At 40.9% G+C, this 576,716-nt stretch overlaps 4 protein-coding genes and 4 long non-coding RNA genes across 16 annotated transcripts in view; 5 read left to right on the top strand and 3 right to left on the bottom strand.

Moving 5' to 3' along the window:
* Nucleotides 1-2,420, top strand: part of CRPPA (CDP-L-ribitol pyrophosphorylase A) — a 195,401-nt gene extending 192,981 nt beyond the window's left edge. For all 3 annotated transcript variants that reach the window (XR_508960.4, XR_010598276.1, XM_042856565.2), the window contains one exon: nucleotides 1,343-2,420. The gene's annotated coding sequence lies outside the window, so the exon portion shown is untranslated. The remainder of the gene's footprint in view (nucleotides 1-1,342) is intronic.
* A 150,487-nt stretch (nucleotides 2,421-152,907) lies between these two features.
* Nucleotides 152,908-154,754, bottom strand: LOC135981313 (uncharacterized). Its single transcript, XR_010598275.1, has 2 exons — nucleotides 154,625-154,754; nucleotides 152,908-154,113 (listed from the first exon to the last, which is right to left on the bottom strand). It is a non-coding gene; the product is annotated as an uncharacterized LOC135981313 (long non-coding RNA).
* A 19,089-nt stretch (nucleotides 154,755-173,843) lies between these two features.
* On the bottom strand, nucleotides 173,844-212,851 carry LOC101940774 (uncharacterized). 5 transcript variants are annotated; one of them, XR_010598272.1, is made up of 6 exons: nucleotides 212,195-212,851; nucleotides 211,434-211,644; nucleotides 201,316-201,453; nucleotides 199,071-199,130; nucleotides 187,541-187,622; nucleotides 184,672-186,299 (listed from the first exon to the last, which is right to left on the bottom strand). It is a non-coding gene; the product is annotated as an uncharacterized LOC101940774 (long non-coding RNA). The 5 variants fall into 5 exon arrangements; XR_006175968.2 differs by lacking the exons at nucleotides 184,672-186,299; nucleotides 187,541-187,622 and adding an exon at nucleotides 173,844-174,368; XR_010598271.1 differs by having other exon boundaries at nucleotides 184,672-187,625.
* Nucleotides 193,632-195,772, bottom strand: LOC135981310 (uncharacterized). Its single transcript, XM_065583186.1, has 2 exons — nucleotides 195,196-195,772; nucleotides 193,632-194,201 (listed from the first exon to the last, which is right to left on the bottom strand). The coding sequence occupies exons 1-2, from the start codon at nucleotides 195,770-195,772 to the stop codon at nucleotides 193,726-193,728; spliced, it is 1,053 nt and encodes a 350-aa protein (XP_065439258.1). The 3' UTR covers nucleotides 193,632-193,725.
* Nucleotides 212,852-213,057: 206 nt separating the features above from the next.
* On the top strand, nucleotides 213,058-284,585 carry MEOX2 (mesenchyme homeobox 2). Its single transcript, XM_005306645.5, has 3 exons — nucleotides 213,058-214,691; nucleotides 264,971-265,143; nucleotides 283,273-284,585. Exons 1-3 carry the CDS (start codon nucleotides 214,175-214,177, stop codon nucleotides 283,495-283,497), a joined length of 915 nt encoding a protein of 304 aa, XP_005306702.1. The 5' UTR covers nucleotides 213,058-214,174; the 3' UTR covers nucleotides 283,498-284,585.
* LOC135981312 (uncharacterized) lies at nucleotides 242,309-244,292 on the top strand. The gene is made up of 2 exons (XR_010598274.1): nucleotides 242,309-242,665; nucleotides 243,388-244,292. It is a non-coding gene; the product is annotated as an uncharacterized LOC135981312 (long non-coding RNA).
* Nucleotides 265,446-267,625, top strand: LOC135981311 (uncharacterized). The gene is made up of 2 exons (XR_010598273.1): nucleotides 265,446-265,926; nucleotides 266,171-267,625. It is a non-coding gene; the product is annotated as an uncharacterized LOC135981311 (long non-coding RNA).
* Nucleotides 284,586-306,678: 22,093 nt separating the features above from the next.
* AGMO (alkylglycerol monooxygenase) lies at nucleotides 306,679-567,837 on the top strand. 3 transcript variants are annotated; one of them, XM_065583185.1, is made up of 13 exons: nucleotides 306,679-307,053; nucleotides 312,210-312,340; nucleotides 328,337-328,488; nucleotides 405,970-406,073; nucleotides 413,886-413,981; nucleotides 431,647-431,713; nucleotides 433,344-433,409; nucleotides 433,502-433,581; nucleotides 434,758-434,892; nucleotides 435,388-435,504; nucleotides 444,480-444,562; nucleotides 445,518-445,623; nucleotides 452,084-452,251. In XM_065583185.1, the coding sequence occupies exons 1-13, from the start codon at nucleotides 306,925-306,927 to the stop codon at nucleotides 452,234-452,236; spliced, it is 1,419 nt and encodes a 472-aa protein (XP_065439257.1). In that variant the 5' UTR covers nucleotides 306,679-306,924; the 3' UTR covers nucleotides 452,237-452,251. The 3 variants fall into 3 exon arrangements, with proteins under 3 accessions (XP_065439257.1, XP_005306700.2, XP_065439255.1); XM_005306643.5 differs by lacking the exon at nucleotides 452,084-452,251 and adding an exon at nucleotides 565,559-567,837 and having other exon boundaries at nucleotides 306,732-307,053; XM_065583183.1 differs by lacking the exon at nucleotides 452,084-452,251 and adding an exon at nucleotides 483,392-483,520 and having other exon boundaries at nucleotides 306,732-307,053.
* Nucleotides 567,838-576,716: the final 8,879 nt, after the last annotated feature.

Below are 576,716 nucleotides of genomic sequence, written 5' to 3'. Positions count from 1 at the left end.
CCCAGTTAAAGATATATTTGAAAGTTTTAAAATAAAAATAAAAATGAAGCGCTGTGTTTATCTAGAGCTGACTTGTGGTGTTTGCTGCTTTACAACTATGATGACCAGTAAGAGAGATGAATCGAATTAAATTAGTGATATCAATGCTGTGCTTTTTGCTTATAAAACGAGCCATTCACTTTTCCCCTTCTATGCCTAGAACAGGATAGTAGCAGATCAGTTCACCAAAACATTACATTATTTTATATTTTTAATGCAACACCATAAAATAACCTTATTCATCTGCACAGACTCTTTAGCATGGCCGATGGACCACATGAAATGATGATATTTATTGGTATAATGGCCAAAACTGAGAAGCATCTGTTAATTTCTCTTGTTACTTTATACATCTGTTAGCAGCCATTTGTGTGGTTTGATTAAGGAACCTGTATTTTGCCTTGCGTATGTACTGCACGGCACACTTCAGTCTTTTTTACACAATTTTCTACAAAGCATCTCCTCCTGCTACTTAAAATAAAACATAAAGAGCCAGATCCTTGACTGGTGCACTCAGCATAACTCCACTGAGTTCAGTGACTCTCTGCCAATTTATACCCTCTGAGGATCGGGCACCAAGATATTATTTTGTAGTTCATGCCTGAGACAGTTTTTTAAATAATAGCAGAGACGTATTTGTCGATTACAACAAAATGATCAGTCTCCTCCTCTATAACAATGAGATTTCACTTGGTGAAAGGGTAGACGAGTGCAATTGTTTCACCTCTCATTCTCTTTAATTATCTTGCCTTCCCCACAGTCTGACTGCAGAGACATTTACAACCATCAAACATAGTCTGCCAGACCTAGGTGTTATGGACTATACCTCCAGGGATCATAACCATATGGTATTTTAGGAGAGGACACAGCTCATTTCAGAGCAATTCGAATAAGCAGATTTCTTTTCTTTATTACACCATTGCATTTGGCGGCAATCCACCAGAGGCAGATTCTCTGCTCTCAAAGGACTGATCTGCCCACTCTGTCCATTTAACAGGACGTTCAGCTCAAAAAATCTAGTCGTTGATCACACATGTGGAGCAGATGTGCGAGCATGCGTAGCAAAATAAAAAATAAAAAATCCCAGCAGTGGACCAGGGGAAATGTAGCATAACTACTGAAAAACAGTGACACAAAAGCTCTGATTCCGAAATGGTGGATATTGTTGCTTTTAAGGGAGTATTTTTCTTATTAATTCTTCTTAGGGGGAAAAAAGCATATGCTTCCTTTATTATTTTTCTTTTTGGAGGTGGGGGAGTGTTATTCGTGTTACATTGATTGGCTTCTTTGTTCATTTTCACAGCCTTCTCCTTACAATGATATAACTCCAACTATTTTGACCAGACTGTCTTGGGGCCCTACCTCTCAGGAACTGAGTTCTGGAAAACTTCCATTGGAAAAAAAACACCCATTTAAAAAAAAGGATATCAGAAGTATACATCCTTTTATCCATGCCCTACAGACTTGCATGTAAAGGGAGAGCACCAGCTGTTTTTCTCATGGTGAATAAGGATTACTTGGGGAAATCTGACTTCCTGTTTTTACATGGACAGCTACATTGTTGCATAACCAGTTAATTTTGGTTAGGTCAATAGAGCAAGTTTAATTATTAGAACTTTCCTTTTTCGCTCAAGCTGCATACTGTACATCAGAAAGAGAAATTACTAGGAAGTCAGAACTGTGTACAGTAGCTGAAATTTTCATCCTTAGTAAATGGATGGATTTGATATTCTTTACTAAATATATCCCCTCTTTTCATAAGTATAATAATTTTGGGGAAATGTTTGCTATATTATGGTATTTATACTGGAAAATGCTCATTATTTAATATCGCAAAATGTAGTGAATAAAAATATTGTGTGAAATTTAAAAAATAAAATACCCAGAGCACTCGCGAAAGTGAGACACCTTCTCAGCTAATTGTGAAATTCCCCTCAGCCTCAGAGCTCACAATAATGAAATTCAGAGCATCCTCATCCATGGGAATGCAAACATGTTTATTAATGGGAGGCACTATCAAACATACAACCTTCCATTTGTGGTTCTCATTATAAGGACAACCATTGGTGGCAATTCAAAATATTAACTAATTATAGATTGGAATGCATTAGAAACAAAGTGTGGTTCTTGTTATTTGTGACAGTCCTAATTTTCTTTAAATCAAGCTCTTATTATTTATTTTGTGTTTCAGATAGAAATACTAGATATAACCTTTTTTTCCAGTTTATACCGTATTGTAAATTATGCTGGATTTCTAAATCTTGGTTTTGGTTAATGCATCAAAGGACATATGTCCCTATTTCCACCAGTTTCTCATAATATACATGTGCCCAGTTGTATGTTGTTGCATAACTTCAGAATAAAGCAATCAGATCATTCTAGATCATAGTATCAATTTCTGTGTTTTCAGTACAGCAATATTACAGTGGGAGAGACCCACTAGTATTGTTATATGGATGGGTGTTTTTATTCAGAGTCTTGTTCTTAATAAACATCCCAAAGAAAAACATTCAACAGCAGCAGGCAGTAATAAAGAGGCAGAAAATGGCAAAACCACAGTTCTGAAGGAAGCCTATGTGAAAACACTGGTTGTGTCTTCCTGGTTACAGAAAACAAATAGAACTGTTCAAAGTGCTTGCCAGCAAGGGCCTGCCAAATGAAATATTGTTTTATGAAGTCAGGAAAAAACTAATTTTAAAGGTTATTGTAGGTTATTTGTGGTCACGTCTTGAGTGCATAAAACATGATGTCATTTTGAACCCTTTTCTATTTTTATTTTAATCCTATAGGTCTTTGCCTGAGACACTATCTCAGCCATGCAGAAATCTAAAAGGTGGTGTTATTGTTAAATACATACAAAAGCCTGTCCTACAAAATGAATAGAAAAAAATCCAAGCCAACAAGTACACATCGTACCAGATCAGCTTTACTGCTGGTACAATATATTCACACTGTGAAATAACTCTGGAGAAAAGGATCACCACACTAATAGTAAACTTCGATCAGAAGGTTGCAAAGAGGTTTTCCTAGTGCTACATACATAAAGTTTATAATATGGTATGATTCTCTTGGATTATATGTCATACTAACACTACACAAACTATCCTTGATAATGTCAGATTAACTTCACTAGCTTAACAATATTGTGGCTGTGATAATTATTATCATTGGTGTAACCTGTCGGCACATGTTGCATGCCTGCCTCTGGTCTTCAGTAGTATAGGCTTGTCTGGCTTATCTGAAAAAGAAATACAAGCACCAAGTGTAACATATCTAGATGAAAGGGAAAGGCAGTTTAAGGAGGCATTTGATTAAAAGAAGATGATAGTAAAGGGTAAAGTCTGTTTATCACCACTGGTCAAAGCTAAAGTTGTTCCTACTTTTCTCTCTTAAATTGTAAGTTCTTCAGTGTATGGAGCATGTCTTCATATGTATTTGTACAGCAGCTAGCACAACAAGATCTTGATCCTAATTGCAGCTTCTGGGCTAATTAATAATAAACAAATACCGTAATTCCCCTATCTTCGATTGTTTCCATAAATATCATGGACTACTATTTGAGGGCCTGATCCAAAGCCCACTGAAGTCAGTGGAAAAGCTCTTACTGACAGTCTTCATGCTTTAAAGCAACTCTTTAATCAGCTCACTGAGAGATTTCCATATACCACTAACCTGGACCTGTTGGTTACCTCACATTCATCTGTAATTACTGCTCCTAATATGGGTCAAAATGAGCCTGAATACGTAGAACAGACTGCCCGCAAGAGGAAGTACCTAGCCAGGCTAGGCATTTGGCTCTCAGAGATCTACCTGTGACATGCTGAAATGTGACTGAGCAGCTCAAGCTAATGCCCTCTCTTTCTACAAAGGAGCTAAAACTTAGGGGGCTACTGCCCCTGGGATGAATTAGGCTAAACTTAAGTTTTCCAGGAAAATCATTGTTCCAACACAGGGCAACAACACGTCTTGGGAAAAAAAGGTATACACAGCTGGTGATATTCTACAAATTCTGTTTTCACCTGGCATAGTCTATAACACTTGTAAAATGACCTTTGAGTATTTTTATCTTCTGCACAAGCTTTCTCTTACAGTCCCTTCATATTATTAGATAATGTATCCAAATATCTACAATACATAGCCAAAGATTTTCTCCAATTTTTAAATAGAATTATGGTTTTGCTAACAGTAGCACACCAAGTAATCTTGCAAAAGTCTTGATTTGGTGAATAGCGCTCAACAAAATAACTGTGTTACGTTGTTCCAGCAGATACGCCTTGGAAAAATCCCCCCGTGCTCAAGGACCAACAGGAAATATAGCTGCTTAGTCTTCTTATATCCTGCTTTCAGGCTCTCCCCTTGGCTTGTTTCTGGCTTCAGATTCACAACTCTTTTTTCTGCAAGTGAGAGTCAACCAGAGCAAATCCATCTCTCTCTCTTTTTGTTTTAGGCAACAGTTGAGCTCATCACTGTAGTATCTCAGAACCAGCTTGGACAAACTGATAGGTATTCTTCTCCAAGAAAAGCTTTATGTCACAGTGGCTTCAAGACATGAATCATTTAAAGGGGAGCTTTGTGTCACTGGACTGTTATAACAACAGATGCAAGTCTGTCTGATGGTAGAGCATATGGGAATGTTTGCTGAGTTATGGCTTCACATAAACATTCTAGAACTAAAAGAATGGCCCTGTTTGCATTCCAGGAGACTCTGTTAAAATCCTGAGACTCTTCCACATCCCTTTTCTATTGAAGCGTAGTCTAGAAGAATTTCTACTGTTCTACCAAATTTTCTCTAAGGACTTAGTTTTCCAGCAAGGTTCTGCTGAAGACATCACCAGTTCCCTGAGGTGTCAGTATACACTGTTGGTCAGCATCATTTCTTTGGCCAAGCAGTTCTTTTGAGTTCTAGTTAGACTTATACACATCCCTACTAAGCAGATGACTCACACCTGGACACTACACTTCCACAGGCTGTTAGAATATGGACACACATTCCTTTGCATGTGTAGCGTCTGGCCCAACTATTCTAGTCTCTGTTCTTAAGAAGTAGTCCCACTCTTTAATTTAAAGGAAACGATATAGTGGGAGTCCTCGGGCTTACGACACAATTCGTTCCTCAGAATTGCATTGTAAGTCAAAAGGTTGTAAGTTGAAACTGCTTTTCCCATAGGAATCAATGGTATGAACAGGGGATTGGTTCCTGAGCCAAGGCTTGATACACTATTTTCACCACAATAACCCAGATTTTTGTACTAAATGAATTATAGATGATTAATGTTGCAACATCAATGTATTTACTGTACACTGTATTTTGTAAACAGCATTCAAATGAACATATAAACTCACATATGCTGCTCAGAATGCCAGCAACACAGGCTCAGAAAGCCAGGGAGATCGGCACACATGCTAAGCCTCAGCCAATCATTGTTCAAGCTTTCTGATTAGCTGAGCCCAGGGCTGGGACCCAGTCAAAAACAAGCAGCAACCCTACTCAGAAACAAGCTGCCCTGCTGCCTCGAAGCCAATCAGAAGTGACCCCTTCCAGCTCCATAGCAGTCTAATGCAACCAGGAATTGATTTAAAGCGAACTTTATGCAAATCGAGCATCCTAGGGGCGAAACAGGCAGTCAATTGAAAAGTGTCGTAAGTGGCATCCGACGTAAGTTGGGCATCGTAAGTCTGAGGACTCCCTGTACAGACCGCATCTAATCAGAGTCTGACCTTGCCTGTCCGGAGAATAAACAATGGGTGAGACCCCCCTAAGCTTCACCTCTGAGAGTTGCAGCACCGAACTGACAGCCCAGTGGGAGGTGGGCTAATGCCATTTTAATCCACTTTTCCGCCCTCCCAATCTGGAGATGCTCCAAGGACTGAAGCAGCATCCAGATTAATTTACACAGCCCTGGAACCCTGTCTAATGGTTGTCTGGTCTATGGGCCACAGCTCTGCCCAGATTTTCACAATGCTATGTGCTGCCGCCCTACCACTGGTATATACCGTACGTCTGGGCTTCTAAGGAGGTCCTTGGAAGGACAGTCTGGGGCTGTCTCTGCAGTGCCTACATAGGGGAATCCTCCCCTAGTCAGAGCTGGAGCTTTTAGAGCCCCTTTAAACTTCTCTGTCCTTATGGGTTACCTAGGGAGGTGGTGGAATCTCCTTCTTTAGAGGTTTTTAAGGTCAGGCTTGACAAAACCCTAGCTGGGATGATTTAGTTGGGGATTGGTCCTGCCTTGAGCAGGGGGTTGGACTAGATGACCTCCTGAGGTCCCTTCCAACCCTGATATTCTACGATTCTATACCCATATAAAGGGTCTGGAGCAGGTGTGAGAATCTCACCTAACATTTCTTACTTGTAAATGGTATTTTTTCAAAGTCAATCTCTAATATTCTACCATTTGTTGTCTTTCTGTTTTATTGTCAGTTGGCATTATTGATGCTATTTCCTTGCTATACTGTCATTTTCATGAGAGAAATCTCCTGAGCACAGTTTCTATTAATGTCTTATCGTTTGGATTTTCTGGATAAAAGATTTTCACTGTAACTAAGCTTGACTAAGGCTCTTATTCCTGTTATAAATTTCATTCCACACAGGTGTCTCCCTCCTCCCAGCTTGTAAATTTTTCCCTTTATAGTAAGTGCTGTGGGATTCATGTTGGGGAAGCCAACGGGGACCTTGAGGCAATTTGTGTTGCTGCTCAAACATTCTGCTGTTCCTTTGGTTACTCAAGCCTGTTCCAATGTGACGTGAACAAAACCCCATTCAAGTAGAGATTGATATTATCCATTGAAGAAATAGCATTTACAGTAATAAAATTGTCTAATCCACTGATTGTCCCCTGGTAGCAATATCTAGACTATAGCAATGGTGTGTCATGCTGAGTGGGCCTTCTGAGCAACCACATTTATATTCTCCTTAAAGGAACTAGTTTCAGATCACCATCCAGTTCCATCAGCTGAACCTTTTGATCTGTCTCTAGGGACACTCCAGTCACCTGCTCTGTCACATTTAAAGTATGATTCCAGAAGCACTGGACAACATCACAGTCCCACCACACATGAAAATGTGTTCCTGCCCCTACTTATTCCCTCCAGCAAGTAAACAGGATTAATGCTTTTCTCTAATTCACCTTTCAAATAGAGGAGGTTTATGGATAGAAATATATATATGTATATCTAATACTATATATGCCTTACAAATAGAAAATTGAATATTTGATTTTTACCTTCCCCCCCATAATAAAATAGTGACTGCCACTTAGGTTTCTTGCAGGGTTTGTTAGAAGTCAATACTTATCAATCCTAGGTCTTTCTGCTTCTAGATCAGCCTCTGACCAAGTGACCACAAATCTGTAGAGGGCCTTGATTTTTGTGGTTTCTGCACATAAAGGTGGAAGGAATGATTTGGCTCTATATTTTGACAAAAAGCAAATCTGAATGCATTTTGATATAACATCTAAAAAGTACATCATTTTTACTACAGGGAACTTTCCTTGTAAAGTGAACAGCTTTGTAATTCATTAAATCTCCTTCCCTGGGTGGAGCAGAATATTTGTTCTCTCTATTGCTTTAAGGTGGTACAAATGAAGAAGAAATGCTTCCAGGCTGAAAGAGAAAGCCAACAGAGATGGGAAACATGGGTTAACCACTTCCAATATGAGTTTAGAGAGCCCTCTTCTCTATTTCTACCTTCCTCTGGGTAGTGTTTGCAATGCAGGGAGAGTTTGAGTTCTGCTCCTCCCAAAAAGCAGATAGTGTATAATAAAAATGCGGTTACATGAAAACCACAGAAACAGAGAATTAAAAAACTCTTTGCCTCCCTTTAAGGAAATTTAGAACCCCTCAAAAGGAAGCTAATGGCTTGATTTTGTAAGATGCTAAGCACTCTGGCTCCAATCCAGCACAGTAGCTAGGCACATGAGTATTCCCATTAAACCTGTCTGTTCACATGATCCTCCTAATCATCAATGGATTTTCATCCACAATGTCCTACCGGGGTAGGGAAGTATTTTCCCAATTTACAGATGGGGATCTGAGGCAGAGATAGAGAGTAAAGGTCATATAGGAAGTTTTTAGCAGAGGTGGGAATTGAACAGAGGTCTCCCAATCCCCATACAGTATCTTGTGCATTAGACCATCCTTTCTCCCTGTATGCTGAAATGCTTTGGTGGAGCAGGGTTAGTGCTGGAGTGCAGCACCTTGCAAGAGTGAGTATGGAACAAAAGGGAGACACAACCAGATAAACTGATTATGAAAGCCTGTTACAAAGGTACCCACTGCTTGATTCCACACATGCTGTTGGTTGAAGAATAGCCACATCAGCAATCAGTTGTAACGCTGCAAACAAATCACAAAAGGGGTTGCGCTGAGAGGCACCTTAGAGATCTCAGTTTGTAGGACTAACCATAAGGCTACAGCTGTTGGTAAGATTTGGTAAAATTCAGATCAGGTGAAATTGCATGTTGGGATCTACCTTAAGTCATAAAGAGTGGCACTACAATGTTATATTTCTCAAATGCATGATAGCATGGGTCCTATAATGATTAACAGAGGCCTTTGGAAAATAATCACACTGAAAGCTGGGGTGTATTGAAAACTGTGTTAAAACTACAAGCTATCACTTTAAGTGTAAGGAGTTTCTGGGTCCTGCTTGCAGGCTAGGGGGCTCTGTAGGGAAGCATGCAAATGGATGCAATCTGGTTCTTCAGCAGCCTTTCTGCAAAGAGACAGCTTAGAGCAAGGTGGGGTAAGTTGAGCCTCTCTGCTTTGGGGTTCTTGTATGTTAGGGTTCTGGAGTCTAAGAAATAAAGTGGGGTTACTCTGCAAACTTCTGAAAAAAGTATTTTATGACTTTATCTAATTCTCTGGTTTTATGTCACGAACGTAACAAAAGCCATGACTAGGAATATTCTGTGAGAAAGCTGTGGGTTCTTAAACTGTATCATAGTGTGGAGCACAACTTAATAGAAAGCTGCTCTTGTGGACCGTTTCTCCTGCTAATCATAACCACACAAATTACCTCTTCTCCCATTTGCAATGGTATAACATTCCTCTGGAAACGGCAACAATCGCTTCCATGAAAAAATAATTTCAGAAAGGATTTATTTTTAGGTGTTTTGAGTAGCTGGAAGCAAGGCACAGAGTCAGCACTATGTGACCAGCCATCTCCAGGGACAACCAGCTAGTTTTGTGAGGGCCAGGTGTAAGCAACCAGCATAGGACTCTTAGCCAGCAACTTTTGAGTTCTACTCTGGGCCATAGAATAGCACTGAAGTACGCCAAAAGAGATGTAGGTTCAGTACCTAGCTCAGTCAGACTTTCTGTATGACCTTGGGTAAATCACTTAGTTTGTCCTGTGCCTCAGTTTCCCATCTGTAAAATGACCATCCTACTTCCCTGCTACACTAAGGTGCTGTGAGAATTACAAATCCATTTTTAATGTATGGTTGTGACAGAGTTCAGGGAGTTAACAGGTTGAGCCTTCATTCTGATCACTCTGACACTACTTAGCTTCCCCCAGAGAGGGTTGACTGGGGAATGAAATGTAATCAGCTGCTCAGGATAGCAGGCTGGGTGAGCTAAAGGATTAATTCACCCATCAGGTGAGGACTGATTAGAAAGGCACAGAAAGGAAGCACAAGGTAGAGGAACAGGGTTAGTTGAGCTCAGAGACAGAGCAATCTTCAGGAAGGGAGACCTCTTCTCCTTGTTGGCCCTGGCAGAAGGGCTGAGGATACAAGGGATTTTGTAAATAGCATTGCTGCATGGAATGGTAAAGGCGTGGGTAGAGGGAACATAAATAAACAGCATGGTGTGCTCATCCAACCAATAGAGTCTGGGCTGCCTTCTGTAATGCTAAAAGGTGGGAGCGGAACATGCCCTGCTACAATAGGGTCAGACCCTATGGCAATGAGCTATATATGCACATAGCTAAAGTAGAACTGACTTCCTCTGTGACCTTGAGTAATTCACTTAATCTCCCAGCTTCAGCTGTAACATGGTCTTAATACTGTAATATATACCCACTTTATACTGATGCTGTGAGGACTAACATTTGCAGAGTGCTTTGAAGATGTGCACTGATATATCACTAAGTATTATTAATAGTGAGTGATAACTTAAGAACCATACAACTTTTATGACCTTATGTGTCCAGCCATAAAACTGTTCCCAAGGAAAACAGCAGGGGACAGATACATCCCTGATGAAATTCCATCAACATCAGTAGAGTAGCACTAAAGAGGAATTTGTCCCAATGTATGTATAAGTGGGATCAAGAATATTAATGGACAGTGTTTAAAAACTATTCAGCAATTAAGTATTTTACTGCAATTATTTGGATAAATTAAAGCAAGTATTTTATTTTTATGCAAACAAGTGTTTTTATTGTATTTTTAACTTGCTTATTATATTTTGAATTTTTGTTGGTACCTTCTTTTTTACTGGCATTTGGATGGGTAACAAAAAAGGAACTTGGCATTAATATTCAAACAGGACTCAATGAGGTTGCTACAAGGGGCTGGCCCTTTGTTTACTGCATTGCTGGTGGGAGTGCAGGCGCCTGTCCTTACAGCATTAGTAGTTGAAGAGTGTTCTGTAACTCTGTGTAGATATGAATTTGTGTTTGGAAAGACACACGTTGTTTTGGAAAATTAGATTAAAATCTTCTAGTGGCGGGGGACTTGATGACTCAAGAGCCATTTCATCTCTATATCACCAAATCAGATGAACAGCAGCCAAAAATCATTACTATTTGATTGCTGTTCAGAGGCTTGCTTGCAGTAAGGTGGTGGAATCTGTCCAGTTCCTACTCCATATCACAAAAGTTACCATCAGAGTGAGCATTAATTGCAGTCTGAGCAGATATGCCAAGCAGCGAAGGAGCAAGGACAATAAAATCTCACCAAAAAATTAAAAATAATCCATTCATCGCTGGATGCGTTGAATAATATAAGAGTACTTAGCTTTTAATTTTACAGCAGCCAAAATTGTGCCGGGCACTTTTCAGCACATTAAAATTACAACAAAAATCTCTTCCCCCAGTTACTCAAAATCTAATATCATATGTGATACGGTGATGGGGTATCACCAAAAAAGCAATGAAATGGGAGTGCAAGAAGAGGGTTGCTATGTGATCATTCAGCAAAACTGACAATGTAGCGTATTGAATTATTTAAAATGGTTGAAATAGGTTTTAATTGAGTTTTTCTGGTGCAAACATGAGTTGGCTCCAGTGTCTTTCTCAAAAAGTCAAACACTTCTAGTTGCTTTTGTTTAGTTCCCTGATTTATTAGCCCATCATTTCCTGGCCTCATATGACAGATTAAAAAAACCCATCAGTTAAGGCAAAGATTGTAAATAATATGGCCAGGCAGTGTGGCAGTAACATAGCACTTGGGCTTGAAAAATACATTCAAACTACAGGTGTATTTCTGCTAAAAACACCATAGAATTTATAGACACTATTTCTTGGCATATAATTCTGCTTTAGAATTGTTCCACAGTTGCAGACTCTTGGTATAAGTTAACGTTGCCCGGGGCTCCCTGGTTGTCTCATCTAAAAGTCTCAAGAAACAAGCAAGCTACATGATTTCTTTTCCTTGTATTACATCATTGGCATCCCAAAACAGATGGTGTAATGTTCTTATTTGGTGGTATATATATATATATATGTCACAGCACGTGCTTTAAATTAATGGTGTTGATTCTTAGGACATGGCATCCTCTTTCAGGGGCTTTGTAGGAAGTCTGCATCATCTTTGTTTCTGATTGACTTGACTGAGTATCTAAACACAATGTGGATAAATGAGGCTTGCTGTATTTGCAGGATACGACAATTTGTTGGAGGGATGCTGGAATAATTGGTATAGTGGAGTCGCGGAGAGCCATTGAATCAAATTGTAAACACTGTATATGATGGGTGCTGCAGCACACCCAGAACCTCTAGTTCCAGCATCTATGATATGTTGTGATTTTCAAGAATGTGACTTTTAGTGAAAAATTACACTTTTAAAACATCCAGAGAGCACCCAGTTTGGTTATATGCATTCTATAACACTATGCTTATAAACTGTACACACTGTAAATAGATGGTCCATAATGGTCCCCATCATGGGTCATCAGTGGGGATTGAATTCTGGACCTTCAGCACTAAAAAGAAAGGCCTCAACCATTTGAGCTCAAGGAACAATTCCATTAGCTGGTAGCAATAGTAGGTACTTACTTTATTATTTAGCTGAACCATTAGAGGGGAACACATAATACACACTGAGCCCAGTGAGTTATATATGCAAGGGTCATTATAATGGGGCATAGTTGATCAACAATCTTGAAGTCTGTAAGAGGAAGAGTCTTAAGAGAGAACATTATTAAAAAGCAAAATTGTTTATTCATCACTATATACATTCAGAAGCATGTAGCAAAACATCCTATGTTCAAATATGAAAGAACCAACACATCTGATAGGCTCAAACAAACTGAGAGAATTCACCATTTTTGTCCTCTCCTTAGATATATTAAAAGAATTTATTGCATCAAATCTTTTCCTGACAGGAACTGAATCCTCCTTTATTTCCCCTCTGTGAGAACCCTGAATATCTGTTTCGGATAGTATCCTATTTAAGGGCAGCTATGAAGTATCAATATTAATGTTTCTCTAGTTGTCAGCAACAAACCACTTTTCAACTACTGGTAAAGGCTGGATTTAATTTTTCTAACCTCTCCTACATGATTGGGAACTTACTGCGGCGGAGATTAGTTCAAAGCAGTAAAACAGTATTGTCAGTCACTGCAGAAGATGTCTGGAAACAAAATTGTCAGCCAAAAGAAAATGGCTTGTAAATTTCTGGCTATCACTTCCATCAGGAGAGGTCACTCAGTTTTCTGGCAACTGAGAAAGCTGTCCCCTGACACTGAAACAACTGTAGTACAGTGATAGGTGTTTCTTAGTCTGACTCCTGACTCTCTGGTGTGGCCGTGTAACTGGGGAAGCCTTGTGTTCTGCTGGAGCTGTAGGTGTAAATGTAGGAGTTGATGAAAGAGGAACAGGTCTAGTTTTTGCTGCTGTCTATTTATTTTCTCCATGTGCATGCTTTTGCAATTTGAGTGTAATTCAGAAAGTGTGAGGATAGTGCTTCCCGTTTAGAGTAGATGACTGGATCTCATGTAAGTGATTCCACATGCTGGTTGACAAATGGCCTTTATGTTTACCCCTTACTACGCTAAGCCTACAAATCACACACACAGGGGCCTTTTTTTCTTTTTCTTTTTTGACCTATCACTTTAAACTCCATTTAACTATTTTAGCTGCAGTTTAAAACAAATAGTTTCACAATCTGATGAAGACTTCTTACTTTTGGTGCCAGGAAAGGACGTGTCATAAAAACAATCTGTTCACGTACTTCACTGCTGCGTGTTTGATGGATGTCCTTAGCAGTGAATATCCACTGGGGGTTGTTGCTTCTTATGGCCATGTTTGGTTTAGGTTGTTTTTTTGTCTTTGCTTTTGTTTTGTTTTTCTTTAGCAGAGCAGAGGGGTAAGTTTTTCCTCACTGTCTCAACACTTGCAGCATTATCTGTAGATGTCAAGTATCAGGGGGTAGCCGTGTTAGTCTGTATCTACAAAAACAACAAGTGCCACCAGACTTCTTATTATCTGTAGATGACACTTCCAGTTCCTAAGGGATAAATTTGACAGTGAGATATAGAGTAGCACAGAAACTATATGGATTCCAAAGGCTTAAATTTGCACTTACTACAAGCTACAGTGCATGCCCATGTCTGGATAGGAGTACTTGTGGCACCTTAGAGACTAAGGTCTCTTAAGCTTATGCTCTAATAAATTTGTTAGTCTCTAAGGTGCCACAAGTACTCCTGTTCTTCTTTTTGCGGATACAGACTAACATGGCTGCTACTCTGAAACATGTCTGGATGTCTTTCTAAAATACTCACTGGGAAGTGAGAGAAGCAATTAACACTGGGTGCAAAGGGGTAAGAATACATCCCACTGTATTCTTCAGAGCAAGCCTAAAATAATCTTGAAAAAAATATTAGTTCTATAGCCTGCCACGTAGAGATGGGCCAAACACTGTGAAATGTGTTCCCATATTTCACTAAGCTTATCAGGCTTATGCACCACATAGGGTGACCAGACAGCAAATGTGAAAAATCAGGACGGGGTGGGTAATAGGTAGCCAATATAAGAGAGACCCCAAAATCAGGACTATCCCTATAAAATCGGGACACCTGGTCATCACATGTCACTGAGGGGTTGAGCAAGTAAGCGTAACAGAAGCCTGGAATGGTGCATCAGGACTACATCAATGGTGGTTGAGTTAAGGTTGAGATGAGTTTTGGACTTAAAGCAGTGATTCAACCCTTGGTTAATTATGAAGCATACAGTGTGTCCTCCCCAAAATTATAGCATATACTCTTGGAGTACAGAATGAATCTTCTGAGAATTTACAAGTAAATCAGTTAGTTAATTTACAAACTAAAATTAATAACTATAGCACTGTCAGACTTTTTCCTTCCTGAATGATCTTTGTAATGGAATAACACAGACCCTTATTCATCGTAATGTGATCCGGACAGACACTTCAGGTTTTTATCAACTACCCAACTATGGTGCCTGTAAAAAGAGGATGGGGCAAAACTTAAAATTGAAAAGCTTTTTATTTCAGTTGTAAGGTTTTTGGTTGTTTTGGAGGAGAAGGAATAATTTTGGCATGTGCATTAGTTAATGTCTTGGTCCCTTCCTTTTGTCTAAATGATGTCCATCAGACTAGATGTGCCAGAGGTCCCTTCTGACTATTAGGGTATGTCCACACTGCAATCAGAGGTGTGAGTGCAGCACGTGTAGACAGACCGTAGCTAGCTTTGATGTAGATCGCATAACAATAGCAGTGAATCCACAGCAGCACTGGATGTGGCATGGGCTGTACAATATCCTTGGGTATCATAGAATATCAGGGTTGGAAGGGACCTCAGGAGGTCATATAGTCCAACCCCCTGCTCAAAACAGGACCAATTCCCAAGTAAATCATCCCAGCCAGGGCTTTGTCAAGCCGGACCTTAAAAACCTCTAAGGAAGGAGATTCCACCACCTCCCTAGGTAATCCATTCCAGTGCTTTACCACCCTCCTAGTGAAAAAGTTTTTTCTAATATCCAACCTAAACCTCCCCCACTGCAACTTGAGACCATTACTCCTTGTTCTGACATCTGGTACCACTGAGAACAGTCTAGATCCATACTCTCTGGTACCCCCTTTCAGGTAGTTGAAAGCAGCTATCAAATCCCCCTTCATTCTTCTCTTCTGCAGACTAAACAATCCCAGTTCCCTCAGCCTCTCCTCATAAGTCATATGCTCCAGCCCCCTAATCATTTTTGTTGCCCTCCGCTGGACTCTTTCCAATTTTTCCACATCCTTCTTGTAGTGTGGGGCCAAAAACTGGACACAGTACTCCAGATGAGGCCTCACCAATGTCGAATAGAGGGGAACGATCATGGCCCTCGATCTGTTGGCAATGTCCCTACTTATACAGCCCAAAATGCCGTTAGCTTTCTTGGCAACAAGGGCACACTGTTGACTCATATCCAGCTTCTTGTCCACTGTGACCCCTAGGTCCTTTTCTGCAGAACTGCTTCCTAGCCATTCGATCCCTAGTCTGTAACAGTGAATGGGATTCTTCCATCCTAAGTGCAGGACTCTGCACTTGTCCTTGTTGAACCTCATCAGGTTTATTTTGGCCCAGTCCTCTAATTTGTCTAGGTCCCTCTGTATCCTATCCCTACCCTCCAGCGTTATCTACCACTCCTCCCAGTTTAGTGTCATCTGCAAACTTGCTGAGAGTGCAGTCCACGCCATCCTCCAGATCATTAATGAAGATATTGGACAAAACCGGCCCCAGGACCGACCCTTGGGGCACTCCGCTTGAAACCAGCTGCCAACTAGACATGGAGCCATTGATCACTACCCGCTGAGCCCAACAATCTAGACAGCTTTCTATCCCCCTTACAGTCCATTCATCCAACCCATACTTCTTTAACTTGACAGCAAGAATACTGTGGGAGACCGTATCAAAAGCTTTGCTAAAGTCAAGGAATAACACATCCACTGCTTTCCCCTCATCCACAGACCCAGTTATCTCCTCATAGAAGGCAATTAGGTTAGTCAGGCATGACTTGCCCTTGGTGAATCCATGCTGACTGTTCCTGATCACTTTCCTCTCCTCTAAGTGCTTCAGAATTGATTCCTTGAGGACCTGCTTCATGATTTTTCCAGGAATTGAGGTGAGGCTGACTGGCCTGTAGTTCTCCGGATCCTCCTTCTTCCCTTTTTTAAAGCTGGGCACTACATTAGCCTTTTTCCAGTCATCTGGGACCTCTCCGAATCGCCATGAGTTTTCAAAGATAATGGCCAATGGCTCTGCAATCACATCCGCCAACTCCTTTAGCACCCTCGGATGCAGCGTATCCGGCCCCATGGACTTGTGCTCATCCAGTTTTTCTAAATAATCCTGAACCACTTCTTTCTCCACGGAGGGCTGGTCACCTCCTCCCCATACTGTGCTGCCCAGTGCAGCAGTCTGGGAGCTGACCTTGTTTGTGAAGACAGAGGCAAAAAAAGCATTGAGTACATTAGCTTTTTCCACATCCTCTGTCACTAGGTTGCCTCCCTCATTCAGTAAGGGGCCCACACTTTCCTTGACTTTCTTCTTGTTGTTAACATACCTCAAGAAACCCTTTTTGTTACTCTTAACATCTCTTGCTAGCTGCAACTCCAAGTGTGATTTGGCCTTGATTTCACTCCTGCACGCCTGAGCAATATTTTTATACTCCTCCCTGGTCATTTGTCCAATCTTCCTCTTCTTGTAAGCTTCTTTTTTGCATTTAAGATCAGCAAGGATTTCACTGTTAAGCCAAGCTGGTCGCCTGCCATATTTACTATTCTTTCTACACATCGGGATGTTTTTTTCCTGCAACCTCAATAAGGATTCTTTAAAATACAGCCTTGGACTCCTTTCCCCCTCATGTTATTCTCCCAGGGGATCCTGCCCATCAGTTCCCTGAGGGAGTCAAAGTCTGCTTTTCTGAAGTCCAGGGTCGGTATTCTGCTGCTCTCCTTTCTTCCTTGTGTCAGGATCCTGAACTCTACCATCTCATGGTCACTGCCTCCCAGGTTCCCATCCACTTTTGCTTCCCCTACTAATTCTTCATGGTTTGTGAGCAGCAGGTCTAGAAGAGCTCTGCCCCTAGTTGGTTCCTCCAGCACTTGCACCAGGAAATTATCCCCTACATTTCCCAAAAACTTCCTGGATTGTCTGTGCACTGCTGTATTGCTCTCCCAGCAGATATCAGGGTGACTAAAGTTTCCCATGAGAACTAGGGCCTGCGATCTAGTAACTTCTGCTAGTTGCCGGAAGAAAGCCTTGTCCACCTCATCCCCCTGGTCTGGTGGTCTATAGCAGACTCCCACCACGACATCACCCTTGTTGCTCACACTTCTAAACTTAATCCAGAGACTCTCAGGTTTTTCTGCAGTTTCATACCAGAGCTCTGAGCAGTCATACTCCTCTCTTACATACAATGCAACTACCCCACCATTTCTGCCCTGTCTGTCCTTCCTGAACAGTTTATATCCATTCATGACAGTACTCCAGTCATGTGAGTTATCCCACCAAGTCTTTGTTGTTCCAATCACATCATAGTTCCTTGACTGTGCCAGGACTTCCAGTTCTCCCTGCTTGTTTCCCAGGCTTCTTGCATTTGTGTATAGGCATTTAAGATAACTCACTGATTGTCCCGCTTTCTCAGTCTGAGACAGGAGTCCTCCCCTCTTGCACTCTCCTGCTCATGCTTCTTCCCGGTATCTCATTTCCCCACTTACCTCAGGGCTTACTGGTGAACCTAGTTTAAAGCCTTCCTCACTAGGTTAGCCAGTCTGCTTGCGAAGTCCCTCTCTTTGTTAGGTGGAGCCCATCTCTGCCTAGCACTCCTCCTTCTTGGAACACCATCCCATGGTCGAAGAATCCAAAGCCTTCTCTCTGACACCACCTGCATAGCCATTCGTTGACCTCCACAATTCGACGGTCTCTATCCAGGCCTTTTCCCTGCACAGGGAGGATGGACGAGAACACCACTTGTGCCTCAAACTCCTTTATCCTTCTTCCCAGAGCAACGTAGTGATCCGCTCAAGGTCATTCTTGTCAGTATCATTGGTGCCCATGTGAAGAAGCAGGAAGGGGTAGCGATCCAAGGGCTTTATGAGTCTCGGCAGTCTCTCCGTCACATTGTGAATCCTAGCTCCTGGCAAGCAGCAGACCTCTCAGTTTTGTTGGTCGGGGCGGCAGATAGATGACTCAGTCCCCCTGAGGAGGGAGTCCCCTGACCATCACCACCCGTCTCCTTCTCTTGGGAGCGGTGACCGTGGAAACCCCATCCCTAGGACAGTGCATCTCATGCCTTCCAATCGGAGGAGTCTCCTTCTGCTCCCTTCCCTTAGATGTATCATCTAGTCCACTCTCCGCACTAGTACCTGTGGAAAGAACATGAAAACGATTGCTCACCTGTATCTCCATTGCTGGTACATGGATGCTCCTCTTTCTTCTTCTGGAGGTCACATGCTGCCAAATTTCTTCACCATCCTTCTATCTCCTCTGCACAGCCTGCTCTGATTCTTCAGAACGTTGTGCCCGTAGAAACATATCCTGACATCTATCCAGGAAATCTTCATTTTCTCGTATGCAACGCAGGGTTGATACTTGTTTCTCCAGACCTTGAATCTTCTCTTCCAATATGGAGACCAGCTTGCACTTTGTACAGATAAAGTCACTTCTGTCCTGTGGAAGAAAGACAAACATGGCACAACCTGTGCAGGTTACAACAACTGAACGCTCACCTTCCATAATTTCTTCCTTCTAAGAGCTTCCTCAGCTGTTGCAGCAACTCACAGAAGCCCACAAAATAAAAGCCTCAGTGGGCACTCCCTAGGCGAACTCCCTCTGTTAGCCTCTGCTGTTCGCCGCTAAGCTGGTTCGCTGCTGACTGCCTCTTTATAACAGTCAGGCCCACTCAAGGCCCACCTGGAACAAAACACTCCCAATTCACACTTTTCAAACAATCAAGCAAGCACACGGTCAAACTGACAAACTGTCCCCGCAACAGACACTCAGATACTCACCAACACAGCCCCCCAATGCAGCACTTAGCGTACCTTCTCTTGGACAGATCCCAGGCAAACTCCCCCTGTTAGCCTCCGCTGTTCACCGCGGTATGTACTTGAGCAGCTAATCCATGTTTCTGTCTATGCTGCCATGGCTTCACTGCTATTGTTATTTGAGCTAATTAGGTCAAAAGTGGCTCAGGTGTGTCTATATGTGGCACAGTCATACCTCTGAGTACATACCCTAAATCTGCAACATCCTTCAGCTAGGAGATGATTTCCTTGAATTTTTGTGCAAAGCTACACTCACCCCAACTTTTTAAAAATACTTTTATGTTTGCTAAACATTCGTTAATTGAATGCCAATCCTAGTGAAGTTGTTGGCTAGTCTCCCAAGGGCTGTAATACTTTGATCTACCCTCACTTGTTGGGTTTAGGGTGTTGGTGGTCTGTGATATACAGGAGGGAAGACTAGTTGATCTGGTGGTCACTTCTGGTCTTAAACTATGACTCTATGCTAATTAATTCAGGTAGTAAACAGCTGTGGTTTTTTTCAGGCAATTACAGAGTTAGTTGCTTAGATGCTCATTGATTATAATAGATGGTGATTGCAACAACAGCCACATCTATTTTTAAAAAATGGTCACCAAAAAGTGGCCAACTTCTCAATAGCTTTTTATCATGTTGCTAAGATATTATCTTGGTGGTACAAATTCATACAGTTTCCCTATTTTTTTATTGGTGGTATCCATTTTGTTACATGCTTACAATGTGACTCAATCCAGTAGAAATAGCCATGGACTTCGGTTTATGTTGAATCCTCTCAAATCTTGGCTTTCTAGCAAATAAATGTATTTAGCATCAAGATTGGCCAGCCTACTGAAGACACTTTTGGGGGGTTGTAAGTCTGGGTTGCATTAATCTGAATGATAAGATTCCCTTAGCCTGTTTAGCATTATACCTGAATCAACAGACAGTTTAATGGCTGTTCCAGAGCAGTGCATCAAATTTTTTTTTAGCTCTGGCAATTATTCTGTGCAGCTACCAGAATAGAATCTAGGTTTGGTGGCCCAAATACAAAATCTTTTTTAGTACCAAACATTGCTTCTTGACAAGGAGATCATTTTCCCATCTGTTGAAGGGTTGTTTGCCTTTTGTTACAATTTTCAGACTCCCTGACTCTTTTAGACTTACACTGGTATAAAACAGATGTAACTCATTTGAAGTCAAAGGAGTTACACCCGCTTAAAACTGGTCTAAGTCAGAGCAGAATAACATTGATAGATGTTAAGATCTGGAAGAAGGTTCTTTATGCCTGGAATGGTTTGAGAACAGTCCTGTTGTCTCTGTCCTCTCTCTGGTCTACTTTAAATATTTTTGTGACATCTTTTTTTTTCTCTGAAACTGTCTCAGCTAGCTGTCATCTCTGCCTCCTTTGAAAGGTCAAGAGGGGATTGCACCAGGGTGGAAGGATTTCAGGACAGCCCCTGAATATGATGTAACTCTCCAGTTTCATTCCTCAGTAACTGATGGATGAGAAGCCTTATAGGTTTCAGAGTGGAAGGTGCATGGCACACTGCATGGCACACTGTTTAATCCTGCCTGCAGGGGGTCACCGGCAAACTGGGATTTGGTTAAATCCACCATTGAATCTGCCATAGCATAGCCAAGGAGAGCCTCTAGTGAGCCCCTAGTGTTCAAATGTGCACAAAACTAGAATATACAAAGGAATAGGAAAAATTGAATTACACATGGACATCCTAAACATAAAGGATATAAACGGCAATGTGACATGGGCTAGACTAAAACTGATCACTCCAGTACTTCCCACGCTGCCTGGAATATTTATTAAAAATGCATTACATAGGGCTATTTTTGTCACAACACATTTTATGACAACTGTTTTCATGTTGGGAAATTTACTTCCAAAAATATATTTTTGAAAAAGCCTTCATGCAACTGATCACCAGGCATCTAAGGACTTCAGAGATGAGATTCCAGTGCACAGGGCCATACTGCAGTATACTAAATATTAATGGAATAACAAGCATTTGGTTATTATTGAGTTAACAAGCACTTCTATAGTAAATACCAAAAATGCATATTACTGTTTTAAAAAAAATCACTGGCATATTTGAACATTTTCAGTATGTCAAAGCAAAAATTGCCTTGTGTCCTTTTAGATGATTGTTTTCAGGATATTGGTCTTGCTAGAGTGACTAGCACATCCATTATTGTAATTATAATTTAGTGATAATTGCCCTGTAGAATTCCAGCATTTTATTACTATAAGCGAGAGCTCATGGTGAAAGCCAGAATCCAAAATCTCTGGGGAAATGACTGTTTGCTATGTTTATAATTTCCAGACTTGTTACATTCACTTTGGAGGGGTTTATACCTGCACTGAGTAAGTTAAAGAACCATCTCTCAGCTGATTACAATGAAGGACTGTCATTGAAATGTCAGACCAACAGTGTAATCAACATGGCAAATATGTCTGAACCATATTGGTTAAGAGAGATTACTTCCTTGCATGATTTTATAAACAGTTGTAGGCGTAATGCCAAAACGTAAAAGCAAATTGTGCTTTATAAAAGTCTATTTGGGTTCCCTTTCAAATTAAAAACAAACTAACCCCTCATACCAGCACATGCCTTCTCAGTAGAGACATCATCCTTCTGCAGTTGTTATGAGAATGAATTAATAGGTTCTGCAAATAATCTTCCTTTGTAGAGCATGAATCCTGCAGACAAAGATAAAACCTGATGTTCCAACTTACAAAGATGTATCACAGAGACAACAGGTTACAAAGGGGTCACCTGTATTTCTTGATGCAGTTTTGTTTTCCAGTATTTAATTGATATATTTGTTGAAAGAAAAGACAATGATTACGGTTTATATTATTGCTGGAGAGCCTGAAATGCTTTTTGGAATATTGGCCCAAATCCTCAATTAGTATAAATTAGCATCACCTCCAAAATTAGCCCTATACATAAAGAAAAGGAAGGGAGAGAAATATTAGCCACTTTAAAAAAGGGAAGGGAAAGGGCTGCTGTCTAAGGAGGAAGAATAGGAAGAGGGAGAGGAGAAGGGCTACATATCACTTGGGGCCTGATCCAAAGCCTATTGATGTCAGTGGTAACATTCATCAAACGTCAGTGGGCTTTGGATCAAGGCCTTGGGTCTCCATCCTTTACGTGCAATATCCAATTTAGTGGGTGCAAAAAAATTGACCAGCTGCATATGACCAAGTCTCAACCTATTGGAATGTGGACTGGACTTTTGACCCTGATACTCTGATGGTACTGGGGGTTAATGTGGCTTAACCTGTGCATCAAGAATTCTTAAAGTATAGAGGGAAACCATCAGAGGGGTGAAGTTTTGGAACAGCCTTCCGAGGGAAACAGTGGGGGGCGAAAGACCTCTCTGGCTTTAAGATTAAGCTTGATAAGTTTATGGAGGGGATGGTTTGCTGGGATAAAGTGATTTTAGTCAATAGGTCAATAACGTGCCATCGCTGGTAATTAGCAACAATGGTCAATGATGGGATATTAAAAGTTACTACAGAGAACTTTTTCCAGAGGGTCTGCCTGGAGAATCTTGCCCGCATGCTCGGGGTTCAGCTGATCGCCATATTTGGGGTTGGGAAGGAATTTTCCTCCAGGGTAGATTGGCAGAGGCCCTGGAGGTTTTTCGCCTTCCTCCGCAGCATGGGGCAGGGGTCTCTTGCTGGAGGATTCTCAGCGATTTGAAGTCTTTAAATCATGATTTGGGGACTTCAACAGCTGAGTCAAGGGAGAGAATTCTTCCAGGAGTGGGTGGGTCAGCTTTTGTGGCCCGCATCATGCGGGAGGTCAGACTAGATCATCATAATGGTCCCTTCTGACCTTAGAGTCTATGAAATTCCTGAGTGGGAGCTGGAATATGTTTAGGGTCCTTGTTCAAGGAAAAGGAGGCACAGGCCTCTCTACATATCCATAAGCCTCAGCTGCTGGACAGAGGCTACAGTAGGGGCTAAAATCATCCCCCGTGGCTAGCCCCAGGACGGAGAAGACACAAAGATGGGATAAAGCCCCTTCTCTGCCCACAATCATGCATTGAACACAGTTCAGCCAGACTGGAGGAACCAGGAAGCCTTGAGTTTGGCCGTTGCCAGGAGTAAAACTGTAAATACTTTATGTATGTGCTGTCTCTATGGCACCTCCCTCTTTTATGTTGATTAATTTTTCATTTGAAGAAAATGAAAGATTAAGCCACTACATAGTTGTCTTCTAGAAATTTATAAAAGAAACATTCAAAGCACTTGGACAAATCCCTTCCTTTATGTTTTTCCAAGATGAAGACTGGATTGATTATTAGGATGTTCTATCTAGCGTAGGCAGATTTTTTTTTTAAACTTATGACTTCTATATATAGAACTTCCTCATTGTCTTACCATGTCCACTAGAATCCACTAGTTTTCAAGGCCTGGCACAATTATTCTATTCTGGTGAATTTGTCTGACTGTATTCGCCTCTTTCCCCCAAACAATCCTCTTTTGGCTTTTTTGTTTTCTTTTTTTGTCTTTTTTCTTTGTGTAAGAACAGCTGATTTCTGCCCACCATTGGGTTTGTTTTAATTTAAATATTGTTTTACGCCAAGATTTTCAAAAGTAATTAGTGATTTTGGATACTTCAATTTTTGGATGCTGTGATAGAGAGCTGGGCAGCAGCAGCAGCTGTACCAGCACCTTGATTACTGGATCACCAATTAAATTGGCTCAGAGTAAACCAGAGGGGCAAAGCTGTGCATAATTGATAGATTGGGGATGGGTTGGAGGAAGTTACAAGGCTAATTAATCCAATAGCCAAGAAAGTAGGAAAGGTGCAGGAAGGAAGTGCAGGGGATAGAGAAGCAGGCTAGTGGAACCAGAACCAGGAAAGCTCTCTGGGGTAGAGCAATCTCTTCTCTTCCCTTCTCAGAGGACTGAGGAGAAACTGAAACTAAATAATTATGGTGTATGGATCAGAAAGGTGATGGGAAGAGCAAATGTTAACAAACTGCATGTGGGAACTTGTCTGGGATCACAGCTGGTGCAAGAGTTTGGAGGCCTGGACTATGGAGGAGACCCTGCAGTACCTGGTGAAACAGCAAGATGACTCTGAAAAGTTTCCAGTAGTCACAGTACCTGGACTGGCAGTGGTTGTGTGCCTGGCAGATGGCACAGCAAAAGGGCCTGCAGAACTTCATGTGAGCGCAAGCAAATATGCAGCAGCAGTTACTACAAAGGGTGGTGAGTCTTGTGGTGGCGAAGGGTAATTGGGCCCAGGGACTGGGCCTCTGTAATATAGGCCCTAGGGATAATCCTGATGCATTTCTGGGTACTTCAAGAGGGTGGCTATGACTGCAGGCTGGGACTGGGAGCCTGGGCACTGTGGCTAGCCCCCTGTATGACCTATATGGCTCTAAATGATGAGCAGGAGGTTAAGGTGGCCATCTTGGATTGGGTGATTCTGCCCACTGAACAGTGTGGACAGAAGTTCTGAGCCATGAGATGGAGTAGGAGTTTGCAGTCCTGGACATTTACCCAAAACCTGATAGATTTGGCCACCCGGTGGCTGAGACCGGACACTGTAACTGGGGAAGATTATTAACACTTTGATTCTGGAGCAGTTCCTCCAGCGCCTCCTCAAGAACATATGGATATGGGTCAGGTGGCATCAGCTATGTAACTTAGTGCGACAAAGTCATCCTCTACCTTGGTGGGTCCTGAGCTTATTGGCAGATTTGCTCCCGTCACAGATTCACCCTGTGGGTCAGGAAACAGTCCAGAGACCTTCCCCTCTGGTAGAAGCTATAGTTCAGGTCAATTCCTCCTATGTTTGATCAGGAGTTGGGAGGTATGGGGGGAACCCGGGCCCGCCCTCTACTCCGGGTTCCAGCCCAGGGCCCTGTGGACTGCAGCTGTTTAGAGTGCCTCCTGGTACAGTTGCATGACACCTACACTTCCCTGGGCTACTTCCCCATGGCCTCCTCCCAACACCTTCTTTGTCCTCACCACCGGACCTTCCTCCTGATGTCTGATAACACTTGTACTTCTCCGTCCTCCAGCAGTACGCCTACTCACTCTCAGCTTCTTGCACACCTCTTGCTCCCAGTTCCTCACACACACTTCCTCTCCTCTAGCTCCCCCTGGCTTGACTGGAGTGAGCCCTTTTATAGCATCAGAGGGGCCTTAATTAGAGTTAGGTGCTTAACTGCCTCACCTGACTCTTAGCAGGTTAATTGGAGTCAGGTGGTCTATTAGCCTGGAGCAGCCCCTGCTCTGGTCACTCAGGGAACAGAAAACTACTTATCCAGTGGCCAGTATATCTCCCTTCTGCTACTCTGCTGTTCCCAACTGGTCTGGGTCTATCACATTAGTTAAACTGACAGAGGAATTCACATAGGTGGACCTTCCCAGGAAAGAGGGCTGACCATTCAGGATGGCAGATTGGTGGAATCTAGACCAGACTTCTTCCCCAGTGGGAAGGGCATAGGGAAGAGGAGCTCCAACAGAAACTTCTACCCCTACCTACTACCAGTGTGGGTGAGAGGGATGCATAAAAAGAGACTGTCCTTATATGGAGTAGAGTTTTGCTGGAGTCAGCAGTTGGGCCAGGACTTGTGGGCTGGGGAAAGAAAGGAAACTGTCTACCATTTCTGTGATGGCAGGAGGAAGTGTCAAAGGAACTTTATAGACATGACCTCAGCTTGCTCTCTGTTATAGTGGGAGTTGGTAAATTCTGGATGATTCCAGGAGCAATTTTGAAATTAGAGTATGTCTATGGAGACAAAAAGCACTGCCCTATGGCAGAGGTCCTCCTAGACGTCCAGGAGAGGCTCACTTGGAATCCCTAAGGTAAAGGGAATGGATAGGTTGCCCTACTCCTTTGTGTTGGGCACCAACTAGAGGCCCTTCCTGTTGGGAAAACAAGCTGGTGTTGAGGGCCTCAGATGAATAAAAAGTGGAAAGAAAGGGACAATCCTGAGGTAGATGCCTCTAGACAAGAAGACACAAGCCAAATGAGAAGTAAGAAGAGAGAATTCCCCAAGGTACTGAGGGGGAGAGTAAGGAAAACAAGCTCAAAGGTTTGGATACTACTAGACAAGAGAATCCAAGCCAAGATGTAAGGGAAGAACCCTGAGAGGCTGAGCGGGGAGAGGAAGGAAAATAAGGATAACCTGAACTTGTTAATGGGGGTTGAGTGGCCCTCAGAAGCATCTCCTCCCGCTCCCTTTCCCCCATTGGTGCACCAAGAGGAAAAAGCTAGGAGGGTGGTGAAACACTGGAATGCGTTACCTAGGGAGGTGGTGGAGTCTCCTTCCTTGGAGGTTTTTAAGGCCTGGCTTGACAAAGCCCTGGCTGGGATGATTTAGCTGGGAATTGGTCCTGCTTTGAGCAGGGGGTTGGACTAGATGACCTCTTGAGGTCCCTTCCAACTCTGATATTCTATGAAAAGCTCAGGCACAGTTCATATGGTTAGGAGAACCAGGAACTGCAAGTGAGCAGGAGCATGGGGAGAGACCACCAGTCCCAGGTACCCATGTTGTGAGGACCTATATTCCAAAACAGAATTGTGGGGGCAACCTCCACACACAAAGTATGATTTGTGAAGGTGGAGAATGGGTGGACCATATAAGGAGGGCCAAGATGATCACCTTGGAGACAGAGGTAGAACCCCACAAGGAAGCACCTCCAGTAGGAGAGGGAAAGCATGGCGTAAGAAAAAACTTTGTTGAGGGTGGGAGATGTGTGCCAGAATGCTGGCAATAGCACCTATTGATGTCTGGGGGAGGTGAGCAGGTGGGTACAAGACTGCCCACATCTGAAGGCCCCTCCCAAGCCTAAGGGGAGGAGCTTCTGAACCCAGACCTCCAAGCAAGTTTGGGAGGCAACAAATGATAAAACGGGGACAGGAGTGAGGGTTATAAGGAGGGAGCCACAGGAGGACACCAAGCAGAGAACCCCAGACAGTGCCCACTGCTCTTTGAAGGTGTCTAGGGAGCCAGCAGACATGGCCCAGAGAAACTCTGCCTGGATACATGATCAAAGAGAGGAGCAGAAATAGCCCCCACAATTGAAGAGCACCTCCCCATCCAACGTCCTCCTCCTGGTATGGTGGATGGCCATCTTGGCCAGCGTCAGGAGGAGGATGACAAGGAAGTTTCACGACTTTGTGGGGCCATGGACAGGGTGTGCATAAATAAGGAGGGGCATGGAAAAGTGCAACCAGAATCTGAGGAGAAGATTCCGGAGGAGCCACAACCTGGCGCACTCGAGGTAGATATGACTGGGCAAGAGCTGCTGCACCAGCACTCTGATCATTGAATCCCCTATTAAATTGCCCTGGAGTAAACCCGAGAGACAAAGCTGTGCCTAATTAATAGATTGGGGATAGGCTAGAGGAAATTACAAGGCTAACTAACCCGTTAGTCCAGAAAGTAGAAAAGGCACAGGAAGTAAGTGCTGGGGGAAGAGAGACCAGCTGGCTTTTGAGAGTCAGAGCCAGGAGAGATCTCTTAGGCTACTCTCTCTCTCTCTCCCCTCTCTTGGGGTGAGCTAAGAGGTGTATGCTATTGTAAATATGGAGTTGCACAAGTTTATAAGGGTGATGGGGAGAACAGGGTGAAAAAAATCATGAGGTGTTTGACCAGGAGAAGGTCTCCAAGTAGCTTGTGGTTAGAAAAGAGAGAGGACCAGGATGATGCCCAAGACATTTTAAAGGTGCCTGATTTTTAGAAAACATACAGCATTCATTCTCTAATAATTAGGCCCATTTAAAGTGTTACAAGTGGGCTTCCAAAAACTGAAGTATCCAAAATCATTTGTCACTTTTCAAATTCTTGGTGTTTATTTGTACAAGGACAGATTTTGTGTGTGTGTGTGTAGGTGAATGCTGCACTGTATAGTAATTAACTATTTCTTCTAATGCTTTTATTTAGCGATGGTTCAAACGGCAAAATTCACTGCCATATTTTAAGCACTTGGTGATTTCTGGATATGGGATTCAAGTCCAGCCTATTACAAACACAGAGCTCATTTCCAAAACTTGGATCTGGATCGGGTTTGGCTTTCAATCACCCTAGAAGTTCAGGATGTTCTCTACAGATATCCTGGCACAGGCCTTTCTCCATTTTGTTTGTGTGAACAAAATAATCTGCCTACATGTAAGTGAAATATATTCACAAATGTGCAACTCCCCTCTCATGTGCAGAAACTATTTCAAAGTTCAGTCCTCCAAATAGTTACTCATGCACTGAATTCCATTCTCTTCAATGGGCTCCACATGTGAATATCGATACACATGGGAGTAACCATTTGCAGGACCTGACCTTTACAAAATAATAATACACTGGTGACCAGTTTAAAAAAATAGGAGTAACTTTTATCTAGCCTAGTGTAGCTTGCTATGAAAGAGACTGTCTGGATGCAAACTATTGTCACACTTTGAAGAAGTGTTTTTGGAAAGGTTACTTTGCTCAGTCCCTGTTTACCAGTGCAGTCCATGTTCTCCCTTCTAAAAGATAGACAGGTAGTGAATGTATGTTAACAAATTCAAAAGCTAGAACTGAATTTTACACTCCTCAGTGCTGGTCATTCTCACCTCATGAATCCACAAGTGTCTATGAATTTGAAGCATTGCTATTGAGGGATGATCTCCTCCCGCTTTCCATATTCTCTAGTTTTGTTTTCCTCTGCAGCTCGTTCCATGTGCTCAGAGCCAGAGTGCCAAACATCCGAGAGAAGAATGAATTATTGTTGCTTCTCCTTTCTTCCTTTATATTTGCGGATTGTATTTTATCTCAATTTGGGGCAGTAGTTTCTATCTAGGGACAGGAATTGTTTCGTATGGTTTTATTGTTTTATGTGCTTTATATGGCCTCAAAAGTAGAATTTTTACAATTCCATACCTCTCTGCTTTCAAAAATGATACAATGGAAGGTCCAAATTCACAAGTGCAGCTTCAAATTAGGCTTTAATTGCTGGCTTAGGGAAAGGGCTGCAAGGGTCTAGACAGTCAAAATGTAGTGATTTGTGGAGGTCAGGAGAGGATGCCTGTCTTCCACAGTGTAGAATGTCTAATGGTAGGAGACATAATTTGCTTCATGGGAATATCAGATGCATAAAATGGCCCAAAATGTGTCTATTTTCATTCAAGGGATGTACAGATAATGGAAAAGAGAAGAACTGTTCCTCTCCTTCATTACTGCTATGTTTCTGCTATGAGCATTTCACCCTCCTTGGATCTCCTACGTTATTATCCATATTTATGAAGTGACCTTAGAGATTTTGGTGAAATGGCTTTTTCTAGTCTCTTGAATATTTTTTGTTTGAATTTAGTGCTCAAGGTCTGAGTGCACTGGACAGTGAAGTACAGAAAACTTTAGTTCTTGTACTATTTATTTTGTTAGTACTTGACTTTGCAACTTTAGTAATGTTATTTAGTAGGTTTTTGGTGCATAATTTCATAGATATTTTAAAAAAGCAAATTGAAAAACCCCACAAATTCATCATGTAGCATCACATTGGCACTCACATGGGTCATTAACAGGATTGGAATCTTTACATCCACAGCCCAGACCTCTGCCACTTGAATTAACAGAGGATCTTCCATCCATACTAGATTGTCCTCCTCTGTGTGGACCAGCACAAGAAGGAGATGGGACACTTTTTGCCAGTGGGTTTCATAGATATTTGCTGACAGCAGAGGAATGGTGAGACTCAGGAATCTTAGGTTCTGTTTGTGTTGGGTTGCCCCCTTAGGATGTCACCTGATGTGTTGAGATACCACTGAGCCTGTGAGTTATGCCATCCTGGTCCCCCTTTATTCTGTCTTGCTGAGCCAAGCTATTAAGCCTCCTCTAGCACACACACAAGCAGGGCCACACCCAACTGCAGAACGAAAAAGAAACTGAGATCAGTTCTGGGAAGGCTCAGCTTAAGGGACTTGCCCCAGCACTCAGGTGTCCACTTCCCTTGGAGCACAAACCCAAAGTTGTATTATGAAATCCACCTCCTCCCTCAATGTGAAGGAAGGTATGCACAGCCTCTGACCCCATCCCAATTATGAATTGTACACATGGGGTGATGTTACAAACAAGAAATAAGTTTATTAACTACAAAAGGTGAATTTTAAGTGAATATAAGTGATAACAGACAACAGATTTGCAGATTACTGAGCAAACAAAACAAAATACGCAAGCTAAACTGAATATACTTAAGAAACAGGTTAAAATATAATTTCTTACCCTAAATGTTATTTTAGGCAGGTTGCAAAGTTTCTGTGGTTTAGGGTTCCAGTTATATTCCTTTTCTGACTGGACCGCTGTCTCAGTGTGGACTCCCCACCCGGCCGCCTTTTCTTCAGGTGTTTTTAGCTGTCTTTCTTCTTGGGCAGACAGGCCATGGAGAGGAGTCCAGTTTGCTTTCCTCCCCACCCTTAAATAAGATTTACATAAGGCGGGAATCCTTTGTTTCCCAAACTTGATCCCTCCTTCCCTTCCAGTGGACAAGTCCCAGATAATGTTTAGTATCAGGTGACAAGACCACCTGACCTAGTAGTGTCACAGCTACATCCCCAGACGCCTCTCAGGAGGGAGAGAGATTAGTATCTTCATGGTCTTGTTGTTCCTTTCTGATGGCCTGTCCTCTGGGGGGTGTCTTCCCAATACACACCAGTAGTTATTGTTACATAGTCCATATTCCTAACATTACATACAGAAATGACACATGCATACAAATTGGATAATCGCATTCAGTAAATCATAACCTTTCCAATGATACCTTGCAAGACCATTTGCATAAAGTATATCTCAGTTATGTCATATCCATAGTGTAAGCATATTTCCATAAAAATATGAAGTGTAACGTCCCACCGTTCCAGGCTGCCGAGGGCAGTGTACTCAAGTGACTATTCTGCCCATTCCTCCAAGTGTGACCCCTTCTGTCTCATCCTCTCCAACCTATCCTTGTCCCACTCCTATCTCTTCCCCACTCGTGGCTCCTTGTCCCAGTCTTATTTTGGTTGTTGAGTTTCATGTGTAGGTGTTGGTGACCTGTGATATATACAGGAGGTAGGACTAGACAATCTAGTGGTCCTTCTGGCCTTAAACTCTGACTCCTTGCCCATCCAGTTGTAGTCTTCCCCACCAAATGATAGCCCCAATTTCCTTTCCCAGTCGGTCCTCATTTCCCCTGAGCCCCAGTCTCCTTGATCAGCTAGTTCCAATCTTGCCTCCAACTCTCATTCTCTGCCCCTTCCGGACTCTTGTTCCAGTCTACTTCTTCCACCCTGCCCCTAATTCCCCCTCCAGGTCTGGCTCTTGTCCCCGGTGCAGTTGAATTGGGTAGTTTCATCATCCATGCTGCCTGGGCCCAGTGTGTGCATGTGTCACTGAGATCATAGGACATAGTGTCCTTGCTTCCAGTTCAGTTGCTTCACCACAGACTGGAGCATGCTTGGTGGGAATGGAATATTCAGGGAAGTTAGCTGTTATAATCTAAGCCTCTATTGAGCATGTGCAAGCTGATTTTCCCTCCCCCCCAAAATCTTATAATTTGGGCAGATTTTCATGATGGCAGGCATAGACAGATCCCTGATGCAAAGTCCAGCCCCTTGCAACCTGTCAAGCCCCTGCTTCAAAACACACCGGTGCTAGAGCTTTTTCAAAGAAAGATCGCAAGAATTTTTTAACATCGGCAGAACAATGTATCTCTTTCTAGCTTTGTTCTCAGAAACAGCTGCACTGTTTTGACTGAAGTTTTCCAAAACCATTCAGCCTGAGGAAAACGCCCAAGATGGACAATTTCAGCCCAAATAGTTGGCAGAGTTACAAGCAACTAAAAACAGGGTTTGATAATGGAAAGTGTTGGGCCACCTTATTAAATAGTACTACCAGATTCACCTATAATCCATATCTATATGGAAAGATCAAAGATGGAATGTTATGGCAATATTACGTTATAGAATAAATGTACTTCTCTAAACCAAACCTCTCAGCCTTGTGAGGTTTGTTTCCGTGACATTCCTCTGTTGAGACTGTCAAAAAGGTGACCAGCTGTGGTGATGATTGTGACACACACATATATACACAATGGGAACTTGCTTTAGTTTTTAATCTGCACTGTCACTTGATTCACACATTCAAATGATCTATGAAGGTGACTGCATTGCGGTTTTGAAAAAAACGATCTCAATATAGTCAAGATAAACAATTAAAGGGAACAGATTATCCAGATATTTTGTTAGCTGAATGCAATAATGATACTTAAATCATCATCATCATTTGGGTTCAGCTACAGCATAACAGATATATGAAAACTGAATTTGTAAATCTTGGACTAAATTCTAATCTCATCCATGCTGGTGCAAATCTAGTGAGGCTAAGGGAGTTAATTTGGATTTAGATTTGCACCACTTCAAATAACGACAGAACCTGGTCCATTGAGCTCTTAATTCATTTATTTTCACTCTAAAAGAATCATAACAAAATGTGAGGTTATTTATTTTATATGTAGCTTGAGCTAAGAGGGGTCTGGGGCAATACTGTTCCTTTTGCAAGATAATTAGTTAGGGGGAGAGAGGGCAGATCAAAATTAAGCAAGGCATTTCTCTTGTCACCCTTCTACCATTCTAACTCTATTTTAACTGCACCTGTCACTAGGTGTAGACAAACTTTAAAGCATACGCTTAACCCTATTGGGACTAAAACCATGCTTAACGTTCAGTATGTGCTTACGTGATCTGCTGGATCAGGGTCTACCATGAGAACTGACAGCACTCTAGATGTTCCCAACTCTGCTACTCCTATAGGAAACACAGCACTGAAGTCAAATACCATAGCACAATGAATGATGCTTGTTTAATGGTGACTACAGTTATATAGATGGAACTTGTGACGGGTTGGATCACAGAAACCCCCTTGGGAGCTGCCACCCAATGTACCAAGACTACCCCGTTCCTGTTTTCCCTGCCAGCTTAGAACTCCAGCACCCTGTCTTGCTGAGCCAGACACTCCCGTCTGCTCCAACACCGACCCAGGGTGATTTTATTAAATAGAGACAGTAGGATTTAAGTGGTTCAAAGTAGTAACAGACAGAACAAAGTAAGTCACCAAGCAAAATAAAATAAAATGCGCAAATCTATGTCTAATCAAACTAAATACGGATAATCTCACCCTCAGAGATGCTTCAGTAAGTTTTTCTCAGACTGGACACCTCCCAGGCCTGGGCACAATTCTTTCCCCTGGTACAGCTCTTGTTGCAGCTCAGGTGATAGTTAGGGGATTCTTCATGATGGCTCCTCTCTCTCCTTTGTTCTCCTCCACCGCTGTATATATCTTTTGCATAAGGCGGGAACCCTTTGTCCCTCTGGGTTTCCACCCCCCTCACTGGAAAAGCACCAGGTTAAAGATGGATTCCAGTTCAGGTGACATGATCACATGTCACTGCAAGACTTTATTGCCCACTTGCCAGCACACACATATACAGGAAGACTTACAGGTAAACACAGCCATCTGCAGACAATGGGAGTCATTAAGATTCCAAACCATCCTTAATGGCCCACACTTTACATAATTACAATAGGCCCTCAGAGTTATATTTCATATTTCTAGTTTTAGATACAAGAGTGGTACATTTATACAAATCGGATGATCACACTCAGTAGATTATAAGCTTTGAATTGATACCTTACAAGATACCTTTTGCACGAAGCATATCCCAGTTGCATTATATTCACTTATTATCAAATTTTTATAAAACTATCCCAGTTACATTATATTCACTTATTATCATGTTTTTATAAAACCATATAGACTGCACAACGTCACAGAACTATTCAGCCTCACTTAGGGAGTGACTGTCCAAAGTGCTGAGCAAATTTGTCTCCCATCGAGGTCACAGGAAGATGAGGGCACATGCAGGTTCGGGTTGTTGTTATCAGAGCCCTTGCTGTGACGCATTGCTAAAACAATCCCCAATGATTATTAACATCTCGATGCTGCAGAGGAAGGTTTGTACAAGACAAGCAGTTACTCCTTGGTTGGAAGTTATGGCGAAGGAGCCCTTGATGCATGTTCTCCCCTTCCTTCTTCCTACCCCTTTGTCTGGATCTGATGAGATCAAGAACCAAGATGGATGTCTTATGCTCTTGAGGTGGTGACTAATGATGTGTTTCAGTCCAAGTAGTGTGGTAGGTAAAGATTTCACCTAGCTCCTTTCAATCTGGGACCCTATACAAGTACTGGTTTAATTAGTACTCCTCAGTTTACCTCCCTTTGTGTTATACTGCTAACTAGACTCCCACAAATGGGAATATACAAAGGCCGCCTCAAAGAAGAACAAAAAGTTACTAGTATCTGTGCTTCTTTGGGAGTGTTGCCTCTGCATTTTCACACTACCTGTTTGCCCTACTCTCTTCCTTGGAATTCAACTCTCTTTAGGACCCTGGGAGATTGTAGAATGTTCTGAAGGTCCAGTGCTGTGACTAGGTACTTGTTTGGTCCCAATGGAGACTGGTTTACTAGAAGTTTCCCGAAAGACACTAGTGTCGGGGAGGTGAGAGATGGAGAGGTACGAGGTGCTAACACAGGTGGCAACATATAATGGGAAAACTAATGAAGAACCCGCAGTACTGCTGAGTAACTCTTCTTTCTTCATTGGCCACATGAGTACTTCTTAGCCAGCTCTGTCCCTCTCATTCTGCTAAGGCCCAGTTGTGATATGTGATATGTGCAATGTATGATAAAGGCCCAAAATGAGAGAGACGAAAAAATTAATTTTGTAGGAAATTTTAAATGTTGTTACACTAAAGGAAGGAGTCTCAGTGATGCTTTCTATAATCCTCGTTTCATGATTCTGTATTTCTGATGTAAATAGTCTTGAACCATAAGCATGAGGGGACACCAAACTTGTGTGGAACTTTGAGACTAAAATGAATGACATCACTAGAAAAGAGGGATGGCTGAGAGGTGTGGTCATTACTGTTCTCCATGGATTTAATTCAAGAAAGAAATGGAAGCACAGGGGCTTTTTGTTTTTTGCTTTTTTTGTTTTAAAATCCAGTACAGTATTAGACTTTTGGCCTTACAATTTTCTGCAGCTAAGAAAAAATAAAGGCGCTTCTATTACATTTCTGTGAGGCAACGGTGCCATTCATTGGTTGCTTTAGGTAACAGCAGGTGCACATTCCTTAGCATGTAGGAATATCCCAGAAGACTTATTCCAGGTTCTGTTTTGAATTTCAAGTGAAAGTTTCAAGACTGATTATTGCATCTCCTTTTTAAAAGCGCTTTTAAGTCTGGTCTCATGTGGAAAATAATGTTTGTGCTAGAAAAACATGGATAATATATTTGTTTCTACAAATCAAATATGTGACAGGCAATATGAAAACACTTCGTAAGTTTGAGTGCAAGGCATATTCACGTCACTACTTTTATTTTTCCTTCTCTGTGTGTTTGCAGATGACAGAGCTGTATACAATTTGGTCCAGCACCTTGCAATAAAATGGAACTTGCAAATGCACACCAATTTCTAGAGGCATATGGAGAAGACACTTGGATTTTCTGTTGACGGTGATTAAAAGACCATGCTAAACTTCTTTTGTTTATCTGCCCAGGGTTCTCTTAATTGGAGTGTGCTGTGAAGGGTCTGGTACACCTCATGCTAGGCACCATATTCCGATATCAGTTGGAATGGTAAATATGGATTAACTCCACTAAGGTAAATGGAGTTACTCCAGACTTACCGCTGCACAACAGAGATCAGAATTTTTCCTTAAGTGTGCATATGTACTCTGAGATCTATGATTTCAACAAAAGAAACATTAAGCAATCCAGCAGGTGAATAACTCTTCTGCTTGATCAAAATGGCTTGATTTTATTTTTTTTAAATTGTGCTTGCATAAGTGGAATTGAACTGAAGAGGTCATAGTCATGTGACCTTTTGGGGGGACTGAATTCATGTAAGCTAGCAAATGGTGGTTGAGCAGGGTGAAGAGGGAGTCTGCCAAAGGGAGTGTTAGGACTGGGAGGTCATGATCAGGTCTGTTTTGAAGGGTTCATCTTGGATCTTTCAGCTTTCTGCAGTATGGGTGGTAACTGAGTTCCCCTGAGCAATTCTAGTTGGAGTCATCTTTTGACAGCAGATGGATTTATTTTTGAATCTAGCCAGTTTCATTTTTTTTTATTCTAGGAGTGTCCATATTTTCCTGTTCCTTTATTCACATAGATGTTTATCCGTGATCTTCCTTTTGATAGCTCTTCTCTGTATCTTCTTTAAAATTTGTATAGAAGGAAAGTGCTTATAATAAGATGAGGTGGATTTGTACAAAGATGTAACAATTTCCATGGTCTTTGTATCAAAACAGCATTCTAACAGCTTAGAATCCCAACAATCTTTGTGTGGCAATTGAAAAATAACATATCCATATTCTCAGATGCTTGGTTGGTGGGTCTTGGTCATATGCTCAAGGTCTAATTCGGGGGATCCCAAACTTTTTGCATGCGTGTACCCATTTTGAGATTTAGTGTTTCCTGTGACTCCAGGCAGCAACAAATCAACATAGTGACCAAGGAATTTACACATTAAATACTTCATTTAATGTGCTCTAATGTGACACATGGGCTTGTGTGTTGCAACACAACTTCTCAAAAGTCCAGTGCACATCTAATCTCTGTGATATCAACAGTACATTGATACCAAGACTTGATGGACAAAAGTGCGCTGAATCCAGCTTCACACAAGTACATGCTCATGAACAGCTCCATCAGTTTCAAGGCTTGTGTTGAGTGCAAGATATTCAATCTTTATAGTGAATCCGAACTCTGGGAGAGAAAGTTAGGCAGATGTTTCTTGCAAGAATTGATTGCAGGAAATTTCGATGAGTTGCTTGATTTCAGCTGCTGGCCAATCCATGGCATCAGGCTTACACTTAAAGGGATTTTGCACCCAATCATACTTTGTCATGTCCAACTTGGGGGGCAGGGGGAAAGGATGCAAACTGTTCCTCCAGTTGGCTGAGATCACCTGTGTGGGAGGCTGAATAACTTCTTTGTCAGCCAGGAATTTGCAAGGCTGTGGGAAGGATTCAGAGTTTGTCTTCAATAGATTATTCTTCCAGAAAACAATTTTCTTCATGAAGCCTGTGACTTGATCACTTTGCTAAAGGATGTGGGTGTTCTTTCCTTAAAGACTTGTATTCAGTTTCCCAGATATGTCTGACATAGGCAAGAAGGCATAGACGTTGACTTGTACTTTTCACCAGGGGATAGTCCACAACCCTCCCCAAGGCCATGCTCCCACTCTGCCCCCTCCCTGAAGTCCTCACCTGCCACTTGCTGCTCCCTGCCTTCCTCCAAGCCGCTCCCCCATCTGCCAAACAGCTGATCAGTGGCCCCACCAATCAGCTGCCAAACAGCTGTGACTGGTGGGTGCTGAACACCCACAATTTTTTTCCCATGGGTGCTCCAGCCCCAGAGCACCCACAGAGTCGGTGCATATGCAAGAAGGCACATCTTCCTGTGGTCACACAGAAAATCAATGAAATCACACTCTTTGCAGTCCACTGCATAGGCATGCAGCTTGTCTCTCAGTTCAAAAGATCATCCCAGAACTTTTCCTCTCAAGCTTCAGTGTGGAACTTCATGATCGTGTGAAGAGGATGGGTCTCCATGTAGTTTGCATAGATAAGACCTGCTGCAAAACTTCTGGTTCTGAGCTTTAGATGCCAGTTGTTCTCTGTGAATCATGCACTGCATGCACAAGGGGGATGAAGCAACTTTCTTTATCAAGGCATGCAGGCCTGCTTTGTGGCCTTCGGTAAATGGAGCTCCATCTGTGTAGAAGCCCACCATGCATTCACACTTTATAGTTTGGTCTTGCACGTAGCACAACGAACATTCCTTGTGTTGTCATGTTTGGAAAGAATTGTATCCTCCCATATGTATTTCACAAAGCCAAGAAATGTGCATCATGATCCTGAGTCATCAGCTCAACTTGAAAAAGCAAAAGCAATCCCATTTTCAGATGCTCCCCTACTGTGTTTAACTGATCTGCTGCTATCGCTTCAATTCTTCACTTCACTGTGTTGCTGGAGAGTGGTATGGGTTTGAAGTTGTTTGCCTCAGTTTCCCAACAATTATGTTCACTATATCAACTGCAGATGGCAAAATCAAAGTCTGTCTTACTGTATGAGGTTTCTTGGCCTGTGCAGTGTGGCAATTACCTTAAATGATGCCTTTTGAGCTCGGTCAGAGACGGACATGGCTCTCATGAATTGCAATTGTTGAGGGTAAAGTTCTTCTTGCTGGTGTTGGTTTTCCTGTGTATTCCTTGTGAAGGGGTTCCAAGTCTCATTAAGTTTACTAGGCTTCATGCTTTTGCTAGATAACACCATGTGACATAGGCAAAAATGCTGCTTTCTTCATCCATGAGCAGAACACTGGTGAAGCCATAATCAAAGAAAGCCTCGTCATATTTGTGAGCACATTTCTTGGGCTCTTGTTTGTGGGTTTTTTCTTCTTCTCATAACTGCATCATTAGACTCACTGCTGGAGGTTGAAGCAGACACTCTGTGTAAAAATGCATCCATTGTGCCTCTTATAACAAGTCAGAAGAATTCACTGTTAGGCAAATGAGGCCAGGACTTAGGAAGGCCCTGTGTGATGATACTAGGGCAGCATAGAGACTGTGACTTGCAATGATTCTTAGCCTTAAGTACCAACAGGGTACTCAGGATGATATAAAAGAAGTTATGGGCCACTGCAGATTCCTATCTCCAAAAAAGCTATCACAGGCTCCTAACAGCTTGAGCAAAGAGGATGCTCTATTGATGAGGCTGCTGCCCACAGATAAGAGTCTTTTTCATGAAAGCCCTTCAGCTGGATGCTTGCACAGATGGATGGTGCAAATGGCCAAAATTGGTGTTCACACAGCCACCTCCACACAGCCTGCTCCACAACGCACCAGAAGGCTGCCATTTCGATCTACAAAATGGCTGCCTCTTGGTAGTGTGACCTTGACTTCAAGTCAGTCAAAGTACTTTATAAACAATCAAATATATACTGGTAGTGCTATTCATTTATATAAGGTTACAAAGACAATCACTGTGTACTTAATAGGTGCAAGATTAAAGACTCATGATAGGAGTATCCAGCATGTCCACCTGAGAACAGAATTTGGCCCATAGCTTCAATGTGAAACATAAATATTACTGTTAAACTGTGGCACATGCTGGGCTAGTCTCCTGAGGGCTGTAATATTTTAGTCTAATTCAGGTTATTTGGGGTCAATACAGAGATAACTCGATGGGATTTAGTGGTCTGATATGCAGGGGATCAGAGTACATGATCTGGTGGTCCCTTCTGACCTTCCCCTTACAGGCAGAGTTTGTCTACACTTGAGCTGGAGGTGTAAAGTCTAGCTTGGGTAGGCATTCATGCACTAACTGTGATCGAGCTAGTTGTGGGGCTGGATTTCCAATTAGGCACAGTAAGTGCATGCCTACGGGTGCCTTATCTCTCTCAAACTGTGCAACATGAAGGTCAGCTGTAGGCATAGGGTGGGGGCACTGAAGATGCTGTGCCTAGGGGCATGTAAGATGCAAATCTGACCCTGGCTAGTTGGCTAAAAAACAGAAGTGTAGTTGTGGCCTACGCTAGCGAATGAATATGATCCAGCCCGGTACCTTAGGTGCATTCTCAGGCAGCTAGCCTGTGCCACCGTGGGTACTCTATTTTTAGCTCAATCTAACTTAGCATGCCTACATCTACCTGAGCCAGAAATGAAACTTCCAGCCTGAGCAACACTGAATCAGGAAAGAGAGCTTGTCAAGGCTGGAAAACAAAAAAAGATAGGCGGAGACTAAAAAATAAAAAAAAAAAAACACAAAGGAAATGAGGGAGTTCTGAGTTGTGATTGGTCAGATAAATCTCACAAGAAGTTATTTCTGTTTCCTGATTGAATGATTGTGCAGGAACTTCTAGCACAATTATTTGCATGTGTGAATTTATATTACTTTCCAAGAACAGTCACACACACATTACAGATTCAGGCACCGAGATAGCCAAGCCAAAATAGAGAGGCACATATGTGTGCAGGTATCGCTATCATGTGTGAGAACTAGGTTGTAGGGTCTCCCTTGGGAAACTTTAAAATAGTATGTGTCGTTTCCTGAATTTTAGACTATTTTAAAACATTTAAATCCCTCCCCAAAGTTTTTTTTTTGACAAAAAGGTGAGGCTACCTGGGATTTATTATGAAATCTGAACTAGAATATTTTGTCAGTGACAAAGCATTTTCTCCCCTCTGTAAATCTCAGGGAAAAGTGGAAAAGAAACATTAATTAGAGGGAAAACAGATCATGCAAAAGGTGGGGGAAGAGGGAGAATAGACCAATAGCCAAAAAGGAAGTAGAAAAGGCAAGTGAAGATAGAGAAAGATCAAAGTGAAAAACCAGGAGAGGTCAAGTTAATTTTTTTAAAATTGTTTTATGAAATTCTTGGTGCCAAATAGTTACAAAAACATGCACAGTACAAAATGTTTGACATTGTATGTTATATATGTGATATATAGTATATTGTATAAGAATGTGTTTTAGACTGAGAAGTACTTGGAAGACCTGGCAGTGAATAAGAGGTGAGCTGGGCACCCAGTGTTCCTGTCAAAGGTAGTTCTGAGGGTGTTTACATCTGGGGTCTCTGCTCAGGCAGTTAGAGCAGTGCCATATGCAAAGTTCAGATCCAACCGCCCCCGAACATTGGGCACTGGTAATTTGGTAAATTGGTTTCTTTCAGGCCAGACTCTAGATTCTGCAATGATGGAGGAGATGATCTGCTTTGGTTCTATAACTTTTATTATAATATAGCGTTGAGGGGGCTTTGCGCTTCTCTATATTGTTTCGGCTCTTTCTACACTGGTGTTTTCTATTTCCTCTTATGTCTACCTGTCCCTTTCCCCTCGTGTTTTTCATTACTTCTTTTCCCTCTTTCCTTTCTGCAAGTCTCTCCTTTCGTTCCCATTTCTGTTCTTCATTTTCCCCTCCATCCCCTTGTTCCAGCCAGCCACTCGCAAGCGGGCCAGCGAGCCATGCAACATGCTCTGGTCACACATTCTCCTCCTTCCTTCAGACAGATCAACCACCTCATTGGCTGGCAGTGGTGGGTAGTACTCACTGCAGAGGGATGGTAGTGGTAAGGGCTGTCACTGCTGGGTGCTTTATAGCTCTAGTGTTGCTCTGTGGATGCAGATTGGTGGGACTGCTGGTCCATAAGCACTGAATTTAGGATCAGTACTTAGTAAAAAGTTTACAGAAAGCACATTTGGACTTCAAAGTACCTATTAAAGCCTGCTTTTGCATAATTAACATGCAACATAAACAAATATCGAAGGAATAATTTAGGGCCCAATTCTGCTGCCCTTTCCCATGTTGACTGATAGCACATTTCATAAGCAGTCACACTGAAACTGAAAGCACTTGTGAAGCAAGATACTTGTTGAATGTTATGCAAAATTACAAACATTTCATAAAATTGAAAAGTTAGACACCATCAGTTTGAAATCCAGTCAATGTGAAAACTGAATTTATAAGCTGTCTCCAGTCCTACCCCACCCCTGCCGGTTATTAGATTAATAGATTCTAAGGCCAGAAGGGACCGTTATGACCATCTAGTCTGACCTCCTGCCAGGGCCAGATTTCTGATTAGGCACATGTCTGGGGTGCCAGCATTCTAGGGGCACCTTACCTCTCTAAAACTGTTAGCCACATGAAGGTCACCTGTAGGCACAGGATGGTGGTGCTGAAGATGCTGCGCCTAAGGACACAAGGTGTAATCTGGCCCTGCCTCCTTTACAACACAGGCTATCAAGAGCCTCCCCCAATAACTTCTGCACCAAGTCCATAGCTCCTGGCTGAGTAGTAGCCTATCTTTAGGAAGGAATCCAGTCTGAAGATTTCAAATGATGGAGAATCCATCACATTCCTAGGTAAGTCCAATAGTTACCCTCAATATTAAATATTTGTCTTATTTCTAGTCTAAATTTGTCAAGCTTCAGCTTCCACTTATTGGGTTGTTTTAGGCCTTTTTCTGCTAGATAAAAGAACCATCTTCTAGAAATTTCTTTCCCCATATGGGTACTTGTAGACTGTGATCGTCCCTTCTTAACCTTCTCTTGGATAAACTAACTAGATCAAGCTTCTTAAGTCTCTCACTAAAGGTATATCTTGCAAAACTCAGATCATTCTGTAAGTTTTCTGAATCCTTTCTAAAACTTTATGGGTTTACAATGACAGTTTCTTTTTTTAATGCACATTTTCTCTTCATTGTTAAGTGAGACCCCCACACACAAGTGTGGAATGGCTAGCCATAGAAGGGACCAAAGTACTGTCAAATGTACAAAGAAAACAAATGGAAAAATTAGTTTGCTATGACTGAAAGATTTTTCTCTAATCAGACAATATTCGTAAAACAAAAATCTATTGGTTAAATTCAGACAGAGAATTAATATTTTAAGTTGATTTTGTCCCTTTACCATTTGTCCCATAGGTGACTCTTGCGCCCAGGAAAGTATTGTAGATCATTTTGGTCCCATACCCATGCTGCTTGTGCATTATAAACTGCTTCCACACATTGTACAGTTGCGCCTTCTCTGGAAAATGAAAATGGAAACATCTTATTATGTTAGAACACTATTGAATTTGAACATAATAAATTCCATGATGTCCACTTTTAAACATTGACTATTCTGATTAAAATCTTCCTCCCCTCTTTCAGTTCTAATCGCCAATATTTAACCTCTGAAGACAAAGATTAATACTTTATTCTGTTTGAAACAGTGTTCACCTTTGTTTCTAGCTTTAATAGTTGCCTAGATAATGGCTGGTAAAATTAGATTGGATTTGAAGTGGGAATGAACAAGGCAAGGTGATGCCTGATCTATTTTTTTTTTTAATTTTATTTATTTATATTTTTTTTAAAGTCTGCTATCTCATGAACCACCAGAGCCAGCAAAACTGGAATTCTTCACTTTCCAATGGTCCCTATTATTCACTTCTATCCCTGGTGGTTCATCAGATACTAAAGTTTTAAAACTTTTTAAAACTGTTCCTTCAACTTAGCAGAAACATAGGCCATTTTCAAGAGAAACCAGATACTTTCAGTGTCCCAAACATCCCAGGCTAATCCCATGTTTGTTGTATAGACAATAAGCCAGGGAAGAACTTGGCTCACTGTCTTTCAGATGGAAGGTTAAATTTAAGTTGTTCTGTTGCATCTCTGAGGGATGCTTAGGTGAAGTTAACAATACGCTGGTTGATAATTTCATATAAGCTTTGCTTTGGGGTTAGTTGTGTACAGAGCATTTACAAACTGTCAGACACAATGTTTATTTCTAACTACATTTTTCTATGACAGGTATGGAGGGGATGTTCACTGTTCATTCTGTCACCATATTGAAATGAGCTCACAATTCCACCTCTGAGCAAAATCATGAACTTGTCCCAAATAGAAATAAACTTGCTTTTTAAAGAAAAATAGTGATCTGCCTGAAAAAACTGCGTTTAATTTTTGCAAAAGTATTGAGGCAATAACAAAGCTTGCTTCATTCCCCCCCCCCCCACCACCAAAGCCATAAAACCAGATTTTTTCAAGAGTTTGGTTGGCGTTGAGAATTTCTTTTCATATTTGGTGCTCTGACCAACATTTTCTGCTTTCAGTTTAACAATAATATTTATGTTATGACATTGAAGCTATGGGCCAAATTCTGTTCACAGGTGCATATACTGGATTCTCATAGAAATCAATCCTCTTTAATCTTGCACCTATTGTTAAGTACACACTGTCCTATCATCCTTATACAATGAATAGCACTACTCGTATATACTTTATAAACAACTAAGTACTTTGGAAGTGGAAAAGAGGTTATATCATCCCAAAGTTTATTCTGTATCTGGCTGCTTGTGCAGCTATCTCAAGCCATCAATGTTTACGTGTATGCAAAAGCAACCCATTTTATTTACTTCAGCTTTCATAAGTACCATATTTACAATACATCCAATCAATAAATAACAAATCCTGCATATACATTTTTTTTTAACAAATAGGCATTTTAATGTAACTCAATGGATTTTTTTTTTCTCCAGAATTTTGCTGGCAGAGCCTTTCTTTTGATCTGGGAGTTGTTAAAAAACATGGTACCACAGATGAAAGGAGTTAGAAAATTGTCCGTATCATAATGCAGTTAGAACAATAATTCATGGAGCAGGTAATTCACAATGACTTACCAGTCCTTTGATTGCACAGGGTTTATGGCTATTAGCAGTTTCCCCTTTCAAATTTGTATTCTTCCATACTTCCTTTCTAACCTCTTTTTCATCATTTATGGTCCAATTTGGTAGTGAAAAAACATAACTGCTGCACTAGTGCGTGGCTGTCATTCAAACCCCAATGCGTTACTGAGCAGTTTGACATTTGTGACTATGGAGGGGGAAAAAAACATTAAGCAGGTGTACAGAACACTAACCAGGTCCCTTAAACAATGCTTTATGGGATTCACAACTTGCCTCTAGGCTATAAACCTGATTCCGTCTCAATTTAACAATGCAGATTTTCATCTTAATATTTACACTCCCAAGCACAATTTGCATTGGACTGTAGTTTAAATATCAGTCAGCACAAAAAATATTTTCATATTAAATCTCATTTGAACAAACAGAGGGGGAAAGTTTTATGATAAGAATAGCCTGGAGTTTAAAGGTATTGTTTGAAGTTAATAATTATCACTGCTAAATTTTAAAGTAGGCACACTGCTGCAAATCTGTATGATTCGTAAGATTCTGGCCCTAAAGATTTTCTAGCAGACATAAAGGAGTAAGATGCAAAACTAAAACAAGCTGGAATAAATGCTTGTTTCTGCTTAATCGCTTTATAACTTAGTCATCTGCTGTACAGGTGTGCACATATTGCACTTTCTTTCCATCACATTTACCAGGCTTCTGTGAATCGATGCTGTAGCTTTAGAACTGTAGGGAGATTACTACAACTGACCAAATAATATCATGTAAATGGATTAATGAAGTTATTGATTTGCCCTTTAAAGATGAATCTCATGTTCAGGTGACTTGATAACAGCCATCTAATAAAAAAGGATTTTAAATATAAAACTGGGACTGGAGGAATAGAAATTGTGATTCTGAACACTTACAATTAATGTGCTAATTTAAAATATTTGTGTATATAGTATGCTTCTGTTTTGTGTAATATTTTAATCTTAGTTTTGGATGACTTCTTAGCCCTTACAATGAGAAAATCCATAGCTAATGAGATGTAGGGAGTACCATTTTGAGAGTTTCATGCACATATTTGGATTGTGATTAGTCAAATTCTCAGGTCTTGTTAGTTGGGGAATATTCAGAAATATGAGCACTGGTCAGGTAAACACAAAGTCTGATGTGGGGGGGGGGGAAGAATGAGGAAAATTAGCAGTATGGCAAAAGTATGCAGACAAAAGAGTAGAACTGTGATTATTTTATTAAATGATGTATACTCATATTCTTCATGAGACCCGGGGTGAGCAGAGCTCTGCAAATGCAGAGCAAGAAGCAGCACTCACTGAAAATGTTCAGAAAGTGAGCAGTGACAGCAGCATCAAAAGAGAAGGCAGAGAGGAGAAGAACATGAAGATCTGCCTTGCCCTTTTTGTGCCTGACCAGAAGCCCATGAAAGTCAATAGGGAGACTCCCTTTCATTTCATTTTCATTCCTGGTTTTGGATCAGGCCCAGTGTCCATATCCTTCATGAAATGGCATAGAGATTTAGACAGCCCTAGCGTAGAATCTGAAAAATTTCTGAATTCTGCTGGGTATGTTTAGGTCTGGTATGATTTTTATCTTTGTTGCCACCCACCCACCCCAGTCCCCAATGTAGCATATTGTACACACATGGGTTGTTTTTTTAGTAAGGAAAGCGTCTGTAAGTTTGGTGTTGCTAAAAATCCACCATTCCCTGTCCAAATGTGGATACCACCTACTCCCTCTCAAGGAATCAGGATAATGTAATCGAATACACATTTCTTGTACTAAGAAGAATTATAATGAGCTATCATTAGAGGGCATTCCAAATATTACACTTTCTGCACTAGCACTGCACCAGAGGTTGGTGGCTTCTCTCTCATGATAAAACAATGAAAATCTTATTTATAAAAAGGATTTGAATTTGTGGTGGTTAGGTTTTTTGGGGTTGGAATGGGAGAACCAAGACTCCCCACACCCCCTCAACCCCCCACACATCCTCCTCTCCTAAACTTTTTTCCCAGGGACTAGTGAGAATAGTAAAGTACTACCAGCCAACATCCCAAAAAATCAGACAAGGTCTGTAAACTGTTTGTCGCATCCAGTGTCATGACTGAGGCACTGATTCAGCAAGATACTTAAGTAAGTGCCTAGTCCTAAGTATGAGTAGTCCATTGATCTTCCCGACAGTGGTCCAACCATTCACTGTCAACCCAAGATATGCTGGTTTATGGTGGAGGAGATAAAAGAAGGGGAGTTACAATTATTTTTCTGTGTGGCCCTGGCACATTATCACTGCTGAGATTAGGCATCCTGATGCTGCAGGCCTATCATGTGGCAGCTTTTAACAAGGGATGTTAAAGAAAATGTGTGGTCTCTGAAGAAAGACTGGGCAATGATGTTCTTGTGTCCTGGTTTGCTTGGATCTATAAGAGAACTGGTCAGAAAGTGGTAAGGATATTTCATGAAAGATTTTAAAAGGAACATAATTTTCTTTCCTTTTTTGTCAACAAAACTAACCAAAATAAATGCAAAGATTTGTTTTATTGAATGTTAAAATTTTAATTTTGTTTTGGTTTTTTGAAGATTTAAGGTTTTGAGTTTTTTCCCCCCACTTTTTCTCTTTTTTACTTTTTGCTTAGGGAAAAAAGAAAATTGGGGTGGGGAGACTATATAAACAACATTTTAAATTTTGTTTTGAATTTATATTATTATATAAAAGTCAAATTGACATGCTGTGACCTTAGTGAAACAAAGCACTTTGACCTTATCAAAATGAAAGGTTTCAATAATTTTTGGTTGAAAACTTTCACTAAATCGATATGTTCCTTTGAGATATATTGATTTCAGCAAATCAGCATTTTTTGATAAACTGTTCAGTCAGAAAACATATGTGCAACACTACCCTTTTCCTTCTCTTCCATCCACCTTCTTAAATATGTCTTCCCCCCGGCCATATTAAGTTCTCAGCCTGAAGGCCTGCAGTTTTGTCTCCTTTCTTCTCCCATTTCTCCTTGAAATATCTTTCTCCCTCTCAATACCATACACCTCTGTGCTTGTTGGGCTAGCCACCCACTATACTTTGTTCTGGGGTCTTGTCTGACTATTTCAGAAACTGATCTCAATCTCTTGGTACACTGATCCTCATCTCGTACAAGTCAATACAAGGGCCATTCTACATTTACAGAACTGCAGTCAGTCTGTTAGTTGCTTAAGAGACTAACAAACCCCAAGACATTGTCTGGGCTCCTTGTTTGAGTTCCTTTTTCAGTTAAGGCTCAATCAGCTCACTAACTACTACTATTAGATGTTAAAACTGTAAGCACTTCCATGCAGGACCACTTCTTATCATGAGTTTGTAGGGTGATTAGCATAATGGGAGGCCCTATTATCAGGCCCTATTCCTGATAGCGTCCATTGAGCAATACCACAATATAAATAAATTAGAGGAGGCTCTAGCTTTCCTAACTCCTTGCCATACCCTGCTCTACATGCCCATTGAGGTTTAACAGTGTAGAAAAAAATCTTGTAAAGAAAATTATCAGAATTCACGGGGCTCCCCAGCCATCTGTCTAGTCTTGTGCACAGAAGAGTTGTGAATGAGGAACTGTCCAAATGAACTCTCTTAGGTAGTGCACAGTGATTAATCCAGACTGCCCTGCCCTGTTAAGAACGCTGTTTGATTGATGTTATGAATGTAATATGTTCTCCAGGGATAAGAGAGAGAGGATTTTTAGGGGGAAAAAAATCAACAAATGTTCAACTCCACTGACCTGTATACATCACTTTATAGTTGTACATATTTAGGGTTATTGTCACAAGAGAAAGATACATATGGCCTCCATCAAGTTACTCTGTGTTAAATTAGCGTAATGCAGATTCTTACATCATTAAAAATGAAAGCTAGGATTCTTTTCCTCTTAGCCCAGTTTCAGCATTTAACTGGCATAGCAGATTTTTACTGGCATGACTTTTTGAATCTGAATCTAAACTTCCTAGACTCTTTCCTGCATCAGGCCAGAATTTGCTCTGACTAAAATGACAAGGGAGCAAATTCTGACCCGAATTAAATCCACTTTTACCCAGTTGTCTTTGGTCCTTCAAGTGGCCATTTAATAAGATGTTGTAATAGTAACATTGGCTATAACTCTATTACAAAATGAAAACCAAAGTAGAAATAAGGTCAGAAAACATTTTTACTTGGATTGGATTGCTTGGATTAAAAGAGCAATTATACATTCTTAATAGGAATAATTTAAATTATTTCTTCAAAATCTTTTGTTCATGTTAGACTCAATCATCTCCTAGGTCTCAGCTTTAATTAAAAAAAAAAAAGTAAAATGGGAGAACTAAACTTCTGTTTAGCATATTTGGCTACTCTTATCAGGTAGTTGGGTTTAAAATGTTTGGGCAGAAAACCAATAATTTGATTTACAGATTACAATGTTGTCCAGTTTCCTGTACATTTTTGCAAAGCGGAACAATGACATTATAACAACAAACCTCTTATTAGCCTTCTACCCATTTTTGTGTCCCTTTCGGACACTTCATGTATAGATCTTTCCACAGTCCATTAAAAAGTATCTTGGCCATTTACCTAACTAGCCACAGGACATCTGTTACAAAATATTACAAACACACCAGCATTCTACCTTCCTGGAGGGAAGAGGACAGGAAGCTCAGGATTGAAATGCAGCATTTCCAATATTTTATGATATTTTACATAGGTGCCAGACAGTGACATCATATCTACCATGTGTCCCATCCCTTTATGACTGTAACTTCACTGCATCATGGAAATGCTGCAGGACGATGATTGATTTAAACTTTTGCCAGCACTGTAGTAAAGCAGAGGTAACAAATGGTGTCATTGTTGAAGCTGGTGAAAAAATATTTGTAGTCAGGGTTGTAGTTGGAGCCAAACTCCCAGGCACTGAACTGAAACCTAAAGAGAACCCAAACTTTTCCATGTTCATACATTTTTGTTTATTTTGTTTTTAACATGACTGAGTAGTTTTTTGATCATTTAACTGCAGCTTGAATGCTTGACAGTCCTGAGGGTCTACAAGAAAACAAAAATAGGAACAACGCATCAGTGATTTTAAATACAAATACGTTTGCCGCATACCTCATCTAACTGCAACCTTTGCTCATCCTTTCACGTTCCCTAGTACAAATTTCTCAAGGCCCTTGACGTAGATGTATGTTGTTGTGAGCATGAATTAAGTGGCCAGGTAAATGGCTTTTACCTGCACTGTATAGATGCAGTACTGCAGACACTCATAAATAAGGCTGAAAAATCAAATCAGTCTGTAACGTGCTTACTCTGAGCCGCACGCTCCGAGCCAAATCCTGATCCCAGTGAAGTTAGTGCCAGACCTCTCATTGACTTCAGTGGGCTCAGAATTTGTGCCAGTTGTAATGGGGATGCATTTTTCTCTCTAAATAACTGGTGTGTGGAGGGAACTGTAATGTGACCTCACAGTTTTTGCCCTTACATACTGAATAACTGGACACCGTGTTCTTTTTTCACTTCCACTTCTCAACCACTGGCCAAAAATATTGCTGTGTGCCGTTAAACACCTGGCACATGCAGCTTCTGAATTAGGGCTGCCTGGAAACCAACAGTTCTGTTTCACAACAGTTTCACCGTTTTCAAATTTGTTTTCATTCCAATGTGGAACAACAATGAGACCTTTCCAAATTTATCACTGAGGGTGGGGGAGAGGGAGATACCCCTCCTCCCTAACAGCCAGATTCTTAGGACACTTTTCCTGGAAGATGGAAGACCCAAGTTGAAGTTCTGCTGTGCCAGATTTGGAGCAGAGATTTCTACCTCCCAGGCAAATATCCTAACCATCAAGCTATTAGCTGGTCTCCTTACTCTTGTTTCAATCAGAAATTCTATTGTAAACCTGAGAAACTTTCCCAATGACACTTTCGTAAAACCAAAACATTTCTGCAAAATGCTTAATTTGACAGGGTGAGATGGGAGTTTTGGTCAAACCAAACAAACAAAAAAATGACCAGCTCTACTCAGAAGTGTCTGCATTTTAATTTTGGGTAAAGCACGCCCTACATCTGGTGTCTAGTTCTCAAAATCATTGAGCATCTCCAACTCCAATAAAAGTCAATAACAGCTGCAGTTGCTCAGCACCTTTGATAATCATGAACACCACGCATAATGATTTCTTTGGGAAGAATGGAGCTATACAGTATACAAATGTTACATTTTTATTAATAACACTAAATAGCAACGAAGTTCCTACTGAAGAAAGTAGATGGAGTGCCAGATAGTTTTGCAATAAATAGTGCAATTTGTAAAATAAAGCTTTTAATTAAGCACTTTAGGTCATCTCAACTTTATAAGAAAAGCTGCCTCAAATCATCTTTTTAATAATGCTACAAAACGTTGTGTGTTTAAAACCAACATAAACACCCAACAATGATCTTAAAGTTAAGGAGCTGACTTTTTTTAACCTCAAAAGCAAAAAAGTTTCAACCTACACTCATAAATGAAATATTGATAAATTCTTAACTCTAGTGAAGCCAGTGATTACTACCATTAAGGGGGGGAAAACTATTACAATAAGGCTACATTCCACATACTTATCGATGTTTATAAGAGTTAGATTAAACCAGGATCTTTCCTTGTGTTTATCAACAGCATTTTTTTTAAAGTAAGTGAACTTGGAATACCACAAACCAATCAATAAAGTTTAAAAGCTCCAGTGAATCTAACCCATAACAGGTCCTTGTTTGGAGAACATGCTCAAGAAACACATGTGCCTTTAAGAGGTCTTGAAAGAATTTACACCCATGGACCATTACCATTTCCAAACACCCTGCAGCTTTACCAGCACAACATGTGCTGACTGTATATCACCATGACCCTTTCACTAAAGCTCTTTTGACTGGAGTGCTTTTAATACCCACTTTCTCAGCTGAGCTCAGGAGTGATTTGTTTTACATGCCACATTAATCCTTTCCACATTTTCTGGATGAGGCAACCACAATTCCACTTGTGAGGTGTTTCTAAAACATAGTTATAGGAATAAAGCAGCAGGATCCCAGACTTGACAACTTCCCTCCAGGCAGCTGACAAACTGGGCTATCGTGACTGGGTTTAGCTTTTTAAAACTAGCATTTGTGCCCAGCAGTCAGGGTGGGCTGGTCTCAGTGGCTAGTAGGAGGCCCAATTATTGTTGGCAATTCAGTCACAATTAAAACCCTGCAGGGATCTTCATAGATTTAATGTCCAGTGAATGCTGATGAAGATTAATAAAATCAAATTCTTATTTTATATGCTTAAGATGAAATGCAATGGAGAGAAGTAGAACTGAAAATATAAATAGCAGCTCAGTAAAATCCAAGAAGTTTATGCCTCACACCTTCATGATGGTAGGAAAAGAGCTTTTTATAAATGGGCAATTAGCGTTCAGTGTACTGGCTTTTATGATGTGGTAATTTTACAGTTTTCACTTTAAAGACAGATACAAAAAATCAAAGACCAAATGAATTTCTGTTGTATGCATTTATGAGCTTTCTGCATTTATAATGTTAGCTTAATGTTACCAAGGTAGCGTTCTGAAAATTTATTGTTGTCAACAAGGCTAACAGAGTGGACCAACCAATTATAAAACTCTTTTTACATGTCAGCACAGTACTCATTTTATTAACAAGTTAGTATTATACTCAATTTTTTGTGTTAAATCTAACTGTACAAGCAGCTGGAGGATTAAAATTATGTTTCTATCCAATTCTAATTTATTGCTCTTTCCCCGTAAATTTTACTTGTAAGCTCAATCGTCTGAACTGAGCTATAAATTTGAGCAAGGAAAGTCTCATATATAACTTCATTCAGAAATTTCAAGCATAAACCAAATTGCATTGCATTCCACACTATCTTCATGGCAAGTAATGTAAACAGAATGAAAAAATTGCTGGCCTAATCAAGGCTTTACTTTTTTCTTAGAGGATTTTATTATCATACATTGGCCTACTCTACATAAAGTCAAAAGAAGTGCAGCCTCATTATCAGAGACCAAAGAATGCATCCACTTATATTGTTATGCCAAGTGGCACCACTTGGTGCTATTAGTCTGCCAAGTTCTTATTATTACACCTCTACCCCGATATAACGCAACCTGATATAACACGAATTCGGATATAACGCGGTAAAGCAGTGCTCCGGGGGGGCGGGGCTACGCACTCCGGTCGATCAAAGCAAGTTCGATATAATGCAGTTTCACCTATAACGCGGTAAGATTTTTTTGGCTCCTAAGGACAGCGTTATATCAGGATAGAGGTGTAGTATGTAAGCCAATGTTCTGTCTTTGGAGAACGTGTGGTTGTTGTTAGTTTTGGCTATGCGAGGTTTTGTGTGTTGACAGGCGAATTTGCTCTGTACCTTGGTCTGAATAGAGTCAATTTTTGAAGCAGAATTGCACCTTCGGTCTAGGTACTGGTGTTGAGCTGAGATTCCTGAAAGTAGGGATTGTCTGCATGCTGTCTGACCACCTTTGTCCTGGGGCTGGTGTTTTATGTCTAAGTGAAATGAATTACACTTAGAATATAGCCGGACTTCATGTAACTGACTTCTCTTGCACTGAGAAACTGACCTGCAAGAGCCCAGATATCTGCTACTGCTCAGTAGAGGGGCAAAAATACTTAGTAAATTAAGAAATGAAATTGATTTACAGTCTAGAACATTTATTGGTCTGATTTTTTATTTTTCAGAGGCACTGATCACCTGCATATTCCATTCAAATCAATGGGAACTGTGGGCACTCAGCACCCCTAAAAATCAGGCTTTTGTGGCCTGATCCAATGCCCATTGAAGTCAGTGGGAGTCTTTCCATTGGCTTTGGTGGGCACTAGATCAATCCCTTAATAGCTACATCATTTTACTACATTTCCCCGCAATTAATAGCATGTAAGACAGAGAAATATTCACAGAAAAGAAACTAGCAAGTTCTCCTCCTCAGATTTATTCTTGAGGGTTTAAAAGTGATGTTTCCAGTAAGTAGATAAAATAGTTTAGCATAAACAGAAAAAGTACTCGGTCCTAGGAGTGTAGCACCATCTGTTCCTAAAGACATTCTTCCTACTTTGTCTAACAAGCAGTCCACTTCTTATCTACTTTTTCCTAAGCCCCTGTGAGAGTCAAGGGGAAGCTGAACTGCAGTTAACGCTCTGTTCACTAGAGCACAGAGAAGGCAGAAACTTTTAAACAGTTTTAAAAACGTTCAGGGCAAAATTGTGGCTGCCCCTATGCAGGTGTGATGTGGGGGTTAGAGGGCAGGGAATCGTTACATGCACACGCACACATGCACACATAAGTGCACACGGAGCTTGTGCACCAGAGTGGTCAGCAGCCAGAACTTGACTGTTCTGTCTGGGCGAAATTCAACCTTCAGTAGAGGGCCACCAAAAGCCCTATGAGCACATGCAAACTCTCTTTCCAGAACTTAAATAGCGTTTAGCCCTCTGAGTGCAAGGAGGGTGCTGGATAGTGTGGCCAACTCTGCTCAACACCCCAAAGAGAGCATGACCATCTACCATAGGAGCATTACTAGGGTCCTGCTATCTGTGTGCATGCTAGATGTCAAGAGGAGAGAGCACATTGTGTGTATGGGTTTGGCGTGTGTATATATATTTATAATATTTTTTAAGGCTTGATCCTGTTCCATTTGAAATAAATGGAAATTTTACCATTGATCTCAGTGGCAGCAGAAGTAGGCCTTAGGTCCTCCAATTCAGCAAAAACCTTCAATAGGTCTTAAGTACAAGTTTAAGAATAAACACCTTACCTATGTGCTTTGCTGAACAGGGACGGACTTAAGCATGTGCCTAAATGCTTTGCTGAATCAGGGCCTCAAAGGGTAGAAAGGCAACTGGTGAATGTGCCAATTTTGAGTCCTTTAGAGTTGCCATGTGTACAATTACTCCTTACTCTGCTTACTCCCACTAAGCCACTGGCTTATGAAGCCAGAATTTTGCTCTAATTTTATTTATTTATTTATTTATTTTAAAGACTTCACACACACACAGCAGGAAAAGAAACTGATAGGTCCTTCCCATTAAAGTGATTTATAATAGCCTATATTATGATAAGACCACTTACTGTATATCATAGAAAATGAGTCATGGAAAATAGTGGACTGTAAATATCACACAGCCAAATAGCTTTTCAAGCCCCACAGTCAAGACTATATGATACAAATGAAAAATATGTTTCCTTTAGCAAAAAAACTTCCTGCAGCTTCTAGCATTTTTTTATCCAAAAGAACAGAAACATTTTAGAAAATAATTTCTCTATAAAGAAAATAGAAACGTATTTTCAGCTGACCCTGTATGCAAACTACTATTTAGATATTATAGGCACTTATTGTATCTTTGTATTGTTTTCAGTCGCCATTTAAAAAAGCTTGCTAACTGTTTGTATCTGAAGGTAGAGATTTTGATTTTAAATAAGACAATAGAAATAATCTTTTTTATTTTCAGAATTCAGATAGCTTTTAGGCTCCCATACTTGTGGAATTGTTTTATACCCTAGTGTTTAGTACCCTATATACTCTGCTGTATTTGGAGTTAGTATTTAGCTTGATCCACAAAAATTGCCTACTTCATTTTTTTTGCCTTTGGGCAATTTTTCAATCTTAGCTAAACCAAGTCCATAATGTATGCCTTCTGGCCAACATTCCAGGTAAATGAATAGCTTTTAAAGAAAAAATATGCTGTTTTTTCAAAAGCTTGACATTTTTTAAATACAAGTCCAGAACTGAAACCTTCAATAATTTTTCCATGCCTATATGTTGCAAGCAGCAAAATGTTACACAAATGAATACATCTGGGATTATTTTCAAGCTGTTATTTCCCACTAGGGAAAATATTTAGAAATAAGGCTCAATTTTTGTGCTGAAACTACAAAGAGGCCAACCATCTTGATGCTTTTCCAGATTTTTTTAATGGTTTTCCTGAGATTGTATGGTGAGTTTACTGCTCTGTTTTGTATGGCCTTATATTCACCAACAGTAAGCATTTATGTTGGGCTTATTTCAGTGTACAAATCTGTTTTGTGGCATTTATGGCCTGAAGCTAATAAGGACATTCAGTATTTTCTTGTAAAACGTTGGGGGGGGAAAAAACCTGTACCAGGAAAATAAAAGGGAAACCTTTTTAAAATTAAAAAACTGGCCTAACCAAAGGCAGGGACAGCCCTTCTATACCAGAGTCTGTCCACTCTGAGTTTAGAAGAAGTAATCTTCTGTTTCCTGTCATCAGGTACCTGATCCAAAGTCCATGTAAGTCTGTAGATATCTTTCAATGGACTTCAATAGGCTTTGGGTCAGGCTTCAGTTTAGGGGAGGTTTGACTTTGTGTATTTACAATAATAATAATGATGCATATGTACAAAAATAATAAGAAGAATACTGTCTGTTATATAGTGTTACCCTCACAATATACATTGTTATAGGATTACTCATTAGCAATAGTGCTTTTCATGCATAGATCTCAGGAATTTACAGAGTAGTGAAGTGACTGGCCCAAATGTCACAGAGCTGGGAACAGTACGCAGGTCTCTTGAGTTCCAGACCGGTAGGCCACACTGTCTCCACGCAAACCATATTTTCTACTTAAAACCTACGATTATTTTAACAGTTTAATTTAGATTTTAAATGATTAAAAAGGCACCTATCAAAGGCTCTCGGTACCCCAACACCTTCACTAACGATATAGTGAAATCCAACAATACTGCATGGTCATTACAACAGGAACCTCAGCCAGCCTGACACTTACAGAAGCTAATTTCCTACCCCTTTATCACTGTTGCAAGCACACTCTCAGCCTTCTCCAAAACCCCTCTCTAACCTTTTTTGCAACATGCCCAGGAGGTCACCAAATTTGGGTTATTATGGACAAGGGGAGGGAGCAAGTTCCAGAGCCTAGGAGTCCTCCGAGAATGCCTTGCCAGCCATCCCCTCTCTTTTATAGTGAGGGGGATCTGACTCCGATTCCCCTGCTTACTGCAACTGTGGCAGTCTGTCATGAAGACCGAGGTGCTCACCACATCGCTCATCATTAGTACATCTTGGTGTGTTTCCTAGTCTAAATGTTTAAAAGGAATAGCACTTATTTTTCAACAAAGCCCTACATTATTGGCCCCATGATCTACAGTAACACTGTTGCTATTACTATAGAACATTGTAACATTTTTTATTTTAAAGTTATTTTGTTTTTAAAAAAAGAGAAAAGAAAAAAAACACAGTATATCTGAGAGTTGTATAATGCACTAGGCATTGTTAGCCAGTAGTTAATAATCAACTATCTCTGCTTCCCAATCCTTCTGTTAGAGGCTTATTAGTAATGTTTAGACACTAACTACCACCCCCTAATTCACAAGTGTATAGATGCAATGTAATAAATATGCCAGTTGCTTTCATGACCTCATGAGCAGAGCTCAAGGAGACAAGAAGATATGACCAGAACCCTGAAAGGCTTATTCCTTTATTCTCCTTTTCAGGGCCGGCTCTACTGTTTTTGCAGCTCCAAGCAGCACGCCGAATTGCCGCCGTGGACGGCGGGGGCAGTCCGTGTGCCTTTAGGGCAGCAAACGCGTTTCCGCGGTGACAGCAATTCGCCGGCAGCTTCTATGTTCAGCTGCCCACGGTGGCAATTCGCTGGCAGCTTCTGTCTTCAGCCGGAAGACAGAAGCCACCGAAATCCTCCCTGTGGGCAGCTGAACATAGAAGCTGCTGCTGAATTGCCGCTGCCGCGGAAACTCGCATGCCGCCCTAACGGCACACGAACTGCCCCTGCCATCCGCGGCGGCAATTCGGCACACTGCTTGGAGCGGCAAAAACACACAGAATGCCGCCCCTTGCAGATTGCCGCCCCAAGCACCTGCTTGGAATGCTGGTGCCTGGAGCCGGCCCTGCTCCTATTAGCCTATATTAAACATGTCATTCTTTCTGTCAGCTCTCAGAAATCTATTGACTTTCCAAATAACCAGTTCAGTTACTTAAAAGGTGCGTGAGAATTGTGCTGGCCTTCTGCATAGGGGTAAATATCACCTTTGCAGAACTGTTAGGAAGAATTGAATGAGGATGAGGACTTCAAGCTGTTCTCGGGACTTCATCAGGCATGTTATTTGTCAGTTAGTGATACTAGTAGCGGAACATGACTAGAAGGCCCTATAAATAAATACTAGCGGCTGTTCTGCATAAGGACGCACATGATTCTCATGTTAGGGTCTGATCCAACTCGTTTAAGTCTATGTGAGTCCTTCCATTGACTGCAATGGGAATTGGATCATGCCCTTAGTGGAAAGGGAGGTGCGGGTGACCTGCTAAGAGCAGAATTTGTCCCTTGAAGTGGGATGAAGAGCTCTGCACTGAGCCTAGTGAATTACAGCTGTGCTTACAAATAATATTACAATATTCTACAATAATGGTATTTTTTATTGTGGTTTCTATTAGAGTAATTACCTGAAAGTTTGTGATTGGGTCACCTAGTAGAAAGTGATGGTGACTGGATATATCAGAAGCTGTGATAAAGCTAACCAGTATCGCAGGGTGAAAATATCACATATTATTGGTATTGTTTCTTCTAGGTTTGGAATGAACGTTAAAAATAGCAGGCAAGATTCTCAGTTGGTGTAACTCTATTGATTTCAAAGGAGCTACCCAATTCATACCAACTGAAATTCTGGCCCAATGAACCTTATTCAATGGCAGAACGTCATACCTGTTGTTCTCAAGGAATTGCCGCAAGCAAATTCCACTTGGCTAACCCAGTTTCATGGTTACATGAGATTGTTACATATTGAGCTCTGCCTCCTGATTATTTCTTTAGAGAGCTGCTTTACTTAGCAGTTATATCCTTTCCTCCAATCACTCATTGTCAACAGTTCCACCAAGAGAATGCTTGGGTGAAAGGGCAGAATTCAAAGGAATACACTACGAATGTTCAAAGGGAGTGAGACCACAATCCCAGAGGCAAAAGATAATTTGAGATTTCATACTTATGCGCAACAACAGAAAAACTCTGCCATGAAGTTGCAAACAGTTCTTTGCAGTATTGGAAGATAGGTTAGGGCTTATCTGTATCTAAGTTCATATTGCTTTGTTTTGCCAGTGTTAAACCAAGCTATCATGTCTTCTGTCTTCTAGTCCAAACAAACTAAAGACATTCTAATGTGTTTTATTGTGCTTTTTTAAAAAAATCAGCTCCCAGAAATGGGAACAACTTTTAATTTTTCCAAGTATCTTCCTCTCCCTGATTCCACTTTGAAAAACTGGTTATGATTATTGCTTGCTACAGTAGAAACCTCGAAGTTACAAACTGACCAGTCAACCACACACCTCATTTGGAACTGGAAATACTCTATCAGGCAGCAGCAGAGACCAAAAAAAAAAGGCAAATACAGGACACTGCTATGTTAAACATAAACTACTAAAAAAATAAAAGGAAAGCAGCATTTTTCTTCTGCATAGTAAAGTTTCAAAGCTGTATTAAATAATGTTCCATTGTAAACTTTTGAAAGAAGAACCATAACATTTTGTTCAGAGTTACGAACATTTCAGAGTTACCAACAAGCTCCATTCCCAAGGTGTTCGTAACTCTGAGGTTCTACTGTATCTGATATAATGCCATTGGAATTGACAGAGAGCTAAGAAGTCATTTTCTCCCTAGGCAGACTGATACCTAGATATTTCCATGGTCCCTGATTTAGGTCAAATGAAATCTCTGTCAAACCATCAGATGACTGACAGTTGCCCACAAATTAAACTTCAAACAGCAATTCTTCAGCAAGTTATAAACCTGAAGCTCATTAATAAAAGTTTAATGTACTTTTAATGAACCGCACTCTCACAGACAGGCTGTCTTTTTAATAGTTCAAACAGGATTCATCAAATGTACAGTGGCATTTTGATCCCCTATTCTACTACACTGATACATCAAGGTACAAATGTTCAATCTACATCTGTCCCTTGGCAAAGTGGAAACACAGCAATTGTAACTGAATGCTTTCCATACAGCCTGCTTTGAAAATAGCTTGGTTTCATTTTGCTCTTTTTTCATATATTTGGCATTTATGTGGCAGCAGGAGACCATTACCTGTGGCGATGTTCTTTTCCATTGACATTATTTCTTAATTATATCACTCTGAGCTCATCACTAGTGCAGGATCATGGGTTTGTGGTTTGTAAAGCCCGTCTACATATTGCTTCAGCATCTCATGCCAAGGAGATGTTATCAAATTTGAGGTTTCTGCTTCCTTTAAAAAAAAAAAAAAAACTTTGGAATGCATGACTGCTTAAAAGGTATCAACAAAAGTGCCTGTCTTTTCTTTGAAGTAATTTTTCTGTGGAAATCAGTCCCTGACCAAAAGGTTTCAAAAGATTAAACTGTGCTTATTTTATGACTTTCTAAAACAGCAGGGTTAAATGCTGGGCTAGCTGCCAGCCAGCAAACAGCACCCATACTTTCATGTTCAGCAGCCAGACACCTCTACAACAGTTATTCCTGAGCATGACTGTGTCACTCTGGACAACAGAGCTTTCAGAGTTTGAATAATTTGAAGGAAGGCTAATGAAATTTCAGAGTGAGAAAGGTGACTTTGCAATGATCTTAGTAGGCAAATTAGATATTTGAAATTCTCTTTGCCAAAAGAGACTTTTCTGTAGTGATCGAATTGATTTTATGGATCTATGGATCCCGGTGCACTACCCCAAATGTCAATGCAGCTAACTGTGGTCATTCTCTTTGTGCACTGAGGCTGAAATTCACTCTTTTACAGAAGGCCAGCCCATGGACTATACTCCACTGAAAGTCTCACTTAAGCCTTCAAAAGTGCTTTGAAGATGAAGGCCCAGCTCTTGACTTTAACCTTGTATTCAGTAAGAAGTCAGTGCGGAGAGCTGGCACTTGGGCGAAATACTCTCCCTGGCCTGTCTTCCTCCGCAGGATTCTGAACCAACTAGAGTTTTAGAATTCCGCTCCCATTGCAACCAGGAAGTTACCTACTCTATTTTATGAATTTTCTTTCTGGTCTTTTCTTTCTAATCTTTGCGTGCCACCTGGTTGTCCATTTTTTCATCTCCCTCTCTCCATTTTGAAGACTCTTGGGCCAGATCCTCTCCTCCTTTTCCATCACTTTGTGTTGCTAAGGTGGTGCAAAGTGCTGGATTAACTGGCCAACTGAGAATTCTCCCTGTTCAGGGAACTTTTCAGATGGTGTAAAGTGGCATAAACAGCTCCTGCTCCAACTGATCCCCTCCCCTGGCACATGGAGTCAGTCAGAAGCATATGGGTATGGCTAGGATGTGCCATGGAGTGTAATTGCACTCTACAAATTTTAACCAATGTATCTCAGGAACTATAACCAGCTGGCATAAATTAGAATAGCCAAGAATCCCCTAAACTTCTTTAACTTATGCCAGGGCTCAGGCTGACACTGGAGCAACCAGGAAATTGGGTGACCGTAACTGGCTTCCTCTCTCCTGTTCTGAATGGATCTTGACACAGGAGAGAACCTGGGCCTCTTATTCTTGTTCTGCTCACTGGATAAAACCCCATTGTGTACGGATCAAAGAGGTTTGATGAACTGCCAAAAATAGTAACCTATACGTAAAACGTGTGCTCTATTTACAGCAACCATTTGAAAGTTTCCAGCTACTGCAGAAATGCAGATTACGTTGATTTACTGTCTATACTACACAATATTGAGGAGCTTTTTCAATGAGTTCTATTGCATATGCTGCAGAAAGACTGGGGAGAGCTCCTCTTCTTTACTCTATATTCAATCACATGAAGTATATCTTTCAGATATTTTGCAGTTGTAGCACAAGAGAAAAATATCAGCACCTGCCCCAACATCTCAGCTCTTAAACCTGTATGAAAATGAATGGACTTGCTCTTTGACATAAAAACATTATGGTATTATTTAGACTATCAATTTATTTTACTTCTCAGTCTACTGTCATTGTGTCATGTATGCTGTATGTTTTGCCTGTTCCTCTGGTAACATATCTTTTGTGCACAGTGTATTACTCAATCACTAGGTGTCTGTTATATAGACAAGGTGCGGTATTTGGTAAATAAGAGACAAAGCTGGGAATCAAGGAGTGTAGAAGTAATTTTATTTTGTCTGTAGAAGTGTTTTTTGTTTAGTAAGCACCTCTCATATAAGGAAGATTGCGATTTCACGTTACGAATGCTTGCTATTCATACTTTTTAAAATAGAATCGGAGAAACAAGTTGGTGGTGATTGATGGTAGGACAGAGGAGCAAACTCCAGAAAGTAAAAGTTAGCTAATCTGTGGACTCAAAAGCCTTATAAGTATCTGTTTCAGAAACAGTATATTAGAGGAAAGTAAACTTACAAAAGAGCTGACCAAGGCAGTAGAGGTGTACAGCAAACACACGTGCTGGAGAAAGATGTTACACTAATCAATAGCCTAGTCTTTTCAACCAGCTTACAAGTGGTGTTTGTGTTCTTCGTTGTGCTGGGAGAAAACAGAAAGAACTCGATCTTAAAACAATGCATCAATTTTATTAGAACATTGGTTATGGCTCAGATACAGGAAGAACATCACAAGCTTCTCTCCAAGTAGGCATATCAAACTGTATTTGGAACCAATCCCTGCCACTTCCTGGTTCCACTTTCCTGCTTCCTGTCTATTGGGGTTCAAATTTCCAATCAATAAACCCATAACAATGGATTATTCTATCACTTGTTACTATATTCCTCTCAATTCACTCCTCTGCTTCTGTCTGTCAACCTCTCCAGGATCAAAGCCCACTATAAATGCTATAGTCTAGAAGTTCAAAATGCCATAGAACAAATTCAAACTTCACATATAAAGATCTAGGCTATGGTTCCCCCACATCTACAGTACTTTTAAGAATAATATTTTCTTCTCCACTAGTATTCTAAGACTGACTAGTAAAAATCAGCTCTATTTTCACTCTCTCCAGGGCATCATGCATGTCTTTTTCCACATACACATTACTCTGAGCTGCTAATTAACTAGAAATACAATTAACTAAAAATATTCAATAAGAAGAAAGTAGCTGTATTTTATGGGGAAATGTGGACTTAGAGATAGAAGATTCCTTTTCTATTATTCCACTTTTTTCTGCCTCTTGCAAGTAAGTTATGGAGTAATTTTTCTTTCAGCATGTAGGTTGCATGCATTTACAAACTGAAGTTCATTTTGAATAGCTTAAATGTGATAAACACAGCAATGACTTTGAATTTCCATATTCTTGTCCAAGATTCATTGTCTGAGTATTGATTTTCTCCTAAAGCAATTTCTATTTGAATGGTTATCAGCCAGTCCTCCATATTGATGTTTGTTAATACATTCCCAATTGTATTTATAGCAGGACCATCCAGTAAATAAAAAAAAATCTGTGTATGTAGACTGTGACATATAGAAAAATGTCACTTTCCTATGTCCCCTCCTACCTCTTGCTGTTGTAATACACACTGGCTTGAATAGAAAGTGATGATCATGTCTCCCTCTTGTGGTTGGTCTCAGCAAGGATAAGAGCCAGCTACCTACTAACAGCTAATACTTGTTTAACTCTGTGCCTCCTGGTTTTGGCCAATCCTATACTTGTGAGATTTCTAGCTGGTCACATGTCATTTCAGTCAAGGATATCAAATGCCTCTTTTGTTAAATACTGCCTTCCCTCCCCCCCCCAAGTATTACCAAAAACTATTTGGGGATCACATGATGCTATGATATTTCAGCCAATCAGAATTGATGAAAAAATGAGTGTCTGCATAAAAAAAACTATAATGGTATGTGACTAAATCTCACAATGATGTCACAGGTAAACCTCTGTAAAGAACGATGATAAGAAGGCTTGAATGTTGGAAAATATCCAAAAGTTTTGGTGCTTATTTGAATCTCTCTGGTCTATAAATCAGGCAAAAAACTTAATATATTACTACATATGTTTAATATTCAAAGAATTTGTATTTAAGTGTCTGAACAACATCTAAGTAATAGGACCTTGGAATATAAATATAACTGGAATATATATTTGCATCTCGGTTGCAAATTATCCTTCCATATCAACTACTACACTTCCACATTACTAAACTACATGGCTTATCAAGAGATTTAGGTTTGCCTGTCACCCAGTTCACACAAGGTGTCATCAGGTGGAACTCCACTCAAACACTTGCTCAAAATCAAACAAGTACACACCTACACCCTTAGAAATGTACTGAAAATCAGTTTCTTATTTTAATAGCTAAAATTGCTGTTTGTCACTTAGGAAAGGGGTACTTTTGACTAATAAATCCAGTTTTAATAAGAATAATAAGTGGGGGGCACTTAAAAATTCATGGTAGTTCTAGAAATTACTAGTAGTATTCCTAGTGCAACTCTAGAGAATATCTCTAAAACAAGAATGAAATTTTAGTGTGTTTAGTGTATCTCTGAAGTAAACTTTTATATTCAAGCTATGAAATAGTTATTAAAATCAATATGCCATGCAGTTATATCAATGACAGGTCCCTTTAAAATATGGCATTTTCAATTTATTTCATCAAATATTAGCCAGGATGGGCAGGGAAGGTGTCCCTAGCCTCTGTTTGCCAGAAGCTGGGAATGGGCGACAGGGGATGGATCACTTGATGATTACTTGTTCTGTTCATTCCCTCTGAGGCACCTGGCATTGGCCACTTTTGGAAGACAGGATACTGGACTAGATGGACCTTTGCTCTGATCCAATATGGCTGTTTTTATGTTCTTAAAATGGGTGCCTTTCTTCAGATGATCATTGGCATCTGATGGATATTAAAGTATTTGTCCCAGTGAATACACAAATAATCTAAATATACAGATAACAGTGCACTGGAAAACATTTATTTCTCAAGCATACTGTATATCATACACTGTGTAATGGGTCTAGGACTCTAAAGAATTACTTTGAGATTGCATTCTCACAGCAAGTCCTGTTCTTTCCCCAAAGAACATTCCCTAGTGTTCTTCCCATCCATCAGATGATTCCAACAGGACCAATGGAAGAAATGATTTCCATCAAGATACCTATGCAGGAATATGAAGTAAACTAAAAACCATGATGTGCCATTAAATTAGCACCAGTTTAGTAACTTTTTTTATTTCATCCATGCATCCATCCATCCATCCATCCAAATATCTATACATCCAAAATCAAGACCTGGTCTAAATCAGATTGAAATGACAAACCAACCATGCAACACTAGGTATAAGTCCATCAAGAAGTTCTGGTGACCTCATGAACCATCAGAGCAGGCACTGATGGCTTTAATTGAAGCACATGATTAAATTGCAATGCATCCTTTTGAAAATGTAGGGATTCATTTAATATTGCAGAGGGATGATAGATCTACCATGTTAAATTGCTTCTCTTTCTTCTCGAGAAGCCACTCTCCTTACATTAGTCAATCCTCTTTTGTAGCAAACGAAATATGCAATACTTGAAAATGAGTATTTTCTCAGACAAAATGAGTTTAAAAGTATATTTTGTAGAAAGACACCTATTTGGTTTATATATGTATTTCTGGAGGGAGCACAAGGAAAATCTGGCTCTTTCATGGCTATAGAAAACGTAGGCGGCTTATATAAGAAAGGCAGGTACCTGCCAGAGACTCTCAGCCTTTTTTCCACAATAGCTTTTTTGGTATGCTGTCATGTTTCCCTCCCCCACACCCCTCAATAAAGTGAAATGTCAAATCAGCAGAGAATTCAAATGTGTTTACAAAAAAACCCCAACAACAACCTAAAGGGCATCTGATGTTTTACAGACATTCCAACACCTCAGGAAATTTGAACTCACACCAGAGAGTCTGATATTCATCTGAATCTCCATCTGCACTGAAGCACACGTGCGTACATAACACGCATTGAACCACTACAGTGGGGGCGGGGCAGGAAAATCCCTGCTCTTAAATTATAGCCACCTTCTACAATTCTGCAGTAACCACCCAGGTTTTGGTAGTTTGACACATCATAGTGGCTTGGGATAATCTTATCAGGTTTGTTAAAGAGATTCTTCTGTTGACCACTATAGAAAAGCTGCACCAGAGACACAGGGGTTGAATGAGAGTAATTTGGAGTAGAAAGGAAAGGCTCAAAAAGCTGGTGTGACTGTAGACACCTCATAGACAGATTTGACTTTGGAATCATTGCATTTTTAGTTGCTTCACCAGCATTCTTCTGATTCTCTGTGTCTGCAGGAAGGGATGTAGTCATTAGTCCTCAGTGGAAATGTGACCTTTCCTTTTAAGTATCTGTTTGATGCTCTTGAAGCTCTCGGAGGAATAAATTAATTTCATGGCATTATATCTACTCTTGAGTGAGGAGTAAGTCTCTCTTGGAAGCAGGTCTATATTTTCTAACTCCTCATCATTTATCACATTCTTTGGGGACTCATTCTCCATTTTTAATTCCTTCCTCCATTTTGTCAGTACTTTTAGAAAACTCCGTTCTCTAGGACCTGATTGATCTTAATTACATTGGCTTTGACTTTAATGTAATTGCCCCTGATTGTACACTGAAACAGACTCTGAGTCTGTTAGACGTTTCTGTTAAACAAAGTGTTTATTTTAAGGCTCAATTCACCTTTAACTCATACCTCTCTTCACACACTTCTTTACATGCTTTTGAATAATGCATACCTAAAATAAATAAGAGGGCCAGATTTATGAGGATAGAACAGTTTTACAGTGATGAAGTTGCACTACTGATGAATTTGGCTGTGTTTTGAACCCTGATTTATCACAGCACTTAAGCTTGTGCTTACAGTCCCATTGCCATAATTAAAGTTAAGCAAATGTTTAACTTTAATTTAAGCTTTAATGCTAAATCAGGGCCCAATCATGGGGCCAAATTCATCCTTGGTGCAAGTCAGTGGAGTTACATCATTGTAAATCTGGTCCTCCATTAGTATTTTGCTGAATAGATATGTTTAAAGTTAAGCATATGCTTAAGTGTTTGCTTTGCTGAATTAACACCTTAGTGCTTGGTCCACTCTTGCCCACTCTTCTCTTCCTTTCTGTTTGATGATGTAATCATTAGGGCCTCAAAGTAACCTAATAAGCTGCTTCCTAGTTAGAAGCCATGGTAGGACTGAACCTCTCATTTAAGAGAGGATAAAATTAAGTTGTTCTGCAGCTGTGAACCAGAGAAGTCCCAGCAAGCTTCCCAGTAAAATGAAAAAGTGATGGTATGCCACGCTGGCTCATAAAAATGTAATTTAAACACTGCCCTCTCAATAAAAAATCACATTCAGGACACAGTAATCCCCTTCTGAACCTTATCTTACATTTCAACAGCTCTTTGGACTCTTACAATTGATGCACTTTGAATTTCCTGCTGGTCAGGTAGCGTGGCTTTCTGTATTTCCCTCCCCCAACTACTGCTTTGTTCTTCATTCTGAACCCCACAGGCATTTCCATACACAGGAAAAAAACTGAATCCATGATGTAAAATCCAGTAAGTTCAGGAGCCTTTAGGTACTACTCATTAGAATTAAGAACTAGTGCTGGTTAGAGCTGTGAGATCTTTACACACATTCTACCAAATGAATGAAACCGCTCTCTTTTTTAAAACTTTTCAACTAATTTTTCAAAATTGAGATATTTTTTTTTGATCTTTTTAAAAATGAAACTCTTCATTTATGGCAAAAACTCACCAGAAGCCTGGGCTTTCAGGGCTTATTAAAACAGACAAACTTCTTATTGTTTAAAAAACCCAATTTTTTCCATACTAGATTGGATCAATAGTCTGCCAATCCTGACATATTTTCTGGCAGTGGTCTATAATTTTAGTGCTATAGAAGAAGGTTAAAAACAACCCCAGAAGGCACAGGTGCTGGCTTCCTCTTTGCCCCGAGGATGCTCATACCTTGTTCCACCTCAGGCCCGGCTCCACCCCACCGCCCATGCCCCCCGTGCCCGCCTCTTCCCAACAAATTCCCCACCCTTCCCTGAGCGTGCCCCATCCCCGCTCCTCCCCACTCAGCTGATCACACGGGGTGGGAGGCACTGTGGGGGGGCAGGGGAGGAGCTGGTTGCTGATGGGTGCTAAACAGAAGGTGCCCTGGTCAGTTCAGTCAATAATGTACTTCATGTGGGAAGGGAGATTGGTTTCTGGCTCCTGCAGTAATCATCTAATTGAACTATGAGACGGTTACTTCAGTTTATCATTTACAGTATTGGAATGGGTTGGGGAATTTTTTTGACAAAACAAACTTTTAACTGGACTGTGTGAATTTTGACAGAATTTCATTGGGTGGGTTTCTCAGGTACAGCATGGACCTTCTTGGGTTGGAGGACAGGAGATAGAGAACTCCCACATGGAATAGCTGACAGAGAGGTGGTTAGAGTACTCAGGCAGGATGTAAAAGCGTCAAGTCGCTGCTCTGAATCAGCCAGTACATCCCCCGTATCTTAGATGAGTGTCCTAACTAGCAGGCTATCGCATCACAGTTGGTCATGCTCAATCTCTCCTGCTGGAGCTTTTCCACTATGTATACATAATTTAATATTTACAAAGCCTGCAAGAGGGAAACTGACTGACTATGTAACCCAGTGGATAGGGTACTCACCTGGGATGCAGGAGACTCAGATTCAAGTACCTGCTCCAATGAATATTTAACTATTTATACAAAGAGATCCCTGTTCCTCTCAGAATAGCCAATACAATAGCTTAGTTATTAGGACATTCATCTGGCATGTGGGAGAATGGCAGAGCAAGGACTTGAATCTTGATCTCCCACATCCCTAACCTCTCTCTCTCTCTCTCTCTCTCTCTCACTTTTTGTGCAAAAACCTCACAAAAAACAACAGAACTTTCAAAGGTCTTGATTCCATCCCAATGTGAAACAGGAAATTTTTTGACATCTCAAACCTTTGCAGGACAGGAAAACCATTTCCCACCCAGCTGTATTGAATATAATTAATTGGTCATAAAATTATAATCCTTTCTCCTTTTTTATGTATGGCTTCCCTACCTGAAAATAACCTGCAAAGGTGAATTGCACAGGCTGATGACGTGCTCATGTCCCATTCTTATGGTGCCTTTTCTGGCGGTCCTGCTTCTCCCTTGTGAGCTAGAAGTGTTGAGTAATCTTCTTAGTTAGCTCACAGGCCCAGAAGCCAATAGTTATGTAAGCATGAAAGCTTGTCCCTCTCACCAACAGAAAAAATATTATCTCATGCACCTTTCCTTTCTAATCTCTTGTGATTCTGGGTAAGATAGGCAAACCTCAAAAAGTTTGGAGTTTTGTTTTGGATAAGAACCTAAAAGACTGGATAGTGGGCCTGGATTTCACCCTTTATCCATGTTGTCTGAACCTCATAAATCTTCAGTATTGTTGCCTCTTTGCCCAGAGTGTTTAGCTAATATTGGAGCATGGGATCTTGAAGGTTTGTTCCCATTACAAAGATAAATGTCCAATATAAGGTGTATTTTTGATGCAATATTTTCAAAGATTATACATTCAGTTCTGTTTCCATGAACACAGTAGGAAAAGCAGCAGTCCTTGCTCATGGTCTCCAAGTCTTCTCCTCCAGTCAGCTCTGTGTCCTGAGGTGCTCTCTCCCTCTGCTCCCTCTCAGGGCCACAGTCATGACTACTTCTCTTGTTATCTGCTGACTTTCTCCAGGCTTTTCTGCCTCTAACCCATATAATTTGTCAATCTGCCAACCCTTGTGTTGGCATTCAGGGATTCCCTTAGGCCACATGGCTTAGTTTTTGATCAGGTCTTGCTATGAGGCCCATTGTCTTGGATGGTGACTTCCACTATTTCCAGATATCTTGCTACATAAGGCTTAATTGCTCCTTCCATTTAGCTTGAAAGAACAGTGTTTAGCACACACATTGATCCTTGACTGTCTATAGATCAAAGACCCGACTGATGGCAGCCATTAACACCGTCCAGAATAAAAGGGATAGGAGGGATAGCTCAGTGGTTTGAGCATTGGCCTGCTAAACCTAGGGTTGTGAGTTCCCTCCTTGAGGGGGCCCCATAGGGATCTGGGGCAAAATCAGGACTTAGTCCTGCTAGTGAAGGCTGGACTTGATGACCTTTCAAGGTCCCTTCCAGTTCTAGGAGATGGGATATCTCAATTAATTATTTAAAAAAAAAAGTATTCAGCTAGGAATCTACAAGAACAGGTATTTAAAATTGTACCTACAGGTCATACATTTACATGTAGGTATTTGCACATGCAAATGAGCTTCTAAGCAATATGAGCACATCTCCAGAGGTCTTTGCATTTTACTATACATTAATTATCAGCAACTGAGTCAGTTTCAAGGTTCTTTTTTATTTTCAAAGGTGAATTAACTAGAGCCAAGATATCTCAGTGACCACTTCTTTTGCTACATCCTAGGTGTTATAGTTTTCTATAGGTGGTAAAACGTTTTGTCAATATGAATACCAGGTAATTTTATAGGTTAATTACCAACTTTACCAAAGCTATTAGAGGGTAGTTACCAGGAGAATTGTGAAGCTCGAACCATCACCTGTCATCTCATTAGAACAAGTAACAACTCTATGCTCCAGCAATAACCTTTTACAACAAAAACTGTTCAGAAAGGATCACACCTCACACAATTTTACTGTTGAGTGACTGTTTACTTTAGGCAACAAAACATTTTTCCTTTTCTTTTTACAAGGCTATGACTGCCAAGGCTCCCTCCCTGAAACTGGACTCAGGCGCTCCAAGTTCATGATTCTCTAATGTATTGTTATTTTTCAAAAAGACGCACTGTTAGTTTAATATAAAAAATAGAGACCAGATTATGTCCCATTACTCAGGCTGAGTAGCCCTTTACTCTCCGAGTTGTCTCCCTGACATCTTAATGGAGGGGAAAACTTCTACTTCTGAGTAAGGGACTGCTCAGCCAGCATAAGAGTGGGAGAATCTATCCTTCATTAATTGCAGTTAATTTTGATATGACAATATTGAATTTTCTCTTCTCTTGCCTGTTTTTTAAGGTAGTATTTACCATTTTAAAGGCCTCTAGTGCCTCCTGTTGTCTCCTCTACCACAATAGAATGCAATATAGAATTACATCTGCAGAGACTGAGGACCCATCAATTAAGGAGTGAAAATCTCTGGGTAATCAAGTATCTTAAAAAGTTAAGAGCAATTAGGAAAGGAGCTCCATTAGTTCCCACGACTGGCTTTTCTTTCATACCTACTTCTGAGGCCACATCACGACTGTGCTGCTGCTCTGGGCTGGGAGCACTGCATTCCTAATTAGAATATGTACAATGGCTGACCCCCACCCTTCCCACAGCTGTGCAACCATTATAACTTCAAATAATGTTTTACAGCTGGGGCACAAGGCTGAAATAATACATGTGGTTAGTTACTCCTTTATATATGGTATCTTTCAGATCCAGTGTGAGTCTGCTTTTCCTAGGTAGGGCAAATATTGACATACAGTATTTTGTTCCCTTTTAGCTCTTACATTTTCCTCTTTACCAGATGTAGCAAACCTTTCCTAAGCTGTTCTGTCTCTACTGCTATGCATGTTGACACCAATGGACTTGTGAGTGAGTAGGCCTGTCAGCACTGGATATTTTCTCCTCCATTGTCACTGGAATAATGACATCTCCTGCTTTATACAGTTTTGTGTCCAACAGCTCAGGAATCCAGTGCAGCTCACAATGTCTGGCAGCAAGACACTAAACTATAATTCATGCCAAAAAAAAAAAAAGGAAATCCCTTCACTTTAGGACAAGAGCATAACATGTATCCATAGTGCTATAAAGTCTATAATGCGAAACTTTTTATTGATTTTGATAAAGTAAATGTTTATTTGGCAGATAAAGGAATGATTATGGCTAAGAAAATAACTTTAAAGACGGGGATAATTTGGGGGATAACCTACTTCACACTGTCCTTTTAAACAAATGCAAACAAAATCAGCGAATAAATATTTTAAGACGGAGATTTTATTTGCCATTTTAAATAGTTTTCTTCAAAAAAAAATGACCCCAAGAAAAGGAGAAAGGGGGAGACACATACAACTTCGAGAACTAGACATATTAGTAAGAAGTTTGAGCTGGACCCAAATGTCTTGGAAGTTCTGGTATGTTTTTATATTTGTGTTTTATTTCTGGCCCTTTTCTAATAAAGATTCAACCCAGCTAAAGCAAAGCACAAGATGATGTTATACGATACAGAATTAAGAACAGGATTTCTGTGAAACACCATTGTTCAAGATCAAATCTTTCCACTTTGTCAAATTTCCTTCTGGTTCAAAAGGAGATATTTTCCAGAGTAATGAGGTCACTGATTCCAGTTTACCACTCTGGAATATTTAGTTTATTCCTTGAATTTTAGTTCTTTCAGTAATAGCTGATGTTCTCAATAGCTGTTGCTCCTGTGAGAGTTGAGAGTTTAAATGTTCATTAAAAAGTGAGTTCCCATTGTTGACAAAATACAGATGGCCGTGCATAAACTATTGACACCTAGGAATACGTTTCCAGCACAGTGCATGGTGATTTGAGCACATAAATGCTCTTGCTGTTATTAACAGTCCTAGGTGTCATTTACCATTTTTTCCTGTTGTAATTCCATTCTCTTTTAAGTATGACACATTAACATTTATTTTTAAATTAAGTGACCTTACTTCTTCTTGTAATATCTAACATTATTGCTTCTCTTACCACTACAAATTTGTAAATAGATAATATTGTAAAAAGTTAGATGCACAAAATATTATGAGGGGCTATAATTTGTCTCTTATCAAGGCTCTGATTCAGCAAGCAAGGCACTTGCGCGCAAGTCTAATTTTAGCACACAGTTTGTCCCACTGGCTTCAAGTGAGTCACCTACTTAAATATCTTGCCGAGCTAAGGCCTGATAGACTAACCCTTATGGACATTTGCATAATTACATACATCACATTTGAGGTTTACATGTTGTGGGGAAAAAAGCCCAATGCTTAATTTTGTGGAGTGTTACAAAACATGAAACAAACTGAAAAGAAAATATCATAAATTCATATGTAGATAAAAATTATTAAATTACAAGATAACAAAGCTAGCAACAAAAGATTTAAGTACTACTTGAAATAACTAGTGCAGGGTGGATGGATAATAGAAAAAGGATTAGCTATATTCATCCATTTGAGGGGAGGGTTTATGCATCCTTAGATTTTTCTGTCCCTTGCCCCTTCCTCCTGCTCCCAGTCTGTTTGGTAACACTTTCTCAATGTTTACTGGCTGCTGGATTTGCACCCTTCTACGTTTTTTCCCTCCACTTCTCACTTCTTTTACTCTTGACTTCTCCTTGATATCTCCTTTTTACTGCATCTTCTGTTTTACTTCTCCCCCTTTGCTAGCTGTGGGAGAACTGTCTTTTTTGCTGATCTTTTGCAAATTATAGTGAGATTTCCGATGTGGGTGGGTCGGTGCGTGAGAAAGAAAGAGAAAAGATACCACGAGGCAGCCAGCAAAAGTCAGAACTGGAAGAGATGGAGACCTGAGGGACTAAGAGACTCTGTCTTATTGAACTTGGAGTAGAGGGAGGCCACCTGGGGCAGAACCAGCAATTGAGAATATTAAGGAAATAAAATAATTGTGGAAAGTTAGTGCTGGAATTGTGAATGAGCCTGAGACTTCTGGCCGTGGCCCAGGAACTGGGAGTGGTGGCTGCTTAGGCTGAATCAAACATGCAGTCACTCAAAATCTGAACAAATTAGGGAATATCATACTTGGAGGGTTCTATTACAGATTGAGATACTTTTTTTAAAGTCAGTATATGATTTTAAACATTAAAATTCTCAGATCTATTTGCTAGAGCAGTTTCAAAGTCTAGTTTGTATGATCAAACATCCCACAGCAACAAAACAATCCATAAAGTATAACTCCTACACTTTCTGACCTTTCGACTCCAACAAGGCTTTCAGCCTAGATGCACTAAGCACAGATTGGGTCAGCACCGTTAAAATAGACATAGCTTTGAGCTTAACGTTCATACTTCTCTCCAGTTTTTCATGTAAAAGACTTTGATGATCTCTTTCTGAGTGGATATTGTCTGCTCCTGAAATGCATAATCCTTAAACTAATGTTAAAATGTAAAGTACAAAACTTTATTTCAAACGAGTCATTTTTAGCATAATCGTCCAAAAAACTCAAACGTATAGCGTCAAGAGACTTTAATGTTCTATCTTTTAGCCTGTGGTTTTTGTGTGGTCTTTGAGGCGTCTTACAAAGTTCACAGAGAAAGTGCACTATAATAAATAAAAATATCTTCTATCATTGATATTGCACATTTCATCCCAAAGAATCCAAAAGTACTTACAAACTAGTGAATGTATTTTTCATTATATTCATGCTTATCACATGGATATCTCTCTGGTAAGTTTCAAATAACAACTTTTTTGAACCATTTAGAGATTTGGGGCCAGACCCTCAGCTGGAGTAACCTGTCATAGCTCCATTTAGTCACCTCAGGATTTGGCTATGTTATGTTAGAAGTAGACCTGGTAAAGATGGATTAGTAGGTAGAATGAAAGTGAGTTGGTCAAATGTGGATGATAAATGCAGTTTTCACTACCAAATATGTGAAATGTATGTCTCGGTGTGGGTGTGTGTATAATACACCTGCACCATATAAATATACATTGGTCCCATTGCCTATCTACTAATCATACACCTGTGAGAAACTAAAGATGACTGGTGGAATGTTGGTACACCTTGTATTTCATGTTTTGTTAGGACAAAAGTATCTTTAACCCAGCCTTGTATGGCACATTTGATAAATAGCTCCAGTGAGATTTTTTTTCAAAAAGCTCAGTGGTGGTTTATCTCTTCTTCCATTGAAGTCACTGGTAATCTTCAGCTGGAGCAAAATTAGGGTAGTGCTCAGAGTTTTTGAAAATTCCACCCCTTCGTTCTATAGCAATGTGATGTCAATAGATGTCTAGTCACATATTCAATGAATGGCATCAGCGTCTGACGATTGAGTCTGGGTGGATGGGATGGATTTGAATAAGGTTGGAGTGGAGATAAGCTAGTGGGTGCATGGGATATTTCTGTCTTTGCTTGCTTAAAAAAATCAAGTTAAAAAGGAGATTCAAGAAAATCTCCTTTAACCATAATAAAATAGAGATTTTTAAAATCCAAATATCCATCTATGATATAGAAAACAAGATCAATAGGAAAAGGAAAACCATTCCTGAAGAGGTGGTAGAGATCACACAGTCTATTTCTGGAGGTTACACATTTTTTACTAGACCACCACATAAAGCATACAATTTGAAATGCTTGGAGGGGCCCACCAGATACTAACTTATGAATTATTGACTGTGGGTAGGAATAGGTTGAAAGTATTTCCTGCTGTGAATGATGCTGGGTAACTTTCTTTTTGCTGTACTGTACAAAGCAACAGCAGGATTTATGCAGTCATTCAAAGACAGCAGATTTTCCCAGACATTTCAGAGACTCTATCAAAGTAAAAGTACTCTTCGGTAGGGCTTCAGTTTCTGTTTTAATTGGACGTACAACAATATTTCAAATGTGAATGTAAGAAGGAGGGAAACGGTGGGGGCGAAGGACCTATCTGGCTTTAAGATTAAGCTAGATAAGTTTATGGAGGGAATGGTTTAATGGGATAACGTGATTTTAGTCAAATCAACAGCGTGTCATCGCTGGTAAATAGTATCAATGGCCAATGAGGGTCTGGCTGGAGAATCTTGCCTACATGCTTGGGGTTCTACTGATCGCCATATTTGGGGTCGGGAAGGAATTTTCCTCCAGGGTAGATTGGCAGAGGCTCTGGAGGTTTTTCACCTTCCTCCGCAGCATGGGGCAGGGGTCGCTAGCTGGAGGATTCTCTGCTACTTGAAGTCTCTAAACCACAGGACTTGGGGACTTCAACAGCAGAGTCAAGGGAAAGGGGTTGGGACGGCTTTGTGGCCTGCATCATGCAGGAGGTCAGACTAGATGAACATAATGGTCCCTTCTGACCTTAAAGTCTATGAGTCTATAAGGATCTTATTTACTCTCTGATGGAAGTGAAGATATCATGGAATACAGTGAAGAATTTTTTGCTTATTCTCCACTCGGGTGGGTGTAGATAGCTTCTGGAGTTATGCTTAATCACAGGCTCATTTTTAGGCAGTGTGGTCCTAGACTGGGAGTTAGGAGGCCTGGGTTCTATTCCTGCTATGGCCACTGTCACTGTGTGACCTTAGGCAAGTCACTTAATTTCTGCTTGCCTCTGTTTACCTTCCACTCTTTGTCTTGTCTATTTAAATTGTAAACTGTTTGGGGGCAGGGAATATCTCTTGCTATGTATATACAGCACATACATATGCTGATGTCAGTTGGAGCATGTAGGTGCTACTGTAATATACATAACAGTCATGAAGAGTTTTAGTCCCAACTTGTAGCCAGGAGCACTGAAGTGTGTGTATGGGTTGGGGAGGAATGTTCTTTTTCATTACAATATTGCTGAACTCCTCAGTGATTCGTATTTAGTAAAATGGATTCTTTTAATTTACTTTTTTTGGAGAATGAAGTTATTACCATTGATTAATTATGAACTACTCTACCCATGCATTCTTTGTCTCCTGTGTATTCAGTTTTATAAAACTTGCAAAATCTTTCTCTAGAAAGAAGCTAGAATATAATCCCAAGCCATATGCTTTGTGTCTAGTTCTATTTGTTGACATGATTATTCTGCATAAGTGCGAATCGGTCCAGAACATTTGGTGCGCTAGTTTTTACCAGATACCTTTCATACGTGTTGGTCCATTGTCTCTGAAGACATAAAATTATTCCAGACTGCCTAAATGATGTTGACTCTTGGAAAGATTGCGGCCATACAGGGTCATGGGATAATCTTACTCCGTTGTGTGGCCTCCCAACACCTACATGGCAGATGCAGGAGAGAGTGGGGAAGCATGGGGTAGGCACACAATGCTCGCTCTGTCCCTGAGCAGTGCTACAGAGCGCTGAGGAGTGGACAAAGACTTGGCTCCACAGCCCCAATGACATATTGGCAATACAGCTGAACCAATTTGGGTTTTAGTAATCCTCTGTCTGGTAAGGGCAAGGAGCTGGTTACTTCCCAATGGAGCAAGAAGTGGGCGGGGGGTTGAAGAATTTTTGAATCACAGTTCCTTCTTTAGGCTCCTCCTATGGTAACGCTGCTATGAGCTGCTGCTTACACAGAGCTGTGCTTAAGGGCACAATCTAGACCTCTGAGATCTCATTGCCATAATCCTTTAAGTAGTAGTTGGGTATACCTAATTTATAGAAGCTTTTATATCCTTCAGTCCAATTATGGGCAAGAATAAGTATGGTCCATTTGCTTGATAAGCAGTGAGAAATGTGGTAGCACTTCAGCTAAGACATCTTTGCATTTGAAACACTAATACATGTAAACTGGTACATGATTTAGTTTTGATATCCAGTACGATCATTTGCAAGGGAATGAATTCCATAAGCAATCAATTCCTGACAGGATAAAGGGGATCTGGTGGTCTAAAAGACAGGTTTTTCCAAATATAGTACTAGATTGAGAGCTTAGGGCCAGAAGGGATCATTGGATCATCTAGTCTGACCTCCAGAATATCACAGGCCATTAAATTTAACCCAGTTAGCCTTGCATTGAGCCCAATAATTTATGCTTTTGCTAAAGCATATCTCAAGAAAGACATTCCGTCTTGATCTGAAGATATCACTTCCCTTGGCAGTTTGTACAGTTGGTTAATCACCCTCCCTGCTACAAATAGTCTGTGCCCTCTCCAGTTTTTCAGCATTCTTTATGAAATGTTGATACCAGAACTATACCCAGTTTTCCAAAAGGGGTCTCACCAATGGTGTATACAGAGGTAAAATCACCTATTCCTACTCATCTGTTTATACATCCAAAGATCACATTAAGCCTTTTAGCCACAACAACCCCCTGGGAGCTTGCTGAGTTGCTGGTCCGCTATGATTCCTAAATTCTGTAGAGTCCCTGCTTTTTAGGATACAATCCCCATTCTGCAAGTATGGCCTACATTCCTTGTTTCTGTGTCTGACTGCATTCAGACACATTTTGTGTGCATGGCTCCGACTTACCAAGTGATCCAGATTGCTCTAAATAACTGCCCTGTCCTCATCATTATTTACCACTCTGCAAAATTTTCTGTCATCTACATATTATATATTTGCTTCCAAATCATTGATGAAAATGTTGAATGGCATCGGCCCTAGTACCAATCCCTGTGGAACCCCCTTAAGAAACATCCTCATTTGATGATGATTCCCCAAAATATATTAACCACAAACCATTTTCAAATAGTCTTCCTATCTAAATGATAGGAAGTTCGTAGACCTTTTCATTCTCTTCCAGAAACAATTTCATCAGCATATTCTACCTCAGAGAACTTCATTAACTATATTTAAAGAAAGTCACTGCAAAGTATGAAAATTGTAGATTGGTTAGACAGAGGCCCTATTAGAGCTTTCATTTGTTTTAAAGACTGACTAGTTTTTTACTTAGTTCAAGAAGTATATAAATATTTTATCCATTTAAAAATTTAAATGTACTGACATATAGAGTACCATGCTAAGCCCATAATTCAATTTTGGCATAATGCTCATTTTGGTCATGAATTCACTCACAAAGAGAAAACAGAAGCAACTGTCATCAGCCTATCAATCTGCATCATTCTAAGCAGAGGAAGAAAGTCATTGGTACTCTTAGCACTATTTCTAAGAAGTTAGAATTTTCTTGACTTCATGGATTAGCGTGGTTTGAGATTTGTTTGCTCTTAAACTTGGAAATAATAGTGCTTCACGTTTTCTAAATACAGGAAGAAAGAAATGCTTCCCAAAAGCCATAATGACAGCTAAAAAAATAATACTCATTGACCTGGAAATGCAAATCAACACCTTATGTAGAAGCCTGGATCAGTGCTCTGTTGCTTCTTGCCAAATGGGAAAAGGCTTATTTTACTAGACAGAGAAAAATGAAGTGCTGAGATTTCTCTCTGGATTAGTTATCTAGTCACTAACAATAGGCTGCAATAAAGTGCCTTAGCACACTTTTGGCAACATGGGACTAATCCATCATTTGTCATAAATAGTGGAAAGTCTCTGCCCAAAGCTACAGAGAATAGAGCTGGGTGACATTTTCCAGCCAAAACTTTTTTCAGGTGAAAAATGCAGACCCAGGTTTACCAAGACACTTTTTGAATTCATGTAATTCTTTGGTGAATTCTTCGTCAGAAAAAACAATTCTGAAAAAAATCTAGATGTTTTGTTTCAACATTTTAAAACAAAACATTGTGATTTTTCCAATTCAAAATGACATTTAATTTTACTTAAATTTTATTTAAAAGTCTCCTAAAAAGTAAATGAAGTGTTTTATTTCTGATTGAACAAAACATTTTCACCCCCAAACATTTTTTTTTATTTTTATTTTTGCAAACCAAAAAGTAAAAGAATAATTTTGTATTTTGGGTCAGCTCAAAATGAATCCTTCCCTCCCCTCCCCCCCCCCCCCCCCCCCCGCACACACACTTTTTTGTTGTTTATTCATACAGCACTAATAGAGAAGCTGCAGAGCAGCCCAGTGGCAGCTCCTGCAGCCCTTGGCTTCAATAGCCAATGTGGGTCCTTACCCAGCCCACAACTCAATGACAAATCACAGGCATAAAATCATAGAACCATAGGACTGGAAGTGATCTCAAGAGGTCATCTAGTCCAGTCCCTTGCACTTGTGGCAGGACTAAGTATTTCCTAGACCATTCCTGACAGGTGTTTGTCTAACCTGCTCTTAAATATCTCCAATGATGGAGACTTCACAACCTCCCTAGGCAACTTATTCCAGTGCTTACCCACCCTGATAATTAGGAAGTTTTTCCTAATGTCCAACCTGAACCCCCCTTGCTGCAATTTAAGCCCATTGCTTCTTGTCCAATCCTCAGAGGTTAAGAAAAAAAAATCTTCCTCCTCCTTGTAAAATCTTCCTCCTCCTTGTAACAACCTTTTACATACTTGAAAACATGTCCGCTCTCAGTCTTCTCTTTTCCAGACTAAACAAACCCAGTTTTTTCAATCTTCCCTCATAGATCATGTTATCTAGACCTTTAATCATTTTTGTTGCTCTTCTCTGGACTTTCTCCAATTTGTCCACAGCCTTCCTGAAATGCGGTGCCCAGAACTGGACACAATACTCCAGTTGAGGCCTAATCAGAGTGGAGTAGAGCAGAAGAATTACTTCTCGTGTCTTGCTTACAACACTCCTGCTAATATATCCCAGAATGATGTTCACTTTTTTTGCAACAGAGTTACACTGTTGACTCATATTTAGCTTGTGGTCCACTATGACTCCCAGATCCTTTTCTGCAGTACTCCTTCCTAGGCAGTCATCTCCCATTTTGTATGTGTGTAATTGATTGTTCCTTCCTAAGTGGAGTACTTTGCATTTGTCCATTGAATTTCATCCTGTTTACTTCAGACCATTTCTCCAGTTTGTCCAGATCATTTTGAATTTTAATCCTATCCTCCAAAGCACTTGCAACCCCTCCCAGCTTGGTATCATCCACAAACTTTATAAGTTTACTCTGTATGCCATTATTTAAATCATTGATGAAGATATTGAACAGAACCAGACCCAGAACTGATCCCTGAGAGACCCCACTTATTATGCTCTTCCAGCATGACAGTGAACCACTGATAACTATTCTCTCAGAATGGTTTTCCAACCAGTTTTGCACCCACCTTATAATAGCTCCATCTACGTTGCATTTCCCTAGTTTGTTTATGAGAAGGTTATGCGAGACAGTATCAAAAGCTTTACTAAAGTCAAGATATACCACGTCTACTGCTTCCCCCCCATCCACAAGGCTTGTTACCCTGTCAAAGAAAGCTATCAGGTTGGTTTGACACAATTTGTTTTTGACAAATCCATGCTGACTGTTACTTATTCCCTTATTATCTTCTAGATGTTTGCAAATTGATTGCTTAATTATTTTCTCCATTATCTTTCTGGGTACAGAAGTTAACCTGACTGGTCTGTAATTCCCTGGGTTGTCCTTATTTCCCTTTTTATAGATGGGCACTATATTTGTCCTTTTCCAGTCTTCTGGAATCTCTCCCATCTTCCATGACTTTTCAGAGATAATCGCTAATGGCTCAGATATCTCCTTAGTCAGCTCCTTGAGTATTCTAGGATGCATTTAATCAAAATGACTGGTGCGTCAGTGTTTTGCAGGGCCAGAGTTTAAGGCAATGAGCCAAAGTCCTTTTAAATCAATGAAAAGATTCCCATTGATTTCAATGACCTTTGGATCAGGTCCTTACAGAGCATGATACATGAGCTGACCTATATTGGGGGCATGGGTGGGGGAATGGAAACTGATATATTAGACCTTTTAAAACAATTAATGAATTGACACACATTTATACTTGTTACCTTGGAAAACTAAACTAGCTACTTTTTATTGCACAAAATTGGCCTGTTATATAAGCTGAGTTGGATTTGAAAATGGTACTTGGCTAAAAATCTCCCCAAAAACGTTTCCTAATGGTTATATATGATAAGAATGAGCAGCCCAAGGATTTGACAGTCCTGGCATGTGAAAGATGGAATTCCTGAAGGTAAATAAAACAGATTAAACCATTCTTTAAAGGGCCTTGGCTGGAAAGATGGATGTACTTAAGCCAATATATTTCAGACCTCCTTCAACTGGCTGGGAATAATGCCGAGAATTCTTTGCTTAGTAGGAAATCTATTGGTGTGTGTGTGTGTGTAGTTTTTAAAAAAAAAACATTTTCCAGTCATATTCACCTTGCAGAAATAAATATTAAACCATATGGAGAAAACTTTATATTTTCACAAGTGTAGTATGATTCAAAATGAATTAACCATGACCTCATTTAATGATCACAAAACAGCAAATTTCTTAAGTGTCTATGAAAAACATTTAAAAAGAAATTAAATTAGTCCAATTATTGTCCAATATCTTCTACACAAAGCAACAGAGGGTCCTGTGGCACCTTTGAGACTAACAGAAGTACTGGGAGCATAAGCTTTCGTAGGTAAGAACCTCACCTCTTGCATCTGAAGAAGTGAGGTTCTTACCCACGAAAGCTTATGCTCCCAGTACTTCTGTTAGTCAGAGGTGAGGTTCTTACCCACGAAAGCTTATGCTCCCAGTACTTCTGTTAGTCTCAAAGGTGCCACAGGACCCTCTGTTGCTTTTTACAGATTCAGACTAACACGGCTACCCCTCTGATACATCTTCTACACAGTACATCAAAAATAATGTGCTTTTTGGTAGAATTTCTACAGTGGATTTTGTAATCTTTTATTTGAAGTTAGAGATGTCATAAGTAAGGATGAGGAATTTTTATATTCCTAAATTGCATATGTTATTGGCTGTGCTAGTGGGTAGCACAATAGAGCCTTTGTTATGCTCTGAGTAGAGCTATTTATACATTGTGACTTACTGTGTCCAAAGTCTGCTTCCTGCTTCTGTTTTTTTTTTAAACTAGTCCCTCCAAATAAAATAAAAGCGGTAAGCCCTAACATTATTCATACCCAAGCGGTTGAAATGAAAAGTAAAAGTTTTTGTATTACTTGCAGGGCGTGTTGTTCAGCTCAGTTCACTTAAATGCAGCCCAAGATGAATCTCAGTGAAAATGATGCCTTATTTGCTCCATTATCTTTCTGGGTACAGGAGTTAACCTGACTGGTCTGTAATTCCCTGGGTTGTCCTTATTTCCCTTTTTATAGATGGGCACTATATTTGTCCTTTTTCCAGTCTTCTGGAATCTCTCCCATCTTCCATGACTTTTCAGAGATAATCGCTAATGGCTCAGATATCTCCTTAGTCAGCTCCTTGAGTATTCAGTGATGTGTGGTTGCTGGTGAGTATTTGCTTTAGGTTGGGGGGTTGTCTGTAAGCGAGGACAGGTCTGTCTCCCAAGATCTGTGAGAGTAAAGGATCATCTTTCAGGATAGGTTGTAGATCTTTGATGATGCGCTGGAGAGGTTTTAGTTGGGGGCTGAAGGTGACAGCTAGTGGTGTTCTGTTATTTTCTTTGTTGGGCCTATCTTATAGGAGGTGACTTCTGGGTACTCGTCTGGCTCTGTCAATCTGTTTTTTCACTTCAGCAGGTGGGTATTGTAGTTTTAAGAATGCTTGATAGAGATCTTGTAGGTGCTTGTCTCTGTCTGAGGGATTGGAGCAAATGCGGTTATATCTTAGAGCTTGGCTGTAGACAATGGATCGTGTGGTGTGTCCTGGATGGAAGCTGGAGGCATGTAGGTAAGTGTAGCGGTCAGTAGGTTTCCGGTATAGGGTGGTATTTATGGGACCATCGCTTATTAGCACAGTAGTGTCCAGGAAATGGACCGCTTGTGTGGATTGCTCTAGGCTGAGGTTGATGGTGGGATGGAAATTATTGAAATCATGATGGAATTCCTCAAGGGCTTCTTTTCCATGGGTCCAGATGATGAAGATGTCATCAATGTAGCACAAGTAGAGTAGGGGCATTAGGGGACGAGAGCTAAGGAAGCGTTGTTCTAAGTCAGCCATAAAAATGTTGGCATACTGTGGGGCCATGCGGGTACCCATAGCAGTGCCGCTGACTTGAAGATATATATTGTCCCCAAATGTGAAATAGTTGTGGGTTAGGACAAAGTCCACCCACCAGGTTAGCTGTGACATTATCGGGGATACTGTTCCTGATAGCTTGTAGTCCATTTTTTTGTGGAATATTGGTGTAGAGGGTTTCTACATCCATAGTGGCCAGGATGGTGATTTCTGGAAGATCACCGATGGATTGTAGTTTCCTGAGGAAGTCAGTGGTGTCTCGAAGATAGCTGGGAGTCCTGGTAGTGAAGGGCCTGAGGAGAGAATCCACATAACCAGACAAGTCTGATGTTAGGGTGCCAGTGCATTACAGAGTGATGGTTGGGGTTATTGTGTGGGCTGGGTGTGGTCTTGTTTGGGTGGTTGTATTGATTTGTGTCTGGGGTGAGTTGTGCTGGGAGATTTGTGTTGATTTGTGTGGCTGGCAGTTGGGTGCATGGGTGTCAGTTGGGCCAAGTAATCCACCATCCGTGTAGTCTCCTTCATATTACCAATGAAATTGTTGCATGCAAATTAACTTTAGAATAAGGGCGATGATTGGATGAGTTACCTCTAAGTGGGTCTAGGATTCTTGGCATGGCATAGATCTTTGCCTTACTATATCTGTACATCATACAGGTATAATTCATAAACTCAAAATGGGTGAGAACTTAAAAATTGGACAGTAACAGCCTGCGAAACCACCGGATGATTCATCCTTGTAATTTTCTAAACACAACCATGATAGTAGCTGTTTTCATAGCTTCACACTGACTCAAAGGACATTTTAGGCTTCAGAGTGACAAACAGTGACATTCCTGGAATCATATTATATAGACTCTCTTATCTTAATGACAATTTCTAAAAGTTTTCACTAAAAAGGCTCTATAGTGAAGCATATATAAATATGGATTTAACATGTTTTATCCAGAGATGTTAATATCAGGGCTGTTGATTAATTGCAGTTAACTCACATGATTAAGTAAAAATAATTAATCGCGATTAATCACAGTTTTAATTGCACTGTTAAACAATAGAATAACAACTGAAATTTATTAAATATTTTGGATGTTTTTCTACATTTTCATATATATTGTATTCTGTGTTGTAATTGAAATCAAAGTTTATATTATTTTTATCATAAATATTTGCACTGTAAAACTGATAAAAGAAATATTATTTTTCAATTCACATCATACAAGTACTTTAGTGCAATCTTTGTCATGAAAGTGCAACTTACCAAAGTCAATCTTTTTTGTTATATAACTGTTTTGTTTTTTGAGTGCAATGTAAAACTTCAGAGCCTACAAGTCTGCTCAGTTCTACTTCTTGTTCAGCCAATCGCTAAGACAAACAAGTTTGTCTCCATTTACAGGAGATAATGCTGACCTTTTCTTATTTACAGTATCACCAGAAAGTGAGAACAGGCATTTGCCTGGCGACTTTTGTAGCTGGCATTGCAGGGTATTTACATGCAAGTTATGCTAAACATTCATATGCCTCTTCATGCTTCAGCCACCATTCCAGAGGACATGCTTCCATGCTGATGACACTCAATAAAAAATAATGTGTTAATTAAATTTGTCTCTGAACTCCTTCGTGGAGAATTGTATGTCCCCTGCTCTGTTTTACCCGCATTCTGCCATATATTTCATGTTATAGCAATCTCGGATGATGACCCAGCACATGTTTTTCATTTTAAGAACACTTTCACTACAGATTTGACAAAACCCAAAGAAGGTACCAATGTGAGATTTCTAAAGATAGATGCAGCACTCGACCCAAGGTTTAAGAATCTGAAGTGCCTTCCAAAATCTGAGAGGGATGAGGTGTGGAGCATGCTTTCAGAAGTCTTAAAAGAGCAACACTCCGATGCGGAAACTACAGAACCTGAACCACCAAAAAAGAAAATCAACCATCTGCTGGTGGCATCTGACTCAGATAATGAAAATGAACATTCGCCGGTCCACGCTGCTTTGGATGGTTATCGAGCAGAACCCGACATCAGCATGGACGCATGTCCTCTGGAATGGTGGTTGAAGCATGAAGAGACATATGAATCTTTAGCGCATCTAGCACGTAAATACCTTACGATGCCGGCTACAACTGTGCTATGAGAACACCTGTTCTCACTTTCAGATGACATTGTAAACAAGAAGCGAGCAGCATTATCTCCTGCAAATGTAAACAAACTTGTTTGTCTGAGCGATTGGCTGAACAAGAAGTAGGACTGAGTGAACTTGCAGGCTCTAAAATTTTACACTTTTATTTTTGAATGCAGGTTTTTTTGTACATAATTCTACATTTGTAAGTTCAGCTTTCATGATAAAGATATTGCACTACAGTATTTGTATTAGGTAAATTGAAATATACTGTTTATTTTTTTCAGAGTGCAAATACTTGTAATAAAAAATAAATATAAAGTGAGCACTGTACATTTTATTCTGTGTTGTAATTGAAATCAATACATTTGAAAATGTAGAAAACATAAAAAATAATTAAATGGTATTCTGTTTAACAGCGCAATTAATCACTATTAATTTTTTTAATCGCACGATTAATTGCGATTAATTTTTTTAATTGCTTGACAGCCCTAGTTAGTATCTTTTCACCTTTTTCAGGAGCTAAATAACAGATGTGCACACCTTTAATTCATGTGAATGGTAAAGTTTCAAATTGTCTAAGATTCTGTGGTTCCTAGCAGGTTAAACTGAAAATATCTGAATAAAAGCTTGTGCATGTTCAAGGAGCCTTTAGAAGCAGTTCAGTGTATTATACCTGTAAATGGTATTTCTGTGCTCAAACAGTCTGCCTCATACTGTATACAATGTGCATTTTTTTAAATATGTGGAAAAAGCATTCAACTTTGATTTAGGGGAATCTTAGTTCTTCCTAGATCAATAGGGCCAGGTCCTGAAGACCTAAATCAGATTGTACTCAGTCCTGAGGCAAACTCCCATTAATATTAATGGGAGTTTAGCTGAAGTAAGGATGGAGTAATAAATACTGAATAATCCTGACCTCGGGATTTGGTGCATAGACATTAGATTTGTTAGAGTCCTACTAAATCTTCTTGCCCATGCTCCTGTCAATGCAGAATTGTTTCCTTCAGCATAATCTTGAATGTTTCATTCAGTCCAGTTTTTAAGTGACTCAGGTGATGCAGCTTCCATTACTTCATTTGGCTGATTATTGCACAGTCTAATATAATGTTTTTTAAACTGCTTCATTCTCACAGACCACTTCCCAAACCCAGCATTTCCCCCAGGCATATGAGAAAGGTTAGGGTAAATTTATAGGAAGTACAAGGAAAGGGTGGCATGGAATCTTCTCCCTCACTCAATTTTTCATTAATATAACTTTTCCCCTCTGTTTTACATTTCCAAAGTCTGCCCCTGCACTCTTGCCAGTGATGTTTTGAACACACTACTACAGCTGGTCATACACTTCCTGAGAATCATATTTATTGTGAATTTTGCCATTTTTTTCTGCATATGAATCATTCAGGAACAAACTTTGATGTTTACTCCTCTGTTCAATATTATATTGAACTATATTTATTTCTCTCTGTACTTTTATTAAGCTGTTCACTTTGACCATTGCTCTCCATTATTTGAACTGCATGATTGCTAACCTAAGTCATATGGTATTATTCTTGTTCCCTGATTCGATGAATGAAACTTTTTACAGAGGAGAATGAGTATTGTTGTTTATATGTGACTATGCACGTGTGTAGGAAGAAAGAGTCATTCTTCAAGCTTCCATGTGAACACAAACCTTTTTGGAGTGAATAACAAGGAACCATAAACATAACCAAAGCAAAAGGCCATTCAGAATGTTTCCGAGCACTGTTTTACGGTATTCTACCACCTGCACAGAGTGCGCTGGCTCTAAATAATTGCAATCCACAAAAGAAGGTTAAGAAACTTAGTGGTGTAGCTGAAATTTCATGCTAAGGTCTCAATGTCAGTTTACTGTAACACAGTAGATGTTCCAAGAAATGAATTTGGCCCTTTCTAGAGATGTAGAACTTCAATCTCAAGAAATAATCTTCCTTGTAAGAAACCCCTATTTCTGAATTACTTTTTTACATTCTTTAGTAACTGATAATTTGAAGCAAATACTGTAATTTGATTGGATGTTCAACACAATGGATGATATCTATGTTGAGACAATTATATCGACCAGTGCTTGTAAAGCACTTCCGATCAGGCCTCAGATGGAAATGAGATCATAACATCTTGGCAGATGATATGTACAAATATTAGAGCATGGATGACTTACTTGTTGGAATGAATTTATCCAATTAATTTTCCTGGATGTAATTATACAGGAACAGAATGTGATTTCTACAAATGTGTTCTTTATAGGCAAGTATTCATCAAATAGTTAATATTGTCAGATGAGAGATAAGAGCTTTCAATTTTCTGTTTTCAATGAATTATTGGCATCTCACCCCTGTTTACATTGATCTATAGTTGGGAAAATTATTATCACAGAAGTCTAAGTTTCCTTCAGTTGTTTGCAAAATGGACATGGCAATGAACTGCCCTCTTGTTGTTTATATTCATATAAATATATGCAACTGTTGAGGTAATTGGACATACAAATTTACCCTAATTGTGAGCTCAACTGTAAAAAGTGAGTGAAAGTTTTTTTATAAAGTATTACAATAATCTATAATAACAAATATTGGTGGGAGAAGGTGAAAAAGCAAGACAGACTGAATTAGTCCAAATAAAATGGCCTATTGATATAATTCAAGGACTGTGTTACAATTCTGCCTGGTTAACAAGAGGAGCTGAGGACTGGACGTTAATGAACCAATATTGTTGTGTCAGAAATTAGGCCTTATTGGTGAACAAAATAATGACAGGATGGGCTATTCTACCCATCTCTCCTGGCTACTGAAATGCTGGCTGACTGAAAGATGAGAGAAGGGGAAGGAGCAAGCTTCACCATTATGGCTGCCACCCTCACCATTTCCTGGGCTCCTGGGCTTTCTGTAGGCTAACCCTGAGAGATGTCCTGACTAGACTGGGCCAGAGACAGGGAGCCAGGTGACATGGCCTTCTCCACCAGCTCTGGTTAAATCTCAAATCCCACCTGGGATGTGAGACTTTGTCACACACAACCCTCTCCCTGGTATGTTCTTTTCCTTCCCTACCTTTCCCGCCCCCGCTCCCCACCCTTCCTATCCCTCTCCTTTTTCCTGCTGTCTAACAAGAGTCTGGCTTAGCTGCCAAAGCTGTATATTTTGCAACACTGCTGTAACCAGAAAGAGGCAGCTAAAAGCAATGATCTGAACATCCTGATAGTGGTGTAAGTTTGCCAGGTCTCTGAGTGGCTGATAAGACTGTGCATGGTGCTGTGCTTTTCCAGCAGTGAGTCTGAACGTGACAGACAAGCCCAGAGACACAAGCTGCATTTTTCTTTCTTTGCTATACTTTCCTCTCCCCTCTTGTGTGTGTTTGTCTTGTTTTGTCATCTTAAGACATGGTGTTGGACTTTAAGCAACACTAATGACTCCAGCCTGTCTGAACCAACTTTTTCTTTTTCCCAAAAGGACAGTTATTACCATCTTTGCTACAGTCTAAGAGACTGTCAAATAAGGTATTTTTTCCTTCTAAAAAAAACAGGAGTACTTGTGGCACCTTAGAGACTAACAAATTTATTAGAACATAAGCTTTCGTGGACTACAGCCCACTTCTTCGGATGCATATAGAGTGAAACATATATTGAGGAGATATATATATACACACATACAGAGAGCATGAACAGGTGGGAGTTGTCTTACCAACTCTGAGAGGCCAATTAAGTAAGAAAAAAATCTTTTGAAGTGATAATCAAGCTAGCCCAGTACAGACAGTTTGATAAGAAGTGCGAGAATACTTACAAGGGGAGATAGATTCAATGTTTGTAATGGCTCAGCCATTCCCTGTCCTTATTCAATCCTGAGTTGATTGTGTCTAGTTTGCATATCAATTCCAGCTCAGCAGTCTCTCGTTGGAGTCTGTTTTTGAAGTTTTTCTGTTGTAAAATAGCCAGCCGCAGGTCTGTCATAGAATGACCAGACAGGTTAAAGTGTTCTCCCACTGGTTTTTGAGTATTATGATTCCTGATGTCAGATGTGTGTCCATTAATTCTTTTGCGGAGAGATTGTCCGGTTTGGCCAATGTACATGGCAGAGGGGCATTGCTGGCACATGATGGCATATATCATATTGGTAGATGTGCAGGTGAACAAGCCCCTGATGGTATGGCTGATGTGATTAGGTCCTATGATGATGTCACTTGAATAGATATGTGGACAGAGTTGGCATCGGGCTTTGTTACAAGGATAGGCTCCTGGGTCAGTGTTTTTGTTCAGTGATGTGTGGTTGCTGGTTAGTATTTGCTTTAGGTTGGGGGGTTGTCTGTAAGCGAGGACAGGTCTGTCTCCCAAGATCTGTGAGAGTAAAGGATCATCTTTGAGGATAGGTTGTAGATCTCTGATGATGCGCTGGAGAGGTTTTAGTTGGGGGCTGAAGGTGACAGCTAGTGGTGTTCTGTTATTTTCTTTGTTGGGCCTGTCTTGTAGGAGGTGACTTCTAGGTACTCGTCTGGCTTTGTCAATCTGTTTTTTCACTTCAGCAGGTGGGTACTGTAGTTTTAAGAATGCTTGATAGAGATCTTGTAGATGCTTGTCTCTATCTGAGGGATTGGAGCAAATGCGGTTATATCTTAGAGCTTGGCTGTAGACAATGGATCGTGTGGTGTGTCCTGGATGGAAGCTGGAGGCATGTAGGTAAGTGTAGCGGTCAGTAGGTTTCCGGTATAGGGTGGTATTTATGTGACCATAACTTATTAGCACAGTAGTGTCCAGGAAACCCCCCACAAGGGGGTTATAAAAGTTGCTGTGGCCATGCCCCAAAAGAGCCTAGCCCTAGCTTGGTAAATATTGTGGTCAGCACATTTTCTGGGCAGACTTTCTGGCCCCACTACACAGACTGGGCACCTATGAACTCCCAACCCAACTTAAATCCCTCTTCCAGAGGGGGAGTCCCTGAGAGCGGGCAGCGATGCAGACAAGATTTTCTTTTCTCTGCGGAGCCAATTTCCCTTGTGGTGCCATGGCATTTGCTAGCTCAAGGAGGTACAACCAGCACCTTCCTGCCCCAGCAGCTGGGATGAATCAAGGCCATTACCTCAAACACTATGAAAACACAAAGGTCGTAGTCACAGGGATGGGAAAGGGAGGCAATCAACTGAAGTAACTCTAATGTGTAAGACCTTATTGTACAGGGTGAGGCTTTTGAGTGACCTAGCATGCTAACATCACCTGGTTGATTTAGTGCACAAGGAGGAAAACTGAAAGGAATTCCTTGATATCAAAAGTTGGAAAATAAAATAAAGAAAAATGTTTTTCATTTGACTAGATAAACATTGGCTACCACTTTTCTTTTTCTAATATTTTCCTGCTTTTTCCATACACTTCCTGTGAGTATATTAAACATAAACCAGTACACTTTCATGATTAGACATTAGAAGACTTTGGGGAAAAAATACTTTTCCATAGTGGGGTCTGGGGTGCTGTAAGTTCAGTGTGCAGAATCCTGGAAGCAAGCCCGTTGCAGAGAAACATACTGCAGATAGCCACAGGAAGCTGTATCATTTGTAGCCATGAGGATGGCTGCACAAAGACCTTGTGTATGAAACGGGTGTGCTTCTGCTATGCTTTACTTTTAGTTATGCACGAACTTGACTGTGTAAGATAGGAGAGAATATGGCACTTAGGGCAAGATCTAGACAGGTAGTGATAGCCCTCAACACCTAGTGATAGCACCTAGCAGGATCAGAACCTTTCAAGGGGAAAACGTGGAAGTAATTGTTACCTTGATGTGTTCGCCAGAACGTGCAGAATATCTTCAGTGTGCTTTGTGTGGAGTATTGAGGCTTTTTTAGCACCCTGTTAAGACATACATGATACAGCATCTCAGCCCATCTTGAAAATAAACAAGATGAAATAATACATTTACTTTGACATTCCCTCTGCAGCGGAAGGCACAATGAGTGCAAATGCTCAGCTGGAATGAAGCATTCCCTTTAACCAAAGCCCAGATATATTATTGATAGCTGCAGTACTCTTTGGCTCACTATGGAGAATACTGTGCTGTGGACAGGAGCTCTAGAGAACAAACAGGAACCTTTGTTTCCTTCCATTTAGAGACTAGAAAAACAAGGCAAAAAGAGGAATGTTGAGCAGCTGCCAAAAAGCTGGGATTGCTTTTTTTCTGGTTCATTATGACATGATCCCTGAATTGATTTTTGATAGAGTATTTAATATATTGGAAGAAATCACAGAGCATAGATATAAAGGGCACTTTTATTTAGAATTTATGCTGCCTATTGACTTGAGACAGCTGCATAAAGTCTGATCTGCAGATGCTATACCTTTTGCAGCAGTAAACTGAAATTTGATAATGTACTTAACAGTGGAATTAACATCAAGCATGATAAGGCAAAAAAGCTATTGTCAAACTCTGCTTGACACCTATTTCATCATATTGACAGCAAAAAATCATGACAGTGCTACATGGTGGAAGCATAAAATGTGCATGAAAATCCAGCTTATTTTACATCACGCATTGTTATTGTTGTCAGTTTAGAGAGCAGGTATCCAATATGGCAGGCTGTGTTAAAGTTTCCAGGAGCATTTGAAGTCTGTGGAAATGTGAGTGCTTGTAGTGTCTGCTTTTTACATTGCAGTATTCTGACTCTTTGCAACCTTAAAAACAGATGTCTGAAATAGTTTATTGTGCTTTTCCTCAGATTTTGTACTGAACGAGTATGTGCAGAGCACAAAAGATTACCTCAGCACTATTGTATAAGTCTTTGTCTTTAGTTGTGCTCTTTATGATCTAGTGTACATAAAACTTTTTATGGGGAATGGGAGGGGATGCTAGCCTAAGTAAAATTAAAAGTATTTCTTTGCGATAGTTTTAGGGTGCTCCTGCGCTGTAAATGGACCCAATCAATAGCAGGAACAGGAAACTTTTGGAAATGAAAACACTTATGAGGCAGTTTTTATCAAGGAAAGTATTTTACACAAGACCACAGCAAATATGTTGTTTTTGGTTATATTGGTATAAGCATTAATCTTCCAAGGGTTAGAGAAGCATCCTCTAGTTTCTTACACATTTTGAAATTTCAGCAGTAGGCTTGCAACTGTTTTTATCTTTCAATTTCCCAATGTGCATCACATTCTTCTGTCAAAAGAAACAACAGTTAGCGTTCAAGTACCAGTGTGGCTCAGGGCCAATCAGCACTAAATGTTTTCCAAGGGAAATAACCTCCATATTGTAATTTTGTGTCAAGGCATCTCAATAGTCATTGAGTGTAATTCAGTCCCATCTTAATGCCTGATGAATCATGCCAGTAGCAAGCCTTCTTCATACTGGAATTATGCTAATCCAATCTGCCTAGTTTATCTACTTTACAATTTGATATAATCAGCTCATTGTTTGTTGGAGATATTGTGATATTAGGAGTAAAATAACAACTAATCAATATATAACGCAAAACGTAAGTCCCTACCTTTAGGCACTTAAGCCAGGGATTTTCAATGGAATTCAACTGAACTCTTAACACCCAGATTTGTAAAGGTATTTAGGCACCTAAAGATGCAGATAGGCATAGGGGATATTCAAAAGAGCCTAGAGATGGGATCTGCAAAGACATTTAGGTGCCTCAGTTCTGAGGTTAGACAGCTAGGTCCTTGTTTTGGATCCATTGAAATCAACAAAACTGCCTAACACTGTAGCTGGCTAAACTCACTCAGCATCTAAGTTTTTCAGACTAAAAGTTCCCTATGCGTTAATGTTTCTGCCTCTCAGTACGTGCACTGCTGTCTCCTTTTCTAGGCAATCTCTGGCCTAAGCCTCAGAGTGATTCACGATCCAGGGGAAGAGGAGCATTTAGCCGCCTAAGTCATGTGCGGAACTCTATCTGGTAGGTGGGCTCAGAGGCTGCCTATTGCACTTGGTCCCATTCAAAATCCAGCCACAGGAAGAGGAGACTGTGGTGCCCCCCTTATAATATTTAGGCCAGAGGTTGGAGCATTCACCTGGAATGTGGGAGAGACAGGTTCATTTTCCCCTTCTCTGCCAGAGGGGGAGAGAGGATTTGTACAGGCGTCACCCCCATCTCAGGAGAGGGCTCTTACCACTAGGCAATGAGATATTCTGATGTGGGGCTCCAGCAGCTGTTGAAGCTGTTCCACTGTGGATAAATAATGAAAGACTGACTGGAGCAGGGGAGCTGGACCCTGGGTCTCCCACCTCCCAGGTGGCAGCCCTTACCACTGGAGTACTGAGTCTCTCTCGCTGTCTCTGGCCCAGTGACAGTGGAACAGTCATCTGGCCAGAGAGAGAGTGTGAGAATGACTCAGTGGTTAAAGCACTCTCCTGAGAGATTTGAACAGGGGTTTCTTTCTCCTTCCCTTCTGACAGAAAGGTGGCAATTGAATGTCGGTCTCCCACATCCCAGCGAGTTCTCTAACTGCTAGGCTAAAAGTTATAAGGCAGGCAACACCACCTCCAATTTAGGTGCCTATATCCAAGAGAGTGGCAGGGCTTAGCACACACCTCTCTTGTCGGCATCTCTCTTCGGCTAGCTTAGTCAGCTCTCTGCCCAGTGTGCTGGTTTTGGGGATCGCATTCTTAGACACTTCTCTCTCCCCATTCATTGGATGCTTAGGTGCAGAGGTTCACCTCTGTGGATTTCAGTGTAGTTCCTATGACTAGTTTGTTTGGGTTTTTTTAAGGCACCATGATGCTCAGCATTGCAACGCTTAAGTCCCTTCATGGATCCCACCCTAAGTGCCTGTCTCTTATGGATTTAATTTAGGCATTTTAGGCAGGGATTTGCAATGGAGATAGATGCATAGGCTCTCTGAACATCCCACTAAGTACCTATCTGCATCTTTAAGTGCCTAAATACCTTTACAAATCTGGCCCTAGCTCCCTTAGGCTGATTTGTAAATCCCAGCTGAAGTCCATACTAAGGCAGGTAAATAAGTGTTTTGACTTTTGAATGTGCCAGGAACCTGAAGTCAATGGGAACTGAAAAGCTCAGTACCTCTAAAATATCAGACCTTTTTTGTTTAAGCACGTAAATGAGGATCTAGATTCAAAATTTTAGACACCAAAATTTGAATATTTTGGGTACAGTTCATGTGCTTATTGTAGAACTATTGGTTAAAATGCTGCCCACCCCCACAATTTCTTCCTACTTCTTTAAAAAAAATGTTTGCAAATGAAACACCAGGCAACACAAAAGTCACCCGGTTTGGGGTTTTGTTACAAACGAGTAATGAAGACCATATTCATCAAAAGATTTGTGGAACTCCTGCATGAACTTGAAGTCTTTTAAGCCTATATGGGCCAGTTTGTGGCTTTACATCATGTGAAATTCACATCTTTGCATGGTTTTGATGCAAGGTGCAAATAAAGACCAGGTGAAACTCAGAAATTTCAGCTGAGTTTCACTTTGACCAGGATCAGATTCTCAGTTGATGTAAATGATTTAGCTCTCCTGCAGTCAATATTTTGCCCCATTGTGGAGCTACCCCAATTTACACTGTCTGAGTTGCTGAGTGAAATTTTAGGTTTGCTTGAATTTGGAAGTCAAAGTGAAACTTAGCTTGTGTGAAACTATTTGAATCAAAATGAAAGAAAATGTCTGGACAAATGTTTGTGAAGTGAAGCCAGCTCTTTCTTTCCCAGCTTTAAGGTCACAGACTTATTTTCAATGATATAGCCATAAGTTAGAGCCCATCATCACTATTTTTTTTTTAGTAATGAGCTTTTGATGTATCTGTTTTGTATGACGCAATGTCTAAAAGAATGAGTTAAAAAACGAACAGACAACCAGGTAGCAATTGTAGAGATGGTCAGAAAGTATATGAAAGAACTAGACAGTGCTGCAGCTGCAATCTTAAATGTACAGTCTTTGGGCAGGATGTAGGAGCTCTTTCAAGCAGTCAAGACATTTTTGTCTTTTTTATAGATTCTATCCTCCTTGTGTTGTGTTCCGACTTACTGGTTGACACTCTTGAAATGAACCAGGTTTCTAATTTGGCCAAATGTTAAGTTGATCGGCTCTATATTACAGAAAACGCCAGTGGAATAAAATTTAAAAACAGCAATAGTTACTGGGGTGGCAGAATAGGAATCCCTGTATTACCAGGTGGTGTTTCCCTTCAAATGATTCTTTCAATCCAGGCAGTGATCTTGGCTTAATTTGCACTTTTCCTTTATATAGGTTTAAAAGGGGGAAATAACCACACCTAGCTCAGAGGGTTTGTAGTGCAGACCTATGAGTTGGTTAAATATCTAAAACACTGCTAACATTTTTCACTGGGCACTTACATTGCATCTCCAGCCACATCTCTTTTACAGGTCACCTGAACCTTCACTAAGATCACACCTCGTTGTCTGCTTACCTTATTTCATATATTCAATTTTTCTTTCTTTTTTCTGAATCTCATGTTTGGCTTAGGTTTATTTAATGTCTTTAATAATTTTTGATTTAATCATGCAAAGTACAATATATGATTTGCCTTACCAAAAAAAGGAACAAAATCACACAACAATTGCTTGTTGTTTGTGACTGTGTGTGTCAACTCTATCCAGAAGCTAGCAGGGAAGCGGTTAACCCTCCCTCTCAGTCGCCTACCTTGAGTACTGAGAATTTCAGAGAACCAAGGGAACTGGTTATATTGGATACCAGTACTGCCAATCCTATGCATTCAAAAAACATGAATCCCCCCCTTTGAGGTTTTTTTCCTAAAATAATTTTGGGGAGGCAATTTGCCTTGTTTTTTGAAGCTTGAGGGGGAATCTGCCTGCTCCCAGTGGGAGTGAGACCTTTTAAGGGTCGAAATTCAGCCTTAAATACACGTGCAAAAATATGTCCTTCCTATTCGCTGCTCGGGTTAGGGGGTGTTCCCCTGACCCTTGCTATCCCAAGAGTGGGGTGGTGGTGCAGTCTTATCCCTCCATCTCCCATCCCCATCACTATCCTTGCACCCACCAGCGTCCTCTTGGTCCTCACATAAACTGTTTCCATTTCATCTCCTCCTGCCCGAGCAGCCCCTAACACTGCTCCACCTCATTCTCCACATGCACCTTTCCCAGTGTTTCCAAGGCTCCTCACAGTCCCTGTGTCCTCATGGCATCCTATCTAGAGTGGCAACCATTTTGTCTGTGGGTATGACTTCAGTGTCACTGAAAACACTAGGAGGTAACAGCCATCTTTATTAGTAGCAGCCTCAGTTCCAGCTCGAGGGAAGTGGTGACTATCATGTCTACTTTAACCTTATTGATAGTAATGGGAGATGGAGGCCATTTTGAATAGGGGAAAATTCATGAGTTGGCAGCCTTTCATCACCTTGTCATGAGTCAGATTAAAAAAAACACTCCAAAAGCAGCTCTGCAGAATTACATAATTCCCCAGCACAGTATAAGAAGGAGGTGCTGGGGGCAGTTGGACCTGAGGTCAGCAGTAAGAGTCAGGGAGAGTGTATTGGTGCTCAGAAGACAGGGTCTTTCTTCCTCTCTGGAACTTGGCTGAAACAAGCCAGATCTTTATATCTCTAATGTGGACTTTGTCTGACATAAACCATGTTGTGTTTGTGTTAGGCCCAAAGGTGTCCATCTCCACTGAGGCATACAGAATTCGTACAAGCCTTCCCCACAGCTGTTCTTGGTTAATAATGAGAAGGGGACGTCTGACAATTAGAGCTGGTAAACAAATACAAATTTTTGTGGCAACTTAAAACAAACAAACAAAGAAAATAACTCACTTTATTTTCCCACAAACTTTAAAAACACTGTTTGCCTGTTGTAGAAACCATTAGTGGGAAAACAATTGGTTTTCTAAAATCAAAAACTGACAGTGTTTACCAAAAGGTTTAGGTTTTTGGTAATGTGACAAAAATCAGAAAATGCTGACCACAAATAAAAATTTGCCATGAATATTTTAATTTTGGTTGAAAAGCCATTCTTCAATTGAAAAAATAGCAGTGCTGCCAACTGCACTGTGCAAACCCACACAGATGTTAAGGTCTATGCCCTGAGTTTACAATCTGTTCAGATACATGCAAGATAATTCAGATTCCTACTGTATGCAGAGAACACTTCAAATACAAAGGCATGCTGACCTTATCAGCAAGGTAATCAGCACTGAAAGGCTTTATGAAAGAAGTGGAAACTAAGTAGTCTCTGAAAGGACCTAAACTGAAAGGGGATTGCTTGGCATGTGAGAACACAGAACCATTTCGAGGCATAAGGGGCGGCATGGAAACTGGCCCCTATCTAGGAACAGGTGAAATATGTAACCCAAATGCTCACTCACTCAGCATAGTCCCGTTTCCCACTACATATAGAGATTGATGAGCTTACTACAGCATTGGCTAACAGACCTTGCTTTTTTTAGTGAGTCCTCAAATCTAGAGATCCCAATTTCACTCTCTGCTGCTGCTGCTGGCCCATTCAGGGGATGGGGGTGGGTGAAAAATTACAACTACAAATAGGGGCAGTGGTGAGGAGGAAGGCTTTGTGTGCCTGTAAGAGCAGAGTGCCTCAAAATCTTCCATCAGAATAAAGTCCATCAGAAAGGCAAGACAATTTTGTAGCTAAGTGATAAACTGAGATTCAGGAGATTTTAGGTGAATTCTATAGCAGTCCTGGGTGGCTCTGGAAAGACTAGCTGCCTGCTTGGGGCAGGGTTTAAACCCTAGCCCTGCCAAATCGTGTATGCAACTCTAAAGTGTTTTGTGATTATATATGTTGTGACTTAGAGTTTCTGACTCCATGCCAAGCTGAAACAGAGCCCTACACTTACTATATGCACTGCACCTACTGGAATATTTGAGGTATTGTCTTAACAAAGTCAAGCATTGTAACATTATTTTGGTGGTAGAGCTACTCTTGGGTATATCTATGCTGACAGCAGCACAGTTACAGCACTGCAGCTGGGCCACTGTAGCGTTACAGTGTAGATGCTTCCTACATCTATGAAAGGGGCTTTTCTGTTGTTATAGGTAATGCACCTCTTATTTCTGAGGGAATTCTGCACGCAAAAAAATATTGTGTGCAGAATTTTTAAAATTCTGCAAATTTTATTTGTCAATAAATAAATGTGGAGCAATGTGGGCAGGAAATGGGGGTGGTGGTGGAGCTGGGGTAGGTTTCTGGTGGTGGGCCTGAGCCACTTCCACCCCACGCAGGGGAAGTGTCTCCTCCCCCACCCCCAGCCCAGCTGGGACTAGCAGCTAGGCCCAGTGCAGTGTAGGAGCCAGGGTGGGGCTGGGGAGGGCTGGGGTGTGGGGAGATAGCGTTCGGCAGGGTTCTGGATGCAGGAGGGTGAGACTCAGCAGGGTGTGGGTTTGGGCACGGGGGGCTCAGTAGAGGGGCTCTGGGTGTGTGGGGAGATGAGGCTCGGTGGGGGATCTGGGAATTGGGGGGGGTCCAGCTGTATGGGGTTTGGGTGAACTGGAGTATGTCTGACCCGGCACTGACCAGGGCATCCCCAGCTCCCCCCATAGTGATTTACCTCTCCGCTGGCTGCTCCAGATACCTGAAATGACGCTCCTGTGCTGCCGTGAAAGGACGCATGACCATTCTTGCAGCTTCCCTTTGCTTACCTGTCAGAAAGTCATATTTCTGTGGAGAAGTAAAGAAATCTGTGTAGGACATGAATTCTGCACATACAGAATTCCCCCAGGAGTAACCTCTCCAAGAGGTGGTAATTAGGTCAACAGAAAAATTCTTTGACCTGTCTACAGTGTGTCTGTAGTTACGTCAACCTAACTACATTGCATGGGGAGTGAAATTTTACACAGCCCTGAGCAATGTAGCTAGGTCGCCCTACATTTTAGGAGTAGACCAGTCCTCTCTACATTCCATTAAAAAATCATGTTAGGAGATGTAGTGAAAAAGACCACTGGCTGAAAAGATAATTTCCTGTCTAAATGGATGACACCTGCAAAATAAAATAAACATCTTTAAAGGAATCAGTTATCTAAATTAGTCATTTCAAGAAAATCATACTTTTATCAATAGAGTAGAATCTTGTGAAGTCCACACACTTCACACAGAAGTTTGGCAGCTTCTCCCCCCTTCTTAGCAAAGATTTAATAGGAGAGAGCTGTGGTGAGGTCTTCTATTACTAGGACTACACTATGTTACAAAATATACTGCAGTGTATTTACAGAAGAACCTTACTAATTTGTACTAGTGTTGGGCCCACCCATTGAAAATTACTGGTCTTTTATTTAAAGAGTAAGGGGGTAAACCAGCACTTAGCTCAAGTAGCAAGTCACTATGTTGGCAGATGCATGGAAGGGACCAGATATAAGAAATTTCTCCTGCACTCAGTTCAACCCCAAATGAGGGCAGAATTTGCCACAATGGACTAGTAGTCAAGAAATCTGGGTTCTATACCTACTTTTGGCATTGACTCACCAGGTGGGCTCTGGCAACAGTCACTTAGGGTGAGGCACTTAATCTCTCTCTGCTTCAGTTTTGCAACTGTAAATTTAGCACTTTACAGAGACAGGTAGTTGTAGTCTATGAGATCCTTGAATGAAATATTTTATATATATATATGTGAGGCAGAGATACTTGTTTTTAAAATAAACACAGCAATATTGTACAAATCAGTGGGGTTAGGATAATTGAAATAAGAGCGACTGAAGTCAGGAGGTTTGCATGGGGTACAAGTGGGGTCAGAATTTTGTACAAAATTGTAAAACACTTTGTACGCCTGGGATATGAGACACCTAACATCAACTGCTAAATTTCTGAATTTCAATTGCCTCCAATTAAAATGAGCGGGTGCTCCACTAGATCGTCAGTTGAGGTACATTTCTGCTGAGTCAGTCAATGATTAAGAACAGGAAAAATAAAGCATTCATTTTTGACTCCTTTTATCTAATTATAACTAAAGATTATGGGTATATGATTGCAATATCTGCAAATGTGTTGTTGCTTAAATACATAATTAAAAATTAGATTTGGCTTTCATTGGCTGCACAGTAAATATGAGCTGGGGTCTATAGGATTTACGTAAGATTACTGCAAAGCACAGAGTGACTAATTAAAAGATGGCAGCTTTCCAGTTCCCAATAGATGACCTCCTGCTGCTGGTTGCTGTCCCCAGGGTGAGCTCTGCAACATGATCTTACACATCAGGATGTACAGAATGTTCTGTGGTGTCTGAGTCAGTAGCTCTATGGAAACTTAACAGGATCCTGCATCCTCAGTGCTTTTCATGCATTCTAACTGGTGAGAACTGCCAGAAAGCCAAACCAAACATTTTTATGGGTTTCCTCAGGCTCTACCTCCACATCTTGTTGAAAAATTAAAGCACACAATCATGGGTGGGTCTGTTGAGGCAAGCAAGTACTATTATTCCAAGTTTTCAGGATTGTTTTTAAGTCTATAGATCCAGTTAGCTAAGGAAGTGCATGTCTAAACTCTCCTCTGAAATCACTCATGGAAAAAACCCAGCTTGGGAACTTTTTCTAAATACTACTTTTGAGAGAGATTCTTAGAAACTGTTACGAGCGTTCAGAGATTTCAGAGGTTTGCTGTAGGTATAATAAGGATGGGGGCTCAATAGCTTTGTCGTATTGATGCCTTATGAGTTAAAATTGCACAAAAAGAACCAGTTAATTATTTTCTCTGCATCCCCATCTTTGATTTAGACCATCTTGACTGGACCGGAAGTTGATCCAGTCTGTAAACGTTGTACCTTAAACTAGATATAGTCTTCAATCTTCCAGAAGACACGAGCATACCTAAATGCAATTAAAAGGGATTTCATTTCCTTAGCCCTTCAAGAGATTAAACTGTAGATGCCAATTGTGCCAAAATGTTTTTCTAGAACAAACTGTGCAGGAGCCATTTTCAGTCTGAGTCATTGCCAAGTCTAAGCATTCAGATTAAGGCTGCAGTGTGGTTGGTTTGCATGGCACCATTTAATATGAGGACAAATTTGCAGAACGTCCTGCCTAAAAACCCGAAGCTGCATAATTTGTGAGACACAGTCTATCAAACTACCCTACTTCAGAAATTGAAACCATCGGCATTAGCTTTCTGGGAGAAAAATATCCACTCCACTTAAAATATCCCTTAACTCCCTGAAGTTCCATTATGAAACTTGTTTTCACTCTTACTTCCTTGTACTATATTCTGTGAGGGTTCATCCTCTTGAACTCTGTATGAGTCATGAATGCTTCTAAATGACATGACTCAGAGTTGCATGATTCACTTGCATTTATTTCTGTAAAAAGGCCTGGTGATGCTTAAAAGTCATATGGGGGACATGCAAGTGATGCTAGGGGAGCAGTTTGTTTTCATTTCTGGGTGGATGGTAGGAGGCAGTGGCAAATTTTATACAGTTAGCCTTCCTAAACTATGATTTACACTAACTATGGGCTGAACTTCACAGACATGATCACTTTAGAAGTCCCCAGTCCACAACTATTTAGAGGCTCCTGGAAAGGTTAAAGCCTCATTTTGTTCCTTCAAAGTGGAAAGAAGCCTGGCCTAAATTAAGCTTGGAGTGCTTTTCCCAAGGCATACCAGGCCTTATGGGACTCCACGGCCAGTATTTCCAACTCTTAATTCAGCAGTATAGCGAAAAGTAATTGCCACTATAGTACGTCTCTCCATCTAAACAATCCAGTATGTTTTCTTTTTGCAGAAATGTGATGCAGCTGGTTCTAATACCATGTTTATAGTATAGCTCTTTTTTGGTAAACTAAGGCCTTGTTGAGGCAGTATAGTAATAATGTGTTAAAGGATTTAATCCACTTTTGAACTGATTTACTAAACTTGGGTTTGCTTTTTTGCCATTGAATGAATTCAGTTTGCAGAACTAAAGAGTTGCAAAGTAAAGGAGCAGAAAAAGAGAGCACAAGAACATGGTTCCAGTCTTTACATCCACTGTTTATTACAGAATTGTCTCTATCTTGAAGGAACTCCAACTTCACTTGGATTTAGCAATGTAAGATCCAGGAGGTCGACTGCCCTGAACTTCTTGAGCAGTTCAAATGAAAACCCACGCTTCACATCCAGAATCTTTTATTTAAACCTATTGAATGGATTAAGCACAGAAAAATGTTAAGATGATCGGGCCTAAGCATGTCACATGTCATCGAATGGGAAAGATTTTTTCCTTCACGAATAGCATAAAAATTAGCCATTTGCATTATGGGTTTTTACTATTGATGCAATTTGTTTTAAGCATTATTTTATCCCAGAAGTAGATAGTTCCTTCTGCAGTGTGTCTCAGAGTTGCTGATAGCTTCTCGCAACTCTTCTGATAAGTTGGTGGCCACCATACTCTATCTTTTGCCTCATCTCTGTGCTAAAGTCTTCATAAGTCTCTCATACCATTGACAGACAAGGAAAATTGCCACAATTCTGTTTTGCTTTAAGTGCAAGTCTTTCCCTCTGAGTCTACAAATCTTTACTTTGCTAAACATAGCCAGTCTCATTTATGCCAAACTAGGTGTTCTGAGACATTTGCTCCCTGTAAAAACTTAGCTATAAAACTAATATACATGTCTGGCTTTATGCCGATTAGTTAAGGTCTCAGAACTGGCCATTTTGAAAACAAACTTACTAAGGTTCATGGTGAATTCTCCATCAATGGCAATTTTTAAATCAATATTGGCAGTTTTTTCTAAAAGATATGCTCCAGGAATTATTTTGAGGGAAATTGTTTTCTCTCTTATACAGGAGATCAGAGAAGATGACCGGACTGGTCCCTTCTGGCCTTGGAATCTATGAAAATAAGCCAGGGATAAGGAAAAATCTTTAAGGCTATAGTCAAAATTCTCAAATGAGAGTGCTGACAGTTAGCCTCCTGATGCCATTTTTAGTGACTGACGTCCATGTGAGTTGGTGGTGTTCAGCATTTCACTTCAGGCCTCTTAGGTGACTAAACATGGAGTCTAGTTTTTTGTAATCAAGTTTGAACATTTTGGCCAATGAATTTCTTTTGTCGGTGTCAGAGCTCTCAAGTGTACTGGATTTAATGGATAGATTTTCAACATTTTAGCTGAATCAGGTAGCTTAGAAGAGAGAGGCTGACTCTACCTCTCAACAAAATACCTTTAGCCTAGTGGAAGGTGTCCTGGGCTGCAAGCCAAGCACTCATTAGTTCATCTCACCTCTATTCAGAGTTATTTGTACTTCGCAGCCCTTCATCCCCCTTCACTCGAAAGCAGTCAAGTATTAGTCCTACTCCTATTTTACAAAAGTGTTGACTGACGGGTCGCAAAAGGTCACCATTAGTAACATGGAGACTACGATCCAGGTCTCTCACATGCCAGACTCAAATATCGTCTACTCTGCCTTTCAGAGGGAATGTGTCAAATCTATATGCTCAGCTATGCAATGTGTATTCAATGTTCTAACCACTCGACTACACGCCCCGAGGGCCAAGACTGGAATCCTGTTCCCCAGTTCTGTCAATCCTCCCTTATGTAGCCTGATGTACAGAGAGACTAGGAGTTACTCCTTTAGTTCAAGTGATAGAGGTCTACGCTAGATATCAGAATGTGCAGAGTTCAGACCCTACTCATGATCCAGGATGGGAGTTTCTTTCATCTGAACTCAAATGAATTGTTTTTCCAGTTTGTTTTTAATACGCTGATTTATTTAATACACTAAGTGAGAAAACACCCAAAAGATGTTTCACAGTTAAAATTATGGTGAGACACTCAACGATACACAGATGTCCTATATTTTGGACATTTATTTTTTGATGGCTTGTGTAGCAGGGCAGTAAACCTGCTCCTGACAAAAAGGGATTAAAAGCAGCCCTGGAGAGGGCTGCAGCAGGGAAAGGCTAGCTGATTGGGGAAGGAGCCACAGCTGGGGCCATGTCCCAATCAGGCAACAGCTGGCCCTATAAAAGGGCTGTGAGCCAGGAGCTCAAAAGAACACTCTCTCTGGCTGCCTGGGAGCTGAGCAGGGTATCTAGGGTGGGGAAGGGCAGAGGGAGCAGGGAAGCTCCAGCCTAGTAAAACCCCAGACTGTAGGCCTTGTTAAAGGCCTACAAAAGGTACTGGGGCTGCAGGGGGGCAGCCCAGAGATAGGCAGAGGCAGCTGGTCCAACCCCCCTTGCCGATGATGAGTGGTTTATAGACTGCAGTCTGCCCCAGGGAGCGGGGGCTAGATGGTGACTGGCAGTAGCCACTGAGGCAAGGTGGGGATAGAGGATTGGGGGTTCCCCTGGGTGGGGAGACCCAGGTTGTGTGTTACTGCTGGGGGCAGAACCCTGACGTAGAAGGGCACTGGGATCCGGGAGGGACATGGTGGCCAGTGGCAGGTGAGACACCGCCCTGCAGAGGGCGCTCCGGGCTGAAAGAGCTAATTCCCAGGACGACCAGCAGGAGGTACCGCGCTGGTGAGTCGTCGCCCCACCACAGTTTGTATCGCACACTAGCAGGTTTCATTGTTGAGAAATGTGGGCAGGGCAGACTAAAACTTAGAGTATAATCTATCCTTCTGTGTATTGTCATAGATAAGCAAGACCCACAGCAAAATATATGCCCTTTCCTTTAAATGTGTTAAAGATTTATTTTAAATAAATGTGTGGCATTAGGAGTGTCAGGATACAATATTCCAGTTCTCCTAAGGCAGGAATATATTTAGAACCTGGCTGAATGGCAGCTTAATTGAGAACTACAGCATTTGGGATATTGGCTGTTTCATACCAGTAATTAGTCTGCTTTCCCTTATGGGAATGTGCATCAGAGAGTACAAATAGCTAACTAGTATAACTGTTGTTCCCTCACCCACCATCACCTTGGGAAAAGTATAGAAATGGGGTCCAATGTCTGAATAGAAAAATTCTTATTAGATCATTCTACACCTTTGGAATCCGGAACAGTGTTTACTGCTTTCATTATTCATACCTCAGGCAGCTCAAGCAATACAAATAGTGCTATTCTTGGCCTCAACTAAAAACCACCATAATGTCAATGAAAGTTTCATAGTGGAATCCCAACTAGGACCAAGTTACACTTCATGTGTGCCAATGTTCTCAATCCTTCAATCACTTAAACCAGCTCACGGCACCTCTCACTGGCACAACTAATATTTCCGACCAGGGTAATGACTCTTTCAGACTCAAAGATATTCTGCTCACAGTTCTGACTGCACGTTAACATTTGGATTCAGGCAGTTAGTTCAGAGCAGACTCCAGGGTCCATTATACTGCATCATCTTGAAGTTCACTGGCATCGTAATTTATTTTAAAAAAGTATTTAAAACATGAAGCACACATTCCACATTTACGAAGTATAACTTTCATCAATAAGAGTATTTCCATATTCAAAAAGATGTGAATTTATATTTAATCCATGCTTTATGAAAGAAACCATTATAAGAAGAAGTTACCATTTGGTTCAATAAGTGCTGTTTAATTTGTAACTTCTCGGAGGATTAATTATATCAAACAAGAGAAACATAGGAATGAAAGATGGAAGGATTTGTTTACCTAGATTGGTTTAAAAATAAACAGCATCATGTGCGTGGCCAATGACACATGAACTCCAACTGGTACTCAAGGGTACAACAATAACATTTTAGGTTTGATTGGGGAAATTTCAGCTATGTTCTGCACACAAATTTGAAGAATTAAGTAATGACTTTGGTTGTGGATTTTGATGCTTGTGGATTTGTGAGCCTTCAGAATCATTGTACCCTTGGCAAAAGCCATCAAGACCAAGCCTTAAAGATAAGGGTAAGTGCTAATCCAAAAAAAGTTCAAGTGTGAGTTAGATCCAGATTCCATGCTGAAAGTCAGTGACCAAATCAATTTAGGAGGCTTTATATGTGTTTGTGTACACATGGGTACAAACACTTTTGTGTGATTTATTTTCACTCCTTTTAATAATAATAAAAATGTTGTAATGCTTTTATATAAATTGATGTTATGACCTCACCTGGAAAACTCTTTGGATCTGTTCGCTTTTTAATGTTAATTCCTTGCTTTGGTAAAAATTGATCATTAATTCCTATTCCCTGTTTTTTGTCTCGTAACCCGTTTCTAATTAATGGCAATACTTTACCTCTCACAAATTAGTTGTGTTAAACTCTTCTTATGTGACAAGGCAAACATCACTTTAGAAACTGAGATTGTGAAAGTCTTTTAGAGGGACATTATCAAGCAGTTTATTCCCTGTTTGTTTGTTTTTTAAGTTTTGAAAAAGGTAACACAATAAAAAACAGAAATGTTTTTTATGTCAAATTAAACTAATTCAATGAAAACAATTTTTTAAAATGTAAGCATTACTCTGCAGTTTTGAAAACCACAACATCATAACATTGTGCTATTGCATGAAAATCTGAAGGTGAAACTGCTACAAACAGAAAATTAATCTGACCAACTCTGGGAGCCCAGCCAACAACTGATTGCAGAGAGTTTAGATCTAAGTGGGAATTAGGTGATGAGTGGACATATTAAACATAGTGATTAGCAAAGGAATGAATTAATAAATACAGAACATTCATAAAGTGAACTTTCCAGGGAATAAATATTGCGAAGAGTGAGTTTTTGTAATAGCAAAATTCCTTCTCATTTACAAGATCCAACAAATGAGGAGCGGCATCATGTGGAAAGAGGCAACTACTGTAAAGAATGGCTTCTGAAGAGTCCAGTGTTCCTGTTAATGAATGAAAAGGATGAAAGTCATGTGTATTTAACGCAAGTTGACATCTCCACAGGAGAAAAAGGTAGGTACGGTTCTGTATATCAGTTGATATTGCTGGAAGCAACAAATAAAGCTAACCTGGATTTCTATTTGTACAGGAATTCGGGAGCAACTGGAAAGAAAGTCACAATATTGGAACAGCAGACAAGATAGAGGTGAAGAAAGTGGCATTAGTTAAAACTAAAAGCAATAAGTAGAGCAGAAGGAAAACTAAGAGAGCCTTTTAATGTTGATACCTACAAGAGATATGGATGAAACAGAGGAGGAAAAGACACAGATGCAACCAGCTGAAGCCATTCATTGCCAACTTTTTGACCACGATCCAAGCCAGGAACATGAGTCATTAAAAAGAAAGATGCAAATGAACCTGATTGGTGACTCAATAGTGAGGAAGCTAGGCCAAGACATCTGTGGTCCATATAAAGAAACCAGGATGGTATATTTTCTCCAGGGTACAGGATAAATTAAGTTACAGAAGGTTAGGGTATTCTTACCATTTACACATGCCACCAACAAAGGAAATTTTGAGGTGATCATGGCTCACCTGAAGAACCTGACAAGAAAACAGGAAATGGCGGCAATGCAAATCTTCTCACAGATCTTTCTAGCATATGAAGAAAGGAGAAGACTGGTGCTGGAAACCAGTCATTGTCATAGACAAAACTTCTGATTCACAGAACATTGCAAGTTTGTCTGAATAGAATGTGTTTGGACTTGAGGATCTCTGCTCAAGCGTAAGGGCAAGATATTCCTGAGTTACATAAAGGACAATTTTATGACCCAGAAAGCATAACGCATATTAAAATCTCAGCTATGTTTCAGACTTGCCACTCAGCCCTGTTCTTCCTCTGTGGACATTTCATTCTCTCCCTAGCTGTCACTCAGCTGAAGAGGTTCCATGACACATCTCAATGCTGTGACATCTGGGAAGCATGCCCACATTGCAGCTACAGTATGACATATGGTCTATCACTCCTCCTCTGTAGGAGTGGGGATTGGAAGCTGTGTTGTGGGTATGTGGCTATACTTGTGGGAGTGGGTCCCCCTCAGTATTTTAGTTTCAGCATGATCCTGGGGTTTCCATGTCATGGATAGATCCTGAGTTAGGGTTTGCTCCCAAAGGATTTCTCTTTCTACATATACAAAAAAGAAATAGGGCCACTAGGAAATTATATGACTGGAACAAAATGGTGTTACAAGAAGGCTTGCTCCTCCAGGTAATTCCCTTTAGTAATCTACTTCTGCTCATAGTAAATGGTTAAGAACACTATACTGTCTAGAGAAGTATTGGGATAAAAAGTGAAAGAGCTGGATGCAGTACAGTAAAAGAATTTATACACCCTGAATTTAAACTCCCTCAGTGATACTAGGAGAAGTTACTTCTGGTCTTCTGCAGCTCAGCATCTCCCACAATGCTGATATGTATGAGCTATTCCCCTCCTGTCTGCAGTTTCTGGAGTCAGTTCAAACTTGAAGCCTAGGCGATGCTAGCCACACCCCCTTCTCCCGCCTACTCCCAGATAATCTTCTTTTGTGGCAGTTCACATTGCTCCCCACTTTTCATCGTTGGCCTTTTATCTACTTTTGGGGGTGCAGTAGCATACAGCCTCTTTTTGTTCTCCCTCCACAAGGTTGGGTATTGAGCAGAATGGCATCAACCACCCAGAGTGATGCCTCCTAGCCAGACTCCTCTGCCCTTCCTCGGGCACGGCAGAGCTATAATGCAAACACTGAGCTAAATCCATCAAGTGGTGTTCTATTTGTCAGGCAGCTCTCACAGACTCTTTAGGGACAAACTGCGCTCTGCCAGATCTCAGCCAACCGACCCTTGCAGTGTTAGGGTATGGGGCTCTGAGTTGGACAGGCATGTTGGGTCCGTTCCCCCTGCCCTGCACCAGAAGGATCTGCAAATGGAACACAGAAAAGCCCAATCTGGAAACACAGAGCAGAATGAGGAGAGACATCAAGGATGAGGAAAACTTCATCCAGCCAGTCCAGAACAGGACTGGAAAGAAAAGAAGCCCTTAAGAGGCTCCAATTCCTGCCTCCCTTCCCCCAAACCCTAAAATAGGTCTTAAGTTCCTTGGAGAGAGAAGCAGGGCTCATGCTCAGCTCCCCTTGTTCATAGCTCAAATTGGGAAACTCCCTCAATGAAATGCCACCTCTGGGCAGGGAAAGTGGACATGAGTGGGAGGACACTGAGGGAGATGTATCCAGAGAGTTCAATGTGCTACATAAAGCAAGCTACAAAAGACCATGCTTTGGTTGCAGCCGGGCCATAATGCCTGCAATGAGGGACAAAAAGGCTGAAACAATCCAAAAAGGAAAAGATATAAAAAACCTAAAAGGTATTCATCCTCAGGCACATCTTCTACAGGGAAAGTGGAGCTCTCAAATTCAGGATGTGAAAAAAAATGTAACAAAGGTTTTATTTCCCCATAAATATTTGAAACCATGCACAAAAAAAGGTTGCATCCACTATGCAGATCCAACCTGAGAGAGGGAGCTAGAGGACAATCCTAAAGGCAAATACCTGCCTTCTAAATTGTCCCCTGAAACAGTAATCCTGCCGCCCCCATCCTTTAATGTGATCAGAGAGGAATAGGAAACCCTGACCAGGGTAAACACATGTACTTAGATATTGCGAGTTGCAAGAGTCAAAAAATGCCGTTATGGATATACCCAAGATCAATGCTGCAATGGCATCTCTAGCAAAATATATGGTAATCTTGTCTGTCTTTCCCAAAGAGTCAACTGATAGACAGGACTCTGAGGTTTTGTTGGCCCTAGTGGCTATGTCCTTTGTAAGAGCCACAATATCCTGACTGGATGATCTTACAGCCACAAAGGACAGGGCCCATCCTGACTTTCAGTCTGTACTTAAGAAAGTTTCCCTAGCAACAGCCTTTGTGGCAGATGCTTCAATGGATGCAGTGAGATTTTCAACCATGGCATCTAGCTCAGCAATCAGATGTCACATCTGGCATCACCCGTGGAAGGTTGACTCTCACTGCAAACAAATTCTATGCTCATGTAAATTCACAGGTTCTCTCCTCTGTGGGGAAAAACTAGAAAAAATAATGGCAGAAAGTTCTGCCTAACTGAAACAATCCCACTCCCCGCCCCACTCAGTGCTCTGAAGAGGTACTACAAACCCAACAGCAGACACAAATGCTCCTTTTTTTCCATCCTCCTCAAAAAGGTACCAGAGGAATAACAACAGGGTAGTCAGGGGAAAACTCTGGAATCAGGGATCTGGTAAAAAATCCCAGAGGTGGGTCCACCACCTCAAGAGCCTGCTATGACAACAAATGGCCTCTGCCCAGATCTTAATCTAGGATACAGAATTTCCCACTTTTTAGAAGAATGGTCTCAATCGACCACAGAAAAATGGGTGAGAGAGATAGGGAGTCATAGATACTCCCTCAAACTAAGGGCTCTGTTCTTCATCCAATCCCTCATCTCAAGAGACCCCCTCAAATGCATGCTAGTGTTAAATGTATCTTATGGATATTGGAGCAATAGAAAGGTTTCCTTCTGAAGAGTTTTAGGACTATACTCCATTTTCTTTCTTGCCCAGAAGCACATGGGGGTGGGTCAGAGCTGTCCTGGATCTCAAGCAGCTCAACAAATGAATGAAGTAAACAAGATTCCAGATGGAGACCCTACTTTAAATGGTAACATTCATGGTTTAAGAGGACCTCCTTGCTTCTGTGGATCCAGCAGATGCATATCTCCACATTAGCATGTGACTATGCCACTGCATATCACTGAGATTTGCATACTGCACAGTCCACTACCAGTACCAAATGCTCTCTTTTTGGCCTTTTGTCAGCCCCCACAGCTTTCACCAAGATGCTGGTGGTAAGAAAAGCCAGACTCAGGTCTCCACACACTCACCTATATTCCTTCTTAGATGACATCTTGATCAGAGCTCCAACCCAAGCAGCAGCACACAGTGCCACAATCTAGACAGTGGATCTACTTCAAGCACATGGATTTGTGATAAACTCCAAAAAGAGCTCCTTGACACCCTCCACAAAGATAGTTCACCTGCGAGTGGAAACAGACACTTCTGTGGCAAAGGTCTACCATTACTGGATAGATTCCACACGATCCAGAACCTGATATCCATGTTGATAAAATGTGCAAGGCCAACCATAGCTCAATGTCTAAAACTACTGGGCCTTCTGGTTTCATGTATGGAATCACACCAGGAGCAAGGTCCCGTATCAGGTTCCTCCAGATCTTTCTCCTGAAAATATGGAGCCAGAATGCATGCAAGATCAGGTATTGGTTCCGAACCAGGTTCTGAACTCTCTTAGATGGTGGACAATCCCACAGAATGTTTGCAAAGGTCTTCTTGTATGTTTTCCAAAAGCACAGGTACTCACAACCCATGCCAGTTTGACAGGACAGGGAGCACAGGACAGTGCAAAGTGCCTGGAACCCCAGGGAAAGGAATCAAAGCATTAACTTATTGGAGCTTCAGAGTTGTCGTGCTAACCCTATTGAGGTTCCAGAATTACCTAGAGGGTGAACATTTCTGGTCCAGGCATACAATATGACTACTGTGGGATATATCAACAACCAAGGGGGAACAAGGAGTCTAACTCTTTATGAAGAAGATAATGGAATGGGAGAGAGGACAACACATATAAAAGGGGAGTTCCACCAAAAGGCATACTGGTTCAGCAGATGCACAGTCATCAACTCAGAATAATGCATAATTCAGGGAGCCTTCAGGCTGATTTTGCAGAAAATTGGCCTTCTATCAGTCAAATGATTTGCCAATTGCAGAACAAAAATCAAATGAAGACTCCACCAGGGAAACAGACTCTTAAACCCTGGGGATGGACGGTCTTTCGCACAGATGACCGCAAGGCCTGCTGTACCCATTCCTGCCCTTTCCACTTCTAGGGAGGTGATCCAGAAGATAAGGTGACTCCACTGGTTATGGTTATGGTTCTCTGATATGATACGATTGAAATTGGAACCACCATTGCAGCTACAAGTGAGACCAGACATCCTTTACCAAGGCCCATTCCTCCATCTACAGCTGACAGCCTAACTATTGAGAGGGAAGTGTTAGCCATGCTATCCTCCAAAATGATTGGAACTCTCCTCTCCTCCCAGTGACCTGAGACTCTCCTCTGCTCCCTTCAATGCTAAAGGGCTATTTCTTTGTCTAGGCTACGTTTAGATCATGATGTCAAGAACACAACAAAAATCCCAAGGTTCCTGGCATTCCAATTATCCTGGACTTTCATGAGGAATTCATAGATGGGGACGTAAGCTCAGCACCATAGTGCATCAGGTATCAGCTATAAGAGGTGTCATCTTTGCAGGATCCTCCATATCCTTGACAGAGAACCATCAGGTATCCAGATTTCTCAGGAAACAGGTTTAGCCAATCTGTTCACTCTAAGTGGGACCAACCACTGGTGTTGAAAACCCTAGCCACTACTCTTTTGAGCCATTGAAATCAATATTTCCATTCTACCTATCCATTAAAACCTGTTTTCTGGTTGCCATAATGTCTGCTAGATGAGTTTCTGAACTGGCTGCTTTATCTGCAGGAATGCCACTGTGCGTTCCATGATGATAGGGTGGGGCTAAGAATCCCAAAATTGTTCTTGCCTAAGGTGAATTCATGTCTCAAAGGAGATCATCCTCTCTTCACTCTCTCCAAAGCCACAGGTCCCAACAGAAAAGCTGTGGCACACTTTAGATGTTCAAAGAGCACTAAGATCTATATCAATCACACCAGATTAACAAAAAGACTGTGCTTCTTGTTTCCTTTTCTTCTGAAGTGCCAAGGGATCAGAGTATCCAAACTATTGGTAGCTATATGGATCAATTATGCATCACAGAGGCATACAAGGCATCAGGTGCTCCTGTTCCAGGCAGCATCAAGGCACAAGCAACAAGATTTTTGGTGACTTTGTGGGCAGAAAGAGCTTGTGCTTCCACAGCAGAGATCTGCAGGGCAGTCAGGGCCGGCTCCAGTGTTTTTGCTGCCCCAAGCAGCGCCAAAAAAAAAAAAAAACGCCGCGATGGGCAGCTGCTCTATCGCTGCTGCTTCATTCTTCGGCAGCAATTAGGCAGCAGGTCCTTCCCTCCAAGAGGGACTGCGGGACCCGCCGCTGAATTGCTGCCGAAGAGCCGGACATGCCGCCCCTTTCCGTTGGCCGCCCCAAGCACCTGCTTGCTGAGCTGGTGCCTGCAGCCGGCCCCGGGGGCAGCAATGTAATTACTGGACACTATAAAGTGCATGTTCTGTTCTCCACAGAGGCCTCCTTTTGGCAGGAAGGTGCTGCAGGCAGTAGTCCAGCATTGCCATTTTGGGTAATTAACGCTGGTGGGACTTCCCTATTTCATTGTTTTTTCTTATCCCTCCCTACTTCTGGTTATCATTCACTATTTCCCATACCTATCAGAACTGTGGGAGATGCTGAGTTGCAGAATGGTAAGTTTCTTACCAGATCATTTCCTTTCTGCTAGAAGCATCTCCCACAATGCCACTCTCCCTGGTTGGGCTTCCTAGCCCAGGGACAGTATTAATGTTGATAGTAGGCCATAGCCTACTGTACATAGTATATTGGTTGGCACTGAAGTTATTACTAATCATATTCTATGAGTCTACACAAATTTGGAATTAATCATCTGGCAGCAGGGTGTATGGCTAGCACAGGCTGCCATACAGATTTGACCTGCCTCTGGAAATTGTAGACAGGAGGAGAATAGAACAGATGTCTTTATTGTGGGAGATGCTGCTAGCAGAAAGAAAATTATCAGATAACAAATTTTTTGCTACTACAATGAAATCTGGAATTCTTACTTTGCAGACTCATCATTAACTGCACAGATACAGGTATCTAGAGAGATGATATCAACTGCTGGCTAAGGGGCAGAGATTATCATAGAATACCAGGTTTGGAAGGGACCTCATCTAGTCCAAGTCCCTGCTCAAAGCAGCACTAATCCCCTGACAGATTTTTGCCCCAGATCCCTAAATGGCCCCCTCAAGCATTAAACTCACAACCCTGGGTTTAGCAGGCCACTGCTCAAACCACTGAGCTATCCCTCCCCCTGCCCTTGGGCCACCCTTACTCACACTGAACACCTAATAAAGCCAATGGGACTATTGCAGAGTAAATGACTACTTAGAATGAGTAAGTGTACCACAGTCTGGCTCTGAATGATTTAGGAGCTTACCCTGCCCTGGCAATTTCCCCCTTCACTGCTCTCCTCTGGGGTTGCTGAGGTGCCCAACCCAGCTGAATGACTGTGGCTCCACAGTGGACACAGTGCCTGGATGCTCAGAGAACTTGAATCATGGAAGACAGCACTAAGAGGGGAACATTACACAGGGGATTTGTGGGGAGGAGCAAGGGGAATGCCAATAGATTGGTCATTGCTTGGATCTGCTGACCACTACTTCTGAAGAAACACGGTTTGGATTATTTGTCCTTCTGGGTGCCATACTTACAGATTGTATAAGAAATGTCACTTTGCATTGTAATACAAGTAAATTATGATTTAAGAAACATATTTTATGGCATTAGCACAGATGGCCAAAGCTAGAACTGAACATTCAGAAACTTTATTTTGAATTCTTGATTACTCAGCCTCAATTCTCTACTAGTTTTCTGCACAAATATATTTCTGAACCTTACTCCTCATTACTATAATATACTTTGGATGAATAAAAATTGGGAATATCAGAACTAATCAGCATAATTTGAGGATATCAAAACTAGTCACCATTGTGAGTCTTATTGTTTTTGTTTTAAATAGCCCTGGTAGATGCCTGTCTTCCACACTATTGAACTTCCCACTCCCCAGACTGGCACTTGTTCATTCACTTGAGCTAGCATTTAAGTTCCTCCATGTTGTGAAAGGCATTTCAAATATAGGGATTTTTCATCATGTTGGTTGACTTCTTACTAAAACTGTAGAGATTAGAGGGACCCAGCACTCCATAGCTGGCGTGAATGCAAAGCTGACTTCATTTCCTGTTTCCACAGACTCTTACTGCTTTGGTCCATGACCCCCGGAGTCACCCTAAACATTCATAACTAAGACTATGTTCCCTTTCTCAAAAAGAGAAAGGTGATAAAACCTTTATCCAAACTTAAACAACATATAACATGCATAAAATAGCAACACAAAGCAAGAAAAACAGCCCTATGAAGGTGTGACGAAGTTGGGGATTTGTGTACTGTATTACATGAATAGCGTGTACGCTCCTCAGTTTCTCTGTGTACTGCATGTTTAACAAGGTGGTGGGAGAGGGTTTGTTGTTGCAGAGGACCATGTGTGACTAAGAGGCCCACCCTAGCTTGGCAGCAGTTGGTTCTGGCCAATGGGAGGACAATGGGCTGAGGAGAGAGGACCCCGGTGAGCTGACCAACCAGTTCCAGCCAGAGATCAAGGGACGGAAGAGAGAGGGCCTCAGCAACCTGTTTACCTGGGATGGAAGACAAAGGACTGGGGAGGAGTTGTTGGGACCAGTGATATTGGATGCCCAGCTGGAATGCGCAGGGTCTCTAGACTGGAGAGAGAGAGCAGGCAGAGCCCACCTGGATGCACGTGAGACTTAGATGTGCGGTGCTGAGGGAGACCAGGCCTGAGGATCTTGAGAGTTTCCTATGCTGTGTTTAGATGCTCAATAAACCCTCCTGTTTTACGCTGGCTGAGAGTTGCTCTGGTCTAGAGATCAGGGTTGCATTATTCCCTCTGAGAGTGGAGGCCCCGGGGGGGCGAGAGTGAGTGGACTCCCTGAGGGAACCTATGGCGAGAGACAAGCATTCCAGCACTCAGAGAGGTGCATTTCCAGGAGGTAGGGAGAGTGGACCCCCGAGAAGGGGGTTCCCCCCCAGGGACCATAAGGGGCCAAGAGTGGGCACGACCTGTGAGTCCATGACAGAAGGACAGGTTAGATTCCCCGAACCTTTAGCCTTGTGTCAGGGATTTATTCTTCCCTTTTAAGAATTCGGCTACTAGTCCTTGCCCTTTCTTGAATTCTCAAGATCTTATGTAATCTTCCAGTTATGCAGGAGGCTGTCTGTCTCTTGTTAGATGTCTGCTTGCAGGGAGAGGATCTGGAGGACACACTGGTGATTCTATGTCGGCAGTGGGGTGTTATTCACAGGTTCAGTCTCACAGTATCAAACGGGGTGTAATGGTGATATGAAAAGAGGACACTGGTTCCGATGGATGTTTCCTACTGGCACCCTTACAAAGTAGGATCAAGGTGTTCTGGAGCATATCACTGTACCCTTTTCTTGAGAATCTTTCACCTAGATGTGATCTCCGTGATTCAGTACTTCTGCAGATTTGACTCTGTGGTGCCTATCGAAGTCCCTCTTCTAATGGCTTTTATATTCATTGTTCTTCTGTAGTCTCAGAAAGTCAGGCCAACCAGGGTCTAGTTGGGAAGGGATGGTTGGGATGGTGGTCCTCAACTTCCTCCTCATCAACAGTTTTGCAGGGCTGAATCCATTTGTTAGAGGTGTTGACCAGTATGCCAGGAGGGCAAGATGAGGATCTAAGGATTTAAAAAGACTTTTTTTTTATTGTCTTTACTGCTTCACCATCACTCTGAGGCAACTGTGTGTGGGATATAACATGAGTGAAAGCACAGGTATCTGCAAACCTCTAAAAGTCTCAGAGGAAAACTTAACCTATTGCCAGAGATAACGTGTTTTGGAATCCCGAAATGGGCAAAGAAGGGTTTTATCCTCTCCAAAACTGCATTTGATGTGGTGTTGAGCAACCTGGCATCTTCAATGAATTTTGAGAAACAATCAGTTATCAACAGATAAGTTGTATTATCGAAATAGAAAATACGATTCCCAACCTTCTGCAATGGCCTTTCTGCTAGAGCAAGTGGTAGTAATGGTTCCAGTGTGTTGATTCTCATGTGTACACAAATACCATATTTCTCAACTCTCTGTTATAGTTGTTTGCTCAGCCCAGACCACCAAATAGACTGTTTAGTTCTCTCTCTGCATTTTGTAATGCCTTGGTGTCCCTCATGCAGTCTGTCAAGGATGTCCTTTTTCACTGGCATAGGGAAACAAGTCTGAACCCATTCAACATCTGACCTTGGTTTATGGTAAGATTCCCCAGAAATTACCCAATATTTTTTCATAGAAGTTTCAGACTTTGTATGGTTTTTCCAGCTTTCTTTGCAGTGAGTCATGACTTGACTCAATAATTCATCTACCTCTAGCTTCTTTTTTTGTTCTTGCAGGCATTTGTCTCTGTTTAGTAAAGTAGTAAGTATTACATCTACAAAACCTTTTTTGAGCCATTCTTGGCTATATAAGCCAAATAAAACCACCATAGTTTCAGGTAATGCTTCGTCCTCTAACTAGGACAGACCTCCTTCAAGAGTAATCACTTTCATTGTGGAGCTCAGTAGTGTATGCCTCATGAGCACTCATCACTACAGAGCAGCACCATGCACAAATCAAAAAAGAAGTTACATGGGCTTGTTAATATTTCAGAGATTTTCTTTTGGACACAAAATTTCATGTCCATTGACCACAAACTTCCAGTTGCTCTTCTAAGTTCAAAAAACCTAGATGAGTTATCACCTAGGATATAGTGTTTTTGAATGAAACTCATGAGGTTTTATTTTCAGTTGCTATGTACCTGGGAAGAATCTTGTCACAGCTGATAAACTCTCTAGGGCCCCGATACCAGACACGCCACACCAAAAGTGTAAAAGGAGGAATGGCTCAAAAAAGGTTTTGTAGATATAATTTGGTCAGGTCTTACTTCCATTCTCTGAATGCCTGACTCTGTTTAGTTCCCCAATACCAGGAATTTTATAAACTCAGGAGATTTTGTAATGACTTTGACTTCTCCAGTTAAGGAAGGAAGATTCCTAAGTGTGTCACTATGCCTATGAATCAACATACTTCATTGACACATTGAGGTTCCTGCATCTGGGTAACCATTTGCACTTTCTCTGGTTCTGATCTGACCCCTATTCCATCAGTGATCTGGCCTAGAAACGAATTCTAGCTTTTGAGAATTTGCACTTGTTGTTAAGTGTTAGGCCTGCTTTCTCTATCTTTTTATGTCTCAGCTCAAGCGCTGTCTCTAACTCCACTCTTTTCCAATGCTTGGACTAATGTTCTCAGGTGCAATGGTTCCTCTCCCATGTGCCCCTTTCTTGCTTGTGAAGTTTTGAGCAATTAGCCCAGTTCATGGTCTCTTATAACATTGCAACCCTGTTGCAATCAATAGTCCAGATTTTATCCCAAACTCCAATTGAGGTTGGTCTCTAATTTTCTAACTCTTGAAAGTCATCAGATGGGAAGGTTTAAGAACCTAAATAGGATATAATACAACCGCATTGCATTGCAACCACAATTCAGTTATGCAGAGTGTGAGATCCTGAGGCAGCAAACACTTAACCCTGGGTTTTAACTTAAGCTAGTGCTTAAATGTATCTCTATTCAGAAAGCACTTATTTTTATTTTCATTTAGTCTGATATACTGTAAAATACACCCATCCATTATTCTGGGCAAGTATTGCTAAGTCGTATATAAAAGCATTTTACCACTGCTGCCTACAACCTGATTTTTTTAATACTGATGGAAATCTTGTTCTTTGAATATCCATCTTTAACTATTTTGGGAGATTCCATAGCTAATATGTTCAAAAAGGATCTCTTAAATAATCTACTTCAGCGGTTCTCAAACTGTGGGTTGGGACCCAAAGTGGGTTGGGACCCCATTTTAATGGGGTCCCCAGGGATGGCTAAGACTTGTTGGGGCTAAAGCCAAAGCCCGAGCCCACCACCTGGGACTAAAGCTGAAGCCCAAGCCCCGTCCAGGGCTGACGCCAAAGCCCAAGGGCTTCAGCCCTGGGTGGTGGGCTCAGGTTACAGGCCCCCACATGGAGCTGAAGCCTTTGGACTTTGGCTTTGGTCTCTCCACCCAGGACGGTGGGGCTCAGGCTTTGGCCAGCCACGCAGGGCAGCTGGGTTCAGGCTTCAGTCCCCCTTCCTGGGGTTGTGTAATAATTTTTGTTGTCAGAAGGGTGTCATGATGCAATGAAGTTTGAGAAATCCTGAGATTCTACTTTATTTCTTACACTCCTGAGGGATAGTATCAACTGATTTCTAGTCTCCATTAGTTTTCTTCTTAGCCTCAGTAGGTGAAATTCACTTCTGTGCGTAGGGCCAGAAATAGGCTATGCATCTCTCAGATACCACTTGTGCCATATTTTGAGGATGTAAGTGGTGGATAGACTTCATGGGGTGATGAATTTCAATTACTGTGAATACACATCCCATATAGCTGCAGTGATGGTAGTTACACGACTGTCCTTGCTAGCTTATTCTGCTATTGATTTGATCTTGTTGATATAAAGTGCTTCTCACTGTGTTGCTCACTTCCCCCTACATTTTAGTCTATAATTATTCTTTGTATTAACTGATGCAAATAATCAATCACCCTGTGCAACTTCTTTTTCATGTAAACAGACGAAAATATTTTTCATCAATGGCACCCTCTGTTTTATAATCCTTTGCAGACACATGGTACATAGTATTTTCTGTACTAGTGATATCAGTTAGTCATGGCTGACGCAGATGTAAATGCATATAAAGTAATATGAGAAACAGTGTAGGCTGTAACTTTGTTAAATATATGGAAGATACTTAAGAGTGTCCAGTGGGTTGCCACATGGGAATGATCTCATAACTCGAGTTACAGACATTTTTTTTTTTAAGTATGAAAAACTTTTTACTTTGGAATAATCATATTGGCCCACTGAACCTTTTAAAATGTTAAATTAATAAAACAAAGGTATGAGTTTTCAGATTTTGCAAAACAGTAGAGCAGCTAATATTGCTTCAGCAGTTTGGTTTCAGTGTTGGGAATCTGTGTTATATCCACAAACCCCTTAGGAGAAAAAGAATCTTTTATGAGATTAAGGGAGAAAAGGTTCTCCTCCTCCTCCTAGAGCTGTGCAAAACTCAGTGGTCTCGGTAGAGTTTCAGACAGACCATTTATTTATTTTTGGATTTGGTTCATGTGGGTTTGGACCCCAGAGTTCCTTCAGGAAAATTACTGCTATGGTTTGTGAGCTATGTTTGTTTGAAAAGCTAACTTTGAGCCTGATCCTGAAAAGAGCAGAGCATCTGCAACTCCCATTGAAACCAGGGGGATTCTCAGCAACTTTTAGGATCAGGCTAATTATTTACTATGTCAGTCTTCATGCTACAGTTTGGTTTTAGTCAGATATCATTTGAGAATGTACAGTCTCTCTGGTCTGTCTGTGTTCCTGCTATGTTGCACCATTGTAAAGATTCATGTAGTTGTGCATGTAGTACTGTCTGCTGACCAGTATAGTAGACTGCTAATTAATAGTGTCCCTAACCTGTGGCTGCACACTTTGTCGTGTGTATGGACTATGGCCCCAATTCAGCAAAGTCCTTGAACACATGCGTACCTTTAACATTGTAGTCAATGAGACTATTCACTTGTTTAATATTACATATGTGCTCAAACGCTTTGAGTTGGGGCATAAGTGACTTGTATTGGTATACAGAATTAAGCTTTCATGAGACACAGACAACAGCTTCCCCAATTGGGTAAAAAAGTCAGAGGAACTGCAGCTGCCCTTCACTTTTCTCAAAGAAAAGCTGTTGCACTGGGTATGAGTTGATAGCAAATGCACAAAGCATTAAAATGAAATTAAAAGTCTTTCCCCAAATACACACACACACACACACACACACACACCACACACACACAAATAATTAAATCTTGGCATAATGGAAACCTCTCTTAGCAGTGTCACCCAATTTTGTGAAATAAAAATGTCCTTTGTAATACTGGATATCGTTGTTAGCGTGTTCCATTTAAAATGTTTTGGCCAAGGCTATGCTTATTAAAAGAAGAAAAGTGGAGGGTGTGGGGAGAGCATGAAGTATTTTCATACTGTTTTCATTTTTTAATACAATGCCCTTGGAAAAAGAGGCAGATGGTGACATCATAAATTTGGAATTCTAAGGTCACAAACAGGAATTCAGACAACAAATGGGAGTGTTTAGGAATGTACATTGTAAAAATAAATCTATCAAAGTCAAAAGAAGGAAAACTGTAGTATTGAAATGTGGTATTTTCATGTAGATATTTCTGCTGTAGATATTTCCTTCTCGGGTTTACTTTTCCTTGAAGTTTTTTTGTTAAGTCATTACAGTCCTCGGGGCTCAAAAGTTAAGAGCTTTTACATTTGTCCCCTTTTCACTCAGTAAAACTACCACCACACTCTTCATCCTGATATTTCACTCCACTGGAATGCTTAATTCAGTTTTGAAGTTGCATATAACAGTAGAGTTTACTTCATCTCTCTAGGTAGCAGCCAGGGAATTGTATGTAGCGGTGATAAAACTTTATTGAAAACTACATAACAGGAAGTTTTTGTGAATTCTGAGACTTTGCTGGGAGGGAATGTATATTTATATTTATTTCTCCTTTGTACCTGAGTGCTTCACGGGGTTAGTATTTAGATAATCTATAGCCACAGCTTGAGCAGCCTCTTCTTTAATGAGATTTTTTTTCAATCTTATTTTATTGTATTAGACTGCTCAGACTAAATCTATATAAAAATCTTCTGTACCATATACACTGTTCACCCTTGTTGTTTTTTTCTTTTTTTAAAGTGGACTTTGCTTTGTAAGCTACCGTACCTATTTGTTCCTGTTTCCTTAATATTGTTTTATCCAGATGTTGGAAGTTAAAACACCCTTGTTTTTTCCCCCCCTCCCCGGTGTCACTCTTTGCTACTTTCCATAGGCAACATTCACTAAAGCCAGGCAGTGGAGGAAATAACAGATGTGTTAGCCTCAAATGATAGGCATAAAATAACTTTAATAAAATAGGTATTAAGTGACAGCACTTTCCAAAAATCCAGATCTAATTTACTGTAGCCTAGAAAGCAATAACTTAAGGGAACCTCAGCACGCATCTATGGATTCCAGATAGTTTGTTGCAGTGTGACAGTAGCTTGGATGATGACAATCCCAGCTTGCTGTCAGCACATTCCAGGAGGGGCTGTCAGGGTGTGTTTGCGCTAGCCACTTTGCTGCCTGTAACGCTATTGTTTTGTCACAATTAAAATTCCATTATATATCTGATAATTCATGCTGGAGGAACCCTCCCCTTTAATAATAATAATAATAAAGAAAGTCAGCCACTCTGACATTGAATCCAGACAGAATTGTCACCCTGGCTTTGCTCTCCTTTTACCAGGCCTTTGGTTCCTGCTGTTCACAGAATGCTGCAGATGGCTGCCTCAGCAGGAAGCCCTTCCCCCTTCCTTAATGGAGCTCGTGGGAATGCAGGGATCCTGGAACCGAAGCCCTCCTTCCCTTCCAAACCTCCTCTCCAAACCCCTACTGACTAAAAGGAAAAAAATCCCCACATCCCTGGAAACATTTTTGCCAGCCTGTTTTTCAGTAAAAACTTAAATTAACCACTTCACTCCTGATTATAGTAAAGATTTGTTATTGAAACAGCTTCTCTTTAATGTCCTGAATCATTTCCACCCGCTTATTGAAGTCGCCCATTTGGGTTGAATTATAGCATCCCACTTCCATTATGTAATAATTTCAAATAAATGAAAACAGGTTTGAACTCTGCAACAATTAGCAAAGTTTTAGCACATTCCTCTTCCTCCTCCTAGGCCCCCTCCCCCCCAATTAAAAAAAAAGAAATGAATTTAAAATAACTTGGTTTAGTCATTTCATAATTTTCTTTTCCTAGTCCAAACCTTCTCCCACATTTGCTCTAATGCCTCATATGGGTTAAGTTATGGTTTCCCATTTATTTTCAAGTGCAAAATAAAAACAGCTTATGCATTGTGATTTAACATTAGGAATGAAGGAGTTAAATGCCTGAACACAGCACTCCATTTATAATTTTTGTTAGGAGCTCCACACTGCACATTAGAGTGAGGTGTGTCTTATAAAGGGGGTGTTTATATTGGATTTGATATAGTTAAGAGATTCAGCTTACATATAATAGTCTCCTCTAAGAAGGAGCATAAAACAGAATGAGTTCAGTGGGATTTGCTCAAGTATAAAATATAGTATAAAAGCCTAATCTTATAGACTAGTACCAATCACAGAGGAATTCATCTTTTGCGAAACATTCAGTACAGAGGTGAAAAAAGAAATAGGGGCCAAATCTGTAACCCTTACTAACTGGAATAGTCCTGCTGCTTCCCACATGACCTTCATTGACATGTCTCAAGTGAGTAAGGGTTACTAGAGTAAGGGTTGCAGAATGGGACCCATAGTTTAAAGAAATTGGAAAATTTTCTTTGAGAATAAAGGGCCTGATTCAAATAGGAATTTTTCCATCGACCTTAATGGGCTTTGGATCAGGCCCAAGTCTATTTGGGAAACATTACAAAATATAAACCACAGTAGTAGACGTCTCAGACATTACTTTATTCTATCAAGAATGTGGGTCTCTTCTTAAGGCTAGTATTTTCATAATAAAGATTTAAAAAATACTTAGGTTCAAATCAGGACATTCACAGTAGCTGCTCTGTATAATTGAGAAATAGCTGGAACCTTAGAAGAGTCTCTAGACCTGAGCTAGAAGTAGCCAGACTCAAAAGTTTAATATGATTTCTATTAAATACATTAAAATTGGCTTCAGTAGTCCACCTAACCTTGGACTGCACCTGACCAAGGTGGAATTGGCTTCAGTTCCACCCTTAGCATTGCACTTAAGACCTCTGGTTTCTTTCACCGCCCTTTGAAGAGGTGCAGCCTCTTGACCAAGAATGTAATGAACACCACAGCAGAATAAAAAGGAAATAGTTAAAATCTATGAGTCTATGGAAGCACACTAGAAAAATGGGATTCAAATGGAAAGTGCCATATGATGCACACTGGTGGGGATTAAAGCAATGGCTTCATTAGCTTCACAGTAAGAACAGTTTAAAGAGGATGTAAAGTGAAAAAATAAATATACATCTGCACTTAAACACAAGTTTTTAAAAAAGGAACATATGGTGACCTCTGGGTGCCAGTTTTTCTTAATGAAGGTTGCAAAGTCTGTTACGCTGGATATAAAGTCTGAATGAAGACACAGTAATAGTATAGAGCTTCTTAGAACTGATGGCATCATACTCTGGGGTTGTTACTTTGAGTTTGTTTGCTGCCAATAGGGCTGTGATTCAAAATACCATCAAAGGTTGAAAGTTTCCAAAACTGCATCTGCCTATGTAATTTTTAAGGAATCTTTAGAAGTATATACTAGGAATGATAGGGTTTAACCAGAGTAATGGGCAACTCTGAAAACATTTGATACATTGTCTGTGCCAGCTGAAAAAATTACACTCCTGCAAAGCAGGCACGTGTTGTTCTGTGACAGATGACAGATGTCAATAGGAAAGCAGGAATGAATAGAAAATTACTAAAAATAGAAATATTAAAAAGGAAAATAGTAGATATTTTGTTGCCAAATACGAAGCCTCTAATCTACCCAATAATGAGAAATAAGTGGTGAGTGATGTCATCATAGAGTATTCTTGTCAAATGGTCAATGTTTGGGCTTTGTGGTTTTTCAAAGACAGATTTATTGTACACGATGAGGGGAAAGTTCTACAAAATGCACTCCATAAAAAAAAAACATTTGTGTATGATCTCATTCATTATGACTTTTACTGTATAGCAGAATGAGAAGTGATCATAGCAGAGATACTTGAAAGGTGAAATGTGATCAAAAGTTACTTAAATATAATAGATAAAACATGAATTGCATTTCAGGTGCAGGGGAATAGTCACCCTGGAAATGCTTTAAATGTTTGCATGTGTAATGGTTCTGCAAGACCCAGCACGCTAATGATGGGCCATTGCACTGAGCTAAAAAGGAAATCCATTCCTGTACGCTACCCATATCCAAGTCCATTAAGAAATAATGGTTGTAAGATGAAAGTCGTCTTTCAATGAAAACGTTTGGCACACTATGATGAAAAGTCAACAATCTGCTTTTAACGAGAGACACTGGAAAAACGTTGGTTAACATACCACTGAAAATATTAATTCTCCTTAATGGCAGGATGCAACACAGCTTTTTATAGTTTTTGATCCATGTCATAAATTTGGCCGTGACAAAGGGATACTCCAGCTTTAGCTCACTGGCAGGAACATTAGCTGTTTCCCAGCAGTAAAAGGTTAGTTCTTTGGATTCTTTGTAATGCACTAAAGGGCCAAATTCTTAGCCTGGAAATCAAGTGGGATAGGCTAAAGAGTGAGAGGGGAAAATAATTGTAGTCAATGTGTGGGAGCTATAACTGATTTTGCTTAAGATTTCAGAGCAAGCAAACAGCAACTTTTTTTAATGCCACCCTCATTGCCAGAGTATCTAAATATAATATTAATGGGAAGATTTATTTTAGGATTAAATAATGGATAGCAGCCTTAGAAACGTAGATGTTCCAACCATTTCTGATTTGTTCTGTGTTGGTGTCTCTAATGAAACCAATGACTGTACGTATTGTTTTCTCTTTATAGTTGCACAAAGTGATACTCCTAGGAGGAAAGTGTTGCTCCTATCAGTTTGCAGCAATGAAATTTGGCTTCAGAGCCCCTTCTGTGGAACAATGTATCATGTGTTCAAAAGCTGGAGATTGAGTTGCCTCTTTAGTAAAACTGATGTAAAAGTTTGATAATTTATTACTTCAATAGCAAAGGCATATGCCAGTTAATACCATCTTCTGGGCCTGGTCCAGCATGATCTGTTTCCCTTACAATAAACAGAAGTGAAAGGTGGAAGTTACAGAACAAAAAGAATTCTTAGTCCATCCACTCCTGCAAAGGCAGTATTGCTCCCTATGTCTTAAAATCATGGGGCTCAAATCTTGACCCCGTGGGATTTGATACCCCTACTGTTTTTGTCTAATAATGACAGTAATAATAACTACATATTATTTAGCACTTTTCATACATAGGTGTCAAAACTGTTTACCAAGGAAGGTATCAGTATCATTATCTCTGTTTTACAAGTGGAGAAACTGAGGTAGCCAGAAGTGAAGTTAGTTGGCTAAAGTCACCCAGTAGGTTAGTGGCAGAGCCAGAAATAGAAGGTAGATCTCCTGAGTTCCAGTCTAGTGGCTGGTCCACTAGACCATACTAAGTCTCATGCTCTAGGTTTGAATCCCAAGTGATATTCCCTTGTAACAGAGAAGTTGTCCTCTTAAATGAAGTTGGATCCAGCTCTCCTGTTCTGGTCCAGTTACACCCTAATTTGGTGTAATGAGGAGCTGGGACTGCCCCTGGGAGTTATAAGTAGAAGAGTAGAGAGAATTCAGAAGAAGAGCAGAGGTGGGCTGAGAACTTCAGGCAGGGGATGCTCCTGAAGGAGGGAGCATTAAGAGATCCCTGGCTGAGCAGTGGAGCCAGCTCAGGCTGGTGAAAATGGAAAGCAGGAAGACAGTTGGGGGGTCACCTACAAACTTTCCCAGACCAGACAGCCATGGCTAGAGAGGGCTGAAAGCTCAAAGCAGCAGAGGGCCTGCTGGCTTTCTGACCCAGAGAGCTGAATCTGGAGGGCTGAGGGGGCTGAAAGCTGGGATATGATGGAGGAGTAGTCTGCCGATGTCTCTGGTTTGGAGCTGAAACCATACCTGGGAAGGAAACAAGGCAGAAGTACCCCAGCTCGGGGGACTGGGGTGAGGCATGGTGAAGCCACTGGAGCCGTACCTGAGAGCCTGAGTGTGGTGCGAGAAGCAAGAACTGTATTAGAAAGCTGGAGCATGGTGATGGACTGTTGGGATTTGAAACAGTGAATGTGCCATTTGGACTGTTCTGGAGGTTGCTGGATTATTGTTGTGAGACTTTTGTAATAAATTAACCTCACAAAGGACTACATCTATGTGTCGAGCATGTGTGAAGTTACTGGGGACTCTAAAAGAAAGAGGAAACTGAGGCATTTGCACCTGTCATACCTCAGCCTTCCACTGGAGAGCACCCAGGCAGGGCTGCCTTGTCACAGTCCTCTTTCTTGGAAATTTACCCAAAATTGTTACTTTCTGAATTCTATCCTATTACTCCCACATAAAACCCTATGTACCTCACATAATTCCTCTCTCTAGGCTAGATCATCCCCTCAAATGATCGTCACCACCACCACTCCCTCATCCTATAGATAAGGTCATAAAATGTGGCGCATCCCTCTGAAGACCAGATCCATCTATGCAGACACCTTGGGAATGTGAATGGGCTCTACGCCCAGCATGCCCATCTCTGTCAGCCCTGGCCCCTTGATAGGAACATTGCCTCAGATTCCCATCACCATAACTTCTGCTGGGCAACCCTGTGGGTAATCCAAAGAAAAGATACAATATTTGTGGGGATAAACTCCCTGGAGCCTGAGGGGAATAATGTTCTTCCTCACCATAGCTATGACCCTGATTTACCCACTCCTTTCTCAGTCCTTCCACCTCTAACTTGGGACCTGCATGAGTGGGCAGGCAATATGATGGAGGTGATTGATCCCCACTTCTACTCATGAAGTGGAGGGCAATCATTTAACCTGGGGGGGGGGGGGGGATAATCTGACCCTCAGTCAATGTTTAGTCATTAAGTCTTTGTAGACAATCATCTTGATTTCCACACTTGTTTTGAATTAACACCTAATTAATTGTATTGTATGGGGAGGGCCTCTGGGATTTTATCCCTTGTGTCAAAATATTTCCCTTATTTCCTGAAGTAATATTGTCTCTCAAAAGGTAAAAATCATGTAATAAAAATATTGGTTATCTTTTGTTACAAATAACGCCTTAGATTATTAGAATTGTTTATGCTGTCTGTTTCCTTTCTGTGTTTGAACTTGGATGATGTAACTGCTTGGCATAGACTGCTCTTGGCCATTTTTTTGGTAGTTAGTTTTCTAGTCGATTTTGCTCTTTTGTGCTCAATTTTGTGTACAAAGTTTTGTGTTACAAACACTGCAAGTTTGTGTTCATGGGAGTGTTTCTAAAGGTTTTAAGCAACAGAGGGTCCGGTGGCACCTTTAAGACTAACAGAAGTATTGGGAGCATAAGCTTTCGTGGGTAAAGTGAGGTTCTTACCCACGAAAGCTTATGCTCCCAATACTTCTGTTAGTCTTAAAGGTGCCACAAGACCCTCTGTTGCTTTTTACAGATTCAGACTAACACGGCTACCCCTCTGATTCTAAAGGTTTTAGTTTCTGTAAAAGCCTGTTTGTTTGTTTTTTGTTTTGCTAAACCTGAGCTTATGTCCAAATCTGAGATCTGGTTGTGTAAAACATCCATGTTGGTCCAGATTTGGTGTCCCATTCAGAAAAACTTACTTTAAAGAGAGTGAGAGGAAAAGGAAAAATTGCAGAGAGTGAGACAAAAGGGGTATCATTAAACTATGCTGTAGCTAAGACATCTATTAATGGAAATGTTATCCTGTGCTTTGAACAGAGTAGGGAACTGACACCTGGTCTGTCTGGTGACCTCCTTCCTGGCTGACCCTCTGAGCAGAAGGATTTTCCAAGATATCCATGCTCCTGGTCTTAAGAGAGTGGGAAGGAGGCATTTAACTCTGTGTGAGAAAACAGCATGCAAAATAAATGAATAAAGTGTGTGTGGGCGGGGGGATGGTGAGAAGGGGAAGGAGCATAACAGGCACACTTCTGCATCTTTCTCAACAGCACCGCTTCTTGTTCACGTGTTTCCAGGTGTCAGCTCTTGGATCAAGGATTCCAAATTCTATGCCTTCCCATGACATACTGTGATTGCTGTCAAAGATCTACGGATCATGGGAGTCTCTCACACCTCCATTGTGATTTTTTCCCTTTTAACGTTTAAAGAAACAAAGGGAATTAGATGGGGGAAAAAAACCCTGTGTTAAAATAACCTTCATATTTTCTTTGTGGAACTCGCTTAATTTTGCCTAAGTAATGCAGTCCATGTGGTATAGTATTTAATACCACACACTGATTTCAAACCCCTGAAATGCCTAACGGGATCCTGCAGAAGAGTGCCACTGATGGAAGAAGCCTTAACTCTCAATTTCCTTATTTTGTGGATTTAAGTTAGAACCATAACATCACTTCCTCATGTTTGTTTTGTTTTAATAGAAAATATTTGGAACAAAGGTGTTTATGGAAGCATAAAACGGTTTGCTTGTGCCATTTACTATCTCAGAATATTACCCTGCCCTCAGTTCTGTCCTGGATTGGAATGAGAGCACTTGGGGGTCTGGTGTCTTTGGACAGCATCCAAACTATGGTCCAGATTTACTGGAACACTCCAGCAGTGCAAAGGGACTGAAAGCCGGCTATATCACAGCAGCTGAGAATCCCCCTGACTGGGGTCTGAGCTGGCATAGCCAGCTACTATACACCCCCCCAACTCTACCCCCTCAACCCTCGCAGAGGACAGCAGTTCAGAGGGGACTAGTCTCAGCTGGTGGTTGGCCCCTAAGGGACTGATACCAGTAATAGCCTGGGGCTACTATAAATTAGCGTAGTGTGAGCCTGAGAATCAGGGAGCCACCACTGGCTTCGATACCAAGAGAAGACTAAACACAACCTAGAGCCTACTGTTTCTGTGACATAACTTTCTTTCCTTTCAGTGTCCATTGGTTTGCTACTGCATGGTCAAAGACATGGATGGGCTGACTCAGTAGATCTTGCCATCTCCAGTATCCATGAATGATGGATGTTTAATGGTTGATGCTGTGGAGGATACAGAGCACAGCGGAAAGAAATCTCAGAGGCATGCTGGCTTCAACCAGAATGACTCCAGGGCTCTGGGTGAGTCATGCTGCGCCAGGAGTTTTGTACCACCCTTCAAAAGGGGGCAGCACTTGCTTTCCCCACCTGGCCCTACTCTGCTGACCATTACAGAAGGGTCTCATAGCACTGCCTTGCCTCTGCCTTCCTTGCCCCCATTGAGCAGCCCAGCAGTGGTGCTATGCTTCCACATCTCCTGCACAGGGTACCTGAAATCCTTACTGTATTTTAACTCAGTCCTAACTCAGCAAAACTTCCACTTATGCACTGGAAATTTTTCTTGAATAAAGATTGAGATAAACCTGAGGGAAAGACTCAGGATTTGGCCCAGGGTGCACAAGGACTAAGAATGTGGTTGGCCCCCTGGGCAAGTTAGAAAAGATATGGGGGTTGGAGACCACGGTTCTTTGTGCCCTCTCTCACCTTCTTGTCCATCAGTGCATACTTACGCTATTGACCAGATTTTTCAAAAGAACTCAGTACTCATAGCTGGAGCGAAATGTTCAAAATTGCTCAGCGGGTTGGGTGCATATTGGATGCAGAGCTCTTTTGAACAATCTAACTGTAAGTGTGATACTGGAAGTTGCTAGGTGCAGAGCACTGCTGCAAATCTGGTCCTAATATAGATGCTTAAATGGAGAGAGGTGCTCTTCTGAAAAGCGGGCCTCAGATTTGGATGCCAAGTCTAGTGTATTGACAACAGTGTAAAGAAAAGCTATCATTTTAAATTCTTAGAGGTTTTCCAGGTCCAGCTTGCAGGGTAGGGAAGCGTGTTATCTGTGTCTTCCAGCAGTCAATCTGCAAACAGCCAGCCTAGAGCAAGGTGGAGTGGGTTGTGCCACTCTGCCATAGGGAGCAGCCTGCTTTCTCTTTCTCTTCAGTGTTAAGGGTCTGGATTTTTAGAAATAAATTAATGTTACATTGCAACCTTCCCGAAAGATAAAAACACAGAATATTCTAACTTCTCTGTTTGTATTCTGTGAACGTAACACCGATCCCTTTGAAGTCTGGCCCTACAAGTATAAATCCCTGCACCCTACACTGGTGTAGTTCTAAGTCTGCAAATACATATTATCTTATTACAGCAAGACTAATTTTTCTCATGGTAAATAATAGGCATCTATAATAATGCATATCTTATCTCCACCAAGTTTCCATTGTATTAGTGTTAATTAAGACTGTTAATGTAACTGTTTAAACCTCTGCCAGGGATGCCAGTAGTAAAATTTAGTTTTTGTGATTGTCAGTACATACGAGAACAAATCAGGGTAAATTGAATATAAACGTTTTCTAGAAACAACAACTGAGGTGCTATGTTCAAAATGCAGGAAGGTTCTTCTGTGTACTCCAAGTGTATTATGACCCCCACAGATTGCAAAATTGCTACCTAGGCAATAGAAAGGAAGAGGCTTTTTAGCTATTTTCTTTGAGGACTTAGTGTGTTTGCATTTGTTTTAGGGTGAAATGCTGGCCCCACTGATGTGGGTGGCAAAACTTCCCACTGACTTCATTAGTGCCAGCATTTCATCCATGAGATAGAAGTGCAGTTCAAGACACAATATTAGACATATAGGGTCCCACATTGCACCTGGGAATATGTTAAAGCTTCCTACATAGGACAGATAAAGCCTAATCTCATTAACAACCTGTGATTTTACTCCCCATCCTACACAGTTTAAAAAAATCCAGAAAATGAAAAAATTATATGTGCAACTGGCTATGTCAGACCTTCCCAAGCTGTATGTAGATGTGCAGTCCCTCACATGTGGTACATTTTGTACCAATCACTAGCCCAAGGCCTGGGACTGGAAGCAATGAATTTAGAGCTTTGGAAAAAGGATGGCAAAACAGGAGGTAACTTAATTTGCTTTGGGTTGTTTTGTAATAAATACCTACTTCTTTGTTTTATTTACAGAAGAAGTGATTCTTCAAGGAGGGCAAGGATCTGGTAGACATGAGGTAAGAGGTAAAACTTAAAAAAAAAATTAAACTTAGGATAAAATATACCACAGGGCTAGTTCAGACCAGAGGTGCTGGAACAATTTTAATAGTGGGGGTGCTGTGAGCCATTGAACCAAATTGTAAATCCTGTATGCAATGGAAACCACTTCAAGCCAGGGAGTGCTGCATCCCTAGTTCCAGCACCTATGGTTCAGACAGAAAGCCAAGTCCACAGCTGTCATATGCTTGTATACAAGCACAGAGGCCTGAGAACTTTGAGGGCTGTGATCTGTTCCTGGCTTTGCCGAAGACTTCCTGTGAGTACCCGATCAAGTCACTTAACCTCTCTGTGACTCATTATCCTCATCTATAAAATGGAGATACTAATACCTAACTCACAGAGGTAAGGCTAAACTTAGTAATGTTTGTTTATTACCTAGAGATCCTTGAAGGCACCTAGAAAGTGCAAGGTAATTAATATGTATGTTTAGCTGCTCTTATGAGGATATTCTGCTTCACCTGATTTTAGGCCCCTATCAAAGTGACTGCAGAAGAGAATTTACGCCTTGTCTGGATGTCAAGTAACTCCAGACACATGACCATTTCTAGCATGCAAATTAAATGGTCTTGGACTGTGCTGCGCCCTCTCTGTACATTGTGTGTCCTCTTTTCCTGCTGCACGTGTACAATACCAGCAAGCAGTGGATGTTTTGGGGCTGAAAGGCATGTAGGTACCTAGATTATTTCCAAATGACCTGCTATAGGCAAAGTAGTTCTATTTATTTATTTATTTAATAATTATTTATTTGTATTACCATATCGTCTATGAGCCCTACTGACGAACCAGAACCCCATTGTGCTAGGCACTTTAGAAACACACAACAAAAAAGACAGCCCTTGCCCCATGGGGCTTACTATGTAAACATAAGATGAAAAAATCCAGTTGGATATACACAGAGGAATACAAGGAAACAATGTGACAATATTGGCCAGCGTGGGAGGCAGTGGTCTCTGCACACTTGCAGCCACACCATTGTTATGTTTTTTGTAAGGTCATGGCAAAGGAGAGTTTTGAGGAGAGATATGAAGGTGGATAATGAGGGGGATGGCTATGGGGAGCTCCTACCCAAATGTGTGAGACAGCATGGGAGAAAATATGAAGGTGTTTGTTCAAAAATTAACAAGTGGGCAACGGAGGTTGGCCTCATGGGCTGACCGTAGGCAAGTATCAATAGCTCAGTTAGATTAAGAGCTCTCTTTTAGCCATGCTTAGCTGGAGCTGGAGGCTAGATATCCATGAGATGTCAGAGAGACAGGATGAGATTTTAGTTTGGACAGAAGGAGACTGGTACAGAGGGGAGAGAGAGAGATCTGTTAGTAGGCCTAGATGTTCTGGGAAAGACTGAGCATTTCAGGTTTGTAGTTGCGTGAACGACAAGTGTTCAAAGGTGGATAATTGCTATAGTGAGGAAATATGCAGGTCCACTACCTAGTTTACAGAAGAGGCCAATCCTATAGTTCAACTATAAATGTGAGACTGTGTACACATTTATTTTAAGGTTTTGGCAATTGGAGGAAGAAATATAGAACTGTCCTTGAAAATATTCTAGGAAGATCTTACCATTTATTCCACTAATTTTATATATCTTTTATTGAGGTCTGTTATTATTTCCCAGGGCAACTTGGACTGTATATAATTTATATGTTGCAGTTAGAGTTCCAAAATCATCCAACATGGGGCAGCAGTTGCCAAATCATGGCATAGGAGAGTCACTTATTTCGATCATTACAAAAACATTGCATTTTGTATGTAGGTAGAGAGAAATTACTAAAACAGATCAGTGGGAATATGGAGGGGGAGCTGGTGGGCGGACTTATTTTCCAGCTTATATTTTATTCCTTGTTTTATTTGTTGGAAGAGCAGACTCGATGTGGAGCTGGAATGTTTTCCAGATTTTACTTTCTTGGTTATCTTGCAATCTAAACATTAATATTTTTGCTAGGCTGCAACATCTGATTATTGGAGGGGTTTTCAATACCTATGGATTATTTTGTTGGTTGTTTTAATATCCAAATACCATACTGAAATTTCCTCCTAATGAAAATAGATTAAAACTCACTGAATTCATTTGTTTAATGAAAGAAAATGGTGTTTGGTTTTATAACTCTCGCATGTTCTGTGTTTTAGTCCCCAAGTTACCTAGATTCCAGGCAAGCTTGGAGACCCCTTAATATTTATTAATAACAATTATTTACATCAGAAATACAAAAGTATGTCACTGAGATTATAGAGAGAGTTCTTTACACTAAAAGCATGAATCCCAATACATTTGAAATTTCCTGCATGTATAATTTTTTTTCTCTCTCTCTCTTGTTTTGGACCTTTTCACACATTGTGTCCCACATTTGGACCCTGGAAGGTCGATAGATATGCTTAAGATGCACAAACTTTGGAGGTGACTAATACATTTCCTTGAAAGTAACATATAACACTGTTTTTTGTAGTTATTGGAACATTAATAAAACAAACAGATGATTGTGGCTCATCAAACTTTCTACAGTTTTGACCGGACTTTCTCTACTCTATCAATTGGCTGTTTGCTTCAACCCTCTCCAGCCCCCTCCTTCGCAGTCTATTCACCTGCAGCCCCCCTCCCCTTCACTATCCCCTTTTCCTTCTTTCTATTTACCTAATCCCCTCCTGATTAAAACTTATTCCCTCAAAAAGAATTGTGGAATATGTTTAGCACCATCACATTGTGCTTGTGTGTTATAATACCCTTTCCCCACCCTGCGTCTGAAAACATATTCTTCTATTTTCCATATGCTCGTCTTCTATTCTGCACCTATGAAATGCAGAAGATACACTTTCAACACCCAGTTCTGTCAGCCAGCAGTATGTTGCCCATTACTGTTATTTGTCTACAGAGATCTTTACACTGTGCTCAGCATAGAAGTAAACTATGGCCAGGTTAGAAAGAAAAATAAGTTACTGAAAAATAGTGAGTAACACATATTCAACCCACAACCACAGAGTTAAACTTTATTAAACTTCAGGTGCTTCAGTGTTGCATAAGGAACCTTCTAATATTGGTTTGGATGTGTACCTGTGTGTGTTGAGGGAAGAAGACTAATAAAGGGTTCTATGCCTTGTAAATACACCAACATTTTGGGGAAGGAATCTGGTATCAACTAGATCTAAGGGACTGATTCATAGCAAATAAATTAGCTGATTGTTTGCCTATTTTTCTGGATTCAGAATATCCAAAGAGATATTGTGATTTTTTTTAAATCAAATTTATTCATTTCATGACATTTTAAAATCAAATCAAATCTGTGTTTTTTCTATGTAAAATTGAAGCTACATGTTACTTATTTGTGACTGGTAAAAGAGTCACAAAGCATTATAGAGGTGCAAGCGTGCCACTATAATTAAGGTTGTGACATATGTTTAGATGTCAAAATTTGTAAGTCGTCTAAATTTGACATGCTTAGTTGGCTTTCTCCAAAATTTGCTTCTGCTTCATAAGGTGTGCAGGGTAGAGTTAGGGACTGAAATCTGGAGTCATTTGATTTAGGGTTCCAGAGACAGATACCCCAGAAAAAATAAAGGTTTCTAGGGTTTTTTATTTGGTTGGTTGGTTTGGTTTGGTTTGGTTTTTCTGTAGTATGGTTTGGTGTTTTTGCTCAGATCTAGAAATCAAACTATTAATGCGTTATTGATCAAAATTGACTCACTCAAGTGTTACCCAAGGTACTAGAAGGGACTCGCTAAATCTTTGTGTGATCCAAAGTGAGAACAGTATTTAAGACAAGTGTACATTTTTACACTGCAGATGCAGAAAAACAGCTAGAAGGTTTCAATTCCTGCCCTTTTATATGCTTTAAAGCTCAATTTTTGTAAGTGCTCTAAAATCCAAATGGTTAATTGGATTGCTTTGATGTGTCGCATGGGAGTGTAGGGTATCATTTGTGATCCAAGTTTGGGGTCATTTGACTGAGGGGATCCTGAGGTACAGACCCCCCTCCAAAAACCAGTTTCCTTCCTTGCTTTGTAGTGTTAAATTGAAAGGTACTAATGATTGGATAAATCATAGACTTTGGATTGCTGTGAACTTACCCTTCTATTAGCATAACTAAAGATAAATTAATCACATCTCACCTAAAATTAAAAGGACTAAGTGCCTGGGGGTTGCTACAATTTGTAAGCCATGAGCAGCAATTTTATTTTGGGGAAATGTAACCTAAGTATTTTGGGGGGATAGAAACAGACAAGTGAATGTCTGGGAGGGGAGGGAAGGATATTCAAGGGCAGAAGAGTGGGGAAATAGGCGGAGAGGGGTTTGAAGCTGCAGCAAGACAAGGGGGGATTGGGGAGGAGGATAAATGGGGGGAGATGGTAGGGGAGGTGAGAGAGGTTGGGGCCTCAGGTGAAGGAGGTATGGCACCCCCAGCTCTGCCAGTACACCTCAACCACTTTGCACTCCAACCCCTCTGCACCCCAATACCATTTCACTGTAACCTTGTTGTCCTTTGCTCCAGGCACCACATATGAGTCAGGTTATAGGAGGAGGAAGTAATGGCAACAGAAACATTTGTCTACCAGGGAGTCAAGTCTTCAGGGAGGTGAGTTTCCTGCTTGTGATGGGAAGGCCTAGGTACAGTAATGGGGAGGGGGCTAGGTTTGAAGGGGGAATGCAGTGAATGGGTCAGATGTTCCAAAGCAAGACTGGGGAGGCTGGTGTCGGCAATGGGCAGGGGGATGGCTGATTCTGTATGCTAATTGCAGACTTGATGTGTAAAACTACCAAAATGACTACTAACACCTAAAAACATCATGTATCTTTCTTTATAAAAAAATATAAAATTCAGTCACAAAAAAACTATGTTAATCTAGAGTTAAGTTTGTTTTGTGGTAGGTCATCCCCTCGCAGAATGCTGAGTTAAGCAAAACTCCATATTCTGAACATCAGGAAATGCACAGTTAAGGTTGCTCATGCAACTTTAATTCTGCCCTCTTTCAGCAGTGTCCCCAATACACCCCATTAACACACATACCTTTAGTCTGCCAACCCCATAGTTGCTGAAATGCACAAGCTCTTTACCTCTTTTTACAGCCCATTCACTTTCACCCAAAGGATTCCATCTAACACTGTGAAATAAATAAAAAAAGGAAATAAACAAACAAACAAAAAAGATTCCCCAAACCACCTTCCCTCTTTTCCCCGGGAGCTAGCAGTAGCCAATGGAAATTATTTGCATACATTCCAGATGCAGTCAGTGTGCGAGGTTTTAGGTCGTCGTAGGGGATCCCTCGAGGTCAAGGATGATCTCTTTCGCGGGTTTTATTTTTCATGGGTCCTTTGGTGACTGAGGCTCATTGGCAGACTTTGCAGGTGGTGTTGGAAGACAGGGATGGGCCACGATTGCTGCATGACCGTTGTCTTTCCTTTCTTTTCTAATGTTTTTCTGTGATCAGAGCAAGGCGATTTTCCTCAAAGATGGACATTCCTTCTCTGACAAGTCTTTGCCAGTTATCCCTATCCTGGGTTGCTGTCTCCCAGTGTGCAGTGTTGATGCCACATCTCTTGATGTTTATCTTGAGGGTGTCTTTAAAGCGTTTCTTTTGGCCTCCTTGTTTTCTTTCTCCTTTGGTGAGTTGGGCATACAGCAGTTGTTTTGGTAAGCGTACATCAGGCATGCGCACACAGTGGCCATTCCACCTCAGCTGGTGCTGGATAATCGGGGCCGCAACACTAAAGATGTTGGCCTCTGGGAGGACACTGACATTAGTGTGATGATCCTCCCACTCTGTGTTGAGGATCTTCCGAAGAAAGTGCTGGTGCTGGCATTTCAGGTTTTTCAGGTGTTTTCTGTAGGTCACTCAAGTCTCACAGCTGTAGGGAAGAGTTGGGATTACCACCGCTTTATAAACTAAAAGTCCAGTATATGTTCTGATGTTGTGATTGTTGAACACCCGGTGAGACAGTCCACCAAAAGCAAGGCTGGCAAAATTAATTCTGTGCTGAATCTCGACGTTTATGTCTGCCCTCTGTGAGAGACTGTTGCCAAGATAGAGGGGTTAGGTGTACCTGCACTAAATGATGGTGGCAGTAATTTGGCCTGCTTGATAAATATGTGTGATATCAGGAGATGTATAGATTACTTTGAAGTGTGTGACAGAATTGTGACTGAAATGAGGAGATCTGTTTTCCACGCTCGCATGTTTTTGAGGAAAGGGAAGAGGTACATATATGCCTTCAGGATGCAGTAGCCATAATTTTTAATCAGAATTGTGTAGGTTATGTCAACAGCAGGACATAGGGTTTTTATTGTAAAGGGTATTGTCAGCAGCGAGGTGGAATATGAGAAGATCTATGGCTTTAATGTGGTTAAAAGAAAGTGAGATGGTATCCTGTGAGTAAGTGTAAGGAAGCTGTAAAAGGCTGTGAAATGTTTCTTATATTGTACACATGTGGTATTCTTTCTGGAGAGTTGGCTGAGTATGTGTGTTCACCAAAATCTGGAATCTCATGAATCATACACTGCCAAGGAACAGAGGGAGTATGTGCATGTCTAGGTATTGCTCAAAGATGATGGAGGGAAGGTGACATGGGCAATCTTTCCCCCCCCCCCTCTCCTTTTTGTGTTTTAATAGTGTTGGATGGAATCCTGAGATGGAACAGCGGTCCAGCAGCAGCAGAGGTGCCCCGGTCTGCCTCCCACCCGGAGCAGCAGTGGGAGGGGCCCTGGTCCGCCCCCCTCCAGCATCAGCGGGGGCGCACTGGAGCTCCCCCCATCCAGAGCAGCAGCAGCAGTGTGAACCAGAGCACTTCCCCCTTTCCCCCCTCCAGAGCACCTGCAGCACCCTGAAGCATCTAAAATGTAGTTAGGGGTATTTATAGTACAAGTCATGGACAGGTCACGGGTCCATACATTACTAAAAATACCCATGACTAAATCATAGCCTTAGTTAATAGCATTGTGCAGATCGGGGAATTGAGGCCCAGAGATGTTACGTAACAACTTGCCCAAGACCAGACAGTGAATCGGTAGCAGAGCCAAGAACTGAACACAGGCCTCTTACTAATAACGGCGCAAAACAGTCAAAATACATTGCTGCCATGACACTAGGGCCAATGATCAGCAAGAGTCATGTCTGGAGACAAGTAAAATTCTTACACTGTTTTATTGTTAAATTAAGAATAAAGCATCATCCTAGCAGGGAAAATAAAGGAATCAGTGTTTATTTAGGCAAAGTACAAAATATTACAATGCTACCGTAAAAACAGATCATTTGTAAAACTCCAGTGAAATTCTGTTTGCACAAGAATACATAATGAAGAGTGTTTAACCCTTATATTTGGGTCAGTACAAATTGACTTCTCCAAAACAATCTAAGTGCATTAGCAAAACTTAAATACTCATTAAGAGCAATGATAATATTTAAGTAATTAAATTGTTATTGTATTTAAATAACTAAATGCTTTGGTACAAATGGGGAGATCCAGGAAATACATTTAAAGCTGAAGTTCTGTTCTGAAATCTCAGGATTGTTCCTTTTATTTTTCTCAACAGAAAAATGGGTTCAAGATGGAGTTGTCAGTCTCAAGTTAGATTTTCCTGTCTTTTTTTAAATTTTGGTTTGTGTTTAAACATCAATATTATTTACACATAGTTTTACAAGCAAATTAACCATATAAGCCCTTTTGTCAAAGGTTGTATTATGCATAATGAATTGTTTATCAGATAGCATAGAACAATTTGAAACAAGCCCTTCCAGGCTATTGGTTCCAAACTAACATAATGAAGTCTCTCTCTCACCAACAGAAGTTGGTCCAATATAAGATATTACCTCACCCACCTTGTCTCTATAATGCTGTTTTAAGAAGCTCTTTTTCTATTGCCCTTCCAAAATTCTTTATTTTCCTCTGTTGCTCAAACATCATTGCCGCTCTGAAAGGGCTCAGAACTGCTTTCTTAGTGCACTCTGGGAGATTCAGCTCCAGGCTGAGAGTTACAGATAAGTGAGAGCTAATGAGTTTCTCTTTTGCTGCTATCCATACTCTAACATTGTGTTGTAGTGGGCCTCACCTTCAGTGACACAAAGCAGCAACTGTCTCAGGCTACGTCTACGCTACCGATTATGTCAATATAACTTACATCGCTCAGGACTGTGAATAACTCACTTCTGGTGCAACATAAGTTAACCAACCTAAGAGCCAGTGTGAAAAATGCTGTGTCATCGTGAGGGCTCATTATGGGTGGAGTAATTAAGTAGACAGGAGAGCTGAGTGGCTCCACTAGAGAGCTTACACCAGTGCAGCTGCAAGCTCCATAGTGTAGCCATAACCACAGTCTCTTTTTGGGTCTGATGTAATCAATAGAACGGGTCAAAAAAGTTGTTTGAAACATTTTCCTGGTGGAAAATTGTGTTCTGTCAAAACTGGGAAAGGATTGATTCTGCCAGTATTTTCTATTGGGAAAATCAAACTGAAATGTTTTATTTAGAAGAGTTGACCTGACCCATATTAAACATTTTTGTTTCCCCTGAGCCACTGTGCTGCATCATCGGAGCTATAGTTCCATGTCCTTCCTACCTCCAGGTCCACTATGGGGTATCTCCCATGATGTACTATGCTTTCTCCAGGGCTTAATTTGTAATCAAAGAGGTGCTGGTGCTCAAGCGATTTTTTTTTAATTTTCATAACTGATGCAGCAAGCCCAGAGGTATCAGGGCTGTGAACTGCTATGCCTAAACATTTCGGGGCTCAGCCCTGACGAGCCCTGGCACAAATTAAGCACTGGCTTTCTCCCTGTGATTGGACCCCTATGGTTCCTCATTAGAGTTGTGGATTTTGAATCAACACCCTTGAGAATTTTTCATTCCATGGAAAGTGGCCATCTCAACTTTCCATTCCAAATCATGACAAATACAAATGTCAAAATATCGGAATTTCCTGTGGAATGGAAATTCTGGGTTTTTTTTAATCGCTTTAGTAATCATATACAATGACTCAAGATCCAGAAATAAAGCCTCCTTTCCTGGAATTTGATTTGTTAACATACAAAATATATTCTAACACTTGTACCAGAATCCCCACCTGTCCATGCTTACTCCTTGGACTTCCACAGTCTTCTCCTTTTATCAGGGTTTCTCAAGCCCTACCCATAGCTTGCAGAGAGTGTCTGAAGTTTTACAAATACATAGATTAAACAGAGAGGCTGAGATTATTCCCAATTCCCATTAATTTAAAGAGAAGTGGACACCTACATCGTTTTGGCAGTTTGCAAATCTCAGCCAAAATGGGTCTGTGTTGTAATTTTTTTATGAATATGAGAAGACCTGGGCAAGATCCTCATCTGGTATAAATTGGTACAGGTCCATTGACTTCAGCTATGCTGACTGATGATCACATCCAGTGCTTAAAGCATAATAAATATATCAAGCATATGATGAAAAAGATATTTGATCATGTGTTTCCTGGACAGCTCAAAATATGGAGGAGAGGGCACTTTAGCTTTGTAAGCAAGTTCAACATTTTAAGTGATGATTGACGGCAATGGAGCTCTGCTGATTTACACCAACTAAGCGTCTGCCTGGTATAGTAATGAGTGCTATTGAGATCATCTGAGTGATTGTTTACTTTTTTTTATAACACAAGCAAAGGGACACCTAACAAAATGAAATAGCAGCAAATTTGTAATAGGTAAAAAGAAATACTCTTTTACAGAGCACATAATTAACCCATGGAACATACTGCCAATATTTTGGATGGAAAGGGATGTGGATTCAAAAAGGGATTTGACATTTCTCTGGATATTAAAAATAACTTCAGTTATACAGTCTAAGACAGGTGGCCAATCTGAGCCTGAGAAGGAGCCAGAATTTACCAATGTACATTGCCAAAGAGCCACAGTAATACATCAGCAGCCCCCATCAGCTCCACACTCCTCTTCCCCCGCTCCCAGGCCTCCCGACCAGCTGTTTCATGGCATGCAAGACACTCTGGGGGTGTGGAGGAGGCGCGAGGGCATGGCAGGCTCAGGGGAGGGCATGGGAAGGCATGGAATGGGGGCAGGGCCAATGGCATCACATTGGAAAGTTGGTGCCTGTAGCTCCAACCCCAGAGTCAGTGCATATACAAGGAGCTGCATATTAACTTCTGAAGAGCCGCATGTGGCTCTAGAGCCACAGGTTGGCCACCCCTGATCTAGGATAAAAACATACAACTGGCATCATTCCTCATGCTTCAGGACATGAGTTGACACAAACTGCCCCAGGTTTTGTAGAAAGTTTCCCATAAGTTTAGTATTGCTTAATTACCCATTATGCAGCAGGGTGGGGGTGGGAGGAAGAAATTTCCTCTAAAGTATATGACACTGTCCACTGTCAGAGAAAGGATAACTGCCGGCAAGTTATAGCAGTATGGACTGGGTGAATGGACTATAAAGTGGATAGAAAGCTGGCTAGATCGTCGGGCTCAACGGGTAGTGATCAATGGCTCCATGTCTAGTTGGCAGCCGGTATCAAGTGGAGTGCCCCAAGGGTCAGTTCTGGGGCTGGTTTTGTTCATTAATGATCTGGAGGATGGCATGGCCTGCACCTTCAGCAAGTTTGCAGATGGCACTAAACTGGGAGGAGTGGTAGATATGCTGGAGGATAGGGATAGGATACAGAGGGATGTAGACAAATTAGAGGATTGGGCCAAAAGAAATCTGATGAGGTTCAACAAGGACAAGTGCAGAGTCCTGCACTGAGGACAGAAGAATCCCATGCACTGCTACAGAGGGGGGACCAAATGGCTAGGCAGCAGTTCTACAGAAAAGGACCTAGGGGTTACAGTGGATGAGAAGCTGGAAATGAGTCAACAGTGTGCCCTTGTTGCCAAGAAGGCTAAGGGCATTTTGGGCTATATAAGTAGAGACATTGCCAGCAGATCAAGGGACATGAACATTCCCCTCTATTTGACATTGGTGAGGCCTCATCTGGAGTACTGTGTCCAGTTTTGGGGCCCACACTATAAGAAGGATGTGGAAAAATTGGAAAGAGTCCAGCGGAGGGCACAAAAATGATTAGGGGGCTGGAGCACATGACTTATGAGGAGAGGCTGAGAGAACTGGGATTGTTTAGTCTGCAGAAGAGAAAAATGAGGGGGGATTTGATAGCTGCTTTCAAGTACCTGAAAGGGGATTCCAAAGAGGATGGATCTAGACTGTTCTCTGTGTACCAGATGACAGAACAAGGAGTAATGGTCTCAAGTTACAGTGCGGGAGGTTTAGGTTGGATATTAGGAAAAACTTTTTCACTAGGAGGGTGGGGAAGCACTGGAATGGGTTACCTAGGGAGGTGGTGGAATCTCCTTCCTTAGAGATTTTTAAGGTCCGGCTTGACAAAGCCCTGGCTGGGATGATTTAGTTGGGAATTGGTCCTGCTTTGAGCCTGCTTTGGACTAGATGACCTCTCGGGGTCCCTTCCAACCCTGATATTCTATGATTCTATGATTAAATGGCCTATTGGTCTGATCCGAGAGAGTAGTTCTTAAACCATTATGACAATAAAGGGCTTTGCCAGATATCAATTCCTAGGCTTTTTAGGCAGTTTAAACAGAGCTCTATTTTTGATTATTTTCAAATCCTGTGTTGTGCCTGAAATTTCACCCACAGCCTTTCACTCCAGTTCACTGGAGTGCGCCCAGTGATCATTTGATGCTGATGTTTTACTTTGACGTTGTGCTAACATGATGTGCTGAGGATGGAGAAAATATCAGAGTGCAAAAAACTCTTCTGTTGTTTAAAAATATTTGAAACCAAATCTAAACTTTGCTGATAGCTGAATCCTTTCTTTTTGTGATTGTTGGATCAGATAGGCTTTTTATCCAAACTATTTATCCTAATCAGCAGTTGGAGGAGAGGAATGTTAAATAAACTATTTTATTCTGATTCTTTCTCTGGATGTTTACCAGGCTGTTGACAAAGACCAGAGGATGTTTAATGACTTGGTGGGGAGAACAGAAACAGAATTGGGGATCACATTGGATGCCTCTTATTTGCTTTCTTTCACAATGCAACAAAAGGAAAATTATGACAGACCACCTCTTGATAACCACTTTGATTAAGAAAATGTATCCTGTTCCTTGTCAAGAGTTCAATCTCCCACATTGAATAGTATAAACAGTCTCAAATGAAGCCAAAAAAAAAAAAAAAGCAGATAAGACTCAGATGTCTCTAACAGGGAATCTTATGCAGTCAAGAGAAGAAACTGACTGAGAAACTGACCTCAAAGTAACTCTCACGTAGATCTGGGAAAGATTTAAAACTTACTTGGAAGCCCTTTCTCTTGCCACCAATTTCAAACTCCCAGTTTGGTGAAGGGAGCAGTGTTCTCCACATCTGATGTCTGATACCCTTGAGCTGATGGCTATTAGACAACACAATCGACACAAACACTTTCTTGGAGCTGTAAGTCTATTTAATTCTGCCAGCTATCAGATAGAAATTCATCACAAAAAGAAACCGTAGAGCCAGATGAGATTTTTTGGAGAATAGTAAGTTTGCCAAAAAAATCATTTTTCAGGACACAAACTATTTGCGAATTCCTGTCAAATTCAGCAACTAGTTTTAGCTGAAAAAACTTGAAAACACAATTTTCAGAAATGTCAGAACACTTCTTTTAGGAAAAAATAGAAATGCATGTTTCAAAAATGTTGAGTTGGAATTAACCATTTTGAAACAATTTTGATTTACAGTATTTAATTTACAGTATGTTTACTGTAACTTCTTTATCACATTTACACCAGCGATAGCATGGAACTTGCAGCCCAGTGCGAATGGTTAACATGTATAAGCCACTTTATATCCTCTGAACTTGGGCTTCTCTGGGGGCCCCCAATGTAATTTAAACTGCCCCAGGGGCCTAAATTATGGCAGCCTCGCTGGCCTGTCTATGGGCCACAAGGCCTTCTGGAATCTCAGCAGCACTGTGTGCTACAGATCTGCCCCAAACGTGTCCTCACCCCCAGCATTACCCCTTCCCTGAAGCTTGCGAGTGAGTCCTCAGAGGGCAACCTTATTGGTGTCTTCATCAGTTCCTGCACCAGAGGAATCTTCCCCCAGCTGGATTTGAGGCTTTTAGGTCCCCTAAAGGGCCAACGAACCATAATGCAGGTGTAAAGGGAAGCAGAGTGAGAGTGTGGTCTCACCCATGGTCTTCTCATGGATAACTAGTGAAGAGAAAGAAGGGCTAAATACACTGAAAAATTGTTCATTGCAAATAGCTTCCCCTGCTCTAATATGATGGTTTAGTGCACTAGTCTGTTCACCAATTTCTTAGGACCTTAATGTGTTTCCTGAAATTTCAAAGGCTGAACATCTTGAGTTTACAGTAAACCCCCCAGACAGAATTTCCAGCACACTTTTGTTGCTGAGTAGTCTTTATTATAGATCGGTGGTGGAAAAATAACCATTAATTTTATGCAATACATGTGGTAGACATGTGGCTGAAAATGACAGGGGATTTAAAACACCACAATAGAAAATCAAAGGAATAAGTCAAATGAAGCAGGTGGGCTTATGCTGTTAGTGAGAGATATGAATCTTTAGGTGATAGTGATATAATAATTTGGCCTGTTAAATCCGTTCCAATTCAGGTGTAAGATTTTGTAATTTCCAATAAAGGGTGTGAGAGAGGCAAGGTAGGTGAGGTAATATCTTTTATTGGACCAACTTCTGTTATTACCTCACCTACCTCATCTCTCTCATATCCTGGGACCAAAACGGCTACAACAATACTGCAAACAATAAAGGGTGTGTCTCTTTTTTAAACTCCACAGCCAGTAAGAAAAATATCAGGCAATGATTATATAGCTAAAAGGGTAAGAAAGCTAGTAGTTTCATCCCGGGGAATATGAATGGCTAGTATATTGACTGGGAGTTCATCAATGCAAAAACTAAGGGGAAGGTATTTCCATATGTGCAACAGGGAAGCTGGCTGATTAAATGAAATTGGGTTCAGCACTCCTGTTCCAGTCCAGGTGCACCCACTTGGGCCAATTAAGTGGGTGAGGCAACATGTAGGGGGCTATCAGATGCCTGGTACAAAAGAAAGGGTAGGCAGGAAAAGCAGATGATGAGAGATGCTACAGAGAGACGATTGGTCCTGGGAGAAGACCGAAGGCAGGAGAGAAACAAGAGGGGTTTGCTAAGCTGGACGGTGAGGGCTGAAGGTGGAAAGGGAGATACCTGCTGGGTCTGAACTGCAGCCTAGGGCCAGACAGGGCTGAAAGAAGGAAGAGCAGTGGAGGGGCTTACCTGCTAGTATCACCTTGCTGGAGAGCTGAACCCTGAGGAACAGTGAGAGGACCGGGGGAAGTGAGGGAAGCTCCCCTGGCAAGGATGCTCTCAGCAGAGATGCTGGGGGAGCCCCTGCTGGGAAGAGGCACCCCAGAAGCAAAGACTGTTCTGGCAGAGGGACGGAGGAGGATTAACAAAGAGCCCAGGTGTGGTGGAAGATGCCACAATGTGGTATGTGACCAAAAGGCTATGTTTTTGTAGACATTAAACTAAAATGAATAACTTGAAAGAGTGGAAAGATCATATCTGCTATGGTAGTGACCAGAGGAGAGTGTAAATAGGGTGATACAGGGTACCCGGTCCTGTGAACATTCAAGCAGAGACAGAACAGATTAAATGTTTAAATTGGCGAGTGGAGGTCTGTGCAATTTCATACAGATTTAGATAGTTGGGTAACTAACTGCCTGTCTGTGTGTGCACAACTACCAGATTTGCCACACAATTGTGACAAATGCATGTTGTACTTAAAAAATGGTGAGTGGGCGAATGCTGCCATGTTTCTTTAATCATTTATGAAGGTTTAAGGTGTGGCTAAAGTCAAGCACAAATCCAAGGCAGTGTTTCAAATTAAATAAAGGATCATGAGCATGGGTTGTGTTGAGGAAAGTGATCTGAGCGGTTACAGGGTGTCTTACATCAACTGCTTGGGGTTTGTGAGGGGATAGTGAGGAGAAAGCTTTGAGGGAAATATTCAAAGGCACAATGGACAATTAGTCCTTCAACTATATTAAAAGTGAATAGGACCTGAGTGCCTAACTGCCATTTGTGCTTCCAAAAACTTCTTGCTTTACGCTAAATTGGCTAATGAAATGTTATTATATAACTCGTAACAATGGCATTAAAAGGCATTCCAGTGATATTGAAGTTTACAGTATGTCTTGTCAGATGTTCACTCTTACAAACATAGCACATTCACTTTCTAATTAGTACAAAAAGTGGAACAGAGGTCCTTTCATTAAAGGCAGTTAATTAAACTTCATAACACCCCTGTGAGACTCTCCTGTTAGGTAAGCTATGTGTTGCTATATCTATTTTAAAGACGAAGAAATTGAGGGCCAGAGAGATTAAATGACTTGTCCAAAGTGACATGGAGAGTCAGTTGCTGTGTAATAGTAGCTGTGTCAGTTCTAGGATAGGAGAGACAAGGAAGGTAATATCTTTTACTGGACCAATTTATGTTGGTGGAAGGTACAAGCTTTTGAGCGTCAGAGTTCTTCAGGTCTGGGGAAGGAAACCAGTCAGTAGTGACCTAAGTCATTATCAGATGACAGATGTTCAGTGGCCTACACAAAATGTCCAGTTCCTATAGACCAGGTGTTTACATCACAAAATCCCCTTGAGCAACTTATACTAATTTGCATTTTTCTTGACAGTTTCACTAGAGGGGCCAAACACTGAATGAACTTTGAGCCTGAATTTCCTGCCAATACAGAGGCATTTTGAGGAAGCCTGTATTGTTCTTGTTGTTAGGGTTGCCAACTTCCTAATTCTACAAAGTCAAATACTCCTGCCCCACCCCCTGTCTCACCCCTTCTCTGAAGCCACGCCCCCCTCACTTCAGCTCCCATCCCCCTGTTGCTCACTCTCCCCTACCTTCACTCCAGCTGGGTGTGCAGGCTCCAGGGTGGGGCCAGAAATGAGAGGTTCAGGGTGCGGAAGGGGGCTCCAGACTGGAGCCAAGGGGTTTGGAGTGCAGGAGCAGGCTGAGGGCTGGGACAAGGGGTTAGGGTGTGGGAGGGGTGCGGACTCCGGCTGGGGGTGTGGGCTCTGGGATGGGGCCAGGGATGAGGGGTATGGGGTGCAGGACGGGGCTAGGGCTAAGATGTTTGGAATGCGGGAAGGGGCTCAGGGCTGGGGCAGGAGTTTGGGAGGGGGTGTGGGCTCCAAGAGGGAGTTTGGGTCCAGGAGGGAGCTCAGGGATTGGGGTATGAGAGGGAGTGCGGACTCTGGGATGGGGGCTTGGGCAGGGGGCTGGGGTGCGGGCTCCAGGAGGGAGTTAGGGTGTGGGAGGGGGTTCCGACCTGGGGCAGTGGTTTGGAGTGTGGGCTCCAGGAGGGAGTTTGGTTGCAGGAGGCGGCTAAGGGCTGGGGCAGGGGGTTGGGGTGCAGGCTCTGGGAGGGAGTTAGGGTGCAGGAGGGGGTTCCAACCTGGGGCAGGGGATTTGGGGTGCTTACCTCAGGCAGCTCCCAATCAGCAGAGCAGCAGGGCTAAGGCAGACTCCCTGGCTCCGCACTGCTCCCAGAAGTAGCCGGCATGTTCAGCCTCTAGGCAGAAGCATGGCCAGGCGGCTCTGCACAGTGCGCACTGCCCGCCCTTAGAGGCGCCGGCCACGGGGGCAGCACGCGAAGCTTCCCTGGCAGCCCCTCTGCCTAGGGGTCGGACGTGCCAGCTATTTCCAGGAGCTGCACAGAGCCAGGGCAGGCAGGGAGCCTGCCTTAGCCCCGCTGCGTCGCTAACTGGACTTTTAACGGCTTTGTGCTGACCGGAGCTGCCAGGGTCCCTTTTTGACTGGGCATTCCAGGTGAAAACCAGACGTCTGGCAACCCTACTTGCTGTATGGAAAACCAGACGATTTTAACCTTCTGTCTTGTTTGATTGAGCTACATTCATAGTCATTAAATTCACTTTGAATACTAAATAATTAAAAAAAGAAGCTGGTTTGATTCCACATCTGTTTAGCTAACTTTTTCTCCTTGACACCCTGGTATGCCTGGATTGGTGCCAACTCTCTGCATTTTATTTTTCAATTTTTTTAAGCATTATGTCACGATGAAACCAGAGAGATCATGTAATAGATTCACCCCTCTGTTACCTGTGATCTTGCTAGTCCCACAGCTTGCAAATCCTCCGAATTAGATTCACATATCAACACTGCAGTAGTCTTCAAAGTAAGTTTGACACAATATAACAAGCCTTCTGAAACTAAAATTAATAGTGATCTTCATAACAGCAGTGGTACAAACTTTATTTCAATTCTTTAAGATCTGCATAAATTTCCTTCTGAATATTTTAAGGAATTATTCTACTTTTTTTTTTTTTTTTTTTTTTTGAGAATTGGACTGACCTGTATATGGTATGTCAATGTATGGTATAGTATGTCACACAGGAGAGAATGCATGTCAATTTAAGTGTGTGATCAATTCCAGAGCTCCCTTGGAGCTTACTACAGCATATACACCACAGTTTATGTATTGTGTAATTTAAAACTGTATCACATGTGTACACACAATGTTCTTTTAAAAGAACATTAAGATTGAATAGGCAACCACTCAAAAGTTAGGAAATTCTAGAATTTAAATTGCCCATGCAGCCTTGTTCTGTGTACACATTGTGACACAGTCTTTAATTACAATATCACATATTGCTTTTTCCATAGGAACGCAGGAGGAACAGTTCTCAGGGAATGAGGTAGCTATTGAATATTTCTCTTCATCATTCAGTGTGTGGTCCCCTACTTTATTTACTGCACACCATTCAAACCCTGCACTGAACATGGAATTATTAACTTCATTACAGGCTCTTCTACAGCACTTGTTAGCATACTATATGAGTCTCATAAACATGAATGAATGAATTTATCTTTTCAACACCTCTGAGGCAGGCAGGGATTTGTATGGATGAGGAGCTGAGGCCCCAAGAGATTAAAGCCAGAATTTACAAAAGTCACCACTAATTTTGGGTGCCCAACTTGAGACACTTGTGGCTTGATTTTTCAGAACACTGAAAATGAGACCCAGAGGTCTCAAGTTGGGCACCCAGAAAATGAGGAACACAGTTAGGAGCCACATGTAAAAATGTTGTTTTAAGTCACTTGCCCAGAATCACATAGGAATTCTGTGGAAGAGGCAAGGATAGAATCCCGTGCTCTAAGTACCATTTAACTGCCTAAACTATGTGACCACTCTTTCTCTTCCAGCAGTCCCCAGTCTAATTCACTAAACCACTTGCAACTTCTGCAATGAGTGAGGGTGAGGTTATTCATTATGGAACACTGTTCCATTTCCAGAGCACCTTCCATCCTGAGTACTGAATAAAGCTAAGCATCCTGTGGAAAAAATCATAGGTGATCAAGGAATTAAATATGATATCATAACACATGCACAGTGGGGTTAAAATAAGGTTGACCTTAATACTGGCATTTCCTAAATTTTGAGTGCTTGACTTTGAATCCTTAATATTTTTAATGTACATACATTTTATTGTATGCTGTGTGTGTGTGTGTGTATATATATATATATATATATATATATATATATATATATATATATATATATATATATATATATATATATATATATATATATATATATAAAAAACATACATTTCGGGTGCTTATTATTTATATTGACATAGGATAAACAGTGCTTTTAATTGATGGGTTGGCAGGGATAGTCTAAGTTCAGACAAAACTTTTCCCCCCATTTTTTGGTTTTGTTGAAATAGAAGTTTTCCATGGGAGGAGGGGAGGGGGAAACGCTATCAAAATAAATCTTTTGGTGTAGGGATTGTGAGGAAATAAAAAGAACATTTTATTTCATGTTGTATGTTGCATTAATCTTTGCATCTCTCTGAGCCACCACATTGCCTCCTGGGAGATGCAGTTCTGGATCCTTCATGCCTCTGTTCTCTCCTATGGGCTCTGCTCCCTGTCTGAACTGTATCTCCCAAGACGCATCATAGTCTGTCCCTGAAAGATGTAGTCCTCATGGTGCATTTTAGGAGATGGCCTTGCTTCCTGGCAGGTCTCCAATAGAATATGTTTTCTTATTTCATTTCAAGTTGACAAACATGACACAACCTCTTGATTCAGGAATTCTGAAATGTATCATTTGGAAATGTTTGTTCTAATTTTTAAACAACTTTTTTTGGTTCCAATTCCTGATGAAAACAAATGTTGAAATAGCAGCATTTCCTATAAGATGGGAATTCCTTTTTTTTTTCCAATCAGCTCTGTCCTATACAAATGGCAGAGCAACCAATTACGTTGAAAGGTCTCCAGGCCACATTTAGACATACCATCTTTTTTATCGTTATTACTTTTAATTTTTTAATTATTTGTTCTCTAATTCAAGCTCTGTGTGTGGGCTGGACTGGGTCTCAGTAGAGCAAAGATTTTAAGAGCTGTGCAACATTATGGTGGTCTGATATGGATTGCTGCTATTCTCTATTTTAATAACAACTGTTTTCCCTTAGCATTTTAAAGCTGGCAGTTGTTAGTCTTTTTAATTGACCTGCCCATGAAGTGATAATGCTAGGGACAGTTGACACAAAGGATGCAACAGAACGAAATCATAACATTAATTATATGATTGGGGTCTATTTCAGCTACAGAAAATCCTTTCTCTGTGATTAGCCAATTGCCCCTAAATTTGTGTGTGTTTTTCCAGCCCACCACAAGCCTTGGTCTTTTCTATAGTCTGTTTCCCTTTAAATGCTATTTCAGGCTTGAGTTCACATGTCTTTCCATAGCTCATAGTATTCTTGTAGTAGAGCCAATTGCCTGATAACACTTTTGAAAAGAATTAATGGGGTAAAGTAATGCACAGTAATGACACAAAATTCAGTATTTTTTATGGTTCCTCACAATAGGTTTGATTGCTGTGCATTCACCTACCAAAAATGCAGAATAAGCACCAAATGATTTTTTTAGTGTAATTATATTTTAAAGCCATATCATTACAATTGTATTAGCCTAACAGTTACATATTCTTATACAATTCTCTCATCATAATGTCCTTTTTAAGATGAAGACTCTTACAAGTGCATCCCCAAGAAATCTGAGGTCTCTGCTATGGCTTTGGCATTGCATTGCTGTCTTCCCTCAATGCATTATTTTACTTAGGTTAGACTTGTTGCAAACAAACAAATGTGCACACTGAGCTTTTCTGTGCCTACTGGCATAAAAGCAGGTCTTTGGGTTGGCATGTATGGCAAGAGACTTGGAAGCCAGAACAGGCTTTTGGGCTCTCATTTTTCAGCCATTTAGAACCCAAATCATTGATATCACATGTGCAGCAAAGACTGCTCCACAGATAACTATTATGAGATCAGCTTTTCTTTAGTTTGGGATGCAGAACTTGGAATTCAATCTCTTTCTTCATCCACAATAAATAAACATAAAGCTCTGCACTCCCTATTTACTGTATAACCCCACCTGCTACGCTTTTAACACCCTGTTTAGCTTCACTGCAATGTTTCTTTTAATCCCCTGTAACCCCATTACAATGTGCTCAATCTATAAGAGGAAGGTTATTGGTTCCACTTCGATCTGCTATTGTCCATTCCTACTCACTAGCTCTGATGGTGTTTAGTGTCCCAGGAATATGCTTTCTTTCTCTCTCTGTCTTCTTTCTATATAGGTGCCATGATGGGGGTAACACTTGACAGCTCAAGAATGGAAAAGCAATTCTGTATGATCATATACGCAAATGCCTTTTAGGTTTTTATATTTATATTTTATATTAAAGGAAAAATGTTTATTAATAGCATGAAATGAGAAATGAAGCCTTTGAGCAAAAACATGTGATAAGCTAGGACAAGTGTCTGAGGCAAATGTTCACGTGGAGCAATTATTTCTACAAACCAATATAAGGTCAGAAGAACCTTTTCTGGGGTTTTTGCAGGACAGAAATGCTGTTCTTATATATTCTCTAAGCACAGGGCCCCACTTTGAACTTCTATTGAAAGACAGGACTTCCAATGGAGGCAAGTTAATATATAAATAATACCCAATATTCATGGCTTGCTCCTGAACCCCAACTCTGCCTTTTTGGATGGAGGGAGGAAGAGGTCATAATTTCTTTATTTCATTCCCAAAAACATTGCCACTTGCAAGTATAGATTTCTTAGTGGGCTCCACAGTATAACTACTAGTAAGTGTTTTGGTTGCCATGTGAAAACAATCCATTACTCTGAGGAGGGTGAGTTTATTCAATAATTTTAATTATGTATAGGGTCATATGCCATGGGATTTATGGCATCCTGAAACAGTCACTGGATCTGTTATTGAATCTCCTGTCTTTGGCCCCTAGTTTGTTCTCTAGAATAAACACCCTTTGCTGCTTGCAACAACACTTTTTCCCTGAAGGCTTTTTTTTTACTGACTCATAGCTCCTATTCTTTCTGAACCTGACTCTATGGCCTTTTGACTTTGCCATAATACTTTTTCAGTTAATGTATTCTAGGTAGCTTCTTGGACCCTCTTTCACGCTGGTTCAGTACTGATTGGTGTGGATTACCTTTCTCTTCTGACCTGTTTACAACCTTCCTGTGTTGTGTCATGTTAGACTTAGTCCCGATAGCCTCTGGGACAGGAATTGTGTCTTTATTCATTTATTAGGTGCTTAATGCATTTCTGGGTGCTTGAACAATAATAATAATGTGACTCCCCCTGAAGTCAGTTAGCAGCAGTTCCTTTCTAACATTGCGAATTATCCTGCCTGGTGGGAGACTTCCATACCTGTTTCTACTTTTAGGTGTCAGTTAAGTGTTCAGATCCCTTACAGTTCAGTCTTCTCATGCAATGTTCAGAGTGTGTTTTTTTTTTCCTGTTGACAACTCAGCAATTTCACATGGATCATCTCCAGGTCAGTCCCTAGGTCTTGCTGCTTTTCAGCCTCCAGTTAACAAAGATTACAAAAAGAGGGTCATTGTTGCCTCTGTTCCCTCTTGTTCAATTTGGAGGATGTTCTGGCAGGCAGTCAGCTTCAGTGAGTCCTGGTGATTTGGCACTGGTCTGAGTTCTGCTTACTTCCCCTCTCAGGCATACAGGCCAGGAAAATGTTGTAATGCAGTTTCTTCCCTCCCGTTAGTCCTTGGAGATTCCTCCTCTTCAGCTTCAAGTGCAGACATTCAAATATTGCCTTTCTTTGCTGTTTTTTAGCTCAGAGTTCTTGCAACTTCCTGCCTGACTAACAGGTCCATCTCCTCCTCTTCACTCCTTATATGAGCATGAGGTCATGATGAAGTTGTTTACTCATAAGTCTGCTTCCAGAAACCCTTGTCCTTTCAGTTTGTAACCTTTTAAACCCTTGCAGGGCTCTCAAAGTTTTCAGCACAGTTGTTTTCCTTTTGAGTTTTCAGTTTACATTATTAATCTTTTTATTTTTCTATCTGCATACTTGAGTGCTACAGGATTTTTATGCAAACATGAAAGACAGAGAAAACAAATATTATACAGGAGACAAATATACAGGAAAAAGGAGACTAATCTTAATTTAGTTTAACAAAAAATGTAAGTGGATAGGATGGGTGGGAAGCTTCCAAAGAGTAGCTGTAGTGCCAGAAGCTAGTTATAAGGGCTAAATTTGGAAAAGAGTCTTCAAGTTTGCAGGTGCAATTAATAACTGATACAAATGATGGCATTTGGAAGCCCATCTACCTTGTTTGCAGTTAGACATGCAAATACTCTCCTTTGCAACTGGAAATCTGTGCTCACAACTAACTCTAAGTACAAAATAGCAATTATAAACATGGAAGTTGTTACAGAATTTGACCCTAACATCTCTTTTTGCTCTTTTTATATGTTTACATAGGTCTGGAACCAAAATGGAAAATCAAAACTCTCTGACTCTAGAAGAGTGGGAATGATGTTGGGACCACATAAACAGAGATATCGTAATGATCCATGAGTATTTACCTGTGGGCTCTTTGAGAGTGTGCTGTGTGTAGTAGACTGTTCACTCCTCTTGTACTGGGAAGAGAGCAACCATTATACAGTCCTAGCTTAGTTAGAACACAGAAACCTAGTCTCTCAAGGCATGTCCACAGTTCAGAGAGAGCTATCAGTTGCTAGAAATGGAAATGAAATAAGGACAAAAGAGAGATCTTTTGAATAATATAAGCCAAAACAAAAAGTAGTTTCCCTGATAGTAAACCTGAAGTTTCTTCCAAGCCTGTGTGAGACTGGAAAACCTGATAAAGCAAATAGTTTGTTTGAGCTTAAAACCTATAATCAATTTTGCATCCTTTACAGCATGGCATCTGAGGACTTGTCACTACAAAAACAGGTATGTCCCTAACTCAAGTTAGCTAATACCCTTTAACTAACTCAAGGTAAAATCCTAATGAAGACAAAGTAGATTGTACTTTTCATATGACTTAGAAGTCAAGTTAAATTAGTGGTGGAGCCTTTGAGTTAGGAATGCAACTTTTTTTTTTTTTAAAGTGAAGACAAGGCCCCGGAGCCAATCTGAAAGTCACTACGTGTATATCAAAAAATTGGCTACATCTCCAGGCATAGGGTTGTGGAATTTGATTTTTTTCCCTCCTTCAAATGCCACAGGAAAGAAATCAGCTGTGCAAAATTCTGCTCTCAATTTTCTCAGGCAAGTGCAATGAATTTTGATGACCAGGAAAGATCGCTCTTCATTTTCATCAAGCATCATGCTTAAGTCTGGGAGAGTAGGTTTTAGGCTGGCAAATTTTCATGGTAACTTTCACATTTAAAACTGAAGAATATGTTGAGTAGTTTCCCACTCACTCGAAGCTTTTAGAAGCTTCAAAATGTTTCCTGAAAATTTTTTAACTCTATGGTCCCACCTTCACTCCATGCGAGCAAAAATACATTACTATTAGCTTGGTCCTAACACGTTTCTCCTGAACATTTTGGACAGCACTTCCCTCCACTCCACCACCCAGGGAACCATGTTATTAAAACATTATAAAACCATACTGGCAGAGGTGGACAAAGTGGTTCATCATTGGAACTTGGCTTCCTTTTTCTGAGAGGTCTTAGATTATCGCCGTGAAAGCTCTTATCCACTCTCAGAGCCCAGCATGGACTCTTCAGCAGGGTTCCATTCTGTCACCCCTCCTGCCCAATGTACCGTACAGGCCAATAGGGGAGACTGAGGTTTTTGGGCTGCAGTATGTTGACATTCAGCTCTGTATCTCCTTTTTGTCAGATCTTGGGATACAGCTTCTTTTCTTTCTCACTATCCACAGGCCTCTGCAGACAGGGAGGAAGAGAAACTGGTCTGAATATGCTCAGCTCTTCATCCCATATATTAGGGTGAGCTGCTGAGTCTTGAGGTGGAGCCAAAAAAGCCTACTAGGCCCATGAAGCATGCAGCATTTGTCCTTAGCAGGAGAGTCAGCACTGTGAATACCCTCTCTCTCTTGGTGGACTGTGAGGAGAATAGGATTTATTGGGGTAATAGCACTCTTTAGAGGGGCTTCCTGGGAGCTCCATGTGTGATGGTGTACCTGAAGCAGGATTCTAGGTGGCTTCCCACTCACTTGGATGATGGTGCTCCCAAAGGGGACACTTCCGATGGGCTTCCCTTCAGATAGTGCATGACCCAAGGAGAGTTTCAGAGCCACTCTTGGGTGATGATGGGAAGTGGGTGGGCTTTCTGAGACTTCCCACATCCTGTAGGTGGTGGTGTCCAGCAGGGAACTTTTCTGGGCTCAAGTTACGTGGGGTAGGGGCCTAATCAAACTGGCACGTAAGGAGCCACTAATGTGTTTTGACTGGCCCTACCTGTCAATAACCAAGGTGAGGAACCTTGACAGGAACAAGTTAGCTGGAACTCATTCTAGATAAAATGGAGTTGATTCTAGTTGGAAGAGGACAGAACTAATTACACTGACATGATTTGTGAATGCTCCATCTATTGAGATCTTATGATGAACCTTCTCAATAAGAGCTGCAGTCTCAGGATGCTTTTGGACTTGACAGCACTTAGAGAAGGGGTCACTTGTCCCACTCTCCCCCCCACCCCCCACCTGCAGTTAGTGATGTGTTTGTGGCCTTTCCTTGCTGATGAGGCCCTCACTACATCGTTTAGGTTGGACTACAGTAACATGTTGCAATTGAGGACTACTAAAAAGGTTCAGCTAGTGCAGCTTAGTGGCTCTGTAACTAGCACATGTTGTATGCATAGCAGTAGTTGCATATTTTAGTTCTATATTTTTAAAGGAGTCATGTGACCAAAAGTATTTATATTTTATGTGAAGGTACCACAAACTACTTCTAAATCTCTCTAACTATGAAACTAATTTTAACAATACCATTATTATATAAAAGAGTTTCCAGCATGCATATCCTTCCCCAATCTGATTTATATACACTGCCATGCAAAGTGTCAGACACACCATCTGTCTCCCACTTGGTAATGTAGTATCTAAGATCTATTTGATGTCCTTTAAAAAATGATATTTTGATAGGTCTTTATATCAGTAGCCAAATATAGTGAGTCAAATCCTGAAGTCCCCAGTTCAGACTTCCATGGGACATTTGCCTGACTAAAGACTTCAGGATTGAACCCAATTTGAGAATAAAGTTTTTTATGACCTTGTCCCCAAACATTTTTGTTTCTTGTGTGGCAAGCAACATTAATAGGATTAAAGGATTTTACTGTAGCAACTTGAATGCCAGGTAGACCCAGCTTGTGCAAGTGTAACAGGTGATGGGTGCAAGTTTTGTACACTTCTTATAATGTTTATTACACTTGGCTTAGGGACTAGCCATGATCAAGGTCCAGTTGTGCCCCACAACCACATAGTAGTACAGTCTTTGCCATAAAGAGTTTATAATCTAATAGGATAGACGAAGGGTAGGGAAAATGGGTATAACATACAAGCAAAAGTGATTGATGTGATTGTAGCAACCATCACTTACGTTTGGTGAGTTTGGGATGGGGGCAGGGGAGTTAGTTGGATGGGGTTATAGCTAAATGGGAAGGGAAGGTAGAGGGCTATTGAAGGGCGGGATTTTGAGGGGAGATAAAAGGGGAGTAAAGGCACAGGCAGATATGAAGTGAGACTGAGGTGAAGAGGATGGAGAGAGGGGTTGGGAGGGGTTGGCGGAAATAGCCAATCAGCTCTGGGGAGAGAATGTCCTATCAAAGCTGTAGAAAATAATCTGATTACATCATCCATGTTCACTGGTCCCTCCCTCAGTCTCTGCCTGCTCCTTCTGCAGTTTTTCTCCAACCTCTCATTGTGGGATGGGCAGGAGGACAGACTCTATGAATCTATGGCTTTCCCCTGCACAGACCTGGGGCATGAACGGGGGCTGGAGGCGAAGTGTGGCCAGCAGGTCAGTTATCACATGCTGCTTTCCTGCACCTCAAGCTTAACTTTTTGCTGTCTTTCTGTCTTTTCTGAAATTTTTGGAAAGCATTAAACCATGAAAAAGGTGCAAACAAAAGTCCAGTGGCTCCTTACAGCTAACCGCATTCAGTCCTTCAGTTAATAAGTGACTGGCTTTTGTCAGCTTGTGTATAAAACCCTATATTGGCAACAGTGACTATTCAAAAATCATGTAAGGCCCCCAGAAATTCATGAAATAGTTTTTAAATCCCATGAGTTAAGGGAAATAAATAAGGAGTTCTTTTGATTTACCATCTGGTGTATGCACCTTTAGGGTTCATATTTTTAACCTTTTCCTCTGCAAGCATGAGGGCTTAAAACTTTAGAAAAAAATGAAAGCTGAGATTCTCATGTCTGCCTAGGACTCCAATAGGCTGGAGCTTTAACAGGACCACTAAACTCCCAGGACTCAAAATAAAATGGCATGAGTTGGTAATATTAAAAAATACATAGCCTATGGCCAAAGGTTACAGCTTTTGAGACCCAGCGACACTAACACCTTTCATGAGTTAGGTCTTATTCTTCTGTCAAGTCCATTGAGCCCACGATAACTCCTGTATTTGTGACTACAGCTGAGGAGAGTACAGTAATACTGTTTCACAGAGGATTTTGAGATTTCAAAATATGGCTTAGTTCCGATTCGGAACAAAAATAAAAAAATTAGGAAATTCTCCATGAAATGGAATTATTGTGATCCTTCCAGCTCTGTTGGGAGCCCTGGCTCCAAGGCAGCTGCCTAGGCTCCAGGCTTCCTGGAATGTAGACCTGGGCAAAACATTTTTGCCTAAATGGAATTTCTGTGCAATATGCTGTTCTGTCAAAGCCAAAACCTTTCATGGAGATGTAGCAGTTTCCACAAAAATTTCATGAGGAGGGATTCTGCGGCGGGAATGGTAGGTGAGACTGATTTTAGCCTGGCAGGTTGTCCCAGAGCTGGGGAGCCTTGGCCACCAAAGAGCTGGGAGCCTGGGAGCACGGACTCCTAGGACTTCAGAACTGTCAGCTCCCCATCAGCCCTCCAAATCATCTGCTGAGGAGTGAGGTGAGCAAGCTGGTAGGAAACCCAGGAAAGTTTCAATACCTGCCTAGCAGGCAGGGGTCCATCAGAATGTTGTTAAAATCAACACAGGCCCACGAATGTTTCAATTTCAAAGAATTGGCAAATTTTGATTAGAAAAAAAAAGTTTAATTGAAATTTTTCAAACCAGCTGCATTTATAACCTCTTCTGTACGTGAGCTGTGATTGTCTCAGCTCTTAGGCTGTGACTATGCCAGACATCACAAAATGAGGGCTTTCTATATGGAGACTCAAGAAACACTAATGAGCATACCTACTAATCACCACACCCTTCTCCTAGATGTTTCTGGGCCCTTCTAGTTGAGTTCTGCTATCTGCACATGTGCAAAGACACATGATTCAAACAATGTCTCTGGCCCGCTGCTGCTCCTCCTTTTCTTTGGATTTAAAAATAATATGATGCTGCATTATCAGGCTTTGGGCTACAGTAGCAGCAATGAGTCAAACATTTTCTAATGTGGATATTTCAAAAACTCCATCTTGGTTTTTCACTTTTCTGGTAGAATCCCCTACAGCTCTGACCTCTCTGGAAAATTTCACATATTCCATTGGCTTCAGCAATTGCCCCTATGATATAATTCCCAAATCTACCTCTTCATCTCCTCGGTACAATACTCTAGCTCCATTGGTCTCTCTGATATCTCTTCATGGATGCCTTACCATCTATGGATAGTAATTCCATGCTTGAAAAATAAGAATATAGCATTAGGGATATATTACCGACCACCTGACCAGGATGGTGATAGTGACTGTGAAATGTTCAGGGAAAGTAAAGAGGCTATTAAAACAAAAACAAAAATCAATAATAATGGGGGATTTCAACTATCCCCATATTGACGGGGGGACGTCACCTCAGGATGAGATGCAGAGATAAAGTTTCTTAACACCTTCAATGACTGCTTCTTGGAGCAGCTAGTCCGGAACCCACAAGGGGAGAGGCAATTCTTGATTTAGTCCTAAGTGGAGCACAGGATTAGGTCCAAGAGGTGAATATAGCTGAACTGCTTAGTAATACTGACCATAACATAATAAAATGTAACACCCTGTCTGGGAGACGGTGCCAAAGTAGTTCACCCCGGTAGCATTTAATTACAGAAAGGGGAACTACACAAATATGTTGAAATTAAACAGAAATTAAAAGGTACAGTGCCAAAAGTGAAATCCCTCCAAGCTGCATGGAAACTTTTTAAAGACACCATAATAGAAGCTCAATTGAAATGTATACCCGCAAATTAACAAAAACATAGTAAGAGGACCAGAAAAGTTCCACCATGGCTAAACAACACAGTAAAGAAGCAGTTAGAGGCAACAAGGCATCCTTTAAAAAGTGAAAGTTAAATCCTATTTAGGAAAATAGAAAGGAGCACAAACTCTGTCAAGTGAAGTGTAAAAATATAATTAGGAAGGCCAAAAATGAATTTGAAGAACAGCTAGCCAAAGACTCAAAAAGTAACAGCAAAAAATATTTTAAGTTAATCAGAAGCAGGAAGCCTGCTAAGAAAAACCCAGTGGGGCCACTTGACGATCGAGATGCAAAGGAGCACTCAAGGATGATCACACCATTGTGGAGAAAGTAAATGAATTCTTTGCAATGATCTTCATAGCTGAGGATGTGAGGGAAATTCCCAAACCTGAGCCATTCTTTTTCAGTGACAAATCTGAGGAACTGTCCCAGATTGAGGTGTCATTTGAGGAGGTTTTGGAACAAATTGATAAATTGTGCCGTAATAAGTCACCAGGACCAGATGGTATTCACCCAAGAATTCTGAAGGAACTCAAATGTGAAATTGCAGAACTTCTAAGTGTGGTATGTAACCCATCACTTAAATCAGCTTCTCTACCAGATGACTGGAAGATAGCTACGGTGACGCCAATTTTATAAAAAGGCTCCAGAGGCGATCGCAGCTATTACAAGCTGGTAAGCCTAACTTCAATACCAGGCAAATTGAAACTATAGTAAAGAACAGAATTATCAGACACATAAATTAACATGATTTGTTGGGGAAGAATCAACATGGTTTTTATAAAGGGAAATCATGCCTCACCAATCTACCAGCATTCTTTGAAGTAGTCAAAAAGCATGTGGGCCAGGGTGATCCAGTGTACTTAAATTTTCAGAAAGCCTTTGACAGGGTCCCTCACCAAAGGCTCTTACCACATAACAGCTTACTTTGGTTAAGAGACAAGGTCCTTTCTGGGCTCAGTAACTGGTTAAAAGATAGGAAACAAAGAGTAGGATAAATGGTCAGTTTTCAGAATGGAGAGAGGTAAATAGTGGTGTCCCCCAGGGGTCTGTACTGGGACCACTGCTGTTCAACATTTTCATAAATGATCTGGGAAAAGAAGGAAACAGTGGCAAAATTTGCAGACGATACAAAGCTACTCAAGATAGTTAAGTCCAAAGCAGACCGCAAAGAGTTACAAAGGGATCTCGCAAAAGATGGGTAACTGGGAACAAAATAGCAGATGAAATTCAATGTTGATAAATGCAAAGTAATGTACATTGGAATACATAATCTCAACTATACATATAAAATGATAGGGTCTGAATTAGCTGTTACCACTCAAGAAAGATCTTGGAGTCATTGTGGATAGTTCTCTGAAAGCATCCACTCAATCTGCAGCGGCAGTCAAAAAAGCAAACCATGTTGGGAATTATTAGGCAAGGTATAGCTAATAAGACAGAAAATATCATATTGCCTCTATATAAATCCATGGTAAACCTGCATCTTGAATACTGCATGCAGATCTGGGCACCCCCTCTCAAAAAATATATATATTGGAAATTGAAAAGGTGAAGAAAAGGGCAACAAAAATGATTAGGGGTATGGAACAGCTTCCATATGGGGAGAGAGTAATAAGACTGGGACTTTTCATCTTAGAAAAGAGATGACTAAGGTATAATATGATAGAGGTCTATAAAATCCTGACTGGTGTAGAGAAAGTAAATAAGGAAGTGTTATTTACTCCTCATAACACAAGAACTAGGGGTCACCAAATGAAATGAATAGGCATGAGGTTGAAAACAAATGAAAGGAAGTATTTTTTCACACAACGCACAGTCAACCTGTGGAACTCTTTGCCAGAGGATGTTGTGAAAGCCAAGACTATAACAGGGTTAAAAACTAGATAAGTTCATGGAGGATAGGCTATTAGCCAGGAAGGGCAGGGATGCAAAACCATGCTCTGAAGTGTCCCTGTCCTCTGTTTCCCAGAAACAGGGAATGGGTGACAGGGGATGGATCACTTGATGATTACCTGTTCTGTTCATTCCCTCTGGGACAGGTTACTGGGATAGATGGACCATTGCTCTCACCCGGTATGGCCGTTCTTATGCACCATCACAAACTCAACATTTCCAAAATAAAATTAGTCTCCCTTTGCTGCACCCCCCCGCACTCTCACCTCTTCCCCATTTTCTGTTACTGGCAGCAGCACCAGCAGCCTTCCCATCTCTCAAGTTTGCAACTGAGTCATCATTTATAATGACTTCTCTCCACACATCCAATAAATACTATCATTTCTCTCACTGATCCATATCCAAAATGACCCCTGTCCTCTTTTTCCTCCACTGCCAAAATTCTGGTTCTTCTGCCTTGACTATTAGTAATCTTCTTTCCAGTCCTCCTCTCAAGTCCATCTGCTGCAAAAATTATCTTGTCCTTTCTCTTGACCACATTTCTATGCTGGCGTCTACTGAGTTCAAGTGAAGTTCAAGTTTTTCTTTTTCCCCTACAGTTTTGCTATTTTTTCTTCTCCCTAACCATATCCCAGTGCCTTTTTTTCACTAAAGCTTCTGCTGAGTACCTCTTTTTGGTACTTTGTTTCATTTCAATGTCTTTCATTCTTCCACATCATCCTATATTCACAGATCCACCTCCCAATCAACATACATCAGGCATCCTCTCCTTCCTTTTCACAAATATTCGAAAGATTCACCGATGTAGTCAACCTGAAAAGAGCACTTGTTGTTGTTTATCCTGCATGGTATGGTACTATTCTAACTCAAACCCAAAGGCTGTTAGATCTTCAAGGTGAAAGGTCTGAACTGTGTTTTGCACAGACAATCCTATCTCTGCCACATACACAAAGTTTTAAATAAATAAATAAATAAAATGTGTAGTTTTAAAAATTTCAAATCATATCCGTCAAAGTAATTCAACAGAGAGTCATACAACTTAAGCCCTTACTGAATAGGAAACAATAGCTCTCCCTCCTTTTACTTTGAAGGTTCCTAAAGGGCTAATAATGTATTAGCTATACTAACTAGGGTTTTTTTTTAATTGCAATAACATTGTTTTGTAAATATTATACCATCTGGTAAAATGACATATGAGACTGTCATTTCATCTCTGCAAAGTGATAATGTTTGCGTATACTCAGATCTGTTATGCTTAGCAGCCCAAATTCCCAAACAGAGCTTCTGGAATCTGCTTTCTGAGATTAGCAGTGCCCTCTCCCCTGATTTAAACAAAAATAATTGGAAAGGCACATGTACCAGCTTCCAGTTTATAAGAAATCCCCTGAGCTCCGCCAATTAGAAAACAACTTTTTGACTTAATATCCTTCAATTGTTAAAAACTTGCGTCACTGAGAGATCACAGTGAAACGTAAAGTCCCAGCACATTGGAATTGGATTGTGAGGGGATGTGATTGTTCCACATTTAGACTGGAAAGGGTTAGGAACTCCGCTTCCCAATGTGCTTAATGAATGAAAGGAAAATTGGACCCTGGAGCCAGAGTCAATGACCTAACTGAGTGAAAAATGTTTGCAGGTTAACAAGGGCAACTGTTCCTTGCTAGAATTCCCACTGGAGGTGAATGACAAAAAAGGCCAATAAACCTCAGACTTGATATTATTTATTAACCTGTTTTCTTCCTAGAAAAAGACCTTACTGTAGATCTTGGAAGACAGCAGAAAAAAGTGTTCTTTGGCAAAGGAAAAAATGACCAAACAAATGCTCACTGTGTAGCAAGATTAGACAATGTAATACTTTGAACTCTTTGTGATTAGTTAGATTACAAGGGATCACCTTTGCCAGCATTCTTAGGCTATCCTATTAGAAATGAAGTTGTGGGGGAAGTACACTAATTTAAACAATATAAATACAAAATGTAACTGGATGTGACAGGTTATAGTGTTGATGCTCTAAGTCTGGGAAAATACAACGAAGTTGCATGTTTTCATGTTATGTCTTGTTAAAAGCATTGCTGCATGATGTGCTGATGTAGCACATCTGTAGCTTTCTTTCCGAACACTCAGCAAGTAGAGTGTGGTAGGTAGTAAAATGCACTCACATGGATTTGAACCTATAAGGCATCAGATGATACAATTTGCCTCATGGACCTAAGGAAAAAAATATTCTCTATATTTTGTTGTCTAAAAGGGAATAATCTTGAGGTACTCTAAGGGCTTCCATTAAAACCAATGGAAAGATTCCTATTGACTGCAGTGAGCACAGGCCTGGCTTGGGTTTAACAAAAAAATGAGTTAACAAAATAGCAGGGCAAAAACAGAAGATCCAGAAGAAGCATTAACATAAGAGTTCAATAGTATAGCAGTGCTAAAGCTGTCTTTTGAAAACTTTCTAGATGAAGTACTATTGCAGATCTGGAGACAAGGTAGACCAATCAGGAGAGAGTTTAAGATCCTGACCCAAAGCCAATTGACTTCAGTGGGCTTTGCGTTGGGCCCTAAGAGAGTAGACAAAGAACATATTACTTCCTGCATTTGAAGTGTCCAAGCTGGAGCAGTTGCAAGCATTCTGCAAACCATATGTCAGTAACAGTTGAGGACCTAATATAGGAGAAAGGAAAAGATATTTGCACCCTGAACTCTATATAACATATAGACAAGTATGACATGTAATGCACTGCTAAGATTCTAGTGATAGTAGTCGCATTTGATTTGTGGTGAAAACACTGATTGATTCCTTCCCTAGCTTGCTGCATAACCAAATATAAAAAAGAAGAAACAGCATGAAGTCACTTTGCATTCTGGGTTAGAGAGTACCACCTTCCTGCTCAGACTTATTCCCAGAAATATCTAATGCCTGTCATATGGCCAAATTTCTGTCCTTAGTTACATGTGTGCAATTCTCATTGAGTTCATTGGGAACTGGGCATGAGGACAGAATTTATCCTTTACCTCTTAGATCAAATAAATAATTGTGATAAAGGTAGAACTCTGCTTTCTAGCTCAGGGAGTATTAATAAATAGGGAACATGAGAATAGGGCAACTTCCCTTAGAATTCTTATCTTCTTTCCTTTTGCACAGTGTAAAAATTAGAAAAAATATATTTTAAACATTGATGTTGGTGCACATTATAGTTTAGAGGAATAGTCTAAAACACAGTGAATTGTAGTACTAAAGGTGCTTCAAATTGTTTTTTTTTTTTTAACATAAATTGATTCTCTTGGGCCACTTTTTAAAGGAACCTCAACTCACTCTTCAGTGTTGTTTGTGCAAAGGCTGGCAGCTAGAACCAAAATTTTCAAAGGTATCCGCTACTTATAGGTACCTCTGTTTTTGGCTGCCCACTTGAAACACCTTGAATCTTACTTTGTTCACATATGCTGAGCACTCCAGGTCTCAATGCCTTCAGCTGAAATCAAGTATGCCCAGCATCTGTGATAATCAAGCCTTAGGAATGTCAAATTGGGCAACCAAAATTAGTGGACACTGGAAAATGTGGCTGTAAATATCTAATTACCTGATCAGAAGGTGCAGAGATAGGCAGTACACCTGGAAAAACATGGAGGAATAAGGGCTGAAAAAATAAATAGGTAAGACTATAAGCATGTCCGGAAAACCAATATTCAGATAGTGGGCTGCAGCATCAGAAACAGAGAGATGAGTTGGCAGCCATTTCAGGATCTTTGTGGCTATGTTTGGCTCCGAACACCAAAAACTAGTGATTCCACGTCTGGTGATGTCTTCTGTCAGTAGACAAAATGAAGTGATGATTATGATAATTCTGTTCTGTCTTGCAAGCTTTCACCTACAGCAAAGAGTTGTTTTATTTTCTCTTCTGCTGTATTTTTCTTGTCAGGGAGAATAGAAGTTAATAGCCTCTATTATAAATACTACAAGTTGTCTTAGTACAGTATCTAAGCTTTGTTATGTTTAACCTTTAAAAATCAAACTTCGAAAAAGTAGATTATAGCTAGATTTTGCCATACATGATAAACACTGTTTTCCTTGCAACATTTTGAGAATTTCTCAAATGATACCAGGTTAGATCACATAATTGTTAGGTTTCCAAATATCATATGAAATAAATATCACTACATATGTTTGCATTCATACTGCCATGGACTGTGATATTGTTTCATAAGGGTCTTGTCAATTCTTGGATAGGAGGCCACTAAGAAAAACCCAAATGCGGCAGGAAATTGTAGTGATTCAGGAGTCAGTATGTGATATTTTGGAGGAGGGGGGGATCTTACTCTTATAGTGATATTTAAAGTCAAGATCCTGACTACACAGGGTCATTTAAAAAAATCCTATGGCACTTGGCACAAAAATTGAGGTGGGAACCCTAGTTTTCTGGTAAAACTGTAATCAGGTACTTATTAGAGGCGGTCTGAAAGATTTTGTTTCCCACTCAAATTTTCAACCAAAACTTTCATCTTGAGTTTTTGGTATAAACTCGAAACTGAAAGATTCTGGCCAGAAAACAAACAATTTTGGCCAAACATGAGAGTTGCAGTTTGCTCCTTACGTTCCCGATCTCCTATGGGCCAGATCCCTCGTTGGACTACATCTCCCATGAAGCATTATGGGTTCCCCTTTGATAAGACAAGTTGTACAGTAGGGGGGGTCCACAGCCATGATGTATTTTGGGAGATGTAGTCCAGATCGCAGCCCATAGAGGAAAATGGGGACACAAGGAGCAAACTACAACATGAAACACCAAAACTCCCATATTTTGGTTGAAATCTTTCAGCTTTCATCTGAAATACTTTGACAAAAGCTGAAATTTTCCATAGGAAGCAGACACTTGTCAGAAATCAATTTCCCCTTGGAAAAACAGTTCTGATGGAAAATTTTCAGCCAGCCCTAGTACTTATCCTGCCCACCCAAAATTGCCCTTTGGATGGCCCAGGACAGAAAGTGAAGAAGGCTTTGCATAGTAAAGCTGTGCACTGTGCCATCCACCTCAGGTAGGGTTCCTATTAGACTTTAAGGCCAGAAAGGACCACTAGATCATCCAGTCTGAACTGCTGTACATCACCCAGCACCCGTACACTAAACCCAGCAATGGAAATGAGACCAAAGTGAATGAGACCCACAGGAGACTAAACTATTATGTGCCACAGGCAGAGACTAGGAGGGACTGAGGTGCACCAGTGCTTGAGGCCCCTGCAATGGCTGGGAAATGATTAAATGAGAAATACCCATTCAGGGATGGGTTATATTCAGGGATGGATGAAGGGAGCATTTAAGTCCTGTTGGAGAAAATATTCCATTGCAGAAATTTTGGAATCTATAATCCTGGTAAAATCTTGAGTAATCCTTTAAATAATTTCACTGTCAGTTTCTTCTGTTGCACTGCACGGTGCAGGTGTGTTGCACTGGGATTTCTTTGGTCCAGATCCAGCTGTGTCAGAGCATTAGTTTTGATATCAAACCTGCTAGTTACTACATTTTGGGGATTCAAAAAAGGACATGAATGCTGCAGAGCCAGTAATTTCAGGGGAGGAGCTGAATTATTTTAAAATGACAAATGACTGAGTATTGATTGGGATATGACCAGAAGCTCTGCTGGATGTGTCATATGCCTCCATCATGGGCTCCCCAAACCTCTTTCTCTCACCAGAACATAGATAGCGACCACATTTTTCAAAACTGAATAGTGATTTTGAGTACATAACTTTTGGGTGCCAATTTGAAATGGCATACAGAGGCCTGGCTTCCAGAAAGTTCTCAGTGTCCACCCTCTGAAAATCAGGCCCCTCTGAGATGGCACCCCAAGTTACTCATCAGTTCTGAAAATTCAGATCGGTTTGTCTCCTCTCATAGTAAGGGCCTGTCCACACAGCGAATTAATGCATGGCAAGCTGGTGTGCTGAAGATTCATACTCTGGCTTGCTGCACGCTAACTCGCTGTGTAGACAAGACCTGATTGAAGGAGTGCTGGACAGTATTGCTGTCACTCCTATGGTTTACTAGATGGAGCCTTGGGATTTGGCAAATTGGTGTATTCCCCCACCTTCATTGGGCATATGCACACATGCGTGCACATACATGGAGGTGCATGCTAGTGATTAAAACCATCTCAATTCCCTCTTGCTTGGGAACATAGACATGATTTTAACTGTTCATTGTCAGCTGATTCAGACCAGGCTGAACTGTACCTCTGAGCGCATCCCTTATTCTCAATTGAATGCTCCCTACTGGCTCCTGTGGTTTCCTTTTTGCAAAAGCACTAGTGCATAGTACTGTTGCTATTGTGAACTTACTTGTAGATAGTGCACACCTCTATCATCTGAGGTAGCAGCTACGTAGGTCCCCTGTTTATTAAGTTTTCAATTTGTAAAAGGTGAATGATTTCTGGTGCTATAAAAATAAGTGGTGAATATTTAAAGAGTAGGACATGGATATGGTATTTGTATAAACCTCACTTCCAATCTCCACATCAGTCTTGCCATACTTATGGGTGTACTAGCCTTACTATCAGTACCAGAAATACTACTTCCAGAAAGTAACTCATCGCTTCTGGCAATCACTGTTGTTTGACAGTGATGTGATGCTCAGGAACTTACGTTTAGTTGCAGGCAGGGTTCTGGGAAATGACTTGAAGTTATTGGCCAAGTAGTTTTGAAAGGCACAAGTAGTTTTTTTCCTCAGTGAAATACTGCCATGTTCCAGAAGTGTTGACCAGAGTCCCTTCCATTCTACATATACATGTTCAACTTTACACACAGTATCAAGGCCAAAGTATAGGCCCAGCTGCTGCAAAGACTGAAGCATGTATTTTCTTTAAGTGTATAAAGTTATGCCCAATGTGTGTGTCTTTGCAGGATTGTAGCCTTAGTTTCAGATCCCCATGTGCGTCTCCCAGCACTTCAGTTTGCTGCTGCCTTTTTCTTTTCTTTTTTTTTTTTTTGTTTAAAGTTTCATAGTTTTAAATCAATACTTGAAAAAAGGTTTGTACACAAGGTTTGTTCTTCTGACTTATTAAAGATACAGTAGTACCAGAAAGTATAATGTGACAACAAATCCTTAATGTGATTTTTTTCAAGCCCTACAAGGAATATAATTTAATATTGTTTTAAATGTAGATGGGAAGGAAGCTCAAAATCAAAGTGTTCTCACTGCTACTTTTTTGCCATACATCAAGACAGATATTAAAAACAACTTTATGAGATTTTAATTTACCACAATTATTCTCTCTAGTTCTTAGAGTCTCTGAATAGTATCCTAATGCTAGATCATATTTTTGACAACAGAACACCAGATATACTGTAATGACTTGGCATTCAGCCTTTTGGAACGAAGGCCAAATTTGGCCAAATAAATCATTCCTCACTAGCAAGCAGCACTAGCAAGCAGCACTGATTGTATTGTAAACTTTGGAGAAAGCTGTGATATTACAGAAAGCAACTGTTTTTCAATAAACTGACTTTAAAAAATGTTAAAAATCTATGGCCTAATGCTACCAGACTCTTCTGTATTGTTACAGATTAATATTTAATAAACTGAGATGACAAACTGTCTCTTCATTATGATGATCAAGTTAGGGTGAGTATCCCTTATGGCAGGGTAAGCACCCTGGCGGGCTGGGCCGGTTTGTTTACCTGCCGCGTCCGCAGGTTCGGCCGATCACAGCTCCCACTGGCCACGATTCACTGTTCCAGGCCAATGGGGGTGGCGGGAAGCTGCGGCCAGCACATCCCTCGGCCTGCGCCACTTCCGACAGCCCCCATTGGCCTGGAGCAGCAAACCACAGCCAGTGGGAGCCGCGATTGGCTGAACCTGCGGACACAGCGGGTAAATAAACTGGCCCGGCCCACCAGGGTGCTTACCCTGGTGAGCCGCATGCCAGAAGTTGCCGACCCCTGACTTATGGATAACCTGTACAGATTTTGATAGGAAATGTTAACGTAAACATTTTAAACATCCTATAGAACATAGTAGGGAGTTCCTGCTGTAGAAATCGATAGGATAGTTCAAAAAAGAAACATGCTTTAATAGGTAGCTACGGACGGCTTTAAATATCATGGCTAAACCCTTGAAGCTGGCTCTGTAGTCAACAGGAGACAATAGCTGAATACTAGCTGATATACTTATATGATTATTATTTATTTATTTAGTGATCATTTGTATTACTATAGTGCCTAGAGGCTCATCCAAGATCTGATTCCATTGTGCTAGACACTGTACATAGATAGAGATAGTCCCTGTCCAGAAGAACTTATAGTTTAAATAGAAAATTGCTTGAGCAGCAACCAGTAAGCAGACAATCTGCTAGTGCTCTTTTCCTTTAGTTGGGTAACATGGTGAGTTGTCAGCAGAAGGGGATTCTGGGGCAATTGGAAGGAGTGGCTCAAAGTGGCCATGTGCCTGGGGCCCTGGGAGAAACATGGGATTTGAAGGCAGTCAGCAACTGCACATTGGAATGTACCAGCTGCTGAAGTCTTAGAGCAGTGGTTCTCAAACATTTGCATTGGTGACCCCTTTCATACAGCAAGCCTCAGAGTGTGCGCCCCCCCCCCCCTAAATTATTTTTTTTATATTTAACACTGTTATAAATGCTGGAGGTGAAGCAGGGTTTTGGGGATGGAGGCTGATGGCTTGCTACCCCCCCCCCCCCATAATAACCTTGCGATCCCCTGAGGGGTCGCGACCCCCCAGTTTGAGAACCCCATCTTAGAGCCTTAGCATCTGAAGCACCCTTAGCTGTGACGCACCTAGAGTGGTGCCAAGGACTGTGTTGAGACAAGATTTGGTACCTCAGCACTCCAGAGACGCTGCAAAAGATCTACAATTACAGCTGTAATGTGGCCTCTTTCTGAGTTACTGCGGCATTCAGTCTTGGGCCTCAAGCCTAAAAATCCAGCTGAGATGCAGTGCTCTCCTAGCATGATAAACAATTGCATGTGACAGAATGTGGAATTGTCAACCATCCCTCCACACATGTAGACTCATACTTTCATCTGTTCTTGTGGTGCCTTCAATGTCAATGCAGGAGACACCCAGACCATAGCTAATCTTTTACCTTCTTCCCCTTCCTATGAAGTTTTCTTTCAAAGCATAGATGGCATCCCTTCTGAGCACTATTCTGTGCTATGCTAAATATAAATTCATAAACAAATAAACCATGCAACTTGTATGTATTATATTTAGTTGAATGTTTGTAAACTCCTTTGAAAGTGAAAAGTGCCCTCTCAATGCTAGATATTTGTAGAGAAGCCATCCTGAAATAATAGCCATTGTTTGCCAGAGGAAAGTAATTACATTTACTAGAAACTGGCCTTGTTTTGAAGCCTCCCTTGATTTAAAGCCACAGTGGAAGTAATTAAATGCTGCAGTGACAACTGCTGAATTAATATATATGGTATAGAGCAGCACGGGTGTTCTTCACAGAGAGTGTCAGAAAAGAAAAACATGACTTTAAGGGGTCTTAACTGTCCTATGTCAAGAACATACCTCCTCAGAGCACAGCAGATTGTTTTTAATTTTTAAAAACTGATTTTAAATTATTACAACTTAGAAAGATTAGAAAGATTAGTAAGAGTTGGTGTGGAGGAAGAAGCAGGACCAGAAAATTGCTGATGGAAGAAACCATTGAGGCAAGCAGCCAACACACCACAAGACAATTAGTGACCAACTGATTGCAAACAACTTTGCAGGTGAATAGAAAATAAAGAATCCCTAATATTAGACATAGTAAAACTTCCATGATGAGGGCAGTTACGGTGCATATTAATTATAACTGGCCTCTGATCAAAACAAAAATAGACAGACTGATTGAATGTCACAGAGAAAGGGGAATGAGTGAGGGATTAGTTCCTGTTAAGGTCTGTCCCTTGTCATTTGAATCTTATCAACCACTTACAAAAGCAGTTGCTTTCTTTGTGGGTTTCCTGTCCTGGTACCGTGCATAAGCACGTTGGCATTATTAAGTTCAGAGAAGCTCACTTTCTCCTGCTGAAGGCAGGACATTGCTGTTCTATGCTGGTTGTGCTTGAGGCTGTGACTATAGGATGGTCTAAGTTCAGGATAGGATCTGGAGATTCAGTGTAAGGATTAAAGGTGGGAAACAATGGTGCCGGGGTGGGTCATGGGCTAATCATTTGGGGGTTGATGCAACAAGTAAGTTGTAGATTCAACAAACAATTTGTGGTGGTGGTAGATTCTGGAGGAAAGTGTCATTCCAAACACTAGTGTCTACGGTGGTGTGGGCGTGAGTGATGAGGACAGAGGGTTATTTAAATTAAGTTGCCTGACAATGTCCATAAAGCAGAGGTGGGCAAACTATGGCCCGCGGGCCACATCCGGCCTGAGGGCCCATCCTGCCCGGCCCTTGAGCTCCTGGCCGGGGAGGCTAGCCCCCAGCCCCTCCCCTGCTGTCCCTCCTCCCCCGCAGCCTCAGCTCGCCGTGCCGCCAGCACTCCACAGCTGGAGCCCTCAACCCCACCTTCCACACCTCACCTTCCCTGCCCCTGCCCCGGCCTGGAGCTCCCTCCTCATTTCTGGCCCCACCCCGGAGCCTGCACACCTAGCCAGAGCCCTCACCCCATCCCACACTGCGACCCCAATTTCATGAGCATTCATGACCCACCATACAATTTCCATACCCAGATGTGGCCCTTCAGGCCAAAAAGTTTGCCCACCCCTGGGTTAGAGGGAGATAGTATGGACAGGGCACTGGCCTAGGACTCAGGAGAGCTAGGTTCTATTTCTGTCTCTGCCACTAGCCTGCTGGGTGACCTTAGGCAAGTCAACACTTCCCCTGCCTCCATTTCCTTACTGGTACAATGGAGATAATGATACTTACCCTCCTTTGTAATGTTCTGTGAGGTCTATAGTGAAAAGTGCTGCATAGTAGATATTTATTATGCTTTGCGATGTTGTTCTGAAAGAGAGTGCATGAAAGTATTGCTCACGTGGTCATGCTGCCAACCAAACACAAGCTGCGGCCAGGTTAGACCTGGTTGTGTGTTCCTGGGCCCATATGGAGTACTCCCCTCCCCTTAATGTTCCCTTAACACTTCATAAGACAAACAATTCCCTCAATAAATTCACCAAGAGGAGTCTGGTATCCTATGTGCCCCTAAAAATCACCAGATGGAAACTATGCTACAGTAGTGGGGCCTGTGAAGAAGTTCAAGAGTTGTTTTGGCAGAATGGGACTAGGAGTGTGCTTGTACTTGCAGCAGATGGCGCAAGAAAAGAGACAGATTACAAATGAGGGAATGTGTGTCGGGGGAAAGGAGGCTAACAGCCAAGACAGGATGGGGTGAGGGGTCTTGTAGAGAAGTTAGAGGTGGAGAGCAGGTGAGAGATCTCACAGTTGTTGCCTGCAGTGAGGCACGAGGTGATTGGAAAGTTTTTCAGACCTTGCATTAAACACACTGCATTATGCAGCCGCCTATTATAGTGGCCAGAAAACAGCAGGCCCTTTGATGGTACTTAAAAAAAACCACACACACCAAGCAGGTTTCACTCTCTTTGCATATTCATAATGTGCAGTCTTATTCTCACATAACATCCTTTCAACTGAATAAGCATGTCAAGACACACCAGGAACATCCAGCCACAGGATAATCATGTTTACTGGATGTTTCTAATTTGACAATGAGCAGTGAATTGGTTAACTGTGTTGGCACTTAATTGTTCATATTTTATGCTTCAAAGCTGACACGCTTTTAAGATGAATGGAGGAAGTTAATATCTCTTGATGCTATTGTTTTTAGCCGGTAAGGATGAGGACTTCGCAAGATGAAAGTACGTTGGTTTATATTGTCAAGGTTATCTTCCCAACCAGAAGCTAGAAACTTCCTTTATTATAAGAAAACAAAGGCATAAATTCTGGGAAATAGAATAGAACCCTTGACTATTCCGCATGAAGATCCTAAATCTTTGGGATTCATGAATTTGCTACCCCTGCAGTTTTTCAATTTCCCAGGTTCTGAGATATTGTGACCAGACCACAGCATGATTTCCACTGATTGGCTGATAAAAACATCACATATCTCCTAAGGAAAAAAAGAAAAGAAAAGAAAAAGAAAGTAGGCATTTTTCTTTCTAAGTGTAATCTTCAGAAAAATGTAGCAGTGGTTATTATTAATAACGGTGTTTTTATTGCATGTTATCCTGGTCCAGTGAAGTTGGCACAGAATAGGAAGTAGAGGGCTTTGGTTCTGTTTTTGGATCTGCCTCTTTCTTGCTATGTAACATAGGATAAATCACTTTACCTAACTGTGCCTCAGTGTGGCCCCTGGAAATGAGGAGGATGAGGCTCACCCACTTTTTGTGAAGTGTTCTGAGAGCTAGGCATGAAGAATTGTAATGTAATTGCTAACTAAGGGCCAAATTCCGGTACCTTTACCCAGGACCGGCTCCAGGGTTTTTGCCGCCCCAAGCGGCCAAAAAAAAAAAAAAAGCCGCAATCGCGATCTGCTGAGGCAATTCGGCGGGAGGTCCTTCGCTCCGAGCGGCAGTGAGGGGCCATCTGCCGAATTGCCACCGAATAGCTGGACATGCCGTCCCTCTCCAGAGACGCCGCCACAAGCACCTGCTTGGCAAGCTGGTGCCTGGAGCCGGCCCTGCCTTTACCCACACTGAATTGTACTATATTCCCCAAGTTGTCCCATTGAGCTCAATCGGACTGCTTGCAGAATGAGGTACTCTTCAACGTAAGGGTGGCAGAATCAAGCCCTTAGTATGATTTTGGGGTCGGCAAGAAACAAAAGTGAACAAATTGCTAAATTTCTAGCTTTTACTTTTTTAACCAGACTAAAGTGATCTGAGAATGAATGAACCTGCAGGATAGTGGCTATGTCACTGTATCTTTGAAGATATCCACACTCTATCTTAATCATCGTATACATCTCCACTTACCTGTATCTCATCTGTAATATTACCTCTGGGATTTCAGAAAAATAGCATGCAATGTCAGCTCTGTACTTAAACTGTAACCAAAAAACCCTGGGGAGCTATCAAGTCATCAGAGTTTAGTACTGAAAACATAACACCGGTTTAAGTAGAGCTACTCAAACTAGGTCAAATTACAGTTGGGTAAGGTTTAGCGAGCCAGAATTCAGAGAGATTTTTCAATCAAAATCTGGGTCTGACTTTACAGTCAGGGATGTTTGGATTTGGTGTTTTGAATTCTGTGCACTGTAGAGAGAGAGATTTGAGCAGCATCTCTGACCTGTGCCTGGATCTGTGGTACTGGATCTGATCCATCACCAGTAAAAATCTTCCCTTTCAAAACTGAAACACTCACATTTCAGATTTCAGAGTGGTAGCCGTGTTAGTCTGTATCAGCAAAAACAATGAGGAGTCCTTGTGGCACCTTAAAAACTAACAAATTTATTTGGGCATAAGCTTTCGTCCACTTCTAGCCCACAAAAGCTTATGCCCAAATAAATTTGTTAGTCTCTAAGGTGCCACAAGGACTCCTCATTGTTTTCACATTTCACAGGTCTCCACAACTGCAAATTTTTATCCAAGGTACTAACATGGTTCCCATTACTGTAGTTTCTGAGCAGCTCAGTTTTTAATATATTTATCTTTACAACAGCCCTGTAAAGTAGGAAACTTTGATTCCTAATTTACAGATAGGGAGCTGAGATACATGGAGAGTAAGGGACTTAACCAAAGTCACACAGAATGTCTGTAGCAGAGCATGAGTCCCAGGCTGATTCCCTGACCAGTTGCCCTAAACTTCCTCACAATGAACTGCTCTAAATTTATAAACTAAAAACTGTTAATTGCCTAGGTGAAACTGATCATGGTCTAATTTCACTTGCTATGTACAAACAGAATATTGTCCAAACCAGTAAAATATATATAAAAAACAGGAGAAGCTTTGTTAAGCGGCATGTTGGGGGAATGGCGGTGCCGGTTAGTCAAAAATTCTGGTTAAGTAAGAGTTATACTTACCAATGGAGGGAGGGAGTTTGGGTGCCGGAGGGGGTGCAAGGCATGGGCTCTGGGAGGGCGTTTGGGTGCGGGCGGGGGTTCGGGGCAGGATGGGGCATGGGAGGGATTTCAGGGTGCCAGGCAGTACTCAGATTGGGTGGCTCCCTGCAAGCGACGACATGTCCCTACTGCTCCTAGGCGGAAGCGCGACCTAGCAGCTCTTTGCGCTGCCTCCGCCTGCAGGTGCCACCCCTGCAGCTCCCATTGGCCACAGTTCCCGACCAATGGGAGCTGCGGAACCAGTGCTCGTCGCAGGGCCAGGGCAGCGCACACAGCCCCCATGACCATTTCTCCACCTAGGAGCAGCAGGACATGTCATCACTTCTGGAGAGCTATGTGGAGCCAGAGAGGAAGCCTGCCGGCCCTGCGCCAACTGGACTTTTTATGGAGATATTAGAAATGCCGGTTTCTAGAGCTTTACGGTTGGTAAAGTGCCAGGTAACACAGGTTTACTGTATGTGCTTTAAAAAAGGACAGTTTCCCAAAACTGTAAACAACTGTATAAAATTGAGTAAGAGGAAACATATAACATAAAAATTTGAATTATAATTGAGAATTGTTTAAGTATGCTTTATTAGATGCCCAAAAAGAAACAATTCCACAATCACAAAAGAAGTTGTCTTTGATTAAAAAATATATCCTGACTAAGAAAATGAAGGCAGCAATAATAAATAACAAAAGGAAAAATGGGGAAGCAGCAGTTAGGAAATGCAGACAATTGATAAGGGAAGCTAAAAGGATCAATGAAAAAATCTGTGGCCAGTAGGGTTAATAACAATAAGAAGGAATTCCCTAAATATACTGGGAACAATCAAAATCCTATCAATGTATAAGTCTGATACTAGACAAAGATGGTGAAATTATTAGTCATGATGCAGAAAAGGCAAATATTCAGTAAATATTTCTCTTCTGCATTCAGGGAGAAGGAGGAGGATGTATTCATATCCTATAGTGATAATAAAATAATTCCTTTTCATCACTAACTTGGAAGGATACTAAACTGCAACTCCTAAAGTTAAACACTTTCAAATCAGCAAGACCAGATAACTTGCATCCAAGCATGTTAAGAGAATTGTCTGGGGAGTTCCCCTGAACCATTAATGTTGATTTTTTTAAATCTTGGAACACTGAAGAAGTTCCAGAGGAACCCGGGGGAAATTCTAAAGGACTGGAGGAAAAAAGCCAATGTACTCATATTTAAATAGGGTATATGGGATGGCAAAGGAAATTATAGGAGGATTAGCCTGCCATCCATCTCAGGCAAAATCAGGGAAAGACTGCGGTGGCATGCAGCTAGTAAAAAATTAAAGGGTGGTGTCATAATTAATGCCAATTAACATGGTTTTATGGAAAACAGGTTGTGTCAAATAAACTTGTTTTTTTATAAGATCACAAGTTTGGTTGATAAAGATCATTGTTTAGATATATTTAGACTTACTTATTCTAACATGTCACTCTGATTAAAAAAACAATCAGCACTATACAAAATCAATGCAGTCTATCAATGGGTTAAAAACTAGTTAACTGGCAGATTGCAACATTAAATTGTAGATGTGGAATTGTCATCCAATGGGGGTGTTTCTAGTGGGGTTCTGCAGGTATCTGTTCTCTGCCCAATGCTATAATGATCTGGAAGAAAATATAAAATTATTGCTAGTAAAATTTTCAGATGACACAAACATTGGTGGAATGGTAATAATGATGAGGGCAGGTCCATTATATAGGCTGACCTGGGCTTGGGCTAAAAGATGGGCTTATTTGAAAAACATGCATTTTAATACAGCCAAATGCAAGGCTATACATCTAGGAACAAAGTGTAGATCACATTTATTAGGAGAGGGACTCTATTCTGGAAAGCAGTGACTCTGAAAAGGATTTAACGGGCATGGCAGATAACCAACTGAACATGAATTGTCAATGCATTGCTGTAGCTAAGAGGGCAAGTGTAGCTTGGTTGTATAAGCAGGGGACTATCAAGTGGGATTAGGGAAGTGGTATTACCTCTGTATACATAATTAGCCAGACTATTACTGGAGTACTGTTCATGTCCAGTTCTGGTTGCCAAATTGGGAGGGGTTTAGAAAAGAACTAGAAGAATGATGTGAGATCTGGAATGCTTGCCATATACTGAGAGACTAAAAAAGTTCAGACTGTTTTGTTCAGGTTAAAAGGTGACTTGATTATGGTCTACAAGTAGCTAAATGTGAAAGAATTCTGATAGTATACACCTCTTAATCTAGCAGAAAAAGCATAGCAAGATCTAGTGGTTGGAAGCTAAACCTGGTTACAGATATTCAGACTAGAAATAAAACACAATTTTTAAGTGAGACAACTTACCTAGAGATGTGGTGGATTCTCCATACTAACAGTCTGTAACTGAGTGCTATAGCCCAAAGAGAAGTTATATGCTGATGTAGAAGTTATTGGATGAGGTTCTGTAGCCTATATTGTACAGGTGATCAGATCAGATGATCATAATGACCCCTTTTAGCTTTAAAACTGATAAATATATGAAAGACATTGTAATGGTGGCCTTTACAGTATAAAATAACATAATCAGAAGGACTAGAATTTTTTTGAATGAACGACAGAAGGAAGGATGGCACTGTGGTTAAGAAACAGGACTGACAATGAGAAGATCTCATCTGCTGCAGACTTCTTATGTTATCTTAGTGACGTTGCTTAGGTCTGTGCATAGTTGAATCTACTCTGCTATATGGTACTGCAAAAATCAGACATGTTTGCACAAAGGTCAAACTGGCCAATTGTGTACTCAAATACAGGGTTTGCATGTGCAATTGGATTAATTGTATGTGCAAATTAGGCACATAAATTATTGTAATTTTTCAAGAATCCTAAAATGTCCTGGACCCACTATAGAAACAAATTCATGAATGAACCCAGCTGAGAAGAGTGACAGAAAATACTATGTAAGTGCAAAGAACATATTTATTCATTAAGAAAACTAAGGCTACGTCTACACTGGGAACTAGGCATGTGGTTCCCAGCTCAAGTCGACATACTCGTGCTAGCGCTCATTGAGCTAGTGTCCTAAAAATAGTAGCTTAGCCATGGCAGTAAGGGCAGAGGAGAGTGGTGGCACAGGCTAGTCAGCCTGAGTACTTACCCATCGGCTCATGCCACCATCCATGGTACCACAGCTACACTATTTTTAGCATAGTAGTTTGATGAGCGCTAGCACAAGTATGTCTACTCGAGTTGGGAATCACCCCCAGTTCCAAGTGTAGACGTTGCGTTAGGTTCTCGGTATCATGTAATAATATTTGGGAATACCTCTGTTATGAAACTTAGTGCTAATAGTATTTTATGTTCTGTAGAAAGGGGTCAAAAATGCAAACTTGAACCCAGACCCCATTACCAGCATGTCAGTGGAAAAACTAGAAACAGATGCAAAAACGCATAGATTTGATCTACCTGCAATATGGTGCAGGACTCATGTCTATCTATGTAATCTAAAACACTGTTTTCTCATTATTGCAGCCACAGGCAGGCCTCTGCCTTTTTAGTTATAATAGATAGATAAATACATTTAGTTTTATGCTCATCTTTATTATAAGAGTATGCCTCTTTATATTTCAACCCTTCTTATTAACACATCCTCACCCTCCTAGAGGTTTTTACTAAGAAACTGAACTCTTCAGCTCTCTGGTTACAGATACTTAATGCCATCTATTTTTTATGTCCTTAAGGCTACTTCTTCAACTAGGTATCCCATCTCTCAGGGCTGTTCCTGAAAACTTTTATTATTTACATCTCTTGATCTCCTCTATGCTTCCTCCCAGTCCTCTCTTGCCAACGCTTGGTGCCTGTCAAATTTTTGCTGGATTTAGGATACTTCTGGAGCTTGGAACTTTTCAGGAAACAATGACTTTCTGTGATCATGGGTTGAACTACCTTTTTCTGCTATGTTAGTTTTATTAGCATGGAAACTGTTTGGTCATTCTAGTGCTTGGTTAATTAGGAATATGGGGCATATAAACTGCTAATTTAATTGAGAGAATTTGGGTACTTACTTCCAAGTAAACTGCTCCACACCAGCCTTGACTATTTCTGAACAGACTGGGCCTGGCACACAAGGGTCTCCATGCCCTGTATACCACAGTTTTGAGGGCATTGCAGTCTTGACAATAAATCATCCAGGCAGCTCTCTGTAGTACTGCTCCCCTCCTCCCAAGGGAGGTCTGTGGATGTTATGGAGTTGCCATGAGGGAGCATTTTGCTGGATCTGAATGCTGAACTGACTTCTCTTTTCCCCCATAGGACAAATGTAGTACCTTTTGGGGATCTGGAAGGGGATTGTGGAGAGTGTTCCTGCTTCTCCTGTTCTACACTGGAGGATTCTTTTGCCTATTACAGCCCTTAATTTCTCCTGGCAACTGGTTCTGTTTCAGAGCTGTCAGTCACCTGTGCAGTTCAAGGGACATGGCTCCCTTTATGGCTTTTATCTATCAACCAGGAGGAACCTGCACCCTTGCCTCACCAGCAAGGGGGTCAGGAAGGTAAGAAGTATCTTGTTCTCACCTACTTTCATATGGTAGATAACCATCTATGCTGAATAATTCATGTGTGTGGCAGGTTCATGCATAGCTTAGTGAATGAAGGAGTGAGCTCATAAATGAACATGGCTAGCGAACGCAGGCATATAAATCTTTCAAGTTGTAGTCCTTCATTTTAATGACATACCTCAGCCCATTGGTCCAGTCCAAAGTAAATCCATAACAAGTCATAGCTGGAGAAACCTCTGAGATTCTGTTAGCAATCTGTTATGTCATGTTGTTCGAGGTCTCTAACACAGAAGTCCCTTGTTTAAATGACTGCGCTTTATTTGGCCCACTGTGTCAAGGCACAGAGGAGTGTGGCTTCTAACCCCCAAATCATGAACATCATTCTAACACACTGTAAATGTTGTTAAACACTGGACTACTGCTTATTATAATGTAGTGAAGATAATTCTGCTCACGTTTGTAGTAACTCATGTAATTAAAAATGAATACAGGTTTAATTCATAATTTTATTGTGATGAAATTACTCTCCGTTATATAGCAATATGTATTGGGTCCTTTTTTTTCATGGCAGCTTTGTGTGTTAGGACAGGCGGTTTAGAGGAAACATTTGCAGTAGCCCTGGCTGTAACTTGTAAGGCAATAACTTTAGTGACGCAGTGCCACGTTCATTACCACTGGTGCAGACCCTGGAGGAGGCCCAGGTCTGCTTGGAAGGAGGTTGTGGCACAAGTCACTTGCAGTGTCCTTTCCACAGAGGGAGGCCTATAAGCAACAAGCACTGCCCCCAAAGGGAGACCAAGGGATGCACTGATTCAGAGGGAGGGATAGCTCAGTGGTTTGAGAATTGGCCTATTAAACCCAGGATTGTGAGTTCAATCCTTGAGGGGGCCATTTAAGGATCTGGGGTAAAATCAGTACTTGGTCCTGCTAGTGAAGGCAGGGGGCTGGACTTGATGACCTTTCAAGATCCTTTCCAGTTCTAGGAGATAGGATATCTCCATTTATTTATTATTATGCTCGCAGTACTGTCTGCCAATTAACTGCTCTTGAGATCTCAGTGGAAGCCAAAGCATCCCTCCTGAAGAGGAACCACAGAAGAGTGTGGTGTGAAAACATAGAACTTGGCATCTCCTGATCTAGTGGGTTGGATTTAGCTCTTTATGCTTAAGAACAGCTGAGCAATTGTAAATCTTAATGCACCATGAGATCTTTTTCAGAAAATGATTGTTTTTAAGATTCCACTTCTCTCTCTTCCTGACCTTCCAGCTCTTTTATCTTTTGTGAGTAACCAGAGTGACATATACACATAAGACTAAAGCAAATGCCTCAGGAACACAGTGCCACAGAGACTTGATTATTTCTTCTTGTGGAAGGGGCCAAGGTGTTTCATGATACCATGCAGTTGCAGCTAAGATTGGCTTGTAGCCCAATCAACTAGTCATTTCTTTCCGGTGTATTTCTGTATTGGACTTTTGCTAAAATGCCCACAAGAGATTTAGATAACTCTGCAAATGCTTTTGCCGGTAGTGAGTGTTAATATAATTTAAAAAATCTGTTCTCCTCCCACCCTTCACCTTTCTTTGTAAAAAAAAAAAAAAAAAGTAAATCATTTGAAAGCCATTTTCAGCAAACACCAGCTTGTTGAATTTCTAGAAAGGTCTATACTTTTTCTGTTTGTGCAATGCTTTAAAACATATCACTGGAATTCAAAAAACAACCCAGCATGCTTGGTAGTTTAGTATATTACAATGCTATAAATCCAAGTATATCAACTGCAAGCCCCTCAGAGTACACTAAAATACTTTCAGGGCCAAAATATGCCCACTCCAGTGAAGATAGGGTAGTTGGAAAGGGTGGGATAGGAGTCTTTTTACCCTGCTCCAAAACCCACAGTTTATTTGGTCCTGCTGCAGCAACGAGTGCTGGACTTGATGACTTCTCAAGGTCCCTTCCAGCTCCACATTTCTGTGATTGTTGGGCTGCTGCTGCATAAGGGAAATAACCCAAGGGGTGTATCTGAGTGGAGTGAGCAGAGCAAAACTCAGGGACGGGCATGCTGCATCTTTTAAAACACCTCCCAGTGCAACTCCTCTCTTCCTCTCCAGCATGCATCTGACTCTCAAGAGACATAATTTAGCCCAACTTTAATCGTCAAAACCCAGAAAACACATTGTTAAATCTTCCCATTCTATTAATTACGAAGGCTACTGTACCTGGGTACTATAGAGCATAAAATGTAAAATATCATGCTGGTATGTTCCTGCTGTACTCAAAATGGGTACAGTGGTGTGAGTTAAGAATGGAGCATTGCTGGGCATTAGAAAAACATTTACAGTTTGTGACAATCTGTATTCCCTTTTACAAGACTATCATAAACTTTTTACAAAGTATGCCTTGTGAGGTATCATTTAAAAACTCATGATTTGCAGATCTTTATTGTCCTGGTAAAATATGTGTGGCAACATTGTATGCACAGTTATAAGATTATACTATATGATGTTACTAAAACATATTCCAAAGCCTGGGAAGCAGCCACAAAGCCACCTCAGGCAGGTGTCAACGAAATAAAATGGACTATCTCCTGGTGAAGTGGCCATTCTTTGGCAGGAGAAAGGGTGTGAACAAGAGCTACATTTTGGCAAAGAAACAGCAGGAGGGTCCCATCCCCACAGACTTGCTGTCTCCTGAAAATTAGCTGGAGATGATTTTCAAATAAGAGAACTATAAGAAAGGGAAACAGATGCCCCAAAAGATCTCTCCCCTCAACTCTACTCACCGCATCAACAACACTTGATCCTGGAAGAAAGAAATTCAGCCAGTTAGACTTCTAGAACATATGGTGAGAGAGAATTCACTTTGAATTCACTTAGCTTGTTAAGTTAGGTGTTAGTTTGCATTTCACCTTTTATTTCGTTGTAACCAATTCTGACTTTTATGCCTCATTACCTGTAATCACTTAAAATCTATCTTTCTGTAGTTAATCAACTTGTTTTATTGCTTTACCTAAACCAGTGTGCTTTGATTGAAATGTTTGGGAAACTACATTTAAGATAACAGGATTTGTGCATATCATTTTCTATTAATAAAATGTCAGACTTTATATGAGGTTGTGTTGTCCAGGAAAGGGCTGGGCAGTACAAGACACGCATTTTTTGAGGAAAGTCTGGGAATGGGAATTTGCTGGTGGTGTTCTTCAGTGTATTTCATGAGTGGCTAGCTATAGCACTCAGACAGTATAGCTGGGAGTGATTTACATGCTGGAGGTTGTGTGAGCAGACCAGGAGTGGTCGATCTCACAGCAAAGCAGTGTAAAAGGCAATCCAGACTGGAGAATTCAGAGGACAAAGCTGTTCAACAGTCCAGATTGTATGCTGGGTAATGTCACACGGTTATTTAGGAAACTTAACTCAACAGCTATCCAAAAAGTTTGCCTCAAAATGTTTGCGCTCTCCCTTCCATACATAAAATGATGTTGTATCAAGTACTAACTTAGCGGCAGCCAGAGTCAGGGGCAGCTCCAGGCACCAGCGCAGCAAGCACGTGCCTGGGGCGGCAAGCCACGGGGGGCGGTGCGCCAGTCTCTGTGAAGGCGGTATTCAGGCAGCCTTCAGCGGCATGCCTGAGGGAGGCCTGCCGGTCCCGCGGCTTCGGCAGCAATTCGGCAGCGGGTATGCCGAAGGCGCGGGACCGGCAGATCACTCACAGAAACGCCGCTGAATCTGCGTGACCAGCGGACCGCCCACAATCATGCCGCCGAAAGCCGCCTGACTGCCGCCCCAAGCACAGCAAAAAACATAGAGCCGTCCCTGGCCAGAGCCATTGGCATGGAAACTCAGATGTGGAGAAAAGAAAAGGAGAGCAGTGAGAAGGAATCAGAAGAAACATGTGAGAAGTCAGATCCAATCCTTGAGGAACTTACCATCTGCATTCCTGCGTAGGAAAGGAGGTGATAAAAAATAACAGGTTAGAGTAGTGTTATTTCCTAGTCCAAAAAGCTAGGATTTTGAGGAGGAATTTGGAAAAGGAGAGGGATGTTTGAAACACAGATAGAAGGGCAATGTGAAAGAAGTTGCAAGAAAAAAAGATAAAGCCATGGGGTTAGATTCACCCAACATGAAGTACAAATTGTACTGGTGTCAACTTTCTATAGACAACAGAGTACCCTCCCACACTACCTGAAATAGACTGGCATGTCCTGCAGATGTTCTAGTATTGCATATGGTTATATAGTAGTAGAAAGGGTCTATTTCCATTGCCTAGGAAGGAGGTAGAAGAGAGTAAGGGGCATTTAAGTATTAACTTGTTGTCTGATTATTTTACACACTTGTTACAGGGAGAGAAGGGATTTTGTCTTCTGGGAGTCCCTAATGAAAGTGGGGCTCCTAGAGCAGGATGGATGGGAACTCCCTCTTCAACTACTTTTCTGTCCCTAGGCACTAGTTGGGACAGTCAAGACTATGTCTCTTAGCATCCTAAACAGGTTGCATGTGACACTTATTTTTCAGTTAAATTGTCACATTTTTCACAATCTGACCTAACCATTTAAGTTAAAATTATTGCAATGCCCTCCAATAGCTTTTAGTAGGGTCTCTTGCTTGCAGCTTGTTTAGAATGCAGAGGCACAATTTTCATTGAGTTGGATACTATTTTGATCCAACTTTTATGACCATCATGTGGCCCTTAACCCTGACTGCACATTAAATAGTGAATTGGATTTAACTTGGCACCGCCTGGGCCATCGGTTGCATCTGAAGCCAATTGTCATTTGGCATGGCATGGCATTAGGATGTGGAGGCTTACTGTACTGTGGAATCCATCTCATTTCCTCTCTTCCACTTTTTGTAACACCCTAAACCCTTTGTTTTTCCCCAAAGATGTAAAGTCAGGACTGCGAGAAGGAGTTGCAGAGCAACGCACATAGTAAGAAATGAGAGCAGAGAGGTAAGGGAGGATGAATTATTGTAGTGTTTCAAAGGTGAGGAGAAGAAACTTCAAAGTGATGCAGTAAGAGAAAGACTAAGCCAATAACGGGACTCCAGGGAACCGGGGGCAGATTGGGACAACGTAGAGCCCTGGGACAGAAGAATGGCACCTGTGTAGAGGGATTTTGGATAAACAAGAAAGGCTGGAGTTGACAAACAGGTGGTAAGGATACAGACTCCATTTAAAGAAGATAATACATAAAAGTCAGGAATGTAGTCAGATAGAAAGATTCTTAACCCTCTTTCCATTTATGCTGGTTTTAATGGCACTACTACTAAGTCAAGAAGAACATTTTGGCCCCTATTTATTCTTTACAAGAATAATGGTTAATGAAATAATGTAATCGATGATCCCAGGCAACCTTTATTCACATTATGTACAGTTTCTGCAAAATATACCTTTGAACGTGATAATACAGAGCAAGCCCAGCACACTTTGGATCTGTGCATCCACAAATGGCAGCCAGCAAACCTGGAATATGGCAAAAGTCAGTTGAGCTATTGCTCCAACAATCCAGAATTTAACCATGTTCCCAGCACATTAAGAATTTCTATATGTCCATGTATTCTAGGGGTCAACTGAAGTTGGAGACCACCCCCTTTTGGCTGGTGCCAGGTGTCTTGCTGCAAATATGGACTAAACTAATCATTTGAGTGTGTGTAAACTCACCATCAGGTATTAAAGCACCCATTTTGCTGACACCTGTTTGAAGACTGTTGATTCCCTTCTCTCCTACACCTCTTTTTCACCCGTGTAACTCCATTACATTCAATGGAGCACCTCCTGATTTACAGCAATGTAAATAAAAGAAGACTCAGACCCTATTTGCGTCATGTTAATTCCCAACTGTGGATGGGGTTCTGTGTATTCTGCTGATGTAGAATAATTTTACAATGTAAAAGAAAACAGGGATTGTGCTCCAGAATCTTAGGCCTTGTCTACATAGAGGAGTTGCACTGGTTTAGCTATAATCGGTTTTTAAACTGCTTTTGGTTAAACCAGTATAAACCCCCTTGTCTTGGGGCAGGTCTTCACTACAGGGGGGGGTCGATTTAAGATACGCAAATTCGCGTAGCTGAATTCGACGTATCGGAGCCGACTTACCACACTGTGAGGACGGCGGCAAAATCGACCTCCGCGGCTCCCCGTCAACGGCGCTTACTCCCACCTCTGCTGGTGGAGTAAGAGCGTCGATTCGGGGATCGATTGTTGCGTCCCGACGAGACGCGATAATTCGATCCCCGAGAGATCGATTTCTACCCGCCGATTCAGGAGGGTAGTGTAGACCTAGCCTTGGTAGACAGTTATTTCAGTTTCAGTGGCTTATTTTGGTTTAGCTTAATCTATTGCTGTTTGACTAGACTTATACTGGAATAAGCCTAGTTTGAACCCAAATAAGAGTGTCCAGACAGCCTTTTGCATCAGAGATATTTTGCTTGTTTTGTAAACAAGCCCACAGTTTTCATTTAGAAAAAAAATGTTTCTAGCTTTTATGGTTGTGAAAATAACCTTGAAAATGTGACCTGAGTTCAAATCAATGCAGGAATGTCTGCCTGAGTTTACAGAAAGCCAGATACAATAGCTCTAAGAGAGATGAACTTATAGTAATTCCATCTAGTTCAGCCACCTTTGCAGCTGGAATGGTCTGCAGTGATTTTAACTTTGTTAGAAGATTCCTTGCCATATTCCCAGGAATATGAGAACTGCCATACCTGATCAGACCAGTAGTCCATGTAGGCTGGGTATCCTGGCTCCAGATACTTCAGAGGAAGGTGTAAGAAAACTCATAATATCCTGCTGGTAGGGGAAGTTTCATCTTAGTTTCATGCAGTTTTTTGGCTGGCTAATGCACTATGTGTTTATATCCCTTATATCTTTTTATCCTATCTGTCATCTATCATGTATATCTATTGTTTGAACTATTCTCTACAGGTTCAGCCATAAAGGTCACAATAGGACATAGGTCATAAGTCAAAACAGATCAAAAGCTATAGTGTGCCAAATGTTGTAATATAATTCATGCTAGTGTATATAGCACATACATAAAGTGATAGCTCATGTTAGGACATTGCCTCATATTGCTCTTATAGTGCTACAGCTCCCCTAAGAGCGTTACAATATCCTTTTAACTTTCTCATGGATTCGCCTAGCTGAGAGTTATTTCTGGCCAGTGGAATGTACAGAGTTACCTTTTGGGTATTATTTAAGCAGGCGTTTTGTGATTTTGCCAGAGATCTTTTTTGCAGGAGTCAAGGTGTGTATTGTTTCCCTAGTTTAAAAAAGAGAGAGAGAGGAGGAAACTGAAGATTTACACTTTGGCATAAAGACATATTGGGTATATGATCCCTTGGTCACAGCAGGGATATGCGGGAGAAGCCATATTCAATCAACTTTAGGTGCCACAATTTTTTGTATTCCACCTTAAAACAAAAAATAGACAACTTGTAACCTAATACTTCTGTTTCTGGTGTTGAGGAATGTTGTTTTTATTTTATTTTCTAAATGCTGCCACTTACGTTTTTGCTCATTGTTCTGTTTCTCTTGGATGAGAAAGAGATAAAGAATGAAAGAAAAAAACTCTGAAAATGATCCTTTTCCTATGGACTCTTCACCCTCCTCTCACTCTTTTGACTTTTCCCCCTTTGGGTACACATTGGAAAAGTCATTACTTGTGTGTGGAGGAAAAAGCATTTAATGAATCACAAAATCATTCAATTATTCTTAAAAACACTTCACATCACACATCTTTTTCCAAGTAAAGTGTGCATTTTTCACATTTAAATGGTGCATAACTAACTTATACAATGAGTCCCTAGAGTTAGAGACATTTTTATAGAAGGGTTCCAGAAGTATACACAGCATTTTGATGTATGTCAGCATTAAAGACCCTATATTTAAGATGCAGAGTTTCCTTCTCTCTCTTCTCTGTCTTTCAACAATATTTACGCAAATAGTGTTAGTGTTGTAGTGAAACTACCTAGCTTGTACCATAGTTAGGTTCATGTGCTTTGCTTAGCTCAGAGTGCTGCATTACCATATGATAAATTTCTAGTGATCCTTAGCAGCTGGTGTGGTAGCCATAGTATTTAGAATTTTTATAATGAAATATCTATTTGTGGAGGACTGTAGTACTAGAAATGAGAGACTTCCTCTACAAGTCAAATTATTCTCAGTTGTTTGTTGGGTCTCATTTTACTCTCATATCAACTATTCACAAGTTTAATTCCACTGATTCTATAGGAGTTACTCTGGGTTTATGTACAGTGTAACTGAGAACAAAATCTGTCCTAATCTGTTTTTATTTTCTGGTGCTCTTCTGCCCTTTTTTTACTCTCTTCCCCCTTCCTCCCCCGGCCCTTGAGTTTTTGTACGAACTTCAGCTGAAAAATCTCACTTTCTGAATGTTATGAAAATGTGTGCTCTGTGCACAGCAGGGCTATTGGGTTTGCAAAATTAGTATGAGGGCCAGATCTTCAGCTAGTGTAACTGGGCATAGCCCCATTCACTTCAATGGTGCTATGCTGATTTATACCAGCTGAGGATCTGGCTTTGCATTTGTAAACCTTTTTTCTCTCTGGGATTTAAACATACATTTTTTTTCTTGGAGAGTCAGCTTTTAAACAATCCTTGTTTTACTAGCAGATTGGAATTATTGGACTATAATAGGGATAGCAGAAAACTGCTACCCTCAGAAAAGGTAGACTGACATAGTTAGTGCTGTATGTATTGTATGTTTAGATGAGATACATTCTTTCTTTAGAATTTTTCTCCTTCCCTTGTTGTACCATTTTTTTCAGTCTTTCCTATCCAAAATGTGAATTCAGAAACTTTCATGGTTGCAGTCAAGCTTTCAGACTCAAGACTTTCCTGAAGGTACAAAAATTGGGCAAAATAAGTTACCTATCCCTATAATTCTCTGTTTCAGTTGAACAGTACAGTGTGTATTAGTGCATAATTTTCTATTTCCTTTCATTTCTCTGGAGTCCAGAGGGTGTTTTAAATTTACTTAGCCGTAAAATTTATAATATTTCACTTCGCAAGACAAGTCTTTTAAATTCACTCGCATATCACTAGTCTGTAATACTAATGCTAGATGGCATTATGATAGACATACGTTCAGACTGTATTAGTTCCCATAGTGTGGGAAAAATCCTGGTCAAATGCAAGATGACATTAAAGGGAGACACCCTTTATGCAGCAAAACCAGGGCCCGCATGCAGTTGATTAATCCTGAACTGGTTGAGTCTGCCCTAGAAGGCAAAAAAGGAGGTCTGGAATTGAAGTCATCATGGATTAGCAGGCCAGAAGGGACCATTGTGATCCTCTAGTCTGTCCTCCTGTGTAACACAGGCCAGAGGACTTCCCTGAATTAATTTCTCTCTGAACTAGAGAATATCTCAGAGAAAGCATTTAATCTCAATATAAAATGTTCCAGTGATGAAGACTCCACCACCGCTCTTAGTGAGACATTCCAAAGATTAATTACCCTCACTTAAAAAAAAAAAAAAAGCACCTTATTTCTTTTCTAGTCTGAATTCATCTAGCTTCAACTTCCAGCCATTGCATCTTATTATACTTTGGTCTGCCACACTGAAGTGCCTTCTACTATCACACCTCTATTCCCCATGTAGGTACTTCTAAACAATGATCAAACCACCCCTTAACCTTCTCTTTGATAGACTCAAGGAGCTCAATCCATTAAATTTATCACTATAAAGCATGTTTTCTAATCCTTTAGTCATGTCATCACTCTTCTCTGAACCCTCTCCAATTTACTTCAATTCTGGACACCTGAACTGGACATATTGTTCCAGTAGCAGTTATGCCAGTGCCAAGTAGAGAGGTTATACAATCTGCCTACTACTTGATATTCCCATTTATACATCCAAGGATCACATTAGCCCTTTTGGCTATAGTGTCGCACTGGGTGCTCATGTTCAGCTCACCATCCACCATGATCATTTAATTTTTTTTTTAATTTCCTGAGTCCCTGCTTCCCAGGATAGTGTCCCCGTCCTGTAAGGATGTATGGTCTACATTTTTTGTTACTAGAGGCATGACTTTACATTTAGCCATATTGAAATACATATTGTTTTGCATGTGATGAGCTTACCAAGCGAACCAGGTTGCTTTGTATCAGTGACCTGTCCTGTTAATTCTTTACCACTTTCCTCGATGTTTGTGTTATCTGTAATTATTTTATTTTCTTCCAGACCATTGATGAAAATGTTAAATAGAGCAGGGCAAGGACCTAGATCATTTGCTTTTGAGCTGTCAGTGACTCAGAAACTACTAAGGTCATTTTAGAGTGTCCTTCTTCCCCTTTTGCCTCCGTGATCCTTCCTAAATAGGTTATATTCCAGTTATGCAAATCTTCCCAACGGGTTTCAGTAATACCATCTACGTAGAATTTGTGCTAATAAATGGTTGATTCCATTGCCTCTTATTTATTACTAACATTCCTAGCATGGGTGTAAAGACAGTTAGGCCTTGTCTACACTACGAGAGTAGTTCGATTTTACTTGCATCGAATTTTTGTAATCGATATTGCAAAGTCGAACGTGTGTGTCCACACTAAGGACAGTAATTCGACTTTGTGCGTCCACACTAACGGTGATAGCGTCGCCATTCGAAGCGGTGCACTGTGGTCAGCTATCCCACAGTTCCCGCAGTCCCCTCTGCCCATTGGAATTCTGGGTGTAGCCGGCAATGCCTTCTGGGTAACAAAATGAGTCGAGGGTGCTTTTGGGAAACTGTCGTCATCCGTCCATCACTCCCGCCCTCCCTCCCTGAAAGCGCCGGCGGGAAAACAGTTCGCGCGCTTTTCCAGTCATTGACAGCGCGGACGCCACTGTACTCCGAGCATGGAGCCCGCTGCGACCATCGCTGCAGTTGTGGCCGCTCTCAACGTCTCGCAGCTTATCATAAAGGTTTCCCTGAGGCAGATGCAGAAAAGTCAGGCAAGGAGGCTACGGCACCGCGGTGATGTCCTGAAGTCTGAGAGTAGCACAGACCTGTCAGAAAGCAGGCGACCCAGCGCCGAGGACATCACAGTGGCAATGGGTCATGTTGATGCCGTGGAACGGCGATTCTGGGCACGGGAGACAAGCACTGAGTGGTGGGACCGCATAGTGCTGCAGGTCTGGGATGAATCCCAGTGGCTGCGAAACTTTCGCATGCGGAAGGGAACTTTCCTGGAACTTTGTGAGTTGCTGTCCCCTGCCCTGAAGCGCAGTGACACCCGGTTGCGAGCTGCACTGAGTGTACAGAAGCGAGTGGCCATAGCCCTGTGGAAGCTTGCAACGCCAGACAGCTACCGGTCAGTCGCGAACCAGTTTGGGGTGGGCAAATCTACCGTGGGGGTTGTTGTGATGCAAGTAGCGAAGGCAATCGTTGATGTACTGCTGCCAAAGGTAGTGACCCTGGGAAACGTGGAGGCGATCATAGATGGCTTCGCAGCGATGGGATTCCCAAACTGCGGTGGGGCCATAGATGGAACTCACATCCCTATCCTGGCACCGGACCACCAGGCCACCCAGTACATTAACCGAAAGGGATACTTTTCCATGGTGCTGCAAGCACTGGTGGACCACAGGGGACGTTTTACCAACATCTACGTGGGATGGCCGGGCAAGGTTCATGACGCTCGTGTTTTCAGGAACTCTGGTCTGTTTAGACGGCTGCAACAAGGTATTTACTTCCCGGACCACAAAATAACTGTTGGGGATGTGGAGATGCCTATAGTCATCCTCGGGGACCCAGCCTACCCGCTAATGCCCTGGCTCATGAAGCCCTATACTGGCGCCCTGGACACTGAAAAAGAACTCTTCAACTACCGGCTGAGCAAGTGCAGAATGGTGGTGGAGTGTGCTTTTGGCCGTCTCAAGGGGAGATGGAGAAGCTTACTGACTCGCTGTGATCTCAGCGAAACCAATATCCCCATTGTTATAGCAGCTTGCTGTGTGCTCCACAATCTCTGTGAGAGCAAGGGGGAGACCTTTATGGCGGGGTGGGAGGTTGAGGAAAATAGCCTGGCTGGTGATTACTCACAGCCAGACAGCCGGGCGATTAGAAGAGACCAGCGGGAAGCGCTGTGCATCCGGGAGGCTTTGAAAGCAAAGTTCCTGAGTGAGCAGGGTAACCTGTGATTTTATAGTTTGTGTACTGAGAAGCTAAACCTGCCCCCGTTTCTTTACCCAGGTAATGTTGACTATCCTATCCAGTTACATACCCCCTTCACCCCCCCTCCAACACACGTGTCGAAATAAAAATAGTTCTACTTTGTTAAAGCACACCGTTTTCTTTAATACTGTTTTAGCGGGAATTTTTTAAAACTGGGACGCAGACTGTGGTGCGGGGCGGGTCTAGTGTTGTGATGCGAATGCAGCTTCTAAACTCAAGGATTGACAGGCTCCGCTGCGGTGGGATGCTTGTTTCAACGGAGCCTGTCACCCCTCCTGATCGGGACTGTGTGTATGGGAGGTCTATTTGACTTTGTGGCAGGGGGAGGACGGTTACAGATCCCATGCTGTGTGGCTCTGTGATCCTGTCTAAGGACCGGCGCTTAAGATCTGTAACTGCCCTCCCCCGCCACAAAGTCACAGAGCAACCCACCCCCCCCAACATTACATCAAAACAACCTCCCAGACTAACCGGGGCAACTAGTCACTGCATCACTGCACTGTGTATGTGCCCTGCTGCTGTGCCTGCCCCCGACTATGTACCCTGCCAAAGGAGACTGTCCTGTCCAATTTCCAACCCCCTTTCCCCTCCTCCTCCAAAAGAACATGATTGAAACAGTAGTTAACAGAAACGAATTTTTTATTATCAACTACACATGGCATTGGGAGGTGAAACTTGGACGTGGGCTTGTGTCAGGCGGGAAGGAAAGAACTTTTCAAATTTTGGGAAATGAGAGCCTTCTGCTACTAGAGCTCTCTGCAGGGGTGGAGTGAGAGTTAGCAGGGACTCTGCCGCCTCTCCTTCTTTGCACTTTGGGTGAGGTGGGTATGGGACTTGGTGGCGGGGGAGGGCGGTTAGAGATGGACTGCAGCGGGGCTCTGTCCTCCTGCCTCCGTTCCTGCAGAACATCCACAAGGCGCCGGAGCGTGTCCGTTTGCTCCCTCAGTAGTCCAAGCAGCGTTTGAGTCGCCTGCTGGTCTTCCTGCCGCCACCTCTCCTCCCGATCCATGTTGGCTTGGTGCATTCGGGTCAAGTTCTCCCGCCACTGGGTCTGCTGTGCTGCCTGGGCTTGGGAAGAGGCCATAAGCTCAGAGAACATGTCCTCCCGTGTCCTCTTCTTCCTACGCCTAATCCGCGCTAGCCTCTGGGAGTGTGATTCCAGGCTAGGTTGTGAGACAGTCGCAGACGGGGCTGTGGAAATGGGAAAAAGGGAGTGAATTCCTCTGAAAGATAAATGTAGTTGTGAACAAAGAACATAGTCTTTCTCTGTGAACAAGACCATGCACAGCACCTTTCACATGCGCACTCAGCACAAGGTCGAATTCTCGGCCTTCGCATTCTGTGCCTGGGGTCTTGAACAGCACATTTGAGAAGCGAAGCAGCACAACGGAATTTCTGTTGCAGGCAGACATGGTAAGCCGTACACTTGTGGCAGTTTAAAACTTTTATATTACCACTGGCCTCATTTCACATTTAAATCAATGTCAGTCCCTGCTGCCAGCAATCCGGCAAGCGGGAACTCTGCCCCTGTCCCACCCCCTCGCGGCTGTCCCCGGGAACGATCCCTTTCGGCTGCCCCTCTCCCGCCTCCACCGCGTGGCTGCAAACCAGCGGTGACAGTTCTGTAAAGGAACGGGAAAGCAGTCCCAACACTAACATTCCCCTACCTAATTAAAAGCAGGTCACCATGGCCGACATCACCCTGATGAGGATCTCCGAGAGCGACAAAGAGAGAATGCTCCGGGAAAGCCTCCAAAGACCAGGGCCGTATGCCGCCCTGCTGTGCAGAGCAATGATCCCCGAGTACCTGATAATCTCGTGGCGCGGCAACGTGTCGTACTTCGGAGGACCCAATAAGGCCGCTCTCCCCAAGAACCTCATGCAACGGCTTTCAAGTTACCTCCAGGAGAGCTTCATCGAGATGTCCCAGGAGGATTACTGCTCTATCCCCGCACATATAGACCGCATTTTACTGTAGCTGCAGTAGCAGGGAATACACAGTAGAGCGGCTTGTGCAGGACAATCACTGAAAACCGGACATTGCTAGATTTCTTTTCAAAACTTGCACTGCCCCTTACTAAACCGTTAAGCGCCTAGGGCACACTAATCATGAACAACCCATTCTTTTAATTGTTAATATTCCTGTTTTGTTAAAAATAAATGTTTAGATGTTTACAACACTTACTGGCTGATCCTTCACCAGATTCTGTGTCCGGGGTAATGGCTGGGGACGCTTCGTAGGGGATCTCTGTAAGGGTGATGAAGAGATCCTGGCTGTCGGGGAAATCAGCGTTGTGAGAGCTGCCAACTGCCTCGCCCTCCTCATCTCCTTCCTCATCTTCCCCGTCCCCTAACATGTCTGAGGAACCGGCCGTGGACAGTATCCCATCCTCAGAGTCCACGGTCACTGGTGGGGTAGTGGTGGCGGCAGCACCGAGGATGGAATGCAGTGCCTCGTAGAAACGGGATGTCTGGGGATGGGATCCGGAGCGTCCGTTTGCCTCTTTGGTCTTCTGGTAGCCTTGTCTCAGCTCCTTGATTTTCACGCGGCACTGCGTTGCATCCCGGCTGTATCCTCTCTCTGCCATGTCTTTAGAGATCTTCTCGTAGATCTTTGCATTCCTTCTTTTGGATCGCAGCTCGGAAAGCACGGACTCATCGCCCCACACAGCGATGAGATCCAAGACTTCACGATCAGTCCATGCTGGGGCTCTCTTTCTATTCCCAGACTGCACGGCCATCACTGCTGGAGAGCTCTGCATCGTTGCCAGTGCTGCTGTGCTCGCCACGATGTCCAGACAGGAAATGAGATTCAAACTGGCCAGACAGGAAAAGGAATTCAAATTCAAATTTTCCCGGGGCTTTTCCTGTGTGGCTGGTCAGAGCATCCGAGCTCGCACTGCTGTCCAGAGCGTCAACAGAGTGGTGCACTGTGGGATAGCTCCCGGAGCTATTAGCGTCGATTTCCATCCACACCTAGCCTAATTCGACATGGCCATGTCGAATTTAGCGCTACTCCCCTCGTCGGGGAGGAGTACAGAAGTCGAATTAAAGAGACCTCTATGTCGAACTAAATAGCATCGCAGTGTGGACGGGTGCAGGGTTAATTCGATTTAACGGCGCTAACTTCGACAGTTTAGCCTAGTGTAGACCAGGCCTTAGATAATTTCTTTTTATGCTCCTTGGTGCTTTGGTTAATTTTGTCCTTTACCTTGACTTTGTTGTCAATGAGTGATCATTTGTTCCCCCTTTCATCCTCACATTTTTTGTTGATTTTAAGTCAGTGAAGCTTGGACAATTTACATCAGCTCAGGATCAGCCTTGGCATCTCTCTTGATTTTAATAGGAGCTGGATTAGGCCCTAGACGCGCAAGTACATCTTCCTATTGACCTTTAAAGTAAAATGTATAGATCCTTGGAATCATATGTACAGCATGAGAATATTAAATATATAAACAGTATTCATATTTACTGTAATACATTAATGCATTTGCATTTACAGTAGTAAAATATTTCACAGCAAAACTCCCAGTAAAATCATTAGGGACAGGATTTGACCTCAAGTATGTTCAAATCTTCAGCCATCCAGCAGCTTCTCTGACAAAGGCTAGTCCAATATAGTGACTTTACTCCACACCAGACTCATTACAAAATTCAGTTCCTGGGCCATAACTCCAAGTTTTCTCCCCCTGCATTTAATCATGTCTTTGGAGAGATAGTGAACAACTGAAAAAACTGACTTGAACAGAGGTATTTCACTTAGTGTATTATTTTTCTATCAACTTTTGTTACAATACTTAACAGAAAATAATCCCTAAATATGGTTTGAAACAGAAAAATATTGAACAAAATTTTATTCGCATACCAAATCATTGCTAATTAGGGCTGTCAAGCGATTAAAAAAATATCATGATTAATCACATGATTAAAAAAATTAATCGCAATTAATCACACTGTTAATAATAGAATACTATTTAAATATTTTTGGATGTTTTCTATATTTTCAAATATATTGATTTCAATTACAACACAGCACACAAAGTGTACAGTGCTCACATTTGTTTTATTACAAATATTTGTGCTGTAAAAAACAAAATAGTATTTTTCAATTCAACTCATACAAGTACTGTAATGCAATTTCTTTATCATGAAAGTTGAATTTACAAATGTAGAATTATGTACAAAAAATAACTGCATTCAAAAATAAAAAAGTAAAACTTTAGAGCCTACAAGTCCATTCAGTCCTACTTCTTGTTCAGCCAGTCACTTAGACATACAAGTTTGTTTACATTTGCAGGAGATAATGTTGCCTGCTTCTTGTTTACAATGTCACCTGAGTGTGAGAACAGGCATTCACATGGCACTGTTGTAGCCAGTGTTGCAATATATTTACATGACAGATGTGCTAAGGAGTCATATGTCCCTTCATGCGTCAACCACCATTCCAGAGGACACATATACGTGCTCATGATGGGGTCTGCTTGATAATGATCCAAAGCAGTGCAGACCAATGCATGTTCACTTTCATCATCTGAGTCACATGCCACCAGTAGAAGTTTGGTTTTCTTTTTTGGTGGTTCGGGTTCTGTAGTTTCCGCATCAAGTGTTGCTTTTTTAAGACTTCTGAAAGCATGCTCTACACCTCATTCCTCTCAGATTTTGGAAGACACTTCAGATTCTTAAACCTTGGGTCAAGTGCTGTAGTTATCTTTAGAAATCTCACATTGGTACCTTCTTTGCGTTTTGTCAAATCTGCAGTGAAAGTGTCCTTAAACTGAAAAACATGTGCTGGGTCATCATCCGAGACTGGTATAATATGAAATACATGGCAGAATGTAGGTAAAATAGAGCAGGGGACATACAATTCTCCACCAAGGAGTTCAGTCAAAATTTAATTAATGCGTTATTTTTTTTAACGAGTGTCAGCAGCATGGAAGCATGTCCTCTGGAATTGTGACTGAAGCATGAAGGGGCATACGAATGATTAGCATATCTGGCACATAAATACCTTGCAATGCCTGCTATAAAAGTGCCATGCGAATGCCTGTTCTCACTTTCAGGTGACGTTGTAAATAAGAAGCAGGCAGCAGTATCTCCTGCAAATGTTAACAAACTTGTTTGTCTGAGCGATTGGCTGAATAAGAAGTAGGACTTGTAGGCTCTAAAGATTTTTTGTTACATAACTACACTCAAAAACAAAAGAATGTAAATCTACATTTGTAAGTTGCATTTTCACGATAAAGAGATTGCATTACGGTACTTGTATGAGGTGAATTGAAAAATACGATTTCTTTTGTTTATCATTTTTACAGTGCAAATATTTGTAATAAAAATAATAATATAAAGTGAGCACTGTACACTTTGTGTTCTGTGTTGTAATTGAAACAATATATTAGAAAATGTAGAAAAACATTCAAAATATTTACTAAATTTCAATTGGTATTATATTGTTTAACATTGTGATTAAAACTGATTAATTGCGATTAAATTTTTAATCACTAGTAATTTTTTTCAGTTAATCGCGTGAGTTAACTGCGATTAATCAACAGACCTATTAATATAATCTGAATTGAACGTTTTGGGGTATGTGAGTATGTTTATTATCTTATATACAGTCACATTATAAAATGCATAATGAAAGAGAGAGGATTTTACAGGACAGAGGGTAAAAATATATTTTGACTGAAAGCTCATTGTGGTGGGAACTGTCTTACTGTACACACATATAGCACAATTTCAATTCGACTGAAATACTACAAATAATAAATATTAAATCTCTAACACTAAAATAAATTAATAAGAATACAGGTGTTAATCTGCCAGTGTATGGTATATTGCCCACTTATACAGATCCTATGCCAAGTACCTTATTATTTTTTGGGTAATAATCAATTGTTTATAAAGGCATAGGTATGCGTGACACTTTTGAAAGGGAGTAAAGACATGTTGGGACACTCCAATCAACATTAATGAATTAACAATATATTTTGCTTTAAAATGATAAAGGGAGCCTGAGTGGACAGGAACTAGTTGCATTTTGTAAGCAAACACGTTTCCTACCGTTTAATGTGCATGAAACACATTGGTTGCATTTCTTATCGGGTCCTGGGATTACTCAAACTAAAAGAGAGATGGAAAAATCAGCATAATGATGCCTAAATGTAAACAACAAAAACACTTACAGAGAACATTCATACTACTAGAACACTGAGAAACCCAGGATTGAATGGACACGGGCCCACATCCAGAGGGATTTATGCACCTAAATCTGAAATTTAGGTGCCTATATTCCAGTTATAGGAACCACTGTGATCCACAAAACCCCCACTAAGCTACCACCTAACCCTGTAGGTGCCTAAACTCACTCAGTGTTCAAATTTTGACAGTAAAGGTTCCCAAAGCGCCTAACTTTCTGCCTCTGGGCATGTGCACTGGTGCCTCTCTGGGATGATATGGGGAATGGAGGGTCTTATGAGAGGAGACTGGAAGAGCTTGGTCTGTTTAGTCTAGCTGAGAGGGGATATGATTTCTCTCTATAAATACATTCGGGGGATGAATACCAGGGATGGTGAAGAGTTATTTAAGTTAAAGAATAATGTTGACCCAAGAACAAATGAATATCAACTGGCCATGAACAAATACAGGCTGGAAATTAGAAGGTTTCTAATCATCAGAGAGGTGAGGTTCTGGAATAGCCTCCCAGTGGGAGCTGTGGGGGTAAACAACTTAATTAGTTTTGAGAGAGAGCTGGAAAAAATGTGGAGTGCAATTGTATAACGGTTGTTTGTGACGGGAGGGCTCAGCAGCCCTGGGGCTCATTTCTGGCCTACATCCTGTGTTCCTAAAGCTCATGCTTCAGAGGTTCAGCCAGGCACCAGGAGGGATTTTTTTCACCCAATGTATTCGGGCAGGGTTTTATATCTCTTTCCTCTGACGCATCAGGAGATGACCACGGTTGGAGATGGGACATTGGGGGTGGAGTGGGCCACAGCTCAGAAGTGGCATTGAGTATTCTCTTGGCTGGCTAGTTCTTGCCAACACGTTTAGTGTCTAACTGATTGCCCTATGTGGAGTCAGGCAGGACTTTTCCCCCCGGGTCAGATTGGCAGTAATCTTGGGAGGGTTTTTTGCCTTCCTTTATAAGGTGTGGGTTTGAGTCACTTGCCAGGATTATCTGGGTGTATCTCACTTAATCAATTCCCTGCCATTGCAGGGACCTGGGGCACTGGTACACCTCGGTCCCTCCTCTTCTGTGCCTGTGGCACATAATAGTCTAGTCTCCTGTAGATGGGAATGCTTTGGTCTCATTTGGGTTGTTAGGTTAGTGTGCAGGTGCGAGGTAGTGTTAATAGCCTGTGCAATCTGGGAGGTAGGAGACTGCATGATGGGGAGAAAAGATTTGAACAGTGGTCTCCTACCTCCCAGGTGTGGGCCCTAACTCCCATGCTATAGAATCATTCTCTCTCTTGTGCAATGATTTAATTAAGTATTTATACAGAGTGAAACAGCTTAAACAAGAAAGACTGAGGGAAACCCATATCAGAATATCCCAATATCTCCTGAGAGATGGGAAGAAGGGATTTGAACAGAGGTCTTCTATCAGGCAGCGTCAGGAACTGAACCCAGGTCTCCCATATCCAAGTGCTCTAGCCACTGGTCTTAACCCTTATAAGGTAGGCACTGCCACCAGCCCCCCCCCCCCCATTTTTTGTGATGTGAGATGAGATGAGGCAGGCACACAACACATTATTGCAAGAAACGGCTTAAGCGTCTAAGCTGCCTGAATCCACGAAAGAGGTGCCTAATTCCATGAGAGGGGCGAGGCTTAGGACCCATCCCTCTTGTTATCTGCCATTGGTTAGCATAGGCAGGCAGCCACCTAGCATGCTGTCTTTTGTGGAGCCTATTCACAGGCATCTCTCTCTCTCCATTGTATAGGGAACCTAGGTGCCTAATTCAGGATTTGGGGATCCCAATATTGTTCCAATGATTTCTAGGGGCCTAAAATTTTGCACTACCGTGCCTAAGTCCCTTTGTGGTTCAGGGCCATAGATAGTAAAATGCCCTCTCACCAGTGAAGATGGTCCTTGAGACATTGACTGAGACATATTGGATCTGTGCTGAACAATTTGGGTGTAAATCTTTGTTCTTTCTTTCCTCATGAGCAAACTGAAGGGAAACTGACTAGGACCCAGAGCCAGCAAAGGACTGAAGTACATTAGTTAAAAATGTGCTTAAGTCTTTTTCTGGCTCTAGGCCTTTATCACTACACATTAAGTAGAACAAATCACAGGCCACAAATTACCTCTCTTGAGAATAATATAGAAAGACTCTTGGCCAGGTTCAATGGCTGACAGATGCAGGAGCGGTGCAGAATGAGGTTGTGGAGTGGCGTCTCTAGGTATACGAGATGAAGACCTCTTGTGATGTGTGTTGATAAGCACTATGACAATGGAGAATTTGGAGAGAAAAATCAGATGCAATCCTAAAAACTAACCTGATCATCTCCTAGCACTGAAAGGTGGACATAGTTGCTTTTGTTACTAGAACCCTTGCTGATCATCTAATAATCAACCTAAAAAAAAAAAGGAGCTTTGTTTATTTATGGAAAGAGGCTGTGGAATGTCTATATGGAGAGCAGTGAACAAAGCTAGTGCACATTTATAGAAGCCATGTCTCATATAAGAGGGGTGACAGATTTCTAAAAGCAGCAAGGAAAAAGCAAGATACTCAGTATCAGGAGAATAAAATCCTTTTTTCGAGCCTCTCCCCGCTCATGCAAGCCAAGAAAAGAGATCTAGTGTTTCCGGAAAAAAATATTTTGATAATTCTCACCAAAGCTGCAGTATCTAACCAGAAAAAAAATAAAGATCCTGCACCAGAAGATAGCTTCTAGGACAGGGCATTCTTGGGGAATGGTGGAAACAAACAAGTTAAAACCCCCAAATCTCTGAAAACGGTAAAGCTAATGGTGACTGAACCCTTTCAAGTCACTCTTTGAAACCTTGGCAACAATCCACGCTTTTTGCTAACCCTTTGTTTTCAATCAGAAAATCTGGAAAATGTTGCTTTAATGTGAATAATATTAATATTTACAGTACCTGTAATGGGGATACTAACCCTTTCATGCAAGCTATTTGTGTTTTGAATGTGGCCATTTGATGAGAATTCTTCAAACTCAAATAGTTTATATGATTTTTATTTAGTCTAAGATTTCCCCCCCCCCCCCAATATACATCAACATACACACATTGCAAGAACTAGAGAAAAAATTCAACTCTCCAATAATCTTTATAGGTCAACTGTTCCCTTAATAATCCCTCATTCTATAAACACCTAAACAAGAGAACTAGAGAAAAATTACTGGAAATAGTAACAGACTCAATACCTTTGAAGATGTTGCTGAGCTGGTTTAATAACAATGGTTAACTAGTTATATAGGAAACCTGGGAATCATGAATAGAGTTAGTTCCTCTAAAGTTGAAATTTTACCTTTTCCTTCCTTCCCCACCCTTAACATAAGAGTAAATTTTCCCCCACAAATCTGCCTTGCATGGTAGACCTTGTTTCTGATATTCCATTCTCCCTTCTGTATGTGTGTGGAACTCGCTTTGATACCAAAGAGATATTGGCACATCATGCTCTCTTGGTAGACACTTCAGAAATGTTGCTAGATTAAATAGCCAGGGACAGCAGAATTTGAGTTGTGATCCACCAAACAGATCTGAGAGAAGTATATTTCTCTAAGACAGGATAGACTTTCAAGATACGTGGTGCTATAATGGGGGATGAGGACTTTTCAATTCTAATCCACCCATTCCGGATGAGAGAGACTGAGCTAATACTCTCGTGTATGGTGCATTGCATCTAGCTACGGAAGTAGTGTTAGGGTGGAATTTATGAACTCTAAATTGTTTGCCAGGAAATGTTTACTAGCTTTACACAATAAATGACTGTGAAAGCATATCCCTGAGTTTAATGTGATATGCCTATTTCCTTACATTTGGTACAAAGTATTATGAATACCAATAAAGGAAACTTTTTAAAAAATATAAAACAAACAAACAATGCATTTTCATATTTATGGGACCTAGTTTGGAAAGGTTGGGTTGACTACAGATTGTACAGGGTAAATTTATTGCACTCACCTCTGGATTCATGCCATGCCTGACATATCAGAAATGAGATGTATGACTTTATTTTTAGAGCCAAATACTCTCATCATCAAGGTATATTTTAAAAAAAGAATCTTGTTACCATAGCCGCAGTGTGTCATATACAATGAAGAACTCTACATGCATAAGAGAAGGCTAGATATAAACCCCCGAAAACGAGTGCAAAACTCCACATTTAGCAGGTTAAAATGTCAAACAGTTTTGGACTTCTCTTTGTTAGAGTTTGTTGCACCTTATCTGTAATCTTTTATCTTCGACAGTTCAATGCTATGCTAGGGACAAGTGTACAGTTTTACAGGATATGTTACATTAGATACTTTGGATAATGCTTCGCAGAGTAAGTGAGTACATATGGGTACATAAAGGTACAGAGTAACAGTTTTAGTGTCAGAGGGTTTGTTTTCTTCTGTACAGTGTGCCTATGTAACAACCCTCATTACTATTAAGAAGAGAATAGACCTAACATAGTTTGTTTTAATCATACAATAGGTTTTGAAGAGAGTGAGATGCTGGCATATTTTTTGCATGTGTGTGTGTGTGCGTGTGTGGGTGATTTTATATATACAATTTAACAATGTGATTTTCAAAGATTAATTAGGCATTTGCATTTTCTATAAATAGAAATCAGTAGCATACATGGATACTCCCTTTCCATAATGCTTTGCTCTATAAGCTCATAGAATTGAGTTGATTTATAAAGGTAAATTTAAAGAAAATGCCAAAATTAGAGGTTTGATCCTGCAAACCTTTGCACGTCCACAAATCTGATATCCGCAATAAGACGTCACTGGGATTTTGAGGTGTGCAGGAAATTCAGGATCACTTTTTTAATGTATTAATAAATCAGCTTAGCTGCTGGACTTTTTATTAACATTTTTATGTTAAAATGCAGTTTTCAGTGTGTCTCTTCAAATCACTCTGAAATAGTAATTATGTTTAATTGATTATTTTTTAATTTCTATTACACTTTAACTATGGGGCTGACCCTGTAAAGGGCTGAGGGTCTCCTGTGAAGTGACTGTGAGTAGAAAGGGCTCAGCACTTTATAGGGTCAAGTTTAAGACATTTTATAATAGAAGACATTTGGGGGATGAATTATTTTAGATTTTATTAATAGTATACAGTAGGCTAGTAATGGAGATTTAGTAGAATTTTGAGAATAAGTAATTCTAGGACTCTGTAGGATTCAAAGAACTTAACCCAATGAAGGATTAGCAAATATACAGCGCAAATTTTATCGGAAAAGTTTTGGTGACAGCAAAAATTATTTGTACACCTGGGAGTTTGTATAATTGGATGCATTTTTCTTATTGGACCTTTTAATTCAAATTTTTGTTTCAAATTAAAAGAGGTTAGATAAACAAGATTTTACTGTAAATAATGATTTACCACCAAATCGCAGCCAGTTCCTGCTGCCGATAACAAGTTTGGTGGTGGGGAAATCCTAAATGCCCCCAAAGCAATTTATTTGACCAGTGTGCTATATTACTTTAGAAAGAGCTGCAGTATTTGGTGACATGAAGCAAATGCCACAACATTCAGTATAACATAGCCAAAACACTGATGTTTTCTTATGCCTTTTCCTTTCATTAGAGGCATGTTCTGCACCACCAGATGCTGCAATCTAGATTTAGGGGCATATACTAATCTTGCACAAACAGGAGTTGCATATGTTATGAGTTAATTCCTTTTTGTTGTTCTCTCTTGCACATGGAATTTTGAAACAGTTAAATACATGGAAAATATTTTTAGTTTGCTGTATTTTAGTAGCTTGTATTGAAATATCCTCGGATTACTTATTAATGAAAAATTAAATCTGTTATATATGTGCAACAACAAAATGTATGAACGACCCCATGGACACACAGTGCTCGAGGGAATTGCACAAATCTGGACAATGTCCCTAAGTGTTGGGTTTTGCATTTGAGTCCCGAAGTATCTGAAATTTGTGTAGAATCATATTATTTGTATGAGAGTTGTGCCTAAAGGCCCCAGATAGGATCATTATACCCTGGTGTTGGCACTGTACATATATATAGTAATAAACAGTGCCTGACCAAAATAGCTTACATAAACCAGAGTCATGCCTGTTAATGTTCCCTCTGAGGATGTCAAAGTGCATTGCCTATTAAAGCAAAAGAAGTGACACAGATATCATAGTGTGTCCATTTCAGGTGCTAGTAGAGTATATGCATAACTATCTATTCAAAGTTTTGAGTGAACAATAGTCTATTAGGGACCACGTGGTAATAATCTAAAAGATACATTTCTGGAGGATATAGGTACTCGTCCAAAGGATCAACAATTTTAGTACTCAAATCAAGACACAAAAGCACATGCCTAACTTGAACATAAGAACAGCCATACTGGGTCACACCAAAGGGCCATCTAGCCCAGTATCCTGTCTTCTGACTGTGGCCAATGCCAGGTGCCCCAGAGGGAATGAACAGAACAGGTAATCATCAAGTGATCCATTCCTTGTTACCCATTCCCAGCTTCTGGCAAACAGAGGCTCGGGACACCATCCCTGCCCATCCTGGGCACTAATTTATCTGGTTCTTTTTTGAACCATTTTATAGTCTTGACCTTCACAATATCCTCTGGCAAGGAGTTCCACAGGTTGACTGTGCGATGTGTGAAAAATACTTCCTTTTCTTTGTTTTAAAACTGCTGCCTATTAATTTCATTTGGTGACCCCTAGTTCTTGTGTTATGAGAAGGAGTGAATAACACTTCCTTATTTACTTTCTCCACACCAGTCATGATTTTTTTAGACCTCAATCATATCCCCCCTTAGTCATCTCTTTTCCAAGCTCAAAAGGCCCAGTCTTATTAATCTCTCCTAATATGGCAGCCGTTCCATACCACTAATCATTTTTGTTGCCTTTTTCTGAACCTTTTCCAATTCCAATATATCTTTTTTGAGATGGGGCGACCATATCTGCACACAATGTTCAAGAGGTGGGCATACCATGGATTTATATAGAGACAATATGATATTTTCTATCTTTTTATCTATTTCTTTCTTAATGATTCCCAACATTCTGTTTGCTTTTTTGACTGTTGCTGCACATTGACTGGATGTTTTCAGAGAACTATCCACAATGACTCCAAGATCTCTTTCTTGAGTGGTAATAGCTAATTTAGACCCCATCATTTTATATGTATAGTTGGGATTATGTTTTCCAATACGCATTCCTTTACATTTATCAATACTGAATTTCATCTGCCATTTTGTTGCCCAGTCACCCAGTTTTGAGACACCCTTTTGTAGATCTTTGCAGTCTGTCTGGGACTTAACTATCTTGAGTAGTTTTGTATCCTCTGCAAATTTTGCCACCTCACTCTTTACCCCTTTTTCCAGATCATTTATGAATATGTTTAACAGTACTGGCTCCAGTACAGACCCCGGGGGACACCACTATTTACCTCTTTCCATTCTGAAAACAGACCACTTATTCCTACCCTTTGTTTCCTATCTTTTAACCAGTTACCAATCCATGCGAAGACCTTCCCTCTTATCCCATGACAGCTTACTTTGCTTAAGAGCCTTTGGTGAGGGACCTTGTCAAAGGCTTTCTGAAAATCTAAATACGCTATGTCCACTGGATCCCTCATGTCCACATGCTTGTCGACCCCCTCAAAGAATTCTAGTAGATTGGTGGGGCATGATTTCCCTTTACAAAAACCATGTTGACTCTTCTCCAACAAATTACGTTCATCCATATGTCTGACAATTTTGTTCTTTACTATAGTTTCAACCAGTTTGCCCAGTACTGAAGTCAGAACTTAAACACAGTAGTAGTCTCTTTGGTTCCAATGGGACACCTCATGTGCTTAAAGAGCTTTGCTGAATCAGAACCTCCAAAATGCAGAGATGATTTAGTATTCTGGCATTTGTAGATTGAGCTCTTTTTGCACACCTCATACTAGATGTCCTAGAAACAGAAGAAAGTTCTGCCATGCATTTCTTAGGGAAATGGCATCCAGCTCTACCTTTTTACCTTAGCAAACCACCACTAGAGCATCTAAAAATAACATTCAAAAATAGTAATCTAATGTAATTAAGCTCATGTTACTGGCTCCCAAGTTAATGAGACGATGAACAATTAATGCTCAAGGCAATAAGAATTTTGCACGCACTTGGGCATAGGCTGCATCTTCTTCAAAAGTTAATGTATATGCTATATGTTTAAACAAACTATTCCTTCATAATGTGTTTCCCCCATCCAAGGTCTGCTGCTAACATAGAGACATTGGTGTTTGGAATAGATGAGGCAGGTATGTGTAAAAACATACATACCCTTGTTAGGACTTTATTCCCTGTAGTGATTGTTAATTAGGTTCCAATCCCACAATTGACTCCACTTAGTAAAAACTCCAGTGGACATAAGTGGAGCTCCAGGAGGCCCCAGGTATCTGCCCATCCAGAGCAGATTGCAGGATCAGAGCCTAAGCTCTTATGGGCAAAACCAGTCTTTGTCCTGTGCTTGTACAGCACCTTGCACAGTGGGGTACTGGTCCATGACTAGGGCTCTTAGATGCTACAGTGCTACGAATAATAAAATACCCCTGTGGAGCTAGTGATAATTGTATTTGAAGAGTTCACAATCTACCAATAGCCGGTAACAGTTAGGTATTTTACTTATTTATTCTTGGTCCGTATTTCTCCTTTCTCAAACTCCTGTAATTAACAGTGTGAATGGGCAGGAGGACACAAAGCAGGGGCTATAGTACTTGTCTTTAGCCTGTAAACAATGTATGAGATTAGTGGCATAAGGTCACTCACACATTGGCCTGCTAAATTCCCCTAACTGAGAGAAGCAAATTATGAAATGTGCCCCATCCTTGGTCCCACAACGCCTGAAAAAATCAGCTGAACAACAGCACCAGAAAATTTTAGGTACTGATAATGTTCCTCTGTAGTTAAGCTTATATATGTAACTTGGGTAAACTACATATTTTATCCATTAAAGAGATATACATCTTTTGTCAAAATATTTGACGTACAAATATTTATCATAACAGCCATCTGTAATTTAGCTTTTTGTTGATAATTTCTCATGATACAAAATATACACTAAATGCACATTGCAATAAGTACTGTTTCACATACAGTGTGTTCAAAATACATCGAATTAGCCACCATGATTCAATCATTTTTTTTAAACGAGGGCTCCAATAAAATGTCTTTTTCAAAAGCTGTAAAAACTGAAATCCAAAACCCAAGCAGACAAATAAAAAAACTGCATAATATGCAAAATTACTTTGAGTTCCTCAGTAATATAGTTTCAGCAAAAGCATTAAATGTGTATATACTGTGTCAAACTATGCAATTATCAAAAATATTGTTTTAATGAATCATTCACTTGCCTATACATGCATATTGAATATATGTCTAAATATTAACAAGGGCTGTATTGTAGTATACAAACTAAAATACGCAAAATTTACAGACCAGAGATGATGCTAAAGAGAAAATGAAGCAGTAAATTGCAATATAATGTATAGATCTGGAAATAAGAGGATATTGTACAAGACAGTAATGTTGGCACCAATAAATTATTCACTTAAAAAGCAAAAAAATAAAAATAAAATAAAGCTCCCCATCCCTGTTTTTTAAAAGAACTAGTTTTGAGGTTTTTTAGCATCCTATATGTGACAAAAGGTGACAATTTAAACGCCAAAGAAATTACCGACTTCAAAGTGAAGATGTGAAGCCTCATATATCATGAACATTTTTTTAAAAAATAGGAAATTTATTTTAAATAAAAAATAAGACATTTTGCTTTACTGAATGGATTGTACTGGTAATAAACTTTAATGATTTAATACAAACTTGTAAATCACTTTCAGTGAGGGCCTTACAGTTTAGCACAGCTTTTATGAAAAATCCTAAAGTACTGTCATAGCTTAACAATTTTAATGCTTGGAGATCATGAAAATTGGAACAAAATTCAAGTTTATATGGGAGATGGAGCAGTAAATACAGATCCATGCTCCATGGTTTTATAGATATTCTGTAGGGAGTTTTTGTTTGCTTTCCCCCAAAAAAATTATGTCTGACAAGCATTATACTATGGCACATGCAAATATTAATGGTAATACATCCCAGTACTACTCCCCAAAAAATACAACGTTCAGGTTGTGTGCTATAATTTATGGAGATGGCATTTTCTTACCAAAAATTGCTTTTACAATTAGATACAATGAAAATTTTAAAGCATATTCTAGATTTATGAATGTAAATGTGATCTTTATCCCCTTTTAACTCTATACAGGGATTCATTGGTTTTCAAGTCAACAAATTATTCATTTTATGGGCAAAGATTCAGTTATAGGCAGCACAGCATCTTTATGTTTTAATCAATGGCAATATTACTTCATCCATTATATTTGTTGCTCTTTGTTGCAGGACAGGGATCAATATAAGTAAATAAATGTTGCTTCTGGGTGAGTTAGGCAGAAAACCCACCCTGAAAATAAACATCTGTTGTGAAACATCTGTATTAGCTGAAATGTTAAAATAATGGTGCTTGGTTTGACCAAGCTGCTGTGAAGAAATACATTGATGATAATTAAACCTATACAGCACAATAAAAAGTCATTTCACTTTGATAACCCTTGGGTACAATGAAATCTATTACTAAAATAAACAAATAATTGTTAAGCTTTACATTTAGACATTAAGGGTCAGATCCTCAGCCGGTGAAAATTGTCATAGCTCCACTGACTTTAATGAAGCCAAGACAAGTTACACCAAGTGAGGATCTGGCCCTATAATGTTTCCATTGATCTGATTTTACTGTAATACAGATGTATGAATAGACTGCAGCCCCACACAAATGTAAAACTTTCCCATTTAACCGCATCACTATCATCATTAAAAAAGTGATCAGTGTAGCCTAAATATTCAGGGAGATAATGGATATAATCTCGGATATGAGAGACTGAACTGCAGTTCAGAAGTTGATGCAAAAGAAATTTACATTTATTCATTTGGGTCATTTTTCAGATCATCTCTATTTTTTTTTTTACAATAAATCAAACTAAAATTAAAAAACCAGATGCAAGCATTAACCTACTTTAGAAGAGCATAAATGACATCTAAAACGGTGTTGGTCCAACTGTTTTATGAGCTAGATGGTTTGCAGTTTTCATACATCTAAAACATTCTATTTGTTTCCCTTGGCATTAGAAGCTTTGGGCAAATTTGGTGGCACTGACTTGACTTAACTCGTGATTTTCTCAGATATGTAGATCAGCTAGGTATTATAGAAACTATAACATGGATCCAACCAATAATGTCGAAGTCCAATGACCATGCACATTTTTCTTCGCAGAATTACTTCAATAAAAAGTTTTGTATTAGAATTCTCTTGATTTAAAACTATTTTTCTTAATTAACTGAAACTGGAAGATTGTGCGAGTGACTGTAATAAATCTATACATTATTTATTATATCTGGTAATGCCTTACTTCTGGTAAATTTCAGTAAATGTTGTAAATTACTAATTTGTTTTAAAGTTGATTACATATATTTGTGTTTGCTTTCATTGTTTAAAAGTGAAGCATAATGGCCTCGAAAATATTTGATATTTTCATGTGGAGCAAGCACATTCTTCTTTGCTTCCATTAAGAACTTGAAAAATTATAACGCTTTGTTTTAGAACTCATGTTTTTATTAGCAGAGGTAGAACCAACTAAAATTTAGTCAAGTATCAGAGGGGTAGCCGTGTTAGTCTGAATCTGTAAAAAGCAACAGAGGGTCCTGTGGCACCTTTGAGACTAACAGAAGTACTGGGAGCATAAGCTTTCGTGGGTAAGAACCTCACTTCTTCAGATGCAAGATGTTGGGAGCTTATGCTCCCAGTACTTCTGTTAGTCTCAAAGGTGCCACAGGACCCTCTGTTGCTTTTTATAAAATTTAGTCACCAGTCATCGTAATTGATTCTGAAATACAGCAGGAGTAATTGTATGACAACTAAAGAGTTTTCAGTTATTCCCTCTCTTCTTTTCACCTTTTGGATCCGCCTCTTCTTTTACCCCCCCCCCTCCTCCCCAAATGCTATTTGGCTCTGACTTCTGTTTCTTTTGGAAATTTTATCTTCCTTTTTTCCACTTCCTCTCATTGTGCTTCACTTATTTGCTTTTTATTGTAGAGAAATTGTACCAGTGTCCCTCAACCGTCTAGAATTAAAAACCCATCTTTCATATTGTATTTGATCTGGAACAATAATTTTTCTAACCTCTTTTCAACTGCTTAGATATTTTATGGCTCAAACTGTGTCGGTCTCCCTCTGCATTTCTATTTTTTCCCCTTCAAGACTCCTTGTTCCACATTTCCAGAGACTGATTGACAGGAACAGGTTGGTAAGAAACTTCAGGACATGTTGTTAACATCTGACACTGTGGAAGAGAACTCAGCCCAATCACTGGGCACGTAAAGGGAAGTTGCACCTATTAGAGATGAAAGGAACTGTGCTTAATCGTTATTTACAAGTTACCTGAAACAAAACTCATCTAATCTCAGCTGTTTATTTCAACAAAAACTGTTTTTATCAATAAAGTGACTATTCTATCGTAACTTGGATTTATCTCGCAAAACAATCTAAAACTCAAAGCACAATACTTTGTAAATATCTCAGTTATTGTTTAATGAGTCTGAGGATATTCCTTATGGACAACGCGTCTGTTTTCCCAGCACTGGGAGCTAACAAAACAAATAATAGTGCAGTCATTGCATTTTCTTTGTACTCTTCCTTTAATATTAGAGCACACATTGAAACGATAAGCACAATGAAGAGCACAAAATGCTTCATCGGTGTGGTAACTGTATATTTCCTTTTTTTTCCTGAAGAAATATCAAGTTTTGGATGGTCACAGCCGCAGCAACGCTCACGTTCTGGACACCATACGTTTAAAACAGCTTTGTTACAGAGAAAACTGACTTAAGAACAATTTTTTAAAACATCAGATTTTTAAAAAGGGGGAGGGAGAGAAATCTTACCGTTTAAAGACTGCTGCAGGTTCCAGCTCACTCTGAAACTGCAGGGGAAAGTGGAGCAGCTGCTGAACAAAAGTTTTAGTTTTTTTTTTTTTTTTTTTTTTTTAGAAAGTCTGCAAAACTAATTTCCCACAAAATAGGGCTCAATTTCCGTTTAAGAAACTAGGTCTTGCAAATCTCATTCAATTCCTGATTTTTTCCAATAGTAATTGACATTCATTTTATCTTTCACACATGGACCTAAGAATTTAGACTTAAATTGCAGGAACCAAATGGTATCGGAATTTAGCGGGGAAGAACGAGGGTTTAAGAAAGGGAAAATATTTATGGTACTGATCATCACTTGATTTCTGATCAATAGCACTTTAATTTAAACCAACTGACTGTCATGTTCGCTGTCACCATTAATTCCATGAGCCATTTCAAAAGCATATTTAAAATTTTCCAGACACCTGAGACAATGAAAACAACAACCAAGTGAAACAAAACAAACTTCCAGATGCAGAGACTAGAAAGTGGTTTGAGATCCTGTTTTGAAATGGCAGAAAGCAGGGAACTGTTGTCTTTCATTGACCTGTTTCTGCAGCTCATTAACTGCCGGTCATTTCATTTTAAAACAAACGCCCTAACATCTCCTCTCTAGTTGCACCAAGCGCAAGTGCAGAAGTATCTGTGCTTAATACTTTTAATATTTTAAGACATCATCTTTGCAGCTGAAGACGCGCCATGTGAGCGGAACAAGTGAGTGACACGTCTCTTGCTGTAATTTATTAACCAGAGGGAATTGAAGTGGCAGGAGCCAGTGTGGTTGTTTGCAGCAGTTTCAATTTATCAATGATAACCCGGCTGCTATTCCCATCTGCGCTTAGTTCCTTGCGGGGCACTGATCATTGCTCTAGTGCCGAGACAAGATTCTTTCTGATCGTTTTAGGGGAAAATATTCCTGTTTACAGATGAACGGCCAAAGGAAATCAAGGGGGACGTTTGTTGACAATACACCTGGGACTGCAGGTGAGGATGCCTGGAGGTTTGGATTTGAAGCTCCCCCTCTCCCCTCAAACACCCACTCCCCCCTGCGGAAAGGGGCCGCTTTATTCTGGAGGACAATCCCCTGCAGGTCCTGAACTCCACCTGCCCTTTCCCATAAACACCACGGCTCGTCGGGAAACACTTATTAAAGAGAGCGACAGTCCGTGATCAGGACCAGAGGGGGCCAAATCCGGCTGCGAAGTGCAATTGATGGGGAGGAGGAGCTGAGAAAGCATCGGAGCGCCAGACCTGCCTGGAGCCTACATCAGAGGGCGGCCCCCGACCCGTTTGAAACTGGGCCGCGTGTTCACAGATGTATGTAGAAAACAGTGGGGGTGGGGACTGTGCCGTGCAATAAAGTGTCACTTTTACTTCTCCGGAGTTGCAGCGTTTCATGTGCTGCACGCCCCTGGGCCCCCCGGGGAAAATCTTATCCCGCCGCCTGTGTCAGACAGGATGAGCGGCCCGTCAGGGCTGTAGCGTGTTGATGCAAAGGGCTCGGCTCGCTGACTGTGCTGGAGTTGTGGAGGGAGTTTTTGCATGTGGTCAGTCGCTGTGTTGCTAAGCCAGCCCCCAGCTCACATTACACACGACTGTATTTATAACCTCTCCGAGCCGCTTCCCCCTGCAAGCAGTTCTCTGGGACCACCTTCTATTGGCGTTAACCTCTCCCACTTCTTGACATCTGAGTAGCTCTGAGAAAGCTCATCGAGGTCGAGTGTGTGTGTGTGTGTGTGTGTGTGTGTGTGTGTGTTTTAATGCAACGGAGACTGGCCACTAGGGCTAAAGACCTGGATTATCTGAGCTCTGCTGCTGAAAAGTGTGTCGTTGCCGTTTTGGAAAAAAAAAAAAATCCCCAACCAAGCCCTATCTGTTTACAGTGCAAGTTGACAAAGGGTGGTGGAGTTGGATCCTTCCTAAACTCTCCTGCCTGGAACCTGAGACTTGCATGCCATGGATCACACACTCTTTGGCTGCCTGCGCAGCCCTCATGCCACCGCACAGGGCTTGCACCCGTTCTCACAGTCTTCTCTCGCCCTGCATGGAAGATCTGACCACATGTCCTACCCCGAGCTGTCTACTTCTTCCTCCTCGTGCATCATAGCGGGATACCCCAATGAAGAGGGCATGTTTGCCAGCCAGCATCACAGAGGGCACCACCATCACCACCACCACCACCACCATCACCACCAGCAGCAGCAGCAGCACCACCAGGCTTTGCAGACGAACTGGCACATTCCTCAGATGTCTTCTCCCCCCGCCGCTGCCAGGCACAGCCTCTGCCTGCAGCCCGACTCTGGAGGTCCCCCGGAGCTGGGCAGTAGCCCCCCAGTCCTGTGTTCAAACTCCTCCAGCCTGGGTACGAATACCCCGACGGGGGCTGCATGTGCTCCCGGGGACTATGGCAGGCAGGCGCTGTCCCCGGTGGAAACAGATAAGAGGTCCGGCAAAAGGAAAAGCGACAGCTCAGGTAAAGGCTCGTCCTTTGCTATGCTTGCGGGTGCGGGGCGCGCGCGCGTGTGTGGATCCTCCTGGGGAGAGGGGTCTAGAGAGAAACCATGGGCTTGATGGAGGGACTGCACGTCCCAGCCTTAAGGCTCCCTTTCTTCCAAGCCTTTCTCTGAGGACAGCAGGCTTCAGAGAGTCACTAAAGCCGCGCTCGATGTCTCCATCATAAAGCAAGTTTATCTGGAGCATGGAAAAGAGTGAGCACGTGATAGACCGTGAAATCAATTGCCAGCAGTTGCCTACGGTCAGGAGGGGAAATGTTTGTAGGTTTGATTAGTATTTAGCATCTGGTATTGTGGTTCCTCCCTCCTTCCCCTCTGTTTCAAGATAGCTCTGCTCTTTCCCACCCCCATTCCCCTTTTGAGCCAGTGAAACATATTTCTGAACGCTTGCACAATCCTTGGAAACTTTTTCTTAGAACTGGAACTTTTCTCATGAATGCTAAGTATGTGTTGCATTCTAGGGTGCGTGTCTGTATAGAGCGTGTGTATAATATAGAATATAATTCATTACGGGGCATGAGTTGGAATTTATAAATCACCATGCAGTGAATCCCATTTTTACAACGCTTAGTATTTCATTTCATGTGCTTGGGCTTTCAGGAAGATTTTGCTGGACTTTTGATACATTGTTTTTGTTTTTTTAAGAAGGTGACATGGGATATGCGTATATGCAGCCTATACAGAAAGGTGAAGCTTTATTATACTTTGAGTTTTATATCCCACAACTGAACAGATTTAGGTTTTCAAAGTGGGGAAAGAAACTCACAAAATCCCATACTAACAAAAGACAATGATTAAGGGGCAATACAATAGTTGCAATTGATGACATTTTTATTGTACATTCAAAATATTGCAAATGCAAGAGCAGACATACCAACAAAGCTGTTTTCTAATAGTGAAGAGAAAATGAAAGGATTTTCCCGATATTTTCTAAAGTTCACAATTGGAAGCATGACCCTGATTCACTTGAAATGTCATTAATCAGGTTTTTAGAAGTTATGGAAAGTTTGCTCATTTTAAAACCTCTTTTTGCAGTTACATTATATTTTCTTCTTTGCAATTCTCCATGTCAATTACCCTAGGAAAGTTTTACTAGTGTAAATCAGGATAGGTTTGTAGCATTTTACTTACTGTTACTATATAGGCTGAAAAAAGTTCTCCAAAATAGAAAAATCTGTCATTCACAGACACTTGCAGTTTGATTTGCAATTATACCTTCACTGTGTTTTTAAGCAAACTTGCATCATTGATCATGTGAGGTCTGAGGAATATTAGATTTTTTTTTAACCTGAGTTTTTGAAGGGAAGTAATTTTATGCTGGGTTGTCGGGGGGATCAGTAAATTTGTCAGTCATTTACAAATGTAGAAAATTAGAAGAAAACACATCTGTGCTTCACAATACTAGGAAATGTTGATGTTGCTTTCCGTATTTTGCAATGCAAACACACAAATCCATGGGCATTAGGTGGGACTTTGTTGAAGTCAATGGAATCTTTCCATTGACTTTAATGTGCAGTAGATTGAGCCCTTAATAATGATCATGCTGATATAACAACATAGTCTGGAGTTAACTTTCTAAAACAATGTCTGTATACAACCCCAAAATCATAGTACAGCATATAACTCCCCCTTCCTGCCCCTGAAAAAATATCAACTATGTTAATGTATTCTGAATGTCTTGATCTAACAAGTCTCTTTAGACAATGATGCAATAGTCACAATATTTCATTATTTTTGAAGAATATTGTTTTCAGATCACAATATTTTACCACGCCATTCTTTTGTTTTAATCTGAACTTCTGTGCTGAATATTTGATATCAGTGTAATTTATGGCAGCAAATCTCATTTTTTAGGGCAGTCAGTGTATTTTTGCAGTTACCGGCGGCAATTGCTGTTCGTTTTACTATATTTAACAAGGAATGTATGTGATGGATCATTCTTTTTGTTTCCTGAATCAAATTGCCATATGTTTTTAAAACATAACTGACTTTTTTATTTAATGCTTATCATTTAGAGAACTTTTAGCCACCTTCCCCATTTATAAACTTCTTGAGTAAATGTTTACAATTAATTATAAATTTAGAATAAATAGCTAATAGGTAAACAAAGAGGCTGTTCAGGTATAGCATCAGCAGTTTCAGAAACTAGCTAATTAAGCACTGGTGCATATTTAGAGAGATACTTTCTTACCTCTATTTACCACTAAAGACAACAGAATATTTTGAGGATATTCCTATACTCTGAACATGTCCCCGGTTTTTGAACTAAATTAGCCTTGGGGCCATCCCAGTTTTGCGGTATCCGGCTTTCATTAATATAAACTGTTGACATCAGAAATGTTAACTCATAAAGTTGAGTTTTGACAGTTGTCTATTCTAAAGAAACCAACACAACATCAATTAAAGCTACATGCATTATTTTTATTTCCCAAAAATGCTATATTTATTCACCCCTTACAATTGTCATGAAAATTTCCCAGTGAAGACGTGCATTTTTTCATGTTTATCTTTACCATGATGATAATGGGGAAAAGAACACTAATGCTATTTTATTTGTCCATCAAAAAAATTACTCTTTAAAGTCTCATACTCCTGTACACAGGTGAATGGAGAGGGGGAATCACTTTTTTTGTGTGTGTGTATACTTTGTCATAATTTTGTTCCTTGCTTAGAAAACAAGGTTAAATGTGCCTTAGAAATTATTTAGGTCGAATGACTGATTTTGGATCCCATACTGGGGCCTGAGCAGGCTGGGAAATAACTTCTGAAGATAATGTTCAATAAACTGCTGCATAAACGTGGAGAAACTGTCAACTCTGTATACAAGATTTGTGAATTATATGATAGTGGGAAATACCTCTTATTCATCTCTTCCTGGATGCAGCAGGCCAACCTGCCTGGGTCCAAATGTGGGACCGTAAACCAGCATGCAGGGATATACACACAGCCCTTTAAACATTGTGAGTTCATTTCTTTCAAATAAACATTTCTGATGTCAACAACAGTAAAAAAAAAAATAAGATGCCACAACATTATGATGTATGCTGCAAACAAATTTATTTATTTTACAATGCAGTAACAGCCAAGATATTTGAGTGCTAATGAGAGGTAGATGAAACAATATTCAATGAATAAGAAAAATATCCCTAAAATGTGTTGTTGCTTTATATGGTATGACTTCTTTCATGAGGTATAATTTGGATATTTTCCCTCTCATAAATTGCCTGTGACTTCTGAAGCCATTTAATTTCACCATTGTAAAATAACAGGTGTTGTTTACAGAGGATATAAAACAAGTAACAAATGCAAAACTATTATAGTGGTTGTCTAAGTCAACTTATTTGTGTCTAAATTTTCTTAAAACATCCATTATTTTAGGAAAGATGTGAGCCCAGACACACCTTGGAGACACAAAGTGTAATCTGGATTTCATGTGAAAGCAATTAACTTTCTGAATATTTTAGGAAGTCTGAATTTCAATGGGAAAAATCTGAAAAGCTCCTACTATTTGGGGGAGAACTTCACAGCATAACTATTAGATATGCAACAATCTAAATGGATTGGGATATCTATTAGGCTAGATGAATATATATTAAGATATACCTAGCTCATAGAGCTGGAAAGGTCATTGAGTCCAGCCCCCTGCCTTCACTAGCAGGACCAAGTACTGATTTTTGCCCCAGATCCCTAAATGGCCCCCTCAAGGCTTGAACTCACAACACTGGGTTTAGTAGGCCAATGCTCAAACCACTGAGCTAGCCTTCCCCTCAACATTAAGAGTGAATACATGAAGATATGCTACTGTGTATTGAATCCCAATGCCATTTAAAAATACTATTAAGTATGAAAAATATTTTTACATCTGGCACATAAAGACTGTATAGAGTGCAGAGATATACAGAGAGATTGATGTATGTAAATATAGCTATATGTCCATTTATATTTTTTTTAAATGAACATAAAATGCCATCATGCAAATGTAGTCTACGATGTGCCTTCAAAGAAACTGCTTTTAAAACCTAAATACTATAAATGTAGTGTCTAAAATGATCACTTCAAAGCAAGTCATTTTGATAAATGACTATAAATAGTGTGAATTCATTGGTTTCAATGACTTCTGATTGCTCTCTAAAACATTTCAGTAAGAAAAATGAGCTGCACCCGCATAATCAAAAGGACTGTGTAACTGATTCATCAATATGTCTATACTTTTCAGCGTGGCTGTAATGGAAGCAAGAGAAATACATGCTATTGGCTAAAAACTTTCTCTGGAAAGAGTTAATTTGTTAATTATGTTTGGGATGTAATATCAAAACATCACTTATCATGAACGGAAAATGTCAAAATATGTAGGTTATACAAATCAGAGAGGTATGTACCAAATGTGTTGAAGTCAAATTGAATGATCATGCTATTTTAAAGAGAAATACAATACAGATGATTCCTTATCAGAGACCAGTGTTGCATATTGCATTACTTAGTGGATTGTTTTATTGGACAAAATTTACACTTTGCTCACAGCAACTATAATTAACAAAAACAGAACTATATCTTTCATAGATACTAAATTATATTTTAATTTGTACAATCTAAAACTCCTTGCTCTTAGCAAAATGACAGATTTAATATATTTTATCACATCTCTTTGCGTTAACTATGGATGGAAAATAGCATAGTCATACCATCTAATTTGAATTGCTATCTGTTTAGATGTAATGAGATTCATTTGTAGCTACAAACATTTAAGCCCTCCTCATTCCCCTATTAAAAAAACAAAGAAAGATATCAAGGCCTCAGTCCAGAAAAACATTTAAGCATGTGCTTAACTTTTTGAGTTGTTCCATTGCTTATAGTTAAGCACATATTTAAATGCATTGCTGGATCAGACCCAGTTTTTCTATAATACACCAACATAACTATGCAATTGTGTCTTACTTTATCTTAGCCAGTACCCAGACTTACAAGTAAAGTCACTGAAAATTTTGTCTACATAAGGAGTGCAATATTAGGATCCATTGTAGAGGCAGAGAGAGATACACTTACACACAAAGAGGTACAGGAAGTGTGAAAATATATAAAGAACTGGAAATTTTACAAAAACCAACCACTGAAAATTCCATTTAAAAATCACAACAATACATTATTTTTAGGATTTTAAATTTATTGGAAAGTGGGGGAGGGGGGGAAGGGAAGAGTGCCAGTTGCGTAACTGAAACACAAATTCCAGCAATAGCAATAGACTGGATATCAATTTAGGTATCACCTAATGGTTTGAACAGATGCTAATCTGAAATTACCTAAAATTGTATTTAATGTTGTGGTTTTTAGCACTAGAGAATAAGACCCAAACTAACAGATCCTATTTAGAGTGTAATTCTAATGTTCATAGTACTTACAATAGCAACTGAGAAGCGAACATATGCTTTAGGATTTTTTCTTTCATACAGTTATCCTTATAACCATAAAATAGCAACTAGTTTGTAATTTCCAGAGTGTTTTAAGTGCACTCGTTCATCTGAATTCAATTAGCCATTTTGGAATCTTCATTTTTTACATTTTTATAATTCATTGGTCTTCATGCACTTGATTATGCCTTTTTGAAATCAATGGGAGTGGGATCAGGCCCTTCATCTTGAAATTCAAGGCAAGGTGATTACATACACTTTAATACAGCCCTTAAGAATCATGCATTTTATACTGCCCTTTAAGAATCATGGAGCATTCCTCCATTATATCTCTTATAAACTTAGCAGTGGATCTCAAACAAATTTTTGCTGTGGCTCAAAAGTCATGGTGGCCAGACATCAAGTTCACGATGGTCTCACTTGAGAATCACTGGTTTTGTGTGCAGTGTGAGTGTTTCCTATATCGTTTTTTCTCCTTTGGTAAGATGTCCTGTACAAGCAGTTTTCCAAATGTGGCGCATTAACAGTATGCCTTAGTTTTCTAGAGTGAGCAAAGCTAAAAATTCATCAATGAGGGGTTTTTTTGCGGGAAGAGTTCTCCACAGGCCTGCATCTTTGTTCTATTCCTCTATTTACGGAAATCAGTGGGACTGCTCTTTACCATAAAGTTATTGTTGTGCATGTTTGTAGTATTGGGGACCAACATTTCTGATTATTCAAACTGAATGAATTTTAAAAATCTAATTTATGTGTCTCTTTATATATTGTGGGTGAAATCCTGCCTCCACTAAAGTCAATGACAAAACTCTCATTGACTTCAGTAGGGGCAAGATTTCACCCTATGTGTTTACTTTACACACATGACTAAGGTCAGGCAAGGAAAATAGACTGATTATTCTCTCTTACGATTATAGCTATGGTCATTTTCTGATTCTTGCATGCTAGCAATAGACACCTTTGACAAATGTTATGGAGGAATGTTTATTTCACAAAAGAAAAACTGGACTGTTTTAATTTTGTAGAAACATTTATATACTTAGAATTTATAAATCCATATTACATAATCTACATTTTGGGATAAATTTGACATGATCATATCCCTTTAAAAATATTGCTTTCATGGCCAAGATGTCAATCATATAGATATTTTTCATTCATTGCTGGGTTTTTTTTACAAAACTTATCTAAAATGTCACTGGTATTGTGTAGACAGCTGCATAATAGTATATTAAGATTCACAGAGTGATGCAGTAGAGTGAAAAACAATTCATAATACATACTTTATAATAATGGTGTAAATTACCGTGCTGTTTATCCTTTACTTTTATGAATGTAGATTGTTTCTAAATAACTTTGACCATTATGTCCATGTACAAATGTCAAAGTCCTCTTAATTTTAAAGCTAGTACATTAACATAATACTCATTATAGATCAAAGAATAGGACCTGAGGGTAAAATGTTGGCCTCATTACAGTCAACAGCAAAACCCTCATTGACTTTAATAGTCAGGATTTTGCTCTGAGTTTTGGAAGGGCCTTAGACTTTCTGCCAGAAAATAATTTTGGATGCATTTTATAGCACTTATACAACCTGATTTAAAGGTGCAAGTGTTATATAATATGCCTGCAATTATGTGCAGGTGCAAAAAACAGGCTGCTTCTGAAAATCAGAAGCTAAATGTTTTAGTTCTTAGCAACTGAGTAAACTTAATGATCCAATCTTATATGCATTGCAATCACTGGGACTTGCACTTCAATTCACTGGGAGTAAGTCCAGCTTCGATATCTTATTGATAACTACATATACATAAGCCTTGGGGTATTGGAAAATGGGACCCTTAAGTATATGAAAAATAACAAGACGCTAAGCATATTTAAACTCAGTTGAAAGAAAAGTTCTTTTGTAGATTGAACCTACATTACCGTTTACATTTCTCTTTAACTGATGAAACAAAATAGTTGGCCCAACAGAGGATGAAATAAGTCTCAGAGGAATGATTCAAATCATTCAATTACTATGGAAGAGCATCATTTTACTAAACCAATAAAATTCAGTGGATTATGAAACTCCAAAGGACAGCCAAAGAAACTTTTTTTTTGAAAAGCCGCTTCTTGGACTGGAGAAAAAATTGATTCACTAATATTATTTATGGCAAGTAAAGTATGAAAAATTAGATTTGAAACAGATTACTGCAGGTTGTGCTGCAATCTAGGTGCGGTGTTCTTTTTTTCTGTCCCCACTCTCTCTGATCTACAATAGCTATTTTTAATTTTAGCAACTGAGCTTTAATAAATACTGCCACACAGCATCTCAGTAACACACACTTGGAAATTTATCCATCACCACTGTATCTAATATTTTTAGTGCTGAAGGCTTTCATCCTACAAAGATTTAAGTAGATGCTTAACTTCACACATTGCAAGTGAAATCCTGGCCCCTTTGAATTAAATGGAAGTTTAGCTATTGACTTCAATGGGACCAGAGTTTCTTCCTGTTAGCAGCTGCACTGACTTTGATAGCTCTACTTACATGCCTGGAATTAAGCATGTGCTTAAATGTTTTGGTGAATTGGGGCTTTAGTCTCTGTCTTAAATTTCCAAAAAGAAACTGTTTTATTCTTTGGCCCTGAAAATAAAGTTGGACATGTCATCTGACTTTACAGCTGAAAATCTAAAGAAAGTTGAAGAAAAAGTGGTGGGATTTTTGTCCTGCCTTTCAAGTGGGAACCAAAACCAAACCAATCCAAAACAACAACTCTGGAAAGGATCCCTATAGACAGGAAAATTCCATGAGGTTTCCTTAATGTAGATTCCCACAAATGTTTCTTTTGAGGATGGGAACTCTAATGGATGCGGTCAGGGAATCCTGTACAACCAGTTGTCTCTGCCCTTAAAGGGGATTCCAGTTCCCTAGCACAGCGGGGCTCCATGCGGAAGATAACATAGCTTGGGGCTCTAAAACATTTTCATGCATTCTTTGGGGTGTTTGTATGGAATGAAGCATATTCCCCACCCTCACAAGCTCCAATCCCATGCCCTGCCCACACGTGGATCCCAGATCTCTCAGAGATCTCTGCATAAGTTGTTGGGAGACGGGACACTGCTGAGGAGGTGGCCGACGTCACTGCTCCGGCCCCTTCCCTGTGGGCTAGGAGAGTTTCAGTCATGGTGGTACCCCCTTTTCATACAGATCAGGGGGAACTATTGGGCCCATTTTGTACAGGCAAAATATCCAAGATGGATAAATAATTATCTATGGTTCTGACCTAGCAAAACCCTGAAGCAGATATTTTAGATGTGTTTTGGCCTGATCCAGTCTGAATAATTCCTTGTGTTGAGTCCTAATTCTTCTGTAAGCTTTGAACATTTCTCCTATCTGTCTACGTAACTATTTGTCCCCATGACGCTACTGACTGAGAATGTACACATCATTCCTTACACACATATTAAACATATATGCATTTTTTTCTTTCTCAGCTAACATATAGTGCATACTGCTAAAATCAAATTACAAATAAAGAATTTTTTCTCTTGTCTTTTTCCTTCCTAATGAACAGACTTTTTAAAAATAAAATTTAGGACAAGCTGATTATATTTCTTTAGGTAAAATATATAAAGCTCAAAGTAACTGTTAAATAAGAGTTTGAGAACAACTATACTGGGCTCGATTCTCAGCTGGTGTAAATTGGCACACCTCCATTGGACTCAGTATTGCTACACTGACTTACCCTGGTCGTGTGACACTTTCTTAGTGATGAACTGTACAAAATGTTTTCCATTGAAAGAAAATAGCAGTACCACAACTTATAATTAAAATATGTTAATATGAGCAAAGGACCTTTTGCTCTTAATCCACTGAAACGTATGTCTCTGAAAATCAATCTTCAAAAAAATACAATTGAAATTCTGCAAGGTGCTCCGAGCACTCCCCTCTTGCTGAAGTTAGTGGGAACCAAGAGCACTGCAAGCTCTAGTCTATAATTAGTAGTAATGTCTTGCTACTATTACAAAGTTTAAAGTAACATGCTGATGCAGTTATATTATTGACTGTATTCTTGTTTCAGAAAAAGTTTTGGATTTGTGCTGCAGCTAAGGCCTAATCCTGCGGGAAGTTAATTTAGCCTTCTCAAGGACTTCGGGACTCAGGCCCTTACTGTTTTTTTTTTTTTTTATTTAATGTTTGGGGGAGCTTGTTTGGTTCTTATGCCTTAGAGAACTTAGCACCTTTTTCATCCACTCAGAGAGGGAACAGTGCCTTTACATTACAGTTTGTCTTAAAGGGTAATGTTTATGTGATACTGACCTAAAATAAATAAAGAAATGGAGAGACCAAAGCCTATGTAGGACTATGTAAATGTGTGTCAATGAATACAAGATGAAACAAAATTAGCTATATATAGACAGCATAAGTGAGGAAAATAGGGGGATTAATTAGTGCACGCAAAGTTCCTTGGACTCTATAAATACAAAGTATTATCTCTTCTTAAAGTTAGCATTTTGTATGCTATTGGTAACGTGGAATTAAGTAATCACTTCTATAACTGGTCTTTAAAAAGACTATATTAAGTCATCCACATTTATGGAATTATTATTTTAAAATGTTAGTAGATCAAATATCTTTAAATGTAATTAAAATATTGATGTGAAAAAAACACAGAAGAAAAGCTGGAGATCAATCCCTAAATGTTCAGATTTGGTTTAAATTATGAAGGACTAATCTGCCAAACTTCCCTGTATGTTTTGTGTTTTGAATTTTACTTCCCTTGTTCCCCCACCCCCAACTCTTTTTATATTTTAATATGTTACTACAGTTTTATAAGAACAAACATCTTTATTGCTTTAATATGAGGGAATGCAGAGAAATCTAATACTATGAAACCTCATATTTCATGGGTTCCAAACTGAAATTTAGACGTAAGGAAGGTCTCATTTGAGCTAGATATTTTCCATGCCAACAGACTTTGCAGGAATTTCACATTTTTGTTTTTTGCAAACATATCACAAGGGCTTTGCCAGCCATGACACCCAAACAAACACGTTTTTTTGGATGGAGCTAATATGTTTCAAGTACAGTGGCTAAATGTGTTCAGCAGCTTGACTATGTTTAGTGAAATAGCATTTATAGACAGGGGCCTGATCCTACATTCGGAGATGATGGGGCCTTCAAGTCCTACTGAAATCACTCAGCCCCTTGCTGGATTGGGCCTTTTGTAAACTGAACTGCATACCTGTTCCTGTAAAGCCCTAATCCTGAAAACATTTAACATTGCACTTAGCTTTAATGTCATGCATATGTAACCTACATAGAAAGGAGGTAAGTCTAAGCTCGTATTGGATGCGATTTACTTACCAATTCTGTGCTACAGAAATCCTCTCTCTGACTTGCAGAGACCATGAATTCATATCCTTGCGAAAGACTGCAGTTGTTTTTTCTATAGGAACAATCTAAAAAGTGGAAATTATAATAGGATTCACTTTTTTCTTCTTCTTAGGAATCCAATACCAGTCTTTATCACAAGACAGTCTCTCACACAAACACACACAATTAGCAGTCAACGTTTTTCCTTTTTTTTAATTGAATGACTCTCCAAAGATAAATCATTACTTGCAGACTGCTAGACTGACTAACATTAACTAGAGATTTGCTATTTTCCTTTAAAATGAAGAATCTGAATTAGAGCCAAGCCCTAAAATATATATATTTAAACCTCACAAAATAAGTAAATGGATTAGGACTTTTGCCAATCGGAGATCTTCTGCTTTCACGTAGGTCATGACAACTAGGTATAGACATTCACTTGTATCACAGAACCAATTTTTTCAGCATGCATGATACTGAGCACAAACACAACGTCAAATATCCACACACACACACACACACACACACACCTGACAATTGCTGCAGCTGTTAGGTTCAATGGTGTGATATGACTCTCAAAGACATTAAGCCTCCAGTCTATGATTTCTACTTTGTGGTGTTTTCCCAGTCTCAATCCCAATGACTTCTGTAAAATTACTGGAAACTATATTGAGATCCAACCTACAGATTCAGTCTGGGTTACCCCCGCAGCTCTATCTTTTCCATGCGGGGCTGGGCTGTATCTGACTGGTGCGCAAATCAAAATGGCTGCCAGTTATGTACCCCTGACAGAACTCACTTCTGACTGGACAGGAGCTTCCGGCTTCTAACTAAGGGTTTAACGTGTGTACTGGAACATCTGCCCTTATTGAAAACTTCCACGCCAATTTCAGAGCATGATTAGCTTCCTGCACTCCCTCTAGTGTGCTGAAATAGCAACTTTTTGTTTGAAATGACTCAAGCCTCTATACTGCCATCTTGCCTGGGAATGTTTCCATCTCCACTCAGAACAAGTAGAAACAACAGCTGTAATTACAGCAATAAGGCTTTTGACTGAACACCAGAAAAAGGGTGGAGAAAAAAAGAGATCAGGGGGTTACACATAGTCCCAGTGGGACTACTCACAGTAATAAAGTTAAGCAAATGCATAAGCGATTGCAGGATTTGATCCTGTATCTATGGCTGTTCTGTTGTTGACTTTAACTTTTTGGCTAAGAAACTTTTCCAATTATACTGCCTATGGGTGGATCTCAGATAAAAATATTCTTTATGCGGGACCTTATTTCATTTTGTGTTTTTCAAGTCTGCCTCAAAAACTAATTTGTAGTCTTAATTCACAAAATATATAAATATGGAAGCTGCATTCATGTTACCACTGAAACATGATTGACTTTATTATATACAGAGAAGTGAAAAGCATGCCGCTCAACATGTAATGGGATGTAGCAAGGGTGGTAGTTTTAATGCTGCCCATCATGCCTGCCCTGTGCCCATATCTGACAATAGCACCTTGTTTATATACCAATAAGCACCTAAAATGGATTGAGGTGAAATTCATCTGGGTCCAAAAGGCACAGACCCTATGCAGGACTGTACGGGAGTCTGCTGGATGAGTAGCGTCCTGGGGCACTTGTGCATTTCCTATGTTCTACAGGAAAGATCTCTGTGCAAAATCTGCATAGGCCTCCATGGATGACCACACTGGGACAGGCCAGGGGAGAAGCTGCAGTATCTTGTGTAACTGTCATGGGGGAATGCTGCCACTAGTCTGCCTTTGGCCTTGAGTAGGAGAGTGTTGAATTTAACCTGCCCAATTTTTCCATCCTCTACAGAGCTCAAATAGTCAGGCTTTATGTGGGTAGAGTGGAATATGAAATGAATACAGCATTTCATCCCTTCCTGTGGAAAAACTTACAGAAGGAGGAAGAAGTACTCACAAAACAATACAAAATGGATATGTGGGGAAACCTAAAGCATTCTCCTTACAGGGGAAGGAGGAATTAACTGTATGGCGAGGGCATGACTTCATGGTTAGAGGATCTTTGCTGATACCGCAGACCGATACCATTGGTTCCCTAGTCCAAGGCTATGTAATACCTCTAACTTTGAGCGTGGTTGAAGCTGTGGATTGGAAGATATTATCTGCCACTCAAGTGTGCAATGTGGGGTTGTCTTTGACTTCTCTCCTTCTCCCACACACATCCAGGCTGTTTTGCTGCTGCTTCCTTCATGTGATATCAAAAACCCAACCCTTCTTTTCTGTCCCCACGTCCATGCTCTGGACATCTCTGTCTTGATTACTGTAATTTCCTCCCTGACTCCAGTGTTGCCAACTCCATATAGTAGGAAGTCATCCGAGAAACCCTGAAAAGTTGCTATTTAAGCTTTCAAAATGTGTCAAAAATGTCACTAACCAATTTCCACAAAATTCAACATCAAATTATAGGTATATACATGGGATGGTAAATTTTCATTACAAACACAATACTGAAATAATGCATTATAGAATTTTTATACACACTAATCCCTGAAAATGTTTTTAGACTGTAAGTCATATTCTAATAGGAGTTTGTCATAGAGTTTTTAAGTGCATAATTGGGCATGTCCTTGGAAGGAAGCGCATTCCAGGGCTTGGGCTGAGAGGCTGTGAATGGTTTGACTCAATCTCCTGGTGGCAGAATAAATGCTTAGCAAGTAACTGGGGCTCAGCTTCAATTCCTTGCTGGTGGGGAGGAGGTAAAAAAGCCAGATCTAATGGGGAGGGGAGGTGGAAAAGGGGAGGATACAACTGCCCCTAAGGGGAAAAGTTATGATTTTCTGCTTAGTAAAAACAGTTAGTGACCAGGGTGGACGCCACTCCCTGGGGGAGGGTGATGCAGGAAAAAAATGACAGATCTTTGAACCTTTGGCCACTGAAATGTTAACTGATTAAAATCTCCTCCAAGAAGTAGGGAGCCGGCTTGTCTATCTGGGCGATTCCTTGTGACTCTGCCGAACCTGCCCCCATGACTAGCTTCTGCGCTCACCCTGCCTGGGTGAGAGGACACTCCCAGCTGCTGAACAGAAAGCAGCAGCAGCAATGGATATCCAGTGGATAGTCTTTTGTTTATTTTGTTATCATTTACCAGCTCCATTGGTGTCTCTCAGTTGGTAGGGGGCTGGCAAGGGGTTTCATGGTTGTTCTGGTTACATGGGGCAGGGCTGGGGTCCCTCCTACTTCTTAACATGGCATTTGGCTGCCCCTCCAAGCCTCCCTTTGCTTTTTGCACATAACTTTCCATAATTGCCACTGCTGCCTACAAGCAACTACAACAGTACACTGTCATCATCAGACAGGTGCCGCTCACGTCGGGTCTGGTTAAGGTTGCGTAGATGTAATGACATTGACTTGGTGTACAACAGAATGTGGTAAGAAGAGCGTTGAATGGATTTTATTAACACTATTGAGCTGCTTGTGAATGATTTTGTGACCATACAAATTGGCGACTTCTTTCTCTGAATATCACTATAATTGTCAGTGAAAGTCGCTGGTCGCTTTGATGCTTATTTGCTCACTAGGTAAACCAAGAAGTCACTAAATCTAACGACAAAATCGCTAAGTTGTCAACACAGCACTGAATTCCATATTGTTCCTGCTAAAATGATCCTATCCGTTGATCAGACCAGATTACTTCCCCCTTAGTATTCTTCTACTGTCTCCCACTTGCTTATCTAATCAATGGTAAATGTCACATCCTCACCTGTAGGAGTCTGCACAACGGCACCTCAGCCTACATCTCTGATATTGTTTCTCATCTAATCCTACCTCACCTTCTTTGCTCCATCTTGTATGCTCACTTCCTTTTCCCACTCCCATTCTTATGCCTTCTTCTGTACTGTCCATATGCCTGAAATGAACTCCCAATTCCAGTATACCATCCTCTCTCATTCAGTCCTTCCTAAATCCTCATATCTTTCATGGGATCTTACAATCCCAGGTAGGTCAAATGCCTCCTGCACTTCAACATTGTATAAGAAAGAGAAAGTAACAAAAAAAGAGTCAACACGTGTACATCTGCCATTTGTGTTGTCTCGTCTCTCTTCTATATTTCAAGCTCTTCAGGGTAGAGACAGTTTATCTTGTATAGCACTAAGCAAGGTGGTGTTTGTGGAAGTAGCTACAGTAGGACTATGAGCCAGAGACAATGATGATGATTAATATTTAGTGCTGTTAATGTGCTTAGAGATCTACAATGTGCAGAAGAAAAGTGTTTGCAGCTTCTTTTTTCATTCTTTATGGAGCCAGTGGTGCAAACGTGGGAGTTATAATCTCCCTGAAATTCAGCCTTTAACTCCAGCCTGTTAGGTGATAATTCCTGCATTCTAGGAGTAGGAAGGGGGAACCTGCATGGAGAAGAATGAAGCTTCACTATAGGTGGAATGAGAATTTGTTTAATTAATGGTCTTCTATTCCATTACTCCATAGGTGGAGTTTCACAACTTGAATAAAGTAAATAATTTCACAGCTCCACTTATGTACTGTGGGGATAGGCACATTACAAATGCATGGACAATTTTGGTCAGTCTGTCCACTGTATCTAATTGGGCAATAATCAGATTCCACTATAGTATTCCATTTTCGTATGCATGCAGAGCAATTCAGTTTTGGGGAAACTTCCTCATGATATTTGAATGCTTAGGGTTGACAATTCAGCAATTGCATTAAAGGTTCAGAAAGTTTCATTGCATTATCACTGAACTGGCTGTAAAGTGGGATTATAGAAAAAATGTATTAGACTTGAAACTCTGGAGACTTAAATTCACAGGAGAGTAGATCACAAGAACACAAAATTGGCTGTGGTCCAGCTAGTCCCCAGCGGGCTTTTTTCCAAGTCACAAAACCACCACACAATTTGGTACAACTTTCAGGCTCAGTCAAGAGGATTCTGTTCCAGGACTGAAATAGCCAGTGTGCTGCATGCCAGGATTGAGGTGCATTTGCAGAGCAGTGTGAAGACACATTTACAGCTTTTGTCTGAACTTTATCTGCCTCTGGCTAATGATGCATCTCTTAATTTTGATGAGTAGTAATTTCATCCATTTAAAAAGTGTAGAAACGAACATCATTGCCTAATATAATGTAGTCACAGCTGCAAAATTAGGATGGAATTAAGCAGCAGGTTGCAAGATTTATTAAACCTTAACACAAGGGAGGGGCGCTACCTGCCCATCACTCATACCAGGCATTTAATTGGTTCCAGTATGGCAGTTACAGGGCTCCTTACCATATAACTCATCAGGTAGGGTATGATCTCCTCAGTTACCCCCCTGGACTCAGCTCTCTCTGAGTCCTAGCATCCTCCCCACTGTGTGTGTGTGTGTGTGGGGGAGACAGAGGGTGCAGCAGGGTGGGGATCTTAGCCTGCGAGGGCCACAAGGTCTGACCTCAGCCCATGAAGGCCACAATCCTATACGCTTATGGCCCGATATCAAAATCCCAGGTCTTTTACCTCTGGAACTGTTCATTTTATTCTCATAACCACATTGCAAACCATCCGCAAGTTGCAACAAATAAACAACTCAACCCCAGTACCTCTGTTGGGTACTAAGTGCATTCCTACTTAACCCACCTGAAGGTTCTGTGAGGAAGGCAAAAAACTCCCTGATCCTCTACCAATTGGCTTATGGGGGGGGGGAATCCTTCCTGACTCGCTAAACAGGTGATTGGCTAGACCTGTAGCATCTGCTAGGTCAGGTTCTTATTCCTAGTTCAGGTGGCTAGTGTGGGCTGCTAGAATGGAGCCAAATGAGGCTCCACACACCCCCTGAGTTGGGCTAAATTCTGGGAGCTGAGGAATGCTAGCCAATCAGCATCCTCTCCCCCATCTAGCCATACCAGAATGACATCGGAACACCAACCTTCTTCCCCATTCTTTAACCAAAAAAAAAAACCCCACTGTAGTCCAAGCAAAGCTTTCTATAAACCAAAAAGGGAGAAGAGCCAGAGCCTCCATGAGGTCCACTAGGGATTTCATTATTTCCAGTCTAATTAACATGGAAAGTACTCAGATATTAATGTGATAGCGGGCAACAGGACAAAACCTAAGATAGGTAAGTGAAAATAGAACAGGAGAAGAACTCTAGCTACTGTATAAATATGAAGGTCTGGTTTTTGTAGTAGGCTTGATTCAGGTGTCACTGATCAAGGAAAGGCTAATGTATCAGGTTAAGCAGTATGGTTGTGATTATGAAATATTCGTTTTGATTTTTAAAAATAGCTTGCGTTGATGAATATCCATTGGAAACTGTTCCACGGTGTAATAGATCTCGTCTTCAGGAATTTTTTCCTCATGTTAATCTTAAAGTGTTCCTGATTTTATCCCATTGCTGCTAGTTTTATGCTCTAGGACTATCCTAAATAATTACTCCTCTGTGTGCACCCTCTAGATATTTGCAGACAGTTGATATGTGCTCCTTCCCCTAACCTCACTTAGTTAAGCGATGGGCTATTGATTTCTACCTTTTTAGTTTTTCCTACTGCATCAGTCATCCAGCTGTCTAATAATTTTTGTTCCTTTTTAACCTAACACTATCTAATTTGTCAGAGGATGAAGCTACGAAAGGACTTGGCGCACAGGCAATTCAGAAAAAAAATCCTTTAAATAGGTTAATTTATATGTGGAACAAAGACCAATAGAAGCTGAAACTCTGACTATTTAAAAAAAATAGACCTGCAACTAAAAGGGAAAAGTACTGTATGGTACAAATGCTAAAAGAATATATGAAGAGCTCTAGGTTGGCTATCTGCCTCTTTCCATCCCCAAAATGTTGCTAAATTACCATATGTGAATTAGTTAAAGAATTTTCTGCCAGTAATATTTATGCATTTCTCAAAGCAGCTTGCTTTCATTCCAATCTGAAAATCAGACTTCCACCAGTTATCTAGGTTCTTGATTTTCGCTGATTACTGAACTATAAATCATCTGCAGCTTTATTGGTCTTTAAGCTTTCTGAAATGAAAGTTAAGTTGTTTTCTTACAGGTTTCTCCAAATTAGTTTGATTTGTCGCTAACCTGCTAGAAGGTGCTTATCCTAGGAGACTTTAATATTCACTATGGTAATCTTGCATATTTTCCCCTGCAGGAATTCTTAACAATTTTGAACTTGTTTCTCTTTCACTACTTGTCCTCTATCCACTTTAGGACAAATTGTGCATGGCCCTTGCATAACTACACAAAGGGGTGGATAGCACAAGAAACCTCTATTCTTCTCTGCAGCCCCATGCAGGGTCTAGGCACAGTTACAGTCCATGTGTTCTCTTGAGCTCAGGAACTGAGCCCTGTTACTGCCCGCAGGTGTCATAGTCCTGCAACCAGACACAGCCAGAAGGGACCTTCTGCAGCCTTCCAGGAGAAGTAAACACACAGTGATATTCTATGCACCCAGGAACTCTGGACAGCGCTGTGTTTCTCTGGAGCACAATGCCTCAAAAAACTCCTGTTAGGGTGGTGTGGCTTCACACCACACTCAACACTGGTTTGTGTCCTAATGTCAGGATCTGGTCCTAAAGGTCTGCATGTTCTTGGTTTCATTTATTCATTTGATATGCAGTCTTCTGGTTTCTCTGCATTTTCACTGCATGTTGGTTTTCAGTCTCCTCTCTTGATCCTCTAATCTGTGAGTATATGACTTCTTCAGTGCCAAATAAGGTGGATTCATCCTTCTTTATATGTTAGCCCAAACATAATCTGAAAAATTAGTTATTGTTTTTCTTTTTATAATGACTAATTTGTCTTTATGTCTGCTAATAATCAAGTTATAGAAAATGTTGTAAATAGTCCCTGAATGGACATTTTGTTTAATTAGTACTTTATTCACCTTAGCATTAGTAGTAGTAGTAATATTGTTATTAGTATTTTTATTAAGGATTTGAAAAGCTAGAAAGAGCTGGCAGTAAACTGAAAGAGCAATGGAAAGTTGGTAGCTGAAATATCATTTAGATTCATATGGAAGGAAAGAATTTGGGCAGATGATCAAAAAAAACACGAATTTGCAGCTACAGTTGTTCTTCATTGCAGGTGCCTAAATGGGCACTTCTGGGTGTTGAGTTCTCTTGTGTTAAGGCAGCTTTCAGACTCCAACCTTTCTGTTCATGATTATAGGTTTATGATCCATAAGTACTTTCTCATTGTCACAGACTTCTTTCCTGGTTGCCTCACTCCTATATCCTTTATGCATTTGCTCTTGTAATGGCCTGAAATTTTTAATAGACATTCAGTGCAATCCCACCAGCTTGCCTTTGAATGTAAAGCAAGAACACCCCTTAGGCAGTTTAAAAACACTCCAGTTTAATGCCAGTCCTGGTTAATGAGGACCAATAATTCTATCCTCTAATGTGCCTTCAAGAAGTTCCCTTAAGAGTGCAGTGTGGTCAAAAGATTTGACATAGAACATATTTTGCACTAAGTACCAGACCAAAACACATTAAAGAAAACCATGCCTATTTATGTGATCTCTGGTGTTGCTGATTATTTTTCTTCTTTGATTTATAAATCAAATGTCATTAATGGTTATACTAAGGCCCCTGTCCTCCAAAGACTAAGCACATGCTTAACTTTACGTTCTGTTCTTACTGAAGTCAATACATTGAACTCAATGGGACTACACATAGTGCATAAACCTTAGCATTGCAAACATTTATGTGACAGTAGCGCTAGAGGCCCAATTGCGATTGTTGTTCCATTGTGCTAAAATGTTGTACAAACACATAGGAAAGCATGGTGCTTGGGCCAAAAAGCTTGCTTATAAGATTGTATTTTCCTTAGGGCTTCATTGTTAAACCACTTTTTAAAAGAAATTCTAATAGTATGGGCAAATTTTCAAGTCAAGTTAATCAAAGGTTTAATAGGTGGATTGAAAAGAGAAATACTTAAATGAATAAGCCATATTGGTATTAAAGACAAAATTAGATGCTCCCGAGTTTAAGGCTGGGGCCTAGGATTCAGAGAATGTGAGTTCAATTCCCAGCTCTGACACAGACTTCTTGTGTGACCTTAGCTGAGGTATTTAGTCACTCTGTGCCTTCCCTATCTGTACAAGGGGATAATACTCACTTACATCTCTTACTGTATGTAGATACAGCACCAAGCACAATAAGGCTCCGATCTGGGTTTGGTCAGTTAGGTGAGGCCATAATATAAATGATAGTAATAATGAAAGATAAATAGTTTCAATTTTTGAATTGTTAGCCATAGTAGTTTTGTGGGGGTGTGACTGTAAGAAATAAACTCTTTCCTTTTATTATAAAATAGGCCTATAATTAACTACATATTATGCTTTTGATAATTTTGAGCCCATTATTGGCAGGCTTGGTCTAACCAACCATATGTATAGAGGTGATGCAGAGCTATATTTCTCTGCCTCTACAAATATTACAGTTTCTTTCCAAATGATCAGTTTGTTTGGCTGGTGTACAGTCCCAGCCACACATTTTTTTCTAAAATTGAATCCAGATCAAGTAGCATTCCCCATTGATTGGATCTCATTGCCTGGCTTGATCAACATTTTTCACTCCTGTTGAAAGTGGGCAGTTGCCAGTTTGCACAGGAGCCTGTTTTGAAAATCGCTGATGTTATCCTTAGCTCTTCATTGCCTTTTTCAAGTGATGTAAACATGACTGATCTATGGTCATTAGAAGATTATAGCAAAACGATATCAGTAGTATCTGGATTTAGAACTGTGGACTTTCTTTGTCTGATTTTTTTTTCTGATTTAGAATGTGCAGTTCTGTTTCAATGGGTCTTAGTACATTCTGAGCCTTCCAACTGTTGAAAACTCTGCTGCTTGCCTTCTCATTGGACTAAGTTTGATCAGCCATATTGTACAATTTACATTGGCTCCCACTGAAGTTTAATATTAATATTCATGTTTTATTGCTCCTATGTAAAATTCTCCACTGTCTAGTTTCCTAGCTATGAGAACTATTGATGCTTATGCCATATTGTGAAATCTCTCTCCAGCAGGACCGGCTCCAGGCAGGGCTGGCTCCAGCATTTCTACCGCCCCAAGCAAAAAAAAAAAAAAAAGCCGCAATCGGCGGCGACAATTGAAAAAAAAAAAAAAAGCCGCGATCGGCAGTTCAGCGGCAGGTCCTTCGCTCCTAGAGGGAGTGAGGGACCTGCTGCCCCCGAATTGCCGCCCCCTCCCTTGGCCGCCCCAAGCACCTGCTTGTTAAGCTGGTGCCTGGAGCAAGCCCTGGCTCCAGGGTTTTGGCCGCCCTAAGCAGCCAAACAAAAAAAACAAAAAACAAAAACAAAAAAAGCCGCGATCGCAATTGCAATTCGGTGGGAGGTCCTTCGCTCCGAGCAGGAGTGAGGGACCGTCTGCCGAATTGCCGCCGAACAGCTGGACATGCCGCCCCTCTCCGAAGTGGCCGCCCCAAGCACCTGCTTGGTAAGCTGGTGCCTGGAGCCAGCCCTGCTCTCCAGGAACTAAGAACCTCTCTTGTATCCTGAGATTTAATTGGAAGGGATCAGAGACCTACGTGTCTTTTGTCTTTATCACTGACTGACCCTTTGCCAGGAGATATTCAGCAACTGATTTCTCTTGCTGTGATTTCAAGTCTAGATGTATTAATGTAGCTTGGTACAGTGGTTATTGCATTTCTGCATAGCACATTGGGAAAATGTGTGAAGAGGCTATATCAGGGGTGGCCAAACTATGGCTCATGTGCTGCATGGAGCTCTTTTACAGTTAAAGGGGGGTGGGGATAGCTCAGTGGTTTGAGCATTGCCCTGCTAAACCCAGGGTTGTGAGTTCAATTCTTGAGGGGGCTACCTAGGGATCTGGGGCAAAAATCAGTACTTGGGTCTGCTAGTGAAGGCAGGGGGCTGAACTCAATGACCTTTCAGGGTCCCTTCCAGTTCTATGAGATAGGTATATCTCCATATATTTAAAGTGTGGCTCCCCAAGCCCCTCCCATAATCTCATTCTTAGCCTATCAGACTGAGGGGCAGGGAGATTGGGGCTTTTGCAAGAAATGACTGGTGCCTGCTGAGAGTGCGGGGGGGAACAATTTAAAGGTTTGCCTCCCCAATAGCTTGAGTCATGCCTCCCTGATCACACCCCTCCTCTTTCCCTTAGCTGCCCCTCCCTTCAGCTTCCAGGTTTTAGCTCTGCATGGAGAGGTAGCTTTAGCTCCTTGGGGAGAGGCAGCATAAAAAGTAGCAGCTCTCCCTGCAGCTCCCAGCTGTTTGTCGCTGCCTCTACCCAAGGCACAGCCCCCATCTTGCCGGCTCCAGCAGCTGATGTGCAGGGAGGGGGCCCAACAGCATCATGTGACTGAGTGGGGCCAGCAAACCCTGGCAAAAATCTGGGGGGGGGGCATGTGACCCCATGTGTCCCCCTCACACATCGCCTCTGGCTTCAGCCCTGTGGGTCGGGAGGCGCCTGCCAGGGCTTAAGCCCTGTGGGGTGGGAGGTGTGCCCCAACTCTGGAACTTCTGGAGATTGTCATATGCGGCTCGGAGGGTCGGTATGTGGCCACCCCTGGGCTGTATAAATGTACAGATTAGAGGGGAGTGGATTAAATGGGATTGCATTTCTGGAATGCACAGCATCACCTCGTACTGTGAGCTCCTGTACTGTGGTTAGAGCCCAGCCTGTATAGCATGACATTTTTTTGTGTGATGTCCATTTAACCAATAAATCTGTCATCACTGACTGGTCTCCATTTCCTCTGAAATAAACAAATCACTTTTAGGTTCTTTGAAGTCGTAGACTACCAGGAAACCCAAAAGTCACTTCTGCTTCATCCAGTGAGATAAAGTAGTTAGTAAGTGGAAATGAGCTGCAACTGAAGTAGCCTCAGTGTGCTCACACCTGCTAGAATGTACAGTGGGTTTCCACACAGCAGGAATTCAAACAAACCTCGGATCATTGCATTCAGTGAAAGTGAGTTTGCCCAGCCAAAAAAATGAATTGCAGGGCTCTTGGAAACTACTTTAAAGAGCTAATTTCATAGGAACATAGGAAATTTGAAAATGGAAGGAATCCAGGGAGCTCATCTAGGTCTGTCTCATCTATTGAGTCACCGTATTTCTGTCTTCCAAATATTTCTATGATTCCCATTTTAAACCAAATAGTTGCTCCTATTTCTTCTCTTGGTATTTCCCTCCAAATAATATTTCTCTGTGTAATAATAATTTCCGTTAGTGGCAGTCACTTTCACATGTAAGTTTGTACAAGCTTTTTGAAACTAACTAAGATAGCTGTATTTTATTTGCATTCTCTGTTCATCAAAAATGTTGTGCAACTAACTAAGGTTTCCTCTTTATCTCTTCTCTAGTAAAGAATATTGATGTTTGAATGCCTTAAGTCCTTACGTCTGGTTTCTCTCTGCTGTACCTTCTCCATGTCTTATAATATCCTTTTGAAAATAAGCTAATCAGACCCTTTCACAGTGTTCTCAGAAAGATTCTTATTGCTAGAACTGTGTGATGCATTTTGCAGATTAAGTGAACTTCATCTTTTTCCTGGTTTTGCATAAAAGCGAATGATCGTCTGTGTTGATGTTTCACAAGATTTTACATACATGATAGCTAGAGTTTTTTATTAGTGAAAGCTGATGTTTGATTTGTACAAATATCTGTGAACATGAAAAATGACTAGAAATTTCTCCTAGTAAAGGAGAATTTAAAAAACACTTACATGTAAAAATCAGTAATAATAATAAAAGAAAACTAGGCTTTCATTGCAAATGACTTATGAGTCGCAATGAGGCCCAATGAAGTTCTACCTTGTAAAGGGCCTCTCCCATGAAGCTCCTGACTGGGGGGAGATGACCAGCCCCCACCTATTGGCTGGGAAGCTTCTTCTTAAACCAGAAAGAAGCACAGGAAGTTGTCTGAGGAGCTAGAGGAATTTTTGGTTGTTTGCTACTATGTATCCTGCCTACTTCCATGATTCCTGAGCCTTGTCTTCCAATCTGTTCCCAGTTCCTGTTTTCTTGCCTCACTCCAGGTCCCTGTTCTTATGCCCCGCTGCTGACTCCACCTTTCATCCCTGGCTTGGCACCTGACTCTGGTTCCAGGCTCCTGACTCTAAATATTAGGTTGGACTTCCATGCTTCAGTCCCTACACACACTTGCTTATTAAATGTGCCCATTTCCCATCCCAAGTAACCAGTTCAGTGCTCCTCAACTGTACATAGGTGATGCATATCTGCTGCTACTGCCCTGAGCCAGTTGGTATGGGTATGGATGCTAAACGTGTGCTGGCAGACTAGCAGTGACTCAGGGATTCTTTGACTGTGTGGCTATTTTCTTCCCAAATGTCACCCCAAATTGTTTGTCCTTTAGGTGTTGGCCTTATGTACCTGTTAATAAGGCCCTGATGATTCTCCAGACAGCAAATAAAAGAATAATTTTGTGCTTTATAATAAAAAGAAACTAGATTTTCTTTCCTTCTTTATGGATAAACTAGAATGCGGCACCACATTTCATAGTAGTGAATTCTATGTTCTCTAGGTATAAAATTGATGTACTAGTGAAGGGGAAAAAACACATTAGAAGTAAAAATAGATCCAGGGTAAGATGACATAAAACCAACTCATAAGAGTGCTGCAAAAGCTGAGGAATGTTCTACAGTGCTCAGACCAAGCTCGGAAAATTTATGTAAAAGCTTGAAATAACGTGAGGCTCCAGTCAACAATATCTATTGCTTGGATTTCATTTAACCATCTTTAATAATGTTTTTCAATATGAGAACAAAAATGAGAAAAACCAAAACATGCCTCTACCCAGATGCATGGCATTTTAGTACCTATAGAATATACCATTTGCCCACTGACCAATCAGAACATTTGGACTACTTCCCAGTTGTAATATTCACCCAAGAATCCTTTCTCAAAATGAATACTCCCATGCTTTGAATAAGCTCCCAGTGGTGTCGAAGTAATTTTGGAAGTGCAGTGGCTCCAAGCCCACCTGCTGAAATATTTTTAAAAGGACAGTGAGGAGTGACATTTGGATGGAGGTTCAGGCTTGCGTGGGCCCTAATGGATCCAGAGCCATAACCTGGGCATTGAGAGGGACTAATAATTCAGTTTATACAGAATGAAATGGTGGGAGTAAGGAGAGAGAAGAAGAGATGAAGATACGATGCTGAAATCCAGGTGGTTGGAATGTAAGTGGGAAGACTTGAGGAAATGAATGACAACTGGGAAAATCTGGTAATACATGATTCGGGTGACCAGATGAGAGATGTGAAATATTGGGACGCAGGGGTGGTGGTGAGGGGTGCCAGCAGAGAAAAAAAAACAAACCCAAGAGCTGGTGGCGGAGGGGGGAAAAAAAAGAAAGAAAGAAAAGCCGGAGCATAGGAAAAATTGGTGGGCACCCACTGGCAGCTCCAAGCCCTGCCCCCCCACACCAGCTCACCTCCGCTCAGCCTCCACCTCCCCTGAGCTGGCTGCCACATCCTGCTTCTCCCCCCCTTTTCCAGCGCTTGCACCGCCATGCAGCTGATTAGCGCAAGCCTGGGAAGGAGCGGTGAGGAGGAGGAATGCGGCGTGCTTGGGGAAGAGGCGGGGCCAGGGCGGGGATTTGGGGAGGGATCCAATGGGGCAGTGAGGGGGCGGGGCTGGGGGCAGGGCAAGGGCAGAAATTTGGGGAGGGATCCAATGGGGGAGGGAGGTGGCGGAGTTGGGGCGGGGGGGCGCGAGCCCCCCTGCCTGTGCATCGGAGCGCAAAATATCGGGACAATTCACGTCCCCACCGAACATCGGTATGGACGCAGGACAAACAAGTAAATATTGGGACAGTCCAGATAAAATTGGGACTGTCCCGATAAAATCGGGAAGTCTGGTCACCCTACACATGGTGCCTTTCTCTTGCTGCTTTCTGTTTGACATTTATTTTTTAATCTTTTCTTTTTTTCCTACCTGAGGTCAAATGATTCAGCTCTTTTCTATCATATTTGCACTATCCACTGCCTAAACCAGCTCTTTCCATGTAAAACTTTAGCCAGCAATTAATAAATGATTGCTGAGTAGTATACCTATGAGCAAGTATCTTTGCTCACTCATGTGAATTTTTCCACCATCTCATTACTTGGCATCTGTGTGGCCTTCCAAATCAATCAGTAGGGTTTTCAGAAGCTATTTTGACTACTTTTAAATGTGCTAAAAATAAATGTGGAAGGAACAAATAAATCTGAATAAGCACAGGTGTACCTTTCAGGAAGTATGACAAAAATCTCTTCAGGGATCTTGAGGTATGTTCTTAGATGATTTATTTGTGTAACTGCCAAAATACCTCATTACAGGAAGGAAGAAAATTTGAGGGCTATTAAACACTTAGCCCTACATTTTATGAACTTTGTGGGGTTTTAGCCATATGATGACTGTTAGTATATAGGTCTGTTTGTTAGCCTGGGATAGAATTTTGGGTTTGACTTTTTGATACTCTTATATCTTATACTAATATGTGTAAACAAAGGACAAAGACTATGTATGTTGCTTCTGCCTAGTCAGATGGATTTGTTAATACAATGGGAACAGATAAGAGCGGTTAAAGTGTTACTTGGTAAGATTGCCTCAACCCCTATCTCAAGGCAAGATCAAGCAACCAGTTGGGAGGGGCAAAGGGGGCGGGGAAGGTATAAAACACTAAAAGACTAAAGAAATGCCTGTCCCTGACCACAGCACAACCTCACTCCTTACCCCTCCCAGGGGATATAAAAGAGGTGGAATGAAGATCCCAACTCATGACCTTCCCAAATGGAACATGACTGTAAGTTGTAAGGTGTGTGATTAGGGGCATGCATTGCAGGTATATCTGGGTCTGCTAAGAAGGAGGAGGGGGGAATGGGAAATGAGAATAGGGGAATGGGGAAGAGGGACATAGGCAAGGCTCTGCGGCGTCAGAGCTGGGAAGGGAGACACGGGGTAAACACTCTGCAGCTTCAGAGCTGGGAATGGAACACTGGGAAACAGACTCTGCCGGCGTGTAGAGCTATGGATATGTTTGTTTGGAACTAACCCCAATAAATATTGCACTGCCTACACTTGGGACTTCTGGTCTTCTGCTTTCTGCCTGCGTGACAAGAACCAGAGGAGGAAGTGAAAGGAAAGCCCTCTAACAATGACTATCAAGAAACTTTCACAATTTTAAATCTTGCATAACACTGAACATCCAAGGGTTCGTTTTAACCACCGATCGACTTAGCTGAGTAGCTCTAAAGTTGTATGCGGTGTTGTTGTAGTTGTGTTGGTCCCAGGATATTAGAGAGACAGGGTGGGTAAAGAACTATCTTTTATTGGATCAACTTTGGTTGGTGAGAGAGACGAGCTTTCCAGCTTACACTGAAGGAGAGCTTTCTGTAAGCTTGGAAACTTGTCTTTATCAACAACCAAAGTTGGTCCAATAAAAGCTATTACCTCACCCACCTTGTCTCTGTAAAATTTCTGAAGTTATAAACAGTGCACCAGGGGAAAATTCACTTAATTTTCAGATCAAACATCTATCTATTTAGTGTGGTGGACTAGTGCTGAGGAGGGATCAGCAAACCAGTTCAAATAATACGAGAACTTCCATCCTTGTACCTTGAACCGTATTTAGAACCATTCTGTTTACACAGGTTGAAAATGTCCAGCCAGGTCTGGAACTGGAGTCTGAAAATACTGTGAGAGAGAGGCTGATCTAACCATATATCCAACAAACAGCATAAATGCCGGAAATCTTATAAGAAAGATGTTTTTTGGGTGAGGACTAGACCAGCAATGCAGACTTAACAGGCCTGGGTGAGTTAGATAAACTTCAGGTAAGCATCTAAAGCTTTTCAGATGCTGTTTAAAGCAAACCTGATATCCAGATTTTTTTGAGTTTGATTCATTGTTTCTATTAATAGAACTGAACTGAAATGCCATGCACATGGTGGTGACAATGTAACTTCAAAGATATCTTGTGTAAGCAGGGTTTGAACCACTGACAGACCCCAGTCATCGGCAGGCAGGATGAACCTGCGATCTCTGGAGCTTAGTGCATGAGCCTCTACCGCATGAGCTAAAAGCCATATACCTGTTAGCTAAGGCTCTAGAGCAAACTCATTAATCTCTCTCTCTCTAAGTGGTCTCGGTGCCACTAGATGGGACCCAGGAGGTGTGTGGATTACACTTGGAATAAGTCAAAAGGTTTGACTTGTTTATAAATTCTTTTTTTCTTGTTTGTGGTGTGTGTATAAAACTTACTGAGGGCAAGTTAAGTTGGAGAAATTAGTTTTACATTTAGTTCGGAAACTGGGGAACTCTCTGGTGGTCTAAATGCAGCTTGTGAAAGTTCTGCCTTCTACGTTCACGAGCCTCAGGTGTTATTCAAGAGTTTAATTGTTATAATGGAACAGTGTTGTTGTGGGAGGGTATGATCTTGGAGGGAGAGACTATTTGTCAGGTAGATAGGGCTAGGTCTGTGGAGAGTTTTAAGATACCAGGACAGAGAGCAGAATGGTGATACGTTCATCGTGATCTTTGTTGCTAGATTGACTACTTCTGTGCTTTGTTCTAGATAGTTTTTTGTGGCTTCTTTCCTAGCTACGAGTTGCAGTAAATCAAACCTAGATGTCATGAATGTGTGGACTACCAATGCCAAGTCTGTGCCCAATAAAATGGGGAACAATATTCTGGCCAGTCATACATCAGAGTGAGAGTTTACTACCATGGGTATTTGGGCAACCAATAATACCAAGGAGTCTTAAAGGATCCCAAGGGCTGTACTCTGACTTAACTATCTGAGGGCAGATGCCTTTGATAGTGGGGAAAGTTATAAGGGAGGCAAGTTTTTTAAAGTGCTTCCTTCTTCCTGCCAGCAACATTCTCTTGTGCCTAGGTTCAGCTTTCACCAGCTGCTCTTTCTCCAGGTGCTGATTTCTGCTTGGCAGAAAAAGCTGGAAGATGGCATTGCTTGTTTCATGTTGATGAAAGCAGACGAAGAGCTAAGTATTATTTGTGGAGCTCCAGCCTGTGTGGTCTCACCAGCTATCCCAATGGCTTCACAGAAATGTTAAATGATATGTGGGGGATGGGGTAGGTCTTGTGGGAATCAACAACTGAGGGCTTTGGAGGTGGAAAAACACTTATTTTAAATGACCAACAAGGTTTGGTCTGAGCAGGGGAGGACCTGAGCCATTTCAGAGTGTTTCCATTTACCCAGCAGCTTCTTGGAGACAGGTCAGGTAAATTTGATCAAGGGTATCAAATGTTACAGAGAGGTCCAGCAGGATGAATGTGGATATTTTTTTCCTTGTCAATGGAAAAGAGATTGTTCATCAGAATAACAAGTGCACGCTCAGTTTGCCCAGAACTGAATCCAGACTGAGACGGATCCAGAATACTGGCAGATAACAGGCGACTGGAGATTGCTTCTTATTGGAAAAGGGAGGTTATGCACTGTGTGGGAGTTCTCTGAGCTCTCCTTGTCCCTCTGTTCTCTTCCCCCTCCCCCTACACAGAGCGAGCGAGCGCTGCATGGCTGTGCAAGGGCTAGACACAATCTAGCCTATATACGTGGAAAGTATTACTCATTGTAACTAGGTTTTAGAAATATGGTTAAAATATATAAAATCCCACCAAAACCAGAAAAATAAAAACATGTTTTAGAAAATACTCACTACAGTTTCTTTTCCGCCTCAGTTTTTAAAATGGTTTACTTGCTAAATATCTCCTGTCCACACTGGAGGCTTCAAAAAGGGCCATTTTTTGTATCTGCTCCGAGAAAAAGAGTAACCTAAACATTGATAAACAATTGTATTAGTAAAAAAAGAAACATTATTTGTCTAAAAATAAATGCCTAATAATAGCAATTATATTAATGATCAGTTATAGACCTGTACTTTCAATTATGCTTATATGATTTGAGAAAGTGTTTTCAGTCCAAGCCCCAATTTTTGATGACTTGGCACTTCTGTCCCTTCCCCCAGTATATACACTTTTTTTTGGTGAATCAAATTTCGAAGTAGGAAATTTTTTTTTCACCATTTTTGAGTTATCTTTATTAAAATGAGCTGCTCTAAATCAGTTCATCACCATTGACTTTAATAGATCTATGCTAATTTGTGCCAACTGAGAGTCTGGACCACAGTTTTCAGATTTTGAAAGACGTAAGAAATTTTGGATGATTTTTAAGCTTAATGGGCCTGATGCTCAATTGGTGTAAATTGGTGTTGCACTTCTAAAATCAATGTAGTGTCACTGATTTACACCAGTTGAGGATTTAGCCCAATGTGTGTTCTTTTTTTTTTTTTTTTGGGTCTTTCTTGCCTTTTTCTTCCCCATCTCGTTCCAGCCTACAAATGAAAACACATCTTCTCTCCCCTGCTTATCACTCTTCTTTTCTTCTAAAAGAAGAATTGTGGGCTAAATTGTACTTCTAAGGCATAACCCTGCCTAGGGGATTTCAGCGTCTCAGCACGCCAGGAGAAACACCCGGAAACATTTTGCCTCAGAGAGACAGAATGCTTCCCCAGCACATAGAATGATTGCAGCTGCTGCTTCAAGTAATGTGCAGCTTGCTGCAGGCCCGGTCCATGGGCCAGTGCAGAGCAGGGATGACGGTCATGTCACTACTTTGGCCTCCCATCTACTTCCTTCTTTGTATAAGTGAAGAAAGTTCCTAGCACCCCCTGTCATCTCCTCTTTGCACATCCACAGATGGGTTATGCACAATGTGGCCTTCAGTCATTATTTCTGTAACTTCATTATTTAAATATGAAAAGCATTTTGAGATACAATTTGTATGAAAAACAACATATACAATTGGGTTGTATTTAGAGTCTTTGGCCCATTCCTGCCTACCTTACTCATGTGAGCAGCCCTTACTTAAGATGAGAATTCCCATTGTCTCCAATGGGATAAATTACAAGAGTATGACTACTCCCATGAGTGAGTGTTTGAAGGACTGGACACTTTGCATTCCTTCAGATTTTTCCTTAAAACCGACTTCTGCTATGAGGCATATACTGCACACAACAGTGACAAGGCAAATGGTAAGCAGTGAACCCAGCACATTTCACTTATTATAATCCTCCGATTGTTATCTTTTGCACCCCCTGTCTGTCTCCAGCTCTTGCCTCTCATTTTATTCTTAGAGTGTAAGCTCTCTGAGGCAGGGACCATCTTTTGTTGTATGTGTATATGTGCCTCGTATAATGGGCTGGGGCATCTAGGCAATATTGCTATACAAATAAATAATAATGTATTACTAAGTAGCTCAGCCACATTCCATTTAAGAATAGCTGAGGCATTTCAATGGAAGCTTTTATTTTTTATTATTGGGTACAGGCACTAAACCTTGCCTAACTATATATTTTTATACCCAAGAAGTCAATCTACTTAGCTACGCAAGGCTGCTTGTCAATACTCAGTCAATGTAGATATTTTAGTCCCAGCCTATCTCTAGTTAATATCATAATATAATTATTATTCCTATTTAGGATAAAAAGAGTATAAGGCCCAATCATGCTTGCCTTACTCACAGGAGCACTGCCATTGAGTTTGATGGGCCTGTTTGCCTGAGAAGGATGATCAGAACTTGAGCTATAAATTGTATGCTGTATTATTTTATATTTTAGACTCAGTCCTTTCATATCCCTTGATATAGTGTCTTCTAATTTTTATCAAATCAAATGCTTATCCCAGCATTTGTAAAAGGGCACTCTATAAAACCCAACCATTAGTCCACTAATCTAAATGAACCATTCTATCCCGAAGTGGGTTAGCACCAGATGTCTTTAAAATAAACAAACAAACCCGCTCCCTCACACAAAAACACTGCCAAATCCATGATAGTTTTTTATTTCCCTAAGCAATGTGGTGAAACACCATAAAGTAAAAATCTTTGCAGATATGAGTGGATGCGGGGTGCTGGGAAATCTGCATCCTACATAAAGAATAGTGACAAACTGGGTGGAGCTTCCAGAACGAGAAGGATTTGTTTCACTTCATATGACATGTTTGTTAAGAAAAAAAAATTACAATGTAAAATTTATGTTATGTTCACCAGTTACATCATGATGAAACAAACAGTATTGGATGTAAAACCAGATATGACAGAATTAGCTCCATACTAATGTAAATATCAGGGGGTAGCCGTGTTAGTCTGTATCCACAAAAACAACAAGGAGTCTGGTGGCACCTTAAAGACTAACAGATTTATTTGGGCATAAGCTTTCGTGGGTAAAAAACCTCACTTCTTCAGATACTTCTGAAGAAGTGAGGTTTTTTACCCACGAAAGCTTATGCCCAAATAAATGTACTAATTTAAAGTCATTTTGTTTAAAATATGGTAATTAAATGTACAATAACAAATGTGGACCTTTTCAGTTACTCAGTCACCTATTCTGATTGACCTGTGTGCTCTTGTTGGTGAGCAGTTATTCACACAAATAGTCCTGTTATATTAATGTCTAGGATACAATGCCCAGTCAAGTCTTTGGGCCTACTTTTCAGCCTCACCTTCCTATTTTGCAAATTTTGCACCTGTAGTTGTTACATGTAGGTTGCTTAGAGCTTTAGATAACTGATTACACCCACAAATTGTTTACTTAGCTTTTTAAGGGACTGATCTTGCATCATCAAAGTTAATAAGAATCAATTACATTTTTTATTATTTTCATGTAAAACATAATAAGATTAGAACATTTGCAGTTATCATTGCATAACCCTACAATAATTGTACTCTTTCACTCCAGAGCTAGACAACCAGAGGGCTCAGAGAGTATTGGTGTTGCAACTAATTTTAATCCCAAAACAGTTCTGCCCACTGACTTGACCAATGACCTCATTCTCAGCATTGGTAGACATGCATCTACCTTGAAAAGAGACACAAGTTAATGTTTGAACACACTCTCTCTCTCTCTCTCTTACTTTTTTTGTCAATGATGAGAAATAGAGTTCAATATTTGTTTTAAATTGGAGATTTGAGGCTATGGAAATATCTAATGTTCTTTTTTTAAAAAATGGGGAACACTTCCTTTAACTGATGTTCTCAGTCATAAATGCTATAATACCAGAATAGATTAACTGTTTACTCAGACGCATGTTTATATCTGAAAAAGAGATGTTGCTACATATTTTCAGTCCCCCAGAGGCCTATAATTCCTGTGAAAAACACTGTAACAATGTAAAACAACCCAGTACGATCTTTCAACAAGTACCATTTTTGTAGAAAGAGAAAGCTATATCAGAGTTAAGCTATGTTCAATCCAAGGTCTAAAAGAAACCTAAACCCCAGTTGCTTTTGTTTTACTTCCTTGGGTGTCTCTGGGGACTGAACAAATGAAAGAAATAGACACAGGTTTTGCTAGTTGTACAAATAATATAATGTCAAGCTTCTAGCATCAAGCAGCTGAATCTAAGGAGAATTCTATATTGTTCTTAACTAACATTCCTAATTTTGATCATTAATACTGAGCACTAGCAGTAATTCATCATCACTTCCCCACTTATCTTTATGTCCATCTCAAGGTGCACCAATAACATTAATGAGGACCATTTCCAGCAGTAGCCTAATGTGATACCACCAGCTAGTCTCAGATTTGGTTTGGACTTATGACTGTTTCATCCTATACCAGTGCAATATGCAAATGTCATAAGGCTGGATGACTAGGAGAGAGAGTGCACCATTCACAGGTTTATCCCTTACTTCAGCATGAAGGTACTGTTGATTAGGAAGTAGAAAGTACTAGGCCAATGAACTGCATTATTCTTTCATGTTAGCTTTGTTCTTCTGTAGATGAAAATTTTGGGGTGAAGATCTTAAACAGTTCCTAAATTACCACTAAGAGAAATCAGAGCCGCAAAGCTTAAAAATAAATAAGACATACATAAACAGGAAAATATTATATAATCAACTGTTTTAATTGGGTGGAAGCTTCTTTGCTGTGATGATTTAAAAGTGGGCTGGACAAAGCTCTATATTGTAAGAAACAATCCTATTAGATCTTTCATCTTTAACATGTATGATTCATTGTGTTTCCAAGATGGTAAGTTGTATACTCCTACCTCACCAACTACCATGCTGTGGTAGTATTTTCCCATACTGCTGAATCTTCATGCTTTTGACTTTGAATCTTTCGTTTTGGAACAATTGTATATTTCAAAGCAGGGTGCAATTTAAAAGCTAAAGGGCCATAGAGTTGCTGATAATATTTAGTAAGTTTTCACAGCACCCTCAGTTTTATGTCCTTTAGGGAACAATATCCTACATTGTCAGCAGATGGGCTGGATGATCTTACAGGTCTTTTGTCTCTAACTTCTGGGATTCTATGTACTAAGGTAAAAAGTCTTCCTTTTTTGCAGAGCAGGGGGGACCCAGATTTTTAAAAAAATAAATATAAGATTTTTTTTCCATATGGAAGAAAGAGCAAAGAAATAAAATACTGTTATTATTTTCTCTCACAGAAAGTCACAAGAGGTGCTGAACTTCAGAGTCAAATTTGAATGCAGACTTGTTCCTAACTGGCCAGCCATCCCTGCAGGGAGCCCCTCAGAAATGAGAATTTTGGGGGTTGAATTGGATTGTTTTTAGTGAAGAATTAAATTCCCCTTGTGCTTTTGTTTCCAATTTTATATTAAAGTCTAATATGGAGAGAAATCAAAGAATGCCTTCACAACTCATGTCTTACATAATGAAACCTTTCATTTCAGTGGTAGGAGGATATGTACAGAACATTATAGGCAGGAACAGTTTTCTTATACTAACTTAACAATTTACTTCTACTAGACTTCTGAATTTAAAGTGAACACATTTAAAGGAAGAATAGCAAATGCTGTCCAGGATTGTTAAATTATATAGGATTTACTATATTTGACATGTGCTGTCAGGATACATCACTAACACATTATATTACCAGGAAGATTGGCCTTCCTACTGCAGCATAGATACTGTATGCTGTTAGAAGGGTACAGAGGAAGTGTCAGACTATATTACTTAACATTCACATGCCAAATGGAATCTAATGGATAAATAAATATCTTTGGGAAAAGAGAATTAGATTTTACTTTCATATTAATACTGAGACCATGGAAAGACTTTCTGTTACTGAAAAAAAGCTGGAAATAAAGCTGTGGCTGAAACAGCCTTTCTATTTGATTTTAAGATTTCAGATGTAGTCTAATTGTTACACATTCTGAGGTTTTTGGTTCCCAAATATGTTCGATATCAAAGTGTCCTTTTGAGGACTGATCCTGCAAAACTGTTACACAAGTGCCTTTGTGTATAAAGAATCAGGTCCTTATTATTGTACTTTCTCTTTTATAAATATTTAAAATTAGGAACACATATTAAATAGTAATAAAGGTGGAAGTCAGTCTTTCTGCCTAGTGACCTATTTTAGATCACTGAAGCCAATCTCAGACCCTGAGTCAGTTCATCTGTTAGATGACTGATACTGTGTAAATGCAAATATATATGGGTATAAATACTGCACAGAGAAGGTGAAATAATTATCAAATTATCACTAGATATACTTGAATTTTTAGTTAGCATGAGCCTTCCCTCTTTGAGATGTATTGTGAACATTTATTGTGTTATATTCTTAAAACAATAGGAAGTACTCTGAACAATTAAACTGTGGCTTTTACTCAGATCAGAGTTGAAAGTTTTTTTTTATTGCACCCTGCCGGTGATTTCAGTTATGACAAATTATGAGCATTCCTTGTATTACTAGTCAAGGAGAAAAAGTCACATAAAAATGAACTTCTGATTGTGAAGGTAATAAAATAGGCTTATTTTAGGAAAATAGAAAATTTAAAGTTTCTTTTGAATGAGGACTATTAGTTTGACTTCTCATCTTCTTCAGAATTTCTTTTACCCAAAGTTCTTTAAGAGAACTCCATTTTTTAAAATGTCATAAGCATTTTTTTCCAGTCTTAAAGTATCAAGACATGCAACTTAGCATCAAACAACTGATAATCAGGACACCCTGAAGTATTCATTTGATATCCATCAAATACTAACAGCTATTTTTAGTAGCTTTAAGTGAAAAACAAATACCTTAATACTTAATAGTAAAATATTTTTCAGATGTTTAAACTATTGATATTTTATAACCCTTTTTATTTTGGGTTCCCCTAAAAGACGGGTAATTCCATTTATTTACATGTGGGAAAGTACTTTTCACTGTTCCTTTTTTTAAATTATTTTTATGGTTAGTGTTACACTTCAGCATGATGCTGTAAAAGTAAACTGTGAATGAAATAGTAGAATACACACATATGGGCAACCCCCATTGATTTTGAAAAAGAAAAACAGATAACGTCTGGGCATTTACTGAAGTACATTTATGACCACAGCTGGCCTATTTGGCTACATTTTATGCCTTCTGAGAGGTAGTAAGATTTACAAAACACGTGAATAAAACACATACATGCACAGACACATACGCATACAAATCTAGGGCATTCCATGATAAACCAGAGAGGGGGTTCATTTTTGTCTAATGCCAAAATATGCTATTCCAATAGGTAGCCCAAATCTAACAAATGAAATCAGCAAGGCAGAAGATTAACGTGTGCTATTCACAAAGGGAGAAACAAGAGACTCGAGTCTAGACGATGAAACAGAATATGATTTGTGATTGTAGGATTAAGTTAGATACACTATATACTTCTGAGGCAAGTTATGAGCCTTTTAAAAAAATACTTAAAAAAAAAATCATTTCAGGCAAACTGCTTACAACAAGAAAGGGGAATGGGCAGGCTCATGTCAAATAGAAAGGTTGGATTCTAGATTCACTACAACAGCCATTTTATTCTGTCATATGCTCGGCATATATAAAATTTTCATTACATCATTAAGAAGTTCCAACAAAAATCTATTCCATGATAAGTGGAAAATTTCTTTTTAGCCAGTTTCACACATGGGGAAAAATTATATTTAAAAATCTCACCGTGAAATGGTTTCCAGTTTCCTGTGGCTGCAAAGTAATTCTTGGAAAGAGTTAAACAAAGTAGAATTGTTGATACAAATTTCTGTTGTCCTTTGTGTAATGATATCTCAAGGACAGGCTTTTGCAAGACAGCAAGTTAGGCAACATGGAGCCCTAAAGAAACTCTAACCATGTTAAACTTTGTAAGTGTTTCAAATTTTATTGCTAAGAGTAGAAAAATTAAAGCCTGGATTCCTTGGCTTAAGTACAAGTTATTTATTTTTTGATCAAACGGGAGCTAATGCATTTACAATAAAAAATAATAATAAAAAAGCAAACTTGAAAGTCAACAAGATCTACGCCTGTTAGAAATATGCATTTTTGAGGAAAACACTGTATAATAAGAGTCTAAGAAAATACCTATTTTAATCAACTCAAGACCACACTAATAGTCCTACAGAAAGTAAAGCAGGGTTTGTAACAAACAGAGGACCAAATTTTACCTCTTACACTGATGCAATTCAGGAATAGTTTCACTGAAGTTATTGGAGATGCTCCAGATTTATATCAGTGCAACTGAGAGCAGAATTTGGTCCATTTGCTGGAATTAGCAAAAATGATATTGTTTCATGTCTGCTTATTATGGTGTATATGCATTGTGTATTACAATCTGGTGTATGAATGTGATCTAAAATTATTACACTAGGTATTTGCTTTCTTACTATCTTGTTATAGAACAACACCATACATTTATATACAGCATCTTACAATAAGAAAGAGAGGACACTACACTTTCAGTCTTGTTCTAAAGCTATTGACATTAGTAAGCTTAGAATCAGGTTGTTAGAGACCAAACTTCCCCCCAACTTCCAAAAGATAGAAGTCCAATTGTATGTGGAAAACTGCAACTATGGGTAAATTAGCCACTTTGGCATTTGGAAACTGAATACTGGGGTGAATACATATATAAAGGATAGGTTACATGCACAGTTACACAATTTGCACACACAATGGCACTGTAGATGCATGTGCTTTGCATCATGAAAATCCCACCCATAAGATCTGATATTTCCCAACTAACAGGGTTCAGCATGAGAGCTTTATGCCATTGGAAAGTGGATTTTTAATGAATTACACAACACTTGCTTAAAGCCCCTTTATTTTCCAAGATACCGGAGTTTAAACTCTTGGCCACTTATGTACAGCAAGAGGATAGGTTAGGTAATTTTTAGAGGATTCTAAAATGGATTGGTTATAACTTCTCCCTTTTTCCAGCTATACTTTGGACTCTTAATAGTAAGGCAACCTGACTTGACAGATAAAAGAATATGAAAAATCATTCCCATAAAACTTTTAAAATGTCAGATTTTTTAATGTAAAATATATGGAATAAGCGATGGCATGGCAGTGTATACATTTTTACTGGCACTCATTTTGAATGACCTACATAATTCACTTCTGGTTTCACCATTTGTGAGCATAAAATGCTCATCCAAAGTGCATGCTGATAAAACCTTTTCTTTTCACTGCACTGCTATGTATGCTGTCTATACCTAATGTCATTCCATCAGGTGGAAGTCTGTGCAGCATTTTTTTCTACTCCCTGTCTTAAGCGCTGTAATTGTTGCTGGCAATATATTAACTAATTGAAGCTACAAGAGACATTTAGATTGCTAGAGTTTATATAAAATGAAATTATCTGAACTGTGTTTTTGGCTAATCTACCTACTCTTGTGGAAAAAAAAGTACATTATCATATAGCTCACTGACTGAAGTTATAAAATTTATACAATATACTTTCTATTATATGAACAGTTAGGTCCCTTCCCTATGAAAAGAAAAATATGTGGTGTTTTGTCAAACACAAGTCCCAGACCACAGCATATGTTGGCTGCTCAGTAGGATTTTTATCAGGACAAAGGTCTGTCTGCTGTGTGAGCCCAAAATGGAAAAAAATAAAACCCAGCTTTCTATCAGGGAGATGTGGAATTGCTGAGAGGAAGGAGCGATCATGTAAACAAGTTCTATGCAGTGTACACTTTGTTCTCTTTCTAAACTGGGACCAGACCTCTCCCTGTGGGTCATAGTACCCTAGATTCTCCACAAGCCATGCTGGAGAAAAGTCTGACTCCCTCAATGTACAGAGAGTGAGGCAGGATCCTTAAAGTGCTGGTATGGCTCCTGCAAAAGAGATCTCATCAGATTTTTTTGCTCTGAAGACTAAAGGAGAACACTCTTTCATCCATCTCCATTTCTGCACCTGCTGCATTTGTCTAGTGAGGTATGGATAATCTTTGGGGTCATTGTACCCCTATTCATTTCCGATCTCCTTTCAAGAGATCCTATCCCTTTGGATAGGAACCAGTCTCTTGTGTACTCACTGTTTCTGCTGTCTGGTGATGGGACTCAGGGGTGCTCCACACCCTCCTGCATGCCATGAAGTTTAGCTTCTCGTCAAAACTCTGCAGGAGCTTAGGGTGTGGACAGGCCTGGAAACTAGTCAGTAGGACCATAAATTGGCCACAAACCCTGAGTAAATGGGTGTAGCAGGTTGCAGCCACTGCTATACCTATTAGCTGCAGCAGTAGGGTAGCTGCATGGGTAACCTATATCCTGCCTCAAGCCCATTTACTAGATACCAGCTGTCAAAGCAATGCACACACTAGATGCCTCTGATCCTGCAGATAGTGAATTTCCTTATGCTCCCCTGGAGTCTCACTGATTTCAGTGGGACTTGATGGAGGGGCATAAGGATTTGCTCACACAGATGCCTTTGCGTGTGTGTGTGTGTGTGTGTGTGTGTGTGTGTGTGTGTGTGTGTGTAAAATAAATAAAAACAATAAGAAATGCAAGATTTGAACTGGTTCCAGAAATTCACCATAAGGGAAAATCAGTTTTAACCTTCATACGTGGCATAATGTAAACTTAGATTCTCTATAAACATAACCGAAAAATGCAAGTGTTGGTGCAAAGAAGTATAAAACAGGATACAGTTATCGTGTTTGTACAGTTTACATCTTCCTTTATTCCCTTATGTTTTGGTTCTTTAAATAATCGAAAATACTATTTTAACTACCATTTTCTCCCTTTAGAAATTTTTTTGTTTATTCAGAGGAAGCATCAGTAAAATACACCATAATTTTGTTTTTAAGTAGGAAGCTGTTCCTAATAGAATTATTTTTTAAATCTTTCTACTTCATACTGTACGTTTTGTAGAACTAGGTTATGTTATGTCATGTGTCTGTCTTGTGGAAGTCTTTCATATGCACCTAAGCAAACCTTTCTTATTTCACATACACTGCTAGACCAATCTTTACTCATTAGGACTTGCTGGTTGTTGGTGGAGAGATGGTTGGTCACATAGTACTAGGTTTCCTTATTTCCAGCTGCTAAAATGACTTTAAAGACAACTAACAATAAAAATAAATATGATCTTAATATCAAGAATCTCCACAGAGACTCAGACATTATACAATTGTCAATGGGAGGAATGTTGTCCCCACAATCCCAAATGGCGGTTAGAGGTTCCACTATACAATCTCCCTATTAAGATGCAGTCCACACTGTGTGTAAAAGAGAGGGAGAGAGCAAAGAGAACCTTTATAATCAAACTACATGTGTTTCCATTAATTTACAAGACTTTTCAAATATCAGCGCCGGTCCTGCAAACAGTTAAGCTTGTGTGTAACATTACTCGTGTGAGTAATCCAATTGACTTCAGTGGAGCTCCTCACATGAGTTAAGTCATGTGTAATGCCGACAGACCGTGGTCTTCAGTGGGCTGGATTGAATCTGGGACCTCTGGAGCTAAATGCATGAGCCACATGGCTCTTAGCCAAGGCTGTAGCAGACTCATCAATCACCAGCTGGGCTAGATGCCACTGGAGGGGGACAGAGCACCACATCAAGCAGGCACAGGCTTAAGTGTTTGCAGGATTGAAGCAATAGATAAAACATATATGTCGGGGTGGCCAAATTTACTAACCCTCTGAGCCACATACGATAATCTTCAGAAGTTCGAGAGCCAAAAGACATGCACAATCTGCCCCGTGGGGTGGCCCCTGCCGGGGCACAGGGCTAAAACCCCAAGACTTCCCCCCTCCCCGCATGGCAGAAACCTGTAACTGTCATGGGGTAGAAACCCTGAGTCCCCCCAACAAGTCTGGTAGGTGGAGAATGGGGGGAGGCGTGGGAGGCTCCACGAGCCGCATTGTAACTGTAAAAGAGCTGCATGTAGCTCCCAAGCCACAGTTTGGCCACACCTGATATATGTGATATACAGATGTAGTTGGATGATAACTTGAACTAACAGAAATACACCCATTCCACATAGGTCCTGCAGGTACTCCTAAAAGCCTAGACATCACACTGGTAGTGAATCAGTGTTTCCAACACTGTAATGTAATTCCTGGACTGCCACTTTCAGGAGGCAGTGATAATGAAAAATGTTGGCTGCCTTGGAAGGTAGGTAATGGCATAGGAAAGCTTATAGTATGCTTCCACATATCCACAGTTTGCTGAGTCGATTTATGGTTTTATGGAGAGGGGATATGAGGCTGTCTTTTAAATTGTAAATTGTAACAGGCTGGTTTAGAAAGCATTAGCTCAATAAGCCAATAAGTGTTTGCTTTAATTAGTATGAAAAGAAGATTTCTTGTAATTTTGACATCCTACAAATGCTACTATGCAGATCTGCCCATTTTCAAATGCAGGGTTGTGAATTATGGTAATGGAGGAGAAGTTGTTTATTCAAATATTTCAAAGAAGAATTCTGTGAACGTATGTGGTAAATTGCTGCTCCAGCAACGTCTTCAGTATTATTGACCAGTTTGAGACTTTATACTTTTTATGATGCTCTCGGATCAGCTAGTCTGTACTGCCTGTACACAGCAATATAAATCAGTGCAACTCCATTAACTTCAGTGAAGCCACCCTGATTTACACCAGGTGAGAGTATGAGTTATTATTTCTATAGAGTGGATGTATTCAAAATGAATTCAAGTTGCTTGCTCATTTTTAAATTAGTATCTCAAGATTCAGAGATATAGCAGGGTTTGGTAAACCTGCTTGCAAGAGGAAAGTGGGAAAGTTTGCTGGGCAGCTAATGGTTTACCTATCAGCTTTTGCATAGTTTAGCCCTTTATTTAAAACTCATACAAGAACTCAGTCTGCCTCCTACACTTTCCATAAACCTTTTGTGTGGCATCCCATATGGTGTAAATAATGCAACCATCAACAGTCAGTTTCAAACTGTGGGCCCAGTTTTGCTCCTGGCAAAACAATAGGGTCTAAACTGGGACTATATGCCAATGTTTTGCTTGTACACTGAAAAAATAGAGCATTTCATATTATCATGTAGACAGGGACTATGCAAAGCTAAAATATCAGAAGTGGCCAGGCCATGCAGAGTAAAAAAAAAAACTGCCACTAAAATGTGCAGTCCTTTACATTTGTTAGGGGAAGAAGAAAGTATTTCAATTTTATAATTTTTGAAGATACTTATCCAGGAAATAAACTAAATTTTCATTAAGTTTTATGCGGTTAATATCTTAGAAAAAAGTAATAGGTATTTGGCACTGAATAACATACCACTGTAGAGTCCTGTTGATATTTAGAATCTATAAAGCTTTTGTTTACAACATAGTGGTTTAAGTGACTGTGGAGGAATTAAGCTAGAAAGAAACACTCCTTCATGCAATGTTAAGTCACGATGAAGTAACAAGATTGTCATTATAAGATATTTGTATAGATTGCTCCATTTTAAAGTAAACAGTGTGTAGTAGTTGCACTCTACAAGCACTTGAAGACCATTATAAGAAAGTATGCAATTAAGAGTAAGTATTTGGTTTATACAACATCACAGTAAAGTTACAATGAAATATACATGTGGGAATAGATTGTGCAATTTTTCTGTTGGCAAGTGCTTTGTCACATTAGAGAGCCCCCAAATTTCAATGAGACTAGTTGGAGGAGTAGATGTTTATCAATATGAATAAGAGTTACACAATCCAGCCCTTAAAAAAGAAAATTTTAGGGGCCAAATTCTGAGGGGCCTTTTTCCTGTTGAACAGTAAGTACACTTCTCCTTGAGTTGTCCCAGTGAAATAACATACTACTCAGTATGAGTATCGGTATCACAATCTGACCCTAGCTAACCAGGCAACTATCTGTGAAACCTCTAATGAAAAACCAGCAGTTTTATTTATTTTTGATTATTCTTGCATGCAGAATTCTTTGTATTGCAAATACTAACTGAAAGTCCACTTCCATCCATAAAGCCAGGGTTTGGCCTGTTGTTGAAAGAAGCTAAGCAAAGGGTGCACACTTTTTAAGTTTTTACATATGATTTTGACTTGGTCCTTTTTAGAGCAGGATCTTTTTACATTACTGCTGGGCTGAGCATGCTGGTGGAGTGCAGTAAATAAATAATGTGGCACAAAGTAAATATTTGTTCTTGTGTTAGTAGCCTTCTTTCAGTTACGCCTCAAAAGCCAGGGTATCAAGGTGAGTGCTATTCATGGAGAAGAAATTGCCAACAGGGAATTCATATGCTTTCTTCATACTCTGGGGCAGATTTACCACTGCATTACTCCATTTTTACCAGGGTCTAAAGCATATGTGGTATGTGTATTTATTTCACTGATGTAACGCTGCTGGGAAGAGATACCGGAATTTTGGTAGTACAACATGAATGAGGTTGACAACAATGTTTCTTTAGAGTAAAATAGGAAGCTAACTTTTGTGTCAGAGTAGCACAGATACAGATGGTCTTTCATAATTTTTTTCCCAGTCTTTGTTAAACAATATACCAATAATTTAACCATGGTAACGTCCCTACCCTCAAACAAGCCACCATACAATCAGTCATGCCTTAATGATATTTTTCCAGATAGCACGTGAACCAACACATCCTACTGTTATAGATTTGGTGTTCTAAAAACCAGACAGGAACAATCCTTAGCAGGTGATTTGTATGTTTCACAATAGTGTCAGACTATTTGTATTAGCATAGTCCCAAAGAGCAAAGGTTTACAAAAGAAAGACTGTCAACCAACCAGTATCTGAATACTGGCCTACATTTTCTGAAAGTATGCCTGAGTTTGAGGGTGGGGTCGACACACAATATAGATTACTGTATTTTACGTAACGTGTTATGAACCAGATGTAAATATTTTGTGTTTTTTTGGGGGGGGGGAGGATTTAGGTTCCCACTAGACTTTGTTCTCTGCCTCTATACCTACCATTTGGCATAGGCTCTAGCCAGTAAAATAAAACTGAGGGTGGTTTTTTTGTTGTTGTTTTTAGCCTCAATTGCAGCAGCTGCAAAACAGATGTAAGCTGACATGAAATCTGCCAAAAGTCTCTTCCAAGTTTCCCACCCATTTTCCACCAAAGAGAAACCAGTCAGGTGATATGAACATAGTCCTTAAGGTAACAAAAAAGATGGAATCTCCCAATCTTTCCTTTTTAGAGACTGTTAAAAAGAAGCATTCTAGAAAAAAAACACCCCTAGATTTACTACTATGGAAATTAAAACAACCAAAGTTTATATTAGTAACAAGTCCAAAAAACATTATTCTGAGTAGCCTGGAATTAATGGGGACAAAAAGAGAGATTTGTGCAGAAACCACAATAAAAAGCACTGAAGCAGAAAGAAAATCAAATGTCTGTAGGAGTTTATAATTGACATGACACCTACTAAATCCACCACATTTTCAATGCCTGAATTTTTGAGTATTTATTTTTTTTGGATGCTACGCAAAACCCCATTGACTGACTCTTTGCCAGCATAATTATTATGCTGTGTAATTATCTTAAACTACTCGTAAATAAACAGACTGATATACACCTTGTGGGCATTTAACTAACTAAATTTCAGAATCAAGCAATACAGTTTGAAACTTGAGTGACATCCAAACCTTTGTTTCAACACAGTCCCTAGAAGTTTAATCATTCTGTTGTGTAAATGTAGTTACTAAGAGGCGCATGCTTGGTGTCTAACGTTTCTATGTACTTTTCCAATTTTAGCATTTAGTTGTATTTGTATATATCATGTGTTTTTTCTCAAGGTTCTTTGAACATCACATGGTGCTATAGAAGATATAAATGTTTAAAATAAATTAAACACAATTTAACATTTTTCTCATGCCTATGTTTATGAAATCAGATTAATCAGGAAATATACAAAAAATGAACTACTTCAGTCAGATTATTAATAACAAATTATAACTTAGTCTGAGTTCTCTCAGCATTTCCAGTGACATGAAGAGGGTAAATGTTGGCACAATGAAAAGACTAGCAACTAGAAGTTCATGATCGGGTCCTTCCTTGTGTTCACTGAACATTCTTATGGCTACTAGCAATGAGTACAAAGAAAAATTAATCTCTCATCTCTAGAATGTATGACTCTAGCAGCTAAAGATTACTGTGATAAGCACCATAGAAAACCCCAAGCAGCCAAAACTCTTAGTAGCTGTAGTAGCTGTGGCAAAAATGATTTGAATTCTCCCTTAAGATGCAATGGTTTTGCTGCTGGTACGGCAGCCAAACAAATTTAATTTAAGGTGCCCTATTGGTAGATAACTATAATTGTCATTATATGAAATGTAAACAGGCCTAGGCTGTGCTCTTTCAATGAGTGTGTGCATGAAGGATCACCAAACAAGACAGTCCAGACAGTCTAGAGTGCTGGGCCCAGCCAAAGAAAGGGGTGCATGACAAGTCGTGAAACATATTCATTGATTTGCACGCCATGTTGGATGCTTCCAGTGTGAAGGCCAGTTAAAGCATACTTTGCCAAACACTGAACCCTCAATGACATCAGCACTCAGTGAGATGCCAAAAAACAAAACAAAAAAACCTCACAAAAATGCAGACTTTACCAGTGTGCCAATCTGCCAATGAAAACATACTGCTGACAGAATTACTGCTGCCAAAAATGTACAGTGTGACATTTACTAGTATCCAGTAATGGTAGGAACGTCTAAATAACAAGTTGCTCCAGCAACTTTAGTTTCACACAGGATCTGCGTGGGCTAATGTTACTGGCTGTCCTAAATCCATCCATTCAGGCTGCATGCTGGCAAGCATGATTAGGACAAACACTTCTTACGTGCTTGTGTGACAGTTACATTTGTCTCTTTGTGCCCTAGTATCCCAGGGGCTTGGGATTTAGATTCTGAATTCCTGACCTTCACAAGTTTAAAACCTAAAGCTTTGACTTTGACCTACAAATATCATTATCCAAAGGATGACTTGTCTCACTGAGATGTATTTTTTATCATTAAGGTTGTTCTGCATTCTTAGTTCATTTACTGTTCTCTGTGATGATCCATATGCTTGCAGTAAACAATTGCCATCAGTGTCTTTCCCAATTGCCATGGCACCAAGAGTTACTTTCTGCTTAACTATAGGTGGTACTACGAAGCATTCTTCTCAGATCAAAAAAGTCTTAGAGACTTTGGACACATTCTTCATGCTGTCAATCTTAGAGCTCATGTCCTGCAAAAGGGGAGGGATATTTTTTCACAGGAACTCAGTGTTATTCAAAGGATTTTAATCAAAATGATTCTTCCTACTGATTAATATGTGTGCACACTAGGGGGTGCTCTTAGAGTTGCCTCCTCTCTCTCTCTCCTCATAATATTCCTTTTACCATAATTGGAAGACATACTGCATGTATCAAGATGAAAAGACACCTCGTTTATGGCCTTTATGTCCTGAGCATTACCCCTTCTGCAGGAGGTCACTATTAACTGCCTTGAATTAGGGCTTCTCCACATTGGAAATTTTGCCATTTAAACTATACTGGTAGAGTTAAGGTGCCAAAACCCACCTACTGTGGACATAGTCACACCAGTGTAAAAGTGCATATACCAGTATAACTTATTCTGGTTCAGTACTGAAATAAGCTATACTGGCATAAGCCCTAGTATTGCCATAGTTATATGAATATAAAAGTGTCTTATAACTGCATCAGTAAAAACATGACACCCCGCCACTGATATAGTTGTATCAGTATAAATTTTCTAGTGTAGACAAAGCTTCAGTGTTTAATATTAAAGCATGAAGCAGTGCTTAAACACTCCACAATCAAACTACCATTGTGGTTATCAACATTATGAACAACATTGCTGCTGTTCATGTAGGATCAATGTATGTTAAGAGATATATAAGGAAAGAGTTCATGCTTGTGCAACAAGTCACCAAGGCCTGATGAAATTCATCCTAGAATACTCAAGGAACTGACTGAGAAAGCATCTGCGCTATTAGCAATTATCTTCTAAAAGTCATGGAAGATGGGAGAGATTCCAGAGGACTGGAAAAGAGCAAATACAGTGCCAATCTATAAAAAGGGAAATAAGGACAACCCGGTGAATTACAGACCAGTCAGCTTAACTTCCGTACCTGCAAAGATAATGGAGCAAATAATTAAGCAATCAATTTGCAAATACCTAGAAGATAATAAGGTGATAAGTAACAATCAGCATGGATTTGTCAAGAACAAATCATGTCAAACCAACCCAATAGCTTTCTTTGACAGGGTAACAAGCCTTCTGGATAGAGAGGAAGTGGTAGATGTTGCATATCTTAACTTCAGTAAGGCTTTTGATAGTGCCTCTCATGACTTTCTCATAAACAAACTAGGGAAATACAACCTTGATGGAGCTACTGTAAGGTGGGTGCATAACTGGTTGTAAAACTATTCCCAGAGAGTAGTTATCATTGGTTCAGAATCAAGCTGGAAGGCCATATCAAGTGGGGTCCCTCAGGGATCAGTTCTGGGTCCGGTTCTGTTCAATATCTTCATCAATGATTTAGATAATGGCACAGAGAATACACTTATAAAGTTTGTGGACGATATCAAGCTGGGAGGGGTTGCAAGTGCTTTGGAGGATAGGATTCAAATTCAAAGTGGTCTGGACAAACTGGAGAAATGGTCTGAAATTCAATAAGGACAAATGCAAAGTACTCCACTTAGGAAGGAACAATCAACTGCACACGTACAAAATGGGAAATGACTGCCCAGGAAGGAGTACTGCAGAAAGGCATCTGGAGGTCATAGTGATCACAAGCTAAATATTAGTCAGCCGTGTAACACTGTAGCAAAAAAAAGCAAACATCATTCTGGGATGTATTAGCAGAAGTGTTGTAAGCAAGATATGAGAAGTATCCTTCCGCTCTACTCTGCGCTGATTAGACCTCAACTGGAGTATTGTGTCCAGTTCTGAGCGCCACATTTCAGAAAATTGGAGAAAGTCACGAGAAGAGCAACAAAAATGATTAAAGGTCTAGAAAACATGACCTATGAAGGAAGATTGAAAAAATTAGGTTTGTTTAGCCTGAAGAAGAGAAGACTGAGAAGGACATAACAGTTTTCAAGTACATAAAAGGTAGTTACAAGGAGGAGGGAGAAAAATTGTTCTCCTTAACCTCTGAGGATAGGACAAGAAACAATGGGCTAAAATTGCAGCAAGAGTGGTTTAGGTTGGATATTAGGAAAAACTTCCTAACTGTCAGGGTGGTTAAGCCCTGGAATAAATTGCCCAGGGAGGTTGTGGAATCTCCATTATTGGAGATCTTTAAGAGCAGGATCGGCAAACACCTGTCAGGGATTGTCTTGATAATACTTAGTCCTGCCATGAGTGCAGGGGACTGTACTAGATGACCTCTCGAGGTCCCTTCCAGTCCTACATTTCTTTGATTCTAAGTGTAACTATCACTTATAATCCTAAAAAGATGGTTTAAACTTCCATCTAAACTGATACATAGAGTGTACTCGTATAAGGATTCAAACACATGGAATGAGATTTGTAAATTACACATGGACCTGAATTGGGGTGTGGCAGAGCTGCAGCAGTTGAGGAGCAACTCCAGGAAGGAAATGCAGTGTGCATGCCAGCATGCTGAAAATTTTGGAGAGAATTATGCTTCCTGGTGATGCCCCCAATTGGCTGATGCAACACACTCTGCGGGCTAGTACAGAAGGAAGAGGGGAACATGACTCAGGTTCCTTCCTGCCATCTTTGAGGTAATTTGCACCCTGGGTTATTAGGTAGGAGCTGTGCTCCTCTGAGAACAGGGACTTAAGTTTTGTCCAGCTCTTTTGCTTGCAGTGAAGCCATGGGAGAAGGCTGTTTTTTACCTTTCTCCACTCTACTCTCACCTTTTCAACTGCACAGGGACAGGACACAATCTCATCCATAACTGGAAATTTATGTTTTGCATCAAATAAAAACATTTCCCCGTATTCAGTTTACATTCTTATATCCTGGCTACCACCATGGTATCACTGATTTTGGGTTTTGTTTTGTTCTTTAAATTACTCCATTGGGATTTGAACCTATCGCCTTTGGCAGCATAAACCTGTGACTGTAGCATTGAATCATTCATTAAAATTTCTTACTAATTTGCATAAAAGCCACTGATTGTTTTTTCAAGCAACAGGGTAATAATGACCCCCAAACTCACCTCATTCTACTCTTATAAACCTGCATAATTGTTAGTAGTTTTGTTATTGGGCTCAGTGGTCCAGTAGGCTATTTCAAGCATGCTGATGAGTCATCTGACATAGAACGTCATAGAGAGACTGCTTATGCGTCTGTCCATTTAGAAATTGATGCAGGTTTCTATTTAAATCAGCAGCTGAAGTGTGAATGTATCTGTGACATTTTTGAGATGGTTCAGGAGGCCAGGAGTTGACCAATGATTCTCATGCTGCATGCTTACTAAAATTGAACTTGCAGGTATTGTGACATGCCCAGATTTGAAAAAGATAGAGCAAAAGACATTTTATGGGACAAAACTTTAGGAACTTCGACAATCAGATCATAGTATTTATTCAAATGGGGCCTGGTCCAAAGCCCATTGATGAGAATGGAAAGACTCATTGACTTAGTAGCTTTGCATCAGACCCCTGATACTTTGCTGTGAGAGTAACTGAAACTATGAGGGCTGTGAGAAGATTTTCACTGTTGTGATAATGGCAGAAATGATAATTTACCTGCATCTGCAGCAAGAATAGTTTAGGGTATGGGCAGTGGTGGCAGCACTACTTTCTATTGCATATCTAAAAGTTTAGGGGTTCATGGAATGTCTACTTCTGGGCATGCTAGGGGGCAGCACCCTTTGATTCTGCAGTCAGTCCACATCCATTTCATCATCATGCTGTTGACTGGATTTCATATGTTCTTCTCTTATTTATTTTATTGCTGTAATTGGATAAAATTGAAAATGTCCTCTCTGATAGGGATAGCTTTGTTTAACATGTTAGTGAAATAATAGAATAGAGCCAACCCTTGACATGCCATCTAGTAGGTCACTAGCCAGAAGATTCATCCTATTCAGTGCTAGCTCTTTAGTTACATTCAGGATTCTTGGGAAAACACCTGATACTCTGCTCTGTGGCAGTGGAGGGTCCATTAGTACCAAAGCCAGTGTGCTTCCGCTATTCCAGGGCAGGGCAGTTTTTGAGGTGCTCATGTAGAGGATGAGCACAGCCTTAATCTGTGAGGTTTAGTTCCTAATAAATCACACCCTTGTCATAACTTTCACTTGTATCTCTCCTTTGTTTCAGATTCCCAGGAAGGAAATTACAAATCAGAGGTCAACAGTAAGCCTAGGAAGGAAAGGACAGCCTTTACCAAGGAGCAAATCAGAGAGCTAGAAGCAGAATTTGCCCATCACAACTACCTGACCAGGCTGAGGAGATATGAGATAGCTGTAAATCTGGACCTCACTGAAAGACAGGTACTGATGGAAAGTAATGGATTTTAAAGTGTTTGTTTAATATTTAAAACTACCAGCAGCAGGCACTCTCCCCAGCTGATTTGCCCATAGATATGCTAATGTGTAAAATGAAAAAAAAATTACATGTAATGCTAAAATGACACCCATTTATACTGCATGACAGTGTTGCTGTGAACAGATATTTATAAATTCAGTTAACCCATTGAAACAGATGTTTAACGTCAATGAGTCAAGAAGTGTATCCAGGGCCGGCTCCAGGGTTTTGGCCGCCCCAAGCAGCCAAAAAAAAAAAAAAAGACGCGATCGCGATCTGCGGCGGCAATTCGGCGGGAGGTCCTTCGCTCCGAGCAGGAGTGAGGGACCATCCGCCGAATTGCCGCTGAATAGCTGGACGTGCCGCCCCTCTCCGGAGTGGCCGCCCCAAGCACCTGCTTGCCAGGCTGCTGCCTGCAGCCGGCCCTGAGCGTATCTGCCAGAATGGAATAAATGGGTTTTCAGGTTGCCCAATGCATCTCTACTTAAAATACATCCAGTCTTCTATTCTGTGCAATGGTTTGTGGCTAAATATTTACAGGCATTGTGACAGCTGTCTACCACCTATCTGCTCTCTGAATCGTGAAAAATCACAGAAAAATCTACTAGAGTGGGAAGGAAGACATCACAGAATGGCCAAATCATAACTAAAGTTTCCATTTGAAGCATAGTAAGCAGTGTGTGACTTTTCACACCTGCAATGTTTTGATGACAACTCTGTTCTCTTCAAGCTATACACTTTTAACCCAAGTATCAGAGGGGTAGCCGTGTTAGTCTGAATCTGTAAAAAGCAACAGAGGGTCCTGTGGCACCTTTGAGACTAACAGAAGTACTGGGAGCATAAGCTTTCGTGGGTAAGAACCTCACTTCTTCAGATGCAAGAAGAAGAATCTTGCATCTGAAGAAGTGAGGTTCTTACCCACGAAAGCTTATGCTCCCAGTACTTCTGTTAGTCTCAAAGGTGCCACAGGACCCTCTGTTACTTTTAACCCAGTTATTCATGAAAAGAAAAAATGACATTTAAAAAAAAAAACCTTTAAAAATGGTTTAAAAGAGAGCAAACCCCCCTTATTGTCAGTCTCTGAGGCAGGGATGAGATGGTTGAGAAGGAAACAGAATCAGTGGGAATTGCATCTGAACTCCCAGAAAAGGTGCTTTGATACTCCTGAAACACAAAGCTTCATTTAGTTATTCCCTTTTTGCTTAAAAGCTCAACTCCATCAACTCAACTGGAAGTTTACCCAACTATTTACCATATTCTGGCAATATCTATGCTAATCTTTTGGGGGAAAATTTTCCATTCTCACATTACCAGTCGTGCAGTTCCAAATGTGACAGCACCCGTGGGAGCACCAGAATGGACAGAGTACAAACCTTTACCATCCTGTCATCTTACTCTGTTCTGTGAAGTAGGAGGAGACAATGGAATTTCTCATCACCGTTCTCAGTTTCCTGCTCTCCAAGCCCTCATGCTGCAAACACCTAAGCACATACTTAACTTTTTTTTGTCCGTAGTCACATTGACTTCAGTGGAATTAGTCATGTGTTTTAGTTAAGCATGCACTTAAGTGTTTGCAGAATCCAGGCCCAACACATTAATGTTTAAATGTGTACATTTTCAGGAACATCCAGAAGTCTTGACACAATATTATTGTATGGAAGATTAGATTTAGTTGTTAGTTGAAAGCCTTTTGTCTTGGCCTGATTACATACCCGAGTTTGTTGTAACCTTCCTCCCCTGAGGAATAACTTAAATTATATCTGAAATTAAAATCAATAGGTACTCAGATAGCATGCTGATGTGTGCAGTATAAGAACCTAAAGGTATTAGCAGGCTGACCTGATCCTATGCAAAATGTCTGATCACTAGCTGGAATGCATTAGACGGTGGGTACAGGGATGTTATATATATGAGAGAGACATTTTACAATATGCAGTAACATTCATGCTAACTAATTTTGGTGGTCTGCCCAGAAATAAGACCGTGCTTCATGAAACTCTAAACATGAGAGGCTTATAAAGACTGGTCAGTTATTCAAAACTTAATTTACATTTTCTATAAATAGTACCTCTCCACTTAAACTAGACCCATTTTATACATGCATGTGCACACATGCAAGTGAAACAGGATTTTCTTTGGGCACTTCAAAGAAATGTACATAAAATGGTATTCGAAGTTTACCTCTCTGTCTTTATTATGCATACCTATTATTTCATCACATCAGCTAGAAGTCAGTAATTTGTTTATAACATGAAGCTGATAATGCCACATAGCATTAATTTTGCTAAATATAATAGCATACACTTAAAAAACCCTTGTCATGCCAGTGGAGTTACTTTCTGTTATTTAAATATGTTTGTTAGATTTATAACTTGTGCCCTTTAGTATCAAATGCAAAGGGAGATTTATTATGGTGGGGAAAAATAAATAGGAATATTGATCTCTAAAGGCTCAATCTTACCATCCTTTCTCAAGCAAAACACCCATTGAACTCAATAGACTTGATTTCAATTATAGCCTTTAGTAAGAACTGTAGCAAAGTGTTCCCTATTTGTCTGTTGACAGATCCATAATTTGTGTTTGTTATGTAACGCGATCATCCAAAGATCCAGCATTATCCACTTTCCTTAATTCCTTATCTCTTAGGAATTTAAAAGAATATACTTTACAAGAAATTGCCTTTCATCCGGCCAGGGACTGGACTAATTGAGACTAGGAATACTGAGTTGATTGTACAGAAAGAATCAGTGGAATCTAAATCTGAATTCTACTTGAATGTCTTAAAATTAAAAATCATAGCTGGATTCCATAGAATAGTATGAAACAAATGTCAGTGTATTTATTTTTGTTAGACTGATACAGTACCAAGTACATGTTTATTACTTCCCCATGACACTTCCCTTTGTATTTAATCCTTTTTTTGTATTCACACCATAGTTTGGAGGTCTGGATGAAGGAGATGCAGGGTGTTTCCTGAGGATTAATATCAGATGGGAGAAATCTCAGCTAGTAACTAATCCCCAGGAAGTAGCCTGAGCTGAGTTCATAATTCATTATCAGCTGGAAAATGGAAACAAGTAAATACAAAAATAGGTGTATGGTTTTTCTTAATGGTTAATACAGTTTAAAGTGGTATGTGCAGAGCATGTCTAGACATTAGCCACCTGTACACTAGCAAGTCAGATTGCTCCAATAAGCTCAACATTCCATTTTGTTTACAGAATAAAATACTGTGCCAACTCCCCTCGCTCTTGCGCTGTGCTGGACACAGGTGGGGGTAAATGTCCTGATGTTGGGAGCCTCCACCTATTCCTTTTCAGGGTCAGGCTTGGATTTTTTACACCCATGAATGACATAGTTGGGTCAACCTAACTTTTTAGTGTCGACAGTTACAGTGGATTTTTCCTCGTAAGTAACAACAAATAAAATATTGAATAATAATTCATGATGACCTTTAACTGGTTCACCACTGGCGGGGTAAACCAACTGACTTAAATTAAGTTGTGCCTACGGCTGCAGTGGAATTAGCCCAGCATTATAGGGTGGTGTGACACAACCATATGATAAGATGATTCTGTGTTCCAAAGGAAATTAAGTTTTTATTTCAACATACTGTACAGGGACAGCTAGATCTGAACATATGTCTTTGGAAGTTCATTGGGAGAAAAAGCAGTCTTCCGAGACAGCTAGGTCAGAGAAAAACCTCAGACTTCCTTTGCTACACAAAGCATGGAGGGGAATGTGAGGGGATACTTTGTAGCAGATGTGTAATGTCAGTGCTAGGCATTGATACTTGTGATCACCTCTAGGTAATTATAATGAACCCATCCACATAACATCTGAGCATAACCCTTCTTGTTAATCACATGTGGCATCTGGGCTGCTGGGAATGCTGGTGCTTCCCTAGCATTTTAGCACAAAGGCCTGGATAGTTTCAATCAGGAAGGGAAAGCTTTTAAAGGTTCTGCATGAAGGAGCACGAAGGAAATACACAACAGCACCGTGACTTATAGCTTTATGCCTTTCAGTCAGAAAGAAAGAGGGGGCCACATACTGCACTGAAGATGTCCTCTGTTGTCCACAACAAAAAGATGACTGGCAAGTGGATGAAAACCTAGCAGCACACTCCTGTATCCATTTGCTTTCTGAAAATTGCATATATTGGGGCAAATTTTGCTGTCACTGCCCCTGTTGTAAATTGGGAACATCTTCATGGAAATCAGATGAATTACCCTGGTGTAAAACTGGTGTGAATAAGACCAGAATCAGGCCTTCTACTTCCAGATTGTATGAAAGCCTCCAAGAGTGGAATTCAGGGAGTCAACAGACCTGATTTTCCCCTCATACTGACTTCAGTGAATGTACTCCAGGATTACACTGCTGTGAGATCAATATTCATTTCTTCAGTGCAGAATCAGAATATTTCTTAAATACATTCCATTCCATTGTTAACTGAATGAATGTTAACACCATACTAGCATCCACGCACTAGCATATTATTGTTATTATTATTACCTCAGTAGCACCTAGTAGTCCCAACTGAGATCCGGGGCCTATTGTGCTGGGTGCATTACACACACACTAGGAAATAAGCTCTTCAGAGAAAGGGCTACAATCTAAGTAAAAAGCTAGACATTCTCATGTAGCCCAGCTCATTTGGCCTGGTTTCCAGAAGTAATCTCGGCATAGAGCAGTACTTCTGAGAATGATGTGACCATGCTGGAGAATTGGCATTTGTGGCACATACTGTCATTTCCCAAAACTTCTGCCAAAGGCTGTTTTACCGAGAATGGTCACTCTCTCTGACTAGGTTAAGATGTGGGTTATAATACCTATGCCAACCCTAGCTGTAGACCCATCTATATCTGAAAGGTCTTCAGACCTTGGAGGAATGACATTCTTTATGCAAATAGAGAATCAAATGTTAATGTTGGAGAATGCAGTGAAGAAAAAAAAGCAGAAGGTATTAGCTGTATTAAACATCTCCACCAAGAAATTATGTTTGTGAACAGAATTAACCACTGATGGAATTAATTACTTTACATATGTTGTTTTTACTAAGATTCTGTAAAAAAGCAAACATCAAATTATTGTACAGCATCAGAGAGGCGAAAATAAACAGCGGAAAGATATTGTCAGTCAGCCTAAAGTTACCTCTTTCAGTTAGTTCCCAATATGTGGCAGATGTGAGATAAATTATGAGACCCATTATCTTAGGAAAGCTCAATCTTCCTCTTGACCATGATGATAATTTCTACCATACGTTACAGCTTAAACAGGACATCACCACCCAACACTTCGTAATTACCTTTCTGGCACTTAAAACAAACAATAGAAAAACATATGTTTTACCGTATTTAAGAGCCCATGTAAGAGTGGCCAAGTTTCCTACTAGCATCAAAGCAAGGCTCAAATTGAATTTCCAAACAACTTCTAAGGTCAGCACAAATATAAATTCCTGGTGGAAGGACATGTTCAGGAAAAAAATGTGTGAAGGAGCCAAGTCCTGATTTTTTGTTGTTTGCATGTTAGGCTACGTTATTCAGAATGTCAACATGGAACAGGAGTGAGCATGATTTATATGGCACCCTAACAAAAAAAAATATCATTGAGGGTTACAAGAGGAGTATCAAAGAAAATTACTTAGACATCTCAAAGTCCCAGATATTAAGAGTGCACTTCAAGAACATTTCAAATACATATGGTGGCTCTATCATCACACTGTAAAAATTCTAACAATATAGGTGCCTATAATTCCTGCTCCATCGCCTATAGAGTGCACTCCCAACCCCTACTCAGCCAGCAGTTAATAATTTTCAGCTGGCAGGCCTCTATGTATTCTGAAGAGCCAGTTAGTATAAAAATCTCTTAGGTCCCTAGATATTTGTAACCTTGACAAGCGCATTCTTGGCTTTTTTGTCCATCCAGATAAACTTGGAGAAGGCGCCATCCAAACTTTTAATATCTCACTGTGGGATGAGGAGAGGAAGCAGCTGCAGTGGGGTATAAGAGGTGTGGCAAAATGGACATTTTTATAGGGTCGATCCTGCCAAATATAGAAAGAGTGGGAGATCTTTCCACCTCACAAGATCTTTTTTGCACAGAGCTAATCAAAGGAGCAACGTTGCAATTCTTCAAGTTAGCTAAGGTTACCGGAATAAACAGTTCAAATCTGTAATGCTTCTATTTGCCAATGTAAACGGAAAATCCCACCTAGTCAGATTAAATTCCACTGAGGAGGGCTTATTTTTTGCTAGTTAACCTTAAGTCCCAATATCTGCCCAAAATCCATCAATCACTTACAAAATACCCAGAATCAGTGTTTCTTGGTAGGTGATGAGGAAAACAGTTTGTTGAATAAAGAAGGGCTTTATGCTCCCTTGTCTGAGTTCTACATAATGAAAGTCTCTAGTCTGTCAGTTTATGAAGTGGTGCCAGTAGTTCCATGAGTAGATAAATAGGAATGTCAAAAGAGGTGCCTTTTTAATGTTTAATTCTACAGGAAAGGTAGGCGAACAATGCATTATTATATAAATGGGGGCAGTATATGTACAGTATCTAGCACAGTGGGGCTGTCATCCTGATTCGTGCATTTTTTGGTGTTACTGCAATACAAATAATAAACAATAATAGAAAATCCCCATTACAGAGGTGCCCTCCAAACAAAGGTCACCTCACTCCATAGTCACAAATGGCTATTTATACTTGGTTAAAATTGTTTTCAGCATCTCAAGACTGAGTGGGGGATCCTGCAGTCCTTGCTCAGGCCAAACAACCTTTCCAAACAAAGTCAGTGGTTGATTTGCTGGAGTATGGACCTCCTTAACATAGTTAATCAATATCAGTCTGATATACCGTATTGTCGAATCTTGTCTGGAAGTCAACTGCTCATTCCAAACTTCCACTTATTTAGCAATGTTCACATATGCTATAAAATTTGAGTCTATGGGTAAGTCTGTGTGGTGAGCAGCAGCCCATGTCAGCGAGTCTCCGAGCCCAGGGCTTGCGGGGATCATGCTATGGCACTACAAACAGCTGAATTACGACTTGGGATGGAGCCTGGGCTCTGAAGCTTAGGGACGGGGTTGGCCTGCATTCCTCTGGATTGTTCATTTTATTTAAAATAATACCTTAAAATAAAATAAAATCTAGTGATACTTTTATGTTTGTCTAGAGTAAAATAATTACAGAAGACCATTGCTACAGTAATTCCATAGTTTCTTTTTTCTGTAGAAAGAAATGCTCCTGGAAACCTAAAATATAGCTAATGGGTAATTTAATACATAATTTTGACTCGAGTAATTATTTACCTTTTAAACAAAAGTTTATGGTAAATCTTCAAATGATGAATTTACTTTTGCTATAGAAATTGGGAGTGGAGTTACTGGTTATAATTCATTCACAATGGGAGATCTTATGTTAAAAAATTCCAGTGCTTCAGTGGAGTTCAAAGGTTCCAACTGCTAGCCATGGACAGATTTTTACATATGTGCGGCAACCAATTGATTTCAGTGGGGTTCTGGAAAGGCAGAGTGGTCTGCGTGTGCCAATCAGCTTTGATGGGATTTGGCCCAAAGTTCAAGGATTGTTCAGCCAATGTTTCTGTTAAAGCTAGCTTTAACAAAATCGTGCAAACATGTTGGGGAAGAGGTAGGACCATGGGAGTCCTCCCACCTAATCCCATGTCTCTCAGTAGAGTTGGCCAGGACCAAAAGGAAGCACAAACTGTACTTTTTTTTTTGAGGTTGGCATAGAAGCTACATTCCGTAGGAGTTCCAGCTGGAGAGGTGATTGCTCTGTACTGCACCTTTGGAAAGTGATGACTTAACATCACAGTTGAGTTCTAAGAAAAGTGACACATTTTGTCAGTCTAAAAATCAAACAGAACAAAAACTGAAACAACACATTTCTGAAACTTTGTTTTAAGTATCTTTGGAGATTCACTCATGGATTCTTGTGGCTATATATGGAGGAAAAGGGCTATTTGTTATGCTACGTACTTATAAAATGTAGCATCCATTTAGATGGTCATTTGTATTCTTTGGGTCTGGTCCAGTTGAAAATAACTGCAGCTTTCTGAGCCACGCCAGCTGTAAAAGACCGGATGTTGGCTCTGCGGACAATTTACTATCAAAGATATAAGATTGGCCTGCTTTGGAAGTCAAGAAAATTCCTCCAGTTTTGAAGGAATAAGCTGTGGAGATGGTTAAACTGAATGGAAATTAGACTTCTTCCTTCGTGGCCTACACGAAGGCTTCCAAAGCTATGGAGCCTAAGAGGTCTGCAAAGTTGTCAAGTTTCTTGGAGCTTCCCTCCTTTAGTACTAAACTGTAGTCATAGAGCAAAGTGAGCATATTCCTCCAAGAACCATGAGTTCTGATTCCCCATTGCCTTGGATTTATGAGTCATTTGCACCTGTGCTAACTGGCTGTGAAATACTAGCAAACCGGAATTCTCCACTTACACCTGTAGAAGTGCTTTATTGTACACTTACTCCATACAGGAGTAACTGTCTGCGCAAGACAAATCAGTGTCATGTTGTCTAAAATGACTGTGTCCCACCAACAGATTTTCCATATTATGTGTAAGCAATTTTGACTTAGTATGAACAATAGTAACTTCAGAAAGCCAAACTTGCAACTTTTAATGTAACAAATCCTGATATAGTGTAGTGACTGTACTGTACAGACAGAAGTACAGTATACGAACTGCATTGTGACAGGCCATGATGAAAATGCATGATAGCAGGGAGAGCTGTCTTGTGGCAACACCCGCAGCCAACATCCCCAAGATTGCAAACAACAAAAAAGGAACTCAATGTAAAACCCACACCACAACGTCTGCCTGTGAATGCAAACAATAGCGCATGAACTGCCCCATTCTGTTCAGTGTGGGTACTGCTGAAGTCTAACTAGGACATTTTAAAAAGTCAAGATTAACTATTTCACTGATGATCATTTTAGCAAAGCTATGAAATTAATTGTTGACGATCATTGCTGGATGAAGTGGCACTTATCAGGGTGGAGTGCAGCGGGGCAGATGGTTGCTGTCAAGGATTGCTGGCATTGGGAATGAAGTAGTCAAATCACTGCCATCCTCTGAAATGTTAAGTCCCCTCCACCCCTGCCCAAACGTAGGAGGGCAGGATCAGAATGCATCACCTTTCCAGTACCCAAAGCTGCCTTTGAGTAATAAAAACCAAAACCAACTCCCACACTTTCCTGGGAGCTAAAAGTCCCACCTGTCCATTATCCATCTGCCAAAACCTCCGACTTTTTCTCAACAGTTGCTGCTATGCACTTCTGAATATTCAGTACAAAAATCTAAAGTGTAAAATAAACTGAATTAACCATCAAAATAAATACATTGAAGGGATACAGAGAGGGCTAACGACAGGAGAAAGGATTATACTATGTAAGTCTGGGGTTCTTGCTATGTAAGTTAGGTATAATGCTTCACACAGAATTTGGGGCTCTGAGAGATGTGCATTTGTGTTGTATGTGTACAAGAAATGATGGGGCAGTGTGGCATAATGGTTTTATTGGTATGCGTTTGGGATGGGTGCGTTATTCATGACTCTCAAAGCCATTCACAAGTTATGCAGGTCATCTCAAACAAATGCCAGTAAAACCTTTAGCTCACTTATCATGTAGTGTGTATACATCACATATTTTGCAGAAACCTGTTTTTAAAATGTTTAACTTTTTTATATTGTGACTACTTTCTATGTCCCTGCACCAGTAAAGCCTTAGCTACCATGAGTCTAACTGTGCAAGACTTTGAGGGAAAGGAAAAATCCTAACTAACATATAGACCGATTCAGAATAGCTTTTCTATACATAAAAATGCCCCAACTTTAAAATCCAATATTGTTGGACATCCCAGTGAGAAGCTAGCTTTTTTTTTTTTAAAGAAAAAGTTGCTACGTGCTGGAGACATATGGATGGGCTGAGTGCAGGTAAGGCAGTCATACAGTTTAATCACAGGCGGAGTCACATACTATTTTTCAGAAACTAAGATAAAATATTATTTTTCTGCCAAGTTCATTTTTTAAAGAAAAGATCATCAGTTAGACTTTTCTGTGTCAACACAGACTGCTCAAGTCCCAGTTCAGCCATCCATCCTGATTAAGCAAAACATTTAAGCATGTGCTTAAGACCTATTGATGTCAATAGAACTTAGGCACCTGCTTAAAGTTAAGCATATACTGAAATGCTTTGCTGAATTGGGGTGGTCTTAAGCATATGTTCAAATGCTTTGCTGAACTGGGGCCTAAAAGCCATGCCAATTTCACATCACGTGATCCTATTGAAGTTGTGTGGGTGGAAGACAGCAGAGAATTTGGCCCTTGGTAGTAGGTAAAACTCTGGCCCGTCACAAGTATTTGCTATTAACAAATAGTGCCTACACCACTGAAACAATAAATCAATTTCCAGCCCCTCATATTGCATCCTGCCTCCTGATTACTGTTGAGTATTCCTTAAAATAAATCAGCCATATCAAAACATTTCTCTTTGGTGTCTGCTCCCAAGGAGATGCTCAATACACGGTCATGTGGTCTTCAACCTATTTAAGCAACAGCTTAATCATCAGTCTGGGAGACGTAAATGCTAAACAACTTGTCAACTAATGGAAAGGCTTTCATGCCAATGAGCAGATGTGCCTAATAGACGGGCCCATAATTGCTGATTTAGAAATAGTTACTAATGCTGTAATGGCTGCTGTAACATAGACTTTATTTCCCTTCATTCCCTATATATATATATATATACACACTACACATTAAATTGTGCTATATACACTATATACAATGTGTGTGTTGTATATTATATATGTTATTTTCAGTTATATTATATATAGAGAAAGATAGAGAGGGAAAAAGTACGCATAAAATATCTTCTCTTATATTTTTAAGCACATGTTCCCGGGTGGTACTAATTACCCTCAACTCCCTCTAAAGTCACCAGGAGTTGAGGGCACCTCACAGGAATACTCAGCAACCGATAGGATCAAGCTTCACAATAATAGGTATTAATAATTATATTTGGGCATGCTGCAGTTAATAGGCTATTTCAAACATACAGACTGAATGCTGTAGTTTTGAATTACTGTAGTTCTATCCAGTTTCCCCCTTCCCTCCCCCCGCCAAGGTTTACTTCAGGTTGCTCTGACTGCCCGCATCCCCCTCCTTCCTTTTCAGTATACCTAGTATGACATTTCAAGCAAGACACTTAACACTTTCAAAGGTGCTGTATGTTTGAAAAGCATTGGCTTCCATGAATTATGATGAATTGACACTCAAAATTCTTCACACTTCCTGCCTAGTACTAAAATGTAGCTGGATAATGTATCAGTACCTATTTTCCTCCAATTATTTATTGTTCACAAAATCCAAAGGAAGTTCAGATTTCAGATAGCCGAATTTGATCTCTAGAGGAAATAGCATGTGAAAACCCCGTCTCATATTATTATTAGCACATGAGCATTAAAGGCCTGATCTATAACCTGTTGAAGGACTATTTAGAAAAGCTGGATGAGCACAAGTCCATGGGGCTGGATGCGCTGCGTCCGAGGGTGCTAAAGGAGTTGGCGGATGTGATTGCAGAGCCATTGGCCATTATCTTTGAAAACTCATGGCGATCAGGGGAAGTCCCAGATGACTGGAAAAAAGCTAATGTAGTGCCCATCTTTTAAAAAGGGAAGGAGGAGGATCTGGGGAATTACAGGCCAGTCAGCCTCAGCTCAGTCCCTGGAAAAATCATGGAGCAGGTCCTCAAGGAATCAATTTTGAAGCACTTAGAGGAAAGGAATTTGATCAGGAACAGTCAGCATGGATTTACCAAGGGCAAGTCATGCCTGACTAACCTAATTGCCTTCTATGACGAGATAACTGACTTTTTGGGTGAGGGGAAGGAAGTGGACATGTTATTCCTTGACTTTAGCAAAGCTTTTGATATGGTCTCCCACGGTATTCTTGCTGGCAAGTTGAAGTATGGACTGGATAAATGGATTATAAGGTGGATAGAAAGCTGGCTCGGCTCAATGGGTAGTGATCAATGGCTCCATGTCTAGTTGTCAGCCAGTATCAAGCAGAATGCCCCAAGGGTCGGTCCTGGGGCCAGTTTTGTTCAATATCTTCATTAATGATCTGGAGGATGGTGTGGACTCAGCAAGTTTGCAGATGACATGAAACTGGGAGGAGTGGTAGATATGCTGGAGGGTAGGGATAGGATACAGAGGGACCTAGACAAATTAGAGGATTGGGGCCAAAAGAAATCTGATGAGGTTCAACAAGGACAAGTGCAGAGTCCTACACTTAGGACGGAAGAATCCCATGCACTGCTACAGACTAGGGACCGAATGCCTAGGCAACAGTTCTGCAGAAAAGGACCTAGCGGTATCGAGGGACGTGATCATTCCCCTCAATTCGACATTGGTGAGGTCTCATCTGGAGTACTGTGTCCAGTTTTGGGTCCCACACTACAAGAAGGATGTGGAAAAATTAGAAAAAGTCCAGCGGAGGGCAACAAAAATGATTAGGGGGCTGGAGCACATGACTTATGAGGAGAGGCTGAGGGAACTGGGATTGTTTAGTCTGCAGAAGAGAAAAATGGGGATTTGATAGCTGCTTTCAACTACCTGGAAGGGGGTTCCAAAGAGGATGGATCTAGACTGTTCTCAGTGGTGGCAGATGACAGAACAAGGAGGTTTAGGTTGGATATTAGGAAAAACTTTTTCACTAGGAGGGTGGTGAAGCACTGGAATGGGTTACCTAGGGAGGTGGTGGAATCTCCTTCCTTAGAGGTTTTTAAGGTCAGGCTTGACAAAGCCCTGGCTGGGATGATTTAGTTGGGGATTGGTCCTGCTTTGAGCAAGGAGTTGGACTAGATGACCACCTGAGGTCCCTTCCAAATCTGATATTCTATGATTTTTTGAAGTCAATGGAAAGACTCTCATTGCCCTCACTGGGGTTTGGAGCAAGTCCTAAAGGCCTTTCAACAGTATATGTATTTTCTGTGTCTGAATGTCTTCAGTTATAAAGTGTTCTCTCATTTAGCAAAGCAAGTGAGATTAATGGCACTTCGTGTAGTAAGTAGATTGAGAAAATTAAAATTAAAATGAATTGCAATTTTTTTTAGTTCTGTATCTCAATACACTTTGTTTTTAGCATATATATTTTACTATTTTTTACCAAATAAGAAAAATATTTCTGCATTTGAAGTTATCTGGGTTAATCATTTAACAAGGTAAATTTGCCTCAGAGACGCAGATTATTTATTATCATCATTAATGAAACATTTACACAGTAATTGCAGTTTTAAATAGTTACAAATCTGTGTTTTTTAAGCTGACTGCCTTAAATAGTAGAGATTTGGCACCAGATGTTAAACTCTCCTGTAAAATGGAGCAAGTGATACATACTCACCTCACAGGAGCATTGGGGATTAAATTCACCTCTGTAAAGAGGGCCAGCACCACTTAAACTGAATTTTGAGGGCTTACATAGGATATAAGTGGTGAATAGACTTTTTGCTGTCCCATTTGCTAGTGTTCACTAGTTATTGGGCCTAGTGCTCTCCCATGAAAGTCAACAGTCCAGATCAGAATTGGGCCAGATCTCACCCAGTTGAGAAGATTGAAGAAGAGGTGTAATTATATTGCCTCAATTGTACTTTAACTTCCACTTTCTTCCAGCTGGCTTGGTGTTAAATTGCAGCTTCTTAGCTTCTTTTCACTGCTGGAACAGATATAAAGTAGGTATAAGGGAAATGAACTGAATAAACAGGGTAGGGGTAATTTACACGACTTTATACATCAACTCTGAATTTTGCCCTAAGGCAGATAAAGAGGGCAGCCTCAATTGGTTTAATTTGCACTTTCTTCCAGTCCTCTGTATGTGTATGTTACACCCATGTAGACGCCCTCAGAAATATTTATTTTCTTAGTCTTACAGCCACTTACCAATTTACACCTCAGCTTAAACACAACCTCAGAATTTGGTCCTAATATGTTTGAAGGTATTTGTCTTTCCATTGTTTGCCCTTCACTTTCAGAATAAAATTCTAACATAGTAATAGAAATTAGAGAAAATAAAGAACCATTAGGGTTACCCCGTCTGTTTCCTGACTGTTCCCTACAGTACATTTACTAAAGGTTTGTCCAGTCAAGTTTTCGTTTCCCACAAGACAGGGCTTTCCACCACTTAGCTTAGATGTCACAGCTATTCAGACTTTCTTAATTTCATCATCTTATTCCTAGTTATACTTTCTCACACTCTCCTAAATAATTCTTCTCATATCTTGGTGTGAATAGGCTTCAAACGTTTGTAGAATTTTATATGTATGTGCTCCCCTCTCTGCCTACTCCAAGTCATTGTTTAGCCAAGCAGTAGCTATTTGGCTCTTTTTTAATCTGTTTTCGTAAATCAGTCTCTCCACCCTTCTTATCACTGATTGGTGAACGTCTGTAAACAGCTTCAAATTTCTCTGTTTTTCTGAAAACAAAGTGCCCCAATATGAATGCATTATCCTAAAGTCTGACAGAACAGAGCTATAATTTCTCTACTTAGTGACATGGTAGCCTATCTATGCTTTTTTTTTCTGAACTGCTACATCCTATGACAACCTTATCTCTAATTTGCTGTCTACTATCACTCCTAGGTCTCTTTCAGCATTACTTCTTCCCATGTTTCTATGTTGTGAAGTGTTTTTCCCCAGAAGTTTTAGCTTGAGTTTTTCCAAATTCAGTTTCATTTATTTATATCCTGCACTTATCTCCAACCTCTAAATCTGTTTGAATTTTTCTGTTATTAGTAGTTTTCCCAACACCTCCCACTCTTCTTTGATTCTTGTTAATGTGGCATTCTCTTGCTCTGCAAGAACATTATTGAAAATATTAAAGAAGACAGGATCTAACACTTTGTGATACCCTATTAGACACCTGCTCCCAGCTTGATATATTGCTGTTTATTAATACCTTAGTTTATTTTATACTGCTTCTACTCATTTTAAGATCACATGTATTAATATCCAAACCTATTTGAATTAATTTTCACAGACTGATTTTATTATACAAAATCTCTCTTGTATATTTTCTTCTAAGTTGACAATGCTAAGTGTTGTTTTCTCTTAATATATGTGCTGGGATGTTAGCAATGGAAGTTAGACTTGTGGAGTGGCAATTGCCAGGATCACTCTCGTTTCTTTTCTGAAGATAGGTTTAGTTCTTCACTTGCTTTTCTTCAGTCTTTTGGTTCTTTCCAAGTTTTCAATCACTCTTCATTTAAAAAGAATTGTCAGTGGCTCCAGAAGTTGGTTAATTTTGTAAGTGCATATGATCTGGTATGGATCAAGTCATTCTAAGTATTCCTTTACCTGCTCTTTATCACTAGCTATGTTTACAATGTCTTCATCAGTCCTAAGGACCAAATCCTGGTTCCATGCATACTACTAAAACTGCTTCATGCAGAGGAACATCATGGGTGGTGGAAAGTTAGTGGCAATATGTTCCACACATTCAATGGGGAACAATTGAAAAGGAACAATCTGCCCACACACATTTTCCCCCTCCACTCACTTAATGACTGCTTCTGATCTCAGCATGCTTGCAAGAGTAGCTGGGGGTCTAGTTGAACCCTCAGCTTCACTGATTATTTTCCCCCTAGAACTTTGGGCCTCCCAAATAGCACTAGGGTTTTCGAAAGGGCAATGGTCTACTTGCAACAATTTTTTACACACATACACCCTGAACTGTGCAGGATAGTAAATGATTTTGCCCAAAGCAGATACGATATTATGCAAAGAGTGGTTTCTGCAAAACAAGGTGACAAGTGATTACTGTGATACCCTTTTGACACTATAGCATATTCCTTGATCTCTCCGAGCTGCAAAAATATCCCGAGAGCATCTTTTTTATATCTCAATGGGAAGATTCCCATTGACTTCAATGAGCTTTGGATCAGCTCCATAGCTCGAACACTACAGGTTTATTACAGTGTTTGGCACCAGTGCTGTAGTGTCTTTTAAAAGGGGAACTTCACTGTAAAAAAATGACATCTGTAACTTCCCATAAAGAGCTGTAAGTACAGTACAAATATTGTGTTTTTATGAAGACACTGCTTTCATGGAAGTCTCTGATATATGGCCTAAGTATGATAATTCCCAACATCATAGCAGCCAGTCATAAATACCTTCCCTTTACACTCATTTGACTTTACTAGCTAGATTCTTTTGGCTTTGATGAGTAGTCTAAAGGAAAGGATGTGCATGGATTTGAGGCTGTTAACCAACCTAGAATCATTTTGCTCTATTCCCAAATGATTGGCTTTAAGAGCTCTGATTAGTTTTAACAGCAACACTCCGAGTACAGTAAATAAATACAAAAAAATGTGACTTTAAACATCAGTTCTGTTGCTGTAAAATTGTAACCTATCATTCAAAATAATATTAAAGGCTAAAGCCTGTAAGATTTCCTGGACATACAACATAAATTCCTCAAAACATCCATTTGTGGCTCTATTACTGATGTTGTACAATGAGTCCTGCTGTGACAACTCCTTGGCATTTCTTTTAAAGCTCTAAAATATATTCCACTTATCACTGCAGAGGACACATCAGCATTCCAAGCTCTCATTTCCTTTCCAAGTGAGAAGTTACCTCATGCTGTAGAATTTTCTGTAGAACTTTCATGTTAAAAGAGACACAAAGATACATCTGGGACACTCCATTACAGCAGTAAATCTAAGGGCGTGAAAATAACTATTTTTTTCTCTTCTTCCATTTTCACAAAATAAATTTACTTTCAATGTCAATGGCATATGCTGATTTAGAATCAACTGAGGATCTGGTATATGCATAAGAGTTCCCATGTCTCTTTTAGTATTTGGGCAATTGCAGTTTGCAGTGGTTAATAGCACACCAAATTTACAGGAGACAAGAATTGTCTCGTACCAAAAAGGAGACCAACAACAGGAATTATAGTAATACATATTTGAGCCAAAAAGGGAAGTGATTATAAATATTTACTATAAAAAAATTTCTAAAATGGCCTTGCATATATCAGGAAAAGGGTTGAGCGGGGCATTTAAATTGGAATTGACCTGTAAAAAAAAAATGTACAGTTGTTTCTTATTCTTCCATTCTTGTTTTTGAAAGAAAATTTCTTGTTTCATTGTACATTTTCCAAGTACTTAGCATATTCAGAAAAAATACTTAGAAAAAGACTAAAAAAAATAGGAGGAGAAGCATGGTTCAGTGTTAAGGCACAAGACTGTAAATTAGATAGAAGAAAAAGATTTTTTTCTGAGTTCTCTATTAATTTGCGCATGTCATTGCCCTGACCAAATGCCTCAGTTTCCTTATCTGCAAAATGGGTATAATACTTATCTCCCAAGAGTGTTAATTTATAAATGTTTCTAAGGAACTTTGAAATCCTCCACTGGAAGGCATTTTAGTAGTGCTAAGTATTTCATATACCCATGTTAACTTATTACTGTAACTCTTGTATTTCATCATCTTATTCCAGGGGTTCTCAACTGCAACCCCCTTCTGATAACAAAACTTACTACATGACTCCAAGAGGGGGGACTGAAGCCTGAGTCCTCCTGATTCTCACTGCCCTGGGTGCGGGGGAGGCTGGAGCCAAAGCCAAAGCCCGAGCCCCACTGCCCTGGGTGGGGAAGGGGTCAAAGCTGAAGCCCAAGGGCTTCAGCCCCAGCCAGGGGGCCTGTAACCTGAGCCCTGCCACCCAGGGCTGAATCCCTCAAGCTTCAGCTAGGCGGCGGGGCTCGGGCTTCAATTTGAGCCACAGCAAGTCTAAGCAAGCCCTGGCGACCCCATTAAAATGGGGTCATGACCCACAGTTTGAGAACTGCTGTCCTATTTCTTCCCCTATTGTTCCTTACCCTCACGTATTACTTCAAGTCTAAAATTAGACTGTCAGGTCATTGGCAAAGGCAAGTTGCCTTTGTATTTGTTCTGTAAAGAAACTAGCATCCTGTTGGGTGCTACACAAATAACACATGATGCTATTATTTATTAGTGTTACAGATAACATCATTAGCCCTCAGTGACCATGTCTTTGTTCTTATTTTTAAGGTAAAAGTTTGGTTCCAGAACAGAAGGATGAAATGGAAGCGGGTAAAAGGGGGCCAGCAAGGGGCAGCAGCCCGGGAAAAGGAACTGGTGAATGTGAAAAAGGGCACACTGCTTCCCTCAGAGCTTTCTGGAATTGGTGCAGCTGGCCTCCAGCACACGGGGGACTCACTAGCGAACGATGACAGCCATGATAGTGATCACAGCTCTGAGCACGCACACTTATGATACACAAAATGGATCCCAGCTCCGTTCTCAGGAAAGAAATGCTATGATGGCATGCCTTCCACGGGCATCGTTTACGTATGCAAGTGACTCTGGCAGTGATTTTTTTTAAATGGTTATTAAAAATTCAAGCTTATTGTGTCTGCTTTTCTTGATTTTTAGATGGTTTACAGTAAGTGCCATGTCTTAGAGGTGCCTCAAGAGTGGAAAGCGGAAGATGAATTTGCTTTGAACATTCCAGATTTGTTTATCATGTTTATGGACAGCGGGCAGGTATTTTTGCTTTAGCTTGCACTGAAAATTACATCGCTTTCAACAGAGGTTATATTCTGAAAAAACCACAGTGCCACAAAATCACTGTCTAGTGGATAAGAAATGTATTTTAACTCTGTAAATATTTATCTTACAGCATTTTCCTGTCTTCACTAATTTTAGTAATGCATTAATATTAGCTGATGGCAATAATCACTCATGATGATAAACGGCTTCTTGTCTCTTTATTTTTGTTTTGTTGTCCCAAAACCAGACAATACATATAGACAATTGTGTTCAAGTAAAGAACAATACTGTAGTGTCTGATAGGGCACGTCCTTGTACCACAGACAAAACAAACCTTATGTTGCATTTACTCTCAATTGCTGCTAATAGGGTATTATTAAACTTACCTTGCTCCTCAATTCTTCTTATCTTATAACTGCCAGAATGATTTTTAGGATCATAAGGATAGTCCAGTGACCTGCCAGAAATAACATCATGTTCCACTCGTGTTAGGAATTTATTTCTACCACCCCACCCCTAAAAATGTACACGTTACGTCTACATCCTAGTTGAGTACATTGGGAAGCACTCAGCAGAAGTTTCTTCATCTTCTGATTTTAAAACCAGCGGATAAGTTGAGTTGGCTGCTTATGTTGGTAGAAATCAAAATTATGATGATAACTCTGATACTATGTCCCAAGTGTAAATTCAAGACACCTTTTCTGTTACAGACTTGTGTGTAAATACAGGCGAACACCAAAAATCAAATCTAACAAAACACTGATTGTACTTTGTAAAGAAAAAATGTTTAATAAATGATCCTTTTTAAATAATTCTGGTCTGCCTATAGTGATTTAATGGGAAACTTGAAAGTGTTCCTTTAAAAGTCCTAAGCAGTTCTAGCTTCATGAATCCTTCTAAACCTTGTTTTGCTTTGGGCAACATAAATCTATGATTTCAAACTTACACTTGAGCTTGGATAAACCTGCTACCTTGATCCATTTGGGAAACTCCTTCCTTTAGCAGGAAAAAGCAACCCTCAGCTAATGATGGCTTCAGCCAAGAACAACAAGGGCAATTAAACCATTTTCCAAGATCTAAGGCAAATATTAAAGGGATATTTTGTCATGTGTTGTGGAAATGGAGAAAAAATGGTAACTGCCCAGGAAGGTGATGTAAACTTGCATTACCTTGCCTTTATAAAATAAAGTTGTCCAAGACATAAAGTTATTGGCCAACATTCCTATTCACCAGAAAGGTAGGAGATTAATTGGAATGAAAATAATAAAATAAGCCAGAGCATCCAAAGAGAAGTCTTCAAACTAAGTACCAATGAGCATTTACTGATGATTAACAGTCGCGTGAATCAAAAGCATCCTAAATGTTAGACATGATCAAGAACTTTTCTAGTCCAATTCCTTTCAAACTCAGGTTTGTTCCCTATTAAACACTAACTAGTCTTGTGATCAGTCTAATTTAAATGTCCAAGTGATGGGGCATCCACAACTTTGGGAGACTATTTCACATTTTAGCATCACCCTATGGAGCCTAACAGATCATAAAATTACCCTATATCTATCAAATCCCTCGCCACACAAAATGATTTAGATGGAGTTGGATAAGGAAGAAATAATAAAAAAAATACACATCAGTTCCATTATTACATGCAAATAATGAACCAGAATAAAAGCATAATCTCCCCACAACTCTCCATTGCTGTCATTCATATATGTCTAAAATTAGACTGTACATTTTTCAGGATTGAGACACAGGGATAGCTCAGTGGTTTGAGCATTAGCCTGCTAAACCCAGGGTTGTGAGTTCAATCTCTGAGAGGGCCACTTAGGGATCGGGGTAAAATCAGTACTTGGTCCTGCTAGTGAGGGCAGGGGGCTGGACTCAATAACCTTCAAGGTCCCTTCCAGTTCTAGGAGATAGGATATCTCCATTAAATTTTTGTGTTTGCTCTGTAAAATACCCCGCACATTATAGGCAGTGCAAAAATAATAATTAGCAATGTAGGACCAGTTTCTGCCAGCCCTTTCACACTGAATAGTACCTTACTTTGTGACACGCTCCACTAATTTGGGTGGGGACGCTTGCAGCATCCAATGTGATTAAGGGGGGCAGACTCTGACTCAGTGATCTCACTGCCAGGAAGACTGTCTCGACATTAAGGAGATTCATTTTCTCTTCCTTAATTTCATCCTATTACTCCAAATTCTAAAAGATGATGGCTACTAACGACATATTACTTCTAGTGAGAGAGAAATGATACTCAGATATTGGGTTTTTTTTAAGCCAACATGAAATATGCTGTCCCTCTGTATGATGAAAGTATGAAGTCAGTAGGACAAATGTGTACAGTAAAGCATGTGCCACAGAGTTTGCAGGATAGGGCCATGCATTTTAAAATAATCTGTAACCCTTTAAACACAAAGATCCAGATTGTATAAATAATACCATGACCAGCGTTCAGAGAAGTTTGGAGGTCCATTGCTACAGGAGAAACTCAGGCCTGAGGAGTAATTTGCACCAATCAGGGTATTGGAGGGAGCAGTCCTTCGGCCTCACCAAATGCAGAGCTTGATACTGTGTCTGGCCCTTGCACAGAAAGTACAAAAAGATAGGAAAGGTTCCTTGCACCCTCCTCCAGTCACACCTGCCCAAGGTGCAGGCACATTCTGGCTAAAACCTCTGTAATAATCTATTTCTCAATTCATAGAGTTCACCACAATGACTGTTAAGCACATCACTGGCAACAACTGGAAAACCCACAGAAATGTACTTCTAACCATGCTACATTTGTCAATACAGCTTAGATTACTATAATGTCATAGTCGCCATTTTAAAACTGCGCCATCCCAGCTATCATTAATTCTTGTGAATGATTCACAAGAGCATCCAAGGATCCAATAATGATAACAGAAGGAGAAGGGTTAGGAAAAGAGAAGAGTAAAAGGCACACTTCCCCATGATCATAGGGAGCAACAAACAAAAGAACCTGCATTGTATGTTTTAAAAACAATTGAACAGATGCACTACCATTACTCAGTACTTTCAATTCAAGGTTTAAGGTACTCTTTGAGCCCCAGCATAGAAGGGGTTACAAGGAGAATGCACTTCCCTGCCTATCACATTGATCTGGAGTGAGGCTGTAAAAACACAAGGCTTGTGATTGTGGCAACCCCCAGGAAAGGGGTTGTTGAAAGTTGGCAAGGCCTCTGCTGGCTGTGAACAAGTGTACTGAGTTGCTTTGCTCTTTCTTTGAATCCCCTGGTTTTCCAAAGATGTGGTCATTGAAGTGAGTGGGGTTACGCACAGTACGTAAAGTTAACTATGTATGTAAATCTTAGCAGGAATGGAGCTCTTTTGTGTTAATTAAGCCAGCAATGAGACCAGGGCTTTGGTTTGAACTTAATTTGAGGTTTTATTTTACCTTCCCTAGCTGGTGTATCTGCCCACTGGGTTACAGAGGGGAATTAAGTACATTTAGCATTTTAACCATACTATGTTTGTACAGGGGTGAAAGTAAGTTAAAGGACTTACCAGTATGCTGGAGTCCTGAGCAGGGGCGTGGCCTCAACCAGAAGAGGCGGCTGTGGCTGGGATCCCCAGGGCCTTTAAATCACCCCCAGAGCTACCGGCTGCAGAGGTGGCTGGGAGCCCCAGGGCTCAGGGGTGATTTAAAGGGCCCAGGGCTCTGGCCACCTCTACCACAGTGGAGCTCTGGGCCCTTTAAATCGCCGACGGAGCCCTGTCGCCGCTACCCCGGGGCTCAGGCAGCGGGACTCAGGAGGCGATTTAAAGGGCCTTGGGCTCCAGCTGCTGTGGGGAGCCCCGGGTCCTTTAAATCACCAGCCTGGGGAAGCCGATCGGTCCAGCACTGGCTCTTGCCGGTATGCCGGACCGGACCGGTTTACTTTCACCTCCTATGTATGTGAGAGGTAAGTGTTTATTTTACAGATGGACAAGATGAAGCACATAGAAATTGTGACTTTTCCAAGATCACACAGCCATTTAATAGCAGAATCAGGAATGGAACCCAGTAGAACTGGCTTTCTGTCCCTGGCTCTACCCACTAACTAATTAGCTTTCCTGCATCTGAAAAGACATTACACTCTTATAGTTTGTGGGAGATGCCATGGTTTGAGTTAAGGACAAAATGTCAGCTTGAGCCTCCTTTCAAATTTCCTAGCTTTAGGCAACTTGTGTCTCTTGAGTGAACATGTATTTAAGCTGGCACAAATAGAGTACATGCAGTGTTTAAGATATAAGATTCAGGAAATTTTTAAGAGTGATATTTAACCAGTTATATTGTATATGGCTTGAAAGGAAGAATTTTGTACACATTTGGTGTATGTGCTAGTGTGTGTGTGTGTATATAATTATATGTATATATATATACATACATATATATATATATATATATATATATATACATACAGATAGATAGATATATATCTATATATGATATACTGTACTAGCTTGTGTAGGGCTTTAGTGATGATGCATATTATTAGCTCAGAGAAATAAGAGATTGTTCAATATCTTGCTTAGCATTCATTTGCTTTACGGTATATTTATTTAAATTCACTTTGTATTTAGGGCACACGGGGTTTTTTCATGCTTTGAGGGCATTTACTGGTGAAGGCTGCACAGTGAGGGGTAGATATAATAGTAATTTGAATCTTCTGGCTGTTAATCAGGGCTATTGGACAGCACAATCAGAGCTTATCAGCTCTGTACCACCTGTACAACAAAAATATTCAAGGAATGTTAGTCTCCTATTACATTATTTAAAAAAACCCATATCAATGTATTAAGGAAAAAAATTGTATCTTCTCCCATCAAATTTATACCACACTACTAACTCACCATTCCTTCTCAGAATATTGGTAAATGCCCAAAAATATTCAGAAATAATCTGTGCTACATTCAGGATGGATGAAAATTGATTATTCTAAGCAAAAAAAAATTATAAACAGTTTTTTTAATTTAAATTAAATTTGAAATGTACAGGTTATGTTAAGGTGTACATTTATTAGTTATTAAAATCACTTACATTAAATGCAAAATATATTAAGTGGTACATATTTGCTGCCAAGTTTTAAAGAAAATCAGACCACTGAACTGGAGGAAGTCACTTGCTAAGCATCTGGAACTGGTGTTTATTGACATGCTAAACCAGCTTTTGAGCAGTAGCCTCTTCAGCAGTTGCAGGGAGAATTTTTCTTCATTTTAGTTTATTCAACTAGTTCTGTTCAATGGATAGTTCATTCAAAGTTTAAAAAACAATTGGGATTTGAAAAAACAGGAAAGCCTGGTATTCCTCTTCCAATCTATGAATTAAGACTAGGTATGAGAGGACAAGATCTACTAATTCTAAAATCGTGAAGGACACGGTGAACAGAAACTATAGATAACATTTCCTTTGTTTAATAAATCAGGTAGTTTTAAATGCAAAACATATTTTGGAAACTTTTTTTCTCTTATGCATCCAGCACATTTAAGGTAGTTATATTTAAAATAATTTTAAACAATTAAAACACTGGTTTTATGCATTTTAATTGACTGTGGATTTCTGTCCAAATAGAGCTTCACACAAATGACAAGTAAAGAATTAATCATCTAGTAAATAAGAAATGCATCAGTCACTGTTTTCTAACATAGTAAAAAAATGTTAAAATTAAGAATATGAATGCAAATTAAACTACATGTGTGTTTAAATAAATATAGTATACCCCCCTGGTAAGCAAAAAGAAGTACCAAATTTACAGTGAAGACTATATTTAGTTGCAATTCAACACATTTTAATGGCTACTAATCAATCAACTTTTCTTTAGGAAAATAGCTAAAAAGTACACATTTCAAAACACAATTAAAATTGAAGATTTAAATCAAGTTTCCTGCTGGCTGATTTAAATCATGATTAAAATCAGTGATTTAAATTATTTTGATATAAATCAATCCACTCTGGTCACATTTATTCCAGAAATCTGCAACCCACTTTGACACAATTGTCTGTCTGTGTCGAGAGACCCAGTATAAACACACACACACACACACACACACACACACACACACACACACACACACACACACACACACACACACACACACCATATTCAGTTTTTCCTCAGAAGGGTCCAAAACACTGTCTAAAAGTTTAGATCCAGATTTTCAAACACACCTATCAGCTCTGCTGATTCTCAGTGGGAGATTTTTAGGAGGTGTACAATTTTATAAAACTTCCCCCGATGTGATAGAAAAACACAGAGCATTTTTCTTAATGTCATAGAATAAATTACTAATTATTATTTCTATTCCAGTAGCACCCACAATGCATTATGCACTGTCTACACCGGTAAGAAGACATCCCTGCCCTGATATCTGAAATACCATAACATAATTTTCATCTTTGGAAATTTTATGAAACAGTTGCTTTTTTTCAAATGATATTGAGCACGTTTTGTTTAATAGCTACATGTATGGAAAGTCCAGTTGAATGACCCAAGTAAAGAACTTATGTGGCACAGGGAAATAATAATCATTACCTTTTGTACAGTGCTTTTCTTCTACAGATCCCAAAGTACTTTTTAAAAAGAATGGTAAGTATCATTATCCTCCTTTTACAGATGGGGAACTGAGGGTCAGAGAGGTAAATTAATTTGCCAAAGGCAACAGAGGTAGTACCTGGCAACAGAGATAGTACTCTCCTGGCTCTCAGTCTAGTGCCCTATTAACTGACCCACACTGACTTGGTTTTGATGTACCATTTGCAGAGATTATTGAGACCTAGCACACCATGGCTAGGGTGAATGCAAGACTCTTTTTTTTTCAATTTACACAGATGCTTACCTCCTTACTATATGCGTCCTACTGGCTACCATCGATAGTGGTTCTAAACATTCTCATACCCACACCACATTCACATCATTTACCCCCATAAACACCCTTGGACCTTGATGATAGCCTGCTTAGGTCACACCTTTCTGGGCAGCATCCATCCTTCCCTTGGAGAGCACTTGGGATTCACGCAGGAGGAGAGTGAGGGAAATGAGTAGAGTGCGTGGGAGGATGCACATCACCCCCACTCACATACTCACTATCGCCCTGCAGACTCAGGGTGCAAGATAGTAATGCTGAGCTGTGTGATCTTTCCACCAGATTACTTGAGTGGTGGGGTTCATCCTGTAAAGATAGGTCCCCAGGTTAGCCACAGGCTATAGAGCCCTTACAGCAAGATTCAAATGGGAACCAAGCTGTGAGGGAGAAATGGGGAGGGGGAGAGAAGGAGTGTCCTGGGACCCGGAGCCTGCGCATGGATGGCTGACCTTGCCATTGATTCCTCAATATTCATATGGCTCTTAGGGCTTGTCTACCCAGGAAAACTATACCAGTCTAAGATTGGGAGTCAATTTAAAGTGTGGTAGTTATACGAGTATAGCTCACTGTGGAGACAGTCTTGTTCTGGGATAAGAAGGCCTTTTGCCAGTTCAGATTACAGTGCTTTGGAAACAGTTTAAGCTAAACCAAAAAAAAGCCACTCTTATCCAAGAATAGGAGTGTCCACACAGGAAAGTTATAATGACATAACAATAGTGGTTTAACTATACCTGTATAACTGGAAACGTCACCCATGTAGACAAGTCCATATGCATCCACTGCGTTTGTGGACAAACACCACATATCCAATGAAAATATTAGTGATAAAACTCCACAAGGAGAACCTCATGGAGAAACTCATTCCAGCAGGTTTGCCCATGGAGGAAGGTGATGAGGCCCTTCTTAATTTAGAGGAAATCCCACCTGGTGAAAAAATTACTGGCCTGTTGGCATGTCAGAAAGTGTTTTATGATCACTCATTGCTTGTCATCATATTAGAGATTAAGCAACCCAGCAATGTTATTCCTTATTCTTAAACAAATACAACATTATCTTATGTTAAAAATAAGATATTTGTTTTACTAACAATATAGAAATGTATTAGCCACAGAAGTTTCACTAATATAAATGTTGTGTTGTAGCAGTGAATTATAAAATGGTATTTTAATATCCTTTGCTGCTAAACAGTAGAAAATGGTATTTCTTTAAAAAAAAAGAAGGCTGATTATTGAGACTATTTTGATATTATATTGCACCAGACCTGCTTATCTTGTTCAATTATGGTAGCACAGCGTGCAACATAATTATTTTCATATATAATGTATTGTATATTATAGGTTTGCATTTTTTAAAATATAAAAGTATACACTATTATGGCTAACAAAATAAAAAGGCATTCTTAGCCATGATATAAGCAGGCACAACGCCATACATTTACACCTGGGCTAGACTTTGGCCCTAAGTATTTTTATAACAGTTTTTTCAAGAGCAAAATTTGCAGATCCAATAGAAGATATTTAAGTGCTATTTTCACATTGTAGTGTGATATATTGTCAGTGAGTTGTCTAATTGATTTCAAATGCTATGAACTCAATTCTCCAGTCCTCTAGCAGGTCTGTGATTGATTTCTATGGGAGTTTTGCCTGCCTCGTGACTGCCTGCCTGGTTTCTGTGTCTTTTTTGTGTTCACTGTATAAACTCATTCACATGGTAGCTATCAGATCCAAAAATGTTTTGAGTAATATGCAGGGCAAATATCCATTAACCGTGGGTAACTTTTAATATCTGTAGACATTTAATTTCTCTGGATATTTTTATACCTACCCATGTCCAATATTGATTTTTTTTGGTATTGCTAGAAAATATAGTTGAACATACAGACACAATTTATTACAGTATACACTATTTTTGTTTGCTTATGGATAGCAGTTTTTTAAAAGTGTGCCTGTTTTGAACATTTACCAAGTTATTTGCCAAGCAAGTCACACGTGCAGCTGAAAAAACACCTAAATGTGTACTTGCCAAGGTAAAAGTTTATCTTGAATAGTACCCTTACAAAAAATTGCATATCACTGCCATAGAAATATATAATCCATCAAGGGGAAAAAATGCCAAATATAACTATGACCCATAAAGAATAATTGTGTATGTGTATTTCTGTGATTCTTATACATGCTTGCACATAAACATTGTGGAGAGAAAATGTTTGCACACTCTTTTAATTCATAAAGCATGCCAACTGCAATTTAGAGTTGCTCCTCCATATAGTATATTTGCTTAAAATGTTTGATTTCCGATGGTTGAATATTGACAATAGTATTAAAGACTCCTTTTATAAGTAATGCTTTTGCAATAAGCAAGTAAGAACTATTTCTTTTAAGAAAACAGTGGGCCTGATCCAAAGCCCATTGAAGTCAATGGAAAGATTCACATTGACTTCATTGGGCTTTGGATCTGGCCCTAAATACATACACCAGTTTCTACTCAGTGAACAGTACAGAATTAAGAACAGAGACAAAGAGTTTCAGAAGTGCCTCCTGCCTTTGAGTGCCTTAATTGAGGGTCCTGGTTTTCAGAATGTTCTGAGCACCCATTCTCTGAAAAATCAGGGCCCCTTTATGGTACCTTAAAATGGACACCCAATATCACTAGTCATCTTTGAAAAACCTGCTCAGAAGCTATTTTATTGCTCTTGGTTATGATGAGAGTTTTATAATATTGGGTTCCTATAGCTGGCAAGTCATCCTTTATTATTGAAATATTGATTTCAAAATCAAAATAAAATAAATTTGCTATGGTGCTTGGAGTTTCCTTCAGCAATAATCTATTGTATCATTAGATAAGAAATAGTAAAGCACATTATATAGGGGCAGTTTTAACAGATGTTCATATATGGGTAGGAAAAAAAACGTTCCTTCCACTCAGATGTCTGTCTTGAATTTCTCACAGTTTTTGCAGACAGTTTGGCTGGCTTCCAACATACATCGTTGCCTGTCTGGTATGAAAAATGCCATCTGTGGTGTATGAAGGTCCTTCCTTTAAAAGTGGACAGCTAATTATATTCTGGGCAGGTGGTACCAAAGTGAAGTGAGGTGTCAAACATGGTATAACCTTGGAATTGTCTAAAATTACCATATTCTGTTGGGAAAATACAGCATACCAGAAACTGAAAGGAATTTAAATGTAGGTCAGCATAGAGCTTTCACGGGATTCAGATGACAGTATACACTGTGGTGACATATTCAAAAACTTTAATAAGGTTAAAGTATGTGAGTTGAATCACATGTAAATTTCCCAAAACAAATGTCCTCCGTGGCTCTTATATCCTTGATTGCAGTTCTGTCAAGTGTACACTGTAACCTTAAGAAAATTCCTGATGTTCTCACATTTTTCAGACAGGGCAAAAGATGGGGGTGTGGGGAGAATTTCTGTCTGAGCTTTAATGGCCTGAGAAAACTGTTTGTTGAAGAAGGAAGAGAAGATGGCTGCGTTGTGTGAATGACCTCTGCAAATTCAGCCTCACAAATGCTCACCCTGCAAACACCCACACTTTAAAGCATTTTTGAGGATGAATACGATTTTTGGTGGGCCACAATCAACACACACCCCATACTAGCTTCAGGGAGGAGATGAAGCTCGCTGTTTCCCCACTCAGCTGATCTACAAGAGCCCCAACACCCAGCACAACCATACTTGCTGCCTCTGACATTACAACAGCTAGTCCAGTTCCTCCGACTCCCTCGCTTAGCATCAGCCCTTCCTACAGGAGATGAGGCCTCATTACTCAGATGTTACAGCACTTGCTCCTCCCCTGAGGATGAGTGTTATATCAAGGGTTAAATGTTTACCAGCATAAGCACAAAGTCTCAGAGCTTACAGTTAATGGTGATGGTATACATTTTAAAATAATTAAGCTAGGTGGAGTTTTGGGCCCATTCACCAAATGTTTACCCTGATGTTTGGTAGTGAGATTTCAGGTTGTTTTGTCTTCCTTCAATAATTTGATTAACTTTCTGCGCAATCTCATATGGAACACTCAACATGATACTTACAATAGCCTGGTACAGTGGAATGGTAAAGAAGCAGTGATGGTGAACTACTGTACAAACAGTACTGTTCCGTGTTTTCCTAGTCCTAATCCATATGGAGGATTTTGAATTATCAACCTTCAACACTGAAGAGCAGTTTTACTTTGATAAAGGACTGCCCCTGGTGTTTTCAATATCATGCTTTAGCCTCTGACTTTCTTCGCATCTTGCGATAATGAGATGTACACTGATATGCTGCGTTATTATAGGTTTCCTTTCTGGCTGAGCCAAACTCCTGTTAAATGTTACTGTGGAATCTTGAAAGACTAGCAAAAGAAGAATTAAAGACCCAACAACTGCACTAAGACAACCTTGATGAGGCTGGAGCCAGGATCTACTAGAATTAAAACCAGACTTCTCAAGGTAAAATTTATCGAAATACCTCAGTGATATTACATTAAACAAACCAAAAAAAAAAAAAGTCCAGGAACATCACTTTGCATCCAAGTTTTATACCTATTGAAGGCCCTAATCCTGCAATCACTTGAACATGTGAATTAGCCGATAGCGTTCAATAGAGCAATTCTTATGAGTAAAGTTAGGCTACATCTATACTACGCACTTTTAACAACAGCTGTGCTGCTACAGTCGTGCCACTAAAAGACGTGCAGTGTAGCCGGTAGAGCTCTCCCACCGACAAAAAACTTCCACCCCGGACGAGCGGAGGTAGCTCTCCAACAAAGCACTGTTCCCACTGGCACTTTTCATCAGCAAAACTTTTTGTTGTTCAGGGGGTGAGTGTGTGTGTTTTTTTTCACACCCCTGAATGACAAAAGTTTTGCCGACAAAAGTCCAGTGTAGCCTTTGTCACTCATAACATAATTGTTAAGCAGAAGTGGAAACGAGGGGTGGGGAAATGAATTTAAATCACAACTATTATGATGTTGGAAGGTGTTAATGTCTTCCATCAATCACAGACTTGGGTGCAGTCAATGGGTATACTCAGCACACTTCACTCAGGCTAAATGAAGGAGCAATTTAATGCCCTTTTGTGAAGTGAGAGCTGAAACAATACATACCGCTGCTCAAGACGCTGGCCAGGATGACCAGGCCTAAGCAAAAACTAAGCCATGGGTGCTGAGGGATTTCCCTGAGGCCTAATTGCAAATGTAGAAACTGAGGCATTGATTAGTTGCATGTGTGTATTTTTGTGTGTGTCAGAGGCAGAAAGAGGCGCAAAGACAGAGCTCATTGGGATACAGGACTGGTTGGAAATTGTGAACAAGGAAACTACCTCCTGTTGTTCGTTCCTACAGTGTTCAGGTAAATAAACAGGATTGCACCAAATAAATACCTGACTCCTGTAATCAATTTCTCATCCTAAGAGAAACAACCTGGCAAGGCCAGGAATATTGGCTAGCCATTTGGGTCAAGGGGCAAGACTATTATAACATGAACAATACAAATATTTATAATATACTGCTATAAAAAGTATCCTTCCATCAACTGTATTTTTAGGAGATATCTTGAGCTACAAATACTGTAAGTCTGTTTAAAAGAAAAGCTTCTGTTAGGCTTTCTCTATATATAACGGTCGCGCTGGTTTAGCTAGTACAACTGTGTATGTTCTTAAATGGGTTTAAACATAAACTAATACAAACCAGTTTAAATCAGAGATTATGCACCGAGTTTTGAAACCAGTTTAGTGAAACCAATGCAACTTCAATGTTCCTTAGTGACACTGATTGTGCCCAGAACGTAGCAAAATGGAAGCCCACAGATTTTCCTACAGTAATGGCATGGAAAATAAGTCACTATAAAGAAAATAGCTTTAAACTGTCCACCAAATTTGGAATAAACCAAGTGAGCATCTCAGCAGATTACACTGATATGGCTGAATTGTGCTGTTATATATTTACATTTCTAGGCCTCTGGGAAAGGATAGGGGAGGTTGTTTGTTTTTTGTTTTTCGCCATTTCTTTTTTTTTTTTTTTATTTAGGGCATATTGTTTCCATTATGTAATAGACCCTGCATGATTTTATCAGGCTTGAGGTATTCATGTTTTAATTTTGGTGTTCCTTTTATTGTTTCCAATGCTTTGCTGTATATATATTCTCTTATATGAATTACTGTATTGATCCTTGAAAATTTAATTAAAAAAAAAAAAAGAAAAGAAAAGACAGAATTTAATTATGATCAGGATATATTTTTAGAGTCAGACATGCAATGATAGGACCAATAATCTTGTGACTATTGCTGGTTTTCCCGTGCAGATATTTTTCTTCTTAACTGCACCAGTTTATAGTGGGCTGTGGAAGCCTGATTAGTTAAATGTGTAGAATGTGAGCAGGGGAGGGAAAGAAGAGGGATCTAGAAATTTGATTGCCTCCCATTGTAAACAGCACACCCTAGAAACTTCAGGAAAATCACATGCTACAGTTCAAAGAGTCAAATTTAAAACAGTCATAAACAAAATAGTCACTCTAGAGACAATTCAAGAAAAATGTTGATAACTTGGAGAGGGTTCAGAGAAGAGCCTTGAGAATGATTGAAAGGATTGGAAAACATGCCTTAGAGTGAAAGACTCCATCTGTTTAGCTTAACAAAGATGAGGGTAAGGGGAGACTTGGTATATAGCTATCTTATCATAAGGGCTCCATTGCTAGAATTTTTTAAAATCAAGATGGATATTTAACAGGAAATAATTCAGGGAAGTTCTATCGCCTGTGTTATACAGGAAGTCAGATTAGATGATCACAATGGTCCCTTCTGGCCTAATCTATCAATCTATGACATCCTCTTCTTTAGGAGATTTAGGAAATTTGGTGGGCTGTGATTGGTTAATTGAGCAGCTATACAAAACAAGTTCTTTCTATAATTGTAGGTGATGGTATCATCCTAAATGAGTAAATCAGCATTTAAGAAATAATTTTGTATTACATATGTTAACATCCTTTGAGGCATTGCCGGTACCTTAGCAACTGGCATAGGCAAGACATTCAGTGGATATCAGAAGGTCACCACATATGGTATAGAGTCAGTTCTTAAAGGATAGAGTCAGTTCTTAAAAATTGACCCAGGAATACAGTTACAATACAACAGCAGTAAAGAATCAGTGACAAGTGCAGTAATGTTTTTGATACTTTATATATAAACTTTAATCTAAGTGAATCCCAAATTCTTATAAAAATGATTACACAAATATTCTATAAATAACATTGCCCAAACTGAAGTGCAGTCATCTCTTGGGTGAAACACAGTAACTGTTCAACGGTTCACAGAGTAAGTTCACACATGTTTAGGAGAAGAATGTAAATAATCAAACAAAATTACATTCTGCATACTTAAATACTCCTGTTATTATTGTAACTACCCAACTACCCTTGGAATTTGATCAGGTCATTGGGATTAATATTCTTGTGAAAAGTCTGGGACTTCATGGAGCACAAATTGGCAGGCCTTCTGTTGTACACCTCCTCTGAGAGATGGCATGTCACCAGTACAGTGCCCATAACATCATGCTGCAGTAGATCAATATTGACTCACTCAAAGGTAGCAGTGCCAGCTTCTGAATAACCAACATGATGCATAGTAACAGCTAGGGCAGGGGTCGGAAACCTCTGGCACGTGGCTCGCCAGGGTAAGCACCCTGGCAGGGCAGGCCAGTTTGTTAACCTGCCGCATCAGCAGGTTCAGCCGATCGTGGCTTCCACTGGCCGTGGTTTGCCGTCCCAGGCCAATGGGGGCTCCGGGAAGCGGTGCGGGCGAGGGATGTGTTGGCCGTGGCTTCCCGCCACCCCAATTGGCCTGGAGCAGTGAACCGCGGCCAGTGGGAGCTGCGATCGGCTGAACCTGCTGATGCGACAGGTAAACAAACTATCCCGGCCCTCCAGGGTGCTTACCCTGGCGAGCCGTGTGCCAGAGGTTGCCGACCCCTGAGCTAGGGTTTCCCCAGTGGTCTCCTTCCATTCAAATACTGACATGGTCTGACCCTGCATGACATATGAAGCGAGTGCAGTTCCCTCATCTTGCTTTCGACCAGTGGCACTCACACTGCCCAGGTCCTGGCCACCAGTCCGGGGGGGGCTCTGCATTTTAATTTAATTTTAAATGAAGCTTCTTAAACATTTCAAAAACCTTATTTACTTTACATACAACAAGTTTAGTTATATATTATAGACTTATAGAAAGAGACTTTCTAAAAACGTTAAAATGTATTACTGGCACCCAAAACCTTAAATTAGAGTGAATAAATGAAGACTCAGCACACCACTTCTGAAAGGTTGCCGACCCCTGGTCTAGACCTAGCTATCTTTACTAATATTGAGTAGTATGTTATTCTGCTAATAGTCCCTTTGGGCATGTCTACACTGTGATAAAAACACCACTGGAACCAAGTCTCAGAGCCCGGGTCATCAGACTTGGGTTTGCAGTGCTTGGGCTCTGGGGCTAAATATAACAGTGTAGCTATTTGGGCTTGGGCTGGAGTCTGGGCTCTGAGTCCCTCTCCCGTCATGAGGTCTCAGAGGACTGGGCTCCACTGTAAGCCTGAACAGCTACACTGCAGTTTTATAGCCCTGCAGCCTCAATCTCTGACCTGGGTCAGCTGCAGCTATGCCATGCATCTTTTATTGCAGTGCAGACATACATACCTTCTGAAATTAGTTTATTCGGTTCAACCAGCCTACTTACGGAGTAAAGCACTACTCAGTATGAGTAAGAAGAAGCAGCCATAGACCTTTATTAGTCCCAGTTTGAGCTGTTTGGAAAATGGAATTTTTATCCTACAGAAAATTTTGATATTTCAAAATTAGTTTCTGTTCCAAATCAGCAAAAAGAGCCAAGATATTGAAATTCTAAATGTCAAAATAAAATGTTGACTGAAATGAAAAGTATAATTTCAAATTGACATTTTGACATAACTTGTTTCATTGTGTTTTGTTTTTTAATCCCAGAAACAAAAAATGACATTGAATGTCAGAATGAAATGAAAACTGGTTTTGAAATGTCAATCTTAAATGAAAATTTTAATTTTAATTTCGACATTTCTTGCCAAAAAAACCAGATTTTTCATTAAAACTAATATTTTCCCATTAAAAATTTTGGTTTAGATTAAACTGTTTTTCAGTGGGAACACTTTCCACACAAAAAGTTTCAATGCAGCTCTAGACCCAATGCATTGCTATGTTTGCTTAGTTTTATGAAGTACTTCTTTTACTGTAGCAGTTTTTAAAAAACTGAGCTGCACTTCTAGCATGGGATTGAGATATTTCAACTCACCTTATTTTCAAATCAGCGCATGCATTCTCGTAGTGTCATAAGGGGTGCCAGAGCTGAAGGAAATTGGCAGTTTGTTTAGAGTGCTACAGCCAATATTACTGTAATATTGCATTATAATTTCTGAAACCTTAACTTTATTTTAGCAGTAGTGACTACAGCAGTCCATTGTTCTTTATAAGATTCTGATCCAATGGGACTCTTTTCATTGATTTCAGTGGCTTTGGATCAGGCCCTACAACTGGCAATACTCTGCATTTGTGTATATTTCATCTTCCAGAACCAATGCTTAGAAAGAAAGCTCATATGTCACAGTTAACACTAGCCTATTAAAAACATCTTATATGTCTGTGATGCACCTGGAAAGATGATTTATGGGTAGCCGATACAAAGACATACTTCATAATCAAAGTAAGAACTAGTGCAGGCAACATTGCTGTGGCAACATATATCAACAATGTTGATTACAGCAGTATCTCAGAGTTACAAACACCAAAGTTATGAACTGACCAGTCAATCATACACCTTATTTGGAACCAGAAGTATGCAATCAGGCAGCAGCAGAGACCAAAAAAAAAAAAAAAAGCAAATACAGTACAGTAGTGTGTTAAACATAAACTACTAAAAAATAAAGGGAAAACAGCATTTTTCTTCTGCATAGTAAAGTTTCAAAGCTGTATTAAATCAATGTTCAGCTGTAAACTTTTGAAAAAACAACCATAACGTTTTGTTCAGCATTACGAACATTTCAGAGTTACGAACAACCTCCATTCCCGAGGTGTTCGTAACTCTGACATTCTACTGTATATTATTTGCACATCTTTTTAGGGCCCAACCATGACATCTTTTTATAGGCAAAACTCCTATGTGACTTGATTCTGATTGGTTACACTGTTATATCCAAAGTTAGTGGAGTTACCACAGATTTGTATTGTAACCTTGGGGCTTCATTGCCACCTGCTGCAGGAGGAGCAAAAGGGGAGGAACTCCCTGTGAGATTTTCCTCACAGAGACTTCTCCCTGACCATTTCCTCAAAGGAAGCACGGTTTGCTCTGCTGAGAGCTGGCTACAGGGCGGTCCCCCAAACTGCACGGCTCCTGGGGGCTCAGCAGGAGGCAAGGGGGTGGTCATCACTGGTTAGTGGATATTTATTAATATTAAAAGGCCTAATCCAAAGCCCACAGAAGCAAACTGAAAGATTTAATAGGTTTTGGATCAGACGCTAAATCAGTAAGCATTGTGTAACAGGTAAATAAAATCACACAGAGAAATGTACAGACATCTTGATCACAGCTGCTATAAAAGTTATTCTACAGCATTAGAAGAATTCCTCACAACTAAATATCACTGACTACATTCCATAGTTATGACATTCCATTATGAAAGTCTCCATGCTTCACAAACATAAAACAAGATTAGAAACATTCATGAATAGATGGAATCCTGTTAATGACTTTTGGAACTAAAATGAAGAATAAAAATATGTATTTCATAACAAGTATGTTTTTAATATGTAATTCTCTTACCTAAGTATGTATGTATATACAGTTGTGATTTCTATTATCCTTTCATTTTATGTTAATAATAATAAACAAAAAAAATCTTATCCATTGTTAATGTGAGACATAAAGTGTATTTGCAACTTGCATCAGTCATATTCAGTTAAGTCATTTATAACTATAAGGCTGTGTTGGTCTCTTTTCTATTACATCCCCCCAAAAAACCTATGTTAAAGGAATATTAAGGTTGCAAAGTCAAACATTCAAAAGTTAGGAAATGCCAGAATTCAGGTTGCTTGTACAACTTTAATTTGTCCCTTTTGTGTGTGTGCATTACAATAAAGTCTTAATTACTTTATCACATGCTTTTTTTTTTCTTAGGACCCCTGGCCAGATGTCTATATTACAGACTGTTGTTCCATTTCATGTCTGTATTTATTTGGGTTTCTTTGTAATCAGTTCATAATAGTTTTTAAACGATTTCATGTTTGGTAAAAACATAATTTTTTTGTCTAAACATCAGCCTTTCGTGAGGGACTTTGTCAAAGGCTTTCTGAAAGTCCACGTACAGTATATCCACTGGATCATCCTTGTCCACATATTTGTTGATTCCCTCAAAGAATTCTAATAGATTGGTGAGGCATGATTTCCCTTTACAAAAGCTGTGTTGATCCTTCCCCAACAAATCATGTTCATCTATGTGTCTAGTAATTCTGTTCTTTACTTGGTTTCAACCAATTTGCCTGGTACAGAAATTAGACTTACTGCCATGTATCACCTCTGGCGCCTTTTTGAAAAATTGGAGTCATATTACCTATCCTCCAGTCATCTGGTACAGAAGCTGATTTAAGTGATAGGTTACATACCACACTTAAGTCTGGGACAGTTCCTCAGATTTATCACCTAAAAAGAATGGATCAGGTGTGGGAATCTCCCTTATATCCTCTGAAGTGAAGATCGATGCAGAGAATTCATTTAGTTTCTCTGCAATGGCCTTTCTTGTCTTCATTGAGTGCTGCTTTAGGACCTTGATCATCCAGTAGCCCCACTGATTGTTTGGCAGGCTTCCTGTTTCTGATGTACTTAAAAAAATGTTGCTGTTAGTTTATGAGTCTTTTGCTAGTTGCTCTTCACTTTCTTCTTTGTCCTGCCTAATTGTACTTTTACACTTGACTTGCCAGAGTTTATGATCCTTTCTATTTTCCTCAGTAGGATTTGACTTCCAATTTTTAAAGGATGCCTTTTTGCTTCTCACTTCTTCTTTTACTCTCTTGTTTTGCCCTGGTGGCATTTTTTGGTCCTTTTACTATTCTTTTTTATTTGGGGTATATGTTTAATTTGAGCATCTATTATGGTGTTTTTAAAAAGTTTCCGTGAAGCATGCAGACATTTCATTCTTGTAACTGTTCCTTTTGTTTTCTGTTTAACTAGGTTCCTCATTTTTGTGTAGTTCCCTTTTCTCATGTTAAATGCTACTGTGGTAGGCTTCTTTGATATTCCCCCTCCCCCTCACAAGGATGTTAAATTTAATTATATTACAGTCACTATTACCGAGCAGTTCAGCTATATTCACCTCTTGGACCAGATCCTGTGCTCCACTTAAGACTACATCAATAATTGCCTTTCCACTTGTGGGTTCCAGACTAAGTGCTCTAAAAAGCAGTCATTAAACTAAAGGTGTCTAGAAACTTGATTTCTGCATCCCATCCTAAGGTGACATGTACCCAGTCAATATGGGGATAGATCCCCCATTATTACTGAGTTTTCTATTTTTATAGCCTCTTTAATCTCCCAGAGCAGTTCACAGACACCACCACCATCCTGGTCAGGTGGCCGGTAGTATATTCCTAGTGATATTCTTTTATTATTCAAGCATGGAATTTCTATCCATAGAGATTCTATGGTACAGTTTGATTCATTTAAGATTTTTACTATATTTGACTCTATGCTTTCTTTCACATACAGTGCCACTCCCCCACCAGCATGATCTTTTCTTTCATTTCTATATATCTTGTGCCCTGGTATTACAGTGTCCCATGGATTGTCATCATTCCACCAAGTTTCTGAGGAGCCTATTATATCAATATCCTCATTTAATACCAGGCACTCTAGTTCACCCATCTTAGTATTTAGACTTCTAGCATTTGTATACAAGCACTTATAAAATCTGTCAGTATTTAGTTGTCTGACTTCATGTGATGTAATTGAGTGGGACTCTTTTTTCATTTGACTGTTTCTCTTCAGTTCCTACCTGTACCTTACCAACGTCTATACTTTCATTTTTACTAGGTTATAGAGAATCCCCATTAATAGAGTCCCCCATTATGGGATGTCTCTGTCTGAACTGTGTGCTCCCTTACACCTGTCATCTTTCCCCAGCTTTAGTTTAAAAACTCCTCTACAACCTTTTTATTTTTACATGCCAGAAATCTTGTTCTGTTCTGGTTTGGGTGCAGCCCATCCCCCCTCCTAATAAACCTAAAACCACATGCTCTGTGTGTCCTGACTGCTCAGTGCTGGGACTGGACAACAGGGGATGGATCCCTTCATGATTGCCCTGTTCTGTTCATTCCCTTTGAACCATCTGGCATTGGCCATTGCTGGAATACAGGATACTGGGCTAGAAGGACTGTTGGTCTGACCCAGTATGGCCGTTCTTATGTTCAAAGGTGGAAAAGACCCAGAGGGTATCTAAACCATCCCCCTAACTTTCCAGGATTGTTCTGTTCAGTAAATTTTCAAGTGCTTTGCTCTGTCTAGTTTTAAAAATGCCCCAATTCAGTAGTCCATCCCTATTCAGCAAAGTGCATAAGATTGTACTTATAGTTAAGTATGTCTTTAAATATTTTGTTGAATTAGAGTCTATCTGAATACAGAATTCTACATATGAGTAACATAACCATGTGGATACCAATTTGTGAAACATATTGTTTTGGTTATAACAACATAAATTGTCATAATCATCAGTTAATTAGTTGTGTCCATCTTCTCTAACTATTTCATAATGTAAATTACTTCGATGTGCCAGATAGCTTCTTTTTTCTTGAAGAATGTGCTAGCATGTGCTATACAATACTCACAAAAATATAGTTACAGAGTACAACACCTCTAATCTTGGCATTCCTAGTAAATTAAACTGAAGAAAAGCCTAGGGAAACTCAAATCCAGGAAATCATGTGGCCCAGACAACATATCAAACGAGATGCTGAAACACAACACTGAGCATATAAAGTATCCTCTTCTAAAACTTTTAATAGAACTGGATGAAAAATGAAATTTCCCTCCTATGAAAAAATTTGAATTTTTGAAAAAAAAAAAAAAAAACAAACCTGTTCTGAATTAGGACAAAAAGTCAAATATTCAAATCTTTTTGTGGAGAAAAATTCTGAAAAAAATCCATTTTGGGAGCACAAAACCTGAATTTTTCAGCTTGTTTCACAGGCTACCTGGTGGACTGATAGCAAACCACTGTTATATTAAATTGAATGGAATAATAAATAAGCCCAGAGAATCAAAAGGTGATCCTATCACTGTACAACACCAAACAGTTTAACATGGTTTGGTGTTTCAAGTACAGCCTGCTTAGTTCGATGGCAAAAGCCACCACTGAAAAACGTATAAATCTTTTATTAAAGATACAAAAAAGAAAGGAAAAACGGTTAAAATATTTGAAATGTAAAATATTAAGCCTTTAATTTTAACCATATCATTTATTCCCTTTCCCTTTAACAGCAGAGAGTTGTTATGGTGGAAAAATCCCTGTCTGACAGTCTCTTAGATGCTATTAAAGGTGGTATTAACTGTGCTTTTTGGGGAAAAGAGAAGAAGTTAATTGAGATGGGTTGCAGCTGCTATTGCTAAAGTCTGATCCTACTTTCTTGAAGACAACCAAGATAAACACACAAAAGGGCAGGGAAAGAATAGCAAAGACAGAAAATGGAGCTTCTGTCTCTGACGCCTACTTGTAACCTCACTTCTGGAGACACATAGGCATGGTACATGGTCTTATCAGCCATGTCTGAGACCTGGCAAACGTGTAGCAATGTTAGGCTGTTTAAGGCCTGGTCTACACTATGAGTTTAGGTCGAATTTAGCAGCGTTAAATCGAATTAACCCTGCGCCCGTCCACACAATGAAGCCCTTTACTTTGACATAAAGGGCTCTTAAAATCGATTTCTGTACTCCTCCCCGACGAGGGGAGTAGCGCCGAAATCGACATTGCCATTTTGAATTAGGGTTAGTGTAGCTGCAATTCAACGCTATTGGCCTCTGGGAGCTATCCCACATTGCACCATTGTGACTGCTCTGGACAGCAATCTGAACTTGGATACACTGGCCAGGTAGACAGGAAAAGCCCCGCGAACTTTTGAATTTCATTTCCTGTTTGCCCAGTGTGGAGAACACAAGTGACCACGCAGAGCTCATCAGCACAGGTAACCATGCAGTCCAAGAATCGAAAAAGAGCACCAGCATGGACCGTACGGGAGGTACTGGATCTGATCGCTATATGGGGAGAGGATTCCGTGCTAGCAGAACTATGTTCCAAAAGACGAAATGCCAAAACATTTGAAAAAATCTCCAAGGGTATGATGGAGAGAGGTCACAATAGGGACTCACTACAGTGCCGTGTGAAAGTTAAGGAGCTCAGACAAGCCTACCAGAAAACCAAAGAAGCAAATGGAAGGTCCGGGGCAGAGCCACAGAAATGCTGCTTCTACGCTGAGCTGCATGCAATTCTAGGGGGGGCCGCCACCACTACCCCACCTCTGACCATGGATTCCGAGGAGGGGATAATCTCAGCCATGCCTGAGGATACTGCGGACAGGGAAAATGATGATGAGGAGGAAGACAATGAGATCAACCCCCTGCAAAATAGTGTGATTTTTTTTCCTTTAAAAATAGCAGAAAGCTCAAAAATGTAGACATGGGGGAACTGGACCTGTACTGTCAATGACTTTTTGAGACACGAATGGGCCCGGAGGCTCATTTAGTAAGCCATGTTGTGTTAAGCTATCTCTGATATCCAGAAGCCAGAGGAAGGGAAGTGGCTTAGTGTAGCTGGAGCTATAAAATGTGCCGCAAACTTGTAACAACAGAAAAAGCTGCAGCTAAACACTCAACTGAGCAATTAAAGGCTTGCCATTAAAAAGGGGGGGGGGGTGAGGGGCTAAAATAAACAACAAATCCAAGCGGAAGGAGAAATCGGAGAAACTAAACTTTGCCTTATCTCTTCTTTTTTATATCCGAGCCCTGGGGGCACGTGTCCTGCGTGCTCCCCCGGGCAGGCCGCCGCCTGTGTGCTGGCCTGAAGGAAAGGGGAGGGATGAGGGAACTGCAGGCTCGGGCTCAAGCAGAGGGGGAAGGGAGCGGGCTGCGGTATTCACCTGCTTAGCGGGTTGGTTTCCGCCTCTTCCCCGCAGACGGACTTTCGCCCTGGGATTTTCTCCCCTCCCTATCGCTAGGGAGGCAGCCGGAGCCATGGACGGCCTCGCAGCTCCGCAGGGAGGCCTCTCGGTGTCCCAGCAGGTCCGCGCGATGTTCTATGTCCTGCAGCCCAATGAAAGCTCCTTCGCCAGCCTCGAGGAGGTGCCCGATTATGTGAATAAGGTGAGAGCATGGCGGGGAGCTGGGTTAGGGACAGGAGATTTCGCTCTGCCTGTCGTCTCCCTGCCTGCCCTTCACTCCTCTGCCTCTGTGCCCCTTGCACCCCCATGCCTGCCCCTGGCTCTGTGCCCCTTGCACCCGCTGCCTACCCCCTCTGTGCCCCTTGCACCCCTCTGCCTGCCCTTCTCTCTGTGCCCCTTGCACCTCTGCCTGCCCCTGGCTCTGTGCCCCATGCCTGGCCTTACCTGCCCCCTCTCTGCCCCTTGTACCACCTTCCTGGCCTCACCTCCCCCATCTCTGTGCCCTTTGCACCCCCATGCCTGTCCCTGGGCCTCCTGCCTCTCCTTCCATGTCCCTCTCTCTATGTTCTTTTGCCTGTGTCTGCCTCTCACACACCAGCTGCCCTTTACAGCCCTTCACTCTTTTCTCTGCTTGTCCCTCTCTGCCCAGATTTCACCTGCACCTCAGTATTACCAACCTCAAGCTGTCAAAAAGGAGTCTACCTCCCTTTCCCCATTGAGTTTGCCATAAAAATCATGATATTTTAAAATGCTGCCTTTTTATTTGCCTTTTAGTTTCTGAGCCTTTAGGGTGCACTAGCTTCCTGTTTTCAAGCTTTCTGCAACCATGGGGACTAGGAACTTTTATTGTAAATGAAAGCTGAGATTTCCATTCTATTTCTCTGTACTAGCAGCTGGGGTTTTAAGAGAAACCTCAAATATTGTGAAACTGGTGATAACATCACAAGGGTTGACAATCTGCTGGATATAATGGGTGAAGAATTGAAATGGATAGCTTTAATAAAGGGGGAACAGATATTATTTTCCCTTAAGGAACTCGAGATAGTACTGTACCCTGCTTCCCAGAATATGCAGATAGATCTCTCTGCCCTGAAGAGCTTGCCACCTGACTGGGACAAAGAAGAAAGAACATGACTATTACCAATTTAAAATAATGAAGATAGTTAAAATGAAGGAGAAAAAGAAGTTTTGGGAGAGTCAGCTCAGACTTTGTGCCATTCACACCCCAGCTTTGGTTAATTTTCAGATGTTCTGCTCCACCCCTAGAACCAGTCAAAGACTTGCTGTATCAGATGCTAGGGATGGATTCTTTATTATTTTATTATTGTTATCTGTAATGCAGGAGCACCCAGGAGCCTCAATTTGAATGGGGCCTTATTGTGCAAGACATTACAAATATGTAGGCCATGAATACCCTAGAAAAAGTTTATCCATATAGCTCTACCAGTAAACCCTCTTAATATAGACACAGTTTATGCTGGCAAAATAACTATACTGGCAAAAGCATTTTGATGATGTTAAAACTGCAGCTAAACTAGGGCTTTTGCCAGTATTTTTGCAAAAAAATTACACCCTGCAACCAATACTGGCAAAAGTTTATATGCTGGGCATAATAATGACATGGCCTTTCCTTAAAGAGCTTACAATTTAAAGGACAATATAACAGGTGGATGAGACAGCAAGTGATTAAGCGAATGGATTTTTGGGGGAGTGAGTGCAAAATGAATATAAGCAAGCTATATGCAAGGACTTGGAAAATTTATCAGACCAACTTATGTGTTTCTGGGGGAGGGACTCATCCAGTTGGCAGTGCCTTCTAAATCACTTGAGTATCTCCGGTGCTACTGCTGCTATTGATGAGTAGAGAGGGAGAACTGCAAAACTGAGTGCTGGGTTCCTTTTAGAACATGAAGCCTAAACCTATTAGCACCCTTACCTTTAATATCAGCCTCTGGCTATAGCGGGATTCTAAAGCAGTGCCTTGTGGAGAAGCCAGCCCCTGTTTCTCACCAAAACTTCAGGCGAAAGAAAGGGTCTTTGGATTCCATTTTGGACGCTGGCCCTCGACCATACTCAGGGGTCCATTTTTCCATATCAATTTGTAGCTAGCTGAATTTGGAAATCCTTCTTCTCCTTAATTACCAGAAGGAAAAGGTACCTTTCTTCCCTCATTTCAGAGTATCTGGGATGTTGCAATATGGAGTGGTGGTTTCTCTCTCCCTCTGTGAAGCTTCCTGTCTAATGTGGGTGTAAGAAGATGGGGTAGACTCTGCTACTCAACCCTTCTTCCCAGACTCTATTTCTTGGGTCCTCCCCTGATTCCACAAATGGGCAGTTCTAAAGCCCTGAATGTCTGTGTCCAGTCTCCGGAATAAATAGTATTGCTAGTCTCAAGTGTTCAAAAACCATGACTCGCCCCCCTCCCCTCTCCTAAATCATGAAATTGGCTTGAAAATCATGAGGTTTTTTTTTTTTTTTTTTTTTTTTTTGAAAAGTGGCTTTCTTTTTATTTGCATTTTGGTTTGCGTGTCTGTTGAGTGCACTCAGTTCATGTTTTCAGGCTTTTCTGCTCTACCATGAGAGCTAAAAACTTGTATTTCATTTTCATTGAAAGCTGGGTTTTTCATGTAATAAACTTACAAGAGCTGAGACTAAAAAAACACCAAATACAGTGAGACTCTCTCAATAATATCACAAGAGTTTGCACAGTGAAAATAGTATTGCGGCAGTTTACTTTCGGTTCATATTGAGAATATTATTTTGCATCCAGAAGGAGTAGACACTTTTTTAAAATGACACTTTACAATCTTCAGAAATTGATGATTTAAGTGCTCACTCAACAAAGATAGCTTCCTCCTCACTGCTGAGAGTGGGCTGTTCAGGCTACAGATTAAGGCTAAATGGAGTTCTTATCAATCCCAAACACCATCCCAAACCCACTTAAAGTATTTCTGGTGGTGTGGTGGGCAAAAATATGGGAATAGGAAATGGAGGGGGAGGAAAGCACTTCTAGAGTTTGAAACCTAGATTAGTTGATCTCTTCGAATTGCTTTTTGACAACAACAAGGTTTGTGGGAGAGGAACAGCAGTTGACTTGGATTCAGACACTCAAATCATACATGAGAACTGTTTCACTGGCAAGCTGCTTGATTGGCAAGTGGGTAAGACAATATGAATGGTGCCCCCTCTGCCTGTCTGACATAGCACTCCCTGTTTGACAACCAGGGAACACTGTCAGATGGCTGTGTGTGACACAACCACACAATGGGAAATAGATTCTAAAAGCAGTGGTTGTAAAGGAGTTGCAGTAGTGACGAGAGTGTACAAAAGTCAAATATTTTAAGCAGCATAGTTGTTGGCAGGTAAAGCAAATAGCCATGCACAACATAACCATATGTTTCCTATTCACCATTCTCTCTTCATCCTTAAAGGGCCCCAAACTGGTGTCCTTTTCTGGGTCTATGCAATTTGCAGTGCTGCGCTTGCTGCTCCATAATCCCATGTTATAGTATGAAGGCCCAGATCTGGCTCCCAGTATTGAGGTCAATGATCCCTTACAAGGACTGGGCCTTTAATGAGCCAATTCTTCTCCCTACTGTCTACAAACTCATTTTTTAAACTTGTCATTGAGCTTTGGTTGAGAGGACGGGAAATGTTTGATGTAGCTATTTTTCTAACAAAATGCTGTATTTTCAGTCATATTTCAGAAAAAAATCATGTTTCCTATTTAGTATTGAAGCAGGTAATGAAAAAAAGGGAATATGGTTTTATTGAGAACTGTCTAGGATTGTTGTATTTCAAACCAAAAATATTTATATTTATGTATTTATGGCTTATTGGTCCCAAATTATCAATATTGTATATGCCTGTTTAGTTTGTTCCAGGAAGGAGACCTTTGAGGCATTCTGTTGGCTTTAAGTCATTGGTTCTCCATTCCTTCCAAAAGGTTTCACATAATAATTTAGAGTCCAGTCCTGCAAACACTCATTGCTGGGCATAGTGCTTTAAAAACTTCATTGCAACAACTCAGGTCATGGTCGAGACTTGTATATTCCACTACTGTGGAATTTGTCACAAAATTCATCCTTCCCTCAAATTTGGGAAGATAATATTAAAACTGGGACCAAGTTTGTGTTGCCTTCTTGAGACTTCCCACATCAGGAAACAATATTTCTGAGTGGTTTAAGCCACTTACGTTCATCTTGGTTGACGGTTAATTCTGTATCCTAATGAGGGAAGTGTAAAGGTCTGTCTTGTTATCTATTCGACACCAGATCCTTTGGGCAGAGACACCCATCTACTGTGCTTATCCCACAATCCCTGCCTGCCTCTTGTGCCTTCCCAGTGCCAAAAGCCTCAAATGTCCCTTCCCCAGCCGTGCAAACCTCCTGTTTCCTTCCTGACAGCATCAGTAATGGATATATATATTTTGTTCAGCAGTACAAAAATCTGCTATGCATTGAAAACTGGAAATGAGGGGAGAATATAAAGCAAATTGAATTCAATATAAACATAAATAAAAGGCGCTGTGAATTAAACTCTGCCTTAACAGTAGCAAATATTGTGTTCCATTATATGTTTGCAGGATTAAGTCTTTTAACTTGGGCCGAAATAGCTGATGGTACCAGCTCTGATTTTTTCATACCCTTGAACTCAAACAGTGACTGCACAAACATAAGCAAGCATAACCATAAGTTTATCTTAAAATTCAAGTTAAAATCAATGTAAATTTTTAGTTCTTCAGCATTTGGTGTCTCGAGGTCATTATTTTCCCCCCAGTGAATCACAGTATATAAAATGCCCATTCATTCACTTGTAATCTGAAGATGCTGCTGATATGGCTGGAAAAGGATTTCGGCTGTACAAAACAATCTATGGAAAAGTTCCTGTAGCCAAAGTCAGCACTATCCTCCCGCCTCCATTCATAAATGAGAAATCATGTCCTATATGGAAATGCCATCCAGAATGAGACCACCTGGAAAATTTGTGACAATGTATATCAAGTGTTTATATGTACATGATGACATGCAATAATCAACTCAAATTTGTTTACAAATGAAATCAATATGTATTTATTTAACTTTTCCCAGGTAAAAAAATAATTATATTGTTCATATCCGTTGTTGCCATGAGTATAGTTAAGATTTTTCACACCTTAGCCCATTATGTCCTCTAGACACAACAATAATGCAAATAATAAATAAAAGAAAAGGCTTGGGGAGGACCATTCTAAAATGTCATTGTGGTATCTTCTAACATATGATGCTATTCTGAGTATCCTGCTTGCTATAGTGTTCAGAAATTTATGCAGAATTCAGTTTGTGTTGTAACTGCTCTTCTCCTCAAATCCCTTTTCAGGCTACGCCGCTTTTCATTGTCTTGATGCTGTTGGAGTTTGTTGTCAGTTGGGTTTGGAGGCATCAGGCACCAGGACAGATCAATGATAGCATAACTTCTCTCTCTGCAGGAGTCCTGTCTCGACTTCCAGAGTAAGTGTGATTATTGTATTGGCTTGATTCATTCCTCATTTGGAGGGAAGGGGAAGAATTACCTTATAAATATTAAAAGGTTGTAGTTAACCCAAATGAATTAGTCAAGAGGTAGATGCAGCTTTGCCAAAAATTGATTTTGCATTAAGAAGATGTAAATTTATTTCTGAAATGTAACATGTAGATGTAAATTAAATGTAAAAAATTAAATGTAAATTTAATATTTAAAGGATATTAACCAAATCCAACTCCATCTTGAAATCTGTGGGGCTTCAGATATTGAAGAAGCTGTGACTTTGGTTAGGTAGACTGCTTCTTGTGTTACAATACAATGTATATTTAAATCTGTTTTCTTCTGTTAGCTCTCAGACAAGAGCAAAAAAATACATATCTTGTTTCCATGGGTCTTTTTAAAAAGAAACTTATGTTGAAGTAATAAGGATAAGTGATAGATTTCTCAACATGGACCTGATCCAGTGACCATTGAAATCAATGGGAGTCTTTTGTTTAACTCCAGTGAGTTTTTCATAGGATTTTAAGGCCAGAGGAGACCACTGTGATAGTCTAATCTGACCTCTTACATAACTCAGGCCATAGGACTTCCTTTTATTAATTCCTGCTTTAAATTCAATAGCCGTGATTGAACTAGACCATATCTTTTAGAAAAACATCCAATCTTGAATTAAAAATTTCCAGTGTTGGAGAATTTACAGTATCCATATTCAAATTGTTTCCTATGATTGATTACCCTCATGGTTAAAAATGTGCACCTTAGTTCTAGTCTGAATTTGCCTAGCTTCAACTTCCAGCCATTGCACCTCGTTACATCTTTGTCTTCTAGACTGAAACTATCTCTATTATCTAATTTCTGTTCCTTATGTAGGTACTTGTAGACTGTGCTCAAGTCACTCTTATCTTCTCTTTGATAAACTAAATAGATTGAGTCCTTCAGTCTCTCTCTATGTGGCATATTTTCAATTCTTGAACCACTCTCGTGTCTTCTCTGAACCCTCTGATATTTCAACATCCTTGTGGTGTAGACACCAGAACTGGATACAGTGTTTCAGTAACACCGCTAACATCAATGTCAAGTGCGGAGTTGATTTAACCTCTTCTCCTGCTTGATATTCCTCTATTTATACATCCAAGGACAGCATTAACCCTTTTGGCTTCAGTATCTCACTGGGCACTCGCATTCAGCTGATTATCCACCATGACCCTAAGACTTTTCTAGTCATTTCTTCCCACGGTAGTTTCTCCATCTTGCAAGTATGGCCTACATTCTTTGTTCCTAGAATCAGGGGTTCTCAAACTTCATTGCACTGTGACTCCCTTCTGACAACAAAAATTACTACATGCCCCCAGGAGAGGGGACCGAAGCCTCACTGCCCCAGGTGGTGGGTGGTCAAAACCTGAGCCCCACTCCATGTGGGGGGCGCAAAGCTGAAGTCCAAGGGCTTCAGTCCTGGGTGAGGGACCTGTAACTTGGCCCTGCTGTCCAGGGCTGAAGCTGAAGTCTGAGCCACACTTGGCCCCGGGCAATGGGGCTCAGACTTTGGCTTCAGCCCCGGGCCACAGCAAGTCTACCCCAGCCCTGGCAAGTCCATTAAAACAGGGTCACGACCCACTTTGGGGTCATGACCCACAGTTTGAGAACCGCTGTCCTAGACATACGAGTTACATTTGGCTGTATTGAAGCACATGGGCCAAGCAGTCCAGATCATTCTGTATCGGTGACCTGTTCTCTTCATTATTTATAACTCCCCTTTTTTTGTGTCATCTGCAAACTTAATTAGTAATGGGTTTATGTTTTCTTCCCACATGTTGATAAAGATGTTAAATAGCATAGGGCCAAGAACTGTTTTCTAGATGATCCCACTAGAAACACAACTGCTCAGTGAAGATTCCCTGTTGGCAGTTACATTCAGTTAGACAGTTTTTAATCCCTTCAATGTGTGCCATGTTGATATCGTATTGTTTTAATTACTTAATCAAAATGCCGTGCAGTACCAAGTCAAATACCTTACAGAAATCTAAATATATTTTATCAACACTATTAGCTTTATAAACCAAATTTGTAGTTTCATTAAAAAAAAAACTATCTGGTTAGTTTGACAAGATTTATGGCTATGGTTTTGGAACCATCCCCAGAAAGTATGGACTACATGTGGTTGTTTATTTCAGTTTTCAGGAGTAATAGCCTTAGAAGTTGCCATTTAAAGAATTAAGCAGATACATAGAAGATATCAGCTAGCTCTTTCCCAACACTGCCTACACAAATAAGAGATGTGAACTGTCAACATCAGAAATATTCAAAAGAAGTTTGCTTAATTCATGGATAATGAATTTCATTGGTTAGTTATTTCATATTACACCTCTACCCCGATATAACACAAATTCGGATATAACGCGGTAAAGCAGTGCTCCAGGGGAGGGAGTTGGCGGGGGAGGGGCTGCGCACTCCCGTGGATCAAAGCAAGTTTGATATAACGCAGTTTCACCTATAACACGGGATGATTTTTTTGGCTCCCGAGGACAGCGTTATATCGAGGTAGAGGTGTACTATTTTTGAAGATGCTAATTATATCCAACCTGTTTTGTGTATCAGTTTTTATATAAACAAGAAATTCTTTCAGTAATTGATGAGCCGTGAAAATGACTGTACAACTGAGAAACCTCAATCAGATCTTATTTATCATGCTATATTTTCAGTTGGAATTAATGTTGTTTTCTAGAGATTGAGGCACATCAGAGATTTACCAAATCAAGTAACCATGTTTCTTATCTGGAAAGGCCAGGGCAGATTATGATGAAGTTCAGGATGTATAATGAGGTTAGCAGTTTTGGTACCATGGTATAAGAAAGTTAGCAGTTTTGGTACTATGTCTCATTTTTATTTTAAGAGTACTAAAATTCACCAGATTCATCCATCCCTGCAAAAATATTTATTAAGAAAAATTGCATTGTATGCATATAGCTCAATTTTGCAAGGTGCTGAGTGCTTTCCTCATAGTGGCACTCAACATTTTGCAAGATTTGGCTCTGTGAATGCTATGCACGTATTATTTTGCAAGGATGGGAGAATTTGGTGAAGTGAATGATCACTGAGGACACTCAGCACTTTTCAGGATCTGGTCCTAGGTGCTGGCACTGAAATGAATAAGCATACTGTACTAACATTCTTATCCGGCTCACTACTATTTTAATACTACTATGTGAGATCTGGGAACACTTTAGCTCTTTTCACAGTTGTCTTTTCAAGCAAGAACTGTGAAAGGCTTTTAGCTTTTTGAGAGTACATCCACAAAGCAATTACAAATCATAGAATTTAGGTGTTAATTGCCAGTTTCTAATGATGAATGCTTGCACTGTTTTTTATCAGTTAAAGGAGCTACGGACATTAGGTAGACTAAACAGGACAGGACTGAAAAAGAGAACATTCTGTCGTCCTCCCCATCTGCCTTTTGGTGGTGTAAAAGAATTGGGATTTAAAAAGAAAGAGAGCACAAATTTGTTGCTGAGCTTTCCCCTTCAGTCAGTCCCTTTTCAGCAAGAAAAGGGTAGGGAAATCTGACAGAAACTGCTAAAACAATATTTCAGCAGAACCCACAGAGTCAGGGGAAATCCTAGTGCAAATCATTAACAGCTGAAGGTTAGATTAACACACCATTGATTGTATCCTCTCCCAGGGACTAATTTTCATTTTCTCAACTAGCTGAAATGGTTTGCCACTTCCTTAAAAAAATCTGTGGTTGAAACTAAAATGGTGTGCTTCAGCCTATTAATCCATTAGTTAGAATGAAGCTTCAGATGCGTCATCACAAAGAGGTTTTTGGATTATGGGGAAAATGAGAAGTCATGAAAACCAAATTCAGTCTCTGAGCATAATTTTCCATTCCACAATCTGGGTAACAAAAGTGTAGCAGACCTGAGGGAAAACAGTTTTTATTCCGTGTTTTGTACTTCATCGGTAGAGAAAATGAAAAACATAAATTGTGGTTATTAGTATGCCATATACAGGCTATATATATATGAAATTTGTATACAAGAGAAAAAACTTATCAAACATGGGAGTGCATCTTTCTTATAAGCTCCCCTAACCCCCCCCCCCCCCCCCCCAGACTGTGCAGCATGTAATATAAATGCTTGTCATGGATACACTACTACTTGCAACATAACCTGTACACTTTAAAAAAAAATTGTTTCCTCATACTAAGTATGATATTTGATGGAAAGTAGTTTTTTGGGGGTAAACTGGATGAATTTATTGAACTTGATTCCAATGTGAATAGAAGTTGCAAAGTTTTGTCATTAACTTACAAGTTGTTGGGTAAAAAATATTTTGAGAGTTTTTATTATAAATAATTATTTCCCCCAACAAACTGTTGCCAGGATGCCTGAAATGTTGCTGTTTTTTAAAAATATATTTTCCCAAGAGAAGTCTTATTCCAGATATAAATATCTACTGAACAAGTATGTGTATTATTTCTTTTTGGTCCATTTCTTCTGTTAAAGCAGCAGAATATAAATCAATTCATAATGTGTTTGGGGGAATCATTTAGGTAGGTACCTTTTCAAACTAGTTGGTGAACTCTCCATTTGCTGTGCAGCTACACACACACACACACACACACACACACACACACACACACACACACACACACACACACACACACACACACACACTCTTTTGGTGGTCATGTCTGCAATGGAATTTTCCATTCCAATGAGAAAGCTACAGTTTATCAGACTCTTTTTTTTTTTTTTTTTTTTTTTTTTAAACAGAGGAAATTAAAGTTATTTGAAATATTGTTGACATCCAGAAAAAAAGAGGGGAAAAATGCCTTCTGGATTTTTCATACCATTATGTGTTTCATAAGATTTTTGCACCTTATTTGTGGCAGTAATATCCATGGTGTAGTAGGGCTTTATTTCGTAAAGTTCTTCATATCTCATACACTAAGCAATGCAATTAATTGAGTTTGTTTACCAAAATTGTGTACATTCCTTTTCTCACGTAACCTAGCAAGTATAATTTCCAGACTTTTACATGACAAGTGGGGTTTCTACTCCAGTCTTTCAACAGTGGAGATTGATGTCATCTGAAAGTGTGAATAAGTGAAACTCCATGCCATAACGGTCAAAATGGAGTAGACAGTCTGTGCCCTGAGAAGCTTCCATTGATTTAGAGGCAGAGAGCGTGTGTACATACATGTACACATGCAAAAGCATGTGCTGGTTTTAGAGGGTACCTTAAAAGAGAACTTGGTTACTAAAACATTTGTAACTCCTAACTTATTGATCACCCCTACTAGAGGAAAATGTGCAATTGACAGTTCCCTAATATCTTTGTTTCCATTTCTCTACTTACTAGCTTTACCCTGACTCCACACAAAAGTTACATCTGTTTAACTAAAGACATATTTCTAAATTGATCTAGTTAAACTGATGTGTAGACAAGCTTAATTTGATTTAACTCTGGCTTTTACTGATCTAGATTAAGTCAGCAAGGAGTTGACTTGAACTAAATTGATACAAGCTAGAATTAAAAGGGTCTATGCAAAAGTTTACATCAGTTTAACTAAATCAATTTAGAAATATACCCTTAGCTAAACCAGTGGAATGTTTTGCGGAGACCACGTCTTACTCACAATGATTGATTTCTAACTGCATGGTGAGCCCAGTTTTGTACCCATTGAACTTGATCCCATTCTTTCCATTGACCTTGGCAGTTGCTAGGTGGCCCCCGTGTTTGAAAGAGAGCCATTAGACTGGTTTGTTCACACACATGGGTGTGTAGGAACATAGATTGTGACCTATGTTTACTGGGATTTGAGATGGGTTTTTATTTGTTTAATAACCTTTACCGCTCAAAAGTTCCAGCCCCTCCTCCCCAAATCCATTTCCCAAACCAGGTTATAGCACACTGAATTATATTACATGTTTTCTTGTTCTTCATTAAGATAAATGGGCTCAGTTTGCATACTGTGCAAAGATGTAATGTACTATCTATATTTTGTACCAGTGTGTCGAGTACGTCACTGTGTAAGACACAATATATTTACTAGATAATGTGTTAAGCACAGTCGGTATTCCACTAGATGGAGTACAGGAGCAGCAGTTTTAAAAGAGGCCAGCCTAATTTGCTGAGTCAACATCCCGAAGTTCTGGAAACTAGAAAAAACGATTCCTTAATTATTTCTAAAATCAAATAGTACAATTTTAAAATAATAGACTTTCCGAGCTGCATATAATAGTGTGAAAAAAGTCAACTGTGGCTTTTTAAGACTCAGGAGCCTGACCCAAGCTGTTGATTTAGAAAATCCACATGAATATGTAAATATTTTTTCCTCATTTCACCATATGACATAAAATAATGATACATTACAGTTATTTCATTATATTTTTAAAGGGCTGTTACTCCTTTCTGTGTTCTCAGAAAATTCACATGAATTTATTCTGGGCTGAATGGGACATGTCAATCCCTCATTCCCAACTGGTATATGATACTGGCGAATGCCATGTGCCTGATTCTGGTCTCACCTACAAAGCACTGTAAGCCCATTGGGTTCAGTGGGAATCACTACTTATTTACAATAGTGAGAGATCAGAATCAGGCCCCATGTTGAAAGAGATACTGAATGAACATTGCTATTTCTATAGCATCATATATGTACATGGAACTCATATATAAATACAATTATTAAGACAATTCTCTGTGGGAGATTGTAGTCTTAAGAACCCATCCTGCAAATCCTAAAGCCTTTTCTAAACATACAAGTTGTGCCAGTTACACCAGTATAGTTAAAGCAGTGCAACCTCCCTAGGCCTACACAGTTTTGTCAACAAAAGTCAGCTTTCGTCGACAAAAACAGTGGAGGTGTACACACTGAAAAGCCCCTCCGGCCAATGTAACTCCTCTGCTATGCTGACATCATAAAACCACCTTGACAAGTGGCATAGAGATTTTTGCAATGTAGTTAAAGCAACACAGCATCAGTGTAGATACTGCACTTGGTTATGTCACTCTAATTGGCCTCCAGGAGGTGTCCCACAATGCCCATCTTGACTGCTCTGGTCAGCAGTTTGAACTCCACTGGCCAGAAGGTACACAGGTATGCACCCCTCCCCCATTTAAAGCCCAAGGAATTTTTTAAAGTCCTCTTCCTGTTTGCTGGGTGTGCACAGTTCACACGGCATCTTCCCAACTGACCATGCCAGTTTTCCGCAGCCAACGCTGCTTTCCCACTTGGAGCACACTGGAGCTATTGGATCTGCTGAGTCTATGGGGAGTAGAGGCTGTGCAGTCACAGGTTCGTTCCAGTTATTGGAACTTTGATACCTATGGCCTGATTGCTAGTGGATGAAGGAGAAGAGGCACGAGAGGGACATGCAGCAGTGCCGTGCTAAGATCAAGGAGTTGGGGCAGGCACACCAGCAGGCAAGGGAGGCTGCACGCCATCCTCAGCGGTGACTCCACCGCCAAGAGCCCCGTGGATACTTTGGGGGGTCTGGAGGCAGTGGCCAGTGGACTCAACCCCAATGATGAAGAGGTGGATGACAAAGTGGAGCTGGAAGACGACGTGGAGCATGTGGCAGGATCGTCCGGTGGTGTGGCAAGTCAGGACCTCTTTTTCACTTCAGAGGGGTCTAACCAGTCCCCACACTCTGGCTCTGGCACGCAGGATTCAGGAGAGGGGAGTCTGGAAAGTACTCATTTTGCTTTGATACTGCATGGTGAGAGGAGATTGAGCTCTCGTGTATTTTGTTATATGGTAGAGGAGAGATAAGGGACAGAAAATAACAACAGAGACTGTCCATCTATGCAGTGGGGCCACGGTGGAAAAGTTTAATGTACACGGGTATGTCCCGGGATTTCTCCATAGAGATCTCTAGGAAACTTTCCTGTAGGTACTCAGCAATGCTCTGCCGAAGGTTCTTTGGAAGAGCTGCCTTAGTTGTTCCCCCACCGTAGGAAACTTTGCCATGTCACCAGGCAGTTATTTCTGCATAGATCAAAGCACTACACACGCGAGCAGGGTATGGAGCTGGTCTGAAGCCACACTCTTGCAGGAGATTCACCCTTGCATCCTGGGTTACCCTTAGGAGTGAAATACCAGGTTTGATTACCCTAGCCTATGGAAAAGGGTACCAATATTCAGAATAGTCTCCCTAGCCGCTTGTAGTATCTACCTCAGCAAACCACCCTTTATCCCTTCTTGCCCATTCTCCCTTGCCAATCCTCCCGCCCAAAACTCATCATATTTGGGACTGACGCTGACCTGTGTGCTAGTCAAGGGACAGTGAGAAAGAGGTAACTGTCTCTGTTGATTGTTTCTTTGTCTTCTGCAGCTGTGCCCTTGAGGACCCACCAGCGGAGCGCCTCCGTGAGATAAGGTGGCGAACCAGGAGGAGTAAGCAGGATATGTTTTGCGAAGTGCTGCAGTCAACAGATAAAGCACATAGCAAAACGAGAGTGGAGGGAGACAATTAATGAAAGACTGAGACTGGATATCCTGGAAAGGACACAGGGGCAGGAGTGGATGATAAAGCTCCTGGAGGGCCAGACAGAGATGATGAAGTCCCTTATTACCCTGCAATCTTAACACATCCGTGCACCACTCTCCCTGCAGCTACTATAGAACTCCGGACCAGGCCCTCCCCAAACTCCCTCTCTGCATTCCTCATGTGTTCCCGGTTCCTCTCATTATCCATGCACTCCACAGCTGGGGACTGGTTTCCCAATGAAAGCTGGAGTACACACAGCTGTGAGAGCCCTAACCATGAGACTGATCCTCATTGACACATCCCCAGTTTGACCAAAAATTTGTGTTTTGTCTTGTTATTAAACTTAAGTCTTCGAAATAAAATGAATCTTTATTTGTGACATACACACATCAGTCATTGCTAACATTGAAACACAGTGGCTAGAGGTAGGAATATTTACATAGCACAATTAACACTCAGAAAGCAAGCACTATGGGATAATTCAAGATGGCAAGTAAACGTTGCCTGGCTGAATGTATCACATAAAGACACGTTACTGAGATTCATTGTCAAAATACTCCTTCAAAACCTCTCTGATTCGAATAGTCTTCCACTGCGCCCCTCTAATTGCCCTTGTATCTGGCTGCTCAAAATCAGCAGCCACCCGATCAGCCTCAGTGGTCTACCCCTGGGGAAACATTTTCCCGCTTTGCTTTGCAAATATTATGCAGAGCACAGCAGGTCACAACAACCATTGGCATATTTTCCTTATTGAGGTCCAACCGGACAAAAAAAACAGGGCCAGTCACCTTTTAATCGACCAATTCAGTGCTCATTCAGCACCTGCTGAGCCTGTTGTTGAAGCGCTCCTTGCTGTTGTCAAGGTTCCCAGTGTAAGGCTTCATTAGACACAGGAGTCATAAGTAGGCAGGGTCTCCCAGGATTTCCAGATCCCCCACTGGAATCTTCTGGTCAGGAAAGAAAATTCCAGTGTACAGCCTTCTATATAGACCAGTGCTCTGAAACGTGCGTGCATCGTGCATCATTCCCTAACCACCTCATGCTGATGTCAGTGAAAGACCATGTGCCTGCAAGACCATAAAGAAATAACTCTTTCAGTTGATGTACTTCATCAAAAGATGGTCAGGGGCCAAAACTGGGGATATGTGTTCCATCTGTCGCTTCTCCTCAGTTAGGGAATCCTATTGCTTCAAAGCCAACAATTATGTCCTGCACATTACCCAGAGTCACGGTCCTTTGTAGCAGAAGGCGATTAATGGCCCTGCATACTTGCATCACCACAACCCCCACGGCGGCCTTCCCAACTCCAAACTGATTTTTGACTGACCGGTAGCAGTCTGGAGTTGCTAGCTTCACACAGCAGTTGCTACTCACTTTTCCACTGTGAGGGCAGCTTTCGTTGTGGTGTCCTTGCGCCATAGGGCAGGGGTGAGCTCCGCACACAGTTCCAGGAAGGTGGATTTGTGCATCCAAAAGTTCTGCAGCCACTACTTGTCATCCCATATGTGCATATGATGTGATCCCACCACTCAGTGCTCATTTCCCAAGCCCAGTACCGACAGTCCACTGTGTGCAGCTGCTCTGTGAATGCCAGCAGTAATCTTAAATTATTTGTTTACATGGCAGACAGCATGGCAGGCATCGCGGATTCACTCTCTGTTTCATAGCTCATGGAATACTGCAGGACCAGCCATGTCGTGTTCATAACACTCATCACCAGACTGGTGAGCAGCTCAGGATCCATGCTGTCAGGCAGAGATGGCGGGTGCACAGTTCACAAGAGCACGAAATGAAGTAGGAAGCCCAGGGAATGATGAGACAGAAAGAACTGCATCATGGGATGGTAATCTGTTCCCAGAGCTCCCAGTGGCAGAGGTTGACAGAGGATGGTGAGTTGCACAGTGGGATAGCTACACACGATGCAACGCTTTCTCTGTCAATGCGAGAGCAACAGCTGTGGACACGATCTGCCGACACAAGGAGTGTTGCGTGGACATGCACAACTGATGTTAATAAAGACACTTATGATCGTCTACGTAACTTAAGTTGACTTAATTCTGTAGTATATACATGATCCTATTGTGGGCACAGAAATATTGGTAAAAATAAGCTTATACTGGTAGAGCTTACTCTGTACAGAAAGGGGAATAAGCTAAACTTGTATAAGCATATATATATATATATATATATATATATATATATATATATATATATATATATACACATATACTGATATAATTGTGTCTACAGTATGGCTGTACTAGCTTAACTGAATTGGTAAAGGGTGACACATAGTAATACCAGTACAAAGACTGTGTGTAGACTTATGTTAGTAAGCTTTGCTCACATGAATAACAACACTGAAGTCAGTGGGACTATTTGTGAGGATAAAGATGATTTGCATGAATAAGGTTTTTTAGAGTTAAGCATTAAGTTGTACATGGGATAGCAAGAGATGACAGAGGTGTGTGGAAAGAATGAATTTTATAATAATAAGAGATCATGAGAACCTTTTATTTCTTATTCCCCCAAAGTTTATATACTATTGTTTTTTATTCCCTCTTTTTCTAAAATAAATTAATATTAATATATTAAATTAACATTTTGAGAGAGTGAAGTCTGACAGGAATAGGTGTGGTAGAATGGAGGTCAGTGCTGGAAGACAAATATAAAATAGAAGATCTGTATGAGTAATCAGACCTGCCACATATTTTACTTTGTTTTGCTTTGTAATAACATTTTTTCCTTTGAGGAGAATTGGGAATTTGGATTATTTAGGCTAAAATTCCAGAGAATAAAATCATATTGGAGAAGAGGTTTTGGTTCAGATTCAGGATCTAGTGGGAATATTTTTTTGAAAATGTAGGGTGCTATTTCCTGTAATCAAGGGCTTTCCAGAGTCTGATGGTGATTTCCCAGCTGTATCGTTTTGGTGAATTGTTTTTAGCCTTGGGTTATTTCATGACTGGTTTTCGCATATTAAGAATGGGAGAGAATCATATTCATCTTGCTGATAGAAAACAGGGAATAGAACTCCCATAACTCCCTCTCCCCTTCCCTCCACCTTGTGAAAAGTTTGGCTTTGTGCTAAAGTGTGAAAAAAGCCTTGACTGTAGTATGTCAGGCATATTTCAGCTCGATTTGTGTCAACCCTAATAAGTCAGTTGACAGGGTAATAAATTGGGTGTCTGTTCAAGCCCTGGCACCTGTACAGGAAATAAAAGGGGATTTCAGTTGCAGGCGGGTTCACTTTGTTTTGCAAATGGAAGTTTTCACAAGGCTTCTCCCTCTCCCTCCCTTTTAGTGAAGTCATATTATTAAAATGTTTATTCCAATTTGAACTGGAGCCAGTTTTTCATCTGGAAAAGAAAGCTCCATAGTGTCTTTTGAAATGTAAAGCCCTAACCTTTCCACTCCAAAACAAAGGCTTAGTGAGCTTTTAATTATTTATGCATCCTGCTGTATAATACGTGTCTGAGTAATTGTAGTTTATTTAAAAGAAATTGTCTTTGTCCTGCATTTTGAAATTCTGCAATGCCGTAGCTTTGTTTCTTCCTGTAATTGAGTTGCATGGTTGATCGTCACAGCAGAAGCACAGGAATCCTAAAAAAGCCCCACAAATAACTTGCAAGATAAGAGATGAACGTATTAGTTACACAATACTGATAAGTCCTTCTTCCCTGGAATAACGTACACAGTTTTTTTTACCTTCACTTCTAGCGGTTCTCAAACTGGGGGTTGGGACCCCCCTTTTAATGGGGTTGCCCGGGCTGGCATTAGACTTGCTGGAGCCTGGGGCTGAAGCCTGATCCCCACCGTCCCGGGGCCAAAGTCCAAGGGCTTCAGCCCTGGGTGGCGGGGCTCAGGCTTCAGCCCAGGACAGCAGGGCTTCGGCTTCGGCCCCCCCGTCTAGGGCAGCAGGGCTTGGGTTTCGCCCCCCAGGATCATGTAGTAATTGTTGTTGTCAGAAGGGGGTCGTGGTGCAATGACGTTTGAGAACCACTGACTTAAAAAAACTGGACCAAATAGTTAGAAAAAGTTCATAAAAGGGAAAGGGAAAGGAAAATGGAAAAGGGGAACTGGAGAATGCATAGTAATTAAGTAAAGTTAAGGAAATTGATTTTAGTTAGCCTTGAGAAACAAGATATTCACTATAAATTTATTTATAATGCTAATGGAGCTTATAGTCAGTGTGTGTTATGTGTCACCTTCTGTGCCCAATCCTGAGAAGCTATGGATCTATTGCAACTCTTAGCTTGAGAGCCTCGCTTTTTAGTTCAAGCTATAAAGTCTCTGAAAGTCCCACGTTTAATACCTACCACCAACCAAGATGGTAGCTGTCCCTCTGGATTTTCCTAGATTGTCCCCTTGAGATCTGCACTGGGAAAGGGATATCGGCTCAGATGGTATCCTCCTTCTACTCTCCACACACACCCTGCTGCTTCAGGCCCCACACAGGTTGTTCCACAGGGCCCATGCAAAGGGGAGAGGGGTAGAGGGTGCACATTAGCCCCTCTCCTGGTCCTATGGTGCTTGCTTGACCTTCTTGAAAGGAACCAACTGACTGTCTTTCCCTTGAATAATGCAGGGATATCTTTATGAGGGGATCTGCATATCTGCATTGTGACTTCATTCCCCAGAATTTTCTCCCATGTTGCTTTTGTTATCTGGCCCAATGTGGACACAATGGTTTAGATTGGACACTAGTATTAAAACAAGTAGCAGTAGCTTAAAGTAAAGGACAAATAGAATTTCAAATTAAACAACAACAACAAAACCTCTCTCATGATTCGGGTAATTGGATTACAGTTTGTCTGTAATGGTAAATTAAGCAGAGGTGCTCAAAATGAGAATAGATAAGTCTATGGAATATACAGGTTAGGAAGGACCTTATCTCTCTCTCTCTTAGGGGTTCATGCAGAAGGCTAGACTAGATGACCCAAAATGGCTGGCCTTCAGTTTCAACTGTATTTATGATTAAAAACTGTAATATAACTTTGGGAACTAAACTGTCTTCAGTGATTTTAAGAAGTAAACTTAGGGTTCAGAAAAAAAGAATTAAATCTTAAAAACTCTGAGCGAGCTTTGAAAGTTGTAACTGAATGCTAGGTCTGGACTTTTCTATTTATCACACTGTAAAAGAACAAATCAAAAATATTTAAGCAATTTCTGATTCTTCTGAATTACATACTGATATGATGGATTACTCTTCATTAATTATGGTAATCAACTAGTGTCATGTGCTATAGATTTGTGGTTTGAACATAAAGGAAAAATAAGCAGATTCTGACTTGTGCTGAGAGTTGTATATTAAAAAAATGTGTTGCAAGGTTAGCTTGAGTTTTTACACCTTGGCCTCAGCCCATGGAACAAAAGGACTCAAGGGGAAATGCTGAAAGTTGATCAAAAATGGAGGAAATGTATCAGTTCACATATCTTTGGATGTACTGCAGAAGCATTATATGTTAATAAAAGGCAAAGAATCAAGTGAGAAAACAGTATGTAATAACCGATACTGTATGTTGCAAGAGGTGTTTTAAATTTCCTGGTCATTTAAAAGATGTTAAGAAATACCTTTTGTGTGTGTGTTTGAATAGCATCAGTTCCCTTCTGACCTGTTGTGGAGGTGATTAAAATTTATACTAAACCTTGCATATGCCTCATGAAGTGAATTGCAAAAATCTGGTTGCGACATAAAATCATCTTTAGAAATATTTGTTACATGGCTCTTATGAAAGTTAAACATGTTCCAGGTGCATCTGTTGCTACTTCTGGGCACAGCTAAAATGTTTTTGAAAGTACACCTGCCATTGCTGCTTCTAGTGAAATTCTCAATCTACCAGCTGCTAAAGTGAGGGTGAGCAGACTTTTTGAAGTGAGAAAACAGGACAATTGTTGCAGGGATAGAGGTGAAGGGCAGGTGTGTTTTGGCAGCTGATGATTATAATTAGGGCCCTACCAAATTCACGGTCCATTTTGATCAATTTCACAGTCATAGGATTTTAAAAATAGTAAATTTCATGATTTCAGCTATTCGAATCTGAACACAGTGTTGTAATTGTAGGGGCCCTGACCCATAAAGGAGTTGTGGGTGGGTCGCTAGGTTATTGTGGGGAGTTGCAGTACTGCTACCATTACTTCTGTGCCGCTGTTGGCCATGGCACAAAAGGTTTTCCCAGGTATAAAGCCTGGGAACTGAGGGAGGAAAAAGGAACTAAGTGTTAGGCAGGGAAGATTCCAGGCGAGAGCTAGGTCCAAGACAGCTGTTGCTTCGTGACAGCGTAATAGTGCTTTTACTGAGGTTTCTGCAAGAGGGAGTTGCCTATGTGCAGTTGGTGACCCCCACCTCTGTTCAAAGAAACAGAAATTGTGTACATTTTGTAAATTAATTACACCAAAAATACCCTGGTTTTGCATCATTGATTTCTTCTCCAACTAAGAAACTGACCTATAAGGTCCAAAAGTCTGGTACCACTCAGCAAAGGTGTAACAATATTATATTCAGAAGTCCTGATTGCTTTGAACAAAAATGGGAAAGACAGCAGCAAAGTTTCACAGAGACAGGCAGTTTCAGCTACAACACACAGTCTTTGGCCCTTTTAGCCACTAGTTTCTTTTCCTGTAACCTTGTGTCTGACTCCCAATACCCGAACCATGGCCTAGAAACCCCTGAGCCCAAAACTATGCTTTCTTCAACCACACCAACTCTTTTGTACTCAGTACTGAGTGAGGGTTAGGCCAGGAATGTCTGGGAGTTTAATTAGCCATTGTCCAGGAACACAAAAGAACTCTTCAGCCAACTTTTGTCACATTTTTCCTTTTCCCTCACTTTCTCCTTTGCCCTTCCCCCTCCTTTCTCTCTATCCCTAACCTTCAGTCCTGCAGTACTTCTTCCATCAGTCTTTCTAGCATTTCCCCTCCTACTCTTTTCTTGCAACACACATTGTTTCTTATTCATCCTCAGTCCTTCATCTGGCTATGTTAAATGTATCATGAAAATATTCAGTGTGTTCAGATTTGCCATGGTATTATTCAAATAATAATAATAATAATAATTAGTAGCATCCTAAAAGTATTTCTAACTTCTAGACTAAAAATGAGTTTCTCCCAGTCACATGAATACCTTGACATCTCTGTGTAGAATAAATGAGGTCAAAGAAACTGTCTAAAAGGCTTTAGATAATTTGAAGCCAAGAAGGGACTGGAGATCTTCCAAGAAATAAAAAACACAAGACCTCAGGTTGCAATGGAAAAAAGGTTAAACAGGATGGGACTGTGCTATTTTTTCAGTCTTGGCTCACAATCCTTAGTCAATAGTGGCATTGGAGTCAATGGTAATATTGCCAGTATAGGGCTGCAAGATTGGCCGAGTGGCTTTATATGTTAGAAAAAAAAGCTGCAGACTGAAAAGTACAAATATGCAATACAACAAATCTATTAGCCTAATTCAAAAGGTTTTTGAGAAAACTGTTTTGTTGTATATTTCAGTGTTGTGTCCAGAAGCCTCGAGTTAACTACCTACATCTATGTGTGGGATAACTACAGAATCTTTGAACTGCTGTGGGACTCACCATGGACATGGTATTTGACATTCCTAGGAGTAGACTTTGGGTACTACTGGTTCCATCGCATGGCCCATGGTAGGACTTGAACAGATTTTTCATTTTATTTGCGTGTATACATATTCCATTTATGTATTCTCAAGGGTCCACTAAGATTCACTTGAACTTTGAGTGGGGAAAACCGATTTTATAGTTTGTTTTTTATAATATAGATGTGAATGTAATAAAATGTAAGACCTAGAATTTTAAAAATATTGCTCCTATGCTCATAGAAGGAAAAATTTGGGAGGAAGTGTAGTTGGGACATGAATCCTACATGTATTGCTCTAATTTGTGCTTCCGGATTACTTTAATATTCTGAATAGAGTGGTATAATGGGTTGATTATAAAAGTATATCAGCATACTTCATTATAATTTGTTATTACAATCATTCCCCGATCAGAGCCAGATTTCTTGTGTTAATCACTGTACAGTAAATCAGAGCCTTTGCTTAAAATTTAAAAAGACACATACACACTCACAGAAAGGGTGGGGGAATGAGAAGCAACATGTAAACAAAGTACTGGTAGGCACACAGCTTGTTAGTTTAATCTTTTAAAAAACATATTCAGTTTGTTTTTGGTTTTTAGGAAAGGGCAAATGTTAAAATATTTTATGCCCAATTTTTAAAAATGTTTTGTTTATAGTAAACTCTTAAATGTATAGTTATTTTAATTTAACCCTTGCCTATTTCTATTTTTTTTTTAAATTTATACTTAATCCTAGATTCCCGCTCTCTTATAAAAGAGAAGGTAAGGTTTAAAAAGGATAAAGCTATTTTTTATTTCATGATAGGGACCATATAAATACTTAGGAAAATTGGATAGAAAGGTATTTCTATGCATATATTTTATGGAAATGTAGTACATATGGACATATCTATCTATACAGCTATCTACTTATATGATTCTCCAATAACCACAGTATATTTGTCCTGACCTTTTCTGTTTCTACATTTGAAAATGTTTTATAGAAATCCTAACATATGGTCTGATCCAAATCCCACTGAAGTCAAAGGAGAAGCAGTCTATTGTCTAAAGAACTTTGAACTGTGCTCTGTAAGGCACAGTCCCCTCAGTGCATAAAAGCGTTGATGCATCTGGTGTTAGTTTTCTAGAATGCAGGGAAAGCATGCTGGTGCAAATAGATCAGTGGAAAATATGGAAGCAGGTAGGAAATTAGTTTGGGTGGCTGAACTGAGTGAGAGTGAAGAATGGTCTCCAATCAGGATGGGGAACATGTTAATAGAGTGGGGGAATGGGGTCCAATCTGGATTAGAACAATGCTGGGTGGGTGCTTAATTAGGAAGGGAAGAAGATAATCAGACAGACAACAGTGATATGGGGAGGAACTCAGGAGTTCATTGGGGAGAGAAGTGAGGAAGTGGATGGGAGTTGGAACAATGCTAGGGGAAGGAAGAATTTGCTTCTTTGTGAGTAGCTGAGTTTGGTATGTGGGGAAACTGGGAATACGTGTTACAAAAAATGACATCAACAGTACCTGGAGCATTAGCTCATAGTGCTGAAGACTTGAAAAACTCAAAGGACACTCCCATTTCTTTTTAAATAAAATTTCTATTTAGTGAAAAGTATTACTAGAAAAATCATATGAATGGATCTGAATTTGCTCTCATTGAAGTTGGTAGCAAAACGCCCATTGACAGAAAAGAGGAAAGGATCAGCCCTTAAATCTCTAAACAAATTTCGTTAATTTCTTTTTGAGCGTAGCTCTGAAGGTCATCCAGCTTCTGTTTATGCAGAGAGGGAGAAAGGTTTTGTGTTAATACCTGCTTGTGATTCCGCATTTTTAGCATTTATCTATACAGCCCCACAGTTCAGACTAGGGGGATTGCAGAGCGGACTATGTGTTACACTATAACTCTCCCTTGTGGACACTGTGGGCACAAACTAAAAGGTACATAATTCACATGAATGTAGTCCGGCTTGAAAGAAGACTACATTAATGTGAACTAGGTACCTTTTTAGTTCGCACCAGCAACATGTGCATGGGCGAGTTACACCACAGCACACTGCAATTCAGACCCCCATAATCCAAACTGCAGGGCTATGTAGATGTAGCCACAAAATGGATCACACTTGTAATTAAAATGTAAAAATCCAGTTCGAACATAATAGTCCATAAATATAGTTCAGAAAGTTGTTCTGCTGCAAAACACTGGTCTAGTCCAAAGCATGTTGGTGTCATAGAACCGTGCTATATAAGTAAGTTCATTGTCCTTGAAGGTACTGTAAACTTGCTCAATATCACCTCTGTGCTACAAATCACATAACTGACACCACATTCTTATAGAAACCCACTTTACATATAGACAGTGGATTAAACAACACTCTGCTCTTCCGTCAAAGAGTGTTGAAAAAACTCAATATCATAATGGCAAGATTGCTAAACAATGTGTTACTTCAGAACTGGCTAATGAAAGAGGCACTTTTTAAAAATAAAGAAGAAACCCCTCTGGAAAAACACTCACCACCTTGATATATTTGGGCACTGTAGTGTAATCGTGAGTTCAAAAGCTCTTATTGCTTGTAATAGAACTGTAGCCAGAGACCCCTGTGGAATTCAGGAATGGGCCCTAAAATGGCGATAACAGTTGTCGGAACTGTATACCCAAGTAAAGGCAAAGTGTATGAATTTTAAAAGATATGAATGATGGCACTAAAGGACTATGACTTGCCATAGTTGTTTCATTATTGATGTTTAAGATAAGACAGTTTCACCTAGAATTATGATTTAAATTCATTCTATTAGGATTCAGACTATTTGGGCAAAGAATCCAAACAATTAGAAATTCAGATATTTCTCTTGTAAAAAAAACAATCCAGCCTTTGAAAGAAAATCAAGCTTTGACTTAGTGTTTGAGAAGCTGGTGTTTTCCTCTTTCCTATGTATGTGTAATAGCCATTATCACAAACTGAATTTACAAGTGTACTGCAAGGACAGGATGTATTTCTTGGATGTGATCTTACTTTTCAAAGGATGCTGTTACTCTAAGTGTGCTTATGTGTATGTGTTTCATTGTTTGCATACTCGCTAAGGAGCTTGAAAATAATCTTTTTTACTACTTAATTGACCTCTTCTGGGGCCTGATTCAAAGCCCACTGAAGTCAATGGGAATAATTTCCTAACTGTGGATTTTTTTTCTTCTTTTGGTTTTTAATGGATTTATGAATCAATTTGACCTGTTTTGTTTGTGCAATAACCTCACTGATTATGGTCTAGAAACCAGGTTTGCTAGGTTTTCTGCTTCAGTTTTCAGGGAAGGATAGGTATGGGATTGTATTAGTAGATATTTTTAATCCAGGTACAATCCCCACCAAATTATACACTTTAAGGTAGTTCAAATATAGATCTGATTTACTAATATGCTGGATGATTCTGACATTTAGAGCGGTTTCTGATCTCAAAGCCTGGAACAGGGTTAACCTTAAAGTTTCTTTCAAACTTAAATTGTAAATTGACCTTTGGTAGCTTTCTGCTTTTGATTTTGCTTTTCCAGGTAAAGAACCCAGGGCCAGATTGTCCGTTCTGTATGAAAAGGGGTCGGAAGGAGTGTTATGTGAGGAAACCTATGCAGGGATTCCCCAAAATTGTCTGGTCATAAGGGGGTGGAGGTTTGCCCTTCTCCTACCTCTTCAGAAAAGGCCGTCAGGTCTGCCCCATACCTGGAGCTTTCCCCAAGGATCTGTGGGAGGGCCAGAGACACCACAAAAACTTTGGTTTTCAGAGAGCCTGCTGCTTCTGCTCTCTGAGGGATAAAGCTCTCTGGCAGCATGTCTCCATAGAACATCATGCTAACAGAGACTTTATACTGGCCATGGAGCACACCATGGCTCCTAAGAGGTATGGTTGTTACATGGAAGGGGTAGTACAACCTGCTGCAGTATTAACTTTTCTGGCTTAGTTCTACAGGGCTGGAGAAAGAATGATGTGCATTCCCTGTGACCCTGGCTTGTCTGTTTAGCCCACAATTTTCACCCACTCCCCCAGCAAGGATGTTAGTCACATGGAGAGGACTTGACTGGGGTGGGCGAAGGGACAGTGCTGTTGCAGCCTTCTTTGAAAAAGAGGAGTGACCCATGTGTGAATTGAAGGAGGTGGTATGCCACAATCTGTCCCAGGGAGAGAATTGGGGATTCTGAATGGATAACCGTGAAAGCTGGACCAGTGCCCTTTTGGGGTTCGTCTTTCTCTTATTGTATAAATAATATTCCACAATAACAGTCCCTAATAAATAGTCAACAGAGGATACCAAGTCTAGTACTAAGTTCATTAAAGGATATTTTCTTTTTCGCATTTTTTTTTAAATGGAGATATCCTATCTCCTAGAACTGGAAGAGACCTTGAAAGGCCTTCACTAGCAGGACCAAGTACTGATTTTGCCCCAGATCCCTAAGTGGCCCCCTCAAGGATTGAGCCTCCAACCCTAGGTTTAGCAGGCCAATGCTCAAACCACTGAGCTATCCCTCCCCATCTGTGGGGACTGCAAGTTTTTGATAAAAAAGTGCAACACTTACCACAATGTGTTTGCCACCTCTATTGCTTTGGAATTTATAGTCAAATCCTATGGCTCTTATTTATCTGACCCTTTCTTGCCTTTATGTGCTGCCTCTTATCTGTGGCTTCTCACATTCTCTGAAGTCAGCATAATGTGAATAGCTTGTGAGGCAAGTCCTGATATAAAAGTTAATGGACTATTGGAAGAACAGTAAATTTAAAGGATTCATTGCGATTTGTGAGACTGTTAATTTGATAAACAGCAATGTAAAGTGGTGTGTGACTTTTGTGATTGGAAATGTGGTCAGAAAAAAGAATATTTTCTCCTCAGGAGAGAATTGCATTCCTCTCGAAATCCAAAAACATGCCAACTTTCTTGTATATAGCAGTAGCTCCAGATTTTAAACATTGTCCGTTTTTTATACAGTATGATAACATGAAACTGACCTCATGAATGAACACCAGTATAATGCAGTTGAGTTTAGGAGTGATATTTGAGATAATGCAGATTGAGAAAGGTGTGATCATAGCCAAAGAACAATAGAAAACATGGTGAGGTGTAAAGCATCTGGGTAATATTCTGCTCTCCTCCTTCTGGGCACAGTGGGAACAACTTCTGATTGCAATGGAAACTGATCCCCAATGATAAAGGGAAATATATGTGCATTTTAGCAATTCTTTACCTTTTCAGAAATAAGATTTAATCTCCCTGCATAGACAAATATGAATTTCAAAGTAAACGTACTTGAAATAGTTTAACTTATAAAGGATCATGGTCAATATTAACAGGCCAAAATATTACTCTCCCACACGTGCATACAGATAAAATATGTTTTTTATTTAAAAATGTTAATCTGAAAACTGTCAGCATTCCAACACAGAGGGTAGAACTGTAATGCTATGTACTTGCAGTTATGTTTGTCCAATATATTTCACTGTGCTGAGACTTCCAGAAAGGGAGTGATTACATAAAAAGATAGAGTTCAGCTTGTTTTGTTTGTAGCTTGTTACTGTTCTTCCTACTATATGCCTGTTGCTTAAGAAGGACTGTGGCTCCCTATTTTGTGTCATTAACAGTGTTAAAGTCTCTGCTCTGAGAGTGGTTGACTCACCTAAGATGCTGAGTTTGTTGAGACAGACAAAGATATCACTATTCACTACTTTTTCCTAATATGGCAGTGTGAGTGGAGTGGCTCCCCTGCGAAAATTATTGCCTACCCCGATCTATAATAGCTTCTTCTGATGTGCTTATAACTATCTATAAGAGATACTACTTGGGTCTGTCACATGCTTATAATATCTATTCATCATTTATAAACAATTTATAAATGAAAATTTAATACAAAATATGACCGAGATTTCCTTCTATTCCTCTCCTCGCTGGCTAACCTGCCTCCTCTGCCCTGCCCACTTCATTAGCTATCTTTCCCTGCATCACAGGGTGTGCTACCTACTATGGAGCGGCGAGAAAGAACATATTTGTGTAAAAACGTACCCTGGCTAATGTGCTGCTCTCTCCAAAGTGCGCCTGGCTTTACCAAAGTATTTAATTAGCCCCCACAAACTTCTTTCCCTCGCCTGCAGATAATAGTGATCTCAGCCCGAGAAGCCCTGGAATGTGATTCCTTTTGAGGACATGCTCAATTGAGAGGTAATGACATTGACTTGATGTGCAACAGAAAGAAAAGCATGGAATGGATTTTATTAACGCTATTGAGCTGCTGCTGAATGATTTGGTGACTATAGATATTGGTGACTTCTTTCTCTGAAATTGGCAGTGAAAGTCACTAGATTTGTCACTGGTCACTTTGACACTTATTTTCTTGCTAGGGAAACCAAAAAGTCACTAAAGCTAGTGACAAAGTCGCTAAGTAGGCAACACTGGAAGGGAGCCATTGACACGCTATCTCGCAAGGGTCCTGCCCACAAATAGGGTTGCAAGGGTCCAGTTTTTGATTGGAAAGTCCAGTTGAAGGGGGACTGATATAATCTCTGGTCAGATGTACTGACCAGACCACCAAAAGTCTGGTTACCATAATTGGGGAAGGCTCGAGGTCATCAACCCATGACAGACCCTGCTGGGAGAGAGAGAGGGAGAGGGAGCTCAGCTTGGTGGGGAGGAATGGTGGAGAGGATAGAGCAATGAGGAAGTGGGAGGGGGAGAGCAATGGGGCAAGGTCCTTGAGGGAAGAGGCGGGGCAGGGGCATCTAACTTACTATGCACAGAAACAGTTCATTTGACATACTTTTCCAAGTATGCTGTTGAAAACCTATGTAAACGGTGCCTAACACTTGTAGAGCTTGAATTATTAATGTACTTGAGCAAAAAATCTGAATTATTCTGGATTTGAGAGTTATTCTTTTCACAATTTTGGGTTTTTGTTTTTTGCTTGTGTAGGGTTTTTAAAAATGAGTCCATTACATTATACAAGTCTGTAAATGTTATCCAGCTGGGATATCATGCCTACAACATTCTTTCAAACAGGCAATATCAGAAAACTATACTGGAGAGTTTGTATTTTGGAATTTCAGCTAATTACCCAGTTGATGGTATCACAGCCACATTGCTCTTCTCTCTTCCTTTTCTGTCTGTCTGTATCTTTGAATGCATATTTCTGCAAAAGTGTGTGGGAAAGACTGGTATATGAAACCAAAGTGGGAGTGTGTGTAAAGCCTTGATTTCCTTGATCCCGTTTAAACCTATGTTTAAGCCGTGTTGCTTATTTCAATTCAGGATATTTCATCTCTATATTTACCTAAAAATGAATTGCCCAATAATACCTGTCCATTGAACAAATCCTCAAGTCACAGGATTCCAAGCCTTATTTTAAGTAAATGTACTTCTCAAGCCAGATGTGAAAGGCTTGGGGTTGTGAAATGGCACAGTTAGTTGCAGGGCCAGCTTTACTATACTAGCCTCTCTCCAGACCTGGAGACATGCTTGAGATAGCTAGATGTGCTGCATGCCATTTCATGCTTTACCTTTCTGCTGAAACTTCCAACAAGGTAGTGGTGGTTTGGTAATTTAGAAGAATTAGACTGAGAAGAAACCCCTCTGGTTTAAACAAATCTCAAGTAGGACTAGTGACCTAGAGATGTGGGCATACCATGGATTTATATAAGGGCAGTAAGATATTCTCTGTCTTATTCTCTATCCCCTTTTTAATGATTCCCAATATCCTGTTTGCTTTTTGACTGCTGCTGCACACTGCATAGACATCTTCAGAGAACTATCCATGATGACTCCAAGATTTCTTTCCTGATTAGTTGTAGCTAAATTAGCTCCCATCATATGGGGTTATTTTTTCCAATGTGCATTACTTTACATTTATCCACATTAAATTTCATTTGCCGTTTTGTTCCCAATCACTTAGTTTTGTGAGATCTTTTTGAAGTTCTTCACAGTCTGCTTTGGTCTTAACTATCTTGAGCAGTTTAGTATCATCTGCAAACTTGGCCACCTCACTTTTCACCCCTTTCTCCAGATCATTTATGACTAAGTTGAATAGGATTGCTCCTAGGACTGACCCTTGGGGAACACCACTAGTTACCCCTCTCCATTCTAAAAATTTACCATTTATTCCTACCCTTTGTTCTCTGTCTTTTAACCAGTTCTCAATCCATGAAAGGATCTTCCCTCTTATCCCATGACAATTTAATTTATGTAAGAGCCTTTGGTGAGGGACCTTATCAAAGGCTTTCTAGAAATCTAAGTACACTGTGTCCACTGGATCCCCCTTGTCCACATGTTTGTTGACCCCTTCAAAGAACTCTAATAGATTAGTAAGACACGATTTCCCTTTACAGAAACCATGTTTCTTCTGTGTGTCTGACAATTTTATTCTTTACTATTGGTTCAACTAATTTGCCCAGTACTGACGTTAGACTTACCGGTCTGTAATTGCTGGGATCACCTCTAGAGCCCTTTTTAAATATTGGTGTTACATTAGCTATCTTCCAGTCATTGGGTACAGAAGCCCATTTAAAGGACAGGTTACAAACCATAGTTAGTAGTTCTGCAATTTCACATTTGAATTCTTCCAGAACTCTTGGGTGAATGCCATCTGGTCCCAGTGACTTGTTACTGTTAAATTTATCAATTAATTCCAAAACCTCCTCTAGTGACACCTCAAACTGTGACAATTCTTCAGATTTGTCACCTACAAAAGCCAGCTCAGGTTTGGGAATCTCCCTAACATCTTCAGCCGTGAAGACTGAAGCATAATACAAGTAGAAATTCCCATCTCTGCAGTACCAGTACCAAGGATTTATCCATAAATTAGAAACATCCTTATGTTCAATGCCAGTGAGCAGATGTGATGAACTAGAAACAAAATTGGACATATTATGTTCCTTTCTTTCAGCTACTCTGAAAACTTGAATCTGAAATTACTCTGATTTCAGATTGTTTTTCAGTGTTGCTAGATATTTATAGAATTGGAAGTTACTGTGACTTTTTTTTGGTATACAAATTGTTTGAATAACTGAAATCTTTTCAAGAGGCTGTACAAACCCAAATCACATTAGAATTACCTAAAACATGATTTGGCCTGGCTGTGGCTAGAACCTCATCCTAATAACTGACTTGTCTACATTACAGTTTTAAATATAAAGGACAAGAGTAATAATAAAACCTTAATGAGAATGTGTGTTTGGTACTATGAATAAGCATCATAGAATGAGCTTTGTGAATGAATACAAGCACAATTTGTTTTATTTTAAAATGACAAGCAATTCCTTTCAGCATATTACTCAGATTTTTAGAAGCTGGGTGACTGTGAAGGTTTCATTTCTTCGATAAAATTCTAGCGAGACCATCAACACTTAGAATCTTTTGTTATGCTGTACAAGGGTTAACCGGGGCTCGACCCTCTCCAGGGTGGCGGGGAGCCACACTAGCTCACTACATACAGTCGTTGTTCGGGGGAATTAGTCTGTGCGCGGGGGTCTCCCTCGGCAGCCCTTGCGGTAACTGAACTAAACACCGTAAGCCCAGGCCCTGGGTCAGGACGGGGCAACAATAAGTCAGGGCTCAGGCCTGCAGTCAGGGCTGAGCAACAATAGTACAGTTAGTGGCAAGCCCAGGCCCTAGGTCAGGGCGGGGCAGTGCAGAGTCAGAGCTCAGAGCTGAGCAACAACAGTAGGCTCCAAGCCTCCAAAGGCCTTCGAGAGGGGGAGACTGTCACCCACCAGTTGGGTAGCAGGAGGAACGCAGGCCCTCCCACTCCACTGCGTCCCAGCCCGGGGCCCTAGCAGCGGCAGAAGACCCGCTACTTAGTCAGTGGGGATCCTGGCCGCAACACACTGACATGGGCTCTGGCAGTGCTGCAGCCAGACTAGGGTCGGCTGCCCCAGGGCTACTTCCAGACTCCCCCTCGGGTAGTACCTGGGTCAGGGTGTTGTCCTCTGGGGGGTCCAGCACCATAGATTCCTCTGGGTAGTGGGCGAGCGACAGGCCCGGCAACTCCTCCGGGTAGCGAGCGCAAGGTAGGTCTGGCCAGTCCTAGCGGCTGCCTTGGGTTTTCCCAGCCACGAGCTAGGCTGGAGCGGCTCGGGGCTTACTGAGCTCTGAGGGCGAGCCTTTATACTTCCGGGTCGCCGCCTGACCCTCTGAAGGGCGGGCTCTGAGCTCCCTAGCTCCGCCCACTCCGGCCTCCGGATGGGCTCTTCCCCCTCTGGGGCGGCAGGGAGCCACACCGCCTCACTACATACCCCACCCCTCAAGTCTGGCTCCCGCTCGTCGTGGCCAGGATCTTCCATCCCTCCGAGGCAGGACAGGAAGTCTGCGTTCACATGCTCCTTACCAACCCTATGCTGGATGGTGAAAGCGTAGGGCTGCAAGGCCAGATACCTTGTAGTATCGGTCGTAAATAATCAGTTGTTGTTATTTTTCATTTTCATCAACCATCGGAGGGGGGCATGGTCCGTGACTAGCGTGAATGGAGCCCCAAGGAGGTAGTACCGTAAGGCATCACAGGCCCACTTCACGGCGAGTGCCTCTTTCTCGACCATGGTGCAGTTCTTTTCACGGGGGAATAATTTTCGGCTAAGGTATAGAACCAGGTGGTCCTCTCCATAAACGTCTTGGGACAGGACGGCCCGTAACCCTACCTCCGAGGCATCCGTGTGGAGGATGAACCCACGTTTGAAGTCCGGGCTGTATAGGACCGGCTCCCGGCAGAGACACGTCTGGAGTGTCCGGAAGGCATCTTCGCAGTCTGGGGACCACCGCACCGCCAGGGACTGTCCTTCGTTAACAGTCCTGTTAAGGGTGCTGCAATGGAGGCAAACTGGGGGATGAACTGCCGATAGTATCCGGTGAGCCCCAGGAACTGTCGGAATTGGCGTTTCGTGGTGGGTGTCGGACAGGCTGCCAGGGCTTGCACTTTCCCGATGAGGGGTTTCACACGTCCTCCCCCTATCATGTATCCTAGGTATGTGGTCTCCTGCCATCCGATGCGGCACTTTTTCGGGTTGGCTGTCAGTCCCACCCGCTGCAGGGATCTCAGGACTGCTGCTACTCGTTCCAGGTGGTCCTCCCAGTGGCAGCTATATATCACGACATCATCCAAATAGGCTGCCGCATAGTCTTGACGGGGCCGCAAAAGGCGATCCATTAGCCGCTGGAACGTCGCCGGGGCCCCATGGAGGCCAAAAGGCATCCACGTAAACTGGTAGAGTCCCGTTGGGGTGGTGAACGCCGTCTTTTGCTTAGAGGGGTCATCGAGCGGGATCTGCCAGTATCCTTTACTGAGGTCGAGGGTAGTAATGAACTGGGCCTCCCCTTGGCGTCCAAGCAGTTCGTCTATGCAGGGCATCAGATATGTATGGAACCGTGAGATGGCATTAACCCACCGGAAGTCTATACAAAAGCGCCGGGTGCCGTCGGGCTTGGGTACCAATACCACCAGGCTGTGCCATTCACTTTGTGATGGTTTGATGACTCCTAAGGCCAGCATGGCCTGTACTTCTTCCTCCACCTCCTGTCACATTCAGTACGGCAATGGCCTGGTCGTTTCCCGGATTACCTTCCCTGGCTCGGTCTGGATAGAGTGATAGACCAGGGTCGTGTATGCGGGTAGGGCTGTAAAGTTCCCTGGAAAGCCTGCAGGAGACATTGGGCCTGCTTGCGCTGCTCCTCCGTGAGGGTGCCGCCGAGCACGGGAGTAGCGGGGTCCTCGGTCAGGGACGCGCGGGGACCTAACTCAGGCTCTGGCGGGTAAGGGTCAATCAGCAGGCCCTCCCGCTCCCGCCACGGTTTCAACAAATTCACGTGGTATCGTTGAGTCTTCTTGCACTGGTCGGGTTGGTGAATCTCAGATGTGACGGGCCCAACCTTCCAAGCTACCTCATAGGGTCCCTGCCAATGGGCCAGTAGCTTCAACTCGCTCGAAGGCAGGAGGAGAAGGACCCGATCCCCAGGTTCAAAGGCACGCGCCTGTGCTACCCGGCTATAAGTTTGTTCCTGTGTGTCCTGTGCGGCCTTTAGGTTTTCACAAGCCAGGGCCCCAGCCTGAGTAAAGTACTCCTGCAACTGGAGGACATACTTCAGGAGGCCCTGGGTTGGAGAGGAGGATTGCTCCCAAGTTTCCCGTATTAAGTCCAACAGGCCCCGTGGATGGCGTCCATACATCAGCTCAAATGGGGAGAACTTTGTTGACGACTGGGGTACCTCACGGATGGCTAGCAGCAAGGGAGGGAGCAGCTGGGTCCACCGGTGTAGCTCCTCTGGGGGGAACTTCCGCAGCATCTCCTTGAGGGTCCGGTTGAATCGTTCTACCAACCCGTCCATCTGCAGGTGGTAGACGGAGGTGTGTAATTGTTTAACCCTTAGGAGCTCGCATACCTGCTGCAACAACTGGGAGGTGAAACTGGTGCCTTGGTCCGTTAAGATTTCTCGGGGCAGGCTCACCCAAGCAAAGACCTTCAGCAGTTCCCCGGCGATGGTCCGGGCGGTGGTGCTCCGCAATGGGATGGCCTCTGGGAAATGGGTGGCGTAGTCAACGATGACCAGGACATACTGGAACCCTGAAGCACTTTTCGGGAGTGGGCCCACCAGGTCCATGGCCACTCGTTCAAATGGCGTCTCTATTATAGGCCTGGGAACTAGGGGGGCCCTGGGTACTTGCAGGGGAGCGGCTAACTGGCACTCCGGGCAGGAGCTACAATATTTCCTCACCTCCTGGTGAACACTGGACCTGAAGAACCGCGTCAAAATCTGGGCGAGGGTCTTCTCATGGCCCAGATGCCCGGCAGCAGGGATGTCATGCGCAAGCTTCTTCATGGCTCGTCGGTGACACCGCGGTACCAGCAGCTGTGTTCGTAGTTCCTTCATGCGGGGGTCGCGGTCGATCTGGTAAAGACGATCCTGGCGTAGCTCAAAGTGGGGCCACTGGGTTACGCGCTGGGGGTCGATGATGGTCCCATCGACTGCCGCTAGCTGTTCATAGGCCCAGCTAAGGGTAGGGTCGGCTCTCTGGTCTTGACAAAAATCGATGTAGAGTAGGGGTTCGATAGAGGGACCCGGCAGGGGATTGTCTGTTTCTTCGGCCCTTACCTCGGGTTCCGGGGTCTCGTCGTCTTCCTCCGGTGGGGCCTCATGACACTCTCCTTCCAGCGCCGGGGTTGAGCAGAGGATCGCCTCAAATACGGGCCAGTCCCGTCCCAGGATCACCGGGTATTCAAGTCGGGGGGCCAGGCCGACAACGATTTGTTGGGTGATCCTGGCCACTGTTAACGGGACCCAGGCACTGGGGTAGGGCCAGACATCGCCATGGATGCACTGCAAGTGAATTGTTCCCAGGTGGGGGTCCGCCCGGAGTCCCGAAGCCTGTCGAAACAGTGTCTGGCCGCAGCCGGAATCAATCAGGGCCTGGGTGGGATGGTCTCCGACCACTACCGGAACCGTGATCTTGGAGGCCTGTGGTAGCTGGGCCCTTGTGTCCCCTGCACAGACCTGGCCGAAGCTGCAGTCCATTTCCGTGCAGTCCTGCTGCAAGTGTTCTGATTTCCCACAACAAAAGCAGGGCCCGAGTTCAGGGCGACCGCCCCGGGAGGGGGCTCCCCTCGGACTCCTGGGGGGACGCCGATGGATCCTTGAGACACTCGGCACAGGGAGCGCAGATCTGGGCCAAGGGGAAAGTTCGGGGTGTCTGAGCCGAAGTCCCAGGTGAGCCTCTTGCCCGTGGGGAAGGCTCCATGGCCCTGTCGGGGCATCCCCCTTCCTTTCAGTGTTAGGGCATTCTGGCCTGGGGGGTTGGGTTCGGATGGTGGGCCCCACCAGCGTTTTGGCCGCGAGGAAGTCTTCCATCAGCATGACGGCCGCGGCTAACGTCGCCGGCTGATGGCAGAGCACCCAGGCCCATCCTCAGGCCGGGAGGATGTGCACAAACTGTTCCAGGATGACTTGTCTGTAACCTCCTCCGCCGTCCTCGTCTCCGGCTGTAGCCACTGCCTGCACGCCTCCTTCAGGGCTTGGGCCACCAGCCGGGGTCTGGTGCCAGTGGGGTACGTCTGGCTTCGGAACGGCTGCCAAAAGGTATCTGGGCTGACATCTAAGGCATCCAGGATCGTGGCCTTTACCTGGCTATAATCCCTTGCCTCTTCCGTAGCCAACCCTCAGTATGCCGTTTGGCCAGTCCCTGTTAGGTATGGGGCCAAAAGAGTGGCCCATTGGTCCTGGGCCCACCCAGTGGCCAGTGCCACCCGTTCAAATGTTACCAAGAACGCCTTGGGGTCATTGTCGGGTCCCAGCTTGGTTAGCCGCACCGGGGCGGTGGTGCGCGGCGCCCCGGCCATATCCCCTGGCTGCGCCTCCGAGGGGCATGGTAACGCCGTCACCAGCTGCTGCAGCTGGGCTCCTAGCTGCTGGGTGAGCTGCTGCTGCTGCTGCTGGAGCTGAGCCGTATGCTGCTGCTGCTGCTGCTGGAGCTGAGCGGCCTGCTGCCACTCCTGGTTCTCTGTCAGAAGCTTAAACAGTCGATCCAACTCCATGACACTCTCGGGGTGGCTCTCCCCCTCAGGTCCCTTCTCACAGGGGCCAAGGGATTGTGCCCACATTCTCCACCACGTGTGCAAGAGTTAACCGGGGCTTGACCCTCTCCGGGGTGGCGGGGAGCCACACCGGCTCACTACATACAGTCATTGTTCAGGGGAATTAGTCTGTCCGCGGGGGTCTCCCTCGGCAGCCCTTGCAGTAACTGAACTAAACACTGTAAGCACAGGCCCTGGGTCAGGGCGGGCAACAATGAGTCGGGGCTCAGGCCCACAGTCAGGGTTGAGCAACAACAGTACAAGAGTCGGGGCTCAGGCCCGCAGTGAGGGCTGAGCAACAACAGTACAATTAATAGCAAGCCCAAGCCCTAGGTCAGAGCGGGACAGTGCAGAGTCAGAGCTCAGGCCTTCAGGCAGGGCTGAGCAACAACAGTAGGCTCCAAGCCTCCAAAGGCCCGGGAGAGGGGGCGACTGCCACCCACCAGTTGGGTGGCAGGGGGGACGCAGTACCACCCACTCCACTGCGTCCCAGCCCGGGGCCCTAGCAGCGGCAGAAGACCCGCTGTTTAGTCAGTGGAGATCCTGGCCGCAACACACTGACATGGGCTCTGGCAGTGCTGCAGCCAGACTAGGGTCGGCTGCCCCTGGGCTACTTCTAGACTCCCCCTGTGGCCTCTCCGGCGGCTCGGGCCTTACTGAGCTCTGAGGGTGAGCCTTTATACTTCCGGGTTGCCCCCTGACCCTCTGAGGGGCGAGCTCTGAGCTCCCTAGCTCCGCCCACTCCGGCCTCTGGATGGGCTCTTCCCCCTCCGGGGCGGCGGGAAGCTACACTGCCTCACTACATATGCATTTTAAGATTGACAATTAATATTTAAAATGTGTATGGAGCAAAGAAAATATTGCTGCTTCTTGGCCATGTTTTTTGCATGTATGTTTCCTCCAATGCATCTTTATTGCCTTAATTACAAGTATTTAAACCTGCCAAAAATGCTTTTTGAGCACAGGAAAGGCAGCCTTTTCCCCAGGACACGCTGTATAAACTGAGAGTATATTGTTGGAAGATGTAACCTGAAAAAACCAGATTTTTTTCTGTATGTTTAATAGCTAGGAATATGATTAGACTTGTTTTGATGTCACTTTAAGGTTTTACAGTCTGTTTTTTCAATCTCAGTCCAACTACACAGGAAATTTAAGTAATCTATATTAATTCTCAGTTACATTTCTAAGGGTCAGTAATTCATCAAGGCAACTGTTGAATGGTTTAAAAGTGAAATTGTTTATTTAGCCTTTATAATCAAATCACATGCTTAAAACATAACAGAACACAGGCAGGTTATTATGAGAAGATATTCATGATGCAAACTTTCATATGCAGTAATATAAAGCTACATTAGGAGATCAGCATGTGAAACTTCAGGTGAATTGGCTTGTCTTTAGTGAAGTTAGTTAAAAAAATAAACTTGAAATTGGAAGATGGCTTAAATTTCGACTATGAAATAATTGACTAGCACTCTTCTCTAGTTAATGTACTTTTTAAATCATACAATAAAAACAATGCTTAGTTCTTATGTAGCCCTTCTCATCATTAGGGCTCAAAGTGCTTTACAAAGGAAGTCAGTGTCATTATCCCCATTTTACAGATGGGAAAACTGACACACAAAGAGGTGAAGTAATTTGCCCAAAGCCAGTGGCATACCTGGGAATAGAACCCATGTTTCCTGAGTCCTAGTTTAGGGTTCTTTTCTGTAGGCCACACTGTCTTCTCCCAAATTTCATCAGTTAAAAAATAATCCAGATTACAACACATGCTGTGGAACCAAGTTAATGTTTTTGTGGTGATTTTAGTATTTGAATTTCTTGTTTTGTGTGTTTAAAATCTTAATATTTCATTAATGTAGAATTTTGCACATAATATATTAATAAAGTACAGAAATTAGTCTTGTTGTCTAGGAGCTGAGGAGTTTATTCTTGAATTTACTGTCTATATTTATTTTTAATCCATAATGCAGGTTTTTTTTTAAATGGCCTATTTTAGGTTCTAGGAACCTTTGTCATATATTGGAAATACAATCACATAATAAATACAATCACATATATATGCACTCTGTGGCTGCAGAAGTACATATTCACAGACTGAAAACCACTGTCAAAGGAATCCAGACTGCTTATTTTTATACTTACTGGTATCCTAGGGAAAAAGGTAAAGATCAGTTTATAAAACCTGGACAAAAGAAGGATGTAACTTTTTCTGTTCTCCCTTGGGATGAATCTCAGCTGAAATAACTGACAGTTTTTGGACTTACAGAAGGAAATGATGAGCTAAGATAAATATCCAGATGTTTGCTGGCCAGATGTATAAGCTCACATTTTGGAAGACATGAATGCTATACCTGTGTCTTCTGAGAGGAAGTTGTAAATAGTAAACATACAAATTCTTTATCTTTGCAGTCCTGAAAAATTTGAATTTCAAAGTAAAACTTCAAGTTATATATTTTTGTTTTACTTACCATATAGCTTCATGAGAACAGATCTTGTAACCAGCTTCCAAATATAAATCCATAGAGTACAAGAGGGTTTTTTTTTTTTAAATAATCATTATGTCCGTAAGGCTAATTTAACACCCTTGGTGCATTGTTTTTAATGCAGGGAAGATCTAGCTTACAAAAGTGTCTTGGTTTTCCAGGACAAGGAAATAGGTGTGCCATCTTTTTGCAAGTTTCCTGTGTTCTGTTCCCATCTTTCAAGCCATTTATTTACCAAAAATGCAAAGTTTGACTTTTACCACTCTTTCACCTGCTTACACTGATTCTCTCCCTCTCCCACCTAACACACAGATCTGTTTCTTTTCAAGTAAATTGTTAGAAGTGGCTCCCTGCACATGCAGCAGTAAAGCTCATCTCTGTCTGTGCTTGCTTTCAGACTCAGGGAAAGAGGAAAGAACAGTCTCATGTAAGTCATGTAAATAAGTTAGCTGCTAGGACTTATGAACCAGATGTAGTAGCTCCAGGAAAAATGTTAGATTTGAGGAATATTTTTCCATATGGGAAGAAGTATCTTAAAATTGGCAAAGAAAAACAACTTCCTAAAAACTTCCAGGGATAAATTTTGAAAAGTGGCCTCTAAATGTACACCTATAATTGTTGCCAATGCATTTTTGGTAGTTAATAACGTGGAGGAGACTTCTGTGTAGGTGATCAGGAACAAGAGGCCCTTGTTATGATTGTAGGACTGAGCTGAAAGTGACCCCTTCTAGAATGCAGGCAAGCTGTTACTGCCCAAACCTCCCTCTTAGGGCTGGAATAACTCCCATGACCTGCATGGCCCAAGAGAAGGGTGAATATCAGAGCCTGGCTAGGAACTGACAGTTTATGGGAGGTGATGAACTCATTTATACAAAGTCCCCGCTCCTAGAGAAGCTCCAAAACAAGTATGTGCAAATTTGTATCTTTTTTTCTCTTTTTGGGCCTATGCCATGGGTTGATCATTCCCTGGGCTAGGTCGTCCCATTGCAACTGCCAGAACATGCAAACTTCCATGGCTTGCATGGGGTCCACAAATTCAGGTGGACACAGCCCTTAGTTTTGTAATTTATTTTATTTATTTATATGTTAAAATGTGCCCAGCCTATGCTGTGCACATACATTATAAAAATATTAAAACTTCGGTTAAAATAAGGACCCAGTCTCCCCCCCCAAAACAGACCTTCCAAAATTCCACAGCTCAAAACCACAAACTCTTCCAACCAAAATCTCTCACCAACTTACTCATTCTTCCCCAGAGCCCTGGGAGAATAGATAGCATGACCTAAAGGCCACCAATTCCAGGCTCTGTAAGCATATAAAAATAGCATGCTTCAGTTTCAGTATAATCCTGTGTAATGCTGCTACGAAGAATATTATACACAGACAAAGGGTGAGAGAAAGGGATACAGTGTACAAGTAAGGTGATCAGGGTAATACCAGGCACACACCTTGCTAGTTCCATGTCTTTATATAGAGACAAGAAAAAGGAGAAGAAAACTGAGAGATAAGGAGAGAGGACAATGGACAGGAAGAGTGAGGACAGTCAGCTGAGAAGCTGCAATGGTAGAAGTGGGGTGGGATGAAAAGGTAACAACAACCAATAGCAATACAGTGAATGAGAGAAAACATATCCACAGTCCAATTTTCAGAGTTGTATGGAGGACTAGAGGCTGGCTGTAAAGGTTCTTCTGAGTGCCAGGGGGAGTTGCAGCTGCTATCTTCCATGTCGGGGATGAGAGAGGAGTCTGCTGGGCTGAGTGCTCCAGGTGGGTCCTTCATGGTTTGGTGGTAAGCAATACAGAAGGGTTGAAGGCCCCGTCCTACCCTCTTCACTCTTGGTTGTAGCTGGCACTGAGAAGGATTCCCAAGGATATGGGGATTTCCAGAGTCTGCCCCTGGCAAACTCCTCCTGTTTCCTCTTGTGCAGGGGCATGGAAAGAGTGGAGATTAGAACATGAAATGACACATATATTACTTGGTTTGGACAACATTGGTTAGGATGGTAAAATGCCGATTGCAGTTGAACTGTGGTATTAGTCATCTATTGTTTTATTTTTCAAGCATCGTCAATAATGTGTGAGGCAGCTCACAAAGCTAGTATATAATGACAGTATCACCAGCTCTGTCATTTGCAATTTGATCATTTGTAGGTTTTTAAACCTTCAAGTGATCTCCCTACTCCTGCCTCCCACCTTGCTGATTTTCAAAATGGCCACCATTTCCCATTACTTTCAGTAGGGCTGAAGCCAGGCAAAATGGCTTTTGGTCCCTGTGGTCTCTGCATGTGGAGTGAGGCTGATCCTAGTAAAGATGACTGTCAACTCCTTTGGTTTTCAAAGAGACTGAAGCTAGACTGCCCTTAGGGAAAATCACTGCCAGTATACAGTTAAGCAGCTAGACAGGACATTGAGGAGCCAGTGTGGTGAAGGGCAGAAGAGAAGTGTAAGAGGACAGTGAGGCCTTCACAGGGCAATATGTGGGGGAAGTAAGAGAGACTCAGGAGAGTATGGGGAGAATATTTGTGGCAGAAGCACAATGTTACCAACTCCAAGTGCTCAAAAATCTGGAGTTGGCTTAAAAATTAGATTGATTTTTTTAATGGGGAATTTTTCCTTTACTTTCCACTCTCTCAGCTATAAGAGTACACTCAATTCCTGTTTTCAAATCTTTTCCCACCACCAGAAGGACTAAAGCTTATGCCCAAATAAATTTGTTAGTCTATAAGGTGCCACAAGGACTCCTTATTGTTTTTGCTGATACAGGCTAACACGGCTGCCACTCTGAAAAATAAAAACTGAGAATCTCATGCAACTGTTGATCCCAGGAATTGTGCCTTTAAGAAAAATGCCAAGATATCATGATACTCGTGATAAAATTGCAAGGGTTGGTAGCTTTGGAAGCAAGAGTAAAGACTGAGAGAGTTGGGGGAAGCAGGAGGAGACTAAAAGAAGCACAGGGAAATGTGTCTAGTGGTGGAGCAGAAGACGGCTGAAGGTGAAAGGGAATGTGGGGAGATCAAGTGGCGATTGAGGGTGTGAGGAGGAGCAGGAGACAGAGCAGGGGAATGATAGGGCCCAGGGGGAAGTCTAAGGGCAATGGCAGAATGTGAGGAGTGGATGGAGGTGCAGGAGGAGGGCGCGGATAGTGATAATAACAGGAGATGGGGATGGATAGAATCACAGCTCACGTACTCTAGAGATTAATGGTGAAATCCCAGCCCGTTTCAGTCAATAGGAGTCTTGCCGTTTCAGTCAATAGGCGTCAAGGAAGCCGGGATTTTGATACGCCAGAATTGGGAAGTGGAGTCCTCCTGAATGCAGTCGGCTGGGAGGCCTGTATTTTTCCATGTGCGTTTAAGATTGAATTTTGAATCTGAACTGATCACACAGCTTGTGGGAGAACAACTTCTTTCCCAAAGGGTCAAAAACCAGATAAATTATACCAAACACACCTCTCCTCCACCAAGTTATTTTTTAAAAGCCTCATGATTTTAAGCCAGTTAAATTATTTTTGAATGTGTGCAGTTGGCACTCCTGGGTATCTGCCTAGAAGATCAGGCAAATTTATCCTCCACTTTGCTTCTCATAGGTGACATGGCAACAGAGAGTGTTCAGGAAGGAGTTCAATGTAGTATTTTATTATTAGCAGTGCATCCGTTCAGAGATATTTAACTTTTTTAGCTTCATCTAGACATCCCTAAACAGATGCACTATTGATTATTAATATACTGCCCTGAGGAGAATCATGGATTTTTCTATAGGAATAACATCTAGCACTTAGTTTCTTGCATGCTGAAAGATACCTCAATGTTTTACAAATGTACCAAACTGATACAGAAACTATGTGCAGAGATCATTTCATCTACCTTTGTAGCAGAGCATAGTTACAACACAAACTTTAGGACAGGAAGTGAAGAATAATACTGTAATCAGTTGAAATTGCAGGGGAATTTATGTAGTCAGAATGTAATTATGGAAGGCAGAACTTGGTCAGGAAGCAGGATTAACTTTCCTGCTCTTTTGAAAAGTGCCAGAGGATTGTTAATAGCTATAAATGGTCAGGATGTTGGTTTTACGTATCAACCAAATGATGGCACTTGCAACAGAAGGGTGCGCTTTAATGTTATGCTGAGGAATTGATTAATTTCTGACTCAGTGATAAAGATGTATCCTATGGAAACAGGATCTCAACTTCCTTATGCAGTTTAACTTACTTGAAAGTCTCTTGTCCAAATATCGACCCAATCCTTATTAGCTTGTCAGATCTAACGTGATCACAGCACATTTGTTACGTAGCTGCAGGTTGAATAAGGTAAATAGGAAATTACTTCACTAAATTTGGATCCTCTGATGTAAGCAGAACACTTTTACCTATCTCTCCATGGCACAAAGGCATGCTGACAGCTGTTTGGCTGCAGGGTTTCTTTCAGTCTTTGCCTATTTTGCTACTCAGACCAAATATGCTGAATTTTTAATTCAGTGCTCTAAGGTAGGACCAAATTTTTCCCTTTGATATGTTGTATATTTGGGTCTATATGCCAATCACTGAATCCAGTCGTGAGATAAATGTTTGTCCCCTAATGTTTCAAAATAGTATCTGACTCACCCTAACGTTGGTGTAATTATGTGGCCATTACTCTGCACATCATGTTGAAAATGTACACTTTAAAGTTTCAAGAAATAATACAATAGAGATCTAACTTCTGACAAAGAAATGACAAGCATGAGTAGCTACTAAATATTGACAGTCAAAATCTGGATGCAGGGAATAAGGCCTACTCCAGGCAGAAATTTGCTGTATCTGTGTTTTGTTCTAAGGAAACTTAGCTCACTTTAACTTTGGAATGTTAATTGAAACCAAAATATTGCAATCCACAAGTCTGACTCAGGTAAATGCTATATTGGTAGCTGCTTTGAATATTTAACATTAACAAGGTCAAAATGAACCACAGTTCAGCCCTATTGTATAATAGTTATTCCCATACATCAGCCACCTAGAATTTAAACATTAATTTTAAGCCTGATGTTATTCTTCAGGCAAGTCAAATTTAACCAGTGACATGCCAAATTTAGAGGTACAAAATTATTTTAGTTTTTAATCTTGCAGATTGCAATGAGATTAGATTTTTTTTTAAGTTCATTAGCCCACTCATATGTTAATATTTTGGATAGATTATCTTATTTGGCAATTTTGAGATTTAGATTTTTTTTTAAAAAGTCCATATTAGATTCCTTTTTTCTACAAGTTATTGTTTTAATCATAATCTAAATATATTCCCTTAATACCATGATCTGCTAGGTTAATAAAGTACTTTTGAAAATGCAGATCATTCAAAAGATTAAACAATATAACAATATATGTGCAATTTATTGATTCATGCAGTTTAATGTAAAATTAGTACTGTAAATACTTGTTTGAATCTGCTACTGAAAAAACAAGACTAGTTAAATTGATTGATGGTACTACAACTGACCTTACTATATTGGTATATTTTGTAATATAGGGTGAAATAACAATCAATACTCTGCCTATTTAATGATCTTTTAAGGGTTAATATAGCTTTTAACATGTACATCAGCATGGATTCCAGTAAGAAATGTTGTTTACATCAGATGTCCATTGGCCAGTCCTTCTGATCAAATAGCATATTGAATTAAAGAGTAAGAGTGTGACAGACCCATATCCTGTTCTAAAGAAATATAACAGAAAGCTAACATCTGCCTGCTTGGCTTCATGTGGTGGACAAAAGTTTAGCAGCAAGTTACAAAATGTTAATCCTTTGTGCTCACTAAAGTATGCCTGATATCATGAGCACAATTCTATGGTATTTCTTAGAGTAAGACTTGCCAAGCCTGTAAAGAAAATGTTTTTGCAAGGAGCCTTGCTTTGTCCTGACATTTGAATGAGGACACAATTCACCATGAACCTTTTACTCTTCCTCTTCCCTTGGAGAATAATGAAAGGAGTCCATTCATTGCAGTCTCTTGGTGTTTTCACGGAAAAATCATACATAACAGTCCATCAGCACAGGCCCACTCCTCATCTGAAACATGAGTAAAGCTTAGAACTAGAGCACTTTATGCCCACTGCATATTTCTACCAGTGGGCTGGACTTTTGCCATTGTTAATAACATTGAAACTAGAACTGACATCCCAAAATAAAAGAAATAGAAAAAAAATAAAAATAAAAAGAGCAATCCTGTAGGCACTTGCTTATTAGGTAACCATACCACACAGTTATACTGGAAAATGTATAATTGATTATTTGATTATTATGCAAAGCTTTTTTTTAAAAAAAGATGACACTAGAAAATGGCCTCTTTTCAGTTTGCAGGTTGAGAACATTCCTTAGGGAGCGGTGACAGGATGTTTTCTATTAACCTAATTTTTTTTTTAAACTAGACAAGGAAAGACATTTCTTACCGGTCATTGTTTCCATATATGTCTAGGTAATAAAATTGTATCTAAGAAAGCAGTTGCTAGAAAGTTCTGTTATCTATTTTAAGCTTATGGAAACTGTATTTACCTGATGCTGAATTACTGAAGAATTCTTCCCGAAGAACATGTCACAGCTATGCTAGTGCCAAATAAATCTAGTGGTGTGACATAGATAGTAAAAGACTTCATAACAAGTGGAATCTAGCTCTAAGGGCTATACTTGCGAAGCATAATGTGGGATCTGAGCTGCATGACTCCCATTACACGCAGCGAGAGGGATGAGGCTGTAATCCCATTTAAACATTTTAAAATATTACCTGAATGTAAAGTGCTGCTATACCTACTGTATCTTAAGATATGTCTACACTGCAGGTTAAACCCACGGAATTCGAGCCCACTGGCTCAGTGTTTGCAAGCCTGGATTTAAGCTTCCACAGTGAATATTGACCCTAGGTTTAGAATTTCTGAACCTGGGTCTCAGGCATCTATGTTGCATTTCGCAATCCCTAGTCAGACAAGCCTCTCACTAGGCTTTCTAGCACCCTCCCCAGCTGTAGCCACTCTTGCCCTGACTATCCAGTCTTCACGTTACAGGAAGTAGTCTCAGCCTGCCGAGCCATCTTTTGGGTTTGCATGCAACTGATGCCAGAAGCATGGAGGGTTCACTGTTTGAAGAACTTGTCCTGCTTGAGCGTTCACTCCTATTTCAGGAAACAGACAGAGCATCCATAAGACGCTGGTGGACATTATGGCAGCATTTTTGACCTATCAAAGGAGGAGAAGAAGGATGATACAGACTAGCAGACTCAGATTAGCTGATGCTGATCATGACTCTCATATAGCTGCTGATAATCCTACGTAGACCAGCACATCTGGAGTAGGGCCACAACCATAGACTGTTGGGATCACATTGTCATGTGGACCTGGGATGACCAGTAGTGGGTCCAAAACTTCTGCATGAAGAAAGCTATGTTCCTAGAGCTTTGTGAGCAGCTCGCTCCAACCCTGCACCATCACAACATATGCATGAGGACAGCCTTGTTGGTTCAGAAGCCAGTTCCTTTAACCATCTGGAAGCTGGCTGACCCAGACTGCTACAGATCCATTGTTAACCACTTCGATGTTGGAAAGCCAACTGTAGATAGAGTGCCTCAGAAACCTTCACCACCGATGAGGCATGTGATTTACCCGAATGTGGTAGGTATGAAAAATATCCCTGAAGTAATTTCTAGTTTTGAGAGAATGGGGTTTCCAAACTGTGCTGGGGTCATTGATGGGACTCATATTCCCATAGTTTGCCCTCCTCAAGGAGCACATAAACCAAGAAAATAGTCCATTGTTATGCAGACCCTCGTGGACCAATTTCTGGATTCTGATATTGGCTGTACTGAAAATTGGAAGTCTACCTTCATGGTCAGACAAGGATAATATTCCCAGCAAATGACATTGTCATAAATGGAGTTACTGTCCCCACTGTTATACTAGGGGACCCATGTACACCCTTTCGCCTTGGCTTATGAAGCTATATCCTGATTTCAGAGGGCCTGGCAAAAGACTCTCAGCAGGTATAGAATGGTGGTTGAATGTGTGTTTGGCAGATTGAAATCCCACTGGTGCTGTTTACAGAACCATTTGGATTCCAGTGTCATCAATGCTGTTCACATTATCGTGGCTTGCTGTGCTCTTCACGATGTTTGTGAAGCCAAAGGTGAGCCATTTGCCCCTGAATGGACCTATGACAGTGATGGATTGCTTAAAGTGCTCTGATCACAACTGGAGCAGGATACACCTGGGTGACAGAAAACAGGGATGCTCTATGTTCCTACATTATGGGCTTGCATGGACAAATGGAAGAGGGAAAATAGTATGTTTATGAGTGTGCTTGTACAGCAGAGTTAACTGTAGATGAGGAACTGTCACTGTACGCAGTGAATTGGGGGAGGATTGATCGTTATAATGTTTAATTATGGATGAGATGACTGCTTCTGAAATGGGAGGTGCACTGTTTTGTAAGAACTGTGGATTTTCATTATGGATTGATGTACATAGATGAATTGAGAAATTGTGTTTGCAAACAGCTTCTCAGTTGTGCTGTATCGTGTTTATCTTTATTATTTGAAATACACATTATATGATGTGACGCAATGATAGTAATAAACTTTCTTGATAAAATAAAAGTAATTATTTGTGAACATGGCTGTATTACAAAAAATAACATTAAAGTATTGCCAGGCAGGCCAGTGCCATTAGAACACCAAAACATCCATAATAAACCAATAACAAAACAAGTAATAAAACAAACATTGAACAGTGCAAAAAGTGAAACCTGGTGCCAACAAATAAATTCTCAGACTCTCCATTCTCCTTTCACTTTTCTGGGAATTTAGTATACGCTTGGGGTTGCTGCTGCAGGAGGGTGAGGCCTGCAGGAGGGGTGAAGGACTGCAGGGGGTACATTTGGCCAGTCCTGCTACAGTTAAGTCACAGTTGCATGGGCCACTCAAAAGAGGAATTGTCCAAATTTTTCCTGATCTGCAGCACATGGTATCATGGAGGGGACTCAGGACACGGTGCGAATGCAGCAGGATCCTATTCTCTTTCAGCCACTAGCAAACACGGCCTTTCAAACAGGCCTTTCTGCTGTGCTCTATCTTCTTCCCTCAACTGACATTCCTACTCCAGAAACTGTGCTGCCCATCTCTCCTTGCCTGCGGCAATTCTGTCCTCATGCTCTGCGGCCTGTCTGTGCCTTTCCACTTGCCGAGAGTCCTTTCCCCTTTGGTATTGCGCCTAGTCCAGGCTTCCTCTTGGTTTGGCACATGACAGTTAGAATTTCCAGTCTCCTGCTGTAATGTGGCTGAGCAGCCATGGTACAAGGGATTGCAGAGGGATCAGAAGAGCCCTCAGAGCAGACATCAAACAGTGCAGTTATGTCTCATTATTTCACAAAGCGTTCAATGATCTTTAGAGAAAAGTGCCTTGTGCAATCTCAAGGTCAAAAAATGATACACAATTGGCTATATTGGGTCAGGTACTTTAATGCCAGGTACTTCAGTTGGAATGAACAGAATAGGTAATCATCAAGTGATCCATCCCCTGTCACCCATTGCCAGCTTCTGGCAAACAGAGGCTAGGGACACCATCCCTGCCCACCCTGGCTAATAAGCATTGATGGACCTATCCTCCATGGATTTATCTAGTTCTTTTTTTTAACCTAGTTATAGTTTTGGCCTTCACAACATCCTCTGGTATAGAGTTCCACAGGTTGACTGTGTGTTGTGTGAAGAAATACTTCCTTTTGCTTGTTTTAAACCTGCTGCCTATTAGTTTTTGTGTTATGAGGAGTAATTAACACTTCCTTATTTACTTTCTCCACACTGTAATACTGATACTCTGTAAAACTGTGCTTCAGTATATTGTAAGAGGAACACTTAAGTAGACATTGAGGCTTAGGTCTTGAACCCCCTTGCATAGTAGTAGGAGAGGGGGGACAGTGACTGAGAGATTCCCTCTATACCACTTTAACAAGAGAGAAAAAAGACAGACCTAGTTCTCCCTCCTTCTATATTTTCATATCTTTTCCTTTATTTCATCTGTTAACTATCAAGATATAGATTTTCAACCTCTTTCATATCATTGCTGCAACTGTTATCACCTACAAGTCGTCCTCTTTAGATGCCCACCAGAATTGTCGTCTATGGCTACCAAGCTGCTTCAGAGGTGTTACCTTAAAAGGTCCTACCCTGGCAAGAATTGGCACAGTATTTATAGAGCACTCTGGTGTCTGAGGAGAACTAATTCCAAGTGACTGAACCAATACACTTCAACAGAAGGCATAACACAGGGAATGGCAGAGAGCCAGAATCTACCACATCACACAAATGCTAGTGACCCCCTTGTGACCTTTAAGTGAGGAACTGCTACGTTAGCTATGGAGATGTGTGCTGGCTCCATAAGTAAGACTGCATTGAGCTTTTCATTTTGGCCAGGACTAAAGTCTCTCCCCCACTTTTTGTTTTGACCCTAAATGATTGAATATCCTCACCAAACTTTACACACTCTTTCAGCCCTAATTGATTTTTTTAAAATATGGTTTATTTCTTTAAAAAAAAACTCTTAGGAGGCAGCACTTAAGTGTTCCTTTATTTGAAATTTGGGTTGAGGTGTGACCTGCAAATCCCAAACTACTACTCTCTCTCTCTCTCTCTCACACACATGTCCATCACATCTGCTCTGCAATGCAATGTGCAGATTTCTGAATGTAACATTTTCTAAATTATTCCCCTTATTTTGCATAATATTTATAGTTCCACTCACAGCAGTTGTTAGACCCCCTACTTATGTGGCAAGGCAGGCAACAGAACAGTTCTTTTCTTCCTCCCCTATGCCAAGCCCTCAGGATTCAGTAAACATCTTTCCCTTCTGAACAGCCAATGTCAGTCTGATTATCCTCTTTTGGGCTTCTTGACTGATCAATTACAGTGACTAAGGAGCATGGTTGGTAGCTTTACTCCTGAGGCAGCTTTAGAAACAAGTCTCCGCCTCTCCCTTCACCCCATAATGTGCCCCATTATGTCGGGAGGGGAAAAGGGTGATGTGGAGATGTGTCTCAGCAACCAAGCTACTAACCTGACTCCTCAGACATCTGCACTAGGAGAGAGTCTCATTCTGATATGCCAAATGAGGCTCATCAGATGGGCACTGCTGGTAGACTGGTTGCACAGGCACCTTTAAAACCTCCTTTGGAGCAATTCTACACCTCCTCCTCTGCCTTGGGGAGGATTCCCATGTATTTCCTGGCCTCTGCAGAAAGATTTAGCACACAGCCCGCTACCAAGGTTGGGTTCTGGATCCCTTGGTTTGGCCCCAGTGTATAAATCGATGGCAATATCAAACTCAGTATAGCTATTAGAATAAGGCAAAAACATTTTAATAAAGTCCAGTAAAAACAAGAATATTAAAGATAGAGCTAGAGGAGGAAAAATAAAAGGAATATTTAAAATTGGAATGTTATTAGATAAAACCTTCTCACTGTAGGCAGTCTCCAGGTGGATGAATGTAACGAATACTGCGCAAGTGGCAACGTCACACTGAGCAGAAATTTGCTACTGCGTGTTGTATGGATCCACTGAAGAAACAAGAAAACCTTTAGAACCATACAGAAATATCCTCAGCCCATTACACTAAGGCACGTCTGCAACAAGTGTTTATCCTTTATCTGCACATGACCTCATTAAAACATAAAATAGTGCAAGGTACATTTCATTTTGAAATGTGCTGATTTGTTCTTGTAATTAAACAAACGAAAACCCCACATTCATTTTACAAAAGCTTTAACTACACATACCTTATGGTAGCATTTAATGCATTTATATCAGTGTGAAGACACTTTCATATTTGTTAATATATTCATTATTAAATGTTAAACTAAAGATATGGGAAGAATTTGTTTTAAAGCTCTCTTTCATATCAGGGTCTAGGTTAAAAATATTCAAAACATCATATGCATGGCTGTAAAAATGTATGGTAGATGTCTTCAGAAAACCTGTTCCTCGTTTATAGTTTGCCAGCACAGTGGATCAGGAACCAAAGTTCCTTTCACTGTTGCATATCTCTGATTTTTAAAATGAATAAATAAGAAACTAAATTGCTGTTGGAACTGCAAATTTTTAGGGGGAGAAAGTAGCATGTTTTAATTTAATGAGCGCATTAGTATATTTAATTTTCCAAATGACTAGAGAGATGCAGTAATACCTTGTACAAACATGGATTGCTATCTTCTGACCTCCACAGTGCATATGAAATGAAACTAGTTTTCATCTTTAACAAACTGCAGAAACTAAAGTATGGAAAATTCATTCTGTGCTTCGTCAGTAACTGCAAGTGACTGAAGTAGCATAAATAAGCTTGTCTCAGAAGTCACTCATCAGTAGGTTGTTGGAAACATTAGTCCCACACCAGAACACGTCGAGTAATTACTATAGTGAATTATTTTTGTGACATCCTGAACATTCTGTAGTCATTGATATTTATTTTACAGCATAATGTGCAAAGATAATTCAGTTATTTTTTGTTAATTTATAGTTTCTATAATGTTGAAATCCTCCTTGCTTTTTTAAAAAAAAATAGTGTCCAATAATTATTTTATAGTGATACAGTAGCAAGACTTCATGCCATGTTAATGTTCTTAATGCAATCACATAACTAAAGCTTGTCCAAAGGTTGAGTAGCACAGTAAAACAAATAATTGGGAACAACTTTTAATTTGAAAAACATTAAGAACCTGAGACAAACGTACACAAAAACAAAGACTGTCATGATTAATACTTCCGGTACTTGAACACAATGGGAGATTTAACACTTTCAATTCTAGCAGACTATATGCGTATGCATTGGCAATAGTTTGAAAGACCGCGTTCAAAAGTTTGGCGCATAGGACAAATATTTTATTGTACATCTCTCGATATTAGAAGAGAATACCTGGCAAGTCATCGAACCTTTGAATGGATTAATCCTTTTATGTGGCATATTTTCAATTTTAAAATGTGAAAATGTGTACCATAGTCAAATAAAATCCAGTATCATCTTGGAGGTCTGAAGCCAATAGAGTTCCGTAGGATGCTTATCATTGTCCACAGATGTGTCTTTAAAAGCTAAAGTATAAGTCACGTATATGATTACATCAACCTACTCTAAAACCCCTTCTGCCAGGCAACCAGCCATTTGTAGTGAACACTTCAAGCTATCAACAATGTTTTCAATACATATTTGTTAATTTGTTCAACTTTTAGTTAGAGTGATAGTTTAAGATACATTAACTATCAGGGATTTGCATAAAGACTTTGTTAGAAAATATATCTCTATGTCATTCTCAAACCTATTTTGTAATTAGTAATAAAGTAATTTGTATAATTACCTTAGTGATATCCTCAGCATGAAGACACAGGTTGAAAACAAAACCAAACACTTTTTTTTGTTTTGAACCCTGAAGATAAATTATATTTGAGTCTGGGGTATATTTTGGATACCTGTGGATTTCTGAGCCAGTCATGCTGTGAAAGGCTGAAGACAAAAGACTCTCTAGCTTGACAATCTGTCCAGGCCAGCCCATTGAGTTAGGCCAAAAAGAAGTCCCCATCACTCTTTAATCCCTGGCTTAATCCTATGCAGCCCAGTAGAATTAAGGTACTAAAGGAAGTTGCATGGACCTGGATCTGACCTGAAGGCCCATTTTCTGTTATGTGAAAGGCTTTTTTTAAGTGGATTTAGGGGAGCTTCACCTTCTCATCTCTGATAACTGGAACAGTGTAGGGATGCTCCTGCTCTTGACTCTAGAGGATAGGCGAGCACCATCTTTTCACAGTTACCTCTTATTTGGGGATGCAGGTAGGAAAATCTTCAGTCTGATGGCTCTTATTTCATCTTGCTCTGGTTGCTAGAAATTAGTCTGTCAGCTAGGAAAATATAGATGCCTTTGGAAAGCACAGCCTCTTTTAAAACCGTACCCAGTGACTGATATTTTGTCAGCTATGGAAGAAACCCAGCCTCATGTTAGGACAAGCACATTTTTCAATGTCATTGTTCAAGCATTTGTGTTGGACAGAGTCATGATTGTGCCTCTAGGAATGTGATAATTTAAGGTAGGCAGCTGTCTAATTCCCATTGGTCTGTTATAAACGTGACCATATTTCTAAAATAAACCACTAGATACTGCAGTGACAACTTATTTTTGTGCAGTGAATTACTTGTATACTTTTTTTAAACAATGAGCACTTGTGTTGCTACTACCAGCTTCTGTCTCAACAGCAACATGTACATACATCTCAGAATGGAAGACTTTTCCCAGTAACTTGTGGTATGGTTACACTGAAGCTGGGAGTGAGCGTCCCAGCCTGAGTAGACAGAGTTGTGCTAGCAGGGCTTGTGCTAGTGGCTCAAAATAGCTGTGTGGACATTACAGCTCTGGCAGAGGCTTGGGCTAACTACCCAATCTCGGACCCCGGGTGCAGGGATGTCCGAGCTCAAGCTCAATGTCCACACAACAATTTTTTGTGCACTAGTGCAAGCCACGCTAACACAAGTCTGTCTACCCTGGCTGGCAGGCTTGCTCGCAGCTGCAGTGTAGACATGCCATTGGTGTTCAGAATTAGTTCATTGTGAAATGTTCAGGCATCCTTACCATTCTCTTTAAGCTAGAGAATAGCTGTGATAAATTATACGCGCATCTGCTTTTTCCCCACAACATTGTTTATTACAGTGAGCACTCGTTCCATTTGACTGTTTTGTTCCTGGTAAGCAGAGCAAATTCTGCTTAATGCAGCAATAAGTCTCAAACGAACATTTTGAAGTTATAAAATATATGGAACAACGTTTCAGCTACTAGCCCTCAGGCTATTCTGAGCTGAATAAGGGCCCCTTTAAAAAAATTACAAGGGGCATCCATATAAGGCCAAACTATGGGACAGATTGCACATTAGCACCTTGATGTAAGGGAAGTAACACCCCAACAAACACCTGCATGGCCTCGCTACTCCTCCTGACACCCACCAGGGGGGCAGAGAGTGGTGGAGCCTTAGTTCCGTCTGTCAATTTTTATCTGGGTCATAGGAGATAACTTTCTATTTAATAAATGACAAGCCTTGGCCCTATCATGCTGTTGGATCTGTGCAGGTGGACACTCACTCCCACATGGAGCCCCACTGAAATTAATGGTCCTCTGTATGTGCATCAGGTTCACCTATGAGGATATGATGGTAGAGTCAGGGCCAACATGTTTGATATAATGAATACAACCTAATACTCAAATTGATGTGTCAGAAAAGATAAATCATTTTGATATGTTTAGATACGAGAGCACACTACAGACTTCTGTTTACCATATAGAACATTTTGCATTATGAAGTGCTTGTTTTCTTTTTTAAAATTTTTAATGCTGTTGATTTCTATATTCACTTTAAAACTTGATTTAAATTCCTTATGCCTTTTTGCTTTTAGAACTGTGCCGTACCAATAAATGTTCCTCACAGATTGTTCAGTTTATAGCACAGAATATTACTTTTTTATTAGTAATTGCACTGCAGATTATGATGTGGTGGAAAAAAAAATCTATTCTTTTCTTAAGGCATAAAACCAAGTTCCTGTCTGTTTTGCGGATGTTAAAAATCCCTTGACACTCAAGGAAGAAGAGTGGGAGTATTAACTCTCAGGAACCCTTGGCTAAGTACCCATGAAAAGACTCTTTCTCCTCCCAACACAGGGGACTAAACTTGTTAAGAATGCTCACTGTGAGAGGAACACTTTAATAAATAAAATAAATTTAAGAGCATATTCTTTGGAGCAGGAGGAGAGCAATGGGAATCAAATCCAGCCTTTTATCTCTCTTAAGAGTGATTAAAGAGTAGGACAGCTTATTTGAGGATTTGCCTGAATCTCTAAGCATGAACTGCTAGGGAAATGATGACTGCATAGAATTTTTTTTCTTACTTATTTTTACATTTTACACTTTTGGGGAGAAGTCTTGTATGTATTTTTTTCTCCAGAAGTGTTTTTTTTGTTTTGTTTTGTTTTTTTACTAAAATACTAAATCAAAGGCAGTATCAAAAAAGTCTTGGATCAGATGTAGACCAAGAAAAGTAGCTTGCATTATTTTAAATTGCAAGAACTTTTAGTCAAGTTCATTGTGCTAAGTAGTTATTTAAAATTATTAGTGTCTATCATAAAAATAAAAAGATCTTGCAGTGAAATTTCACTCGTTACAGTCTGTGAAATGGTTTAATATGTTTGTGCTGTAGGTTTTTTAGGAACTTTGTCAGACTGACGGTTTTCCTGCATGAGATCTTCTGAGGTTAAAGCATCTCTAAATCTTAGTATACCTTCTCAGGATGCAATTTGCTACCCTTTAGAAGTCTGGAGCGGCTCTTTGAAAATATCAGTTATCATAGATGACATAGGGCTGACAGATAGCAGGAGTTAGAGCTACTGTGCCTAACAGAATTGATGGACACCCCTCACTGGAACTGGGGGCTTTTGTGTGCTCTGGTTGTTAAGACAAACACAAAATGTTTCTGCCAAGAGAGGCCGCCCTACAGAGCTGTGGATAGATGTTGTTATTTTTAAGAAGAAGCCCTCTGGTGATATAACAGGGCTGACCCTGTTAGTGGGGGCTTCATAAATCTTTCTCAACTGAAAGTTCCTGGCCCTGCAGGTTGGAGGGTGGACAAAAGAATCAAAAGAGCCAGGAAGTGAAGTCTCTGTACTGTACATGTGAGGATTGCCTATGGGACTTTGCAATAATATAACAATAGCCAAGATTGCAAGGCACAGCTTCAGTTCGCTGCCTGCTTTCAACTGCTTCTAATAACAGCTTTAATTTTACATTCCTCATGTTATTCTACATAAAATCTCAACGTTATATTGGTTCTTTTCAAAGTTTTAAAGAAAACCCCAGAAATCTTTTATAGCCTCTCTCTCTTAGTAAGAAACTCTATTAAGAAGTGGTGGCTAGAATATAAAAAGAGGTAATGGCTGGAATATAAATGATGGTGACATGTATGATTCTCCATATTTTAGGAGATTCCCACTATCCCAGGTTGAAAAGAATTCCATAAAATGTAACATCAGTCTGTCTACAGTGGATGTTTTATCATCCCCATGTTAATGTTTGTTAATCATTTATTTGGAGATTTACAGTACAGTAGCTACTGAAATGTGAATGATGAAGCCTTTTTTGGAGGAAGCTGATGAAATACCAACCTTATAGCCCAGAATCAAGCTGTGTAACCTACCTAGTGATCCCAGAACAAATATAATCTCTCTTATTCCATCTAATGAAGCCACGGGCCGGCAGAATCATTTGCCAGCTGCAAACAGGTGACATCACAAACAGAACCTACAATGTTTAGTTCCAAATACAGGACTTTGGCCATTTCAGTTAGCTTGCAGAGGTGGGTGGGGTTTTTGCCAGGCTGCAGGCACCAACTAGAGGCCGACATAGTCCCTAATTCTGAGCTGTAGTCCAGCCCATTACACCTTTCCATGTGGGACATAGGAGTGGGAACCAAGGTGTGTCCTCCTAGTCACCAAATACCTCTGGTGCCAGGGGGGTTTTCTGTGTGGCATAGGGCTGTTGAATTAGCTCGACACTGCCTCCTCCAGACGTGACATAGGGATGTGCCTGGAATTCTCTGTGCTTTGGCTAATCTGAATCACAAATGGCCCCAGAGGGTGTCAATGCAGACAGTACAAGATAGAATAAGCCTTCTCTAACTTACATTAGGGGCTGTTCTGGTCCCTGGGCAAGCGCAGAATTTTGGAAACACAAAGGTGGTATAAAGTAACCTTGGCTACCTTCCTAACGGGCTATGCCTCTTGCAAGGCATGGTGCAGAGTCTGCCCCTGTGTCCAATCTCTTTTTCATCCCCCAACTCTGGCCATTTGCTATATACTCCTTACCATTAGGAGAAATGCTTGGATGAGGATAATTAGAGCAGCTCTTAATGGGATGCATTTGATATCTCAGCACCTCTCAGGAAACGATTCAGAATGCTACAACAAATATAAAGTTGTTGATGATATTGTATCATATCTGTAAATAAATAGGAGAGCTCTCATTAATAAAGTGCTGGATTTAGAGGCAGTGAAGTCAGTAGGTTTCATTTGGTTCAAACAGGCTCCCTGAATTTCAGATAACAACCCCCCGCTGCAGTTCACAGCTTCTTGGTGGGACTTATCACACAGAGGGACTTGCCCACACCGATTTTACCCTGGTGTGTTTCCACTGATTTCATCTGAGTTACTCCTCATTTACACACTGGTGTAACTGAAATTAGAATCAGCCCTCTTGTGACGGCAGGTCTGGGAAAAGACCCTAGGAGTCCTTCACCACCTTTAACCATTAGAAAATGCTACCACTTGATGCAGAATCTAAATGCAGTTTAAAAATGAAATGGCTTTATTTACAGTGGGCACGTAGGCCTAGATCCTCTAAGGTATTTAGGTACCTTTGAGGAGCTGGCCATAGAGCCTGCTTTAAGGGCATTTAAAGTGAATGGTAAGACTCCCATTGTTTTTAGCCGGCATTGGGTTAGACCCATGTTGCATGTGGGTGGACCTTTTATACGATAGTTGTGCTATGGCTAATCCTCCTTTCCATTTTAACATTTCAGCACACCATCAGTCCAGAAGTTACATGTTTTGCCTTCATGTAAATCATAGTGAAAACAAACAAGCAGCTCTTGTTTGGAATTTAATTAGAGTTCTTGCAAGAGTTTTGCTCAAGAATGCAAATGCACACAGGGCTAATAAAAAATAAAATAAAATTGATATAAAACTTCATTAGGATTCCCTTTCAGAAACCCAATTGTCAGTGAGATCTAGTTCTGTGTCTTATATCTCAATGGTCAGAGGAGAGGGAGGAAAGGAAAACATAATGGAAAGAAATAGTGTTGAAAACACCCTAATTAGCTAATCTCTACTTATGATCTGCATTATGTCACTAATAATATTTTTTCCACAAATACAGTATTTAGAAGTGAAAGACTGGAACGAAACTGATACCCCCAACACTACTATCCCCTCATATTATAGCCGGAACTATTTCAGTCACCCTTTTAAGGGCGGACTGCCACAGAAGAAGAAATAAGTAGTGTAAATACCTACTATGTATACGGCAGAACATACTATAGCTCTAAACAGAAACATTAACAGTTCATATCCACAGTATTTACAAACATGGACATGTCTTATTTCATACATTAACATTTGCCAAACCATCTTAGAAAAAAGACAAGAAAAGATTGTTTTGGTGAAGTAGGCTTATTTTTAGGTGTGAGTTGCCCTTTCTCAGCATTTCAGTTATTCCTCGTATGCTGTTCGTCATTGATATATTTTCTAGAGATATCATCCATATCCATCCATTAACTTGGATGTCAATCCACATTTGCTTCCACAAATTAACAAATGCTGTTGTTACATGTCAGAAAAAATGTGGAGATAAATTTGTTAAGCTCTAAATGGAAGTAATGGAACAGAATGGAACTAATAAAATGAAGTGAGTAGAATCTTGCTAATTTTATTGAAAGATCAACTGCATTCATGATTTAGAGAATCACTGTAGATTACATGTTTTGCAAATTAACAAGCAATTGAACAAATGCAAATGTTTTTTTTTAAATAAGGGTAATGCATCAGATAAAATGCTTCATTTGTTTCACAAGTAAAGTTTTAATTTTTTCTTGGTCATTAATAATGTACTAATAAATATTCTCCACTGATTCTGTAGCATATTTTGCAAAGCAGTGGGGACAAATTTTTCTCTAATTTATACCTGTGGCACCACCTTCACATCAAAGTTCACAGAGGGTACATGGGGAAAGAATATGGCCCACTAATTTTTAGCAATAAGAGGAATCACTACACCTTTGTGCTGTTCAGTCTGTACCAAGAAACTCACTATTTGTATGTGCACAGTGCAAGATTAGTGACATGCAAAATGAAATGAGGTTACTGTACTCACACTAACTGATTCTTTAAGACAGAAGACAAGAACAAGAATACCAGAAGTGTTGTTACGTTAGTAACATGCAAGGCATTTGGCCAAATTCTGATCTCTCTTACACTGGCGTGAATACGAAATAACTCCTTTGACTTGAATGGACTTATTTTGGATTTACACTGGTGTATCTGAGCACAGATTTTGCCCCTGTGGAGTTACTCTGGATTTGCAGTAATGTAACAATGATTGGAATTTGCCTACTGTGTGATCCTGTGTGTCATCCAACTCTCAGTCACCTGTTGGCATGTGTGGTACTCTCATGCTGCAGGTAGGATTTTCTTGTTTAAGAAGCTGGGGACCTTTCATAAGATGGGTAATAATCAATAAATCATGTGGTAGTTGTGGCTGTTCCTCATATCAAGCCATATTTCTACGTGTCAATGCCCAGACTGTTATAGGGTGTTTACGTGTTTTTGTTGCTATACCTTTTCAGGTTCTTAGAGCCAGTTTGAGTTGTGTTTTGGTTCATAGTAATTTGGAAAAATCAATTTCCCTTTCCTTCTGCCAAAAGAAGGAAATAGAATGAGGAATTCAACAGAAAACTTCACTTACCAAACACCCGTGGTTGCATGGCATCTGTGTCTTTGCTAAGGCATCATTGCTAGCAAATTGTGCAAGTTACACAAACTACATTCCTAGTAAGAAATATTCATTACCTGTGAGTCAGATGACAGTTAGCCACACAGGCCCAGATTTTTAAAGTTATTTAAGCATTTCTGTGCTCAACATTGCAATGCCCAACTGATTTAGGGACCAAATCTCATTTTCAAGAGGGAATCTAAATCCCATCAACTGTCTATCTTTAGATGGACATCCGAGGACTTACATTTTTAAATATAAGAATTAAATGTGCAAGAACCAATTTTCAAGGTACACTGCAGAGAATGGCCTGTTTTGTTTCTTCCACCTTTATAACTGCATATTTGATTGAAGTTTCATATAAAATAAATTAACCCCTTAAATAGAGATGTTAGGATATCCTAGCATCAATTTTCAAGGAGACATATGTTCAGTAAATGAAGTGCTCAGGAAATACCAGATAAGTCAGGCTGCACTTCAGGATCAAATTTCCTGGACCCACCCGATACATTGTTCAGTAATAAAGTAACTAAGTAGGGAGGAGGAACCATAATAGATGTAAGATAAAGATGATTTTGGTATACTTTATATCTAATGATTAGAGAGACCATTGTGATTTAATCAAAACAATTACTTGAAATTTAAATGCTGTTACACAGAAGTAATTTTTTATTAAAATTGATGTGAGAGTCTGCATTTAATATAAAAAACAGGCTCTTTTTCTGGCATAGGAGTGAAAACAGCATTGTGATCAGTGATGACAGCTCATGACATGTCCAGTGTCATAGGATCCGGTGGTTGTTTTGGTTGGCCGGCTTAGTGCAGCAAATTCCACAGGATTTTGTACCCATTGACTACTGGTGAAGATCTGAGGTTAATCAGCAGAAAGAAAATTATTCGCCATATTACTTGCATGTGCTGGGCTCTACTGTTTTTTGTAAAGTTTATTAGCTGCTTTCATTTTTTGCAGTAAATATTTCACTGCCTGATCCAGAACAAGTTCAGAAACCAATTTAAAAAAGTTTGTATGTTGCATTTAAAAAATTTAGCTGAGTATATAAGTAGAAGCATGTGAAAGTTTATTGGGCTGCATTGATTTTAATGATTTCTCAATAGCTTATCTTAGATTTAAAAACAAAATTGGTTTCACTGAGATATGAAATTTCCTTCTTTAGAGGACACTCATTTAGTTGTTGATATTACACTATAAAATAAGAGATTTCCTTTTTTCTTTGCCGCTAAGCATTGGCACAAAGTTTGTTTCTGAATGCTTAGAAAATGGTGTAGTGCACACTTTAAATCTTCTCTCACACTTGATACTCACAAAAAATTCTCAGTTGCATAAATAGGAGTTACTGTATCTAAATTTATAAAAAGGAGAATACTAGATCTAGAGCTGAATTCACTTTGTTAGTTCAGGAAATGGCTAAATTCTATTGAAGAAAAATTGCTGGCTAATTGTAATTGTAGTCTTAATCCTAATCTATTTGTATGAACCTCTCCACTACAGTATCTCGGGACCTCACAAACACCATTAAAAATATTCTTACAGTTCCTGTGGACACACTGTAGACAAGAAGAAATAGCATTATTGTAAATATATCTTTTAGTGGAATATTTTGTTAAAATATAACCCATAACGTTTTTTTCGGGTAAATAGAAGTCTAAGCAAACTCCTTAAATATGCAGTATATCTGATTGTACATTGTTGTGTCAAAAAATCCTGTATTGTAAAAAGTGTTCAAATAGTAGTGGTTCTCTTCTGCAATACAATTTTATATCAGGTATTTAAACTTCCTATACAGCCTGTACTTTTTAAACGTTTGCTATAGAAAAAAATCACTCTTTTAAGCTAAAATTTAGTGAATCGTAGAACAGTAAGATTAGAGCAAATTTTATGTGTGAAAATTAGTGGGCATACAGAGTGTGCACCAAAGTTGTTCTCTCAATAATCAACAAAAGCTATACTCAGGAGCAGAGAATGTTCTTAAATTGATCAGTTTCACTCTTTGGATTTTACAAGAAACGTCATCCCTTGGATATAGGTGGTGTGTGTGTAGATCATGTTCCAACAGCATATTGTTGTCACCTTCGGATCTTGCTGAGCTGTTTTAAATGGCACTGGTAATTGAATTTGTTAGTTGCAAGGAATCTTTGGCTTTGTGTGGGTGCATATTAGTATTAATTGGTATCTCTACTGCGTGGCCAAAGGAAAGTGTGGGAGAGTGGGTGGGTTTTTAGGTGTGGTAAGATGGCTCAAGGAAGCTGCCACATTGCTTAAATGGCAAATAAGCTGATTATTATCACTAAAACACCTGCACATATGTGCTCACACAAATAATTATAATTTAAAAAGAAAACAAAACAAAGTGCCAGACAATACATCCACTTCAACATGGGCACAAATGCATGGCTCTGACAAACTTCTTTTTTAATGTGCTTCAAATAAGTTACCCTTTTCCATTACTTTCAAAATGGTGCCTGGAGTTTTAACTGCACAACTCCAATTGACACTGGAAGGCTTCCTCAGTGATGAATTTTAAGAGGACTTTTATCTTACTGGTATTACTTATGTTATTTCACAAGTATTTCTTCAAGCGTGTATAGGCACAATGCTAAAGTTACTAGCTGTTCTGTAGTGACACACAATTAAAGACATATATGGACTACTAATGTGTATATTTATTCTATACAGATTGAAATAGGATCATTTGTCTTCCAAGAGGTGCTGGACACTGTTCTGAGGGGGACTTCTGAATTACCAAAGGTTTCATCTTGGTATTGCTGACTTTCATGCTAGAGATGGGTAACTTTGAGATGCAGTTTAATATTGACAATGTAAAGTGATCTGGTGTTAGTGAAGTCTGCAGAAAAAGTAAGAAAAACAGGATCTAAGCCAACAAACCTCTCTGGATTTAGTGAATAATATTTTCAGAAAATCACCAGATCTGATCTCCAGAAGTCAGTGTGTATAATTTGGAATTACCCTATTTCAAAGGAAGCAAAATAAGAATACCAACTTTTTAATGTAATTTTTTTGGTTTAATCTATAAAATATATCCCTTTTTATGGTTGCAATAGGAGAAACTGCATTTATTTCCTTTGTCTCAGGAAAATGATAAACTACAGACTTGCTAGGCATCCAAGGCTTTACAAATGAATCATTACAATTAAGAACACAAAACATTCTCCAAACATTCCAGGATACCAGTCCAGCAGACAGCAGGTAGTATGACCTGCCAGCAGATGGAGACAGGAAACACACAAAATCACTCAAGCCTTTTCTGGAATGATGCCAAGCTACACTCAGAGACCATTTATTCATTTACACAATTATTTTCATATATACAGCATGACTTAATTTATAGTTATCTTGGATTATAAAACATTTAAAAATGATATGGCCCAATAGAATACAGCTTATACTGTCCTATATCCACTAACCTAAATGTTCAAAAGTGATTAGTGATTGTGGGTGCTTCGGTTTTTGATTGCCCAGAAATTTCTGAAAATGAGGCACCCAAAATCTCTAGTCAAACATGTAGGTCACTGTCTCTAAGCAACTGAATCACATAGTTATAATTCAGAGATTCCGTAGAAAACCCATCAGCCATTAAGCAATAGGCAGCAATGCAATTTTGATCAGAAGCTAGAGGGGGACAGCCTGCTGCATTTTCTCTTCATAACATTATTATATTATTAGCTAACATTAAATATTTTCTGTGAAACCTGTTGAGTACAAAGGCGCGGGCGGGGCTTGAGCTTGTAACAGCTCCTACTCATGAGAAAAATTGCACGAGGCCAGAGCCTGCTATCCCAAAGAGGAATTAAGAGACTTACAAACTTGGGCAAAGTAATCTGCAGAAGGGAAAGGGAGATTCTCCTGCTGTCACCAGGGAAGGGTTTTTCTTAATTGTCTACAGATAAAAATATGAGGGAAAAGTCTTCAGAGCCATTCAGCCAAGACCAGCTGCAATCCAATAACAGAAGTAGCTCTTACAGCAATATCCCATCAATACTCTGGGGGTAGAACTTGACAATCTACTGATAGTCGGTTCCCTTGTTCTGCCTCTACCTTCCCCCGGAGCATAGCTGTAAAGGAGTGCTCCTGTAGAAGACTCAGTTTAGTACCACTCAGTGCAGCTTTGTATGGCCCTCTGCAAATCCAGATACCTCCTCTTTTGTGGTGAAACTGCACTAGTTACATTGCCAGAGAGACCTGGAGGGGTGCAGAGCAAGGGTCTGGATTTTCCTCTAGTGTAAGAGCATAGTATTATGGTCAGTGAGGAGCAGAGGTAGAAGTATAATTTCATGTCTCCCGCTTCTAATAATAATTCACAAGACTTGTGCTTTTAGCATCCCCAACACAACTTCCTTCTGTTACTTTTTTGAAAATGTGAATTTTTGTACGAGTAGCTTTTTTCCCCACACTTTGCTGCAAATAATCTTCGGTCCTTGAAATGATGTGAAATTCCCAGTTTCAAGGGGGTAACGAATGCAAAATTATGCAAATGAAACTGGTGAAAATATTTGCAGTAATTTTTTGAAGATATTTCCATCAATATTGTCCCATTTTATTTTGGATGTGAACATTTTCTACATAGCTTCAACTAAAATCTGGGATTTCTGGGGTTTTCTTGTTTTTGTGTTTGGCTGGTTTGTTTTTTTGAGAGTGAGCAGGAGAGAGAGAATTTAAGTTAGATTTCTGTTATTCTGTTTAAAAAGTGTCACTGAGCTTTAACTCTCATCATTTGGTTACCCACCAGAGATACGCAGAAAGGATTTCAGATTAATATCTCCTCTGAAAAATGGCATCTCGGAACATACACTGCTGCATTCCTTCCTCCTTCGTACTGTGCTGCAGGGTCAGCATTTTGAAAGATATTTCAACATTTGAAAAAGTATATTTAGAAAAGTGTTTTGTACTGCAAACTATTGCAAATTAACATGAAACGTTTGGACAACCACTCTGTAATATATCAGCTACATAGAACAATGTCCAAGTAATATTTCTGGTCTGACTTAAACCCACCAAAGCAAGGAAATTCAGAGCTGCTTCTGAAAATCCAAACTGGGGGCCTGATTCAACCCCTATTCAGGGATTACACTGGTATAAATTTGGAGCAATTCAATGTGGAATTAGGCCCAGGGACTCCAAATTTTAACTCTCAAATAAATAGTAACAACACAAAAATAATCCCCAAACCCACCCCCCTAACAAAAAAGTCATATTTGTGAAGACTGGTTAAGACTACACTGTTTGTCTGTGTCTGTCTTAAACAGAATTCTTGCAGCTGAAGCAACATACCTTCCTTTGTCCAAAGCCAGCAAAGCAGGTAAGCGTGTGTGTAACTTTAAGCACATGCATAGTTCCATTTATTTGTGAGTTTGTCTTTGTTTAATTATGTTTGAGTTTTTTTAAAAGAGCAAAGGTAGTTAGCCTGCGTTATGATCTATTTACTTGCAAATTTCTATTGAAAAGAAATGAGTAGTCCCACATGGGCCTATGTAAAATAAAGCACATGCTTGGGGCCTCAAACAGCATTCCTTCCTATAACACAAGTAGCTGAAAAGATTTCCGCCCCCATTTCTTCCAAAAAGTAGTTTGATCCCAGATTGAAATACCATATTCCAAATGTCAACTGTAAGATTTTTGGAAGAGAAATTTTTGGCTTCTCTACTTCAGTCCAGCAGGTAGGAGAAAAGGGCTCCAATCCTGATTTGGGTTTTCTGGATACTCCCATAAACATGAAAAAAACCAACAATGGACATTTAAAAAGTAATACAAATAGAAGTGTGACATTGCACTCCATATATTTTATGGAAATATGCTTATGAATGTAAATATGATGTAACTGGAATATGCTTTATGCAAAAGGTCTCTTGTAAGGTATCATAACAAAGGTTATAACCTATTGAATATATTCCTCCTATTTGTATGCATGTATCATTCTTGTATCTGAAGCTAGAAATATGATGTATAACTCTGAGGTCCTATTATAATTATGCAAAGTGGGGACCATTAATGGTGGTTTAGAATCTTGATGGCTCCCATTAACTAGGACAAATGGTTGTAAATGGTTTGTTTACCTGCAAGCCTTCCTGTGTATGTGTAGGTCAGACCATGGGTAATGAAGAATGAGGTCTTACAGTGACATGTCACCTGATACTGGAATCCATTTTAAACCTGGTGCTTTTTCATTTAGAAGGAGGAGTGGGGACCAAGAGAGATAAAGGATTCCTGCCCTTGTGCCAAAGCTATAAAAGGGGGTAGAGCAGGACAATGGGGATCCCAGCCATGTGAAAGCCCTTGCTTACCACCTAGATGTCTGCTGGAACTAACAAGGACTGTACCAGGGGAAAGGATTGGGCCCAGACTAGGAAGGAGTCTAGTCTGTGAAAGAAGCTTATTGGAACATCTCTGAGGGTGAGATATTACCAGTAATCAGTTTCTTAATGTAGTAGGCTTAGACTTCTGTGTTTTGTTTTATTTTGCATGGTGACTTACTTTGTTCTGTCTATTATTACTTGAAACCACTTAAATCCTACTTTTTATACTTAATAAAATCACTTTTGTTTATTAGTAAACCCAGAGTAAGTGATTACCTGGGGGAGAAAACAGCTGTGCATGTCTCTCTATCAGTATTATAGAGGGTGGACAATTTGAGTTTACCCTGTATAAGCTTTATACAGAGTAAAACAGATTTATTTGGGGTTTGGATCCCATTGGGAGCTGGGTGTCTGGGTGCTTGGAGATAAGTACCTGCTGAGCTGTTTTCAGTTAAGTCTGCAGCTTTGGGGGCATGGACCAGACCCTGGGTCTGGGTTGCAGCAGACTGGCATGTCTGGCTCAACAAGACAGGGTTCTGGAGTCCTAAGCTGGCAGGGAAAACGGGCTCAGAGGTGATTTCAGCACATCAGGTGACAGTCCCAAGGGGGTCTCTGTGACCAAACCCGTCACAAGGAGATTATAATACTGGTAGATGATTAATTCTAGAGTTCCAAGTTGTGCTGTTATACTATTCCATTTAGTAGTAAGAGAAATGCCACATGAGAAAATTACAGTGCTCACCTCTACTGGACCTGTGGGATCTGCTTTTTGTTAGTAATTCATCTACTAACTGAATAAAAAATTTTCAAATAGGGGGAAAATACTTCTATTATTATTTATTATTATTTTATTTTATTATTTATTTAAGGTTGAAAAGAAACTTGCAGCCTCTTTTTTCAGAGAAAGAAAACTGCATTTTTTTTTCAAATTTCCTAGCTGGTGCTGCTGATTCTTTTGCATTAATCATGCCACTTTGTATTTTGACAACTCTTCTAATATGTAAGGTATCCTAGCCAGAGGATTAAAATGACTAGTTACAGGCAAATATTGCAGACCTCCAAGGTACAAGGGCAACATCCTGATGAGAAGACCAGCCCTGGTCTGCTAATTAAGAGTGCTGGTAAATGCTGGAATTCTTACAAGGCTGCTGACCCTGGACTCTGATCAGATCAGATCTTTGCTAGTAGGTGTCTGATAAATTTGAACCACTCCCTGGTTAATGGAAGGAAGAAAGCACGTTTTCTCGTGTAACAGTTCTCCAGCATCACCACCTGCAACCTTCTGTATGCTGGAGGTGGATCTGTTGCTCTACTCCTAGATTGTCTTTGCTGACAATGGGGATTCTCTGCTATTTTAGACCTTTTCAAGACAGGAATGCCTTTCCCCATCAATAGGTACAATGTGCCTGCCTCTGTTGCTTCTTGTAACCTTTCTGAGCAACAGAAAAATCTGATTACATGCTGGGCGGGGTTGCTAGTATTTAGGAGGACACAATTAGAATTCAAAATGACCTTGACAAATTGGAGAATTTGTCTGAAATCAACAAGATGAAATTCAGTAAAGATAAGTGCAAAGTACTTCACGTAGGAAGAAAATATGCCTAGATTTTTTTTAACCTTTCCTCATAGGTTTGCTAAACCTTTTATCATTTTTGTTGCTCTCCTTTTGACCCTCTCCAGTTTGTCCACATCTTTTGTAAAAGTATGGTGCTCAGAACTAGACACAGTACTCCAGCTAAGACCTCACCAATGCTGAGTAGAGCTGGACAACCTGCAGGGAGAGAGGAGACTCTGGTTGCATTAATTTTTTTGCAGCTCTTTCCCTTATGGAATGTAGGGGAAGGACAATGCATGGCCCTAGTCCCATTCCTCATGTGTGTATCCCTGGACCATCAGAAGAGGCCCTGGGGTTTTTTCACCTTCCTTTGCAGCGTGGGGCATGGGTCACTTGCTGGAGGATTCTCTGCACCTTGAAGTCTTTAAACCACAAGTTGAGGACTTCAGTAGCTCAGACATAGGTCAGGGGTTTGTACAGGAGTGGGTGGGTGAGATTCTGTGGCCTGTGTTGTGCAGGAGGTCAGACTAGAAGATCAGAATGGTCCCTTTTGACCAGGGCCGGCTCCAGGCACCAGCGTAGGAAGCTGGTGCTTGGGGCAGCCAATTTAATGAGGTGGCACTCCTTCCGGAATTGGGGCAGCACGTCCGGGTCTTCGGCGGGAATTCGGCGGTGGGTCCCTCATTCCCTCTCTTCCTCTTTGAGCTGCTGCCGAAATCCCACCGAAGAGGAAGAGAGGGAAGACCCACTGCCGAATTGCCACAGAAGAAGCGGTGCGATTGAGCTGCCGCCGAAATGCCACCGCTCGTCTTTTTTTTTTTTTTGCCGCTTGGGGCAGTAGAAAAGCTGGAGCCGGCCCTGCTTCTGACCTTAAAGTCTATGAGTCTCAGTAAAAACATCGGGAGGCCACAGGCGCACAGTACTGATGAAAATCAGGCCACTTTTACTTAGATACTCAATGGCAGCTTTAGGATCCTAATTTTAGGCTGCCAGGTTTGAAAAGTTTATATGTATAGATATAGTATAAAGTTTTCAGTGTTTTTTTGCATCAGGCCCATAGAAACCACGTTAAGAAAAGAAATCACATCTGGCAAGTTAAAGCAGCCCAGATAAGCATACCTCAGTATAGACCCTATGAACTTTGAACTGCATTGCCTCCTAAACCCCTGTTGGTGGAACTTCCAAGGAATGCTCCAAGGGCAATATTTCTAATAAAAGAAGATCTTCCCCAGATTTTCCCCTGAGTTTTGAAATAGCTGTATGACCTATAGTCACTAGGTTCCAAAGTTAATGGACGAACAATAAAAAATAAAGTGTTTAATGCTTGTTTGTAATTTGAAAATGTTGGCCCTAACATTAATAGCAGTCTTTTTTTATTGTTCATAGATATAGATGCAGAAAAATTTCCTAATGAGAATAGAATTTTTAAGACATGAAAAAAGCCCAAACCCGAATTCCACATTGTGATTTTCCTATCACCTCACATCTGGAATGTGTAACTTGCTCAACCATAACTCCTGTTCTGGTGGAATGCGCAAGTGAAAAAGTGTGCATTTGTCAGGGAGAGGGAGTAGAGTTGGCACTAATACAGGCATTTCTGGTGCTTTAGTTCAACTTAGGCTTTTTCTTAAAGAAAAAACAAAGAAAACGATCAATAGTTGTTTACCAAAATCCATGAGAGCTCAAGCGCACACAGCTGGCCTGTAATAGGGATTGACTGCACTCTATGTTGTCCGGTACACTTACACAGTTTTTTTCTTTTAAACAATCCAAGTACATCATACACCATGATTTTGGGCACTGAATCGCATTTTTTAGTTCTGGATAAATTAACAAAGGTACTATTGAGTCAGAGTCTCCGTTTGCAGTCCATTACACAAAATTCAGCATTTCAGTAGTAGTACTTGAATGCCAAATTGACAATACATTACATGGAATAAAACAAAAACTAAAGGTAAAACAGTATACATCGCCTTCCGACAATATTAAAGCTTAAAATTATTATATTGTACTGTGCACTAGAAAGCTAAATGCAAACTTCACAGACAAAATTATATGTATCCCTGGTGCAGCTCCATTGAAATCAGTAAAGTTATACTGAGGATGACTTTGTCCCTGTGTTATTTCCAGCCAGTAAGATAAAAATTCATACATTGATGTAAGTCTTTGCAAATGTACTCTATCTGAAATCCTGATTTATCTGCAGATATTGTGCCAGTGAACAAGTCCTAGTCAGTTACAGTGGTTTGCATGAATATACCCCTATAAAAAGCAAACATTAATCTGAGAGCAGAATAGAAATAGCCAGGAAAAGATCAGTCTAGCACTTGAGTGGACAACCTCAACTTCTCCCAATAGGAAATAGGAAATGCCTCAAAATGTGATTCTGCTACTTGTCTTTGTCATAGTTATTCAAGAAGTATATCAGTGCCCTTATGGGTCAGTTTAACAGCACTACCAACACTGGCTCTTATATACCAACTGTCTCTCCTAGATGACCAAGGTTGCTATCAAGTTATGTTTTTCAAAATTCTTGGTCTGAACAGAGGTTATGTTTGTGTTCTCAGAGTTTCTATGGTTTGTGCCAGGCCAGCACAATGCTAAAGCAAGTGCTAATGGGTTACACATGGTTTTCCTTTTTCTTTCTGGATCAGATATGGTAAAATGCTTATATAGTACTCACTGTATTAAAAGCGCTGCATGACAATGGCTGCTGTCTGCTGGCTTCATGCAGTTTCTGAGGCTCTGTTTTGCTCGTCTGAACAGAAATGCACTACGTGTTGTTGCTGATGATGTAGTTGTAGTCATTTCATATTCACATCCACAGGAAAGTGCTTAATGTAATTGTCTCTGTAAGCAGTAAGTGACCTTACTTTACTTTTATCTATTGCTTCTCTTCACATAATATGGTTGAAGGGATGGTAATATTTTCTAAAGTCACTAACATGTCTTGTGGAGAGAGGTGGCTGTAAAGGAGATTGCATGAGCCCTGACATCTCAGTGGTCACACCTGAGTACCATACAGAGGAGATTACTAGTTGGGTTCCTACTATTCCTAGTTTTCTTCAGCAATTGCACAGATTAGCTTATATCTGGGTGGCCACGCCACTTCCCGCCGCCCCCATTGGCCCGGGACAGCGAACCACGGCCAGTGGGGGCCGCGATCGGCCGAACCTGCTGCGTCAGCAGGTAAATAAACTGGCCCGGCCCGCTAGGGTGCTTACCCTGGCGAGCCGTGTGCCAAACGTTACCAACCCCTGGGCTAATGGGTGAACTAAACACTGACCCAAGTAAAGACCTGAGGAGTGACTGAAAATTAAAGCAAATAGGGAATACTAACTGTTGTTAGGGAAGCCGCGGCCAGCACATCCCTTGCCCGCGCCGCTTCCCGCCGCCCCCATTGGCCTGCGACGGCGAACCATGGCCAGTGGGGGCCGCGATCGACCGAACCTGCTGCATCAGCAGGTAAATAAACTGGCCTGGCCCGCTAGGGTGCTTACCCTGGCGAGCCGCGTGCCAAACGTTGCCGACCCCTACATTAGCCTAACAATATTCTGCCAAGTCAATATTCAGGAAAAACTCCTATTAAAAGCAATCAGTGAGGACTATAGGATTTGGCCCATGAAGTGCACACACATGAGATTTTAGAGAAAGATTTCTGAATTCCAACCCCAGATATGGTGATCGGTTAGACACTGAGCAGACGGGTAAGACACCTGGGAAATAATTCTCTGTAGTAACTTAGAGCCCTCCCCATCTACTGTGCCATTTCCAGCCATTGGAGATATTTGCTAGTAGCAGAGGCAGATAGGCCATATGCCATTGTAAGCAACCTAATCATAGCATCCCCTTCAAAACATTATCAGGCTCAGTCTTCTAACAAGTTAGGTTTTGCCCACACTACCCCTCTTGGAAGCCTGTTTCACAACCTTACTCCTCTGATGGTTCAAAACCTTTGTCTAATTTCAAATGTAAACTTGTTGATGGCTAGTTTATATCCATTTGTTTTTGTGCCAGCACTGGTCCTTAATTTAAATAATCTCCCTCCTTGGTGCTTATCCCTCTAATGTAGAGAGCAATCATATTTCCTCTCAGCCTTTGTTTTGTTAGGCTAAACAAGCCAAGCTCCTTAAGTTCTCTTAAGGCAGGTTCTCCATTCCTCTGATCACTCTAGTAGCCCTTCTCTGTACCCGTTGCAGTTTGAATTAATCTTTCTTATTTGTGGGAAACCAGAAATGCTCACAGAAGGGATAGTTCATAAGTGAAGCCAAATTTTCCTTTCAAAATTTTAAAACAAATGAGCTAGCAATTCTCAAAGGGGGAAAATAATAGGGATTCAGTTATGCAGACTTGGGAGTACACTATACTCTGATTGCTAGTCAAAATGGTGATACCATAACATTGAATTAAAAGAAAAATAATCAGGAACAGAAGAGGTCAGATTCTCCAGTGCACCAGATTTCTGCCACACTGGCAACATAATTTAGCCCTAAAGACGTTTTAACCAGCTCAGGGAGATCCTTCAATAACAAGTAGCCTTTGTAGCTGGAAGCAAGGGGGCATGGTTAGGATGTGTTGTCCATTGGGAGCTAAGATTTGGGATGTGGCTGATGGCTGATACAGCTGAATCTGAAGAGGATCCTAACGGGAGCGGGAAAGAATCCACTGATTGTCCTTCATGTGAGAACAAATGATACTACTACATTCTTGCTGGAACACATCAAGGAAGACTACACCAGGCTGGGAAAAATGCTTAAAGAAATGGAGGCTCAGGTGATCTTCAGTGGAGGAGAGCAAAGGAGAGACAAGACTATGATGAACAACAGATGGCTCAGGCATTCCCTTCTGGAATTTTTGGAAACCTTGAATTCCAGTCAAGATCCCCATTCACAGTTGGATCATTATCTGTTCATCTCTTCATTAATGCTGAAGTTTTGGCTGAGAACAGAATTGCAAAAATACTCCCCAAAAGCCATAGACCAAAAACGTACACTGGGTTTTATGTGGAAATAGATATTCTTCATCCATCACTTCATTGTTCAAAAAGTTATATATTAGGAACAGTGGTGCTTTATTGTTGGATAATCTCTATCTTTAGCTAGTAAAACAATATTCAAGATTCCAAATTCCAGTGCAAGGCATGCCAAGGATAATACAGAGTTTGTGTCATCTTGTCTGATGAGAAAAGATTCAAGTAAAATCTAACATGATGTTCTCATTGCTGCAACTGCCTACAGAGAATTATGCCTATAAGAGGCTCAAGTAATGGTAGGTTTGTATTGTGGTGTTTTATTGATGTGATATTTTTGTTGTAGCATTAAAAGATACCATAATGCATGATGGAAATGCTGTGTCTAGCAGCCCCTATGAAGTGCAGGGATCAGATTAATTAATTGTTAATTAAAGCAAAGTTCTCCTCCTGCCATTTTTCTGTATATAGTCTGTCAAGCTCACTATGGTCATTTAGGATTGGATTCAGAATTCTAACACTAATAATTTTTGTTTAGGGAAAAGAGGATTTTGGAGAAAACAGAACTCTTCCAAAATATTTTGTTGTAGCTTTAAGAAGCAAGAAGCTTAATATTAAAACACCTTAGTTACTTGGGTGTTTTTTTTTAAATAAAAAATACTGAAAAGGAGGAATCTTCACAAAGAAAAACAAAAGTTTTGATTAGGTAGAGTCAGGGTTTTTTAAAGTAGAGTTGGAAAATAACTGATACAGAGAAACTTTATTGGAAACAGTGTCTTGGAAATTGTGGAGAGTAGCTGTCACTGAGAAAAAAAATTGCACATATGTATTGTTTAATTTACTGTTGTCATGGGCTCAAGAAGAAAAACCTAAAGGTAGGGCGCAGAGCAAAATCTCTTAGCTTTTTCCATGCATGCTTAATATAGCACTAGTATCTGAACAGCAGTCTGATCTCTGAAATTAAAATTGGGTTAAGAATATAAGAACAGCCACACTGGGTCAGACCAAAAATCCATCTAGCTCAGTATCCTGTCTTCTGACAGTGGCCAATGCCAGGTGCCCCAGAGAGAATGAACAGAACAGGTAATCATCAAGTGATCCATCCCCTGTCACCCATTCCCAGCTTCTGGCAAACAGAGGCTAGGGACACCATCCCGAAAAGCCATTGATGGAGCTATCATCCATGAACTTATTTAGTTCTTTTTTGAACCCTGTTTATAGTCTTGGCCTTCACAACATCCTCTGGCAAAGAGTTCCACAGGTTGACTGTGCGTTATGTGAAGAAATACTTCCTTTTGTTTGTTTTAAACCTGCTGCCTATTTATTTCATTTGATGACCCCTAGTTATTGTTTTATGAGATAACACTTCCTTATTTACTTTCTCCACACCAGTCATGATTATATAGACCTCTATCATATCCCCCCCAGTCTTCTCTTTTCAAACTGAAAAGTCCCAGTCTTATTAATCTCTCCTCATACAGAAGCTGTTCTATACCCCTAATCATTTTTGTTGCCCTTTTCTGAACCTTTTCTAATTCCAATATATCTTTTTTGAGATGGGGTGACCACATCTGCACACAATATTCAAGATGTGGGCATACCATGGATTTATATAGCGGCAATATGATATTTTCTGTCTTATTATCTATCCCTTTCTTGATGATTCTCAACATTCTGTTTGCTTTTTTGACTGCTGCTGCACATTGAGTGGATGTTTCCAGAGAACTATCTCTTTTTTGAGTGGTAACAGCTAATTTAGACCCCATCATTTTATTTATATGTGTAGTTGGATTATGTTTTCCAGTGTTCATTACTTTGCATTTATCAGTTGAATATGGTAAATTGAGGCCTTTAAAAATTGGAATATAGACTGCTGTTGGATCTACAACACAATAATAAGAAAATGACACTTTTGTAAGGTTGACTAAAGAAAAGCACAGAAACTTGGAAATAGCTAAAGATCTGCAACCATACTTCAATGTTCTTAATTTCTAATGTATAGTAGGACAGTCAGATACTAACAGTTAAATACTAAACCCCTGATCCTGCAACTGGTTCTGTGCATGTAGACCCCAGCTCCTGCACAGAGGCCCAATTTTCTATCAGTGGGATTCTGAGCCAATTTCAAGATCAGAGCCTAATTAATTGTAGTGCCATACCAAACTCATTAACTCTAACTTTTTAGAAAAATACCAAAGACATTTTGATGTGTGAAGGAGGAGCATAGTTGAAGTGTATATATGGGAATAATGATACGTCCTTTATCTATTTTGTTTCACTTTAACCCTGTGAATGGGACTACTCACAGGATGTAAAGTCTTCTTAAAATCAGATTCTTAGTATGTAACTTCTTTAAGATACGGACTTGCTCTTTGTATAGAATTGTAGAAATGTAGGGCTGGAAGGGAGCTCAAGAAGTCATCAAGTCCAGCCTCCTGTGATGTGGCAGGACCAAGTAAACCTAGTCATTCCTGACAGGTGTTTGTCCAACTAGTTCCCAAAAACCTCCAATGATGGCGATTCCACAACCTCCCTTGGAAGCTTATTTCAGAGCTTAACTAACCTTATAGTTAGAAAGTTTTTCCTAATATCTAACCTAAATCTTCCTTGTAGCATATTAAATCCATTACTTCTTGTCTTACCTTCAGTGGACATGGAGAAGAGTTGATCGCCGTGCTCTTTATAACAGCCCTTAACATAGTCGAAGACTTATCACGTCTCACTCAGTCTTCTTTTCTCAAGACTAAACATGCTCAGTTTTTTTAAGCTTTCCTCACAGGTCAGGTTTGCTAAATCTTTTATCATTTTTGTTGCTCTCCTCTTGACTCTTTCCAATTTGTCCATATCTTTCATAAAGTGTGACACTCAGAACTGGACACAGTGCTCCAGCTGAGTCTTCACCAGTGCTGAATAGAGCAGGACAGTCACCTCTTGTGTCTTACAAGACATTACTACTGCTAATACACCTCAGAATATTGTACTTTTTTGCAGCTGCATCTCATTGTTGACTCAAATTCAATATGTGATCCACTATAGCCCCCAGATCCTTTTCAACAATACTATGACCTAGCCAGTTATTCCCCATTTTATAGTTGTGCATTTGATTTTTCCTTCCTGAGTGAAGTGCTTTGTTCTTGTCTTTATTAAATTTCATCTTGTTGCGTTCAGACCAATTCTCCAATTGTCAAGGTCACTTTGAATTGTAATTCTGTCCTCCAGAGTGCTTGTGACCCCTCCCAGCATGGTGTCATCTGAAGATTTAAAAGCATACTCTCTTCTCCAATATCCAAGTCATTAATAAAAATATTGAATAGTATCAGATCTAGGACTGATCCCTACGGAACCCTCTGTATATGCCCTCCAGCAGTCCATTGATAACTATTCTTTGAGTACAATCTTTCAACCAGTTGTGCACCCACCTTATAGTAATTTTATCTAGACCACATTTCCATATATGTACATGAAGACTAGCATTTGGAGCATTAATCTCAGTTGGGACCTGTAGGCACTACTGTGATACAAATAAATAAAAAGAAGTTTAGAAGAGAAGAACATATTCCCATGGCTTTGATTTATGTGATAAATGTGTTATCAATTGTCTGATTTGGACAAAGGTTCATACATGTTTATGTGGAATTTTCCCACACTTGACTTAGAAGACTGAGATACAGTATTCCCTGAGTAAATGAGCCTTTTTGGAATTCCTTTGCTTTCCTCTTCCTGCTTCACAAATTGAGTTTTCTCCATTACAGTCCTAGAACAGCAGACTCTTTATTTTATTTATTTTTAAATGCATGTACTGTGTTACCATGGATAATTTGAAGTATATTTATTATTTTTATTTGCAAACAAAATTTATCGCTGGGTGTGTGTGTGTAAGTAAATACTCCTGAGGAAGTACACATTTGTGATCTTCCATTGATTCAGAATCCACAGAGCCATGAAGTATATTCTTCAGCTACAGAAGGTATTATAGTTGCCATGCATGAGTCATCATATTCAGCCAAAAAATACAGATTTTAAGACTGGAAGTTCTGTCTGGTAGTCCACCCTTACTTACGCTAAAGTTGCAAGGTCAATGCAGATTTTCAGCCTTACCTTTTGAATTCCATTGTTTTTGTATGGTCCTGTCTATATGAGCACTTGTCATTCTATCCCGCACTGACCTGCTGCATGCTAACTATCCATGTGGCCCTGCTGCTGTGCTCTTAAAGTTCCCTAGTACCTAGTACCCCACTTTGAAATGGAACTAGATTAAAGTGCCTTATAGTGCGCAGAAGCAGGATCCACATGGACAGTTAGTGATTGGCTGGCTAGTGCAGGATAGATTTATGTCCCAGCTTACCATGAACTAAGTATCAATATAGAAAAGCCCTGTGCGTTCATGGGTACCAGGCTAAGCATGCTAGGCATGCTCTCAGAAACTAATAAATAATGTTAAATCTTCTGTGTTACTGAACCGTAGGACATATTGCACCATTCATTTCTCATTGATTTCAATGTGGCTGAATTTACAGTATGTATTTATAGTGTGTATTTTTAAAATTTCACAATCCAGGCCACATACAGTAGAATTAATTTTACTAGGAATTGTCTAACTTAGTTCCCATGCATCACACTGATTATTTACCTCTAAATATTTAACTGAGATCATCATACTTCCTTTGGATAAAAAGAAAACAAAGAAGTTTTGAATTTGGTAACTGAATGGTTTAAGTAAATAATATAAAAGACATTATAAAAATTGACTTTTATCACTATAATCAGATAATATTTCCTTTGATTTTCGGTATTAATATGTCCTTTGTTCTTGTCTATTGGATTGAATCCTTAGGCTCTGATCTTGCAAGTTTTTCTGCATGGGCACAGGGATCCACCCATATGGATCCTGTTGCAGTGTTGGGGTTACACATACACAATTTGTGTGTGTTCAATGTTATGTGTAAAGGGTTTGGCTTATTCTTCATTTCAGATGGCCCACCGCAACTTCTCCATGATGGCCCATCACAACATCACCTGTCCATTTTTCTCACAACGTACCCCTCAATCCAGCCTTGTAAAATTCTGCTTGTCTGGGGGAAGTACTTTGTGTGTGTGTTTGTGTGTGTGTGTATGTGTGTGTGTGTGTGTGCGCACACGTGTTCCCGATTGTCATAATAAGGGTGGGTGCATAGATGTTGTACTTGGTTTGAAGGTGTTTCATGACAATTGTGAAAGGCTGCCTTAATCTTAACAGGCTATCTCAGCCATCTCCTTCCTGTGACCCTTCCCCTTTCAGCTCCCCTACTCTAAAAATGTTTCCTAGCAGAACCCAGCAGGTCTTTTATATGATAAATTGAAATTTTGTATTGCAGCTGGTGTTCTCATCAGATGTGCAGTAGGCTCTGGGGGTCATTCATTAATCCGATAGGGTGGCTGTCGGCAAATCCCTACACACATGTTTGAAGTTTTAAAGCGAAGTTGTATTCAGAAGAGTGACTTTTTAAAAATGGGATTTTGGGGATATATGTTCATTGTAGCTCATTGATTTCTGTATAAAATACACTTGCTTTACAAGTAAAATGAGAATCAGTTTACATAGAATACAAAAAAATAAAATTTGACATATGTACAGAGGTAGGATTCCACTGGGGGAAGAAAAAATTATCAGATGATGGTTCATAGCCATTATAACATATTTTTGCACACAGGAGATCATTCATATGGACCAAAATAGGCAGGAGGCTGAGTTCACTTACACTGCTTTCACATTAGTGTGACTTCATTGACTTCAAAGGAGCAACTTCTGATTTACACTGTTGTGGGATCAAAATCACCCAAAGCATTTGCCCAGTTTGTTGCCTATTGCCTGTCTGTCTTCCGTGTGCCAGATTCTGCCACCTATTGTAGTTTTGTGCTATTCATCTGGCATAAAGCATCTGCTAAGGTATCTTGACTGGCTACCAACAGATTCTTCTGGCACGAGTGAATCCCTGAATTGCATGGAGCTGGATTAGTGGCCTCTGTATCAACCCCTTTTCCTGTCAGTATAAAGGGCCATGGAGATGCTATCCCTAACTACCATAATGGCCTTTTGTGGGATCATTACCAGCTCTCATAATTTACAGCTCTGGCAGGCTATAAAGGGGCCAGGATTGGAGAGCTGTCTCTAAGCCTTCATATTCAAAAATGGATTTGTAGATGTGTTGGCTCAGTTACTGAAGTGCTTTGTGTTAGAAAACTCAATACCTGGGAGCTGTATTTCCAAACTATCTTTTGTCTTTTTTGATGTGGCCACTTTGGTATATTAACTTTTCCCATCATGACTCCTCTAACATTTTGCTGTACCAGAAAGAGTTGGGGGAAAGGGCATTCCTCTTCTTTCCATTGGTATGCTATAACGGATCCAGCTTCTGCTAGAAAATGTTAAATTAATATGTCATGTATTTTGAAAGATTACCTTTCTAGTGGAAGGTCAAGGATCAGTCCTAGTGATTCTTTGGCCAAATCACAGCCATTGATATGCTTGATGTGTGTGAACATTGCTTGAAAAAAAATCCTGTATGCAAAGAAGCTTTTACATCTTTTCAAAGCTTAATTTTCAAGTGTGTCATACTTGGTGTACAATCAGGGAAGCAGGAAACCGTTGTGTGTGAAAATTCCATGGAACACGAGGACATGTCCTTAGGGTCAGGCGATTGACAATCTGTGGACAAGGTCCAAACAACCAAACACCATAGGGTACCCAAAGCTGTGAAATCAATATAACATATTAGTTTAAGAAAGTTTGCTAGCGGTGTTTGGGGTTCCCAGAGAGACCCATTATTTTACTGGCTCTATTAACTCATGTTACCATAGTCTAGCTATGCATTACAAATGAAGTTCAGATTCAGGTTGAAATGTTGTCCTTGATACACCCTAGTGTGCTTAGGTCTTGTAGAAGTCCTTGGAGAGCATACAGTGTTTGCACAATAGCTATGCAGAGCAGCATGAGCTAATGATCTAATTTTAGCCATAATTTTGCACAATTCCTGGATTTCCCCCCTTTTAAAATCTAAAAGTCAATGCCACTGTCATGCACTTTTATGTTAAATTTTGTCTTTTTTAAATTATATCAAAACGGGGGAAAAAACTATGAAAGGGGAGTCTACACTGACACAATATAGATTCTGGTATAAGTTTAGACATTTTCTAGAATTGGCATTCTTTTTCTGATTAATCATGATTCTACATGGGCTTTGTATTCCACGGAAACCTTCGGTAAATGGAAGCTTTCCCAGAGTAAGTCCTTAAATATCTACCCTCATGTTTAAAATAGTACAAGTAGCTAGACTGTCTATTAAAAATCCTAATATAAAATAATATCTGAATGTCAATGTAAATGCTGTTTATAAACACCCAGTTTGTGTTAAACTTATGTTCACATTCATTTGAAAAAAAATGAAAAAAAGCCAGGTCTTCTTATTTGTCATGGGCTTAGTCCCTACGTGCTTTGCTGCTTTGGAGCCAGAGTGCTCAGCATCTTGCAGGATCAAGTCCCATCTGAAGAACAGCTTGGAAGACGGAGGAGGAAATAGTTCCTGAGTTTACCTCGTAGACCAGCTCCCAGCTGAGAGCAGATTCCTAATGCTAGATTGAAGAAACAGTTTGTGACGGAAATGCTGAAGCAACCTCAAAACAATGGTGAAATATAGGGCAATAGTATAGTGCAGAAATACAGAATAAAATCATGAAAAAGATACCCACTTATCTGAATTTAAAGAAGGCTGTCATCAAAGTTTGTTAGAAAAAATTTCACAAGATGAAAATGAAAATTGTTCTGTGCAAACTGAGATCTCATCATGTACAAACTGAGATCTCATCATGCACAAACAGACCCCGACCTCCATACTGAGCTCACTTCACTTTAGTGGGGACCTGCATGGCTCGAGGGGTGTCTGCCTGTTACAGTTATAGGATTAGGACCTAAATTTGCTTTTGATACTATTGGTCTGATTCCTTTGCAGTTCTTAATGCAGAAAGTGAGTTGAGTTTAACAACAAACAGTACAATAAGATCTTGAAGTCGACCAGGCTTACTGAGAGTATTATGAGAAAATATTTCTGTTATGTCATTTCCCTTTCACACACAAACTAAACCTACACGTTCATCCATTGGCATATCAAAGGCAAGTGAAATATTTGCACCCCTGTACATGTATGTTACAAGAGCCATATTTACTTCTTCCTGCAGAAGACCACACAGAAAGAAAGCGGAACCCTGCATAGAATCTTTTCAGAGCCTCATGATCCTCTCCACTTTCCTCTTTTATTCATCTCTCCCTCCCAATATTCTGAGCCTCCTCCACATCATGAGATACTTTCTGATCCCGTATGCTGTGTGCAAGCAGAGAGAAGCAAGTGGCCCAGAATAAATAGCAGTTAAAACATGCAAAGGCAGAATTAAATCAGCATAAGACAACATATACAGAATACTAACATAATATTTAGTCAGATGATCACATACTGATTATAAATGTAGCCTTTAAGAAAAATGTTCAAAAATTACCTTTCTGCATATTTTACTACATAATGAAATCTGCAACTAGATTCCTCACATTTAAATGTTTTGTGGTGTTTTGTTGTGGTGCCAATATATAAATTAATTGAGCGTAAAGCAGATAAATGTTAACCCATTTGTGAGCTGTGAGATTAAGAAATGCTACAGTTAATATATGTGCAAAAGCTAGCATCAGTGCACAGTGTGAGAGAATAATGAAAACACTTTTAATTTTTATGGCCCTGACTCAGCAGAGCACTTAAGCATGTGCTTAAAATTAAGCACATGAATAAGTACATTCTCATACACGAAAGCACTTGAGCAGATGCTTAAGTCCTGCTTAAATCAATGGTGAGTCAAAGTTAAGCACTTCCTTAGGAGCTTTGCTGAATTATGGTTTATAATGGCAGTGGTGGTATATATCCAGAAATTTTTTTAGGCAAATATTTAAATATTTCCATTACATAGTAGCAATGAAAAGGATGTGGCATGCAGTAACAGAATAATACTAGTTGAAGGCACTTCTTTGCCTCATACCTCACTAATTAGCAAAAGCTGGAAGTAGGCATGTACCACTTAGAGTCTGGGATGTGAGATGGTGTTACTTCCTGCTTGTTTTTGCAGTGTTTGAAGCCCCCACACGTAGACATCAAAATCATGTTTTTTGTAGTCTCTTTTGTTGCTACCAGTGCATATCAGTGGGAGCTTGGCAATTATAGTAACAGGGCCTCATGTTCCTGTACCTGGAATAAATACTTCTGGGACTGCTGAATGCAGGCAATAGCCCATTAGCTACAGCATCTAATCTGTTCAGTAGATACTCGCTAATGAATATATAGAGCATTGCAGAGACTTTTATAAGGGGTAGGATGTGATAGTTTCCTGTACCCTATTTATTACTGCTGATGATGTAAACATTATGGGGGAATATTCAAAAGCACAAATGGGAGCAAACAGCTACCTAGTGCAGTCAGTAATACTGTTAGTATGCACATTGCCCTGACTCCCGACTTTTTCCTCAGACTTTTTGCTACCCTTGCTCATTGCATCATATCTAATTATAGATTGTAAGATCTTCAGAGCATTAGCCCAAGCTTTGTATTGGTTCTTTAAAGCATCACATATTTGTGGGACTGTATGAATTATAATATAGATCCCCTAGGCATCTTTTTCAGTGTAAAATTATCTTACTGTTTAAGAACTCTTAAATATGCTTTGTTTTCATATAGGAGAGAGTGACTGTGTAGTCCTTTGAAAGAAGTTCATGCAAATGGGGAGTTTCAAGATGTTAAATTTCTTCTTGCACCTGTGAAATGCCTTCCTGAAGTTGAATTTATAGACTCTGTAGTCAGTGACCCATGTTAGATGAGGGACAGATTTAAGACATGGTTGGTACAGTTGTATAGTAGTTATGTGTCATGCAGTCTGTGTGACTGTAGGTTAATCATGCCTGTTAGCTTTACTTCTAGAGTTTAGGAGACAAAATTAATTTGTTTGATACAGGAAGTATGGTTTAACTTTAGATGTTCCTTTGTATCTAGTGGCACTTAATCCAGTAGATTAATGTTTTTTTTCCCCTTTCTTTTTCAATGATTTATGTTATAAAACACAGGACTTCTTCTGTTACACCTAGAGATTTCTCCTCTGGGTAAGCAGCATTGTAAATTTATTAAATACAGCTACAGTGTCATGATAACTTTTAGTATGATGGTGAAGTGAGAACATTGATCTTATGTAATTTGAGTCAGAAAAATCTGAACAGATAAACTATTTGTAACTTTTTGCAGCTGAATAGAACATAAGTAATATTAGTAACAGAAAAAGGCCATCTGGTGCAATTTGCCTGCCATTTTTTGACTGATTATAATCTTAACCACCTGCACTTTAACTGTGCCCCCTCCCCAGAAACAAATATATCTATCTCCTGAAAGCCTTTATACTCTTTGCTTCACTATCTCACTCTTTCCTTATAACTTTGTGTAAAATCTGAATATCTGTATTATTATTTGTAGCACAGGAATCCCCAAAGGTTCCAATCATATCAGGCTCCAGTTATATTAAGTGCTGTACAAAGTGTAGAAACATAGCAAGAGACATCCCTGCCCAAATAATTTATCCTCTAGGTTAAGAGAGATGCAACAAGTGAGTGTAACAGATAAACAGAAGGAGTGGAGGATTAAGATTAAGAGTCTTATGATTGCATAGACTAGCCATGTGCACAGTATACAGGCAAGAAGTTTTCTTGGGGTGCCTAGGTTTGTGAGTCACCGTGTTCGCTCTGCCTTAACATGAGAGAGAATTGCTGGTGCTAACATGGGTGTCAGCTCCCTGACACTCCCTGTGGGTTAGCCACCCAATATCCTTAGGGCTCTTCCAGCCCCTTTTTTGCCTTGCAGGTTAGCACTTGGTGTACTCCAGTCCCTGAACTCCTCTGAATGGTCCCCCTGCAGAGTCCAGCCCCTGTCATTGGACACTCACAGTAATTGCCAGGTTTGTTATTCCCAAGGGAACAGTATACACACAACTAGATTAGTACAATTCAGGATCAGGTCTTTTATATAACCACAGCACGGAGATATATTTATAGTGAAACAATTGTAAGTTTATTATTAAAGGCTGAGATTTAAGAGATACTGAGTAAGGATAATGGGGAAAAAGTGGTTACATCTATAAAAAAAGGTAAAACACAGTTCTTAGAGTCTAAATTGAATTTTAACAAGCTAAAACCCTTATCTACAGCAGTTTCGCCCTAAGGCTTCCTTGCAGCATTTCTCCAACCAGGACAGCTTAGGATCCTGTTTTCATGAATATAATTGCACTGCCTGATTAGTTCCTCAAATAGAGGATAAAAATGCATTCCTCCGAAAGTCCACTCTTTTTGCCCCTGAAGTCAGGATGACCTCTGTGATCCCTTTCCTAGGGTTCTGGCTCCAAGGTCTTGTCCTATACTCCTGTTTGTCCCATATGCAAATATGCTTCCATTGTATTGATTTATAATGCTTAATTTATATGGGGCAGAGAGATACCCATTTTATCTCCTGTGTGGAAGAAACCTGTTTGTCAACTCTGCCTGGGACATTGGTTTTAATATGCAAGTTTATTACGTCTACGCAACTTCTTAAATATCACCCACACGTACATCTCACAATGATAATAAAGATCGGGATGCTATGAGCTTTTATTAGACACCTTACATGACTCTTTTTGGATCAGCAGCATGTTGGGTGCTGAGTGTCTTTTTCCAGTATTGGGGTCCTCTGCTAGCATAAGCTAGGCTTGACCCTGTGATGAATGTGGACAAGTTGTTTAATTTATTATAAATCTTGAGAGCTCCCATGCTCTGTTCACAGACAACATATACTGCCATCCAGAGAAACGCATTTTAAAACATTGTAAAACTTTCAACCTACAAATATATTTTCTATTAACCACCCTGCCCCACAGCCCTCACCCTCTTCATTTTCAGTAAAAGACAAAGATTTGGTGCTTGTTTTTTTCTTCAACTGTGGGAGGAGATTAATGGCTGTAGAATAACAGACTATGTCTTGTGTATACTGGAGTTTTAATTGGCACAGTCCACCTAAGGAGGGCAACAACAGATTCTGCTGGAACAGTTCTGAGCCAGCGGTCTCAGAGCAACAAAACAGCTATTTTAACATTTATTATAAAGTGTCATACACTAGCCATATAATAATACAACTATGATACTTTATAAAATAAAGAGCTGTTTTCCTCGAGGAGATCTGCTTAGTATAAACATTGTTTAGGTTAAGATCTCCCCACGTTTTAGTATGCTGCATTTCATAGCTTTAATGGTAAGTTTCTTCCTATTCAATATATAGCCAGTGTAACAGTCCATCCCTGCTCTGAAACACTAATCTCAGGTTATGTTTGAGGAAAAAAGGTAAGAAATCTGTAATATAAATATGAAACATTGGAAGTTTTTACTCAGCTGGTTCACAAAAAAGCCCTCTTTCCACACTTGATTAGGTTTGCCAACCCTGCAGGATTAGCCTGGAGTCTCCAGGAATTAAAGATTAATTTTTAATTAAAGATTATGTCATGTGATGAAATCTCCAGGAATACGTCCAACCAAAATTGGCAACCCTACTTGACACCCCTCTCATTCCCCCTCCCCCCCTACCCCAAATACCTTCTGGCTCAGAAACCCAGCTCCATCCTGTCCATTGCACCCACCATTCGCTCTCCAGTTACTGGGCCTGCAGAAACTAGAGGGTGAGGCTATCGGTGCAAGCAGTTTGGAGCATGTAAGGGAAGCTCCATCCCCTTTCTCTGAGTGGTTAATCTGAATTAGTCCCATAGAAATTTGTATGTATTCCCTGCTCTGCACCACTCCCGTTCCTTCTATTGCCTGAACAAGCCTATGTGTTCAGTGTTTCCAGGAATCCCTGGACTCCCCCACTGGCAGCAAGTGGTACTGAACCTGGAAATATAGTGGCTACACTGCAGTCTGTCTATAGCGCTGGTGCAAGATCCATCTGGGGAGTAAGTCAGGGTAGAATTTGCCCCTCAGACTTCTCTGCAGGCTTGTTTACCCACTCCACCTGCAGTACCTACCTATGTTTTTAGGAAAATAGACTATTAACCACTCCCACTTTTTCATGATTGAAGTGCAAGACCAGATAATATCAGCAGTCATAGCACTCCAGTAAAAGTTTTTGGGCCAAGCCCTCTAGTGTGGTGTGCCAATTTATGCCCCGTTGCCAGCTGATCTTAATGCTGGTGTAGCTGGCTGCAGGCTCTTATGCCCCTAGTGCAGACATAAGGGATATGGTTTGAGAAAAGGGATGTAGCTTGAATGGCCCCAAAGCTCTACTGATCCTTGGCCACCACTTCAACCATTTGGGATCATTAAATTAGAGCAGCCCCTCAGGCTGTTCTACTTTACATCTGGGACTAACCCAATGCAGCAGATCTAGGATTGGGGAAGTACAAAGGTGAATTTTACACCACCCTGGCAGCTTTACTCACTTGGGCTGTGTACTCCATGGCAGGAGCTGAAGATCTGGTGCATTTATCTAGCCCTTCTGTCAATATGGTTTTCATCACCATCTTGTCTGAGTGATAATCTCAGCGGCACTGCAATTGATACTGGCTGGAGTCCGTGTGTTGCCTGAAGGATGCAGCAGTCAGTAGTTTAATGAATGACACAGAAAATCTGGTGTTGTGTATGTGGTTTTGGGAATGGGAGTAGAGTATAGGGATTGACAGTAAGAGTAAAGAAAGCGATATCTCTGGTGCAAGTTCATTTGTACATGAAATATACTGTAAATGGGCTAGTGTGTGACTACCAAACTGTATAATGCAGGAATTGTTGTTGTTTGGATTCATGGTCTTTCTTGGAAGAATAATTTATGGGACATTTGCACAACCCCCTCTTAAATATTTTTGGGTGACTTAGAACCCTTGCAGTATATCTGATTAAATGACTGAATGTCATATTTGAGTTCAGAAGGTTAAAGTCCTATTGTTTTGGTTGGAGTTGTGTATATTGAGCTTGTTCCAAAGCCCATTGCAGTCAGTGGGAGTCTTTATGTTGAATTCAATGGGCTTTGGATAAGGTTCATCTAGTACAAAACTCAGAATTTGTGAGTTAGACAGATCCACTTAAGGATCTGTCTAACTTCTCTAGGGTTTACCAGTCTAAAAGCTCCGGTAGGCTTGATATTGAACATAAATGGATTTATCTGAAGTAATTTTAAAAGTTCATTTAATAGGAGAAAAAAGAGAGAAAAAAATGATACATTTTTGATTATTTAAAGTATTTTGTGCTAATTAGCTTTTAAATGTGCCACCTGCCTTATTAATTGTTATCAGACCACTGAACTATTTTAGCAGGTGGGGGGAATGTAAAGGTAGAAAATTAGAAGGAAGGAAATTTTAAATCCATCCAAAATGTTGTAAGCTTTTAATGCTTATGATCAGGGCATAAGAACCATGAGTGAATGTGATTATCTGTGATAATCCAGAAGTCCATTGAAGTCACTGGATGATATTGGCAATTCGGAATATATTTGAAAAATATGTATATTTGAAGGGCACAGGGTTTGCACTAGCTAATACTAGTGCAGGATGTGGATTTTGACTCTGTTCCATGTTTCCATTTACCTTAAATGTATGCTAATCAAGCTATTATTTGTCCATGTAGGATTCACTGTACTGTGGGTCATGTATAATTTTATGAGTTATTAAAAGTAAATATCAAAGATTATTATGAGATCCCAAAGGATCTCTAGAGTCTGCTCTTGCAATTGAAGTGAAAGGTTGAAGGGACAGGTGAAACTTTGGCTAAGGAAAATGAGGCAAACACCTACTTTTACAAAAACTGCCTTGGAATCTTAAGCTTGGAAGGGATTTAAGCACCCAAACTCCAGTAAATTTCAATGGGCTCCTTTGAAAATTCAGTCTTTATGTCGATATATAGGAGACAGGAACTTGGTTTAATAAGCCATCCAAAATACTCCCAAAGAGGAAATTGTATAGAATCCGTGGCTCTGATTCTTTTCTCACTTACACTGGTTTTACACATTGTAACTCCATTGAGTGATTTTTCAATGTTAAGTCTCAATTTATCTATTCTGGAAAGACGAAGAGCTGAGTAAATTCTGCTGGAATTTGAACTATCAGACAAAACCTATATGAATGACCCATATAAATTTCCCCTGATTGACGCCCCGCATTGTGCCTAGATGTTGGCAGATGATTATTCACTACAATTTATCATTTTTTGCAATATCTCCTAACATTCCTTGAATGTGGTGCTTTGGGGGGGGCAAATAAGAAACATGAATGTTACTTGAATTAATATCAGTCATTGTTTCCTTCTTAATATCCTGTAGCTTTATGTTGCTTTAAATGTATGCACATTCAGAGGTTTGAACATTGTGGGAAAAGGATTCACTGGCATCCATTCCTGCCATTAAAGTGCTTCCCATCTGAATATCGGCTGCCAAAATATGTGGTATCCTGCAGAGCAAGAGGATGAGGACATAGATTGCAATGAAGCTGAACAGTTTGCACTTCCTAGCAGTGACACCAGACATCAATCTTTCATAGAGACAGCCTAGAATACAGGAAAATAAGAACCCTCAGAAAAGAACAAAAGGAGAATTATCTTCTCTTTTTCCATTTCATTCCAGCAGTTTCCTTCTAAGATCCTTCAGGATGAATATGTTCTCAAATTCCATATGCTGACATTTCAGTGGCTCAGTTTTTTAATGCAACTTGAAGAGGTAGAAATGTAGGCACTCTGAAATACCCAATTATTTGATTTTTAAAATACATTTAATTTAGTTTCAGGTCTTCATATCATTGGACTGTGGAGCAAAGTGCTAATTTGGTCACAGTTAATGTTTCTCACATTAGCATTCAGTAACACCAAGTTATATTATGCAGCTTGGCGATACTCCAAAATTCAGAGTTGCCAGTATAGTAATCAGCCATATTTGGAAAAGCTTTGAATCAGATTTTCGGTTAGGGAAAAAATGGGGTGTTGCTCCCTTGATTTCACTGGAGCTATGTTTGTTTATTCCAATTTCACTAGCTAGGAATTTTATCCTTTACACTGAAACTTCTTGCAGGCACTTTATTTTAATATATACATCTGGCTTCACCAGCAGAATTGATTTATGGGCAAGCAATTAATGAGCCATATGCTCGTCTTTGTAGTAAAAAGGTGTGGAAAGAGCTAAGAGCTGAAAAAAATTGCTACATAAATGAGCTGCATGAGTTAATATGTACCGAATCACTTCATCAAAGGGGAAAAAATAAACTTTGCAATAACCAACAATGGGTGTGGCTAGAAATTCCCACTGAAGAGAGAAGTAACTGAAGATTTTGGGCCAGATCCTGAGCTGCAACTGTGGAATGCTCAAAATAGATCAGAGTGTTGGCAAAAATGAAGTATTAAGCCACTATTAAGTCAGTCTTGAAGCTGCCCTGGCACTAGTCCATTCCCTGGTATAAATCAAAGCAGACTTCAGACTGTTGTGGCCAAAGCGGCGCTGGACTGTTATGACAACCAGGGACTGCTGGAGTGCAGGGATAACCTAACCTACCCCATACGTGCAATTGGGATAGGGAGTGGCATAGGCTGCTATGGTGGCTCCTCACCATCCAAAGATCCATCCTTATGCTGAAGAAATCCTCTAGGGGTTCACATAAGCCAGCATTCGGACACACGTATTCCCCTGAGATGGTACAAAGCTGCTTCAAGATACCAGAGAATCAGGTTTACTATCTTGGGGAGGATTTGAAACACTGCACTTCCAGCATATGGGAGAATTTGTAGTAGGGGATCATAGTATACTGAAATAGGCAGCAAGTTTTTCTGAGTCTCTCAAAATCTGAAATGAAGCATATGAAGCTTCAACACTGTACACATGGCCTCTGCATGCTTTACCATCCTCTAAAACGTCTGTATTTTTCCTAACTGAGATACGGATTTCTGACAATAGCAAGTTAATGCTGCTTTGGGATATTTATCCTTTCAATTTCTTCCCCATAGAAGGGGAAATCTGTTCATTTAGCCTTGGAGGTAGTGGAGATTGAGCCAATGTTGACTGACTTTATTGAACATCTGCTGTGATTTGTAGAGTCGATAGCATGGCAGGGTGGGGAGTTACTATGGCATAGCTGCAGTCTGCAGCATTATCCTCCAGCAGCCACATGGAGACTACCATACAGTATAAGTTAATATTGACCCTGTCATAATTGACTTATGCAGACTTTCACTTCTTGCCTTCAGCTATTTGGGACCAGACATAGGTAGATTGGCCATGGCAGCCTGGCTCCTGAGGAGGACGACACAGACCTCCTGAGGGAGCTACCACTGCATTGGAGAGACAGTGGGCCCTGAGAAGTATTGTGGATTTGCATGAATAGCTTAAACCTATAAGGGTGGCAGGAATTCCCCACAGATCTTATGACATCTGTGGGTTGGGAGGGCCACTGCTTCTAAGTGTTTTGCTGCTCTCCTGATCTCATTATACCTCAGAAATTTTGCAGGTTTAAACTATATCTGAGTTTTCTGAATATAGCTTGCAGTCCCCTGAGATTTTGCTGTAGGGGGACATGATCTGCCCCTTTTTCCCTTGGGTAGTATATGTAATACTTTGGCTTTCCCTGAGTCTTCCCACGTTTCCTCAGCCCATTCTTTCTGGTTTGAGTTTTGCAGATCTTTTGTGTGGGAGTGGTTTTGTGTTTTCAACTGGTATGGCAGCAGATCAAGCAAGAGGTTTTGGCTGGTGCACAGCTTTTGGAGACAGGTTTTGTACTAGGTTGCTACAGCTTTTGGCGTGTAAACCATGGGAGCATATAGCCCAATGTACTACTTAATTATAAGTTAGCCCACTCACTGAATATTTTACTGACCACATATAGTAATTTAAAAAGAGGGAAAAAAGCAGAGATAGTTTTGAAAAAAAGGGCAGAAAAACACCTCTTTTCTCATCACAAAAGAATCATGCATTTGATTGCCTTATGAAACTTGCTCATTACATTGGTGACAAAAGTTAATTGCAGAATTACTTTGTGCTGCTCTATCATGACGCCATACAGTAACTTTACTGTTGAATGTCTACGAGTTATTGTGTGATATAGCATGCGGTAACCTGGACATTAATTTGTGTCACCACTGCACTCTGTCAGAGAAGAATATTGCTTTGGACATATACTTGTATAGCACCTTTCATCTCAGTATTACAAAATGCTGTATAAACAATGAAGGCTAAATTGTGCCCGTGGCGAGGGGGTGGTATGGAGTTGCCCCACCTCACCTCCCTGCACATCCCAAATTCTTCTGGGAGTGTAAGTCAATGCAGCCCCTGCTACATGCTTTCCCAGAGGGCAGCGTGCACTTCCCTCTCATCAAGCCGTGCAGGCTCAGCTTTGCTAACTGATGACATCTTCTACTGAGAGGAACATCACCCTCAGCACTAGCCTGTAACAAGTCTGCCTTCTTTCAACATGCAAGGACTGGGATTGTGTCTGGCCCTGTTCAGGAGAGCAAGGTGAATGGGACACTCCTTGCATCCTCTTTTTTGCACCCATGCAGGACCATATGCAAGTGCTGGACCTAATTAATTTATCCTCATAAAGTTCCTATGAGGGACTGTCAACTGCTCTTGGTGCAGTCTTTCTAGGGGTTCCAGCTTTTCCCCAACTGGTCCTCTTCAGTTTGTTTGTAATTAGATCAGTCCATAACTAATTAATTAATTTAATTGTTTTGTTTTTAGTTGTTTTTAATTAGATCAGTCCATAAACTCTTACTTTACATTGAATCTATCAGCCCTTAAACTCCAGGGCTTGCTTTCTCCTTTTGTCTCCTTGTTTTCCCTCTGCTATCCCAGGCCTTCTGCCTCCCTTTCCCTCTCTGTTCCACCTCCTTTAGAGGTGGGTTTGTTTTCTTTATTGGTCCCAGTTGTGGGTGCATGTCTCCATGATTAGTAGTTCTGGCAGCTCTGAGGGGTGTGATCAGCCTGATTGCCGGTAAGCAGGGAAGACTCTCCTCTCCCTTCTACCTGTGCTCAGTATGGGGTTTGTAAACTCTATTACAGGTACATAAACTGAGAGAGGTTAAATGACTTGCTTGAGGCCACACAGTGATTCAGTGGAAGAGCAAGGATTAGAACTTGAGTCTTTACTCTTAGTCTTTGAGTTAAACACAATATTAATGTTAAATAACTTAAACACAAAAATGTTTAGGACATTAAACCCATCAAACTAAGCTTGTGAGTAGGGGAAAAACTGTCTGATTTAACATAAAGAGAAATAACCAGGTTAAAATGCCATGTACCTCACATCCCCTCCGTCTCCCAGATTAATGTAGTGCTGTACAGGCTGGGATACACCGGGGAGATATATAATACATATACTCCTTTAGGTGTGGGATATAGTACACTCTTCCACATAAATTCCTTGGGTCAAATCCTGCTCTCATTTAAACCTGTACAGCCCTATGGTGGTAGTGGTGTAACTGAGGGAAGAATTTGACTTCATGGGAATAACATTTGTGGTAGGAAGTATGTGGAGGTTCTCAGTGAATAATGTATGCTAGCATTGTTATTTATTTAACAAGAATTTACAAGACACAAATACTGTGAAACAATTACAGCCCAGGGGAACTAAGGGTATGTCTACACTACATTTTAAAGCCCACAGCAGTGAGTCTCAGAGTCTGGGTCTACAGTCTCAAACTTGCAGGGTTCACGCTATGGTGCTAAAAACAGATGTTCGGGTTTGTGTTGGAGCTTGGGGCTCTGAAGTCCAAGGAGTGGGGCAGGCTGCAGCATCAACACTGCTGCTTTTAGCACCATAGTGTGAGCGTTGCAAGCCTGAGTCCGTAGAACCAGGCTCTGAGACTCACTGCCACAGGTTTTAAAATGCAATGTAGATGTATTCTGAGAGTCTTAGAGCAGGGGTTCTCAAACTGGGGGTTGGGACCCCTCGGGGTCATGAGGTTATTACATGGGGGGGTTGCAAGGTGTCAGCCTCCACCCCAAACGCCGCTTTACCTCAAGCATTTATAATGGTGTTAAATATATAAAAAAGTGTATTTAATTTATTAGGGGGGGTCACACTCAGAGGCTTGCTATGTGAAAGGGGTCACCAGTACAAAAGTTTGAGAACCACTGTCTTAGAGATAGGCAAAGACAGACAAGACAAACAGGGAGATGGATGGGGATGTTGACTTAACTTAGAGCACTGATTCTCTCTCCCTCTCCCCGCCCCCTCTCCCCCACACCAATCTAATGTTGATGTGGAGATGGTAGTTGACTTTTGCAGGTTACTGTGTGTTGGTAGGGCAGAAGAAATGAGCCTTCAGGAGGGTTTTGATTTCAGAGCAGTTGGGAGCCATTCCATACCCATCTTTTGTTGCTATAAGATAACTGTCTCTCTATAAGGTATAAGCTATAAGGTAAAGCTCAAATGTGTTTTATCTGTGTGCTTCTTCATCCAGCTCTTATGCAAATATGGCACTCAGCAGGGAGCATGGATCTCTGAAAAAGTCTGCATTAGACAGCAGATTTATTCATAAAGCACAGAAGCAGAGTAGATCAGTTGTAACTGGGCAGGTAGATAGTGGATCAAACCCATCTTGTTTTTCCAGTGGAATAAGGATTTGATAAACAAAAGCTAATAGCTAGATACTAAGATTTTTCCTATTTACCAAAGTAATCTTAAACCCATTAGCTATAGGGAATGAAGAAGACAGATGGGAGTCCCTAACACAAATTGTAATTGCTCTGTTTGGACCTCTTTGCTTTTCCTTTGCAGAAGGGTCTAAATCCCACAAAGGAGGGGCTCACAAATGGAAGAGGTGGCTGTAAAGTTTGCTCCCCCACCACCTTCCTCTTCAACAACCACTATTGGGGCTCTGCTTAGCAAGGCCGTGGGAGAGGGTGGAGTCAGGAGACCAGCCATTTTATGGACCTGTTCCCTTGTAATTGCAATGCAATATAGTGAATGATTCCCAAAGCATTGTAGGTTACTGCTCCTCATTAGGTACTGGTGACTCTCAGAGACCACACGAGGTGGTGGAGGAAGGGAATTATCTCACCACTGACCTGGGCGGTCATTAGCCAAAGCCATTCATCACATGGTACCTTTGTGATGTAGTACACATAATTGTAAATATTATCAATGTATGTACTGTTAGATAAATCATATGTTTCTGTTTCTGACTGAATAACGTATGCACCTTACCCCACAAAACATAACAAAAATAGTCAGATTAAAATTAGGTTTTGAATTCAAATAAATACTTCCCCCCCATTCACCTGGCCATAGCCATGACTGCTGAAAAGAAAACCAAAAGCCATGCTTTGGAGTGTATTTCATTATGTGGTCATACAAATATGTTCCACATTGTCTGCACACTTTTGTTTTTTTTAATTCCAAAGCCTATGGTTGAGCCCTCTGAGTGAAAAAACTTGAAAAGAAATTGTTCGTCTGTTCAACAGAACTGACACATTTTTACCTTGCTGCTGTTCTTGAGGTGTTGTGAAAATGGCTGTTTTCACTGACATAGCTTCTTGAACTGACAACAGTTTTTATTGGGAAATTCATTTTCTCCTGTTAAACAACATATGGTGAATTGTGTATCATGGTGAAAGGAGAAGGAAATTAAGAACAAAGGGTAATTTGACTTTACTGTGTTTTGTATTTTGAAGAGAAATCTTATGCCTGAGATGAGCAGTTTCTACCATCACATGGGAAATTGATTTGAATTTGAAACAGGTAGCAAAAGGTGTTGAATCTGACTTTGGGCTATTACAGTGGGGTTCCAGCATCAGCTACCACCTCTAAAACGGCCTACTTGCTGATTAATGCCAAAAGGTAAAACTGGGGGAAAAAACTGTAGAAAGTGTGTGTGTATATATATCAATATTGATGACAGTGGTTTATTTGGGGTTCATACCCTTACTTGGGGCAAGATCTTCTCCCTCCCATAGTAAAACCCAGGGAAGAGGATAAAGATGGAGGGAAGTTCTGAGAGATTATCTTAGTGTTCCTTTGGACTGTACTGTTGGAGGAGTGTCATTTATCTGCAGAGAACGGGCTGTAGCTGCAAACCTAATATCCACATGGCCCTGAGGAGAAATCCATAAATTAACTTCCTGCCAACTACCAGGACCTTCTGTGGGTTTGGATTACCCCAGCATCATTTAATAGGATGGGACTCTGTGGAGTTGTTTCCTGATGTTGAAGAGTAGGACAGCTCCAGGGTATTACCTTACTGAAGTAATTTCAGTAGGGCCAATGGGGAGACAATGTGTGCATCTTCTATACCATCAGCCCCATGTAGATCCTGACCCCAGAGACAGCCCTCCGTGGGGTCCCAGGAAGGGGTTATGGTGTCATGTAGATGGTTGACTACCTCCCACCCCCAAGGAAGAGAGGTGAAATCTGTACTGTGAAGAACCCTTCTGTGGATTGGGGAGGGAGAGGAATGTTGTGATCTGACCCTCAATTTTTATTTAGTTTTCATTTAGTTCCCACAATAATTTACCATGAAGTTACTTGGGAGTTAGAGCCTCTGAATTCAGTGGGAGTTTTTCTGAGCAGACCTCTGGATTTGGCCTTTCATAAGTAGATTTTAGGAGGAAAATGAGGGTTTTTTTGAGACATTATCCATCATCTGTTGCATATAATAATTCAAATCATAACCGTTGTTCTGATACCTATTCCTAATTTTGTTGTGTTCTGCTCAATTAAATTTTCCAGTTCACTTGTTAATCATGCATGACTAAGGAAAAATGACTCTGTGTTTTGTTGAAGCTTTATATAGCTAGCACCTCAAATTCCATAAATGCCTACTTTCCTTGGTTCTTTTGGGGAATGGGGATGGAGAGGAAAAGGGTACAGATTTTGGCCATCTTTTTTATTTTATTATCTGTTTTTTAAAAATAGGCATTGGGTGCACTTCTACTTTTTACCCTCAGGAAGGGGGAAAGACAATGTTTTACAATTATATTTTCATCAGTAATTTGTCTTCTCTTTGATTCATGGAAATTTAAAAATATTGCCACCTAAGCTTTCTTGAGACACTTCAATTTCTGTTCCTGATGCTGCTGATTAGTGAACAATAAGTTATTTTCCTCGGTCAGTCTGCTTTTTACCTTTGAGACATATTTTGTATTTTACAGCATAGTATTTGTAGCTGGATATTGTATAATAATAACAATAGATTGATGCCTAGATTCAGGCTTCTTAGTCACAGTTATAAACTATTGTTAGTGTAAGTGCTGCTATTTATTCTTTTCTTACTGGTCTTTCCTGCTGTATTACAGAAGATGCAATTCTGCAACATTCCCCCACTTGGCTACCATTTATCAGTTCAGACAAGACAGAAAATATTGATAATTTTGTTCCTTTTCTTCTTCTTCTTCTTCTTCAAATTTGAGGCCAAATCCTGAAGTCCTTAGACAAAACTCCCCTTTATCAGGCCTATACTCAAGCAATATAAGTTGTTCAGCACTATTTCCCAAAATGAAAACAGATTGCAAAACCATAATAAATGTTGCAAGAATATGACAGAACTAATAATTTCCATGAAATCACATCTCCTCCAATTTCACTGTAATAGTTTGGGAAAGCATAAATGACAGATTTTGACCCTTATGTAGGTAAAAGCTAATAAATGCTGTTAAAGGTGACATTTGAAAAATAAGAAAAAGTACTGTTAAAATGCTGATAATTCCAAGCTTGATCTTTTGGATGATTTTATAAACCCAGATCTGTTGCAGTACACACAGGGATAGTAATGTTAAACTGCTTCAGATTAAAAAATAGCATGAATATTAGTAAAAAGAACAGGAGTACTTGTGGCACCTTAGAGACTCTCTAAGGTGGCACAAGTACTCCTGTTCTTTTTGTGGATACAGACTAACACGGCTGCTACTCTGAAACCTATGAATATTAGTGGTGGTCAGTTTATTCAGCTAAAACAGGATAAAATTCATTTCAAATTATTGACTCTGCCCTTTGCTATGGTGACTAGATAGTAAGTGTTAAAAATAAGGACACTTTTTTTTCAGGGGTGAGATGGGTGGGAATATTGCGTACATAAGACAAAGCCCCTAATATCGGGACGATCCCGATATTGTCAGGACGTCTAGTCATGGTAGTTCTTGCTCCCAGTGAATTCAAGGTGAGTTTTTCCATTAACTTCAGTGAGAGCAGGATTAAAGCTTTAATGGAGTACAACATAAGGATCAGAAAATATTCTTAGACTGAATTACTCATGGCAGTATTGTTTGTTTTTTTCTAATACTGCTCTTCTATATTTTCAACTTACTGATCTTCCAGATCGATTCTCACATTTGAGAAGATTTTTAACATGCAGGTAGCCTACTCATTAGATTAAGAGGCTTTTTTAATTTTAAACTCTGTTAATAAAATGTCATTTTAGTAATTAGTTTTGAAAACCATTTGACCTTAACCAGAATGAATGTAGACTGTAAAAATCATCACAGATTCCCTTCCTTGAACTTTTCACAATGCTGAAAAATGACTGAGGAAAATAAGGAAGATCCAGTTACTGTACCTTGTTTGTACAGCTGTACTTCATTGAGTGAAGGCTTGTGTTACACACAGTTTGTGATAGGAAGTAAATGCTTTTAAAACAACTAAGACGACAGGTTTTTAACCTCCACCTTTTTAGATTCTGTGTTCACTCATTTAGCTTCTGTCGAGGTCTTGGGAAGCATTTCAAATACAAATTATTACACAGTATTGAAGCTCACTTGAATAATTAATCTCCTAGTGAGCTCATTAAGGCAGCATGCGTTAAGATGTCTTCCCCCCCCCCCAGATGACAAATGTTAGATAGTGCACACTTGCTACTTCAGGAGAAGAGACATTTAAGGAATAAAGGTTTCTCAGATTGAGAGTTAAATATTTTTTGTGATAGGTAGTTTAAATTATAGTTTCAAGACAGCTATCATAAGGATTTTCAAAGGCTTAGAGGACAGTCAGGAATGATGAAGTTGCCTCATAAATTACTAACTTGTCACAGTTCATTAGATACAGAAATTCTAATTTCTAGCGTACAGGCACTCTGTTATTTCTCTAGTCCCTTGAAATGATGAAGACACCTTGAGATTCATTAAGGTGTTTGATTTGGCATCCGTTTACTTTACAACTATGTGTTAATCATCAGTCCTGAACCATTTGACATAGTTTTGGCACTAGATAATTTCAAGGCATTTGAATACACATTTGTAAGATCATTCTTGTGGATGGGATCTGAATATCTGCCAAAGGCAGTTTCCTAATTGTTCAGGTGAAACATTGCCATTAGCGGGGAGGGTTTAACTGGCTGTCAGCCAATCAGTTTTCAAATTCTGTATCGACTGAGACTTTATGTAAATTTCACCCCTTTAAACATATGTGACCTTTAATTTAGTTGCAAGCTGAAAAGGCACTTTATGTGGCTACATTAACCGCCCACTTTCTCATTATAGTGTAATTAAGACCTTCCTCACAGCCTCTGATGGCCATGAAAGATTTTGGCTTTCCTTTCTGCTTGATAACCTCCCACAGGGCCGGCTCTAGGCACCAGCAAAACAAGCTGGTGCTTGGGGCGGCATATTTTTAGGGGCGGCATTCTGGCACGGGCCATGCCGCCCCTAAAAATGTGCCCCGGCTGCCCTAACTCACCTCCGCTGCTGCCACTCGCGCACCACTGCTCACCCTCCCTCCCAGGCTCTCAAACCCTGGAGGGAGGGGGAGATCCCGAGCAGCCACGGCACGTGAAACAGCTGATTCGTGCGCCGCGGCCGCTCGGGATCTCCCCCTCCCTCCCGGGTTTGATAGCCTGGGAGGGAGGGGGAGCAGCGGCGCACGAATCAGCTGTTTTGCGCGCCGCAGCCGCTCGGGATCTCCCCCTCCCTCCCAGGTTTGAGAGCCTGGGAGGGAGGGGGAGACCCCGAGCGGCTGAGGCGCGCGAAACAGCTGATTCGCGCGCCGCGGCTGCTCAGGATCTCCCCCTCCCTCCCGGGTTTGAGAGCCTGGGAGGAAGGGGGAGACCCCGAGTGGCCGTGTCGCACGCGCTGCTTCTCCCTCTCCCTCCCTCCCTCCTAGGCTTGAGAGGCTGGGGGGAGGAGGCAGGGCTGGGGATTTGGGGAAGGGGCGGAGTTGAGGCGGGGCTGGGGGTGGGGTAAGAAAAAAACGGGGGCGGCCAAAATTGTTTTTGCTTGGGGCTGCAAAAATCCTGGAGCCGGCCCTGATCTCCCACTTAAGACTGTCCAAACATCTTTAGATTTTCAAAGTTTCATAGCAACAAGGCCACCCAGAGTGGTACTTAAAGAAAAAAATGCCTTGGTAAACAGTTAGTGTTTCTCTATATTGCTCTGAAACATGTAGCAAATCAAAAGTGTCATGCCTTGCCCAAACCTCACCATAAAACAGTGCCGCAGTCACTATATTTGGACTGAATCCAAAGTTCCCAGACAGTAATACCTGAATGCTTTGTTTTTCCATTTCTTGTTATTAGGCAGACAATGGTCATGTCCTTGTGGTGTGAGTTTCCAGGTGGGCTTGAAGACTGAAGTGTCCCAAAAAGTTACTATTTAATTTTTTTCTTTACTCATCAAGCACTAAAACATTTTCAGTATCCAAGTCTGAAGGAAACCTGAAGCATGGTACTTGAATGCACACCAAATTCTGGTCCCCTTGAAATCAATGACAAAATTCCCGGTGGAAGTATAATTTAACCAAGGCTACCTTCCCCTGACCCTCACATTTTCTTAAAGCCTTCTACTTTCTTTTGTAACTCCATTCTTCTCTCCCTCAGCAAGTAAATTACACCCACTTGTGTCCACTTACCAATGTTTAACCTATGCCATTCTCTTCATCATCTCTAAATTCAGCTCTGAAGGTTAGTTTTTATTACCTGCCATATTATGATAAAATAGCAAAGTGTAAATTTTGGAATCATTTGCTTTTAGGTTAAAAAAAGTAATGGGAGACGAATGCGGCTTTGTTCTTTCTTTCATGCCTCATTAGAAATTATGTGTTTTGCAGAGGTTAATATATTGTGGGCAGCACACCAAGTACATCATAGTTCTGAAGCTTATAACTTATCCACAGCACTGAGACAATCTGTACTGCAGAGATACGCTTCTTGGGTAAGTTATGCAAAATGCAATAATATAATTGAACTTTATTAAAAATCACTGCTATATAAAATCACAGCTATTTAATTTTGTCTGAAGGAAAACAAAATATAAGTCAAGAAAATGTTAGACACAGAAAAGCACAGTGCAGAAAGGTAATTTGAGGCATCCTGAGAATTATGTGAATCGAGAATAGGTACACTTACACTCTCATTGGGATGTGTGAAAAGGAGAAATAAAGTCAACTTTGAGAAGGCCAATTATAGTCCCAGGCTTTCACACAATCATAACTTTATAAGCATAATGCAACATATTCTTCTTCATAATGCCAGCATAGACACAGAGTAACACAGTGAAGATAATGGAGTTACTCTGGATCTATGCTGGGGTAAATGAAGGCATGGGGAAAGCCGACAGGTACGGAGAAGCATGTGGTTCAGACAGAGACATCCCTTAGGGGAAGATCTACTAATGGAGATTCTCTATGTCCGAGTAAGGAGGAGAATATGGGAGATAAAATACAGGTAGGATCTGATGAGAAACAGTCAAATGAAAAAAAGTCTCAATTACATCATGTAATGGGAGACCACTAAAAAGTGACAAGTTTTTAAAGTGCTTATATACCAATGCTAGAAGTCTAAATAATAAGATGGGTGAACTAGAGTGCCTCGTATAAATGAGGATATTGATATAATAGGAATCACAGAAACTTGGTGGGATGAGGCTAATCAATGGTACACAATAATACTAGGGTACAAAATATAATGGAAGGACAGAACAGATCATGCTGATGGGGGAGTGGCACTATATGTGAAAGAAAGCATAGAATCAAATGAAGTAAAAATCTTAAATGAACCAAACTGTACCATAGAATCTCTATGGATAGTAATTCCATGCTCAAATAATAAGAATATAGCAGTAGGAATATATTACTGACTTGACCAGGATGGTGATAGTGACTGTGAAATGCTCAGGGAGATTAGAGAGGCTATTAAAATAAAAACTCAATAATAATGGGGGATTTCAACTAGCCCCATATTGACTGGGTACATATCACCTCAGGATGGGATGTAGATACAAAGTTTCTTGACACCTTAAATGACTGCTTCTTGGGGCAGCTAGTCCTGGAACGCACAAGAGGAGAGGCAATTCTTGATTTAGTTCTAAGTGGAGCACAGGATCAGGTCCAAGAGGTGAATATAGCTGGATCGCTTGATAATAGTGAACATAATATAATTAAATTTAACATCGCTGTGGCGGGGAAAACACCACAGCACCCCAACACTGTAGCATTGGAATGGCTGCCGTACCAGGAGAGATTAATAAGACTTGGACTTTTCAGTTTGGAAAAGAGACAACTAAGGGGGGGATATGATAGAGGTCTGTAAAATCATGACTGGTGTGGAGAAAGTAAATAAGGAAGTGTTATTTACAGCTTCTCATAACATAAGAACTAGGAGTCACCAAATGAAATTAATAGGCAGCAGGTTTAAAACAAACAAAAGGAAGTATTTCTTCACACAACACACAGTCATCCTGTGATCCCTTGATGATTACCTGTTCTGTTTATTCCCTCTGGGGCACCTGACATTGGCCACTGTCGGAAGACATGATACTGGGCTAGATGGACCTTTGGTCTGACCCAGTATGGCTGTTGTTATATTCTTATGTTCTTAACTGGGACCAGTGGGAAAATTACCTGTGAAATGACTGGATGGGATGCCCGTATGTGTATTCGTTTCTCTCCATTGGCTACTCTTACCCAAATGCTGTTGGTAAGCGTTACCTTAGTGTCTGTAGTACTCTGTCAAGTGATTAAAGGAAATTGCAATTTTTGAAGGGTGATCACTGTGCCTGTCAAATATCAATTGCTAAGAGGGCTCACCTATGGATTTTGTGAATGAATTTCATAGAATCAAAGAAATGTAGGCCTTGGAGAGAACTTGATAGGTCATCTGGTCCAGTCCCCTGCAGTGAGGCAATTACCTCCCTAGGTAATTTGTTCCAGTATTTAACTACCCTTACAGTTAGGAAGTTTTTCCTAATGTCTAACCTAAATCTCCCCGGCTGCAATCTAAGCCCATTACTTCTTGTCCTGTCCTCAGTGGTTAAGGATCAGTAATTTATCACCCTCCTCTTTGTAACAACCATTTATGTACTTGAAGACTATTATCCTGTCCCCCCTCAGTCTTCTCTTCTCCAGACTAAACAAACCCTTTTTTCCCCAGTCTTCCCTTGTAGGTCATGTGTTCTAGACCTTTAATCTTTTTTGTTGCTCTCCTCTGGACTTTCTCTAGTTCGGTCACATCTTTCCTGAAGTGTGGTGCCCAGAACTGGACATACTACTTTGGTTGAGGTCTTATCTGTGCTGAGCAGAGTGGAAGAATTACTTCTCATGTCTTGCTTACAATACCCCTGCTAATATGTCCCAGATGATGATTGCTTTTTTTGCAACAGTGTTACATTTTTGATCATATTTAGTTTGTGATCCACTATAACCCCCAGATGCTTTTCTGTAGTACTGCTTCCTAGGCAGTCATTTCCTATTCTGTGTTTGTGCAATTAATTATTTCTTCCTAAGTGTAGCACTTTGCATTTGTCCTTATTGAATTTCATCCTATGTATTTCAGACTCTTTCTCTAGTTTGTCCAGATCATTTTGAATTCTAATCCTGTCCTCCATAGTGCTTGCTCTCCCAGCTTTATAAGTGAAATCTATATGCCATTATATAAATCATTTATGAAGATATTGAATGGAACTGAACCCAGAATAGATCCCTGCAGGACACCACATTTCCTTACAACTCCATTGTGAACTATTGATAACTACTCTCTGGGTATGGTTTTCCAGCCAGTTGTGCATCCACCTTATAGTAGATTCCTCTAGGCTATATTTCCCTGGCTGTTTATGAGAAGGTCATGTGAGACTGAATCAAAAGCCTTACTAAAGTCAAGATATATCCCATCTACTGCTTTCTCTCTGTCCACAAGCCTTGTTATCCTGTCAAAGAAGGATATTAGGTTGGTTTGACATGGTTTGTTCTTAACAAATCCATGTTGCCTGTTACTTACCACCTTATTATCAGCGAGGTGATTACAAATTGATTGATTGATTATTTGCTCCATTATCTTTACGGGTACTGATGTTAAGCTGACTGGTCTATAGTTCCCTGGGTTGTCCTTATTCCCCTTTTTATAGATAGGTGCTATGTTTGCCCTTTTTCTAGTCTTCTGGTATTTCTCCCATCCTCCACAAGTTCTCGAAGATAATCGCTAATGGCTCAGAGATCTCTTCAGCCAGCTGCTTAAGTATTCTAGGATCTACTATTTACAGTGATGTTCACTTTGTTAGTCATCCAATCACTGCTAATTTTTTTGGTGAAAACTGAAACAAAAAAGGCATTTAACACTTTGGCTATTGCTGCATTTTTCTGTTATAGTCTTTCCATCCTCATCTAGTAATGGGCCTACCCTCTCCATGGTCATCCTCTTGCTTCTTGCGTATTTGTAAAATGCTTTTTTGTTATCCTTTATATCCCTAGCTTTTTGTGCCTTGTCCTTTAAAATTTTGTACCTACACGTATGTGTGTTTTTTTTATATTCATCCTTTGTAATTTGACCTAGTTTCCACTTTTTGTATGACTCTTATTTCTACAAGTCACAGATTTAATATATTTTGTTGTGTCCCAGAGCTGGGCCCAAAGTAATTATTGCCTCTCACACTTATCCTCCAAGGTTCTTCCATTACCCAATATTTTTTATTTGAAATACATTTCTCTAAAAGTTATAAATTTTAAACATAAAAGATAAGAAAGCCATAAGAAATTGCTTACTTAAATGTTTAATTTTTATAATTATTTTTAAAAAAGAGTGTACTCAGTGTCTTCAGAAATTGAAAAGTTTGTTTCTTAAACTACATGTTTTTAAGGAAAAATCACATGACGTTTAGATACAATATCTATATATCGGTGAAAGTTTTTTATTTCTAGGGCCAGTCAGAAAGTGGAAATTCTGTCTAGGAAATTCTGACATTTTGAAATTTCTTTTCCTTCTGGACTGGAGGGAAAAGTCTAAATTTTTATAGAGTGGAAATTTGGAAAAATTATATTGTATTGCAGCATTTTTATATACACATAAAGAAAATCACTGCATTGCGAACCAGATTTCACAGGTTGGCAAAACATATATATACACACACACACATACGCGCACACACACACACACAGAGTATTAAAACAAACAAAAATGTCAAGTATACAGAGTACATTCATAGACATAAATACAGATTCCCATAATATACAGAGGAAAAGCAATGTAAAATATTCTACTACAGTTAGATGTAGAACAAATCCACAGCTCTTTGTTGAGTCAGCAACTGACCTGTGAGTTAATTACTTCTGGCCATTAACTTCAATGAAGTTAGTCTGGATTTACAGTGGTGTAATTGAGACCAAATCTGGCCTTTTGTTAATAATAAATCTTCCAAACATATTAAATTCAGATAAATCAATGGAATGCATTTCCACAACTTGATCAGGTCTTCTGGACACTCTTGTATTGGCACCACTTCATAGTTTTGTTTATTATAGGCACCCATTCTCGTTCTTTAATTGTCATGGTGTTGATTCATAAAGTACCCCTCACAGTCTTGTAAGAGGGCACAAGATTTAGATGGACATAATGCACATTGGTACAAGTGACTTTTTTTTGTGAGGAGTCCCTCTTCCATGCAAATACTGCCATATTAAAGATTTAAGCTTCTATATGCTTGTTCACCCATTTGTACGCTGTTTTCTAAAAAGAACACCTGGATAAGGGAGAGAAGAAAAGGACAGGTGTGAACACTTCGTTTTGGCTGCATGAGCATGTTATATCAAAACAGTTACTGTTGAAAGCCATAATGATGATAAGGGGAGGCTAGGGGGTTTGTAAGAGGACAATAATGCTTGCAAGCACTCGGTAGACCAGTGGTGGGCAACTTGCGGCACATCAGGGCAAGCCACTGCCGGGCTGCCAGACCGTTTGTTTACATTTGCACGGCCCTCCGCAGCTCCCAGTGGCCACGGTTCACCATTCCTGGCCAATGGGAGCTGTGGGAAGCAGTGCGGGCCTATAAACAAACTGTCTGGCAACCCGCCAGCGGCTTGCCCTGATGTGCTGTGTGTGGCCCGTGGGCCGCAGGTTGCCCACCACTGCTGAAGACAGTTCTAAGGTTGATGTTAATACCAGCTTTCAAACCAAATTACAAGGTATATTAGCCTGGAGCCATGGGAAACCAAGCTAAGAAATAATTATACTAGCTTGCCTTCTTTTATATAAACACATAAAAGCAGGTATATTTATATTAAAAAACAAAACAAAAAACCCTACACCCTACAAGACACTCCGCTACTATGCAGGCTTCTCCCTCTGGGAGAGGATGGGAGAACAAATAATAAGTGACAAATGCATTGTCAAGTTGCTTAATGCACTACTGGCAGGCAGTCAGATACCATGGTGATACACATGATATAAAAAGCTATAAAGACTAGAATAGAACTAGTTAACATCATGGTGTGCATTGCTCTTTCACATCTGAGAAATACAAATAGAAATTTAATGTTTGTCTTGTAGGTGGAATTGTCTAGATTGTGTAAAAGCAAGGGTGAAAATTATCTCTTTCTGAAACATAGCCATCACTTGTGCACAAGTTTTGTAAATATCCATGCTCCAGGAACTCCATGCTAATTCTTAAAGAACTACCATGACGAAGAATCGTGTGTGTGTGTGTGTGTGTGTATGTGTTTGCCTTTTAACATAATCTAGTGAAGAGTTATTGTCAATCTCTGAGTGATATCTGATGTCTCTGAGCATATGCAGTTGAAGGCAGTTTGACATCTCATTTTGTTGAAGCATATGAAGAGGCGTGTGAGAATGTTGTGGTGGATAATGTGGGATTGTGGGACTGTTCTGCTGCCAGCTCTGTATGTGTTTTAAGTTAAACATTATAAGATAAATCTGTATATTAATCTGGGTTGAGAGTGTTGTGTGGGTTGTGTGCAGGCTGATTGAAAAGATATGAAGGGAAAGAGAGAAGAAAGACATACTTTAAGTGCAAGCAGTGGTGTGAAACATATTCTTGAACTTTGAATCAAATGCCTATAACTTTGTAATGTGTGTAGGAAACATTTATGTTAGTCCAGTGGGTTCGAAGTAATGCAGCAGATCTCTTCTTAGGCTGAGAGGATGGTCTTGAGGCTTGCCCTGAGAAGAAGACCTGGAAAAATGGTCCAGGGCTTCTGGCAGAAGCACAGATTTTAGGAACAAAATCCTCTGTTTCTTCTGTATGGGAGGAGTTTTCACCCGTCCTCACATGAAGTAAACAGTTCAAAGAAATCAATTAAAGAGACTCAAGTTCTCTAGCATTTTCAACCAAGCCTGGTTGAGACCCTTTTTCATGAAGCAAATTCACTGTCCTTTTACTTCCTCAGTGGAAGGTGCTAGGTTGACTCCTCTGTCCCCCAAAATATATTCAAACAAGCCTGTGATGTACACCATAGGGTTCTCCACCACTCCCTCCCTCTACTTTTCTTTTTCTGTTAGTTTCTTTCTGAAGTCTTCAAACCCTTTATTTGCATTAATTTCAGACTAGTGATAGGAGACCCACTGTGAATGAGACAATACTCAATTAACATGTAAGCAGTTAAATGGCTAAATATATTTTCTGACAGAAAACCTGTTTTTCACCTTTCCTGGTGACTAGTACCTTGACAGAGACTTTAAGAACATATTTTCATATATACACATATTTCCTTACACAAAATCTGTACATGCGTTTCACAATTATTTTTATGATGAGTGTGACACTGGCTTTCATATGAGATCTCACGTGACACTCTTTTATGAATTAGAATGTACATATCAGACTCAGGAGTAACTCCTCTGCACCCGCTGCCAGTTAGCATTAAGAGATTCTTGCGTCACAGATATGCTCTAGGAATTCAGGGAAGTTCTGTGGTGTTATTCAGGATGTTAAACTAGATGATCACAATGGTCCCTTTTGACTTTGGAATCTATGCATAGGGAGCCTTTCTGTCTTGCCACCAAAAGTCTCTCACCTATGCACTTATCCATTCCCCCATTTTTTCTGAGATACATCTCCTGGATTTTATTTTGTCTAGAAAAACTTCTCTCCCTAGGGAGGATTGATTACTCCATGTGGCTGTTGTTTCATCCTATGTCAAGTGAAAAAAACAGTGAGGTAAACCCTATTTGCAAGGAAGGAAGACTATGAGCATTTTTTGGGTATGAGGGTCCCAGACATTATTTAAAGAGCCATTTGAACACCTAATTGTGAAAACTAACATGAGATTATTCTCCATATATGACAGTAGAATCTTTCCTAGGTAGGCAAGTTAAGGTCATGGCAGTATGACAAAGAGTGTGGGATATTTAAAATCAGCAAATACTAAAAACATGACAGCTGTTTTAGTTATAGCACATCTTTATCATCGTTAGAGTCAGGAATATATAGTACTTAATGTCAAATAAATGCTTATAGGAGTATTGTCTAGTGATCATACTGCCACTTGCTTGTTGTATGACCTTTGAGAAGTCATTTATGTAAAGTTTTTGTGTCTCACTTTACTACTGTTAATAGTAATATAATAGTAATCATTACTATCTATTATTTTTCTATAATGTATATCACACAGAGGCGTTGTAAGGTTCAATTAATGTTTGTAAAGTCCTTTGAGATCTCAGATGATATCAAATTTAAAGTATTTACAATATATGAAAAATTTGGAATCATAAACATATGTATATTTTCTCTCTCATATTTCAGGTTTTCTACTTGCCTATGGCTCTTTTTATTCCTCCGTCAGTATATGCTGTTCATCTCCAGTTTAATCTCCTTTACCAGTTTTGGATACATACAGAGGTAAATCAAGTTTTTAAGCCATACCTAAACAGTTTGCCTGGAGCAGTGTCCTGGAAATCCACTAGCAGCTGATTTATTGTGTAAGAAAAATCTTTGTCTGACTTCTTTAAGGAGAAACATCTGTTCATTTTTATTTCTTTTTCAGAATATATATTGCAAAGTTTATAAGAAGCAATGAGGCCAGTTGGTCCCAATTAGATTTAAAAAAAAATTAACTGTAAAGAATCAAAACTTTTGACTATTTTAATATTATATTTTCCTATCTCACAGTTATTAAATATTTCTGGCTGATATTGAAACGAATTTGTTTTCTAAGATACATATTTCAGTAAAAACAGTTAGAAAAACAATACTGCTTAAATATTTAGTTTTGATTTGAAGTCAGATACTGCCTTTCTCAGATCGCATCTAAATTCTCAAATAAAAACACATTCTGCGATTGTCTGATCACCATATTTGTGGGAGTGCACTTGCATGTATAAACACATGTGCATGTTCGTGTGAACTATAGCTATGTTTTACATAGAAAAGCAATAACCTACTATAATTAGTAAGTAGATTCCCACACTTCTCAGGTAGTTGAAAGGGTCTTGGCTTTAAGCCTTCTCCATCACACTACACCCTAGATGTCTATGGCTATCCTATGTCACATATAAGTAGCACACTGCCCTGTTGAGCTATTGATTGTCTCTGCCATCACTAACTTCACTTCTTTGGCTATGCTGCCTTTTGTTGTGCTGTTGTCACTCAGCTTTGGCAATGTTTCACAATCATGAGTAGGATTAACATTAGACTATGTTTACTTGAAGTGCATGAGATGGGTCACTGGTAAGTTGTTGCTGTTACATTGTCAGTGAAAGAATATGATATACTCTTCCCTCCTGATGCCCGCCATCACTTCTGTGTGGCAGAAGCATTCTGTGAAGTGCCAGCATTCCATAGAACTGTATTAGTCACATGGCTCAGTACTTGTGCTGCATTTTGTTTCTTAAGTACTCAAAATGAAATTGAGAGGTCTGTGCATCACTTAAGTCCCACTAAACCCTTAAACCCTTAATAGGATTTAAGAGGGATGTATATGGTGCATTGGCCTTGTGTTGGCGCTCTGCACAGGAGTGAATTTCACTCTTAATTAATAATTAGACCCCTTATTAGTAGATTATTGAGAACTAGAAAATTAGTTAATCCTTTGGAATGGTCACAGTTCTTTGTTTAAATACTTGGATTTGTTTAATATATATATTATTGATACTATTAATAATAACAATAATTAATAATAATTCATAACTTGTATTACATTTAGTATCAGCTTTGTTCACAGCCCTGTTATGCTAGGTAATAGACAAACACAGTCCCTGGCCTGAAGACCTTAACAGACAAGACAGAAAAAGGGAGGGGAAAATGCAGTAACCAATGGACTATTGTCTCCTTCATTTATAACTATGATGATATTGTTAAGATGTTGCTGTAATTGCTGTGAACACGCACTATGGGCATGATCCTGCAAGGTGCTATTTCTGTGAGGCTTGGAGTGCTCTGAATTCTTCCTGACATTGGCCAGAGCTGAGGGAGCTCTATATGTCTACACTTGTCTGTGCTAGAGAACTTTGGTCTTGCAAAACCCTTATGATGCCAGTTACACCCACAGAATTACTACCAAACATGCAGAGATTCAGCCATTGTTGGTACTGCACTGAGCAAAGCTAAACATGGTGTCAGACACTGTTGGGTCAGTGCACCATTGCAGTGCTAGTTTAGAGAACAAGGACGAGGGTGGCAGCTGAAACATTTCAGTTGGTTCTCCCGTTGCTATATTATAATGCTGTGCCTGTCTCTGGTTCCTCGTCAAGAAACAAAAAGAGAAAAGTATTTTGTGTATTTTGAAAAACAAGAAACTTCACAGGAAAAACATTTAACAAACCATCCCCCCAAATAGAGAACAATTTGCTCTCTTTCTCAAGCACTGACACCCACATGTGTCAGTGCTCATTGTAATCTGTTCCTGGGTGACAGGACTACATTTGATTGGAGGAAGAGGCTTGACCTAGGAAGCCTCTGCAGAGACAATATGAAGGTGTGACAGCCACCTTTGTGTCTGACAAACTGGGGATTGAACAAGGGATCTCCAGAGCTGAAAGCATGAGCTGCTATGGCTTGAACTAAAAGTCCAGTGCTCTCCATGTGAGAGCAGATTTGTATCCTCTGAGGAGCAGGCATGGAGTGGGGGGATCTGAAACACTCACACAGCAGGGGGTACAAAGGCAGAGTACTTGGGGCTACATGCACATATCTTCAACCAGAGCAGACACAATTGGAAGCAATATTGGATTATGCCAATGGGGCTGGCAGCCAATTATAAATAATTAGGAAGGAAATTGTAGCCAATAATTTGTTAAACTGTTTGTATTTTACCTGCTATATTGAATTATGTGACAACTGTAATAATAGACTTAACTAGTGATAAAATGTTAATTATTAGAGCTGATTTATTTTTACATTTTTGATTTTTGTTATATTTTATACATAATTTTCATGAATCTTCATGAAAAATTGTTGTTTTTTTACCCATTCTAACTATCTTACATAGAATATAATTATATGAGAAGATTTATTATATAGTATGAATTTAGGTCCCGATACTGCAATAAGAACTCTATGAACAAACAGATGTGTCCTTGCAGAGCCCCATCTTCTCATGGTTTTGCATCTGAATGCAGAGCCTAATGAGAGTACAGGCCTCTCATTACAAAGTTATTGTTTGCCAGCTATGATTCTATAAAGCACCTGCTGCAAGTAGCCATACTGGGAACTGTGGGATAAGTAATCCCCATGGAATTCTTCTGGAGTGGTTGGAAGGAGTCTGGTGGGTAGTCACATGTACACATAAAACTACAGGGTTAGTGTACTCTTAATATACCATTGTTGTTCCACCAGTGCAAATTGTAACATTTCAATTTTCCAATGTAGAGCACATCCCTATCAAGTAGGGTGACCAGACAGCAAATGTGAAAGTTCCAGACGGGGGTGGGGAGTAATAGGTGCCTATATAAGAAAAAGACCCCAAAATCGGGACTGTCCCTATAAAAACGGGACAACTGGTCACCCTACTATCAAGTCCAAAGTTTGCTTTTAGAGACATTACGCATAAATGTCTGCAAAGGCACGATTAGGTCTTAAGTAGACACGCACAAAAATACTATGAAATCTTAATGTTAAAATTCTTGTTCATACATATTAGCTGTTTCTCCTTAAGAAAAACAAAATATGTCCAATCTGTTGATACTGTTTTGTTCCACTAATCTTTTGAAAGATTAGTTTAGGTTATGCACTAAATATTAGTACAGGTTGTGCACTAAAGACAAACAATTTCATCTTTAGTCAAAAAACAAAACTGAAATGATTTTTGAGTAATAGGAGAGAAGAAGGAAACTGACTTCTGATGGGAGGTTTTTTTATAACTTACAAAGAATTAAATGTCTATTTTCAAATTCAGTAATTAAAAAAAAAATAGAGAAGAGATCCTTCTGCACTGAGACTTTGTATGCCACGTTTCAGTCTGGAGCAAATGTTTATAGCTGAAGGACAAACTCCAACGCTTCCCCAAACTTGAACTTAGTGTTTCCATTATTACATCACCTGATAAATGAGGTTGCTGTCAACATCATCACTTTCAACTTTCTCCTTATCTGTAGTACTAGTTTCTGTCCAGCTTTCCCACCAGAAGAGCAAACAGGATCTATTTTATTTTAAATCATGCAGATCGTGTATTTCTGTGAAAACAACATATAAAGTCCCGAGGGTTAAAAGTGTCCACTCTTTGCATCCCAACTGGACTAGCTCAGCCCCCCGATTTCCTGTCCATAGTCCTCCAACCTATTAGGTAGGCACTTACATTTGGCCTTTTATGTAAAATACCTATAGTTTTTTAAGCATTATAAATCTGAAGACTATATTAAACTGTTCAGCTAGTTACAATAAAAAAAACAACCCTCGTACCAAAATCATAATGGGCTGTTACAATGAATAAAGGATTCTTCCTGTTTATAAAGAAAGGGTACAGGTGTTACAGTGACAGAAATTGAGGTAATTTTATTCAGATGTTGCTCTGTGACAGATGTGAACTATATATTTATATTCAATTGTGTATTTCCATTACAAGAATCTCTTTTCAGAGGGTTATCTCTATTGCAAGGTTAAATCACATATGCATGCTTGTCTGAAATGCTATCAGAAAGTCCCTAACGAAGCCCTTTGTAAATAGATAGATGGCACTCACATTCCTTGGATTCTGAAATAAATCTCATAATAGTGCATTTAAACCAGTATTCATTAACAGATGTTAAAGACAAATGCTGAAAGAATGAAAATACATTTTTGTAATGTTGAATAAGAATAGGTAAAATGAGTCAAGAAAAAAGAGGGCCCAATCTAGCTCCATTTAAGTCAATGGAGAAACTATTCAGTAAGATTAAGATTCATTCCTTAATGAATTGGTAGAAATGCCTATCCAATTAAACCATTCTCTCCTGAAATGAAGAGAGTAAAATGAAATTACCTTGGTCCAAAAGCATTAAAATGTAACTTTTCAATAGCCATAAAATGTTTGTCCAGCTACTAAGAGACAGAAATACTTTATTTCAGTTTATTTTCACAGGTGATTCAGAAGGTTCACATAAAACCATATCCTTCCATTATGCCTTTAATTGAGCCAATAAATTAGTCCTGTTTATAACCTGACTGTGGAATGCAGAAGCTAGTTTTTGTGGGTTTAGCTGTAACTCCGGGGATGTCAAATGGTATTTGAAAAGCAGCAACTGAACTAATCCCTGTTAATAGTAATTGTGGTGACACATTATTCTTTGCCTGTTTGATCTTTGACTTGCATTAGTTTCTGCTTAATTTGCTAATTTGGGGAAAGATTGTGAGTTGCTCCACACAGCCCAGCGTGGAAGTAAAATTGCCTAAGGCGTCTCTTAGTCCTCTGTGCTGTCTTCTTGCATCATTGGTCTGCATGAGGGGGAAATGAAAACTTATGGGGCCATTGCTACTGGCTTCAGGTGGGTGGAGAGAGGCCCACGCATGGCAAGGGTCTTGACTCTGCCCTGTGCCGGCTGCCATGGAAGGGATGCAATCTGCTACTGGTATTTGCCAGTTGTAAATAACAGAGAGAAGGTTAAGGGGTGACTTGATTACAGCCTGCAAGTATTTACATGGGGAACAAATATTTAATAATGGGCTCATCAGTCTAGCAGAGAAAGATCTAACACAATCCAATGGCTGGAAGTTGAAGCTAGACATATTTAGAATGGAAATAACAGTGAGAGTAATTAACCATTGGAACAATTTACCAAGGGTAGTGGTGGATTCTCCATCACTGACAATTTTTAAATCAAGATTGGATGTTTTTGTAAATGATGTAATGTAGGAATTATTTTGAGGAAGTTCTATGGCCTGTGTTATACAGGAGGCCAGACAAGATGATCATAGGAGTCCCTTCTGGCCATGGAATCTGTGAATCGATTGATGACTTCCTGCCTTGGAGCTGGGGGGGGAGCAGGGAACTAGTTGTGACTGTGTAAGACCCTTGCACACAAGCCCTCGGAGTGGCAGAAAAGTCTAGGGTTGTTCAACAATGATGATTAAAAATGTAATCATAGACTGATAGAAATTAGAAATGGACTTATCCGTTGAAAATGTTCTGTCAAAACTGTTTTTCACAGGAAATTTGACTAAACAATTTTATTTTGGCAAAAGTATTTGCTTTCTGTACAAAATTTTGCCTTTTGTTGAAAAAATAAATACCTGAAAACTGAACTCTTTCAGCCCCAAACTGAAATATTTACATCAAAAAACAAAATGTTTTGATTTGGAAATGCTGCTGTAGTGCCTCATGGGAGTTGTAATTGAGGTACCTCATGTCCCCATTGTCCCTGAAGGGCCACACCACCCTACTGGGCTATATCTCCTATGATGCACCATTACCGGGGACTCCCATGAAGCACGACTTCTCCTCTCCAAGAGGGGAGACCATGGTGCTTTACGGGAAATGCAGTTCAGCCAGGGCTTGTAGAGGAGAATTGGAGCATGAAACACCTAAATTATAACTCCCATAAAGCATCATAGGGGCATTTTCAAATTGAAGTATTTTGTATTTTGCTGATATTTTCCAGTATGCAAATTTGTGCTGTAAAACTGAATTTTTTTCAGGTCATCTAGGCCACCTGCCTGGCACTGTAGCATTGTTCTCTACAGTATGTCTTCTAGTGCTTTTCTATTCTCCAGGGGCCAAATTGTAGCCAGTGTTTGCACCTATGAATACACCAAAAGAACTGCAGCCAGAGGGAATAGTTATGGTTCCCTTGAAATCTGCAATAGACTATTCCATAGTATTTCTGCATGTGCTCTATTTGGGCCGAGAGGAGATGGTGTGCTAAAGCAGGGCCTGTAGGCATGTTCTGCATGTGCTAATGTGTATGCCTCCTGAGTAACTCCAGCCCCATGTCCCTTGCTGATTATTCTAGCTCTGAATAGTATATAACTTGTTTGAGTACAGGTGCACAGCTGTGGTAAAATCCTGAAATTCTTGCATGGGTAAACTCTCATTTCAGTCTGAAATGAAAAGAAACTTGGCCCAGATTCAGGAATACTTTCTTACAGTTCTAAATCCAAAATAAATTACAATATATGGTCAACAACCCCCCAGATCAAAGGTAAATACACACTGCTAGGTAAAGGAAGTACAATCTTACACCAAACAACCCAGTAGTTACCATGTAATTGCTGAAAGTTTGTGTGTGTGTGAGAGAGAGGTGTATGTTTAAAGCAAGCAGACATTGGTTATGATATCTCAGGAAACCTATCTGGGACACAGTTCTAATGGTCAACACATAAAAGAATCATAACATCTGACTTGGAAGTCAGCAATAGCATATGGAAAAACAGTAACAAAACATCGGATATTAGAAAAATTACTCATTTATTGATCCCTAGATCCCAGTCAATGTGATCACTTAAATATTTCTTTGTGAATTTTATTTTTCATATTTATACATTCCTTATCCACTGTAAAAAGAACAGGAGTACTTGTGGCACCTTAGAGACTAACAAATTTATTATAGCATAAGCTTTCGTGGACTACAGCCCACTTCTTCGGATGCATATAGAGTGGAATAAATATTGAGGAGATATATATATGCATCCGAAGAAGTGGGCTGTAGTCCACGAAAGCTCTAATAAATTTGTTAGTCTCTAAGGTGCCACAAGTATTCCTATTCTTTTTGCAGATACAGACTAACACGGCTGCTACTCTGAAACTTATCCACTGTGTCTGTGATACTCCCACTGAAGTCAATGGAAATTTTATATGCAGAATGATTTCACGAACAGACATATATATCACTAATAATTCATATCTGAAGTATTGTTTTAAGTAATCAGTTTCTTAAAGGAATACTGTCACGTCAGATTGATCCAGAAATGTGTTTGCTAAATAAATAAATAAAAACAAATATTGCTTTGACAAAACATTAGGCTAACACAAATGTTTCCATTTAAAAAAACTATTTCCTATGAAATAATAATAAAAATTCCCCAGTCATGTTTGCAATCCCAAAACTGAAGTTCCATGCTAATAGGTAAGAATCTGAGGGCATGAACTTGCAAAGGCTTATGCATGTGCCTTAGGGCTTGTTCACACATGGAGCTAGTCAGGAATAGCTATTGCACTTTTAATTCACACCCTTCCTTAATCCAAACTAACTTTCAAGTGTGGACAAGTCTTAACTCTATGCAGTGTGGTTTGTCCCAGTGAAGTTAATGGTACTGCCGACAGTGAGTAAAGTTAAGCATGTGCATAAATCTTCACAGGTTCATGGCCTTCAAGTGGTATTGAATGAAACTGACTAAAAACAAAAGTGAAATTGCCTTGGCTGTTTTATTGTGTAAGTTGAGAAATATGCAAAATTCAAAAAGTAAGTACGACATAAACAGTGAAAAATAATCTAAAGTAACAATGTGGGTGAGGTAATATCTGTGTAGCTTGAAAGCTCGTCTCTCTCAACAGCTGAAGTTGGTCCAATAAAAGATATTACCTCATTCATCTTGTCTTTCTAATATCCTGGGACCAACATAGTTACAACACCACTGCATACAATAATCCAAAGTGTTATTTGTAACAACATTTTAGATATCATTGTTAACTTGACAGTTTCCATCTTGTCACCTGAAAAGGCCACACATTTTAGTATTAGTAAGAGAATGATAAATTCCAAGGATCAATCTGATAACTTTTGTGTAATTAAGATTGTATAAGAATAAAATTTAGCTACTAATTGGAAATATGAAGCCCCCTGCCTTCACTAGCAAGTGGTGAACAATTAGTAAAAAGAGCTCTCCTTCTTGTCTGGTCTCAATAAGTTAGTTCCTTTAGCATGGGGGAAAGTCCCTGTTTCTCCACAATTCAAGACCTGGGACAAGAAAGTCCTGCAAATAGGGTGCCTAGTTCTGTTTGGTATGCTCAACAGAAACCAGATATAGACAAAGAATGTCACTAAGATTGGAATAATTTAATGGTATCTGTCATTTAGAGCCTGAAAACATTGACATTATTATAGTTTGATGATTAAAGTTGTATCTCTCTCACCCTTATTGATCCAAATGATTTAACTGGGCCTCTTATAAACACGCCACATCACGCTGTAGTTGCTGTAAATATTTTGGAATTGTGTTGTTTTGTGTAATCTTTTAAAACATCAGGAAATTAGTTTAACAAACAAGTGCACATTAAACTAATTACCATTGTGACCTTGGTGCATGGATGGACCACACTGAGAATGCCACACTCAGGGCAGACTGCAAGAAATAGTGCAGACAATCCCCCAGACTGGTGGTTTATTCTATAATTAGATTCACCAAGCCAGTAACAAAAGAGATTCTGTAATATTACAGTGGTTAACAAGAAGCCAAATACAGTCTCCTTTAGGCATTCCAGCCATTGGCTCCCATCTAGGCAACCAAGTCTAATATAGTAAGAAGTTATTAAAACCCTATTCACCGTAAATCAAGTTTTTCCAATCCCGAAGTATCAAGCACATTACCCCCCAGGTCATGAACATTTCAGATCTTACCCAAATACACGCTTACAGCCAATCCTTAATACTAAATCTAAGCTTTATGAATAAAAGGGAAAAAAAAAGAAGAGAGTTCTAAATGGTTAAAAGATCAATATATATATACATGACTTTCAGTGTTCATAGATCAGGGTTATAGCAGTGGTGTTATATCTGCTGGCTTGTAAAGTCTCTCTGGAATCAGTTCAATTGGTTAAATTCCAATAAGCAGTTCACGTGTAGAGTCTGTTAGAGTTTTTCCATAAGAGTTCCAGGATAACCCGGGTAACTACCTGAAGACCTCAGTCCTATGGCTTAGATCTTCCCTGTTAAAATTTAAACAGACCTAAGATGAAAGGATCAGGCCCGAGGCGTCTCTTTTATAGTTGAAGCAGGCTGGGCTCTGACAGGCCCCTCTACTACATGGGCTTTGATGAAAGTGAGTGGACAGTTTGTGATCTCTTTTCAGTGGGCCATTCAAACTACCAAGATAGTTCACAGGTAATAATAATAATTAATTAATGGAGATATCCCATCTCCTAGAACTGGAAGGGACCTTGAAAGGTCATCGAGTCCAGCCCCCTGCCTTCACTAGCAGGACCAAGTACTGATTTTGCCCCAGATCCCCAAGTGGCCCCTTCAAGGATTGAACTCACAACCCATTTTGTGATTTTTTTCAACAAACTGGAAAAATGATAAAAATGGAAATTTATCATTTTTCAAACTACTAAAATTTATCAAGAACTGTTTTTTTTTGTTTTATTTATTTATTTCTTACTTTTCTCCTGCCCTCCCCCCTTCTCTCCCTTTTTGCTTTATCCAATTTGCTAATGGGAAAAAAGTAGGGAAAAAAAGGAAAAGAGGGGAAGTTAAAGGGGCAAAAAAGCCAGAGGAAGAAAAACTAAAACTAAAATTTATTTGGTTTTCAAAAAAACACATTTTTTTAACTTTGCAGCTTATGGTAGAAAAAAACAAAAACAATAGAAAACTAAAAAAGTTCCAAAGTCCCTGTGGCAAAACAACTGGAAATGTCCAACCAACTCTAATGAACGCCTTTTTTCAAAAACTGATTCTTGTTTTGAGCTGAATGAGAGTAAAGTTAGATTGACAATGTACAATGCAATTAATATGGGAACATATTTTCTTTTACCAGGGTTTGGAGTTTGGTCTCTTGAATTCAATACTTTTTTTTTTAATGACAGCAATAACCAGTGTAAGAGATAAGAGGGAAAGCAACAGGCTCTGTGCAGAAATCCTTACATCAATATACACTAAATTCAGCACTATAATGTTATATTAATTTTCCATAAAGAGACCTCTGTGAAGTGGAGGGGCCCCATTAACATCTGGGTGCTTTTCATCTTCCTTTTGGTTACTGTACTATCAGGTAATTCGGGGGAATGAAGCCTGGGTCATTGAGAGTAATAAAATGTGTGTGCTTCTTATCGTGTACAAAAATTATGCAGTCAATGAAGGAAGTGTAATAATAAGTCATAACTATCAGACAAATTCTGAGAAGTGTTGAGCACCTGTCAATCACATTACGCTGAATGGTGTTGCAAATGCTCAGCTTCTTACAAAATCTGCCACGTTCACTTACAGGGGCCAAGAATTTCAAAAGTGACTGGGGATTTTGGTACTCTCAGTTTTCAGGTGCCCAACTTGAGGAACCTTAGAGGGCCCTGACTTTCAGAGGAACAGTTTCTGAAAATCCAGTTTCTTTACAGCGTCTCCATCTGGTCACCCAAAAACTGAGACCCCCAAAATCATTAGTGACTTTCAAAAAGCTTTCCCATGGTGTCCATCTCCAAAAGGCTTTTTAGATGCCTGGCCAAATATAACTAACACCATTACTTAATGAAAATGGTATCACATCTCAATAAATCCTGGATGCAACAAAACAAATCCCCAGTAACCCATTTCCCAGGATATGATAAATAAAACAACCATCTGTCCACATAAAACTGTGAAAGTAACTAAAAAGACATTGCTTTTCCACTGCAAGTATACTATATAAAGATTTACTGCTGTTGTGGCTACAACAGATATACCATGGGAGAGAAAGGTAGAGGGCCAAGTCCTTGCCAGAAAAACTCCACCTTCTGTCCTCTTGATATAGTTTTATGAGACAATCTTAGTTCTTGCCATGAGACACAAGATAGCAGATAGTCCTTCAAGGAGACTGTGCTTATATTAGTTAGGGGTTTAAGTCCAAATAAGGACCTTAAAGGCACTCCCTTTATAATGGGCTGCCAGTGCAAGTCCCAGATTATACTGTCCCACACAGAAATACGAAGTGCAAAGGACTGCACTTTAGTTAGGTTGGAACCTTAGTCTGATGTGGGCGTTTTTAAGCTGTGTCAGAGGTGTCTAGAGCACCTAATCATATTGGAAGGAAACACTTTCTTGAGTGTACATAAAGCCAATAAGTACGTCTTTCACATTTCACGTGATGTGTTCATTAAGCTGAGGAGGGGTAGTACTGAAAAAGTGACTGTTCCCATGTGCTCGCTCTCTCCCTTAGTTGCTCCACTTAAAATGACCAATTCATGTAGGTTTTCTGTCATTTTAGTTGGTTATATTGATTGAAATAACACACACACACTTACACGCTCATCTGCCCTTAAGAGAAGGCTGGATTAGTCATTTTTTTCCAAAGAGAAGTAGAATCCCCTATTGAAAGTGTTAACTGAAATATTCACATCAGATGCCAACTTGATTCAAACCTTGACCTCCTGGTTGAGAGGTAAAACAACTATGAGTGACAACAATCTGCCTTCAAGATAATTTATTATAAACACATTTCTGAAGCCTGTGTGTTTATTATATAAACATACCCTAAGCCTGACTATCCATTAAAGCTAGGCTTTCACCTCCTTCCACAATACAGATTTATCAGAAATTCACCCCCTATGAAACTCTTTATGATCCCAACAGGCCTGATTCCTTCAGCTTGTTTTATTTCCAAACTATAAATATTGTTTTTTCACTCCTCAGTGTGGAAATTTGGCTACCTCCATATTACATGCTTACTGGAGTAGAAAACTGCCTAATCAGATAGGAAAACAGTTGGCGGTGTATAAATCAGGGTTTGCCGAGGATTTCAAAGTGTGAAACTGGGCAGACGAGCGCATATCCTAGGAGTTCTGCCTTTCCCTAGCTTCCCTGTAGAGATTTCACATGGCAAATATGGTCACGAAGGCCATCTGTATAAATACATGGGTGTGTTGTCTTGAATTAACACAACAGTGTTAGTGGGGAATGCAATTATTTTTTTTTATTTTAACGTTTCCTCACCAGATGGTCTCAAATGTAAATTCATCTACAAATAATAATCCTGATCATCTTGATTTTGGTGAGGAAATTGCTAGTAATAAGTGCTTGAGTACCAGTTAGCCCAGCAAATGAGCTAATCCTAGGTTCAAATTCATCCATGGTGTAATTTCCCTGACAGCAGTGGCATTGAACCAAAGATGAATTTGACCCCTTCTGTCTGTAGGTCAGTAATGCTGGGGTAATTGAACCATCACTGAGTTATAAGCACTCTCTCCTAGCCTTACGGTGAAAATTCCCTTTCTTCACAAATGGTTTTACTGTAACATTGCCTGTTTTACTCAGTCTACATTTTTTTTTCTAACATTCAGGTCGAAATAGAGCTGAAATAAAGATTCATGTTGTAGTGGTGACAGGAGGAGTTGTTACACAAGATGTAAAGTTTCCCTTGGATTTCATGTCACGATTTTTTCTCATTATTTAAACAAGAACTGCATTGAAGTGGTGCAGGTACCAGGCAATAAAGATTTCCCTTGGTGCTGACAAACCTTGAGACCGCAAATGGAGGTGCTTACATGCCACAAGAGAGGTTGCTGCATTTATGTTCTTTTCCTCTACTCTAGGTTTTGCTGTCACAAAGGAAACATCTTTATATAAATATGTTCCTATATAAAAATTATATATTTCCAGTTATGTACCATAGCTTTATTTCACTGCCAATACATTTTGATTAATAATACATGGAAGGACTTTCTCAGGATACAGCTTGGAACCTGTCAAGTGTATTAAACTGGTGTTGGGGAATTACTTTAAAATATTTTAATTGTAATTCTATTACATTGTGTAGCACTAGCTAAGCACAATAACGGAGAGGTACTCTGTTAAAAAGAAATCAGATGCAGAATACATGTTTTGTGAAGAATTCTGAATGGAGCTTTTGTAAGTGGCACATTTAAGATACCTGTGCATTTGGCTCATAAGCAGGTTATTTCTAAAGTCTATTTGCAAGAGGACTGTCAAACGAGACTTTTCTGTGGCTGTGGGTTTTTAAAAAACAAACAAAGTAACAAGCAAAATGAACTTTTATTGGAATCCTGCAGTTCATCTATGGGTCGCTGATAGGGGAATTGAGGTGCACATGGTGTGCTAATTCAGGGAGGAAAAATTGTAGACAGAACTTGATTTAGAACAGTAGGTGGTTGTGCATAGAAGGCAAACACAGGCATAAGAAAACAGCCATTTTGTTCAAAATAGGGATGAGGTCACAGTTGGACAACATATTGGACTTTATTTAACATATTAGTAGCTATTGTTTTGCTGCATTTCCAAAGTAGCTGCAAAAGGTTGTTGCAGAGAACAGGCTTGCTTTATATATACACCCTTATGTGTGAACTGGCATGTTTTATATATACTCACTAACACTTAGATACACTCTCCCACACACATGCGTGTGCACACACTTTCTCTCCCCCATATACTACATCCTTAAGTTTCTTTTTAGTATCATCTAATCTTTTGACACTTAGAAATTATGAATTTTCAAAGGCAGAGATCAAAGACCAAAAAAATTGCTTGTGCTGCATCCATCCTTTTTCCTTACAAATGTTTTTTTTTTTTTAAGTTCTTTCATGGAAAAACATTTTTCTTTTAAATAAAATGAAATTTTGGGGCAAATTCTAGTTGTCTCATTTATGACTGATAGAGCAGATTGAAAAATGAAAATCTATTTTCACAAAAAAATTCCAAATTTTTCAGTGTTTGAAAGCGACCACTTAAAAAAAGTACGTCTTTAAATAAAAAACTTAAATGTTATTGAAATCTTTTAGAGAGACAAGGTGGAAGAGGTCATATCTTTTATTGGACCAACTTCTGTTGGTGAGAGAGACAAGCTTTAGAGTTTACACACCGCTCTTCTTCAGCTCTGTGTAAGCTCGAAAGCTTGTCTCTCTCACCAACAGAAGGTAGTCCAATAAAAGATATTACCTCACCCACCTTGTCTCCCTAATAGCCTGGGACCAATATGGCTACAACAATATTGAAATCTTTTGTTTACTGAAAATCCTATTTATGGTAAATGAAAAAAATTGATAATCATTACAGTAACACTTTAAATTCAAAAATATAAATAAATTTGAACATCTTTGAATGATGTTTTTTGTGAAAAAAACAAGACTGGCAATTTTTGTGTGTGAAAAAAATTATTTTAAAAGGCCATTTTTGAAAAAAAAGTATTTAAAGTTTCAGCCAACTCTAGTGATTGGGATAGACCAACAGTTTTACCTTTACAGCGGGGTAGAGCCATAACACGAGCACAAGGGATTATTGCCACTGGTATTAGCAATAGCAATCAATGTCTTACAAGGGGCATAACTGTACAGAATCAAGATGTGGCAATATGTCTGTGCTAGGAGCTGAAGGTTTTGCTAAAGAGACATTACACTACCCCTGTTGTACAGGTGAAGTAACTGTTACTGGTTCACATATTCCTCCTCTCGTGTTTGTTGCCTGCTTCATTTTCGAGGAGATCATTATAACTTGATGTGTTCATGTTTAAGATTGGGGGACGTTTATTCATGTAAAGTTAAATCCTTTTATCCTCACTGAAGTGAAACTCTCCTTGACCTCATCTGGTGAAGCGGGAGACAGATCCTCAGACTGTGTAAATTATCAAAGCTCCATAACTAAACAGTTTACTCCACCCAAGGATCTGCCCCTGGGAGTTTTGCCTGAGTAAGGATGGCAAGATTTGACTCTTAGAATCCGATTCAGCAAAAATGTCTGGCTTCTTTGCCATGCACGACTACAGGAACCTTGAAAAATGAGCTTTCCAGATGTGTGTTTTTCCGCTGGAATAGAGCCCTATATAGTGTACATGAGGATAATATTTATAAAGTAATTGTAATTTTATTATGTAGTAAGAATTCTTACTATTAAAAAGAGGTAGAAATATCACTTAAAGCAAATTAAGTTTCTAAAATTTGCTTCTAGATATTAGGTGAAAATGTATTTTTCGTTGTATCTTGGCAGAAACTTGGGTTTATGTTTTGCTACTTTCAACATGTCAGACATTTGTTAGGTCGGGGTCTGCAAATCTTCCAAGAGCTTTTCAGGTTGAAAATAGAACACTTGTGATTGCAATCTTAGAGAATATTTTCATCAGTGTGTCACTACTGTTTCTCTGCAGTAGAGGTGAGTGTGGTTGAGTAATAAATTGAAGAATGGTACTCTAAAGCATTAACAATGCAAACTTGCAAATGTCATTGCTCAAGAAAGACTGTTCTACAGCTTAGGGTTATTATCATGAGAGATTGCATTTTCCAAAGAAAATACTCTCATTAACATTAGTCAAATGTATTTATTTAAAATGTTACTCATATTCCTGAGATTCCCTGGGAGAGAGAAGACATGGAGTGTTACTTCAGCACACTTAGGTACAGTTCAACCTTTCAGAGGATAAATTTTATTAGCAATTTTTGTGTACAGATTTAATCAATTGGACATTAAAAACTGTGAAGGTATCTACGCTGTCAATGACTTGTTATAACCTACCTGTAGACTGAGAGTTGAAACCACTAACCCATTGCATTGTGCTCCCCACTACGGTACTCTAAGTTTGGCTTAAAAAAATGTATATTTAAATATTTAGTTAAAATCATATTGAAACTAAGGGGGTCATAGTTAGGTGTGGTCTAGTAGATAAATTGCTTATCTTTCAGGTGTTGGACTGAAGCGCAAGCCAGTTCTTTGACTCAGATTATATTAATTTAGTGGTCAGATCTCACATTATGTGAGCAAATCCCACTGTTTCAAACTATGTGAGTCACATAGTTTGAAACAGTGGGATTTGCTGCTTGAGAGAGGATGGAAACAGAGCTAGCCTGAATGATTAATTGTTTCTCACCCTTAGGTGGTCTTTTCAGGCTTGAAATTATTTGGAGACAGCATTTGGAAATTCAAATGTGCCTGCTTATATTGTCCTTGGCTTGTGAATATAAAATAATAAAAAACTCTTTAGTATTCCAGCCTTCATATGCAGAACTTCCCCTCACAACTCCGGGGGGTGGGGAGGGGGAGGCTGTGACAGATAAAAAACAGTAAAGTTAGAGTGTTCTTCACCTGAACCAATCTGCCAGTTTCCACACTGCTTTAATTTTGGCTGTATACCACACCCAATCTATTCATTGGCCAACAGCAGTTTTTGTTGGTGTTTATTTTTACACCACATATTCAGCCAGGGAGAGACAAATAAGTATAAAGTGATTCTCTTCTTCCCATGTGGACATTCTCCTGATGGAGGATGAAATCTGTCTGCAAAACTTTAGTTGATGCATTTTGAGCAGAATTTTATCTTCACTTACACAGGTGCAATGGCTGTAAGCAGAATTGGGGTGCCCTTCAAGTTTAAGGGGCTGATCCTGTAACCTTACATGCAAACCTTACCCAGTTAGACCCATTGAAATGAGGGTATCTACTCTCATGGGCAATGACTGCCTGCCTCCCTATCTTATCTGGATTCTATCATCTCCATCATTTTGAAGATATTACAGAGCACCGATTGTTGTAGTGTTTAAGCATGAAATACAGTAATTAGGTTCACACAGAAAACATCCATAAAGGATGACATGACAGATTCTGCTCTTCACATTTCCTAGGTTCTAGGAAGCTTTACTTGGTGGGTTTGGGTTTTTTTTGCTAATGGTGAGTAATCACAATGTCAAATGATCAGTCATGGAAAACAGGTATTATTTTGGAATGTGCTCTGAAGATTGATACATTCTCCTCAGATGATGAGTAGGTTTACTTACGGGAGTGAGCGTTTCTGGAAAGGGCTCTAATGGAGGTGATTTTGCAGCCTAGACTACGTTTAGTCTCTGAGGGGCTCTGGTGACAAAGGCTATATGAACAGGTAGCAAATGTATGAATAGAGCCCTATGGAAATATGAGCAATGTAATAAAATTTAAATAGGCCAGCAATTTATTTTATATATTAAATGATTAAGCATAGAAAACAATCCCAATTGTAGTTTGCATTATGGTGCTTTTACTATACACAAGTTTCATAAAAATTCCTATTATGTAGTAGTTGACAATAGAATATAACAGGTTTAGTAAGTTATGTTAACTTGTACAGTGTTCCTTTATGTAAAAACCTTCCCAGATGCAGTTCTCTTTGTAAGGGAAAATTAGCTTCCTTATGTGTCTCCCCTCTGCCAATGTTTCCTCCTCTATTTGCTTGATTTTACACAGTCCATGCCAATTTATTTACAAGATAATTTTGTTTAAAGGTAGTTAACACCCTTGGACCTCTGGAGCTGATTCTTAATACTCCCAGTCACCACAGAGTTCACCATGGTAAGCAATACCAGGTTGTCTGATTTTCCATTGTTTGTTTTCTAACTGTCATTATTTATATTATATTTAAAATGTACAGAAAGGAGGAAATGCGACTGGTGTTTTTAAAAAAAAAACATTATAGGGAGAACAGTAATAATCACTCTAAAGTTTCATAAGGACTTTTATTAAAACCTTTTATCAGTGAGTTATAACTTCAAAACATTTACGTGTCAGACTGACATTTTTCAGATTGGTTTCTGTCCAAATGTGAATTACTGTGGACAGTTTGTGCAAAACAATTCAGCATTTGTGAATATGAGAAGTGTGATGGGAATAGCAAATCTTTCTCTCTCCATTGTTAAAAATAAATAAATATGGTAACCCATTTTCAACTGTTCTTGCACCTTAAAGTCAAACACTCAATATCAGCATAGAATTGGCCCTGTTTTAGAAGAACTGCATTTGGCTGTTCCAGTTTTCATTCTATTGCATTATTGAAAAGCCCATTTTGCACATGTTCAATACAACTGATATTACTTATTTGATAATTTTCAGCAATATTCAGAGTAAGGGTAGGCTGTAGTGTACATATGTGATTGGTTAATTTAATGGCATATTAAAGAGTGTTGGGAGATGTGCAGTGAATGAAGCGGGGCTCCAGAGGTGCCCCTGGCTCATCCACTGGGCAACTTGCAAGGCTCATTCACTGAGTATCTTGTAAAGAGCAGAGATAATAAGTAGAACAATAACAGGGAGATGGAGAAACTTAATATACTAATTTGAACCACGCTCAAATATAGCTAAATGTACAGCGGATGTTGTAGCTATTTATTATAGCCATGTGTTAAGTGTTTATGGCACTGTACAGATATTTAAAAGGGTGGGTTCTGTAAGTGTCCAATCCTGCAAATTTGCATAAGTATTGACAGTTCAAACTGTGGTCTCATTTTCACTGCTATAAATCCAGAGTGAGCCTATTCGCCCTGAGTCTAATCAGGTTTACACAAGTGATGCACAGGTTTAACTCCATTGACTTCACCAGAGTAATCCAGTTGGGGTAATTGAGGGCAGAATTTAGCTCATTGACTTTAATGGGACTACTTGCACATGCAGAAAACTTAAAGATGTGGAGCCCTGTACTAGATAGATACATTGATCCTGCTCACAATTAAGTCATTAGCAGAGCTCCTCATGATTTAAGTGGGTGGCGAGATCAGGCCTATAATATAGGAGGTGTACAGGAGGCAACAGGAAGTCATTCATGAGATCATTGTACATATTTTGTGTATATTTGGCATATATCTTGTTAGCTACAATGTGGATTATTTTTGGTGATTTTTCTGTTTGTTTGTTTGTTTTTTAACTTTTGTATGTACATACATGTTGGGTTAAATCCACCCCAGGCATAATTCCATTGACTTCAGGTAAGTTGCAATAATGATGAATATGTTTTTACCCTGAGCTATATTTTCGTAGTCAGATGTAAGGCATTAGAAAAGTTATAGCTGGTTAACAGTGGAAGGTTAGCCACCTCCTATCTCGGTTAGTAGGTAAGAAAATCAGACTTACAATAGCGATTCACTACTTCAGTTGAAGTTTGTAGAATTCACAGATTTTTCCTAATTACACTGAATATTTTTTTTTATAGGCAGAAATCCTTACTGCATTGACAAAAATTATGGTGGTACCCTCATTATTTGGGACAGAATTTTTGGTAAGTGAAATAAATTGCTGTTGCTAATGTTAATTAATGTTGCAAATAGGAAGTTCTATGCTCTTAAGCTTGATTATTTTTCCTCCTTCCAGGAACATTTGTAGCAGAAAATGATAAAGTTATATATGGCCTAACACACCCAATAAATACATTTGAACCTTTCAAGGTCCAGGTAATGTATTTTTTCTTATTAAACTTATATATTTTAACATGAACTTATATTCAAAAGAAATGTACATTTTTGAGAGACTGGAGGCAAACTATACTGTACTATAGATTGTTTTGTAATTATTTGAAGTGTTTACTGTAACTCTGGCACATGTCAGTGGTTTAAACCATTTCATATAAACCACCATATAAAATATTTCTGCAAATCTCAATTATTATCTTATCATTTCTCGCTGTAGTATATTTCAGTGTTCTCATAAGGATGAAGGGTTCAGCTGTACACACTGGTGGTGAAAATGCAATGGGTGAAAATTATTCATGTTGTGACACCACTGAAATCAGTGGATTTACGAAAGGGATGAGTTATGTTCATGTAATGATTAGTCTTTTGCCCTGCTAAGTTAGGATAACATTCTTTATGAGCAGGTGGTAGAAATACAAAGTGTATTTTATTTGTTACATATATCTGCTCTAAATATTGCTCTTTTAGAAGCAATTCCCCAGTCTGATGTCTTATATAATTTGTTTTTAACACATCTATTTATTACCTTTGACATTCAGGGTATCCCAGAATGATTTATTAAACAATGAATTAATGGTACTGTTGGCAGTAAATGCAGCAGCCAACATGCGCTCAATAAAAGCTGAGATACAGTTTGAACATCGGAATCTGTTTAATTGAGGAAGATTGTTGGCTAAGGGATGACAATTAACCTTGCCTCTTTTCACAAAACCCAAAAGGTTGTTTACCTTGCACTTATTTCAAATCTCATTTCAAAGATAACGGGGATGCACAGGATGAGAATCAGAACAGAATCTGGTCCAGTGTCTCTAACACTGCAGTTCCCCTTATGACTGTATGACAGTCTGATCCCTGAGCCTGGGTCCTGCTGTGGAACTTAAACCCATGTGCTGGCCCAGAAAAGTGTGTTCTACCAACAAATTAGTCTGATACTTGATGTGAAACATGGGGATTTCTGAGTGGCATTTACACCTAGAAATAGTTACACGCAGAAGGTTCCATTCAGAACTATTAGTGAAACATTTCTGCATTTTCACTGGAATTTTGAGTTCTCAGAACCTCTGAATATCAGTCCCTTGGTAAAGCAGGGTAAAGTAAATGTTTTGCTAAATTGCTATTTTTAATAATAAATATGGACAATTACTTATGTCTTCACAGTTATGTCACTTGGCTTATATATGGAGCACATTTTGGGCCACACCTGGATTCAGTAATAAACTCTCTGTAATATTCAAAGGCCCAGGTTGGGGACCAGGAAAACCTAGACTCGGCCTTCCTGAGGAAATCCCAGTGGTAAATTGAATATATAGCAGGCTTTCAGTTGCATATAATTTACTTGCCCTATTAGTGCTATTGGATCAAGGTTAAAAACTCTACTTGTACCATCTTAAATTAGCAGTATTAAAGAAGAGGGAAATGAAACAGAGACTTAATGAAATGGAAGTTTTAGCTGTGTTTTCCCTTTATATTTGAGTAAAAGAGTAGACACATATAGACTTTTATACTTCAAAGATCTTTTCATCATTCATTTGAGAGAGATTTTCAAATGCTTTGCATAAAGTAGCACTTAAAAAAACCTTTATTTTAATCTATTTCTCACAATAGATTATGTATATATTTTGATAACAGCACTCTTCTACCTTTCTTCCCCATATTCCTAAGTGACTAGTCACGTGCCATTAAATATGACCCTTAGTCACTTGGTATTTGCAATTAACATAGGTACTAAAGGATAACATGATGAAATAGATTACTAATGAAGACTATTATCTGTTTTGATGCATGTAGATCACTGGAAAAGAGGTTCCATTCAATCCCAGATTGCCAATATATCTTTCTGTCTATGCAGTAGTACATTTTGCCTTGATGCTGGGCTTTTATGTGGACCTGTTTGAGACCCAGGCTGTAAGTAATTCACACTTTTAGTGAAATGAAGTGTTTGATGTTAGCAAAAAAAATCTGGTGTGAGATGTTTTTAATATTAAAATTGAAGTAATAAAACAGATTCTGTAAGGGCCTGATTCTATTCTCACTTATGTTGCTATAGTCGTGGTAACTCCACTGAAGGGGGAGGGATAGCTCAGTGGTTTGAGCATTGCCTTTCTAAACCCAAGGTTGTGAGTTGAATTCTTGAGGGGGCCACTGAGGGATATGGGGCAAAAATCAGTACTTGGTCCTGCTAGTGAAGGCCGGGGGGGGGCTGGACTCGATGACCTTTCAGGGTCCCTTCCAGTTCTATGAGATTGGTATATCTTCATATATTATTTTTAAAGTTAATAGAATTGTACCAGTTTAAAACCAATGCAACAGAGATTGGAATCATGCCTAAGAAATGTGTCTATGATGATGAAACTAAAATATACTTTATGGCAAGGCACCTTCTCAGTCTCACCAGCCTCAGCTGTTTTTAGCCTTGGCAAGACGGGCTTGGGGTAAAACAGTCCCTCTTGGCTGCACAGGGGCAGTCTGTCCTTCTCTCAACCAGTCTTTTTGGCTTGTTTTTCTCCCTTATGGGAGGGAATGTAGCTCCCCCTCCTGGTGAGGCTTGCTGTTTTGCTGCTCCTCGCCTACTGGCAGCTTGACTCTTCCCTCTCCCCCCCCCGCCTCCTGGGAGGGTTTAAAAAGGTCTCAGGCAGCCCTTAGTTGGAATCAGCTGACCCTAATTGATCTCTGGTAACCCCTTCTCAGCTGAACCTGATTGACCTGTAGCCACCCCTCCCCAGTTGATAGGGAGGAGGGCCTTTAACCTTCTGGGACTGTTTTCTACCCCGCCCTTACAGCTGTCTGTCGTGAGTTTATCACAACTCTATAATATGAACGATATTTTTCCCCTTCACAAACAAATTAGGGATTAAAATCTTCAGATTTTAGCATTGTTACATAGTTATATAAATGCATAAAGTTTAGGATAATTCAAGTAAAAAGGTAGAACGAAGCCAATTTATTGGAATTACAGATAAAAGAATTAATATCAACATTTTCAAAAATGAATTTGGGTGCTTGAGTTTCTGGTTGCCCAATGGTAAAAACTTAGAGGCCTGATTTTTTTAGAGGATAAGTGCTGGGCACTTTCTAAAAATCAGTCCTTATTGAAATGTCTGAAGTTGGGCACCCAAAAATGTAGGCTTCCAAAATCAGTAGTCACTTTCAAAAAATCTTGGTCAAAATATTTGTGTTGGTTCTCTGGTTCGAATGCTCCTTCTCCAGTCCATGACATGTAGGGCAGGAAGATGGTCTGAAACTGCAACAATGAGTTGGGGCCTGCATGGTGGCAAGCTAAAAGGTATGATCCCATGGCACCATATAGCCTCCCAAAGCCATTCAGTACCAAATAGGTAAAGTCTGAAGAGCACACAAAATACAGATTGTGCCATTCTGGTGGGAGAGGAGTTAAAGAACAACTATTTTACACAGCATCCCTGCATAATTTAAGTGAAAAAAGTTAACTCTGCTTGAACTAATATCAACTTATTCTGCATACCCTGTGACCTCACCAGAAAGTCATGTGTGTCTCCATGGTTTGGGGAGCCAAAGGTAATACGGTGCACGGCTGTGGTGCAATTTCTGAGGGCATGGGCTAGAGCTACAGTGCATATGAGAGAGCTAGTGTCATGTATTGTGGATCTCCAGGCAATGAATGGTTTTCAGGCCATGTCCCCTGCCACCAGTAAATCTGATTGATCTAGGTATGCATACAGTGGATCTTTGCAGCAGCAAGAGCTATAGTGTATTGCACATGAATTTCTCCCAGTTTTGTTTTTTTTTCCCCTCAGGTTGGGGGAATATGTGGCCCCAATTATTTTTTGTACTATCATTTACAACTGCAGCTGTTTAAGACGTGCTGTCAAAGGATTAAAGGAAGTTTAAATAAAACTCTAAGTCCTTTAACATTATTCTTTCAAATTCTCCACAATTTCACAAATGAACCATCCTGAAGCTTCACTGTTGTAAATTTAAAGTTGCAAAATGAGCAGAAAATGACCTGCATAAAACATGAGGTAATGGGGTAATAGAGAAAACAGGAAGAGAAGTGCCCATACTTCAGGAAATAAATGCCAAAGAAGTTGAAGAAAGCAGTGCTGGACAGAAGACCAAGTTTCTGGATCTTTTTAAAAATACAGAGGGGAAACTGTCCCAAGAAGAGAGCACATATATGGATAACGTAACTTGGCAAATTCTTCATTTAGTATCAGTTTTCCTGTACATTGTGTTATGAAATGGTTGTAGACAAAACTGGAACTTTCTGCTTGGCTACAAATTATGCCATAACCATGGCATAGCTCCATAAATGGAAAGAGCTAACTGTTTTCCTAATTTTGGGGGGAATAAGTTCCATTTCATAATAGCAATAAGACACTCGAGCAGCACACAGTTATTACATTCCTCATGTGGTTAGAGTCACTCAGTCTTTGGTTTCATGTCCTTCAAAAGTGTTAAGTTTTTCCATACACAAAGAGCAGCCATATACCTTCAGTAGGAATGACCTTTAATTTAACTTAAGAAAACAGCAAAACAAGAAAAAACAAATTATAAATTTTCTGCAAGAGAGAGCACATTGTCTTTCTTTTCTCCATAGCAGTCTGCACAACATTCTGAGAATAAAAGTTACTGCTGAGCTCTGCACACCAAGGTCTGAGCGAAAGTTCACTGAAGGCAATGGGCTTTGGATTAGTCCCAGAGAAAATGCTGGAAATGTAAAACTGCAGTACATTCAAAACAAAAGTCATCAGTTTCATAACTGCATCTACTACAAAAATCACTCAAAGTGTATTTTAATCAACACTTGCTGGAGTGTCTTATTGCTGATTGATACTATAGCACATGTTAATATGCGTACTTTTGTTAGATTGTTAGTACATGAGCAGTTTTGATGAGACCAAGAGAAAAGATAAGATAAAAACATGTCTCTCAAAGGCTGAGAACACAATCATAATCTAATGCAACAGGACATCATCGGGTGGTGTACATAGGCCTGTATTTTTAAGCACTCACAGAAGTTTTAAGGGTTTTCAGATAAAAGCCTCTAAATAGAGAAACTTAACAAAGCTACCTCCTTAACATCGAAACTGAATTTTGCATTAGTGCTGCTAGATGAGGAAACATAAAATGTGGTAGAGATTGTTAGCATTTGGTAAATTTTGAAAGGTGCCAGCACCTTTCATAGGGGCTGAAGCTCTGCAATATGCCAGGATGAGAAATACTTTTGTGGGACACTTCACAAAAATAAAATAATCTAAAATCCCTTGAAACGAAAAGTAAATTTGGAAACTGACTCTTATCTAAATACACATTCATTTTGAATGGTGTATTTACTTGGTTTGAGTAAATTATTTCTTCTTTACTAAAAAATAGTCTGTTGATTAGGAAGCAGTGTAAATTTCTTCCCCAAATTCCATAACTCCTTTTCTTAAACTTTGTGACATTTTGAAAGCATACAATGAAATCAAAATCCAACAGAAATATTTTTTTCTGTTTGATTGCAGCCAATAACCACATTGCAAACGTTGTGGCTGACTTGAAATTGGGGACCCTGCTGTGGTCCCACGGGCTTCTGTGTTTATTCAAATACTGTAGTATATAAATACTCATTTATTTTATCTAGCTATGCATACATATAATTTTTGGAGTGGAAAGAGGATGCTAGCAGTAATGCTAAGATGTAAAAAGCACATTCCTTTCTCACTGCAACTTGCAATGCACACATTTAATATATAGTGCTTGGTTTAATGAAATAATCTACTGACTTTTTTGTTGATCTTGATAGATTAACGTTTAGGAAACTGATGCTCGGGTGCCAGAGTCCACTTTATGGGGTGATACCATGAAACAAGTTTGAAATGTAAATTGATGAACCGTGCTAGGGAGTAACTACAGTGTTAGAACTGTAAAAAGAAAGTTATAGTAGTTAAATAATAAACACATTTACACTATGGGCTGATGTTTTCAACGTTTCCTGTTACCACAATCTATTAGAATAAATCTGTTATTATATTACACTATATTTGGATGCAGATTACTTTGGTTTATTGTAAGTTTAAAAGACAGCCCACAGTAACAGCCTACAAATGTGGGAACACATTTTTGCTATGCGAAATGGCTTGAATGTGGCACTTTCCCCATCTACTGTGATATACTGCACTTAACTTACACATACTGCACCTGTACCTGCCAAAAAAGTCACACGGTTCACCCTTCACCATTTCAGAAAGTAGAGCGCTTTGAGAGTGGGGCCTGGTCTACACTAGGGGGAGGAGGGGGGAATCGACCTAAGATAAGCAACTTCAGCTTTGAGAATAGCATAGCTGAAGTCGACGTATCTTAGATCGACTTAGAATTACTTACTTCGCGTCCTCACGGCACGGGATCGACGGCCATGGCTCCCCCGTCGACTTTGCTTCCACCTTTCGCCAAGCTGGAGTTCAACAGTCGACGGGAGAGTGATCGGGGATCGATTTATCGCGTCTACACTACACGCGATAAATCGATCCCCGATAGATAGGCAGGTAGTGTAGACGTACCCTGGGAGACAAGTGATGCAGTATATATTCTTCCTTTCAGCGTGTCTACATAGCATAAGAGGGTCAGAATAGGTTTGACTTGTAAATAATGGTGATCTACAGGCCCTCCTTCTGTCAAGCGTAGTACCTGCATCAGGTTTGACAAAGGATACAGATGCCACTACAAATTATATTTCCCAATTGACAGAGTTGCTGAGAAGAAATAAAAAGTGGTCCAAGAAGCAGAAACTGTGAAGTTGACAGTTTGCACCTATTTTTCCCCTGCTTTCTTATTGTTTATGAGCAAGGGCTTTATACATGTGAACTGCATATCATTGTAATCCAGCTGCTAAAAGCTTAGTTACCTTTGAGTCTATATAAAGACTGCCTCTGTTCTTTTTCTGGCTTTTATGTTTTTACATTAGAAATATATCTATACTCCCTTCTCTTTGCTGGAACCTAACAGTCACACAGGTTACATTTAATTCTCCCTTTGCAAACTGAGATTAGGGAGAACAGAAGGATAATTCTTGGATGACTGAGTCCCAATCCTGCAAAGATTTACACACCCACTGTAGGAGACTATTCGCATGAGTGAGATTATGCATGTGTATAAATCTTCACAGGATGCCATCTGAATTTCAGTATTTTCTCCTTCCCCAGTGGTGGGGAGCAAAATCTGCAGTTTAGTTTACAAACTTGGGTGACACCTTTATTTAGGTCCTCTCTATCTCATGTCAGGTCCATCAAACAGAGGCAAGTGAGGACTAAAGCTAGTCAGAATTTTTCAAGTGAAAAGTGGTTTCATGGAAACCGTTACCATCTTTAAAATTTTCATTTTTTTCCAAAATATTTTCCCTTTGCCTATTGAAAACTATGTGTTGGTAAACAAACAGTGTTGATAATAATTTTGATAAAGAAGTCACGAAAAATTTTGAAAAAATGCCTCCATTTTGAGCCCTGTGAATTGCAATTAAAAAAAATCAACCAGCTCTCATGCGGACACCCTCGTATGGTATTCCTGACATTTCAAATCCATAAACAGGGTGAAACTTATTTTTTTTCTCTTTTGGGGAAGCAAAAGTTTATACATCTTTATACATCAGAAAGGAAAAGTAAACACATAAATATATTGACTCTTGATTCTCAGTGTGCTAGCAATTCTATTCTTCTTCGAGTGCTTGCTCATGTCCATTCCATGCTTGGTATGTGTGCACTGCATGCACAGTTCTCAGAGATTTTTCCTTCGGTGGTATCTATTGGGCCGGCTCTAGCGCCCACTGGAGTCACACACATATGTGCCGGTATAAAGGGCACCGCCAGCCCGATGCCCTCTCGGTTCCTTCTTACCGCCTGTGACAGTTGCTGGAACAATGCCTCTTGCTGTAGAAAGTCTTCTTTCCCAGTGGTTTGGACTTTCTTTGTTCATATTTGTATAGTTATTGTAGTTAGTGTTAAAGTTCTTAGTTAGAGTTACTATATATTATAGTGTTACTGTCCCTGTCATCAAGGGACTTTTTGCCCCTGGGGCTGGGCATGCCCGTTTCCCTGGGCTTCAACCATGTGCTTTGTGTGGCAAGCAGATGCCAGTTAGTGACCTGCACACTAGCTGTCAAGTGTCTGGAGGAGCCTGCATTAAAGAGAAGTGCCAGATCTGCAGGGACTTCAAACCCTGCATGAGAACAGATAGAGATATTCGGCTGAAGGCCATTCTTTTTTATGGCAGCGGCCTGATTCTGAGCTATGTTGGACCCGATTTCCAAGGTCATGATCCACCCAATAATGACTGCTCGGGTCTGCGACAAACTATTGGGTCATGTGGGAGTATGTACCTACATGGTGCAGTATGCAAGGCTACGCCTCAGACTCCTACAGATGTGGCTGGCATCAGTCTACTCCCCAAGCAGACATCACTTGGACTCAATACTTATGATCCTGCCTCCAGTCCTTGCTTTGCTGACCTGGTGGAGAGACCCAGGATCCGTAATAGAGGGGGTACTGTTTGCTGCCCCTCAACCATCAGTAACCCTAGTCTTGGATGTGTCAGACCTGGGATGGGGAGCCCACCTTGGCAATCTCAGGGCCTGTGGTCCCAGGAAGAACTCTCCCTGTATATAAACATCAGGGAACTGAGGGCAGTACGCTTGGCTTGCTAGATGTTCCTTCCCCAGATCTCAGGCAAAGTGGTGCAGGTCTTGATGGACAATGCTGCATCAATGTTTTACATCAATAAGCAGGAAGGGGCTCGATCTTCAGCCCTGTGCTAGGAGGCCCTCTGGCTGTGGGACTTTTGCATGAAACATGCCATTCACCTCGAGATGTCATATTTCCTGGGAGGCTGAAACACAGTGGCGGATTGCCTAAGCAAATCCTTTTCCTCTCACCATGAGTGGTCCCTTCACCCGGAGGTCGTCAGTGTCATCTTCCAGAAGTGGGGGCCTCCCCAGATGGACCTGTTCACCACCGCACAGAACAGGAAATGCTATCAGTTCTGTTCATTGCTCAGGCACAGCATGGGTTCCCTCGCCGATGCCTTCCTGGTCTTAAGGACAGACCACCTGCTGTACATCTTCCCACCTATCCCCTTGGTTTACAAGGTCCTCCTAAAATCAAATGGAACAAGGTGAGGGTTATCCTGATAGCATTGGTTTGGTGTGTTTCTGGACCTCTCGGTGGCAGCTCCACTTGCATTCCTGCTCCAACTGGACTTGAATTGATAAGACCATGGCAGGTTGCTTCACCCAAACCTCACCTCCCTGCACTTGACTGCATGGTTGCTGCATGGCAGACCCCTGAAGAGCAGGCCTGCTCTGATCAAGTTCGACAGGTCTTGCCAGGTAGTAGAAAATCTTCGACTAGGCCAAGTGGAAACATTTCACTTTTGGGGCTGCTGAATGGAATCTATCTCCATCCCGATCTTCTCTGCAGTCTATCTTCAACTGTCTGCTCAACCTCAAGCATCCAGGTCCGTCTCTCTTGTCTATTAAGGTTCACTTGGCAGCCAGTTCAGTCTTCCACCCTCCAGTGAATGGCAGATCAGTGTTCTCTCATGAGATGATGGTCAGGTTTCTCAAGGTGCTGGAAAGACTCTACCCTCAGGTTCACAAACCAATCTTGACATGGGACTTAAACCTGGTCCTGTCAAGGCTCACAAGGCCTCCCTTCAAGCTGTTAGCATCATGCTCCTTACTACTTCTCTCTTGGAAGGCCACCTTTATTGTGGCAATCACCTCAGCCAGAAGGGTCTCAAAGATCAAAGCCCTGACATCAGAACTCCCTTATACAGTGTTCTTCCAGTATAAGGTCCAGCTGTGCCCATCATCTGGCCTTCCTACCAAAGATGGTGTCACAATTCCATAACAATCAGGACATTTTTCTGACTGTCTTCTTTCCAAAACCTCACAAGACCACTGAAAAACATCAGCATCATATGTTGGATTTTAGGCAGGCCCAGGCCTTTTAGATTGAGAGAATTAAGCCCTTCTGCAGCTCAATGCATCTCTTTGTAGCAGTAGCAGAAAGGATGAGAGATCTGAAAAAAATCTCATTTTGGATAACCGCCTGTATCCAAGCTTGCTACAAGCAGGCGAAGGTTCCGCCTCTGCCCATCATGACCGCCCATTCCACAAGAGTCCAGGCTTCATCAGCAGTGTTCCTCGTGCAGGTACCAATCCACGACATCCACAGAGCTGCAAACTGGTTCATACCTTCACTTCTCATTATGCCATCACCCAACAGGCCTGTGATGATGCCAGCTTTGGGAAAACAGTGTTGCAGTCAGCATGTGTATGAGCTCCGAGCCCACCTCCAGCGGTACTGCTTGTGAGTCACCTAGCATGGAATAGACATGAGCAAACACTTGAAGAAGAAAAAACGGTTACTAACCGTCTTCATTTTTTTTAAGCAATATTGTTTTCAACTGCCTGTACCCTCTGGGGAACCATTGCAAAGCTGCAATGACATTATGAACCGGAAAAAGAGCAGGCTGGGCTTAGAAAAAATATTTAGAAAAATATTTAGAAAAAATAGCTGTTTGCTTTTGGGTACCAGTATGAAGGGTTCAAATAATTTCAGGGGGAAAACAGTAATGAAAATTTTAAAAACATATTTTGAAGACTAATTCTATGATAAGAATTATTTTGGGAAAAATCTGATTCTTGTAGCTTCCAAGAAGCAAAAATAAGAACATTTAGGGAGTGGGCTGGAGAATCTGGCATGGTTTTTTTTAGATATAAAGTTCAAAATATCAAACTACTTTAAAAGGAAACACTAATGTATAATTGAGAGTGAAAGTTCAGGCTGCTCCAGTGTCATGTTTAGAACCCAATATCCCTTCAGAGAGTCACCCTAAATGAGTAATTTGCCTCTTTGTTGTTTTAACAGACATTATCACAGGTAACTCTTCTCCTGAGGATTGGCTACATTATCCTGACACTGACCTCCATTGGATTCCTTTTGGAGCAAAGGCAAGACATGAAACATTTTCTTTCTTTTCTTGTTTCCTGGCTGTGAAAAAAAAAAGTCCATTGGCTACCACAATCTCTTATAAAGTATGGCAACCATTAAAGTATCAAACGACTATAATGTTAATCAAATGCGTGGACTTCCTACTTGCACGTTGCAATGTATGGACCAAATTGTGATGCACTTATAAATAGTACCCAACACCACGAATTGGACTGTTGGGCTACTCAACGTGAGTAAGGACCTAAGAAATAATGGAAAACAACTGTAGAGAGAAATGGTATTCAGCCTGCCTGAAAACTATGCAACTATTTAAATACATGGTTATGTCTTCATTTAACATTCCAGTGACAATCCTGCTCTGATTGACATTCAGAGGTAAATATCTTTGATCTTTACACACTAAATTGTTTATTTCAGCACAGGGAAAGAATTTGGCAATGTACAGGAGAAGTTTAGAATTTATGCAGCTAAAATGTGGATGGGTGTAAATAAAGGAAAATTAGAATTGTGTAAAGAGAGGCTCAAATTATTCATTAAGAATTTTTCATAATTTTGCCATGCCCCATTCTTACCCTCACCTCTTGTATAATAAATAATTTACTCCACCAATAGGGATTAATAGGTTACAGCTTTATTCAGAGTTTCCCAGGCAAAAAGTACATTAACATAGAATTAAGATTGAGAGTATATATATATATCAGTAATTTAAGGTAGAACACATTACTCAGATATCGAAATGATTCCCAAATCAAGCTTACTAATCCAGCAAATTCAGAGCTAAGGTTTTAAATTGTAAACTTTAAATCAGATTTATAGTGAAAACTCAGTTGCAACTGCATATTACTACAGGATATCATCAGTGCCTTGTTCTGTATTCCTATTGTCACTGAAGTACTCAACAGATTACATGCAAAGGAGAAAAGACTGAACATTAATTTTAATTCTTATTTCTAGGCCCAAAGCAGCTAGTTTGGAAGTTGTCCGCTGCTCAGTCTTTCTAGCTCTGCACAAACTTAGTTACCTGAAAATATACATTGCTTCCTTGGCATTTCCTTATGAGGTAAGATATTTGTTTTTAAGAATGCTGCACGCAATTTGCAGACCCTAGGGACTCTAGATTTTTTTTTCCTTTTCAGAAAATGAGTCATTTTGCCAATTTAAGATGATGGGTTGCCTTTAGAGGTATATATTTCTGATACATATTTTTGACTGTACAATTGATCAGAATTTGGGAATTTTTTTCTTAGCCTTTTATCATATTTCTCACACATTTTGAGGCTTTACCATGGGAGAAATTGTTAATTGTGGTTGGTACATAATGTATCAAGTCAGAGACAACAATGTGTGTTATCCTGCTAAGCAAAAATAATATATTGCTGGCCATAAACTTTGAAAGAAATACCCTCATATGCTGCCCAACCTCCAGATTTAATTTATTCCTAGATCTTAATTATTCTGCAGGATTTGACAACAGCCCAAAGAGGCATGCTCAGTTATCATGGTGTTGAGATTGACTTTGTGTTGCCTGATTTCACACTCTCATTATGACACGTTTGTGATTACTGTGTATGACTTTTGGTTTCTCTGCACTTGAGTTTCCCAAAATATAGGTGTGTATTTTATATTAAAATGATACTTTTCATATGACTCCAAACTGTACCACATTCATAAGGAATCGATGGTTAGTTTCGAGATGAGGAGATGTTAGGGTTGTGCAAGTCTGGTTTTATGAATGGTTCACTGCACTATTGAGAGATTGGTTAACAAATAAAGTTTACTTTTGGGTTCGGCTGGATGATGATCTGAAGGGTCCAATGCAATCATTTGACTGTATGATAGCTTTATGAAGTGCCAAGCAAACATGCAGCAAGCTATTTAGCATAAGTAAGTTATTTAAGAAGAATGCATTAAACATAGTAACTTAGTGTTTTTAATGGAGTGGGGGTTTTAAGAATAACAGTTTCAAATGCCTTTCCCTGAGCAAAAGGAAGTTCCTCTAAAAACTAGGACATATATGTATCTTTTGGTTTAGAAACAGAAAGATCAAAGGCCAGATCCTGAAGTGGTCTAAATTGGCATAGCTCTGTCAGCTTCAGTGGAGTTACACCAATTTACCTCAGTTAAAGATCTGACCCCCAAGACGTTGTTAATCGGGTGTTTCTGAAAATGGTACCAATTCTATTGCCTTTTCCCTGACAGCAGGCAGTATCATCATGGAAAAATATATTATTCTAGTGTTCTTTCCCCCTAGGACAGGAAACAATAATTGTTAGACAAAATGTAAAGCTGGTTAGCAAAGTGTCACTATTTACAAATTATTTTGAACTTTTTGGTAATTGTTATATTGGTGTCATAGCCTTGATTTTAAAATCAACAAGTATCTTATTTTCTTTTAATCAGTGTATGTCAGAGTTAAATCCCACATTTTATGGATTTCATGATGGCTTTTGTTTTAAGTATGAAGGGCCTAGCATTTGGAAAAAAAATGTTAGTGTACATTGAGTAAACTAGTGTAATAGATATATTTTAAACATAGAATTAATTGTCCTGTGTTTATTTTGCTTCCCAAGGTGTGATAGGGCACTCTTAATAATAATAATTAATGGAGACATCCCATCTCCTAGAACTGGAAGGGACCTTGAAAGGGCATCAAGTCCAGCCCCCTGCCTTCACTAGCAGGACCAAGTACTGATTTTGCCCCAGATCCCTAAACGGCCCCCTGAAGGATTGAACTCACAACCCTGGGTTTAACAGGCCAATGCTCAAACCACTGAGCTATCCCTCCCCCCTTAGCAGCTATAAATAGAGCTTTCTGGAAGCCAGGACTCTGGTCACTTAGAGCACTCAGGGTTAGAGTTGGAGGGAGTTAGATAGTGAACTGGCTTGGAAAATTAGAAGGGATCACTGGCACGTGTGGAGAAGAGGATGAGGTAATTAGCTTACCAGCTGGATAACTGGGAGAAGAAGGCAAGTAGGTAAAAGGCTGAGCCAGGCAGCAAGAGGGGACTCCTGCTAGCTGCTGCTGCTATATTGGTGTTGTACCTGGAGCACAAAGGTGAAACAATCATAAAAATACTTGGTGAAGGTTGTCTGGTGGACTATGTATGCTGTTGAGTCACCAGGGGGACATACCAGCCTGTATAGAAAGCTGGCTAGATCATCGGGCTCAACGGGTAGTGATCAATGGCTCCATGTCTAGTTGACAGCCGGTATCAAGCGAAGTGCCCCAAGGGTCGGTCCTGGGGCTGTTTTTTTTTCCAATATCTTCATTAATGATCTGGAGGATGGCGTGGATTGCACTCTCATCAAGTTTGCAGATGACACTAAACTGAGAGGAGTGGTAGATATGCTGGAGGGTAGGGATAGGATACAGAACCTAGACAAATTAGAGGATTGGGCCAAAAGAAATCTGATGAGGTTCAACAAGGACAAGTGCAGAGTCCTGCACTTAGGATGGAAGAATCCCATGCACTGCTACAGACTAGGGACTGAGTGGCTAGGCAGCAGTTCTGCAGAAAAGGACCTGGGGGTTACTGTGGACGAGAAGCTGGATATGAGTCGACAGTGTGCCCTTGTTGCCAAGAAGGCTAACGGCATTTTGGGCTGTACAAGTAGGAGCACTCTATTCGACATTGGTGAGGCCTCATCTGGAGTACCGTGTCCAGTTTTGGGCCCCACACTACAAGAAGGATGTGGAAAAATTGGAAAGAGTCACAAAAATGATTAGGGGGCTGGAGCACGTGACTTATGAGGAGAAGCTAAGGGAACTGGGATTATTTAGTCTGCAGAAGAGAAGAATGAGGGGAAATTTGATAGCTGCTTTCAACTACCTGAAAGGGGGTTCCAAAGAGGATGGATCTAGACTGTTCTCAGTAGTACCAGATGACAGAACAAGGAGTAATGGTCTCAAGTTGCAGTGGGGGAGGTTTAGGTTGGCTATTAGGAAAAAAAAAATTCACTAGGAGGGTGGTGAAGCACTGGAATGGGTTACCTAGGGAGGTGGTGGAATCTCCTTCCTTAGAGGTTTTTAAGGTCAGGCTGGACAAAGCCCTGGCTGGGATGACTTAGTTGGGGATTAGGTCCTGCTTTGAGCAGGGGGTTGGACTAGATGACCTCCTGAGGTCCCTTCCAACCCTGATATTCTATGATTCTATGACCCACTTACAAATGTCAGGTCAGCTTGCTCCAGTCCTGTGCCTACCAGAGGTCTCAACCTTCTAGTGCCCAAATACTGACTTCAGACTCTCTCCCTGCAGCCCCCTCTGCTATACACTTCCTTGCTTTATGCTAACCAGCTTGTTCCTGCTGAGCTGGGCTTCATGATCAGTTAAGCCTGTCTCTCCCTCCGGGTGCAGTTAGGTAACAAAATTGGCCTCTTAGGCACACATTAACCCATTCAGGGCTTGAGTGGGGTACATGCCCTATCACACAAGGGGTATCATCTAATTTGAAATGCACATGCAACTCAATGGGAGTTATATGAATATAACCTTGACTTATGTGAATATTTGATTTATCATTCTCCCAGGTGTGTGTGTGTGTGTGTGTGTGTGTATGTGTAAAAATATAAGTAAAATAAGGTTCAGGGAAAACAACAAATATTCATAGTCTTTGTTTCTAGGACATTGTCCTGATTAGTTCTGGAGTAATTGTATGGTTTCCTACTTCATTGTGTAAAAATATGCAATAAATAAAATGCAATTATTTTCTCTTAATATTAAATTTAAAAAAAATCCATTTTGTTTCTTATTCTTTTCTTAATTGGTTTTCTTCGTTAAAGTATTGACTCCCTTCAGTCTCTGACTGCTTCTGTAACTCTTTTCCCCTTCCTTTCTCTCTTCCCTCTTCTCTTTTTGGTTATTTCTTTCTTCTTTCTTCAGTCTTTTTCTCTCTTTTCCTCATATTGGCCTTCCCATTTGATTGCTTCCCTGGTTCCTTTTCTTTTTGTCTCCCTTCTTATTTTGTACTGGCTGGCTAGTAGTATCATCATTTGTAGTATCATCATTTGTAGTATCATTTGTAGTTTTCTTTGAAAATATCGCAAGAGCAAGTGTCATCCAAGTAATTTTCCAGCGGACAGACCAGAATATGAAACAACAGATGTAGTTTCTTAAAGTTAATATAGGGCTTGTAAATTGCCAAGCTGATAGCACTGGACACATCAAGTCCTCCATTTACTACAGAACAGGTACACTATGGGTATGTCTACACTGCAATTAAACACTCGAGGCTGACCTCTGTCAGCTGACTCAGGCTCCTGGGGCTTGGCTGAAGGTCTGTAAAATTGCAGAGTAGGTATTAGGCTCAGGCTGGAGCCTGGGATCTGGGGCCCTCCCCCATTGCGGGGTCCCAGAGCTTGGGCTCCAGCCCAAGCCTGAGCATCTATACTACAGTTTTCTAGTCCCTCAGCCCAAGCACCACAAGCCCGAGTCAGCTGACGTGGGCCAGCCACGGGTGTTTTATTTCAATGTAGACACCCCAAAGATATGGCATGGTTCCTCATGTTGCCCTTCAGGGGTGCCATGATCTAGAAGGTTTACCTTCATGGGTAAGAAGATATTTTATTCTACCTTCACATTCAGTTTCTGGACTTCCTGCTGGGACTGTTAACAAAGGATGGTAATTTGTGATAGTGGGTTTTATGATGCAGACAGTCACCCAAAAAGAAGGACTGAGATCACCAACTCATGCAAAAAAGCTGTCAAACAGATTTCAGATGGTAATAGTTTCTGGTTGTTACTAATCTGGGTGAATTTGAAACCAGTGACCCAAAGGTGAAAAATTTAGACAACTTTTCCCAGAATCCCTCAGATCCTGAGGTTAGGACTAAGGGAGATCAATCAAAACTACTCACCTAACCTGGTTATACATGTACAATGATATATTGTGACACACACAAACATTAATCTGTCTAGTATGTGAAATGATTATCCTTACTTCTGCCACCTTTGTCCTTGCAATTTTTCATCTGCTCATCTACACATCCCTTTTTCCCTGGCTCTCTCACACACAGACACCAGTCTTATTCACCACTTGAGACAGACATTAGTTCAATCATTTTCATTCACTCTTTTTAATCTGAAGTACACATACACACACACTCTTTCTCATTCTCTACTTTCCCACATCTAATATACCCATTGCAAAATGTATTTGTGTACCAGTTATAGATTTTTGTGTGGTGGTAGTTTAAATTTCTCTTATTCCAACTTCTATTAACTCACTTTGTTGATATATGTATGTTGTCTTTTTGGACACTGATTTAGGAAAATAAAGAAAACTAGTGTAAATTGCAATATGTATGATGACAATATTCTGTGCACCTAGAATGTAGTGGCTAATTCTGTCCCAGAGTTCATAAGTCTATGGTGCTCATTGGACCAGTTCTGTGGCAGATTCTGTTTGCTATGCACTATCCTGAATCATTTGAAATGTGCTTGGGTAAGTATAAACCTTATTCATATTTATTCTCTTGTAGTCAGATACGCATTACACAAAAACTATGAGTTACTGCCTGAAATGTGTCAGATTTGTGAGATTTTAGAGCAGTCAAAAGGTGGATCACAAACTGGAACAAGTATCAATTTCTCATTGCCAGATTGTTCTCTTCTGCTTTATCATTACAACTTCATGTTTGTTGTCCTTTATATATATATCCTTATGACTTAACACACATCCCCACACCCAGGCTCCCCTTATGCCCTTGTGAGAGACTAATTGTGTCTTGTAGGCATAGACCTGTGCTGGGGTGGTGCAGAACCATTCTGCCACAGAGATAGACTAGATGGTCACTTATTGGCATGCACTTTGCCTTCTGGCATTCTCAAGTGTGCAGTAGGTGAACACATCTTCTGGGTGATCAGCCAGCTCTTCTGGCCAGTGCATGGGGGAGAAGAATCATAGAATCATAGGACTGGAAGGGACCTCGAGAGGTCATCTAGTCCAGCCCCCTGCACTCGTGGCAGGACTAAGTATTATCTCTAGACCATTCCTGACACGTGTTTGTCTAATCTTCTCTTAAAAATCTCCAATGATGGAGATTCCACAACCTCCCTAGCCCATTTATTCCAGTGCTTAACCACCCTGACAGTTAGAAAGTCTTTCCTAATGTCCAACCTAAACCTCCCTTTCTGCAAGTTAAGCCCATTGCTTCTGGTCCTATCCTCAGAGGTTAAGAAGAAACCGTTTTTCTCCCTCTTCCTTGTAGCAACCTTTTACATACTTGAACACTGTTATCATGTCCCCTCTCAGTCTTCTCTTTTCCAGACTAAACAAACCCATTTTTTTCAATCTTCCCTCATAGGTCATGTTTTCTAGACCTTTAATCAATTTTGTTGCTCTTCTCTGGACTCTCTACAGTTTGTCCACATCCTTCCTGAACTGTGACGCCCAGAACTGGACACAATACTCCAGTTGAGGCCTACTCAGGGCAGAGTAGAGCAGAATTACTTTTCGTGTCTTGCTTACAACACTCCTGCTAATACATCTCAGAATGATGTTCGCTTTTTTTTTTGCAACAGAAACATGTCCCTTCCTTTCCATCACTCTCCACTGCTTTGGGGAAGCTGTGTGTATCTGGCGGAGCAGGAAGGAAGCATCCCTTGTTCTTCCCAGAGAGTAAGAACTACAGTTCTGGCAGGCCCTTATACAGACCGAGTAAGGGAGTGTCATAACTATAAAGGGAAGGGTAACAGCCCTCCTGTGTACAATACTATAAAATCCCTCCTGGCCAGAGACTCCAAAATCCTTTTACCTGTAAAGGGTTAAGAAGCTCAGGTAACCTGGCGGACACCTGACCCAAAGGACCAATAAGGGGACATGATACTTTCAAATCTTGGTGGGGGGAAGGCTTTTGTTTGTGCTCTTTGTTTTGGTGTTTGTTCGCTCTTGGGACTAAGAGGGACCAGACATCAATCCAGGCTCTCCAAATCTTTCTGAACAAGTCTCTCATATTTCAAACTTGTAAGTAAACAGCCAGGCAAGGTGTGTTAGTTTTATCTTTGTTTTCTCAACTTGTAAATGTACTTTTTCCTAGGGTGTTTACCTCTGTTTGCTGTAACTTTGAATCTAAGGCTAGAGTGGGGTCCTCTGGGCTCTTTAAGTTTGATTACCCTGTAAAGTTATTTCCCATCCTGATTTTACAGAGATGATTTTTACCTTTTTCTTTAATTAAAAGCCTTCTTTTTAAGAACCTGATTGATTTTTCCTTGTTTTTAGATCCAAGGGGGTTGGATCTTGATCCACCAGGAGTTGGTGGAAGAAAGGAGGGGCGATGGTTAATTTCTCCTTGTTTTAAGATTCAAGGGGTTTGGATCTGTATTCACCAGGGAATTGGTGAAGTCTCTCTCAAGGCTACCCATGGAAGGAAATTAGCACTTTGGGAGCGGTGGCAGCGGACCAGATCTAAGCTGGTAGTTAAGCTTAGAAGTTTTCATACAGGCCCCCACATTTGTACCCTAAAGTTCAGAGTGGGGAAGCAGCCTTGACAGGGAGGTTACTTTATGAATGTCATCGGCCTACCTGCATCAGAGCTAAACAGAATCTGACCCTAGTATTTTCTATATTCATATTCTATATTCAGCAGTGATTTTAAATAAACCATTATAAATGTAAATAAATGATGTTTGGTATTGGCACTGCTCCCAGGGTATTTGAAGGAGTAATTGCAGTAATATTTCAATGATTAGATGATGTTGAAGTTATAATGGATGCTAATTTAATTTGGGTTAGGGACCTTAAAGAACATATTGAAAAACTTAGGCAAGTTTTTCTGTGAGCAAGTTACACCTAATAGAAATTAAAGTCAAAATTTGGTCCAACTGAAGCTGTCTGTATTAGACTTGAGCTGAGTAAAAAGGTCTTAAATGATCTACATTAAATTAAAGTAATACTGAAATGCTCACTCCACATTTTAAGGTAGCCTGACTGTGTTTTATTGGGATCATTTGAGCCATTGATGCAAAACTTGCCCGTTAATAGCTGTATAAAACCTCTGTGTGAATGGGATGTTTTCAGAAGGCTGAACATACTGACTTATGTAAGTGCTCATACAGTTAATAATGAGCTTCCCTGCAAACAACCAGACTATGGAGGGCTTTATTAGCTCTTATAGATACAGAATATTCGTAACAAAACCTTGAGATAGGAGGCCATGCTTTTAAATTTTAAGAAACTCTGGCTATGTCTACACTGCGAATTGCACACCACACCAGAGAGTTGCGCTTTAACTGCCCAGTGTGGGTGCTGCTGGCACAAGCTAAAAGGTGCCTAATTCACATTAACATACTGGGTCAGTTTCTGTTGGTGAAAGAGACTTGCTTTTGAGATCCACAGAGATCTTCTTCCTTGTCTCTTTTACCAACAGAAGTTGAGCCAATAAAAGATATTACCTCACCCACCTTGTGTTTCTCATATCCTGGGGCCAACATGGCTACAACAACATTGCAAACAACACTTTTAAAATAAAGTATTTCTGTTTTCTTTTCAATTTGACTCTGGCATGGGTTGTATGAGGATTAAAGAAAAATCAGAGTTTTGGAAGGTATGTAAAACCTCATGTTTCAGGGCATAAGCCAGCTTCTAACTAATGAAGGCTAGAGAGAAACTTCCTTGTGGTCAGCTTATTCCACAACTAACCTCTGCAGCATCTTTCTAGCATCTTCTTTAGAAGCAGCTGGTGCTGAATGCTGTTGGAGACAGCATTCTGAACTAGATGGACCACTACTCTGATCTAGTGTGCAATTCCTGTGTTTCTAAGTAGTATGTTAATGAATTTGTCTGGATAAAAATATAGAGTGGATATATATTTAAAAGTACTGCTTTGCACTGTACTCCTTACCTTATAGCAGTCCCTCTGAATGTGATGTATTACCATGCTGCTGACTTGCGACTTCTTACATCATGCAGAGACTTGCTGTTACCTCACTTGTTTGTTAATGCAATTTACCAGCCTTAGAACGGAGACTTATGGCCATTGACTCAAAACAAACCTTTACTCACAAGGAATTATTTCCACATCAACCTTAGTTTTCTGCTCTGTGGAATTTTTGCTCTGCCCCTCATTATGATCATCTGTGCCACATTTCAAAATGCAGTACATCTCATATTTGGCTTCCATTAGGTTGAATGCTCCATACCTTCTGGGCTGTGATTTATGACTTCAGCATTTATGCAGTCTCCATGCACTAAACAAGGTAGGCTGGTGCATATGAAATATATTTTTAAAATGAAGGTGGAAGGAGGAGGGATGGGAGGAAACCCTACAGCCTCATGATAAAAAGCCTTGTCAACACATATGGAGCTAAACAAACACAAGTTGTAATCTTTATTTTATATGTTAGCTTTGCTCATAAAAGTCTGCCATAGTGTGTCCTGAGCATTCGGTGGACTGAACTTTTAATATTCTTGACAACTGCCCTAAGAGGAATAATGTCCCTTAGAAAAAGTCACAGTTAAACCTGGCAGTAGATTAAGTTAGTTTCCATTTAGGTGTGACAGCAGAGTCATTACTGGTTTTAGCCTGAGCCAATGTGTGAGTCGGCTTCACCACCATCAACTAAAGACTATGATGTATGGTTCCAGATGCTCTGGCCAATTGACCGTAAAATTGCTCCGCGTTTCTGGCAGAGCAGCCAAGCTGGAGCTTTTTAAAATCTCCACTCCCCAAGCTCAACACCCTCCCTTCTTCCCCCCTCCGCTTAAAAGCTCCTCATTATTCTTCCTCTGCCCCCTGATCTTAGCAAAAAGAAAAACTTCTGGAACCAATTAGAAATGTCTGCACTTGATGAGATTTGCACGTGAGTTTGGAATTGCGAGGCTTTGATAGTGTCAGCCAACAGCTGCAGTTTCAGGTGGTAAAATCTTGGAAGGAATTTTCCAGGGTTTATTTACAATCATCAAATAAAATAAAAATCAAGACAAGTTGGAGACCATCTAATGTGCCATTAAAATGAGGTTGAAATTGGATTATATATTTATTTCATCTGAAAAAAGTAAACCAGTGGTTTATGATCAGGATCTTTTCAATTACCTTACAATCAAGACTGTGTCAAGTGGTTGTAATAAACTGCAAAATATGACCTGCCTGCCATAGGTTTAGCTGTAAAAGAAGCATCTGCTATTACTTTTGTCACTTTAATTGCTTGACAAGTTAAGGAGATAGTCAGGGCTAATAGAAATCAGAAACTTAGTGTAAAAATTGAAAAAAAGTAGATTCTTCCCTGTTGTCAAATATAATGGGGGGAGGGAGAGGAAAGAGAAACACTTGACGATATAAATGCTATCGACATACATTTAAAAATGATGTATTTCACTTTTAATTACTCTAATATATGTGAAAACCATTATTAGTAAGGTTGATGGTACCTTTCTATTTGTGAGCTGGATTTAACCCAAGACAGTTAGTGGTTGACTGATGCCCTTATGCACAGTTAAGTTTATGAAGTCAACAGCCATGGAAAAGGGGGTTATTGAAGTATAGTTATCCCCTTAAAAGTGTCTCTGAAAAAATGACATTGTGGAGTTTCACCATTTATTCTCTTGATAATTTCTCTTTCAGATTTGCTTGGTTTATAAATCAAAGAATGATTTTTCTAATTGTTGGCCAGCTCTGAAAGTCAAGCAGTATTTCCTTTCTCCCTCTTAAAACACAGAAGTAATAAAGATTTGGCAATCAGCACTTAGGCCTCAGTTGTACTACTGCCTCTACACAGGGGGAGCCTTGCACCTGTACAGATACACTAGCAAGACTGAAGCCTTGGCTGACAATTTTGCTATGGATGCACAAATCCGTTTTGTCCTTCCCCAGCTGTATTGTTTCTGAAGCCCTGAAGCTGGTAGATAAATCCCAGGACATGTTTTTAAGTTTTCTGTTTTTTGCCTAATTTCCCAATATTTTTTTTAATGAAAACTTGATTACTGATGTTTTTCTGTTCTATGAAAACTATTTTGGGTAAAAAAAAATTGCCGAAAAAAATTGATTTTTTTATTAAAAAAAAATTAACCAAAATGTTTGTTTTGGTTGAAAAGCTATTTTTAATCATAAAAAAATCGCCTCCAAAAACTATTTCAACCAGCTCTATTGTGCATTAGCAGTACTTCTTTGAGTCAGTAAAGGAAGCATTTGTTTCTCACACTGGGAACAGATATGTTGAAGTAAGAAGTTGCCTGTTTTATTTTATTTAAATATATAAACACAAAAAGATTGTTTCTCTCAGGCTTTAGCTGCCTATGACAGGTACTTTAACAACGCAGTCCAATTAAGTCTAAAATAGCAGTAGCAAAACAACAACCTTTCTGAAAGCGAGTCCACCAACAGAGACAGCACGTGGGGTGGTGGTTTGCAGGGACTATAGCCACCCCAAAATTTGCCTTAGCCACTCTGTAGCAGCTGCTGCTGCTGCTCTCCAGCCACCCATCTCTGAAGGGAGAGTGGAGAGAGCAGAAGCTGCTGGCCAGGCACACAGCTCCAGCAGTATGCTTGGGTGGGGGAGTCTGGGGTGCCCAAAAGCAGCTCCCGGCATGTGTCCCTGCCCACTGTCCAGGGCAGGTGAAGGGTCCAGGACTCCTCACAGTGGCCTGGACTGACCCACTCCAGCCTAGGCTCCTGCCCACCACCCTTCACAGTTCCTGCTCCCCGAGGGCTCTGCCATGCCGGGTCCCCCTGCCCAGGCAGCTTTCACCAGCTGCGAGCAGGTAGCACCCTGCAGTGCCCGGCTCTGGCTTCTGGTCTCCGACCTGGCACAGAAAGGGGAAGGGCCATGGAGGAGACGGGGCCTCATGGCGAGTGTGGGCACAACTGCCCCAATTTTCTGTCTGGCTCACCTCAGCCTCCAACCAGGAAGAGGCTGGCATCACCCAAACTGAAATTTCCTTATCTCAGCTTCCCAAAACCATCATTTTCTCCAAGTTAAAACCTATACCTGAAACCCACAAAGCATGAACTCACATCCCTAAAGATCCTTTGTGTTATGCCCCAAAAGCATGGTCTGTTTGGGGCTCAGTAGGAGTGCATTTCAAAATCAAGGCCCTCTCAGAGGGTGCCCTGCCAACAGCATCTTCTCTCGTGCGAATGGAGCTCCACAGCACATGCTGTGGCAGACCTCACCAGAGTTCCAGAGTCATTTGGGGAGCAGGGCAGTCTCTCAAGTAGGCAGATCGCAGGCCATTGTGGACTCCATAGGTCAGAACCAACAGATAATCAGTGCAGATTCAGGGGCATTGCTGTCATACTCATATTGAGACACTGCTTAATGATCATGCTATTGTCCTCTGCATTTTCTTCAGTTTTAGAGTTGATATAAACTGCAATGCCATATAAAGATTTTTGCAGTACTCTAATCTGTAAGTGACAAAGGCATTAATGCGAATGAAATATATTTACCCCAAAAAGGAGTCACTGCTGCTATCTGATTGTCTTACTGCCAACCTGCCATCCTGCTCTGGATTGTGTCTCAGCTAGCTCACGCTCATTCACACCCCAGTCACACCTGTAAATGGAGGGAGACACTTGACTCTCATTCCTGGTTTGAACAAAATAGACCTGAGTGTCATCAGCATAGATATTTATTTAAATATTGAAAGTACTGCCCAAAGGCCTCTTCACTACCTCTTCTAACAGCAGCCAACACAAATTAAGTGGGAAGGATGATCTCGGGAGCAATCTTGTAGCACTCTACAAGAGCTCTGAGGCAGAAAAGCCTTGGTGACTTTCCAAGACAAAAATAACAAAGCCATTGCAAAGTAGCTCCATTTACTCCCACACAGGTCCTCAAGCAAGTTAACAGAACTTCCTGTTCAGCAGTATCAAAGGCAGCCAATAGATCTATCAGTATCAGTCTAGATCCTTAGCTATCATCTTGGTAAGATTATCAATCAGTATAGTCTCCATGCCATAACCAGGTCTGAAGCTGGCTAAGGGGTTCTGAGGCATCTAGATATGCTGAAAGTTATCTTACATCAACCTTGTACATAATTTTAACCAAAAATGGAAGGTTGGAAGCAGTTGACCAGATTGTCAGCATCAAGTCATAGTTTCTTTATCAAATGTGCTACATATGCTTCCTTAAGAGTGCTTAGCTCTGCCATCATTAAAGGAGACATTGGAAACCTCTATCACCAAAGGAGCCAACACTTCCCTCCTGGCCTTCCCAAGTTCATCTATAGAACAAAGTTCTCCCAATATATCCAGAGCCCTCAGTGAAGAACATTGGGCTTAAACTCAAGCAGATTAGACTTTCCCCTGTCCTCTCAAGATCATGTTCTGCCATCAGAGATGCAGCTAACTTGGTCTGAATTTTCTCCTCAAAACAACAAGATGTTTCCTCACAACCGAATGTTTGAATCCCCCCCCAGGAGAAGACAGCCTTGATTACGCTGACTGTTCTCCACATGTAATAAAGCAAGATTTTGCTGATGCTGGACACAATGAATCATGACAGTTTTGAGATACTCTAGATGTCCTTTCCTTGTGATTAGATGAAGAAAACTTCAGTGTGAAAGGGAGAAATGCAGATTTAGGTCACTTCATTGTATCTGGCTCTTGCAAAGATGTGTAAGGGGAGAGGGTGGGGCAAGAAGCCTCCTGCCACCCTGTGACCCAAGGATCTCTTAATGCCAACTGGCAAGAGTGTGCAGAAACCTTATAAGAATCTCATGATCTTAGTATGTACATTAAGGTTCACCAAAGAATGTCATGTGAGGTCTCAAATGAAAGCGAGTGTCACACTGAGCATCAATATCGTTGCGAAATGTATGTACAGATACTATTTAAGGAGCTTGTATATACACCAAAAATATGTTCTTACAGTCTGTATCAAGGCATTAGTCACCAGCAAAGGTGGAAAACAGATTTTCTGTCAGACAAGAGATGTTTAGCCATCTATCTATTCACATGTAAATTGAGAATTGTCTCATTCACAGTGGGTCTCTTAGCACCTATCTGAACTCAATGCACATGAAGGATTGTAAGAAAGAAGCTAATAGGAAGAGAAACAAAGTGTGGGGAGAGGAACTTATCTTGAAGTACAAATCAAACATTTGCTTGAGTATATTTGCGGGGATAAAGGGGATGCCCAGGAACCCTCCATGGAGGAATAAAAAGGACAGTGTTTTGGCTTCATGCTGGAGAGAACTTTGAGTGAGATAAACTTCTTTAGACAAGAGACTAAAGAGAGTAATTTGTTAGTTAAGTTAAGTCTCTAGAAAGCATGTTATTTTGGTTTATATATAACCATTTGTTTCAAGGATTCTTACTATTACTTGAATCTCTGTTCTTTGATAAACTTATGCTTGTTTTAACTATATATAAGTGCCATGGGATTAGGCAAAGTGCTTATTTTGAGCTGAATCTTAGATGGTGATATGTACTGTTTCTTTGGGAACCGCAGCCTCAGGGCCGGCTCTAGGCACCAGCCGACCAAGCACGTGCTTGGGGTGGCACCTGGTAAGGGGCGGCCAATCTTGGGAGGGCGAGGGGGCGCTCAGGGTTTTTTGGGGGGGTTGTTTTTGTTTCGGCAGCGGCGCTCCACGGGGGAGGGGTGTTCGGCAGCGCAGCTCGGCGGTGTTTGGCGGCGCTCGGCAGGAGGTGTGTGTGTGTGGCAGCGGGGGGGTTCAGCAGCGCTGTGCTCCGTGGGGGGGGGGGGGGGTTCGGCTGCACGGTGATCCGCCGGCTGGGGAATGTTCGGCGGCGCTCGGCGGGAGGTTGGGGGGTTCAGCGGTGCTCGGCGGGGGGGTTCGGCAGCACAGCGTTCGGCAGTGCTCCGCAGGGGGCAATGTTCGGCAGCGCTCCGCAGGGAAATGGGGGGTTCAGCAGCGCAGCACATCGCGGGGGGCTGGAGGGTTCGGCGGCGCTCCGCAGGCGGGGTGGTTCGTCGGCGCTCCGCGAGGGGCTGGGGAGTTTGGCGGCGCGGTGCTCCACGGGGGGCTGGAGGGTTCGGCGGGGGGGTTCGGCAGCGTGGCGCTCCGCGGGGGGGGGGGGTGTCGCGGTGCTGAGGGTATGTGTTATGGCAGCGCTATGGAGGGCGGCACTTTTTTTTTTTGCTTGGGGCGGCCAAAAAGTTAGAGACAGCCCTGGCAGGCCTGGTAATTCTGTGAGTGTTCAGTGGATAAAGGGGCTGGACACTGCAGGGTACCTTCTGAGTATTTGGGGGTTGGTGTATGCTTGTCACCACCTGTTCAGAGAGCAAGGTAGTACTTGTGCTGCCAGAGGTTGTTAGTTACAAGGAGATGATCTACAGCAGGCATGGACAAGACTGCTTCACGCTAAGGGCAGGTAGTGGTGAGATGCCTCACAACCCTGGGAAGCATCAGACACGCATGCGCAATTCTCCTTTTACAGCAACCAGCAAATCTGGGTGGCCACCTTAGGTGTGTTCCCTATATGGGTCTGACCTTATAGGCTAGTGTGGCTCTTTATATGGCAACAAGCCACAGCGGAGCACTCATATAGTATCAAACCCAAGTTTAGAAGAAGATTGTTTGGGGGAGGAGGGTTAAAATACTTCCACAACATAGTGTATAGTTTACCTACAAGGTTAACAATTGATAGTTGCTAGTAATTAAATTCTTCTAATCAAAAAAGATATGTCCATTAGGTTGTTACTGAAAATGCAGATGACATCTTAGACACAATGGGAATGACTCCCCTTTTAAATTATTTGCCTAAGAGCAGCACCTGAAATAACCATTGAGTTTGAAAGCTGTTTCATGACATCTGGTCAGCTGCATACTGATTTCTAACCAGCTAAATGCCTCTTGTCTAAAGTGGGCAATGGATCGATCGGCTAGAATCAAGCTGTTGTAGTTTCTGTGATTAATTTTATGTATTGCCTTGCCATGTTTGTCATTCCTTTCCTGGAGATCTGTTTGATATGATGTTTAGAGTTAGGAAACATAAAGAAAACAACAATGCTATATTTATTTTTTGTGTTTTGAATATTACGCAAGAAAGAAAGAATGTTTAAAAGAGTTTCCTTTTCTTGCCAATGCCAAATAAAAATTGCCTGATGAAAGAAGATTAGCAAATGTTGTGTTTAACAACTGGTTCCCAAGCACAGAATACATAAAACACTTTGTATGTTTAAAAGTTAGAAATAGGTGTTTTGAGGGGGAAAGAATATACAAAGCCCTAGTTATTTACTGATACCTCACTTGAGACAAAACAATGGAATCACCCCCCATGGAGTTTGAGAGTGATCCCATCTGTCCTGACAGAATTGGTTTGGTTTATCTTCATGTGGAGCCTGTGTAATGCTTAGATTAGATTGTTTATTTTGCTGATTGAGTGCTAATATACAGTTGGAAATGCTCAGTTCTATATTGGAAATTTTAGGTTTTATGGAGAAGAGGATGCTATATTTTATCTTTAGCTATTACCTGAATTTGCTGCACATCTGCATATGACTATAAATCCCTGGCATGGATTCGTTTTTTCCCCACTGTTGGCTTCAGAATGTTGGCTACAGAAAACAGGAAGAGATTAAGTAACAATAAAAAATGGCAGTTAAATGTGTGATTTAATAATAAATAGAAAAGAAAAGAAAGGATACATTTTTCTTTCTCGCACCCTTTTCTCCTTTGCCTACAAATAATCTAGTTAGATTGTAAAACCTTTGGGGCAGAATTGTGTCATCTTGCATGTATGAAAAATGCCTATCACACTTGCAGTGCTATATAAATAATGAGCAGTAATCATCATCATAGTTAAATTCCACAAACTGCTTGTCTTTTGAATTTATTTTATTATTACCTTGCGTGGGTGAATACCTACTTTGAAATATTATGCTCCAATATGTCTGTTAGTCTATAAGGTGCCACAGGACTCTCTGTCGCTTCTTACAGATCCAGACTAACACAGCTACCCCTCTGATTATTACCTTAACACTCAAATGTGGCCCACCAAATGATTGCTAGGTTTAGAAAGACTTGACCTCCTTTTATCCACATGGATGGTTTTATTTTTTTTTTAATTTTCTGTGGGTTTTAGCTAAGTACACTATAACATAGAAGGCAAGATTTGGTTCTGGATCTACCTCCACCTCTGACATAGATTCGTTAGGTCAAATTCACTACTGGTGTTAATGGGTTCCCCAGTGACATTTCCAATTATAGACAATTAATTGGTTCGTTTGTGTTATTAGTGCATGTTATAGAATCTTGCCTCAGAGCAAGCCCCACATGCACAGAAGCGGTGTTGCTGAGGTTATTGTTCTGCAGTGCCCTCTTTTTCATCCCAGTACCATGATGGTCTGCCGTTTCCATGGCTTGCCTTGTGGAGTGGTCATCTCTCAGTCCATTCCCCTTCTGGGGTTAACAGAAAAGTCCCAAAATAAGAAAACTCAAGTCTAGTGACCTCTACACTCATCCCTCAAACTCCACTCTTGATACCTGTACCTCCTCTCTTGCTCTGGGGAAAAAGTAGGAGAACCTGGGCTCACCCTCTCTTCTGGGTTCCAGCCAGCGACCTTGTTTACGTGGCTAAGGACTGTGCCTTCAGTTCCTCCACCCTGGACTGCTCCTTCCTTTGTCTTGCCGGTTGATGTCTTCACTGGGTCTGCAAACTCTGCTAGCCTTGCCTTGCATTTGTGGTTCCTCACAGTTTCTTTTTTTTGCCAGCTATGGAGGTTAGTGGCACTTCCTGCCCCTCTTGAAGCATCTGGGAAATTGGGATTTTCTCCCAAACACTACTTATTCCCAGGCCCATTTTCCCATCTTTGAATATCTCTTCCATCTTTGTAAATGAGACCTACCAAAAACTTGAAGGGGACATGTCATGTGACAGGGATGGGCTGACCTAGGTTGCACTACCCTTAAGGGGGCAGGTTGCCCCTTCACTGTGTCGCTTAAAGCCAAATTTACAAAGAGCCAGTTGTTTAATTGGATCTGCTAAATCATGAATCAGAGGGAGGGACTCATATACCATTGATTAATCTATCAGGTAGAATATCTTGGCAGGGAATTATTGACAAGCCACAGTTTCAAAAATTTAAGAATTATGGAATAAGCAGATAGAGTAATGGATTCTAAAGCCAGCAGGGACCTTTGTGATCATCTAGTCTGATCTCCCGATAAAACAGGGCATAGCACGTCCCCAAAAATATTTCCTATAGCATATCTTTTAGAAAAAAACATTCAGTCTTGATTGAAAAATTGCCAGTGATGGAGAATCAACTACCCCATTGGTAAATTGTTCTAATGGTTAATTATTCTCACCATTAAAAGTTTATGCCTTACTTCCAGCCTGAATTTATTTAGCTTCAACTTCCACCAGTTGGATCATGTGATACCTTTCTCTGCTAGATTTGAGAGCCTGTTATTAAATATTTGTTTCCCTCGTAGATACTTATAGACTGTTGTCAAGTCACCCCTTAACCTACTCTTGTTAAGGTAAATACATTGAGCTCCTTGAGTTTATCACTCTGAGATAGATATTGCTGCAACTAATGAATAAAGTCTCCCCAAATTCCTAAAGTCACAAGAATTACAGAGTCTAGAGCTGGAAAAAAATAGAAAGTATTTTTTGGTAAGTTTAAATGTATAAAAATCATTTTTTTAAAAACCCACAAGTTTTTGAAGTATTTCATTTTTTCCACTTTCTCTTACCTTTTCCTCCCTTTTTTGCATTTCTTTCCCCAACCTCCCCCCCATCCCTCCTCTCCCCCCCCCCCCACTTTTCTTTCATGTTACCTCTGGAAATGGAATTTTTAAAAGAGAGAGAAAGTGGCAGAGAGGACTGAATTTTTCAGACTTCATTGAAAAACTGAAAAGTTCAAAAACCATAACTTTACATTTGAAAAATCGGTCATTTTAATTGAAAAACTTTTGAATAGAAATGTTCAACCATTTGTAGTAGAGACAGAGAGGTTCACCTGAAGATATATGCTGGGATCAAATGGCCAAAACACCTCCAACATACTATGATCCATTGAGTTATTGTTACCCTCTTGGGGCCTCTGTCAGAAGCAGTAGAGTCATGCCAGTACATTGTCTTACCCATATGTCAGTGGTCTGAATTGGCCAAGTCAAGATCCACACCCTGTCATGGTCAAGTTCCAACGCTCTGTGCACCCTTCCTATTTAACTTTGGTAACTAGGAGAAAGATCCTACTGAATATTTGCCCGCATTGTCAGCAAGTGATATAATGGTCTGACCATGAGAACCAAGAATTTTCCCATTAGTGGTGAGGAAATGGGTCTAGTAATATTTCTTACGTTAAAATCACGGTAGTTATGTAAAAAAAATATTTTCAAGCTGAACGACAACCCTCAGCATTGGCAAGACTTCAGAGACTGAAATCCTAATCAGTTTTTCTCAGTTGGTGATTGCCAGCATACTTGGCATGTTACTGAGCATCAGGAGAAGTAATACATTGATATGAAAAGGTATGTGCAGGGAGGTGTGAAACCTTCTACACTTGACTTTCTTGGAAACAGATTTGGAAGGAGATAGCCAAGATTCCCTGATCCATAGTTCCACCACTTATTCTTGGAGATTTTAGTACATCTTATACCGCATGACTAATCCAGGTAGAATTGTCAATTTTGCCCTGAAAACTAGAGTCTAATTTATAGCTCTATTTGAAAAATTGGTTCTTCTTTAAGAGTAGCGTATTTTGCTACTGTCAGAAAGGAATGGTTGATTGCCTGGTCTTCCTAAGATTACAAAGTGCCATGACATATTGGAGGTCAAGAGTTATCCATTTTCCTTTTTATAATTCACTATAAAATGAATATCCCCATGTCTCCAATCTCTCTCTGCTTTCAAGATCACCCGTTTATTATTTGTTTTTTGAATTTTGGGCCTTATAATATCATCCCTACTAATGTCTAGTAAAATTTTACTCATGAAGTAATCCCCTTGAAATCAATGGGATGACTCATAGAGTTAAGCACCTCTCTATGTAAGCCTGAACCAACTCCTATTAAAGACCATGGAAAGATTCTCACTGACTTGAACAGGAGGTGGATGAAACCCTTTGAGGGAATCAGGCTCTGTGTATTTGGTGCACTACCACTGGTGAATTGTGCAAAATAAACAACCAGAAAAGCAAACAATAAGATGATATACACCTCTATAACGCTGTCCTCGGTAGCCAAAAAATCTTACCACATTATAGGTGAAACCGCGTTATATCAAACTTGCTTTGATCCGCCGGAGTGTGCAGCCTCCCCCTCCCCGCCCCCCCGGAGCACTGCTTTACTGCGTTATATCAGAATTTGTGTTACATCGGGTCACGTTATATTGGGGTAGAGGTGTATTTTCATAAAATATTTTTTTCTATGCTATCATTCCCTTAACCTGTGGTGTTCTACTTTAGCCCCTTAGAGGAAGATAGTTTTGTCTTCAATTTGGTTATATAATCTTATGCAATCTTAATGAGGTTTTCAAGTGTCTTGCTGTAGTAATTATAGCCTACTCTGTATTTAAGCATTTACTAATTTCCAAGTTCTTATAATAATTGCAATTATATTATTCCTATAAAATGCACGCCTATATGAGTCACATCTGTTCCTCCCAGGGATGATTATAATAACTAGCCATTATATACTTTTTTCATCAGTAGATCTAACACTAAAGGCCAGCAGGCCCAACTCCTGGCTAAAGGAGATTTAGGAAAGTGAAAAACAGAATCTTTAGTGGATCCAGGTTTATTTTTTTGGCTTTGTAAAATATCTCCGGCTTTCAGGACCTATTAGCATCAAATAAAAATCAAAAGCATCAGATTGCAAAACTAACAAAAATTATAGCTGTGAAAACAGCATGCAACCAAAACTGGTCTGCTTTCTTGGCTTGTCCACATGAACCATCCCCAATCAGTTACTTCACCCTCTGCTGTTATATTTTGATCCCTGTATGGATGAAATTACATGGTCTTCGTGATTTTAGTTTGCTTTCTGCTGTGCAGTAATCTGTACCATAAAACCCCATACAAAAGCAAATTACAGCTGAAAAAACTGCATTTATTAGACAGTGTTTCTTAAAAGACAGAGTGGAGGCATATTTACCAATCTGTGCTGATAGCATAGGTTATAACTAGCGGTCAGGCAATGGAGACATTTTAATGTTCTGAGATTTTCATTTGGGGACAAATTCAGGCTTTAGACTGCATGTAGTCTTATGCTTGAAAGAGTGTCATATTGTTATTTTATGTGTTAAGTGCTGCTGATATGCTTAGCACTGGACAAAAGACGAAAAAAGACAACGAAAATATTGAATTAATTTAAATGGAATGTATGGGCCAAAGGTGTTAACACAGTCACCATCCAACATTAAAGAAGGTCCTGGGTTTGGTATACTGAGACCTTCGCCTGCTTAATACATTGGCAAACACCATTAAAATCATTTTAACCTTTTATTAAAGATACAGAAAAGAAGGAAAAACAGATAAGCATCTGAAATGTAAAGTATGAAGTAAGGCTTTCATTTTAACAACATTTCTTGTTCCCTTTCCCTTTAGCTGCTGTTTTAGAAGGGGGAAAAATTCACCTTGTTTGACAGTGTCTTACATAGTATCAAAGACGTTAATAACTGTATTTTTGAAGAAAAGAGAAGACGTTAGTTGAGATGGACTGGAGCTATTATTGTTGCTGCTGTCGTTAAAGTCCGATCCTGTTTCATCTCAGGTGTTGGATAGGATTCTGCTGGAGTTGGTAGTGATGACCATGTCATCTGGATCCCTCTCTCTGGCCCAAGTTGGTCAGGACATCCTTCAGGATTAGGATAAAGAAGGTCCAAGGTCCCAGGAGATAGTGGGGGTGGCAGCCACAATGGTGAAGCTCGCTTCAGTAGCCTCCATCTGTTTTTCTCTTCCATCTGTTCTTCCATTAAGGACCCATAAAGGGAACAGTGGAATAGCCCATCCCCTCATTATTTTGTCCCCAGTTAGGTCTAATATCCAACATACCAACTTGGGTTCATTAATTTCTGGTTCCACATCTTCTGTCTTTATGATTTCAACATAGTCCTTGAACTATATCAAGGTGGCCTTTTAGTTTGGACTAATTTAGTCTCTGTCTAGTTCTTTTGCAGCTGTTTATAACATGCCTTACTAAAAGCAACTTGACTTACTTTCTATTGACATTTGTTATTGGTTATTGTAACATTTTATGATCTTTCATGTACTATTTACAGTTGATCACAATTAGGGTAAATTTGTTTACTCAGTTATCATAACGCCACCCAGAAGCATCTTGCTATTTAAAAGAAAAATGCAGATAAGAAAGGGCAACACACTTGGACACTCAGGAAAAAATGTTAGCAATTTGGTTTTTGTTGAGTTCTCTTTTATAGAAAGTTGGGCGGAGAATGCATTTGATTGACATAGTTTTAGTGTTTATTCCCCTTGAGAAAGAAGTGAGTCATGGGGAAAAGGTGTAGTGGGGTTTAGAAGTCATTCCATTTGTAGGGCAGTGTAGTCAATTTTGTGCATGGCAAAAGGTTTACAGTGCATTGGCTCAAGGATGCATAGTAGGACTGTTTAATATATTCATTAATAATCTGGAAAAGGGATGTCTAATGAAATGGCAAAATTTTGCTGGTGAAACTATTAATTCAGGTTAGTCAAAACTGAAGAAATGAGGAACTCCAGAAGGCCTTAACAAAGCTAGGTAAATGGACAGCATGATGGGAGTTGAAATTTACTATTGACAAATACAAGACAAATCACATTGGTACCGGGTAGGACTAACTAATTGTACAAGCTGGGGTTTCTAAATTTAACTGTAACCACTCAAAACCATAAAAGATATGGGCTTTATTATAAACAACACATTGCACACTGGCGATTAAAAGAAGGTCTCTGCTGCTGTCTGGTAGAGCCAATCAGGCCAATTATTAGGAGTGGGGGCAGACAGGATGTGTGCATCCCTGTAAGCCCTTGCTGCTATCACTTTTTCTGAGGGGGAGAGGCCTAATGAGGTGCTACTTCTGTGATCCACTCCCTGAAATCCTGGAGAGTTCACACCTTGTAGCCATCACCACAAAGGAGGCATTCAAGTTGTGTCTTGGATTTGGAGAGCATTGTCTGCATCATGTACATCACTTACTTTCCGCCTGGCTGCCCCACACCGCAAATCGATTACTCACGTCCTTGTAGAAACAACATGCTTGGAGCTGGGGGGCAGTGTGATGGACCATGGCTGGTCTTACTCTAGGCCCCTTCTAACATTACTTTTGCTGTCTTGCTATGTTTCTGTGGTCTGTGCTTTGTACAGTTAGGACCTGAATTGGGTCCTTGGTTTGCAGTTTGTCTAATAAGCGTTTGTTTTTGTCCCAGCCTGCTGACAAGGCTATTAAGTATTATTAGTATTGTTATTTTATTTTATTAATTAGCAATAAGGTTTTTCCTCAAAATTTGTTTGGAGCATCCAAAACTACAGCTTCTCTTAAGTTTGACTAATGCCAGTTTACAGGGTTTTCGTCTCTGGCATTTCTCTGTTACAGTTCTGAGGCCTTACTGAGGTCCATTTTATTGAAACAAAATGGGTATTGCTAGTCCATCTCTTTAATTGTTCTCTAACTGCCAGCTGTACCATTAGACTTTGATCCTTTCTTTCATGGTAATTGTCACCATGAAATGTATAATTAAAGTATATTCTGCACTCAAGTACCTTTTGGATTTTGTAAAAAAAAATTTAGAAGGAAACCCACCCTTTGTGAGATTTGTGCAGATTGCATACACTATTAGTAGTCTTCACTATGTGCTTTGCTGCCATCAAGTGTAATTATATAATTATGCAAGTGTGACTGTTCACGTACTGCTGTTTTTAAGGTGGTGCCAACTTTCTAGAGCTCATTCTTGCAGGCGAGATCCCAGAGGACTGCAAAAAAAAAAAGGGCAGATATATTGTCTATTTATAAAAAGGGGAATAAAAACAACCCAGGGAATTATAAACCAGTCAGCTTAACTTCGGAACCCGGAAAGATAATGGAGCAAATAAACAAAACAAAACAAAAATTTATAAGCAACTAGAAGATAATAAGATGATAAGTAACTGTCAACCTGTATTTGTCAAGAACAAATTATGTCAAACCAACCTAATAACCTTCTTTGACAAGGTAACAAGCCTTGTGGATGGGGGAAAGCAGCAGATATGATATATCTTGACTTAGGCTTTTGATACAGTCTTGCATGACTTTCTCATAAACAAACTAGGGAAATGTAGCCTAAACAAACCTACTATAAGGTGGGTAAACCACTGGCTGGAAAACCATGCTCAGAAAGTAGTTATTAATGTTTCACAGTCAAGCTGGAAGGGCATATTGAGTGAGGTCCCACAGGGACCTGTTCGGGTCTGGTTCTATTCAGTATCTTCATAAATGATTTGGATAATGGCACAGAGAGTACATTTATGAAGTTTGCGGACAATACCAAGCTGGAAGAGGTTGCAGGCACTTTGGAGGACAGGATTAGAATTCAAAATGATCTTGACAAACTGGAGAAATGGTCTGAAATAAATACAATAAAATTCTATAAGGACAAATGCAAAGTACTACACTTAGGAAGAAATAATCCAGGGGTCGGCAACCTCTGATACGCAGTTTGCCAGGGTAAGCACCCTGGCGGGCTGGGACAGTTTGTTTACCTGCCGCATCCGGAGGGTTTGGCCGATCGTGGCTCCCTCTGGCTGTGGTTCACCGCTCCAGGCCAATGGGGGCGGCGAGAAGTCATGGCCAGGACATCCCTCGGCCCGCGCCGTTTCCCACTGCTTACCCTGGCGAGCCGCGTGCCAGAGGTTGCCGACCCCTGGAATAATTAATTGCTCAAATACAGGATGGGAAATGACTGCCTAGAGAGGAGTATTGCAGAATAGCATCTGGGGGTTATAGCGGATCGCAAACTGAATCAACAATGTAATACTATTACAAAAATTGATCATCATTTTGGGATATAATAGCAGGAGCGTTGTAAGCAAGATATAAGAAATCATTCTTCCACTCAGCATTGATAAGGCCTCAACTGGAGTATTGTGTCCAGTTCTGGGCACCATACTTCAGGAAAGATGTGAACAAATTGAATAAAGTCCAGAGGAGAGCAACAAAAATGATTAAAGGTCTAGAAAACATGCTCTATAAGGAAAAATTGAAAAAATTGGGTTTGTTTAGTCTAGGGAAGGGGAGACTGAAGGGGGGGCATGATAACAGTCGTCAAGCACATAAAAGCTTGTTATAAAGAGGAGGGTGATAAATTATTGATCCTTAACTACTGAGGACAGGACAAGAAGTAACAGGCTTAAATTGCAGCCAGGGAGATTTAGGTTAGACATTAGGAAAAACTTCCTAACTGTAAGGGTAGTTAAACACTGGAACAAATTACTTAGGGAGGTTGTGGAATTTTTGTCACTGGAGTTTTTAAGAACTGGTTAGACAAACTCCTTTCTGGGAGGGTCTAGATAATACTTACTCCTTCCTTACTGCAGGGGACTGGACTAACTGATCTATCAAGGTCCCTTCCAGTTCTCCATTACTAGGATTTCTGTGATTTTTCATCCAGCATTTTCAGACTGGTCATCTTTGAAAGAAAGCTACATATTGCATGAAACACATCATTTTACATTAATGAGAGATGTACCTTTTAGAAAAACTCCGGTTTCATATATTCATTGAAGAGTGTTTGCCTTGTTAATTAGGTGATTCCTCTGAAGTTTATTAACCATTTTTCCTGCTGTTTTTTGGCCAGTAAAGCAACCTGATGACTTTATCATTTTTTCTTGCTGTAAATAAATCCATCTATAATCCAAACAGTGTTGTTAGCCTTCTAATTAGTGTAATCAACCTAGATGTCAAGAAAAAACAGTTTTGCAAAATACTTGTCACCAGTGGTGGAAAATATCTCATGTATTGAGTAAGAAATATTTAGTGGGGAAAATGATCATTTTCTTTTATTTACTTTTCTTTGATGCCTTAGGGGCCTGATCCTTATTGTTATTAGGGGTGTGATGCTAGGAGGTTATAAGTAACCTCAGCTCCCAGTGGCTACATGCTGGCAGGTCACTACTGGACCTCAGTGCGAGATGAGGGTGATGAGCATTTTGCAGGCCTGGGCCACAAATGAGAAGATAGTTAAAGATATATACCTTGTACAATAGCACTACAACATGCTGCTTAAAATAATTTTGTTTCCTTTATCAATTAAAAGCTTCAAAAGTTCATTAACTGAAGACTTCAGTTCAGCAATTAATTTAAACAAAAAATTAAATAAAATGAGCAAGAATCTTTTGAGGGAAAGAAAACAATTATTTATTTTTTGAAAAGGATGATGTTCTTTTCTATAAAGAGAAATTGCCAGATCCACAGCTGGGTTAAATATACATAGACCTATTGACTTCGCTGGAGCTATGTTGATTTGTGTTTGCTGAGTATTTGTACAAAAGTATAGATATGAGGCTTTCTGGAGACTGGGCCAGAACCTGGCCTATGATAAAATCACATTTTGCTGCTTTGTCAGTACAAAGGAACTTTAATATAGTTCTAAAAAGTCAATTGAGGATTCCTGTGGTACAGTGCACTGTGCTCTGCAGATTCTCCAGATAGCATAATGACTCTTTGTGGGGAGTGTGCTACATGCAGGCACAAGTTGGAGCAGCCCTGAGGCTGCTCTAATTAATGCTGGGGGAAAACCAGCTGCTGTAGAGAGCAGGATACAGCACCTCCAACTCCTTAGCAGTCCTGAATGGAGTGCTGATGCAGCTGAGGATCAGGACATGTGCCTTTAATCATTACAATACCAATTTATTTTGAAAAAGATTTTTCACACCAATGGTATCCCAAAATACTTTCCAGAATATGTACAGAGATAACAAACAAAAAGTACCAACTACAAAGAAATTAGGAGGAAGAATATAGCCACAGAATAAAAGGTTTCAGATGAGATTTGAAAATGGATGCAATGTTGATGAAGAAGAGGGGTGCAAGAAGACTGGTCTTGATGGCAAGAGATGAGGAAGAGGAAAAGCGGTAAAATTGTGAAAAGGGACATAGCACAGGGAGAGGAAAGGGGAGAAGACAACATCCTAGTTTGTGAGGTAGGTTGGAAAATGTCTAGGGAGGGTTGTAGAAACAAGTGAAATATTGCTAGTCAGAAAGAGGGTAAACACGTAATCTTTCAGGAATTCGATAACAATGGATACCCACAGGATTTCTAGCATGCAGTTTTTCTTATACGTGAAGACAGCATTAAGATTAAGATGAATACTGAAACAACACAGAAATGATTCGAGTATTTTTAAACAGGCAAGTTTGGTGTGATTTTGATAATGTAAAGTGCCATTTTAAGTTTGACTCAGCTGGCTTGTGATTTCTTAAATAAGGGAGAGAACTGGGTGGACATTTATTTATGATGAGAGCACCATGTGCCAACTCTTTTCTAGGGTGTGGTATGCTCTTCATGCTGTTGCATCTGAAGGGGAGGATGAGCCACAAGCCATTCAGAAATTACTGTGCCTGAAGAATCAATTATAAACTCTCACCATTAAGAAATTAGGTATGGTGTAATTTTTACATCATTGATATTATATGCAAAAATTTCCATAGGTAGAAGAGAATAGTAGTTGATTAAAATTGGGATGGAATATTAAAAAAAAGCCAACTAAAATTATTAGCTGCTTATAGAGCGGTGCTGCACCAACAGACATTTGGATTACTTGTTACATTTATTATGATGTTTTTCTTATGATGTGAACCTGTTAAAATTGCTGTAGTAGTTTCTCCATGAATTAGTAAAAAAAAAATATTTTGGAAATTCTTGCATATGGTGTGGCGGGATCTATTTTAAGTAAAGAGAAAAATATTACTAAGCTACTAAGGAGAAGTGTGAATGTTGTGATTGGCTACTGCACCTAAACCTGCAGACAGGTAATATGTGGAGTGCAAATGAATTGCTACTGTATAATTTTAAAATTGTAGATGTGAAAGCTAAAAAAAATATTTACCTATACATGGTATAATGAATCTTTATTGGCAACTGTTATTCATAGACTATTTGAAAGGCTGTGTTGGCCAGACACAAGTTATTTGGCAGAGATCTAGCCTAAAATATATTTCCAGAGCCTGTCTGAATAAGGATGCTGGCAGGTTTACCCTGATTTCTATTCCAGGTGACAAATTTTGGTCCAAGCATATGAGTGACCAAATATTTTCCAGTGGAATCTGGGCACTGTAAAATTTCTGAAGCTGAATAGAAAGAATCGCAGGACTTACTTAAACTATAATAGCCTCTGCATACCAGTGTGATGGCAAAATATTTCCACTTAGACAACACCAGGGCTAAATGCAGTGAATTAAACAGAACATTTTTGTTGAATGCTGGTGGCATTTTATTATCACTTGTCAATGATATGTTCTCTTAGACAGCAGGTCACGATCACTTAATTATCTTCTCCTTCAGTAAATCTCCAAAATAAAATCAAGAAGCCACAACTGAAGGCACTGATAGCCTATTATCAGTTGCCACCAAAGCAAAGAACCCCAGGCCAAGCCAAACGAAAGCCATACCATAACCGCGTTAGCTGATTTGTTTTTTTCTGTGCAAAACCAATAAGAAATAGAGCACTTTCCATTAGTTTATTTATCTTTCCTGGAGCAATTACAGTTGAATATGCTTTCCCAAACTACATAAATGTGGAGTCTCCCCTTGTGACAGGTTGTTTAAATTTATAACATAACGATAGTGTTTCCATCTCCAATAAGAGCCAAACAGACATTTAATTATGGTATGTGACATTTCTGACTAAAATAGAGCCAGCAGGGCCTGTCAGACAGCTCTCATTGTTCATGAATTTTGAACAAATTGGGGTCTGTGAATTTATAGCCAGGGTTTTCTCTACTATTGTTTAAAATAGCACACATGGAAAACACACCATGGGTGTGTTGTAATTCAGCTTTAATGATGTAACACTTGGTTCCAGTCAATAGTTGGAGGATTGCAGTAACATTGGTTCAGTGGTTCAGACATTGCATGTTCCTTAGCAATTATAGTCCAGATTTCAATAATGGCTGTTGGCGGGATATCCACAAGTGAAGTCATAGCAATTTTGAAAAAGAGCTAATAAAAATACACCTGCCTTGTAGTGGAAAATGACCCTTTAACATCACTGCTTTGAAGTGGGGTGAAGCCTACAGCGCTAACTAACAGATACCTCAATGTATTATGATACATTAATCCACTCCCCTAAAGGAGGGCAGGAATTGAAGTATGTAAAGGCTTCAATTTTCTGGTCTCATATTTTTTAGGCACTATGACTTCATAAGGAAAGAATGGGAATAATGGGGTGATAATAAAAACTGGAAGGGATATTAGCTGTAATGCATTAACTATCACAAATGGAACTTGACAGTGCTAGAATTTAAGTAAACTATGTACGAGGATTCAATCATTAATTTTAAAATAATTTCTCATTTAAATAAATGAAATTCACTTTTGTTCGCTCAGTATATATAGTTTTGTAAGGAATCTTAAGAAAAACATTTAAGTAATATTTTTCAAAGAATGTTTCAGTTTATTTTGTTAGGGGATCATTTTGACTTTAACAAAATGCTAGCTCAGCTACTGAATATTTGCACTCTTTAGTAATCCTCATGGTTATTTAGCTAGACAGGCAGATCTAGCATAGATACTTGGTGCTCTTCTGTTGGGTGCTTGGTGAATATGCTTTCCTGCGGTATTTCATATGCTTTGACTTATTTTTCATTTTAAGAAATATGGGTGGGTTTATCCTTTGGCACATAAGGTTATCTGTCATATCTTTTTAGGTCAGTCCATACTCCACTAGTTATAAGTAGAGCTAGTTGAAATATTTTTATCAAAAAATATTTTCAGTGAAAACGGGGGAAAACTTTCCCAGAATGTTTTTTAACAGCTCTAGAGACGTGGCTGGTAATAAGGACTTAGGGGGTTCTATTTCTGGTTCTACTACTAACTCGTTTAGTGACTGTTTTGGCAAGTCATCTAACCTTTCTTTGCTTCAGTTTAACTACATGTAAAATGAGTATGATATTGCCTACCTCGTAGTGAGTTTATTAGGCTTAATTAATGACTGTTTAAAGAACTTCTAGATTCTTACATGACAGCCATAAAATATAAGACATGGTGTGGTAGGAAAAAATTTCCAATGCTCATATTTGTGTTCAACACAAATCTTCATGCTCCCTTTGGCATATATATCCCACCACAGAGATTATTGTATACTACCTTAGTCGTGCAGTTTTTGTGCAGTGAAAATTCCCCATGAAGCTTTTAAATCAGGCTTATATGATTAGGCCCTAAATTTAAGTCTTCAACTATTCACTATAACTTGATTGTATACAACTGCTTTCAAATCACTTGGTTTCTTATTGGTGAATCAAATGCAACAAGCATTGTTGGCATTCAACACCAATCTACAAATAAATCAAAGCTTAGCTACAGAAATGGCATACCTTTTCTTCATCTTGATTAGAAGGGTATCAGAAATTAAAATGAATATGTAATGCTTGGTGTGTAATACACACTGCAACATACCTTTGGAAATCAATACAGGGACACTCACCAAATTAATCAATACATTTTGTTGAAGAGGTAGAAAATATTGTCAGGTTTCAGGGTAGCAGCCGTGTTAGTCTGTATCCTCAAAAAGAACAGGAGTACTTGTGGCACCTTAGAGACTAACAAATTTATTAGAGCATAAGCTTTCGTGGGCTACAACCCATATATGCATCCGAAGAAGTGGGTTGTAGCCCACGAAAGCTTATGCTGTAATAAATTTGTTAGTCTCTAAGGTGCCACAAGTACTCCTGTTCTTTTTGAGAAAATATTGTGTTAACCAGAAACTTCTTGGAGACTAAACTTAAAGCCAGCCCCCAAATCCCTGACATACATATGCTACAACTGGATCTGCAACCATAAATATAAGAATATAAGATATGTTATAGGCTGGTTGGTTTTCCTAAAGACAACTTCAAATGGATTTCCACTGAATAATCCTAAATCTCCTCCAACCCATTTGGAGGCAGAGACTGCTGGGCTCTCCTTACCCACAATCTCTCCCACACAGCAGTGTGTTCTGGGTGGGCAGGTGAAAGATAGGGGGCACTTCTCCCCATGCTGGTCTGATCAAACACTATCCCCTGCTAAGACAGGAAGGGACATTCATCCAAAGGACATCAAGTGACTGTGGGCTAGATTAACAAAGGCACTTAGGTTTTGTAATGCTGAGCACTTTTAGGCACCTAGAAATTCTAGAAACAACCTAGAAACTTTTAGGCACCTAGAAATTCACAGGAATGCCTGAGTTAGGTGCCTAGACTCCTACACAATGAATTTTGAGGGATAGATGCCTTAGAATGTGATCCACAAAAGCCAGCATGTTAGGCAGAGGGACATGTCCTCGGCATCTAATTCCAGGCTGCAGAGAGGCACCTATCTCTATTTGCAATTCTCAGCTGTAAACCTTCTTTGGAGTTAGGAGCCTAAGCTGTTTTCTTCAAGACGGGGAGTAGGGGAGGGAGGGGAGGAGGAGTTCCCTCGTACGTTTTAGCCCTGTGATTAGTGTACTGTTGTATTAATTTAGGTTGAATAAATGGGCCAAAGATGTTAATATAACCCAGTCACTGTCCAATGTTAAACTGTGTTAAAAAGGTTTGGGATTTGGTATACTGAATCTCAGCCTGCTTAGTACCATGGTAATCACACCATTAAATATCCTTTTAACTTTTTATTAGATACAGAAAAAATGAAAAAAAAAAAGTTGAAGCATTTGAAATGTAAAGTAAATAAGATTTTTGTTTTTAATGACATTTTTTGTTCCCTTTCTGTGATGGGGTTCCCGTGCAACCTTGACTGTGGGACGACTGAGCCCTCTGTCCCACCAACATGGGGTATCCCTCTCATTCTGTGATGCTGTTACCAAGCTACAAACCTCTGACAGGTGCTGCACTTACTCAGACATCCACAGACAGGGACACACCCAACTGAGTTAGCTGAATGCTTTCCCCAGCCACTCATGAACCACCAATAGAGAGGCTCCAGCCAATTCCCCCCAGTTCCCCAGCTTTGCACCCCAGAACTGTACTATCTTGCACTCTTGATATGATGAGGAGACACATTAGCTTTTGTAAAATGAGCTGAGATTTTGCAAGCATTTCAACCAAAACATACTGTTTTAGGTAAAATATAAAACAGGTTTATTAACTACAGAAGGGGGGAGGGATAGTTCAGTGGTTTGAGCATTGGCCTGCTGAACCCAGCATTGTGAGTTCACTCCCTGAAGGGGCCATTTAGGGATCTGGGGCAAAAATCTGTCTGGGGATTGGTCCTGCTTTGAGCAGGGGGTTGGACTAGATGACCTCCTGAGGTCCCTTCCAACCCTGAGAGTCTAAAAAAGAAAAAAAGAAAGATTGGTTTTAAATTATTATAAGTAGCAAGCGTAGATCTCAAAGTTGGATACCTAAGAAATAAAAGTAACTTCGCAGTCTGAGTTCTACAAACTAAACAGGATTTGAATCAAATAGCATCTCACCCTGACAGATGGTATAGTTCCTCAGTGCACAGGCTGGGACTCTTTTCCAGCTTGGGACCACCCTCCCCAGTTCAAAGTCTTTGTCCTCCAGTCGAGTTTCCAGGTGTTGAGTTGTGGGGGGGGAGTGAGGCCAAGTGATGATGTTATTTCCCCTGTTTTATTGTTTCTTCCAGCTTGCTGGAAAGGTCTTTGCTGTGAGGTGGATCAGTCAATTCCCATTGGTCAAGCAGTCTCCATTGTGTACAGTTACTGGGATAGTGGATTCTTTCCCTGATGGGTGTTGATGAGCCATTAGTGCATCTGGCTACTTCATTGTTGTACCTGAAAGGCTGGCTGTGAGTGTTCCCAACCTCACACATACACATTCATAACCTCACATATAATGATAGCACATGCAATCAATAAGATATTAATGTTCAACAGATCAAGACTTTTAAAACAATACCCCACAAGGCATACTTTGTACAAAACATATAATGATACGACAGTGGTGAATATGAGGGTTCCAGGGTCCTCCTTAAAGGTACAGGTGTCAGACTTTCCCTTTAGATGGAGAGTGTTTTAGAAGGAAAAAATCCCTTGTTTGACAGCCTATTACATAGTATCAAAGATGATGTTAACTGTCCATTGGGGAAAAAGAAAAGTTGGTTGAGATGAGCTGGAGCTGTTATTGTTGTTGCTGTTGTTAAAGTCTGGTCCTGTTTCATCTCGGGTGTTGGTTGTGATGCAGCTAGAATTGGTAGGAGTGTCAATGTTATCTGGATCCCGCTCTCTGGCCCGAGCTAATCAGAACATCCCTCAGGATTAGGATGTTGAAGGCCCAGGATCCCAGAAAATGGTGGGGATGGCAACGAGGATGATGATGCTTGTTTCAGTAGCTTCTGTCTGTTCTTCACTATTTTCTTCCCAATGTCTCTTTCTTTAAGGACCCACAAAGGGGTCTCATCCCCTCATTATTTTGTCCACCAGTTAGGACTAATATGTGACACCTCAACTTTGGTTCATTAATTTCCAGTTCCACATCTTCTGTCTTTATGATTTCAACATAGTCTTTGAGTTATATCAATGTGGCCTTTTTGTTTGACTAGTTTAGTCTCTCTTTGGTTCTTTTGCACCTGTTTATAACATTCACTACTTTCCATGAACATTCCTTATTATAAGTTATTGTAACATCTATCATATACTTTTTTACAGTTGATCTTACAATTAGATTAAATTTATAGGCCCAATTAGCACAATAGTACTCACCCAGGCTGTGGGAGACCCCCAGTTCAAGTCCCCCCTCTATCTGATGAGCAGAAGGGATTTGAACAAGGAGTTATCACCTTTCAGATGAATGCCCCGACCACTGAGATGTAGAATGTAGGGCTTACTCAGTCTCTCCCATTGAAGCTCTTCCACAGTGAATAAATATTTAAAGCAGCTGTCTCCAAACTTTTTATGTCATGCCCCCACAACCTGTAATGTAATCTGTCCACCCTCCCTACCCCCCAGAGGCCATGAGCTGGCCTGGGGGCAGAGCTGGGGATGGGGATGGGGCTGTGGCTGGGAGCAGAGCTGCAGCCGGGGCTGGAGCCAGGAACCTCAGCCAGGAACTGGGTCGCAGTCAGGGGCCGGGCTGCAGTCGGGGCCAGGAACTGATGCTGGGGTGGATCTGGGGCTGGAGCCAGAGAGGAGCTGGGTAGCACTCCCTCCCTGCTCCCCCATGGTGGCTGGCCAGGGTCAGGGCCAGGAACCACAGCCAGAGCTGGGCCAGAAGCCGGGAGCCATGTCTGGGAGCACGACCGGGAACTGGGCTGAGGCCGGGACTGGGCCACAGTCGGGGCCAGAGCCAGAGTGGAGCTGGGTGGCGCTCCCTCCCCACCCTCCAGTGGGGGCCAAGGCTGGGGCCGGAGCTGAGCTGGAGGCAGAGCAGGGCTGGGAGGTGCCCCCTCCCTGCCTGCAATGGGGGCTGGCCCAGGCCCTGCTGCACCCCCACCCCCCGAACATTCCTCCATGTCCCCATAGGCAGGCACACCCCACAGTTTGGGGACCATTGATTTAAAGAGTCATTTGGGCCAGAGAGAGCATGAGAATGACTCTACGGCCTGATACAGAATGTGGGAGACTTAGAATCCACTCCTACTGCTCCAGTGACTCTTTCTCCTTCTCTTCCTGAGCACGCCAACTACTTCAGGCTCCACACGCAGCATAGGCATTTGGATGCCTGTCGTCCCCTGGTTTGTGAATTGCTCTGAGATAGGCAGGAGATAGGCATCCAAATTCCTAGAGTGAGGCAGCAGCGTGCATGTCTGAGGCAGAAACATAAGTGCCTAAGGAAATTTAGCAGCAAAAACATAGGTGCCTACAGTGTTCAGCAGAAGTTTCCTAAATACCAGTGGAGCCTAAAACTAGGATTTAGTCACCTACCCCCATGTTTTGGCACGTACATCTGGGGTTTATGAGCCTAAGAACCTTTGTAAATCTAGCCCTTCAGAGAATTACAGATGTGCTTAACTTCACATCAAAGGGACTGTGCAGATATACACGTTTAGCCTTATGTAAGTTCTTGCAAGATCAGGCCCTATATCATCCTCTCCTCTAATCTTAGTCCTTACATAAGTCCTCCTTTTTCATATTGGCTTGTGTGATGGGTCTTAACCCCCATCACCTGCAAAGCAAGGGAAAGAACCCCAATTAGTCATGCTCCTTCTTCTGGGGGTGATTAACTAATTGTCTCCTAGCCAGAGGCAGAGCTACGCTTTATAAGTAGACTGAGGCACCCCAGTGGGAGAGGGGTGTGTGTATGTGCAGAGGACACATGTCTTGTTGGTGGAGAGAAGCCCTGGGACAGGTTTAACAGAGAGGAAGCAATGGAGGATGAACACAGCAGAGCAGGTTAGGCTCCTGCTGTAAGGCCAACAAGGGAACTACAGTGAAGCCAGGGGGTGGGGAGGGCTATTACTTTGAATATTTGTTTGGACTTTTTTTTTAGACTTTCATGTGACTTGGTTGGTGGGCCAAGCCACAGAACATCCAGAGGTGGAGTAGGTGCAAGTTGAGATAGGCCATTGCCAGTCCAAGGGAGAGCCCAGTAGGGGGTGACAAAGTCAAGGACCTCATGCAAGGCTGCCAGCAGATCTGAGGGGCACCCGTGAGGAGAGGATGTGCTTATAACCTGAAGAACTGAAAATTCTCTGGTACTGCTGAGGTGACTTGTATGTTGAAGCTCATCTCTTGTATCTTCCCTAAGCTTTGATCTTTGCCCTCAGTTTCTTAATTGTTTATAGTTAATAATACATTTGTATTCATTCTATAAAATTGGACAAAGTAGTTAAAAATAAAAACCTATGTTGTCTTTTATTTCATCAAAGCCCTTACCACTAACTTTTATACTAGTCTTTCTTTCTTTAACAAGGCAATACAATAAGAATTACCTATGAATGTTCATTTGTACTGTGGCTTTTTAAGATTGAGCATGGGTTTCTATTACAGGAGAAAAAATTATATTAATCTGTATTTAATATGTGAATGTGAATAACAAAGAGACTTTATTCAGATCCCGATTTAGGGGGAGGGAAATTGAAATCTCCCTAGTCACTAGTCACAGAGGTGTAGCCGTGTTAGTCTGAATCTGTAAAAAGCAACAGAGGGTCCTGTGGCACCTTTAAGACTAACAGAAGTATTGGGAGCATAAGCTTTCTTGGGTAAGAACCTCACTTCTTCAGATGCGCTTGCATCTGCAGAAGTGAGGTTCTTACCCTCGAAAGCTTATGCTCCCAATACTTCTGTTAGTCTTAAAGGTGCCACAGGACCCTCTGTTGCTAGTCACTAGATAACTTTGAAGTTACTAGGTAAGTTACTAAGTAAACTAGGGAAGTTTCTAAACCACTATAAGAATCAAGGTGGTTTGTTTATTGTTATTTTTAATTTGTCAACTGCATCACCGTTCTCTCCCTCTTTAAACTGAAGAAAGTATACTTTGTGTTCTTGTCAGTCATAAGGACTTTGTTATTCTGGGTAAACCTGATATTTCAGGAAGTTGATCTAACAAACTACAGAGTGGAGTCATTACATATTTCACAGCTGAGAGGGTTTTCTTTGTAGGATTTAAGTGTGTAATTTGCATCATGGCTTTTAAAGTGAATTGCTATTGAGTCTTGACGCCTGCCAGCATTGGTTTTCATTTCAAACAGTAGGTTGTAAAGCACTACTGTGAAACAAATATTGGGGAGATCACTAAATTTTGTCAGCTGTATCATCTACACTAGTACAGAATATTATGATAAAATATTTCTGGATTTATTTTTCCTATTACGCATGGAACCTAACTCTTTCCCTCTGAACCATTTTTGTAACTTTATGGGCATTTTCTATCTTTAAAATTTTCCATACTACATGTCACATATCCAAAATCTATCATATACCAGAATAATGGATGCTTTTTTTTTTTTATAGTTATAAATATTAATATCCAGTTGAAGAATCATTTGGACCCAGTGTAATACGTACTCTGCCTGTGGAACTTTCATAGGTTCTGTAACTCCAACTGTAATGGCACATTGGGCCAAAATTAGAGAAAGGGGAGTACAGGACAATATTTATTTATAAAGAAAAACATTTTAAATATTTATCTCATTTCCAAGGGTAGAAGTTACTAGCATCTAAATTCTGACCATAGATATGCACTGGTAACTCCTATTGACTTCAGAGGGAGTTAACTGCCTGTATCTGAGGAAACAATTTAGCCTTGAATGTAGGAATAGTATTATTGCACGTGATCACTGCTTTACTCATTTCCAACAGGAATCTCACCTGGAAACTGAACCATGTTTGTCTGTTCCACATGTAGGCAGTTATTAAACTGGGTTTAGATAAAGTTGAACTGGAATATGTTGTAATTAAAAGTATCCCTATGACTACACCATATCAAAAGAAACATGTTTGTAATTACATAAATCCACCAGAAGAGATGAGCTGGAAAATATGTATAAGTTAATATTTCCCTTTCCTGCTGAAAGTGAATATATACTCGTTTTTCAGATGTGCATGAGGAAAGTGGAAAGGCAGAAATACTTATGATGATGATTGTTATTATATGTTCCCTGCATGATTGCATTTCCGTAAAACAAAAAAGCCCAAAACCTGGTTCCAGAAAATATTTTGAAATATTAACTTTTTCTAAGGGAACTAGTTGTAACCAACTGATCCATACCAGTGAAAGTGACCATATCATTCTTATCCTGTGTATTTCCTCTGACTCCCTAGTTCTGCTGTATCAAGTTGAAATTTCTTGTCTTAATCTACAAATCCTTTCAAAACTAAGCCCCTCCCTATTTATCCTCTCTTGTCTCTTACAGCATCACTCTTGCTTCTTCTGCTCCATCAACAGGGCCAGCCTTCAGTATCTGCTTGAATGCTCCTTCCACAAATGTCTTTGTGCTTTCCGTCCCACATCACTACTTATGCACTGAATTGTCAGGACTGGGATGTGGACAGTCTGACCTACCGAATGGAGCAGGGGTGGTCATGCCTAGTGGTCAGAGGTAGAGTCCAAGCCAGGGATCAAAGTCCAGGAACCAAGCCAAGGTCAGATCTATTGCAGCAACCATGCAGGAAGTTGCTCAGACAACTTCCTGTGCCTCCTTAAATAGTATGGTTTAAATAGTGTGGTCTGGCCAGTTGGTGGGAGCGGTCAGCATCCTCAGTCAGGATCCTTGTGGGCAGTGCCTCTGAGAGGGGTCAGAGGTGTGCTAGCTCCTCACTTCCAGTAGTTCTAGGTGAGCTGCCTTTGGTGGCCAGTGTGTGATGGCTGTTTGGGAGCCCCTGGATGCATGTTTGATGCCCTTACAGGAATGCTGATACTTATCTAATCCCGAAAGTTACTCCTCCAAATCCTTTTTCAAGACTCGCTTTGGTCATGATGCCTAAAAGATATCAGCTAGTGTAGAAAGGCTACGCTGAGGGAAAGTTGATAACCATTTATCTGATTACAAATCTTATACATAAAAATTATCTGTCTTTTGGGCATGTTGTTTGGCATTTTAGATTGTAAACTCTCGGGTGGTGAGAACCATATCTACCTCAATGTTTGTATAACACATAGCACAAGGGAAGCTGATCCTGCTCACGGCCTCTAGGAGCTATGGTTATATAAGTATATAATATATAATAGTGTATATTTATAATATATAATTATATTCATAATATTATTAATGGTAATATAATAATTATATTTTAATAACAGTTCTATAGCAATAGGCTCATCCCTGTGGCCCTGATCATTCCATAGTTAATGACACGAAGATGTCTTGAGAATGTCTCCGGAGGGAGCTGCAGTCTCTGTGACACCGAACCCCCTCCTATTGGCCATGCAGAGAATGCTTCATTGGGGCTGGAAGAGGATGCGGGTAATGGACGCACAGTGTGTGTTGTTCCTGTCGTTCTCCCCAGGAAATCAGCTCAAAAGTTATTGCTGCCTATGGCTATATCAACATTTCTGTGGAGCCCTTCTGTATTATGGAACCTTCACTTTAAGGAGGGTACTGAAGGCAGTTGCACGTAGGGGAAGTGCTGATTGGATTTGTTCTGAGAAAGGTAGGAGAGAGGCACAGAAGGCAGAACAGGGTTTCCATATGGATGGCATTGGCCTCTGGCACCTGAAATCTGTGTTATTGGCCTGAACTCCCTGCCTAGTCCCTGGGGCCAAATTCAGCCTTCCTCATGGAATGATCTGGTGGAGGTTTTGACCAGGGAATCATGCGGAGATCATTTTCTCCTACACAGGCTTTTCTGTATGGGCAGGAATCTGACCATATACACTTATGGCTTCTATTTTTCTGGGTGTAGTGTAGTTCTGTAGTTCTGGGTGTAGTGTGGTGTGCTTTGTAAGCTGATACACAAATGAAAACTGGTATGGCACTTGTACAATAAAATGTCTGATTACAAAATATTGTATCATAAGATTAGGGATACAGTAGACCATCTAGACCAGTGTCTGACTGACAGTAGCTAGTACCAGACACATCAAAGGAGCAAAAGAGAGTGTAAGTTCTTGTATTTAACTACGTGTTTATAACCACACTTCAGATAGATAATTCAATGTTAGAATTTCCGCCTGTAATTATTGTGCCTGCAATTTTGTATCTATAACTAATTTCAAGTAGAGACCCATGGCTATGGAACTGGAGACCGGATCAAGCTCCTTTCAATGCTCTATATTTTCCTGGATATGCATAATAAAATCATTGCTTTCTTATTGTATGGGCCAGTTATATGCCCAAGTCGGTGAGTTTTAGGTATAGATCCATGGAAAAACACCTCCATATTGTTGTCATTTCAATTGTAAATCAGACCTACATTTAACTTTGTTTGTTTTAAATGTCTTATAAGCATGGTGCTCTGAGTTTCAATGTTGTCTCTTTTATATATATACCGTAGCATAAACCTGGCTGTCTGACAAGGAGGTGTCAAAACAAATGGCTGGAATTAATTACCTTTCAAATGGAGTAAAAGTTAAATTGGGATGCAGAGCCCTAAGGAGCTTAAGATTGTAATGCACTCTTGTACAGCTCTCCAAGTTATGGTTCATTAGGTGTACAAATAAATCTTTGAAATACACTTTGGCAGTGTGGAAGTAAATTGTCATTTTAAATTAAACTCTCATTAGAAAGGGAATAAAACAATTTCAGTAACTTAAATATGTTTATTTTTGTTCTGGTGCCATTTCATTAAGTTAACCATCAGCTTTCTGTGGTCACCTGAAAAACAACAACAAAATCTGAAATGATTATATTCATTTTGGATTTTGAACTTTCTTATACATCTTCCCACTGTTGCAAACCCAAGGGAAAAGAATTCCTTTATTAAATCTGAGGCCTAAAATTCCACTGCCTCAGCTCTTAAGAGGATTTTAGAGAATGAAGAACTCCTCCTACAAAGGAGGCTGAAGAAGGGAAAAGTAGACAGTTTACAGGCCCTGTGGGATTAATTAATCTTCTCATATTCCTTGGAATCCCACTGAACTAAAGTTACAGAGTGGCCAGGGAGACCAAGATCTTAATGGCTCTTGCTTTCCTGATTGCACGGTCAAAGTGGAAAATGTAATTTTTTGGAGAGTAAATAGAGCCTTTCTCTTTTATCTTTCAATATTGTTAGTGCATCTGTTACTGTTGTAAGTGTCAAAATCAGTACATATCCACTGCCATGGGTTAATATATTTATTTACCAGAGCAGAAGCTCAGTAATATGAATGATACAATACAGATTAGTGTAACCGATATATGTTGCAAAGTGTTTAAAATCTTTAAAGTGTTTCTGTGTTTGTGGAAGAAAATTATGAAAAAAATGTCCATAATCAGTCACAAATGCATGATATCTCTCCATACCAGTAACGCTGAAAGATCAAATATGAAGGAGTTAAAGGAATTTTCTGTAGTCAGACTTTTAATTTGTTGATGACTTTAAACAAAAGAAAGCAAGTGACTTTTAGAGTACAGCGGAAGGGTTGGGTGAACTGCAACAAACCAAGCTGGGAAGGAAAGGGGAAAGGGAGTGTCAATTGAGACTGCTTCCAAACGTGGGAGAGAGACTTTGGGGAAAGAGGAACCAATGAAGGAGCACTTTCCAGGGCAGCCCTATGTTGGAGGGAGCTAGGAAAGGGTGGGGAATAGAATACCCAGCCAGAAAAAGAAACGAGAGAGAGAGAGAGAGAGAGAGAGAGAGAGAAAACATCCTGGGGGAGGACCATATTTGTATCCCAGGAGTGTTTTAACAATAAATAACATTGAACTTGGAGATGGGCTGAGAGAGGAGGAGGCAAAGAACAAAATAGCAGAGATACAAAGGCATGGGGTAGAAACTACTCCATGTGACAAGGGTGACAGAAAATAAAGGGGCTTGAAGCAGGAATATTCCTAAGGGTGAAGAAATGGGAGAAAATTATGTCCCGTGGTTATTCAACCTGGATATGGGACCATCTTAAAACAAGCAATATGGTACTCAAAAAGGACAGAGTTTGATACTTTGATACTGTAAGTACCCATGTAGGTACTTACAGACTGTAATCAAATCACCCCTTAACATCGTCTTTGTTAAATTAAATAGATTGAGCTCCTGGAGTCTATCACTATAAGGCAAGTTTTCTAATTCTTTAATCATTCTCATTGCTCTTCTCTGAACTCTTCCCAATTTATCAATATCTTTCTTGAATTGTGGGTGCCAGAACTGGACACAGTATTCCAACAGTGGTCGCAATGGTGCCAAATACAGTAGTAAAATCTCCTATCTACTCCTACTTGAGTTTCCCGTTTGTGTAACCAAAGATCATATTGGCACTTTGGGCCACAGCGTCACACTGTGAACTAGTTCGTTTTCAGCTGATAATCCACCACGACCCTCAGATCTTTTTCAGAATCATTGCTTCCCTGGATAGAGCCCCCATCCTTTAAGTGTGGCCTACATTCTTTGTTCCTTGATGCATACACTTACATTTAGCCATATTAAAATACATATTATTTGCTTGTGTCCAGCACTAGAAACACATGCATTTGATAATTCCCCATTTATCATTACATTTTGAGATGTATCAGCCTGTTTTTATCTATTTAATATGTCATGTTAATTTTGTGTTTTTCTAGGGTTTTTTTTAACAAAATGTCATGCAGTCTCAAGTCAAATGCCTTACAGTAATCTAAGTATATTACATCAACACTTTTACAGTTATTAGCCACACTTGTAATCTCCTCAAAAAAAGATATCAAGTTAGTTTGACAGGGATCTAGTTACCACAAACCCATGTTAACTGGCATTAATTATATTACCTTCCTATGATTCTTTATTAATCAAAACCCATATCAACTGCTCCACTATCCTGATGTTAGACTGACTTGCCTGTACTTACCCTTTTAAAATATTGGCACAACATTAGCATTCTTCCAGTCTTCTGGAACTTCCCCAGTGTTCTAAGACTCATTGAAAATATCAGCATTAATGGTCCAGCAAGCTCCTCAGCCAGTTCTTTTTAAAATCTCTTTGATGCAAGTTATCTGGATATGATTATTTAAAAGTGTCTAACTTTAGTAGCTGCTGTTTAACATCCACCAGAGATACTAGTGGAATGGAAAAAGTGATATTATATAAGATGACCGCATCATCTGTTTTTTCCCAAATACAGAACAGACATATTTATTAACACATCTGAGTTTTCTGATTGATAAATTCTAACATTTCCAGCTAGTAATTAGGATTTTTGTTCCTAATATATTTAGAAACACCTCCTTGTTGTTCTTAACTCTGCGAGCTGTAGATTTTCTGTGTCCTTTTGCTTTTCTTATCAGTTTTCTACTGTTCCTAGCCTCTTATATATATATATTTGTAGCTGTCTTCACTTTCCCTCTAAACCAGGTTGTTTTTTAATCAGTATGGTCTTCTTCCTCAATTTTGGCTTTTTGGGCACCTAGTAAAGTATTCTTAAATAATTCCCAATTATCATTCACATTTTTCAGATTGATTACATTCTTCCTCCCAGATGATTTGGCTCATAATTGTTTTCAGCTTTATGGGCTGTTTTAAAGCACCAAGTATATATATCATAGGTCTGAACTGCATTCTGACTGTACATTATAAATGTGATCAAGTCATGATCACTTGTACCTAAGCTGCCATTAATTTTTAGTTCTGTGATCAGTTCCTTTCTACCTGTCAAGACAAGATCTAGTATAGAATTCCATTATGTTGGCTGCAACACTGTTTGAATTAGGAAATTGTCATCTTATCTCCATCTGTTGGCACTCAGTTTGCACATGTGTAACTGACTAAATAAGGTGTAAGGTGGGCACCACCTCTGCAAAGAAGTTCTTTATTTGGAAAGGCAGAAAATGCAGTAGAGAATGTAATAAATTTCTCTATGTAAAGAAGAACTACATGTCAGTTTTCAAACCTGCACACTCTAATAGATATTTATGTGTACTTAGCATACTAATACTTACAATACTACAAAACTCCAGTGTTTGTTCTGGTAACATAGCAATTTCACAGGAAATCCTCTATTTATTTATTTAGCAGGAGATGCCTGAGTTGACGTATGGGAAGTTGAGAAATGTTAAAGTTACTGATGCCAAAAGGCAGAAGAGTGAAAGTGGTTTTAAGTCAAAAAGGGGGAAAAAATGCTGAGAAAATACTACTCCTCTATGGGTACGGCACTGTTTGATGTTACTAGAAGAAACCTGTTTTGTATGTTATCCCAAAATCAGAAGTCTAGATCCCTAGGAAAAGACTTACCTACACTTTTAAATGTGACACATAGTCACTGACACACAGTGTAAATATACACAAAAAAGAAACAGGTACAGTCATGGCATAATTCAAATAGTTCCAACAGCTAGTAAACTGCGCATGCACGTATTTTGGTTGTTGAACCCAGCACTGGAACGTGCTGTCATTGCTTATTCTTGCTATTAGAAAGAAGATTGTCTGCCTTTCAGTCAAAGTACATCAATGAGGAACAGCCTCTTTCTTCTTGTGTATTTGCACTGCACAAACATTACATAATTTTCCTAACAACTCTACAATGTAGGTAGTTAAGTGTATCTCTATTTTACTTAGGGCATGCAGGTGAATGAAAGACTAACACTTGAATGTATTTTAAGCATCAGGCCACAACTTTTATTCACTTAATACTGGGTAGAGGCAGTATACGCTCACCCTTCTCGCTTAAGTGGGTCCAGTGCAAGGTTACCACCAAATAACCAAGAACCCAGAGTAGACCTCTCAGCCTACCCCTCAGGACTCAGCTCACTTCTGAGTCCCTTTAACCCTCCCCCTACCCATGAAGGGAGTAGACAGTAACAAGAAGATACTTCAGTCTACAAAGTCTCCAGGCCTTCCCTTCTCCTTAGGGTCTCATTTGCCTCTGTGAACTGGCCCTTTTAGCCTTTATCCATACTGGGGGCATCAGTGATTAGTTTGGTCGCACCCCCACCTCCATCCATACTGCCTAGTCTCTATTTCCCACATAATCCAGTCCATAAGGCCCCAAAACCAAATATCACCCCTTGCATCTGACAAGTGCCCTCCATCATTCTTAAAAAGCTCTAGATCATTGATTATCCCTGTGTGTATTATCACCAAATCAGCGGCATCTGAAAAGACTCTGGTAACATTCCAGTTCACACTCGTTTGGGTAGAGCTGGTCAAAAGTGGGAATTCCATTCAATAGGAGATTCCAAAGTTCTTGAAAAAAAATAATTCTGTTTCAGAACAAAAAAAGTAGAATTTTCTAATTTCCCACAAAAGGGAAAATCTGAAGAGGGGAAAAAAAAGTTCTGTAAATAATTGACACATTTTTGTTTCGAACATTTCCGAAAGACATTGTGCCTGGGAACCCAAGTCGCGAGGTCTCTCAGCTCAGGCTGTGCTCCGACGGCTTCCAGGCTCCTGGTTCCCTGTCATTCTGGGAGTCTAGAAGCCCTGGGTGTTGCAGCTGAGCCACATGCCTCACAACTTGGGAGCCAGGCCCTGTCTCCTTTCAGAGTGGTGGGGCTGCCCCAGATCTGCAGACCCTAAAAGCCTGTACTCCCAGAAGCATTTTAGGCAAGCTGGCAGGAAACCAAGCAGTTTTCCAGTGGAAACCTGGATGTGTTTTATTGGGCGTTTGATGAAACTGATACATTTCTGTGAAACATTTAGGTTTAGAAAACTTGGCTCTTTCTGATAAAACCTTTGTTTTGCTGGAAAATTCCCGACCAGCTCTAGTTCCAGGCCCTGTCCATACAAGCTGGTTTGTTGGCTCCCGACCAAACTTGCCTCGCAAGCATTTCAGACCAAACCAGTCTTGTGTTCGGCCATCATTGCCTTATTCTTCCCATATCCCTCTGAATTCTAACTCCCAAATTTACTCCAGTGCAGGCTCTGAGGTCATTTGCCCCAAGATTAATAACCAGGACATTAGGTGTTTGTATTCACCCATCAGTGAGAACAGAAAAGGCATGAGCTGATCCCACCACTTGCCCCTTCTGCTGAGCCATTGAAGAGAGATGGCTTCAACCGTGAAGCTCAGATGCGATCCTCCTTCCAGTCTGGCTGATCCTTGTGGTCCCAATGAATTCCAGTAGGTCCAGGCGTCAGCCTTGCTTCTGTCATCTACTGTAAACACAGACAGACAAGGTTAGTTCACACTATTAGCCTGCCCCAGTAACCCATCAGTGGGGCAAACATAGGTCCTGTAACAGTCCAGTTTCCAGTGGCCAAGTGCCTGGACCGTCTGATAGTCAAACCCTCCAATGCTGTTGATATCATTTCTCCAGTCCTACAGGAATACGTGCCAAAATTGGCTGGATTGAGACCTAAGTAGGCCAATGCCTTTTTTTTTACAGCAGCAAACTGATACCTGCTCAGGTAGTGGCCACCACCATGTACAAGAAGGGTCCTATCTCGTGGTTTGGTATGGCTTAAAAGGCTTTGACTGCTTTCACAAGACATACTCATTCATCTGTGCATTCCCTTAGATCCACCAAGGCCCCTCTCCTCGTTTGATCAGTTCTGGAATACTTCGGTTTCCAATAAATTGATCCTGGTGGAAACACATGCCTGGAGCTGTGTCCTCTCACCTGTTGCACAAGCTCACTAACCCTGAAAGCATGAAAAAAGTCCACATTAAATGCTTCTTTAAATAGAACCGCCTCCATCTCACAATTGCACACCTTAATTAAATCTTCTAATAACACTAAAAAATCCTCCATGTTTATGGGCATTGTCCTTGCATCTATTTCTTCTGGATCATCCTTCCAAAGGCTCCTTAAAAGAATCCTATACAAAGAGCTGCAAATCCTGCCAGCCTGCAGCAAAATAGCAGCCCAGCAAGGGGATCAGATACTATGGACGAAGCCAATCCACAGTGCACCAGAGACACCACATATCACAGGAAGATCAGGAATCCTTCCTTAATTCTAAATCCAATGAATTTGACAAGACCAGTCTTGTAAACCCTGAATGCACTTGTGACAATGGAGTTTCCTGCCTATCCTAAAGCTGTCAGGAGCCAGGTTTCCACAATTGGTCAGGTGTTGCCTGCAGCACTCAGCTGATGAACATCATAGGCACTGGGAATCTGTTGTCCTCAAATTGGCAGTGTCGGCAATGCCACTGTCTATGCCAGGAATACGTACTGCACAGAAAAGAATGTTAAACAGATGGCAGTGTAACACAAATGGCCTTACCAGTCTCATTATCCATGCCAACTTTGCTGTCAATTAATAAGGTGAATCACTGCCTGAATGTGACACCAAATGCCAACCCGATTATTCCTGAATTCCTTACCCCAAATAGTGATTGCCACCAATATAGGGGAAAAATCAAGAAAAAGAATATTCCTCAATGACTTTGTTCCTGGGAACCCAAGTCGCGAGGTCTCCCAGCTCAGCCTGAGCTCCTAGGGTGTCCACGTTACCGGCTCACTGTCATTCTGGGAGTCTAGAAGCCCTGAGTGTTGCAGCTGAGCCAGGTCCCTGTCTGCTTTCCACATGGTGGGGCTTTTCCAGAGCTGCAGACCCTAAAAGCCTGAACTCCCAGAAGCGTGTCCCTTGCCCTGTGCTGTCCACTCTTCAGGCCAATTCCCTTGATATTGCTCTCTAAAAACAAGACCCCCAGAGGCATTTGACTGAACATAATGCTCTGTTCCCAGCATCCAATCAAATTACTAGATCGAAACCCCATTAAACTGCTCAATAAAGGTTTCCCAACATTCCTGTAAAGTAGGTAGTTATGTATTATTATCCCCAATTTATAGCTAAAAAAATAAACACCAAGTGACTTACTCAAGGCTTGCCCAGATCATTTCTTATTATATATCGTGATCTAGTTGTAAAAAGGTATGCAACCAGTAGTTGATTAATTAAGGCAAAATGGGACCTGGATCTAATCCAGTTGAAACCAGAGGGTCCTCCCATAACAAATGAAAGATCCTCCTTCCTCAGAGAAATGCATGTCCATTGTTTGCATTTGCTTATCTGATTCTCACAAACTATTTTCTGAATTTAATGAGTATAATTTTAATTAATGGCTAGGAACTGCTCTTTCTGCTGATAACCAATTTTCTATTTAAACTTCTTGTTATTAAATTTTATATGAATGTTGCAACATAATGCATACAGTAAACATTGGCACAGTGTCCAAACTTTGAGAGTTATTGCATCCAGACTAAATCCAAGGCTAAATCCAAATTCTTTTCAAATGTGTTCTGTTACAGTTTTTCCATGGAAAACAAATGAGCTCCTTTTAGTATGAATTCTGTTTCTCCTCTTACATGATTTGGCCAGGAAGGTTTAACAATACTTGCTAGCAATTAAAAGTGCACATATTGAATAAGACTATAAACTAATTCACAGGAATACACATTATTCAGATGTCTTCTTTCTGCATGTAGTGACAACAAAAATCATCAGTCAAATCATATCTCCTTCTCCTTCAGTTGGTGTGTGTGGTGGGAGCCATCTGTTAAATCACCAAGAATCATTTTAAAAATCAAATATATGGACAAGAGGGTCCAATGCAGCAGCTTTCTACTGGAGTGAGTAGTCATTAATGACATCTGTCACTAATACACATTCACAAAATAAACTACTACCACAGAAGGAAAAGAAAAAGAAAAACAAACATAAAACACACACAACCCAAGCAATGGCATTAAAAATGCATATGCTACACATCAAAACTTATATAATATGTGACAAAACAGCTTCAACTTCCCTTCCAAAATCTCATATATAAAACACATGAGAAAACTGAATCACATTCTCCTTTCTCTTCATCTTCACTCCATGCCAAGATCTTCACACTACTCTTCCCTGTCTCTGGACCCTCAGATTTCTGGAGGCCTGTCTTCCTTCTTCGTTGTCCCCATCAGAAACCCTGAAGGGCCTATCAGATTCTAAGTACTCTTTAAAACCCTCCGAGCCCTTCCTCTTCCATCTCTCCATGTTCCTTTGAGCCCCTACACAAACTTTCTTCTCCTGAGCCTTTTCAGAACTTTCCTTTTGCTGTTCTGGGCTGCAGTTGAGATTTACACTGTGTGGACAGATGGCTACTACTCCTCGTGATTGTAGAGAATAGGAACCGGCAGGCCCAGAGAAAGTCTCTGCATACGCTTTGACTGACACACCCAGATTTGTCATCTTCTGGGCTGGGCTGTCTGCCATGTGATGTATGCCCCTCTTCTTTGATCACCTGGGTCACATGAGGTAACTACTGAAATATTATTTGAGGTTGGAGGAAATCAACCTTTACCCCAGGCTGAAACCTTTTTCTTCTGGTGTGACTGGCCAGCAGAAATAAGGGATATGCTCCACTATGCTGGGAAAGATGGGGGATTCCTGCAGGTGCTCCATCTGTGTGCTGGCAGCTTAGGTCAGGTAGGATCAGAGTCATCAAACAGTTAAGCTGTGAAGCAGGAGTGGAACCAACAGGCAACAGTGTAGTAGCACACATGGTAGCACACGCTCTTTTCTGCCAGAGCTCCCTCCTAGTCCCCAGTCCCTGGGGTAGACACCAGCTCTCTCTGACTTTGGGCCCCACCATGTATTCTTGGATCCAAACATTGAGGACAGCATAGGACTTGATTCCGTGGATATAGGGATCCTGCTTTAATCCACCCAAGAGGGAATTTGCATAAGTGTTAAATGCAGATACATAAAGCAAATTGTTGGTAAATCTAATTGATTTTCTAATTTTGCCAACACACAATGTTGCCATGTGCTATATTTATTGACTGCAGTAAGTTTAATAAATTCAGAGTAATGTTCAAACAGGAAATAAACTTGAGCCTTCATCTCTTATTCTAAAATTACTTCTCAAGGAACATTCTGGCATACAGTTCATTTGAACAGATTTTATTCAGTAATACCTGAGATATTGTAAATGCATCCTTAATCACCTTTAACCTAGCTGTTGACAGATGTGTAGAAGTACAGATGGAACCATATGCTTGCATTTAGTGATGGGGCATACAAACTACAATAAATCAAAGTAGAAAAATAATAAGAGATGGGGAAAATTAATTTCAGGTTTGTTTTCTGACCAAAATTCTCCTGTTTTCAAGTTTGTAAAACTGAAGCAATGTTGTAAAATTTTGAAAATTTACAGTGATGTTTGGTGCATCATATTTTACAATACTTGGATGTTTGTAACAAATCAGAATGTCATTTTTGCACAAATAGTCACACTTGTCAATTTTGAAAAGGCTTCTGAAGGAAGAGCTTCCTCCTAAAAGTTACAGGGCCCAATGGATTAGGTATAGGGCTGGGAAATCCTGAGTAATATGCCCATATTTTCTTAGATCTCTAAGCCCAAAAGGGACCACTATGATAAACTATTCCGATCTCCTATATACACCATAACATTTTCCCGATTAAATAATGTATTTTAGAAACATATCTAATCTTGTTTCAAAGTCTCCAAGCAATACTCAGTCCACCACCACCCTGATAAACTGTCCCAATGTTTAATTATGTATCCTGCTAGGAAATTGTGTTTTAGTTCAAGGTTGAATTTATCCAACTTCAACTTCCAGCCATTGGATCTTGTTATGCGTTTGTCTGCAAGACTGAAAAGCTCTCCACTGTCTATATCTTTTCCATATGTATGTCGGTCGACACAGTGAGCAAGTCACCTCTCAACCTGCTTCTCAATAAACTTAATAGATTTAAGTCCTTAAGCCTCACATAGTAAGGTTTGTTTTCCAACCCCTTGGTCATTTTTGCAGCCATCTTTTGAACAATCTTCAGTATTTTCATAACCTTCTTCAAGTGTGGACACAGCATTCTAGTGACAGTTTTACCAATGCTCTATACAGATGCAAAAGCACTTCCCTAATTCCTCTTGATATTCCCCTTTTTATACATCCAAGCCTTTTTAGCCTCAGTATTACACTGAGAGCCCACATTGAGGTGGTTATCTAAGATAAGCAATAACTCCTTCTCTGAGTTATTGCTGGCCACTGAGAGTTAGGCGGTGAGGGACCAAGTCCACCAACTCCACACAGAAAATGGTGTCTTTCGGCCCATCCAGCTGCACTGTCACCCAAGCAGGGAGTCACCTACTCTCTTTCAGCCCCTTCTTATGTAGTTCACTCCCACCATCTTGTATCAGACACAGAATGGAATGAGGTGACCCAGTTATAACAGTTTCGATGGGGCTTGTGGGATGAGGCTAAGGATGAACTGGTCTGAGTCAAGATTCAAACAGGTCTCAATGCCTTCATAGACCTTGTTTTCTGTGTTGACAATTGTCAACGTGAGTGATGGGCAGAAAGAAGAAGGGCTTCACAACTGTGCCCCCCACGGTTGGATTGTACCCGACCAGTTGAGCTGTTGCAGATAGACCTAACCTGCCGGCAACTTAAGACAGCTGGTGCCATATTAACTTGTGTTACTACTGTGGCGAGCTGGGCCATGCTATCTCCACTTGCCCCAAAAGGAACCCAGTCCTGAAGAATCTGGGAAATAAGCCAGCCCAGGCGTGATGAAGGGGGATAGCTTGTGTGTCCTGACAGAGTATCGTCCTGAAACTCCAACTGAGGTCTTGACGGGGACACACGCCAGCTCCCATTTACCAGCACCACACCTACAAGTTACAAATCTTGGAGCCAGGGGTGAAAGTAATTTACAGGATTTACTGGTACTGCCGGAGTTCTGAGGGGCGTGGCCTCATCCGGAAGGGGCGTGTCCTCAACCGGAAGAGGCGGGGCATCTCAAGATTTAAAGGCCCTAGGGCACCGGCTGTGGCTGGGAGCCCCAGGGCCTTTAAATCAACCCGGGGCTCCCAGCTGCAGAGGTGGCTGGGAGCCCCCGGGGCTCAGGAGCAAATTAAAGGGCCCTGGGCTCCGGCTGCCGCGGAGCTCCGGGCCCTTTAAATCCCCCCTGCAGCTCCGGTCCCAGCCCGGCAGCTGGGCTCAGGCATGGATTTAAAGGGCCCGATGCTCCCGCCGCTGTGGGGAGCCCCAAGCCCTTTAAATTCCGGCCGCAGCCCAGCCACCGGAACTGCGGGCGGGATTCAAAGGGCTCTGGGCTCCCCGCTTCAGCGGGGAGCTCTGAGCCCTTTAAATCCCAGCCCCAGCCCGGCTGCCGGAACTGCAGGCGGGATTTAAAGGGGTCTGGGCTCCCCACAGCAGCAGGGAGCTCCAAGCCCTTTAAATTCTGGCCCCAGCCCGGCCGCTGGAGCTGCAGGCAGGATTTAAAGGGCTCTGGGCAGAGAGCCCAGAGCCCTTTAAATCCCCACCACGGAAGCCGGTGCAGTCCGGCATGGTGTACTGGCTCTTGCCGGTACGCCATACCAGACTGTACCGGCTTACTTTCACCTCTGCCTGGAGCATTCCCACCCACTCCCTCCACAGCAGGTTATTATTGACTCAGGCACAGCAGACTTTATCAATGTAGAGGTAGACCGGGCACTAAAGATTCCTCTGCAGCCCAATTCCATTTCAGACCTGATAGAGATGATTGATGTGTCCCTCTTATAATCCAGGCCAGTAATCATGGAAACTATTCCTTTCAAAGTTACTATCCAAGGGCATTGAGAGACCCTACTGTTCAGTGTCATCCATTCCCTGCACTTCCCTCTGATCCAGAGTATCTCATGGCTGGCCCTCCATAAACCCCCACGCCTATCTGCAGGCGTGAACAAAAATTTGGATTCTTGTCTGAATTCTGCCAGCTGCACTGTTTGACCCCAGGAAAACTGGACAGCATGCAGTAGTTTTCCAACAGTTGTATGGTAGGGTAGCTGGCCCAGCAAAGCCACCTGCTGATTCCAGTCCTCGACTTCCATCCAAATACAATGACTACAAAGAAATCTTAGAAAAAAAAGCTCAACACCTTGCCCCCACACAGAGTCTATGATTGGCCAATTGATCTATAACCAAGGGAAAACGTTCCAGTCAGGTGTATATACACCATGTCAGAGCCAGAACTAGCCATGCTGCACTCCTATCTTCAGGAGAATCTAGCCAAAGACTTTATTTGTAAATCCACTTTGCCTGCCAGGGCACCAATCCCCTTTATTTATGAAAAGTCTTGTACTGTGTGTTGCGTATTGAGCCCGAAATTAGGTCACCATTAGAAACCAATGCATATTACCACTAATCCCGGAGCGAATGAACCATGTGAGCACTGCCCAGGTCTACTCAAATTTAGACCTCCAGGGTGCACACAATATAGTACATGTTATAGCTGGGGACAAATGGAAGACCACCTTTTGAACATGTTATGGTCACTTCAAATATCTAATATTGCCCTTTTGGTTGGCAAATGCACCTGTGACATTCCAGCATTTTATTATGATGTACTCTAGGACATTGTGGACCAATACGTGATAGCATATCTGGAAAACATACTTATTTTTTTGGACAATGCCCAACAAAACACCATGCACGTCTATTCCATTTTGAAGAGGCTATGCCAATATGGCATTTATGCTAAACTAGAAAAATGTGCCTTCGATCAGTCCTCCATCTAATTTCTAGGGTTGATCCCATCTCTTGCTGGTATTACAACGGACCCATGCAAGGTAAAGGCAGTCTTCAAGTGGGCGGCACCATGGAATGTTTGTGAACTAGACGCTTCATGGGTTCACAAACTTCTATTGACTTCATCCTGAAGTTCTCTGAACAGATTACCCCTCTTGCTGCCCTGCTCTGCAAAAACACCATGATCTTCTTCGAGTTATTGCTCCTGTCCATTCCACATTAGGTGTGTGTGTTCGCCACATGCACTGGTGCCAGAAGTTTCCCCCTCAGCAGTATCCGTAGGGGAGTGGCTCTGGTGCCCTCTGGAGTGGCGCCCACATGGCACGGTATAAGGGGTGCCGCTGGCTCCCCCCACCCTCAGTTCCTTCTCGTCGCAAGTGACGGTGCATGGCGCATTCGTTGCTCTTACTAGCGTTGCTTAGGCTTTGTTTGTACAAACTAGAGTTCTTGTAAAGTTAGTGTACATAGTTAGTAGTTAAGTTTGTTAGCCCTTAGCAGTAGTTCGAGTTTTGTTAGTCCCATCGGGGACTTTGCCGGGGGACGAGGCATGTCCCGGTCCCCAGACTTTAAGCTCTGTGATCGCTGCAAATGGCCTATGCCCATGAGCGATCTGCATAGTAGCTGTCTCAGGTGCCTCGGTGAAGGGCACATAAGTGATAAGTGATGAATCTGCAAGTCCTTTAAACCTAGGACTAAGAAAGAGTGTGAGATCAGACTCAAAGCACTCCTAATGGAGTCGGTGCTCACTCCAGCCCCAGAGCAAAGGTGCAACTTGGCACGCAGCACCGCAGCATCAGTGCGTATTTCCCCACTACCACCGTCAACGAGCCGGCACTTATCCCCGGCCCTGGTCAAGAAGTTGAAGAAGGCCATAGGGGATGGTCTCCTACTCCCTGCAAGGGGAAGGACAGGGCTGGGGGCGAGCTAAGACCCTGTGCTGGGCTGGTTATCTCCCCCATTGGGAAGGTGGGCCTCAGCTCATGTTGAGCGATGCAGCCCACCCCATTCCTTGCCTGGAAGTCCGGACACAGAGACAGGCCTTCATCAGCTTCAGGTACCGTCGATGCCTGAAGCGCTCCAGGCTACACAGGAGATCCTGACGCTCCCGGTGCCGCCCACACCGGCCCCGACAGTGCCCAGACCTCAGGGCCTTGGGACCTTTCCGTCTGGCCTCACCCCAAAGGTACCGCTCCCCATTGCGGGGGACATCCTACCACCATTCACTTGTTAGACGCCATCATGCCTCAGAGTTAGGGAGGCAGACACATTGGAGCCCTCTACGGTCACCGGATCTTTGGCATCGTAAGCAGGATTTGAGGCAGACCTCGCCAGTTACCTGGCGCAGACTCACGGAGGCATGCGCTCCCCAGGAGGAACGTCGGGACCAGCCCTTCGTATCACTGGAATGCCGTTACACATCCCGGGAACGATTGGAGGCCCAGAGCCATGGGCCCTGCCAACGTTTCCCAAGATGGGTGTCGCCATATTCAGGGAGATCGCCTGGCCCACGATACCTCCAGGTCCTGCTCCTCATCCCGGTACTGGTCTTGAAGCGCGAGGCATGGATCGCAAATCTCCCAACCGCCGCTGGTCACCGAGGTCCCCACGGAGGCGCATGTCCTGCTCAGACCAGTTCTCCTCTAGACACGACCGCGATTATCGCCAGGCACGGAGTCGCCGCTCCAGTGGATCTGGGTCACCAGATAGCAATCGCTCCAGATATGGCTCCCGTACGGAGCAAGGCTCCACATCAGCGGGGCAGCCTCCCAGATCCTCGGTGCCGCCTGTATTGTTGGTACCAAAACCTGCTCTGTGGCCAGCCCTGTGGTACCCCTGGAATCCGTGGGGATTCACCCAGTCCTCCCAGCCTGCCCACTTGTGTCAGGAGGACTGGGCCTCGACAACCCAACTCCCTCCGATGCTTGATGCCCCAGGGGATAAGACCCCGCAAGTCCATGTGGACCAAGGGAAACAGCCTGCTAGACCGCCAATGGGTGCCATGGAACCCGCAGTACTGGCCTCCTCCTCCTCGTCACTGGACAAGGCCATCACAGAGCCCCCTCACCCGGTTCCTCAGGATGATGCTAAGTTTGTATACAATAATGCAGAACACGCATCAGTGGGGCAAAGCCGTTTTTAAAAAAAAAAAAATTATGGGCTCCACTTTTGGTTTTACCCGTAGCAACCCACAACTTTCCACAATCCAGCAGCCCTGGACCAGTCAAACCCAATATGACATAAACGTTCACCTGAAGGACGCAGAGAATAGATACCAACAACATGCAGACTGCTGACAACAGGAGGAGCCCACCCTTTCAGTACGCCAGAAGGTATGTCTCTCGATAAACAGCCTACACATGAACAGGCCTACCAAGTTCACTGCCAAATTAATCCAGTTACCTTTGAATTTGACTTGCTCTCCAAATAGACCCAGTTTTCTACATATCATTCCTGAAGCCCCAGCTTCTGGACCCATTCTTTCACTGCTCCCAACCACCCACCTCACTGGTACATATTCAAGATCACAACATGTACCATGTACATCATCCATGAGATCCTTGGTACCAAAATCAGATGAAGTAGACTCCAGTATTTTGTGGATTGGGAAAGCTATGGTCCCGAAGAGCACTGCTGGGAACTGGTGGAGAATGTCCATGCTCCTGACCTAGCAAACTCCTTTCGCCAAAACCACCCTGGAAAACCCGGCCCACACCCGCCTTGAGGGCGCACTAGGGGAGGGAGTTATGTGAAAGATCACAGGCCTCAAATCCAGCTAACCAGGCAATGCTCAGTCCAGAGCTGCCACTCAGAAGCTCAACTGAAGAACTGGAGAAGGGAGCCAGCAAAGTACTACCTCACAAAGGGCCCCATCCATGAATGTCCAGCACCGCCAATTGGCTGGGAAGATCTATTTAAACCAGAAAGAGGCACAGGAAGTTGTCTGAGCAACTAGAGGAATCCCTGGCTAGCTGATACTGTGTACCTGACCTGCTTATCTGACTCCTGAACCCTGCCTCCCCTTCTATTCCTGTCCTCCTTATCCCAGACTCCCATATGTTCCCGGTTCCTGTGTTCCTGCCTCACTCCAGTTCCCTGCTCATACGCCTTCTCCCTGGTGCTGTCTCTGGATCTGACCTTTGGCTCCGCAGCTGGCACCGGCTCTGACTTTTGGCTCGGCGCCTGACCAACCACCCACAGCCCACTCCCTACACAGTTTCCTTTATCAATCATACCTGGAATCTTGTTGAAAAAAGATAAGAGGTTTATTTGACAAGACCTACTTTCTATTAAAATCATGTTGACTGGCTACTTTCTATTAAAATCATGTTGACTGGCATTAATTATATTTTTATTTTTTAATTCTGTGTTGATATAGTCCCCAATTAACCATTCCATTAGTTTGCCTGGTTTTGACATCAGGCTAACCAGTCTATAGTTTATTGTCATTCCTTTGCTCTTTTTAAATATTGAAATTACGTTGCAGTCCTCAGATCCTTTGGAATTTCCCCAGATTTGTTCAAAATTAACGTTAGTGGTTCAGAGAGTAACTTAGCTAGTTCCTTTATGTAAGTTATTTGGGCCAGGTGTCTTGATTTGAACGTGCTTCATTTTAGCAGATGCTGCCTTGTATCCTCCTTTGTTACAGATGGAAAACTTTGTTTTACATTCACAAAATGATATGGAATGCATAGATCTTCCTGCTTTGTTCCAAATACAGAACAGAAATATCCATTGAACATTTTTGCCTTTTCTGCACCACTATTTATGATTTTACTATCTCATCTAACAATGGATCTGTGCCAGACCTAGGGTTCTTTTGTTCCTAATGTGCTTTTAAAATGTCTTCTTATTGTCTTTAATCCTATTGACCATTGATATTTCATTGATTTCTTTCGTTCCCTTATCAGTTGCCTACATTTTTTAATTTGTAATTTATATTCATTGCCATTAACTTCCCCTTTTTTCCATTCTTTATATATTGATTTTCTATATAATTTAACTGCTTTCACAGCTCCTTTTGGCAAGGATGTTTTTTTGTCCATGTACCTTTTTCATGTTTGTGGAATCATGGCTTTTTTGGACATCCAGTAGGATGTCTTTGAACAATTGACCATTTTCACTAACACGTCCAACTTTAAATTTTATGTTCCAAATCAGTTAGGTCAACAATTGCTTTAAGCCATTTGTCTCTGACTGCCCATAATGTTTTGCACTTATGTATCTCTTTAGAAACATTTAATTATTCCAAATTAAAAACAAAAATGCATGAAGAGGATTTTAAGGTGCTACAGTTAGTCACTTTTAAGTCAGGGAATGACAAATACAAGGTTGCACACAGAACTTTATTCCCTTCTGTGTATGTATTATAATTATACAATCTTTAATTACATGATCATATCTAGGAGTATTTCTCAAATAGCATACTATATCACACAATGTATAGCTTTAGAGACATGGGTAGTATCTTGTAATTATTTTTGGCATTCCTGTTTACTTGTCATAACAATATTTTTATTAATTTACACTTAACTGCATAATTTTGATCTAAAGTATGTATTTAATTTCATATCGTACTGTATACTTTGTTTTCAACCAACAGCCCAACATGATTTAAAATAATACTGTGCCTATAAACATAATTAAAATGGTATAATTAAAACACTGTGGCACGATACTGTTAATTATCAAGCTAATTTAGTTGCACACACATTGACACCATAGTCATCCTTAGGTCCAGTTTGGGAGATGAACCAGTTAATCTAACTAAAAAGGTGCCATACTTACAGTGCACAAAACAAAATCTAATAGTAAATTGTCTTTTATTAATATTGTGCTAATGAGATAGAAGTTAGACGTCTTAATCCTGGTTTAGAGGAGTGAATGATTTTTAATTGTAAATATAAATTTTCCAGAGAACACTTTAGACATGGTCAAAAGTGCTGTGGTTAATCTCTAGCACAGCAAGGGAGAAACTAAATGGCTAAGCCCTGGAAACAGTGCAACTGACCATTCTCCAGATGATGTCAATTGTACAATGTAAACAAAGCAGAAAAGATAGATACCAATATATTTTTTCATTAACTTCTTTATTACCATTATTGCTGGTTTTTGTAAGTACCGTAAGTACCTGATTTTTCAGACAGAAAAGTGATTTTTAATTTAACTGTTTGCTTATTAGGAATATTTACCAGTAAATGCACAGTTGAATATGAATATTAAATACATCTGGAAGTTCAAACATGTTTGACATTTCTGGGTCAACAAAGCATGTGGCATCGGGAAACTGACACAATTTTAGAAGCAGAGTCAAAAGCATATAAATTGAGTATTCCTAAAGCAAGGAACTCCAGAAAGTTTTATATAAATAGGAAGCTTCCCAATGAACTTATTCGGACTTGTAAAAGGGTGTTGAGAATTTGGAAAAAAAAAGTTCAGAAAAGAGCTATCAGAATGATTCAAGATTTAGAAAGCCTTTCTTAAAGTCAGAGACTAAAGATCAGTCTATTCATCTTAACAAATGGAAGATTAGTAGATAACTTGATTATGGTCTATACATACCTGCATACAAGATCCATAACAGAAGCAGAACGTAGACAAATTCAGACAAGAAATAATAAATTGTTAACAGTTTACCAAAGGATGTGATGGATTCTCTATCACTTGAAGTCTTTAAATCAAAATTGGATGTCTTTTGAAAATGTATCCTCTAATTCAACCAGTATTCATGGACTTGATGAGGAATCACTGGTGAAATTTTCTGATCTGTGTTATGCAGGAGGTCAGACTAGATGAAGGTAATAGTTAAGGCTACGTTTTAGTGATGGGTATTTTTAGCAAAAAGCACGAACAGGTCACGGGCAGTAAACAAAAATTCACGGCCTATTACCTGTCCATGACTTGTACTATCTACCCCTAACAAAAACTTGGGCTGGGGGGGGCTGCGGGTGCTCTGGGGGTGGGGTCCGGGGGCACCACAGGTGCTGGGGGGGAGGTGGGTGGCGGCACGCAGCCCAGGACCTCCGCTGGTGCTGAGATGGGGGAGGGATGGCAGGGATGGCAGGTTCCTTACCTGGCTCTGTGCAGCTCCTAGAGGGAGGAAAGACCAGGGGGCTCGGTGCATTGCCCCCGCGACGAACTCTGGCTCCACAGCTCCAGTTGGCCAGGAACCCCACACCCCAGCCCTCTGCCCCAGCCGTTAGCTCCTTCCCCCACCCAAACTGCCCCAGCAGGGGCTGCCTGATCTGCTCGAGCAGCCCCAGAGCCAGCCACGTCGGCCACCGCAGAAATCACAGAGGTCACGGAAAGTCACAGAATCCGTGACCTCAGTGACAGATATGCAGCATTAATAATAGTCCTTTCTGGTCTCAAAATGTATGAATCCCCAGGTAGCAGATGATCCCTTAGGGGTTCTGTTGCCAGCTGACAAATTAAAGGAGTCCTTTGGTTGCTCTAATGTGCACTGGAGATGGAGTAGAGAATCAGGGATCTACAAACAGCTCCATTTCTGGCTTTCTATGTTTGTTGCGTCTAGCAGAAAATGAACAGAGAATCTGTCCCAATATTTTGGCCAGCTGAACTCTTCTGAGATCTGAAAGAATCCTGCAAATCATTGTGATTAGACATAGTTTTTTAATGAGCACCCATTCATTTTTTTATTTATTGTCCCCCAGGATTTTGGTGCTTTACCAAGATAGTCACTATTGATAATAGTCCATACTGGCAAGCTTTACAGCCATTTAAACTTTCTACCACTTCTTATTGCTACAGTCATCTCAATTGTCTTCTGAAAAGCCTTACGGAAGTAACATAACCTTAATTTCTCCATGGCTTATTACATCATAGAACAAATGAAAAAATATCCCCTCTTCAGAAAAAATCCCCAATATTGAAAGCAAGGATTGGACTACTACACAGCAAGTGAGGGCAGAGTGTACTATCTTTTAATACTAATTTATGGTCAGATTACTTTAAAAAATAAAAATCAAAGATGAACTCTCCAAAATTGTAGTCAAGTCAGAAAATCCGTTTATACTTTTTAAAAATCCTAAAAAGCACAGTTAGTATAGTGGGTGAGTGAGGATTACAAGCAACACATTGCATTCTCCCCTGCCATTTTTTTATTAAGACAGCAGAGCTTTTGAGTATAGGTTGTATGACTTGGGCTTGGTTTTGTCAAATCTCATAAACTAAACTGGATTGGAAAGGAAATACAGAATATTTATGAACATGTGGTATCACCGAGTACCTTTTTCAAGATTTCTTGAGCATGGCAGTGGTTTTTAACATGTCCCAAATATTAATAAATAATTTGTTTATTGCAGTAGCCATAACTTATATCTACATATTAAACTACAGTAATTAAAATATCACTCATTGCACCTTAGTTGCCATCTGATTTTGAACTTAATTTTGAATGACAAATTATAAGCAATAAGGACTAACTCACATGAGAATCAATTAACTGGCATTTGTCAGGAAGGTCATAGAAAGTAATTACTAAGCCAGAAGGCAACTTTTCTTGGAGATTCTTAAGTATTGTGCTACCTGGAACACAAACAGCAGGCAGCAGAAATTCTGTTAACCAGGAATTTTGCCAGACCTTCTAAGGCAGAAGTCAAAATGATTTTTTTTCTAGCTAGATTTTTCCATATTGAATCAAACAAATTGCAACCCAGTAGAATCACATAACCTTTGCCTGCATTTCATTAAAAATGAATCTCTCTCTTTTTATGAGACTACACTGGGTACAAACAAAATAGTGTGATAGCATCCTGAAAGTAACTGTGATCTAATAAAAAGTTTCAGAGTAGCAGCCGTGTTAGTCTGTATCCGCAAAAAGAAGAACAGGAGGACTTGTGGCACCTTAGAGACTAACAAATTTATTAGAGCATAAGCTTTCGTGGACTACAGCCCACTTCTATGCATCCGAAGAAGTGGGCTGTAGTCCACGAAAGCTTATGCTCTAATAAATTTGTTAGTCTCTAAGGTGCCACAAGTCCTCCTGTTCTTCTTTTTGTGATCTAATACTAGAAACAATTAAGACTTGAGTATTGCAATTTGCTATATGTGATATACATATACATATGTGGCCCAGATCCTTCAAAGACTTACACATATTTTTTTTAAGTTATGCATGTGTAATTCCTAAAGGCCCAATCCTGCTAGGTATTTCTGTGAAATAAATGTAGGGTGCTCAGTATAATTTCCTTGTGTATACTTGTTCTCATCATACCACAAAGAAATCTTCTGCACTTGACTATCTCATCTCTGGAGCAACAAACATGTTGTAGGGCGATTTAAGGGGCATACAGTGTTGTCTCCTTCAGTGTGCAAGGTAATTCATAAGCACTTCAGTTTCATGCCACAAAATTCATAAACTTCACTTGCATACTTTTATCCACTGAATTGAAATGATTTTTGCAACACAAAAACAGCCACCATGCCAGAAGCTCTCCACAATACAGTACTAGTCTGGAATATATTTTGCAGCAGCCAGGCTAATAATCACTTGCTTTCATGACCACTAACGTTCAAGAATTCTGCTCCTCCCTGAAAAAAGGGAATAAAACATTATACGATACCAGATGTTGTAAGTAATGGCAGAAAGGTATTTTCTTTTATTTTGTATTTTTAAACTATTCGTTCTAAATAAAAATTACTTGGGTGCAAAATAAATAATTAATACTATCTCCGGGATTTGCCAGAGTGACCCCTGCATTTTGCAGGACTGCTTTTATCAGTGCATCATTTCTGCTCAGGGTTATACATATGGGTTTCCCCTCTGTATGTGAGATGACTTTCAGTGACGCTCCAAGAGAGCATAAACCTTCAATATGGCCTCGTTGCGTGGTGGGCGCTACCATTTTGTAGAAATCCCAGTTAATCTATCCCCAACTCTATCTGTCCAAAGATATTGTAAAAGTAATTCTCTCTGTACGTGGAAGAACAGAGGACAGTATGTTTCAGAATTTAAACCCAGAAACAAAAACTTCTTTGAGACTCTCTTTCAGGTTCACCAAGTTAGGTTCAGTGATTAAGTCTGGCGAAAGGGAGCAAGGCCTAGTGGGTAGTGGAGGGACATGTAAAGGCAGAGTAAAAGGGAAGATCCGAAAGAAGACCCTCTATACCATGCTGGCTAAAATCAAGCAATTACTGCTCTGAGGGGATAAGTGGGCAAAGGAAAGCTTCTTCTGCCATGAGTGCTGGGGCAGAGGTGAGCTCACTCTTTAATTACTGGGGCTGTGCCATAAAATTATAACAAAAGAATGGAAACCTTTGCTAACATAATTGTAACATTCCAATAAAATAAGGAGCCTAAATACCCACAGCTTTGATCACTTACTACAGCTGAATCCTTTTGAAAGCTTTTAATGTTTGTTTAAATAAAATCGAGTTAAAATATTCTTTAAATGAAAACCAAACCTGATTCATTAGTTGTGAGCCAACTTGCTCACATGGCTACATATCTGCTCTCAGCAGCTGCTGTTCCTGAAAGAATTACCCAGAGAGAGTGGGCAGATAGAGTTTGGTATGACATTTACTGTTGAGTGATGACTTATTTCACTGCAGTACATGATTTATGTTTTTGACTATAAAGGGTACATATGGTTGTCTATATTGGAGGCACTCACGCACCCAAGACATGTGAGTATTCAGTATAACCACACCCCCAAGCATGACTCCAGCGGGAGTTATTCTTAGCCTATGGTGGGAGTATAGAGCTCTTTATGGGTGTATTTTTTTGTATTGCTTACCAGTGCAAATTCTCTCTGTCACTAGCACTTTCCTTTTGTCGTGTGTGTGTGTGTGCGCGCTATACATATAGCTATATAGAATGATAAACAGCTCAGAAAACATGTGCTGTTATATATTATATTGGTTAGCCACACTTTTTGGGTGCGTGATTGCTTTCAAATGCCTGAGTTATGCAGTTATCTTACATAACTACACTCCCTGAGGTGTCATAGCTTTAGTAAAGCGAATTCATTGATGTTCGCTAAATGGGGGGAAAATACAATGGGCCAGATTCTCAGTTGTGTGGCACAAAGGGAGTGGGAACCTTCTGCAAGTCCCCTGCTGGGGACACGCAATCTGGAGCTCCCCAGAAGGCCTAAAGTAATTTCTGTGCCTCTTTCTTGCAGCCCCCAGTGCAAGGGACACATCAAGGCTGGGAAGACCAGCCAGCACTGTGGCTGGAGAGCCATGTGTTGTGGCAATCCCCAGATGATTATGATTATGATTGTGAGGCCATTAGCCCTGGTACATTTTAGAGCAACCCTTAAGCTATGATAGCTTGTGCATGAAGCTAAGGAGACCATCAGGGAGCCATGACCAGCTCCTTCACAGTGGCTCTCTCTACAACACTCAGGCTTTGTCTGCATGCAGAAGTAGCACTGGTTTAACTCAGATTGGTGCAAATCCCTGTGCAGACATGCTTCCGTTTAAGAATGGCTTATTGCAGGTTAGCCTAAACTTGTTCCACTTGACTTAAAGTAAAATGAAATAAACCTGGTTAAACCAAAATAAGAATGTTCACATGGCTGTCCACGCCATTTTAACTGAACCAGTTTTAAATCACACCATAAGTTAAACCAGTGCAACTTCATCATATAGACAAGCTCTTGACATTTTTGTTTTGTTGTTGTTTTTAGTTGCAAAACTTTGTTTCTCACAATTAGCCTGTTTCAAAATTCAGGAACTTGTTGAAGGATTAAGCTATCAGTTTTGTTGGAGAAGCACCACACACAGACCACCTCACCATCTGCAACATAAGAGTTTCGATAATGCAGTTTGCTAGATGCTCCATGTGTTGCCATGGAAACAGCTGTTGTCTTGTCTAAAGAGAGTAGGGTGAGTTTTCTGAAAGGGTGACTAGTTAAAGCCTGTTTGATCTTTTGTACTTCCTTTGCAACTGTGATTAGCTTAAAGCAAGTGGTGCTGTTTTCTGTGCTACACTGTTCGTTTCCATGGGAATAGGAGCAGCATCTAACAGCAGAGTGGTCAGAACTCTTAAATTGCACAGGCTGGAGCAGAGCACTGCAAATGATTCTCCAGCAACTCTACAGAAACAACATACAGTGAAATCTATTAGCTTGTGAAATAGTCTCCCTTGAGTAGCAGTAGAAGCTTCATCCATTGAGACATTTAAAACATAACTATGCAAGGCACTAAGAAATATAGCATAGAGAACTTCTCTTCACTGATAAGGAGATGAGATTTTTTCATCTCATAACTCATAATTTCATGATTCTAATACTTTTGGTTTCAACAATGGACTAATGTGTGTAAAGATACCCAGGGCCATAAGTGTTTGCAGGACAGGGACCTAAGAGTGAGAGGGGGAAGATAATGACATTATAGTTCCATTAACCCTGACATTTTCCATGGAGTGAAGGTAATTTTATAATTAAGAAAATATATGAAGTATATATATATTGTTATATATGTTTTTTGCTTAATTGAAATGTGCTTCTGCTAAATCTTTTGCTTTAAAATGTTTAATACAGAATGTTCAATGGGATTATTAATGTGTATAACTGTTGCAAGATCTGGGCCTGAGTTCATAGAATCATAGAATATCAGGGTTGGAAGGGATCTCAGGAGGTCATCTAGTCCAACCCCCTGCTCAAGGCAGGACCAATTCCCAACTAAATCATCCCAGCCAGGGCTTTGTCAAGCCTGACCTTAAAAACCTCTAAGGAAGGAGATTCCACCACCTCCCTAGGTAACCCATTCCAGTGCTTCACCACCTTCCTAGTGAAAAAGTGTTTCCTAATATCCAACCTAAACCTCCCCCACTGCAACTTGAGACCATTACTCCTTGTTCTGTCATCTCTCTTTCTCCTTTTGCAGTTTTGTGAATAGCCCATGTGAACACAGAGTGATGAGATAGTGGTGTTGAGATTGTGAATTTGTTACTGTTACTATTTATTCTTTGCATTAGGGCAGTGCCCATAGTCTCACTATGATAGTCACCATAAAAACATATAACAAAGAGGTGGTCCCTGCTCCGAAGAGTCTGCAATCTAAGGCTGAGATATTATAAATAAGGAGCATGATGGATCAGGAGAGAATCTAAGCAGGACCCATTTTTTTCAAAGTTATAAATATTATTGAGTCATTATTTTTAAGAGATATGGGCACTCTTTTGGAGGGTTGACTTTTACAGAGCAGATGTGGAGCCCTGATTCGGGCTTTTATTGGAAGAAGACTAGAGGATGTCGTCATGTTTGTTGTTTCTGTTTGGTTATTATGGGAAAGCTTTTACCAGTTTCTAATTGTGTCTTTGATTGCTGGGGGCAAAATCCTGGTCCCAATGAAGTTTTGCCACTGACCTCAATGGAGCCAGGCGTTCACTCTTGGAGTATACTTTTCTCATAGCTGTAAAGGTTTGTGGGGTATGGCTGATGGTTTGTGTAACTTCTATGGATGTGTAATGGTTCCAGGTTGGCTGGGTCTTTAAAAAACAACAACAACAAAAACAAAGAAAACACTTTTAAACCGGGGGTTACATAACTGTACCAGGGTTTTTTTCTCCTCATATTCAAGTATATATTGGATTTTGATCTGCATACAAAAAACAAAACAAACCAACAAAATAACCCCACTAAATCAGAGCCTAGCTTGTGTTTCTTTATACTGAAGGGCTCTGTTGCCAAACAGAAAGCTGCCAGTATGTTTCCAGGTGGAATTCAAGGTGTTTGTTTTATAAGATAAAATTATATCTTATTATAAGGTTTATTTTATCTTATAAAACCTTAAGGGGTGGATTTTCAAAATACTTGTTGTCAATGGAAAAACTCTCATTGGTGTCAATGGGAGCAGAGTTTAAGACCATGCTGACTACCCTAAATGGTTTGAGACCTGGTTAAGTGAAAGAGCACCCCCCACACTCCACCACTGCAGCGCCACAGATGAGATCAGTTGAGGCACTTGAGGTGGAGTTCACGTCATAAATGGGAGGGGCTGCTGGTAAGACATTTTTGAAAGAAGTCCTCAGCTTAGGAATTTGCTCTCCTAATAATGGTCTGCCAGTCTGGCCTGTGACTATCCAGGATGTGCTGCAAGGCCCATCTTTTCTTCAATCTTATGTGCTGGTATGTATTTATTTTAAGTAGTGAGTGATAATGCATTGTGTTGAAATATTTTTCTGCCATTAAGTAATGTCAGGACCCCCAGAGCTTTGAATGCATATACTAATTATGTTTTTATTAATAAAAATAAATGAACTGTCATCATTTAAACATTTTTCAAGATTATTAGAAAGAGTTATCCCAACCATGTTATAATAAAAAGAATCCTACTGATTATCTGTCTAATCAATAACAGAGTTGTGCTTATGCTCTTTTTTATTTTACTAAGTTAATCGTCTCTTATATCCACGAAGCCTGCTCTTACATCTAGTATAATAAAATAATTGTCACTTTCACTTGGGGAATTAAGGTGATTATACAAAAATGAACATTTTTGTGATTCTCAGCGTGAGAAGCTGACCTTTAAAAACCATTTTAATAACGTTTAATGTTGTCATGAATCTTCTCAGATCTTTAGTGTTGCAGTTGTTTGTTGCATATAGTATAATAGTTCCTTCACAAGTCATCTTTTGTTATAGGGAAATTTGGCTTGGGACCAAGTAGAGCTTTGGAGAGCTTTTAAGTTTGAGATCCTGTCTCACAGCTGAAAAGCTCCCCAAAGTGAAGTGATCCCAGAAGAATGTTTCCCATTATCCAAAACTCGTCCAAACCATTCCTTGTAGCTCTAAAATAATTAAGACTTTGGAAGCCCCAAGAGGTCTTTTTTGATCCATAAAAGAAGTTACCCTCATTCAAGTAACTAAAACCTGACTCCTCCTCACCAATGAAACACAAAACCCCTCTATTTGTTCATGTACCTAAAGAAACTACCCCAAAATGTCAAAGCCTTTAAACTTTAATGGATTCAACCTCAAGACATGTCCAGAGTTTTGATTGTATTTGTGGGGGGATCAAGTTGAGGTATTTGAGTAAGTCCCGAGAGTAGAAGATGTAATGTTCCCTACAATATAGTGTAAAAAAACATACTGCACTTGGTTTAGAAGTGTGATTGATGATGAACTTGAAGAACAGAAGAAACCTTTATAGGCCCACCAGCTACTAATAACAGCACATCCCTTTGTATCCAGCAGAACATTGTGTATAATTTCTGTAAACACACCCTTCACCTTATAGGAAAGGATGATGTGGAATAGACATTGATTTGAAAGAGTAGCATGGCCAAGTATTTATGGGAGCTAGTTATTTTATTACTCAATTTAAAATGGTATTGTGGCTTCAAGATGAATATCTCTGAAGCACCAGACTGAGATATCAGAGAAATAGTAAAATTTCTAGGAAACATTTCTGGATCCACTGGGGAAAAAGTAAGTGGTAGGGTTTTACTATTATATTCAGGTAGAGTAGATTTAATAATGCATATACAGACTTCATATAAGACATGCAGAATGAGCAGTGGGCTCTAGCCCTGGATTTTCAGTTTCAAGTGCTATATTCAAAATTGTTACACTTAGAAAAGATAAATCAAACCATGAAAATAGAAGAAGTATTACTTTATATTATTGTTATGCTTCAATCATGGCTCCATTGTACTAGCTCTTTTTATACACATAATAAGAGACAGTTCCTGCCCTGAAGAGTTTACAATCCAAACAGACAAAGTGGGGAAGAAAGGAAGGCTTAGTATCTCCTTTTACAGATGGATAACTGAGTCACACAGAGAATAAGTGATCTGTCTAATGCAACAAAAGGAGTCGGTGTCAGTCCTAGGAATTGAACCAAGGTATCCTAAATTCCAGCCAGTAGTTTAACCACAGGATTATACTTCCTCTTGAGTGCTAAACGAGAAGCATTGGCTTGTGACTTTTGACTGCATTAAATTTAACTTCAGCTTTTCAATTTATGAATTATTTATAGTTGACAGAAGGCCTAGATACATGTTATATTTATAATTATTACTGCTTCTGAGATCCACATAGAGAGTGAAGACAATATTTTATGATGTAGACTCAGGGCTGGCTTTGAATCTGTGAGTTTCCCACACTGCTGGTAAAAACATTGCCTGTAAACTGCAGGTATGCACCTCATTGATCAGGTGAAGCTAAAATGACTGTGTGGAAGAGCTGACAGTTCAAAATCTATTATACACTCATCTCCAAGGGGCACTTGGATTTTTTAAACAGGTATCTTTGGAAAAACTGAAGCAGCCAAAGGTCAGATGGAATAGCTGGCTACTGGGGAAGGATGGTTAATCACACACTCCGTGAATACATGCTAATATATATGGTAGAATTCATCATTCTAAGAGATTCAAAATGTTGGTGTTTAACATCAGACTGAGTATTCTCACAGAGAAGTACAAACCAATGGTAATTTTTAAAACTTCTCAATCATGGAAAAGAAGGTGTAAGTGAGCACTTTGGTAGTCACACCACTATCTGGGGCAAAAATAGGATAATCGACTATATTTTCATTAGCTCTTCTAATTTTTTTATTGAAGAAAGAAGTATTTGTATGAGAAGAAAAAGGTTACTCTTAGTTACTTCTTAGTTCCTACAGTAGAAATAAGGAAACTGATTAAGAAAAGCTTCAGGTTTTGTTTTATTTGGTTTTCTTTGTTTTTACCTCCATTTACCCTTCTTCCTCCTTTCTTAAACCTCTTCCACATAGCCAGCCAAACACCCTTTCACTCATCAGACATTCACTTACACAAGCTATATTTCATTCTTCTGACTTTCAGCACCATTCATATCCTTCACATTCCTTTATGGCAGTGCACCACTTGCTCACTCTTCCTAACAAGAAACACACATAACGGTTAAACAGCAGAGGTCAGCACCATGCTTGCATCACAGGTCAAGCAAGATCACTTGCATTCTTTATGGGGGTCATTTCTTCTCTCTGGGTGGGATGTGACCTTTTCTTTTTCATAAAGAGGAAACAACCCCAGATGCTCACCACTCCTTGTGCAGAGAGGTTGCTAGTTGGTACTTCTTCATGTTTCCTGTAAACTTGCAAAATAACCAAAGATGTGTTTGCAAAACTAGCCCTACTAGTTACTTTCACTCTTTTGACACTAATTCAAACATTTCACTTAAACACCATTACACCTGATGTTTGCAAAAACTTGAAAGATCCATTGTGAAAATATTCTCTTCGGTTTTTAATAGAATTGTGTGAATTGCAGAATGTTTTGGTTTGGTTCTGTGGCATTTCCCAGGAAATATTTCTTTTGATGTTTCATGTCATTTGTCACTCCCCTATATAATTTTATTTACAACTTTTAAAATTAAATGGCTATTCATTTTTAAATGTTGCATGGCTTTAATATAAAAGCTATATTTGCCCAATAAAGTGAGACTCAAGCTAAATAATTTCTGGAGGGGGGGGGGGGGAAATTGTATCCATCACAATTTTCCATTATCCAAAAAATGAGCCATTTTTTCAATTGTGCAAAAACATTGTTACAAATATTTCCACTATTCTAATTCTTAGGATTATTTTTTTGTAATTGTTAATATGTACCTGATGTCACATTAATGAATTTGTTGGTCAAGCTTTAAGAAGAAGAGCATCACTGCAAACCTATGACTTGCCCTCAGGGAAGTAAAGATAAGAATGATGTAGTTCTCCTCCTAGTCCACCCCTACTGTGGATGAAAGGTACACTTATGTGATAGGGCACCAGGAGCTTGCTTAGGAGCCTGCTTCTGTTTCATTCAGATGTGCTTTAGTCAAACACAAGTTGTTGGCCTCAGTGCAGGGGTAACTGGGTGAAATTTAAAGGCCTGTTATGGACAGGAAGTAGACTAGATGATATAATGGTTCCTTCTGACCTTAGACTCTGAATCTGTTACTAATGCCCCTTTTCATGACTGATTTTTTAACATTACATAGTGTTCTAGCTAATGGACATTCTCCTTTAGCTCAAGTAATAGTTTTTGTTGTAGAAACATGCAGGTTCAGATGCTGTGTATGTGATGACTGCGATGTCTATACCGTATGTATGCAGCATGCTGATCTGTTACAGCTGAATTCCTTTTGAAAGCATATCTCTGACTGTGGCTTTTGCATGGGTAGGGTTACCATACATCCGTTTTTTCCCGGACATATCCGGCTTTTTGGTAATCAAACCCCCGTCTGGGGGGAATTGCCAAAAAGCCGAACATGTCCAGGAAAAATACCGGCCGGGCACTTCCCCTCCCGTGGCTGCTGTGCTCCTCCCCTGACTCTTCGGCTCTGTTTAAGAGCCGAGCTGCCCGAGCGCTCCGGCTTCGGGCAGCCCCCTTGCCTCCGGACCCTGCGCCGCCGGAGCAGAGCAGCCGGAGCCCGGGAGGGGAAGTGCCCGGCCGGCGGCTGGGGTCCGGAGTCAAGGGGGCTGCCCGAAGCCGGTAGCGCTCGGGCAGCTCAGCTCTTAAACAGAGCTGAAGAGTCAGGGGAGGAGCACAGCAGTCGGAGCCTGGGAGGGGAAGTGCCCGGCCGGGGGCACAGAGTCCGGAGGCATGGGGGCTGCCTGAAGCCTGAGCGCTACCGGCTTCACGGTTTGCCGGGCAGCCTCCAGACCCTGCGCCCCTGCGCTGTGGAAGCGCCGGCCAGGGGCGCAGGGTCTGGGGGCTACCCGGCAAACCGTGAAGCCAGTAGCGCTCGGGCAGCCCTTTTCGCGTGGCTGGGAGGGAGGAGGGGGAGTTAGGGCGGGGACTTTGGGGAAGGGGCGGAGTTGGGGCGGGGCCGGGATGGGAAAGGGGCGGGGCCAGGGCCCGTGGAGTGTCCTCTATTTTTATTTTTTAAATATGGTAACCCTATGCATGGGCCTCTCTCATATCTTAGCATTTTCTTGGCTTGTCCTGAAGCCATGTTTTGTTGTTACATTGGAGTTAAATTTGAGCACTGTCACTTTCTTTCAGTGTAATTTCATACTCAAGAGATATCAGGTCTGATCAACCAAAATTAGCATTTCTGCTTTGAAAACACTATTTTTAATACACCAAAGATTCAGCTTCCAACACACAGCATTCTCTCAATCTCCTCTAACAGGGCCAGAGCCTGTTCTCATTTTCAGTGGTGCATATTCAGAGTAACTCCATTAACTTTGATTGAGTTATTTAAATTTAGATTGGTGTAACTGAGATAGGAATCTGATTCACCGATTTAACATTGTGTTGTATATATCAGTGTTGCCAACTCTCATGACTTTATTGCAAGTCTCACAATATTTTTTTGTTTTTCCTTAAAACCCAGTCCCTGGAGTCATGTTGTTACGTGAGAATCTCAGCTTTTGTTTAAAAAAACAAGGTTTCTAGCCCTCGTGGTTGCAGAAAGGAAGCTGAGTGGGTCTGATGCTGGGCAATAAGAAGTACAGCAGAATTGCTATACTTTGATCCAAACCAAACAGCAAGCCACTGAGAACAGGCATATGCAAGTGAACTATTTCAACACTCTGAGACAAACATTCAAAAGAGCCTCTGAAACAGTGTATAGGATGTGAGTACTCAAAACTGCATATGCCGATAGACACACCCATTTTTCTGTTTTCTGTGAGGTTTTTTGGTATGTGAAATAAGAGTTTCGGAGATTCTTATGACAATCTGGCCCTTTTAAATTAAGCCACATTTTTGAGTGGGAAGAGCCATGAATTCAGCACAGATGAGCGTGCTGTATCCTGATAAGAGGTCCCAGACAGCAGCTTGTTATACATAATGTTCAAATGTATACCTGCAGAATATCATACAAGATGTTATTTTCTAAGTGCTAAGTTATGCTTACCTCTGGATTGATATGCAAGGAGGGGGTGGGGAATAGCATTGTCTGCAGCAATATTGAATAGTATGTCTGAGGGGGCAGGTTCATGGCCCCAATTCTGTTGCACCAGTATCTGTAGCAAGAGGCACTGTATGTGCATGCCCCTCGGGCCCCTGGCGGCATTACATTAATTCCTGCATTGCACTGCTGTAGAGCACAGGTTGCTCATCTTCTCCCTGTTCTTCACAGTACACATATCCATAATTTCTCTGTAACCATGCCAGAGACGAAGTCTCACAAATCACATTCACCCATGTTTAATTCTGAAAATCTGACATCTTGGAATAAAATGCATTATCTTAAACCAAAATGGTTTGGGGGTATTATAGGTGTGTTAAATAATAGCTGGTGCACGGGTAAGTTGGCAAATAGTTCAATTTAATAAGAACGTAAGTAGTGCGTGAGATTGTTCACATCTGTAAATTGAACAACTGTGTGCAACTTTTGAGTGTGAAGAAATGAAATGCATATACCTAGAGAAGCAACAGAGACATCATCACGCTGTCCCCACACTTGTATCGCATTGTAATCCTGAAAGAGCCTGTTCTTCTTCAAGTGATTGTTCACGTCGATTCCAATCAGGTGTGTGCGTGCCGCGTGCACGGTCATTGGAAACTTTTCTCCTCAGCAGCTTCCATCGGGTCGGCTAGGGACCCCCATGGAGTGGCGCCCTCATGGTGCTCAATATAGGACCCTGCCGACCCGACCCCCCCTTCAGTTCCTTCTTACCGTCCGTGACAGCATTGGAATTGCGTTTCACTTGCTTGCAAGTGTTCCCTTAGCCCAGTGATTCCCAAACTTGGGATGCCGCCTGTGTAGGAAAGCCCCTGGCAGGCCGGGCCAGTTTGTTTACCTGCCACATCCACAGATTCGGCCAATCGCAGCTCCCACTGGCTGCGGTTTGCTGCTCCAGGCCAATGGGAGCTGCTGGAAGCGGCGCGGGCCGAGGGACGTACTGGCCGCTGCTTCCAGCAGCTCCCATTGGCATGGAGCAAAGAACCGCGGCCAGTGGGAGCCGCAATCGACTGGACCTGCAGATGTGGCAGGTAAACAAACCGGCCCAGCCCACCAGGGACTTTCCCTACACAAGCAGCTTCCCAGAAACACTGCCTTAGCCTATTACTTAATCCTACCCAGTTTTTTTGTTTTGTAGTTAGTTTGTTATCTGTAGTTAGGATAAACTTGGTGAGTGGGTCGTTCTCCTCTCTCCCCGCCTTGGGCTTCAGGGCATGCCTCAAGCCCAAGGATTTAAATGTTGCGGTGTATGCAAGAAGCCTATGCCCAGTAGTGACAACTCGTGCCTGAGGTGTCTAGGGGAGGCACATCAGTCTGAGCGCTGTAAGATTTGTAAGGCTTTCAAGCCCAGGACTAGGAAGGAACGTGGCTTCTGTTTGAAGCAGCTGTTAATGGAAGTCACACTCCTTCCAGTGGCATACGACCGCCAAGTCCCGGGCTCGAGCTCAGTGCGGAGTGCCCCAACATCGGTCTGCAAATTGGTACTGAGGAAGTACTCTAGTGCTAGAGACCCTCGGTACCAGAGATCCCGGCACCGCAGCATGGAGTGGCAACCTGGCACCAGTCAACATCCTCTGTGTCCCACAAGTGCCATAAGAAGCGCTCTCCTCAGAGAGCGAGACCATCCAGGGAGACTTTGGTGCTTCAGAGGAAGGACTCAAATTCCAAGCAGCAAGAGCTTGTGCCGTCGACTCCGGCGCCCCAGTTGGCACCGTTGAGCCCAGCACTCAGTGACTCTCTGGCAGGGCAGTGCTTGGTGGAGGAGTTGGAACCCCCCTCCACCCGAACACTTTTTAGGCTGCAAAGAAACTTATAGAAAGTAATGCGCCTCAGCCCCTTGCTGTTAGAGAGAAGCTAGAGGCAAGCCCATGATGATGAGACCCTCTTCTTCGCTGGACCTGCACCATCCCTGGCACCATTCCCAGTCTACATCACCACAACATGCATCAGCCTCGGTACAAGATTGCCTGGCACAGGGAGTGTGACAATCTGTGTCTCCAGCACCGAGAGGTCACCCTCTCTTGGCCAGCGCCGAGACACGGCACCAAAACACAGGAGCCATTCTCCAGCTCCAGACATGCGGCACTGGTCTAAGTCGCAGGACAGCAGGCACCAATCCTCTACACAATTGTCGCAGCTCCGATCCCCGACTTCCTCTTCTCGGCACCGACCACCGGCTCAAGGATCGTCGGCACCATCATGGTCGTCGCCCTCGGGATCCTCGGACTATGAGGCTGACTCCTATTACTCACTGCACAGTAGGCACAGGTCAGATAAGCACTGGAGACACGCACAGGCAACCTGGCAACCACAGTGGCCACCCGCTGCGCAATGGCCCTTCTGGAACCCCTGGGCTTTCCATCAGGCCCAGGGTACCCCTTCCAGGGTTTCTAGGTCTGGGACATCGTGGTATCATCCTTCACGGTCACCGGCGGATAGATCTGCCCCTCATACTACAGAGGCGACCCTATCCAGACCACCCCCTCATACTACAGAGGGGACAACGAAACCAGTTCCAGACCCACCCATAGTCCAGGTCACATGTGACCTTGCCGAACCACTGGACACCAATGCTACCCAGGAGCAACCTGGGCACATAGTGGGCCACAACCACCCTGTACCCCCACTGGCCTCATCAACATCTTCGCCTGATAAGGCAGTGGCAGGAACATCAGCTTCAGGTCCTCTGCCCATTGACCCGAGGGCACACCAGGACCTGTTCCGCCACATTGCCCGTATGGACCTCTTTGGCAGGAAAGTTTATGTTGGGGGGGACTACAGCTGAGGATAGCTAACCAACAAACTGTCCTCAGCAGATATAATTTTAATGCATGGGACTCCATGTCCAAATACAAGGAGTTGCTCCCCACTGAGTCGAAGGCTGAGTTCTCAGCTTTGGTCGAGTAGGGGAAGGCAGTGGCCAGGACATCCCTGCAGGCATCCCTTGACTTGGCTGACTCTACAGCAAGTACCATCTCCTCTGAGATGGTCATGAGGAGAACCGCATGGCTCCAAGCTTCTGGGCTACCACCAGAAGTTCAGCAAACCCTGTAGGACCTTCCCTTTGAGGGCGCAGGGCTGTTTTCATATCAGACAGACTTGAGACTCCACAGCCAAAAGGACTCGAGGGCAACTATGAAATCTCTGGGTATGCACACTCCTGCTACCCAGAGAAAACCCTTCAAGCCTCAGCCCCAAAAGCAGCAGAGGCAATACCAATCCCGCCCAAGGAAGGATACATGCCGCCATAAGAGCAGGAATAACAGACATAGACCTTCCAACCCTCCCTCAGGCCAAGGGCAGGGCCCAACCAAGCCATCATCGGGGGCCAAGCAAGGATTTTGAAGGGATGCCCGAGGACGGTGTACCTCCCACTTCAGGCATCTATACCATTCATCCTGGACTATCTACTACACCTGAAGCAGCAAGGCCTGGCTGGATCATCCATCCCAGCGTTCTACCCGGGAGAGTCAGGGCGCTCAGTGTTTGCCAACCCTATGGTGGGCCGTTTCCTTAAGGGCATGGAATGGCTATGTTCACAGTCCCGCCACCGGTACCGGCCTGGGACCTCAACCTAGTCCTAGCTAGACTAATGGGAGCTCCATTCGAGCCACTGGCTACATGTTCCCTTCTGTATCTCTCATGGAAGGTAGCCTTTCTGGTTGCCATCACATCAGCCAGGAGGGTGTCGGAGTTAAAAGCACTAACCTCCGACCCCCCCACAGAGTCTTCCAAAAGGACAAGGTACAGCTCAAGCCACACCCAGCCTTCCTACCCAGATGTTTGTAGTGGCGTCAGACCGAATGAAGGGGCTTCCGGTCTCCTCACAACACATTTCTTCCTGGATTACGGACTGCACCGTACCTGTTATGACCTCGCCAAGGTCCAAGCCCCAGCTATTACAGCACACTCGACAAGAGCTCAAGCCGCATCCACCACTTTCCTTGCCCAGATGCCCATCCAGGAGATCTGCAGCGTGGCGACCTGGTCCTTGGTGCATACGTTTGCCACCCACTATGCTATCACCCGGCATGCTAGAGACCACACAGCTTTCGGCAGAGCGGTGCTCCAGTCAGTGATTCCTTAACTCCGACCCCACCCCCATGGGAGAGCTTGGGAGTAACCTGATTGGAATCGACGTGAACAATCACTCGAAGAAGAAAAGATGGTTACTCACCTTCTTGTAACTGTTGTTCTTCGAGATGTGGTGTTCACGTCCATTCCAATATCCACCCTCCTTCCCCTTTGTCGGAGTAGCCGTCAAGAAGGAACTGAAGTGGGGTCAGGTCGGCAGGGTCATATATTGAATGCCATGAAGGTGCCACTCCAGGGGACTTCCTAGCCGACCCAACGGGAGCTGCTGAGGGAAAAAGGTTCAATGACCGTGCACGTGGCGAACGCACACCTGATTGGAATGGTCGTGAACAACACATCTCAAAGAACAACAGTTACAAGAAGTGAGTCACCATCTTATCCTCAATTTCCACTAATTCAGTAATTTTGTTTTGCTGTTGCACTGTCCAAATCAAGCAAAGATCCACTGCATTTCATTTCCAAATTTATATGCTCTGAAAAAATGTATAAGACAAGAAATATTCGTTGATTTTTATACTGTACCTCAGAATTACATTTTTACAGCTTCCATCAGCTTTGGCAATGTAGAGATTAGTTTGATCCAACTTCTGAAGCTGGGAGTTAGTCCAAAACACTGGTAGTCAGAAATCTGCTAAGTGTGTTGATGCTATATTACCTGACACTTTTGGCCCTATTTTGAACATTTTTATATACTCTTTATATTTTCTTGTGTGCATAGGATTTTTTCCCTAAGGTTAGAGTCAAGGAGCATTTTCACTTAGCGTCTTTTCCACATAATTAAATACATTGTGCACTGTTTCCCCAGCCATAGCCATACACCGCTGGGTGTATTCAGCCAAACAAATGAGTGGAGTTGGCTCTAATGTGGACATTCCCAACTCTCTTGAGCATTTCATCTTAATTAATAAAACAAACCTGAAAATTTCCAAAATGTTGATGCTTACAAGGCCTTTGTTTCACCTCATCAATTTTCTAGACACCTGAAAACTGATTCTGGGTGGAAAAAGTGAGTCACCGAATCTGCAGACACACACAGGCATTAATAACACAAGTATAATCCGTCAAAAGTAGAAATGGTCAAATTATTTTATGAATAACGTTCACCACATATTTTGAAATGTTTTCATTGAATTATTATTTGTGAGTGAAGTTTGTCATTTAACCAGCTCCGTCCAAGTTTTCAAATACGATGTATAGTCAACAAGGATATAGTCAATGAATAACTCTGGGTCTCTTAACAGAAAAACATTTGCCATGCATATTTATACATAAACTGATTTATCAAGATAATACAGTTAGATTCTAGTTTTAAATTTGAAATTTGGGGAACTTAGTTCCTATTTACACATTTCTTGAAGGTCTGTAGATGTCATCTTAATTTTACAGTGTGTCAGACATTGTGTTGGGAAATATGCTCACCTGTGTGTGCTGAGTACAGAAGTTCTTGAGCTATTTCATATGTCATGCCCTTGGAATCCTTTCAGAAGGAATAAAGTTATCAGTCCTCAAAGGCACGAGGGCAGGTTTTAAATAAGAGGACAACCTGCACAAAATACACAGATTAAAAAAAAAAAAAAAAAGCTTTCCATGTAAATGCAGTAGTCAAAAATGAGGCCCAAATCCTTGACTAACTATTTCCAAACATGTCTGATCAAAAAGTGGGCAAATAAAGAAATAAATAGCTATGGGATAGAATGCCATCTATCTAAGAAGGCTCATACATACATTGAAACATAAGACACACACAAGCCTCAATTAATGATTCATTTCAGGTCCCTCAGCAATGACAAGGCACCTAAAATAAATTCAAAACTTTTCAAATATTACTTTTCTATGTATGCAATTTTACTAGTTGCCACAGTGATGTTATATGGACCATCCTCTCAGACTTGCAGTCTTTCTGGAAAGCTGTAGTCCACCCTTGGAAAAAAGTTTGAAAACCCCTGAGCTAACCAATAAATAAATAAATTGATTACATAAAAATGGAAGGAAAACTTTTGTTAACTAGCAAAAATACTTAATAGAAATATCATTACCTTCAGGGTCAGATAAGAAAATTTGCATTAGTCTTTAATATCTCAGTTGTACATTATTTTGTTTTATCTATGTCCCTTTGATGCCAGAATGGTCATGAATGTGGATCTTTATATGCAATACAAGATGTGAGGGGTTTGTTAATATTTCTATGAATTGAGAGTTGTCAATGTATGTTATGCAGTAGTCTCCATCATGCAAAGACAGTGGAGAAATGGGAGAGAAAACTCTAACACAGTGACAATACAGAGAAGGGTGGGAACCACTGGTGGTAATGCTTAGGGTATCAAGAAAAAAAAAACCCAGAAACCCCTATAAAAGACATCAAACCTGTCAGGAAGTAGGTTCTCTGCATCAGAAGGACTCAGTTCTCCTATTCAAAATGAAAGGAAAACTAGCTCAATAGATCTTGCTACAGTACTTATAATGTTCCGTATAGTACAGTTCACCAAATGTATGAGGGTAGATGGTGTAAAAGTCTGATGCTATTGTTTTGCCTCTGATCCTGCGTGACTGAAGTCAATGGGAACTTTGTCATTGACTTCAATGAGCGTAGGATCAAGGGCTTACAGAGGAAACTACTGTACAATAGTTTCAGATTTGGCTTACTGGAATAAATTTCTTTTCTCTAAATTATCATCCATATTTTTGCTTTGTTTGATTTTTGTGATTAGATGAATTTATCTATCTTCAAAATAAAAACATTCTTCTCTCAGCCAAGAATATTGGAGTTGGGGTGGCGGAAACTTTTGAACCATTTTTTTAAAAGCACAATAATGAGAAATAAATCTACTCAGATGACTTTGCCAATTGATTGCAAATGTTTTCAGCTAATTCTCTAAGGTTTTCCTCTTGACACCAACACAACCTCCCACCTACTCTAGGCACTCCCCATTGTCAATGAGCACTCTGTATCACATGCATAAGCTAGGCTTTCACCTCCAGCTGCCCCTACATTCAGTTTCCTCTGAGCAACATTGGTTTTCTGTAGCTAAAAACTGCTTTTCACATTTAATGAAGTTCACAAGTGCATTGAAGGAAATGTGATTCTTCTGCCCCCACAGTTTCAATAGCAGAATATTCCTTTAAAAGGCAAATTACAGAAGGGAATAACTTTGAACACAAACTGGAAATATAAAGACAGGAAATGAGTCTGTGACCATATAACTGAGTTCATAAATGGACCCTTATTTTGGAATGAAATTAGGCTTTTACAGTAGAAAAATTACCTGTTTAACAAAACCATTCCCTGTTTCATCACTGCAGGAGCATGTTTCTTTCTAATATATCATTTAGTCTATCAATGTGTTTCCAAAGAACTGTTTCCAAAGAACTGAAGTGCTGTTGGCGCTGCTTGAGGTTCCATACCTTTGTCAAGATACTGAGATTCTACATAAAATCATCTTAATTCCTAATCCACTGGGTACTAGAAAGATGTCTATAAAGCAAGCATTTAAAATCAGTATGTGATGGGAATATATTCTTTCACAAATGGTAAATAGCAGATATCCTAAATTTCATCAGTGACCTCTCTGGTTTGCATTTCTTTATCCAGAGTTTTCCTTTACAATTATTACAAGGACTTCTGCATTTAACAACTGTTCTGACGCATGGAAGAATAAAAATGTTCTGTTCAAATCACAGAGTAGCCGGATGTGTTACAATCCATTTAATTGTTGTCTAGAACAAACACAGCATTATCCACCAGGTACAATTTTTGCAGGCCTGACCACAAAACCCATGTCTTCCCAGTGCTGCACTGCGATGTCAGCTATCATTTTTGGAGCTCCCATATCACTCCCATCTTAGAAAAAAAAAATCCCTGCCAACATTGACGAGGGAAGCCATACTAGAACTATGATAGTATCAGAGGGGTAGCCGTGTTAGTCTGAATCTGTAAAAAGCAACAGAGAGTCCTGTGGCTCTGAAGAAGTGAGGTTCTTACCCACGAAAGCTTATGCTCCCAATACTTCTGTTAGTCTTAAAGGTGCCACAGGACTCTCTGTTGCTTTTTAGAACTATGATAGTAATTGTCCTACTTGAGTATAGTTGCTTGCTAGCATGGTTTCAATGGTAAGATGGAAAAGTGTAGATCACGTGTTGCTTTTTGGTTTGACTTTTCTTTTAATCAATAAATCTTAGACATGTAAATGAAAGACCTAGAAGAAACATGGGGTTCAGATTGATTCCATTAAAGAGCCCTTTCCCTGAGGTCTTCAAATCTTTGTCTTGCTGGGCAGTAAAGTGCCTCTCCCAAACTCTCTGCTTCAGCTCAGTTTCTTACTCCTTTAGGGAAACACTTTCCCCTTGACCGCAATCTCAAGCTTTGAAGAAGAGGAGTTGTGCCCAACTGTGCCTCTACTAGACTCTCCAATTTAAAATCCCACTAGAAAGTTAACATGCCTTCAAAGTGGAGGTTCTGGACCCCACATATTCTCTTTAAAGGAAGAGGAGATCCAAAGGCCAGAATCACTGGGAAGTGGGGGTCCAAAATCCTAGGAGGAAGGGGTGATGATGGATGAGAAATAGGCAATGACTGCCTTGAAAAGATAGCTCAATTTGGAAGGTTAAATCTAGTGTGGGTAGGACCTCTATAGATTCAGAGATTCAAAGTTCCAATAAACAACCAGACTAAACCTCTGAGCCTTAGGAAATTTGTTTATATCTGCTAAAAATACTTCCCCTCCCCATAGTAAAAAAAATATTTTATTACTGTCAGCCTGGTGGTATTATGGCAAATACTCAGCACTGCCAGGTGTGAGACAAAGGACAATAAGACATCGTTGATTGTACAACAGAGGGAGCAGCCTAAGTTTTTGGAGAACGTGTTGTGATATAAATCTCATTAATCATAGAATATCAGGGTTGGAAGGGACCTCAGGAGGTCATCTAGTCCAACCCCTGCTCAAAGCAGGACCAATCCCCAGACAGATTTTTTGCCCCAGATCCCTAAATGGCCCCCTCAAGGGCTGAACTCACAACCCTGGGTTTAGTAGGCCAATGCTCAAACCACTGAGGTATCCCTCCCCCCATTAGCAAGCCTTTATTCTATTTCTAGCTCTCACAAGGTTCAGAAGTGACAGGAGCAGAGAAAAATGAAAGTTAAGATAGTAACATTACAATGGTCGGATAAAAAAAGGAGCATGAAAACCATAAAGGCCAACATAATATACTCAACTTTCAAGTTGTGGTTATCTGCAAAGAAAGAAGCTATAGAAAAAAATGTTGTTTGGGAGACTGGGCAGAGGAGGGGGTTAAATGGAAGCTTTGCATTTCACTTTAGATAATGGAATGGGCGGTACTGATTCATATTCTTACTATGCACTTGAACATGGCAGATCAAAAAGCCACTGGTTGTATTCAATTGACCGTTTTTTATCATCAATATTACAAGCAGTATGGTCTGTGAAGCGACCATATTCCTTCTTCATTCAATTTTAGTTTAAAAATGGCTTTGTCTGCATATCATGCTAGAATAATTTTTCTTTTTTGATATCTCAGATCTGAATGGTATTTTAGTTTCCCTTACTGAACCAGTCTTTGAGAAACATAAATATATGCATGAAAGATTAATTACACTTTTTTGGAGGAAAATAGAGTAGCCTGGATAACATCTTACATGTATTTAAATATGGTTCTCCTTTACTATGTTTTTAGAGGAAATAAATGTCTTCTTGAAGAAAATATAATAGACTGAAAACATCTTAAACGTATTTAAATATGCTTCTTCTTTTGTGTATTTTATGGGGAGGGCTTCTTTTATTAACTCTGAGCCAAATTCTACCAATTGCTATGCATGCAGCTACCACTGATTTTGTGCATGCAAAATATAATATAACATCCTTTGTGTGAACTGTTAGGGTCATAGATCTATTCCAACCCCAACATGTAGTAACCAACCAATGCAACTACTTAAAAATCAAACAGTTACTTCTTATCTAGTATTAGATTTTTTAAACATGAGGTTCTCATGAACTACTCCCTGTTATGTGGTTTTCAAATAATTAAAATTTAGTGACAGCTTTTCATTACACAAGAAGTATTCTGTTAGTCATATTCCAATCACTTCCTATTTCTCAAATAACCATGAGAACTTAATTTCAGAGATGTCAAACTCCAAATCGTCAATACTGGAAATACTTTCTTTCAGAATCAGAATTTCTTTTATTGCTGGATGAATTCTCCCTGAGATATATTTGAAGGGTATAATCTTAACTTTCAGTGAATATTGTAGTAATTTGTTCATTTTGGGCATAATGATAATTATAAGTAGTGCTACTGAATAAATAATAAATTCAGGTTCTATTTTCCACTTAACGACAGTGTCGAATTTCAGGCTAGTATAGTTCCTCCACAAAGGACTTTGGAACAGATTTTTGAAGGTATTTAGATGCATATATGTCTAAGCACTTTTGAAAATCCCATTAGATGCCTATGTGCATCTTTAGGTGCCTAAATACTTTTAAAATATCTGCCCTTTTATTTAACTTTGTTAAAGTTACTCAAATGCATTTCCTATCGATGCAATCCCTAAAAGTCCAGGGTATCATCAGTTAAACTAGTATCTACCTCTGGTTTGTTATTTATTTATTTTTTTTATTTTGGAGGGCATCACCTCTAGGGTATCATCTTCATTGGTTATGGAACAGTGCTGTGAAGTAAAATACAATTGCAGAAACAGCAATACTACTTTATTACATGATTTGATTTGATTTGGATGGCCTATGTGAATGGGTTCAAATCATGGTAAAACAATATTTAAGACTAGATCATAGTTTTAAATAAGTTTTTCACAGATTGTCCCCATCTACAATTACCAGTTAAATTATGTTATAATCTGGTTTATCGCAACCAGGTTTGAACACTGGTTTTTCAACACAGTTCCACTGAACAGTGGTGCAAGAAGTGTCTGTGCTCGCATTTGGCCTCTCTGCAGATCAGTAGGAAAAGGCTCTTTTGTCATGTAGATGCCAAATAACTTCTGTACGTTTTCTTCTCTACTAACTTAAAAACTCACTGCAGCGGTTATCTTAATATTTTCATACATCCTGTTCTTAAAATCTTTAAAGTGCTCTGAGGTTCAGAAGAAGGGTATACTCACTCCTTCCCATAAACCCCTCTACCTCATACCAGGACAATCCTCTCAATGACCAAATCCATTAGCAAGTTTCAAAACGAGCCTCAGTTCCAACCCAAACCCATTGCTCTAAAACTTTCTTGATGTTAAATGTATGATCCCCTACCAGTTACCAGCTGCTTCCTTCTGACCTTTCTGCCCTAGCCCACCCGTAAGCAAGGCTCCAGATCTTCCCACAGATCTCCTCTCCAGGAAAGTGTCATGCTACCTCTGTTCTCCCAGCTCCTGATTCCTCCCACTAACCCCTTGAGATCCCAGCCATTAGTACACATTTCTGTTTCTGTGTGTCATCCTGCTGGAATTTAGCTGGTGTTTTCAGGGTTATATTATTATGGTGGTATATTTAAATTGAGGGGGTAGGGAGCATTACTACGTTTACTCTTTATAAGGAGGAATTTCCTAGTGATCCACTCGGATGCTCACAGTTTCAGTCACAATAACCCAGTGAGAGAATCCCCATGTTGAGAGAGAAAAAGGATACAGAAAAAGAGAAGAACATCAGGGAATTAGGCTATGATGATGGACTATAATTGATGCAGTTGAAGACTTGGGGCTAGATCCTTGGCCCTATTAAGGCTTCTTTATATTGCTCCAGCAGGGCAAAGCAGTCTGAAGAACAGCCTAACTTGGGAATTCCAGCATAGGGTTGATGTAGCTGATACCCAACATGCTCCCCTCCACCACCTAGATATTGGGGATGTGGTGAGAGAAAAGGGGCCATTGCCAGGATGCCCTTAGCGATCCCTGACTGACAGGATAACTCTGCAGGTGATTTTATAATTGATCCAATTTTCAGCAGCGCTAAGACTGCCATAAATTGCTCTTCAGAACTGGCAGGGCAGCCCAAAGACTAGTAGGGGAATGGCATAAAGGTGGACATCTGGTTTGTGGACATCTTTGTGCCTTGTTCCCGAAGTGCATAAGGTGCCAAACAACTGATTATGAAATTTTGGTACAAAGAATGCGTCAAGGACAGACATTATCACTCAATCTTTCTCTGCCCTAAAGAAAAACTAAGAATGATGTCTTTTTGAAAAAAATAATTTTCTCTAAGAGCAAAAAATGATGGAAGGTTAGCAAATAACATTTCAATGATCAGCGCAGGCTGTTCAAGACAGGAATAGAATTCTTCAAATTAGCTAGCTCTTTCTACATAAATCCATTGTACCAGAGTTTCTGTTAATGCTGATGCAGTAAAGGGATCAGATTGCTTTCTCTAGCACGTCATTAACCTAGGATAGGATACATTAAATTCCTTCACTCCATTTGGTTTCTTGCTATTCCTTTTGAATGCCTTCCTACATTCCAATCAATGCTCATATGCTTAATTTGCACGTGCTTAAGTGCATGACTCTATTTGGGCCTTAAAGGATTGCAGATGTGAATATACCTCATAGAGAATATCACAAATCTGTCATTCCTCCTTTAGTTGCATGATCTTTCAAGTATCGTATAGTTACAAATAATCTTATTGTCTTCACTGAAAATCTTCCTGCCTCTGGATAATCCACTTTCCTTCACTCAGGGTAAGTCAATTACAGCACTGAAAATGCAAAGCTAAATCATTCTTACAACATGGAAAATTCCTTTGTTTGTGCAAACTCTCTCTATGTGTACTCTTGTTTGGGAATTATATCTTGCCTTTGCAGGAGGATTGGATTTGATTATATATATTTTTTTCCCGATCTCTAACTAGTTGATTATCAAGTCAGCAGTTGACTTTCTTCTGAGTCACAGATTTTTTCCCGTTCTGTTGAACTTCTCACCTTTTCCCCAGCTCTGTCAGAAATTGTATTTTGGTGAGCTGAATACTTGTCTTTAATAGCACCTTAGATGTTATATACAGTCCTCCACTTGCCTGGCCTCTCTGACATTAAACACTTTTAGAAATGCCCTTTCTTGTTCTTTTGTTATCTCTGGCTGCTGTATTCCATATTTTCTCTGTATTTCATTCAGAGGCCCCCAGTCAGGAGTGATAGTACAAACATGCTGACAGTAAAAAGCAAAACAGATGGAGAAAAGAAGTAGTAGTCATGGTGGTGGGGAGAGGAGGAACAGACTTATTAAATGCCATTATCTTACAAGTGAAAAAGTACTGAGAAAATAAAACAGCTACACTATGAAATACTGTGTGATCAGAGAACCAGCCCCACTTTAATGTGTTATAATGAACTCTCCTGTTGAAAACGCCAAGAAATTTGTCTGATACTAGGGTCTGTTCTCCATATTTGGATCTGAACACAACCTCAATCCTTTTATTTATTTATTTTTCAGATTTGAAGAGAAAGTATATCAGACCCAATTTGTATTCTGACCTGAATAAAAAGCAAATCTGAATGTAGAGCAGGAAGCAGTAGTTTTCACTATGGCAGTTGTAAAGTAAGAGTGGGATGGAGAGAAATGAGGGTCCCCAGGGACCTATTCATTTGTTGGGAATGCTGCAGGAGCTTCTTAAACTGGCAACAGAGCATTGGGAGTCTTCAGAAGCCTAATGAACTTCAGGCAGGTGGCATGAAATTCCACACAGCTGTCTGGGCTGCATGCAAGACCTACCTAGGCCTGCACCTCATGTAAACTTAGATTGTCCTCTATGCTTCTGCAAGCAAAGCAAGCCCAGATCTGGTGGAGCTAGTTTAGGGGAAGTACTGGAAAGAGGAGATGTACTCCATTTCTGGAATCATTATCCCCTCACCCATCACACACACTCCTTGCTTCAATCCAGCTAAATTTTCTCTTTGGAATTCTGTGGCGATTTGTGGGGCAGATACAGAACAAAGGAACTACCTCCTACACGGTTATGACATAAGATGTTAAAAAAAATTGATCAGCCACAATCAATTTCCATCACCCATGCTCTGGCTGCCTTCTCTTCTATTTTGGTTCCACTTAAGTCTCTAGCTCAAGGGTGTGGCCTAGCTAGACAAACTGAGCCAACAAGTACCTGAGATTGTCCCATGGTCATTATAGTTGGCATGAAATTCTGAACTGATTCAGAAGCCTTGACATCCACTTGGACTTTAAAGTCATTGAGCACTATCATCACTATCATACCACACTCATAAAAAGACCTGGTCATTGAAGGGACTTCACAGTGCAACAGAGTGACTAATATACCATAACAAGTCCCCATTTAACTCCATTCTAGGACTCGCATGGTAATCCATGCTGAATTTAGATAACAACTATGTCAGTTTTCTGAAGTATTGGAACTTGGTAATGATCGCTAGAATTACTAGTGTCATTTATTTACTTCTGAATTTTAACTAGTAGAAATAGAAATGGCATTTATTTAATAATAAATTTTTAAAAATAATATTTTGGTAAATCTAGTTTGTCTTTCAACAGGATACCTTGCTTGCATACAAGAGCTATACGAAATTCAGGTCTGAGATGTGTCCAAACTTTTATGACTTTTGAGATAATAGAATGTCCAAGTTGAATTCAAACTGTTTAAATGATGGTTTAGTCGTGAACGATGCTTGATCTGACATATGACAAACAATATTTTTAAAAATGTCAAACCATTTAATTGTAGTAAACCCTGTTGATTAGGATTTAAACAATAATAAAAACCTCAGAAACCATTTATGTTCATTCTGAAAATAACTCTTCTTGAACACATGCCGTATGATTCAGCATAGTGTGATCTTTTTTAAATAACACTTTATCAGCTGATGAGCACATAGTGTAAGTGTGTGGGAGGGAAACAACTTAAAAGAAAAAAGAAAAGTACTAACAACTGTTTTACAAAAACCTTATCTGGGCTTTCATCTGTGGAGTTTTTTTTCCAATCACTTGAGTCCCAAAGATGATATTAGTAAAGGCTAAATATTATCAAGCTGTCTCACTTCTTATGATGTGTGGTAATCATAGATAGTACAAGTTGTACCTTTTGTTATGGAAAAAAGTTTGAATAACAGCAAGCCTTAGAACAGGTGTGGCTTGTATTTGTAAACAATAATCAGAAACCTGTAAAGCTAAAATGAAAAGCCAGTGGGTCAAATTTATCCCCATGTAACTCAGCTACAGTTACACCAGGAACAAATCTGACCCAATCTGTCAAACATATCCTGGGAGGTTTGCTGTGTAAAGCAATACTAATTAACACCACTAACAGCTAATTTATTCATCATTCAGAACATCACCATTGAGTATACAACACCAGTAACACTCACTCTTGCGATGTTAGTGAATTTGGATACAGAAAGTTACTTTTCTAAAAATTGGCATTCTGAAAGTGTTAGGGCTGGTCTTCATTATGGGGAAATCGATGCTGCTGCAATCGATGCAGAGTGCTCTCCGGTCGACCCTGGTACTCCAACTCCCTGAGAAGATTAAGGTAAGGTGATGGGAGAGTGTCTCCCGTCGACGCAGCGCAGTGAAGACACCACGGTCAGTTGACCTAAGCTACATTATTCACGTAGTTGGAGTACCGTAACTTAGGTCGACTTACCCCCGTAGTGAAGACAAGCCCTTAGAGTTGACATTTTTAATTATTTTGATGGAGGCATTTTTTCATAGTGTTCAAGGTATAAAACCAGATTTTCAGAAATACGCATGTGTATAACTTTATTGGGCTTAGTAATTGCATTTGCAAATCACCAGTTAACGATTTAACTGGCTGTTTACATGTGCAGTTAGCACATTTGCACATGACTTTGAAGTAACTGTCTACATAATTAAACAAATTTGGGTTTTTATCTCCAATTAGTATATTTTCTAGTGCTATTGATCCTGTTTTGTGCCATTGGTTGCTACCATGGTATAACTAAATAGGGAGGGTCAAAAATGATGAGAAAGATTGTCACCAAAAAAATCTGTTGAAATTTCAAAACTATTGACTAGCTCTATTAAGGTCTAGCAGTAGTAAGACCACAGTTAAGGTTACAGACTGAATTTACAGAGTCTGAGCCTCAGTGTCTAATCGTTTTTCAGAACATGTTTTTTGTAAACATGCCATAGAGAATCTGATAAATAATAACATCCAAAACATACTGGTTGACAGTCTATGCTGTGCATCTTGGGGCATGTCTGCACTGTAGCTAAAAACCCGTGGCTGGCCTGTGCCAGCTGACTCGGGCTTGTGGGTTGGGCTATGGGGCTGTTTAATTGAAGTGTAGAAGTTCAGACTTGGGCTGGACCATGGGCTTTAGGACCCCGCAAAGTGGGAAGATCCACCTCTGGCTGCAGCCAGAGACCGAACATCTACATTGAAGTTAAGCATCCTCTTAGCCCAAGTAGGCATGAGTCAGCTGGCCCAGCTGCAGGTTTTTAATTACAGTATAGACATACCCTTAACGTCACATCACAGAACTGACAGGCTGAGCAGATGAAGGACTAAGGTTGCTTTAAGTCACCTTTAGCCCTTCTGATTCTAGGCTGTTCTAGTGCAATTTATACAGTCCTAAGAGGTGATCTAAATTATAGCAGCCTATCTCTGCCTACTTCTGGGCAGCAGCATAGCCCAGAATCTCTGCCCTGCTACCTGCTACAGCCTTGCTTTCGACACACTCCTCCCACCTCCCCAGACATTCCATTGGTATGCCCCATATGCCAAGTTTCCCAGGGAATCTTGGGGCCCTGAGCTGGGGAAATTCTACCCCAGCTGAAACTGAATTCTTTGCTTCAGTCTTCACAGCTGAGGATGTTAGGGAGATTCCTAAACCTGAACCGTCCTTTGTAGGTGACAAATCTGAGGAATGTCACAGATTGAAGTGTCACTAGAGGAGGTTTTGGAATTACTTGATAAACTTAACAGTAACATGTCACCAGGACCAGATGGCATTCACCCAAGAGTTCTGAAAGAACTCAAATGTGAAATTGCGGAACTATTAACAATGGTTTGTAACCTGTCCTTTAAATCAGCTTCTGTATCCAATGACTGGAAGATAGCTAATGTAACTCCAATATTTAAAAAGGGCTCCAGAGGTGATCCCAGCAGTTACAGACCGGTAAGGCTAACATCAGTACAGGGCAAATTAGTTGAAACAATAGTAAAGAATAAAATTGTCAGACACATAGACGAACATAAATTGTTGGGCAAAAGTCAACATGGTTTCTGTAAAGGAAAATCATGTCTTACTAATCTATTAGAGTTCTTTGAAGGGGTCAATAAACATGTGGACAATGAGATTCAGTGGACATAGTGTACTTAGATTTCCAGAAAGCCTTTGACAAGGTCCTTCACCAAAGGCTTTTACGTAAATTAAGTTGTCATGGGATAAGAGGGAAGATCCTTTCATGGACTGAGAACTGGTTAAAAGACAAGGAACAAAGGGTAGGAATAAATGGTAAATTTTCAGAATGGAGAGGGATAACTAGTAGTGTTCCTCAAGGGTCAGTCCTAGGACCAATCCTGTTCAACTTATTCATAAATGATCTGGAGAAAGGGGTAAACAGTGAGGTGGCAAAGTTTGCAGATGATACTAAACTGCTCAAGATAATTAAGACCAAAGCAGACTGTGAAGAACTTCAAAAAGATCTCACAAAACTAAGTGATTGGGCAACAAAATGGCAAATGAAATTTAATGTGGATAAATGTAAAGTAATGCACATTGGGAAAAAATAACCCCAACTATACATACAATATGATGGGGGCTAATTTAGCTACAACTAATCAGGAAAGAGATCTTGGAGTCATCGTAGATAGTTCTCTGAAGACGTCCACGCAGTATGCAGTGGCAGTCAAAAAAACAAACAGGATGTTAGGAATCATTAAAAAAGGGATAGAGAATAATATGGAGAATATCTTATTGCCCTTATATAAATCCACGGTACACCCACATCTTGAATACTGCATACACATGTGGTCTTCTCATCTCAAAAAAGATATACTGACATTAGAAAAGGTTCAGAGAAGAGCAACTAAAATGATTAGGGGTTTGGAATGGGTCCCATATGAGGAGAGATTAAAGAGGTAGGACTTTTCAGCTTGGAAAAGAGGAGACTAAGGGGGGATATGATAGAGGTATATAAAATTATGAGTGGTGTGGAGAAAGTGAATACAGAAAAGTTATTTACTTGTTCCCATAATATAAGAACTAGGGGCCACCAAATGAAATTAATGGGCAGCAGGTTTAAAACAAATAAAAGGAAGTTCTTCTTCACACAGCGCACAGTCAACCTGTGGAACTCCTTGCCTGAGGAGGTTGTGAAGGTTAGGATTATAACAGGGTTTAAAAGAGAACTAGATAAATTCATGGAGGTTAAGTCCATTAATGGCTATTAGCCAGGATGGGTAAGGAATGGTGTCCCTACCTTCTGTTTGTCAGAGGGTGGAGATGGATGGCAGGAGAGAGCGATCATTACCTGTTAGGTTCACTCCCTCTGGGGCACCTGGCATGGCGACTGTCGGTAGTCAGGATAATGGGCTGAGTGGACCTTTGATCTGACCCAGCATTGCCGTTCTTATGTTCTTATGAGGTTTTGAGAGCCCCTTTTCACTGCTCTGATATTTTTTGCATAGAATGGGGGGGGGGGGGTCTCTATGATTTTTGTCATTATGCTAGTGCAGATGGATAATATAAATCTACTAAAGAGGTGGAAGTGTCATGAGACAAGTTCTTAATTTTGTACTGTAAAATATCTGTCTACCTAATCATGTTGGCTTATATGAAATAATGGAATTAAGCACTAATATTATGTGATGCGGGAGACATCCATATGCAAGCTACTGTCTCATTGTTTAATAATATGATTGTGATTAAATTCTCCCCACAATGCACATTGTCTCTGTGTGTGTCTTTCTTTGTCTCTTGTTATAATTCTGAGAAAAGAAGGAGCATTTTGTCAGTTTATTACTTTAAAATTTGTCACACTTCAGCTGTTTGGTTTGTAACTAATATTCATAGTACACCAGACCAAAACAAACCATGTTTGAGGTAGGGTGGCTACCCCACACTGGCAGGAGAAGGATTGAGGCAGCCTTGGAGAGACTGCGCAGAACCCAGCCAATCAGGAAAGGGTTTATTGGGAGAGCCAATCAGGAGAAGACTTGCTAGAGCAGCCGATATATAAAGGACTGCTCAGCAGAGCAAGGGGCAGTCTTTTCCTGGAGGGCAAAGGGGAAGGACTGTCTGCCAAGGAGCATCGGAGATACTGCAGTGCTGGGCAGGGTAGCGGACCAATAGGGGAGCTCTTGGCTGACCATAGACTGGGTAGGGAAGGTGCTAGGGCTACAGGAGAAGTGGCCCAGGGAAAATAGGCAGTGGGAATAGGAGGAGGGGCAGTAAGTGGCTGCCAGCTATAGGGTAGCTGGGCCGGGACCCAGAGTAGCATGTTGGCCTGGTCCGTCCCTCCCCACCCACTACTTTACCCCTACTTGCCAATGAGGAGAGTGACCTAAGTCTAGACTGCAGTTTGCCCCTGAAGCCAGGGGCTAGACTAGAGACAGCAGTTGGCCACTGAGACAAGTGGAAGGACTGAGGACCGCCTGTCCCCCAAAAGGTGGGAGACAGCAGGCTAGGGCACAGCCAGAGGGCCGTGTCCCAAAAAGGACACCATGGTCTGGCAGCAACATGGGTCCATATGGTGGAGACAGTGGAGGAAGTGGAAGTAACGGCGAGTGAGACACTGCTAGTAAAAGGCGCCCTGGTGGTCCAAGAGAACTAATTACCAGCATGACCATCAGGAGGCGCTGCAGCGGTGGGTCTGCACCGTTACAATGTTGAATTTAAACTCTTTTGAAATACCACAGACACACACACACAAATAATCCCTTCCTCTCTCCGCTCCCATTGTTGAAGTAAAGTTAAGATTGCAGTTCAGTGGTCTGAATGCATATTACCCTGTGATGAATGTTAGAGTTGGAAATATATATATACACCAGTGCCCTGATTCAGCAAAGCATAATGCTTTGGTAAATTGCTGGACCTGGAAGGGCCCAGCACAGAGATGGCCCAGTTGGCATTTGTCAGCTTTGTCTAGTCTCTAAATCCATGCTTGGAGAAGTGCTTGTGTCATTGTCTAAACTGTGCATGTTTCAAATAAAGAAGTGTCCATTCTGTTTTAGATTCTTTAGCATTCCTAAAGAATTTTGCTACAGTTTGATCTGAGTTCCTTATCGTCAGAATGTATTGGTTTTGATTTCAACTTCCAGAGATAAATGTCTGTTGTTATTTTCCTGTCAGTGAACACATTTTTTGGGGAGGGAAAAAATCCTCTAAAATTAGACAACAAAGGAGACAGATGAAATCAACTGGAAATACAGTCCTCACAAGAGAGGGACTTGTTCTATTTTGTTTTCAAATTCAGTTATTATAATCTTGTCTGAAATCTGAACTTTATCAACTGCAAGTAGTGTGTGTGGGGGGAGGAGGGCGAGAGAAATGTGTGTGGAGAAATATCTTTTTGAATGTGTTCCATTTTCCCATAACTCCAGTTAGGGCCCATGATAAAATTATCAATGAAATGTCCTAATTTGATCCTTAAGCAAAGAGATGTTGTCCTATGAATCATTTGGGTTTGTGGGAGGTAACAATAGAGCTAACAGAACAGGAATGAGACCCAGATGTTTTTGGGGAAGCTGGTTGCACTGTAGGCTGTGTGCATTACCTAACGTAGGCGACCATATGGAAGAAAAGGTTGGAAACATCCCATTACAAGTCATATATCACTGAGTTGACAGCACAGATTCCAGCTTGTTTTTATTTAAATCATGAAAGCAGCTGCTCAGCTGTCCAGCTGTATTAAATTTAACCCTTTTTTGAGCAAATGAATTTAATTTAATGCAATAGCAGCCAAACTGTTTGGTGGGCTCACAGCAAAAGCAGTGTTAGAGGGGATCACATTTATTTTTGGCCCATAATTCACTCTCATGACTACAATTGGCTACGCCTATTGCTGAGTTACAGTGAAGATGAATAAACCCTGATAAGCCTCTCATACTGGGGAGGACACAGAGCAATGGTAAATATCAAAGCTGATATTGAGCAAGGGTCAACAATTGTAATGCTAGTTTTTATGTGCATGTGGGTTGTCTTTCAATTATTTTCTTTTTCATTTTTGGCCACCTTTTATTATAAGCGAATAGAAATTTTTCATATTACTATTTTATCCCTTTCCATCTATTCCCTTTTTCTTGACTCTACTATTATTGTTTCCTTCTTTCCTAACTTTTCCCTCCTCCTATCTTTCTGTGATTCTCTGTTTTCATCCCATTCCATCTCTTATCTACTCTCTTCCTCACACTTTTAAAATCAAGATTAGATGTTTTTGTAACAGATATGCTCTAGGAATTATTTCAGGGAAATTCTGTGGTCTGTTTTATACAAGAGGTCAGATTAAATTATCACAATGGTCCCTTCTGGCCTTGGAATCTATGAATCTCTCCTCTTATCTCCCGCTTCTCTTTGTATCTAACTCATCTCTTTTCTCTCTCTCTCTGACTTTATTTCACCCTTTCTATCTGATATGTGTGTCTCCCCTCTTGGGTCCTCCCTTCTTTGCTGCTCCTTCTCTTCCTTTACACTTGTCTTTACTTTCCCTCCTCACTGTAGCTTATCTTTCCAAAGGACTCCTGCTCTCTAACAACAAGGATTGTGACCAAAACATAAGACCTCCAGGATGGAAGATGTAGAAGGTGAATACAGATCCTTTCCATCCCTTCTATCCAGGACCCAAGCCAGTGGCCTGTTTTTCTTTTGTATGGCTTGGGTAGGTAGCAACAATTACAAATGTATATCTAGATTTGATAGCTAGAACATTGCCGCAGCAGTGAGCTGGTGAATGTCTTTCAGGCTCCCAGCGAAAGAACGAAGGGAACACTAAGATTTGATGTGCTCCATTGTTTGTGCCTGGTGACCACAGTTGTATACAGGTGTTTGCCTCATTTTCCATTTAAAGAGGGTTTGTCCACATCTCCCATGAGATGTCCTGATGCAAATCAATCTGCACCAGTTTTTCCGACGTAAACAAAACCTGGTGGTTCCTCGGCAGGGTCAACAACGAGCTGTTTGTTTTGAGCGGTCAAAACGCTCCATGTGGCTCTCCATTGAGTCTCAGCATTGAGGTTGAGTGTAAGGGTTTTCATGTGGTTCTGTAGGGTTTTTCGTGGCGGGGGGGAGGAGCTGGGGTTGGGGGAGCAGCAGAGGCACAGCTGGAAGGTTTCCTCCTCCTCCCTTCCTCAGCATCTGGCTTGCAGGTGGCAGGGAGGAGGGTGGTTGCTATTTTGCAGTGGGGAGTGTTGTCAGATGTTGTCAGATGTTGGCTGAGTGTGAGTGTTCTCTCAGTAAGCTGTCCTAGTTCTGCACAGATAGCTGACACAGCAGACCTCAATCAAACTGCCCAATGAGACCTCCAGATGTGGTTTAGTATCGAAGGCACCCGGCCTGGTTTATTGTTGATGAAGCACGGTACTGATATCCCGCAGACTCTACTGGACTACTAATACATGTATGCCCATAATAATGGATTAGCTCAATGAATAGCAGGACTTGTCATTCCCCCCTAGGCTACACAAAGACTCTCTCTGACACCTAGGGTGACCAGATGTCCCAATTTTATAGGGGCAGTCCTGATTTTGGGGTCTTTTTCTTATATAGGCTCCTATTACTCCCCACCCCCTGTCCCGATTTTTCACATTTGCTGTCTGGTCACCCTACTGACACCCCTCTTTATGCACTGATACGAACAAGATACATATTGCCCCTCTGACATGGTAAGTTACCACCCTTTACCTTGTACATGTTGGTTCGATCAAAACATCTCTATCCATCACACTGTCATCCTAACTTTCTCTGTAAGAGAGGTCAACATGTTCCTATTATCTTTGGGGAGTGTGTTTGTACCATACTTGATATTGGGGTGTTCTGGTACCACCCTTCTGAAATGTGCTTGCATTAGTGTGCTGTGCCTAGTACTTCTTAGGAATGTGTATTTTTGCAATACCAGCCCTATTCTTGCCAAGTTCTGTGAAATGCAAGCAGGCATGTTTTATAACAGGGCCTGACTTCTGCTCACAGCCTGACTTTTGCTCACTTTGCTTTATATTAGTAAGACTTGACCACTACTTTAGTTTAGTCCTAAGGCCTCAGATCAGGCCCCTCATACCATAGGATTTCAGGCTCTCTCTTTCTACTACAGGGAGTATCAGGGACCCTCCCCCCCAGTGCACTGAGCTGTCCCCTCCATCTCGGTTGCTGGCGGTGGAGTGTGAGTATGCCATTTTGCAGTGGGGGGTCTGGGGACCCGCCTTCCCAGGCACTGACCTGTCATTTTCTCCACTCCCATCTCTGCTCTCTGTGCTAGGAGCCACCCCCTGCACTGCAGGCTGCGCATGATGCCCACCCCAGCCACCCTTCCCTCGCCAGGGTGGAGTATGAAGCTGCCAGCAGGAGCATCCTCAGCCTGTTCCCAGCAGCCAGGCTCACACAGCCATTTTGCCCAATGGGGACTCCCCTGCCAAACCCAGGTCCCCCTGCCCCATTCCTCCAAAACTTGGGGTTCCCCCACCCACCAAATCCCTCCCCACAACAAGGCTGCCCCACCCCTTCCAAAACACCCTAAACTCTTCATAAGCCACAGCCCGCCCCACCCCCTTCATCTCCTCATGAGCCATCTGTCATCAATGTCCTCCATCTTGGACCAAACTGGTGTCAGTGTTGACCCCTCACCCCTCTATCTCAGGGCCAGGCTGGAGTTCTCTGGGGAAGAACCCCTGCTCTGACTGGGGTAACAGGTTCTGTCTCCTTTCTCTGCCCCCCGTCTCTACCCAACTGGAGGGAGTGCTCTCCTGCCTGCTGCATGAGAACTGGCCCCTGAGGGCTGAGCTGGTGCTGTGGCAGTCCCAGAAGGAATGTGTAACACCTGCCACTGGTGACATGCAACACAAAGGGACCGCAACCACCACCACCCCACCACCAGCTCCCCCTGTTGGACGGGGCCCCCTGCTGACTCTGGCCCTTGATCCCCGACTGCTTTTCCTGTGCAGGCGCTGTCAGGCAGGGCAAGTGGATGGGCTGTGTGCCTTGGAGCTTCACTGAAGGGCCAGGGTCAGGAGGGGAGTGGAAAGATGCATCCCATGCATACTGGTCTGCTTCCCCTCCCCAATATAGAAGTTAATCTATGCCTATGGGCAGAGGGGGTATCTTGAACTGGGGATTTTCCACATCCCATATGACTGCTCTAACCACTGGGCTAAAGGTTATAAAGGAAAGACCCCAAGCTGTTGGTGTGGAGTTAGGTGGCCTCCAAGCCCACCTACTGGATCAGGCCCCACACGTGACTTCAGCAGCTAAGCATCTGTCTTTTCCTGGCTTATGGATCAGTCTGGGGCTTAGGTGCAATATAAGCATCTGGATGCCTAGAGGGAGGCAACAGCGCACATGCCCAGAGGCAGAAACTTAAATGGCTAGGGGACTTTACTGAAAAAAATGTAGGTGCTGAACAGGTTTAGGCACCTACTGGCTTAGGCAGCAGCCAAGGTGGAGTTTTGTAAATTGCAGTGGAGCCTAAAAATGGGATTTAGATGCTGTCCCTTCGTTAGTCTAGCCCCTTGCCTCTGACCACAGGCCGACTTTTCCTTCTCCCCAGGGGTGCTCACCCCGAGGCCCCACCACCACTCTGCGCCTTCCTCCAAGGCCCTGCCTTCACTCTGCTTCTTCCTGCCCCTGCTCGCTCCCTCCCCCAAGGCCCTGCCCTCGCTCCGCTCCCTCCCCCAAAGCCCTACACTCGCTCCACCTCTTCCCACCCCCACTCCGCCACCTCCCCCATCAGCTGTTGGGTGGCAGCAGCAACCCCCATCAGCAGGGGTGAGGAACAGCTGTGGCTATTTTTTTTTGTGGGTGCTCCAGCCCCAGAGCACCCACGAAGTTGGGGCCTATGCCTGTGACATTGGGAGTGGAGTTAGTCAGAGCAGTTATGGTGCTCTGTACATTTGTTAATTATATATGTACACATTGTGCTCATGCTTCTGCACTCTCATTATAGTACTTCTGTTCAGAGTGCAAGTGAGGTCAGGACATGGTCCAAAGTGTTTGTTTGTTTTTAATTATTTGGTTTGTTAGTTGGTTGTTTTTTATTGGAAATTTTAGCAAGATCATATTGGTTGATAAAACAAGGCAATCCTTGCTACTGCAATGACAAAATGTTGGTTTAAATATACTACAGCTGTTGCAAAATACCGATAGGCAAAGCCTTGATGTATGATGTTACCATTTTTGTTTAGGTTTAGTAATTGTTGATTGATATTATTTTAATATAGAAAATATATAGCTCACAGACATACTGTACTGTTGGATAGAGTTGGATGATTAATGCAAGAAGTTTTCCAGGAATATTCTAAAATTTTTAATGAACTCACTTGGATTGCATGTATGTCCCTTTTGTGCAAATGAATTTTAATAGCAAAAATGCTTATAAAAAGCAAATTGTAAACTCAAATTTCCCAACAGTAATTTCAAATTATATAATGAACATCACTGATGTTAGGAATTTTATAGCTGAATTTACAATTTAAAATTAAGTATTATTGTTTGCTGCTTTCTTAGATTATCCAATCTGTAAACGAAACAGTAACACCTGACTCAAATAACTACGCGATGACAAGAGAGATTTTGACTTTCAGATGTTACATCTGGTCCAGTAACCCACTGTACAGTGACTGTACAGTGGAAATTGGCCCCAGTCACTAGGTCTCACATGCTTCTAAGCCCCCTGGGTGTGGGTAGAGTCTTGACCGGAACACCCTGTCAAAAAGGGACCCTGGCGGCTCCAGACAGCACTGCTGACTGGGCTGCTAAAAGTCCAGTTGGTGGCGCAGCAGGGCTAAGGCAGGCTCCCTGCCCTGCCCTGGCACCTCGCGGCTCCCAGAAGCAGCCGTCATGTCCGGCTTCTAGGCGCAGAGGCAGCCACGGGGACTCTGTACACTGCCCCTGCCCCAAGTGCCAGCTCTGCAACTCCCATTGGCCGGGAACCATGGCCAGCAGGGGCAGCTCCAGGCACCAGCACAGCAAGCGCGTGCCTGGGGCGGCCTGCTGTCGCCGTGAGGGCGGCAGTCAGGCTGCCTTCGGCGGCATGCCTGCGGGAGATCCGCCGGTCCCGCAGTTTCGGCACCAATTTGGCAGCGGGTACGCCGAAGGCGCAGGACCAGCGGACCTTCCGCAGGCATGCTGCTGAAGGCTGCCTGACTGCCGTGCTTGGGGCGACAAAATACATAGAGCCGCCCCTGATGGCCAGTGGGAGCAGCACCTGTGGGAGCCATGCTTGTGGGAACAGGCAGGGCGCAGAGTCCCCTGGCACTTTCACCTAGGAACCGGACATGCCAGCTGCTTCCAGCAGCCGCCTGAGGTAAGCACAGCCCGCACCTCAAACTCCTTCCTGCACCCCAACCCACTGCCCCAGATCGGAACTCCTTCCCACACCCTAACTTCCTCCCAGAGCCTGTATCCCACATCCCCTCCCACACCCCAACCCTGAGCCTCCTCCTGCACTCCAAACCCCTCAGCCCCAGTCCCACCCAGGGCCCGCACCCCTACCCCTCCCCAGCCTGGAGCCCCCTCCTGCAAATCTGAACCCCTCGACCCCAGGTCGGAGCCCTGTCCTGCACTCTAAACTCCTCATCCCCAGCCCCCTCCCACACCCTGAACACCTCATTTCTGACCCCACCCTGGAACCTGCACTGGCAGCTGGAGCCGTCACTCCCTCCCACATCCCAACCACCTATCCCAGCCCGGTGAAAGTGAGTGAGTGTGGGAGAGAGTGAGCGATGGAGGGAGGGGGGATGAAGTGAGTGGGGGCATGGCCTTGGAGAAGGGGCGGAGCAGGGGTAGGGCCTCAGGGAAGGGGCAGGGCAAGTGTGTTTGGTTTTGTGTGATTAGAAAGTTGATAACAGTAGGTATATCTGAGGTTTGTCAATGTTTGAGGTTAAGCACAGTCCTTCCTGCCGTCTCTCCCACCACATGGCCATGATATTGGCCCACTGCACAGAACAGAGAACTTAAATAGTATCTCTTTTCCCTCCCCCCACTTCCTCTCCCCTTCCTGTAGAAAGTTCATTGTTCCATGAGGTGGGCTTCCTTGTAGTTGAGAGACAATCAGAGTCTATGGTCCTAGACTGCTGTGTTGATGGCTTCTGAGTGATAGTGCCTTCAACAAGGTATCAAGCATCCTCCTGAGAAGGGCAGCTGTCTGGAATACAATAGGCTGCCCTCAGACAAGTTTAGACATGTTCAATACATAATTTAAAATGGAGTTTATAATTTGATACAGACAAACCCCGCTCTGTCGCATCAAATATTTGCGATGAACAGTTTGATTGATTTGCAAGCCAAGAATTATTCACTAAAGAGATTCACAAGTAATTTTGAACAATGAATAAGTTTGAGAGCTCAATTTGTTCCCAGAAAAAGAGGAAAATTGTTGTATAAAGTATTCTTTCTGAATATAATTGTAAATATATGTAATAGAGATGCTATAAACTATCCCATAGAGGTACAACATTTTCAAAGAATTTATGCAGAAAAAAGTGGAAAGCAAAATCAGAGCCTACAGTTTTATTATCCTTTGTGTTTATAAATCCTCATTACTACCTGTAATAAGGCTCCTGTCATATCAGGCCCACACAGGAACCCCAAAGTACATTTTTGACAGAATAATGATAGATGCACATGCATTCACCTAAATCCCACATATACAGATTTATAATAGGTGTCATAATACACAATTTATTTTCTTTTTAATCCAGCACTCGCTCCTCACGACTCTCAAGTTTAATTTCCACAGCATCATGATGAAACTCCCACACGATTTGCTTTTTTAATGAATACAGCCCAGTGCAATTCTTCATAAACAAAAAAATTAAGGTGGTGGAGGAAAATCTTTATTATAATTTCTAAATTGCTTGCGTAATAGGCTTGAGGAAATCACTATGCTAATGTTAGGCATAATATTTCTTTCCCCTTTGCTGTACCTCAGCTTATATCTCTGTTGGTGTACAGACCATAGTTTAGTTTTTTCAGGACTTAGATATCTATCCCTCTATCTATATTATACCAAATTAAATCTCTACGAGAACAAAAGTGACACAAATCTCTAAAGAAAAAAGTTTACTAAATTTATATATATATATAAATATATATGTGTGTGTGTGTGTGTGTGTGTGTGTGTGTTGTGAGTATTGTCAATAACAACTTTTTAAAGATAATACTTTCCAGGGGAAAAGTTTTAGTATTTGTTACTACCACAAGTTCAAATGCAAAATATAATTATGCACACACACATACATATGCTCCCCAAGGTCTCTTCTCTGTCCCTTCTCAGGATACGCTTACACTGCAGCTTTCCCAGCTTGGGCAGACATAGATGTCCTACCTCTGCTTGAGCTACCATGCCAAAAACAGCAATGTGGCCATGGCAGCATGGGCAGCAGCTTGGTCTAGGCCCTCGAGTATATTCCTAGGATCTCGGATGGGGTTGTATTCAGGTGAGCGGTTAGCTTGAGCCACTGTGCGTGCCACCACATGACACTGCTCTTATACACTAACTCAAGCAGAGTTAGTGTGTTTACATCTACCCATCGGGGGAATTATATCTCCCAGGTGCAGTATGGACTTAGCCATGGTCTCTGTGGAATGGTATCCAACCCCCTCTTCAGGGCACCCAGATTCTTAAATTTGGGAAACAAGTGCTAGTCCCACGGTCTCCTTCAAACTCCCCTTGGGTCTTTGCAACATCAAGCTGCAGTTTTCACAGCCTGCTGCAAATTCTAGTTGTTGTCATCTTCTACAGTGGGGTGAGAGCCTGCAATCTAAATCTAACAAATTGGTAAAGTCCCTGGAACGTAATCCTTACAGCAGACCCTTCTGGTCCTTGAGCTATTCCACCACTGAGTTCTTTAGTCTAGCTTCGACTCCTCTACTATATATACATTTCTCAGCCTCCTCTTGAGTTCCTATTAGTTCCACTCTTGGAGAGTAACTCTGGGTATGTCCTGCTGGGCTGTTTTGCCCACAGTGGAAATCACCAAAGTAGCTTCAAATTGTTAATGAGCACATTGAGTGCCCACCTCACCCAATTTCTGGATGATTCTGACTTCTCCAGCAGTCACCTTGCCCAGCTCCAGGCACAAGGCAAGGAGGGAGGACAGAAGCCATTTCCAGGAGGAGCAATGCCCTGAGACTAGAGTAGAAGAAACTTTTATCGAGGCGATCTGGCTGTGATTCTTCCCCCACCCCACTTGGAGACATTACACCAGAGATAGGGAGAATTACGTGTGGTGGCACCAGAGGGTCACCTACACCAACCCAGAGACTTTGGGGTTTTGGAGAAAAGGACTATAGTCAAACAGCAGCCACTCCCCGAACAGAGACATCAGGTGGGGTAAGAAGTAGCCTAGAGGAAGGTGAACAGGAGCTAGGCCAAGTGTAGGCCAGCCCACACTGTCATATTTTCAGGACACTGGGCCAGGACCCAGAGAAGAGGAAGGGCCCAGGTCCTCCTACTCATCCTAGATTCCCCCACACCTAGCCCTGCGACAGACTGGACCAGGACTTTATCGACAAGGAAGCCAACCCAGCTGTCTGGGGATCCCGGACACATAGGATGAAAAGAGATTGGGACAGCAGGCCCTGACTACTGGGCCTGCTGATCAAACTGACAGTCCCGCCAGGGGCGGCTCCAGGCACCAGCGAAGCAAGCATGTGCCTGGGGCGGCAAGTTGGTCGCCATGAGGGTGGCAGTCAGGCAGCTTTCAGCGGCGCGCCTGCGGGAAGTCTGCCAGTCCCGCAGTTTCGCCGGCAATTCAGCGGTGGGTATGCCGAAGCTACGGCACCGGCAGACCTCCCACAGGCATGCTGCCGAATCTGCATGACCGTGGGCGTCTGCCGAAAGCTGCCTGCCTGCCGTGCCTGGGGTGGCAAAAACCATAGAGCCGCCCCTGAGTCCTGCTACACAATCTAGAACTACTTGAAAAACTGATTTGATTATCCATATGAAAGACAATAAACAAATGCTCGTTAGTTTTGAATTTTCTCTCTCTCTCTCCCCATATATATACACACACATATAATTTGTTATTCACCCATCATTATAGAATTGAATCTAGGTATCCAGAGAGTCTTCAGGTTGTTTTATCTGAATGAACCAACCAACCATTGTATCCACAGGTGAGGTCTAATCCAAAGGTAATTGAATCCAAAGGAAGTACTTCATTTCACTTTAAAGGCCTATGTCAAATGTCTGTGCAAGAATAAATCATTATTTTTTATTATTCATTACGGGACTGGGACTGTTCCTTCTGTGGTAGTAGAATCTTACCAAGATCCTTCCTGCTCAGTTTTGCACCCTTTGCAAGGGCCTCTCACAGTCACAGCCCTTCTTCTTGGTGAAGTGCAAGAAAGATTCCCATTGACTTCAGTGGGACCATGATTAGTCCCATAATAAGACATAAAAATGAAGAATTCAAACCCATAGTGTTGCAGCTCAAAACCCTGTGTATAATCTCTTAAAACATGTACAAGTTAATGTGTACATTTAAGTAATAAAAAAAATCACTTTCACTAATAAACCAAAACAATTTATTAACTACCATTTGTGACCAACCTTTTCTATAGTATGTCTTTATCTTCATCATCCATTATAACCTAGTGATTTTTTTTCTTACTTCATAAAGTGAGACGGAAGCCGTTTCTGTTTTACAAATATTTCCCATGCTATTTTTTCAAACCATCCTGCCTGTCCTTTATTCCAAAATGATTTTCCTCTAATGCTGTCCTTACAATATCTGTAACAAATCTCTTCAGAGATGAACCACTCTTGTCCATCAATACCTGAGAATAATTCCCTTAGCAATCAGTAGAGGACACAGAGGTCATGCTCTGAGCTGATTGTAATACTCTCTCCTCAGGTTTGATTATCATCTGTTATCACTATGCTACCACTATTATTGCTATAAAGTCTTATATAAGATTACCTTCCTGCCAAGCCATTTTACCCATCTGGATATAATTTGGTTTCTGACGCAATAATCATTTTTTCATTTTTAAATGGCTGGGTTCTGATCCTGTATCCTTTAGGTCAGTACTTCCATAGACTTCAGTGGGTCCTCATGTCAGTAAGGCCTACAATATCAGGCCTTACTTTACAAATATACTATTTTTGTCAGAGGTGTGCGTATATTCTTATCGCCCCCCAAGCCGATGGTATGTATGATACCACTGTGATGCTTTGGGGAACTTGGGTGTTGGCGTTCATTATTTGTTACTTGGATGGCAAGGTTTGGATTGGAAGAATCCTGAAGAGTTTGCTGGCAGGGCAGACAAGCTGATGTGTCAAGGAGCAGGCACACATCTTAGCAGAAGCAAAAATCTTACTTGCTGACGCTGAGAGGGGTAACACAGAAACTCATAATTCTGGGAACCTCAGCAGATTGTCACAACCAAATTCATTTCCAAGTTTTCTTTGTGGTTCAAGATTTAAATATGCAGGCTTCCAGGGGGGAAAAGTAATGTTATAAAACTTCTAAAAATATGCTTTGGCTGACATATATGTATAATTGCAGAAGGTCCCCACATTGATATTGCACAAAAGACCTAAAAATAAGTGTAGCTTTAAACTTACTTACTGATCCGATAAGATTTAGTAGAAGGACAGCTAGGAGATAAAAGGAATTAATACTGGAGAATATTTTTAAATAAGTGAAACTAGAGTGAGACATAATACTACGCCTGTTAATTAGATGTCAGCAAAACCATTTTTAAGCTTAACAAATGAATATTGGTAATAGATGAAAACTGTGGCATGGTAATTTAAACTTGAAGAAGAAAGATTTTGAGCCTTATTCTCATTTACACCATAGGCTGCTTTACACTGTGAGAGTGGTGTAACGGAGCCTTAGAGTAAATGAAACTTTATGTCTTAATTTAAGCACATTCTGCTGTCGCAATGCACACCAAAATGCAGAAACACGAAACACCAAATTAACACATCACAGTCACCTCTTGCTTCCCTACCATTGGTCTAACAGCAACAAGATCAACCCCTTTGCCTCCTCTAGATCGTTGCCTATTATAATTAAAATTACTACAAGCTCCATCCCTACATCCTTTTTCCCCAAAAAAACGTATCTTTCTCAGCCCAGATTCACCCACCCCCAGGGGTTCTGTCCTGAGTGACAGCAGCCTTTCCCTAATGCTATATTCCTATAGTAACAATTCTGTGCTTCATCTACTTGATTTCTTCTATCTGTGAGGGTGTGGTGACAGGCTGCATAGCTCAGCCAGGAGAAGTTGAGCCAAATTGGCCCCCAGTTCTGTTCTTCACATTTGGCTGTCCTGTGGTCTAGAAATACCAGTCTATGTATGACCACAATAGCTGCAAAATTTCCCTGGACAGCCCCCAGAGTAGACCATCCAGACAAATTCCCAGAGGACATCTGCAAGGAAGTCATCAAAATTGTAATTCTGGCAGCTGAATCTTGACAAGACTCTGGGACTGGGGTACCAGCTTGGGAAAGCAGCAGCAAAGCTGTAAGTGCAAGTACCCTGGTATCCTTTTTCCAGCTTGTGGAGTCAGATAGCCATGGAGAAGGTGTCTCTCTCTTGGTCATGGTTGGCAGTAGCAGGAGTTTCATTGCACAACAGCCTATTTGAACAAAACATCTTCGTGAGCTGTGGAGAAGAAAGGAGGAAACCTACAAACTGCTCCATAGCTGTTTAAATAGCCAGTTGCAGGCCTCTATGAGACATGAGCATCAGACATCTTGCCTGGAGGGTGCCTTATCTGGCTCGCAGCTAGCACTTTGACACTATGCAGCAGTCTCACAGGACCAATATCTAGGAGGGTTCACCATGAGATTTTAGCTCCTCAGGAGGCAGGAAGGATCCCTTCACTTGAAGAAGACTCTTTTGGTCCCTTCCCTGTGGCCCCAGTAAAGTGTGCTTCAGCCTCTGCAATGGGGGAGCTGTGATCAAACATCCCTTTCGTTGATAGGTGTTGTTACAGTAAACCATGACTGCTTGGTGTGGCACGCTGTCCCCCTCTAGTGATAGGCTATATAGAGATTGCTGAGCCTGCTACAGGTTTGGCTAACAGAGAGGTGTCTTTTAGCTCAGGCAGTAGCAGCTCATGCATTAAGAGCAAAAGGTCCCATGTTTGATCCTCGCTGCCGATGACCTACCCCAGGGCATTGGTGTGATATTATTTTACATTTTCTGTTGCACCGCTGGTGCTGAATCACATCATCTTGCTTTGCAACTAACTCTTCTGGAAGCATTGCACATGAAATGTCTGGATCAGTGCATTCTGATGGTGCTGATAATAATCAGCACTTTCATGGAACTTTTTGTACTCAAAGCATTTTTCAAGCATTAACTAGCCCTCACAGTATGCCTGTGAGTTGGTAGATAGATGTTGTTTCCATTTTACATATGGGGAAACTGAGGCAGAGAGGGAAACGTTGACTACATGAACATTTCAGGATGGCAGCCAGGTGCAACTGTGAGCCAGTGCAACAGAGGAGCAGTTTTTAAAAAATCTTTAAGGTGAGTTGCAAGCTTAAGTGGGTGATAGAGTCCTGATTTTCTCAAATGTTGCCCTTCAGCATATGTATTTTCAGCCAGGGTGATATACAAATCTGAAATTAATTCATTTTCATTATTCACATTCTGTCTATCTGCTATATGCATACAAGATATAACTATAATCAGTCAGATCTTGGCTGACCTTTCATGAATTATTAATGCATTGCTTTAATTTGTTTAATTAAACCTAATATTGAAAATATTTTAGATGTCAAATAACACTATTTGGGGAAGGGAATTAAAAGTGTATGGAGGAAAGTTAGAATAAGATTACCTGATAACATTGTAAATTGTTCAGACCAGGGAGTCTGCTGTTTTTTGTGTCTTATACAGCTCTCATCCAATTCTCAGCTCTTAATAAATAAATGACAATAATAACCAAGTAAGTGCAGTAAAATATTACAGCCAAATTCATAGCTGGTGTAACTCCATTGAAATCAGTGATGTAGCTGGTGCAGTAAAATATAATGGGCCAAATTCATAGCTGGTGTATCTATCAATGTATCTTCATTGTCTTCACTGAGCTAGGTTAGGAATAAATAAGGCACAACATTTCAAATACAAATGCACATTTTGACCTTCATCCTGCAATTTAAGAAACTAATCTTCTGTATGCAAAGTAAAATAATTTTCTGTATAAGTTCGAGATCTTTTCGAGTAATATGTACTATCATTTTTTTTGGAATAACCTCTGCTTTCATAATGAAGGGCTTTATCCTGGTCATTAAATTTCTGCTCGAGATGGGGAGTGTTAGGGCATGCTCACACCTTTTTTTTTTATATAGTTTGAAAGCCAGAAAAAATTCTTTTGAATGTTTTCAATGTTTATGTAATCAGTACCCGTGTTGCCAAGGCTTACTTAAAACAGCTGGATGCCTGCTGCTTTCCTCCCCCTTTGTTGGAACTGCCGCCAGAACAGGTAGTCAAAAACAGAAAATAGGGAAATATTCAGGCATCTGTGCTCTCTCTCAGGAAAACAGCTGTGGCTTCCATAGGAAGCACTCATTTTTTCCCATCAGCCAAGACTCTGGATACCCTTGGGTCCTCTTTTGGCGTGGCTAGCCAAGTAGGATGCAGTTTATGGCTTAGAACTTATGAGAGAAACCATTTGGGCAGTCCCATCCCTGGCAGAATGCTGAGAGAAAGTCTCCAAGCTGCAAGCCACATGTGAGCCTCTGACCTCGTATTAGCACACCATGGGAGAGGTTAACAATTGTTGAGACTTCAGGCATCCCTTTGACATACAAATAAAACAATACCAAGTAACCTTTCCAAAGCATAAGAATATTCCAGATATAGTGTCCTTTCAAATCTAGGATTCAATTTGGAAAAATATCTTGCAATGGGAAAGATTATATATTTCTCCAAAAATAGAACCTGGATTTTTTTGCTAAGCTTTTTACAATCATTAATGATATAGTGGTGTGTAACTTTTTTAAACACAAAATTAATCATAAGATACCAACAGATTCTCACACTATTCTTAGGTCTTGCATGATTTAGTGGGAGTGGTATTCTTAAATGGCTGGAGTAATGTAAGAAATTCATAAGATCAGCTTGCTGGTAAGGATGTGACTCATTGATCATGTAATTAGAAACTGTATTATAATATATTATATGGGAAAATGTATAATGAAAAGTTGGTTAGGAATTATTTACATGAAGCTCTTCATAGAATGGGTTAAATGTAGAGAGCCAGATCTATCGATCTTAGGTACATCGATGTCGTCCATTACTGTAGTATATGAGCACCTCACAATCTTCAATGTATTTATCCTCACAACAACACCCCTGTGAAGTAAGGAAGTGCTGCTGTCCCCATTCTACAGATCAGGAACTGAGGCACAGAGAGATTAAGGCTGTGTTTACACTTGAGCAGGGGATGTGATTCCCAGCTCGAGTACACATATTCACTCTTGCTCTCATCAGACTAGCATGCTAACAATAGAAGTTTAGCCACGGAAGCAGCAGTGGGGTAAGCTAGCCACCTGGAACACAAACCCATCCGCACCCTCTGAGTACGTACTCAGTGTAGCTAGCCATGCTAGCTTGCCGTGGCCCAGGCTACCACAGCAAAGCTACTATTTTTAGCTAGCTTAATGAGAGGTAGGGCAGGTATGGCTATGTGAGGTGGGAATCACACATACACCCCCAGCTCAAAGCACAACACATAGACCTAACCTAAGTGACTTGCCAGTGGTCACACAGAAAGTCCGTGGCAGAACAGGAAATTGAACCTAGGCCTGTCAACTCCCAGAGTACCACTTAAAGGGGCAGCTGGGGATTCTAGTGGCCTAGTGTAATTGGGGGTGATAGATAGCTGTCTGTTCACCACCCGCTCCCTTCTTACTGGTGTAGAGTACATGTCAGAGGCATGACAAGGGAGGGGATGAAACACACTAGCTGCTCTAACTTGTGACAGGGGCTGGTTCAGCCTTGACCATCCCCAGAGGAAAGAGAAAAAATATATTAGAGCCAGATTTGTCTCCCCATCTCAGCTATGCCAAATACAGCTGAGCATTGACACCACAGAGCCTTGCCCAAAGCACCCCACAAAGGCTGGCTACAGCAACCAAACCCAGATAGTCACTATGAGATGTTGTCTAGGGTAAACATTCTCACTTGTCTAGACAGGGACTCATGAACCAGCTGACCCCAGGGGCCAGTTGTTAGAGTTGAGGACTTCCTTTCAGACTATGTCTACACTATAAACACTAGCATTTGTAGTGTGGACATTTCCTATGTCAGTGGAAGGAGTTTTTACATCAATGTAGTTGTTAATTCACCTCTCGGAGAGGCAGTAGCTAGGTCAATGGAAGAATGCTTTTGTTGGCCTAGTTGCATCTACACTAGGGGTTAGGTCAACCTAACTAAGGTGCTCATGGCACAAAATGTTTCACAGCCCTGAGCGACATAGTTAGGTGATCTAATTTCTTAGTGTTGATCAGGCCTCAGTTGCAAAGCAGCTGATCAAAAGAAGGGATAATAATTTTGCCCATCTGAATGTAGTATGCTCAATAATGAGAACAAGGGTATGATCAAGAAGAGGTGACTTTTGGTCTGAGAAGTTTCCCAAATGAGAGTTACAAGGGCCATAACAGGACATGAGAACAAACAATGTGCTGAGAGTAGGACAGAAAGAAAGAGAGACCAAAAGCCAAAAATGGAGCTGCTTTTCCAACAGCAGGGCTGGACTAACCCAAACACATTTTCTCTGCCTTGGAACTAAAAAATACTCACACTTTACTGTTCTTGGCCTTGAAAGGGGTTTAGCCTGCAGGCTGGGATGTGTCTTGTCTGTCTAAAATGTGGATGGCAACATTTTCCCTTTAGAGCATCAGTGAATATTAGCATATTTCTCTTCTCTTTGCCTGTCCAAAAGGCTTTTTATGCAATGTAGACCGCTTTGGCTAATCTTTTCCATTTTTCAATGAAATGTTTAACTTCTTCCTGTGGCATTTTGGATTTAAGAACAATTATGGTCTCACATGAACTTCTCTCCTGGCTTGGTTTCCCTCATTCTTTTTTGAAAGCTTTTCTGGTGTTCACTCACTGTGCTGAAACTCCCTTCAACTTGACACTCAATTGCTATATCCCTTTCTTCACTTTCTATCCCTAGGTCACATTTTGCCTTAGTCACTGTAGCCAGCTCTTTTCTACCATTTCTCTTTGACATAGGCAGCAAAGTTTTCCTGTCAGAGATTTAATGTCTCAGAGCAATTATCTGGGGTTGGGAACTCTTTTCCACCCAGGAATAACTTTGTTTTGGGACTTGAGGCATACGACCTTTTCTCAACAGGGTAATTAAGTGAGTAGAGATCTTTTGCTTTGTAGGCATCTTGGGTCATTCTCTCTCCCGTCTCCTCCCCACCCCGTTCCAAATAGCTAGTTCTCGGTCTTGTCCACCAGCTTTACTTTGGGCTTCCATCTCATGTACTGTCACAATGGCACCACTCTGAAATGAAAATACATTTACATATATATTATTACTGCTAACACTGCAACTTTTCATTGTGAGATTGGACACTGTTACATCATTCTCTTTTCTAATGGTTCCTCTTCTTCATATATTATTAGAGAAATATTGTAGTAGCTGGAAAGAGAAACAAGGGGATTTATTTACTCCTAGGTCTTTAGCTGTTGCTAAGTAAATATTAAGTATTCAGAGAGTAGAACCCAATCCAGAATTCTGTAAGACACTTTACCGGAGTATGCTATCTGCAAGTCATTTCACTGTATGAGTTATATGATGTGATCATTGCAACAATAGGTATTTGTACGGATTCATCTTTGGTGCCAATCCATTGAAGTGAATTTGTCCCATCATTCCAATAAAAGTTCATTCCCCAGAAAAGGAGGATTAAGAAATAGAGTATCTAAACTTTTTTTTAACCCATAAACCTAACTGGCCAATAGCCCTAACTCTTTCCCTGGCAAAGTACACTGTACATGTTTAGCACTTCTTGTATATAGTCTTGCACAAAAAACAATTCTGAACTTGATTAACTATCAAAACTCTGCAATAAACTACTGATTAAACTAAAACTCTATGTGTCTTCATTTAAGGTGAAAAACTGCTCTTCATACATAATTTAGTTAATATTTTATTAAATGACAGTTCTTCTTAGGTGTGTCTATTTTACCCTCTCTCTTGTGTTTGAGCTATAAGTGATGCAGTGATGTGTATATAATTATGCGTCAGCTGCTGACAGGCATAAAAGTAAATGAGATGTTGCATCTCAATGGGTGCATTTCCTGTAAAAATATTTAAGAAAATAAACTCCATAGTCTTTGTAATCAAAATGGAATGGGGCTATTTCAAGTATTACATTTCTGCAATGAACAGCTTCTAATAAAACTTTCAGTCTCACTTGGCCTGTTAATGTACAGCAGATTAAACCAGTATGTTTACTAATTGAGACCATTTAAGGTTTTGCCTAATTGGCGTCTATGAAAGCTTTATATTTTAATTTTACAATATTTTAAATCAAGTCAGATTTGTGAGAATGGCAGTCATCCATTCCTGGTACTTCTTAATCTTAGAATTTTAAGTGAAACTGAAAAATAGAAGATTTTAAAACAGAAATGAGATATGACATTCAGCCTTTGCTACCTTTGCTGAGCTGTGATTATAGATAGAAACCCCATAAGTTTCTCAGAGTTGCTTACCAGTAATGGTTTGTTAGTATATTAAAAGCACTCATTCAGTACTTTTCATCTCCAATGAGCATAAACTAGTTTATGTTCCCAACAATCCTATGTGATGAATCTGCTAAGCAGTAATAGGTCAGTTGAGGGCAGTAAGATGAATCTGCTGCTGCTGCTCATCTTTTCTGCCCACTAGGGATATTCGTGTCAGTAAAGGATGATCCAGTGGCAGCAAGTGAAAAATGTATGTTCTTGCCAACTCTTGTGATTTTTATTGCAAGTTTCTTGATGTTTGGTGTTTTCTCTTAAAGCCTCAGCTCTGGGAGTGATGTGGCTACATCAGAATCTCAGCTTTCATTTTTAAAAAGTAAATTTCTAGCCCTCATGGCTATGGAGGCAAACTTGAAAATGTAAACAGTTCAAAAACCAGAAGGCAGATGAAATGACCCACCCCCCCCAAATTAATGAATGAAGAATAAATATGATTTTTTAACTACTCTCCTGATTTTGGGGAGCTTTCTCATGGTTTTTGAAAACTTGGAGTTGGTAATACTATGGGACCCACCAAGTGTTAGGGCATGGTGCACAAAGCAGGCTACCAGGGTCTGTTTCAGGGCAAAGACTGCTGTAGTATACCATTCTAGTAAAGGTATAGTAAGTCATATCTCTCTTGTATAGACAGGAAATTTTAGACAGACCATTCCAGTGAGTTAGCAAGGTCACAGAGTATATTTTTGCAGTACATTTTTAACCTGCCTGTTAAAATAAGGGATCAAAGCTGCTCCAGTGGGAGTTTCGCCAGTGACTACAATCAGAGCAGGATCTCTGGTTAGTTTGTTTACCAGAATTAAACATTCAGAAAGGTGAGATGAATATAAGATGAGACAACTTTGTGAGATAAATCATTGTCCAATAGCAGAGTTATAGACCACTGTCTAAAGTTACAGGGTTAGGCTCCAACCTGTTTTTCTAGAAAAGAAGACAGTAGCAAGGCCTGATAGAAAAAAATTCCATGATAATACTGTAATCCAAGATGAAATGCTTGTGGGTGGATGAATTCATGTGTGTGTGTGGCTGGGATTTGTAAGTTATAATGATGGCTGACAATTTACAGCTACAAAAGATATTGGGTTCTTGGAATGAATTAGCACAACCATAAAGCATAAGCTTGGACCATGTACTGAAGTTATTTTTAATAGGTTTTATAAATGCATAAGCAGAATGTTTTCTTTTGTTGTTGTTTTGTTTTATTTTTAACAGGAAACTGCCTCAGAGAAAGTCAGATATTATTTAGGTTTGAAAAAAGGAAGTTTATCTCCCAACATCAATTTAATTATTTATTATACTTGCAGATCCAATATATTTTAAAGTTGAATTAAGAATGTATGGAGTGGAGTATGGACACTTACTGGGGGAATAATCTAAATATATATTGCAATACAATATTTTCAGGCAATCTTCAGACTGAACAACAACAAAAACAAGATGCAGAGAGTTGTTTTTTTTCATTTGTTAGCAGAATACAGTGTTGATGCAATCTCAGGCTTCAATTAGGGTTACCATATTTGAACTTTCAAAAAAGAGGACACTCGGGGGGGGGGGGTAGCCCTGCCCCCTAGCCACTCCCTCCCACTTCCTGCCCCCTGACTGCCCCCCACAGAACCCCCAACCCATCCAACCCCCCCTGCTCCTTGTCCCTGGATCGCCCCCTCCCGGGGCCCCTGCCCCTAACCCTAACCACCCCTGGGGACCCCACCCCCTATCTAAGCCTCCCTTATCCTTGTCCCCGACTGCCCCCTCCTGAGACCCCCCCCACCCTAACTGCCCCCCCCAGAACCCCACTCCCTACCTGTCTCCTGAATGTTCTGACTCCTATCCACACCCCGCCCCCGCCAGATCCCCAGGACTCCCACACCTATCCAACTACTGCCTGTCCCCTGACTGCCCCCCTTGAACCCCCAACCCATCTAACCCTCCCTGTCCCCTGACTGCCCCAATCCCTCTCCACACCCCGCCCCCTGACAGACCCCCCCCCAGAACCCCGCCCCATCCAACCCCCCTGCTCCCTGTCCCTTGACTCGCTGCACTCCCTGCCCCGCCCCACCCTAGCTCACCTCCGCTCCGGCTCTGCCTCTACTAATAAACTGTGTCAGTCAAAAATAAGAAAATATGAGTTTTCTGAATTCCAAATTGGTAGATATCTTTGGCAGACTTTAAGTGGGGATTATGTTCATGCTAAACCATCCTAACCTCGATTTTCTAGTCTAGAGACTCTTTTGAGAGGTGCAATAGTAGTGTTACCATACGTCCGGATTTCCCGGGACAAGTCTGGCTTTTTGGTGCTCAAATCCCCGTCCGGGGGGAATTACCAAAGAGCCGGACATGTCTGGGAAAATAGGGAGGCATAAGCCAGGGTCCGCCCAGCACAATCCGCCGGGTCCGCAGCGCAGCCCAGCCGCCTCAGCTACAATGCTCAGGCGGGGAATGTGGGGGGCTCGGGCTTCTCTCGTGGGCGGGGACCCCCCGGGCACTGGGGGACCCTTCCTGTGGCCCCGTTGCCCCGCGCAGCTCGGAACCCGGTTTCCGGTGGGGACAGACAGGCCGGGGAACGTGCTCAGCAGCAGGAAGGAAGCTGCGTCCGGGGCTGCAGGGACCGGCGCCACCGAGCATCTGAAGCCCCCAGCAGGCAGAGGCTGCCGGAGGAGCGGGGGAGCAGGGCAGGCGGGGGCATAGAGGCTGCAGGGGCGGGGGGTGCAGGGTGAGTGGGGAGCAAGGGTCACAGAGGCTGCAGGGCAAGGGGTGCAGGGGCAGAGCAGGCGGGGGGGCACAGAGGCTGCAGGGCGAGTGGGGAGCAGGGGTCACAGAGGCTGCAGAGGCTGCAGGGCGAGTGGGGAGCAGGGGTCACAGGCTGCAGGGGCGGGGATGCAGGGGCTGCAGGGCGAGTGGGGAGCATGGGTCACAGAGGCTGCAGAGGCTGCAGGGCGAGTGAGGAGCAGGGGTCTCAGAGGCTGCAGGGGCGGAGGGGCTGCAGGGCGAGTGGGGAGCAGGGAAGCACTTAGCAACCCCCAACCAAGATCAGAGTGGGAGGGAGGAGGGGGCAGAGTTGGGGCAGGGACTTTGGGGAAGGGGCGGGGCTGGGGCGGAGTTGGGGCGGGGCCGGGGTGGGGAAGGGGCGGAGTTGGGGCAGGGCCCGGGCCCCCGTGGAGTGTCCTCTTTTTTACAGTGTTGAAATATGGTAACCCTAGCAATAGTCTTGCATTTGAAGCACTGGCTAGACACGCACAAGATAAAGATTCAATTCCCAGCTCTGCCACAAACCTAGGGTGAGTCTGGAGTGACCTGAGGGTGAGTCACATAGTCTCCCAATCCTGCCTCTGTAAAATGGAGATACTAACAATTCCTGTGCTCTTTGAGGCCCAAGAACTCTCATGGGCTATGTATTCATACAGTGGCTAGCACAAGAGGTTCAGATCTCAGCTGGGGCCTTTTTGAGGCTACTGTATTACCCTTTAGTAAACAAAGAGAGTTTAAAGCTAGTGTAGACAGAACAAAGCCATTTTCAACATCTTGGCAGAAAGCATTTTGAGACCTGTTAGAAGCAAATCTCTAGGATTCTTTCTTTAATGATTTTTAGAAAACTTTTATCTTGTCTACTGTAGCTGTTAAACCATTGCCAGCACCAGCTCAAGTGGAACCTAATGCTGATAACTGTCTTCAGCATCAAGTCAATTGCCCAATGTGAATAGGGCATTAGTATCATACCAAACGCCCCCTGGAATGGCGTCCTTATGGCGCCGGATATATGCCCCTGCCGACCCAGCGCCCCCTCAGTTTCTTCTTGCCGGCTACTCCGACAGAGGGGAAGGAGGGCGGGTTTGGAATGGATATGAGCAACACAAACTGAAGACGGTATCCAGTTTCCACCGTGCGTAGGACCCAGTGATCTGACGTTTTGCGGGACCACGCAGGGAGGAAATAGGAAATGCAGTTGAAGAAAGACGGGAAAGGATCCTGCAAGGAGACTGGTGCTCCGTCCTCGGGCGCACCTTCAAAAGTTTTGCTTGGGCCCCGCCGATGGTTTTGGGGGGCCCTGATTCTGGCCTGAGTGAGGACTAGATTGTCTCCTACTACTGCGGCCATGCCTTCTAGCGAAGTCTTGCCACGGTCGAGGGTTAGGATAGGTGCGCTGCGGTTGGGGCCGGAAGGGCCTACGTTGCGTCACTGGGGTATGCATGCCCAATGAGCGCATGACGGCCCGGTTGTCCTTCAGACTCTGAAGTCTGGGAGCAGTTTTGTCTGAGAACAGCCATCAAAGGGCAGGTCTTGAATAGTCTTCTGTAGCTCCGGTGGAAGACCGGAGACTTGTAGCCATGAAATGCGGCGCATAGCCACGCCCGAGATTAGAGTCCTAGCCGCCAAGTCCGCCGCATCTAAAGACGCCTGCAGGGATGTCCTCGCCACTTTCTTGCCCTCTTCTAGCAAGGCCCCAAACTCTTCCCTGGACTCCTGGGGAACCAACTCCTTGAACTTCCCCATCGATTTCCAGGTGTTATAATTATAACAGCCCAGGAGGGCCTGCTGGTTAGCTACCCTGAGCTTTAGGTTGAATAAGTCTTGCGCCCGAATAAATCCAGGCGCCTAGCGTCCTTGGACTTAGGGGCGGGCACTTGCTGGCCATGTCTCTCCCTCTCGTTCACAGACTGTACAACGAGGGAGCAAGGTTGGGGGTGAACATACAAATATTCATAGTCCTTAGAGGGCACCAGGAATTTCCTGTCCACCCCTCTGGCCTTGGGAGGAATGGATGCTGGGGACTGCTGGATGGTCCGAATGAAAGTAAGGCTACACGTGTGTGGGCATCGGCGATAAAATGTTCACCACCAGATCACCACCTCCTCCACCTGGAGGTTCATGTTCTGTGCCACCCTACGTAGCAATTCCTGGTGTGCAGAAGATCTATAGGCGGTGGACCAGAGGCGGACGTGCCTGCCACGGCCTCGTCAGGCGAGGATGAGGAGGACAACCCCGGGACTAGCAGATCCTGGGGAAGGTCTGATTGAGGAGGGTCTGGTTGCCCTAGGTCCACCATGCTAGGGGCATGGGCCTGATCTGATGGCAGGGCAGTCGCCTCCGAGGCTCCCGTGGGAGGGCGGCTCACAATGGCCTCCGGCACCCGGGGCTCCGAATGGGCAGAGCAAGAAGCGCCTGAGGGGACACCTTGGGCTTGGTGGTATGCCCAAGGGGTCCAAAAGGACCTTTGTGGAGATCCTTGCTCAGGATCCTGTCCTTCATCTTGCCCCTGGCTAGCACCATCCGCATCTTGGCCCTGGACGTGGTAGCCACTCCCCGCTTGGGACGACGTCGAATTTGGTCTTGAAGGTCAAGGCGGGGCTGAACACACATGCTGTGTTGCACCGTCCTGCTGTGTCGCTTTATGCCTGGGAGATGGAGACCGGTGCCAGGGTCTCGGGCGGTATCGGGACCGACGGTCATAACAGTACCGGGAGGCTGACTTAGATCTCGACGAGGACCCATGGCCCGGGCGGTGCCTGGATCGGTTGCAAGACGATCGGTGCCGGGATTGGTGCTGGGAGCTGGATCGGTACCGATCATACTGGGTGGAAGACCTTCGTGAGGCGGAGCGGCGCCACGAGTACGACCGGCACCGAGATGGGGATCGGTGCCGGGACTGCGAGCGGTGCCAAGACCGGGACCGTCGGCGGGATCGGGACCGTGACCTGGAACAGGACCGAGATCGGTGCCGAACTGTCTTGCTCTGCAATGGAGGTCGCATGAAGGCGGGCTTCCCTATGGATGGAACAGTCTGCACCGGCAGTGCCGGAGGGTGAAACTGTCCAAGTTCAGTCAGTGCAATCAGGTCGCGAGCGGTGGAGAAGGTCTCCGGAGTGGACGGCAGGCCGAGCTCGACCACGGTGTGCACCTGGGAGCTTGTGTGCACCAGACTCAACGGCGCTTGCGGCACCGGAATCGACAGTGCCGGAGTTGGAGCCTTCGCGGGGTGGGCTGGCACGGGCCGTTGCTCCAATGGGGGCACAGGTGTTGCCTGCAACTGTACATGAGCAGCAGGTGGTTTGTGCTGCTTCTTGGGCCACGGAGAGAGCGAGCGATGTCGCGTCTGTACTGGTGCCGGCGACATCCGGTGCCGAGAGTCTTTGCTTGTGCTGGGTTGTTCCGGTGCCGGAGGCGCGCTTCGGACCAACGGCGCCTGATCTGCGCGTGGTGCCGAGGGCACCAGGCTAAGTGCCGCTTCCATTAGGAGCTGTTTTAAACGAAAGTCCCGCTCCTTTTTTGTCCGAGGCCTGAAAGCCTTACAAATGCGGCACTTATCTGGTTGATGGGATTCCCCCAGACACTTCAAGCAGGAATCATGGGGGTCTCCCATAGGCATCGGCTTGAGACAGGCCGAGCAAGGCTTGAAACCCGGAGACCTGGGCATGAGCCCTGGTACCGGGGAGGAGGGAAGGGGATAAATCCCGTTTCCTCCAAGTATTATTTACGCTATCTACAAAACTTACTATTAACTACACTATAACTGTTAAAACTATTAAAAACTACACTAAACAACTATCTACAGTACAATGAGTAAAGAGCTAGGGAGGTGGAGATCAGCTATGCCGCGCTCCACAGTTCCAACAACCGTCACGGGCGGTGAGAAGGAACTGAGGGGGCGCTGGGATGGAGTGGTATATATCCGCCTCAGCCGACCCACCGAGTGTTGCTAGGGTAAAAATTTTTCCGACGATCATGCACGCGGCGCGCACACACCTAATTGGAATCGATATGAGCAAGCACTCGAAGAAGAACGAGATATTTACTGAGAGTATATGTTGTGATTATAGACATAGACCTAATCCAGAACGAAACAGTATACGATCTAGCAAGTGTAAAACAAGTATGAAGCACATCTTCAGACACAGACTATGCAGCACCAGTGTGATCAAATGCTAAAAAGGAAATAAAAACCCTAGGGAGGATATGAGACTACAGTTATCCTATCCAAAAAGCCCAAACTCCACCTTTTATACATTGACTGGATCCCTGCAAAAATAGTTGTAACATAATTAATGATAACTAATCCTGGAAATGCATATCAGAAACAGAAACATTGCTAAATATGGGACTGTGGTTTAAAAACCATTCTGGTAAGAGGTCTTGGAGAGACATAATATATACAGGGTTTTTTTGTTTTTGTTACTATTGTTGTGATTCAGCTGCCATGCAAAACCACATCTATTTATGTTAAATAAGTTTTCCTCATTCATCAGTGTAAACAAGCGGCAATATGATGGACTATTCAAAGCATCAGTTGTTAGCAACAAAATTATAGTACAAAAGGGGAAGCTTGACTTCCACTAAGGATTTTAGAACAGTTTATAATCTTGCCCTGCATTGAGATTTAGCAGGAGCATCCCAAGATTTCATGTGCACTAAGAGCCCAAATCTGCAATGCCCTAGTAAAATGAACAGTCCTTATCTGCATGAATAGTTCTGTTTAGACTAAAGTGGACAATTTAAATAAGTAAAAGAGTTTATATGAAAAGAACCTAATGAAAATATGAACGTGTTTGAAAGAGTGTGTCCCCCTTCCATCAGTATAAATAACAGATATGAAGTTTAATTTCATAGTTAGCTGGGTAATAATACTACCGCAGTCACTGGTAGCAACTGCTAAAATTAAGATTGTAAAACAGTTTCCATTATAAATCTGTTTTCACCGGCTAGAGCATTCTGAAAAAATCATCTTTTGGGCTAAACTATTCCAGGCACGATTGCTGCCCACAGTACATTTTTTTATTTAAAGTCTGAGGGTGAAACTATCAGCTGTTCTGGGAGAGGGGAAAAAAGTACTTTTCCATTGCTTCAAAAAAAACCCAACTAACCATGCTTTTTTTTTCTTTTCTTTTCTTTTTTAATCAGACTATGACAAAAATGGTTGAACTTTGAAAATTAACATGTAAATAATTTTTAGTGAGGGGCAAGGAATAAAGAGTCTAGACAGGGAATGGGAATTTCCAGGTGAATAGTCTGGAAAGTATATATTGAATTTATACAGCAGAAAATGTCAGTAAGCTGCAAGGTGGTTACTATGTGGGAGGCACACTATGCATGCCTGCACAGTTTAGGAAGTGCACATTTTTCCAAAACGTGTTCAAAGATAGCAGTCAGGTACATTTATGCTCCGTCCAGTTGTCCACACCCTTTATTCTCCCCAAACTTCTCTAGTGTTATTTTAGTGTGATCATTAGATCACACAGTCTGTTCAAATTTCTCAGGCTCTGTTGCACAGAATGTACTGGAGGATCCAGAGAAAATTAAAATCTGTGACTACGCAACGGGCTTCTGCTCAGTTTCTCAATTGGCTTTAGGTCAGCTTTGCGGCAGTGGAGCAGCACAGAACTGTTGTCATGCAGGGGTGGATTTGGCCCCTTTATATTTATATTCTCTGCAGTTTTTTCCCACTGGTGCAGCCTTATTGTTTCATGAATGCAGTACTTAGCATTTAATATTAGCAACCCTGAACTTAGTAGGCATTGAATCAATATTTTTATAGAACTCTGAAGCCAAACTAATTCTGCAGAGTGTGATTTCTCATTCTGGTTATAATAACTATAATATGAAATACTCCCCCACAAGCATACATTGCATTCTTTAACAAACTCACAATAAAGAGTTTAATGTAAAAAAAGAGAAGGAGAAGGAACTGCATCACCCCCCCCCCCATTTAAAAAATACGCCCGTGATTTTTTTTCCAACTTATAATAGTAATAACAATCTCAGCTGAGGACATTTCCTGGGGCTTAATGGCCCGTGGCTGTGCTTCAGATGATTATCATCTACCAGCCGGTCATTAATCCCCTAGAAATGCCCTGTTCCTCAGTCATTATTGCTTAAATATGTTTCTTCTCTAAATAAAATACTTCTATATTTAATGGATCTTCCAGGGATAGATGTGTTCTTTCAGTGGTGGGGACTGAAAGAAGTTTAGTAACATGTCAAGGAAGTGGTAACTATGAGAAGGGGAGAAAAACTCTTTCCATAGAATTCCTAAAGCCTGTAGACTCCAACATCTATTTTTCATAATTTAACAATATTCCTAGAATTCTTATATAGATGTGTCTCTTGGGAGAGTTCTGCTTTTTATCCATTTACCATAATTACTATATAATTTTTTATTAAGAAAGTTCTATAATGTTTTTCACTCTGTGCTTTATATTGTAGGTTTTATTTTCGCTCTGCATTGCATTCTGGGGAGTACAAATTATGAAGCAACTGATCTCAAGTACAGCAAAACATCACTGAATTATGGAAAAGCCCTTTGGAATATGCTTCGAAGTTTCTTGGAATAAGTTGGCGGTGCCTCTTTCTGAAATGCAAGCATTTCACATAGGCTAGGTAGGAATCATGATGTTTTATGAAGGTTTGAAAGATGCATTAAAAATGGTCATCTGTTTTTATTTGATCTTTTAAATATTTATTCTCCTGCCTACCCAAGTTAAATTAAGGATCCCTCTATTTTTTTCTTGTGCTTTCACTGCATTTTTTTTTTTACATTCAAGGGATCACATTCTTAAAAAGCATGTAAAAATAATAGCATTTTTCAATCACTTTATTAGTATGTAACCATATGTGCAAAGCATTCTTTACAATAGAAATAATTAAAATCATATTTGTTGCAACCTGGTAATCTCCACAGAGACTAAATCTAAAAGAATGTGAATGTAAATTTTTCCATACTGATTGAATTACAGTAGAATCTCAACGCCATGCTCAATTGTGTGTTCATAACATACAATTACATAAGGATGAGTAGTTGAGACAGGAAAATTATTAAAAACAGCACGATAAAATAACTCTGACTTGTATTAATTGAAATGTTTTCAATTAACTAGATGATATATGTGTTGTGTAATGCAGGCTTGCAGTTTACGTTAATTTGTTTAAGGAGTATACCTGCATTTGCCAACAACTTTAGGACTGATCTCACCAACACCGACACAAGCAAGTTGCTCCATTGACTAAAGAAACTCCTGTCACAAAGTGTTTGCAGGATCAGGTTGTTAATTTCTAGTAATCCCCCCACTCCTCCCATCAAAGTGATCCTGAGGGAGATGGATCTATTGTCCTGTGTGAGGTGCTATTTTGATTATTTCTATTGATACAGGAAAACTGGAGGAAAAAAAAAAGGGGAAGAGAAGGGAGGCTCCGAACAGCAAGATTAGCAAAAATAGAGGAGCTGGGTTGTTTTTCTTTCCTTATGCTCTTCCAACTTTTAGTGGGTCCAAGACTAAAAAAAGAAAATACTTAAAATCAAGTAGCTAAAAAACTTTAGGATGCCTTGCAAGCTTCAAACTGGTAAAAATACCTAGATTAAAATGTAGTTGTATTGTTTTTTGTTTTTTCATTTTTCTCTACAGTACTAAGATATATTAATAGAGAGCTCAGATATGCATAAATATCCTGATTTTAGTCAACCCACAGTTTTAGACTTAGCTGTAGCAGAAAATTGATGCCTCCATTTACAAGTTGGATGCCACCTAACTCCATATTTAAATAAAATTGGCTTGATTTTTCAGTGCTGATGAACATCAGGCCTATTTTTTTTTAGGTGCCTCCCTTGAGACACCCAAATTTGAGGCCAAAATTTTCAGTCAATTAGAAAGTCAAATTGCCTGTGTCTATCACTTAGGGCTATGCTAAATCCCTAAAATATGTTTAATTGGGAAAACAGATGTCAGTTTGAGTAGAGATGAGTCTAAGATGCAATGTCTGGTTCAGACCTTTCATAAAGTGTGGGAATGTTTGGATCCAGGGTTTTGATTCAGATCCTTTTCTAATTTGTATAATTAAAAGATGAACAAATTGTCCCTTGGAAATGTTAGAAGTATTCAGTTTAGAAGTATTTTGCTTAAATCTTTAATTCATAAATTTACTCATACTTTGGTAGAATTCTAATATCTTATTAAGAGATTAGATAAATGAACTCAGATTGTGGAAATGTGATCTAGTTGTTAAAACAGAGGCATAGTAGCCAACAAATCTAGGTTTTATTCCCAGTTTGTGACCTTGGGCACGTAACTTATTTGCTCTGTGCCTCAGTTTCCCCCTCTTTGAAATGGAGATAAAAGTACCTACCTCACAAGAGTGTTGCGAGGTTTGATTTAAATGATGTGAGTAGGTACCATGGAGGTGAGTGTGGTATATTATTGCTAAATGTCACATATTTTATATTGAAATGCATTCACCAATCAGTAGCAATCTTTGAAAGATCCGTAAACAGAATAATTTCATTGGGGTACCTCCGGAAGGAAAGGAAAAAAATGGCCAATTGAGCTAAAACTCCGCAGGTTCCCATGATATTGGTTGCAGCCAATCTTCAGGTTCCCATGTTTCCGAATGCATTGTGTGCACTAGAAATCTGTATTTGATATGTATAGTATTGAAATAGCCAAATGGATATTTTAATCTGATTATAATTTATTAAATTAATTTTAAAATTACCCTAACCAGTGTCATTTATTTATATGTAGTAGTGAAAAGAACATGATGTGTAAGGTAAGCACAGGTTAAGACTTTTAGGACTGTCAAATTATTTCACATTTAACATGAAAATCTTCAGAATTCACAGGGAGTGTCCAAAAATAAATTCAGTAATGCAAAGAAAAGAAAGTCAGAAATATATAAAAGTAAAGTAATTTATGATGGAATACCAGGGCCGAATTCTGTGCTGTGCCTCCTGGATAATTCATCCTTGGTGGAGGGGCAAAGGTGGTTTCATGCAAAACACTCCAGCAGTTGCCTACACCACCCCTTCCAAGAGCATGTCCAAATACTGGAGTCTGAGAGGTGGTTGCTGTAGGGCTGCCTACTGTGCCTGCTCTAAATCACCATAAGAGGGTGGCAGCAGAGCCCAGAATCAGGCCCCTACTTCCTATATAACCCTGAGTTTGAGAGTTGAGGTCAAATTATTAGATGTCTACCATTTCCCTGTTCCTCTTTAAATTGCAGTGTGCTGTAGTTATTTGGAAACATTTAAATATTCTTTTATTACTCTAAGTGAATTTTCTTCTCCAGATATGGACTAATAGCACTGAGCAGAACAAGACCCATTCAAACTCTGAAAATGAATCGGCCAGCCAGGGAAAACCACTCTCACACATTAGAAAGGGAGACAGTAGCTTTGCGTGGTCACATAATACCTCATTAGCCATTAGATAAGGGGGAATGATCACCTTGTCATAAGGTCTCTGTTTCTGTGTAATCTAGGAGGCTTCAGAGTCAGTGTGAGCCAGTGAATTGAACTGAATTAATTGCTTAAATTAATTAAATTAATTAAATGTTAACTGCAGGCACTGCCTTATGCGAATAGATGAAACAAGCAGTGCTCACTTATATTTTGGTTATTCTTCTCTCTTTCTCTCCTACCTCCCTGCTTTTTTTAAAAGGGCCCATTGCTCTTTTCTTGGCATTCGCCATATGCTTTTTATTTGAACAATTGTATGGAAACAGCTGATATCAGATGAATTCTATGAGGGCATCTAGTGAGCAAAATACTATTGCAGAACTTATAGAATTTTTATGTGTAACTCTTTTTCATAAAATGCCACCACCTCATGTCCCCGACAGCTCAAATGTTCTGCATGCAGAGTTGCCTTGGGCTCCCCCTGCTATTATTTCTTTTCTTTCTGTCTGAGGGATAATTCATTCGGGCGGACAACATTTTAGACTCCACTGGGATCTGGGCAAAGCTGTACAGGGGGAGTTATTAACTGCCATCAACTGGTTCTTTGATCTATAGACAATGACAGAGCTGGTCAAAGCTGTTGGATGTGCTCAGCAGATCCGTGGGCTCTGTGTCCCCCATTTTCCCCTTCGGGTTTTCCATTTTACCCTAAAATCAATAGAGTTCTGCCATTGCTGTCTAGAATATTCCCTGAAATTTTGGAATGGATCAGATGTGGTGTTCCAGAGTTATCGTGTTACATACCAATTTACACAGAAATCCATCAAGTTTAGTGTAGGGCCTCGCTTTGCCTGCCCAATCACTCATAGACTCATAGACTTTAAGGTCAGAAGGAACCATCATGATTATCTAGTCTCACCTCCTGCACATTACAGTCCACAGAACCTGACCCATCCACTCCTGTAATAGACCCATAACCTCTGAAGTCCTCAACTCATGAATTAAAGACTTCAGGTTACAGAGAATCCAGCATTTACGCTAATCTGTATTCTCCACTCACTTTTTACTCTCTAGTGTTAAAGGGTCAGATTATATTCCCAGGCTGGTTACTTTTTGCTACTCAGGTGGTGCAAAGAAGCCAGTCTGGTCATAGCTGGCTAGGTTAGAATCCTCCCAGCAAAGGTGAAACACTCAGCTGATGTAAACAATTTTGCCAATTCTTGCAATTTTGTCCTGATTCTTAAAGCTTCACCTCCTAGAGTCATGTGATTACATCAGAATCTCAGCATTCTTTTTGTATTTTAAACAAGTTTCTAGCCCTCCAAGTTGCAGAGAAAAGCTTGAAAACATGAACAGTAAAGGATCAAAAGTGAGAAGGTAAATCAAAAGAGCCCAACTGTTTTTTTTTTAAATCTCATACTTGTTAAGTCAATTTGAGGCCTGCCTCCTGATTTTTAAACACTTTGGGTTGATAATCCTTGGTATAAAACTGGGAGAGCTGTCTCTTGTCCCTACCATCATCTTTTGCCCCAGTGTAGAGGGATGTGTCACGGATTGGAGGGGGGCAGAGGCAGAGTACAGTTGGCATATGAGCCCTAATCCACAGTTGGTATATCGTCCCTTTTGGTCTGGGGCTGGCACAAACTGGCCCACAGAACTGTCTCAGCCTCCCAGTACCCCTGACTTCCCAGATCTCAGCACAGGAGAGAATCTGAGCCATAATATGTTGTATTATCTGTTATATCATGTCTCTATAGTCTGGCACTCATCTGGATGCCTATAGGCTTCTGCATTCTAAGTTTCTACATGGGAAGCAGGGGTAGAAATATTGAAAATTAAACTGCAGATACAAAGCCGAAGGTAAAGCCGAAATAAGACATCTTGTATAGTGGATCAGCACTTCTATATTAAAGTCAGGGCCAACGGAAAGCTTGGCTCAGACCTTTGTCATCTTTGCCCCACCAATGGAAAACAGCAGAAAAATGTGGAAACATTGACTAAGTATGATCTGCTGAGTGTCCTTGTGTTTATGGTTTGGCATTGAAAAATGATACAAAATTAATCCTCTTTTTTCCCTACCTCTTGCTATTTTTAAATACTTCCTTCTCTATTCCTTCTTGTCTTCTCATCTATCTATCTATGTGTATTGTGTATATATATTTACATATTTATATAAAATATACTGGTCCTCTTCTGCCTGTTATGATTTCCCATGTGTGGAAGCACATGAGAACATGTGTTTCATATCCATAGATGTTATATTTTGTATGTATGTTACATATGTGAGCTTACTACAACAATAAAGATGGCCCCTTCTCTATGCCTCAGGATGTAATGCTACAGATTTCCCAGGCTACCTTTGAATGTGCTGAATTAGTGCAGGGAAGGCAGGCAACCCAGTTGCAATAGTGTCTGATTAAATTTCAAACACTATAGAATTTGTGGTTTTATTATGACTTAGATTTTTCCACAGTCCTTGAATGTGAGCATTTTATCAGCACATAAATTGCATTTTCAAAAAAGTTTGCCAGAAATGGAAAAAACTATATAAAGAGAGTTAAAGTTCAATGTTCAGATTCAAGAACTGTCAGTTAGCATATTGCATGTGATCATGTTTCTCTCTGGCATCTGCCATGCATGGAGGATAAGAGCCTGCCCTTTGTAGGTAATGAATTAACTTTAGCTCAAGTAATAGGAGCTATTGGTTTTAGTTTTGCAGGTGCTGGATTCTCTGTCCACTCCTGACTGGGGTCTGTATTTATGTGCCCATGGACTCATTACAGCTATTCATTCTAAAAAACAAATTCGTTTCACTTCTGATTGTACCCACAATGGGGGAAAGTGTTTTTTTGTGATTGGATGTGTAGTGAGGCGGCCTGGCTCCCGGTCGCCCCTGCGAGGGACGAGCCAGAACAGCCACCAGAGTGGGCGGAGTCACCACCGCCTGTCCCCGCCCCCCAGAAGTCAAGGGGCGGGACAGGAAGTATAAAAGCCCGGCTCCAGCACTCAGTTGGCGGCCGGCCGCGGGAGAGGACAGATGCTGGGGCCCAAGCTCCTGCTGGACCGACCCTGCCCCGAGCCCGGTATCCTGAGCAGGACTGGCCGAGTCTGCCCCGAGCCCGGTATCCTGAGCAGGACTGGCCGAGCCTACCCCGAGCCCGGTATCCTGAGGAGGACTGGCCGAGCCGGCCCTGAGCCCGGTGTCCCGAGGAGCGGCCTGAGCTTCCCCTCGCCGAGGGTCCGGAGGAGCCGCCCAACCTACCCAGCACGCGGTGCCCTGAAGGAGTCCATGGTCTGGGACACGGTGGAGGAGACTGAGGACATGCAGGTACCCATGGAGGGGGAGATTGGAAGTGGCCCGGGGATAACAGACCCCGAGCCCATGTCAGTTTGTTGCGGTCAGGATCCCCACTGACCCAGCAGGAGACGGACAGCTGCTGTTAGGGCCCCGGGCTGGGACACAGTGGAGTGGGTGGGCTTGTGTACCCCCTGCCACCGCACCCCGGGTGACAGCCTCTCCCCCCGCCCACCTTCACGCCAAGGCTCAGGTGTTGGAACCTGGGCTTACCATACTACTGTTTGTTTGCTCAGCCCCTGCCTGAGGGCCTGAGCCCTGAACTACTGTTTGTTTGCTCAGCCCCTGCCTGAGGGCCTGAGCCCTGAACTACTGGTTGTTTGCTCAGCCCCTGCCTGAGGGCCTGAGCCCTGAACTACTGTTTGTTTGCTCAGCCCCTGCCTGAGGGCCTGAGCCTGAACTACTGGTTGTTTGCTCAGCCCCTGCCTGAGGGCCTGAGCCCTGAACTACTGGTTGTTTGCTCAGCCCCTGCCTGAGGGCCTGAGCCCTGAACTACTGGTTGTTTGCTCAGCCCCTGCCTGAGGGCCTGAGCCCTGAACTACTGTTTGTTTGCTCAGCCCCTGCCTGAGGGCCTGAGCCTGAACTACTGGTTGTTTGCTCAGCCCCTGCCTGAGGGCCTGAGCCCTGAACTACTGGTTGTTTGCTGCCCCACCCCAACCTAGGGCTTGGACTTGCAAGACTGAACGGTTTCCCAGCCTCATGACGTGAGGCGGCCTGGCTCCCGGTCGCCCCTGCGGGGGACGAGCCCCATCCCGGACGTCTACAGGATGTTATGCAGAGCAGCAGCTTAGATGTTTATTAAAGCTCTTAATTTTGGAAAACAAGTTCACCAAGTCTTGTGCCTTTTTTCTACCCACCATTGTAAAATGGCTTGCTCAATGGTGTCTGAATGAAGGACTAAAAGATGATGAGGTGTGGGTGGGAGAATTGGAAGTAGTATTTTTGAGGTGCTGGGTGCAAGGATGACTGAAACTAGGTTGGCTTTTTCCTGCAGCTCCTTTAAGTAAAGCATGTGGTCTTAACTTGAGTTAAGAACTTCAGATTGGTGCACAGAGAAGGGGAAATATATCCAGGCCCTGCCTATCAAAGCAATGTACACTGGGGAGTCTTGACAATTATTTACTTGACTAATTATCTACCAATATTCCCAGTGGATGGATAAGTAGCTTTCAAACTGGGACCAGCTTTCAGAATGGCAAAAATGAAGTGGGCCGACTGTACCAGTGGCATTTCCAATCCACCACTCAACATAGTAACTAGGCATCAGGTGACCACTAGCAGAGCTAATCTTTCCTCACACCTTGCTCTCAAGGGAAAAAAACCACCAGATGCCAAGGCCCAGCAGAAGGTCTAGGGGCCACTTGTCCCACTCAAGACCTATTTTGAGTACTTAAGTGATGGAGAACCTTTGTGCAGGCCCTCTGCAGAGGGATGAATTTCACTCAAAGAGAACAAGAACTGGATCCTGGCTCGCCCTTGTTGAGGTGAATAAGCGAGTGTAGTGAAGCAGTGTCATTCCCCGCCGCCCCAGAGAGGGATGAGCCTCTCTGGACTCCAAAGTGGGCAGAGCCAGTGAATCCTGTGCCCGCCCTCCAGAGGTCAAGGCGCAGGACAGGAAGTATAAAAGCCCAACCCCAGAGCTCACTAGAAGAACAGCCGCCGGAGAGGCCAGACGCCTGTGGCCTAGCTCCCAGTTGGGAGACCTCAGCAATTGGCGGCCGAACTGAAGACTGGCCGATGCTGACCAGAGCCCGGAGAAGCTGTCAAGCCTGCCCCTCGCAAGTTACCCAGAGGAGCTGCCAAGCCTACCCCTCGCCATTTACCCTGAGGAGCCCATGGTGCTTGACCCCATGGAGGACACCGTCCAGACCCAGGTACCTCCAGAGGGGAAGTTAGGAAGTAGCCCAGGGGCAGCCAACCCGAGTCTGGCTGCAAGACTGCCAGAGCCTATGTCAATGTGTTGCAGCCAGGATCCCCACTGACACAGCAGCAGGTCTTCTGCGGCTGCTAGGGCCCCGGGCTGGGACGCAGTGGAGTGGGTGGGCTTGTGTACCCCCTGCCACCGCACCCCGGGTGACAGCCTCTCCCCCCGCCCACCTTCACGCCAAGGCTCAGGTGTTGGAACCTGGGCTTACCATACTACTGTTTGTTTGCTCAGCCCCTGCCTGAGGGCCTGAGCCCTGAACTACTGTTTGTTTGCTCAGCCCCTGCCTGAGGGCCTGAGCCCTGAACTACTGGTTGTTTGCTCAGCCCCTGCCTGAGGGCCTGAGCCCTGAACTACTGTTTGTTTGCTCAGCCCCTGCCTGAGGGCCTGAGCCTGAACTACTGGTTGTTTGCTCAGCCCCTGCCTGAGGGCCTGAGCCCTGAACTACTGGTTGTTTGCTCAGCCCCTGCCTGAGGGCCTGAGCCCTGAACTACTGGTTGTTTGCTCAGCCCCTGCCTGAGGGCCTGAGCCCTGAACTACTGTTTGTTTGCTCAGCCCCTGCCTGAGGGCCTGAGCCTGAACTACTGGTTGTTTGCTCAGCCCCTGCCTGAGGGCCTGAGCCCTGAACTACTGGTTGTTTGCTGCCCCACCCCAACCTAGGGCTTGGACTTGCAAGACTGAACGGTTTCCCAGCCTCATGACGTGAGGCGGCCTGGCTCCCGGTCGCCCCTGCGGGGGACGAGCCCCATCCCGGACGTCTACAGGATGTTATGCAGAGCAGCAGCTTAGATGTTTATTAAAGCTCTTAATTTTGGAAAACAAGTTCACCAAGTCTTGTGCCTTTTTTCTACCCACCATTGTAAAATGGCTTGCTCAATGGTGTCTGAATGAAGGACTAAAAGATGATGAGGTGTGGGTGGGAGAATTGGAAGTAGTATTTTTGAGGTGCTGGGTGCAAGGATGACTGAAACTAGGTTGGCTTTTTCCTGCAGCTCCTTTAAGTAAAGCATGTGGTCTTAACTTGAGTTAAGAACTTCAGATTGGTGCACAGAGAAGGGGAAATATATCCAGGCCCTGCCTATCAAAGCAATGTACACTGGGGAGTCTTGACAATTATTTACTTGACTAATTATCTACCAATATTCCCAGTGGATGGATAAGTAGCTTTCAAACTGGGACCAGCTTTCAGAATGGCAAAAATGAAGTGGGCCGACTGTACCAGTGGCATTTCCAATCCACCACTCAACATAGTAACTAGGCATCAGGTGACCACTAGCAGAGCTAATCTTTCCTCACACCTTGCCCTCAAGGGAAAAAAACCACCAGATGCCAAGGCCCAGCAGAAGGTCTAGGGGCCACTTGTCCCACTCAAGACCTATTTTGAGTACTTAAGTGATGGAGAACCTTTGTGCAGGCCCTCTGCAGAGGGATGAATTTCACTCAAAGAGAACAAGAACTGGATCCTGGCTCGCCCTTGTTGAGGTGAATAAGCGAGTGTAGTGAAGCAGTGTCATTCCCCGCCGCCCCAGAGAGGGATGAGCCTCTCTGGACTCCAAAGTGGGCAGAGCCAGTGAATCCTGTGCCCGCCCTCCAGAGGTCAAGGCGCAGGACAGGAAGTATAAAAGCCCAACCCCAGAGCTCACTAGAAGAACAGCCGCCGGAGAGGCCAGACGCCTGTGGCCTAGCTCCCAGTTGGGAGACCTCAGCAATTGGCGGCCGAACTGAAGACTGGCCGATGCTGACCAGAGCCCGGAGAAGCTGTCAAGCCTGCCCCTCGCAAGTTACCCAGAGGAGCTGCCAAGCCTACCCCTCGCCATTTACCCTGAGGAGCCCATGGTGCTTGACCCCATGGAGGACACCGTCCAGACCCAGGTACCTCCAGAGGGGAAGTTAGGAAGTAGCCCAGGGGCAGCCAACCCGAGTCTGGCTGCAAGACTGCCAGAGCCTATGTCAATGTGTTGCAGCCAGGATCCCCACTGACACAGCAGCAGGTCTTCTGCGGCTGCTAGGGCCCCGGGCTGGGACGCAGTGGAGTGGGTGGGCTTGTGTACCCCCTGCCACCGCACCCCGGGTGACAGCCTCTCCCCCCGCCCACCTTCACGCCAAGGCTCAGGTGTTGGAACCTGGGCTTACCATACTACTGTTTGTTTGCTCAGCCCCTGCCTGAGGGCCTGAGCCCTGAACTACTGTTTGTTTGCTCAGCCCCTGCCTGAGGGCCTGAGCCCTGAACTACTGGTTGTTTGCTCAGCCCCTGCCTGAGGGCCTGAGCCCTGAACTACTGTTTGTTTGCTCAGCCCCTGCCTGAGGGCCTGAGCCTGAACTACTGGTTGTTTGCTCAGCCCCTGCCTGAGGGCCTGAGCCCTGAACTACTGGTTGTTTGCTCAGCCCCTGCCTGAGGGCCTGAGCCCTGAACTACTGGTTGTTTGCTCAGCCCCTGCCTGAGGGCCTGAGCCCTGAACTACTGTTTGTTTGCTCAGCCCCTGCCTGAGGGCCTGAGCCTGAACTACTGGTTGTTTGCTCAGCCCCTGCCTGAGGGCCTGAGCCCTGAACTACTGGTTGTTTGCTGCCCCACCCCAACCTAGGGCTTGGACTTGCAAGACTGAACGGTTTCCCAGCCTCATGACGTGAGGCGGCCTGGCTCCCGGTCGCCCCTGCGGGGGACGAGCCCCATCCCGGACGTCTACAGGATGTTATGCAGAGCAGCAGCTTAGATGTTTATTAAAGCTCTTAATTTTGGAAAACAAGTTCACCAAGTCTTGTGCCTTTTTTCTACCCACCATTGTAAAATGGCTTGCTCAATGGTGTCTGAATGAAGGACTAAAAGATGATGAGGTGTGGGTGGGAGAATTGGAAGTAGTATTTTTGAGGTGCTGGGTGCAAGGATGACTGAAACTAGGTTGGCTTTTTCCTGCAGCTC

The sequence above is a fragment of the Chrysemys picta genome, chromosome 2 (assembly GCF_011386835.1).
Source record: "Chrysemys picta bellii isolate R12L10 chromosome 2, ASM1138683v2, whole genome shotgun sequence".
Lineage (NCBI taxonomy): Eukaryota > Metazoa > Chordata > Testudines > Emydidae > Chrysemys > Chrysemys picta.
This window is presented reverse-complemented; position numbering and strand designations above follow the sequence as displayed.

Coding starts and splice junctions, on each gene's coding strand:
- LOC135981310 (XM_065583186.1), bottom strand. CDS start 195,772: ATGCAGAGCTCTCCAGCAGTGATGGCCGTGCAGTCTGGGAATAGAAAG. Junction 194,202..195,195: donor ATCTGGTGAAGGATCAGCCA/GTAAGTGTTGTA, acceptor CCATTTCCACAG/CCCCGTCTGCGACTGTCTCA.
- MEOX2 (XM_005306645.5), top strand. CDS start 214,175: ATGGATCACACACTCTTTGGCTGCCTGCGCAGCCCTCATGCCACCGCA. Junction 214,692..264,970: donor AAGGAAAAGCGACAGCTCAG/GTAAAGGCTCGT, acceptor CCTTTGTTTCAG/ATTCCCAGGAAGGAAATTAC. Junction 265,144..283,272: donor TGGACCTCACTGAAAGACAG/GTACTGATGGAA, acceptor CTTATTTTTAAG/GTAAAAGTTTGGTTCCAGAA.
- AGMO (XM_065583185.1), top strand. CDS start 306,925: ATGGACGGCCTCGCAGCTCCGCAGGGAGGCCTCTCGGTGTCCCAGCAG. Junction 413,982..431,646: donor AGTTTTGGATACATACAGAG/GTAAATCAAGTT, acceptor TTTTGTTTAAAG/GTAGTTAACACCCTTGGACC. Junction 435,505..444,479: donor ACCTGTTTGAGACCCAGGCT/GTAAGTAATTCA, acceptor TTGTTTTAACAG/ACATTATCACAGGTAACTCT.